Source organism: Syngnathus acus, chromosome 14 (assembly GCF_901709675.1).
Source record: "Syngnathus acus chromosome 14, fSynAcu1.2, whole genome shotgun sequence".
Classification (NCBI taxonomy): Eukaryota; Metazoa; Chordata; class Actinopteri; order Syngnathiformes; family Syngnathidae; genus Syngnathus; species Syngnathus acus.
In genome coordinates, this window is record NC_051099.1 from 5,003,020 (window position 1) to 5,492,244 (window position 489,225).

Sequence of the window (489,225 nt, forward strand, 5' to 3'; positions counted from 1 at the left end):
GATGTTAAACCCAAGGCTCGGGGGCCAGATCCGGCCCGCCACGTCATTTCATGTGGCCCGCAAAGTCAAAATCATGACTGTCAACTCAATGTTTCGTGTTAAAATACCAAAACTCTCAATTGTATTTCCAAGTAAATTTCCCAGCTGTGGGATGAATAAAGTTCTATCATCATCATCATCATCATCAAGTCAAGTTTATTTGCATAGCCCTGAATCACAAGCAGTCTCAAAGGGCTTTACATGTACATAAAAAAATTAAAAAAAGACAATTATTCTCAAAGCATCCCCTGACCCTGACCCTAACCCTAACCCTAACCCTACCAGGGGAAAAATGAGAAACCTTGAGAAGGGACCACAGATGGGAGGATCCCCCTTTCAGGATCACCAGGCTGCAATGGATGCAATGATCATCATCATTTTAACAACAGGGAGATATTGCAATATTTTTGTTATAATCCCAATTTCAAAATAAATAAGAAAATTGTTGAACTTTTCTGTTCAATGTGTGTGATAATAACCCATTCATTTCTATTTAAGTCATTAATGGCTCCATAACTCGGATGAGGCCCGCAACAAAAAACGAGTTTGACACCTCTAGAGCTTTGAAAACTTCGACCTGGAAAGAAGCTTGCTGTAACCTGCCTTGTTTCTTGTCTGGTTAACATGGCTTTCTTTGATAGTCTTGCTTTTTCACTATAGGTCTCACGCTGTTGTAACATCTTCCTACACAGCACCTCACTGACGCCTCAGCACAAAAGATTAAAGAGGCCAGGAGGGAGAGGAAACCCCGTTTCCCCTTCAAGGAAGAAAAAGATCTGTTAATGAGTAGAGACAAGGCAGGGGATGCTAATTAGGATGCCGGATCCGTTGTCGTTTCTCAAGCCCTGCACGCGAGCTGTACTTCACAAAAGCTTCTCTCTTCACCTTGTCTGCCTTCCTGCTATTTGAGTTACTATGCTGTTTAAGGTGTCACAACACCATTAAACAATTGATTTTACTCAACGGAGCAACGAAGCAGAATCCAATACGTCTTAAAACATTTCAAGCTGATAAATGTAAGCTAACAGGGTAAAGCTAGCCAGGCAATGTAAGGAGTGACTTAATGAGCAGCAGATAACAAAAGAACAGAGAACAAAAAATATTAATGCTAATTATAACTTGCATAGACGTTTCTGCAGACTGAAGCTTCATTCGATTCTACCGTCTTTCTTGTTACAAAGTTGTTCAATATCGTGAACGCCCCCCTGTGCCATGGCATCCGTCACAAGGACAAAGTGATCTTTGATTAAACTGCTGCAAGCAATGCATTACACTTGATAAATGGCCTTCCTCTTATCCCTTGGCACAGCACAGAGATAAAGCTCCATCCTCACACCAAGCTTAATAGGAGGCACCGTCACACATAATATTGAATGACATCAACTGGGCTAAAGGGAAAGAGGTCTCATCTGTTTTTATAAATGCGAACTTTAATTTTCCATTTTCTATACCGCTTGTCCTCATTAGTGAGGTGTACGCTTTATTATTAACCGACAATATTCTGTCTATATAAAACTATAAGTCGCAGGGTTCAAAGCTTGTGCAAAAAAAAAGTAGCGGCTTATAGTTCAGAAATTACGGTAATTACCAAAGTGACCCAAAACGAAAATATTTCCTTATACAGCTGTTGCAAATGATTGCCCTGTCAAATTTGAACCATGTCAAATTTGAGCAAGGCCAATTTCTGACACAGAAAAGAGGGTGAGTCACTCTGTCACTGAGCCACAGGTGAAGACAGCTGTCATCCTGATATATCGCCCCCGCAGCCTCAGTAATGTCGGCCAAATTGCCTGGATGGCTCCAAATGATCCAGTCATTGTAGAGGAAATTGGAAATCAATTCTTGCTATCACGGAACATTTTAAAAGAGAGTCAAGGCTCAAAAGTATTTTCGACAGGACACCGATGTTGGTGATAAAAGATGAAAGTGAGCATGACAGATGAATGAAAAGAAAAAACAGCAGGTAAGCTTGGAGGACACTTTCTAGATAAAAAAAAAAAATTGACGAATGTAAAATAAACTCAATTATGGATGATGATGTATATTTACGTAGGACTGGCGCCTGCCTACACATATCCAATAAATCAAGTCAAATGTATCGTTTACAGGCTTGAAATGTACACTAAGTCGTATCGCGACTCGGTTGAATCTATCCTGAACCGTGACAACATTCCCAAGGGCGCTCGGACTCAATAAGCAGGACCCGACACTAACAATATGCCTTGGCACTATTCCATCCTCACTCGCACAAGCGCAGAGTCAGCCTCCATCCATTATGCATCAAAACCAGCCTTGCAAATCTTTTCAAATAGTACAACGTGTCAAGCATGATAAAGAACAATCATCCAAGCGGGGGACTTTGGGAGAATCAAAGCGTGTAAATTCCCAGGATGAAATATATTCCACTTTGCTCTCTGATGTTGTTCTTTGTTTGTGTTGTTATTCAACTTGTATGTTCATGTCTCCCATGGGGTGCTTTGCACGATGCGAGTCATCCGTCATCCTAATTGTTTGTGTTTAGAGAGCGACTGGTGTGTTTGATGGAGAAGCCATTCCACTCCTCCTGGTCAAAACAAAACCGGGGCTTTACTATCAAGGAGAAACGGTTATGGCGATCAATGTGATTATTTCTATCTGCCTCGGTGTGTTCAACTGCAGTGGGACCGCATTCATTAAAAATGATAATAATAAATAAAATTGGCGAGGAAAATCTCACAGGGTCACTACCAATTTGGGCATCACTATTGAAAGGTTCGTTTACAGTTAAGTCTTTAACTAGTTTTTTATGGGTATTTTTTTTTGCTGCCCAAAGACTATAAGTATATAATTTGTCTTAGAGATAATTACCGTATTTTCCGCACTATAAGGCGCACCGGATTACAAGGCGCACCTTCAATGAATGGCCCATTTTATAAACGTTGTCCATATATAAGGCGCACCGGATTATAAGGCGCACCTTCAATGAACGGCCCATTTTAAAACTTTGTCCATATATAAGATATATACATTTGGCCCGCGGGCCGGACTTTGGACACGCCTGCTGTAGTGGCTCAATATTGGTCCATATATAAGGCGCACCTGATTATAAGGCGCACTGTCGGCTTTTGAGAAAATTTGAGGTTTTTAGGTGCGCCTTATAGTGCGGAAAATACGGTACTTTTTTGTAGCAAATATTGTGTGCCTTGCATCAGCCAATCAAAACAAAACAAAGCAACACGATTTTATCCACTTCTGTCGTCACTTTGTTTTTCTTTCTTTGGCTTAGGTGTGAGGTGTGTGTATCTCAAAATAATGAGTGTCTGCATATGTAAAGGTGAGCATGAGGGAGTCCTTACTAACTCAGTTCAGTGCAGCAGATGTGAGGGGGGGGAAAAATGCACATATAGAATAGCAACAGGGGTCAGGGTCTCTTTCAATCCAGGTTGAACGTTTGAGGTGCAGTCGGCCTTTACACAGCTGCAGCCAAGAAGCACAGCTGTTTCAACTGGACATCTCAACCAAGGTCTTCCTTTCATCTCCAACTTTAAAGGGCCTGGTTGCACCTATACTGTAACTCAGATACCTGATATGCAATTAGAATAAAATACAGTAGCTTGTGGTGACTCTAACCCTGTTCCCCTGTAGATGTAAAATTGTAATAACATTCACCATTGAGTGAATGAATAAAATGGAAAATTCCACAAGAAAGGAAAAGTAGTTCATCTTTGCAGCAAAATCTGTCCGTCACTGCATACCAAGTAGGATCAGTATGCAAATATCCGTCTTCTTCAGGTCACAATAGTCAGTGTGCAAGGATAAGCAACACAAGTGTGGGCAAATATAACCCGAGAATTGCGTCAAAACCGCAATTACACGCTGGCCTGATTCATAACGATAAACAAGGCAGAGAACCGCCTTTGCGCCAAGGTCCTTTGATTTCATTTTACCAGGCCAACGCACACGCGCACACACTCAAACGATGAAAACAGGATATTCGCTCAGGTGCTCTCGTTGATTAAACCGAAGACGTTTTAGATGGTCTTTTAAACACTAAAGGCCTTTTTCAGACCAAGTAAATGGGAGTCTCGGTTCGGCATTCAGTTGTGAAAAGACTGAGGAATGTTAAGTGCCTTGAGTGCCCTCTGCTGAAGATCAAATACCACCGACTGGATCATATTTTCTTCATTCAAACAAAGCTTTGACGTGTCGAACACGAAACTATTGAGGAACGCGGTTTATAGGCGGTAAAAAGTACGGCGTGAAACCAAAGCCAGTGGGAGCCAAACATAGAAGATTTAAAAAAAAAAAAGCTTAAATAAATAAATGGGAAATTATAATCCTATTAGTACATTTAACCGCTCAAGGCAGAATGTGATTGAGTGCCTGGCGTCCCCGGAGGAGATGATGATTGTCAATGTGTCCGTCAACCCGGTGTGATGAAACCATTTTTTTTTTTATTGCAGCTAATTGAAGCTCCTCTGCGCTAATTAAATCAAGGAACCACCTGGCATGCAACGATGATGAAAATCTGCCACTCCTGTTTATCCAGCCACTCCATATGATTTTTTTTTATTTTCTCCATATGCTCAGGTCAACGCTCCCTTGACTCATTTAAAAGCCACTGATAAAATAAGAAGCCCGGCTGCCGGGGTGACCTGAGTGTTGCGACGATCAGGACCGTTTGAAAATGTCAGACTCCCTTGTTTGCAATATACGCAGGCAAAGAGGCAATTATTACATTTTCATGTTCCCAGAGAGGCCTTGCTGCCGTCGACACATCTCTGACACTACGCCCTTGTGTTTTAACACACGGCACATTGCATTCTGGCGCTTCTATGAAAAACTCAGCAAGCCATATTAATGTCGGCCCTCCAATTCCGCCTCCCGTCCCCCTGGCCCCTCTCCTATCTCTCTCAATCACCCTTATCTCTCCCTCTCCAGCCCTCACCTCCTCTTTCATTTCCGAGACAGTCTATCATTTGGGCAACACTGCGGCGTGATTGTGGCTTCCGCTGGAGGGCAAAAGCTGAATACTATCATCACTCCCAGGGCCATAATCAATAGTGTCAGTAATGGCAATGGTGGGAGCAGCAATGCTAGATTGTTCCACGGTTCGGAGCAGATCAGAGCGGCCCGACCTCTCAAGTCTGTTTATTTTGCGGGCATTTGGGCTACGGGATTTGAGATACAGTGATCCCTCGCTACTTCGCGTTTATCGCGGCTTCACTACATCGCGGATTTTTTTTTTCCGAATTAAAAAAACATTTTAAAAGTCAAAATAAAACTTCTAAATTGAGGAAACGTGTGTAACCTTTAGGACAATGTAGTATTGCTCCAAATGTTCGTTTACATTCCTTTAGAAGTCCTTTTTGTTAGCACGATCACAAATAAGCTCTTTCCGCTAACTCGTTAGCCTGCCCAGTACTTCTTGTTGGTGACCGTACTTGGCGGATTTCACTTATCGTGGGTGGTTTTTGGAACCAATTATCCGCGATAACGAGGGATTACTGTATTCCCATTTCCTCTTGTTTCATATATACTGAAAGAACATTTTATGACATAGCAAGTGAATTCATACTGGAGAAAAGGTGCCTGTAAGTAAATTTGTTGAGATTATGCCCAGAATAATAAACATCCCCCAAACCAGCTTGGCAGGCCAAAGATCTGTCCACCATTTCAAGTAATGGTCTGATCTTAAAACCAAAAGGTAAGCAGAGCTGCAGTGTTACAACAGTTTGTTACTAGTGAACTTTTGTGTTTACTAAACTGCAGGCGTTAGTAGATCTTGTCAGTTAAAGCGATGACCTCCTCGTCGATGAACTAATGGTAATGAAGACTCCTGAGGGTGACACATTACACTTCAGTACATGCCATTGCAAAGGCCAGCACTGTAGATCTATAAAGTCCCGGACTAACTGCAGCATTGTTTTCCCACAGGGGAAAAATAGGGCAGCGCTGTCACAACACTGGAGATGCAACAAAGAACCTGCACGGCAGACGAGGAGATGAGCCCCAAGGTGCTGGCTACACTAGCTCGACATCACTTAAACATGTGCTCAAACCGCCTTGCCGTGTTAACAGATGGCACATTTTTCTTCAAGCCTTACTTACGTCTCAATTTCTAAAAAAAATCCCCAGATGGAGCATTTCAGCGTGGGGATTATTTCCTCTGGGTACCCTTACAAAAATGAGCTCAGTCGTTGGGTAATGTGGCAAATCATCAGTCAGACATTAGCCGAAAGCTGTATCGAGGTGCTTTAAGGCAATTTATTATAAAGCGATGTGATTATTCAGTGGCAAGCGTTGAATTTTTACACCACTCTGTTTAGTGTTTACTTTCTGAGCAGATATTAGATGGTGAGAAGCGAATAAGATTACATTTCACAGCTTCCGCACTGTGAACAGGCAAAGTCAAAACAAAGCGGCGGAAGACAGATCAAATTCTTAGGACCGCTGCTAGCCATGTTTCATTTCATTAAGGAAGATGATATTGCATGAGACATGGTGCTCTTATATTAACTTGACTGCACTTGTCTTCTGCATGTCTCTTTGAATAGTCGACTAAAAAAAAGACATAATACAATTCTCAATTTTGAAGCAATAGGGCACAGGTGTCAAACTCAAGGCCCGGGGGCCAGATACGGCCCACCACATCATTTTATGTGGCCCGCGACGATAAATTGTGCATCAAATTCATGCGTCATGACTAGAATTGCAAATTGTCTTCACTTTTAATAATATCTTTGTTTTTTTAAAATATTTGACCAGTTTTTACTCGTCTGATTTGAAAACGAGTGATTTGTCCGTTTGTTTTGTAGCTTTTACTGTATATAATATGAGGTGCTCGTACATTTCTTTGGGTTGACAGTCATAATGGCCCTCCGAAAGAAGACTACAATGCGGCCCGCGAAAAAAACGAGTTAGACACCTCTGAATAGGGAATGAGATTGATTTTTAAATTGAATCCATAAAATATGTAAGTAATAAGTAATGCGGAAGCCGTTTTAGCTCATTAAGTGTCAGTCACTCATGATAAGCTGCCAAACGCCGCAGATATCGCTCAAGGCCCACTGGCAATGACAAACCAATACACACACACACAATAAGCAAGTGAGAAGGATGATCACAAGCTATAATTGCTTCTTGAATCACAATGTTAATGACAAGATCTCTTGATTGTAACCACGGCATTAATATGGATAGGACTGCAGCTTTGGGAGCCATCTGTTTGTCTGCCACACCGCGCCGCACAACAGCCAAATTTATTTCAAGGATTGTCTTTGAGCCATGGGACTGCATGATCAATTCAAATACTGTCACCGGATTTAAGAACTAAAAGCCCCAAATTGTTCCATCAAACAGAAACTTGGATTATTTAGTGTCGCCATATTTTATTCACATGTGAAGATGAAAGAAAAAAAAAAAAGACAGACACTGGAGAGGTTTTTTTTTTGCGAAGGTAGGTGATTGCCTTAGGTTACCTCTGGGTGGAATCAATTATAGACGTTTTTTAAAAGACCGACTTTGGTCTTCACAGGATTGCATGAAGCGAGCAGGTTCCCGAGATAACTTCTTATTTCTATTTAATGTTCTCACATCAAACTTGCTCTTTATTCACAAACTTTTGCAGACTTGCTGCTAGAGAAAGAATATGAGGCATTTGAGATGTTATTGCTAAACTTCAATTGGACCATCCCTCATCTCCTTTGCTTTATGACTAATATATTTCGGGTACAAAAAGCATATGTTGCTTTTAAAGAAATTCTTCAGGGCTCTCTGTTTGTGGTTGTTGAGAAAAGTGGAAGGAAATAAAATAGTCTTCCAAGACGGCATGGTCGAGTGTGCCAAATAAATGAGTTTGACGAGTCAATAAAAAGAGTGTAACATTATTTTTGGCCGCCAAGTGCCCTATGATGTCGTTTAAGAATGACAGTTATTGTGCTGTGTTATTTACGGAAACCTGACTGATATTTGTGAGAGGGTCACTGGGCAACTTTTGTAAATCCTAAAAAAGTACCGTATTTTCCGGACTGTAAGGCGCACCTTCAATGAATGGCCCATTTTAAAATTTTGTCCTTATATAAGGCGCACTGGACTATAAGGCGCACCATTAATGCATCATGTCTGATTTTTAATCCAAATCATTCTCCAATTGATCTTTTTTTATTTCAACTTCAGACGCAACAACTTACTTTATAATCACAAAATAATAATCCATAGTCTTTTTGATTCATGATTCATAGTCTTCAGCGGGCCACTTATGATTGATTTCATGACACAATGCTTCGGGCCAATTTAAATTTAGGAATTTGGTCCATCTATAAAGCGCACGGGACTATAAGGCGCGTTGTCGGCTTTTGAGAAAGTTTTAGGTTCTTAGGTGCGCCTTATGGTCCGGAAAATACGGTACAAAGTATTTGACTTCCAAGCACTGTTGGAGACTTGTATATCCACCATACAACCTAATTGCAAATTTCAGTTGGTTTTGTTTTGTTTCATCTTCCAAGGCCAACCACTTGATAGCGACTCTTGTATTCCCTGCCAGGCAATTGAAAAGTGGGCCATTTTACCTGCTGAAACATTTGCTTCTTTTACTCTTTGGTTAATTGGCAGCATGCCTAAAACCCCCTCAGAGTAGAAGATGGTCTGCGGGGAAGAATCCAACGCATGAATCACTTCACTTTGCAGATTTCTTCATCTCCAGTAATTAAGGTTCTCTTCACAAGAAAAAAAAAAAAGTGAAAAAAACAACACTGACAAGCTGCCAATTAATTTCCTCACGCCATCATCTTGACGTTTTCTGCATACCCTGGGGGAGAATCAAAAGTTTTACAGGGTTTTGGGAAAGCTTTAATCGTGTCCTTTTGTTCTTGCTAACACATGTTGAAAAATGCAACAATGGCTGTGAAATGGCTCCTTCCCGCTCCGTTTAATCAATTCCCTCCGCTTTTTCCAGCAGAAGCAATGATGGGAAGATGTGAGAAAAATAGCATGCGGTAAATCTTATGTTTGCTGTTTTGGGGTTGACAATTATTCTCTATTCACAATGAGAATAACAAATTTGAGAACAACAATATTTCTGCCTCAAAGCCAAGAGCTTCTTGGCTCCATCATATTTTATGTGCACTTGACATATGAGCATATTCATTCAGCCTTGCTTAACATCTTGGTCATAAATGCATTGACTACAGCACAGGTGTTTTTCTTTTTTTTCTTTCTTTTTTTGTTTTGGATGTTCGAAATAAAGATATCAATCAATCAATCAATCAATCAAAAACTCAAGGCCCGGGGGTCAGATACGGCCCGCCACATCATTTTATGTGGCCCGCGAAGACACATTGTGCATCAAATTCGTGTGTCATTACTAGAATTGCAAATTGTCTTCACTTTTAATAATAGCTTTTTTTTTTTTTTTTAATATTTGACCAGTTTCTACTCGTCTGATTTGAAAACGCGTTATTTGTCAGTTTGTTTTGGAGCTTTTACTGTATATAATATGAGGTGCTCATACATTTATTTGGGTTGACAGTCATAATGGCCCTCCGAAAGAAGCTATGGCTACAATGCGGCCCGTGAAAAAAATTAGTTCGACACCCCTGGACTACAGTTTAAAAAGAAAAATTAAAATGCAGACAAACACTGGGAAAAAATTTGAATATTTATGTAGTTCTTTCAAAAATAAAAACACACTAGTGACCTTTCTTGAAACTTTCTAAATAAACAAAAAGTCAAACACCCAGAAAGCTTAGTCTTGGCATCAATGCATTTAATAGCCAGCGGGGAGAACACACTCTACGAACCTTGATGACTCTACCCAGAGACCAAGACTAATTTTCTGCCTCTTTAGGGCTTGCCGTCTATTAGTGGCAAAAGTTGGTATACAGTACAAGCGATGTGGGTTTAAAAATATAAATAAATAAAAAGCGATGGGGGGGGGGGTCTAAGACACGAGCTAGGCCAAGCTAAGTGCATTGAGGATCCGATTTAAGTGCTTGCCAACAGCAGTCTTGTGGGAGATATCTTAAGAGGCAAGGGCATTGTTGTGAAAGAGTGTTCCACAAGATTGCTGTTTACACATTCTTGGCTACACTGCAAATAAAGGCAAAGAGATTAAAAAGACACTCTGCCCTCCATTGCAACAAATCGCATCTTGAGAGAATTCGCAATGAACGATCCTGTTGACCTTCAAGCAATCACAAACAGGATTTATTTCAAATCTAGGTTAGATCAACTTTAATTAGGTTCCAATTTGGATGATGTTTGACTTTGCAGTGTTTACGTCTAAAGGGAAATAAAATTTGAAACTATCGTTACTCGGCTAGAATGTCGCCGCGGCTACGGCCCTGGCCGTCACACACAGCCCGACGCGAGCTTAAGTTTTATTTGGACTTGAGTGAAGGAAGCGGAGGTTGTCATTTGAGTGCTTAAAAGCAAAGCGAGCCTGCTCGGTGATTTCACCCTCGCTCGCCTCGAGCATCTCTCACTGCATCAAGAAAAGTGTGGCAACATGACAAACTGCTGCTGAACAGAAATTCATCCACACAGCCAAAAGCAAAGTAACATGATTAAAAACTGTGCGGCAATAATTCACAAACCATATACTGGTAACACATTCATCAATAAATAAATCCTTTAAATCCCTTTAGTGGGTTTTTGTTCTACTTCATCACTCACTAATTAATTTAATCAACTACTTTATGCAGTGCAGATTTAAATTGGCTGTAAAACAAACCCTTAATTATTGGCTTAAACATTTGGGATATTTTATATTTATATTGTAGACGTTGATACTTATTTCTGAATATGTTATTCAGTGATTTAGTTAAGTTAAACAGAGGAACTGTTGTATTTTCTAAGGCAAGATTGCCCTCTGGTGAATTACCTGGATATAGCTAGGAGGACGCAATAATTTAGCAAGTAACCACATTAAGAAAATAATTGAGCACTTCTTTGTTTTATTACAAACAAATACATTATGACACAGTACTAAAAAACATTTACATGCGTTAAAAAAAAGCGGTCATCAAAATTGGCCCTTAGCATTTCAGTGTGTCACATTTGTAAGAACATAATTTAACCTGTTGTACAACTCATTATTAATTTACAGAATGTAAAAAATAAAGACCGATGGTGCCCCTCAAGATGGAGCATTGATCAATTCTAACAATCTTTACTTACGTATATAGCCCTTCGTTACCTTCACGGTAATCAAAGCGCTTTTTTTTTACGTCACCTCATTCACGTGTCGATTATTGTTGGTTGTACATGAAGCGCTTCCTCACACATCGAGAATGATCACCTGAGCCGTCAGATTAAACACAATGAGTGCATATTGTATCGATTGTCCGTCTGATTTATAGCCCGTGAAGGGTGGAGCCGATAATGTCCATGAAAGTAGCTTCGACACAGTAACAGATCTGGACGTCCGGGTCGGCTCCTCCGAGTTCCTCTGCTGTTCTTTGGGGTAAAGCCAGTTTGCTGGCTCCTTCTACTGAAACATCCCGAGGCTTCTCTTTTAGATACTGCAAACCTAAGGATCAAATAAAAATGGTCATCTATCAAGGAAAATGTGTGTCTGCTAAATATATTTCTGGCATTTTGACAGCTCGGCATTCATGTGTACTTACGAGCGATGAGAGGGTCGATGTCCCTGGCTTTGGTGGCCACATCAGAGGCACAAACTTGCCCTACTTGTACAAGAAGGCCGGTCACATCTTCATAGAGTGGCGGAAAGGCCTGACAGAAGGCCACTAGGCACGGCAGAGTGGGCATGAAGAAGGCAAAGCGCTTGGCACGGGTCAGCACTGATGAGAAGAAAACACACCAAACCGTTATAGACCTGTAATGTTGCACTACGTGACAATGACCAGATGGTGGCAGCAAATTGCACAGAATGATTTCAGGACAGCCTTATGTGGGCAAAATGTAATTTATATAAAAAAAGAAGGTTTAAATGTGTGACATGGGGAAGAAAAATTGTTTTCTGACCTGTGAGAAGCGTACCCATGACGCTGACGGCCAACCTCGCCACACTGAGCGATTTGGGCAGTGCGTATTGGATACACAGATATGATAGCAACTGGATTGCAAAAATCTGTGAGAAGATAAGATTCACAACTGATAAGACACATATTTGATATGTTTTCTGAAGTATTCATGTAATATGCAAACAAATGGCATAAGCCAGGCCAAGGCCCCATGGGATGTCCCACCTGCTTTTCCAATTGGGGCTGGGCCAAAAGTTCTGGGATGAAGTCCAGACAGATATGCATGGAAGGGATGCCTGACACTGTTAGAGGCAACAGAGGTTGAGGATAGCCCTGGAAGAGACCACATATGTCAAATATATATTGCTCATGTGGCATCTAACAGGCCCCTTCATAGTTTCTAAACAATGAGACGTCATTTATAGGGTGCAGCTTAGCTTGGAGGCAAAAACATTCTGCGCGCTCGCTCGAAAATGCAGGTTAGCATATTTCAACAGAATGTTTACGTTGCAAAGGTGAATGGAGCAAATGCACTCTTGTGATTGTAAATGTTAAAATATAATAAGCTGTTTCTACAGCTGTATGAAATAAAAACAGATATATAATTATGAATGTAAAGAACAAAAAAATGTGAGCTATAAAAATTCACATTTAGGCAGCATGTGAAAATAAAATGAACAACTCATAACAAATTTAAATGGGTGACATGTGCTTTAAATAAAAAGAAATGTGCAAACAAATGTGCCTACTTACTCGGGCAATACTGAGGGAGCCAAAGTTGGCCATAAACACCATGCAGTGCTTCTGCTGCAGATAGCGGAAGAGGTTGGAAGTGCTTCGGCCTTTTGAAGAAACTTGCTTGTGGCATGTTTGGCAAAAGAATTGTTGCTCTTCATCCACAATTTGAAATCCAAAATAGCTCCAAATTACAGAGCCATTGTTTTTTGAACTCGCTCTTCCTCTCTAACACCGTAGCCGCCAACGTTTGTTGTGTTGTTGTGCGTCAGAGAAGCCTACGTAAACACCGGGTTGAACCAAAGAGGACGCAAAAAGAAAATAGTGCCCTATGCTGAAGAGCAAACGGCCGTAACAAAGGCAGCACCTAAATATATTATATCCCGGTATCAATTTCAACATTTCATGACTGACAGAGCCAGTTGTTTTTTTTGCTTTTACAGTTTTGGCAACCAAAACCTCAACAAGATGACATATGTCTACATAAAATTAACTGTGGCTTCCCTTCTTTGGCCTCCAGCTAAAACGTGACGTCACATGAAGGGGTGCTTGTGTCAGCTTTTGCAGTGCAAAATTACAGATGATATTTGTAATAATGTCCAGAATATACAATAACAATTGGTATTGTCATATTCTGGATATGATTGAAAATATTAGTTATTAATAATAATAGTATATAAATAATAGTTTTTAGTACTGTTTTACCCCCCCCCCAAAAAATAAAACAACACATGACTGATGTCTTGTGCATGGACTTACCTGAAAGTGAACGAGTTTGGCAATATTGGGGTCAGCGATGAACATCTGATGCAGCAGACAACAGATAAGACACTGCACCTCCCTCAAATCACTGAGCAGGCCTCCCTCTGGCTCAGCATCTCTCACAGCCTCCTTGGCTCTGAGCAGCAGGCTTTTTTGTTCGGCTTTTGCTGGCACGGGGCCACCGATGGCCCTCAGAAGGCTCCCCGTGCTGCATCCCAGCTGCTGCTCCTCAGAGGTTGGCAAACACACCTCCAGGAGAATCTGGACAGCTGCACTATCCTGGATTTAACAAGGAACGATCAGGAAATCACAACCAAACCCACTGAGAATAGAATTAGTCTTGATGACGTAAGAAATACCTGAGCAGCTAAAAGGGCATTCTTGAGCTCCTCCCTGGTGACCTCAGGTGTATCTGGCTGTCCCGGCACACCCAGGTTGGAGACTGTCTGGCTCTGTCTATCAAAGTCTGCCGTCTCTTTTAAATGGCTGTGCAGGTAGGCTTTGGATGCTAGCAGATAGCCGTTCAGCATGTGAAGGACGATGTCCATCAGTGGAGGACATCTAAAAAGAGCCGAAGTCAGAATGCGCTAAATTGTCTAGCACTTTTTTGGGGAAAATGGCTACCATTCAAAGAGTTAATGAGGGTGGATAATTCGGGTCTAATTTGTCTCGTACCTGTACACTCTGTGATGGCAGCGTAGAACAATGAGGGGATCCACCATGAGGTCGTTCTGAGTGTACGTCTGCTGCCTGAGCAGCTTCGCCGAAGGTTGGAGAGCATTCACCGTCATCACCCACAACCTGAAACACAGCTAGTTGCTTTAGGGAGCAATATCCCACTGCTGTTTGGAATACATTTTATTTGACAGTGTGTAACATTTATCGATTCTATAAACACTCTCTTTTAAGAAATAGAACAGTATGAAGTGACAAAACGGTTGCTTCACTGGGGTTTAATAGAATAATCCATAAACGGTGAGCTCCGGACTCCTGAGGGTGTACAAGCGGCAAACACAAAGTCAGACGTTGCTGTGTTTTCCTCCTGAATTAATAAAAGCTGTCATTGGCAACAATCCGTTACTTCCTCCTTTCAGGAAATCTACCTCGATTTTCCTGTAGAGACCCATTTGGATCAATAGGATGTCTGCTCAGTTCTCCTGTCAGGCCAGAGGTCGTGGAGAGTGACCCTCTACTGTCCAGAGCTTTAGGTGAGGGCCTTGCTGTGTACCTCTGATCTATTCTCACAATCATCTATGAGCAAGCAGCTCCAGGTCAAGGGTGCAACAACTCTTGTTCCGCAGGTCTTCCTTTAATCCACTTATTGTATCTCACAGCAACTTAACGCTGCTTTAAAAGAAATGCCACTGACTCAAGAGCAGTTGATAACCTTTCACCGAAACAACATCCTAACCATACCAACGGCACAAAATCCAGGGTTTTTTACCCCCCTAATAAAAAATCACGAGTATAATTCAAACTATGACAAAGCAAGCTTATGTTGAAAGACAAAAAGAATGACATCATTAGCGAATGCAGAGACACTCTGCTCCACTTTCAAAATCTCCCGCAGCGTTATATTTGGAATGCACGGGGTCATCTCAGTATCTCTCCGACATAAGAGTGCAGCCTTGACAATTGTATTCATTTCACATAGTGTACCTGCGGGGCATCACGGTGTTGAGCCCCATCCAGAGCTTGTTGAGCGTCTGCAGGGTGCGGCGAGGAACGGCGGGTTCCAGCAGCAGAGCCATGCTGGCAGTCAGGGACTCGGAATAAGGGATAAGGTCTCCCGGTGTGAGAAGTGTCAACTGCTCCAAGATTCGCATCAACCTCGGACTGCTGGATGGCAACTTCTGGAAGGCTTGGGTGGGGGAAGAAAAGTGTGAAGCCTCGTTTTGTTTCCTTGAATGCATAAAAGCATCTGCCAGACAAATACGTTAATAATAATGAGAGGGTGCGCACCCTGGTGGAGCTGGCTCTGAGTGTATCTGCACGTCTTGCTGGGGAGCATCATTTTCCTCAGCAGGGGAAGAGTGCCCGTCACCTCCTCTTCACACACCCAGTCTTCCACAAGACACAGGTGAGGGTAGTTGATGGCCAGCAACCTCAACAAGGCAGAGTGCAGACCTGGCAACGTGGAAAGCCACATTTTAAACCCAGTCTGCTTTACTATGTCATCATCCAGATCTTTGTGCTAACTCACCCCCGAGCTCTTGTTGCAACCCCTGAGCTTGGGTAACTAAGTACTTTATGGGGATCTGATCCATCAGTGCTGCTGAATACGACTTGGGCTTCTTCTGCATTAGGGCTGTCAAAAGATGAAAAGGATTTAAAGTACGACAGACAGCATAGACTACGTTTGAGTCTCATGAAGAGCTGGTGCACATAATAGAGGTGACTTTCTATTGACACAATTTCAGTCGCGCCCCTGATGGCTTCCATTACTCTTTCCTTGAAGGCTGTGGGAGCACTTAGGTAAACAGACCAATTAAAGGGACGGGCATAAATCTGCTCTAATGAAGGGCAAGCTTGTCATGAAAAGGAAATGCATACTAGCTCGACGAACTGCTAATGTAACAATCTAACCTCAAGCTGTCCTAGTTATCTCCCAGAATCATTTCACTTGGCTGTTTGTCAAGCCGCCATTTATTATCTACGGAGCTGCCAACACACTGGAAAGGATAAGTGGCTGCATGTCCGGAGAGAGAAGGCCCCTACGACTAAGAGGACAAAGAGGAAGAGTGCCACTGAAAAGTTTACACACCCAATTGTTTGGTGCTCGCCAACAGATTCTCCTCGTAAGACAGGATGTAGTAAAGGATAAGGAGTTGGGTCGTGATGGAGTTGCGCTGTCGTCCTCCTCGACTACTGTCCCCTTGCTAAAAAAAAAAAAAAAAAAAAGACATTATAATTTCTCTCCAGTTGCAGTCATCATAACGTGAACAGAGGAACGAGGCAAAGAAAAATATTTATTACACTATTCATGGATGTGAATGTATGATTTTACGACACGTGCCTTAAATTTAGCTCGCGTATTTCCTTTCTGTTGAATAAGGTCCTAAAATGGAATCGGCTCTTGTAAAGTACTCGGGATGACTTACGACAGAAGAGCCCTGGTAGATGCTGAGGATTTCTTGCTCTGTGATTGGTTGGTTGGTGGCCTCAGGGTTGGCCTTTGACGCCGGAGTGAGGATTGAGTTGATGTAAACGTCAACCAGGGGTATTAGCTGAGTGTGGATGGGGGTGTTTGTCTCACAAAGCTGACGGTAGATCCAGTCCTTAAAAGCCAAAGATGTCAACATGAATGCTGGGACGCAATTATTTGCCGCAAAATGTCTACCTTGATGGACACTTTGTGCTTCGTGAAGGCTCGGCTTCGGAGAAGCTGGTAGATGCAGTGAATGGGGAGGAACCCTGTGATGTTGGCACTTAGGTTGTTGGTCACCGCAACCCTTACTGCATGGGCTGTAACCACCTGCACACCAAACACATGCTGTCAATGACCCAGCCAATGCAAATTACCGTATTTTCTGGACTATAAGGCGCACCGGATTATAAGGCGCACCTTCAATGAATGGCCCATTTTAAAACTTTGTCCTTATATAAGGCGCACCGGACTATAAGGTGCACCATTAATGCATCACGTCAGATTTTAAATCCAGATCAAATCATTCTCCATTTTATTTTTATTTCAACTTCAGATGCAACAAATTACTTTATAATCACAAAATAATGATCCATAGTCTTTTTGATTCATGATTCATAGTCTTCAGCGGGCCACTTATGATTGATTTCATGACACAATGCTTCGGGCCAGTTTAAATTTAGGAATTTAGTCCATATATAAGGTGAATTTGAGAAAACCTTAGGTTTTTAGGTGCGCCTTATAGTCCGGAAAATACGGTAACAGACAATTTCAAATTGATACTTAATCACTTGAGCCTGCAAAAATGAGGTATTAAAATGTTCATGAGATTACAAAAGCACCTGTTCTGTGAAGATCTCCTGCGTGAAGATGGTCTTCATCTTACTCAGAGAGCTCGGTTTGATGGCAATCTATGGAAGAAAAAGATGAAACGTGGCAGCTTTACTCCGAGTGAAAACAACCCGGAGGCATCGGTGGAGGTATTGCTATTTTTCAATTTCCTCTTTTCATATTTCATAAAAAAAAAAAAAAACACTTCTTGCCAGGCACAATGGTGAATTGATAGGGTTGCCCTAAGGGCGGAAACAAACGGACTCTAAATCCAATTACATTGCACATCTTAGTGGAACATACACTGAGACGGGAAAACCACTTAGCACGCATGAGGGAGAAAATAGTACACTTAATAAGTTATAAAAGGGCAAAACTGCTGCAAGGGACATCGGAGTGTCTTGAAAGACACAGTATGTGTATGCTCAAAGTGTTTCATCAGTGCTTTAGTCTTTACATGTGCCACTGCAGCAGTGGGGGGGGGGGGCAGTATTCGGTCAGACACACTAACGTATTGATCACTGTCCTCATCCTACCTATCATCTTACCTTCATCCCCAAAGTAGAACACACCAACTCAATAATGGAGCTGAGCTGGTTGCTGTGGAAATACATGGCCACTAGTAATAGCATTTCTCCGAAAGAAGCAGATACACCTGCAGCACTGGATGGGGGGGGGGCACACATAGAAGAAACTGGTTCTTAAACCGGCATTTTACAGGACATCTATTTGAAACATTTAAAAAAAAAAAAAAAAATGATGGAATGACATCAGGAAAGAATGTAAACAATCCGCTTTTTATGATTTGTGAGTTATTGCTTCAGGATAAGATTCCAAAGCGCCAGCAAAGAATACAGCATTATCTTTTGAGGGCAACCATAAAATTCGATGACTGTATTGGCAAATAAATGATCGACACAACAGCAAGGGGATCATTATGGTCTTTCTCAAAGCCCAATAAAAACTCGTATGGGTTTATTTTTATTTGACATATAGGGCAATGTTATTATCGTTATTTCTATTAAACACCGGACAGTAGTTACGCAGCGAGTATTTCCACTTTCACAGTAATGTTACAATTGACGTGTTTGGATTTTCACGCTACACCAAAATGTATCGCTTTTTCCACACAATAAAGTTTACAATTAGAAAATGATTGATGTGGGCAACATTGATCGATTTGACTTATTGAACTTGTGCTTGATAAAACATCACACAAGAACCAAGATACAAAAGCATGGGTGGAGGCAACCATAAAGTAAAATGGTGTGTGCAGACGTTCTTACCTCTCAAAGTACTCCTCTTCTTTGATCATCCAGCTGAGCCACATGACCATGAGCTGCTCCTGCTCGGGTGTGCTAGAGGCATGCGAGAAACAAGACGCGTCAAGAATATAAAACAGGACGACAAAAAAAATAGAAATGTGCTTCATTTCGGGATCAGTGATTTGAACATGGTGTACCTGACCAGCGTGGGAAAGGCTAATAGTTTGCAGAAGGACAAGGAGACAAAGCGAACACCGGCGGGAGTGGCTGGAGGTCGGCTCGTCATCAGTTGCAGAAGTTGCTCGGCCTCCTCGTCTGTTGGTCTGGGACAGGAGCACAATCAAACACGTTCATTTCCGATCAGATCGAGTACTACGTTCCTTTACCTGAGACCAGCGATGCCCATGAGAGCACAGTAGAGTCGGAGTAGAGCGCTGGCCTTCACCACGTGTTCTTCTCTGAGGCCCGAGTAGCCGAAGCCACCTTCGTCATCCGTGTCGCCGTCGTTGGGAACGTGCGTGCTGCGCGAGCGAGGCAAGATAGCGACCAACTCCAGCAGCAGTTGCCTGCGCATCTGCCACAGCACTGAGCTGCTCTCTCGCTTTCTCTAGTGGGAGAGAAAAAAAAAAAGAAAAACACAGGAGATGATGAGTAATCGTCCCGTTAGCTCATTGCTTTCCTCATCTTACAATCAGAGCAAGAAATTCATATTATTTCCTCCAGCAAAAATGCAATTGAGAATTTAGAGTCGAATGCTAAGAAGGCTACACCTTATTATAAAACGCTTCCCTGCGACAGCAGAGCCTTTTTCGTCACGGCTGGGAAAAGGCTCAATGGCATCTTTTCAAAAGGGATACGAGACGCGATGGCATTTCGAGAGAAGAGCTCCTGCTTCTCCATAACAGAGAAGAAATGTCAGGAGATGGCAAGATAAGCAAGGCCATTTGAAGCTGTTGTGCCATTTTAAATGCACACTTCTAGTTGGGAAAATTACCGTTTCCCCTTTTCAATGGGGACGATAAGGCGGGCACAAAACAAAAGGTCACACACGTTGGAGATTCCAAAAAGGGATGATGGCTACATGAGAATGTCAAGGCGTGCGAGTGACTTCAACGACGGCCCCCGTTATCCTGAATCAAAAACAAAAGGAACTCACCTGTTGCCCATTGCGGATGAACATGCTGAACCACGTGCGGACTTTGCTGTTAGTACCAAGCAGCAGACCGCTGACATAAGAAACTAGGGGGCTGACGGCCTCATCTGCTGTGTCTGGTTTGTAATCCAGAGTCAGAGCCACGCCCAGGCCAGGAAGATGACATTCCTCCACCTAAGAAAAATACAAATAGAACATTTGATTTCACTGTCATGTCAAAAGCAATTTGTGGTACCTTCAAGCAACTGGCTGATCCTGATACATTCTTTTCTGTAGGTATTCAAAAAATGGTGTGGTTTTTTTTTTCCTCCACTGACCACCATGGCTCTGATGTTGAGAGCCTGTGAAGGGTTCATCTGACACAGCTGCCTAAGGGCTTCGGTCCTGCGCCGACCACCAACGCTCTCTTCATCCTGACGCTCTCCGTTCTTGATCAAACCTCTGCACACTGCAAACACAAGCGCACACATTTCCAGTAGGCTCGCTCGCTCGCTTTGTGTGATTATCGGACATTATACTTCTGTCACGGTCACACTCGGTTTATTCTTAAAGAAAGTCATGCCTGAAATCACAACATTGAGTATGCATATATTTTATTAGGCTCACTGGAGAAAAGCAATTTGTTTAGATTAAGCATGTTCTTTTGCAATCTTTGTTAAATTAGCAACTCACCAATTCTCTATTTGGAGCAGCCAACGTACAATGTGTGAAATTGACTTTACTGAAAGCGGTTAAACAAAACTCGGATGGGTTTATTGTGGATGAAGTAAACCTGGGTTGCGTTGTCAGAAACGTAAGACAGAGCATTTACCTTCATTGAAGCTGTCAGGCACATTGGCAACCAGAAGACAAAGAAACCAATCGCCGTTGCGAACATGCAGCAAAGCCTCTGCCACGTCCACGATTGGCAGCAGGGAAGGCAGTTCTGTCCAGACAAAATGCACAGGAGAGGATGAATTTTCTTTTTTGCAATATATTTAACAGATTTACATACCTGCTTGTAGAATGCAAAGTACGTCGGCAACCTCTTCCAAGTACACCGGGCTTTCAAACAGTTCTGAGGACTTCAGAAAGAATTCTCCATTGGAATCGGCCACCTAAGAGACACAGATGAACAACTCCTTGACTACCTGCTTTGATAAACGAACAGAAACAGCTTAATAATTTAGTTTGAGTATGACGATGATATCTGTACCTTACTCATGATTGCTAAAAGCTCACTGAGGGTCAGACGAAGTCTCCTGAGCGGATCGCTGTGTTCGAACTCCAAGGTGAGCCCATGCTGCAGCTGTGACACCAAGATACTCTCCACATTGGAACCACCTGCTTTGTGCCTGGCGCGTGAAAATGTTCAGAAATAAACTCCCTTATTTGACAGAACCGAAGTGATGAGGGGATTACCTTAGCTGCTGCTCCTTCCTGGCATCCTGCTCCAAGGCGTGAAAGTCAACAGACAGCAGCGCCACAATGGAGTTGACAGCTTCCACTCCCGAGAGCAGCCGGAGGATGAGCTTCTTGTCCTCGGCCCAAGCCGGGCTCTGGTCAGCCGGGGCACACAAAGCCATCCTCACCAAGCAGGGAAGCAGTAACCTCAGCTCGGGGTCACTGAGAGCTGCCAGCCGCTGCACATCCACCTTCTGCATGGCTTCAAATGCAAAAGGGCTGACAAACTGCAGCCCTGCACTGTCTGTCATCTCTGAAACGGTCAGAGCAAAAACGACGAGAAACATCAGAACCACAACACCAAAGTAGCTGGATCGGTCTTGCAATTTCACTTGATCCCTTCAATAATACATTGCATTTAATAGAAGACGATCAAATATATTAGTGGTGGTAAACAGAGAAGCTTGTAGTCAGCTTTTTATCTTCACTAACAATGACAGCTCGGCTAAACGCTAACACGTATGTGAGGAGGAAGTGTTATAAATATTCCAGCTCATAACATTAACACCAAAGCAGCTATCTAACATGTTGGGCATGGTTTTAATTCAACTTAGAACGCGCATTCCCACTTTTCGCCACTTTTAGGGTGACTTAGCTTGCTACTAGCTGGAGAGCTAATAGCAAAAGCTAACGCTCCTGCAGAGCCAAACAACGCGGTTGCTAAAAACAGCGTATTTCGGACATTATAAAATGCAGCAGTAATTATCTTACCTTAATTAGGTGCAATATTGCAGCGCAATTGGTTAATGTTAAGGTGGGAGGCCTCCGGACCTCGGACTTGTCTGAGCACCAAAGCTAAGATGTGTCCGAGAAAGTACCCTTCCTTAGCGGTCACTGAGTTCTCAAAATGCGTAGCATTTCCCGCACCTTGAGCACTAAAGTGTTGCCATTTCCACTCGGACAGGTCCGCAAAGAGAGAAAAATTAGTAAGATTGTGTGCACGGAGCTCAGACAGACTGCTGAAAGCCGGAGCAGACTCGAACTGCGAGACCGGTGGAAGGTAACTAATGTGCCGCTGTTGTATGGGTTGTAGTGTTGGCTCGTGAGTGAACGATTCGTTCAGAATAACGAATCCTTTCAGTGAACGAGAGTGAACGAATCACTTCCTAAAGTGATTCGTTCTTTTTTCAGTTCATATGACTTCAACCAGTAGGTGTCGGTAATGCACATTGAAGCTGGTGCTACCTCGCCGTAAAACAAAACGAAGAAGAAAATGACGTAACTTCCCGTTCACGAACGAGTCGTGAATTGCATTTCCCGTTGACCAACGAACGAATCAGTGAGTGAGTGATTCGCATTTCCAGTTCATCGCGAGAACGAATCCGTGAGGGAATGAATCCTGACTTTCCCGTTCGCGAACGAGTCAATGAGTCAACTGCCCTCCTTCCCGTGCATCAACGGATCAGTCAGTGATCGTGTTGCGTCTCCCTCCTGGCGTGGACTATGTAAACCAGAATGTCGATTTACGATTTACCAAGGAAAGAAAGAACCACTCACTGAAACACCACTTCTTTTATGCGCGTTTTCTCCAAGCTAACGGCTAACTTTATTGCATGAAGGGATGCGCCGTTATGCAACAACGGGGAGATTATGCTTCTCTTTGGGTAATCTTGATTTTATAACACTTATAGTAGTTTTTAAATAACGTGTATGCATATATACGCCTAAATATTGTTATCCAATATACTGCAATTTCACATTGGATTTCTGGTTTGAAATCGAGTGTGTGGGGGGGACGCTTCGTTTGAACGAATCTTTTGAATGAACTGATTCTAAGGATTCGGTTCACTTAAAAGAACTGGAATGCACATCTGGGTTGACTCCCATTATCATACATTTGCAGGAATAATAGGATATATTCGTTGATCTTCGTGTTTATTTATGTTAATTTTATTACTTTTATCTTGCCAACATATGCAAAGTAATTTTAGTTTTTAATCTAAAAAAAAAAAGTGAGCAAACAACTAATAAAAAAATAAGTGCGCATTGCTCGACACGTGAACGCACCATCAAGTGCTTTCCCGTACTTTTGGTAAAGTATACATGACAGTAAAAAATAAAATAATTACATAAATAAATAGGAAAACTGAATCAGTCTCTTTGCACTATACAAAAAGGACATTGTTTCCATTGTTATTTATTTAGGTGTGACATGACTGGGATTGTGAATGTTTCATGAAATTCACCTGGAATGAACCCCAATTATTTTTGCAGCGGTGTAGACCTTGATGGTAAAAATGGAAAATGAATAAAGCAAAATATTTTGTTTAATATACGGATTTGAAATGGAATCCGAGAGTGATGACAGTCGACAGTAGGACCACTGCGTATTTATAAAGGTCGTTGACAGCAAGTCGCAAAGATGGACATGGAATGGACTGCCAGCTGCTCCCAAACAACCTTCGGGCACGTAAACAGTTTGCAGGTCAAATGCAGGAATTCACCATAAATGGAATTTGGTGGTCTTACACCACTGGACGGACCAGCAACTATATCGCACATAGAAACAAACATGATCATTATATAATTGTTAATAATTTTCCTACCTTTCTATTGGTGTCCTCTACCAAATAAACAACCAGTCTTTCCGCCTCTATGCAATAAACACAACAAGCACGGGGAAAATCTGTTGACACATTTTATTCCTAAAACAGAAGCCACAGCACCAACTGCTGGCATGGCATTCATATATATAATTATCTATATAGATAGCCGTTTGGTTTTTGTGTCTAAATGTGTGGTATAAAATACTATATACAACAATGTACCTCTTTATTAGAACACAGTGAAGTTCATTGCTGTACAATTCCTACGTAGCTACAGCTTAGCTGTAATTCACAATTCTCCACTTCTTCTGTACATTGTGACAATACAAATAGTCTCTTTCTCCATTACAAAAAATAATACTCTGAAAGCAACCGACTGGGACTTTCTTTCCTTTTTCTGCAATAGTTTCTCCATTTTGTTTTTTTTACGCAAGATGATTACATATATCTTAGACCAATTGCTTTAAAGCAAGAAGGTGTTATAAACCTTCTCCATTTATATATTTCTCTATATATATATATTTATAAAAAGCGGTTAAGAAATCATACATTTGAAAAGATACAATAAATAAGATAGACGCAGGCTTTTCATTTGGATATAATTCCATCCAAAGGAATAAAAAGGAATTTTAGGCTGTCACACCAAAAATCCATTCTTTAAAAGTTATTTTCTTGATCAAGTACATCCCTTTATCTCTTTTCCGTCTTTCCCAAAACAGACTGGCCAGTGCATGTGCTGCCATGTTAAAAAGAAACATGACAACCAATCTGTCGCTCTCCCACGTTCCTTTACTCTGATCTTCCCATAATTGTTTTCATTTATTCCCGCATCTATGAGTGCATGTCTTTGCGCCAAGGGGACAACCAACCATCAAAACTGATCTTGGAATGAGATCCAACGCTGTGCTTCGTTCGCTCTGGTGTCATGAAACCCCTACGGAGTTATCGCTTTGGACTTCTCTTCTTGAAATGTCTCTCCTGTGGTGGGCTACAACATGTTTGTGATAAAGTTGTACATCTGGTTCAGCACCACAAAGTGAATGGGCAGGCATGATCGTCTGTCCTGTGTCGCCGGGTCACATGTAAGCCAGGAGAGGGCGTTGTACTGCTCCAGCACAAATCTAGCAGGGTGCAAAATACAAGTATTGGAGTCACGGATAGTACTCGATCACTATTCATAGTTTAAAAAAAAAAAAAGTGTATAATTTGCAGTGTCCTCATTCACATTTAGAAATCAAGAATCAGGACTGGGGTAAAAGCAGTAATGACCTGTGACCTCAAGTCATGAAAGCACAGCGCAATTGCAGCCGTACGTATGGACGTGTTTGCTTGCTGTTTACCGTAGTACATCTGAGGTCTGATTGGAGTCAAGAGGGTGGGAGTGTTTGCTGTGCAGAAGCTCATCGGACTGCACTGAAGACACGTGGAGGTGCAAAGAGGCCTAGGAGAGAGCAAAGAGAAAAAGAGCTGGTGTCAAATAAAATAGACTGACTGCAAAAAAGCCGTTCGCCTCTGTCCCAAATGAAGCTTCCACAAGCGAGCAAGATCTTTCTTGCAAATGGACATGTTGTTACGTGTATATTTCTTTTGACATACATTAACAGCTTTAATACCTTGAGGAAAAGTGGACACTGGTTCTGAGCCTGCGGACAGGCTGACCAGAACCAGTCAGGCAGTGGGCCAGCTTTGGCCGTGGATACAAAGTAGCCGAGAGCAAGGGGTTGCTGCAGGAGGTTTGGCACCTCCTCGCGAGACTCCATGCGGTCTGCACTCTGGCCCTGCAAAATGAACATCATTAGTTTTATGGGTGACTTGAGACTTCAAAAAAAGCTAGCAAGAAAGATTCAAGAGTCCTACCTTACTGTCATCGCCTCCATGGTGGTAGTGGGATCCCGGGGAATGCACCGGCGACGTGTTGGGCGAGATGTTGATGATGTCGGGATCCACCAGCTCGTTCTCAGGGTCCAGAAGATCAAAAATGCCCATACCGTCAGATCCATCTGAGTAGAAGAGAAAGAAAGTGAGGTCCTAATTCCTTTCTCTACAATCTTAGAAGGAGCAGAATATAAAGATATAAATGAACTCCAGAGAACAGCAAAGTGCATCTGACCTGTGGTGGCATTAAGGATGTCGATGTTGGTGTCGATGTTGGTGTAATTGGAGCTGGCAACTTGGACAAAGGCAGAGGTGGGGAAGACTAAGATGTGAGTGCAGGAGGTGTCCTGGGGAGTGTTCAACTGGGGCGTCTGCATGTTGAGGGTAGTGCTGCGGCCAAAAACCGAGCCCGTCGACACGGAGTCTAACGGAAGAGACAACAGAATAAAACAATGTATTAATTTAATGAATAATGGCAACACGTTTTAACCGACTCTTGCAGCTCTTAGTTTAAATATGTTGTTATATTGTAGTGTTCTTGGTTGTTGTTCTTTATTTTCGATTGTGTATTTATATAACCTTGTTTTATGTGTTTATTTTTTCGCACTCCATCCCCCACAAAGGTTATATAAAAAAATGTATGAAATTGTATAGAAAACGTACACCTGTTGTTGCCCCGCTGGAAGCTGGTGAGAGAAAAAAAAAAAACTATTTGCACTCACATATACACTTGTGGGCAATTTAGAGTCTTCAATGAACGTCATGTTTTGGGAATGCAGGAAAAAAAAAAAAAGAAAGATTACAAAAAAAATAAACCCCAGGATAGTTTCTTGGATAACAAATTGGCTGGCGCTACATATCATATGGAAAACATTGATTTCCGATGACCGCGGCCCGGCGTTCATCTCACATTTAAGCGATCGTAAATTTGAACACGAGGCGATGACAGCTGTATTTGATCTTAAAGAGATTGGAAGCAAGTAGGTCTCTTCATTCCGACAACACTCCGTCACACAATCCCGCTATGATAGGCCGACAATCCCCCACTCGCTTGTTTCCCAAAATAAACCCATTGATCGAGCTCTCTATCACACGGCATTGAGATCAATTGGGCGTCGGAGAGCTTGTGCTTTATGAGCAAAAAAGGTACACCGTCTTTCCTGCCATCAATCCGCTCCGGACTAGGAGGTGACAAGCATGGTGACACGCTGCTGCCATCCATCACGCAAGACTCACACACACACACAGGGATGGAGAAGACACGCTGAAAGAGAGAAGTGAATTCATAGACTGGGTTGTATGTACCTGGCATTATGATGAAGGAGCCCTGGGGCTCCATGGCAACTAAGCACACACTGAGGATGCCGGGAGTATCCGAGGCGGAGATGCCGCACATTCGACACATATCCTTCAGACGGCGACTGAGTGACTGAAGGTTTCTTCTGCTTAGCACTATACTCCAGTCTGACACAAAAGGAAAGGAGCACAATCGGGTCACACGTGTCGACAATTTTGTAAGGGCACCGACGTTCTTACCTTTCAACTCTCCGTGTCCTATCCTCCCCAGCCGTCCAATTACCACTCTCCAGGGCACTGATGTCATCTGGACTAATCCCAAGCACCAATCCCACAATTTTTGTAGACCGAGACGCCGAACAGAGCCTTTTTTCCTCCTGGCCCTGAGTGACATTTTTCATAAATGTGTCAAAGTCGAGTATGAAAACAGCCGTTTTAGTCAAAACGCATACTTACAGGAATATGTGCAGTAAGTTTGATTGATAGCTATGTGCTTTGTAGCGCAGAGAAAAAAAAAAAAAAAAAGGCTATTCTGACAACTACGTTGATGTAATTGATGGGGGAAATCACAGTATTTATATAAAACTGGGGACAATAGAAGCCGGTGAAGGGAAAGGGGGATTGGAACTGATGTAAAAGTTTGACTCGACAGCGCTTTTACCTGTTGGGCACGTCGATGTTGATGATGCAGGTCTCCAGGAGCTCCCCGTATTGGTCGGTGCACGTGGCGAGAAGCCAGCGCTGGTCGTGGGAGAGACAGTATCCCACAAACAGTACGTTGTATTTCTGCGACGCCTCCCCGAACGTCTCCCCGAGTTCCGTCTGCTTGTCCTTAACCGGTGCGAGGATAAACGGAGGCGTGTACAGACGCACACACTCGGGTCTCTGCACAAAGGCGAATCGTTTGAATTAATGAACTTGAAGAGATTATGCAGGTGGAGGAAATAGAGACAACGGTAAGAACAAAACGGTCGTGTCATCCTATTCATGTTTTTCCAAGCGTGGCATCTCGAGCTTTGCAAGTGCAATAAAGAGAAAATGTAGCAGTGGCTACAATGAAGGAAGGAAGGAAATCATCCCAATTGGAGTCTGACTACAAGTGATCCTTTGTTTAAAGCTGGAATCAAGACCTCGTTTAGGAGTTCTTGTGAAGCTAGCCAAGCAGATAATGGAAAGAAAACTCTGGAGTCGCACAGGGTTACAAGTTCGCTCTGTCTTGTTCCAACAAATAAAAAACAGGTTGAGCTCAAAATCTTGGACTGCACAAAAAGGATCGTTTTAGGTCAGGTCATGTCTCCAGAGAAATGAAAAAAACAACACCACCACCCCCGTAGCAATACTAATAAATGATCACGAAAAAATGTTCAAATATATTTCTCGTACCTCTGAGCTTTTAAGTGCTGTGTCGATGGCTAAGCCCGGGCCGAAGCCCGTCAGCGACTTGACGTTGGTGGAAATGGGCAGAGGCCGCCTGCACTGAGCAAAGACGGAGAAAGCTAAAGACTTGAGGTGCTGAACGTAGATGTGGCGTTCTTCGCCTCTCACAGGCTGAAGCAGGTACTGGCAGGGGACAATCTGTAGGATGAAAAAGAAAATAAAAAAATATGAAGGCCTTATAATTTAACACGAATTCATTCATTGACGCACCTGTACAAAAATGGAATTGCGGATATGTGCGGGAAGCAACTGAAGCATCTCAAGGTAGCAGCGTAATAAACCCAGCGTCCACACACTGGAGTTGGCCGGCATCGCCCCGGGACCACCTTCGCAATCTTCGTAGCTGAAAGGGTCCACAATGTAAACAACGATGGCCGGTGGATAGGTGATGGCGTGGGAGTCGCCATCTGTGGGTACGCCGACCTTGTCCCGTTCCAAAGTGCTGTGGGCACCCAACAATTTTGTTTTATTAAACAAGTCGAATAATTCATTCTTTCAGTCCAGATCTTTGGAGCAGAAGCGATGAAATGAGGAATGCCATACCTTTCTGGGGGCTCTGTGGGGGTCTGGCTGTCCCCCGAGGTACTCTGGCTTCCGGCCTGCTGTCCCGGCTGTCCACCTCCCTGGCTTTGGCTGCCCATACTTCCAAAGGGGGTGAAGGAGCTGGCCTTGGCAGACTGCGTTCCGCTGTTCGGCTGTCCGGATGATGTCATCAGGCCGGCGGACGATACCGAGCCACCGTTGCTGTTGGGGACCGAGGAGCCGAGCATTGCGCCCTGCTGGCCGGCTGAGCCCGTAGATGAAGGCTGCTTGGATATCGACGGGGGACTCGGTTGCGTGAGGAGAGAACTATCCAACGGTTGTGATGCGAGGTATGGAGCTAAAAGGAGAAAAAAGGGACACGTTACTAAGCGAATACCTTTGCACTTTAGAAAATAAAAGAGCCAGCGCTGAACACTCTGCGTTCACATTTTTTCAATTCGCCTTTTTCCGACAAGAAAGGAGTGAGGTCAAGAGCGGAAATGTCAGAAGAAAGAGCAGTCGAACACAAGTCTCGCCTTACCGAGGTTGTGTCGGCACACTTGTGCATAGAGTTTGAGCTTGGCGAAGGCGTCGTCGTTGCTGCTGGCGGCCTTGAGGAACCAATCGCTGACGGGCTGATCCGCAAGACTTTTAGCTCCGCTGCCACCGACGAGAACTATTCCATCGGGGTAGCCTTTGGATATGGGCCGATGCTGGCCGAGTCGACACATCTGTGGGGAAACGTAGAAAGCAAAAGTTTGAGCTTTTATTCACATTCAAGAGGGGACAAAAAAAGATCAACAAGATAATGGAAAAAAAAAAAAAAACGGTGACATTCCGGGGATGTACATTTTATCATCTCCATCGGTGAAGGAACACATGAATAAACATTTGTCCAGTGCAACAACTGATGCATACCTCATAGACTGCTGTGAGGTCCCTAAAGAGACTCTTGGCGCCGCCGAGCAGAGTCTCGTTGTCAGGACACACCACCAAATAGCCCACGTCCCGCTGGGCGCCAAAGGGATCCAGCAACAGCTTCTCCCAGTAGGGTAAACCAAAGGGAGACAGCACCACAAAGTCATATTCATAACCCACCAGGAAGGTGGGGATGGGCAGTGGCTCAGGGGACTCGTCTGTGCCTGTGAGAGCAAAACAGAAAAGGACAGCACAGGACCACACAGAGAGGGGGGGGAAAAAAAAAACATTAAAAGGTGAAATTTTTTCCCTTCTGCTGTACGGCGGCTTTTCAATTAGCCCATTACGTTGCCAAATGAATGAATTAATGTAATTCTGTGTTTATTATTGAAATGAAAAGAGTCAAGCTTCCAAATAATAGTTATTGCAGACTGTTTCCAGGCAATAACGCAACAACCCATCATTACATTGAGTGATTTACCGTATGAGCCCCGCCCAGCCATCTTGTGAAATTGCTGCCAGGTGAGCGGGCCCTGAACACCCCAGGAACGCACAGTCCTTTTCTTCTGGATGGCATCTTGAAGCACAGGCTGTAAGGACATCAATACTCGGAGCACGTCCTGAGAGCACAGCGCGCTCACGTCGACTGCTGGAGGAATAAAAAAAATAAAAAAAAAGCAATGACTATTAAAAGACAGGACAATTTTTCAATTGGACGGCAAATTAAGTCCAGTATCTGTCTCACCGTTTTGTTTGGACCATTGGTGTAGACAAGTGCTTTTGACCAGAGCTTCGTCCACCTTTCCACCTGACATGTTATCCATAAACTGCCTGCCGTGCTCTAGGGCCATGTAGCAGTCGCTGTGAAAATCCCTCTCCTCTACCCTAACACAGGGTGGCACGGGGCCACCCTTGGCTCCACGCGTGGGCGCTACGTCGTCCAGGCCTGAAATGGGTGAAAAGGGGTTGGTGCACTGATCCTGCAGCAGGAGAATCAGCTCATCCGGGACACGTTCTCCCCTCCCCACGCCGGAGAGCCGTAGCTCCTCAAAGCGCCTTTCCGCCTCCCGGCTGACGTCGGAGCCACGGCCGATGATATCCAGCTCGTCCTCCAGGAAGAGGCCCGAGCCGTTGCCGTAGCGCCTGTTGACCACGGCGCTGAAACCGCAACTGCAGGCTTCCTGGGCTTCGCTGATGGGGTCGCTCAGGTACACACCCACGTCCGCTCCTTTAATGTTCATGTTACACACGCAGATGCAACAGCTGTCAAAGTTGCAGTCCTTGAAGAGGTTCATGACCGACTCGGAGAGAATGAGGGTGACGTAGAGGCTGTGAGCCTCCGGGATGGAAGGAACGGTCGCCGGCTCCACCGAGTTGAGCGGTCGGCAGGTGGAAGGGGTGGACGCTGGCGAGTACAGGTCCGAGTTCTCGTACTTGAGTGAGCCCTGGACGCTGGAGGGGCCTCGAGGGGTGCGTGGAGTGCGTGGCGTACGTGGGGTAGGGGCTGAAAATCGCGGGGTGGCGGGGGAAGGCAAAATGCCCGTGCCGCTGTTACTTGGTGGAGCGCTGTTGGACATGAAGGGGGTGTGAGTTTGTGGCGTGTAAGTCTGGTTGTAGTCCTGGTCCAGGGTGCTGCCCACACTTGGGATATTACTGGGGAGAAGAGGAACACATTAAAAAAATAAGCGGACGTCAATGTGGACACGCTGAGGATTACGGAAGTAAAAATAAATAAATAAATCCCCCCCAAATGTGTTCAGTGAGAGATGTTTTATAAACATTTCCTCAGGCGCCCCACTGAGGTAAGTTTTATTTTTAGGCTGGCGACGAACCGCAAGGAAGCAGTTAGGAGAATGAGGGGAGCTCATTGTTTCCCCCCCCCCCCCAGCTGTGAGCAACCACACCTGGCACCGGCCCATTGCGAGGAAGTCCCGGCGTTACTGCAGCCAGGACAGGACGTGACCTCAAAAGCACCACCGACACATTGTTACAAGATTGTTAACTATGATTATTTGGATGCTGGCCAAATATTTTCCCCTCCATGAACAGCTTTACGTCAGCAGCGACATATATCGTAATGTCTCAAGGTCACATAATTAAGACAATGTGAGGTGGCACAAGAATCGGATCTAAAAACAATACAGAATCGTTTAACAAATGTATCAGGCTGCTTCTAAAATCTGTACTTTGTGTGATCTAAATTCAGGCACAAACTACTTTGTTTGTTTACGAGTTGTGCTTCCCTACCCAAAAACAAATCACGGCAGTGTTTTCCGACAAGCACCAAAACGAGGTACTTCTGTTAAATATGTAGATGGACGTTCAGAGGTTTTAAAATTAAATGCAGGTAGGAGAGGTAGTGTGACAATAACTACATAAACTCCAAGCTGTTGGTGCTCAAGCCTCTGGAATCGCTCTCCAGTGATAAACACCTTTTCACGACAGACCTTCATGTACTAAGTTCCTGAAGGATGTGTCCAGGGAGAGACCAAATAAGTGACAACGTCAATGCAAATTGCGGAGCAACACAATATGTACTGCACGGTAGAAATGAGCGATTAACATTCATTGCCACCCTGTGGCATTTATAAAAAAATTCTGCACAGGTTCTCTATTTCACATCAGTCAGCGTGGCTAAAAGGAAAAAAGAAAAAAAATCGAAGTGATTTGGAAATAGGGATGATTGTGAGGGCACAGATGGTACCAGCTTGAGTCACAAAAAAATGTTTCACTGGCTGAGTGAGTCAATATGAGCAGTGACTAAAGTGACGTGTGCATTTTGGATCTATGAAAAAGACATCAGTGCACATTTGAGGGCTGGAAAGCTCATCTATTTGCGCGGGATGTGAATAACAATATAGTTGAGTGGCCCTCAGTTGACTGGGAAGGTTAATTTGATTAAGATGAATCCAATCTAATTCACTTTGTGCAACTATTATGTTAGGAAATGAACCTAAGCTAACATCTGACAAACAGTAGCATTTTTTTTTAAACAAATACGAGCTAGTCTCAATCTAACTCTCATTACAGTGGACTTTTGTTATATCGTGCTCAAATGAAATAGCTGATAAAAATGTGAAATGCAAAAAAAAAGAAAAAAAGCTATACCTGTCTTTGTTGAGGATGGACATGACAGGCATGGGATTGAGCATCTCCCTGCCCATGGACCAGCTTGGTCTATAGATGCAATCCTCTGGTAGTTTAATGGGCGGCAGACAATGGCTGGGTAATGACTTCAACGGTGCAAACATGGAGCAGCCCACAAATGTCTGGCAAAGCTCTGGCTTGTGCACGAACGAATAGTCCTGCAAAAATAGACCGAATATTCAAGTCAAATGCTGGAGAAAGCAGATGAATGACATTACTGGCTTTCACAATACCGTATTTTCCAGACTATAAGGTGCACCGGACTGTAAGGCGCACCTTCAATGAATGGCCCATTTTAAAACTTTGTATTTATAAGGCGCACCGGACTATAAGGCGCACCATTAATGTCAGATTTTTAATCCAAATCAAATCATTTTCCATCTTATCTTTTTCATTTCAACTTCAGACGCAACAAATTACTTTATAATCACAAAATAAAGATCCATAGTCTTTTTGATTCATAGTCTTCAGCGGGCCACTTATGATTGATTTCATGACACAATGCTTCGGGCAAGTTTAAATGTAGGAATTTGGTCCATATATAAGGCGCACCGGACTATAAGGCGCACTGTCGGCTTTTGAGAAGATTTGAGGTTTTTAGGTGCGCCCTATAGTCCGGAAAATACGGTAGTTGTCGCTTCCTAAGCATAAGTTTCAGATTCTGCTGAAGGCTCACCTTGATCTCAGAAGGCTTTGGGCTACAGAAACTCTCCTCCACCTCAATCTTGAAGTGACCCCCCAGAGATGACGGTCCATCCAGCGTGGTCATGCCAGGAGGTGGCTCCATGCTGCCGTAGTCTTTGCTACACATATTCATCGGAGAGTAGCCCATAATGTGCTGCTCCAGGGAGGGAGGAGTGGGAAACATCTGGTGCAGGTCTGCCGAGCCTGGGGGGGGGGGATGGAGGGAACACGGTACAGTCACTCAACAATCTGAAATGCCTCCATGTGCAAAAAAAAAAAGTTCCCCCCCCCACTGCCGCTATGCTCTCATAATGCGAGATGGGCAGATTTTACTATGTCTACCTTATGATTACTATTATTAGTAGTAGTAACATTAATATGTCAATGAAATAAGTGAATAAGTCACAGAATGCTCAGTGGCGTGAGGCCTGTAATCTTTATCGTTACGATAGCATCTTTCTAAGACAATAACGACCTGACAAATACAAAATACAAATTGTCCGAATTACAACTTTAAAAAGACAGCAATGAATGCATAAACAATGTATGGAGCACAGCAGAACAATAAAAAGAGCAATAAAAAGGGATGGTAAAATTTAAAAGTCAACTTAATAAAAGGCAAAGAACCCCTGGGTTTGCCTACATTAACTGCTTAATAATAATAAAAAAAATCTAAAACTCACTGAAATTAAATTATTACTTGCACTGCAATTAATTGAAATCCTTTACAGCTAAATGGCACGTTATTATAGCTGTTTAAAAAATGTATTATAATGTTCCATTTTAGTTGAATTGGAAAAATGGAAGTCAAAGATACTTACTAATACAGGATACTGGGTCCAAAGTAGATGACTTTGATTCCTTGTTGCCAAATTTTTCATCTGTTCCATTTACGGGCCGTCTGGAGCCGGGCTGTAAGCAAGAAAAAAAAAAGAAATTACCACCTCAGTACGAGACCAAAAAACACATTTGTGAGTTATAAATAAGGAAACTGTCTAACTAACCCCCAGTTCGTCTTCATCCGAGTTGAAAAGGTTGTCAAGGTCATTGATGGAAACCACCAGGTCGGTCTCGTGGATCAGGCTCGTGCGGTTGTTAGCGCCTGCCCGCTGAGGATCTGCAGGCAAACGAGGCAGAATTAAAAATGCCAGGTTTAGAATGTAAACAAGAAGCGAAAATCTTTGAGTGATTATTTACGCTAGCTTACATCTGAGGTTTAAATTGAAAAGAATATGAAAGCAAAACAATTTTTTTTGCCTATGCGTATAGTAAATATACTGCCAAGTTGCATTCCTCAGATGTGAACAGAAAGCAAGATGCTGTGTTATTTAAAGATTTGGAGGTCGCCCGGGTGATTATGTGTCCGTGTAACAGCAGCCAAGTCGTGCAAATAAACAAGAAGGCGACTCGGAGGAAAAAAAAAAAAAAGAAATCGGCCTTACCATCGGATGTACCCGATCCTCCATCTTCACCCTGTTAGAATAAGCAAACAAAAAAGGTGACGTTTTCGATTAAACCATAAACAGGACACACACAAAACTTATTAGCCATGAAACAATATTTGATTGTAAATCATCTGCAAAACAACAAATCCATTAAGAGCGCAAAACAGATTTTCTTTTCAAATCAATACACAGCGTAATCAAATTAGATCAAGGATACGTGCTATAATAGCAAGAATGAAAATCGAGGAGAATTGCGCAAACAGTTAAATAAGAGGGAAAGGACAACTTTTCCTCTGCTGTGGCAAATGAGATTTCCAGTGTGGATCAGAGGGAAATGGAGATCCAAGGAATGGCCTCCTGGGCTCCCACCCAGACGTCAATATCTACGAGGGTCGGTGTGTGTTGAATAGTTCTTGCTGGGAACGGACGGGAATGTTATGTTCTAGCAATTGATGCTGGAAGGCTTTTCCCTGCGTAAAACAGGATTTAATCAGTCTCCCTTTAAGAACCAGTGCAGAATAGTGCACAAAACTGTGCACCTTGAGTAAGCCGATATGGAGAAGGCAGTTTGAATTTATCAAATTGCGAGCTCGTTAAGTATGTGAACTACCCAAACGATGAAACAGTAAATGTTTTGGCACGTCCGCAGAAAGAGCAGTTAATATTTGACAGATCTCTACCGGGAGACAGCAGGTACTTGTCTCGGACTGTTGCTTTTACGATTTGTGTGGGAACTCGTGAAAATTATGACTTTATTCGAGTCAAACTAACAGCTTCTCTTTCGAGAAACAATATTATCCTCCTAACAGTTTGTTTTCGCCCCATGAAGTAAATGTGACTTTTAACTGAAGTTGAAGTTTATTTTTGAACATGTGATCGACCAAACACAAAATCATTTTTTTCCACATTTTCACATAATTTCATGTTATGCCAATAAGACAAATAATGTTCAAAAAAGTAGAAGGAAGAAGCTATTGCTTACTGGAACATCATCGCTTTGTTTTCATAAGATTGGAATTTTTTTTGCTTTTTTTTTAGCCCTAATAACAAAAAATACATAGAAACTCAATATATGGAAAAATGGGGGAAAAATATCAATCTTGGTGTAAATATCAGCAACAACCTTCAAGATGCCTTTCAACTTCATTTGGGTGGACACAAGAACACATTTAATGGTTGACCGAATCATATTCCGCTTTGTGTTTGGGCGACAGTTTGCAAAGCACGCAAGCATACTCGCACGTGCGGCCAGCCGTTCAATAAAACACCGTGGTCCCTGTCTGGCAGCCAGGCGATGACGCTTCCTGTATGTTTAAAACGGGAAGGAGACAGAGGCCAGATCAAATAGGAAAAACAAACTGAAGGAAACCTGGACAGGCAAAGCAATTGGCGTTCCTCTGGGCTCAACTTACAATGGGGATTTTTGGACAGCTTCCTGTTACAATAGACATAGGCAGTGAAAGCGGATGAGGAAAGCAAGCCGTTATTTTTAGGGCAGTATTGCTCGCCGTGATGATGAGGATGATATTTTTTCGACTTCTCTTGGTTCCTGCCCTCTCGTCCACCTCTGCCAAAGCGAGCACGGATCAAGCGGTTTCTCTTGTGACCTTCCACGAAGGCTCGACAAAACATTTTTTTTTTTTCATCGTGATAAACCACTTTTTCGTGTTTTGAGTTTGAATATCAGCAATTTGACCTGTCACCTTTGAAAGTGTATGGAATAGAAATAAATCATAAAGCTGGGAAGACCCGAGAGAAGAACACTGGGCGGCAAATCAAAAGAAAGGCAGAGGCCATCCGTCAAAAAGCGGGGTCATGGGGGGGGAAAAAAATTAAGGGATCCATTTTGTTAGCAGCATCAAGGACTTTTCCATCTTTCTTGAAACTTTTGCCAAGGTCTAAACAAAATGTTTTGATAGAACACAAAAGTGACTTTCGGCTTTTCGAGTCTAATCTGTCGTGTCAAATCATAAAGTCAAGCTACAGAAGGATGTCGTTGTTATGGTAACAAGTTGCAATTGTGGTTCAGGGTTAATCTGTACAGCAATTAGCCCATGGCACAAGCATAGAAGAAAATCAAATCTATTTAATGTGACTGGACATTTTTTTTTCCCTAATGCTCTCTCCCTGAGCAACAGAACAAGAGCAAAAAGGTTCAGGAGGACATTTTAACAAAGAGGACAAATACATCCATTAGTTGCAGCTAGCCCTCAAGCCTTACCTTATGTTTCTTGCCTGGCTCACGCTCCCCGCCTGCCTTATCCTTTTTGTTGGAAAATGTGAATTTCACATCTCCTTCCTCAAAGGCATAAGGGTCCACCTCGGGTTCGTGATCTCCGTCCGTGATGGCGGCAACCAGGTACTGGCTTTTCCTGGCGCGATACATCTGAATGCGCTCATCAGAGACCTTCAGTGGGAATTTCGATGTCGACATCTCCCTGTAGGAGGGGGGGCAGAAAATTTCCCGAAGATAAGGACTGAGAACAGAAATCCAAGACCCCACATCATGGCTATTTACTGCTAATGTCAATTTGAAAAGCTTTATTTTCAACTGTGCACCAACAATAAAGATTGTATTTGATTAGCGAGGAAATAAAAAAAAAAAAATGTGGATGCTGTGCCGCCGCTTGATAGTGCTTGTCAGCAGTGCTTTGTGTTTATCAGCAGTAAATGCAATGGCAGCGACTGCAAACAACTCTGACAGCTGTCTGGGAGCTGCATGGTGTTTGTTGTCAGACAACTACATTTTGAAACAGATTAACGAGAACATGGCCACTCCGCCGCGGACTGTTCATACATTTACAGACACATTGATCACTTGTGACTGCGAGGTGGCTCATCGGAATCTTTTATGTGGCGGTGGCCTCATTGTTTTCCTGCCGGTGGTGCGCCATAGGTTACGCTCCCCCCCCGCCTTCCCTCACACGTACGTATGTCCTCTCGTCACGCTTGTCCTGTTCTGGGGTGAGGTGATGGAATGCGGTGGACTGGACCACAGATTAGCCGTCATTCAGGGCCATAGCCGGGAGGATTATAGCTCACTAGAATAGCCCGTCCAAGCGTTTGCTCCGTCGGGATTGCAGAACTCCACTGATAATTTCCACCATCCCCCCCCCGCCCAGGTTGCTCTCTTCCATCCAGCCACCCTCCCTCCCTCACTTATTTCAGCCTCTTCAGGGTAAATGTCTTAGCCCAAAGGCAAGCAATATTATAGCTACAACTTTGACTCCATTATAACAGCAGTTCATCTTTATCTAACCTGACTATTACTCTTGCTCTCTCCTGGCTTTGGTGCCTGCCTGCGTGTGTGTAGGAATCAATGAGTAGTGCTGGCCGTGCACATCGGTGATATATGATGTCAAAAGGGCACATAGCAAGAGATTAACATGCTGTGTGCGCCTAAGCGCTACCCTCAACGTTCGAAAGCTGAGGAATAAAGGGGGGGGGGGGGAGCAAATGTCTAAAAGTGTGCAGCTGTTTGGAAGAGATCGCCAGACCAATTAATTGAACAATTCATTGATCATTTTTTTCTAAACTGAGGGGAATTGTTGATTAATCTTGAATCTAAATCTTTTTTTTCCCCCACTTCACTTAATATCTGAGGTTCGCCACAATTTGGGCTCACAAAACAAAGACTTGTAAGTCAAGGTACACTGCAGTAGAAAATAAATAAGAATATTAAATAATTTTAAAAAAACCACGCTGGCACAAAAATATTCTGCTCAACACTTTAGATGAGTTCTTTTTTTGTACGAGATATTTATGAGAATATTTGTTCCTATCAATCGCTTGATAAACATTCTACGCAGATCATCATTGAATTGCCCATCCTCAGCGGTTGAAACAGGAAGCGCTGATTATCGATTGGTACTTACTCGGTCACAGACACAAGGTTGTCCTGGGAGGTGAAAGCATCTTCCCGAAACCTTTCCCCCGGCAGCTGTGGCGTGGGCAGCTCCGCTTCTTTCCTGCAGGATAGGTTGAATAACCTCCACGGTGAGTGAGTGCTGTCATCTTCTAAGTGGACCCCTCGGCCTGTATACACAGTGGGTTCTGGGGGGTCTGAACAAGCAGAGGCTGAAGAGTGGGGGTGGTGTGAGGAGAAGTGCTGGGTCAGACCCTCCGGGCCTGCGGGCTCCTCGTTGCCACCCTTTGCTCCGCCCAGGCATGGCTCCAGAGGAGTCTGGTAAAAGTGTTGGTTGTTGGGGGTGGAAGGGTTCTTCAGAGCCTCCCTGGGATCGTCACCACGTTCACATGGGTGGGGGCTGAGTGGTGGGGGTTGGGGGGAGTCGGACGGCCCTCCCGTGCTAACCGCCCCGCTGTTAAGCTGAGGTGTTTTTTGGATGCTTGACACATCTGCCGAACGGATGCTGGAGAATCTTCCTCCGTCTTGACTCCTGATTGTAAGTCTTTGTCCGGCCGCTGCCTCCGTCTCCATCGAGGCGTCTTCGCTGGTCAAATTTCGATGATGGAAAGGTGTCTGGGGTCTTTTCTGCTGCTTGTCGCTCTTGTCTGGCTTTTCTCCTCCGGCTTTGTGCTTGGTAGGAGTCTGAGAGGCTTGGCCCGCTGACTGAGCTTGGCCCGCATTTGCGCCTGTTCGCTGCTTCACCGATTTATGTCTGGAGGAAAGAAGACAAACGTGAAAATACGATGAGACTTTAATGTAATGGAGACGCAAACCAAAAGCCAGCAGAGAACTGAGCAATGGAAGCAAATCAACTGTCAGACCATAAATATCAAGAAAAAAATATTTTGGCGTGCTTTAAAAGGCACAAATGTCTTTTCCACCCTACGCATATTTGACAGGTCATATTTCCTAACAAACGTCTATCATCTGTCGTCATCCACGTTTATTCATGTAAAATCAATTCACAAAAACAAACGTGTGTCAATTACTGCGGAAATCTTCAATGAGGCACTCTGTGGGTTTTTATTGTTTAAAAAAAGGAAAAGATAGAAAAAAGGCTCACAACCACAAGAGATATGATATCAGGGTGTGCCCAGGTGGTTACGTAACGTACGGCAAAATCTTCAATTTACCTGGAACAGCTACAGTATGAGCGTTTTGAAGGCCCCACAAAATCCCAGGTTCCCACTCTTTCTGTCCGGTCCTCCTCACAGGTACCGTTGGTTGCCGCTGAGTATTTCCGCCTGTTGTGGAAGCAAACAAGATTTTTACTTTTGTAGCTCCTCATATTCTGATACTGTACACGTTGATTTTATTGGATTATCTCCGACATTATACAATGGTAAATGCAGTTTTCTGCCGAGACTGACTTTCTAACCCTGCTCGGAGCAATAGTATTTTGGGTGACACGCTAATAGCTAACTACTGCTGACATTTTGTGCTTGCGCAGGGGCAACAGAACTCTCGATGCTCCCAATGTGTCAGATTCACTGATAGTGAATAATTCACAAGACCACGGGACAACATTGCAATATATACTGTTTTAATGCTGGTGTGCACGGTTTGCTTCCATCCTATCCATCTGTGTGTTCTGTGTTTATTTCATTCATCCAAATGCGTTTAAACAGTTTAAAGCTAGTCTTCGAAGATGAAGATCTGATTTTTGTGGCTTGTTGCTCGACAAGGCATGGGACCATCCAAGCGAGCGGAATACTGCTTTATTGTGCACTCTTGTCATCGACAAGAATCTAACTTTAGTTCTCCGCTGCCGAGATGACTGAAAAGTAGATTTTCTTTTTTCTATTGTTGCACAGAAAGCGATTTTCACATTTTGAATAAGGCGAGAAGCATCTTTGCACCTCTTATTGAGGAACTGAGATCAGCATTCAGCAGCGATTCATAAATGCTGCATTCTCCCCCCTTCTGCGTAGCGTCCTGTACTTTTGCGCTATGTTCTGACTGTCTGCTGTATGCACACTTGCTCCATTTTTGCTCCTCTTATTTATTATGTTATTTGTTTATTTATTATTTGTTCATCGCTCTTATTTATTCATTGTTTGTGCCTTCTTGTTTTTTTGTGGTGTTTACTTGTATATATATTGTGTACTATGTCTTGTCACTGTGGGATAGTGGGAACGTAATTTCGATTTCTTTGTGTGTCTTGGCATGTGAAGAAATTGACAATAAAGCAGACTTTGACTTGACTTTGATTTCAGATAGCTGGTGGGCATGAAGTGACTTCAACTTGTGTAACTCTGAAATTCATTAATTAATATATCTTTTCTATTTAATTAATATAAAACCACCTTCAGGGAGGTTGTTTGTTCAAAAAAAGAAAAAAGTAAATGAAAAAAGTTATCTGGCATCACAAGACGAAATTCAGATAAAACTGAAGAGTGAAGAAAAATCTTACTTGTTCTGGGCTCGGTTGATATTGCACTCCTGCCAGACACGCTCGGCAACCTGACTGGCGAGCTGGCGAGGAATTTTCCCTCCGTGGTGGCTTGATGTGTCCACACTGAACATGTCGCACGAAGAAGGCATCCTCAACCACTTCTGGGCAGAATGAGTGTCCACTACGGAGACAAAAAGATCCGGCGCTTAAGAAAAACCACTCGACTGATTGAATGAGTGAGCTTAATTCAAAAGACAAGATCCCGTTAATAAAGTCAAGTGTTGCAAATCCTCCTTTGACTACCTGAGTGCACCTCCTCAGGCGACGTGGGAGGGGTGAGGGTCACCAATGACATGGCAGGCTCTCGCTGGGATGCAGGCACTTGGTGACCACCCGGATAGACGGCAGTACATTGGGAGGACCCCACGGGGGTCACAACGGGGATGTCTGACTGGGGCACGAGCACGAGGCAGGCTGGGTACACCATTCGCACACCGCCTAAACAAAAAGTCGTACAAAGAGTCAATCCAACACAATGTGTATTATTAACATAATGTATAAAAAAAAAACTGACCAACAAGGACCTCTACAGAGGCCAGAGAATCATCTTCCCAATCCATATCTTCCATCTTGTCTTCTAACACACCATCCTTGGCACCGGGACTGATGGGATAAAACTGGTTCCAGTCCTCAATCAACTTCCGGGTGGGTGGGTCAGACATCTTGAACGATTGGCCGGTCAGAGTTCCATTCAGCCCAAAAGGGCTCAGGATAACTATTGAGACAGGAACATTTGGTTAGTTATAGCCATTTCATTGCTTTTGCTTACATCTTGACTCTTTCCACATTAATCCTCATAACACTATAAATAATATCCTACTTTGCCGTAATACCTTGCTTTCCTTTTCCCCCCGCAATTATTTCAGCTTGATCGCCTTTATCTCCTCATAATGTTTCCTTTCTTTTAGTCTTTGCTTTCCTCATCATTCTGTCATCTCCGGCCTACTCGGGAGCATGTTGACCTTTTCCATAGCAATGCTGGACTCAGCCAGTCCCGGCGGAGTTGCCAAATACTTACAGAGCAATCCAGACGTCAATTATTGGCAAGCGGCGGGCTCTCGGAGGCCATAAACAGAAGCTTATAAAAAGGAGGCCATTCCTCGACAAACACACTTGACTGCACAGACATATGGAGTCACAAAGAGCCCATCAGTCTGCTCATAGAACAGACCTTCATCCATCAGCAAATGGAGATACAGCTATTAAGGAACATGCATAATGCATACATGAAAACCGTATGGATATCATCGTATCGGCTTGTTATGCATCCGCTCCTTCTGCATCTATCATACGCTGGAAGTGACGAGGGCTTATATTAATGCTTGGACTGGCCGTGTGGGTGTGTGAGTGAGCATTTGTTAATGCCCCACACTTTTTCATTAAGCGACGAGATGGCCTCCAGACCAAAGCATCGATCCCGTGACTGGACAGTCGAAAAAGCTTGGAGGATGCCAACATTGGCTGGAGATAATGAGAAGACAAATTAGGATGAAGAAAAGGTGTGTCCTTTCAAATCTTTTAAGCACAGATGTTTCGGGTGTGAGATCCCTTTCTCGCATCTGACACTTTAATTATTTGGCAAAAGGAAAAGTGTAGCATCTCCAGGTGAGTCGGAAAAGTGACTGGCAGCTGGTGTTGGGAGATAGCAAGTATTATCAAGCTACCAGAGCAGATCCACACCAGACTCAGACATCCAACCAATATTTTCGGACAATTCTTGTCAGTTATTATCCATCGTTTATTTCCTGATTTTTTTTCCCCTGGCCTACTTTTCTGGTGGTTATGAATGTAGTCAGGGGGGGAAATGTTAAAAATAAATATTGACAGTAGGAGAAGTCATGTGACACAAAATTCTGTGTACAAAGATGTCCGTGGACTCGACCACTTTGAATATGATAACTATCGAGACCGTAAAACATCTCGCCTGCTTTTCCGGAATGCCCTCCAAGCTTAGCGTTCCACACCAGCTGACAGCAAAGTCAGCAGATACGACCTGTGTCATTGAAGACGCACAAGGTCAGGTTTCTCTTAGTATCCGACAAAACGGAGCGAGGGTTGATCGTATTAAACCCTAATTGAATCCAAGCACTTAAATCTCTCTGTTTTCTCCACACAGTGGCCACGAGACTTGCAGGCGAGTCGTGGAAAACAAGATGAAATTCAGCACAATTATGGAGATGCTTTACCATCTTGCACTCAATGCATCCTGCAACCTTTTCTGCACTTGGAGTGCATCTCTGGCTCCCCGAAGACTGTCAAAAGTTCTCAGATCAGTGTAATGTACTGAGAGTTCATTCCATTCACTCTACGCCCTTTAATGGGGTCACATCCTGGAGAGATCTGCTTTGTTCAACAGTAAACTGAGCTCGGCAGAGGTGAGGGGACAAGGGGGGGGGGTTGTGCGAGGAGAGTGAAGATGGATAGACCGAGGTTGATGGAAGTCAGTTCTTCCCTGACACGACGCTTAGTTAGCTTCTGGGAGAGGCACTGCAGCAGTGAAACACAGCTGGATGTCAAATAATATCACAGTGTGTATCCATTATAAATATTGAATATATTACACAGACAAGTACCAAATTACTCTTCCACTGGGCAGATTGTGCAATTTTGTCGGGTGAATGGGGCTTTAACTGCCAATGAAGGAAAGAAGAAAATTGCAAAAATTGAAGTTGTGTTAAAGAGTTTCAATAAAAAAAAAAAAAAGACATCCTTGACAATGGGTTCATAGTCTGATATCAAGGATAGCCACCAACAAATACCGTATTTTCCACACTATAAGGCGCACCTAAAAACCTCAAATTTTCTCAAAAGCCGACAGTGCGCCTTATAATTTGGTGCGCCTTATATATGGACCAATATGGATTCGTGGATGAGGACTAATTTATTAAAGTAAGCTTTACGTGTTTATTTTGTGTATTGTGTGATATTAACATTTGAGCAACGCTGAGTTATTGTTATTGTTTTCACTATTTCGAGTGTTACTATATTGTGATTGCATTAACGTTTGAGCAACGTTGAGTTATTTATTCTATGCAGTTTATAATCCAGTGCACTTTATATATGAACAAAGTTTTAAAATGGGCCATTCATTGAAGGTGCGCCTTATAATCCGGTGCGCCTTATAGTGCGGAAAATACGGTACTTGAACTCAAACAGTACTTATCATTTTTGGTCTTAACGGTCCATAAAATGAACACTTCTCACAATATTACACATTGTAGTTGATCCAATCAAAAATGATGACTTTCATTCCAATATAGCAACAGTAAAAGACTGACAAGGCGGCAATCACAGAAACAGACGGTGTCATTTAATCCAAGTTCTCACAATGGACATGGTTGAGCTATGTGAGACACTGTGACATTTATTTATAGTCTAATAAAATGACATTGTTAGTGAATGAACAACTGAATGAATCCCTATGGGTGAGTGAGGCGACACAGTTTTGCCACAGTAAGTGATTACAGCTCATGTCACAAGTCTCCGTATCTTAAAATGAATAAAAAAAGAAAAAAAAGTCAAATGGTTTATTGTAACCTTCTGTCGTGAGGGACTGGATTTATTTGAATTACAGTTGTGGCTCGTGAACATTGTTATTCCACTGGAGTGGCAGCATAAAGATGAGGGGGGTTGTCTGCTTTTCTCCGAGGCTTAAAATTAAGCAGTGTATTTGAATCTTGAAATAACACAGGCAGGTTAGGTACATGGGCGTAAAAATAGCCCTGGAATACATTTCTGATTAGATCTGTCATGTAAATTAGATGACACTTTAGAGGCAGGCTTGTGATGACTAATTAATTTTATTTTTTTCATAACTAAAGAGACTTTCACTTCTGACATATGTCCTTTGAATTATACTGGAGCAATTAACTCGCTCGCAGAAGTGTCATAACACGAGGAATCAACTTTTTCAACAATTTAAATTATTCATTAAAACGATTACGCCATTATTTTTTTTGCAGAGGCAATTTTTTTTCTATAAGTAAAACAGAAAAGGATCATTTATAACTAATTCAACCTCCACACAAATAAAATGTGTATTAAACATCAACAATTTCTTTTTTGCTGGAACTCTTAGCTCCACCCACCTTGGAAGGGGTTCGACGCCTGCTGAGCCAGAGTGAGATGCTCCTCTGTCAGATGGTAAACGGGCTGGTGCTGGTTGATCTCCACGCTGGTACATACGTTGCTTTCGCCGTGCAAGAAGAAGGTGAAGGCGCAAGACAGGTGCTCGCTGTAAGCAAGACAGAGACACAAATGAGTCTTCTTGGATGCATCGTTGAAGTGCAAGAACGTGACCCATGTGGAAGGGGAGGGGCAGGCAGTCTGTGAATTCATCTCTAAAATGGTGTTATGTAAAAAATATTAATCATTTATATATATTTAATTGTATTATAGGATAGGATAGGGCAAAAAGTAGTTTTCCACTTTCTTCCAACCCCATCTTGGTCGCTATACAAATACGTGGCGTGAAAGCGAGCGACGGAAGGACAGCTAACTGAAAGTGAACACGGTGCGCTTGGAAGTGGATCAAAAGAGGGTTGCTTCTTTAGAGGATTTGATTAAGAAAATATCAGTCTTCTCCCTCCGACTCTCGCACACCTACTCTGCAGAGGATTAAGAAAAGGAGAAGATAGGCAGGCGCCGGCCCGGGCGCAATGAAGATGGAGCGAGAGCACTTCAAATAAGATAATACCGACTACATAGTAGCGAGATGCCCTAAGCTGGTGCCCGCCGAGACTGGCGTTCAATCTTATAATCATTTTCCTCTGAAAAAAATGAAGGAATGCTCATTAGCGAATGGCTGATATTCATATTTTGCGTGTGTGTCTTCACTCACGATAAGAGTGATGAAGGTGAGCTACAGACTTATGAATCTACTGGAGTACTTTTACGTCAACTCAATATACCGAAAGAGCAAAGAATTGTACAAAAATATTCTGCCTTAGGAAAGATAAGAATTGTATCCTTAGAGATGGCGTCTGGATTTTCTGAATTTCCAATACGACTGGTTCTATATTTTTGTCCGTAATGAGATTTGAACATTCAGCCCTTGGGTCCCAAAGTCTTTGAGGAAAACGTGCATGGAGGTTCGTGGCGTTACTTCCAATGTCGCCAGCGATCGGCAAATTAGTTCTGCTTAATTTCCCGCTCAATTAACAATGGCAGGAAAAAGAACGGACAGAACAATTCCTGTAACTGCCAGAAAGATTTATATGAGGGACACTTTTAAATTCCATAGCTCCAACGGTAATTGATGTTCGCCTTCACAGTGAAAAAGAAATAAAGTTTTCATCGCAGAAGCCATACAATCTGTTTCAATAATTCATTTGTTCCCCTTCCCAACTATTTTCAAAAGTGATCGCTTGAATCAACATCATCGCACATATATCTTGGGATAAGAGATTAAGATGACGATTTTAAAACATGTTTGCAGCATTTCCTCAAGATGACAATAACTGCTCATTCACAAGGGCTATCTTATCCCCTTAAGTCTTTCCTGGAGTTTCCTGGCTGACTGGAATACTTATCATCCTTATCAGATGGCCAAACCACTTCAACTCATTGGTGGTGTAATGGAGCAGAGGGCTGGACTCGATGCTCCTTCCAAAATACCTCTGCTCCTCACCTCAACGCTCAGCCAAGCCAACCTGTGAAGGAAACGTGCTTGAGCCACTTAGAGCTCATTCGCAGTCATTAGCCTAAGCTTATAACCGTCGGAGGGGCTCGGGACATCGATTCAAAGCTTTGCCTTGCAGCTCGGCTTCTTCTTAATCATTACGAAGCGCTGCACGGCCACCCGGCCGTTTAAGCTCGTTTACCGAGAAGACTTTCCTCACTAGGGGTTACGCTTTCGACCAGAAAGGAGTAGTTCCAAAATGAAATGAACAGTGGCCTTGCTTACTCGGGGTTGTTACTTTTACACAGACCATCTAACGCTACATTTCAATTCATCTACGGATTCCAGAGGGGTAATGTGTAGTTTCATGACGCCATTTCTTCGGTATCGAGGGCCTAAGTGGGAACGGCCGGGAAATAATTGCTCTTTTCATCATCGGGTAGTTACAGCCGTGATGAACGGAGAAAAGGTGGAGGGTTGAGGCTGTGAAAAAAAAAGACCATTACGAAAAAAGGCCATATAGTGCAACCCCAAAAAAATGGAGCCTTTGTTTAAGGAGGTGTGATATGACAGCTCTGGTCATAGAGCAGTAAATTAAACTTGGCTTTTTTTTTGACTGCTGTTTAAGTCTTGTTGGAACCACTTGGGAAACTGATGAAGTCAAAGACCTCAATTGCCGTACAGTATAAATGTGTACAAGCACTTTATATAAGTGGAATAAAACGGATGTGCTTTTAACACCATGTGCATGGAATTAAAACAAGATGGGAAATGGAAGCGAATGGAGAGATGGTTTGTGTTGTATTGTGCACACCTCAACAGAAAAACACGGAATACCTTACGTGACACGTTCGTATGCGTAAAGTGCTTGGGGGAGCGGGTTGCCATCTGTGGCTCAGCACATTCAAATTGCAGACTAGCATAAATAGCATGTGAAAGATGCGTCGACATGATTACCAATTATATTACTACCTGTGGAAACGTAAAAGTCTTTTACTTACTGTCTGCCTGTATGTATTTGAAATGTATTTGTTATTGCGAGGTGGAGCAGCTGAGCCGCTGGGTCACGTGGTGTCAACAGGTGTACGCTTAGCATTTGACAAAGAGACGACAAAAAAAACATCACATGTCGTGTTTTTACACGTGGCCGTCACCGATAAAGAAAAACAATCCCTTCGCAAACTGTTGCGCAATCCTTTCATATCTGTGTGTGATGTCTGATTGTAAAAATTAGCTGATCGGTGTAATCTAATGTAATTATTTGCTACGAATCTTGGAAGAAAAAAAATTCTACACAACGAATGATCATCCCCATTCCCAGTTGGCAACAGCTAAATTCACAGAGTTAAGTCTCAGATGCAAAGGGTCAAAGGCCAAGAATAAAATATAATCCGGTGAGTATTTGGAGAAGTGCGACAAGATGGGAAGGTGGCTACATTTGCTGTCAGCTGCCAAGTGATGGAAATGAGGTGCCAAAGGCCAGCAGCAAGTCGTGTGGCAGCGGGAAGACATCAGAGAGACTGAATGGGGCTGATAGCCACCACCACCGTCGTCGTCACGTGGATAGGTTGCTGTTGACCAACCAAAATTAAAATAGCTTCGGTTAATCTTAAATAAAAAGGACGTGCATATCCCTGTCAGTGACTTTGTCAAACATAAAATATCGGAGTAAAGTGTAATTGCTGACTCAAACTACTTCTAAATGCCTCCCAGTGGGTTCGTCTATAATTTGTTGTTGCAACATTTGTTCATGAAAACCTGAACCAATGGAGCATCCTAATCCAACAATCCGCCGTCTAATCTGCTGTAAATGAACACTGTATTTATATTTTCTGTCTCGCGGGATCACTGCTTTGTTGGCAAACGAGACGCATTTTCCCTACGCTCCATCTTTATAATGCTTTGGCTCCCATTTGCTTGCATTCTTTAGATGTAAACACCAGAAAGCAAACCCCCGTCTATGTCCCAATGTAATATGAATTTTGTTTGCTAATGTGAAGAATTAATACAAGCCTCACGGGGGAACTTTAATGGGGACGACTAGCATAATGAGGAGATTCCAGGTAACGTTTTGCCACACGCTTGCAAGGACAATATGAAACTTGTCAAGTCAAGAGAGTCTCAAGGGAGGTACGGCGGACAATGGGGGGGACGGGAGCATGAAAAGACGGGAGGAAAAAACAAGGAGACTGCAGTGCTGTGACATTCCTCAAATGCTTGGTGTGTTCGCAGCTAAGAGTTGCGCTTCCGTTGAGATGAAGACAACAACTCGCACTGGAAAGAGCCAGACATCCATCTCTTGACATTTGGTCACCTCTGCTTTGACGTGTCCATTTGCTTACTAATAACATCTGAAGCAAGGAAACGTGGTTTGCGTGGTGACGGCAGCGTGACTGTTTCTGGAATTAAAGCTGCTAATTCTTGAAAAACAAAAACTGCAGCAAGTTGTCGGCCCTTTTGAAACGTCATCATTCTTCTTTGGTCTACAATATGAGGGGTTTCCCATACTGCAAAAAATGTAATCCTGTTGAAAATGTATGCCATGTTAGGATCCCAACATGACCCTTAGGGATTAGAACAGTTGTCCTCCGAATTCCAAATGTCAGCACTGAAACGTCTATCATGAAGAAGAAAAAAAAATCTAAAGTCACAGCCTATAAAAAGACAGGTGTCGTTTAAAATTTAACGTGTCAAAGATTATAGAAACATGTAAATTGCAGACCATGTGGACCGAGCATAGCAGCATATTTTGCATTTTTTTTTTGAGTAATACATTTTTATGAGTAATAGATGCCCCCGAAACGAATAAATACTCCGAGTCCCTTTCGACAACTATCATTGCAATCTCAGCCCAGGGCACATCCCCATTCTCATCTCACGGCTTTAATTTAGGTTTGGAATCACCGTAACACAACGCGAAACCTGTCCTTTGATTTTAGCCCAAACAAAATATACACGGGCACCTGTCCAAGATGATATAAGCTCCCCTACTGTCAAGCCACCTGACCACTGGGAAACACGTTGCTGCCAACATAGCACAAACACACACCACAAGAGCCATGCCTGCGTCTGGCTGCACTCAGTGTTTACACAAGAGAGCGAGCGGACAAAAACAATAAGCTAAAACTCTTAAGGCCAGCAGGTTTCAACACACATACACACACAAATCTTGATTACTTGGAATTGATTTCCCTCAGCCGCAAATGCAGGAGAGCCTCTTTACACATGTCAGATTAAAGCTGGAAGGCAAGAGAGGTCTATGAAACGAGAAGATCATACCGAAATAGAGGTCATACAGACACAACCCCAAAAATGCACGTCAGGTTCCAGATTGCTCCCGTCACACTCAAACACACGTTATACATTTTCAAATAACTCACCAGCCAGTGTGTTTGCAATCAGCTTCTCTCTCATGCAGACGGGAGTTCTTATATTAAAAATATAAATCAATAAATGAATCTATTCTCACACTGCGTAAAATCTTCAATTTCCAGAGAGCATTTTGAAAATAAGAGTATAAAGTAAGAATCAATTGCAGACTATAAGTTATCCTTTTTTTTTTTTACATTTGGAAGCGGTATAGAAAATGGATTATTATTATTATTATCATTATTTATATCAATTATTATTATCATTAGTATTAATAATAACATTATTATTATTATTATGAATATCATCTGAATGATGTCTTCTATTTTAAAAGACAAACCTATGAGAACAATCACAGTAATGACACAGAAAGCACTGCATTATAATTCAAGCATTTACACCATTAATAAGCCTCCTGTAGGAACTCTAATATGTATGTGTATGAAATACGAGACATACTATATTAGAGGAAAGAGCCATATATATAATATAAACACAGAGCAGCAAGTCATGTGCTCCTGTTGCTGCAAGGACTAATGAATTAGAAGAAACAGCCAGGGGTAACGATATTTGACCCTTTCCCGGAGGTCTACATGTGTTGTGATTGTTTCAAAGCACATTATTCCTTGCTCTTGTTGGCATCTCTTGCAGACTGCATGCTGGCTGTTGACACAAACACACACACACACACACATGCTCCTATGCACGTCGTCTCCCTGTGTGTTTGTCTTATGCTCCGAGCATGGAGGGGATAAATTTAGCGCTTTAGCCCCAGACTGGAGGCAGTGGCCCTTTATCCCGCACTGTCCTACTTAACAAGAGTGCGGCTTGCCGCGGTGGTGCACTGGGACGCACACACAAACACACACCTACCTCCCGACACTGGACACAACAATGCCAAAAGAATGTTCTCAGACACAAAACAGTTACACTCATCATGTGCTCGAATTCTTGATCCAAAGGAACATAAGATGAAAAAAAAACACATTTGATTTGAACACTCTTATTATTGCAGTACTGCACATCTTATAAAGCGCTGCTTTAAAAACGATATTCCTTTATCCTGATCAAAATTGAAGCATCAAAGACGTCCGACCGGGTGTAACGTCGTACTAGTTTTCGGAAAACGGGGCCAATTAGGAGCAAGTTGACAAGTCGACTTTGACCAATAGTGCGCAAGCATCCCGCTTCACCTAGGAAACACGCGATCCCAGGGTGCATTTCTCTGCTGCCATGACAACCGAGATGAGCTCTCCCTTGTCCGTTCCCTCTCTCCATCGCTCTCAGGCTCTCCCTCTTTTTTCTCTCCTGCTGTTTTCCAAAGCCAGTCTAGCTCACAGCGTCACCGGAACAACCTGCTTGCACTACTTGAAGACAAAGAAAGATTCGCACTTGTAAACACATGTTGGATTTTTCTTTTTTTGCAAACAATGACAAAATATAAAAATAAAATATATAAATCGTAAATGGGAGCCTTAGGAAGCAGAAACCTTTTTTTTATAATATTTAAGAATGCTAAAAAAAAATAAAGGAGGCTAGTGTGTGTGTGTGTCGGGGGGGGTGTAAGTATTTCAATCCAGGCTCTGAGGGCGAGGGTTGAGGTTATGAACACTGTCAGCTGGCTCCAGCCTCCACCAACTGGAGATTTGGGATGATTAACAGGGAGGTGTGGGCTTGGGGTGGAGGGGGGGGGGTCTTTTTAGCTTTTTCCATCAGCAGATGGCAACTGAGCAGTCCAACCAAAATCTTAAGTCTATTTTTACTTCCCAAAACAGGGAAAGGTACATCAAATAAATTCAATGCTATAACATTTAGTGCTAAATAAAGACATGACACCAACATGACCACTAACATTCAACAATTAACTGTGCCAATTGTGCAGGCATTTGAGGAGAAAACATGATGTGAAGGAATTTAAAAGCAAAACAACAAATGGAGGCGTTGTGTCTGTTCAAATTCCAGTGTGGCTGAAACACATAAAAGGAAATCGCAACAACGTCCCTGACAACAAGTAAAATTCAGGGTGGTTGCACCACTATTTATAACCTGCCCAGTCTGTTCTGAGACAGCATAAGGGGGGGTGGAGGGAAGGCTGCGGAGTGAAAGAGAGACATAGACGGAGAGCAAATGAGAAACAGAGAGAGAGAGAGTGAGAGCGTGTGTGTGTGTGTTCCACAGAAGAAGAAAAGAGGAAAGGATTCATTTTTTCCTCTTGGCTGGCCGGGGCTAGTCACTCCTCGCTTTGCAATGTAACCGAGCTAAACAAGTCATGAATGTCGCAGCCAGTTCTACTTTGCATTATTTTGCCCCTCTTATGTTTTGGAATGACACGCTGTCAGCAAAGGGATAATAAAATGATGCTGTTGTGTGTGGCCCTTACATATGTGAGCTGGAATTTTGCATCCGTTAAAGATAATGATAATGATAATAATAATGATGATAATAATAAATGATCATAATAATAATAATTGTAAGACAAAAGAAAATATCTGCTCTTCTTTCTCCCATCAAAAACAATATTAAATATAAGATAATAATAATGATAATAATGATGATAATAATAATAATAATAATTGTAAGACAAAAAAAATTATCTGTTCTCCTTTCTCCCATCAAAAACAATATTAAATATAAATATAAATTATAAAAATATAAATTAAATATCAATATAAAACGATATTTGTGTGCGTCCAAAGATGACCCTAGTGTATCACCATTGGGGCCAAAACCTTTTCCAGTGACATCAATGTTCTATACAGCCTGATCCATTCCTAATCCTTTTGTTTACTTTCGAGCGCTGCTGCTTTCAAGAATACATTACTGCACCGCAAACAACCTGCAGGCGAGTGGCATAATGTGCACACAAGATGGATATCAACCGACAAGCTACAAGTAATCGCGGACACTTAACCATTCAAATAAATCATTCTTGAGATGAGCGAGTAAACAACGCAATTGTTTTAAAATGCATTTCGCCCGTGTGCATTTGTAGGATTGGAAAATATTTAAAAAAAGATCACTGTATGCTTCGATCTGAGCCAGGTGCTCGCTCCGCAGCTTATCCTTAAACAAACAAAGGCAATTAAACTGTTAACTTTGCATCATCGAAAGCCTCGCGCAACCCGCTGGGCCGCATCCGTCCGCCAGAAACAAATGTAAACGGGAAAACAAATGCTAACCTCTTGTTGATAGGCTTCTCATCCTTCTCGTAAGGTTTGACAAACCACTTGCCGATGCGCACAAAGCTGCGATTCATGAGGCAGCGCTCCAGCAGGTTGTGGATGGCTTTGAACAGCAGCGTGCGGCACTCGTAGGAAAGACCATTCTCCCAGAGTCCATCGTCCTCGGCTGGAGGGCAGAGAAGAAAAACTATTTACTCATGAGGTCATAAGGTATTCATTTAAAAGATGAAATGGAGGTCCGACGGCGTCAAACGTATTTTGCAATGACATCATCATGTTAAGGAAGAGTCATTCCTTTTTTGTCACTGCACACTAATTAAATCAATGTCATGAAATTGAAACGTGCATGCCTTCACGAAAGCGGGATTAAAAATTCAGTAGTATGGTGATATTTTAAAGCAGCATGAAATGATTATTTATTCAACTTCCTTTGTACACGCCAATAAATATGAACAGAAGGGAAATGTTGAAAACATTGCTCAGGGGCAAGATGGTGATGAGAGCGTCACACCTTTTTCAAGGACCCGGACACTTGAGAGTGAACACACCCAGACAAACCAATTCTTAGAAATGCAAAGCTGCGAGCCGTGTCTCAAGTGACAAGACATAAAAATGCAAGGTGTGCTCACTCTGACTGACAGACAGACAGCTCCAGGAGACACCTGCTGCTCCCTGCTTTTAGGCTGTGGAAGTTCCAGTTGATCCCCTCAGTGTCTATTTTTCTTTTTTTCCTCTTACTGTCTATATTGTGTATTTTATGCATCAGTGAGGCTGATGCATTGCGCATTTCAATACACGGCCTGCACGAGGTGGCAAGAAGCAACAATGGCGAAATGAAGACGCTAATGTTGGAAGAGGAGAGAAAACGCGCAGCTTAAAGAACAAAGGAGTTTATCGCAGACATTTTTTTTTTTTACAGCACATGCTGAATGAAATGTATAACCTCAAAAAGCAATAAATAAAGAAAAACTCTACTTGTGCGCTTGAATCGGAATTCAACCGATGCGATTGAAGATGACTTTTAGATGACATGACATGCAAGAGTAAAAAAAATAAAATAAACAGATGAGCTCTTCCACTGTGTTGAGAATGAATACATATCAGCAGAAGCATATCACAAGGACAAACAGGCTGCACCGGACTTGGCTGCTGGATAAGCCATTGCTCACATCTGACAGGATTTGCTGTCCTTTGAGTCAAGTCTCCAACAAACATGAGCATCCAAGAACGCTGCTGTCTCTGCATGAGCACCGTGACCCACTCTTCAAGTCAGCTTTCGGAAGCCCTAACCGATGAATCAAAATGTCCTGAATTATTAACTGAAACTGTGGCTTGCCGCTGTAATGCATCAAATATTTCAAATGTCAATGATGGAAGAAAAAAAATAAAATACAATGTTACCGATGCCAGGCGGCTTTTCCGTTTTAAAGGAGAGTTCAAAGCTTTATGAGCATCATTTCGACAGCTCGGAGAAACACTCGAATTTAAAATACGACAAATGTTCAACAGCCTCGCTTGAACTGCCAAGTAAGGAGGGCAATGAATTTGATGGCGACGTTATTTTATCGGGCAACTCCGGGGATACACGCGGGAATGCAGAAAGCAGTGTAGAAAAGACAAAACACTTGGGGTGAGTGACACAATTGATTTTTATGAGGATGGGGAGTTGCCTTGAGTTTATATACCTGTATGTTTTGCTATTTTGCAGGATGAATAATGGTGGTGAACTGTGATACAGTATTGATGCCATTGTGACTCCTAATTTATTATCATTATTAATTATTATTATTGTCATCATTAGTCTTCATTGGCTAATCAAGTATTTTTGTTATTTTAATTACCGTATTTTCCGCACTACAAGGCGCACCTAAAAACCTCAAATTTTCTCAAAAGCCGACACTTTATAATCAGGTGCGCCTTATATATGGACCAATATTTAGCCACTACAGCAGGCGTGTCCAAAGTCCGGCCTGCGGGCCAAATGTATATATCTTATATATGGACACATTTTTAAAATGGGCCATTGATTGAAGGTGCGCCTTATAATCCGGTGCGCCTTATATATGGACAAAGTTTTAAAACGGGCCATTCATTGAAGGTGCGCCTTATAATCCGGTGCCCCTTATAGTGCGGAAAATACGGTATTAATACTCCTCATAATAGCAACGGTGTTAAATGCACATGCCGCATTCAAAACTTATTTTGACTGAGGCCAAAACCTTTGATGGCATGTTATGTTCCAAAAGATAAGTGGACTCTTTGAGACAAAGATTTATTGGGCCAGCTGATGGCCGGGGCACTTTTATGTTGCTGCCTCCTGTGTCCTGTGGCAGGCCCATATGAGGTGACCTTTATAAAAGCTCTTAAGCGGATGCATAGCAGCTCTGTTCAAAACACCGTCACCTATTGTACCAAGGACAGCGCAAATTGAGCAGCATTGGCAGTTGACTCATCCAAAATTCTTGACTCGCTCACCAAATGATGTGTATGGATCGGTTTAAGGAATGTGAGAAAATCATGGGGAATTATTTTTAAGAGGCGGGGATCCATACGCATTTGCTCATTTGTGTATATTCACTTAGCTGCAGCGGCCATTAAACAGCAAGATTAATGCTTAGTGATCGAGCGAGCTCGTGGGGATTCTACCCAGCCTGGCCACAAGGTTTCTCCTCGCCTCTATTTCCTACTTATCTGCGAGTGGAGGGGAGAAACCGGCACGGCTCTACAAAGTCTCCATTACTAATTAATGAATATTTCCTGAGCAGAGAACAGGGACTGCGAGACAGAGAGGGGAGAGGCTGCACCCGTGGACCAGCATGCCACGCATGGACTAGTCCAAGCGCTGTCAGTCAAGAAAGATCCATTGGAGAGGGAGGAGAAAATGAATTCCAGTGTATAAATGACTAATTATGATCCCGATCATTTAATAGAGCTGACAGGTGAATTTTAAGACCATGGCTGAACCGGAGAGAAGTACCGTATTTTCCGGACTATAAGGCGCAAGGTGTGCCTTATAGTCCAAATTCCTAAATTTAAACTGGCCCGAAGCATTGTGTCATGAAATCAATCATAAGTGGCCCGCTGAAGACTATGAATCATGAATCAAAAAGACTATGGATCATTATTTTGTGATTATAAAGTAATTTGTTGCGTCTGAAGTTGAAATAAAAAAGATAAAATGGAGAATGATTTGATTTGGATTAAAAATCTGACATGATGCATTAATGGTGCGCCTTATAGTCCGGAAAATACGGTAGCAGAATGTGTCTTTTCAATTGAAGACGCTGAAAATGATATCAAATTGGTGAATATGTTTGCTAAAATGTATGACCTCGAGCCACTTCAATCTTCGTTTATGATGTGTAAAAACAAAATTGCTCCTGCTGGGCTCAAGCGGGAAATTATCATAAGAGTGAAACATGAAGCCTCCTTAACACAAACATTTATTCACTTCATCAATTATATGGAAGTGTGTCCATAGTAAATATTTAAGTACCTTGAGTAATTAACTCTTTTAACACCATTAGACAACTCGGGCTAATCAGTATTGTTTGCTTTCTTGAGCTCATACTTGGGGAACATTCACAAAGATTCAGCCGACCTGCCTCACAGGATGTAAAGAAATTTCCATTTGGTAAAAAATTACAATCAGTGTCGAAAAATAATTAAAGTATTAAATGGCGCTTTTTCTTTCCTCAATCACCACAATCAGTTCAAGTAATCAGTTCATCACAATCTTCTCCATCTCACATTCTCTTCAAATGATCAACCATCTATGAAGGGAAAAAAAAAGTGTGCTAAAAACACCCATTATTTTCTACATGGTGAAGTAACCACACCCTCGCATTAAATTTAAACTAAAAAAAAAATGGTGACAACAAGTGTAGAAGCTGTTTGTTGCCTTGTGGCTAAGTGGAATGGAATGAGGGGAAGAGCTCAGTGCAGCCCAGCGTGGCAAAGCAGAGCTGGTTGTTAGAAGCAACGATCCATGTGAAGCTGCAGTTAGACTATGTCTGCATTGCAAAGACAGCCAGTCCACTCCAGTATAGATTTGTCAATAACTGGAAGCACATCCGTGGCCTTTTGATAACATTTCTGCGTGGTTGCCTCCATGAGCTAAAAATGTAAAGGATGCTGCTGAAGTTTGCCTGGCTCATGCAAGTACGTATATAGCCCTCCAGCCCTGTGGCTGTGGCTGGCTCCAGCACTTAGCGTTACTGTGCATCAGCCCAGAACATATTATTAAGATATAGTGAGAGGGATCATTGAATAGTTCATTTGTGGGTTGTTTTTTTTTGCAATCATTTGCATGTTATTGAGTTATGCAGATGGCTGGGGAAAAGGCCCAAAGCTTTTGGATTGACTTGTAATTTGTCAAAACAAAGAAAAATAGACAGTAATTAGAATAAGTGCAAAGTAGACTTGGGATCTGCTTTTTCTAATTGAGCCTAATATTATTGTGATTTGTATGTAGTGAATTTTACAAACCATAAATAAATGACATAAATTAAGGACAAAAAAAACACGTTAGTGTTGGAAACGAAGAAGTTACTGTAAGCTATCCATTTCGTCACAAGCACAAAAATATTCTGAATTTTGATCTTGACTAAACAAAACGTTGGTTAAATCCTTGTACATATTTTTTGACAAATAAATATTTACTTTTGCTAATATTTCCCTGCCGTGTACTCATTTTTGCAACACAATTTATTTGCGTGTGTGTGCGGACATAAACCTCAATTGAAATCAATATCCGTATTTGTGTAACGTATGGCGTACAAAATATTGATTGTGAAAATAAATAGCATGGTTTTCCCAACAAATCTGCACTCGTTGATGTTGAGCACCGCACAACCACTAATGTCGACCATAATCAAACGTTGTCTAAATGCCACTGGGATTGGAGTGGAGTGGGAAAAAAAAAAAAGGGCCTAAGCAAACTACGATGAATTTAGGTGGCGTGAAACTATTCCCACACAGAAAACATCCATGGCAAATTCCTATGCTGAAAAGATTAGTGTCTTTAGGGAGGAGGAGGAGACGGCAGCCATTTATCTTTTGCTTTAGATGCCCCTGGTCAGAAGATTTGAAGAGAGCACGGGTATTTGCATAAGAATACATGCATATTCCCAACCTATAGGAGGGGGAGGCTTGCCATTTAATCCAGCGACGGTATTTACTTTTTGGGGAAAATTTTAGAATGATTTTTCTCATTGTGTCAGGTTTTGGTTGTCCAAAAAAAAAATGTTGAGAAGGTGCTTGGACAGTTGTTAGCCTCAATAGTGATGAAACGTCAGACATTAAAAGATTCCTCAAATTTCCGCCCTTCGCTACACTCAATCACCCCCCCATGTCCCTGGAGAGAGGGGATTACTGGCACACTGGTTTACAGAAATGGCACTTTCACAGGGCGCTAATCTAATGAGAGTTGAAGAGAGGGGGGGGGGGGGGTGGGGGGTGTTATTTCAGACTGCCAAAATTCAAGGAAAGCAGCACATTTGCCCGGTAACCAGCAAAATTGCACTAAAACTCGACATCATACTGGAAGTACAGACGAAAAATATTTAAACTCTTAAACCGCACACCAAACCGTATTTATTTATTTATTTTAATTGTATTTAATTTAATTGTATTTAATTCAATTGTATTTTATTTTATTTATTTATTAGACTTGACACGGTCGGGATTTTAGCGACCGATCACCGATCAGCGATTTTAAATGATGACTGATGACTGATCTGATCACAAGATGGGAAAAAAATGTGTACTCAAATAAATAATTTGATCATTTATTGTTTTGAAGTAAGCAAGCATTTTTGCCTGTGTTGAATCGTCTTTTCCATTCCCCAAGGAAGGAACAGGGGGAAAAAAACGAGTGAAGTTTCTAAGTGCATTGGATGAAAATTATGGGCACATTTTTGCTATTAGTGGGTCGGCACATATTTCAAATTGTATCTTTGCCACACATGTGGTTAGGAATTGTGTGGTCCCCCTCTATGTGGTCCCTCCAGCAGCGCTAATGAAAAATAGTGGGCGCCTCTCCATCATTTAAATTGTCCATTCCAGTGGTTGATAGTATTTAGCACACAAAAAGTAATTTGCCCACTTCTGGCACATTGCAGAAACTCACAAATGACAAAAAAAAAATCTGCAAACAGGTACACAAGCCCATTCACTTGAGAGTTTTAAGTTAGGTGAACCTCAGCTGGAGGAATAGAAATTGCATCAGGTGCCATCAAATGTACTAATGTTTTTTTTTTCTTTTTTCAAAATAATGATTTATCTATTTTAAAAAGCACATCAAAAGTCCCTAAAAGGATGATTCATCATTTCCAATTCCCAAGAGGTACAGCTGCTCTTGGCGATATTCAATCATTCAATTTTTTGGGGTGAACCTGCCTGGCCGGAGTATGTAAGAAGACCCTCGCCGAGGTTTTACCATTTTCCCTAACACCCTCTCCGACTTGGAAAATTCGTACTCACTATTCGACCCGAGCCATACGTTTTGCAAAAAACTGAACGTTTCGCCCATCGAAGCCTTTCATTCGGCGTCCGCTTCAGGCACAATAATGAAGAGGAGTCATCGAAAGGTTTTGCAGAGCTCGACCTCCAAAGTTCAATCGACATGGCAGAGAGAATGAATAAAAATGGCCTCTTCCAGCCCTCAGCACGAAGGTTACTGTGGGCTGCATTTTTCTTCTTTCCGCATGCTTGCGCACCTGCGAGCTGCGATGCGCTCGAGTTAAGATGGAGCTGAGCTCACTTTTACACCCGCATCATTTCTTGCCCATTCTCTGTAGAATAGCTACACATGCTCTGGTTTAGTGTGCTGCATGGCGGTACTCCCCCCCCCCCACACACACACACACATACTCCAAGACTAATGTAAAAATGAGCCCACATGATAGCTGCGGTGCCCTACAGGTGCTAGCACTACCAGTGTGGCTGGGCTGGCTCATCAGTCACCGATTTTTTTTTTTTTACATTTCCCCAGGGTGCCGACTTGCAGGCTATCCCCTGTGCCCACCTGACAGCCACGGAAACCTGCATCATTTTTCATAGTCCAACCAATAACATGTCATGACAGCGTGATTTATCTTCACATTTTTATTATACAGAAAACTGCAAAAAGCCTTTCGACTTTCCGTTATCTTTTACAGCTATCACTCTGCTGGCTTGAGTGACTCCGACAAATGGTGTTAATTTTGTATTCAGAGATTCTATTTCTTGCCAGGACGCTTAATCAGGTTTATAGTATGTGTCTTTTTTTAATCATCTCATTTGCAAATGCAACTAAAATTGATTTGGTTAAAAGGGTCGCACTTTTTGCGTCACAGTCAAAACACACAAAGAGTTGATTTTTAAAAAAGCCACCAATTGGATGAGGCTTGCTTTTTTTTTTTTTTTTTGCAAAACATGAGTGCTACATCACACATAAAAGTGTCTCAGGTACACTCATTTTGGCACGGTTGCAACTAAAAGCTAAACTCACTTTCAAGTCAACGTTCATAACCCCAGATTTTCTTTTTTGAAGCCAACATCATCTTTTCGGGATTCCGGCGCAGCCGTAAAAGACTCATCGCATATGCAGTTGCACTTCCCAAGACGTGTAAACAGACTTTGATGTGATATGAGCTGCAAAGTGCTTTATACACTCCGCCCGCTCTCTCTCGCGTGCACTCAAAAACCTGTCGGGATGTCAAAAGGAACAACACCGTGTGTGCGTGTACGCCGAGCACCACTCACCGGCAAGCTCGGGGTGGATGAGATCAGCAAAGTTGGGGTCTTCCCCCCACCAGAAGAGCCAAATTTCCCGCCGCCCCTGCCGCTGGCTGCGTCGCCATACGCTCAACACGTCGGCTTTCAGACAGCGGCTGAAGCTGCACAGGATGGGGTCCTCCTCCGTCACCGGGAACAGGATGGGGGCAGAGGTGGGACCCTGCCACACAAACCGCTTCCATTTGATTCCTGTCAAGTCAGCCTGCAAGACAAGGCAGGGGGGAGAATAAAACAATTACTATAAATACCAATGATGTTTATAAATCTCCCATGCCTGCTAGGATAAAAAGAAAATCACACAACTTTAATCCTCATCATTGGCCAGTGTTGTGGAGCTCTTGTAGTTTGGGGGGGAAAAAAAATGCAGCCAGGCTTTAACAGAGTGAACAAAACACACGAGAGCATCTCACAGGACGTAAAGCACCAACGGGGTCATTAGGTGGTTAAAGTTGGAACGTACAGATAGATCCATTGCGGCTCAACAGCCCATATCTATCGGGCAAAAGTAAAAAGACGCACATAGAACATCTTATCTCCTTCAGTTCTCCATTCCCATTTTGACTCATTCGTGCCAGTACGGCCGGTTCATTTCCATGCCGTTGGGTTTGAGTTAGCGGGCGGGTTGTCCCCTCTGTATATACGAGCAATTAATCTATTATAATTCTGGGGATATATTAACTCAAGTGAGAAAGCAGAGGGCCTGAACAAGCTATTAGCTGTGCCAAAGCGGTGCTCGTTCCTGGCTAGGGATAAGCTAGGGAGATTTGCAGTGTTAGCTGTGATGGTGGGAGCGGAGGGCTAAGTTAAGGACCGTTGAAAAAGAACTCACATGTTGGGAAACATCATTAGCACACAAAGAATGAGTGACGACATTCACCACCGGCGTTACGAATGTTTTATTCGTCAAGTGACAGTGTATCGCTTTTTACACAAGTGGATGTGTTGAAAAAGATTTAAGGGTGCTATAACGCTTTATTTCAGTAATCGTTCTGAATAACGCACATTTATGATTTGGGCTGCAAAGTTGATGCAAGGGATCATGTCAGGATGAGAGCCTGCCGAGATTATGAGTAGTACGGCACTTGAAAATAAAATCTAAAGTAAATCAAAACGTTTCTGCTTGAGTCGTCTGCTCGCATAAACTTTGGGAATATTTGTTACGTGTTGTTTTTAAGCCTAAAAAAAAAACGAGTCTGCTAAGGCGCTCTCGTTTATGCGGCTACGTTCCCTAAATGAGGTGTAAAGTAAACAGTGCGGGTTTATTTGAACCTTTTCTCCTCCGGATTGTTTACACAGAATGTTGACGAGCAACATCGGCAGCCTAAAAGCGCTTTGTAAACTATCTTAAGGGAGTACAGCAAATATAAACAATGCCACCTAGGTTCATACACATTTGTGTACAGTACAAATTTTCTGCTATCACCAAATGATATGCTATTATTAACATTCATTAAACTAAGCGTTAAATGCATTGCATCTTTTAGAAAAGCAAAACCTAAAGACCAAATTCCAAAAGTTCCCTTCCGCTGACACCTTAAGCTGAATCTTGTCTTTTACCTCGCTGAAATGACGGAGCACACAGGGTCATAACACTTGTGCAAGCAATGCACGAGTGTAAAGACAAATATACAAAGCCGTATGCTTGCCGCATTTAAATAACACACGGAAACCTGCTGAGCCTGATTTGGAAGAATAAGGCCCAAAAAATATTGGAATTCACTGCTGCACTACCACAATCGATTTCAGTTCACCGCCGATATCTGTTCGTTGACAATAATGATCAAAAAGGCAAAAATCTTATATTAGTAACAATGACGCTGTGTGTGCAAAAGTCTCTTTCTCCCATGATGAGCGCCTTGCTAAAAACCGTGTTTGTGTACACGGTTGTGTAAGGCAAATCCGGCTGTCTTGCAGCCGCATTCGGATGGAATCTCAAGCCAAATCCACTGGATAGAGAGGCAAGAAGTGTTCCAGGAGTGACGCAAACTTGAGGTTTACGACTCGATTTTGCCAGCTGCTCACCTTCCCCCTGGCCACTTTGCTGCCAATCTCGACGGGGGGGGGGGAAGAGGCACTGGGTGTTCAAACAGCTGCCTTTCAAGATGACACGAGTAACAGGTGATGCTTACCAAACTGGACCCCTACTAGACTTCAGAGATGAAGCAAAACAATAATAAATCATTTTGTTGGCGGTTAAGAATGAGGTCAAGTCAAATTTGTCCATATTGCTCTTAACCAGAAAAGCTTCTCGCAAGCCGCACGCTTGACAAATAATGACATCGCCACTCTGACGAGTCTGAATGCAAGTGACTGCAGATTATTTGACCTCAAAGCAATTGAGACAAAATGAGGATGCAATAGCTACCAATCAAGTTGAAATTGCACATGTCCTAATTGGGGTTGAAGGTGAGCTGGAGCAGGGTTGCTCCACAACATCACAGAAAAAAGGCAAAACGGTCCGTCGTCATTTCCCAAAGTAAAAGCAAACAAGTTATTTAAATTCAACACAAAAGCAGAAAATGATTGATTTCAACTTATTTTTTAACATTTTGCAACACGCTGACACGCATTCCTTATTATTACTGAATTCAACAACTGCACTATTTTCACAAGCAGCTTCTACAAACTGCCAAGTGAAGTACCGTGCTGTTATCCTGCTGAATTAAAAGTAGTCACTAAAGAGAGAGGGGGGGGGGCACAATGTGTATGCATTCTTTCGTCATGAAACCACAAAGCAGAGTGTGTTCCGTGCACGAGTCATAACAGTAGTGGTGTTATGCTTAGTCTCAGTGTGCAGGAAAAACGTCAGGCAGACAGGCATCTACCAGCCTGGACCTCGCCTGTCCGCTGGATGCAGTGCTGCAGCCTTCGAGTGCTGTCATAAACATTGTAATTACGAGTTCAGTGCACACACCGCACGCCCAACGGAGTTGAACAGAAAGTGGGGATTTTCTTGCAATGAAATGTTACCTTCTGAGAGGGTGGACAGCTTTGGCACCGAGTCAATTGGTGGTAAAAGACTGTGCTATTATAACACTACAATGTTATGAGTACTGTACACTTTTGCATTTTCTGCTCACTGGTCATTTGGCTGCTGCTTTTATAGCGCTGGAGGAAGAGCGGCTTCCAATAAGAACCTTTGCAGAAGCACGTAAAAGGTCGCTAATTTACAAGCGAATCAGTTCAAGCCGGAGACAAGTCAATTAGCCGCAAAATAAAAGCTAAACAAATACAGATCATTATTAATATCCAGCGAGAGAGCAAGACCTTTTCCACTTGCTGTCGATTGTGTGCAGCTAAGAAAGCAAGCAGCTGAAATACTAATGTCAACTGACAACACACTGCTACAATTTAGAGCGAGCGATGAGGAGAAAAGATATTGAGAGGCAGATAAACACATTGGATGCCAAAGACAACTCCCAGTAGCTTTTTAGTATGCAAAAGAAAAAGCTGGGAACTGTAGCAACCTGGATGTTTGTACTGTCTAGAAAGGCATGCCAGAGATTATATAATAATCAGGCCTCTGTGCCCTAGTTGGTGTGACTACTCGAGAATGTAAAGATTAAGACACTTGCAAAGATTGACAGATTACATCAATTATTATATTTGGACAATAATCGCTTGGAAGGCAAACAATCACATTTTGTTTATTTTTCGGGGGGTGCTGTCAAAACAATTAGCAGTGTGTCACTCTCAACTATTTGTGTGCTTATTTTCCCCGACTTAAAGCAGCAGTTGATGCGCTTGTTGTGCAAGTCGACACTTTACAGAAAGTGAATGGAAATAGTTCATAACACGCACCGTGTTAAGGGGGGAAAAGAAATTCCGAGAAAGTGAAACTTTACAGACACGGAGCGGCGCTTGCATTTCATTTCCTTGCTAAATGATTGCCATGTTTACTTTGACAAATCATGTCAATAAAAACAGCAAACGTGCAAGTGGCGTGACCACAACAGTTTAGTAAAGTGGCATCCGGTGGAGGAGGCGTAGTAACGAGTAGTGTGACACATGAGATGAGACCAAGTGTTTGATGGCTGGAAACATTATCTTGTAACATTGGCAGAGTGTGGAAATCTCGTTGTCCCGAAATGATGTCAGCTTGACGGGCCGTAAGCCTTTGCTAAGCTGCTATCAAACTGATGCCTCTGAGGCTAACGTTAGCTTAGCCGCTGCTCAGCTAGTTAAAAATGGCTGCTTTCCTTTAGTTTTAAATCTCTTACCAGACAGAATAGATTGGAATGGCAATCCTCCAAGCTGGCCCCGTTTGGTACAAAACAAGAACTCATCCTTTCTTTCACTCCGAGGTCCAACTCGCCATCATTTCACTTCCCGGGAAATAAAAGGGCAATGTTCAGATTTGTCTTGTCTGATGTGTTCAAGCTTAATCAGCGAGTAATAATTTCTGCAACATTTGGCTGGAGGATAGTTAATTTAACAACCTTCCAATTGCAGTTCGCCCGCCGGGGTTTTAAAAAAGCGGATAAAATTGGTTATGTTAATCTTTAGGGCGACATCTCAAAAGCATCCCAAGTTCAATCAATTTCCAGGAGGCAAAAATGTTCATAAAACAAAAAGAAAAGGAGAGCAAAGAACCAACTCTCCCCCTCCCCCTTAGCCCTAAAAACGGTCTCAGCTTAAAAAATAAAAAATATTCCGTCGCACTCCACCGCGACAAAATTCATTCTAAAAACAAAATACATCCCCGTAAGAGCCGGTAAAAATGGCATCAGCCTCGATTCGAACAATGATTACGATCATGATTTCTGTCTCGGTTCCTGTTGGTTTCCATTTGAATTCATGGATTCCTTTCTTTAATGGCGGCCACAGGGACAATTCTGCCTTCCACAGCCGATTGGCTCGTTCGTGGTCAAAGATTTATCAAGTTTGCGGGACTTAACCACATTGGACCGATACATCGTTAAAACATCCGGTTAAAATAAATGTTTGTCTTAGATTCTTCCCCTCGTAGTGATTTATGTTTCCAAAGCAATTCCATCAAAATAAAAAAAATTATGCAACACCAACCTTCACCACCATATTTGATCATTTTAACGCATTCTTATTTATGAGTCAGTCTGTCTTGAGGTGTCCGCCTTTATGATACATTTTATTTTGAAAGTCAAAACACGAGCTTCTGTTCTGAGTCTGGCGCGCTTGACACTGTCGTGGTCATGAGGGCTGTAAAAACAGTGTGCTGGTGTGTGTTGCCACTGGGCCGGCGTGAGTGGCGCTACTGAGCAACAGATTTTGTTACTGAAGATCATCGCCTCCAAAGTTGCTCACTTTACACAGTGCACCACCTAGCGCATTTAATGTTGCAATTGAAATTGTGCACCCGAGAAGCATCGATCGGTTCTTTGTGTTGTTTTCATTCATTTAAATCACTCACATTCATTTGACCCCCGATTAATTTGGTGAGATTAACAACGCTACGAATCTAGATAAATAAACTGCATGCATGAATGAAATGGCTGTCTCAGTATTATCATCACAATTAGTCTTCAATGCTTGCTTTTATATTTGCAAATGGTTAAAGATTAGGTAAATAATGATAATTACTTAATAATACGTGTGTCACGTCGCAGTGTTTACGAGTGGGATCTTGTAATTTCCCTGAAGATATCACTCAACCATGTTTAAACTGTGTTGCACAGCAGAAATCAATTCAGCTGCTCACTTCTTTTTTTTTGCCACCCCCTTCATTATTTGACACAGTAAATTAGAATTTGTCTCTCATTTGTTTGTCACCAATGGCGGCAATTATGCAAACACATTGTTTCTGGTGGAAGTTTTTGCTGGTTGAGCCAGCCACACGTTTGGCCGGGAGGAGCGCCATGATAGGAATGAAAAATAATTGCAGGTATCTCTGTCCAGTTGTGTTTGCATGACTAATGTGCAAACTGTACTGCGGAATCTGAATACAAGCAATTATTGCAGGGAAATACAAACTGTTCTAATTGTGGATTTAGAACTGTATGGCACTGGGGAAATATCATTCATAATATTTTATTGAAAACTGCTATGCACAATCAACGCTGCAAAACTTTGAGCTACAGGAATGGGCTCATTGCTTTGCTCAAGGGTCCCTTGACAAAAGAAAGAATTTTTTAGCATATTGCCAGTTTATTATTATTATTATTATTATTATTATTAGTCTGCACAAAGGCTCATACTGTGCATCTCTTGTTCCAAAGCTTCAAATGAACCACAGGTTTAAATTACCCAGGAAGTATCATTGGCAAGATACAATGGTGGCTTTGAACAATACAATACAAAACATCTTTATTTATATAGCGGTTTTACAATGGCTTTCGCCATAACAAAGGGCTTTACAAAAACATAAAATAACAATACAACAGAAAATATCACGTGAAACAATGGCAATAATAAAAACATAATAAATGTGCATAAATGTCAATGAAATTATTACTACTTGACTTCATAAATGCTAACATCTACAATAAATGTCTCCATCATGTTCCCATAAACTAAAGCCGAGTAAGCTGATGCACGTTTTATTTTTACTAGTAACCTTTAAAGTGTATGCATGCCCGGATAGATCGGCCAGGTCAGAAAACAGCTGGGGAAATCTGGAAAGTGAAGGACAGTATGTCAAGAGATTCCAAGTATTTCCTGAAAAAAGATCAAATTTATGACTTGATGTTGACAACACCAACTGAATATATTTATGGCTTATCCTATGCACCCTAATCTGATCATCTGTCAATCACAGAGCTGACAGAGTCCATTCAGACTCATTCTTTTTTTTTTTTGCACTACGGAAGGAAGTGTTAGAAGCCATGAAAAGGATGCACATAAAGTCCCAAGCCACTTTTACAAGCAAATAAAGTGTTCAGCCACTACATTCAGTTGCAAACGTAGCAGCACGCGCTGTCTGAGTATGAATAGAACTGGTGCTTGTGAAATAAGCTCTCAATACAAAGAGTTCCAAAAAAGGGGGGGGGGGGGATCTGAAGAAACATTCTACTTTGAAATGATGTGATGATTGAATGATCCTTCTTGGAATGATCCCGCTTGAATATGCGGCGTAAATGATGGCATCATGAGCACAATGCACAAACGGGAACTTTGTGCTCTCGTTGAGCAATCTCGGCGGTCTCACAATATCAGCTTTATGATCCCATCTGATCCTCGTTGAAGGATTGAGCAGCTTTCTCAAGCTTAAATCTCCCCGCAGGAAAATGAGTGGTAATCACTTACAGCGACTGTCATCCTTTATTTGCGCTGTACTTGATCTGTAAACAAGTGATACTATCTTGTATAAGACTATTAAACAGCCAGTTGTCTTTGCATGGAGAACTAATGCGTGTCTTAGATTGATATCATGTCTGCTGATTATCATTATCTCCATATCTCTGTTATCTTTAAACCGTGGAGAAATATACGAGCAGAACTCCAATATTGGAGAGCAAGACGACACAAGATCGTTTAGGGTTGGCAACTGATCCAAAACGGAAATAGTCGTGCTTAACAATGTTCATCAAATCTAGCCTAAAGTGCAAACTGGATGGAGTTTCCTTTTATTTGTATTTTTTTAGACGGGCGCAGTTAGAAATGGGCGTTTGCGCCGTTGTGGGTGTGAACAATGACGACTTGTTTTCCAGCCAATCGAAGCAGCTCCAGTCATTCTCTTTAAATTTAGCGCAGGAGAGCTACGTACATGTCCATGGTGGGAGCATAAGGTACTGGATGAGGTCTGTGCAGGAAACTTCCAGAAGATGTAAAGATGGCCACTGAGAAGTGGGGACTTGGAGACTGTGCATGAAACCTCATGACAGTTTTAGTTAGATTTTCCTTGAAATCAAATTGATCAGAAATGGACTATTTCGCTCGAAGACCTAGCTGAAGCATTCCCAGGTCTAAGTAGTAATAACCCATTTTTAGCCTTGATGACTATACCAGCATGTTTGTTCAAATAAAGCCGCCCACCTCCCCCTAAAATGCACATATATGTGTCGTTGACCTTTAAAATGAGCAGCGCCTGATGAGAAATTCAATTCAAACAACCGGATTGTTGACTTGCCATTCGCAAGGTAACTCAAGCGCAATGCACGCAAATAAAAGGTTATTTATACGAGCGGGTGTATTTTATTGAAAAAGACCATTTGACATTTGCGTCAAAATATTAAATACTACCATGTGACACAAAAGCTTTCTAAAAGGGAAACTGACATAGAAGTTAGATTTGTGTCAGATGACAAAAAAAGTGACCGACCGGCCTGCTACAATATCAAACGGTGTTAGCTGCTCTTTGTTCACTCACCTCTTGTTAAAAATTGTGAAGTGCTTGTCAGCTCAGTTGGTCCAACAATGCATGAGGGGAGGGGGGGGTCTGGCGGTGGCAGAGGTTAGCACCACGTTCCCTCCATAAATGGAACTGAGGGGTTATAGTTGATGAGGTTCTGCCCCCCCCCCCCCACACACACACGGGAACATTCCAGTTCCACAAATACAAGCATTGCTGCTGTGCCTTTGTTGCAACGCTGACTGGACAAGAGAATGTCTGCAGGGCTGCTGCAAAAAGACCAAAGTCTTGCATCCCTGCTGCTAAATGATCTGACGCGCTTTTTCCTGCTGCAGTCTTTTCTCAAGTCCTTGTTGTCAGGCTGTTGCCACTCTTTCCTCCCACATTGCAAACAGATGGAGGGTGGCTGTATCATTTCCCCCCGCCCGACCCCAAAGAGATTAATACATTCAGTATGAACTGAAAGAAAATGTGCACTGCCACGCCGATAAAGTAGGCAGAGCACGAAGTTTCCCGAGATCTGAGAGAGAATGAATGAGATCATTGTCGGAATGACTCCCATCAAAAGCGGCAGTCAGCAAAAGCATAAAACTGGCCCGCTATCAGGATTTCGGACCTGGGTGGCGGGCAACAACATGCCCAGCATTCCTCGGTGACACCACGCTTTGTCATCTTCTGGCACCGAGCCACCGAGCCAGTCCAGAAAGGCGCCGCTTGCGCTTTATTTACGAATCGCTTGGATTGTCTGCCTGCACGATGCCGTCATTGTGAAATGACTTTTCCAGAAACACCATGATTAAAGCCACGACTGGCGTCACGCGGCGAGCCACCTTGCAGCGGCTGCGATGAATTCCTCGCTTGCGGAATAATGTCATTCTCTCCATATTACAAAAAAACATATGGACTCCCACACAGAATAGATTTTGGCTGTTTAGGAGGTGGGGGGTTGCTTTTGTGAGACAGAGAGCAATAGGGATGTCAAGAGTTCAACTCAAGGGCGTGTCGAGAGGGCGGGGAAAGGTTGCAGAAGGGCCGCTGATGTCACAGAGCCACGCAACAGGCCCGGCCGGCCACGGTTCCAATTAGAGCGGCCTAATTGTTTAACTGGGAGTAAGATGGAGGATCCATAAAAATGGCTACCAACACATTGACTTTGCACAATAGATTGTACCGTATTTTCTGGACTATAAGGCGCACCTAAAAACCTAAAATTTTCTCAAAAGCCGACAGTGCGCCTTATAGTCCGGTGCGCCTTATATATGGACCAAATTCCTAAATCTAAACTGGCCTGAAGCATTGTCATGAAATCAATCATAAGTGGCCCGCTGAAGACTATGAATCATGAATCAAAAAGACTATGGATCATTATTTTGTGATTATAAAGTAATTTGTTGCGTCTGAAGTTGAAATAAAAAAGATCAAATGGAGAATGATTTGATTTGGATTAAAAATCTGACATGATGCATTAATGGTGCGCCTTATTAGTCCGGTGCGCCTTATATAAGGACAACGTTTTAAAATGGGCCATTCATTGAAGGTGCGCCTTATAGTCCGGTGCGCCTTATAGTCCGGAAAATACGGTAATTATTTGAGGGGGAAAAAAAGCGGCATTAAAAGGTTCTGCTCATTATTAACACTGAATAAAATTGTCTACTGAATATAATGCATGCAATTATATTGTGAACTATTATATACTTGCCATCATCGCTCTCATTTGCTTAGCACAAACAGGTTGCGCCGAAGACACGGGCATCTCGGCTGCCGCCAGAGATGAACGATATCGCTCAGCGTGATGACTCGCAAATGCACGTGACTGGAAAAGCACGTGCCTACATGTGTGTTGGAAGATATTCACAGAGCAATATGCCATCACACTTTCAACATGCTCATACTGACACCGCAATGTTCCTCATGTATAATGCATATCTGGATGCTTGTGTGTTTTGTGTAGTTTTGTTCACATGAGCAACACGGCAAGATTTCACCAAACCATAATATTCACTTGACTCAGGCAAACTTTTTTTTTGTTAGTCTATGCAAATGTTTTGATAATTTTTGGTATAGTTAATTTAGTTCATTTTATGTTAGCATTTTTATTTTATTTCAATAACATTTTTCAAATTATTTTTAGTTATTCCGTGAGCTGTCTCTGATCAAACATCGGTATTGTCTTTATCGTCATCAAAACCCCACAGTGGTTGACAATTGTAGATTTCACCCCGAAACGTTATTCTGGATTATTCAGGTCACGCTAACATCTCCAGTACAGTATCATCCATTGTAGCTGTGTTGACGTTTTGCTCAACGGGGGCATATCAAGGCCTTTGGTTGTATTCCGCCACCTCAACCTGCTCACACATGCAGGGTGCACGGATTGCTCCCTCGGGCTTTTTTTCTCTGATTCATGGGGGAGAGAGAGATGACTGCCCCCTGGAAGATGTTTTGCAGATTCATCTTTCTCTATCCATGTAGAAAATGCATCGGCGTACAGTATTTTCCATAGAAAACACAGCGTGCTTAACAAAACGGGACCTAAGGCCGAATGTGCAAAGTCTTACGTGGCTTTCATACCAAAACACAACGTACAGCCAAATCCAGAAAATGATTTATCAATCTGTGCGTGCAAGCACATTCCGTCAATGTTGGAATATCAGACTGTTTCCTCTTCACGTCTCCATATAAATATGTAAATTAATATAAACAGCGCTTGCCGGTGGAAATGATTACTCTTCGTGATCAAATAATCTGATTATCCAGCCATGAGTCACAAATGAAAAAAGAGGAAAATGTGAGCTGGACACCAGGCCTGAAAAATTATTTAATTAAATAAAATAATAATAATTAAGTTAATTATTAAATTTAATTAGTAAATTAATTTAAAAAAAGAATAATTAAATAATAATAATGAAATTATTTTTTTAAATATACATTTTTTCGCTGTCCTGTGCAGCCAACAACAACCGAAAGGCAAGTGAGTGTGCGCCTCGCAAACACTCTCACGCTTCTACAGATTTATTGAATTTACATTTAGATCCAATTACAATCACCTGTGTGTGTTAAGTTTTCATCTGTATAGCTCTTATGTGCAGGTCACACTTAGAAATGACCTTTTTCACATTAGCCTTTTTCCAGCAATGCTACTGCAATCATAGATAATTACATTTTTATCTTCTCATTAAAGTATACAATAGTTGTCTGAACAAAAAGAATGCAGGAGGTGCACTTTTATTCTCTCTCCGCACATTGTGGCCGCAGTGGATGATTTTTGTTCGGCATAACACGCGGCATTATAAGGGGAAATGCAAATAAATCTAGAATAAATAAATAATGTAAATATGCAAGTAAAACGGTGTTTTTTAAGCATTTGGCCTACATTATACCAATATGTTAAAAAATTAAGTACATGTATTTATTTGTAATTTTATGCAACGGGCTTTTTACTTCTCTGAATATGCGTGAACATATTTATGAATATTTTGACATACACTTAAAAGAGTTTGCTGCAACTGTACTTGGCCCAATTGTGACTACAAAAATCCACTTTCAGCAATTTATGTACTTCCTGCCTGAAGCTCTTCAAATGACTGTTGTATGTTGATTTGGACATTCCCCTCAACGATGTCATCTTCCACATGCAGAATAGACTTTTGTCTTCAAGGTCATGAAAAAAAAAAAGAGAATTGGGCATTTCATGCAAGTCAACTTGCATCTTATCTCTCTCTTGTGTTGCACTGCTGGTGGGGGAATTAATGTCTGTGCCTCCGCTATCAAGAATTTCTCTGTGTATTGCGGCTCAAAGTGATACATGCCCCTACAGAAATATGCTTATTCAAGTCTGCATATATTATATTAGATTCATAGCGACATTATGTACTGTATATCCACATCCAGTGTACTTTTGATGGAGTAGATGAGCCCAACGTTGATTTTGGAATCGGTGTCCTTGATGTTGCTATGGGTATAGAAATGGAAAAGCTCACGGTTCCCCAGCTCCATCCTAATCTGACCTTTACTCCATTGAGAGAGTTCAGAGCATCCTCAAGCAAAAGATCTATGAGCATAGGAGACAGTTGCAAAAAAAAAAGAAAAATCTATGAGGATGAGTAAGCTCCCATCAAAGCAGCTAGCTGCGCTGGGAGGCGATTTTTGACGTCGGAGAAACAAATTCAAATAAAAAAAAAATCTGAAACCAATTCAATAAATGCAATTGTGAAGCTGCTTAAAATTTAACTTGACCTGTTAAAATATTTTGGATTGGAATAGCTGTTAAGTTTGAAAAAGGAAGGAAGGAAGGAAGGAAGGAAGGAAGGAAGGAAGGAAGGAAGGAAGGAAGGAAGGAAGGAAGGAAGGAAGGAAGGAAGGAAGGAAGGACAGGAGCCAGGAAGGAAGGAAGGAAGGAAGGGAGTTTGACATACAGAATAAATGCAGTATATTTCGAATGTCATTGAATCATGTCTCGCTCTCCAGTCATGTTTCCGCTGACACAGTCGTTTGCTTGTGTTTGTACTAAATGAAGCTTTTGTGTCACTCCACTCACAATATCAAGGCAAAATTAGATTTACATTTATTTGCTCTTTTTGCCCCCAACAACTGATTCGTCTCCCACGGCCAGCGGGTTTCATGCCAAGCTCATAGCATTTCCATTCAGAAGACATCTAACTAACTTTATCCTGGAGCCAAATAAGTGGCTGCTTCCAGTTGAAGTTTCAGTCCATAAATGCACAACTAGGAGGAGGAGGAGGTGTCTGGAGAAGGCAAGAGAACAAGAGAACGAAAAAAAATGCTGCACGCTCACTGATGATGATGAAGAACAATGAAAAATGACAATGAGGCATGGCCTCAGCGGTGGAAAGGTCTTCCGGTTTTGGCAGCAATGAAATTAAAGCAGACAAACTGGTCAGGGCAGAAGACGTGGTTATCTTTTCTCCATTTTCCACTGTGCTCAACAATATAAGCAGCAAGAGCAGCACTTTTGAGCTCAAGTGAAGAAGGAAGCAATTTGGAACAGGAAAATAGCTAACCAACACATCTTAATGACACTTGACAAATGAGAATCAAACTGGACTGGATTAACCCCTGTTCATAAATCAAGGCAAAGTGCAAACAGATACACGCTACATTGGTTTGGTCACTACTCCAGAACCGACCCAAATAGTACCAAATGAGCAAGCAATTTAAATCGTGCAAGTAAGCATGGTTTGTGTAGTTTTTTTTTTTTTGTGTGTGGACATTTCTTTTCTAAAAGCACCTTTTATTTTTTACTGTTCCCTCTGCCCTGTGTTGGATGAGACCGATGCTTTTTCCAGCACTTTTCATTTGCCAAGTAGCTTGGCAGAGGAATAATTACCTGTCTCTATGATCAATTACCTGATTACTCACCAGAGACACACAAGACATCTGAAGAGCTGCGTCTTGGGCTGTGTACCACACACACACACACACACATGTGTAACTCCCAACACTGTACGTCACAACGTGAGGTCATCAGGAGACAAACATGTATACATACATAAATATACTGCGTTAGCACTCTGGGTCTCGTCAATCGATACGTACAAAATCGAACAGCGGCGAGAGTAGAGTCAAGGACACACTGACTGGTAGGCCATTAAAAAACACAAAGATCATTAAGAACAATCCCTGACCTACATCAGTGCAACAAAGTCTCCCTGTGCAGGGTAAAATCATTTAAATGACCCTGCTAAGATGATAAATGTCATCTTGAGGAGAATGCATCAGGAGAAAATAAGCTTTGAACAAGAAGGAGATCATTTTCTGATATTCAGAGAGTGGAAAAGGTGATATCAGAGCACATATTAAAAAAAATTCTAAAGCAGAAACATCAGGGAGTGCCTACACGCAGACACCATTCTTTGAGCTGACCCCCCCCTAAAAAAAATATATATAAATGTGCTCAAAATGAATTGTTAATTTATTGTGGGCCACAAATAATGGTACCCTCAAAATTCCTGACACTCAGTATTTATATTCTGATCTCAGATTATTTAACCACATTGGCTGGCAAGTCGTGCTATAAAAAAAAACGACCGCCTTGTGTACAGTAAACAGCAGCGATGCCGCCAGGGATTTGAGGCGTCTGGAAAAAAATTCGTTCAGCACCACAGATTGAAAATATAATTTTCTCGGGCCTCTTGTCATTTCTGTGCACTTTGAATCATCATTTTTTTTCTAGGACTTTTTGTGCCCGAGACTATAAGATAAAGAGTGAGTGGCAAAAAAAAAAAAAAATATTCCTCCATAGTCCTTTGGAAGTGGAGATAGCACATTAGCATAATACAGCCTGTCTGTGCGCAATTTAAAATTCCCATTTACGTAGACTCTATTTCAATGCTAATCGATAAATCCACTAAAGCGAGTTAGCAGCGTGGTCTGGGGCTCTCTGGCAGATATACACAGCTAATGATCTAGAAGTTCTCTAGCCATTGACCTTTTTCCAGTCCTTGCACGTGTCACTGCAAATAACAACAAAGTAGTGACTTGGCAGTGAGACAGTCCACTGCAGGCATCGCAGGAGGGGTTGCCACAATGGGCCACGTGAGAAAACTTCAACCTCCCTGACAATACAAGGGTTTCTCATCCAATCTATTGGATCCGCAAAACCTTCCTTTGCAATATTAAAATGCCTTTATTATACCGTATTTTCCGCACTATAAGGCGCACCTTCAATGAATGGCCCATTTTAAAACTTTGTCCATATATAAGATATATACATTTGGCTCGCGGGCCGGACTTTGGACACGCCTGCTGTAGTGGCTCAATATTGGTCCATATATAAGGCGCACCTGATTATAAGGCGCACTGTCGGCTTTTGAGAAAATTGGAGATTGTTAGATGCGCCTTATAGTGCGGAAAATACGGTAATCAATATTATGACATATTGATTGCTAAAGTTGCACATCTGCCCTGAAGTCAAAATAATAGACGTGAATAAAAAATATAAATCAAAATGGGGATTTTAATGATCATAAACAGGATGGTGGAAAGAATTGACAGCTTCAGGGTTTACTTTAAACACAAGCTGTTGATCCAAGTAAACCAACGTATAAGATACATTATGAATTATTCATGAAATCTGTGTTTGATCAGCTACAATAGATTGTGAAGAATGAGTGGCAAGAAAGCATAATGCCAAATAGAATAACAATACTCCGGAATTCATTGATTTGATTTGCCGTGTGAGCCTTTTCTGATCGTTTTAGATTTTTCACAATTTCTTAATAATCTACCTGTTTGTAGCGAGTCTACATTTCCTGACAGCTCTTTTGATCACGCCGGGCATTTTCTCCATACATGCCGCTGTCTACGTCATTTCAATTGCCATCATTTCAAAGTGGTTGCTTTCATATGTGCACATCTTAACCAGATAGTCCCCATATTCTCCAATAAGCAACCTCACTATGAGAGCGAAGCACACACGTGCCCGTGTGGCTCATATATAATCGTCGGGGTAGTGGTGTTCTACTAATGGAGGCTCTGCACGCTAACAGTGTGAGTCATTGCATTCCCACTGTGAAGGAGGTGATGCTTGATTATACAGAGATCCATGCAGGGGGAAGATGAGAGGTGTGGCCATATGCCTTTTTTCAGGGAGCTTTCCACTCCCTTTCATTCCTGACAATGCAGTTACAGGCTGCCACTGATTATATTATTTGGGGATTTAAAAAAACAATTACCGTATTTTCCGGACTATAAGGCGCACCGGACTATAAGCCGCACCTTCAATGAATGGCCCATTTTAAAATGTTGTCTTTATATAAGGCGCACTGGACTATAAGGCGCACCATTAATGCATCATGTCAGATTTTTAATCCAAATCAAATCATTCTCCATTTTATCTTTTTTATTTCAACTTCAGACGCAACGAATTACTTTATAATCACAAAATAATGATCCATAGTCTTTTTGATTCATGATTCATAGTCTTCAGCGGGCCACTTATGATTGATTTCATGACACAATGCTTCGGGCCAGTTTAAATTTAGGAATCTGGTCCATATATAAGGCGCACCGGACTATAAGGCGCACTGTCAGCTTTTGAGAAAATGTTAGGTTTTTAGGTGCGCCTTATAGTCCAGAAAATACGGTAAGCCATATCACACAAGAAAGATTGATGGTCACCGTTTTCCAAAGTGTTATTTTGACTAAACGCAAAAGACAAATCATTTTATGAAGGACGCGAGAAATCAGACAAATATTACTTTCAGACAGTGCTACCTAATTGTTTCCTCTTTGACAACCGAGCTGATGTTGCACGACTTCCCTAAGTCGATTTTCAATTCCTGCCACTGGGCCATCGGCGAAGACACTAGGTGCTTTGGATTGAGCATGCTGAGGAAGGAGACAGACAGAAGAGCGGGAAGGCTGAATGATTGCACAAGCCAACCCAGCCATATAAACAACACATGCAGATTTCCCCCCCGGCACTGTTGGTTCTGCCTGATTATTTAACAGGAGCAACTGGAAGTGGTTGACATGGTTTCATGGGCTTTGTGCAGTGTGCACTCCTCAATTATGGATGGGAAAAGTGACACGGTGACAGCTGTAGCTCTCAGGGGGTCGGTCGGAGAGAGCGAAAAGCAAGAGTCACTCGTCCCTCTTTTAGCGGGGAAGACAGGAGACGGTCTTCGACGAAGATGTGACAGGCAGAAGAAGAAAAAAAAACAACAACCCTGCTCAAGCGCACATTTCCTCTCTCGCTTCTTGTTAAATTAAATATGCTCTGAAAATGACAAGAGGGTGGGGGTAATGAGGAAATTATTCAGAATTCTTGACATGCTTTAAATCAGATTATGTTCCTCCCTTGCTTCACCGGGCCCGCTTTAAAAGACGTAAAATGATCCACTCCTTGCTTCAGGCGGCACTGCCTCCTACTCACACGCTCACAAACCCAGACAACGTTTTCAGTGATGTCAAAAAAAAAAAGCTTCAGTAAGACACAGAGCAGCAAGGAGAGGTGAATTATCCTCAGCTTTCTATGCAAAGCCAAACAGTAGGCTCGGACCTGCTGCCATCTTGGAGAATCATCACATCCAAATGCTGGAGGTGTGGAGTGCGGGCGGTGAACCAAAAGAGCGTGCGTGACTCACTGCCGGATGGCCTGGCAAATAAAATGCATGTACAATTGCACTCAGAAATTTACATACATACATGTGCATGAATGTCATTTAATGACATGTTTAAAATGTTCTTTTAGATTTAAGATTTCTTCATTAAAATTCATATTCTTGTTAATATATTTTGTAATACCTAAATGTTTCAAAAAGTTTGAATTATGCATTCCGGGTGTTTACGAAACTACTGGAAACTTGAGGCATCCCACGTGTAGTTCCTCTAACAACCACTAGGGTTACCAAAGATTTTTATTTCATCCAACCTCGTTGCTATTCTACATACTTATATCTTTATTTAGCAATAAGGACTCTTATGCTAACAGAGGCATATTTACAAGGGCACCCGTGCAATTACGTGACTATAATATTTATGCATACATGAGTGGCTGAAAGGAGCTTATAGGAGGAAATACACATACTAGATACAGTCGGAGCTTGTAAATGTATAAGAGCAATCTTATCCTCCAATGTGGAGAAGAGTATCTGCATGCAATGACCTTGCGCCATGATCTATGGTAATATATGCAAATTAAGATCAGTGATTGCATAAATGAGGGCTTAAAATGTGTGTTTAGTGATATACACTAAGTGAATGTGTGGAGTCTTCTTCATCGAGTCTCATCTGTGTGATTCTTTTTCCGCAAACACATCACGTAGGTTGAATTTTTTTACTTCAGACCAATTGTGATAAAAGTGCTCCTTTGGCAGTGTCATGGCAATTTTCGTCATTATTTTTGACAACTTTGCAGTTGCTTGGCACTTTCTGATGAACTACAAGTACACTCGTCTAAATTAGAGGACAGATATGTAAGATTATGTCATGTTTTCATATGTCTCCAGCTGCCTAGCAAGGATTTAGAGAGAGAAGATGAATGGTTGTCAGCAGATGTCCAATATTGCAGATGCTCCAGGGGGCAAGAAACAGATGTGGATACAGTTTTGAGGCACCGGGAAAAAAAAAAAGGATCCCTACAGACTGTTTGAATATATTCAGTAATATGTTTGTTTCTAACACGTTTTTATCCAAGGGGTCACCATCTTCCTTCCGCCTTGTAGTTATCTCTGTCTCCCCTTTTTGTTCGCTTGCAGGTGAAGCCGGAGGTCATTTATCATATTAATATTTTTGTGAGAACAGACTGGAGGAGCAAGGGCACAGACATATTTTATGTTTCACGTGAAGCATAAAGGGTGTTTGCTCTTTGCAAGGTTATCAACCTTTTTTTTCCAACTAGGCTTTTATTATCCATTTAAATTGAGTGAAAGAATTTAACAATGATATCATCCAACAAAATGGTGTCAGGCCCTCCTCCATTTTGAAACTTTTACTTACCGTAAATACCGAGACTTGTCATAATACAGTTTTTACACGAGAGATCGTAAATAGTTGATTTTACCGCGATGTTTTATTCCGTTTCCTCGCGCGACGACAAATGAAGTGTCGTCCCAGTTCACAAATTGACGATGTGCAGAAAATGAAGTGTTTCTTGTTTTCATTGTGCGCCGTTTATGGGCAATATCCAAAAACAAGATGTGTGAAAAGGGAGCAGCGGGGTATGCGTGTTGAAAGCCCTCCAATGTACCTGTGCAGCTGTGCAGCTTCTCTGCTGCATTGAACTCCCGCCATGGTTATTGTAATTAGCTTTTGGCAATCAACACAAGATTATCTGCTTAATGACTGGGGGGGGCAAAATGTATCCATCCGTCCTCCTAGTGGAGGAGCTTTAGAGTGATCAAACACACGGCATCATTAAGAATCCTGCTTTACAAATTAGCACTGAAGATAATCAAGTTGAGGTCCACTGGGACAGAAGCTTTCTTTTTTAACAACATATTTAATTATTAATGCAACTTTTATTGACTTCCTGCATATATTTGGGCTTCACTTGTTTTCCATAGAAATTTCTCAGAGTTTAACTCCTTGAAATTGAGTGAAAAGTGTTTAAAAAAAAAAAAAGTATTATGATGTTAACGCTCATTTTTATTCATATTAGGAACATGTATGTCCCCTCCAAAGTCATCTGCATGCCGATCGTGCAATAAAACCGCTTTCTTGCCGTAGTGGCTTGACAGCTTGGGTGTTAAATGCACCTTGTTATCATGATTTAAAGCAAAGGTAGAGGATGGCGTGCACCCATCGGGACCTTGGGATAGATAGGACAGTGAGGGAGAGTGTATGAGGCACACACACACACACACACATTGGGTCTATCCAGAAAGTGTATATCAGACAGAGCTCAGGCTCATTTGCATTCTCCACAGACTGAGAGCAGCAGCATCACCACCGCCACCGTGCCCCGAGGGAGCTGCTGCTGATGCTGCTGCTCTCGCCCTCTAAGAGGAGACGCCCAGGCTGCTCTGCTGATGAGCAAGCACGATGGGACTAAAACCAAACACAAAAACAGATAAGGGCAACCGGGGTAATGTGTTTGGATGGAGAAGATGGATTCTTGAATGAATGCAGTCAAATAGGGCGCTCCAAGTGACAAAACACTTGTCATTCAGATGTTCTAAAACTTTTGGCCGCATGAGGAAAAAAAATGGTAAAGCGTTCTAGCCTGCTGAAAGAAAAGCTGACATGATTCATAACTTTCATTTTCTCCGATGTTTTTGATCTCTACTACACATAGAAAAGAATTGTCATCAGTGTTCCAATACTTTTGGAGGAAAGTTTTCTCATCTCTCAGGTGATTCCACTTTTATATGACTGAATCTGAGAAACAAAAACATCCAAAACTGAAATATTTTTGATCATCCAATTCAATAAAAAAAAAAAAAAGTTAAAAAAATCATTTTACTAACACCAACATTTTAAATGTGAATTAAATACAGCTGAATTCTTTCCTGAAGGACAAACAACTACAAATCCAATGTGGACTATACTAATGACAAAGCAACTCTGAGTTCAACCTTCTAAACGATGACGAATGATCTCCAACAAACAAATGAGCCGGTTAATTAAATGGGCTTTTCCAAACTTGCTGATGAATTAACACTGAAAATAGTCATGCTAAATTATTATTTATCATCTGGAATGTTGTGACCCACAAGGGTGACAATTTGATGGAACTTTTTAACCAAATCTTTTTTCTTTCCTTTATATCAAATGTACTGCACATTCTTTCTACCTTCCAAACCGCAGAGCTCGCTTAAGAGCTCATCACGCAAGGTCAAACCGTGAAATCCAGAGTGTTAAGGTGAAAACACTGCAGAGCAGCCCTGAAGTCTGGACAGGAAGGTATTAGGTTAAGTCCTGGCACGGAAACACACAGGAACGTGGAGTCAGATGCCAAGCACAGTTGTGGATGCTCCCATTTCTGCAGAGCCCCGCTGGGCCTCACAATATTCGTGTGCTACTGTAATTAAACACGGACCACCCGTACACACACACACACGCGTGCTAATTGCAGGCAGGGGGCATTCTAATCATTATAGGCTAAATTAAAGCAATCAATTGAAAGGGGAGACCAGCAGAGAGGAATCCATTCATGGTTCTCCTCGCCCCGCACACCGACATGTGTCATCCATTTAATCGCACAAAACCTTTGCTATTTAGGACACGAGCACCCTTTTAATCACCTTGATAGTTCTCTAGTAGCGTGCACATAAAAAAGACACACAAACAAATGTCAGCTAATCCCGCAGCAACAAAAAGTCCTTGGCTGACATGACTACATTGCTGTGCACATCTGCAAGGCATTTTCTCTTCTCTCAGTTTTCTCAGACGGAGCTAAATGTCCTTAAAAATGGGGCAGGTAATCTTCTGTTTTTGCCAAAATCTGCTTCTGCATCCATACAGCTTGGTCGTAGGGGAACGCCAATGTATGAGTGGATCCAATTCCAACATTCCTGGCGTTTACATCATGCTCCCTGTCACCAGGGAGCTCTCGCTTGCTCTCTCCCACTTCCATCCAGCTTGGGATTTATTAGGAATGGTGCTCCAGCACTGGCTTGTGGTGTAGAAACAGAAAACATTATGATCATGAATTCATTTTGAGGCCTTGTAAACACTGCCGCGTTCCCGGTAAGCAGGTGGTTTTATTTAGAGGAGAGTTTCAGAGAACAGAACATTAAGGAGCTCTAAATCACTAAGATCTGTCGCTATTGGATGACATTACCCAAACCATTGAATTCACTCCCTGAAGTATTTGACATTGTGACGGTAAATCAATGTTTCAGGTCATGAGCTTAGAGATGAACAAAGGAACAAGATATGAGCAGTGATGGGATAGTGAGGAGAAAGGAAACGCCATGGCAAATAAAACAATCTCGGTCCATCCTGCAAACACTGATCACATGGACAACAAGTGAGCAGATGGCTTTTTTTTACCCCTCTCATGTCAAGTCATTTTCATTTGTCATTTGGTGAGATGGCTTTCAAATGTTATCATAAAGCGCCACCTGCTGGATGATATAAATCCTGTCCAACATGTTTTAAAAGTGTTTTTGATTTGATTTTGTACATCTTCAGAGCGCTTCCTGGGGATCAGAGGGATTACATATTGTTCAAAGGTAAAATTGGGCAGGATAAAAGTACATAAGAATTTCCAACATATTAAATATAGACTATTGTTCTACTTTCCCATAATTACTAATATAATATACATATTTGTCAGACTTTGCAAAAACCCTGTTGAACCTCTTCAGCTTCTCTTTGAGCTCTTCCGGTAAAATGAGAAAAAATCATTTTACTTTAGCAACCATTATTGCTTTGATTTTTTTCCCATCATCAAAAACAACTTTATTCAAACAAAAAATCTTTAGAAACCATGAAATCATTAGCTTTCGCCAACACTGCCACACTTGAAATTGAAACATGCGCGTCTACAAATAGACCGCTAGGTGGCAGTAATGTAACACAAAAGAAACTACGGAGGACAAATGCAGTGACGTCATATCCGGGTTTATGGCTGAGCTGGAAAGTCAACATCTTAAGTATTTTCCCTTTTGCTGATGTTTCGCTTGGCGTTTCGGCGTTCTCGTTAAATGGCGACTAAAGTGTTACAATGAAACTTCGGTTGCAGAATGACAGGTGAGTGGACATACTCGTCGCTGCTCAAGTGGCCTATCACAAAACATCTGCGAGCTAATGCTAACATTTGTCTGTCATCAGCTGTCAAACTCCCCAGGTATAAAGAAATACACAAATAGTAATAATTCATCTTCATGGCTTGTGTTTGTCGTTTTGATTCCTGAAATACAACATCTCCGTTTGAAGTACCCAAATTATGTGTGACTAGTAAGCTCTTGTGTGACAACATGGCTACTAAACGTACAATAAATCAACATATTCTATAATAATTATAACAGTTATAATAATAAAAAGAGGCCATTATTATACTTGTGCTCCCCCAGGTGCCTTAATAACATGGTTGTGACATAGTTGTAGCAAAAGTACCCAAAAGGTTAGAATTTTGAGTATACTTATCACACACCCTCCTCTTCTCTTGCTGAAATCAGCCCACTTTTAGGGGCTCTTCCATGCAAGTGAGCAATCTGTTCTAAAGAGTAGCATACTGGGAAGGGGAAGTTGTTTACTCAGATGGAGAGTTGAAGAAGTTGAGAAAAGTTTTTCTTTTGTGCCCAGAAGAGCTGTGAAAGTGAGGGAGTCTTCAACTGTCATGCAGCCTATTTCCAGCCAGGAGGGCACTCACGTGAGAAATGGTTTGTCCCTTACTCTGCAAGCAGAGCTTCCCAGCAGGACCACGCTTCCTGGTGCCGCGGGCTCCAACACCGGTGAGGTGCACGTATCCATGAGCGGCGGCACACCGAGCGATTCCGCCTCGGCTAGGAGGTCCAGAGTCAACCCTCACGGCCACTCCCATTCCCACGGGCCTACTCGCGGGCAGCGACGCCCCGCTTCCGATGCCGACCAGACAGACCCCGGAGACCCGGACTCTGGCGAGCCCAGTAGTTCTCTTTCGGAGCTCCGCTGCTTGTTTCGCTGGCTCCAAAAGAGTCTTCCTTTTCTCGTCATTTTGAGCGCCAAACTGGTCATCCAGCATGCGTTAGGTGAGTGTAAACAGACTCACAGGCTTTACGCTGCAGGTCTGAGTGGACAAGACCAATTTTGGCTGAATAGAGGCTTTGCAGCTGACGTCATCAAGCTACCCACATTAGCTTGGCGGCCATCATGGCGGTCAACTTTTCAGTGCCGGTCAACGACTCACACACGCTTTCTTGTTATATCTGCTGCTATTTGAGCTTAAGAATGCCGGATACCTGCTGTGCTGTTGGATGTAGCAATAGACGAGGCGATAAACCAAATCTTAGCTTCTATAGATTTCCGGCGAACATGAAAAAACGTGATAAATGGATCGCGGATATTCGTCGTGAACGATGGAAACCTACGATTTACACAAGGATATGCAATGAGGACTTCATATCAGGTATGTAAACAAACTATTCACCCCTGATTTGTTTCACAAAATGTGAAATAATACAATATGGGATGATACAAATATGATTGTTGAAAATGCTGGGTGCATTTTTAGAAAGGCAGCAAGAGCAGCAAGGCAGGGAATGGGATGATTTCTTCAGTTCACCCCCCCGTTTTTATTTTGTGTTTATTTTTTCATGATGCTTGAAAACGTTATCAATGTAAATATTGAATTATATTTATTGGTTAAGTTTTCAAGACAATCAGATGTGGCATCATGCAAAAATAAACAAATAATAAAAATGGTAGCAACTTGAACAGACAGGTACAGTATCTGAATGATTTCACTCTATTCAGTTTTTTAATATGTCAAGTTATGAAATGCCATTACAAAACAAATCGACGAGGTAATTATAAATATCTGGATATGAGCGTTCAGGCAGGTCGGCTGTTGCAAAATGCTCGGGCGATTTTAGCATGCTTCTCGGTAAAAGGTACGGATCCGTTGTGCCAACAAGGTTCAACTTCTCTCTGTGACGATTCTTGGAGTCTTCATCCAAATGCCTAACTTCGTTGGATAGCAAATCAGCCATAATTCGGAAGAAATCGGTGAAAACGTAGCGCAGAAATCAGACAATCCATACAAACACGTAGGAACGAGCTGACTAGTTGACCGCCAAGATGGCGGCATAACACAAAATCACGTGATAAAACCACGTGACTGCAAAGCCTCTATAGGGTTGCAAAGCGATTTTAAAATTCAGTTACATTTCCATGGGTATAATCCAAATTGGGAAGTTTCCTTGGGAATCAAGGGTAAATTAATGCATTACAGTGAAGCATAATTAGGGCCTGACCAATTAATCATGGAATTAAAACATTTCCATCACCGATTAGTTTGCAGATTAAATCATGCAGTTCGTATTTAACTGGCTTACGTAATGACTTTTCTTTCACAAGGGCTCGCTGTTGGTGTTGGCCTCTTCACAACTTTTTTCTACGTGAATAAAAGCATCCAAGCCCAAGTGTTTCTTCAGGTAAGAGCTCGCTCATTCCAATTGGAGCGAGTAGAATCATGCTTGCTTGGAAATGAGGGTCACAAATGTTTTGTCCTCAGGGCCGCCATGCAAAGCTACATTGTGTATGGCTGCTCCTGCTCCTGATCTCCTCCACCCTCCTGCTTTACTACACCTTCCTCCCTCAGACGCTTTACAACTGGTAATGTCTGTAGGAGCAGCGGATGAGCAACGACTGTTGTGCATATTTTAATCATTGCCGTTTTTCGATCCTCAGCCTCGTGTTCCTCAGTCCGACTATTGAACCTCTGGGATTCTGGGAGGTCCTGTGGGCAGTTGGCGTCACCAACTTTGTCATCAAATTCCTCTTTATGGGGATCAAGTGCCTTGTCTTGCTGCCGCCTCCTTCGCTGCTCAACTACAGAGCACAGGTGAGAGCAACTGATTCTTTTCTTTGGGCTGATAAACTCTTGGCCAAAGTCAGCTGGGATTGGTCCAATCATTATTTCGTGCGCAGGGACGCTGGCTGCTGTTAAGCGAGGAGCTGGCTCAGGTCCACCAGGCCGTGGCGCCCGTGCCGCTCTGGTTCCGCTACCTGGTCACCTACCAAGAAGCCGACGGCGTCCCGGCGCTCACAGTCGGCATTTTGCTGGCTCTGCTCTACCTCATTCTGAAGGTACGAGATTGAGCAAAACCAAACAAGATGTCATCTTCTCGTTATTCGTTCTTTCTCTTGCAGCTTTTGGGATTGTACGAACAGTGGATGTCTTTACTGAAAAGCGTGAGGGTCTTTCTTAAGAGCGAGGTCAGTTGAGCGAGTTGATGGACCCCAATTAAATATTGTTCCTCCTCTCGCCCCAAGAGCTGCTTGTACTGAATGGAGTGTTATTCCTTTCAGCATACAGGGACTGCGGCAACAAGGAGTCAGTGCATGGAGGCTGGAGACGTGTGTCCCATTTGTCAGGGAGAGTACAGGGACCCTCAGGCTCTCATCTGCCAGGTAAAACATTCGTCATTGCTATCCTTTAGTTATACAAAGATAGGTACGAGCCTCAACTGATAAGACAAAGAAGCATGTGAAAGATCAAAATAAATTGTACCGCTGTCTGACTCCGCAGCACATATTCTGTGACGAGTGCATCGCTCTGTGGTTCAACCGGGAGAAAAGCTGCCCCCTCTGCCGAACAGTGATCACAGAAAAGGTGTACAAGTGGAGGGATGGAGCCACATCCCCTCACCTGCAGATTTACTGATCACACACGTTTGGGAGCGTGAATGAATGTGACTACGTCTGATTGTCAAATGTGTGCAACACTGGTCAGGTAATTTTATGAAGCCACCCATTGTCATTAAATTCAAAGTTATTCTGTAGTTTGTTCATATCCTGAAGTATACCCCCCCCCCCCCCCCCCCCCCCCGCATTTCACTTGTTTTTGCATTGTACTGTATTTTTTGTCATATGCCTGCATGTTGCCCTTCTCCCAAATTATTCTTCTATTGTAAATACAAGAAAATATTTTTCAACAATTTGCAGGAAGTCAGGTTTCAAGAGATTATGTAAAAAATAAATAAAAATAATGATAATTTTTTATCCAGCATTCATGTCAGTTGGGAGGTAAGAAAAAGTGCATGTACCTCTGACCGGCAGTGACTGCTGTAGACTCTTTCGTCTTTAAGGTTTAAAGTTCATTTGAGACTGCTGGCAAATTGCACACTGCAATGCCGTTGGACGAGGTTCTACTAAACCCAACAGCAGCCTGTATCAGGCACAATGGACACATGAATTCTAAAATTTATATTTTTCTAGTTCATACCCTAAAATGGGTACAGCTAAGTTCATAAAATTTTACAAGTTTTTTTGAATATTTTTACCGAGATGAAGTAGCTTCCGAGTAAAAACACCAAAGAACCTATTAGACCCTTCTACTGTGACGTCACGTTTGCACGCTGTGTGCTAAGGCGAATCCTTCATTGATGTATTACAAGACAAGTTCATCTGGAAACAAACAATTTAATGAATCAAGTTTTATAACAAAGTAATGGTCAAAGTAGACGTACCTTTGCTTTTCCCATTCGAATAAGACTCCAGGCTCTTGTCCTTCCAAGTGTTGGCACCCTTCTTTACAATCAAATAATTTGTCATGTTGCGGTAGTTCACTTCATGTAAAAAACTGGCTTCATTTAACTGGTCTCAAAGTTTTATCCAACAAGTTGTAGTAGTAGGTGTTTCCCCGAGGGCTCTCCTTCCAACCAATTTAAGTTTTTCTATATATTGTCTTCGAACAATGGCTTACAATTCGGACTTGTAATAGACAAGTGTCCTAAAAGGGACATTTTCACAAAACTAGACTGATTGATTACAAACAAGGCTTTGCCTAGTTTGTAATTATTGCATGCATGTCCTTTGCATTGTGGGTAAAATGACGTCTGGGAGAAGGACCTAATATATTTTACTTAATGAAATGAAGCCTCTCCTCTTGTCCATTTCACTCCAGAACTATCCTAATAAAATGCATTTGAAAAAGTTACCTTGTATTTGTTTGTTGTATTCTTTAAACATGTCAAGATTTGGCGTCCTCTGCTGTCTAAATTTGGGATTGCAACAAAGCCGATTTGAATTTGCCTGGTAAGAAAACATTACACAATTATAACCAATAGATGGCAGCAAAAACCCTTTAAACGTGAAAGACATTTCCAAACATTTTTATAATTATGTATTGTACAGTGCAATAACCCCCCCACACATTTTTAAGACTTTATTAATAACTCAAGCTACAACAAAACTGTTATACACCCCCCAAAAAATAATTATTCACAGACTTAAGATAAGATACAAATAAGCATTCATGAATATGAAATCCACACATACTTTCGAATTGCTGTCGATCGTTGCCTTCTTACTTCACAATCCTTGGACGAAGATGTTATAATGGTTATTTCCTATTCAAAAAATAAATTGTTCAAAGCTAGTGGATCCACATCTTACAAAAATAATTTACACAAAAATGTCATGAAATGAATGTCCTTCTCAATGCCATCAAAATAAATAAAAACGTCATTTTCCTTCAATTGAATTTAAGCACATGTCTAGGTTTAAAACTTATTACTATTATTATTTTATTATTAAATTAGTAAAGACATTTGTTTCGGGAGTCATTCCAGTCAGACTCAATTGTTTCGATTTATAATTATTCAAATTTATTTTGATTTGTGTTTTTCTTGCGTTACTTGTAGAATTTCAAATGCTGTGATTTAATGCACAATATGTCGACTACAATATGCGAAGCAGTTAACAAGCTATCTCTGTGAAAAATGTTTTGTAAATAAAATGTACTACTTATCACTATCAGAGGACTACCATCATGTGTAATGTTCTGAACTCAACCCTCCGAGGCAGATGGCCACCCAACAATGACTTGAAGGTTTCTTCATGAAAACATGTTCTTGCTCAGATGTGATTGTTTTTAGTTCTCTTTAAGACGCTCAATCCTGGACCTGGTCCATATATGTAAAAGTCCCTTAACATGTATCGAATAAATGTAATCATTTCTGCCCATGAGTCAGCAGGACATCTCAGCAGTGGCTCAATCCAAAACACTCAAATCTAAAACAGTGCTTCGGTTTCAGTCCTTGGCTTCTCGTCATTGCTTTTTTAGCCCTCAGCGTGTGTGAGAGTACAGCCTTTTTTTCTCTAGTTAACGACTCGTTTTATATGATTGAGCCGTAATCAAAATCTGCCAGCAAGTCGGAAGGAGAATTTAAGAGTCGACAGGTTTACAAGGGAGGTGATTCTCACGCACCAAACTGACATTGTAATTACTCATTCAAGGAATCTATATAAATTCTTGATGCTATTGACATTCCTTGCATCAGTAAGGCTACATATGGCTGAAGCATATTTGTGCAATGACATCACGCCATGAAGCATTTTATTCTGAAAGGTTTATTCCTGCTTGAGTTTTAAGCGAGCTTAGATTGGAGGGTAGCGCTCTTATAAAATAGGTCAAACTCAAGGTGTGTGTGTCAGGTACATAGTTGGTTTTGTACGCCCACTCGGTTGCCTCATTGTTCCCTAATCTCACTGGTTTTCACGTCCCGTGTGTTCAGGACACACCTGAGTGACGCAGGTTCCTTGGCAATACTCCTGGAACAACAAAAGAACGAAGGAGAAATGAAGAAGCAACGTCAGGCTTCACTTGGGCCTTCTTTCCATTTGGTTATCAAGTGGAGGCGCACCTTTTGTGTTTAGCTAACGATATAATCAACATTTGTGAGTCATCGTAACCTAACAAGGGTGCAGGATGTTTAAACATTCATATTAAGGTATCAAGAGTACGCGAGTGACAAACAAGACGCAACAAACCGATGTTTCCCAACCCTTGTTGAGTCACGGCACATAATTAACATGTTAAAAAAAAAAAAAAATAGAAAAGTCTCTCAACACGCCAGCAAATATATATGGCATGAAAAGTGGATACTCATGACAAGGTATAATTATGTACTTTCTGCTATCATATTAAGGGAGAATATTTTTGAAATTGTTCACTCGTTTACTACATTGCTGACAGATGAACCAAGATACGTTCATGGTAGGAAAGAAATCTTACCAATTAGAAATTTCCGTCAGCACGCACGGTTTACTCACACACACCCATGCTGAGAATCACGGCAAAAAAAGGGGGGAAAAAACGAATTAAACTTTATTTGAAAGCTCTGTGTGAAATATTTTTGTTTTGACCTGACTGGAAATTACAATTTACATTTGGAATTATTATTGGAATTATTAACAGACAGTCAACCAAAAATACGTGTAAAGAATAAATAAATAATATATATATACATATAAATAAATATATAACTGTATATATACACACACGCACACACACATATAATCTGTATTTTCCCTCAAGAAGGGAACTCAAGAACAAATGTTAACACCATCATTTAGAAATCCAATATTGACTTGTTTTATGCAGAAGCAGGAAACCTTCAGGCGAGGTGTGTGTCATTGTCAGCAGTTAAATATTTACATTTGCATATGTTAATGAGGAACAGACAAAGTTATAAAACAACAGTAAATCAGACTGCTTCAACATATTTTGGTAGTTTACAAATAGTACCAAACCAACTTCGGAATTACTTATAGATAAGAGAAAGGACCTTTCATTGAGGGATATTAAAAAGTGCCCTGCACGTTAACAGTTAATTCAGCGAAAACCAAATCAAGAGAAGGCTAAAACGTGACTTGTTCTGAGGTCACAAGAGTATTTTAGCACGTCTCAGACTGCGAGACTCCAAGAGCACATGGGGAGAGTGAGTGGGTCAGTGTGCCAACAATTCAAATCAAGTTCAAATTAGTATACCGTAAATGTACGCTACTGATAAGTGAACCACGTTAAGTTTTGCTCTCTGTTTGTTGGACTAGACATATGTTGCACACAAAAATACTGTATATTTTTATTCAAATAAACAGAAAAAAAATAACTGAGTTAAGATATATTTTAATCTAATATGTTGTAAAGCATTTTTTATTTTTTGACTACTTTTTATGGTGTCTCAAAGTCAAGTGGTGTGATACTAACATGTTTGAAGAAAGCATAAGTGCTATAAACAAGATTTTACTTGCAATCCAAAATGGAGATGATGTCAGCGTAGAGAGAGCAAATCAGTAATGTGATAAGCGCTTGAATGTGAAACATTAGATGTGACTATCTAAGTGGTGATGGATCCTCCTCGTCCTCTCTTGGCTGACATGTGAGATTCTTGAGAGGCTTCAGGGTCACCCACCGTCTGGCTCTGTGTGGTCAACGCTTGAAGCAAAATCAAAAAGACACTTTTTTCTTTTTTTTTTAAAGTATGCTTTATTAGAAGTAAAAAAAAACAAACAAAATACAGCCTTCAGCAATAATTCAAGTACACAGTACAACATGCTTTTACAGAATATAAAGCGGATCAAATGTGGACATATTTATAAGGGCCGAGGGAGGCTCATCACAAAAGAAAAGCAGTCTGAGCCATCCAACGTGCTTTTATGATCAGAAAAAGTCTGCTTGAAAATAAATCACCAGAGATTGACTGACTTTTTCGCCTTTCTCCAAAATGCCCCCTTAAAAGTTGTCCCGATAGTGTGTTAAAAAAAAAAATAAAAAAAACATTTAGCAAGAGTAGAGAGTTGAGGACAGGGAAGTGTAAAAGGGAAGAGTGCGTGCGTACTACACTGTCACAATAGCGTGTGTTGCAACCATGTGTGTGCGCTGTCTGGATTCTCTGGAAATTCAAGAGCACGCAGCCGGCTCGCAAACCCACAAATGACCTGCGTTCATCTGCGCTCGCGCACATGAATGCATTCGAGTTGGGGAAATCAATCAAAGCATCATTTGCATGCTTGACGGACGGTTGGGATAAAGGGAAGTATCACGGTAGCGCACCCACCCTGAAATGGGAACTGAGACAAAGAGAGGAGTAGTACGACGAGGAGGAGGAGGAGGAGGAGGAGGACATAACAGGATGCTGGTCAGATGAAAGAGCCCGGAATGTCAGACAGCCTACAGACTGTTGTCGCCTTGTAATCTTAACAGCCAACACCAGTCTGATAAGCTATGTGACAGGCCGGGAGAGTGACCAGCGCACGCCGATGACGCCCCCGACAGAACAAAAGCCGAATAATCCCACTTACCGTGACAGTGGCGAGCGGCAACGTCGGGTGGCGAGCCGGATCCCGGCGCAGGCGTCAGCCCGTCCAACAGTACCGCTCTGTTTCCAATCTACTCGAGTGATTCGTCTCTTGGCGCTGCGACCGAAGGCAGTGCAACGGGTTCATTGGCGGGTTCAGCTGAGGTAACGGCACAGACGCTTTTCACTGTGCGCTCGATTGAGGCTTTTTTTTTTTCCTCCCCTCCCTCCCTCCTCCTCCTCGCCTTTCTCGCTTGTGCCGGCTCGAGCGCCTGCTGCGCTCAATCCGGCGCAGCGTGGCGGCGGTACACAAGAAAATAGAACCCTTCACCGACACGTACGAGAAACAAAAATAGACACACACAAAAAAAGACATTTTCGATGAATGCCGAGCGCAAGGTTACAGTCGTCGTGCGGGGGGGTCAAAGGTTACAGGAGAAGCACTTACCGGTAGCTCCATGCACAATCCAGAGATAAAAGGCGGCACACATGCAACGACGATACATCAATACTGCTAGCTGACTCATGCTCCCTTCCCGCGGGCACAACAATAAGGGCAGACAAAAAGGGGCGACACGGGGGCCGTGTTTTATCGTTTGGGCTAGGAAGGCGGCGAGACGAGCGCCAGAAGAGGCGCGCGGCATGGTCTCGAACAATAACGCCGTCACGGCAGCTCGTGAAACTACTCGGGCTCAGCGGAAAATGACAGAAGTGGAAAAGAATGAATTTGAAGAATGAATCAACTCCCAGCAGTTCTAGGAACAACACAGCAGCTCGAACGCACTCACGAGGACGAGCGGCAAAGTCCAGACGCAACTTGAACTTGAAAGTCGGAAAGCCTCCGTGATGAGGTGATCCTCGGCTCCGATGACATCGCAACCCGGCCACCGTCCAGCCCTCCGCGGAAAGACCACGAGTTGGCCCCTGTGCCGTAAGCCGGCGAGCCATCTAGCTCCGTGTGCAGGACAGATAAAGATCAGGGGTAATAAAACACGTCGCAACCCCCACCGTCCTCCCTCCGAACGCCCCTGCTGACCCCAGCGCGAGTAAAATTGCCTCGCCGCTCTCCTGTAACTGCGTCGGGCTCGAGTTACAAGAAAAAAGGAACATTGTTCTTGAAACTCCTTAATCTGTCTTTATGCCACTTAAAGTCTTTCCTTCTTCCCATTCCACGTAAGCCCAGAAAAAAAAAAAAAATCTTGTTCTCACTCGCAACAACAGAGTGAAAGGGAAGAAAAAAATAGAGATGGACAAGACATGGGCTAGAGCTGCAACTGGCTCTTTTTGTTCCAGACAGGGAGGTTTTGATAGATTGTCACTAGTGGAAGGGGGGCGGGTGTGTGTGTGTGTGGGGGGGGGGGTGCTCGCTACCCCCGCCCCAGTCTACAGTCAGTGCTGAGTTCAGGCGGGGCACAGAGTGCAATTGCGCATGTGAGACACACAGGGGAGTGACCACACTCACGCACGCACTCACATGCTCCCAATTGGTAAGATGGAGCATGAGTCAGCACGCTACAGTTGTACACTTCAATACTGAGGGGAGCCAGACCCCACAGTGGCCCCTCTCCATCGCCCCCACCCCTCACGCTCCCCTCCAGCCCGCCCAGTGCAGCCTCTAAACAAGCCGCTGTGATCCAGCTGACAACTAATAAACACTATCGATAACATCTGATTATCTTTCCGACGTGTCCATGAGACTCGTTTGGAAAAGGAACGGAACTGGCAATGTGCTAAGGAGGAGGAGGAGGAGGAAAAAGAAGAAGAAAGGAGCAAAAAAGACACAAGTGGAGAGAGGGAGCGTGCGTGAAAGAGGCAAAAGTGAGGGGGCAACATTCCTTCCTCGGTGCGCACATGTGAATGAATAGAGGCAGTGAGCTGGGGGGTTTTGGGGGTGAGGTGGGGAGGGAGGGAAGGGGAGGGTCTGAGGCCCCTGTACTTACAGTTGGGATCCCCTCTCCGGTGCAGCTTGGCCCTCCGGGGGCCTCCCAGCGCTCCCCCGAAGGAAGGCGCGCTGCAGTGCCGCACCCAGCATAGGAGCAAGTCTGCAACCACCGACACTCGGGAGGAAGCGGGAGAGAGGGGGGGAGGTGGTATGGAGGGGGGGGGGGGCACAAATCACGTCACATCTTTGTTACTCACCGGCCCAAGGGCAGCCACAAAGGGGAGGCACGCTGTCCTAGCCGTCGGTCTCGGCGGCTTCCATGTGGAGGAAGACGAGGGGGCAACGAGTGCAGCCCCATCGCATCGCCGCGCGCGCACTGACACAAAGACACACATGTACAATAGAAAATAAAGCAACATCACAAATTCAAAAAAAAAAAGAAGGAAAATGAAAGTTGTCTGGTCTTCAGATGGCGCCTGCGACAGCTGTAGTCGGCCAGATTCTCCCACTCCTCGCTCAGCTTCCTCCCGCTCTCTCGCTCACTCACACACACTCACTCACTCACGGATGAACCCGTTCAACTCCCTCGCAGTGCCGCCTCTGCCGCTGCAGCGAGGAGAAATGAATGACTTCTCAGAACTCTCACATTTATCACAGGCGGTTCCTGTAAGAACTGGTTTCAGCCAATTAATGGGGAAGTGAGTCGTACCGAGCTGTGTCATCACTGGCTGAAACCTAGGGGGGGTGGCCCGCGGGGGGGAGGGTGCTCTTGTAAGACGGCCCATATTAGGAAACCCTTTACAACATTCAGCCATCAAGTACAGGCTCACTACACTCCCTCGCCATTGTCGTAAAAAAAAAAAAAAAAAAACGCGGTAAGAAGCTGCGGAGAATTCCCTCGAATCATCGGCCCATCCCTGAGATGCAGTTAGTGACTAATCAATAAACAAATAGATCCTTAAGACAAGCTCTGAGGCGATCCACATCTAACATCTCCATGGCTTCCATCTTTTGTTCCTTCCCTGCCAGCAGTAGAAGCATCAAACATTCTATACGGCAAATCTGCGTGGGCAGTGGCGTCACAAACGGTTGACTTTCGAGCTGATAACTTTCTCTTGAAGGAGGCAACTCATTTCCGTCCCTTCCCACATCCTCCAACACGCACAAACATCATATAACTCAACTTTATAAATAGAGCACTTTTTAAAAAAAAACACACCAGGTAGTAATTCTAACATTTCACAAAAGAACACAAAGAATCAACAGTGCAAGTGAACCTCGGGCCCTCCCGACGTCAACAAATTCCTGGGATCTTCACACAAACTAAAACAAAAAATGACATCAGCCAAACTGAAATTTAGCCAAGCACAAATAAGATGATAAAACAAGTGTGAAATAAAACAGCTAAGCGGACGGCGAAGAACAAAGAGCTGGAGAAAGGCTTTTCAGAAACGGCGGGCGACTCATCGCCGACTCGATGAGCAACACTGAGTCATGAGCTCGGCCATATTCGTCAGTTAACGCGGCAAAAAATGCTCAGTCTCTAAGTTGATCATGCCCAAGGAGCCACAGGACCACCAAAAAAAGATTTGGAGCCTTTTTTGTTTTTGTATGGGAAATATACTTCAAGCTACTTTAGTGGATATAAAAATATGGGATTCAATGTTCAATGCTAACCTGTGAGTAGGACTGATCTTGGGAAAATGTCTCTTTCTGTCATTTGTTTCTTTATTTGCATAACTTGATGTAAATACCGTTTGTTACTGCTGAGCTTTAAGTGTTGTAAAGGTTGCATTCCAAGTTTGGAATTGCTGAGCAAAATTGAGAACGTGAGAGAAGAAATGGTCGTCTTGTGGTAGTCAGAAGATGGAATTTGGATATGAGCTATTTCCAGCAGCTACTGATCAAAGTAACAGGTTTCGTCAAAAACCCAAGCTCTGACTGACAATACAGCCACAAAGCTAACTAGAGCAGTTGGAAAAAAAAAAGATTGTGTAACATTAATATCAATGGAAGAAATTTGTAAGGCAAAATTAAAATACTTGTTGTAACTATATCATAGTAAAAAATATCACATCCTATATTAATGGTGATTTACAATATATGAGTCATGATGTGTATTATGATTATACGGTATATGTACATATTTGTCATCTATTTGCAATATTTTAAAATACAGCAATCAATGCAACTCTTGGAATTGAGTCCCCAAAGGATTTCAGCATACAATTAGATGATTTATATTTCTGTTTTCAAAATCTATTTTAGCAGATATCCTGTAAATGTTAAATGGCAGAAAATATTGGAATTGTCACAATATTTAAAAAACCCAAAAAACAAAAACTTGCTCGCTAAATATGTTTTGATTTGGGTTTTTTTGTCCATGTAGAATCTCCGTCTTCCATTTTGCAAAAATGCGCATTGTGGCAAATGGATTCTTCTTGTTTGCTGAATTTGCAGTTTTTTCTTGCCTTTCAAAAAGACTAAATCCCCCAAAAATTGATGAATAATGCGTGAGGCAGTGGCAAACGTACATATGAATTATATTTATTTATATACTGTATATGCATTGTGTATGTAATATTTGCACAAGAATCTATTAAAGCTTCTCAACTCAGCAGTGTGTGTTCCTTTGTTCAAGCTTGTGCTTTCAATGCATAGTAAAGAACTAAATTGTGAAAATGCCAAGTGTGAACAGACTAGTAAAAATATCATATTTACCTTTTGTAAAAAAGACATTGGCATTTTAATGAATGGTGGAAAAATATGGAAAATTGCTTTTTAGGGTTTGGGATGACGGCAGATCATATTTTTTAGCTTCACCAACATCAGGTTGAGCTGAAGAAAAAAAAAAAAAGCCAATTGATACTATTTCCATTCTTTACTGTGTATTTTTTTTTTTTAAATCTTCCCAAACATTTGAAAAGCTTGTTTTAAAGGTTCATATAAGTTTAGTGCTGCATTATTCATTATACAGGCCAATTATTTCTATTTTCCAAGTCACAGTCCTTAATATAAAATGTGTAGACACACAATGGATAGGTACAGGCACAGTCAAAACTACGAATAGGTGATTGACGGTTTCCTTCATTTTTTTTAATGATTAATAATGAATTTTATTTGACAATAAAAATTGCATTACTCCTTTACATTACTCCTTTACATTACTCCTCCCTCACACACACACACACACACACACACACACACACACACACACACACACACACACACACACACACACACACACACACACACACACACACACACACACACACACACACACACACACACACACACACACACACACACACACACACACACACACAGACACACACAGACACACACACACACACACACACCATCATGCTCGTCTCTAGTTAACACATAACAGCAACTAGAAATTGACTTACTTAACAACATATGATTTCGTAAAAACAATCAATATGCATATTTGCTAAAACAAAAGCACAAAGCAAAATTTCTAACAGGTTTAGGTTTACACACACAACCAACCCCACAATGATCATTTTATGCATGATAAATATTATTTACAAATTTATGTTTGCAACTAAATTGAGAACTGTAGTATAACCGGCAGACTTTTCAAAGGAATAACGGTGCATTTAAGAAGCGAGAAAAATAGCTTATTAGCGAGACAAACTTAGTTGATCAACAGTAAGGAACGAGTCGAGAACAAAGACTTATTGGGGGGAAACCCCCAAATGTCGCAACATCCTGGAACCCGGATGCTCGCTGCCGATTAACTAACTGGAGAGCACTATCTTGTCTCCCCCCCCTCATAAATGAGCATTTCCTGCTGCTGTTTGCGCATGTGTATTTGATGCTTCGGCATCCTGTGTTTATTTTGTAATAAATGAATAAATACATAAATAAATCCATAAATAAATCCATAAATAAAATAAACAGGCCATAAATTAGAGATTACCTTTGACCGGAGTACAACTTCTGAAGGCTGCCACCTCAAACGGTATTCTCACACACACAGACACACATGAACACACACACACACGCACGCACACAACCCGGGGATGATCGAGAACAAGGGCTCACATGACATCTTGGCTGGGTCCAACTGGTTACGACACCTTCACAACAACTAGCTTAGGCAAGACTGTTACCCAACACTCCACAAGGCCACAGTTCACACCTATCAAAACAGCACCAACAACAAGACACTGGGATTTGGTACAACGTAGACATGAGATAACTCCCCAAAGGTTCCACCATCTTGAATCTGGCCATGCTGGTAGATGATTACCATTTAGGTTTACTGAGTGAATACAGCAGAATAGGAGGAAATACTTCACTTAAGGAAAATGATGAGTCACGTGCAATTGCAGTAACGTAATATCTGCATGGCTTCCTGCATCATTTCAAGTGGGCTTTTTCCCAATGACCTCATCCCGAAAGCATTCAGAGTCCACTCCTGGATGGAGATCCCCCTGCCTGGAGTGTTTATCACATCCGTGTTCCATAGCCAGCTCTGTATACATAAGCTCAGACACATACTATCCTCCTGGGTACCGGCTCTACTGCCAGGAAGTCAGGCGGCAACCATGATCTTTTATTCCTCCTTTCATATCACAAAATGGCACCCAAAAGCAGGTTCTCCATTCTGGGAGATGGATGGATGAGCAGTAGTTGAAAGGACAATTGCACAATAACCCTCAAATATATTTTTGCTGGCAATATTCTGTTTTCACATGTTCAGACCATCCAAATCAGCATAATTTTCCATGGTAAACAGCGCGTCGCCACGGCAACAGCGTTTGACGACAGAACTGCATTAGCCTATATGCAAGAGGTTTTTTTTCCATTGAAACCTCTTGTGACATTGTTTTCCCTTGTATTAAAAAAAACCCCACCTGTGTTTTGACCAATCTGACTCAAACTAAAAGTAACAAACTTAAGAAAAAGTATAAAACGTTTAAATAAAAAAAAGAAAGTCTATTTTTTTTATTTGGGGGGTTTTTCTTCGTAGTATCGAACATGTGAGACAATGCCGCATCTGTGCAGTCCATCGAGACTGAAACCAGCAGCTAGAAGTTTTCATTTATCTAATGCTTTTTTTAATCTGATATTTTAAAACACCAACAACATAATCCATTATATTTGAGGAGTGCAATTATACTATTCGGATAATACTATTCTGGCATTGATTCTATAGATTTGGGGCAATCATAAAAAGGGGAAGGATTTCACGTTGGACTATAAATTGCGACAGTGTGTTATTGTGGCTGCAACATACAGAAGAGCGGAATCTAGCAAATATTTATGAATGAACAGTGCGTGAAACTCAAACGGCGTGAAATGACATAAGCAAATCCTGTTTGTAAACAAATGCACAGTAGCTGCGCCTCATCGTAATGAAATCGGTCTCCCGTTCATGTCTATTAAGTTGGTAACAGAATAAGGGTTTACAGTAATGGGTGAAAATGACCCCTCCCTCCCTTTGTTGGGGATGGATGGGTGACAAAGTGTCTGTTTTGACTAAAGCAGGGTGGGGAGCAAAGGGTTTTGGATGGCTGACCGGCTAGCTGGCTTATGACTCACAAGCTCGTCGTACAGTTGTACAGACACGTACGGATGACTACTGATGAAACACTTTTATGATATTCACGGCATTTACTAACTCCCTAAACGAGTGTTTCCGGTATGGGAGTTCATTATGAAGGGGGGGAAATTTTTTTTTAATGCTGGTATTTGATACTAAAATACAGTTGTTGCCATGATGACTACGTATAGAGGCATCATCAGATCATTTGATGAGCAAGCAGCAGACTGCGGAGCTGAACGCAGAAGCAGAGGAAAAGAAAAAATCTAAAAAAAAAAAGACAAATCAGCCCGTCAACATGACACCAGACATGAAATACACGTGACCTCTCCCTTCTTTGTCTCTCTCACCAAAGCTAAAATTACATTACGCTCAGTTTAGAAATTCTCAGTGTGTCGTTAAGTTTCTTTCACTCCCAAAATCTTTCGGCTAAGGCCAAATGGAAATTGATCAATGGCATCATTGTCAAGGTGCTTTTCAGGTGACCGACCGGGCACTGCTAGTGACTAATAGGATGACAAATCCTGCATATTGGGTTAACTGGAAGCTTTTGCTCATAGGGGGACTATTTATAGGAGCCGTGACGGTCAAACAGACATTTCCCCCCCCATTTATTTAGCGCTCATACTCGAAAGTATGTGTAAATCTGTCGATGGGCAATTATTTACCAAACCAAATGGGAGGGGGCAAGGTTAAACTAACAAGGGGACGTAGTGCCACTACCTGGTTTGCAGCTATCTTTTCATTCTTGTACAAAAAATATTTTGAAAAGTATTTATGCCGTGTTTCCTTGTTGAAAGGCAAAATCTGGAATGATCCAGCCAGCCAAGCCTTGGTGACCTGCCCTGACCCATAACTCTCCTCTAGCCTCCTTGTGAGCAGGGCTGCCTGCTGTGATCCCCTCATGCCAGAAGCCCTGTGAGATAGCAATAGCCATCTGCAGGCCCATTGTGCTGGTAATGAACTCCCGCCTTAAAGATGGGCTCACATGGAAATGAATGCATTCTCATGGAGACGTGTAAGATCCCCCCCCCATGGTCCGGCACACCGGTTAATACTGGCTAACCTTTTCAGAATCTTGCATGTCAATGACGGTCTCCCCCCGTGAGCACGCCACCTTGCTTGACGCAGGAGTCGGAGGGATTAGTCAAAGACAATATACAAGACACGCTGATTTGATCAAGATGGATGAGTGAAAGCAGTCAGTTCAAATGAGCTGAAAAGCACTGCTTCATATATTTGGGGATTGCATCAAAAAGAAAATAAATATCCTTTCTTTTTCATACTAATTCATTGGGCTGTATTTGAATGAAAAGTTAACCTATGAGACAAAAATGTATAATGAATCTGATATTTTTACTGTAATGCAGATTAATTATTGCTGGTGTTTGTTGAACATATGGAATGAGGAACTTTAAAAAAAAAAAAGCATATATTAAATCATAATATTGTGGGAGGAAAATATTTAAATATATTATTTTTCCATCCCCATGTTCTGTGTACTTTTGGTTTGAACATTTTTTTTTTTTTTTTTTACATGTAGACAGCAACTATCAGCAGACAAAGACTACAATACTGCACAAGGTGAATCATAGCAATACAAAAGTCCTCATTGTCGGCAAAAGTATCAAATCTCCGCAGCTTCATCTTAAACATACACAAGATAGAGAGCAAGATGTGCAAGCCATGTGATTTGCAGATTTGAAAAATTAGGATTAAGAACATTTCCAATTATGATTGAAAAAAAAAAGGAAAAGAAACAAAGGCTATCAATGAATATTTCCAGGCTTTTTGTTTTTTGGGGTTCCTTAATGTGGCTAAAGGCAGACGTGAGACTACATTAGAACCCCGTGGTGTGTGACTGCTTCAGATGTTGATCAAAGCTGTTTTGCTTGGGACTTTGCAGTACATTTCCTGAGCGTAGCGATGAGTGCGCACGCACGGACGCTCTTCAAGAGGAGACAAGTACATTAGTCACAGGATGCAAGTCTGATCAGACACAGGGCTCCGTCCGCCATGGCTCCATCAGCACAAAAGGCTTATGAGGAGACTTTCGTTGCTAACAGTTCAAAGCAAAATTATCTTTATTACCATCAAGGCATTGCTGATGGAAGGTTTTCAGATGATTACCTTGCATATTGTACAAAAGAGCTTTTTTTTTAAATCCCATATGGTGTAAAAATATTGCCATAGTAGATAATGCACATAGGGGAAGTTTTTTTTTTTCCCCTCCCTCGGATTTTTGACAAAAAAAACAAAGAAAATGTTTGATTGCCTAATGGGGGGGAGAAAAAAAATCACACTTTCCCCTCATTATGTTTGGTGACAAAAATAATTCAATATGTTAATTATGTTAGTAAGTTCCAGACTTACCCCCATCTGGAAACATTAAAAAAAAAAAAATAAAAATTTAACTAAAAACCGCTGAAACTTTGTTGACAGTTTTGGAGTATTTGTGAGATGAAAATATCTGAGTAGGACTGGTTTCAGGGATAAATATGATTTCCATTAAATATATGCAAACAAGGAAGAAGGAAGCTGCCTGTTCCGTAAGAATGAATTACAAGTTCAAAAGTCCAAGGTTATTTTTTTACCAAAAACAAAAGAATGCTGGCATTGCTTGCTTTCCTGACAACAGATTGAATTGAAATGATACGCCGTTCTATAATTCAGCAAAAACATAATGATCTAAATTAATTTCAATGTAAAGGTGTTGAAATCCCACAACTAATTAATCGAAATTAAAGGATGAATTGCTTTAAATGAAAAGGGACTGTTGGAAAACTGTTTGTGTGTGTGTGTGTGTGTGTGTAAGCTTAATGAATTGTTGATGTGCAAGCTAGGCGGATGCGCCTGCAATGTGTACAAGGTGCAAGCCTTTTTTTCCAGCACCTGCATGTAAGCCGACACGCAACTAAGCTAAGGGGTTAAATTTGAATGGCTGGCACCCAAGATTTGCGGTTAAGGGTGAGAGCAGCGGCGGCGGCATCATCAATGGTGTGGCAGATGGTTTATTGAGGGGAAGGAGTGAAACTTCCCATCGAGCCACAGCAGGAAGTGAGTCAGAGTGGAACTGTCAATAACCAATCAACTGTCACTTAAACTGAACTGCAGCTAACCAGCTAACCGGTTTATTTTCAACTCGAGTAACAATTTGAGGTCAGTGAAATGAGTTTGGATGCAGATCGCAAAAAAGACATTTCAGATGCAGCTATTGTATATGCAATGGTCGTCGATTTCAAATCTTGACTGAATGACAAAGCAAATGCGAGAAATGCCCATTCCAAAAAAGAAAGCAGCTGCATTGGTTGCCTGTGTGTGTGTTGTGTGTGCATGAGTGCAGGTCACTCCCACCCGCAGGTGTGTCAAAGGCAGTTTCCAAGCTGCTGGCCCTGGCATTTCTTCAAGGATATCAGTCATGGCAGCAACGAGCCCCCACAGCCAGTATCAAGGCTACAATTTGATTGCGTAAAAAAAAAAAAACCTTTCACTCATCTTGAGCTGTGTCTGTGCAGGGGGATTTTTCCCTATTTTGCATTTCCGTTGAGATGATTTCAATTTCACCGGTTTGGCTAGAACCTGTGACAGCTCGGTGCATCGTAACGGCACAAAGCTACGCGCCGATCGTTCAGACCAGTCAGTCATCCCGATTCGGCGACAGACAAAATACGGCTCAGTCTTTTTTGCTTCAAAAGGTCACACAAAGGCATTCCATCTGAGGACAAAGAAACACAGCCCTTCTTTTTTTTTTTTTGGGCTGGATCTTCCCCCAGAGAAGAAGCTAAGAGAGTAACGGCAATGTCTCGTGAGAGATAAAACAGAGATGAGGCCTCTTCTAAAGAACCGAGAGCATCTAATCTCGTGAAGCAGACAGAAAATGTTCAGTCATTCAGTGGAAAAATCCAAGTCATCAATCACCTAGCACGCTATTGCGGCGCCAAAGAAGAACGCAACACGACAAAAAAACACCAATGTTCAGTTCAAAGCCGCTCCTCACCCTGCATGACCTTTACGGCTTACAAAGAAGAAGAACATAAATTACCTGAATGCCACACGGACTCAAAAAGGTCCCGTCACGCTCAACACCAGACTAGGTACTTTTTTTGGAAAGCACACACAGACAAAATCTAAAATGCTCATTTCTGCACGCTACATAACAAACACAATTAGCAAGTCAGAGGATGAGTAGCAGGACGAGGTCACCGTTGCTGCAGCTTGCATGACTCCGACCGCTTGATCTCTTTCAAAAATATGATGACTCCCTTTTGCCCAGCCAGCAAGAAGTAAAAGCTTTGGGATGTATGACACACATTTGGGGGGGGGGGGCACACTGGCCGTATATCATGTCACACTTTGCCCATACTACTAGGATGGAGCGCAGGATGTGTCATTGCTGCATAGGGGGTCTGGAGGCCAACTCCTGTCTGGTCTGATTCCTGCTTAGTCACCAAGCCAGTCAGGACGGAAAGGCGACCAGTAAGCCAAGCTGGGAGTTTCGTTTAAGGTAAAAAAACACAACAAGTGACAACAAGGTCTTCACAAACACATGAACGACAGCAACCTTAGCTCCCAAAGTCAAGTTGTGCAAAAAAAAAAAAAAAGGAGCCCTCGGAACCCACAAGAACTTATTTTGAATTGGAGTCCAGAACCCAGGCTTTCCAGCGATACTAAATATATACCGACGAATTACAGGGACAAGTGTATTAAATGACACACAAGACATCGAGAATTTTCCATTTTATGTAATGATGGTGCAAAAAAAAAAACAAAAAAACAGCTAAGCAGAACATCTAATCGTGCTTCGTTGGAATTTGATGAAAGTAACGTGTAGTTCTTTCATTTCTTTGCGTGATTCTTCTATGAAAGCTACAAATCAATATTTTCCAGGACTCAACACAAAACAACAATTTGAAATCCACATTAGCATTACGACCACCCGGAGGAAATTTCATTATTTATTGGTAACATTAGTACACAGCTTTCTAGACAACCTTTTACTTTCTTAATCTCACTGGGGACTTTCACGAAACAATATTTTGTTATAGCAAATAAATCACATTGATCCACTGCCACACAAATGCACGAGTGACTCAAGATGAATAAGCATTTACACTCTCATAGCATCATATCAATCTTTTTTTTTTTTTAACAGTAGAACCAAACATAGGCGGAACATGCAAACTGTCAAAATGAACGCCAAGAGTAACAAAATCAAAAAGTTACTCATGCAGTTTCTTTCATGACACCTTGCCAAAAATGCTGAGCACAAACAAATTGGGAGATTAAAAACAATAACATATCGTACTTTTGGGCAACTTGATTTTTTTTTTTTCTTTTCTTTTAAAGCTCCAGGTCCATTGAAGGACCTTGTGAACAAATTTCAGGATCAATATTTAAGAATACAAGATTATAGTAGATGATAAACGATGAGAAGGTAAAAACCATCGACAAACATCAGGACGATGTTTGAAGGGCTGTAATTGGCCGGAGGATTTTTTTCGAGACCGTGACGCTATAATGAAACCGCTTTCCAGAACGAGGTCGCTCCAAAACACAGGTCGAGCACGACTGAATGGGGCTGTGACACCACTGTCTTCCGATTGGTCGGCACAGCCATCATTTCGTACGTACACCGCCGTTTCTTTATTTTAAAGCCAGCCAGACAAACACAGCTGGAATTTTTATTTACAAATCAAACATTAACTGTATGAACTGGATACGATTTTGCTTTCTTGTGATTCTGAACTAATATATGGCCACCACATGTGAGATGAGAAGACACATTTCGACGTACAGACCTGCCTCTTTCCTGTAAAACTGTCCATTCTTTTTGTTTTTTGAGGTGAAAATAGTGGAACTTCACACTTTGAATCGAAACAAGCGGCATCCCAAAAATCAGGAGAAATGCGAGGCCCGGGGAGAGCCGTTCAACAAAGTCCCCTCCTCAGTATTCTTGTACTCGTGAGGTGTCAAAAGGCACAAAAACAGCTCATGTGGCTTTTTATTGGATGGCCTTGTATAATCAATTATTATTTAGTGAATTTAACATTCGAAGACATCAAAATCAACTCTGGTCTGATTATCTCGGATAAAGCTGGCAAGTGATGGTGACAATCATTCGCCGATGCTCTTTACTGACGATAATAATAAAACCACTCATCATTCTGGCGCACACAATGAAGTATCGCATCCGTACTTTTTTTTGCTGAAATGACAATAAGGTGGTCACAGAGCTATTCAATTCCACAGCGCATTAAAATGGAGACAAAAGTTCCAGTGAGGATTACGTTTCGGAGAGCCATATCAGATGCATCTCTGCCGCACCCATCCCAAAAAGTCGATTTCCATGACATCACCCATTCCCATGGCATTTAGGAAGGAGAAGAGGTGGAGCAAACGCACAACAAATTTGGGGCACACCTGAAGCAGGTACAAAAGCAAACTTTGGTGGACTTGGAGAGCGTCTTTCTTTCCATGAGACAGAAAGGGGCACACCTCGGGTATAATCTGCTCTCATACAGTATGTGTAAGCATGATGAGCGTGCATGACTCGCACTCCCTCCCTCCCTCCCTTTCTCCATCACCTCCTACAGACAATGTTCCTCCGCATCAGCTCTTGTTGATGAAGTTCACCCATTCACCCCTGCCCCATACTCAGGGCCAGCACAATATCGTCTGCCGATGATGATGAATAAGGCAAAAATGTTCAACTTTTCTCAACCCGCGACAATGAACAAAGTCCAGCCCAAAAAACACGGTTGAGTTACTGACGGTCATCAGACATACTGCAAATACTTTACGGATAATCCCGGATTAGATCTATCAAGACAAATCGTCTTTGTCGGCACTTTCTTTAAAGGGTAAGTTTGAATATATTTCTTTCCGAGACGTTTCACAATCTAGAGTCTGACCAGTGCAGTGAGCAATGCACAAAATGGCTGACTTCTTAGCCTTCGACAAAATGGCAGCCTTACAACGGCTCGCTACGTGACGGAAGTGCAGTGAGCAATTTTGATTTACAATTTAACCCCTACCTACCACTACAACAACTTTAAATATGGATGCAAAATGGCAGAAAAAATAGCAAAAAAGTCCTGTCACTTCGAAAACAAACATCATTCCTCTCTGCTATACATTAATATGTTTGCTGAAGATCTTTTTTTTTTACTCTTAACATGATACATTTTTCAGAGTAAATGTGGACCTTGAATATGAGAGCATCATTTTTATACATTCCACAATAAAGATGGTAAGAAGGAAAATATATATATATATTTTTAAAGAAGATTGAATTTGAATTTTACTGACCTTCTCGATGACTTTCTACCTGGTTGCTTCAATTTGCAGTGCAAAGTCCTGAAAAGGAGAAAGTGGCAAACTGTGAGGATATTTTAAACTTTACATTCATATTTTAGGAGAATTTAATGACATGGCTTTTGATCACAGAATCTTTATTGTAGAGAATATGAGTTTCAAATGATCTTTAAAATAACTTGGGGAGCTAAATGCAAAAAAAAATTCAGCCAGAAAACTGGTAATACTAATAAATGCAACCATTTTATTAGATGCTTATAAATAAATGGTTTTCATCCATAAATGCAATATGTATGAAGAGCAAAAGGTTGGAATTCAAGGCTTATTCCTGGCTACAATTTCCTCTGCTGTTTATTTGCAGTTTAAAGGTTCTAAACCGATATTAAAGCTCTCCATTTTATTTCTAAAAACACTCACATAACACGATGAAACGAATAATGGCTGAAAAGTTGAAAAGCACACAGACATCTTTCTATTTTAAACTAGGAAAGATTAGATTCTCCTCTCCAAAAAGAGAAAAGACATGAAAACTAAAAGATTAAATCGTTTATGGAAGTTCATGCTGTCTTGTTTTTTCGTTGACTGTTTTTACGGATTATTTTTCCAGTCTGACTAAAAGACTCCTCAAAAATGGTAAATGAAGATTGTCAATATTTATATGTTTCAAAAACTTCTGAAAAATATTAGTTTGCTTTGATATAATTAAGTCCACTAAAATGAAGAAGAAATTGGACTAAATCATTCAGACTGCATTATTGATAATTTCCCACATTTTCAAATGTAAACTTTTGTTCAAGAAGGTCCAACAAAATGGCAAGGGAATGCAAAATGAATGAATTTAGATCAGAATAAATTAATGAACAATTATTTTCATTTGTTCAAATACATCAGTTTCTGCTTTTTGTGCTTAATTGATGTCAATCAAAAGAAATGATCCTTGACATGTTTTGGAATCACTTATTAAGCTTTGGGGCAGTTGATTGAATTGATGAACATTATTGTACTCGAATAATTAATCGTGTTTATCACATATCTTTTTTACCTCCCGTGCCAATGTTTAATTGCAAGGTTGCGGGAATGAGACAAAAGACTTTTGTCATTAGACTGACTCACAAATTCTTCTGGTATGAAATGTCCGATTTCCCCTGACAGCTCCACAAAGCCTCTTTTCACAGCAATGACACAGATCTTTCCCCAATATACCTTTTTTTCTGGGAAGGGGAGCCTTAATCTTTTTGGATTTGACTCATATTAGTTCTGGGAACACAGGTGGCCTTGCACTAGGAGAAAATTGCCAACATTCTTTTTTTGGATCATTCCGTCGACATGAAGGTAAATAAAATGGATTATTCATGAAATTCTTTAAGTTAAAATTATGCCGTTCATTCTAGACTACTAAATTTATTTTTTTACTGCCATCGTAGATAAAATCATTTTAAAAACTGCATCCAAAATACAATTTAGTTGTAGGTGATTTTTTTTTTCATGAAATAAATGTACAGCTCTAATTTTCACCATAAAAATAGATACTACAAAGTTAAATACAGAAAATTGATTTTCTGAAAGTGCTAATTAAAGTAGACAGGTAATAATACAGTGTGCACTAGTTCATTCAAATTAAATGTGGAATATGACTATAATATATAGATCTTATTTTTTAAAGTGACTTTTTTGTTATGATTAGCAACATCTTTTTTCAAACAAAGAAGAAGAGATTAGTAGTCATGTTTTTGAGTTTTTAAATTGTTTTTAGGCAGCAAATATGAATTTGTTGATTTAGAACATTACAAAATGAACTGAATAGTTTGCGGTGCTTGGCCTGAGTGATTGGATTTATATAAACACAATTTACATGGTACAACAGCACAACAAAGACACTATAAAAGGAAGAGATGGAAAAACAACTTTTATAGAAGAAAAGAATGTTTTATATAAAGGTCAGGGAAAACAAATTGATTTTGTTTTTGTTCAAAATCGAAGGCCTCAGCCTCCGAAGCATCATGTTAATTAAAAAAAAAAAAAAAGGGGTGGGAGGGGGCTGGCAATACAAAATCTGACCTAATATGGTCAACAAATCCAGTACAGTACTGATGACACGGTACACAGGGTGCAACCCAGTGGAGAGGAAATCTGACAGACATGGGAGGTCGCCTAATAAGGTTATGGAAGGGGGTGGGAGCAAATGGACACGGCATTTTATTGGTTTGCGATTTGAATTTCAGACGCCGCTCGTGTCCAATGGAGATGCTTTCTCCTTCGACAGGCATATCATTTGAATTTCAGCCTGTCCCCTCTTGTGCGTGCGTGAGTCAATACGTGTGTGCTTGCATGTATTTTGGTGTGTTTGTGAGCGAGCAAGAAAGAAAGGGAGCGAGCCGTTCAGCTGGCGGACAAGGAAGGAAGGAATGTGCATGGGTGGTTTACAGCTGAACCAATGAGGACGGTGCCTGGCTCCAAAACACCTTGACAAGTGCTGCAGAACCAATCCGTGTTGTGGTGACACCATTGGCACCCCATTTTGTTTCCTGACACATTCAGCGTGGGACTTTTTGGCTCATACCGAGAGCATGAATGTATTGCCTCAGGCATGTGCGTATGACATTGTGATTTACTAGGGAGGGATTTCTCTCTGCCTCCCTCCCTCCCTCGAGAAGCCTCTCTCTATCTTTGATGGCTCCGGTTCAGACATCCAGACTCTGTGGTCGGTAGTTTTTAGAAAAATCACCATCTTAGCCAGGCCGTTTGCCAAACTTGCCTAAAATCCAACCCCTCTTTCCGCACCCTGACACCCCATCACGAGTGGCTTGCGGGTTAGCAGTCGCATCTGCATTGTCATTAAAATGATAACGGTTTTGCTTCAAGCTCGGAATAAGATGATACGCTCAGCAAAATGGCGTAGTCATCAAACGGAGATGACACACGTGGTGGACGCAGGCAGTTGTCTTTTTTTCCTCCCCCGAGCTTCTCATAGAACTATTATCCGCCGATTAATCATGTGAGTAGATACCACATCATTTACAATGCCATTTTCTCTCTTCGTAGCCACGAGGCAATATTACCTTTTGACGACATGGGGAGAGGCAAGTCCCATATTAAATTTGTGAGGGCGCAAGAGAGTGGGAACATTACTTTTAATACCGTCTGAACATCTGTGTTGCCAAGTGACGACAGTTGATAAAAACAAAATCCCCAGGGAGGAATCAGCGTTTTATGAACCTGAAGCGGCGGTAACCACAAAGCATTAATAAGAAAAAGGTTTCTTTATTTCAAAAAGTGGCAGCTTGTCATCATCATACATCAAGATTCTCAATGTGATATTAGGCAGCTTTTTGTTTTTTTTTAAATTGCATACCAGAAAGTGCTTCCTGTAGACTCTTTATGGTTACATCATACAAATATTTTTGAGGAGAAAGATTGATAAGCAGTAGCAAGACAAGAATCCATGTGGAAAACATAAGTGGGAGACAAGGAAAAATCTATGCATAACCTACACACACACAAGTCAACACCCACACACAATTTCCTCGCCCTCTCTGTGCTTTTTTTTTTTTTTTCTCAATGAAAGTCTTTCACACGGACGACACACGTCTCGGCAGCAGTTGCGTGCGCCCGCCGCAAAGACGACAAAAGTTCATCTCATTAACTCCTGACAAGCCTGCTCTCGCTCGCTCTCTCTGGCGCAGGAAGTGGCGTGATTAAGCACTCCTGACGCAATCTAATTGTCTGTCCCGTTTCCCAAAAAAAAAAAAAAAAAAAAAAAAGAAAAGAAAATGAGAAGCCCTATCACTCCCGCCCACAAAAAATGTACCCCTGAGTCCACGTTGACAAATTCTTTAACAAGCTGTGGTTAAAAGGAAGCTGGTTTTACTCTGAGTCACCCCCCTCCTTTCAAACGGTTTACTGGAAATAAAGAGGGAGGAGGAGGGAGGGGGCACTTTCAGAGAAGTCACGTGACCCAGTCGGGCAAACCACAGCACAGTGAGCCTTTGACTTGCACTAGGCCATGGGGGGAAGGCAGGCAGGCAGGCAGGCAGGCAGGCGGGCAGGCGGGCAGGCAAGCATACGCCCAGCCCAGTGCAGATGGCCCTGATTTGGGTTACAGGAGATACAATCCTGGGAGTTGGCAATCAACATTTCACAGCCTCTTAACCCTTTCACAACCGGACTCGACTCCGCACAGGAAATTCCTAGATTTCATATTCTTGACTCTCGCCGCCGTCAAACATTCCCATCTGGGGATGACGAGGAACTTCGGCACATTTTTGGAGCCATTGATATAAGCAAGCGGCTGGCTGGAGCCTTCACAAAAAAGACATGACTTCACTATTCCTAAATAGACGTGGTGAGAAAATAAACTCGAGCGAGCGCTGGGCATCGCACATGGCAGGAGGTTGGCACGTGGAGGCTAGCAGAAATACCGTAAGATGCTGCCACCTAACAAAAAAAGGGACAAAGCAGTTGTGGGCAATTGACACAAAGTTGGTGCTACGCAAAAAGCGTCCCACTACTCTTAATCCGGTTGAGTCTGAGATCAAAGATTTGTGTCCAAATCCATCATCCACGGATGAATTCCTCTGTTCCCCCCCTCAAACGTGGCGGAAAAAAGGTAACGCACGGAGTGGTGCTCCGAGATGTCCTTGGAAAAGATGGAAACATACGAATGGTGTAAACGCGCATCCAGATGCCGTCCAATCAAACGAGGAGAACGGTCGGGCGGGCGCGGGGGCTGCCCTGCTGCCACACATCATCAGCGAGCCAGTAATGCACAGTGGGAGATGAACACAGTGCGTGAGAAAGAATAGGCGCATAGGAAGAGTGGGACACAAGAAAAAAAAAAGAATGAACGAGAGGAAGAGGGAGAGCGAGACGACGGGTGTGTTTTAAGACGGCAGCATGCAACGTCACTTCAAATCTGCTCTCGCTTGGATGCGCAAAAGATGCTGTTCTTGCATCACGGCACAAGAGTGCGACCAAAGTCACGCCGTTAAAAAAAAATATATATATCTCTTACACTTTCCTGTGTGATGTCATCGTTCGAATTAATAAAGTTAATTAGCAAAACATGTACGCCAACCACGCAAAATTGTTTTAAAGCCAATTCTGACACAATGACAATCTTTTTTTTTTTTTTTGGTTATTACGTTTTTGTCAAATTTTTTTAATTTTAGATTAATTGCTACATACAGTACATACATGAATGTATATAAATGAGTGGTGTCAGTTCAATTGAATTCCAGAGCATCATTTCTTTCTGGCTTAGTCATAAGTTGTGAAAGCACACAGCAGTCACGTGCCGAGGTGTGGCTGGCTTAAGCTTTGTCCGCAAGCGGGCTTACTTAAGATCAATGTTTGATTGCTTACAAAATAACAATGGAATGCGGAATGAGCAGACGGCTGATGCCAAAATAAAGGAACGTGAGAAGGAGAGGATGGAAAAATAGAGATGAAGATGATGATGATGGTCTGAAAAGGCTCGCTATCACCTACGCCAGCAGATTCTGGCTCCGAATAACTCATTGTCTGCCCGGGTCATAAAGTGAGGCGGAAGCTTTTGTAGAAATTAATGCTCGACTGTTTATCCTTAACTTAGTGCTCGCTGACATCATGTGCAGACAATACGCACTCACCATGTCAATAAATCTCAATTCAAAAGGCAGATGTGACCTACTGAGCAGGAGACTCGAAAAGAATGGCCAGATATAACAGAAAGAAACAGAACGGAGCGGCAGATTTCAAACGTGTGAATCAAAACGTCAAGCAAATCTTCAAACTGCTATGCACGTGTGGAATGTCGCATCCCTGCTTTTAGAGTTTTAAAGTTCAAGTTTAGGAAGTGCTAACAAGCCCAGTTGGGTGTGAAGGCACCGAGGTTCTGATACACTCAAAAGGAGCTCGTAGCGATAAAAAAAAAAAAAAAAAAAAGGAGCCGCTGTGATTCTGGGGAGGCTTCCTTCGTACGAGGGCAAAAAGAGGAAGTGATTTGAGGGGGAATAAATCTTTACAGGAGGAGGAGGGGTGTTAAAGGTGAGAGAGAGGGGCCTCAATTAACACAATGAAAAGAGCCGCCAAGAAATGAAGGTCCACCTCATTACTTTGATGTTTCCTGCCACAGCGGAGCTGTAAAACGGGGGGGCGAGCGCTACGACACACCAACAATGTTACCATGATATTCTTACGTACGTGGACAGAAATGAAGAAAACACATTGGGGCTTCAAGTTTGCATTTCCATACCAGGAGAACCCAACAGTTGTATGGAGATGGAGAACTTGAGGGAACTCCCCAAAACTTGTTGTTTCCACAGGTGTCGACATGACCTGTTTTTAATTTGATTTAATTGGAATTGTTTTGAATTTGAGCAGCACCTTCTCGTGTGTGATGACAATACAAAGGATTTTATTTCTTTGATTTGATAATGATGAACACATTTTGGCTGTAAATCAAACATACACTGACATTTATAGGATCAGTGTTGTCTGCACACGGGGAAACATCAGATTGTGATTTATTGTACTTGTGTGGCTCAAAAAGCTCAAATGGAGTTTTAGCAAGCGCCTTTAAAAGTGACAAAAACAATGATTTGAGAATCAGAATTCTCCAGCCACTTATCTTCACTCGTTTTTTTTTTATATGTATTTTCACTTTTGTGAGTTATTCCCTGTGACCATTATGGGGTTTTTTTTGTTTCTTCTTCTCACGAAACAACAATTATTTATGCATGCAGCTATCACCATCGTGTGGAGCTCCCGAGAACCTCGCCAGCAGACCTGTTCTGAAGAAAATCACCACTGATGGGACATTGTCATTTCCTAGTAATGTTGTTGGGATCATTTGAAACTGTAAACACTTGCAGGGAGCTGTAGAACATTCAACATGGCTCATGATTTTAGGTCTTACCCTGCAAATTATGGGCAATATAAATGAACTGGCAAAAATCCTCATTTGCTGCTGATGCAAATGCAACATTGGTTAAAAGTGAGAAACCACTTGGGGGGGAAACTCTTAGCACCTTTTGGGCTTTCCCTTGAATTATAAAGCTACACTTGTGCACACATCTGCCTCTGTGACCAAAATAAACTTTTGAAATAGCTTTTTTTTTTTTTTATCGGTGTGCTTCTTGAAGGGCAAGCATAATGATACTTGGATTAGTTGTTGTCTGCAAACTTCGCTAAGTATAACTGGCAAGAGGTACTCACCCGCATAAACACTTGCAGACTGATGATATCACACACACACACACACACACGCACACACGCACGCACGCACACAGATACAGTTAGTCGGTGGATTTCTTCCTCTGCCTTCATGCTCAAACTTCAGCGTAGCTTGGCAGGAGCAGCTTGGGAGAATCCAAGAATAAAAACTGCGTGGAGAGACACAGAAGAAGGGAAAGGGGTGAGAAAATAAACAACAACAACAAAACATTACAGGAGTGAATCCACTAGTAGAAATAGTTTTGAGTCAGTGAAGCACCATCCTGCCATCCGGCTCACAGTGACACAGAGTCAGATTGTGAAAACTAACAACAAAACAGAAAAAAAATGCAGTTTATTAGTGTCAGACTAAGTACGTGTTTGGGGGCGAACAAAGACGATAGCTGGACTTAAACTACAGCAAGGGTGAAATTAATGATCATGATGGAGAATAAAAAAACGAAAATATTGAATATTCATAGATTTTTTTTAAGCACATTAAAAATGTGCTTCACTTTTATTCCATTTTTTTTTAAATGAGGATCCAGTAATAATGTAAAAAGGATCTTTAGTCACGACACCAGATGAGACATACTTGAATCATACATTGAGAGGTCCGGTTCAAATCATATCGATGGCCTTTTGTAATTATAGTTGTGCGTGAGAAAGCGACAGGAAAGAGGCGTGGGATGGATTTCTTACGCAAGTTGTGGACTTGCCAGCTTTGTGATCTTGACCTGATAAACCTTTCCGACTTATTTCAATGCTGCTCACACGTATTCTCTATCCAAGTCAAAGAGGAGATTTTCTTTTGAACACATGATTTGTGACAGCGTGGCTAGCTTGACTTGTTATTTCATACATATATTTAAAAAGCTAGCTAGCTTTGTTTAAAAGAGGTTCCATTCTGACTAACTGCTAGAATGGGATTAATATTAAAAAAAACGATAAAAAGGTCAAACTGTGCAAAGTTTGGTTGAAGTACAATTAGGCACAATGACAATGAATCAAGTGAGATGATGAAAGTGATCAGGCTGTAATTTTGCAAGTCCCTTCCATACTGTACAGCCATTTGAATGGATTTGGATGACTGACGGATGTAATCAAACAGGTTAGTAACAGTTGACTGGGCCACAAAGGGGGCCAGTGTAACTCTGCAATCCGTTTGTTTAAGCTCATGCACACATGCGCGCCTCCAAAGGGTGCTTGTGACGCACTTGGGGCAGTTTGGCATTACGCAACGGAGCACCAAAGCAATCTGGCTAAACTGGACTGGAGAAAGAACCAAGTACCGGACTTAAATTAGGCGAGGCAGGACAAGACTTGACAGATGTGGGAGGGGAGAGCAATGGAGTGTGAGCAATGGCTTTGGACAGACAGGCAACTCCTTTTGATGACACACACATTGGTCTCTGGATTCACACTTAAGGGAGACTCACACCTACAAAAAAATCTGAAATGTATTTTTGTGTGACCTTTACATTGCTGCCGTAGCAGACTTAAAAAGGGGAAACTTGGTGCTGCTTGATTGTGGAAGAAAACAGTCATCACGATTATTTTGGGAGTAATTGAAAGCACGATTATTCAAATGATCATTAGGTTAGTGGTAGAAAAGAAGAAAATGTTTAAAGGTCAAATTAAATTCCTTTCAAACGTTATAAGAACGTAAGTTGCTTTGCAACCCAAAAAAAAATACAATTGGATTTTTTTTTTTCTTCACTAGGAGTGCCAGAATAGTTTTGGTGAGCACTATATCATGTAATATATTTATATATTTTAAGCACAGTTCAATATAAATATTAAAGATGCTAGTATTGTGTTTCTGTTGTGTGCACATTATGGAAACAAGATAAAATCAAAACAAAGATTATTTTACGCTTCAAAATATTGACAGCTTTCATGAAGGCTGTCGTGTCAAGATTAGATTGAATTGTTGAGTTCTCCGTTGATTTTTCACGACAAATCCAGGCTGCATTGTTCCACTAAATTGTGTCCGTTTACCATGCGTGTCTAATTAGCGCAGGGGTTTTCCCCACTTTGTGCCATTTTCTGGAGTTTCCAACATTTCACGTTTTGAGCAAGTCTTGAACTTTGATTTTTGTGTAATAATTAAACTTTCAAAAATTTGGGCGTTGCTGCATTCTGGGGGGGGATTTTATTTTTGTTACAAGCGTGCCAGTGAAAATGAACCTGCCCTACCTTTTCTTCTCCACCCGAGTTGTACAGTACATATGCCCCTCCTTCTCAGAGGTTGCTGTTAATATGATAAAATATTACTGTATAAAGTATAACATTATTAAAACTCAAAATTTGTTTCACTAAAACACACACACAGAGACACGTACTAACTCATAAATTGCAGTTGGAAACAACAGTCAGATAAAATCTTCAAATACGTGACGTTTAAAAAAAAAAAAAAGATAATCTGTTCTGATCTGGTTCAACTTGATTTTTCTGGACTAACAAAGACGGACAGTTAAGTGTGCCTTGTGTTTTTGCTCCCTTTCTCTTTCTTTCTCTCATCTGTGTGTGCATGAGCGTGCATGCGGTAATAAGGACGGCGAGTCAGACATGCTTGGGATGCCCGAGATGTTATATTTGCAAAGCCATTAATCCAATGAAAGGATGAGAGCTTGGTGCAGATGCGTAAGACATTTGGGCAGCTCTATGACAGGATGAAGACGAAAAAGGTCATGAACATGAATGATAGCAATTTTGCCTCTTATCTTTTTTCTTTTTTTCACAGAAGAAAATTACAAATAAAACGACTTTTAATACTGAGAGCTGCAATTGACAACAATCAAACCCTAAATTTAGGAGTGAGCTGTGGAAAAATCAAACTAATGCAACTCATGAGTTAGCAAGACTTAAATATCTGTAGAGGTTTGTAAAAAATAATAATAATAATAAGAGTGTCCTTATTCCCAAGATGCTTCCAAAGAAATGCTTGAACACATAAATAACGATGTACAGGAACAAGTGAGCTTTCAAGCTCTGTGGGGCCCCCAAAGTGAAACAAGATCCCGGCAGTGCTCTTACTCTATTTTATCGTTTTCACGGTCTGTAAATTAAGCATTCACTACCCACTAACCTCCTCCCTGGGAAACAGCAGGTTAAAATACACTTGATGTAATGCCAATAAGTGTGCTTTTTCTTTCGCTACGCATGAATGCATGTTTTCTTTTTGGTTTTTTTAAAATCTCTTTCTAAGAACCAGTTCGGCCCATGTACAATCATCTCCCGCAGTCTCAGCAGGATCCACGGACCATAGAAGGGGGGTGGGGGGGGCTGAGTGCACCAAGGAAGAAGACAAGTGGCACCATACTGTCCACTTAAGTAATTCAAGATTTGCAACGCCCTCTACTGGAGAAATGTCAACACTTTACAACATAAAAATCTGGGTTGTAATAGGTGATGGATGTGTCATCAGTTAGGGATGGGTTTTCTTCTCATCCTTAAACTCATTGATTTATTTGGTAGCCTTCTCATTGATATATCGATGAATAAGATCAATAAGATCCCATTGATGCTGTGGAAGTTCGAATCATGAACAGAACAGAGCGGTGCAGACTTTTTTATATCACAACTATCAATTTGAGCAGTATCTACAACATACCACTACAATATTGTTTTGCGAGATCCTTTATCTTCCCTTTCCATGAAATGTTTTTAGATTCACGAGTCAACAGGTCACAGAGAGACAGGTCAAGTTGCCATGGTGATTGGATAACCCTCATCACCCATTTGAAGCTCTCTGGCACCCTCTACTGATCACGTAGGAACATAGCACGGACACGCCACACCGAATAAACAGTTCATTATAAATCATACGGTGGGTATCAAAACTTTTTTTCATACCACACTACTATATTAAGTAGATTGTAAAAACAATAAAAGCCCAACTGCAATAAATTAGTAAATGACATACATTTATTTTTTTTCTGCTAATTGCCTTCAGTTTATATCATGGATTGCACTTGGCGATATTTAAGCTATTTTATTGATTCATTGTTACACAGTGCATGCATTTCTAATGGAATAGAAAAAGATCTCTGAAGGTTCTGAACTCCTGTTTTCAAGCCAGTGTGACATTGAGTGCAATAACGTTGCCTGAAAGGCATGGATGTTGCTCAACTTCTCATAGCTCGCCTGTTCTTAATAATTCTTCTTAAGACCACAAACTGAGGCTGTATCTTAGTTACAGCCAATTACAAATAAGTCGTGTAAGGGTTTGTTTTTAATTCCACTCAATCGACAAAATTCTTCAAATAATTGATTCTGACTTACTTTAGAAAATAGCCTCATTAAAACACCAGACCCATATGTAAGTTCATCAATATATTTAATCTATCCAAACAACAATTGTAACTGTGTCTAAATAGACAAAAATATCTCCAAAATGTTGACGCAATTTCAAGCAAAAATGCAATAAAACGCAATGAAAACATCCACATAAACCTGATCTATTGGAGGATCAAACGAAAAAAAAAAAAATCTTGCTTTAAAAACAATCCAATTCATAAAAAATGCATGAGGGCGGCCCCAGCAAGGAGCACAGAGTTTCATCATGAACCCAATGACACCAAAAGCTGCAGTAGCAACAACACTCGCTAGACGGCGACATTCTGCTTTGAAATCTCCAAAGTCAGCCAGCCTCGGACTCAGATTGCATGTGGGAGGGAATTATTTATTTGGGCATTTAAAAAGAGCAAACAGCACGTCGTGGTTTCACTTCAGGTCTAGCGGGCGAAGTCTGACAGCTTTAATGACAGATGGAGCCAGAGCAGCAAACACAAGCAGATGTCTGTGCTCACTAATCTAATCAACAGTGCAAGACCTCCTTTGCTATAAAGAGCAAAAGAAACTCTCAGGAGATGGAGAAAGTAGAGATGGAACACACAGAAAGGAGGGTGAGTGAGTGACAGGGTTGGGGGGGGGGGCAGAATTGTGGGAGGCGGGCGCGAGAGTCATTTTATCCTCGTGCGCGTTCAGTCAGAGGGGTCAGCGAGTGCGATTGTTCTAGAACTGCCTGTCAAAACAGTGCAGCCCCCGACTCACGTGTGCCCCCCACTCTCAAATTCACGCACGCAGCAAAAGCAAGCACCACCATGACCTTGTTTCGAGAGCTGCGTCACAGCAGCAACATCACACGCGGAGGCAAGTGAACGGCATCACACAACACGTTGAGGAGAGTCAAGAAAAATGTTGTCTTACCGAAAGAGCCCGAGTGAGGTCGTGCGAAAAAAGGAAGGGGGATGCCGAGGCCAAGCTCTCGTCTTCGCGTAGAGAGCAAACTGCCGAGGCCAGAGAGAGGGACAGTCAAGCACATGGCAGGGACACGCTATCAGAGTGAGAGCAAAACAAGGAAGACAAGAAAAAGAGGGGTGGGGGTACCACTGAGAGAAAGGGAGGGACAGAGACGGAGGAGTGCAAGAAGGTAGAGTGAAAGTGTACCAAACGGAACTTTAAAGGCTGGGAGAGGGCAAGTGAGTGGTGGAGAAAAAGAGAGAGAGAGAGGGAGGGAGTGAGAGACCTTAGGAGACAGAGGTTGTTGTTGTTTTTGAATTTAAAGGACAGGGCCGTAGGCTACGAGTGTTCAACCCACTGACACAAGAACAGCTCCATTATTCTGACTACTGGCAGATGAGATTACACAACTCATGAAGTCATAATATATATGACATAATAACACAAGCAAAGAGCTCTGCTTCCCTGGAATATGATCACTGTCATCTATATCTTTGTTTACATCACATGCTCGCGTGGGATTATTGGAAGTGAGGCGGCGGGTTGGAAATGGGCTCTGACGGGAGATCAACTTCCCGGGAAACCCAGCAAAACAAAAACAATACGTCCAGGCTCGCTCTCTCTGCTGGCCGGCTACTGGAAAGTATCATGCCAACAATAAGAGCGTGGTCGCTAAGAAGCCGTTGCACAACATCTCCAAGGAAGGAAGGGGGGGGGCATAAAAGTTTCAAAGTGTGACAGGTTTTGGCAAGGAAAAAAAAGTAGTTGAGGCCAGCCGGAGGGTTTTCATTCACTCTCTGATATTAATGTCTCCAGTAATTTATTTTGACCATTAAAAGTAAAAGATAGGCAAGCCCAAACTTTGTAAAAAGTTAAACATTAACTCAATGGCTCATCGACAAAGCAAATGAACATTCATTTGCAAGGACTGTTCTGTTGAATAAATACCAAGTTTTTAGTAATTCAATAATCAAATAATGGTGATTGTTTTTTCTTTCTCATAATCAAAGTGTGATTATCACAGAGGTCTAATTTGGGGTGTTCAATAGCATGCATGTTTGCATGCTCACTACTTTTCACCGTGCAAGCGTCAAACTTTCAGTAAAATATGAACAAACAAAATGCAACATCCAACTGAGAAAGAAAAAAGTTTGGAGTTGGTCTCAGGTGCGCTTGTCATATTTTTCTTTCAAAGTCAAAGTCAGCTTTATTGTCAATCTCTTCATGCCAAGACACACAAAGAAATATAACGCCCCACAGTGGAAACTTTCATTTCAACAATCATTTATCAATATGCTAGAGTGACGTATCTTTATGCAAGCATCAAATTCGCCCTTAAATTAATAGCAATATCCCTAATGATTTCATATGCATACATATTTATTTATTATTATTTTTTAACGCTTCATTAGCTTGCGGGAAGCCAGAACACCTGTTGCACGTAAAAGTCGTTGAAACAGCAGGTAGATATAAATGTTTGCAAGACAAATACGTCAGTACTCACCAGTAACGAAGTTGACTTGAGTTTTAAATAGCGTGGTTCCCCTCACGGTGTGCATTATAGTAATAAACGATATGCAAGCAGGAGTCGGTGTTACCATGTTTACCGAGTCGGTCGTCTGATAATTAACCTGACTGATTTCAACCGGTTTGAACTGGCCATTGAGGACTGTCAAAATTGACCTCAATTTAATTTTAAACACATACTGCAGTTTTTTTTTCCAATTGAGAAAAAAAACATATTTTTACTCAGTGACATACAAAACTAAAATGTGAAGTATTTATTTATATATATATACTGTATAAATTAATCTGCAACATTTGACCAAGCAGATGTGGACATTACATATCAAAAGATTTAATCAGTTCCACAACTATCCTTCACATCTTCAGCCTGTACATGTGTTAGAGATTGTAAAGCTATACGACAACAGATGCCTTGAATTCTCTCGAGTAACCTGTTGTGTTCTCACGTGTCCTTGAGAAGCACACACGGAGCCATGTGATTGAAAATGTTGCCTCTCTCATAGCACGCTGCTCGCGGTGCTTGTGGCTCACCACATCCTCTTGTCGTTTACAAAATAAACACTTTGTCGTCACACACTTAGAGGCCTCCCCGAGCGCACGCGCTGACCTTCCCGGGGGCCTCATAATGTTGTAAAATACTTGCTGTGCAGCCCGGGAAATTTCTTTAGTCTGCTGACCTCCAACGGCATCTCTAATGGAGAAAACACAAGTCCTATCAGTATGCAAGATGAAGCGTAATGACAGGAAAATGATAAGCGTGTCCTCAGATTCCTCTTCTGCACAGGATTAAATATTTCATGAGGAAGACTAAACAATGAACCAGAAGGTCTTGTGAGTTGACAGCGCCAAAACCGTCAAGGTCAACCCTTGTCTATCTGTAATGCGAGTCTTTTTTCTTTTCCCGGCTGGGTATGTGATTGTGAAAGCAAACAAAACAAACACTTTTTTCTGGCAGAGGTACGATTTTTCTTTGGGGAGTGGCCATATCAAGAAGGCTGCAAAACAATAAAGAGCACAAACAAACCTCCCAAATTGCTGATAAACAGTCACTATACTATACCAAATATTGCCTGAAAAATTGGGATAGACCCAAAAGTAATTTATCTGGCCTGACACTTGAGGGACCAAGCATATTTCAGGGGAGCCAGTGCCCCCATGACCCCCCTTTAGCTCTGCCATTGGTACAAACTAGCTGCAAGTTAAGCAAAGCAATTCCAGATTAAACTTTATATTTAGTTTGAATTATGTAGTTTTTTCAGCACAAGTTAACATAATTTAGTTATTCAAGATTTCTGTTGCAGTTCTTTTACCCCCAAAACAATCAACTCCATAGAGATAGCACTTTACAGGAAATTCATATTTATTAGTTTTGTTTTGCTTAATATTCACAAGTGATTTTTAGTACCGCTCTTCATTCTTTATCACTTTTGTAAATCAATCCCATTCCGCCCTTGCAGCTGAATGTTTTGAGATTCAAAGCCAGGCTTAGGTTGTGCCATAAATATATTTAAAAATAATAATAATAACGCCACAAGGTCAGAGGTGTGCTCAATGTCCCACACTAAAGAAACTGGTGGGAGAAATTAATATGTTCAAACAATTCGATGTGAGTCGGGACAGAGCTGTCAGTTCATTGTCCCTTTAATGTCCAAAACTTTTGTAATAATGATTATTTAGTGTTAATGGGCGAAGTGGTCTCATTCGAATCGCATGCGTTACTGCAATGGCATGCCTTTGAAGCAAGCTCTTGGCATTTAAAACATGCCACCACTTGAACTGTCAACAAGAAAGGAGCTATTCATTTGATGCAAGCGGATTTGTGCACACAAAACACACACATCAACAACAAATCTAGTTAATGTGCTTCAACATACTGCGGGAGACAGTTTCACTGTTAAATTACTGTCCGTATATTGAAAACAGATCCATGTCAACATGCGTGATACAGCACAGCACGAATCTAGCACTTGATTGCGCAACTGCTTTCTACCAAAACAACTCAGACCTGATGAGTAACTCTCTGAGAAAAAGAGAGAGAGAGCGAGAGAGAGAGAGGAAAGCTAATACAGGGCACATAAACCTCAGGCTGAGAGGTCTAATGCGTGGCAGAAAGCTTTCATAGTTGAAGATAAGCATGGAACGCTTGATTAATTATATAATCAGTCATGGCACAATAACACACCGTTTTTAGATAAATGTGTTGTGGAGTCACAGGCACATTGGGAGCAGTGGGACAAATCTCTAAATGTTGGGGTGTGGCAATGGAGGAGATATATGCCCAAAAAAACCCTCAAGCTTTCCATTGGGAGGGGTGTGGAGCTGGGTCAGGCTGCAAAAAGACATAAAACAAGACAAAAGGTTCATATTAGGCTGGCATGAAACACAAGAGAGACAGTTCAATTAAAGCTCTATAAATAAGCAGGCTACTTGCCCTGGGGCGGTTGTGAGAGTTGGGAGTTCTCCATGGGTTTTGCCTAACAAAAATGCATTTGTCCAAAAAGCAATTCAAGATACATTCAAGAAAAGCAGGTAAAAATGTATCAATCAAATTTGAATCTAATTTAATGTCAGAATTCCGACTTTAATGTCAGAATTTTGACATTAAATTTGATTGACACATTTTACCCGCTTTTCTTGAATGTATCTTTAAAGTCAGAAAGTGGGAATTCTCACTTTAAAGTCAGAATTCTGATTATATTCTCGTTAAATTACCCTCCAGTACGCTAAGTGGCGCTGTTCTGCCTGTCAACGATTAGGAAAAGAAGAAGAGTGTAACCTCCAATACACGAGGTAGCGCTAGTATACCTTTCTACGATTCAAAAGAACAGAGGAAGAAACCCGGCTCATGCCTATTTGGTAGTTAATACGTGGAGCAGATTTGAGTGAGTAACTTTTCGAATGTCCTGTGAATAAATGTTTACGAGCGACTTTAACGTCGGCGTCACTGTCATAGAGACCGATGTGCTACTGACGAAATGTTTGTAAGCGCTAACAGAAGCTAACGTTAGCTCGCTGAGTTGACCGCCATTCAACCGAAGAGACTATCTAAATTCATTAACCGTATCCAGTGAATAGTTTGTCTCATTGAGACAATTTTTTAGAACAAGAGCTCTGCAATGATAATATAGGCGTGCGATTCCATTAAGAAATACAAGATGAACTGGAATCAACTGTGAGTAGGGTTGAAAAATGTTCTGTACGTGGGCAATTCGTATGTGAAATGAAACCTTTTTGGCTAATTTATAAACATTGCAAGATCCAAAATAGTATATATTTTTAGGTAAATATTGCTCCTTTCGCTGAAAATTGCACAGCCACGACTCATCCATTCTAAAAGGTCCAATTCAAAACTCTTAACCCCAATGATTGTTATTAAGAGACAACTTTCATTGTTGTACATCCTATTTCCACATTTTCCCATGATGACGAGTGTCCAACGGAAATTTTTCACAAGGGTCTGACTAATATTGAAATGTTCCTGCAGGGAAGGGAGTTCGAGAAACTAATGCATGTATTCATTTGCTGTACCCCAGGTTTAACATGGACATCCTCCAGCGTCCATTAGAAATGCTCAAAAGTCCACTGGGCATGGGTGTCGCTGCAGGACTGGGTTGCGGGCTCCTCCTGGGTTGGCAGCTGGGTGGCCACTTGGGTCCATTCCCCAAATGTCTGTTTGGCGGCAAGGGGTCCGGCTCGACCAAAGCGTTGGAGATGGGTGAAGGAGGGGAGTTCAAGATGATCCTGGTGGTCCGCAATGACTTGAAGATGGGCAAAGGGAAGGTGGCGGCCCAGTGTGCCCACGCGGCCGTGGCGGCCTACAAGCAAGTGCAGCGTAGGAACCCTGAGCTCCTTAAGATGTGGGAGTACTGCGGCCAGCCTAAAGTGGTGGTGAAGGCCCCGGACGAGGACACCCTGATTCAGCTCCTGGGGCTCGCCAAGGAGATGAAGCTGCCCGTCAGCCTGATACAGGATGCAGGCAGGACACAAATCGCCCCTGGCTCCCGCACGGTGCTCGGTATCGGTCCTGCTCCTGCTGAGCTTATTGACTCTGTCAGTGGCGATTTGAAGCTTTACTAAAGCTCCCTCTCAGATGAATGTCAGATGTATACAGCTTCTATATTAAAACAACCATTTAATACAAAGGAAATGCAATGACATTACCTGTTGGTATAAATCACTGGCACAGATAAGTGAACAAAGTTGCATTATTTTTTTTTGTAAAGACATTGACTAATAAAGTGAAATTGGATCAGTGCTGAATCTCACACTGGTCTAATGTAAACAAAATTTCAGTGGTTTTGATGTACCCACTTGCAGTTAAATGGTCATGTTTTTAAAATGTGTTAATATAGATGGCCATGCAAAATGACATTTTTACATTTAAGACAAAGATACTTTTTGACAAACCAGAAGCCTTTATTTTTTTTAGTGGAAAACAAAACCGCTGCTTCATACATTATGATCCTGATTATGCACAATCAAGTATCGTAAGTGCACAATTTCATCGTGGATAATTTAGGCAGGATTATAAATTCAAAAAGGAATGAATGATTTTCTGTATAGATGAAAACGTTTCGCTCTATATATATATCTATATATACTTCAAATTACCACACGTCCTGTGACAATTCTGAACCACTAGAGTATATTTTGTTTTGAGGATTTCCGCAGTGACCCAGACTAAAATGCGCAGAAATGAGCTGCAGCATATGGAGGGTACATTATCCCTCCTGAGTTGGAATGGTCCCCCGTCATGGCATTTAAGCACAACGGAATCTTATCTGGATGTTGTACAAAGTCCTGCATAGACTAGAAAAAGTCAACCTCTCCTTTGACATTCAGCCCTGAAGAGTGTTTTGCGGGGACATGACCGAGACGACAATGTAGTGTTTCCGGACTGGCGGTCACACGATCAAAAGAAAGGGAGCGCTAGCGGGTTTTGTGACGGAATATACAATATTGAATGCAGTCAGGGAGCTGTTCTCACACAGACTAATAGGAAAAGAGTCTACATTAATTTCTTCTCACTGCTGTGTGCAAATCAGAAGCTTCTCAACTGAGAAGAGAACTAGCTCTTCCCCCGGCCCCCGCCCACCCTATTGTACATAAACCACATACCATTCAAATAAAATAGAAGAAATTAATCTAGTCAATACGGAATGTGAGAAAATTAATCTGTTGTGATTAAATCTTTGAAAACAAATAAAACAATAGTCCTTCATGAAAGCTTGTAAGGGAGAAAAGTACAAAAAAGGATGGGGGGGTTCTTTGCATGATCCCTAATTTGCTCCGTGTTGCGGGCAGGGAGGGACCATAATGGTCTGCTGAAGGACTTTTGGACCTCGGATGGATGCTAGCTCCAGTCAGCACATAAACAGGACAAAAGGATCTTTTACATGCCGTAGCCAAATCCTGGCGCGGCGGCGGGCTGACCGTAAGGGGCAGCGGGCGCCTGGTAGCCGTAGCCGTATGCTTGCTGGGGGGGCACAGCTACGCTGGGGCCTGCTGTCAGCATCAGCTGTGGTGTGCCTGCAAAATAGACATTAAAAAAGCTTCAGGAGAAGACAAGTGGGGAAAAGGGCCAATAAAACCTGGCCTAAATTGTATTTTTCTTCCAGTAAGTATTTCAATTTGGTCCAAATGAGGATTACCATAGACGATGGGTTGCGTCTCGGTTGCTTGTTCCTCTTCTTTTCTTAGTGATTCTGAGGTTTCGAGCTTGTCCACCTGCCAAAGTAAAACAATAAAGGCTAAGTGCCACATACAAACCACACTAACTTGTTAAACGCACCAAAAGCTAACACAAATGTTTCCATTTAAAACATCCAAAACGGTTACACAGAAAAGTAAAATCCTCTAATTAGATGACTTTTACAGTTCCGTCTGTGATGACATGCACTGACATGAAAAATAAATAAATGACATACCTTACTGAGGTGTTCTCTCATGACCTGAATGAAATATGGCATAGAAAAGTCCATGATGTTGTGCCTCCAAGAGGTCTCGAGCACCACATCAGGCCGCAGCAGGTCGTAGCAGGAGAACAAGCACGCCGCAAAACATTCATTTTTGTTCTGCTGCAGGAACCAGGACAGCAGCTCCTCGGCCAGCTCCGTGTCCTTTGACTCTGCTGCGTACTGCATGGCATCCTGCAGGGAGCACATGGCAGCACATGTTAATCACAATCTCACGCCCACCCAAAAAAAGAAGATAAAAAAGAAAGTGAACCGCACCTTGTAAAGCCTGTCCTTCTTACAGAGCTCCACACTCTGTTTCCAGCGGTTGTTGCCCTTGAAAAGATACGCGGCAATTCTTCGGAACTCAATCAGCTCGTGGTTTTCCAAACGCTGCGCAAGTGAAATGTTGTCAAAGTTGTCGTAGGCGTCTATGGATGTCCTCAAAGCCTAAAAGGGATTTGAAATAACATGAATGAATATTTTCCCAGCAAAAAATGAAGTCAATGACAAAAGCAGCCTGCTTACCTGATAGTCCTCTTCTGTGATGAAGAGGTTGTTAAGTGCTTCATTGACTGACTTGTTGTTGTGGTTCTGCACTGAGCGCAGGTAGGGCTTAACAAGAGGCAGCTGTTTCACCTGCGGAACGGAAAAACAATACATGGATGCGTGCACCCCACTATAATTTACGGTGAGAAGCTAAAATGTACCTTGCTAAAGAAGTTGACGGCACGAGAGTGGTCCAGTCTTGGAGACAGCACTATGAGGAGATCGTTCAATAACAGGGGCTTGAACTCCAAATAGAACTGGGTGGCTCTGTAGTACAGTTCCACATTGGCCACCTACAGGGTTAAAAGAGAGCGAGACAGTTAGCAGAATTCACGTCATAAATGATGCTCTTCTTCTTCCTTTATGACAAATTCAAAATCTACCTTAGTGACAATGTCTTTGAACTGTCCTTCCTTCCAAGCATCTGTCGGGTGGTTCATCATGGTGATGATAGCGTTGTCAAACTCCTCATACTTGTCATATAGGAAAACCAGCTCGGCCCACAGGTGTGCTTGTTCCGCTGCTCTCAGGACCTTGGGGATGTTCACTCTTGACCAGAACAGCTCCAGGTGCTCCCTCATCTTCTGGGGTTTGAACTTGGAGTAAAGGATGGCCAGCTCGGTGAACATGCCCATGTGTGCGCGCTCCAGGCCCAGAGCTGCCTCCAGCATGGTGATCAGCTCCTCGAAGTAACCGCGGTCCTGCAGGGGAAAGTGGAAGATGACTTCAGGTCACTAAGTGGTAAAAGCTGGTTTTACTCCATGGCAAGTGTCAAAATGACTGTTTAGAATTGGTCAACTTGTATTGCGCTTAACAGTGAGAAATCATTCTTACTTGGTAGTAATTGATGAGCTCTTCGAGTTCATCGGCATGCACCACAATGTGGAGGCCGCACATCTGAGCCAGTCGGAATTCCTGTCCATCTACGCAGGCAAAGCAGACTTCCTTCCAAGTACGGGTGCTGTTGGCTTTGCGGGCGCCATCGACGGCAGCCTGGTATTCCCCCAGGTGCACGAGGGTAGAGGCCAGTCGACCAAAGTTGGAGACGTTGTTGTATAACAACTTGGCAGCCTCGTACATCTTCTCGTCGTAGCAGCGGTCGCCGACCTATGAGATCATAAACGTATTTAGAAAAGGTTGCGTATTGAACAGGTACAACATTGGCATAAGGCACCGAGAACACAGCTTGCCTGCTGAATGTGAGCATTGTTGGGTCCGTTGATGAACTCTTCCAATTCGGCTAGGCGGTTGGTCTTGGCCAAAGCAAAGATCAGCTCCGTCTCCACATAGGACTCACGGGCCTTCTTACGGGCCATCTGGAGGAATTTCACCAAGTCCTCCCAGTTGCCTAAAACCCACCGTACAGTTAGCAAACACAAATCCTCCAATTCTTGTGACAATCACAACCCAAAGTCAAGTACATTTTGATGACCTCTTGCACCTGCCACTGGCCTACACATGGTAATGATTCTTTTGAAACTGTTGAACCTAATCCCCTAAAACAGCTTAATTATTCAATGTCTGTCCACCAGATGGCATCACTGTTTATGACTTGTTTTATGACCTGGGAGGTTTGCTCAAAAATTGGTGGCCCTTTCTCCTTACCGCTCTTATCAGCCGCCTGGACGACCTCCATGTATGCAGAGGGGTCATCGGCTTTGATGTAGGAGTCTATGGCCTCTTTGACGAGACCCTTTTGGAGTTGAGCCTTGGCCAGCTGGCTCCACACTGCAGGTTCATTGCAGCGCTCTGCAAACTCGTAGGCCCGGTCCAGGTTGCTAATGTGTTCAATCAGCACCTAGAGACAAAGAGAAAAAAAAAAAAAGTTAAATGCTTGAGCTTCCTGCACAAAGCAATAACGACTTACCTGCACGGCCGATGTGTTGACGTCAAACTTTTTGAAGATGGCAAAGGCCTCCTCAAATAGTTCGTTGCTGATGGCGATGTTGGCGATATCGGGAGCGTCGTAGTTGTCAAGTCTGTTGATGTACTCCATCACACGGGTGCGGTCAGCTTTGATCGCGGTCAAGATCAGCAGATTCTGCAGATTTCTGCAGGCAAGAATCGAGACACACTTTCAGCACAAATTCTTTTGAACATTTGTCAGAAATAGAAATATCACTAGAGGCTGCAATAAAAAATACCTGTGTTCACTGAAAACAGAGTTGTCCAACACAATCTTCTCCAGTAGCTCAATGAGCTCGTTGGGCAAGTCAGCAGTCATGAAGGCCTTGACTGTGACCGACACCTCTTCTGGGTCCTGGGTCTCTGACAGTGCTGTCTGCACCACCTGAGAGACATCAAAAGCTTAGAGACGTACAGTCGAAAAGGCACGGACCATCATCTCGGGAATACCTGGTCGATAAGTGGTCGTCGGTAGGGGTTTGTTTCCAGCAGCACGCTGGCCCAGAGCTCAGGATCCTTGCGACGCACCAGGTAACGAGATAAGCTCTTGAACAGCGAGTTCTCATTGCAGACCTGTGTGGAAAAAAACAATTTATGCCATTACAATTTGTCTCCCTCCCAATATTCCGACGATACAATTTCATATGCATTCTCTTCCTCTTAATTAAATGCCTTACATTGATCAACTCCTGGTCACACTGCCCCCTCTCGTAGGCCACACAGGCTAGGTGGGGGTCTCTCTTCTCGCAGTACTTGCCCACCACGCGGCTATCATAGAATGGGTTTTCCCTCAGGAAGCGTTCTGGGTTGTTGTTGCTGTCGATGTAGATCTTGGCCAGGGCATTGTGGGTAGCTGGCTCCTCGCAGCCCTCGTGGATGCGAGACTCCAGCCATGGCAGCAGCAGCTTCAGTCTTTAAAAACACACACACAATAAAAAAAAAACAGTTTGATGTTAGATGTGAGTCTGGTTCCCTATCTTCACAGTATCCCATGTGTTTAACAGAAAAAGGTCTGATTCCAACAAAATTGGAAGCAATCAATAAATTAAGAGGTGAGAGAAGAGTTTTGTTTAGCACTATACCGCTGTACCTGTTCCTCTTTTCCACCTCAGCCACAAGTTCATCAGTTGAAAACTGCCCCCTGACTACCAGAATCAGGCTCTTAATGACATCTTCTGAGCAGTCCACATCCAAGAGACCCCCAATCACCACAGGCAGACGACTTGGGTTTACCTATAAGACAGATGAGGCTCAAGTTTGCATCGCAAGCCTGTCAAGTAGCATCTCCAATTTATTTTTAGCCTTACCTTCTGAACATAGATCTCAATGTACTTCTGCAGGTTGTTGCGGTACAAGTACAGGACCAAGTCGTGGACAAAGTCAAAACGGTCGCAAACGATGATGAGGGGAAGTTGGTCGGTCAATTTTGCTTCCTGCCCGTGACAAAGTGAGAGAGAAGAAGGTGCTTTATTGCCACTGCAACCAACTACACAAGACAGTGAAGCAACAAGTGTTTTGTATTATTACCACACTGAATTGTGCACATTGAGACAAACGCAGCTCAATGATTTCATCAAACTTTATGAGTTAGGAGCACGTGTGATGCAGCGCTTGCAACTTTAACATCCTCGTAGTAGCCGCTTCCCTATTTCAGAGGCCAGTGCTGGTCCTCTGAACCATGATGCACTGGTGCGTGCTTGACACATTGCACCCGTCCACACAGGATTAACAAAGCAGGATTGTGCAATCTGTATAATCCAATAACATGCTGCACAGACTTGAGGCTCTACTGAAAAACTAGGCACTGTCTACTAATACGTACCAGACAATTTCATTCACAAAAGGAGTGCAGGGAACTAGCTAGTACGCCAATGACTGCAGTCATAAGGGACAGACAGCTAAGAGCAACTCAAGATATGAGAGTACTTGCTGCATCGCTGTGCATGGATGGATTTATGGTGCACGAGATCATACACAAAAGGTCCAAATGCCAGTTTAAATTTTTTGCCCCAAGTTAGAGATCAGGGCTGATAACTAAAAAAAAAAGGAATAGATGCTTTACTATGTGGGAAGACAGATTTACCTGATACATGTCCTGTCATTCCAAAGACAGAGGAAAAGCACATGAAAAAGTAATTCACCACTATAGTGGTAATTAGTTTAACATTTGCAAACCGATAAAAACATAAAACACTCAATAGGGTTGAGTGCCATCATCAGAAGCTACTGAGGGTTAAAAATCACTTGTACCATATAACTGAAAGGAGGTGACTTATTGCACTAAATAAAAACGAAATGATCAATCATGACAAATTTGTAGTCTCCTTCTGCTGTGTGTGTGCCCCTGCCAGCAGAGGGCAATATAATACAGCCATGGCAAAAGAACTGTCACAACTGCTGGTCACCTGCATTTTGAGTAAACCCTATATTATACCGGTGAGTAAAGTTACATTGTCTGTCAAAATGTGTGGCTGCACCATTTGAAGAGTGTTCTAATGTCAAGTTCACAACAAAGTGATGAAAGATATTTAAACAATAGGTGTAAAATAACCTTCAGGAAATTCTTGACACGCTCAGGGTCGTAACAGTTGCTCTCTCGACAGATGCGCTCCACTTCTTTGATCTGGCCTGTCTTGCAAGCAGCCTGGATGTACTTGAAGTGAACCTCGGGGTCTTGGCTGAAGTTGACAATGGAGCCCAAAAAGTAGAAGAGACCTGAAAGACAGGACAGTTTACATGAAACGACGTGACATTTTTCTAATGAATTTCATAGTAGCAATAAATGATGGAAAAGGTCTCATGCCATCAATATCTTTTTTTTTTCCCCCCAAGCCAAATTATCTTGAAAACATGTTAGAAGACTGACAAAGATTATTTAAAATGATCTCACCTTCAAAGCTCTTGAAAGATTCAAAGAGCTCTGTGAGAGACTGTGTGGTAAGTTGCTCGTGGTACTTGGAGGCCACCTGCACGCATATCTGCAGATTCTGCCGTATGTTGGCTGACAGCATGGCCCTGAGGCATTCCAAAGAGTCCTCCACAGACAGTGAGCCAAAGAAGTTCACCAGCCACTGGAATTTGGAGAGGGTACAGCAGTTTTTGTCATGTTCATACTGCCTTGGAATTGATGACATTGAACAGTAGCAGATGATTGGAGTAGTTCTACCTCAGGGTTGAGAAGGTGCGTGTGCACCACAGCCCGCTTAATGTCATACAGGTCCGTGTAGTGCTCCAATGCCCTTTGCAGCAGTCCGGCCTTCTCACAAAGTTGGGCAATGTGTGCTCGGTCATAGTTGGTGAACATTTGGTTGCCCAGGATAGCATCAGCAACCTAGAGACAACGACACAAAAGCAATAAAAGGTTAACTTGGAAGTACATCCTTTCTTCCATCCATCCATCCATCCATCCATCCATCCATCCATCCATCCTACCTGAGGGGCATGCATGAGGTTCATCTCCAGCAGGCGGGTCTGCAGAGGTCCCTCTGATGGTCTGTTGTTCTTAAGGGCATCCAGCAGGAATGAGGTGCACTGCTGGATTAGATTGTATTCCATGAACACGTCCACAATCTGAGCAAACACAAATGGGAGATGACAACTGGAGTTAGAGAACAGATTACCTGCACCTCAAGTCTGGCGAATTCTAGTTGGGAAAAAGAGCTTTTAGTCACACAGAAAATTGAAGGAATCATTCCAAAACGAACATGGTTATTAAATTCTAACCTGTGTGATGTCCGCCAGGGGCTCTTCATCCTGCACCAGCATCTGGGCAAACTGTAGGCCTTGTTCTGGGTTGATCCGCATGACGTTCCTAAGAAGAAATATCCAGTCTGGAGTGTAGCCCACCTGTAAAAAGAAGGGGGGGTATTAATTGTCACTTCAGTGGGGCTATTTGTAATTGAACAAATTAGCCAGCTCAACATACCTTTTTGGCATAAAGGACAATCTTGGGGAACTGGCCAGTCTCCGCAAAACACTGAATGACCTTGTTAGGAACATTGGCCCTAAGGTAGACACTAAGCGCCAAGGTGGGATCCACTGCCTTCACCAGGTCCCCAAGCTCCTCAGAGCACTCCAACTAAAAATAACAAGTAGGAAGGGCACATTACTTGGGAGTTTCCCTTGGTGGACATAAATTCATCCAGACATTAAATACCTTGTCTTCCTTGAGCCACTTTTCCAAAAGCTGCTTTCTTCCCTGCTGGAGAACAGGCCTGCAAAGCTCCAGGGATTCAAATTTGTTAAGCTGGCCCTGGTCCAACAAGATCCCAAAGTACTGCAGCAGAGGAGAAGTCTGTCCTGGTTGAGTGGGCACGCCTTGGAAGCGGCGGATGGTGTCCGGGGTTCGCAAAATACCCTGACAAGAAAAAATAAGGAAGAGCAGCAACTTGGTCATGGAATCCTTCCTTCTAATTATGATGAATGCAACCTGTCAAGGAGAATACCTTTGGTGCGTTGGCAGCCACCTTTGCAGCTTCGGAGTAGTTGCCAGCCGCAAACAGGTTGTTGAATTTGCGGGCAAAGAGCTCTTCGGCACCAGCGAGGTTGTTGCGGACGGCCAACCGTAGAGCCAGATCTGGATTCTGCAGCACATTGGTGATGTATGGTATGATGTTTTCTTCCTCCACACAGACAGACAGCACCTGTTTTAAATGGACGTAGAAGGAACATTTCAGTCAAATCTCTTGATATACAAGGGGCGTATTTGATTATCCAACTTAAAGGAAAATTCGACAACATGCATTTTCCGTTGCCTTCCACAGAGTCCGATCCGCACCGGATGGCCTTTGAACAAACCTTGCAAGCATATGACAAATACCTTCATAACACTCTAAAGCAAACTGGGCTGAATCTCACAGTGGGTCACATTAAATCTCTGTCTGGCCTTGGGCTTTGGCTCCTGAATACAAATGTTTTCTGAGTGGGTCAGTGTCACGCACGCTTTTTTCTGAGCAGTCTGGCATCTGAATGAAAGGGGAGTAGAAAGAAGTAGTGGTATAAGGGAGGTGGGGGAGGGGGTGTCAAGGAGAAAGACTGTCTGTGTTGGACCCCCCCCCTCTGCAAACAAGCTCAGCAGGTCAGACCTCCAGCCCATTACCATAGTGGATTAGACCTCATTCTTCTCACCACCAATGCAGCCTCTGTTGCTTATATTGAGAGGTGAACGCCAAATTGGCTACTACTTGATGAATGCCTTTGCATCAGGTTACCAATATTTCTCTCAACCTATTTCCAAAACTGAAACTCCAATATTTTCCGGATCACAGCTATCCACACAGACACGCATCCAGAACCACCACTGCCTTTGGATCAGTTTTCCTCGCTCCCCTCAATTATTCATGTGCTACATAGGCTGAGTGGAATACTCTTCATCAGCTGCCTGGATCCAGTTCTCCTTTCTGGTTCAGCTTTACACTAACACTGAAACAACACGCGACTCCCTCCCTGTGTGTGAAACCCTACACCTTGCATAATTTACACTGCTGTCATGCGCGCGGAGGCTCCGAGAAGATACTGTCATTGAGAACAGACGCAAACGCTTATGCATGTCAATTGGAAGGGCTTTCTCGGTTTTGAAAAGCAACAGTATGTATCAGTACTTTAAAGTTGAACATCTTTCCAAATCAATTAAGATAATGCTATTGATGATAGCACCTTGGTGCACTTACCTGTCCCTTTCTGTTGACCCCAATGATACCTGAGGTGGCCTCATGGGGAGCTGTGACAAAGATGGTCTCTCCACTGATGCGGTTCATATAGATGCAGGTGCCCGTTTCCAAGTCATACAGGTGAATGTAGCCATATTTAGTGATGAGGAAAACGACATCTTGCTTGGAGCTTATCTGTTAAAAAAATAAATAATGTAAGGAGAAAACTGTGGCTCAAATTCCAAATTTGTTCCATAATATGAAATGGGATAACCCTGTTTTATACTACAGCAATCCAAAATGTAGGTGCATAATAATATCCACGTACAGCATTGCAATCAATACGCATAATAAAACCATGCATTTCATTCGACAAACATATCACCTGCATGGCGACAGGGAAGTCGTTCTGGGCCTCTGGAGGGAAGAAGACATCCACTGCTTTCTTTGGAAATGGTTGGTTGCCAGTTGGTGGGATTCCCACTTCAATGATGTGCAACTACACAAGTACGGGAAAAAAAAAAAAAAAAAAATTGACAATGGAAATGCCAACTGCATGGCAACCGTTTTCCATAATGCCTGCCCACTTACCTTCCCGCCAGCCTGACTTCTAACAGCAAAACAGAAAAGTGTAGACTCCTCAGTATTGCCCTCCATCTTGAACTGGGCAAAGCTGGCAGCGTGTCCTTCAATGGGCTGAGAAACCTTCCTATCCACAGAATACAACTGCATGGCTCCCACCACTCGATTTTGCTAGTTTGGATGGAAGAGAACCACAAATTATTTGCTGAACAGATTAAGGACCAATTGTCTCCTTTCAGACTTTAATAAATACTTCTAAAAATGCCCCTACTGAACTACAATGGACCATAGTAATGTTCAGACGACTACAGGGATGTGCAAATTAGCCAAGTGTCATTATTGCAAGGGAAATAAATGGTTGGAATGTCTGCTGGTTTTGGTCCGCATTGTTCGGTAGCACTCGTCTATGAGTGGGCGGCAACCAGTTCTGGGAGTACCACGCCTTCACCTCAAAGCCTGCTCGGACAGGAAATGGATGGATGTTCGGTAGCAACTACCAGGAAGTAGTAGAGCTGCAACATCATGCTTGCAAATGAAACAAAATTGAGATGAGAATTTACCTGTGCGGAAATACCAATGAGCAGAAGCCACTTCTGATTGGCATCAGTGCGGTAGTTGATAATCTGGCAGCCTGCCAGGCTGGAGTGGCGGTCAAAGACTTTGACAGGCTGCGAGTCACCCTCCATGCTCCAATGATAGACGGCGGTGTCAGTCACAAGTGCAACTGTATTGAGGGAAATCCACTTCCAAAAGGTGACGTCATCCGTCATGGTGTGCGCTTTCATTTTGCTCTTCATTTCAATGTTGAAAATCTGAAGGGTTTTGGCAGCTAAACATGGGAGGGGGAAAAAAAGCCACACCCAAAAGGTAGTTAGATTTTAAAGGCACAAATTCATAAAAGAGGAAAGACAAAACTGCAACAGTAAAGGACAATGAAATTAAAAGAATTTTTGATCAGGCAACAACGGCCATACATGCTGCAGTCAGAAATAGCATCCAGTATGAATGAAATGTTAACACGATCAAAATAAAGAGAACAAGTCAATCACGTTCTGCTGTGAATTGCCTAAGGGAAGATGAATTTAAAATCCACATGGGGATCATTTTTGGCACGCCTCCGTTGAAAAAAGAAAACCCACCAAGGTCATTGAAATAACTAGAATTGGTCATTTAAAAAAAATAAAAAAAACACTTGGATAAAGTTGCTGATGCCGTTAGCTAAAAAAACAAAACAAAAAAAACACTTGGATAAAGTTGCTGGTGCCGTTAGCTTAATATTTTGTCGCAGGACCTTTTCAGGGAAAAATCGCTATATTTCTGTAACTAAATTTCTGTACCTTGGCCTTGGCAGTTCACCTTGAATCCACCTGCCCTGTTGCAACTCAGAACATGATTCCCTTATTTGCATTACTGCATTCAACAATAACTTGATACAGTAACAGCGTTCAGATACCGGAATTATGATTCCGTTGAAACGTTTGTGTATTTAAAAGCCCAAACCAAATTTGATCATTTTACCAAAGTTTGTGCATTGCTCACAAAATGATTTGCACCCAAATGTTATGTCCAACATTGTGTCAGACAATGCAGTTAGGCGGGTTGGGGAATATGAAAAAAAATAACTATTAAAGGATCTTTCCGGAAAATTCAAGGAACACTTTCCAGCATTTAATTTCGTCGATAAATTGCTTAAAATGCCAGGCGGCGTGGTAAAATATGTTAAATTTACTCACCTGCATTGTGTTTAATTAGTTGGGTGTTAAAATTCAGTGAGTTCAAGCTTTATTAAGAAGCAGTGTGACGTCCTTTTTTGATCACAACTCATTACAGGTGAAAGAATGCAAAAGACCAAGGTGAAAACAGCACAACCGTCACAATCACTTTGCCATCGCTAAGCCCCGACGGTCAAACAATTTGCAGCAGCAGCAGCCAAATTTCAATGAGCAAGCGCGGGGCAATAGAGTGAATCGCGGGATCGGGTGAGAATTGTGACTATTCCTAGTTTGAAGGTGTCAAATGACAGGTATAAAGAATTGTTAATGATGCAACAGCAAGAACTAGTGGGTGGACGAATGGCGAGTGCTTGACTTGTTTATGATACAAAGACCAGTACTGACTACAGATTGAAGCAATGTGAAGCGCTACATGCGGATTATGGCTCTCTTGACATTAAAACAATCCAACTGACTGATCCATAATTTGTCATTTTATAGAACCGGTTTGGTCATGTTGGTACCCTAAAGAATATGTGTTAAAAAAAGGTTTATATTATAATATTGCTGTCATTATGCTTCTTGCTTGCAAGTGTACTCTAATTTATAAAGACTGTATTCCTTCGACTCAACTCTCGGGTGTGTCAAAAAAATGCAAAATTAGGATATCAAACACAATCAGGAAAAAGGCAACATATTGGAAAGACAGCATGGATTTAAAATGAAAATTAAGAAGAAATAAATTAACATAACACTAACGACATATGTAAAATAGGTTCAATCAATCACTTTTATGTTGAAGGAAAAAAATATATATGATGGAATGCCAGCAAGCTATAAGTCATGAAAGATAAATCCTGTTTAGTTAGATGGAACTCTGACGAAAAGGTCCAAACATGAATAGGGCAAATTAGGAGGGTTGGTGCTGGTCGGTCCACCTTGGAAGAAATTGGACCAAAACCTCACCATGTCTTTCTGCTCAGTTTTACTTCTGCTGGGTTGACTGAATTGATTGCATCATTCAGAAGTCTCTTTCAAAACAGGATTTGACTTCCATAGTATGAAAGTGTAAGTTTAACTCACCGTCTGCAAACACAAGAAAGCGGTAAAGAAAAACAAAGAGCACAAAAAGACAACACAAAAAAAGTCAAAGCAATCATGGATGCTTAAAAAGGAATCTTAAGAATATATATATGCTACTTCTAACAGTTCTAGGACAAATGTTCATTAAACATACCTACTGATTTAAAGGGAAAGCTAAATTAGCTGACAAAAAAAGCTTTGCTTCCATATTGAAACACTACTAGGAAATACATCAAGGCTGAATAACATCTGATAACGTAGCACTGTATTGTAAATATTAGGTCTTACCTTTGAGTGCAATGACCTTGCTTGCTGGATTCATAATGGCGCTGTCTGCTGAGATAGGCCTGCGGATTGGTGTGTTTGGATCGGCCATGTCAATGATCACCACCTGAGTCTGCTCGCCAACTTTCTCCCGGATGCAGATGAATTTATCCGACTCCATGGTTAGGGTGCTGAAGCCTATGTTGGATGGGTTGATTCCCAGATTTTGGAGCTACGAAGGCGGGGGGGGGAAAAGAAAAGCAAATTCAACCGTTTCCACCGATAAGCACTGACAGTTGTTATCATTTATTTGGAAAGCAGTCTGTTAAAACGACTTTCCTCTCAACAGTTAAGTTCAATAGCATGGCTGGGGGGGGTTTGTGCACTTGCGTGTGGTAAAGTAATTATCCAAGCGAGAAGCCACAACATTAAGACAGTGGTTCGTCAAGAGGATCTTTCCTGACACCTCCAGAGTCAGTTGGAGTGCTGGATAGAACCTGCTTACCATTTCCTTCAAAGGAAAACACCATCTTACTCAGCACAAAAAAAATCATCCTGTGTATGATCATCACATGTAAAAGTTCAAGGAAGGGCAGGGGGGCGGGGGGGATGTGCTATGTAATGTGCTGAGCCTTGCACCACTTCATCGCCATATTCCACAACAGGAAACTTGGGACCATTGTCCATCGAGATTGAAACAGGCCTGCCAAGTTCAGCCTCCTCCACTACACCATGTGACAATGGTGGGTGACATGTGAGCAGCTCAAGAGCGTGCAGCAAAAATACTGCACAAAATGCAAAGGAGAGGAACATTTGTTCATTCATCTAGTCCTCTGAAAACCTCAAAAAGGGGAAAGGTTGTGGCTACTCCGTTTCCTTTTTCTCCCAAACGCAATCTCTCTCTCACACACTTAAAACAACGCTGCAGAATGTCAAAGTCTTGAGCATAGCTGTCTGTATCCTTGCCAGCAAGTCACGGGACACCAGCAGGTCTGTTACAAGCAAAGTTCAAATGCCACGGTACAATAAACTCTTACAACAAAAGGAAAATGTGCATTTGAAAAATGCCAGTGTGGCTTTTTTCTTTTAAACATTTGCCAAATCCACTTGCTGAGTCAAAATATGCAGTTGAACTTAAAAGCCATTTATAAGACTACTATTGCAGATCACAGTTAAACCAACGACCAATGAGAACAGTGCATGGATGTCAATCATGTGACAAACCCCTTATTTGACATCCAGGCAATTTAAAGTTCACTTAACAGAAGTTGGCACCATTCTACAGAAATGGATGATGTATGAAAATGCAAGCTTAGCATGACAACTCGTGCTTGTTAAGACTGAAAAGGGGAACATTTATAACTGATGGGTGAGAAACTGTTTCATGACACCCACTTGGTTTGCATACCAACTAGGGTTGGGCATAATAATCCATGCATCAATTAAGATTTTATTAATTGGACAGGGCCTTCCAAATAAGTGTGGTTGCTTGAAGCTGTTCTCTGCACTCCCACTCACGTTTACAAGCATTTGTGTTGACCGATTAAGTGGATCCATTTTTATCCATATCATGGGGTGACCATTTTGACACAGGTGAGACAGGTGCTCATTGCCCAGGTAATGACCAATCACGGCTCAACTTGTGAATGTCACCTGACCAAACGGAGAAAACAGGTGTCACCTAATTGTTACCTGATCAGCGATCCACTCGTGTCATTTTCAATTGACAGAAAGCTGCAGAATGGATGAAATTGGCTGGATTTTGCTGCTAAATTCATATCACACTAACGCAATACTAACCACAATACCACGTTTAGACTAGTGGGGCTGCACAGAACATAGTTTTAGGAACGGTTTTTACTTTACTTCCTCCTTATCTTAAGGACCAAGTGAATTGTCAAAAATGCAGTATCTGCATTCACCCCTACATTTTGAAACCTTGACATTAAATACATTAGTGTCATATCAAAGGGTAATAATTTACTCCTACCCTGAGCACAAAGTGTAAAGACATCACATGACTCATTCTACCAATACAACTCTGCATGTTTTAAGGCGTTCCAATGCTACACCGATACTTTGTAAGGCATTCAAACAACGTTTCCTTAACGGTCATACAATTTCGGGTTGAAAAAACATTTCAAAGCAAAGAAAACAGGTTGACTTAACACAATCATTAAAATCAATCATTGTGTTGCTACAGTACATGCTTTTTTAGACAGTCAACTTTCCAAGATACGAGCGCTCTACTTGCTTTACGTGTCGGCCCTGTCAAGTACAGCAAATGCTCAGTTTAAGTCAGCCATATCATTTCAATCGACAATAATAATCAAAGGCCACATTAAAGCGAACAAGGGCGGCTCACGAAACTGTTAGCAAGATTGCTAGATGCTAAGCCAGATAAACGTCATCCACCCAGCTTGGCTAGTTAGCATAGCTTGCGAGGCTAACTTTACTTGTTAGCAATGTTTGCCTTAGATCAGAAAGTCTCAACGCCACAAGAGAATTCAAAGTGATTAAGGATGAATGAAAGCCACACATAAACCAAGGGATTAATTCATCAATGTACCTGCAGGTGCTCCTGAAAACGAATTGGCAGGATCTGAGCCATGGCGGGTTCTCTCCCTCTCCTCCGCTTTCCTCGAACGCTAACAAACTACGGTGTCTCTCAGATCCCAGCCGAACAGCCAGGAAACCTAAATTCAGAGGTTCCAAAGAGAAATGAAAGTGCTGTCGTTGTGATGGTACGTTTCGAATCGCTCGAGTCTAGCGAGCTTCCCTTGACCAACGGCGGGCTGCCACTATACCGACTCAGTGGATCCGCAATGGCGGTGGAGGTTAGCAAGCATAGAAAACATCCCGGAAATGGAAGTGCTCAGCCTGGCGGATGAATACAAATGAACATTTTGTAAAAAGTGCATTTTTGTCAGTCACGTACGCTCTTTCATTGGTATTTCAGCAGTATTATTAATAGGTTATTCGATCAAAACAACGAATTCAAAAATATAGGACAAAAGGAAGTTACAGAACACAGATACATCTAGGGAACTATTTCTTTTTCTTCGCGCCTTGATTTTTGCCACATCATTCGTCTGTGTAAAAGGACGTTACGTGTTAAGCACTTGTTCCTGCCGACCAATTAGAAATAACAGCATGAATTGTATTCCAAATGTTTACTTGTAGTAGTTTTTAAGTAGTCGGGGGAGTAAGTCTGCTGCAACATGGCTGGCAAGAGCCCAAAAGAAAGTTGCCATTGCCCCATATCAAAGACAAAATAATGGCACTGCTTTAGATACAGCAATTGTAGTGTGTCAATAATCCCCCACATTTAGGGCTCCTTAATAGCTGTTACGGGCTGGTGTCTTGGAGGGGGGCCCCAGAGAGACGTCTGATATTGATCTGTATCAATGACCCCCAAAAGAGTCAGGAATTTCGAAATACCCTAATTAGTTACGTTTTTATCATTCTGAAAATGATCCAGCACAGACAGTCATTGAAATGTATCATATTATATCATGACTATAAGGGGCCAGTACTATTTCTGTCTGGGCCACTACAACTTGGCTCATGGTGGGTCACCACTTTAAATACCTTTGCTTTCAATGTTGGTATTTAACATACAGTATTATTTACATGTTAATTATTTAATAAAATCTATTTTTGCCTTGGCATCATGGTGGGGTTTTTTTTTTTTGGGGGGGGGGGGGGGGGGGAATCCATGGTTCCTTTGTAAACAGACAAACAAAGAAAGAAAGAAAGTTTTGGGTCAGTTCAGTGTAGTAAGTCGGCCACAGCGAGTACCCAAGTCCTCATTTCCCCTTTTAACATCCACAATTTCTTTGACCAGAGGATGTTACCTTCATTGCTCAATGTAAAACAAACTGCTGGGTAAGCAAGCTTAAATTTCTACAGATGTGTTCTTTTTTCCTTGTTCTTCCTTTTTGCTGAGTTATCATATATGTTGATCTGTTCTAAAACTCAAATTGTTTAATATTGCCTGTTTGTTAGCAGGATAGACTTGACCTTTTGCGTGCAGCTTCAAAAAAAAGTATCAAAGGTAGCAATCTAAAGATGTAACTATAGTTTGTTGGCGACTACCTTTAAATGAAGGTTCTTAATCTCAATTTGATGTTTCTTGATTAACTAAAGGCTAAAAGAAATTGCTGCACACAGTATAGTGCACACATACCCCATGATTTGTTTGTATTTTGTTTTATGTAATGATTGTGACAAGGCGTAATATGTTGCCTTGAACACTACAATCATGGCACTCATAAAGAGAAGAGAAGTGAAGTATGTCACAATTGTGGCCTTCGGACTCTAAGGATATCATATAGGAGGTCATAGTCTTGGCCTATTACGGAAAAAAAAAACAGCAGTAGTTTTTTTTCCATGTTCCCTCTTCTAATAAATGTTCTCATCCCACATTTTACACATCATCTGCAGCATTACACAAAAGTGTCAAATGACTTGCAGCTGACAAAACCTTTCCCTTGCACATTTTGACCGTTAGTGCACTCCGGTGCTTTGGCGAGGATTGTGGTACAGATGGGAGCTCTGTCTTCCTCTGGGTGGGTCCATCTCAGAGACTCAGAAGGGCTGCCAACTTGCATCCGGAAAAGCTGCGCTTAAGTCTCCATGGACTCCTCTGCTCTCTTTCTGTCTCTTTTCGTGCTTTCCTTGAAACACAGGAGATAAATAAGAATAAAAAGAACGTTTTCTAAGTGTCTTTGTTTGAGATGTTCCACTCTGGGGGAAGGTTTTTATTCCCTAAAAGACATTTAGCATTGCTTTTAGATGGCCAAACAAACATGTCTGCCTGATAGCTGTAACATTTAATTCCAAGTCTCTGCTTGCACCTCCATATTCTCAAATGAATCTTTACTGGCATTCAGGAAACTACAACCAGAACCTTTGAACCACTTCTGGCATGAAGTTACTATTTGACTACCATTGAGAGTTTGCTTCCTGTATGCAAGTGAAGTTTAATTTGAAAGATGACGCCCTCTCGCGGCCGCAAGCTTTAATTGAAACTTTATGGACTTGTTGAAGGTTTTCAGTGAAGATACTCATAATCCACTGAAGAGAATGTGATCACTTATTTTATAAATTAATACAAATTCACTTGCCTATGCCACGGTAGTTCCACAAAAAATGTACTCAAGTTGGCAAGAAATATTACTAAAGAAATTATTTGAGTAAGAACAAGCATTCAGTGGGGGGAAAAAAACTACTCAAGAAGCCTGCTAAGTAAATAACAGGGCATGAATGTCAAACAGCCAAAAATATGAATTAATATGCATTAATGCAAAAATAAATTAAGGACATCCATTACTCAAATGATAATAAAAGTACTTTATATTTCAAGGACTGGAAGATCTGGCAACACATGAAATATACAGTTACAAATAATTCCTTACTTTAAAATTGGTGCCTATTCATGCGGTTGACATGACTTTTCATAAGGACACCCAAATATGTTAACACAATAAAGTCACGACAAACTGAAGGTGTGCACAAATTTCATCATGATTAGACATTGCCCCTGCCCCGGAGGAGGAGCCACACAGATCAGAATAAATGTTTGGGTTGGGATTACTCACTGTTACATCTCCCTCTGTGCAGCACAACATGAAATCAAGTACAGGTATGACATTTCAAATATTTTACCATATTTTGTCATTGTTGTTTGGATTTTACAAGTGTTTTTATTCTTTAGTTTTTGGATGCCTTGTTTTGTACCTCCAAACTATTTGAATGGGCAACAACATCCTGACTCTCATTCATAGTTTAACCTTAAAACTATCCTTAAACTCAACATGGTGTCTCACTAGAAAATTATTAGCTACTCCAATGAATACTGTAATCCCCCCCAAAAAAGTTTTATGATAGGAAAAGCAAACAGTGATCCATTAGTCGAGCACCAAAATAAGAAGTTGCATGGTCACATGCGCTCTGTGAAGAATTTCATGTATCCAAATTGTACTGTTACATTTATCTAAGTGGAAAAGAACAGTAAAGTTGAGGCACTTACTGTATTCTGTTAATGTAACACTATGTGACGCCGACAGAATCTCACCTAGATTGTGAAACATTCATGGATAACAATTTGAGCACAAAATTATTATATACACAAAAAGAAAAATATTTATGATTGAATCCGTATTCTTGATTGATAACAAAGAAGAGTGACAGTAAAGCTTTCCTGTTATGATTCCACAGACATTAAATCGTTACTAACTACCGTTTGCAGTACACACTATCTTTATTTCAGTGAGACTGGAGATTACAGAAGGGTTCACGCTGACCCTCCTTGAAAGAGAGCAAAGATTACGATCATTCACAGGAAGTTGAACCCTATTTTATGGTCCTTGCTAAAGAGTGCAAAACACTCTCTTTAATGCTGATTCCTGAGTTCAGTAGATCGAAGCGACTTTCGCAGAGTTCAAAGTTCAACATGATGGACTTCTCCCATAACTGATTTATTAGTCTTTCTTTTGGCTCCATGTTAAGGAAATGAGATTGTTTTAAATATTCACATTACCAAATATACTTTTTCCCTCTCTCTGTTTAATCCAACTTTATTGTTAAACAGAGAACAGCGACAACATCAGCCAGCCTCCCAATGAAAAAAGGTAAAGTATATCATGAATACTCATTTCTTTTGATATTTTGCTTTTTTGCTCAGCGTGACATTTTGAGTTTAGGAACACTGTAATCTTGAATCCGCTGGGACAAAGATAAGATAAGATTTTATTGTGACATCTTATCGTGACAATCTCCTTCAGGAGGATAATTTTTTAACTACATTGAAATCATTGAATGAAAATGACATCTAGTCTCATTTCTTCCTGTGAAGGCAATTTCGATTTAATCCCAAAGAAGGAATAGACAACCCGATGATGGTCATAGAAGGTACGTTCTTAAGACCTTCGAATCATATACACAGTAGGCATTTAAGTTTCGTTCCATCCCTTGACTTCCAGAATGGACACCCAGAGCGCGTCTGTGTGTGCTAAAAAGGGACGAAGGGGAGACCTTTGGCTTCCATCTGAGAGCGGAGTGGGACCAACAAGGTCACATTATCAGAAGGGTGCTTTCTGGGGGCATTGCAGCTCGCTGTGGACTTGAAGATGGAGACAGGCTTCTTGAAGTCAACAACATCTATGTAGATGGTGCAACTCACCAGGAGGTAAATCAGTATACTGTCCAAATTTATATACTATTAGTGAGTGCTATGTTTTTCTTTTTTTTTGAGCTGAAGTTGTTTTGGATCAGGTCTCCAGGAGAATACGGCTAAGCGGACATCACGTATGCTTACTGGTTCTGGATGGGGAGGCGTACGAGAAGGCAATCGCCATGGGACGTGACCTCCGCGATATTGCGAAAGCCTTTAAGGGTGAAGACTTTAAAGCACCAAGACTGTGTCACATCACACGGGATCCTGTCTTGGGTCTAGGCATCAATTTCACACCTGTTGGAGGTACGCCACTCTTGCCGCTCACATGTTGGAGAAGAAAGACTGTGTTGATTTTTGTCACGTAGCTGAAAAGGGCTGCTTCTCTGTCAACCCGGTGGACGGAGGGCCGGCTGAAAACGCCGGCGTACTTAAAGGGGATCGCCTGGTGTGGATGAATGGAGCCCTGCTTTCAGATCTCACACACTCTGCACTTAGTAGAATGGTATAAACAGCTTAATACGAAAAGGGCAAGGTCCAGAATTATTTGGACAATCAAGGAATCTATATGAGATGGAATATTTCCTTTGAGGAAATTTTGACTTAATTCCTAAATATTTTAATTCAAGAGGAAACTCTTGAATTAAAATCAGTACCCACCAAAAATATTGTCCAATTACTTCTAGACTGACCTGTATGAGCAAGATGCCATCTTCCAGTCATTTTTCTTTGCAGATGAAAAAATGTGGCAAATACATCACCATCCTCGTGATTGACAGCAAGAATGAGAAAACGTACACTGCACTACGGATGCCCATCCTCCCTTCTATGGCGGTTCCACACAATCTGCCTTATAGACCAAGAAAACTAGATTTGGATTTGGCACCTGAGGGATACGGTTTTTTCCTTCGCTTTGAGAAAGCTCCTTCGGGTCGTACAGGTGAGAGCTCACAATTGTGTTCAACGCAGAGATTGCATTTTGGCCTTTTTTTTTTTTATATACACGACAGCTCATGTCCTGCGTATGGTGGATTCTGGCAGTCCAGCAGAGAGGGCTGGGATGCAAGATGGCGACGTGCTGCTGGACGTGAACGGAGAGTCCACGGAGTTGCTACATCACGATGAGATTGTGACAAGAGTGAGAGAGAGCGGACAACATATTTCACTTAGCACCATCACTCCACAGGGCCATGATTTTTACACGCAGGTGGGCGTCGCTATTTTTCCCGTCTGTAAATTTCAGTCGGGCCTGGTAGTAAAGCCTGGTCGATTTTTGCAGTTAGGTCTATCACCACTCCTCTTCTGTGAGGATGACGCTATTCAAATGGAAAGTGGGGAAGCATCAGAAGACAGCCCACAAGCTGAAGAAGGACCATCAGGCTTCAACCTTGACTGTACACCACAGTGTCCCGAGACCTTCATCAGTCAAGTAGGGTTGAAAATACCATTTTTCAATTCACCTCTGCATGAAGTTAACATTTGCTCTTTTGTTTAGGTGGCCCCAGGGAGCCCGGGAAAGAAATCAGAACTATTCGTGGGTGATATAGTGATGGAAGTTAATGGACAAAATGTGAGGGACCAATACCTGGAAGATGTCGTTGTGCTTGATAAGGAAGATTCTGACAACAGTGGAGCACTTTCTATCACCACCTGTGAGGTGAAAGAATATTTTAGAAAAAATAAAAATAAGCATTCTATAACGGTATACAATATTTACATTGCATTTCTGTCTCATTCTTAACAGGACACAGAGGTTTCCCGCCTGTGAAATGACTTGATTGCCACGACCTACACTCCAACTATTCAGACTGCATACATTTATTATTTGTGTAAATAAACAAATCTCACAATAATTTTGTGCTGTGCAATATTTCATTTGTTTCAACAAATGTGCTCACTTAGAGTTGCAGTAATTATGGAAAGTGGGGAAACACAAACAGTTCTACTAATCTTATGAGAAGATGAGGAATTTCATTTCAAGGGTTTTAAATTAATTATAAGGGATACATGACAATTTATCAATTATTACTCCTATGAATTTCTAATCCTTAACACGTTCTAGTTATACACCAACTGCTAATCTAGTCTACCCTTTAGTGTACTGCGTAAAAATATATATAACACGAACATTATTTAAAGAAAAGCAATTCAGACACTGTATGACAACAGTTACCTTACTTTTGGGACTGAATAAAGCTAACGGCACGTAATGAAACGTCACGAGACTCTGGCTCAAATTTCGACGACTCTATGAATCAAACACCAAGGGTTACATTCGTTCTCTTTAATTTTTATGACGATATTGGTGACGAACGTATAAAATAGCGACACATTAGCACAGATGGGGTTAAAGGACATTGTCGCCTTACCTTGTCAGGAGGAGGACTGGTTCTTATAAAAAACATTCTACCTTTTCCTGTCTGGAAACGAGTCCGGTATTAACTGTAAGTGCGACACCATTTTTTTGAGAAAAACTACATTTTGATATACAGCGTATTGTATTGACATAGAATTTGAATAAATACAGTAATGCCTCGTTTATCGCGGATAATTGGTTCCAAAAACCACCCGCGATAAGTGAAATCCGCGAAGTACGGTCACCAACAAGAAGTACTGGGCAGGCTAGCGGAAAGATGCTAATTCGCGATCGTGCTAACACGCGAAAACGGACTTCTAAAGGAATATAAACGAACATTTGGAGCAATACTACATTGTCCTAAAGGTTAGACACGTTTCCTCAATTTAGAAGTTTTATTTTGACTTATAAATGTTTTTTTAATTTGGAAAAAAAAATCTGCGATGTAGTGAAGCCACGATAAACGAAACGCGAAGTAGTGAGGGATCACTATATATATATATATATATATATATATATATATATATATATATATATATATATATATATATATATATATATATATATATATATATATATATGCCTCTTGCCTCTTTAAGGGCTAGAGTAAAATAGTTGTTTTTTCTTCTCAGGTGCAAACATGCAAATCTTTGTGAAGACTTTGACTGGCAAGACTATCACCCTTGAAGTTGAGGCCAGTGACACTGTTGAGAATGTGAAGGCCAAAATTCAGGACAAGGAAGGTATTCCCCCTGACCAGCAGAGGTTGATCTTTGCTGGCAAGCAGCTAGAAGATGGCCGCACCCTGTCCGACTACAACATCCAGAAGGAGTCCACCCTCCACCTCGTCCTGCGTTTGCGAGGTGGAATGCAGATATTTGTGAAGACCCTTACCGGCAAGACCATTACGCTTGAGGTTGAAGGCAGTGACACGGTTGAGAATGTAAAAGCCAAAATTCAGGACAAAGAAGGCATTCCCCCTGATCAACAGAGGTTGATATTTACTGGAAAACAACTAGAAGATGGCCGCATGCTCTCTGACTACAATATCCAGAAGGAGTCCACCCTTCACCTTGTACTGCGTTTGAGAGGAGGAATGCAGGTCTTTGTGAATCTGCTAGTGGGCAAGGTCACTTTTGAGAGTGAGGGCAGTGCTACCATTGAGAGTCTCAGAGCCAAAATCCATGTCAAATCAGGTATTCTGCCTCATCAGGTGAAGCTCATCCTTGCTGCCAAACTTCTAGAAGATGACCACTACCTGTCTGACTACAACTTCTAGCAGCATTGTGTACTTTTGGTTGTCTTGCGTCTGCGAGGTGGCGTGCTGATCTTTGTGAAGACTCTCACTGGCAAAACCATTAATCTTGAGGTTGAAGACAGTGACACAATTGAGAATAAAGCCAAAATCCAGGACAAGGAAGGAATTCCCCATGATCAGCAGAGGTTGATATTTGCTGGCAAGCAATTAGAAGATGGCCGTACCCTGTCTGACTAAAACATCCAGAAAGAGTCAACCCTCCATCTTGTCCTGCGACTGCGAGGTGGGCTCCAGGGCAACACAGTATTTCACGGTTAAACCTCTCAAGCTAATATTATGTCTGATTTGTTAAATTTGAATGAATAAAAGACTAAACCAATCTAATTTGTTGTTTGTGAGAACACTGGTGGCTTCTTCTGCCCTTCAAAAGAAACTACATGGGTTTTATTAACCTTTTAAAAATAGGGCATACATTCTCGAGTCACGTAGTCAATATGAAGCATATATTTGTAACCTTTAATAACCATTGAAGGGGTTGTAATGTTTTTCCTTACCAATGTACATTACACTCTATGAATGAAATTTAAAACTTAGATTGATGCACAATTTAAAAAATAAAAATTAGCATGATTTTTTCATATAATTTTATTATATTAAGAGTATTAAGCAATTGTTGGTGTCGTACTCACTGTTGACAATTTGAAAAATAAGAATATATTTTGGAATTACCTTTTTGGGACGATTGATGGTAGGAATTGCATCAAAAGACACGAATTATTTATTGATAGCTAATATATTTGACCTTGTTGATAAGACGGGCAATTTATGTACAGGCAGTTGTTTGGGCAGCTCTCTCGAAAAGGGTCCTTTTGCTGGGGGTGACATTCAGTCGGCTAGCCTAGCAGCAACCGGACAAACAGCGTGCCTCGATTACCGTCTCAAAATGGCACAGGCAGTGCAAAAACTGGTCGCCAAAGTACCATCTTTGGTTGGTGGTGAGTTTTCTTGTTGTTGCAGTTGAATAACGCATGATCGGTTAGGACTTGCTATTTCTTTGAAGGCTTCACTCTGTTGAGTTAGCAAGTCCTACATTAGCTGGCTGCTAACTGAATAAAATGAATAGATTTGTGGTAACTATTGCGAGTTGACGCACCGACTAACTTGTTGCCGTAACAAGTATTTATTGTTGCCGTAACAAGTATATTTTATGGTATAAATATAGCTGCTGGTTTTTGCGGCGATCATTTGTTGTAGAAAGCTCAACGCTAACATTAGCATTAGCTGTTGTAGTGTTTGCTAATTGTATGTCCTCATTTTAGCCGCTGTCACCTACTCCAAACCTCGGCTAGCAACCTTTTGGCATTACGCCCGCGTTGAACTTGTTCCACCAAGTCCAGCCGAGATCCCCAAGGCCATCGAGGGGGCATCCAACCTCATCAAGGGTTTCCAGACTGGACGACTTGGTCAAACAACAGTGAAGGTGCGTTAACGTGGCTTTACAGGCGATGCTTTTGCCATACAGTAATCATATACAGTAAATGTAAGTTATTACATGTGTTTTGAATTTCATGCAGGTGCTTATTTAATTTAATCTATGATTAAATGTGATGGGTTAATGAAAGATGCTCTTGCATGTACTCTGTGTTTTAATTGTGAAAATAATCCATCTTGCCATCTCCACCTTTTGAAACTATCTATAGCAGATGTTTTGTGAAAGCGTTTTAATGTCATGTCATCTGGCAAATCTAAAACCATTCGATTAGTTCTGTTACAAAAAAACGAGCATTAATTTGTTAATCTGAATGTGTTTTTCTCACTACAGGATGCTCTAAGGAATGGGCTGGTGGCGACTGAAGTACTGATGTGGTTTTACATTGGCGAGTGCATTGGAAAAGGAGGAATTATTGGTTATGATGTCTGAACTTTTGGACAATCATTATTTTTCTTTTCCTCTTGAGCATTGTATGCTTTATGTCCTACTAAATGTTTGGGAACAATAAACAGATGTCTATTATTAAAAGACAAAAGTTTTCTCCACATGATCTCTCTAATGCATTTTAATGCCAACTAAAAATGGTAAAAGGTATTTGACTTTTCAACTTCAAGGCATACAGAATAATCTAAAAAACATACCACTTTGTGTCCTAAATAAATAAATAGTTTACATGTACAGTTCCTGCCAAAAGTCTCGTTGATTTTCTAAATTGTAGGAACGAAATCAAACAGCTGCAGTACTAATCCATTTCAAGCCAATACTGCTTAAAACTACTTGGAATGTCGTGCAAAGAGGCAGGTTTGCTTTGCAGGTTTTTATTTCTTCTCATTAACCGTTAGAGGGCGCTATTGTTACGTACACGCCTAATTTGTTATCACATTTCCTTACGTATATGTTACATTAAGAATGAGAAGAAAAAAAAAGAGAAACTTTTTTCATTTAGCTTTATTGAAAACTATAAATCTGTCCAAAATATGACATAAAACTGTCCTGGATAACAATTATCTTCAGGGTTTTCATTAAAGAGTGGCCTATGTAAGTACACGTGCATAACATTAAATAAAGGTTAGTTGAACTGTGGGTGGCTTGGGGATAGGAGAACATGAGAATAAAATATATTTCTACAGAAAAAAGAAAAATGTGACAATGCTTCCAGTTATGTTTGAATTACGAAAGAACAATTGCCACATCCTTTCAAACAAGATGAATATGAAATATCAGGATATGACATACTATTTTTGGCAGTGATCTTTGGAAGTGTGAAAGTAATTAGATTTCGCAAAATACAGAGTGTAACATCAATTTCAAAGTTATGCAAAAAATATATATCCCAAAAGAATGATATAAGACGTTATCAAAATGTAAGTGTTGGCTCAAATATATCACATTGATGTTCACTTGATGTTGCAAATTTTGACCGATGTTCCAACTCCAAAGCCCGGATAAAGGGGTTCGGTGAATGTGGTCTCGAACCTGTGCAGGAGCGTCATGCTACTTCCGATACTGTAGAACGCCAGCACACCTGCATTATGGTCCAAATACACGCCTATTCTCGGTGAGTGCGGGCCGCTCACGGTTTTATCGACTCTATTATGCCAGGCTGAGTAGCCGGTGTCGGAGCAGAGAAGACTCCAGGATTTATCGTTATAGCCCAGCAGACACAATGAGCCTTTGCCTTTCCGGCTGATACCCCTGTAGGCCGCTCCGATGGAGAACTCCCCGCTCCACTCGATCTCCCAGTAGAAGCGGCCTCCGGACAGCCCCTCCCGGCACAGGACCTGAGCAAAACTGTCAAACCTCTCTGGGCTTTCTCCATAGGGCTGCAGGTCCCTGGTTCGGATGACTTTTCTGCTGTGCTCAGAGATGGACAGCTCTTTGTAGGCTGTGACTGGATCCAACTTGAGCTGACAGAAGTCTGACAAGCAATGCACTTTTATTTTCTGAGCTGTCTTAAAATATTGTTGATATTTTGAGGACTTACATTTGATAAAATCTGCTCTGCTCCTTGGTTCTGGGTTAGCATGACTCCTGTCCACTGTGGTCATGTTGTAGTCTTGACCTGCAAATTAAAAGTTTTAAAAATCTGACATTGGTGTTGTTTGACCTCATGCATTTAAGGTCAAGCTTGGAACTGGGTCATCTGGACAATAAGCTAAAAAATGAATCGTATCAGCTCACCTTTGCTCCTTCTGTCCAGGGTTCGACTTTCTGATGTGTACACCGGAACATCATTCACTGTAACGTACAGCACATTTATTTCCTTTTGTGTTTACTATGAGGAATTGATACACTTATATTCCTAAAACAAAACAAACCTGTCTTGGAGATCATCATCAGCTCTTCCCTGCCAAACTCTTCCAGACGCTCCTTGATGGCAGCAACAGCTTTCCTGACGGCTCCAAAGGAAAAGTCGGGGTTCACGGTGACCTTTGGTATGAAGCCGTCATCAGTGGGGGTGCACAGGTAGTTGAAGTTCTGAGGGAAGCAAATTTGGATAAATAATTCCCAATATGCCCTGGATGTGTTTCTCTCCGCAGCGGAATACCTGCAAAAAATGGATGTGGTCATCTGTACTATAAAGCTGCTTCAAGCCTGACTCCTTTTTCTTCAGTTCATCAATCTCCTGTTCCAGACGCTCGACCAAAGCCTCGGCTTGGTTCAATGCAGCTTTCTCGTTGATCCCGATCAGCTTGGTCACCTCTGACCTCATCCTCTCTATGGAACGAATCATGTCCTCAAACATCTTCTGACTCTCCACCATGGCTCGCTGGGCCGAGTTCTGCGGGAAAAGTGTGTTTTACTGGAAGTAATATGATTCGAGAAAACCCCCTTTGAGACTAAACACTTTTTTTTTTTAACAATGTAAGCCATAAGAAATAAAAGAATAATATTTAGTTGCCATCACAAACTTTGTAATGTTTAACCTTACCTTTAGTGAATCTACTGCAGTCTTCAACTCCTCCAACTCCTTCACACGTTCTTGACATTTTTGTCTTATCTCAGATGTGGAGATTCCCAAAAGTTTCTGTCATGAAAAATTTCATATTAGTAAATGTAACAAAAGTTGCCCGGCTTGATTGTTATTATTGGGGGGGGGGAAATGGAAGCTTAGTGCAGACATCCAACTCAGCATGTCTAATAAAGCCTATTCAAAGGGACTCCAAGTTTGATCTCTGACAGGGGGGTCCCTCATGGAATTCAGGCCATGTCCGGAATGTGAAAGCCAGCCCTGACTGACTTTTTAAAAAGATATTTCAAGGTGCACGCCGTAGTGACATTCAGAAACGAGGGCTTTTCTAATTCAGCTTTATTCTCCAACTCACCAAGCCATTCTTCAAGATAAGCTGGTGGAATGTGGGGAATCTGGCAGGGGGAGGGGGGAGGGAGGGAAGGAAGATGGTGTGAGATTTTGGGAAACTCTGATTGTAAATGTCCTGATTAGAGTTACCAGACTCTTGGGAGGAAATGAAATGGGGGGGGGGGGCATAAAGTTTAATAAACAATGTGGAGCTATACGCAACATGATCTGTGTTTTCTCACAGCTTGATTTTACAGTATTTTGGCTTTGATTCCCGAAAGCCTTGACTCCCTGACATTCCAGTATCACTCCTCCCACAGGTGGGAAATGGCACAGGAAGACAGTTTCAGTGTAGATGGAACATCGCATTCTCTGAAAAGCAACTTTCGGTGGAGATAAGCGCCCCCCCCTGCACTCCCCACAGCTAATCAGAAAGTTTGTTTTGGCGGGTGAATGCGTAGCTGATATCTTTGGGAAAATAAGTCAAAGTACGTGCGACAGATAATATATGTTTATACAAACAAGAGTACACACTTTAGTTCTCGGAGGCCATTTGAAAGTGATCTAACAGGTAGTTGTGTGGTTGAACAACAAAGTCAAGCCATTTTTACTCTCCTACCTGTTTCTCGCTCCTCTCGGCCTCAGCGGAGACAATGTCGTGGCCTTTGTGTTCACTGACCGTGCAGATGGCACAGATACACATTTGGTCGGTTCGACAGAAGAGCTCCAAGGATTTCTGGTGCTGCGGGCAGATCTTCCTGTCCAGGTTTCCCAACTCGTCCACTAACTTGTGCCTTTTGAATGTGGCTGACTCGTAGTGGGGCTTCAGGTGTTTCTCACAGTAGGACGCCAGACAGTTCAGGCACGATTTGACGGCCTTGAGTTTTTTCCCGGAGCAGAAGTCGCAGGGGACGTCGCTCGGCCCGGCGTAGCCGTTCCCTTGGGGTACGTGGACGTTGAGGTTCAGTCCGCTCTTCTTGATCTTCTCGGCCACCATGCTGAGAGTGGCGTTGGGACGTAGCACGGGCCTCTGGGTGAAGGTGATCTTGCACTGGGGGCAAATGTAAATCCCCGTGTAGTCCGCCTCGTTCCAGTAGCCGCTGATGCAGTCCATACAGAAACTGTGACCGCAAGGAATAGCCACCGGGTCCCTCAGGAGATTCACGCACAAGGTACAGCTAAAGTAATCTGAAGATGTGTGATCGGCCATCGTGGCGGGCACGCAAAACACTTTGAGTGGAGGAAAAAATGCCGGGAGCAAAGCGCCGCTGAGTGGAGTCTGCGTGGGAGCCCGCCCTCCTCGCTGTGGTACAGCCTGCCAGAGACAGGACCTACTTGTATTTCTGAATTCCAGAGGTTATTGATTGAAAGCAGACAAGGCCCGCCTCCTGCGCTCTGAGTGTGTGGAGCCCTGCCCTGCTCAGATAAGCAGGTTGAGCAAGGGTGGAGAGAACCAACAAGGGAGGGAGGGAGTGAGCCTTGTAGGCAGGAAAAAGAGGAAACCAAAAAGTCTGCAGAGAGAATGAATGAAATGTGCAAAGCTCAAAACGAGAAAAGAAATATGTTTCAAAACGCCTCGGTATCCCTCCCCTCGCCGCCGCACCTTACTTCCAATTCCTCTCGTGGCTCATCTGGGGACGAATCGCGCGCACTTCTCAGCAGCTGTATTTCCACCTATTGTTATCCGACAGAATCGCCATTGTCTTAAACCGGTTGCGCTCCAACAAAACACAAAACGGTGGGCTCGCTACGGCTGGAATTTAAGGGACCACCCAATAAACAAACAGCAAGTTTGAGTATTTTCAGGAAAAACATCCCCTTCTGTCTCTTTTGATCCTAATTCCACTTTTTAACCGCTCAAATGGAGTCAATATGTAACTGCAGATATGCAGATAGCATGTGTTTGTTCAGCAGAAGGAGCCACATACAAGCAGCCATGCGCAAACAGAACATTCCTGTGAGATGCAGGTGTGTGTAGATGTTTGACATACTTGCACGTTACATCATGCGGAGAGCAGCCTCGACGTGAAGCCAAACTCAGCCTGACATCATGAACCGTCATTAGCATTTCTATCCGGGTGGTTTTATATTAAAGGTGTTCAATCAAGCATGCTTCAAGTCTTTACTTTCCTCACTGCATCTGGAAAGAAAATACACCAAAAAGACATTTGACAGTACAGTATCCGCTTTTTTACTCTGCATCCTGCATGACTTCATACGTATTGCTTCACCATATTAGGTCAGGTTGTGATAAGGCACTTTTTCCTTTTCCTTCCCCCAGAGTAGAGGCCAAGCTGTGATTACAGATTAACTACCTCGACCTGTTGCAGAGAGGAAAAAACATTTAACACACTTGTGATATCATAAAAAGGGAAGAATAATGTCATTGTTGGACTCTTTTGATCATATTTGGGATACTTAGCTTTAATGACAAGGCCCTGCAAAGAAAGAGCCACTTGTTGTGGATTGAAGAGTTGTGTTTTGAGCCAAACAGATACTCCACAGTCGTCCATAGCTGAAACCAAGTTCAAGGTGAAAGGTCAGCCTCGCTTATGCACTGTGCAGGCGAACACACACGGCTATTTCATCCGAGGAAGCAAAGTGCGAGTTCACTCAGGGTGTGTCGTAAAAACAGGAAGACGCCATTCTAAACACGTGACGCTGGAAAGACTGATTTGCTAGGGAGTCAAAGTAAAGACCGATATGGGGCAAATGTGATTGGCATGCTTTGAGTATGCACAAATATTTGAGCCACACTAAAAAGGACAATATAATAATAATAATAATAAACAGAGTTAAACAAACGTCAGAGTTGAATCTATGTCCAAGTCATCTTAGTGACAGCGAGCATTGGCTAACAGATTCCTCTTCTCCATAAAAACGGTGTATTTTTGTTTTATGGAAGCAAAGTCCATTTACTGTCCAAACGGAGGCCATTTATATTGGCAGAACAAAGTACAGAGCCCATTTCCAAATCAAAACCTTCTCAGTATCAATTTACAGCTTGCAGAGGAATTGTGGCTCTCAAGAACTGAAATGAATGTTTATAATAACATTGACATTTTGTTTCAAAAATCACATTGAATATAAAATAATCAGAATTGGGATCATAACTATATTCTGCTTTCCTCCCAAAATAATATGTAGATTTTGCCACCTTTCAAAGGTACTATTGTTGTTGCCTTTCTTTTTTGGTATATGGTCTATTTATTTCATATCAGCTGTTGTTGATGGACAACAGAAGCAAGTGTGCAAGTGGCCATCTTGGCTTTTTAACAATGGAATCTGTTAGCCCCGCTCTTATCTGGGCTATCAAGTGGAGTCGCATTCCTCTCCATTCCAACAACCCCGAAACTCCATCCTTGCCTATGTTTGTCTGCTCACTGTAAAATGAAACAATGTTTTTTTTGAGTCGGAAGAGAAAACATTATTGCAAGGGTTTCTGCAGCAACATCAGTCGAAACATTCAATTGCTGGCTAACTAAAATTGCTGTTGGAACTGGTCGAACATATGGCGAGACAAATTAATTTAATCAAAGCAATTAAACGAGCATGAGTGCTGGAAGACAATCACTTTTGATTTGATGGATGGGTGCAGACAATGTGCACAATGACTTGAATGGAGATCATTACATAATATCACGCTCTGAATTACAAACTGTGACACACCTAAATTGTTTCATAGGCCTCATTGCCCTCATCATTTAAATACAAATAAAGTCCATTTGATATGATCTTCCTTTTCATTTGACGTGTCTTAAAGCAATTCCATTCAGAGAAATGATGAAACTACTCAACTCCCACGTCATCGCATTCTCCAACTGGTGAAGACGTTCGCTGTGCCCTTGCCTCGCCCCGCCCTTGTTTTACTGGTTTCGGCTTAACCAGTTTAGCCTCTCCCTCTGTTTACTCAGTATAACTTCACGACCAGTAGTCAGGTTGGGATCACTTTTGCTGCTGTCCTGACACGAGTCACCGACTGCCACAGCATCAATTGCACTCCATGGCATCTGAGCAAGAAAACTGCCACCTGTGTAAGGAATACCTCAGGGATGCTGTATCCATACCCTGCGGGCATATTTTCTGCTCCATTTGCTTGAAGACGTACTGGGATCACGCAGACCACACGGGCTCGTACCTGTGCCCGCAGTGCCGGGTTAACTACAACAAGAGGCCCACGCCGAGACGCATCGGAAGTTCTCGCCACTCTACCATGCAACGCAACTCGGACAACTTCCCGCCGCCACCTCCGTCCCCTGACTATAACGTCGCCGGCCCGCAGGATGTGGGCTGCGACATCTGCGTGGGCAAGAAGAATAAAGCTGTCAAGACCTGCTTGATGTGCCTGGCATCCTACTGCGACAGGCATCTGAAGCCTCATTACGAGTCGGCGACTTTTAAACGGCACAAGCTGGTGGATGAAATCGGCCATTTGGATCGGCAGATCTGTCCCCAGCATCAGAAGGGTCTGGAGCTCTTCTGTCGCACGGACCAAATGTGTATTTGCGTGCTGTGTACGGTGAAAGAACACAAAGGTCACGACATGGTGTCTGCTGAGCAGGAGAGGGCGGAAGAACAGGTAAGGAAAAAAAGTCACAATGTGGAATACAATCATATCGGGCTATTTTAATCATTCATCTGTCATTTTTTGCCGATTCATCGGTGAATCGGATTTAAGAATGATCAGGTTTTAATTTCTGTGCCTTTCTTGTAAAACAGTGCAGAAAATGTACAAATATGAAAGAATTATGATTCAGTCACTGGTTTGATCTGTGAAATTTCAAAAAATAGGCAAAAATCGAGATCATTGTTTTTCAAAGTGAAAAGCAAATGTATCTTGATTCAACACAAACATTAGGACTCCAGAAAAGTTCAAATTGATTTTTTTAAATTCTAAAAGGTATCTAAACGATTAATAGATTATCAGACATAATTCTCGATTCATTTGATAATCGATGAATTGCCGATTAATCGAACCTTCCTGACAGTTTGTGATCTATTAATCCAATCAATGCCTTTCATCGTCGATTTTACAGCAACGACTAGGTGGCACCCAGGCTGAGATCCAGGAGAGGATTCACGATCGACTTAAACAGATGGAGGAACTGAAACAAGCAGTAGATGTACTCAAGGTTTGTAAATCAAGATTATGAGATCTGAATGAGACGTTAAATCAACGCTTGACATTCCTTCATGCTGGGAGTGATGAAAAAAAGTGACACCCACTAGATCTACGCCCTTCCTCCTGTTTCCTGCACAGAACTCAGCCCAGAGAGCAATGCAAGAATGCGAGAAGATGTTTGGCGACATGATCCGCTCCATTGAGAGGATGCAGCAAGAGATGGCCAAGATGATCTCCACCAATAAGCGATCGGCGCTCAACAACGCAGAGGGTCATGTGGAACGTCTGACCCACGAGATCACTGACCTGAAGAGGAGAGACAATGAAATCACTCAGCTGTCCCGCACGGAAGACCACATCCACTTCATTCAGGTAATTACTTTGGAATTTTTTTATTTTTATCTCTATATGGTGACATTGAAAGACGTTTTGTTTTTTTTCCATCAGAGCTATCACATGCTGATAGCCCAGACTGAGGCTGAGGAGCTTCCCACCGTGTCCGTGAACCCTTACTTCACCTTTGATACAGTTACTAAGGCCGTGTCTGAGATGAAACAGCACATGAACGAATTTAGCAATGAGGAACTGGTTAAAGTCGCCAAGTCAGGTGAATGGGTTGGCTTTATTGTGATTCACGACTATTTTATCACCTCGCTAACACATATTTTTATTTACAGTTAACAAAATGACCTTTTGTCAACTGGAGGAAGGCAAAAAGAAACATGTATTTAAAGGTGAGTCATCTGAATAGCCCTTTTAAAAAAATAAAAATAATATGGACACTCAAAGTGAGGGATGACTACTACAAATGCAATCCCCCCCAAAAAAAGATACTTCCGGGAAATTTTTCCATTGAAAATAAGGCAATGAGAAATAATCCAACTCAGGGTTGCCATCCTAAAACGTTATTATGAATAGAAACATTTTAAAACAGGAAAGCATACTTTCAGCCAGAACAGCGATGGCGCTTGGCAGATGCTGACTCTGCATATTAGGGTTGGGCAATTATGTAGAAATTTGTAATCACGATTATATTAATTAATATTGACATCACGGTGAAGAAAAACGATTATTCAATAACAATGAATTTAATTTGCACCCATTGGGTGACTTTTGCATAACTCGGCCTGACAAATTAAATCTGTCCCTTATCCATTTGCAGAGATCAGTCGAATATTTTTCCACTGCTGTGGTAGAATATTATTAAGATAGTATAATTCAAAGACACTTGATAGCCAGCCGCTTGTTCAAATGTTTACTTTGACAACGATGTGAGTCATGTGACACACCTATTGTCCTTTGAATCCAACCATATTGTTTGCCGATACTCAGTAAATGGGATAATACCATTTTGCTTATCTGCTTTAACAGCACCAATGTAATATTAAATGACGCAACATGTTCTTAATCAGGATATGATTTTGTTGTTTTTGATTCCACTACAGATGAGGCTCCCATGTACAAATCTGTGCAAGTCCAGGAACCACAGCACAGGGACGACTTCCTGAAATGTGAGTGTCAGCTAATTTGTTTCTGTTGATTCCTGTTTTTTTTTTTTTTTCCTTCTCGCTCATTTCAATTGTTAGACCTCTGTTAGACCCTGTGGCTGATCACATACTAAACATACAGTATTTTTTTAAATAATATCACAGATAATATGACTAAAAAGTTAGGGAAAGAATCAAAACGGCTTGTTATTATTTGAAATGATGAATGCCTGTAGCTGGAGCCTGAAAACACAATATTCGAGTTATGTTACAGCAGGGTTCTGTTTGTGGTCAAACACTTACAAGCAGTGTTGATACCTCTGGCATTCCAGATAATAAGCCGGGCAGAACTAGCAGGGGCCGCCGGGTGTCCCACCAACTGTGATCTGGAGAGGGAGGGAGAGAGAGGGACATAGCAGGCAGGTGACATCTGACCCCTGCGATCTTGTTTGTTTGATGTGTAAAGCCAGAGGGTCTCACACTTTTCCACAGTTGCCCCCTTTCTCTGCTCAGAACACACTTAATTCAAATTGGTGTGTTGTGTTTCCCACTAGATGCTTGCCAACTTACTCTCGACCCCAACACGGCCTACCGACAGCTCCACCTCTCTCGAGGGAACAGGAAAGCTGCCCTCAAAAGAGACCCCCAGTCTTATGGCGACAACGCCGCCAGGTTTGACTCTTTGCCCCAAGTCCTGTGCATGGAGTCCCTTTCAGGTGGCGCCTACTACTGGGAGGTGGAGTGGAGTGGGGAGGGGGCCGCCATGGGGGTCACCTACAGAGGTATCAAGAGGTCAGGTTACGGGGACAGCTGCCGCATCGGCTACAATCGCAAGTCTTGGAGCCTCTTCTGCTCTGACTCCAGCTACTCTGCACGCCACAACAAGGACCAGATAGAAGTCAACGCGCCATACTCGCCTCGAATCGGGGTCTTCCTGGACCACCCTGGGGGAACGCTGTCTTTTTACTCTCTTGGGGAAACAATGTCTCTCATTCACCGCTTTAAGGCGACATTTAATGAACCTGTCTATCCGGGCTTCTGGGTTTGGTACGAGTCAGCCATCACTCTCATCCCGCTCTAATAAGAGCATAAAGATCTATCTGGAATAGTCAGTTCTCTATTCGAAAACAAAGATATTTTGATTACATGTAAAGCAATAAAAATTATACACTTATTTGGGAAGTTTGGGAAACTGCATTGTTGATGACTATGAATATTCTACCAATGTGTGGATTGTGCAATCAGATGACCCAAGTGTACTGCATAAATCTGCATTTAAGTGTGTTAAGTACTTGATTGAAATATCAGATGTGATTTTTATATGCCATTTACACAACATATTTTTCATTATTTTTGTCAATAAACATTTTATGATGGCGTGTCAAGTAATTGTGGTTTGTGCTGATGATTTTTTCTTTTTCTTTTCTGTTAAAAATCTCAAAAAAGCCTGATTCTGAAGCTGGAATAGTTTTCCTTTAATATGAAACTATCAATAGATATACCACTCAAATTGTTTGTCCTGCCATTTGCGTGTTCGCAGTGCAACCTGGTGGACAAATTATAGAATGACACCATTTTGCAGCGGTACGTTCTGCAGGCTGCAGATTATTGTTCGATTATTTGAGCGTTTTCCTCTTAAATGGAGTTTACTTATCATAAAACAAAAATATATGCATGAAAATAATGAAAACGATGTAGACATAATGTAGCAAATAAATTGCAAAACAATTCACATTCATCTCAGGGAAGTTTCCGTAGTGTAGTGGTTATCACGTTCGCCTAACACGCGAAAGGTCCCCGGTTCGAGACCGGGCGGAAACAGCTTTTTAATTTTTTTCCCTTCTTCCTCCTCTTTCGTTTTTGTAGAAATATCATAATTGACAATGTAATGCACAATGGAGCAAATGAAAATATTTAAATGAAATTATTTGATTGTACTCCAAATGGCTTCAGGCAGTGGGCAGTCCACTTCCTGTTTCACAAAGGAAACAACACTTGTTTCTTTCCGGACTTATTTGGCTTGTGCACTTCACAGAAAGAAGCGCCGCATTCTCACGTTTTGACAGATTCTACCGTGCAGGTGAGCTTTACGTTCATGCTGGGAATCGCTTTACTTTAGTTACTTAGTAACGCGTCAGTTTGCACATTAGTAAGAAATCTCTGACGATCAACAGTGCTTCTTAATTAAATGAAACAGATTATAAACAAATGAATGAAGCTAACTTGGCTAGTCCGCTAACATAGCTAACGTGACAACCGTATTCCGTAAGCTAACGTTGTCGAGTAAGGAGTCAATAGTTAATAATTTCCTGTCTTCTATATTAATGTAAAACTAAAATACATATGTAATTTCAGTTTTGGAAGAAGTGCAACGAATAAAAACTATACCCACTTGTGTTGGGACGATTAATAGAACAGTTTCTATGGCAACCACAGTGGACAAAGTAAACATCGGAATACTCGACACATACATGGACAATATTTGTGCTCAAAAGTTCGAAAAGTCACTAATTTCTAGTTAACTATGAATATTTGACATTCATATGTTCAAATGAGCTTACAGCCGTCACAAACATTTGATCGTTTAGGTTGGGCACATCAAAATATGCTTGTCAAAGACTCCATTTCAGTTTACGTTATGACACTTTTCTGTATGAATTCAGTTTGAATTACTGTTATATTCTAGTGTTACTGATGCTTTGGTTACTTTATCTGTATTAGAACATCCCTCAGAATAAAACAGCACAAATAAACATGTAGTAAAGAAAAAGGCTTTTACTTTGTAAAGGCAGACATTTTAGTTCAGTCATCTTTGTCATCTTGAACTTCCTGTTTGTCATTTTATCTTTTGCACATCTTTCTCAGTTGGCCTTTATACTTATTACAGATGGCAACTACTAAAGTTCCAGAAGTTCGTGACATCACACGGATTGAGAGAATTGGTAAGAATGTGCATTCCCACAGATGCTTGGTACAAGAGGTAGTGCCTGAACTATAGTTTAACAGCCTTTTGTGCCCATATTTTATCTGTGGCGATTTTATTTTGCTTTTAGGTGCACATTCTCACATACGTGGCCTTGGTTTGGATGATGCTTTGGAACCAAGACAAGTGAGAACATTACACACGACATTATCACAATCCCCAACAATGGGAGTAGTCAGGCATGAACAGACTAACTATTAATGTTTCCCTAAAGGTGTCTCAGGGGATGGTTGGCCAGCTGGCCTCCAGACGGGCAGCAGGGGTCATCCTGGAGATGATCAAAGATGGCCACATCGCCGGCAGGGCAGTCTTGATTGCAGGCCAGCCCGGCACTGGAAAGACTGCCATCGCAATGGGTGAGAGCTAAAGGATGAGAGTGTTGCTCTGCCATCGCACGTGTACACCCAAGCTAAATCAAAGGTAATGCACAGGTATTGCGCAGAGCCTCGGCCCTGACACCCCCTTCACAGCCTTGGCTGGCAGCGAGATCTTCTCTCTGGAGATGAGCAAGACTGAGGCGCTCAGCCAAGCTTTTAGAAAAGCCATCGGCGTGCGGATCAAGTGAGTGGGCTACCACAAATGGAAATGTACCCTTATTAAAATCTATATTAATATTAAATAAATAAAATATGTATAACATTAAATAAAATATTTTAAAAAGTGGGCAAACGTGCAAACAGCCATCTCTGTTGTTTGAAATAAAGTTGTCACGCATACCTGGCTTTCTTTTACAGGGAGGAGACGGAGATTATTGAAGGAGAAGTCGTAGAAATCCAGATTGATCGACCTGCCACTGGAACGGTACGGCACTGAACCTCATAAGGAGCAAATCATAAAAATAAAAATTGCGGTAGTAAATGAGCACCTGATCTAATAGGGTGCCAAGGTGGGCAAGTTGACTTTAAAGACTACTGAGATGGAGACAATATATGACCTGGGCAACAAGATGATTGACAGTCTCAGCAAAGAAAAGGTTCAAGCGGGGTAAGTTTTTTTTTTTTTATCCTCTGGTTACAATAGTTTGTCAAATCCACACGCTTTTTTTTTTATTTATCCCCCCCCACCCCTTCCGGCCTTTTTCTCCCAGTGATGTCATCACCATTGACAAAGCCACTGGCAAGATCAGCAAGTTGGGCCGCTCGTTCACCAGAGCCAGAGACTATGATGCCATGGGAGCTCAGGTACTCATCCATTTGAAATTCAGCCGCGATGTCATTGTTTTTATGAAGCACAGCCATCTTCTTTCAACTGTAATGTTTTTCTTTGCAGACCCAGTTTGTGCAGTGTCCCGAGGGTGAGCTGCAGAAAAGAAAGGAGGTGGTGCACACGGTGTCCCTGCACGAGATCGACGTCATCAACAGCCGCACGCAGGGCTTCCTCGCTCTTTTCTCCGGAGACACGGGCGAGATCAAGGCGGAAGTCCGCGAGCAGATCAATGCCAAAGTTTGCGAATGGCGGGAAGAGGGAAAAGCGGAGATCATCCCTGGGGTACGTGTGAGACTGCACTTTTTCTTATTAACTTTTTTTTATATCGTATTAGTAAGTTCCCCCCCTCCTCTCTCTCTTTTCCAGGTGTTGTTTATTGATGAAGTGCACATGCTGGACATGGAATGTTTTTCCTTCCTTAACCGTGCCTTGGAAAGTGACCTGTCCCCAGTTCTCATTATGGCCACCAACAGAGGCATCACTCGGTATTGTTGTTTTTCAACCTTTTTCCTCATCGTCTAATTGTACAAAACAGATGAAGGGTACAATGTAATTTTTGCCCGGTTTAATGCTGCTTGCCTTTTTTCATCCCAGCATTCGTGGCACAAACTACCAGAGCCCTCATGGCCTCCCCCTGGATCTGTTGGACCGCCTGCTCATCATCGCGACCTCACCTTACACTGAAAAAGAGACAAAGCAAATCCTAAAGATCCGGTGAGGATCTTTGCTTATAATTCCTCAGCAATTTAGCGTCAGCTCTCAAGTAAGTGCTCATTTTCTCTTTCCCAGATGTGAGGAGGAGGACGTGGAGCTGAGCGAGGAGGCTCACTCGGTCCTGACTCGCATCGGCATGGAGACGTCACTGCGATACGCCATGCAGCTCATCAGCACGGCCGGTTTGGTGTGTCGCAAACGCAAGGTGAGCCCACCTCGGGCTTTGAATATGTAATTGTTCACTCACTCAATCAGTGTGTTTGTTGGATTAATTGTGTTGTTTTGTCATTCCTAGGGCACCGAAGTACAAGTGGAGGACATAAAGAAGGTTTACTCTCTCTTCTTGGATGAGGCCAGGTCTTCTCAGTACATGAAGGAGTACCAGGAATCCTTCCTCTTCAATGAAACACGTGAGTAACATGTCAGCATCGGGTAATTTTTGCCACAACATTAGACAAACAAGTAAAAAAAAAAAAAAAAAAAATCCGTCAAGACATTAAATTATATTTGTCCTTATCCTTGTTATAAATAATGGTTGGTTGTCCAAATGAATTGTGTGAGAAGTTAATAATACGCATTTGTTCTGTTCACTTCCAGAAACAACTCAAATGGAAACCTCGTAATGAAGAACACGTGTTTTCTTTCTGTGTGCATTTATAGTCGTCCATCTTCAAACTTTTCTTAGGATTTGAAATAAAACAAGTGAATAAATTGCAATATTATGGCTTTGTTTCCATATGTATACATACCTAATGTAAGATATGAAGATATAAAATCTAAATAAGCAAGATAAAATTTTCTTCTTAACCAAGTCAAGTAAGTAGCAATCACTTGCAGGATTTCTCTACACTTGTGTTCCAAATTCACCTTTTTACTTTTTGTTGTTTGAGCATGTTGCCTTCATGTTAATCTGCGAGGCCTTGTGGCAAGGATAACATTTTGTCTACATTGAATTGTCATGACATGCTTTTTATTTCCCATTAAAATGATTTAACTGTTTTTTACTAACTCTGTTTTCTCTTATTTCACAGTCAAACCACCAACTTACACCTACTTTATTAATATATATATAGAGATAATTTTGCAGTGTTATAGTTAATAGTTCCTCAAAATGGACCGCAAACCCATTAATTAGTACAATCCCGTATATAGCACAATACTTGTCTGCAATATTTGTGACGCAAACTGTAGTTTGAATTGACCGCCACAAGGTGGCAGTCATAGATTGCCGAAATAATGGGGAACGCCTTCAACGATACCTACTCATTAAAATCGTATGAAATAAAAATGCACTAAAATAAAAAGCATATTAAAAAAAATCTACCCCCTGCTCTTTGACATTCATATTACTGTATTCATGTCAACATTTTGGGGAAATCTATTAATATGTGTATATTACTGTATTCATGATATTTGGGGAAAATCTATTAATATAATGTGTGTGTAGGCTCACTAACCCAGGACTAGATCTCATTCATTCCCAATTATAAAATGAACCAGTCTTGTCTGAGTGTAGGCAGACTGTCTCCAACACGGAAGTTAATATTTAATGTTTAGTGCTTGGTGTGCTGTTTATGTCCCATAAATCCCACTCGGTCCCACAAGGCTGCTATTGGCTACACAGCCTGCACCACTTGGCCCAGTTGAGGGATTGACTGCTTGTCTAATGAAGGGAAATGTGTGTGTGTGTATGTGTGTGTATAATAAAATCAACACTTTTTGTTCTTTCTGCATTCACAGCACTTCAGTAAACGGTCAATCAATCAATCATAAATGTTAAACCTGTTAAGTAGTTGCAATCAATCACACAGTCAAACCATGGTGATATTGTTTCATTCTCATGTGAGTAAATGTATGTACCTGAATTTCACACATCACTATAGGTACTGTCCATTTTTTTTTTATATAGCATCACTGTCATCGTTTAAAACTGGAGCATGTTTGTTAGCATCTCTTTGTGTCAGTGTCTGCAGGCCACAAGGCATGCACAGCATGCTAACACACGGTGGCACTTTGCCTACTGAACACATTTGGGAGAGCTTTTTCTGCACCACAGGCTGGCCTCTGCAACATCTTGGGTGCATTCTGCCTCTCGACCAATTTTTGCTGGACTCCATCCACCTCATATGAGACACGAGGACAAGCAGGTTGGAGAAATAATCTTTATTCATTGATGAATTGTCATAGAATTTAAATGAAGTTATATTTGCATGTTTATGCTCGGAATACAGAATATGCAATATAATGAAAGCTACTATGACCCTTAAGAAGTTTTTCAAATGAAAAAAAAAAAGATTACTTTTCACTCATAACTCTGACAACATTTTACAACCTTTCATCATTTTCTTATGTCATTTCCAGTTCGAATTCACATGAACTCAGATTGTGGCAAAGTGTATGAATAATTTGGGCTCCACTTTAAAATTGAATTCATTCCAGCAGATGTAGTGTGGTTAGTGTGGGATTAAAACTAGTGATTACATTTTCTGTGAAGTTACATCTAGAAGGCCAAGTGAGCCTGGGAACAGCCTCGCACCCAGTTCACACTTGACTTTTTGTTATTTTAAACCTGTCTGTAATTTAAAATGACATTTCATTCTCCTCCGAAACGCAGAGGCGGACTTCCTAAAAGACACATCGTTAACTTAAAATGACTTCTATTAAATCTGACATGAATGGAAGCATTCAATACTTGGGTATCGGCCTACTTTTAACATATAGTTCCCATATCACGAGTTTATTATTATATCCCTCTTGCCATATTTTCATTTTCAATGTCATGTTCCTTAAATGAGAATAAATGAGCGAGTGGAATGTGGCGCTCATGAATGGTGAGACGTCTGAGCTCATATCCTGACTTTGGAACTACAAATAAATCTCATTTCTCTTGATTCCATATGTGAAACGGCAGAATGCTGATTTGAGTCACATTTTCTTTTGGTATGAAAACTGCAACATAAATAAAGTTTGATTCCGTTATTATGGAAAATAATGTCAAGCTGAATTTAAAGGAGGTGTTTGTGTCTCTTCTTCCATTCATGCAAAGTTCTTACCATTCATGACCTCAGTCATTCACAAAGCTTCCATCTCGCTCACGTGTGAAATACACGAACGCAGATGCTGCCATGCATACAGCCATGGGCACATTTATAAATAGCCCCGGATTATTATTTTTTTCTAAATCAGTGAATGCTGCGAAGGAAACATCGGTTCTAAATATGGAAGCACGAGAGCTAAAGTTGGAAACAAATGCCAGCCGACATCATTCGCTGTTTGCCAAGTCGAGCAAAAAGCGCTCATGCTTAATTCAGAAAACGAGGCGTCGCGATTCAGATGTTGAACCCACTGTGACTTGTTACGGCACCGGCGCATGATTGACAACCTTGTTGGTAAGCGTGGAAATGAAATAGCACAGTATGAAATGAAGGCCGTACTGACGAGCATGATGAGAGATCAGCGTGAGCCCTCCCAACAAGCTTGAGGGCAGGTGAGGGGTGAAGTCTTTTGCAACTAAGACCACGGGCCTAACTATCACTAGCCATTCTTGTCTTTGCCTGCCTTTTTGCCCTCAACGATATTGCTCAACCCAGCATGAAGCACAACTCCTATTCCACATGAGCTGACAGCATCGAGGAGGATGTCCCGGTCTCCTTCGGAACGTGTGTCAGCTCCGTTAACGTATGTGGAATCTTGCATTAATGCACATGCTGACATCTGAAGCTTATTTCATGCATTGGATTTTACAAAAACATAATAAAAGAAAATAGGATCAATTAAATAATATAATGTTCTGATTTCTGTCATTGTTAAATTGTTTTCCCAGCCTAAACTTTTCAGTTCCTAAATTTAGTTTTTTTGTTTTCTTGTGGTTTGTTTTATTTGATGTCTTTCTGTTTGTACCTGTTCCAGTCAGTCCCGCCCCTCGTTTCCACCAATCGGCTTCCTCGGCCATTCGTGACTTGTCCAGGTGCTCCTCATTGTCTTTTCAGTTTGTTTGTATGGTGGAACCTTGGAAGTCAATCGCCTCAGTACTCAACAGTTTTCAACACAAAATATCGGGAAAGCTTTGACCCCGTTCGAGGTCAAAGTCGGCGATGATTGCCGTTGCTGTTGCTGCACTCCATGAGAATAAACATGGCTCTGGTGAAAAGCAGAAGAGAAAAGTGGTGAGAAGAAAGTGCAGAATTCAAAGTTTTGAGGAATAGAGAGGCGATAAAAACTTGCCAAGGGGATTATGAGGTCTTACCGGCCAGATCCCAGTGGAAAAAACTGACTGATTCCACTCCAACCATCTCCTCCATGTTCATAGATTGAGCACCTCATCAATGTCAAGGTATGTAGATCTTACTCATTTAATGCTGTTTCTTTTTTTAATTTATAATGCATATTAAAATTGCAATTGTGGTATAAAAAAGGCATCATTAGGGTAAAAACTCAAGAATGAGGTGATTGGCTTTCAGGCCAGAGCAGTCAACGGGTATGGAGAAAGCAAGGTGAGACATTCACAGTACAAGTGTGATTGTCGAGAGCAGATGATTGGGAAATATCTGACAAGTTGTCATGTCAGCTTTTTTAAGAAACTGACAAAATATTTGCTCATTCATGTGGCCCCTGTGAAATTGAGAGTTTGAAAGGATTTGCATACGAGGATTATGAGGATTAATTTAAGGACTCTCAGAAATGATGACAGGTCCTATCTCAAATCAAACAGCTCCTCATGAGCTCCTTAAGTGTCCTTAAGCGTTAATGATTCTTTTTCCAAGGGTTGGCCCAAACAACCCGAAACTTGACATTGCGAGGCAGGGACGTTCCCGCCTCACTTGCCCTTCCGCTAAATTGCCAGTTCAAGTGGCGATGTGTAAATGGAAATTCCAGCGCTCCCGAGAATGGCCGGGCTTTTCCTGTCTACGCCCCAGTGTTTCCTGCCCATGTTTGAGATCCCAGGGCCTGACTTTGGGGTGCATATTTGCCTGCATATCTGTGGGAAAGGGTGTGGCTTGGTGTGGGTCATCCACCAACCAAAACACTGATTCTCTCCACTTGGAGTTTCCTGTGGCTGCTATGTAATCATCCTCTCTTTTCAAGCCGACACATTTCAAATGCAGCGGCGTTTAATGAAAGACTCCAAAATCCCTGTCTTCTTTTGTCACTAATGCAGTATATAGTTACGCTGAGTTTGTGCAGACCTGTCATAGAGCATCCATTAGTGCTATTTGCATTTACGTTAAATTACACCGTCCTTTGTAATGAACATCAACCCAAAGAGTTGCACTTCTTTTTTACACTACTGCCAAGTGTGTGTGTGTGTGTGTGTGTGTGTGTGTGTGTGTGTGTGTCTGTACACCACTCAGGAGACTTATTTTACAAACAGGGCCTCTCTGAGCCCTGCTTCATTGCACCTGAACAATATACAAGTTCATTCCTGAACTAAGTGTAGCATTGTGGAGCTTCAATTAAAAACAAGGCTTTGTGAGTCGACAAAGATGTGTAGTTTTTTTACATATAAAGAATAGTTACTTAAATTTGGCACTTTCAAGTTGATTTGAACGCATGTGTAAAAAAATAAATAAATTTGTAATTGTCATAGATGTTTCCTTGCTTTTGTACTGTTTTTATATTTAATTGTGCACGCAATTTCATCTCTGTATGGCAACCTTGAAAGGCGCCTTACAACTAAAATGTATTATTATTATTATTGTTATATAACTACCAGAAACAAAAGCAATAACCTTGTTCCAAAAAAAAAAAAATCTGTAATTCTTTGTTTTTTTGGTAATGGCTTTTATTAGAACAAAAGTGTCCAGTGACGCTATGGGTGTGGTCAAGGCCAATGACAAATGGCCTATTTTTACTTGAATGAAAGGAAGCTGTGGGTCAATTGGTCATTTTATTTGAAGCACTTTAAAGTCCAAACTGTGCTGCTGATCTCTTTACTAGGCATTTTATTGTTTTGTTTTTGAAATGTTTCTTGTAAAATGTGTGATTTGCTGTGGAAATACATAGACAAAAATGTAAGGTGATTAAATATTGTAGGTTTATTTGAATTACAGATGTGTACATTTTTTTTAACAACCCATGGCGGGAGCATCACAGTTCAGTTCTAGAATAAAATCAATTCACACTTCTCGCGGGTAAGCCTGCCTGAAAATAAAAATAACCTTTTTGTTTTCTGCTTGAACATCAGAAATAGTGCAGGTTTCTTTACTGTATATACAAAATTCTTGTATGACAAGAAAAAATGCATTCTCAACACATCACCTCGGTGATGGTTAACATTGACTTAGTAGATACAGAGACATACTTAAGGACTGATACTAAACTAAATTTGGCAAATCAATTCACGATCCACTTTTTGATCGATGCCTTGACGTGATCATGAAATGACCTCTGGGATAGAGATGGATGCTACGCTATTGTTGAAATAAATCCCTGAATGTTAATGTGCAAAATGGTTCAACCAGTTGTTCCTAAAAAAAAAAAAAAAAAAATACAAAATGAAGCCTTCTGTGTTTAAAATGCATGAGATAAGCCTCAGTCAATTAAAATCTTACTGTGTTTTCATCGACATAGAAAAGGGAGACCAAAATCAATGACATGAATTAAAGTGTAATTTACACAAACCTTACAATTCCCTTCATCATTATGCTAAACAAATAAATACATTGCATCCAAGCCATCACTTTACAATATATTACCATTGCTGCGCATATATATATAAAATTTCAAATAATTCATTAAAACATTTGGTGATAATAAAAATTCAGGACAGTAAGAAGCTTACCGGTCGATTATTAAGAGGATGCAAGTTTCGAAATGCATCAGGTTGCACACAATCACATTCAGTGAGCTCCACATGGAGAGAAGCTAAAGCTAATCATCCGTCGCCGAGGTCGCGACCCCCCCCCCCCCCCCCACATGCTCAGTGCGAGAAAGACTCTTTCATCCCTCCCTCCACCAAGGTCAACTCATCCTTGTCACGTCTATTTCCTTGCAAGCCTGAAGTGATTTTCCTTTTTCCCTTTCATGCATCTATTTCAAAACTTGGGCTTTTATTAGTGGCTTTAAGGTTTCAGCAAATTGCATCCACTTCCTTCTTTTAAACGGAATGCAATCAAATTTGTTTTTCTCATGGTTGAAATTTAAAATGTTGTCTTCAACTGCATTTTGGAAACTATAATGGATTTGAGGGATCCTCGCTTATCTGTCGGAACATTTTCCTTTTCCTGTCTGGGATTCCGATTTCCTCCAGCAATAAACTAATGGCTGCAACCGCAGCTCATGTCAAAGGTTCTTTTCTGGTCAAGGCATGAGATTGCTCAAATATAGGGTAGATGTTATTCTATCCAGTGTGGGCTGGACTTAAAGTCTGTCTTTAAAAAGAGCTTCTGTGAGGGCATTTTGGCTCCAGAAATTCAAAACCAAAGCATCAGAGAGTGAGAAAGCCAGCTCACTGATAAGGCCACACTGCCTAAAAAGCTTCCACAAAAAAAAAAAAAGTATTGCTTCCCATGTACATCAAAACAACCCTTTATACAAGTCACAATAATATGTCATTTCTTTTTTTATAAGGGTAAAACCATATATACATAGTATAAATTATAAAATATATAATCCAGTGTTTTTTTTTGTTTTTTTGAACCACCCAGCTTATAACGTGTTGATCCCTCAGAAACGGGCAGCATCCTCCAACTTTTAAAACGGACCTCACATTAAAATAAAGATCGTGAAATAGAATTATCAGAAGCATCCCCGTCGTGTTGTGATTTCCGAACTCAAAAAGGATCGGAGGCTCGGTGGCAACAGCTGCTTTGCTCTACGGACAGAAGCACTTTAAGGCTGATTCACTGACCCATGCACGGTAAAATTTTTGGCTCTCGGATGAAGACTGTGTTTACACGCACGGCCTCGTTTGTGACGCGATGGTGGCAGGTAAACACGCCTTTGCATTTGAGCACTTGCAGGTTTTCCTGCAGTATTTCGGAAGTTTGCGGCTTTGGTCTGTTTACAGGAATCCACAAAACGGGTTTGTGTTATCTTTCCGTTTGAGCGGCTGAGTCGTGCATGTAAACATAGTCGGTGGTGATGTCATGAGGGTGGTCAGTGCAAAGTCGGAAGGAATGTAATGACGCTATGTATGGCACTTGGTGCAGATTGACGGCCAACAGACAGGCAAAGACAGACAGACAGACAGACAGGGCAGGTTCATGGTCAGCATTCAGTAGTATGGCATCAAGAGATGTCACGGAGGTCATCTCCTCCTCCTCCTCGGAGTAAAAGTTCAGTGGATCCTCTCGGGCAGAGGTGAGGAGGACACCAGTTGTCAGGTTGGCACGCCGCTGTGCGTCTTCTCACCAGCTTGCCATTTCGGAGGCGTCTCCAAGAAGGGGCAAGACGCTCCCTCCCCTCGTGCTCAAGTAAGAGTTAAAACGAGGAGCAGCAACGGAGGATGCCGGCCGTCCAACGAGGGCACGGACGGGCTTGAGATTGAGCTCCACTTTGTGGTCTCGGCTGCTGCTTCATCGCTTGGGTGTCACCTGAAAGGAGGAGAGGAGACGCATCGCGTGGTTAATGCGTGTCCTCAACATGGCTATGTAATTAATGTTGAGGTCCAAAGCTCTTAGGCCATCTGTTAGAACCTTCCGGATACAGCTAGCACCAGCCTGTGACCTAAATATTTTCCCTGCATCCATACCAATGCATGATTTCATGACTCCCCCCTCCCCCATACAACAATACCACATACACGTACAAACATAAGAATATTACCGTATTTTCCGGACTATAAGGCGCACCTAAAAACCTAACATTTTCTCAAAAGCCGACAGTGCGCCTTATAGTCTGGTGCGCCTTATATATGGACTAAATTTAAACTGGCCCGAAGCATTGTGTCATGAAATCAATCATAAGTGGCCCGCTGAAGACTATCCATCCATCCATCCATTTTCTGAACCGCTTAGTCCCCACGGGGGTCGCGGGAGTGCTGGAGCCTATCCCAGCCGTCATCGGGCAGTAGGCGGGGGACACCCTGAACCGGTCGCCAGCCAATCACAGGGCACACAGAGACAAACAACCATTTGCACTCGCACTCACACCTAGGGACAATTTGGAGTCTTCAATCGGCCTACCAAGCATGTCTTTGGGATGTGGGAGGAAACCGGAGTGCCCGGAGAAAACCCACGCGGGCCCGGGGAGAACATGCAAACTCCACACAGGGAGGGCCGGAGGTGGAATCGAACCCGCACCCTCCTAACTGCGAGGCGGACGTGCTACCCAGTGCACCACCGAGCCGCCCCCGCTGAAGACTATGAATCATAAATCAAAAAGACTATGGATCATTATTTTGTGATTATAAAGTAATTTGTTGCGTCTGAAGTTGAAATAAAAAAGATAAAATGGAGAATGATTTGATTTGGATTAAAAGTCTGACATGATGCATGAATGGTGCGCCTTATAGTCCGGTGCGCCTTATATTCGGACAAAGTTTTAAAATGGGCCATTCATTGAAGGTGCGCCTTGTAGTCTGGTGCGCCTTATAGTCCGCAAAATACGGTATTATATATTTTTTTCAAGGTGTCTTTGCTGTGACGTGACCAGACTGGATGAGAACGAAAATGGCGTGACCCCCCGTTGTCATTTGTGTATGGGGGCACTCAAGGCACCAATAAATAGACAAGTGCTGCTACAATGGGATTAGTGCCCCCGGCCGGGATCTTGGCACAGCTTCGCTCTTGCTCATATTCACCATACAAGTGGGACATTTAATCATCTTACTATTTAAACAGAGCGAAAAAAACCCCAAGGTCTTTTGGTACACACACAGAAAAAAAAAAGCCATGTTTTCCTGACTGAATTATTTTGAGGCAACAGATTGGATTGAAGATTTGATTTGGGCTGCTGCTTTCCTTTTTTTGTAGTAAAGTTGAAATTTAATGTACCGTATTTTCCGCACTATAAGGCGCACCTAAAAACCTCCAATTTCCTCAAAAGCCGACAGTGCGCCTTATAATCAGGTGTGCCTTATATATGGACCAATGTTGAGCCACTACAGCAGGCGTGTCCAAAGTCCGGCCCGCGGGCCAAATGTAAATATCTTATATATGGACAAAGTTTTTAAATGGGCCATTCATTGAAGGTGCGCCTTATAGTGCGGAAAATACGGTAACACTCTCATAGAAAACATACATTGGGGCTATAAATAGATGTAACGATTCCATCATTATAAGGCAGGTTTCCCTGCCCTACCCCCTTCGCAGCTTTCCTCTTCCTGAGCTAATGGAGGCTGGCCAGGGAATAAAGTCCAATCAAGTTGATTGAGTGCTTTGAGACTGACAGGATGCAGCTCACGATTAAAGCGGTTCCTGCCTTCACACTTGGGCACGAGTGGAAGTGTCTGTTAAAGGAGGTCAAATATTTCATCACTGGCACAGTGTGTGACGCACGTCTCTGTGTCTTCCTCTCTAGTTTCGACTCAATGAATGGCCCGCACCTGTATAAACACTTCATTTTGGACAGCAGGTAGCAAATGCGAGTTTCACTTCAAGATGTGATTCCTTTCACAAGCTGCGTGAAGTTCTGCTGTGGGATTTCAGGCTGGCCCATTTGACAGGCTCCGCCCGCCAAGAATATTAATTGGCTCACTGGCGGAGCTAGGATTTTTTTTTTTTTTTCCCCCCATTTTCTGCAAAATATTTTATTAATTCTTCAAAAAATGCTAATTGTATGATCCCTTCGACGGACGGGTGGAAGAAAAAAATTCGGAAAATATCCAAAAGTCAATTAGCTGGCATTTTGGAACTGTTGCTTGAATATGATAACCTTTAAAATGTATCCTTATGTTGAATGTAGTTGCCGGGACTACATTCGCTCCTCATTGTTCTACTGTGTAAACTTGGCTGCTGCATTGCCCTTTATTGTCCTTTTTTTTTTTTTTTCCTCCTTGGTTAATAATTAGCAAGCTGTGTACATCTGATAAAAAAAAAAAAAGCCAGGAACTGGGGAAGGCTGCAAGCACGGCTCTTGATAAGATGTTAAATTATAGGTCAAATAACCACGCCAAGAATGTTGGACACTCTTTCAGCACAATGCTACTGTAAGCAATCAGTCGCGTGGATTAAAAGTCTGGATAACCTCACGTCAAAGGAAATATGCTACTCCATGCCAGACAGTTTGGTATTCTTCCAGCCATCCATTTTCTTTACCGCTTATCTTTTTTTTCGGAGTCAAGGGGAGTTGGAGCCTAACCCAGCCGAGGACAATGCCCTGAACTTGTCCGAGTAGCTCGAGACAAGCATTCCTGCTCACTCTGAACCAAAATATGATATTAATATTAAAAAAAATTAAATTACCTGATCACATCTTGACGGAAGTCGAGGGCCGAGAGAGCTGGCTCAACCTGACGAGACATTTAAGAATTTAGATGCCAGAAAACAAGATGAAATGCAAACCTACTGAAAAAGTGATGTGGTTGCATCGTCACGATATAAGAGCACAAAATTAGTGGTGTCGCCATGGCAATCACAAAAGCCAACTCTTCTAATTACAAACTACGGTAGCATCAAATGTGAGATCAACTCAGGACGCAGTTGTTCCTAAATCTGCTGCAGACTCCCTGCACCCCCCCTAAAAGGGGTCAGCCCTGGCACGGCAGATGAGAACCATCTGCTCGCTCATCACATCAGCGAGTGTAAATGTAGATTGGGCAAAATGCGGGGGGTCACGCAATGAGCCTGAGCTATTTATAGAAACGGTGTTGCCAAAAAAAGACAGCAGCAGTCTAGAAATAAAAATAAAGAATTCTCCTCCGAGCTGGAAATAGACGCGAGTTTGCCTCTTATAAATACTCAAAGAAGGGGAAACAGTCAGTTGGAATTTATACATCGGAGGCTTTATAGCGTGAATGTAATCTATAAATACCAGGCGTGGAACAAGCCCCGTTGTACAAAGTCGTACACGTTGTCACTGTTCTTGCTCCCTGAGGAGACCATGTTACGTAAGAACTGCTGCTCAACTTTTTTTTTTTTCTTCATTGACAAGACTTGTAGAAATTTGTGAAGTGAGTTACGATTGTTTGGTTAATAAGACCTACAAATGTATTCTATTCCAGCATTTCTGCTTGTTTTTAGAGAATGCAGTACTGGACCACAGATGAATACTTTAGTGCCTATAGGGGGTCATTTTTCTGCATTTGTTGCCTTTTTTTCCAGGAGCAGAGTCCCACAAAAACCACATCACAGCCGCTCGCCGGCCTCTGTAAAATCATACATTTAACAATACTCAGGAGGCAGACTAACAGCTTGGCCCCAAGATTTCAAAGTACTGTACAGATTTCCACAAGCCCTTCCCAAACCTTTCCCTCTAGTGTTACTTTTCAACCTCTTTGAATTGCTAATAGAATTTTTTTCCGCTTAAGCGATAGCAAATGTCTCATTTCTGTTCATGAGGTGTGGGAAGAACTATCAAATGGCCAAAAAAAAAAAAAAAAAAAAAGACGAGATGTCAGGCATCAGACGTACTGCACCCTGTCTAAAAATGTCCCTCGACTTTTACAGGAAGGAAGTCATTTCTGAGAATGACGGTGTGATAGAAAATGGGACAACACAAAAGAAGGTGTTGGAAAAATATAAAGCAACTGGGAGAGAAAAATAGATACAAATAAGCCAGCACGCATTTTGATTTCCACTCAGATGGTGACTAAAATGCTCAAAGCGGATTTAAGCCCATATTCCAACATTGCCAGGAGTCAGCCACTTACTGATTCTGAGCCTTGTCTCGGTCATCCAGAAAGAAGAGCGCAGTGGCCAGGAAGAACATGCCCCCCAGGACGATGATGAAGGGACATAGCATGAGGGCGTAGCCCAGACTGAGGAAGTGCCATAGCGCCGACGTCTTGTAGCTCTCGCGTAGGCTGTCGGAGATCTGCAACACATAAAGGAGATAGAATCAGATATTTGACATATGCAAAGTGATCTTGTCTGCACTGTTGCTCATATGAATAGATTTAAATCAACCTCCAGTATAAACCATAAGGACAAAAATATTGGGTCTTAAGAAAACCAAAGCAAAATTTCCCACGCAATCGAGTCGTCCAAAATGTCTGGCTCCGATGAAAAAGTAGAATTCAACTGAGAGTGATAAATGTTTGTCCATATAGTGTAATGTCATGGGAATAATTTGCAGTCAAAGAATAACACCAAGAGGAGAACAGGCCTCAGTGTAGCTCCATTCATATCTCAAAGCCAGCGACAAATGGCACGGGGAGGCTCGTTGCTTTAAATAGACTGCTAATTATTCCGAGGCGTAAGGAAGGACAAGAGCTTCTTGTCTGAGAGTGAAAGACTCGGAGGTCAAAAGTTACCCCTGATTTTTATGTTCGCAGCTACTAAGAGATGTATTGGTAGAATTTGATGAGCAGAAATCCAAAAAGCTGTTGAGTTGCAACCTTCTCCCGTGTACTGTATGTGCCTGTGCTGGCTAAGCGTCACTATGACTGCATTGCACTTGTATGCGAAAGCTCACTTTAGGAACTGAGGCAGTGAGCAGTGACGCACTTGGAGCATTGTGGCTCCCCTTGGTCAGCACTGTGAAACCCTGGGACTGCCCAGGCCAGATGGAAAACTTTGGTTGAGAGTGCTGATACACAGTTTAGGTTAAGAAGAATCGTTTCTGCTAACTCAAGTGATCGCAAATTCAATTTCTGTACCGTACTATAAGGCGCACCGGATTATAAGGCGCACCTTCAATGAATGGCCCATTTTAAAACTTTGTCCATATATAAGGCGCACCGGATTATAAGGCGCACCTTCAATGAATGGCCCATTTTAAAACTTTGTCCATATATAAGATGTATACATTTGGCCGCGGGCCGGACTTTGGACACGCCTGCTGTAGTGGCTCAATATTGGTCCATATATAAGGCGCACCTGATTATAAGGCGCACTGTCGGCTTTTGAGAAAACTGGAGGTTTTTAGGTGCGCCTTATAGTGCGGGAAATACGGTAGCTTCCCAAAGTAGCTGCTGATGTTTAAAATGGTTGAAACGTGCGAGCGGGGCTTTTCTTCAGTGTTGCGCGAGCCATCATTTTGATTCTATTCCTGGTATTCGAGTGACTTTTGTCTTTTGACAAGCTCGTCAGTAGTGGCTTCATTCTTTTTTGTTCCGCATCAAGAAAAGGAATGAAAAGGGGAGCGCCACAACGGCTCGACAGCTGTGGTTAAGAATCAGTCAAAGACTTCCTGACCGAGCCCCTTGTGAACATTCCATACAATTTCACAATACGCCGTGTACATCCGTCAGGAAGTTGATAAACAAAGTGGACTTTGATATCCTTAATGTCACTGCAGCATTAGCGGTGGGTGACTCATGTTTTTGTGTTTTGTCATGAAAACATCTCCAGCGTTCTTTCTGGTATATAGTATCAACTTTAGTTTTGGTCACCTCTTTGACCTCTGAAATTTCCTTGGAATACCAAAACGTCTCTGAGCTGAGTGGAACAAAATTCCCGAGCCTCATTTTGCACTGGCCTCAATTTCTAATTTGACTTACCAGGCCTATTAGGTACGGACTTCCTGCATCACCCAGTAGGTGAGAGGTGAAGCTCTGGAAGGCCACCGCCGTTGCTCTCCGTGTGGGAATAACCACAAACTGCAAAGAGAAGGTCACAAGAAGCCAATTGGAAAAATGGATTTTGCTCCTTTGCCGCACACCGTTTGTCATCACCCCGCTAAGTGACATAACTGCTAAGAAAAGTCAAGTTTGAGTGAGGATGAAAAATAGATTTGAAAAAAGAAGCCGTGTTCGTGCGGACATCTCATCAGCTTTCACGACTGAAAATACAACATGCGTATTTGTAATTAAATTGGTAAAATAACAGAATTCCCGGAGACGCCGAGGATAAGTATAGGCTAGGAATACTCACCATTAAAATGTCGGCTGTTATGGCCCAGTTCAGAAAGAGCAGCGTCTCTCCTATGAAGATGCAGACCTAAATAAAGACAACAACATTTAGGATGATATAGCGGCGACCGACCGGTTTCCATCGTGTGGTTACGAGACACAAAGCCACAAAGAGGATTTGAACATTATAGCTGCTGCTGTGTGTGGGCATGCACTGCCGAATACAACTGCTTGCCTTGCTGCGGTTGAAAAACATGTCATTAAGATTTGGCTCAATTGTACGCAAACGCTCTTCAGTTTGATTCCGACGAGACGAAAAACTGCATGGACCAGAAAGATTATATGCCTATATACATTATTTTTATATATATATATTTTTCCATAGTTTGGTTCCAGCTATGAGATGCTACTTGATGTTTTTTTGGGTGTGGTAGTAAACTTTGAATAGCTTGTTGTGGTCATATGTACATGAAAGGTGCGGTAGAAGCCGCAATTTCAAATTTTTTTTTTAAAAACAACCCCCATTGGGATTTGCTTGTAACAGATCTATACGGGCCGCCGCTTTTGTGTGGCGTATTTAAAGAGTGTTGACGTCGACTTCCCGTTGAGGAAATACCCCTTTTGCTTGTACCGCACAGAGAGAGATGGAGACGTGGTTGCCGTGAAAGAGCGAGGAAGAAAGGCCTTAGTTATGTCTTGATGATACAACCGTGTCACCATCCATAATATGACACATTGGTCCATCAGTGCCACGCCGCCAAATATGAGCTGACCACTTACAAGAGGCGAGTTCAAATTTTAACAAGTGAGAGGTGTGAGAACATTTCAGATGCCCATAGGAGTTGAATCACCTGTTTTGCTATCTTGGCATATTTTCAGATATTTCAAGGCTGTTTTTAAAAAACAAACGACTTTCTAGCATTATTAGCCAGCAAAGTGTTGAAAATAATTTCCTGTTCCTTTGTGTCTGATAAGCTTGAGAAATAAGTCTGGCCTGTTCATTGTTTCATGCGAGCTGCACCCTTTCCGACGTGCAAATTCTGTCTTTAGGCTTTAAGACGCATAACCTTTGGTCCGTTCTCTGGCATCAACAATTGTTTTGTGTGCCAAGAGTTCCACTTTTAATTGCACTAAAATATTTATATATATATCTTGCGATCTGTTAAACCAGGGGTGTCAAACTCATTTTTTTCGCGGGCCGCATTGTAGTCGTAGCTTCTTTCGGAGGGCCATTATGACTGTCAACCCAAAAAAAAGTATGAGCACCTCATATTATATACAGTAAAAGCTACAAACTGATAAATAACTTGTTTTCAAATCAGACGAGTAAAAACTGGTCAAATATTTAAAAAAACAGATATTAAAAGTGAAGACAATTTGCAATTCTAGTAATGACACATGAATTTGATGCACAATTTGTCTTCGCGGGCCACATAAAATGATGTGGCGGGCCGTATCTGGCCCCCGGGCCTTGAGTTTGACACCTGTGTGTTAAACGATGCTAATACAAGCAACCATTTTCTTTCCCCGTACGTTGCACGAGACTCTTACGTAAGCTCCTATGATGTTCTTCTTCGCCACCACAAAAATAAGGCAGATGAAGATGGCCGAGCCCAGCATGCTGACGGCGCACACCAGGGGGTCGGCCCGCTCCGTCTTCTTCCGACATAGACGTGTGGTGGCGGCCCCAATGACCACGCCCAACAGGCCCGTGATGCACGTGATTGCCCCAAAGATGAGACTGGTTGACAGAAGAAGAAAAGGGATTATTGATTCTGCTCAGGAACGTTTCATTTTTTGTCTTTTACCTCTCGGTGCTGCTGCAGATTTCTTTGTCGCACGGTTCCGCAGTCGCGGTCTTCTGCACCACCTGAGCTCTGGCAAGGTAGATGGGAATCCATATCCCAAACACGCCCGTAGCAAAGGAAACGGCGGCAGACGCCAAGGATGAGAACACGTAGCTCCGACTGGACATTTAAAAAAAAAAAACAACAACACAGAGACAGGTCAGTATTTTTAGTGTCTATGAAAACAGTGTGTTAGATCCAAATTACCGTATTTTCCGGACTATAAGGCGCACCTAAAAACCTAAAATTTTCTTAAAAGCCGACAGTGCGCCTTATAGTCCGGTGCGCCTTATATATGGACCAAATTCCTAAATTTAAACTGGCCCGAAGCATTGGGTCATGAAATCAATCATAAGTGGCCCGCTGAAGACTATGAATCATGAATCAAAAAGACTATGGATCGTTATTTTGTGATTATAAAGTAATTTGTTGCGTCTGAAGTTGAAATAAAAAAGATAAAATGGAGAATGATTTGATTTGGATTAAAAAACTGACATGATGCATTAATGGTGCGCCTTATAGTCCGGTGCGCCTTATAGTCGGGAAAATACGGTATTAGAGAGTAATTTTGATGAATATTTTTTAGGTTTAATAAGTGTCTATGTTAAGTAGTAATAAAATGAAACGCAACTCCACTTGACAGTTTAATGTTGGAGGCAAAAATAACATGCTATTAAAAACACCTTCCAGAGTTACTGAATCGAAGATTGTGTCAGCCAACACTTAAACTCTTGCTCCGATCAAGAATAAGGTGCTTCACCTGCAATAAACCCCCATGGCAAAGTCAACTTTATGTCTTGGAAAAAGCTATTTTAAGAAATGTGCCCAGCAAAGGTCAAGCCATGACAAAAGTGCCCACATCCCGAGCGAGCGAGAGGCTGAGCGGCCTTCACTCACAGTCAAGCAGTGTTGCTGAGTGGCGGCAAGTGATTGACAAAGACTCACTGTGTCTGTCTGCTGTTGACATTTCTAACAGCTTCTGTATTGCAAAAATGTATATATTTTCATTTAAAACAGTAGATCCGAGTCATCTTACTTCTTAGCCAGCGCCTTCATGTCACACAACCACGACGTTTGGGTTTTGATTCGTCCTCCCATCTGGTCGGCACTTCCTCGCTTTGGCTCGGGCACAAAGAGCAGGATCAGGGTTGCTGCAGTCATCCCCAAAACCGGAGACACCTATGGGAACACTTGTATAAGGCCTCGCGGGATGCAACGTGAAGGCAGGATGGTTGCAGGACAAGGAATGGTGTGTTTAAAAGCTGAATGGATGCCCGCTGTGTTTGCCGATACGCTTGACATCCTAACTTTGAACACACGCTGCTTTTCTCTCTTCGTGCTGTCTGTGTGTTTGGCGACGTTTACATGGCTACATTGAAAGCCTGATCAGAATAAAAATGATTCTTGACACACCCAACTGGGAATATTCTAATCAGATTGAGCCCGTTACGATCAAGCTATTATTGCGGATGAAAAATACAAATAATTGTAAATAGAAATTATGTTGTCATTCTGTGTTAATTCAGATTCAAACGCAGCCATCTAACATGTAAAATCTTTTATTTATTTTTCCCGGCGACTGTATTTTTATTTACACTACAATAAGCTACAATGCTTGTACACTGAATAATACAATGAATTTTTACTTACGCTCCACATGTATAATATAGCATAGTTTGCAGTTATATTCATCAATTATGAAGCAGATGCGCGGGTGAGATTTACTCGACTGATGCAAAAGCAATTTAATCTTCCGGAGCAAATATTGTTTATATCACATAAATTGTGTGGCGTGAAAATGTTTTTTTTTTTCTTTCCCATCTCGGAGGTGCGAGGATTACATACATTGATCATTTCCTTCTTTGCGTCTTGTCATATCTGCAAGTTTCACTGCAGCATGAATATTAATGAGGGGAATTTTATATGAGATATCCTCATGGACTAAGCCTGGATTTAATCAATTTTATACTTTGTATTTAATCTTTCTGCTGCTAAATTCTGATGTATGAATTCAAAAATTATTATTCAGCAAGGCGCAGCAAAACCTTGAATCCCAAAGGGCTCATTCCACATTTCCTGTACGTATGGATGGCTGGCAATCCCACGTACGAGCGAGTACCCTCCCCCCGCCCTCCTTGTTGCCGACCATCATTTAGCCAAACAAGGAAGGTCGCAGGAACACGGCGGGCAAAAACAAGCGGAAGCTCTGTCGAGTCATTTTTTACCGACAGCAGGATAGCGCCGTTGTTTCATGCCTTCATATTTGTTTTCGTCCCACATGCCGAGCCACTGACTAATTGGCTTTTGAATTGTTGTGTTAGAATGTCAGTGTGGCCACAGTGGAACAAACTGCCCTCTTTATTGTTATGTTTTTAACGTTCCACCAAGACCGGTTAGTATTGACTTCCTGTTTCCCTCCCCTGAAACCAGCAAACTACCTGTCATGTCCAGGAATCCAAAGAAATCCTTTGTGACCCGTCGAAGGAATGTTTCTTTTCCGCCTTTAAATGTCAGTTGCTTCGTTAGAGGAGTCACGTCCTTACATTGTTTGGGCTTTTTTAAAAAATGACCTCCAAAGTCAGCCTCACCTAGGGAATCCTGTTTCACATTTAACCAGTTTGTTTCCCTTTCGAGTTGAGGTGAAGAAAATGTTTACACTACGGGTGTCAAACTCTTTTTTTTGGCGGGCCGCATTGTAGTCATAGTTTCTTTCGGAAGGCCATTATGACTGTCAACCCAAATAAATGTATGAGCACCTCATATTATATATAGTAAAAGCTACAAAACAAACTGACAAATAACTCGTTTTCAAATCAAACGAGTAAAAACTGGTCAAATACTTAAAAAAAAAAAAGATATTAAAAGTGAAGACAATTTGCAATTCTAGGAATGACACACGAATTTGATGCACAATTTGTCTTCGCGGGCCACATAAAATGATGTGGCGGGCCGTATCTGGCCCCCGGGCCTTGAGTTTGACACCTGTGGTTTACACTGTCATTCCCACAGAATTTATATTTGGACGGTCTGTATTTTTTAAAGAAGTTATTATAATGTAATTTCTATAGCCCTTCCTAAAAATGTTTTCCATTTACAAGTTTGTTTACCCTGTGAGAATTTGTAGCATAGATGCCATTTTAAATCTTTCAAATTCTATTTTGCAAACTTTTCTGAAGGATCGGAGTTGACGTCAACGCGTGAGTGACTTATTTTGCCTTTAGCGCGGTTTGCCCTGTCACTTCCTCACAACGTCCAGCCTTGTGTGCCCCCACTGTGTTTTTGAGCCCTCTGAACCCGGATCCACGCCGCCCCCAACCACAGCCCCGCAGGAGGGGCACTAAATCCGTCCTTGTGTGGGTTTGTTTGTGTGTATAATGCAGCAGTTGATGGCCTTACCCTCAATGCCCAGTGCCAGTCTCCTGCAGCTACCTTGGCGCTGGTGCCCAGGATGTAACCCAATCCGCTGCAGGAAAAAAACACAAGTGCCGATGATGCCACTGACACATGGATGTCATTTCTATATCAAGTGTATGACTCATCGGTCTGACTTTGCTCACTGTGTTTGTTTTCCATCCTTTCAATGTAGCAATAAACACATCCTGCTCGCATCGCGGCCTAATTAAAGACTGTATTTGAAGTTGATTGAGACGCTAGTTGCAACTGGGCTGATTGGCTAATTGCTCTATTTGTAGGGAGTCGTAAAAATCTCCTTTTCAGGAGAACAGGGCTGCGAAATTAATGTAATAAATGCCAATCAGTGTTTAATGGGAAAAATAACCTCCAAATTTACTGAGGACAAAAGACCAATCTAATTCTAGAGAGCATACAACACGATCAATAAAGTATAAATCGAGACCTGGTACGAGAGGGTCCACTTAAAAAAGACGGATTTGAATGACGTGATGTTATGTTAGTATCATTCCGATGAAATATTACAGCAGACAGTTCTCCTTCTTTGAGCATCTTTTCCATTTCTTTGCATTCTGCTACGCACTGTTCTGTTCATAATGTTAAACCTCAAAGGGGTTTTTCGGTGCTCCATCCACCGGTCCATTCATCTTTTATCACTCAGCTTTGTTTACTCTCTCCCTGTGGTCCTTTTTCTCATTGAGGGCTGCAGATTTGTGCTTAAAATGCCTCCAATTCCCACACCAGTATATTTAAAGTACTGCATTCTTGTGTGGGAGATGTTAGTGCAGCTGCATCCAGGTAAAACACTTCCGTTATTTTGAGTCGGACCTTCATTACATGTCCGAATTGATCACTGGACACAAGAGAGGGAGATGTTTCTGCTGCTCACCTTCCCAAGGGAATGGCCAGGTAGAAGAAAGAGAGCATCATGGTACGCTTGTTATTGGTGAACAAGTCTCCAATGATGGTGGGGGAGATGGACGAGTAGCTGGACTCTCCGATGCCCACCAGGCCGCGGGAGAGCATAAACAACCAGTAGTACTGCACAGAGACAATAAAAATGGAAAAAAGTGTTCTTGAAATGTGATCTCAAAATATTGCATCCATGTGGAAATGGCATATCAAATATTTCCTAGATGTGGAGTCGCTATTGGCCACCCCTGGTCACCATGTAGCTCCGCCCCTGGAGAATAAGCTATAAAATAATTAGATGACTGTCCTGTAGTCATTGGCACACTTTCAGACATGATAAACTGATAAGAGTGTAATTAAATGGCTTAAGGAGTGGTCATAGGGGCATCTGTGTGGGCAGCTGTTTCCATGGCAACACACTATCTGGAAAGATACAGTACTCCTGCGTCTGTAATACAAAAATAAATCCTTCTTTCTAATGTCACTCATCTAATCAAATAATTGATTAACGTTGAGAGAGAAATTGCTGCTACAATATTAGCATTTGGTGTCATTAGGAATTGAAGTGGCCTAAGCACACTCCAAAAATGTGCTTGAAAAGACTGACGAGTGCTTCCTCAATTCAACAGCAGTACTTCATTTCATCTCAGCCCCTTAAGTCGCCTGGCTGCATTTCCCCGCTCAGGCAAATAAAAGACTGCCATCTTGTCTCCACCCTCCTGAGACGTCTATGCTGTCATTCCTTTCTGACCAGCTCCCACTCAAAGCGGTGGAGCCAATAATGCTGGTCTGCAGAACTTGAGTGCTTCAGCTTTTCAGGCTGTGTGTGGCTGCCAGTCAAATGGCACACATTAGCTCTTTTCAATACCTTGAATCTTGGCGGTGATGTATTCATCAATGCCGATTTGTTTGTTTGGGCGCTTGGGTGACCTTCCTTCCGTCTGCAGTTTCCGATATACTACCGTATTTTCCGCACTATAAGGCGCACCTAAAAACCTCCAATTTTCTCAAAAGCCGACAGTGCGCCTTATAATCAGGTGCGCCTTATATATGGACCAATATTGAGCCACTACAGCAGGCGTGTCCAAAGTCCGGCCCGCGGACCAAATGTATATATCTTATATATGGACAAGGTTTTAAAATGGGCCATTCATTGAAGGTGCGCCTTATAATCCGGTGCGCCTCATATATGGACAAAGTTTTAAAATGGGCCATTCATTGAAGGTGCGCCTTATAATCCGGTGCGATTTATAGTGCAGAAAATACGGTACTTGTCAGGGGTTATTATTAGCTACGTCAATTTGTATTGATGCTATTCAAAAATCTTTGTTGCGCTTTTACGGGTTCCAAGCCTATATGATGATTGATCCCTTATTGATTTGCCATATGATTAAGCTTTGGTGGAGGTCTTGCACATTTATTTCCAAGCGCTCCTATTACAATGTTGTCTGCATGCACATGAAGCCTTTTTGCTCTCGAACTTAATCTCCCCATGTAATTGCTCCTGAGAGTAATGTTATTGTTGAATGCACACAAAGGTTTTTAAAGATATCAAAACAAAACTGTCAAGGGGTAGTTAAACTGCAGTCTTATCTTCTAAAGTCTCGTAACCGAGACCAAGCCTCGGCCTTGCTTAATTGGATGGCGGGCAAAGATGTAAAAACTGCCAACGCGGTTACGCCAAGCGTGACATTTCATTTCCCTGCTTTCAATAAAAGCGTATCCACGATAATGAGCTTGTCTGCGATACAAGCTAACATGTCCCGCCATTGTTTTGTCGTACCTCTTTGCTGATGAAGGAGCTCAACAGCGTAACGGTGGACCAAAAAAAAATGCCGCAGCTCAGGATGGCTTTTCTGTTGAAACGGTCGCCCAGGTAACCGAAGATGGGAGCCGCCACCATGAAGCTGCAGATGAACACTGTGACAGGAAAAGACAAAGAAATGACACATTACAAAATATTGCTTTGTGCCCTGCGGCTTATTTCCCACTGGTCATAAATAATTCCTCCAACTTTTTACGACTTCCCAGTCAAGGTCCCATTAGTGCTTTAAAACGTGTTGACTAATTGCTCAGCTGCAGTGAGGCCGCCCTCATTTTCTGGCTTTTTCGTCAATATTTACGGGCAGGACCAGACGGACGCAAATAGATCTTGCGGATTTTGCATTTTTAATCCACTCACGCTGACTTTGGGAGTCTTTGTGGTGCAGAAAGGACAGAGAGGTTGCTCTTGACAGCAGTGGGAGAGCAAAGGAGGCAGGCTGCTGTTTTGACACATTGTCAGCATAAAGATACGGTGGTGGTGGTGGTGGGGGGACGTTATATAAGAGCCACGCATCCCAGCCGCACAGGATAAGGGGAGGAATCCGATTATGTCAACATGTGATATGGCAGAAAGAGAAATGGATGTCTTTTTACCTTTTATGAAAAAAAAGCAGCATTCGTTCATTCATTCTCCCAATCACTTTTCCTTAGGGTCAAGGGTGAGCCGGATTGAAATATAAAACTATAAGAAAAGGTTATAAAAAAATAAACCGTTTTGATGAAGTGTAATTAGAATGAGAGTCTCGTACACACACTCCTGTCCCATGTGAGATTTTACTAAACGGTGGGCAGAAAGCTTTCGACCCAGTTTAGCAGCTTGTCAAAAAACACACACCTGATCATCAATGGAGCATCCTTGCATCTTTATTCCCTGCGATTTTTGCGATATGTTGATGAGATGATTCGATAAGCTATTCATAACGCCTCATTATCACCTTGTTGCAATGTCCGCACGTTGGAGCAGACTGTTAACCTCGTTGCTTGTTTTCAAAGCACACCTCAAAGCTTTTAATGTGTGGAAAAGGAATCGAACGACGCAGTCTGCTCCAGAGTCGATTTGGATTGATTTCAGTCGACGTGTACCTGAATCCAACGTGCTCATTTTCACACTGGGGTTATTCGGAAATAAAAGTAGTTTCTGTTGTTAGCTTAGTACTGAAAAGATCAGCAACACATTAATAAAAAAAAAAAAATATATATATATATATATATATATATATATATATATATATATATATATATATATATATATATATATATATTACAGTTTGACAAGGCAGATGAAATTTTTTTTACAGCAAAAATTGAGCAATTAAGAAAAAAAAAATATATATATTACAGTTTGACAAGGCAGATTAATTTTTTTTTACAGCATTAATTGAGCAAGTCTTATGAATATTCCAAATTGATTTATCGTATTTTGAAAATGGCCAGTTTAGGTGTACACAGTTAATTCAACTCAGATAAACAAGTGTAAAGTTTGTTTGATTTTTACAATAGCATAAGCCCATTTGTTGACTGGGCAACATTCTTGACAACGTCCAATAAGCGAGAACCCTTAAAGGGTTAACACGCATAAAATGCTACCCGTCCGCCCAAACCACATTCCACCTTGTCCACCAGTGCCTTTCCTGTTTACTCAATCTAACGGGACACATCCACATGTTTGTTTGATCTTAACAAAGCTTTTGGAGATACGTCCCCAATCTCAAGCAAAAATAGTAAACGTGTAATCCAAATGTGGTCGCAAAACCCAAAGTTGTGTGGATGTTTATACAGCTGCCCCGATGAGAGAGAGAACATTTTTGATCATCTCAAAAGTCTTCATTATAATTTAAGGTGAGCATGATTGGTGGAGAATCTTACGTGCAAAAATATGGGAAATCCTGTTCTTGTTTTAATTGACGATAAAACTTCAGGAGGTGCCTCACCCTTATATACAATACAAGCCACAGATCATCAGATCTTTCTATTTATGAGTGTGTCAAGGTGTGTTTTGTGTTTATTCACCAAACCTTGCGCAAACACATTTGCCTGTGACTCACCTGAAGACAGCACCTGTGACGCTAAACATATGGTTGCTTGATATCCAAAGATTTTCCAAACATGTTTGCTTTGAATGTGAATACAGAAAAGCCCTAAAAGGCAGCAGTTTAGTTTGATAAAAGTGGAACTAGCAAACACAAAGGGGACAGACGGCTTTTATCATTCCCAAACAGAACTTTGAAGTCAAAAAGATTTGTGTTTCTGCTCAGCTGCTTTTCTGGTGTTTTTATTCGAGCTGGCCAAACTGCTTTGGATACACATTTGATTATGTACAAAAGCCATCACAGTTAGAGTGAATAAAAAAAGAATGCCAACAGTTATAGCACGTAACTGGAACTGGTTGTAAGATTGTGATCTGAATAATTTTTCTTATTTTTCAAATCATTTTTTAATGTTTATTTTTTATTGTATTAGCTATGTATATTTTGTTCCTTTTATTTCCATATTTTTTTTAAATTACATTTTTCAAATATATACTTTAGATATATATTTATATCTATATAGAGATAGATATTTTTGAATCATTTTTTAATGTTAGTATTTATTTTTTATTCTATTTGATATGTATATTTTGTTCTTTTTATTTCCATATATATACTTTTTAAATTAAATTTTTCAAATATATATTTTAGACTTGCTTATATTTTCACTTTTATTTATTTAGTATTTTGGATTTTAAGGGTTTTGGTTCTGCAATGCAGAAGAAAATATTAAATGTATTTATGGGCCTCGATACTCATCCAGTTCATACCGTGTGGTAACATGCAAGTGAGACCATAATATTTGAAATCAGGGGAGGACAAGAGCAATTGAGAGCTAACAGCGAGGGGTGAAAAATTCCTTTAGCCACATTTTCCATTCCATATTTTACTTTTTAGAACCACAGTGACATTTAATAGGTCCCAGCTAGGAAAATGCCACCTATCCACAAAGTTGAAAGTACTTTGGATCTTTTAGCTGCGTAACCTGACAGTCAAGACGGTCAAAGCGAGGGCGGACAGCTGAAGGAATTTGACCAGAGAGGAGTAAAGAAAGACACATGCAATAATATGCAGGTCCGTAAATGTCTGCAGGCTAGACGCTGTCAATCAGTGCCATTTTTAGCCACATTGTCCTGTTCACAGCCTGTTTTTGTGTCACTGCTTATCCCGTCACAAATTCTTCCGTGAATACCGAAGCTTTCCACTCTCGCAGTCATGACGAGGTTATCAGCATGCTGCAGCGGGAGTTGTTTGGATGACGAGAAAATGTGTCTTCTGTTTGTATAATGAGATGTGCGACTGCTTTCACATCTTGTATTATTTAAAAAAATGAAAAATGTATAACCGGGAAGGATTTTCAATTTTCAGGTGATTATTTTGACCTACTACCGGTTCGATACCATTTTCAAGGATTTTCAATATATATATATTTTATTATTTTTAGTCCACGCTATACTTTAAGTTGTAATATCACCTTTCACCACTAGATGGCTTAGTTGCACTTGCACCGGGTGCTACACTGCCCTAACGTTATAAGATCTAATAATTTCTTGCAGATTTGACCGTTTTTATAAAAGACAGGCCATTGCAGTGGAGAAAAAAAAAAAATCAATGTGGTTATTTTGTTGTTTGCTTCAAACCCTTTGTTGTTCAATTGCGGATCTGATCCACATGTATTGAGGAATGTACTCTGAGAAATGAAATATATGAAAAGCATTTTGCATATTTGACATAAAAGGCCATTTATGCACATATAGTCAATGAAACAAGTGAGATTCCACTATTGCTATTCTGGGCGACATCTGCTTGTAACCATGGCGACGCTACGTAAAGCTGTTAACTTTTACACAGGCCTTGAAAAGCACGCTTATTATCACCCCCGTCAATACTGTGCAGACAAAAGGGATGTTCTGGAGCAGAAATTCTGCAGGCACCTTGATCAATTTAAAAAAACTCATACAAGCAACACACATTGAACTTTGGTGTGAATTTGCGTGTGAATGCTCGTGTGTGTGTGTGCGGAAAGTTCCAGATGGCGCTATAAACGAGAAGACACAGCGGGCAATTTTATACGCATGGGCATTTTGAATGAAATCAAAATAGCCAAGTAGGTTTCCCGCTACTGCTCTTGTGAAACGTAGCTCGACTGAAGGGTGTGTAAATATATTGCTGTTTATTTTGGGTCGGAGGCCTCATAAAATCCACCGTGGTTTTTCTCTTTGCCTTTTTTCACGGTAAAATTAGCATGAAGCCATTGCAAATGTTTGATTCTGTGAGTTTATATATCGTATGAACAAAAGGTGTTGTGTGCAATGAGAGTGTTGTCAAGTGTACAGCTGGGAGTATATTTCTTCCTCTAATGATTAATGGGACTGCCCATGGCGGCTGTGACACTTCCATTTGGACATTCACACATATCAGGCTACTGCCTTGGGATTTCCCCTTCATGTGGCACCCCATGTATTCCTACATTCCTCAAATTTCTGATTACCACAAATTTACCCCTCAGTCCCCCTCTGCTCAGTCTCGAGCGGTGTTGGATTACCAATCTGGGAAGCCTGGGAAATACCTCCCTCTCGCCTGGATGTGAACAGTTAATTCCGAACAGAAGCCGCAGTCAAATACAGGCAAACTCCCACTTAAACCCTTTTTGATTGTATCCTATCTCGCCGATTCTCCGAGTGGATAGTCGGTGCGTGTCACAGCTGCCTTCCATCCTGACTACCTGCTGCAGCTGGGGAGAATTACACGGCGCTCCGAAAAAGAAAAGCGTCTGGCTGCAACATCATCTTTTGCTTATTAGCAAGCACATATTGGAAGCAAATACACATGTGCTAAGAATAAAGAAAAAAGCTGCTGACAGGAAGTGAGATTCAATTCAAGTCCAGACTGCTATTCAAGGCTAGAGGAAGGCTGGCGTGGCAGAGAATAAAAAAAAATATGCACTTAGGTGCAGCATGAGGAGTAAAAAAAATGATTCCCCGTAATGCACATTGGAGCAGCCGGCGTAATGACGGCAGGCGACCCTGCTTGTCTGAATTTGTGCAATCCTTGTTGTTACGCTGGCTTATGAAACACACACAGACTATCCTTGACCTTCACTGTGCATTATAAAAGCCAAGTCCACGATTAACGAGAACGTTCTTGCGTGTGTGTTGGAAATTGATGTCTCAAAGGTGGGAGAGAATTGATCAGTTCTCTTTTCAAGAGAACAAAAAGTGGAATAATGATTAGCACGGTGGTGTTACGGTTCTCATTTCTGAGTTTCTATCTCGGTTATGGGTTAGCACGTTCTCCTCATTTTCGAATCTAAACTGGGTGGTCAATCACCAGCTTTGTTATTGATTTGTCGACACAAAGTGAAAGGCGTTCCAATCATGGCCGACAGCTGCCTTCCCTTGAGACGTGGCCTAGAAAAATATAGACACATGCACGCAGGGTGATGTCGGTGAATCATCGGGTCATCGTTTTATTTTGGGCTCGGCCAAATAAATAAAAATAATGCCGACAATTAAGGTACATGTTTCTTTTGCCGTCATCCCTGCAGCTCTCAAACTCTTCTAAGGTGACATGGCAAAGGACAGCTGCCAAACTGCTGATAGAGAAAGAGGGGGTACCAAGGGATAGTGACTGAAGCAAGAGACAAAATAGAAGCAGTTGTGATCCCTCAAAACAGCTGATCAAGCACAAGATACAGGAATAACTTATTTTTTTTTGCAAGTGAGTAACGAAAAGATTCCGAGAGCTTCTGATGACGCGTAGGTCGGATGTGCACGGATGAGCGTTCATCTAATCCAATTTATATCAATATCTGAAAATAAATTAAAAAATAATATACCGTATTTTCCGCACTATAAGGCGCACCGGATTATAAGGCGCACCTTCAATGAATGGCCCATTTTAAAAATTTGTCCACATATAAAGCGCAACGGATTATAAGGCGCATCTTCAATGAATGGCCCATTTTAAAACTTTGTCCATATATAAGATATATACATTTGGCCCGCGGGCTGGACTTTGGACACGCCTGCTGTCGTGGCTCATTATTGGTCCATATATAAGGCGCACCTGATTATAAGGCGCACTGTCGGCTTTTGAGAAAATTTGAGGTTTTTAGGTGCGCCTTATAGTGCGGAAAATACGGTATTCAGAATATATTCCGAATATTTTGTTTTACTTTTATTCATCAAAAAATTCCATTTTCACTTAGCAGTTTCTCAACGGCGCCTAAGTCTTAATATTTGGGCAGAGCTGGAGTGGCGAGTCGCCCCGAGCACCTGTGGCCTCATTCCTTAAGCTCACATAGCAGCCCAATGACAGACTGACACCATGTTATGAGCGGAGGGGCTTGTCATGTCATTTCGTGCGAGTGTGTGTGTGTGTAAATGGGCGCGCTAGCGTGGCTATCGCATTACCGACAAGGTGGGCAGCCACACAGAATATGGCACAGACAGAATGTGAGCTGTTTTGAGCTGTGGCTCCTCATTAGGATTCTTCACATCCAGAATTGCTGAGCCCGATATTGCTTTCATGCTCCACCAGTTGAGGATAATGACATCGTCGCCTTCTATTATGACGTTTTATTTCGGAATTGCCTCAAAGCACAAAATGTAGAAAGTCAGTCTGGTTAGGCTGGAAAGTCGTTTAAGTAAAGGTAATATCATCCAGGTGAACAAGCTTTTGCATTAACCTTTGGTGCCCTCCGTGCCCTCGGGACCGGGCCGGTTCACAGCTGCGCGAGTGCGTCACTCACCTCAGGCAGCCGGAGGGGCCATTAGAGCAGACCTGACATTTGCAGCGGGAGAGCTAAGAGCTCGTGCTGTTGTCTGACAAGTCCGGTGGGCTCAGGTGAGAGCATCTCGGTATTGTGACGGGCCTGAGAGCTCCAGGCTTGAACATCAACTTTTTAACTAACTCTCACAAGAGATCTGAGCTCCCCGCCCAGGTAATATTGACACATGTTTACAAATATAAAAAAAAAAAAATGGCTGCCAACCTCTTGTCAATAGGTTTTGTCTCTTTTGGCAGAATAACAAAAAAGGAGAACTGCATCATCTCATCAAGTTCTCGGGATCCTTCTTGTTAGTGATCCCCAAGGGGAAATTCTCTTTTCACTAGGAGGAGAGATATCATCGCAAATGTCTCGTTGAGGATTGGGTGTCTTGCTCAAGGGCGCTTTAGCAACTCTCCTCTCTCCATCCTCTCAAATTCCCAAAGTCATTACAACGTACAAGGAAATGACTCGTACGCTATGTTTGACTCTGAGAGCCTCCAAAAAGTCCGCAGGTTCTCCAGCATTCTCTTTTTTCCGTTTCCTTTTTATTGAATCAACTTGCGGCGGAAATTAGAGTCAATACCTCAGTGGAAATGTTTGAATAGTTACTTAAGACTTATTTTTACACTCTGGAATTTAGTTGAACGATACATCGTGTCCTTTCCTGCTTGGTGGTGGTTGATTGAACCTCAAGTTCTTGCTCTATGACTGACTGGAACAAGGTCTGTGGCAGGAACAAGAACTTTCCCGAAGGCATATCTGCCTTTTCAGCTCATTAAATGGACACTTGTACTGTTTTAGTTTGAATTGCATCATTTTGTAGCCTGTCCAAGTGCCTGTCTAACACCTCCACGGTAGTTTGTGGTCCAAAGTGGGCGGAAGCTGCCATGACGAGTGAGGAAGGAAAAAAAGGCAGAACGTTTCTGGCTTGCAGGTGCTTACAGAGACTTGGATTGTTCTCTCAGGGGATAAAAAGTTGGGTGGACTGAACCAGAGGGACGTGAAAATACTGTAAACATATGCAGTGTGTATACACGTCCACGCTGGGAGTCAACTCGTGACATCACCTTCACACTTAGGCTCCCTTCAGATTACAAACGTGCAGCATACCACAGTCTGTTGTGAGAAAAGGTCGTCTGGGGATCAGGGGCCAAGCGGAGTCTGAGCTACCACAGGTCCAGGCAGGTCTTCTACTTTTAGACCGGTCGAGAGAGGTGAAGGGCAAATCAGGCATCTCTTTTTCACTCATGAAGAATGTGAGGTGTGTGTGTGTGCACAAGTGTGGATGTGTCAATAACCCCAATTATGGTTTAAAGTAAACAGAATTAAGAATAAAAAGCTGCAGTGTTTTCCGCTTCCCTGTCACGATTTCATCCAAATGTGAAGCGGTGTGTTATTTTATTGAGGTTTGAAAAACGTTAGCGGCAAAGCAATAAAAATAAAAAAATCGGGAGGCTAGAATGGAATTGGGTGAAAATTAGATTTAGAGGTGATGAAATGGCCCTTTCACTGGGGGGAAGAAAAAATAACAGACATGACCTAAGTGTTTTTTTCCTGGAGGATATTTTTGTCTTTAAGACACCCTTCAGGTCACTCTTAGTTAGCTTAGGGAACATCAAGCATGGGAGGAAACACTGGGCTGTATTCTTGGCCTCAACGGGCCTTTGTGTACCCAAGTGATGGTGTTGAAATGACTCGGAGGCCGCGCTGAGACAAGACTGGCTCCTGTCCTCCAATAAGAGGGCTTTGCATGCTATCTCCCGAAAAAAGGGGGATTCATTAGGATTGGAGGAAACCCTGCCCTAAACCCAAGCATGCACACATCAAGGCTGTAAACAGACTCCCAATTTGCAACGTGTTTTCCTTTCTTGCCATGAAGTGCGGCAATGCAATGCGCTACTCGCAAAACACCCTATTAAAGCCACATTATGTCATATTTTCTTTCAACTAAGACCTTTAGGCTGAAGGACACATACCTGTTTGCAACAAGGCAACCACGCTGTCGGATACCTCGAAATCCTTCTGGATGTCAAGCGCCACGCCTGCAAACAAGGAAAGCAACATTTCTTTTCAATAATTTGAAAAGTGATAGACATTTGGATGAATATGATGGATAGATAGCCCTAATTACGGGATTAATAGATGAGCAGAAATAGCACTTGAGTAATGAAGTGCTCGCTTAATGGACACAAACATCATTAGCGGTGGCCTGTGCTAATTGGACAATTTGCGTTTTATGTCACTACACACGACGAGACGGCTCTGCAGGCGTCTGCGTGAGGTTAAATATAGCCGCCGGCTTCTATCGAGCCCACAGATGAACAGGCGTAACAGCCTTGTAGGTCTTTGAAGGCATCTGAAGACTGTTTCTGTAGCCCAAGCACACTTTTGCAGAAATGGAGAAAATTCCAATAGTGTGCATCTCATCTTATATCTCATATCTCATCCCATATCTCATCCCATATCTCATCCCATATCTCATCCCATATCATATCCCATATCATATCCCATATCATATCTCATCTCATATCTCATCTCATATCTCATCTCATATCTCGTCTCATATCTCATCTCATATCTCATCTCATATCATCTCTCATATCATCTCTCATTTCATCTCATTTCATCTCTCATATCATCTCTCATTTCATCTCTCATATCGCATCTCATATCGCATCTCATATCTCATCTCATATGCAATAATGGCATGAACACCTTCTGACATAAAATGTGTTTCCCTACAGTCTTCTAAAGCTCAAGTGAGGATTGCAACATGATTGCACCAAAATGAAACGGAGGCATGACTAACATTTTTAAAAAGCTGTCGGCTTGTGATCTTTCCCAGCTTGACCTCAAGACTCCTGCAATAAATTACTTTTAAGCAGCAGCGCCATGCAAATGGTAATCCCCAGAGAAGGTGTGCAGGTCAACAACTAAGATCATAACCAAGAGGGCAATCCGGTGATGCTGCTATTCTCAGCATTGACATGGCTTTGCTTCGTCATGCTTTGAAGAACTTCGAAAATACGTGGGCAGGTGCATTTTACGTTTGACTTCCTTCTCAATTCACCTTATTTAACCCCGCTGCTCACATCCGAATTGTCGAAAGTGTATCTGAAACTGTACAAGAGTGTTTATCAGTACAGAGTCCCAACATTTATTTGTACTTGTCAGTAATTAGGCCAGAAGAAGCCTTCAAAGTCGCTAGGGAGGGGCGTGAGGGGGGGGGGGTTCCTACGCCAGATGGTGGAGTGTCTCTCTTGGATGCAGTCTACAGAAAATATTACAGGTAGGACTGGTTAATTGTAAGAAGCTGGAATGGAAACCAAAACTGCTGTGAATGAATGCGCTGTGTAAACATCTGGTGAAACCTGTTCAAAAAGGGAAACTGTTAATAATGGACATGTGCATTTATTTGTGTGGTGTTTTTGCAGCAGATTCAAGTGCAGCGAGCTGTGTAATCAACTGCGCTAATCTGTAGCAGATTACAGAGAGCAAGTCGCTATGTTTTCAGATCTCTGCTCTCACCGTAAAGCCCTTCGGAAAAAAAATAAAATAAAAATTCTGTTTTTCTTTCCTTTTGTTCGACTCGCTCCCTCTTAAGTTATTTGATACATTTTTTCTAGATCGATAGAAACGGATGACTTGTAAAACGTGTCTGATGAGGTAATACAAAGATGAACGGTAGCAAGTACAGTTGCCATGGTGACGCTTGGTGCTCCAAAAAAGATAAAGGTCAAGTATCCACGATGGAATTGAACTGTCTTTTTTTTTTTTTTTTTTTTTTTTCTTCAATCCCTTTTTGTTCAAGATTAGACTTGCTTATTCTATCATCAACTGCATCCTGTTAAAAAGGTTAGCTGAATGTGAGAAACTATCAAAACATTTTTGACACATTTTCAAACAGTATCAAATAACCACAAATCTCATTCAAGCTAAGTTAATTAGTTTCTCACAGCTTGTGGGGTTTCTCGTGCGTGTGTGTAAGCATGACGCAAAGCTAAAGCCATTGTAGGAATGTGGATCCACCTGATTGAACAGGAACTCCCATCTTTATTTTACACAGCAATGTACACTAACCAGCCATGATCAAATCTGTCATTCCCATTGCGTGTATTTTTCAGAAAAATATCAAATAGATTTATGTTAAAATGTTTCGCAGGATGGTATACGAGTTTTGATTTTGTTTTGATTTTAGAATTTAGTTTCATGTTTTGTATGTGCTTCTAGACCAGGGGTGTCAAGCAAATTGTTTTCGCGGGCCGCATTGTAGTCATAGCTTCTTTCGGAGGGCCATTATGACTGTCAACCCAAATAAATGTATGAGCGCCTCATATTATATACAGTGAAAGCTACAAAACAAACTGACAAATAACTCGTTTTCAAAAAGAAAACTGGTCAAATATTTAAAAAAAAAGATATTAAAAGTGAAGACAATTTGCAATTCTAGTAATGACACACGAATTTGATGCACAATTTGTCTTCGCGGGCCACATAAAATGATGCGGCGGGCTGTATCTGGCCCCCGGGCCTTGAGTTTGACACCTGTGTTCTAGACTCTACATAGGTGCAACGCACATGCTGAAACGTATTTGCAACCCGTAAAATCTGACTTTGTGAGTGAGCGGAAAGGACATAATGCTGCATTGACACACTTGCAGACTTGCAAACAAATATCTTATTATAATTGTCAAATGACATAACAGGTAACATGAGGGCAGATTTAACATTGGAACCCCAACTGGTCCAAGTTCTATTTCTGCCCCGAGAAAGTAGGTTGAAAGGAAGCAAAAAATAGCTGTCCAATTTAAGCGCAGTGAGATGCATTAACAAATAGGTGATGGCCTTAAAAAGTCAGACTACTGACTGAAGCTTTCCCCCCCCCCCTTGTTTACATCTATTTGAGTGTGTGTGCTCCCTGTCTGCGTGTGTGCCCACACGAGTGTAAGTGAAAGGGAAGCAGTGGATGGAAGTCATTCATTCTGGCCCGGTTTTGGCGTGCAGCGGTAAACCACCGTGCTGATGTGGCTCCGTCCTCCCCCCTCTTCCATTCCGGCAAAGGGGGTGATCACCCCACTCAGTATAAATAGAGAGACCAAAGCAGGGGATATAATAAGGCAGGAGAAAGTGCATGTTTGGTTTTGTTCTGGGTTTGATCAGTTTTTAGATGCGAGCATGAGATAAACGCAAACAACAACGGCCGCCGTGAAGAGAAGTTCAGACTCAAGTGAAGAGAAGTCAACCGCAAATATGTCCGACTGTGGCCGGTGGGCTGCCGAGCGACCGGCCGACTGTTCTCCTCCCTTGCCATGTGGCCACAGTGGGCGAGGAAGCCTTTCTTTTTTTTTTTTTTTTCTTTATTTCAATTCTTTCCTCTGTCACACAGAAAGGAAATGTACTGCAGATGTCTGAGAAACAGCATGGAGCTGCCTGGCTAGAGAGCATGTTGAGGTGGATTTAGCCGCAAAAAAATCACAAGGGCTAGAAAGTATTTGCTGTTAATTGAAAAATTTAATGTCCTCTTGTATCACGTTGTAAAATAATGGAGGGGTAATAAATGGAAAGAAAACCATCAAACATTTTAAATGAGCTTCTGGAATTTGGTACGACTTGAGAATATTGTCATCGTCACGTGGCTCATTTGCATGAGATAGGTCCGCCCCTCAAAACATGATGATAAGTCTGAAGCAAAATCTCCTTCATGGCTTCTAGACTTGCCACTTTGATTCGTAGGCTCTTTTTACGAAACACAATTTTCGAATTCAAGTCAAGTTTATTTATATAGCCCTAAATCACAAGCAGTCTCAAAGAGCTTCACATATACAAAACAAATTGACAATTATTCTCAAAGCATCCCCTGATCTGAAGTTCCCATGAGGGCAAGGAAAAACTCAAAAAAAAAAAAACTGCTAGTAATCAACAGGTTCAATTCAGCCCATTCGTCCCAGCCTGTACGCGCTAAATATTTCATGTCTGGAGCGGGAATACACGCTGAACCTATAGCTCTTCAATAATACATTCGGAAGGGCTACCCCACTTTTTCGGGAGATCATGTATTAGTTGGAATATGGAATTGAAAGAGGGAGAAGATGACTGACAAGCAAGGTGGTCTGTCTCGTAAAGTTATAGCAAAGTCATTGTGTAGCTTGGTTATGTTTCTGTGTTTTAATTAGCATAACTTTAATTATTGCTGGATTAGGTTGTGTATATTTTGTGAAAATAATTGACAGTATATCCTCTTGATTAAGATAAAGTCTTTTTTTGGCTGCTATAACATCCACGGCTTTTCTGGGCCTCTTTACCGTGTTGACATGTGAGACGTGGAGAGGAATGAGAATCTATTTTCAATTTAGCATCAAATCGCTTCCAACACTCCACCATCATAAAATACCGAGTCATTGGAAGACTTTCCGACAAATTAGGATCAAAACTGGTTTTGAAAAAGGCATTATTTAGGAAAATCATTATTTTTGCGTTTGGAAAAAAAAAAGGCTAAACATATTGTATGTCTTTTTAATAGGCGCAAGCCATCAAACACAAAATGCGGCTTTGGGTTTTTGGAATCGCCGTAGAACTGGAATGTCAGCACGTCTCGTCCGTGCGACGTCTGCAAAATAAAAACACCACTTCCACTTCACGACATCAAAAAGGATTCCCATCGGGCAGCCATAACTACTACATTTTGGTCATAAATAATAACATATCTGTCATTCCCATCGCGTGTAATTGAACTAAGTGGAGACGTTTATTTTTATTCTAGAAGTTCCGAGATAAATATGAGAGTGGAACATGTTATTACCGTGACCAGACTTCCGTCTGGCTTTTCATCCAAATCGCACACATCGACACATTTATATCTGTCATTTAAATCAACTCAATTTCAATCAAGTATCAGTTTAGCTTTGTCTCATCTTTCCTCTTCTCAGAAGTTAGATATCCATCTCATGACTTCCTCCCCGATTTCATTGAACACTCGCAGAAACCCAAATATTTTTTTTAACTCAAATCTGCATTGAAATGACTTTCCTTCAAGTATTTAATATTAAAAAATAATGTGACCCATTTCTAAATCCAAGCTGCATTATTTACAGCTCGCAATGAAATCAGAGATTGGCCTCGTTTGCTTATCGTTAAACGCTATGAAATTAACCTTTGACCTACACTTGGATATCAACAAATCAAACGTTCAAAAAAAAAAAGCAGGGTGATGAAATTAGAGGAGCGCCAACACACAAAGCTCACTGGTCATCTGATATGAGCGATGACGTAATCCCGCCGCTATCACATGTAAATGTAGCGAAAGATTATTTTTTATTCCTGAAGCTCTGCACATGAGAATATGGCAGCATATGAAGAAGGAGAAAACTACTGCTACTTCATGTTCAAGACCAAAATTTGACAAATGTATTCCTTCCCGGAAAATCAAGCATACAGAAAAAAGGTCAGCGACTTGACTGGAGCAGAAAAATCTGCCAGCGATGTGAAGAAATGGAATGCGGGGAGTCCGTATTTTAAGCAGGCTTGAGCTTTGACTTGACAGCGTGTCTGACGCGGCAATGTTCCGAAACCGTTGCCTATCTCGCTGCTTCCTTCCTGTGATCTTGTTGTCTGCCAGCAGGTAAACACCACAATCTTCAAAGATAATCATGCGGGAAAGGACGTTGCACTTTTAATGTGGGAGGAGAGAATGAAGGATGGTTGCTTGGATGCTCCTTCCACTTGTGACTCATCTTTGCTTCCCACCCCAACATGCCTTGAAATCTGGACGTGTTTAGCTCCTAGTTGTGATTCCCTAACACGTTGGATGGAGGATGTGACGCCGAACAAACGATTTGCTGTTCTTTCCACACGTCCTCCCTGCCACGATGACAGGGGAGGATAACGATTATCGGGTTGCTGGTTGGGGTGTCAAAGATCAACAGGCAGCTTGAGAAAGTTGTTGACTCCACAAGCTACTGGACGTCAAAAAGATAACCAGCTGACAATTGTCAAGTCCGTCAGTTTCAAGCATAATTTGGTTTTGGCTCGGTTGTTCTCTAAGTACCGTATTTTCCGGACTATAAGGCACACCTAAAATCCTAACATTTTCTCAAAAGTCCACAGTGCGCCTTATAGTCCGGTGTGCCTTAAATATGGACAAAATTCCTCAATTTAAACTGGCCCAAAGCATTGTGTCGTGAAATCAATCATAAGTAGCCCGCTGAAGACTATGAATCATGAATCAAAAAGACTATGGATCATTATTTTGTGATTATAAAGTAATTTGTTGCGTCTGAAGTTGAAATAAAAAAGATAAAATGGCGAATAATTTGATTTGGATTAAAAATCTGACATGATGCATTAATGGTGCGCCTTATAGTCCGGTGTGCCTTTATATAAGGACAAAGTTTTAAAATGAGCCATTCATTGAAGGTGCGCCTTATAGTCCGGTGCGCCTTATAGTCCGGAAAATACAGTAGACAAAAATATGAATACCGTAATCTGAAGATGGCTGAAATCACCAAAGTGGCTTTTCATTGGTTTTTTTTGAGTTCCTGTGCAGGGGTAACTTGATGAAAAATCTGGGTTGGCCACATGAAAGAATCTGGAGGATTCTAATTCCACTGGTTACTATTACAGACGTCAGCTAAATTGGAGCCTTAGGAACACACAGACTGTTTTCACACGCTAGGATATAGAAATAAAGACATGATTGAAAATTCTGTGGGAAACCAGGCTGGAAAAAAACAACATGCCATTGATTTGTGTTCAAATTCAGCCACTAAAGAGGACATTTTGTGGACATAGGTAAATAAAGCAAATTTAATTTAGATGTCGGATTGAAAAGAGCAAAGCAAGAAAGCATCTTTTTTTGAATTCCCTCTGCTGTTACAAAGTCTTTCATGTTTTGCTGTAAAAGAAATCAAACAAGCACCCGCAGAAGGTCCACACAGCATCAAAACGTAACTCAAGCTATGTGGTGATGTAAGCAGCCACATCAACTTTTGGATATTATTCTTTGCTTGATTGCAGCAGACACCTCCGCTTTCTTTCCTCACTTCCCTTCCTTTCCTTTCCAGCCACCGTGGAACTGAAACTATTTGCCGTTCTTGCACTTCCACGCCAGACTGTTGTGGCTAGTGACATCATCACACAGGAAATCATGTAGCGGCATGGAAACCATGTAACCACGTAAAGCGCGAGAGGTGCGACGATGATGATGATGAGAAAACGGAGAAGCACATGGAAGACAAAGTGGCCGCATCTTTGCCACTGCGTGACAAAGAGCTGGCCCGCTTTAAGAGGATTATCTAAGATGCAAGAGGCCAAAAGTATACAAGTGCTTGTCCAAGAGGATGCATCTTTGTTTTGGGGCATTCCTGGAGTGACAGCTTGACACGTATGACGCAAGCATTAATCTGCACACCCCCCTCCCACCCCCAGCATGCGATTATCTGGCAGCCTTCAAATTACCACTATGTGGGGGGGCGGCGGCTATAAAAGAGATCAAGGTTGACTTACTGATCAAGCAAATAACTTTAAGTGCCCAGCGTCTGCCTCATATTCTCTGGAAAAAAAAAAATACATTTAATCCCCTCTTTATGATAAACTCTTGTCGTGTGGGACCAACTCGAAGATTTAAAGTTTCAAAGCTAACTCAAATTGAATTAGTGGCACCCAAAATAATAAAAAAAAGCAAATTGAATAAAAGTATCCGTGTGCTCTCCGGTAATTTTGAGCTCAAATTGCTTTTTAGTACAGGGAAATAAGAAAAGAACCTTATATGTCGCAGTGCACAGTAACACTGCAGCCTTGTCTGCGTCACATTCTCAGTCGTAAAAAAAAAAAAAAAAAAAAGCGGGTCGTCAGCTGAGCTGAAATGAAAGTGGCTATTGGCATTTACCACCTCCTCCCTTCAGCAAACACCATTTATATACAAACTACGAGTGTGTGTATTGAAAGGCATATTTAAAATAAAATCAAACACTTGATTTGGAGGCCTGCAATTGCCATTACAAAAAATTCTTCCTGCTTGATCGTGCTGTGTGCAATTTCATTGTTGTGAGGCAGAATAGCTCCGGTCCGTGTCTGGGATGGTCACCCTCCGTCTCACTGACAATGCTTTAGTGATCCATGCACACACAACACACACACTACAGTCATGGCTATTGGTACAAAGCCCTTTTGACGTTCAGGAGCAAGGGGTGGGGGGGGTGTGGCATTTTAACGCTGCTTGCATTCTCCATCTACTTTCTTCAAACTGCCCTTCCACTGTTGCATCCCCCCTCTGCTTACAACACCCTTCTCTCATTCATCCCTGGAAGGGTGGTCGGGTGTGTGTGTGTGTGGGGGGGACCCATTTATTTTGTGTGTTTGCTTTTTCTATGGGTGTGCACTCATGCCTGCTTAATTGACATTAAGATCTACGACTTGGGATTAGGTACCTGCTACTGAGTGAGAAAATGACTTCGGGACATGTAGAAAGTAAAAATCAAGATTTGCGATGGAGACACTGTGGTGGTTAGATTCCACCATCTAATTATGTCGCTTCGCCAGCAGGGGAGAAGAGAGAAAGCTTCGTAGATAGATTGCAGATAAGCTCACGCTGTATGTTTGGTGCACATGAGTTCTTTCCCTGCACATTATGACCATGCATAATGCAAAACTCGGCCGAGTTCAGGTGGCCGCACCCACCAAGTGACCCATCATCACCTGCTAGTTTGTCACTTTAGATTTTTTCACCTATGAATTTCTAAGTGATGGTGAGACTGATGTGGGCATCTCCGTATGGGTGTTGCTAACTGCAGCGATCATCACCCTCTTAAGGCTCCGCCTCTTTACAGCGAACAGATTGGACCCGGAGCCCTCAGGATGCTGAGGTCACTTAGCAAGTGCACACCGTGTAGGACATACTCCTCCTTCATGCTTGCTTTCTGTCGGAATCTCAAAATCCTCTTGCTTAGACTGCATTGATAACATCTCCGTGTAACAATGTCGCATTGTTTTTAGCGGTGACTGCAAAAAAGGGTAAATCAAAACTCAGGAATGAATTCCTTTATACGGCTAAACCTACAATTACACTTCCCTCCATTCTTTGGTGCTGCAGCAATATTGTTAACTCATTCACTACCAAGAATACAATGTCCGGAATTTATTACTTGGGGGGAAAAAGTGGACTTTGATTCCATTTTATAACCATCAATTTTGATTCAAAAAAAAAAAAAGCACATCCTTCATATTCATTTCTGTTTAAATTTCAGTTTGGATTTCACAAAGATCATTCCAGTGACCAAGAAGGCTTATCACCACATGGCTTCATCTCATCATCATCTCACAGCAAGCTGCAGCACATAATATTGAACTACCACCTCCATCCCCCCAAGAACATTTATCCCCCTCCTTCAGATCCATCTTAAACATTTATCAACCATCATCGACGTGCCACACACGGTTGTGCATGGCTACAGAGGATCGATCAGTGATTATCTGCGGAATATCAATGATCACTGTGGAGCGTTTCCTTGAGAAATAACGAAGGCGCGTCAGTTTGATTGTATCAGCGCAAAGTCCACGAGCGAGGAAATAACACGGCAAGTGTATGTCCACTACGCCGAGGCGATCCCATTGTTCCGCCCGTCTGAGCTTGAGATGACTCAAGATACTCAAGACGCTTCCAGCCAATTAACGCACGGAGCAAAAAAGAAAACGAGTAGAATATGATTCATAATATTTAATAAATAAATAAAAGAAGCTCTTACCGGCTACTGTGCATCTGTCCATGTAATTGAGGACGTTCCCGAAGCTGAGGATCACAGCAGCGACCACCGGCGAGCGACATCGGAGCAGCGCAGCGCGAAATTTCTGTCCGGGTTTGCAGGCGTGGAGGTCCGGGTTGGATTTGAGTGCGGGGCTCATGCTGCCAGACAGCGTGCGCACTTCATCCAAATTACTGCAGCCTTCCAGCTCGCATCCATCACCTTCCACGCACATTCTGGTGCAAAGTGGCTGGAGGAGAAAAAAAAAAAAAAACTCAAGAGGGAGGGGAGGGATACTTGAACAGCGACCACAGTGAGCGGTGAAATTAGTCGCTGTGGAAGTGTTGTCTGGAAAGCTGGAGCGCAGGATGAGCTCTTCTCGGGATCATATTTTTCCACCAGTGTGTAGTGACTGAGGGCCAGTGCGCTCCTGAGTTGTCTTTTTCCCCCCCCCCTGTCAACGAGTCGAGCGCAAGGGGCGTGGCCAGGCAAGTAAACTGCGCCCCTCTGCGCCCTTCAGCCAATGATAGAAGCGCACCTGATTGAGCTGCAGATGCACAAGAAACAACTGCAAACCCGAGTGAGGATGGGCAGGAGAAGATAACCGAAGCTTGAGTGTGCAGGAGTGGGTGTGACTTCATTTGTTAAATGATTAACGTTGCTGTCACATTTTATGGGGATAAATGAAAAGAAATGAGGTCAGCGTCACCTGTGGCGATATTCGACCCTCACCAATTTGTCAATCTTCAAACTTCATCTTGCAGCCTTGGTGGAGACTTCAAATTTATTCCCGTCGTTCGTTGACAAATTAGGGAATAAGATGCTTGTATGCAATGTAAATGCTTTTCTTGAGTATTTTAATGAGAAAATGTTGTTTTCGGTAGATTGATTCTGGCCAAATGTAGCCAGTGAGTGTTTTGTGAATGATTTAAACCACAGGTGTCAAACTCAAGGCCCGAGGGCCAGATACGGCCCGCCACATCATTTTATGTGGCCCGCGAAGACAAATTGTGCATCAAATTCGTGTGTCATTACTAGAATTGCAAATTGTCTTCACTTTTAATATCTTTTTTTTTTAAATATTTGACCAGTTTTTATTCGTCTGATTTGAAAACGAGTTATTTGTCAGTTGTTTTGTAGCTTTTACTATATATAATATGAGGTGCTCATAGATTTATTTGGGTTGACAGTCATAATGGCCATCTGAAAGAAGCTATGACTATAATGCGGCCCGCCAAAAAAATGAGTTTGACACCCCTGATTTAAACAGTCAATGTTTCAAATGCATCTAAAGTGGAGACATTGAATCTTGGCATCTTTCAGCCATGAAGGCTTAGTGTTTGGGTGGTTGCCTTGCTCTGTCCTGCAGGCTTTTGGCATTGTCTGGCCCGCACAGTTGAGGTCTGAATGATTCCCCCAAGAACTCATCATTGTAATTTAGTCTTGTGTTGACTCTGTGTATGTACTGCTATTAGGTCATAATGATTTTTTCAATGGTTAACTCAGCAGACTGAGTAAGGGAAAATTCAAGAAGCCCAAAGCAGACAGTCGTCTCATGTGGAAAGCTTAGGAGGGAGCCCCTCAAGCACAGTTGTTCCACTACTCTCCCTCTGCACCCCCTTTTTTTTTCTTTCTTTGAGTTGTTTGATATGCTGCTCGTGTCTTTGGGATCCAGTGTGTTTTTCCCTTCAAACAGAATAGCTTGGTGGACCTGGACCTACCTCAGGCACTTTTTCTGCTATGTGGCCCAGAGCCACCCAGCACTCATTCTCTGAAGCTTTCCTTCCTGTCTGTGCTCAGGGCCGAGCCTCCAGTGCAGGATGGGAGATAACTCGGCTAATCGTCGGGCACAGCGGCTGCGAGATGATAAGGCCCGAGTCTTGCTGCATTTTAAATTAAAAATGCAAGTGACGTTTCAAAAATGCCCTGACACATGTTTTTCAGAGGAATTCGCCTTTTGGTGTACAGAACAATGTGTGCAGTAGTGATATGTCATCGGTTCATATTTGGAGGCTGGGAGGGGCACAACAAAAAAATAAATGACTCTTGAGAGGATTCCTTTTTTGGTAATCCACAAAGAGAGAATATTTTCTATGAAAAATGACTGTGGAATTAGTAAACCATTCATCTAACTTAAAAATACTTTTGTAATAATAATAATAATAATAATAATAAGTTGCAATTAGAAAATATCAAAAAACATTTCAGTTTCCTCAGAATATTCAAAACTCCTGCAAATAGTACGTAATCAGCAATGTGGGGAAAATGAGCAACAGTAAAAGTAATTTCAATTGCGCAATATGCTTTAAGAAATAAAAAATATCAGCAAAACCAAGACCATATAGAGCAAATTTTTTGTCATTTCAGGTGATTTAATTCTTGGAATCCTGTACAGTCGACCAAACAATAGTTTCCCCCCCCAAATATTCTCATAATAACACAGCAGGATTGTTCCTTTGTTGCTTCAATGAGTCATGTATACAGTCACTTTAATGCACACATTTCCCCTTCCTGCATTTATGGAACAATCTTTGGACCGAACGTGCTATTTTTCCCGGGAACACAATGTACACTGAAGATCTGGTAGAAGTGACTGTACAGACTTCACAAATATTAACTAACCGGACTTGTTTTGCAAGACATGACAGGTTTACTCCATTCAACAAAGTGAATGGGTCTCGCAAAACCCTGATTAAGTGATTGATTGATCTTTGCGTACGTCTGTAGATACTGAGCAGTGCAAAGTACAAAATACATTCATGTTGCACTTTGAGAGCAGCTGATTTTGAGCGCCATCCCACTTTTGTTCTCCTCCATTGCATTTGTATTTAAAGACGGAGCCGTCTGGGCTTGGATCAGCCTTGAGGTGTGGGCTGTGCCATGTTGACCTTTTCTCATCCAACGTGCCCTCCCGACCTCTGTGTTGTCTATGCCTGGCTGGAGCTCGCGAGAGCAACTGAAGCTGGCTGGGGGCAAAGCAGCTGAGGATTTCATCTGTACTGATACTGCAATAAAGCAGCAGCGGCTAAACGTGCTGCTCACGGGCAGACGGCATTTTTTTATTGGTCATTTGAATTATTCATTGGACAGCTCTCGCCATGCTCGCCGTGGGTCATCCGTCTCAATTGATACGTCTGCTGCGGTATAATAATTTACGCCCCCGAACCCGAATAATTCCCGTTGAGTTGAATTCTCAAACTGAACGAAAACAACGGATATTTATTTATCGCACATGATCAGAATCGAAGGTCAGAACCGTGTGGCGGTGCAGTTTTTATTTATAGTCTTCATGGCTCTTGGTAATTACCACATTGCCCTTGGTTGCGTCTGTGAATCAGCTCCCGTCCGGCCCAGTGGCCAGCAGGCCTCTGGAAGAGGAATGCTAAATACATAGGAGCAGACGGCATGCGCCCGCCATTGTAGAGCAGACCGCAGAGTTGGCGGTCATTTGCAATCCACACTGTGACTGCAAGTCATTTGTGTGACACTTGGATGATCTCGAGGTATTTGATAAACATCGGTAAGAAGCAGAAACGTGCCAATGCTGTGGATTGCTGTCCCAGAATGTGGGGGGAAAATATGAACTGAGGCATGTTTATTTTTTTTATCGCTCTTTTTTTTTCATTCCATTGTCCCCTCTCAAAGCTCCTTCTATCTAACTTCTTTTCCAATAAAATATCCATAGCTATACAAATAACCACAGAGGGGAGTGTATTAAAATCCGATGTTGCCCAGAAAAACTGTTCCAAATGGCCCAACATTCTGCACGACCCAGGAGCCGACCACACGGAGAAAAAAAAATGCTGTGTTAAATTTACTCGACTTTCTATCATCAAGTGGTTGCTTTTTAAGAGGAGAAGTAGTCCACTTATAAAACTTATTGGATCCAGATAATCTCGGTCTGTGTGACAATGTGACAAAATGAATTGATAAAAATAAAATCATCCGGATGTTGATACATTTTACAAGTCTACTTTCTGCTGACATCTGCTTTTAAATTAAAATTTTTAATTTATACTGATATACCGTATTTTCCGCACTATAAGGCGCACCTAAAAACCTCCAATTTTCTCAAAAGCCGACAGTGCGCCTTATAATCAGGTGCGCCTTATATGTGGACCAATATTGAGCCACTACAGCAGGCGTGTCCAAAGTCCGGCCCGCGGGCCAAATGTCTATATCTTATATATGGACAAAGTTTTAAAATGGGCCATTCATTGAAGGTGCGCCTTATAATCCGGTGCGCCTTATAGTGCGGAAAATACGTTAATTCATTTCTTTGTACGTTTCCTGCACTGAAGAGTTCTTAAAATCAGATGAATCAAGCAATCCCCCAAATAATAGCAAGAGAATAATCAATAGTTGCATCTCTTTGGTGAGAAATTTGTAAAATAAACTGCAACGCCATAGACGCCAATGTGATGTTATGGTCCAAAGAGGCCGCACTAAGAGGTTGGATGGGTGAAGAAGGTCTCTTCCTCAATGATGTCATGTCACTGCAGCAGTGTCCTAGTGATAAGCAACATCATATCCACAAATGTTTGCCTTCTTCTCTTATGATGGTCAAGGCAGGAAAAAACCTGCAAATGGAACAGATCACTGTGTATGACCAAGCTGCTTAATGGAAGTGCATTCCAAGCTGTTTTCATGTCCAAATGCTCCCCGTCCTTGAGTAAACAGCGAGCATATCCGTTCTCCCTCATTGATCGACCCGGACAATTTATTAGCCATTGTGACAGTTTCCTGTGCTGCCACGGTCAACAGGGGAAACCAAGAGGTATGCAGATAAAGTGCTTCGAAACATGCTGCACAATGTCCATTGTGTTTTAATTGCAGGTCATACTGTTACCTCTGCAATGTTTTCCACATACCTTTTGCTGTGCGTGTGTGTTTGCTTGTTTTTGCACATACGTGTCTGTCTGCTCGCCGTTTCCTCAGCACTGTGGTGAGTAATCACGTAACGTCTCGAAAATGACAAAAGTTTCAAGCGCAGAAATGTAAAAACAGGATATTCCGTGACTAAGCAGTTGGACTGTGAACAATTGCTTGGCACCTACAAATTGTAACTTGAGTGAAATGGGCTCTTTATGAATATTATTTGTACACAAACAATGATGGATGGATGGATGGATGGATGGATGGATGGATGGATGGATGGATGGATGGATGGATGGATGGATGGATGGATGGATGGATGGATGGATGGATGGATGCTTAACAGCATAACTGAGGTGCACCTGAACACACTTCCATCCATTATTTTTTTTTATTGGATCCGCAATTGGAACCCCCAGCAGCCTCATGTTAATCAATAAACCACCGCGAATGTAAAAAAAAAAAAAAGGTTGTGTTTTCATGGTGGGGGAGCAAAAAAAAAAATTGCAAAGCTGTTTTTTTTTTGTCACATCTGCTTACTAGAGAGAAATAATTATGTTTAATGGAGCTGCTCAAAACACACATGGGCCATACAGAAGAATAATGGACAATAGAGCAGCTCAACCCAGAAGGGCATTGCATTTTTAACAATGAAGTAGCAGCGCCATCTAGTGGACACTACAATCACACAACAATTTTGCGTCCCTCCAGACAGACGGATGATTTTTGAATGTGCCAAAGATACATACATAACCTGACAGAGGTCATTCGGAGGTCACTGCCTGCTGATGTTCTTTTTCTTAACACTCAGCATTATCTGCTTAGGGAAGGGATTTTCACATTTTGTTAAATGTCAGCAGAATTTGAAGGGTCTCATTTAGATGAGAAAGGCAAGATGTGATGATCGTGTGGAAATGAATGGACTATTATGAGATGGTAGTGTCAGCTTATTTCAAATTGGGGGGGGGGGGTGCATGATCATTGGAGAGTAATTAGGTTTAATTGACGTGTTTTTATTTATGGTTTATTCTATTTTCTCCTCATAATTCGTTTTATGGTCAAATAAAAGACTCAATATTGTTTTTGCTCAATTTATTGAAAATGCAGAATATTTAAAAACATGTTCTGTATCAATGATATGCAGTCTTACTGTTTTGCAATGTGACACAGAATGGGTAAAATGATGATGCAAGCACATCTTTCTTGTTTCTGCAGCCCTTTGGAAAAAAAATAAAACTCCTCTTGTCATTTTCCAAATCCATCAGACCAATAGCTTTTGATTAAATTGACAGGATTGCATTGTCCCACGTTAGATATTCTGGGTATTGTTCATCTCCACGGTGGGCTCTGGTGAAGGAACTTGCAGGGAAGTCTCTACTCGTTATGCACAAGAAAAAAAAAAAAAGGTCAATAGAAAAGGCAAAAAAATGATATGTGATGTGAACAAAGTTGGGAGATCTCCCTCACAAGCAACATGCAATTGAAATGGTGATGGGAATGTGGCAAATGCAGATCCAATCTAGGTGGACAATGATCCATTTATTTCTGCTTAAGTTAATTTTTAACTCAGTCATAGAACTGGACTGACTGGCAATTGTTGGGTGAAGGAATTTGATTTCCATTAAAGAATGCTACCATATACAACAATAATGTAGGTCTGGAGTATTTGGAGAGTAATTTAATCTTTAAATTATTTTGACTGTCGTGCATAAAAAAAAAAAGATCAAATACCTTCAACCAGCTGTTGAGCTGTCATTCTGTCATCATTGATGTAAAGCGCAGTCATGAGGAAGAAAATCCCTCCGACGATGCCAACAAAAGGGCAAATCAAGAAGCTGTACTGAAGACTCGGGAAGCTCCAGTCAGTGGACGGAGGCTTGCTTTTCTGTATCGCGTCGGAGATCTTGCACAACAACACTTTGGGTTACTAAAGCTGCCATTAATTCAATTCAGAAGTTGTCTAATTGTTACCACTCACTATTCCGATGAGATAAGGACTCCCGGCATCTCCTAGAAGGTGGCAGACTGTAATCTGGAGAGCTTCAGCTGTGCCTCTTCTGGTGGGTACAACTACATACTACGGCAAAAGAAAAAAAAACTTGAAGTATAATTTCATTGTGTCTCATTTGGACTGCAGCACTTACAAGTAGCATATCAGCCAGAAGAGGCCAGTTGAGCGATAATAAGACCTCAGCTATGAAAATGAACACCTAAAACGAGATGGCGATGAGAAGAATTATTTTGAAAATGACTTGGGAATATTTCGATTTTGACTTACATAAGTGGCTGGAATGCTTGCTGTAGCCACGAAGATGCTGATGAAGAGACACGGGACGGATCCGAGCATGCCACCAGCACAGATGAGTGGATCTGCATTGGGAACTTTGTCCCGCAACCATCTGGCTAAACCCGTGCCGATAAACACTCCGAGAATACCCGAGACCACTGTAATGGCGCCAAAGATAAGACTGTACTGGGAGTAGAGGAAGACAACAATGTTGAAAAGCTGCACGGGGGTTTTGGGATTGAAAGATAATACGCAGAGGGTATTGCACACTGCACCTGTTGATGGCGTTGCAGGATCCTTGAGTGCATGGTGCGAGAAGGCCCTGAGACACCTGAGCCCTAAACAGAAAGGTGGGCATCCAGAAAGCCAAAGCTCCAGTAAGGAAGGCCATCGCAGTCACTCCCAGAGATGACCAGATGTAACTTTTACTTGGGAAAAAAAAATTGTCACGTGACCTCCAATAATCAACCAGAGCATTTTTCTTTTTTTTAACCGTCCTACTTTTTCAGAAGATACTTGACATCCTCCAAGTAAGAGCTCTGATGATTGTTTTCTGCAACCCCCCTAGGTGGATCCGGGCATAAGAGCACCACTAAAATGAGCCCCACAAGACCGAAAATGGGAGTGAGCTGTCAAAACAGTAACCAGACATGTGGTCATTGTCAGTGCTCTATTGATTATTTCCAGTTTCGAAGTTCTTACCCTGAGAGACCAGTGCCAGTCACCAGTCAGGCTCGCTATTGATGATCCGGTTATATAGCCAAGGCCACTAGAAGAGCGACAGGGTAAATAAATATCCAACATCATGGATTCAGAATATCCCACCTCCCAACAGGGATGAAGATGTAGAAAGCAGCAATCATGATGGTCCGTTGTCCTCCAGTGAAAAGGTCCCCAATAATTGTAGGAGCGATAGTGGAGTAACTAGCCTCGCCTATCCCGACCATGCCTCGTAACAGCACCAGAAGCCAAAAGTGCTTGACAGTACATAGAAGCACATGATTAGTCTGGCATGCTGTTACATAATATGTCTCAGTTCGTTTCCAGAACTTTTGAAGATTTTGCACATACCGACTCGGTAACAAAAGAGCTGCCGGTCGCCGTCACCAGCCACACGGTCAAACCGACAGCCATGATGTGGACTCGGTTGTAGCGGTCGCCGAGGTAACCGAAGAGAGGGGCCGTCAGCAGGAAGCTGCAGATAAAAACTGTAAGTCTTTTAGTATATCATGTTAAGAATGGAGTCTTTGTTTGAAGATAGTACCGTATTTTCCGGACTATAAGGCGCACCTAAAAACCTAACATTTACTTAAAAGCTGACAGTGCGCCTTATAGTCCGGTGTGCCTTATATATGGACCAAATTCCTAAATTTAAACTGGCCCGAAGCATTGTGTCATGAAATCAATCATAAGTGGCCCGCTGAAGACGATGAATCATGAATCAAAAAGACTATGGATCATTATTTTGTGATTATAAAGTAATTTGTTGCGTCTGAAGTTGAAATAAAAAAGATAAAATGGAGAATGATTTGATTTGGATTAAAAATCTGACATGATGCATTAATGGTGCGCCTTATAGTCCGGTGCGCCTTATATAAGGACAAAGTTTTCAAATGGGCCATTCATTGAAGGTGCGCCTTATAGTCCGGAAAATACGGGACATTAAAATAATACAATACAAAAATCAGGGTGGGAAATTGTCTTATATGGTGTTGTTAGTCAACTCAAGGCCATCTTCATCTCACATTCCGCTTTTTGCTCACAGCACTTGAGTGACGACATCTGACATCTAGATAGACTCACTTTGTTTCCTAAATATCACCCCCCCTCCTCCTCCCCCCAAACCACTCATGGTATCTTTCATGCTGTGAAATGACCACTGTAGCACAAATTGATGCAATCACAAGCTGCAAGTGAATTGCGGCATTTCCTTGTGAAGCAATGGAGGGTGGAGTGGGCCGCTTTCAAAATATACACTTAGTTAAGGACCTTCAAAAAGATCATTTTACCTGTCTGCAGAAGTCCAGCTGTACTGTCTTTTATATCAAAAAATGTCTGTATGTTGAGAAGTACACCTATGGGTAAGAAAAAGTTATTTGCACTTATTTGCACTCATTGACAAAGAGGAAAAATTGTCTTGTGTGCAAAAACCTGCAATTGTGTATCGCTCCATGTAGTTGAGTAAGTTGACATAGCAGAGCACAGCCACTGCGATGTGGGCTCGTCGACGTGATATCGCGGGTCTCTCGTCCAGTTTGGGTGTAAGTGAAGAAAGACTGTTGACGAATGAGCCATATTGGAGACCAGAGCTGGAACCCAGACTTCGCCGAGGTGCTGGTCCATCTCGCTGGGACTTGACTGATCCCTTCAGCTCCATGGTGAGCAGGTTTCTCCTCACCTGGACTAGAGGGGATTGTAGGTTCCTGCTTTCAGAAGACTCCAATACCTTGAACTTGTTTTCAGTGGTAAAAATTAATATGCAGTATTGACTGGTTTTAACACACGATATGAATTTTTTTTTCTTGCTTCCTGTAGACGCTAGTGTACTTAGCCAAAGTTGCATTTATTGCAAGGTTGATTTTAAAAAAGACAGTTATACAAGTGTGGTGAAATAATTCGAGAAAACAGTTGGATATTTCACAACATAAACAAATAAAAGCAAATCTGTTTCCAATGATTTAAATCAACAGAACATTTTGATCAAATAAGTTACATTTGTCTTTTGATTAGTTACTAGAGACATCATTGACAACTTTCAGCATCTTTTTTTAAGCTTGACTAACAATCGAAAGCAATGTAACATACTTGTTGCTGACCGATCTTGTTCATTCCATGGTGGCAGTATACTCAGATGACTTTGGAGCTCTCTGTTGGTCTCTAAGGCATGAGGAAGCCCAATGTAGCCCATGGTCTTATATTGAGTTAGTGAGGGACAGCCCATTTGGGGGGGTGGCCAAATCTTTTCACAGGGTTCTTCCCTACCTCACACTGCTGTAAACATTACATGCATCACTTTAATTTCCTCCCATTTCTTTCTTGAGAAACAAGATGACAACAACTAAACTGGTTAACTATTACCTTATATTGCTTTTTCCCCCCCGTGTGTTTGTTCATCTGCAAAACCTGTTTCTCTGTTTTTCAGTTTTTCACATTCCCAAAAGACGACAAGAACATTTCATATTCACCATAAAGGCTTTGTTTTTTTTTGTTTTTGCTTTTTTTACAGGTCAAAACTTAGAGATCAGTGTTAACAATCAATATATAATGGCTACTAGCTTTAAGCAAACACAACTTCTATAACATGTGGCTGTCAGGTGATGAAGGCTAAATAAATGTGTTGTGACTTGTACTTTGTCAAAATGAGCACATTACTACTTTACATTACTAAGTGTAGAATTGTGAGTACTTTTGCCACTTCTGGAGTAAACCACATATCAATAACTATGTTGTTGTAATATAAAACAAGGTTTTATCGTCGGCCTTCATTTTGACAACGTGACCATTGACCCAAACCCCCCTGAGCAATCATTAAAGTCACATGAGTACTAGTTCAGTGGCTTTTCAAAACAAAATTCATGACGACTGTATGACTAAAGATTATATTTGGATACATCATGGGTTTTTGTACTGTCTTCATTATCACAGCTAAAAAAGTTTGAGAAAAGATGTATATTGGATAATTTGATGTTAAGTATACAATGTTAATCAAATAAATGTAATTCTGTGAGTTGTTCTAGTGTTTAAAGAGAAAAAAAAACTGTAGTAAATAAACAGTGCAAATCAACCACATTTCAGGGGAACTTGTCAATTGCTGCCATCTGGTGTTTAAGTAAATATTACATTACAAACTGTCCAAATATTCTTTTCATTACATCGTTAATAATACAGGCGATCTACGTCTTATTGCTACCTATTCAATTAAATCGCTTAATTTCAAACTACAGTTAGATTTACGCGCGTGCCCATAATAACTCTAGTACACTACTTGAAATGTAAGTATTTCTCCACCAGAGGGCAGCAACGTAGTTATGACATCAGCTGCCAGGAAACCAACGAAGAAGAAGCGGAACCAGTCCTCCCCAGAGCAGGGACAGATCTGCAGCAAAAGGCGACGAAGAAGAAGCGATGTCGCGAATGCTAAACGGAAAATAGAGGAGACGTTGGACTGTGCTGTAAACGAGACTATAACGCTGTTACCTCGCCATATTACTGTTCACAATAGCTGCATCACATTGGCCAAACTATGACAGAGCCTCAATCAGCGCTGTTACTCAGGAGACAGCTCGCAGGTAATGAAATATTTGGCGTTAGCGGTTACTGCCTGTCTTGCTAATGAACGTTTTAGCTGGGACTCAACCGATGGTACGGGCGCAAAATATTTGCACGAATGATCCACATGAATGCGAATGGCCCATTACGGATTGAATAAACTGCGGGAAGATTGGTAAGGCGATTGTTGACTGACAGAACGTTCATGCAGGTAGAGAAGAAGACAACGCGTTCATGGTGCATACAGACAAGTTGTACGTTCGCTGTCAGACGTCTTGAATTCTCAGAATTCAGGATTACCCCTTACATAAAATATAAAACTCTTATTGACACCAGTGAAACGCTCCTAGTTACATACAGTAGTTACAGTACACTGACAAACGCTACTGTAACGCTCCCACTCACGACTGAAACATTCAGTACAGTAACCCCCCGGTTAACACGGGGTTACGTTCCAGCTCGCCCTCATAATCAACGAAACCTTAAAAGTAGCCATCAAGTATTTATGGTGTTAGAAGAAGAATCATCTTTATGTATGGCGTCACTTGAGACCATCGACACTTGAGTTGTACCACTATCTACTGTATGGCCCACAATATACCCTTACTGGTGATATTGGGCTATTTTCAATAAATAACTACTTACTTAACCAGAGGCATGTTATACAAAACAAAATTGGCGATGGGTGCTGGGTGAGCATTGATTTATGGACACGCCAGCACTTTTACCCCCAAGAAGAAACTTGACACTGCATTTTTGACCATCACAGATTTAGGACCTCATAAAATAAATACCAAGTATCATCTGACATAGTCTATAAGTGAACGTGACTTGTGTCGGATTAAGCGCACCCTAATAAATAATCTTTTTAATAGCCTCATTTATAACAAGTCCTCAGATATTTTCTTGATACTTTTGCTAAACTTTGATTAATTGTGTAGCTTTACCAGCCACACCCTTTGTTGCTGTGTAATTATGACACTGCTGCTTAATACAGTTAATAGGCCCCAGATAATTGTGGTTTTGCTGAATTTGAATGGTATGACCTTAACTTGTCATTTGTTTTGTTCTCCAGAGCTCAATAAAAACCCAGTAGAAGGATTCTCAGCCGGCTTGATTGAGGATAATGATCTGTACAGATGGGAAGTTCTTATCATTGGGCCACCAGACACGCTTTAGTAAGTTTTCCATTTCCATTATTTGGTCTTGCATTCTTACCAACTCTTGTTACTAACCAGTTTGAATGTATTTCAATGTGATCGTAGTATTGACATTTGTTGTCTTTGACCTTTTTTAAAATGTTCACAGTGAAGGTGGTGTGTTTAAAGCTCATCTGACTTTTCCCAAAGACTACCCTCTCAGGCCGCCTAAAATGAAATTTATCACGGATATTTGGCACCCTAATGGTAGGTACAGCCAGGGAGATGCACAATGTTTTCACTAAAATACCTGAAATTAAATTGTTTGATTTTTGTTGTTGTTGTAGTTGACAAGAACGGAGATGTATGTATTTCTATTTTACACGAACCCGGGGAGGACAAGTATGGCTATGAAAAACCAGAAGAACGTTGGCTTCCCATCCATACCGTTGAAACTATCATGATTAGTGTTATCTCCATGTTGGCAGACCCAAATGGTGACTCGCCGGCCAACGTAGATGCAGCAGTAAGTTTGTTTGTTTAACACATAAGGAATGATGAATGGGAAAAACAGCCTTCAAAATAAATATCTTTTTTTTTTCTTCCGTAGAAAGAGTGGCGGGAGGACAGGCATGGAGCTTTCAAAAGAAAAGTTGCACGCTGTGTACGGAAAAGCCAAGAGACTGCGTTTGAGTGATATTTAGCAAGGATCGCAATTCATGTTTTCAGGGCAAGTATGTTAAAACTGAACTGAACATTAGTTTTTGTTCTAATGCTGTTTTTGAGAACTGCTTCACATTTTCATTGCATTGAGTCAACCGACATCTGGTTGTAACCGCCGCCCCTTAAACCTAAGAAGAAGAATCTGGCCTTGAGCGGTCGTCGTAATGTTGCGGCAGGAAATTTGGAACCTCTACAGTGCACCCCCACCCCCCCAACCGTTGTTATTTATGAAGGCTTCTTGCCCATAGCCTCAGTTGGCATCTTGGAGAAATGCATAAGAATTTTACAATGTATTCTAATTGTCCATTGGATGGACCATGCGGTGCACCTTCATGAATTTGGCATTGGCTGTTTTTATTCTCAGGCCAAAATCAATAACAGTGTCGCTTTGTCGCCATCTAGTGGTCATTTGATTCATCTTGCTAAATTCCGTTCTGTGTTGTGTGCCCCCCACCAGGTCTCCAATTGAATCTCAACATGGCACTGTTTTCCTGCACTCTTCCACCGTTTTGCCAGGCTCGTCCTCCTTTTATTTTGGCAGGAAGACTATGACTGGCTCCTCTAAGCTGCAATAGAACATTACAGTGACTACCATGGCTGACAGACAACCACCAAGCAAGTGCCAACTGAACATAAAAACAACCCAGAAGAAAAAAAACAACACTTTGCAAGTCAATGAACTGCTTCAGGAAGATATTGTAAAGACATGTATATAGCACAGACTAAACCAGATAATATATAAGATCCCTCTCCGTACGTTATGCACATAGTCTCAATTAATTGCGCTGGCTCTGATTTATTTCTTCCCTTTTCCCCGCTCCAACATGTGTCGTTTTTTTATTCTTCAGCAGAAGGTCTTAAATTGAGGATCGGAATGTTTTTTGTGAAGAGCTTGATTGGGGTCAAGCACGCTATGGCTGACAAATTTTGTCATTTCTAGATTGGGCCATATTTGATGTTTGTTGTGGATTCTTATAACCCAATTTCAAATCTGTTCCATAGTAATTTTGGATTTTATTTCGCTATTAACTCTTATCATCCCATTCTTTTATCAACAAACAAATCAACATGACTTCGTTTTGTGCATGCGCAATTTTTTTCTTTTTGTCTTTTTGCAAAAGTGCCTCCAGATACAAATGCTCGATCATGTCATTCTGCATTGCTTAATTAGTAATAATGCTATAGTATCATACTATAATGCTATTGTTCCCAATTTAATGTAGCAATAAATCTCCTCTGGTGTGTATTCTTATACACACGATACAAATGAAGGTCCTCCAAAATCTGCTGATTTAGTAGCTGTTCTTTTTTTTCTTTGTCAATGTTGTCCATGGTAGGAATTGTTACTATGCATGCTTATCTTTCTGTTCCTGTTTCCCCCCCCCCCCCCCAATTTATTTCTGGCATTTTGTTTGTGAATGTTTGTCCATACAGTATATGTGCCCATATTGTGCTGTTCTATCATCACATCCAACCATCTCGTTATGTTCACTGAACGGTTGCAGTTTTTGGCTAATGTACAAAGACAAAAATACTGATGTATATTTTTCATGTTATGAAATCTGTTATCTGTAATGAGTTCTTCTATTATATTGTGTTTTTTCCGATATTTGCGTGTGTTAAAATCATTTTGTGTACTGGGCCCCGCATAAAATGCACATCAATCCTGAGAAGGTTTGCTGAACCATTTCCTGGAAGAAAATGTAAATGCACTTGCCTGCTTTTCCAATTACAATTACTCTGCAGGTATTTAAAAAACAAAAAATCAAATGTAACGATGGCTTTCAGTCATATTAGGTAGATAGAGAGATAGATATCTCCCATTATCAACAAAAGTAACATTTTCTTCTACAAAGAACAAGGCAGTTGTATTATTGTTTGTTGCTATCTTTAGTGTGAGACAAAATTGAATTTTATTGACATATTGCGCCACGTTCAAGTGATTAGTTGCGTTCACGCGAAAACACTATAATTGACGCGCCCACCGACGCGCCTTGAACGCCGCACTTCCGCCCCCTCTCGGCCGCGTTCGTCTTATCGCGAGAACGCCGCCCGGTCACGAAGCTAACGCAGAGCAACATGGCGGAAGGTATGAGATAGAATTTTTTTGGTGCTCTTCCCTGTCCACTCCCTTCTATTTACGTGGGCGTGTTGCGATATATGACTCTACCAAATTCGGAGTACGCGTTTATTGTATATTTCCATGTATATGTGTTTTTGAAACAACACGACATTGTTCTTGCCTTGTTCGGCTTGTAAGTGAGCAAGCTTTTATCAGTAGCTCTCGTTGATGTTGCTAGCAGATATTTTTGCCGTTTCTATTTAACTCAATTAGCTGAGACTGACAGTCGTCTATAGTGCTGCAACAGATGCCTCGTGTGCTTGTGCAAAACATTTACTTTCATGTACCATTCGTTACGATAAAGTTCTTATCTAATGATCAACAATAAACGATCGTAGCTGTTAGAAAATAAAGATCACGTGCTTCTGAATTGAGCATAGTGACATTTTACAAGCACAATGCATTTATTTGGCATCTGTTCTGTTCCTGTTGAATAAATAAGGGCACAAAATTCTTCTGTGTACTTACTGTCAGTTCCTCCCCATGAGTATTGGCACCGCCTTTACAAATGTCATGACCACCAACAGAAAGAAAAAGCTGTTAAAAACAAACAAACATACAAACAAACAGCATTTTTCTCTTTTAGTCTGACAAAAAATGACTTGCATTGTTTTTGTGGTCATCACTATACATGGTTTTAAGAATGCATATGCACGGCTGGCAAACAACTCATTATTTTCTTATTGAAGCCCTCAGTTTTGCAGAATAAAGTCTAAAAGCTGCTCCAGCGTAACACGGTTCTTGCGTGGGGCTCAAACTGTCTGTGTCACATGACTTGCAGCATTGCCGCTTACAGTTTACAAGGCAGGACAAAGTAACTAGCCTCCTCAGCACTTTTATCCCCTTTACAAATACTTTAGTGCTTTAAAGGAAGGAAATGGGCCCCAGTGGAACTTGGTGGACTTGGCTGAGTCATGATTTAGAATTTCAACATCAAGAGCTGTAGAGAAAGTTATCCCTAAAGGAAGCACTATTTATGCACGCCTTTTGATTCATCTGGTATCTTTTCTTTTCCTCTGAATAATTGGCAACAACATTAGGGGCACTTGCGCAATCAGAATTTCTGCTCCTGTAAAACAAATGGATTGACATGCAACTATTAAATGAATGCCATGCATATTTGTTTGTGTCTGCATGACAACAACGTGGTGCAGAGGAGGTGGCCAAGCTGCAGAAGCATCTGGCCCTGCTGCGGCAGGAGTACGTGAAGATGCAGCAGAAGCTGGCTGACACGGAGCGACGCTGCGCCGTCCTTGCTGCTCAGGTGTCGGTCCAAGGCCCAACCAGCCCAGCATCTGCGGACACTTTTATTAGCCGTCTTCTGGACATTGTGTCGGACCTGTATCAGCAGGAACAATACAGGTGGGCGTCTTGTTTTACGGAAGAGAATACTTTCATTTCATGGTTCTGTTCTTTATTTTTGCACCGGCAGTGATTTGAGAGTGAAAATTGCGGGGAGTCAGCTCAGTGCCCATAAGTTTGTGCTGGCTGCACGCAGTGATGTTTGGAGTCTCGCCAATATGGCCGCCACCTCAGAACTGGACCTGTCTGGTAAGTGACTGTTGATATGGCTTTGCCGTTATAAAGCCGTGGACAGTCCCCTCAACTCATGACATGTTTGCAGACTGCAAAGCCGAGGTTGCTACGGCAATGTTGCGCTGGGCATACACGGACGACTTGGAGCTCAGTGAAGATGATGCATTTCTTATCGACTTGATGAAGTTGGCCAACCGCTTTCAGCTTCAGATGCTCAGAGAAAGGTCAGCGGGTTTTCCGTTTACAACGTTGTGAAGAGTGCAACAAACAAATTTGGGCAGTGGTACTTGAATATGGAAATAGTAGCCATGCTTAATTTTTCATCTGATTGTTTTGTATTTCCGGATGTTTTTTTTTTTTTTTTTTGCAATTATGACGACTGCATCATTCATTTAGTTTACGTTACTGCCTTTGTACACACATTAGATCTTTCACTTTGCATATGTGACATAGCCACCTGACGCTATATTGGCTTCCTGTGCATCGGGTGGGTCAGGTGCGAAAAAGGTGTCATGTCATCGGTGAACGTCAGGAACTGCATTCGCTTCTACCAAACGGCCGAGGAGCTGAACGCCACGACTCTAATGAACTACTGTGGAGAGATCATAGCTAGTCACTGGGTGAGTTCCTTCTTTTAAAACTGTGATTTTGTTCCAGCAGTACTCTAATTAATTCCTCGTCTTTTCTAGGATGATCTCAGAAAAGAAGATTTCAGCACCATGAGTGCTCAACTTTTGTACAAGATGATCAAGTCTAAAACGGACTATCCTCTCCACAAAGCCATCAAAGTTGAGCGAGAGGATGTGGTGTTCCTCTATCTCATTGAGATGGACGCTCAGGTCCGTTGCCATCTTCTAATCCATGCTAAGCTTTTAATAACTCTTGACTTTTGTGAGCTGAACGAAACATTTATATATTTTTTCTTGTTAGTTGCCAGGCAAGCTGAATGAACTGGACAACAACGGCGATCTGGCTCTCGACCTGGCACTGCATCGAAAATTGGAAAGTATCGCCACCACTTTAGTTAACAACAAAGCTGATGTGGATATGGTGGATCAGAGTGGATGGAGTCTTCTGCATAAAGCCATCCAAAGAGGTGTGAAGTTTACTCCGGCGTCTTTATAACAGTTGCGGCGTTCCAAATGACCTCCGCGTAAGCTTTGCTTGTCATACTCTCCTTCCAGGTGATGAATTCGCCTCCGTCTTCCTAATTCGTCACGCCGCTCAGGTCAACGCCGCCACTGTGGGAGCGGTGGAAACGCCTCTTCACCTCGTCTGTTCTTTTAGCCCCAAGAAACACTCGACCGAAGTGATGAGTGGCATGGCGCAGATTGCGGAGGCTCTGCTCAAGTCCGGCGCCAATCCCAACATGCAAAACAGCAAGGGCAGGTTGGTCACATTCTTTTTTTGAGGAAATTTGGCAAACTATCATTGCACAAGACTGACATTTTTGTTTTTGGCTTTGTTAGAACTCCCTTGCATGAAGCTGTGTCTTCGGGGAACGAGCCAGTGTTCAACCAGCTGCTCCAATGCAAACAGTGAGTTCCTCTCGACTTCCAACTTGAATACTTGGCTTGATTTCGACTTGCAACGATTAAACTGTCCCCCTTTAGGCTCGACCTGGAACTGAAAGACCACGAGGGCAGCACGGCTTTGTGGTTGGCTTTGCAGTATATCACCGTGTCCGCTGACACCTCTGTAAATCCATTTGAGGATGATGCGCCAGTTGAGAACGGCACCTCATTTGACGAGAACAGTTTTGCGGCGCAGTTAATCCAGAGAGGGAGTAATCCCGATGCGCCCGACACATCAACAGGTGTGCATTGATTTTCTCCTTTCGTTGTCTTGTAATTTGTCATTTTCATTGCTTTTCATATTTTTGCTTCTACAGGAAACTGCCTGATGCAGAGAGCAGCTTGTGCGGCCAATGAGGCAGCTGCTCTTTTCTTAGCCACTCACGGGGCTAAAGTCAACCATATTAACAAATGGGTGCGTACGACATGTTATGTGGAATCGCAGTATCGCAAATATTTTTAGATATCATATCGTTGGCCGAATAATAGACTGACAATTAGGGGCTTGGGTTTCGAACATGAGCTGAAAATGGATTTGATGTCCTCTCAGGGGGAAAGCCCTCTTCACACAGCCTGCCGCTTTGGCCTTGCAAGCCTGACGGCGGAGCTGCTCCAGCAGGGTGCAAACCCCAACCTGCAGACCCTCAAGTCTCTGCCTGATGACACCCTTGGTGTGGCTGCACAGACCCCTCTTCATATGGCCATTGCTCATAACCATCCAGACGTGGTCTCTGTTATCCTCGAGCAAAAAGGTCGGCGATTTTCCACACTTAAATGCAAGAGGAACATGTTTGAGTGGATTAATCGTTTTTTTTTTCGGTTTTTTTCCCTTCTTTGTCTGTGTTGCAGCAAATGCAATTCATGCCTCCAATAATTTCCAGATCATTCCAGACTTCAGTCTCAAAGACTCCATGGACCAAACTGTTTTGGGCTTGGCCCTCTGGACAGGTACATCATGAGAGCGCAATTATAACAGAACGTTTTATGAGTGGCCTGTTTTTTATGCATATGTTGACTGTGCACCGCATTTAATTTGTGATGTTTTAAATTGGTCATTCTGCCCCTGTTAGGTATGCACACCATCGCAGCTCAGCTTCTGGGCTCCGGAGCGTCTATCAATGACACCATGTCCAGTGGACAAACCCTACTTCACATGGCCATCCAAAGACAGGACAGCAAGAGCGCCCTGTTTCTTCTTGAGCACCAGGCAGACATCAATATTAGGTAACTACTTCATCATCAAGTGTTTGTGACGCTTTGACTTTCATCTACTTTTTCATTTTCCTTTCGGACGCGTCGCGGTTTATCAAAGATTCCTGGCCAGCTAAATGTTTTAGTAGGGTATTTTTAAAAATAAATGTTTTCTTCGTGTGGCTATTAGGACCCAGGAAGGCCAAACAGCACTGCAGTTGGCCATCAGTAATCAGTTGCCACTGGTGGTTGACGCTATATGCACAAGAGGAGCTGACATGTCTGTGGTGGATGACAAAGGGGACCCTCCCTTATGGCTTGCTCTGGAGAATGGCATGGAGGATATTGCATCCACGCTGGTGAGACATTAAAAAAAAGAAAGATGCATTTCATCCAAGTTATTCCACACGTATTGTGGTTACACGGAGAAAAGGTTTGTCATTGTAATATTCTCCTTGTCGCTTCCTCCAAGGTTCGTCATGGCTGCGATGCGACATGTTGGAGCAAAGGCCCCTCTGGCTGCCAACAGACCCTCTTGCACCGAGCCGTTGATGAGAACAATGAGGTCACAGCTTGCTTTCTCATCCGAAGGTCTGAAACCACATTACTTTAATTCAGTGCTTGGGCTGCAGTGCAAATATACCCAAGCAAGATAAAAAAAAAAATGTGCCTTTACAAAGATATGTAATTATGGCACAGGGGGAGTGATGCATATTCTGTCTATTATCATTTTTGCAAAAACTCAATGCATTACTGTAGGATCTCATTCGAAACACTGTGCCCTAGTGGTGGGTTGTCTGCCTTGCAGTTCTGAATTCCCCCCCCCCCTTAACCATGATTCATTGTATCATGTCTGCGTAGTGGTTGCGACGTCAACAGCCCGAGGCGGCCAGGCCCAAATGGGGAAGGAGAAGAAGAAGCCAGAGACGGGCAAATGCCTCTCCACCTAGCAAGCAGTTGGGGACTGGAGGAGGTGGTACAGTGCCTTCTAGAATTTGGAGCTAATGTTAATACGCAGGTCAGTCTCATCACAGCTGCAGCAACTTTGACTACTTGTAGATATTTATTCACAACATTGGCTCTCTCGCTTTTTTTTTTTTTCCTTCCAGGATGCAGAGGGTAGAACGCCTATCCACGCTGCCATTAGTAACCAGCACAGCGTAATCATCCAACTCCTGATTTCCCATCCGGATATCCGTCTTAACATACGCGACCGGCAAGGAATGACACCATTTGCCTGTGCCATGACGCACAAAAACAACAAAGCAGCAGAAGCCATCCTCAAAAGGGAGCCAGGTGCCGCTGAACAGGTGAGGAACGAGAACCGCAGGAGAAACCCCCAACGTTTGTCTCTCGTGACCTCGAACTTTTTGCATCTCTCCAGGTTGATAATAAAGGGCGTAATTTCCTCCACGTGGCTGTGCAGAATTCCGATATCGAAAGTGTCCTTTTCCTCATAAGTGTCCAAGCTAACGTGAACTCCAGGGTTCAGGATGCCGCTAAGCTCACCCCACTTCACTTGGCCGTGCAAGCTGGATCTGAGATCATTGTTCGAAACTTGGTATAACCTACGTTCCCTTTTTTTTTTTTGCTCTTGTTTTATTTTCATTCAATTTGCCCTGTAATATTTTTGTTAGACTGAACATTTTCCAATCGAGCATTTTTCTTTCCCATGTGACTCACCAGCTGCTTGCCGGGGCCCAAGTAAATGAGTTAACCAAACATCGGCAGACTGCCCTGCATTTAGCCGCTCAACAGGATTTGGCCACCATTTGCTCCGTGCTGTTGGAGAACGGCATTGACTTTGCTGCTGAGGATGAGAATGGCAATAACGGTAAATTTCATTTCTGGAACTCACTTCAGATTTAATGGATATTATCTGTTCCCGTTTTATTTTGTTATGGGTTGATACTATTGGTATATATAAGTACCGCAGCTTGTGATTGTCTGACATAAAATTGGGCTTTTACCAACCTATCACGTCATCTTATCTTCACTGTGTACAAAACCAGCTTAACAGTTTTGCTGAGGAATTATTTTTGCAGCGTTTCGCTCACAAAAACTGTTTTCCTGTTGCATCCGCAGCTCTTCATCTGGCAGTGATGCATGGCCGCCTTAACAATATCAGATCCCTTCTCACAGAGTCCAACGTCGATGCTGAGGCCTTCAATCTCAGGTACATTTCACCTTTTGAGGCTTTTTTTTTGTAAATGACAAAAGATTTTGCAGGACATTGAATTAATTGTTTTATTGGCTTATTGAAATAATTCAGGGGTCAGTCACCAATGCACGTTTTAGGCCACTATGGTAAAGAAAACGCCGCTGCCATTTTTGAATTGTTTCTGGAGTGTATGCCCGAATACCCTTTGGACAAACCAGATAATGAAGGGAACACAGGTACTTGAAAATGCATTTTTTTTTTTCTTGTTATTTGTAGAGCAACTCCATACTTTGAATGACACCGATATATCATTTTTATTTACAGTTTTGCTCCTGGCCTATATGAAAGGGAATGCTAACCTGTGCCGTGCTATTGTGAGGGCTGGTGCTCGCCTGGGCATCAATAATAATCAGAGCATTAACATTTTCAACTACCAAGTAGCAACAAAACAGCTGCTTTTTCGCCTTCTTGGTAAGCAGATGGGGGTTTTTTTGTATTGCCCAGTGCTTTTTGGTCAATTCAAACAATGTATTAGCTAAAATTCTCAAATTAATTTTCCTTAAAGAAACGATTTTTTATTATTTTTTTCCCTGGTTAGATATGCTGTCCAAAGAGCCCCCTTGGTGTGATGGATCCAACTGCTACGAGTGTGTTGCCAAGTTTGGAGTCACAACAAGGAAACATCACTGGTTCGTACCTTGACCTTTCTGCAATATTTTTCCTGTCCGTGTTGTGCTTCATTATGAATCCTGTCTCTGCAGCCGTCATTGCGGGCGCCTCTTGTGCCACAAGTGCTCTATCAAGGAGATCCCCATCATCAAGTTTGACTTGAACAAGCCGGTGAGGGTGTGTGACATCTGCTTCGATGTACTAACTCTGGGTGGAGTGTCATAATGCAGCGGCCCGGATATTCCCCACCTACTAATAATGTTCATCGGGTCGGGGTCCGACTTAGTTACTGGGCACATCATAAGGGACAGCAGGAGCAGGACAAACTAACGAGATTGGACAATTCTGGGCCGTCGTCTTTATATTATGCCAGTCTTGTGAAAAAGCATTTGAGACGTTTCTTCATTTTGTTGTCGATCAAAGATATAAATGAATAGAAAGCAGTTTAGTGACTGCTGGACTGAGTGAGGTCACTTCTTAAGCTCTATGTTGTTTCCAATGGTTAGCTTGTTTTTCAATAAAATAGTTGCTTCTCTTGGTCATTGCAATTCAATGATAAACATCTCAAAAACACTGTTGGAAAGATGTTGATCTGTGGTGAAGTCATTTCATCATCTGCAGGTTGTGCTACCTGCTCTGAGACAAATGTTTCATGCATCATGATTCACATACTCGAACCATCAAAATGAGATTCAAATGATTGTTATCAATCGAACTCTTGTGACTGTAGACTGTATTCCCTGGATAAATGATTAAATCATGATGTTTTGTTAGACCCCGAAGCAAAAACAAGCACATTTTAATTTCACGTGTGGTGAAAAGAAAAAACTGCCCAGCAATATGAAAACATTGATTAGCAGGGTGTGAACCATTATTGATCCATATAATACATATTTAGTATGTATTAGTACTGACGAGCAACTATATGCCTGCGTGTACTATAATTTGTAGCATTTCATAATCATGTCTTTTTTTTTCTTTTTTTTTTTAAATCAGTCAGCATGAGTACATTCCAGTTTTGACTTGACCAGTTGCGATGACGATAATGCCTCAAGTCGAGTTGTCTCGACCTGACACATTTACTGCTTTGATTTTTCTAAATCCAACAGGTGCACTTTATAAAGATCACATGACATGTCCAATGGTTTTGGGGAGTGAGAATGATAGGCGTAGCCGACCATTGTTAAATTGTACAGATAAATGTGTGATATTTTTGACCACTGCTACCATTTTTGTACTTAATGCAGTTTGTGATTGCCATTGTGACAGACTTAAATCTTGCCTCTGTTAATCTTTTATGCACATTGTAAAATCTTTTATGCACATTGTATCGTATCTGTATGCTCAGATATCTAGCCCGTCTCTTACAAGTGTATCCTTATACAGACAACTTTACATAAAGATCATTTAAAACAATCTTTTCTTCACCCCCCCCCCCCCCCCACCCCCTTGTCGTTTTTGTGAAGTATAACCCAGTTATGCTCGTTGTCCATTTTTGAAACTATTCAAGTGAAGAGCAGGAGACTGCATGCATCGAGCAGTCATCATACTCCTGCAGGTTGGGGTTCTCCCTGGCTGCAGATGGATCTTCCACACAAACACAACGGTACCCACTAGCACCTGCAGAAAATAGTTTTCGAGGAACACCTGTCCAGCTTCGTTCAACTCCACCACTGGTGAAAAGAGAAAAGGTCCATCATAACATTGCATCTCAGTAATATTTGTACATGCTCAAAGTGTTTATTTACCTTTTGGTGGAGCACCAGACCCTCCCTCCCCTTGCAGAGCTCCACTCCGAGTTACAGGCAGGGAAGCGAAGCATGTCCGCCTCTGTCTTGGCTTTGAGTTGCTGGCCCGTTGCAAGCAATGACTCAACGTGTAATAGAAACTCTGTGGGCTTTCCACTTTCAGAATAGAACCGTCCTATGAGCAAACCTGAAAACATGCAGAAGTCAGTGGGTGCATTCACAATTGAAAATATTAGACAGTTGTCTCATTTATTGTCAATGACAAAACTGTTATTGGAACGGGTAAGCTATAAAATTAGTCTGGCTAGCGAGAGTAATTGATTATTTCTGTAACCACTAATCTTGCATTGGATGAAAATTAGACAAGCTTGCAGTCTTAAGTTTTCCTGGCGCCCTGCTAATGCCAAGCTCCATCTGGAGTGCTGCTTTGCAAAGTAGAGGAAGGAGGAGACAAAACAAGTGTTTCATTATCTGCAAAAGCCTTTTCAGAAATATATATTTTTTAAATATATATTCAAATTTCTGGACACATCTATTATGGACTGAACATGCACAATCAGAGCAATTACACACCTACAGTTTGGTAGGTCTTCTGATAGAAGAGCAGCCAGTCAAACAGAGCTACCACCTGCAATGGTGACAAACTGGACACATCATCTGTCAAGCCATTTTCTGTAAAATCGCCCGTGATGAAGCCCAGTGATGCATCTTTACCTGGGTGGAATAAACAGCCAGCATACTGTATAAACATCATTTTGACCAATTTAATGGAATTTGATACAATAATAGCATGACAAAAAACATGTAGTACTAAATATAGTAGGGAAATACAGTTGGTTAGATCATTTTGATAGTCAATGTTTATCCAACACAGTATATAAAACGTGCAGTGGAATATTTAGTTTTGCAAGCAATTATTACTATGTGCATTAAAGGCTCAAGAAACAAGGAAATTCGAAATCACCTGCCATAAAATGATATGCACCACCAGGCCCATAATGTTTGAGGCCACTATGTACGTCAAATACCTGGCCTAATATTGCCAGGTAAATACCCTTGCTTCCTTCTCCGCCGTTATATAACGCCAATTCTTGACTATTCAAAAGTCGCGTAGGTGGCCCCTGAGTTGATTTGCTTTCTGAATATAACGACCACTGGCGAGGGCAAAAAAATACAGCCAAGAACGCCGATAACAACGCCAGCAATGCATAGCAGAGCATATTGTTTTATTTGCCGTGCAGCATTTTTGTTAAAATGAAAAAGCCATCGGCTCCCTTGCAGGTGCTTCCGTAAACGAAGAAGAAAACGCGCATGCGCAAACGACTAAACAACGTTTCAGGCAGGCACACGAATTACTGTACGTCAATGCGGTAGTAGTCTAGGCTAGTAGAGAGAATTGTTCGCAAATTGCCCCTCTGTGGGCCGTAAGGATTAAATCGGCAAAATCTAAACCGAAGCAATCATGGGCAACGCAGAGAGCGGCGGAGGTGGAGGCAGCTGCGACGACGAAGACATGGGAACGGAGAGCCCCGGATTGGCGGAAGACAGCCCGGCCTCTGCAGCCACTGGTGTCGGAGGCACCGGTCCGGGGAGAGGCGGAAAACGATTAGCGAAGAATATCTCCGTGCCCACCGTTGGGCCGCCGAGCCCCGACGTGTTCTTCGAACAAGCGAAACTAAGAGAAGCGGCGGCTCGTATTAGCGACTCAGGAGTCGTCATCCGAGAGTCTATTCTGGCAGGGAACGAGGGAGTCCTGGTCCGATGGCTGGAGGAGCGGTTAAACCGTGGAGAAGAATCCGTCAATGTTGAACAGTTTTGTGAGATGTTGGAAAGCAGAGATGCCCCCAGAGATGAATGCGAAGAGGTATAAGCTTGAATACCATGGCTGCATATCTGCACTGGGTCTTTCACATACTGGATGTGCACTCAGCAAAATCAATATTGAAACAATAGAATTACTTACTGTTGACTGTCAGAAAGGAATACTTTTGGATAACTGCATTGCATGCAGAAACACCTCCCAGTCCATGACACCATGAGCTGATTCTATTTGTATTTTTTTTCATGCAGGGAACCAAAATATGACAATCACATCTAATGGTTTTTGTAGTGCATGCCATCCCTGTAAGCTACAATCACAGATTGTTACATGAGTACTACACTTATGTCAATCAAAACTTTGGTTGTCATTGACATAGTTTTGTATTGAGCCCTGATGTTACAGTAATGTCTCTTTCAAAACTCTTTTTATAATAACTTTCTTTCAGTTAAATTGCCATCACACCTTTTAATTAACTTAAGAGTGCAATGTCGTGATTAGCAGGTGTACCCTGCTTTTTAATCCAAAGTTTGGAATGAATACAATATTGTTGTCGTTGCCACTTTTACTAAGCAGTTTCATTGTCAGTGCTGTTTGAACTTTGACCGCTTTTATTCAAACAAAGAATGTGAATGAATGGTCCTATTGGTAAATGAGTTCTTTGGTCTAAAAGTAGCTTTGTTGGCGTGTACTGTAGATGGAATGCCACTGTGATGCTTCAAAGGATGGTTGTTGTACGGCAAAGCCATCTACCACTTTCTAGATCATCCCTTTTCTGAATATTATTTAGTAAAGTAGATTAGATTTATGACGCACCTTACTACTGATATCAAATCTCACCAAGTGCTCTGCTTATCTCCGTCTTAGGCCTTTGGACAGTTTGATGCCGAGGGGGATGGGGTGGTGGATGTCGAGAGCATGCTGATTACTCTTAAGAACTCCAATGGAGCTAATCTACGGGGAGAGCTGAGTCATGTGATAAGGCAGCTGCAGGCGTGCTCCCTAACCCCAGGTATGTTCACGCGTGTACGCCATTCAACACAAACAAACGTGGATTTGAATATGATGCCTTTGTGTTGCACAGGTTTTGTTGACATATTCTCCAAGACCAAAGACAGGTTGGGGGCACATGCTTTCAAGATCCTGAAATTTTTGCACAGGAATCATATTCCCAGCAGTGCTATCCCTTTCCCCATTTTAGACGGCTACAACAGTATCTGCACCATGAGGTCCAGCGTGGTCCAAGACTTCTTGGAGTTCCTCTTGCAACGGGAAAAAGGTGAGCAGCACCCTTTGATGAGAAGCGTTTGGAGAAATTTAATCATATTAATCCACACATATCCAGATCTAGATATTCAGTACAGAGCAGAACTGGACCGTGACCCAGATGTGGACAAGGTGAAGGTGGTCACACAGTGCTACAGCACGATAGAAGCTTCGTCCAACGTTGCCGATGTTTACAAGATGACAAACGGAGAAACGTCATCCTTCTGGCAGTCTGACGGCAGCGCACGCTCACACTGGATAAGGCAAGCGCATTGAATTCCATTCAAGGCTTTCCACATGATTTGACTTGGCCCGTTCAGATGTTGACGTTTGTCGCCTTTCGGGTTCTCAGATTGAAACTGAAACCGGACGTGGTTTTGAGGCGGCTGGCCGTCGCCGTGGCAGCCAACGACCACAGTTACATGCCTCAGCTGATCTCAGTCATGGTGGGAAAAAATCTGCACTCCTTAGACAAGATCCGAGACGTCCGCATCCCCAGCAATGTGACGGGCTACGTGGCACTCTTGGAGAATGCCAACATCACACACCCATGTGAGTCGTCGTACCTGTCGGATGAGCTCATGTCGCAATCGTTGAAATGCCCTTTTAGAAAACCTATTTTTGAGAATGCGATTCAGAATGGCACCTTTTGTTCTTAATGTCAACTGGCCACAAAATCATGTGTTTAGTAAGAGCAAGCTGAGTGAGGACAGGATGAAGGCAGACTGGAATGAGGTGGTTGGAAGCGAGAGCAATCACGCCGTTTTGAAAAGAACTTTGCAGGGCTCTTGATCTTCCATCATTTGTTATGTGCCTGTAACTCATTTGTTAACGAACGATCCGAAGCCTGACTTTTGCGAAGACTCATCATTCTCAATCGGCGAAGTGTAACGTTTGATATGCCAAGCTTCATTTCGCACGGTGAATGTCAAAGCAGTTCAGCATCTCTACATTGCACGTTCCATCGTCAGCGTGTTGACAGCGTCGTGTGTTCCTCAACCCGCAGACATCCAAATTAACATTAAGCGGTGCCTGAGCGATGGCTGTGACACACGGATTCATGGTTTGAAGACGCTGGGCTATCAGATTACCAAGAATAAAGAGGTGTCTGTCTCAGATGCTTCAGCCATCTGGTACCTGTCACTCCTCACCTCCTTGGTCACAGCCTCGATGGAGACCAACCCTGCACTGGCTCAGACCGTGCTTCAGAGCACTCAGTAAGACACTATTTTATTTTTACTTATTGGGAATTTCGGACAGATTTGAATGGAGTATGTCGCTCCTTTTCCCAGGAAAGCATTACAACACATGCCACCATTATCTCTTACACCATCATCCACCAAGTTCCCCAAGTTCTTCTCTTCGAACATCCTCGAGGAGGTGGATGCTTTTCTCCTCAGGATAGCAGAGTAAGGCTTCCATCATCACACTCGCGGAACACGACCTCATCGAGCTGATGAAGCTGATGGCGTCGCACGAGAGAGAGACAGGCTAAAAATCAATACTGTGCCTTAGTGGGCTGATGAGCCACTCCATCAATTGCACATACAGTATTGTTGCATCACCCAAAAGGCCTCATGGATTTTTCGACTTATGTTATACACGTAATATATTCCAGTATACGCTGTTTCTGTAATGTCTTCAATTTTGATGTGCTGGAATAATTATTTCTGCTATACTTTAAACCTCTGAGCTTTTACAAACCACATCAGGATATAACTAACTTTTTTTTTCCCCTAATTAAATGCCCATATTTGTCATTTTGAACCTGGATAGTTGCTGTGTGAGTCCTGACGCAGAGCAGACCCTCCTCGCCTTCGCTCTGGCCAGAGGCAGCGTGGCCAAAGTCCTCCAAGCTCTTTCCTGCATCAGTGACCACTTGGAGACAGAATACAAGGCCTCCTCCCTCATCGCGTCAATGGCCACCGTTCGTCTGCAACTCCTTTATCGAAATGGTAATGTGAATTCAGTGGATGTCAAAAAAATATATATCCATCCATATATATTTTTTTCAATTCACAGGGAAGCCCCTGCAGCTCCACTTACAAGCATGTGATGCAAAGAGTAAAGAGGAGAAATCAGGACCAGAGAATATGCTTTCAGAATCCTCTACTGGCGATGGTAATTATTTAATGAGAAAATAAGAACATATTCTCTAATGTTGGTATGACCGCCACGATAAAACACAATCGATGCCCTCAAGGTTTTCTCACCGAAAGTGGCAAGAAGAAAGCCAGTGTCATCCTGTCAACCGAGGACCAGAGCAACTTTCAAGTCACTCAGATGAAAATCAACGTGAGTTTCCTTCAGTGTTTTCTCCATTTTGGGCAAATGAATGCATAACCAAGCACCTCCTTCTGGATTTACGCCACAAGGTGCGAAAAGGGGCCATCGGGGCAAAATGCGGCTTGGTGTTTGCCTACAAAGATGACGAACCGTTTGATGCCGCCAAACATTTCAAGAGGTTCAAAAAGTACGACACGTGGGACTACAAAGACTACAAGAAGTTTGTACAAGACAAGTAAGAAGCGCGCATCGAAAATGATTCGATGTATCCCGAGCTGTCTAAAATCTTGCCTTCGGAGCTTGCCGAAAAAGTCACGATGTAACAAAACACACTTGGATGAATGTGGCGTTCAGTCAGTAATGCAAAACAAGTGGGTGTTTGTTGTGTGTGCTATAGATACCCCACAGCAGCTTGGGGCTCTGGCCGGCTGAGTGCGCTTACACTTAAACGCTGACACATCATGTTGTCACTTGACCTGCAGTGTGAGGATCCCACCGCTGTCCGAGGATGAGCCCATCGGCTGCTTTGAGGTGGAAGAGGACTGGAACGACGTGGAGATCAAGCTGCAGCAGTGTCGTGTTGCAAAGGTAAATTTTCTCCACATGTCGGATCCATAAATAATGTTTCACTTCAAACGTATTTAAAAATTAAGATTTTTAGTCAAATTGCTTTCACCAATGTTTCACTTTTGTTTCTGTCGTCTTAGTTTGTGATGGTAAAGTTCCTGTGCACAAGGCAGGACACAGCTGAGCGCCTTGGAGTTCAGTCCCTCAGCTTCAACGGCTACTCGTGTAGCGGAAGACAAAAGCTTGAAGATCTCGACGAGCTCAGCTCTACCAGCACTGAGCAGTGCAAAAATCATACCGTCACCGGCCTTTGTCTTCTCAATAAGACTTTGTTCTTCATTCAACAGCTCACACAAAATATGGTAAGTAGAAAATTTTACGCGTAATTAGTCTTAAAAAAAAAACGTGATTGAGTCACCATAAAACTGATTTTTTTGTTTTGACTGATTAAAGTTGGTGTAGTATTTTTTTTTTTATAATCCAAAAATATCCATACATTTTCGACACACAATGTGACTGGTTTCTCCTAAAGCTTAAGTGTCTTCTGGACTTCACTGGACTTACCGTGGACCTCTTCTGGAGTTTCTACACTAAGCTGATGGTTATGTAAGTAGAAGCAGCCTCTTTTTTTTTTCTTTTTTTTTCCCCCTAAATTCTTTCTGGCTCAATCTCACTTGTGGCTTTGTCTCAGTGAGGGAGAAGAAGCGTTGAAAAGCAGAATTCATCTCCTGCAGTTGCTCCAGAACTGTTTCTCCATGCTGCCCAACCCGCTGAGCAGCACAACAAAAGATGGGCCATCCAGTAGCGCAGAGCCTGCTTGCGTCAGTGCCGTCCACCAGCTTTACTCTCACCTCTGCCACAGTATGAATCACGTACCCATAATTCATCAACATCAATATTTGAGATCCCTGATACTATCGTCACCCCGTTTTTTTTTTTTAGTTGTCAATGAGCCTGAGGGAACAACATTTATGGAAAAAGCTTTGCACAAGGAGGCCGTGAAAGCCATTCTAAACGGAGCAGCTGTTTTCTTCCCTGATAAACTCATCCGGCGGGACAAGCTGTTCCACATGATGGTGTGTTTACATATTCATTCATTCAAATGTATCTTTTTTATTTATTTTTGATGTTTGTTTGTTTTTTGCAGAAGAATATCACAGAAGAGTATCAGCTGCTATCCGTTAAAGTTACATTTGAGTCGCTGTGTAATTACTTCAGGTAGGTAGACCATAAATATGTGAGCACATCAGGTACAGGATGAACGTTCATCTACGTGCTCCATGCAGTGATCTGGATCCGAGTGGCCTTCTCCTGCTCCCGCCCAAAGGAGCTCCCGCTGACTTTGACATCAGCCCGATTCTAGCGGTGATGGAGACGCTTCTGCTAGTGGCAACACAAGAGGTGAGACAAATTTTGGCGATTAAAAGACAATCCAGCAATTAGCAACGTTTGTCTTTTGGAGTCCAATCTTTCTTTTTGATTTCAAGTGTGAAGTGATGATGTCAGAGGGCAGTGATGGGCCCAGTCAGCAGACAGTGTTGCGGTCCTTGTTCTGGGCTCTTCAAGGAAGCCTCCTCTCTTGGTGCTACCTCCAACTCAAAGGAGGCACCTCCACTGCCGTTAGCATGGAATTGGCCAGAGTCATCCTATTAAAATGTAAGACCTCAAGTTCCAATGCAAATGAATGATAAATATTCGAATTCTGCGGCTTTATCTGAAGTTTTGCTGTCGAATGAATTAAATGTTGATTTCTGCTCGCTCAACAGATGTGGATCAGTTCTTGGCAAGCATCAAAAGTGTACTCGGTTCCCTACTCGAAAAATACACTGGCACTGAGATTACGAACAAATTAGGCAAATCCATCATTGCCACAGTCTTCAGACAACTGGTAATTAGGTCATGATTTGGAATCAGACTGTTTTCTTTGACTTGACATAGCTGAATTGAATGTAACATTTTCTCTTTGTCAGCTTATTTTCCTCCTGGAACTTTGCTCTTTGGACATTCCTCACTGTCTACTGCTTAAAAGTTTCTCCTCTCTGATTGAGCTCCTCAAAAATCTGTCCAGTGGCACAGGAGACATTTTTTCCAAGGTGAGTGTCATCAGTGTCTTACTTTTCCATACACACGACTTCAATCAAAATATGTGCTCTGAATACATTTTATTTTGAACCACATCATTTTCAATGCCTGTATAAAAGATTTCCCCAAGAAAGCATTTCAAAATATATATCATTGTTAGGTGGACCAAGAGAGCTGGCACCAACCCCAACAGCCAGTCGTGCTGAGGACCTGGACCATGGAGTCCTCTCATAACTATGAAGATAGCCGTCACGAGACCAACATCTTCACCTTCCCTGGTGCTACGTCATTTGAAGTAGAGTTTGACGAACGCTGTGAGACAGAAAAGAGGTTACGAAAGCAATTTTCTTTCCTGCTTTTTCATCTACCCATTCCATATTTATTAAAACCGTAAATTCTTTTGATTTCCGCAGGTATGACTATCTGGAATTCACTGACTCCAGAGGTGGGAAATTTCGCTATGACATGAAGGTTGGAAGCGAAAAGTGGCCCAAGGTAGGAACTCAGTCATTTCACCACTTTTTACAGGTTCGACGATTGACATGCGGATCTTCTTTGTCTTTCTAGAAGGTAACATTTGACACAGGCCCTCAGCTTCAGTTCCTCTTCCATTCTGATAGCAGCAATAACGAGTGGGGTTACAAATTCACCGTAACGGCCATGGGTCTGCCAGACATCACCATTTCATGGATGTCTGACCTCCAGCTGCTTGTGGCGCGACTCATGGGGCGCCTCGCCTTCAGAACGCTGGCACTCAAATCACCTCATGGTGAGACGCCTGCTCATAACTGTTGTCTCAAACAACTGTCTTGTCTTTTGCAGCAAATCATTTTTCTTGTTTCTACATTTTCAATGACAACAGAAATAATACAGCATGTATATTATTTTTATATTCAGAGATACGCTCTGTGAAAGAGCTTCCATCCTGGAAGGTGTCCCACGTTCAATCTTCACCTCTGTGGAAACCCATTCTCCGACATGGCTTACAGGAGTCAAGGGACACGGATCAAGCAAAGACAATTCAGGTATGCTAAATAAACGATTCTGACCTCACCTACAACGTCGTGATGGTCTCACACTGTGTTTTTGTATGGTAGATGAGCAAGTATAATCATAATGATGTAACAAGGCTCCTGGAGGACTTTGCCAGATGGAACCCGAGCCAGGAATCCACTGACAGCGGAATCGAGCTGATGCAAAACCTTGTGCAGTCCTGTAAAAAACAGACAATGAGGAATGAACTAGCCACCGGCTCAATGGCAGATCATGCTGTGAATGCCATTTGGGCCGCCATGGTGTACCACACACCCATCCTCATCCATGCCCTCAAGACATACAGTAATGCATAATCTTCTTGTTCCCTTCTTGTTTTTAACTACTACCGTATTTTCCGCACTATAAGGCGCACCTAAAAACCTCCAATTTTCTTAAAAGTGCGCCTTATAATCAGGTGCGCCTTATATATGGACCAATATTGAGCCACTACAGCAGGCGTGTCCAAAGTCCGGCCCGCGGGCCAAATGTATACATCTTATATATGGACAAAGTTTTAAAATGGGCCATTCATTGAAGGTGCGCCTTATATATGGACAAAGTTTTAAAATGGGCCAATCATTGAAGATGCGCCTTATAATCCGGTGCGCCTTACAGTGCGGAAAATACGGTACTTCAATAGAGTATCTGTCTTACTTTCAATATTCTTTTTCCCATTTTATGAAAAGTCAATCAGGAATGCAAGTCGTCTCTAAATGAGGAATTTGTGCAGGCGTATTCAATGGCAGATAGCATCAGAACTTGGATGGTAAGTATCTGCCAATGTTGTGGAATTTACAATATCTAAGAGCTTAAATTGTGATCCGTGTCTTCTGTTAGTTGGAGATGAAGCAGCGATATATTGTCGGCAAAATGAATATTCCAGATGAAAAAGAAGGAGGCACCGATGAGGTTACAATCGAGAGTTTAGGTGAGGATCCCCGCTTCTTCTCGTCTTTTCTCACCGGATCGTTTATCTAACGTTTCTTTCTCGGTAGCCGGGATGTGCATCGAGAAGTGCCTCCTGCTCTTCCGATTTTCCCCTTGCGGTACGTCATGCCCCGACGGCGATTCCTCCAAAGCTGCAGAGGGCAGCATTGCTCCGAGTTCAGCAGTCTCAGAAGACGATTTCCAAGCGAGCTCCTCACTCGAACATCCGAGCACGGCACCTACGATTGAATCCAAAGCGGTTGAGAGCCAATCCTCCAATGTCCTCAACCCCTCGTGTACACACTGCAAGTCAGACCATAAAGGCTCCACGGAAAGTCTCTCTTCCTGGGGAGCCGGCTGTCCAGCGTCCCCTTCCGCCTTAACCCATAAAGCCCCATTCAGTCGGGCACGGCTCCGCCTCCTGTCATGCCGCTCCGTGGAAGAACCCCGCACGTGCCCCTCGATCAAAGAGCGCTACCCGCTTCTCAAGCACATACTCAACTTCATAAAGGACAACGCCCTCACAACAGCAAAGTCAGTCCGTCCCCCGTCTCTTATTGGAAAGAGTTTTGATGAATGATGCCTACTGTTTTTTTTTTTTCTGTAGTATCCTGCAAACATTGTCACTGAACAAGGCTCAGGCTGTTAGTGTTTGCAAAGTCCTGGAGCTGGTTCAAGAGTGTTTGCATTCCCTGGGAAAGCCGCACCTCTTTCAAGCTCCTTGCATCCTGTTTCTTCAAGAGCTGTTGACATGTCAGAAAGACTTCACCAGGTACAACATTTGTATTTCTATAAAAGGGAATGAAAATGTAATCCTCTCCATTGTTGACTGCTTGAAGTTGCATATTTTTTTAAATATTTCTTTAACAGTTACAAAGTAGCATTTAATTTGTTCTTGTTTTTTGTTTTAGTTATTTCTCTCAGTTGTCAGACAGCGGGAGAGAGCTTGGGGAACAAGTGCGACGGTCCTACCATCAGTTGGTGCTCATTCTGGTTCAAGCAGTGCAAGGATTCAGCAGTCTCAATGACAAGTAAGCATATTTTATTTTATTTTATTTTATGTTAGAAAGCACACAAGTTTGTGTTATGAGCAGTCGAACGTTAACCTTATCCTTCCTCGCCAGAGCTCTTCTACCAGCCTTGTCTTGTGTGCAAACCTGCTTGTTGCACCTTCTGGACTTGAATTGGGATGTGCACGACATTCCCCTCTTCCTGAACATCAAGCTTCCGGAACTCTTACTCAGCATGTCCCAGGAGAACATTAGTGTGCATGACATTGCTATCAGGTAAAAAGTACAAGTAGAACCATTTTTCTTCATTTCTGTCATTACCAATCTTGAAATGTGAACCACGTAAATGTCGTCTTTGTACATTTTTAGCCAATGGACAGAGGAGGATGAAATTGCAGACTACAAGAAGAACCAAGAGTGGATGGACGAGTGCATGGATGGCATGTTTGAGAAGTGGTATGACAAAATTGACGAAGAGGACTCGACGGAGGACAGACGAAAGGTAAGTCCATAAGAGAGCGATTGAACAATTTTGAAATTTGGAGAAAAAAAAAATTCCTGTCCCATCCCCAGATGCACATGTTCATCGCACGCTATTGTGACCTCCTCAACGTTGTGATTTCCTGCGACGGCTGTGAGAGGATGGCACCTTGGCACCGCTACCGATGTCTGCAGTGCATGGATATGGACCTCTGCAAAACGTGCTTCCTCAGTAAGCCGCTCGACGGAGCCATCGGCATCGCGTAGGATAAAAACGATTTGATGAAAGCCGAACGTGCACGTGTTAACTAGGCGGTGCCAAGCCCGAAGGCCACGAGGACGACCACGAGATGGTAAACATGGAGTACGCCTGCGACCATTGCCAGGGCCTCATTGTCGGCAGCAGGATCAACTGCAACGTGTGTGAAGACTTTGACTTGTGCTTTGGATGTTACAATGCAAAGAAATATCCCGACAGGTGACGCATTCAACTTCACGTCATTCTTCTACTATGCTCCTAACCCCCACCTTTTTAAAAAAAAAAATTATTCATCCTTCATTCAACCTTTAGCCACCTGCCCACGCATCGGATCACAGTTTACCCGATGGTGACCATCCGAATAAGCGACCGCCATCGTTTGATTCAACCCTACGTCCACAACTACTCCTGGCTTCTGTTTGCTGCTTTGGCCCTCTACACTTCAGAAGTGATTAGTGAGAAGCAGATAGACGGCCAATTTTTGGATAGCGCCACCTTGAGCCAAGCAGCGACCCTACAGACGTGGTGCTCAAAGCTCATCACTGACTGCTTGCTCAAGGGGCAAACCAGCAAAGGTATCAAACCCATATTTAAATCAAATAAAAAAACTAGAATGGTTATATCCTTTTTTTAATAAATCGTCTACTGTTTCTTAAACTGTGCCTGAATTCCTTTAGGTCTTCGTTGTTCAGCTTTGCTCAATCTGCTGTTCTCCAATGACTCCGCCTCCGACAGCGAGCTGTGTCCAGTCTCTCCAGAGTTCTCTCAGGAGGTCAGTACCGCCACAGACACCTCATCTCTCCCTGGAAGTACTGCGGCAATCTGCTCCCCTTCATCACCCAAAGACAAGGTACACAGATATTCATAGCACAACTGATGTGTGTATTTTTTTCGGTTCAGCGTTTAACACTTGTTGTCATCACACCGATAGATGAAATCATCAGTAGAGCAAAAGTCAAAGGAAGCGAGCTCTCTTCCCTCCGCTCCCGCCGAAATGTTCTTACCAGCGAGCGCGACAGAGACGGAGAAAAAAAAACTTGTCAGCCAAGACACTTTGGAGTCAATCAGCCTCAGCAAGACACCCTCCATGTCTAGCGAGGACCCCCTCTCTCCCGTCATCCGACGTAAGTTTTAATACACTCGCTGATATCGCTATAGATGAAGACAGATTTTGATATTTTGAATAGCTTCCGAGTCGAGTCTGGCGGTCAACTCTCCGCCATCAGATACGGTCAAGGAGACGGGTGATCGGCTTCCTAAGGTCCCGCTCCAGGAGCATGTCTTTGCAGAATGCTCCAGAGAGAGGATCCTGGGACTTCTAGCAGCCATGCTACCGTCCGTCAAACAAGTAAGTCGGGAATTCCTGGGAGATTTGGATTTTTCTTATGAATAGTTTCTTCTTTCTGTTTTCCTTACTTTTAGGAGAAGACTTTTAGTCTACCCAGTGTCAGCTCCATCCTGCACCAACTTTTCAGGGCAGTCATTTCCAATGCCGGCTCTCTTAACGAGACCTACCATCTTACCCTGGGGCTTCTGGGACAGCTCCTCATGCGAATCCCTCCAGCGGAGGCCGACGGCGCTGTCACCGAAGCCCTCACAGACAAGTATGAGTTGCTGACGCATGGCGAGGCGCCAATTGGTGACACTCATGGATGGAAGACCACCCAGTTGCTCTTCAGCTTGGGAGCTGTCTGTTTGGACAGGTATTGTACTCTTGACTCCACAGACTACTCTTCTCATCCTGAGGATTTTTTGCAATGATTGCCAGGATGAAGCCTCCCTTTTTCTTTTTTTTTTTCCTAGTCGTATTGGTTTGGATTGGGCGTGCACCGTCGCGGATATTTTACACGATCTGAACACGTGTCCCGGTTGGAGAACAGTCATCGCCGCCTTCACCGATCATTGTATTCAGCAGCTGCCGCAAACTCTGAAACGCACCAACCTCTTCACCCTACTGGTGTTGGTAGGCTTCCCCGAGGTAAAGAAATGCAAACTGCACCACACGTTTGATTTGATTGCCTTGCATAAATGTCAAGCTACTCTTGCGCCTCTCAGGTTTTGTGCGTTGGCACGCAGACGGTGTTTATTGACAACGCCAACGAACACCACACCATGATCTTACTCAAGCACTTCACAGAAACAAACCAGGCAGCAGTGGTGGATGTGAAAACTCGCAAGAGAAAAACAGGTCAGTGTAGGAACACACTCATTCTGAGAAAAAAAAAAAAGTCTAACATTGCTAATTGTGGGTTTTAACTTTTCTTTTCTAGTCAAAGACTACCAACTCATCCAGTCTCAGGATTCTACAGCATGCCTCGCAGGACAAAATGAGGGCCAGTGTTTGCCCAAAACACTCGTCAGCCGCTATCTGAACAACTTCATCTCCATCATCTGCCACCTGCTACAGAGCAGTCAGGAAAATGGCTCTCTTGATGCTGTGGAGGCTTCTTGGGTCCTCTCTTTGGCCCTTAAAGGACTCTACAACACACTGAAGGTACCAAAAGCAAAAAGAATGTGCACGCTTAAAAGTTTCATCTTGCCTTCTTCTTTTGTGTAGAAGAACGGCGTGACGGAAGCTCAGGAAGCCATTCGGCAGTCGGGATTAACCCAGCTGCTTGTGAGCAAGTGCAGCAAGGGAACAGGTTTCAGCAAGCTGTGGCTCTTACGAGATCTAGAAATTCTTTCCATCATGCTCTACTCTTCCAAGCGGGAAATCCATTCCATGACTCAGGACCCCGAGCGGGATCAAGGAGAGCAAGACAAGGAGCACGACTCGGATCACTCCAGCAGCATAGCCGATGACGGCGATGTCAATAGGCTCGATCCGCTCGAAGGTTTAGATGAGGAAACTAAAACTTGCTTCCAGGTGATGAGGGAAACTCCGTCAGAAAAAGAAATGGAGGAAAAAAATAGTTCCATATGAATACATATTTTTTTTATTCATGTGTAGATCACCAACAATGCCTTGAACACCCCTCTGCCCATTCTACGAGCCATGTACGAGTTACAGATGAAAAAAACCGACTCCTTCCTTCTGGAGGTGCACAAGAGGTCAGTCTAAAGACATTTTCGATTCCCCACCCGATTATATGACATTCTCGTTCCTTTCCAGATTTGATGGAGAGGAAATAAAAACCGACGATACCATCCGCACTTTAGCTCAGAAATGGCAACCTCCCAGACGGCCTCACTCGGAGGATCGGAACACCAAGGCCGTCGACACGGATATGATTGTGGCATCTTGCGTTGTGAGTCATTAGCCAAGAGATCATTTTGAAATTGAAATTTCAACCGAAAATAAGCGTCATCGCTCTGAATCTTATCATTTTGCAGTCGAAGCCCAGTCAATGTGAAAAAGCCACGGACGAGGTGAACGCGGTGACGCAGAGGCTCATCACCAACTCGGAGAGCGACTTGCAGATCAGTTACGCCAAACAGCGGCGCACAAAAAGCTCGGCGCTGTTGCACAAAGAACTGGACGTTCGCAGCAATAAAGCAGTTCGTCAGTACCTGGTGAAGGTCAACCACGCCATCTCCACGCTGTACGCTCGCCACGTGCTCGCCGCCCTTCTGGCCGACTGGCCGGCCGAAGCGCCGCTGAGCGAGGAGGCCCTGGAATTGAACGGCGCTTCTCACATGGCCTACATCCTGGACATGTTAATGCAGCTGGAGGAGCGGCTACTGTGGGAGAAGGTGAGCCTCAGCAGTTACTGGCAATTGGATTCCGCTGAGTCTAAAATATGCTTTTGTTGTTCAGATTCTCCAAAGAGTATTGAAAGGCTGCAGCCAGAGTATGCTGTCCAGTCTTTCCCTCACGGCTTGTCAGTTTATGGAAGAACCGGGTATGGCGGTGCAAGTGAGAGAATCCAAGCACCCGTACGACAACAACACCAACTTTGAGGTACGTGGATTTGGCTAGTTGACTTTTTTCTTTACACCATCGGCAACATTGTTAAATACTTTAAAATTGAATTTTGCATCTTTGTTTTGCTCAGGACAAGGTGCACATCCCAGGGGCCATTTACTTGTCCATCAAATTTGACTCCCGCTGCCACACAGAAGAAGGTTGTGATGAATTCATTATGTCCAGCAGCAGCGATTTCCTTCAGGACGTCCACATCTTCAGTGGTTCTCCACAGAAATGGTCTGATTTTGAAATTCCAGGTGAGGTTCCTCTTCCTCCTTGATGAAATTGAACAGCTTTGTCAAGCTCTTGCTTACTTGTGCGTACGTCACTTTCTCAGGCGATACTTTGTACTACAAGTTTATGTCGGACATGAGCAACACGGAGTGGGGCTACAAGTTTACAATTACAGGAGGTCACAGGGGTCGTTTCCAGACAGGTACAGATAAACATACCGCTCTTCTCATGATGGGTCATCTTGTTAGCTCTTTTTCTCACCTTCTGTGTGCTTTTGCGTCAGGTTTTGAGATCCTGAAGCAAATGTTGGCTGATGAGCAGGTCCTCACTCAACTTCCACTGACTGACATATGGGAGTGGCAAGTAGGCGTGGCCTGTCGTCAGACCGGGAACCAGAGACTGAAAGCCATTCACCTGTTGCTCCGCCTCTTGCAGTGTCAATCCCAGACGTGAGTGAAGGGGGGTGGGGGGTGATCACATTTAAAAATCAATGCAATATTAGTAACTTACATTTTCTGATATGTGGTCATAGCCAATGATTTCAAATTGTTGTCAGTATACAACATCATGAGACTGTCATGTCTCCTTCACGCGGATATTATATCAAGAATCGTTTGCATTTGTTTGAGCAGACTTTGCATAAAAGCCTTCATAAATGCCTCGTGTTGTCCGTGGTTAAGATTGCGTGTAGGAATTTGCCTGTGTGCAGACTGACTGGTTCCATCTGGTCAAAAAGTCCAACGGCATACACTCGTGATGTGTTCTCAAGGTTAGGGCAGATGTCCTTCAACCAAACGGAGCAGCTGTCTGGTTTTTGGTTTTTTTTGCGAGACACGGCATTGCTTGGTCTGATTGGCAACATATTTTTGTTTCTTATAGGACAAATAAGGAAAATACTCATTGTTGCCTTTATGAGTCTCGACTGTGTGCTAATTACTTGCGTGAACTATTGTGTTTGATTAAACCACAACTTGTTTTTTTTTTTGCCTCTTCCTAAATGTGGATTTTATTTATTTCACCGCAGAGTTTATGAGCTGACTCTACTTCGACCTCTATGGCAGCTCTTTACGTCCATGGAAAACAATTTGAGCCTGGATCCAACCAGTATTACTGTGCTGCTACCTCTTCACAGAGCTCTCACCGAGCTCTTCTTCATTGCAGAGGCCCGCGCTATCGTGAGTAAACTATAAGCCCTCCCCTGCCATCTGGCAAAGAGCACAGTGCTGCACTGGCTCCCTGCTCACTGTCATCCATCTTCTTGCGCTGAATTATTCATAATAGTAGTCTCATGGATTATGAACGTGCAATGAGCCGGGAGTTTCCTTTTCTTTCAGGCTAGCTTACGAGGTTTGGGGTTTCTGATCTGACATTACAAAGGAATTTTAACTTCACGGATAACAGCTGTCTTATTTGTTCGTATTGAATTCCATCTCGTATTTACAGCCTCTGAGAATTTAGAATTGAAAATTGGTGAAGTACTTGCGAATACCCACCAGAGGGCAGTAGCACAACTCGTTTTTTTTCTGGTTATTTTTCTATTGTTGATGTATTTAAGAAGAAAATTATTTGTAGGATCTTTCTAAATTTCTTGTTTAACTTCATGTTGTGCGGATGAAAGCGTCAGTCAGGAAAACATGCACACATGCAACAACCCCTTTGAGAATATATGAACCTTCAACCCCAGGAAGTGTGAGTTATATTTAGGGTTTCAAATAGTATGTCACGCACTACCGAGTGTACAAATTGTGCTCGGATGTTTCCCAGCATAAACATTTTGGGAGGCTGCGAGACCGATGGGGGACCGAGGCCTCTGTCTGGACTGTGTCGAAAGGGCATCATATGCTCCATTTAGCCCTGATGTACTCTTATCCGTGTTGCTCAAGCCCTCCTACTTGCGTCTCTTCCGTCGTCACACTTCAGTTTGTTTAAGGTTTGCATAAAGTGTCCAACCAACTATGCATCTATTTGACCTTGTTGCATCTTCGTCTTTTGCAGGCACAGGGCATCCTCCAGGAGTACTTGTTAGCGATGACCACCGATGAACACCTCTTAAATCATACAGCACTGGTAAGCTATGAGATTTTATCTACCCATAGTCATCCATTCAAATTCCAATTGGCCACCGGTTGTTGTCACATTGTACGCTCAATTTCATAAACAACTGCTCAGTCAAGGCCGAGGTGTCTTTATGGAGTGACTCATCAAGCTGGTGATGTCCAGCAGAGCTCTTGCGCTCCTCCCCCTCCCTCCCTCCCTCCCTCTTGTTTTGAGTGTGTGGGCAGCACTCAGAGGACTAATGTATTTGGTAACTAATTCCAGTCCATTATCATTTGTGTCAGAGCACGCCTCTGCCTTCTCTATACTTAACCTTAAATACAACCTAAGGGTGGACCAAAGGTGCAGAGGTAATGTTGAACAAAACAATGTAGGTGGTTCTGTTTGTATGATTACCTAATACCTGAATTAAGAAAAAAAAAAATCAGATTCATTTCAAATAACAAAAAACTAGCAAAATCTTGCGGTAATATTCTCCCCGTGTATTTGATCGGCACACTGATTGCGATTCGTTTTGTCCTGTAGGCTCTGAAGAACATCGCCGCCATCAGCCTGGCTATCAATTACCCTAATAAATCGACCAAGCTGCTGAACGTGTCCCAGTGAGAGAGATCCTGCCGGAGACATATGAGGGAAGCAGCCTGAGGGAGTAAAGGCTCCCTAAGCAGCCAGTGCTCTTTTTTTCCTCTGACAGGAAACGCACCGGTGACTTTTTGCAGTAATCTGGAATGGAGCTGCGTGAGGCAGACTCAACAAGCACTTTTTACACTTACTCACAACCCCCTTTGCCTTAGATGAAGCCCGCAAGTCCACATGTGCACATCACATGGAAATACTGTGGGATCTTTTTTTTTTTTGGGTTATTATTATTTTTTTAAATCACATATTTTTTACTGGATCATGTCACGCTGAAGGACTTGACAAAATCCCAACTGTCACGAAAACATGCTCCTCTTGCCTTTAAGAAAAACGTTTTTGTTTTTTTTCAACAAGTAGTTGAAGCGCAACTAACACAACCTAGAAACGGGTCACACTGACGCCTTGGTTGTCTCAGCAGACATGCAGAGCATCCTAAAAATACTGGCCAGGACAGTGAAGCAGGAAAGGGGTTGGGGGGGGCTGTGTCACTATTTTCTTTCCTTTCCAGATAACTGACACAGGAACTACCATAATATATCTATTTTTTTGGGGGGAGGGGGGTTTTGTTCCAAGGTTTAATCAGTGTCTCGTGCCAGATAAACATGATGCCTTGTCGTGGCATAGAACGGGGATTAGGATTACAGATGAGGGAAAACTTCTGTTAGTGTGTTTCTCTCTTAACTTTATTCAAGTGCAGTATCCTCAAGGGACTTCTCAGTCAATTAAGACAAAGCAACTGTAATGTCGTATCATGGGAATGAAAAAAAAGACTTGAATCTCTTAAAGGTCTTTAGTTTTATCCACAGACTTTAATTTATTGTCGTTTTACGACGTGTACCTGAAAGTTTGATAGTCCTGATGTCAGACCAAGCGGGGCCACGATTAACCGTACACAAGACGTTGTGTATAGCAGAGTAAACACTCTTGGAATTAAAAAAGAAAGGACAGTCCTCAGAAACAGCAGAACAAATTGGATGATGGGATAGCTCCTTTTATGAAGATATTTGCAGGAGAGGAGGTTCAATCACGTGACTGGAGTGAGAGGAGTTTGTTAGCCAAATGCAGACAGTATCATGCACTTTTTTTTCTAGTTCTCAACAGGGCAGATTTTGGGGTGGTTGTTTTTCATTTCAGATTAAAAAAAATAATAATCTTCAGTTGTAGGAAAACACGTTTGTTTATGCCAAAGAAATCCACAGCCGCGAGAATCTCCAAATGGGCTCCTAGCTGAGTTCCCTTCAGTTTATTACATATCACTTCAAAACGAGACGAAGTAACCTTTGTAGAAAAGTTTCTTAATTTTTCTTTTTTTAACTTTTTTTTTTTTTTACCTTTTGGATGACAGAGTGAGTAGGAAAGCCTCACCAATCTACAACGTGCCTAAGATTAACAATCAAGCAATCATAATTTAACAAGTGGGGCGTATTCATTTGATTACAATGGTTTCGTTTGAAGTTGTTCTACTTTTAATGTCGCATTGTTTTCCTTGAGGATGCTGGATTCTACTCATTTGAATGTACGTACTGTATCTTGTGAATATTAAATAGCAATTCCTTCTAAATATCATCACTATCGGGCACTAACAGATGGACACTTTGACTCGGATTTTGTATGCATGCCACATTCAAGGCAAAAACAGTACTACTAGGGTTGAGTCGTTTCTAATAATAATAATAATGAAAAAAATAAAAGCATAGGAATGACATCAATGCAACCCATACAACATGCTGTCTTCTTTTTTTTTTTATTATTTCTTTGGAGAAAAACATGTATCGATGACTAAGATGGCATCGCTTGGACGACAGCAGCTTTTTCCTTGGTGCAAACTAAAAAAAAAAAAAGACATGCTTGTTTTTGTACACAACCTGGTGTGACCTCTCATCCACCGAGCTTCATCCGTAGCCTCGGAAAATACCGTAATGACGATCGCTGAGGCGATAATGACATCAAATGGAGGAAATACTCAATAAGGCTCCAGATGATTTGGTTCTTCTCTCTATGCTCCCCCACTGGCATGATGAGTCAGTTCTCCCTCCTCCTCTTGCTACTCATTGCCCTCGTGTTATCGTTTTGAAGAACGATGGGCTCAAATGACTCCATTTAGCTGTAGCAATTGGATTTTATTCCACATTTCTTTTCAACCTTTTCCCATCTATTCTTTTATTCTTAGACTAGCACATTGTCAGCTTGTCGTAATGAGACCCACTTCTTCTCACCCACCTGGGACCCAAGGCCTGTGTGGGTCAGCTCTCATAGCGCTCAGGGATAATTGGGTCGTTTAAATAATCCGCTGAGAGTAAAAGACACTGAAGACCTATGCTCATATTTAGCAGCTTTGGGGATGATGGTGTCACTGCACCTGAAGAACCGAGCTGGCTGCTGTTGATCTCATTTGGAGACAGATCTATCTGGGTTAGGAGTTGGAAGGACCACCTGTGGCCCTGATATAATGGAGGAGCTGGGGAAACGTGGAGGCTTAGCCCGTTAACACATTTGCAAGATTAGGAAAAGGGCTGAGGTTGAATAAAAAATGCGAGCTACTCTAATGGGATGGAGGTGAAAGAAGACGCGCCACTCTTGACACAAAGTCGTGTCTAATGGATGCTCACATGATTTAGTCTGACCCCCAAATGCAATGGTCAATTTAGCTAGAAATAAATTGATCAAATGGAAAAATACACTCTGGGTCATGTGGGTAATCCTGTTCTTTTTCATTCCTCGATTTTTTTTAACCTTGTTTTGGGGCTTTGGTCATTTCATATTTTGGGTCACCCCAGTATCTTGTTTGCTCTTTTCTTCTTTTGAAAATAAATATTTTTTTATCTTTATATTATATTATATTTATTATATTATATTATATTAATTGATATTATATATTATATATATATTTTTTTTTTCTTCGAAACTACTCCTTCTCCCTGACCTTCCCTACATTTGGGCCTTCCACCTGAAAATCACCACAAAGATCCTCAACCCTGACGGTAAGAAATTAAAAAAAGGAAACACCAAGTGAATCTTATGTCAATGAAAATGTTCTTCCCTACTCTTACGGTGATCCTTTTTATGACATTGCAGCTCAGTTGGCTGAAGGTCTGAAGCCACTTGAGGTGACAGCTGGAATCAGGCTGCAGGAATACTCTGTTTGAAACACCTTTACTCCAAAGCCAAAAGGTAAGCTGTCTCCATAAGGGAAAATAGAATGAATGCTCTCTTCCAGGGGGCTCAGATGTGCTTGGCAGTTTGCAGCCACTTCTTTAGAACCTGATCTCCAAATGCAAGTTGTCATAGTAATAAAATCTGGACTTGCCATTGGACCAGCAGGGTGGGGGAGCCGGCTGGCCGGCTCACATATACGAAACAGGGTTGCCCTCTTCTTAATGGCCTAATATCCTTATTTTACATGAATTTGAAGATGACACTTGTGCATGAGCATGTAAACTGAATCGCAATATTCAATATCTCTTTTGCAAAAACTCAAGCTTGAGTTATTTATTCCATTGCCTTTAGAATCAGGACACACACCAATGCACAACTCTGGGCCGTCCTACTTGTATCATGAACTTGTAACCCTGCCACACAATGCAGTGTCAGTGCTGTCAGTGAAAGAGGATATTTTAATTCCCTCATTTGGACAGGACCATGCATGCTTGGTATCCCTCTCAGTTAGTGACAAAGAGCCTTCAGCCCAAATGAATACATGCTGATTAATAGTTAATGACCACCTCCATTATTGCTTCGAACCAAAACAACACCGGTCGTGGAGTTTTGAAATGATTCTAATAGATGGAAAGTTAAAGTAAACCTGAGTCAGCAAGGACCACACTGGAAAGTCATTAAAAATATAAATAAGGAATTCTAGCCAGCGTTTATTTGGGGCTTCCTTTTTCCCCAAACAGTCACTTTGTGGCTTCCTGTCAAAGACAGCTGCTATGTCATCCAGTGTCTCCGCCACCTGTGTGACAGAGAGGTTGAGGGCGCCCCTCAAATGTTCCATGACACATCCACAAAGGAAATCTAAGAGCATGTTAATGCAGCCATTATCATTTAACAACTTCACGCAGTTTGTTTCATTTTTATTTTTTCGTCTCCATGCTTTTTCTTGAAGGTAAACATAAAAAGTGACCACATGCCATGTGACACAGTTTGGACTAATTACAACACTGCCTTCATAATTCAGGCGTCGACTAGTTTGGGTATTCAAAATCACTTCCTTAACCCCCACTATTTTTTTTTCTCAGTCTAACCACCATAGCACATAGCCACTCTGTGCTATCTTGACCTTGATTCCATCCCTGCTTTCTGTCATTTGTTAGTCAAATACTGCAAATAAGTCAGGCGGACCCGATATTCCCGAGCAGTTCATTAAAGTTTTTAATAAAGCTAATTCAAAAGTCGCCCCTAGGTTTGAAAGCATGCAAATTACGGGACGGTTTCAAGTAGCAATAGACGGCCTCAAAATAACTTTTTTAATATTGATTAAATTTTCAAATTCAAGCCTGGCTGAGGAACATTACGATAAGTGAGGTATTTAATGTTCTTTTTTGAGTCATTGAGTACCGTATTTTCCGCACTATAAGGCGCACCGGATTATAAGGCGCACCTTCAATGAATGGCCCATTTTAAAACTGTGTCCATATATAAAGCGCACTGGATTATAAGGCGCATCGAATAAATAACTCAACGTTGCTCAAACGTTAATGCAATCACAAAATAGTAACACTCGAAATAGTGAAAACAATAACAATATATCAATAACTCAACGTTGCTCAAACGTTAATATCACACAACACACGAAATAGCTTACTTTAATAAATTAGTCCTCATCCACGAATCCATATTGGTCCATATATAAGGCGCACCGGATTATAAGGCGCACTGTCGGCTTTTGAGAAAATCTGAGGTTTTTAGGTGCGCCTTATAGTGCGGAAAATACGGTATATGTTGAATTCCATTTTGGTTGTACTGGACTAGGTTGGGCTTTACATCAAGGCCATGCACGCATCCATCCATGTGTGCCAATGTCAAGCAAGCCTTTGCTGAGAAGAGAGCTGAATAATCAGGCCAGAGTTTTATTTCAAGTCTGAAACGTGGGCAGCGGCTTTTCTCCAGGGCTTCGATGCATCACTGCACAGCACAGCCCTCGCGGACGTGAGCAGAGCACCAAAAGTCCAACTGTTAACACCTATGCTCAATTCCCTCAACAATAGCCTCCAGTTGAAAAATATAAATGTGTGTATTTCATCAGCACTGTAAATATGTGGGCGGGCGTGTGTCATTTGCACAGCGGCCATGTGTTGCTTAACATGCCTGCGGAAACATAACAAGTTTGTCATTTATGCGCCAGTGAGATTAATACTCATTTGACGAGGATCTCATTTTACATGCGCTCGCTAATCCCAATTGTTGTGGCACAATTCACAACCATCCTTCATATCCGTGAGGTCTACTCTAAAAATGGAAACCATGCATAGTCTCTTCAAATTTGTATTTTCATTTTTCGAGTTTGTCCTATATGGCATCACATCCATCTCAGAATCGACTTAAAAAAGGAATTAATTTCTTCGTCAATATTAAACGAGACCAATTAGCTAAGTCTGATGCTACAGCATCTTTTGCAAGCACAAATAGGTCAATAGAAATGATGCAATACATTGTCACAGAGACAATTTGTTATACATATTATCGGCAGATAAACATTTAGGCTCTCTGAAATCATTGGTTCATTTAAAATCCACTATGTATGGATATATAAATATAATAAGAACTATTTACTGCCGACACCTAAATTGGGTTTAGTGCAGTTACAAATGTTGGGTCAAAGAGCGAGCGCACGCATCTAACTTGTTTTATGTTTATGCGCTCGCTCGCTCGCTGGCTCGGCTGGCCTTGCCGCCGCCTGTTTGATTTGCATTTGGGATTCATGAGGGAAGCTTACTTCGACTTTATCTGTATTCATTAAGGCCGAGGAACGTTTGGTCAGGATTTATATCATATATAAATTGCAAAGTTTTGCGCAAAAACATTTTACTTGATTTCTTGTGGTGTCAAGCAGTGACATTTTTCAAGCAACCAACATTCATGGCCCTTCAAAGTATGTTTTTTTGCAGCTCAACGACACCCTAGTTTTGCACACCACCTGCTCTCTCGGATTGCAGCCATCAGCCGCCGCCAGTGAGTCTATTTCCCAGGTCACTGATTAGTAATTGGAAGTGTCTGACCAAACGTGGCCGCTACCTTTGTTGCGCTCCGTCTCCTGTGATGGGGACAAATGTGCACGTTGCTCATTTACATAAAAGCCCATTTAAATGAGCCAGGCTGTCCTTGGAGGTGATTATCAAGCTGGTGAAAATGATCACAAGTGACTTTTGATGAGTGAGCATGGACTATGCTGCTGCAGGCTCAAATTTTGTATTCTGGTTTTTAATAATAGCTTTTCTCAGTCAGATGAAGGCTAGAACGGAAGAAAAACACTTTGTACTAAGATAAAAAAGGTTCAATTGTGTTTAATGTGGTCCAACAAATAATTAAGGCACTTGTGGCCAAATAAAAGAGAATAGCAAATAATTGCTTTTAAATGATTTTTTCTTTCTTCTCCATGTGTTGATTTAAATGAAAGGACATTTTTAAAAAATATTTTTACATCTGCCCCCCCAGGGTCACCCACTAACGCGCGTCATCACTGCTCCATCTGGAAGTTGACTCCGGCAGCTGTACGGTGGCTTCAAAGGCCAAAGTTCTGAGACATGTGTTGACAGCTCTTTCTGCAGGAGTTAATTGGTGAGGAAGATGCATCAAATGAGCCGTGTCTGACTAAGATAGAAGGGCTTGAAGGGGAGGAAGGAGGACTGCCTGGAGGTTGACAACTGCTATTAATAGCCTAAGTTGAGACAGACCAAGTGACAAGTTGCAAAAGAATCCGACATCCATCCTCTGGGTGGATGAAAACAGGGAACAATTTATTTTATTTTAGGGTGGATGAACACAGCTATTTTATTTTTACAGTATTGTCCTTCTGCATCCTTGCATTTCTTTAACTCGGACAATAATGTCGGCTGGGGTTAGATTCCTTTCCCCAAATGAGATTTCCGTGGTGTGCATTGGATAGCCCTGGCCAGGCCTACCTTTGCTAAATGGTCATTTTGATTCCATTACAGAGAGACGGACAGTGCGATTCTATTATCGGGATGACTCATCTTGGCCGAAAATGATGGAGCTGCAAGGAGTTTGCTTGGATGCAGCGATAGGGAAGTGCAGACTTACAAACCTGTTTCGAAAGGCTGTTTTTCTTGATTATATGATCAACAAAAAGGACAAAGGAACACTGTTGTGTGCTGTTATTTTGCTGTTTGCTGATGCTTTCTATGATGGTGATTAAGAGTCCAAATGCACAGCTCGCTTCTGTGTTTGGGATGCACCGCCATGTGCGAGAAAACATGATGTGCCCCCCTTGACCCTTTGGCAGCTATGGCTCATTTCCTTTATGCAAATGAATTCTGCATAAAAGGGTTACGCAAATTCTGTTGGGAGCTGTGCGCAAAGTGGAAATGATGCAGACTTGAGAGTCCCCGAAATGTGGGTGAGGGGCTGTGTTTGGATGGGGATTTCCTTTCCTTTTCCATTCCAGTGTCTTCTTTCAGAATATATGTCAATGTGAGGGTGATGCAAATTTATTTCACCTAAAGTAAATTTTCCTCAGTTTGAAAATAATACTGAAAACTCAATAAAGCATTGTGACACCATTGGGGACATTTTCCAGGAAGTAAACTCACTCAGATAGTAAATGAAGGTTGTGGTCTGCACTGAGGTTACTATGTGCAACGGATGCCACTGGCTGCAATTCTATTTCGTATCAAAACTGCAGACTGACATCTTTGCGTCTCCATATTTGTTATATACTTCTGTAAATTTTCGTTTTGAGATTTTGGAAAATGAAGAATCAGATGTTCATTTCTTATGACAACTAAGGCGTCATGCAGAATCTTTTGCATGTATTTGGGGCATTTTCCCATCACTGCATATGACGTGATCAAAACATGCACGACCTTGTTTTGCTCATGTGCGTCGGGAGGAAGTCCCTGCAGCCGCCGTGCGTGCGTACAGGTATGCGCAGCCAATAGGAGCGCAGGAGGGAGTGGACAACACATGAGAGAGAGGCGGACGGGCGGTGCACGTCAACCAGCCGGCGTAGCACACCTTCACTTGCAGATGAGGTCCACTTCAGGCGATCATTTGAAGCAGAGTGCGTCACGACGATCAGGATTGCCGCTTCTTCCTCAGGTGGGCCAAGTTGATCTACAAGGAGACGCTTCTGCGGAAATCCTTCCAGCAGCAGCACCTCGCTCGTCCTCCTTCACCACCACACAAGCGCCTGAGTAGATGTTCAAGTCCATGCATCTCCTCATCTAAGCGCTAAATTGTGTCCGCCGAGATGGAAAACGCGCACACGAAACCAGCGAGTGAAGTTTTAGACTTTTTCGGCGTGAATGAAAACACCGGATTGACTCAGGAGCAAGTTAAGGCAATTGGAGAAATATGGGCCGAACGGTAAGTCATTTGACTTCTTTACCTTCCTTCACCTTTTATTTATGTGCATTAATTATTAGAATTAACGCGGCGTTTTAATTGCGTAATTGCGCACAGGCGAGTTTGACCATAAATGACCATAAAGATGCATGCATTAGGATTTTCTCATTGTACAATATACAAATGTGACCTCTATGATTAATTATTGGTCTTTCTATGCAAAACAAGAACTTGCATGCTCTATTATTGGAAGTGTCAAGGCTGTAATTCAAAGGGTGAATGACAATAATTAATTCCTTTAATTAGTCTTCTGGTCCCTTCAAGTTCCCTTATGTTGAAGTCAAACAAATCAGCAGCAGCAGGAGCAGCGTACACATCTCTGCTTGTCATTCATGGCAGCAGGAAGTACATGTTGATGAAAACCCAAAAGCTTGATCAACCTGTTTTTACTTTACACACTTGTTTCTCAAATAAAGACTCGTGTTTTACTGCTCAAGTCACAAGATAAGATCAAATAACAAATGGCAGCAGCCTGCCAGCAGGAAAATACAAATGGCTAAAAAAAACAAGTGGAATCTCGATTTAATGAGCTCATTGGAGGAAGGAAGATCTTTTGCAAATAAATGATCAAATAATTGTATTTTTTAATTGAGGAATCATTTAGAGCCATTTTTTAAGTAAGATTGTCCAAATCTTCAGATTTCAGGTTCTCAAAAGTAATAATTTAGATTTATCGATTCCTTTTAATTTTATCTTTTGTGTTTATTGCCAATAAGACATTTGCAAACACCTGCTTTTACTTTGGAAAAGAATTACGATCAATCCTTGTGTTGCTAAATAATACCAAATAAACCAAAATAACTGTTTAATACTATCCTTTTTTTTTTTTTTTAACTACACATCAGAAACACCAAGGAAAACAAGCTCTGAATTATATCTAGTTCTCTTTTTGCGTACATATATTGACAACACCTCCATCAGCTCTTTTATTGTCCAATGGCCTTTTTCTTATTTCGTATCAACCTTCTAGCACTGTAAACATGTATATAGCATGGAGCTGGCTGAGTTGAACGTTCCCGGCCCCACCTTTCCCTCTTAGCCTGTCATTTGCATGTGCGGCCAAGCTGCCGAGTACACGCGAGCGCCATATTGTACAAGTCAAACAGTTGGCCTCTTGTTTGCCGCGCAGCCGCTTTACACCCGGGCCTGCAATGACTTCATGGAAAAAGCAACGTCTCGCCACAGATAACATCGCGTTTCGCTTTCAGCTCTGAACTTCCTGTGCGTGCGTGCGTGTGTGTGTTTAAGTGTGCATAGATAATAGCTAGTGCAAGGGGATACCCGTTTCCCTTTTTGGACCTGACTTTATTATGCTAGAGCCAAAGTCTTACGTTTTGTTGATGCACAGCTGTTTCTCCTTTTCTTCTCGGAAAGCGCCGACGTTCTAGTCGACTGCAAGGTGTTGTAAAAGTCTCGCAGTGGCTACATCAGCATGCACAAACGATGAGGCGCTTACCAGAAAATCATTAGCATGTTCAACGCAAGTGTTTGCCTTGGTGTGGACATAAGAGGGCAAACAAAAAGGAATCGAACATGAGCTGCACAAGTCAGGAGTCACTTCCATTGAGTGACTAAATTCGGGTCGGTTTATCGATAACTTTACGTAACCCATCCAGAGTTCCTAATTGGCTAATTTTGGGATGTATTTTTTTATGCTGTGTCTCACGATTGACTAAAAACTACCAGCCGCCAGTCTTTAGTACAAAACTGTTGCTTAAAATCAGTTGCTAGTATTTGTGCAGACCAGACTAATTAGCAGAACTCACCAGAGGCGCTCATGTTTATTCTGTTTATTCCCATTTCACTGAATAGTGAAAGCTTTAATTAGCATGCAGGCCCCACTGATCGGGTCGACCTTGCTCGTTTAATGATGCCTGAAAGCGCATTTATTTTGTCGTCCATATATGGTCGTTTTATTTTGGACTTCATAGGCTCGTGCCGCACTCCATTCACTGCAGGAATCTCACTCGCAGTAAAACACAAGCGGGCCTCCAATAAGTCACTTAATCGCAAAAATTCACACAGTGCCTGTGTGTGGGCGCTCAAAGAATGTTTTTGCTGTAACACACTCAATGATTTCCCATCCTGCAAATTCACAGGACTCCTATTTTTAGGTAGGAGGCAAAAAAAAAGGCATTTTTTTTCTCAGTACTGCATACACAGTTAGCGTTTTTTTTTTTTGTGTGTCACTCATTGCGAAAGATGTTCCATTGTCTCCTCCTCGTCCTCCTCCACCACGCCAACACACTCCTGAGTGCTCTCCTCAATCAGGCATTTGTTTGCCTTTCACTTTGATTGTCTGACCATTTTCCAGTCGAGATCCTGCATTGTGTAGTTGTCGTTGGATGTGGGCTGAAAATAAAAAGTCATTCAAGGCCACCGGTTTTGAGTCACTTCCTGGTTCCGGTGTGCCATCAGGTTCCTTCATACATGTCACTTGTGAATCTGTTGATCGCAAATGATGAAGGATTTACACATTTGAAAGAAATCATGCCAAATTTTAACGCTGATGTGAAGAATAACAACATGAACAAAGTTATGGGAAGTTAAAAAAACCTCCATTTAGGTTATATAGTGTTTAATAAGTGTCTCAAAAAAAATCTACAATTTCATTCCACTGGAGCATCATGAATAAAATAATTTTAATATTAACCTTCATATATGTTGGAGCCTGCTGCCATAATATAAAAATAGATAGAAAATAGATTTTTCATACACAACAGAATAGACAGCAGGAAAAAGTTGAATTTCCCACAGAAGATACGAACGTGTGTTTTTTTGGCATCCATTTATTTGTGTGTATAATCCAGTTTGAGGTTCCTCATTGTGACAAGCAGATTTCCTCATTTCATTGTGCTGCCTAGAAATGATAAGTGGCTGGGTGACATTTGATCTGCTCAGCTCCAGTATGTGGACAGAACACTTGAAGGAAGATATTTGCACAGAGGCTAGATGTAGTTGTATTTTGCCGTTGCGCAATATCCGCGTTGGGAGTAAAACTGTCAACAATTCGATTTTTTTTTAATGTATTAAAGCGCTTTTTTTTAATTGGGGTCATTAAAAGAGGAAATATATGAAGGAAGCTATCATACATTAGCGTGCAATAGCTATTAGGGGTTTACCGTCATGATATTTATAGACCTCTTTTACATTCTCACGGCTGATTGGCTAAACTCTGCCAAGGTTTCCTGAAGTTGAGCTGACTTAAAAGCTGTTTATTATTCAAGTCAGCAAATTATTTGTAGGCTGAGATGAGAGTCAATAAAAGTACGTGTCAGGTTGCATCAACCATTGGGGGTATACTTTGGTTATTATTTTTTTTTTATATATATATAGTGGCAAAAAAAAATCATGCTAGTGCATTTTTTATACCATCAATTGAATAAAGGGTTAGAAAACAAAGCCTATATTTTCAAAGCTGAGTCTTCGATGAATTAATTTGACAATTTCCGATTAGCATCGTGTGCTTTGGCAATGCTGATATTTACAGTGGTAGTGGAAATTTCCACTCCTCTTTCACCTCGTGTCCTGCCATCATCTGCAGATGTCCGACTGCCGAGGGATGCGCAAAGAGAGTGAAACAATGCAAAGTGGTGAAAGAACCATGTCAGGTTTCCCCTTTTTTTCCTTCCAACGCTGGAACTCCCTGCTGTTGTTGGCAACTGTCTCCATGCAGGAAGTGTTTCCCCTTTTGCTTGGCATTGAACGCTTTTTCTGCTGCGTTGACAGCCTTTTTTTATTCATTGTCTGGGCCCGCCATAGGGAGGAGGTGTTGTGGGAACATGGCTCGAGGTGAAGTCAGTATTCAGGAATGTGACCGGGCAAGCCCCGACTGTGAGGGAATCCTCTGCAGCGGGAAGTCGGGGAAACCCGTCCTGCACCTCCAGTCCTTCCTCCCGCTGTCTTGTCCTTTTAGTCAGTCTGTCTTTTGTCTCCCGCACTTGAGCCTCAGCCATCAAAACAAGCAGGGAAGCACAGTAATGGGGGTCGGTCGGTGAAGCGTGGAAAAGAGCACTTCTCCATACTGCTGCTGACATCAGCCATCAAACCTCAAGGCCTTTACAAGACTGCAAGTTGGGAGCTAACCACAGTGACTCAGCACTATTATGCCCAAGCTATTTATATGATCCCGCTTTGCACTGGTAGCAAATGCCCGGACCTGAACTCATCTCCAAGGTCGCTTTTCTGACGTAGTCCCTCCGACATGATTTTGCTTGTGGCGGAACATGCCCAGAACACTTCATGGGGAAAGTGTTTATTTGAGACTCGTGTGGGTGAGGTCACACTCGTCTGTTTGAATCAAACTCGAGTTGTTTTCCTCTCTCCGTTCATCGGATGGTGAAGTAATCGAGATCAGGTGCAGAGTGTGAAATAAATTGGATCGTTGAAGAAGATAGCGTACAAAGATGGGATGGGCTCCTGCTCGCTTGTGACCGTGAAGACGGATGGGTGATAAAATCCTGATAAGTTGATGATGGGAACTAGTCAGCTGACTGATCAGCATCACCGATCAGTTTTGCAGCAAATTTATGAATAAATCATTTCATATTGCAGAATAATGAAAGACGTATTTGTGATGTTGCAATTTTCGTCTGTCGTCAGAAAAGAAGCCAAAAATCACCGTTGGGTGTGTTGGGAGGGGAATTTTTAGATTGAAGTCCCAAACTATAAAATAAGTTTGGCCAATTACAGGGGCCCTTCAAGTTGTTTCTCTTTCCGCTCGTGTCGAGTGCAAACTGAGTGACTGGGAGAATTTTGTTTTTGGAAGGCGGCGGAGGCTTAGCGTCATGGTTCTCCCCCCTTTCCAACTCCATTCCCCACATGGTCACGTTTCATAATGGTGTAGCCACGTCTGCTCAAAACACGCTGGAGAAACATGGTGCTTATTTCCACTGGACCTTTTAGGGTCAGCGCAATCTTCATGTGGCTTCTTTTTCCCCAACATTTGAACTTTTTCTCCATTCATCAGCAGTCAGGATGATTTTCTTTGTGTTGGACTTGACTGAGCAGGTTTTTTAGGTGACGTCATTTCTTTCTTAAATGTAACATGGCTGACTTGAGCCATGAAAGACAATATTAACTCGCGTTTGTTTTCTTTGTTCCCCTTCCACTCGGCCTCCACCTCTTCAATTCCTCTACAACCATCGTGACGTGACATCTACAGAGCTCCCTGCTGAAGAAGGTAAATATTGATTTTTCCAATGAGGCTTCTAACCTCCTCCCTTGCATGAGCAGCCATTTTTTTTTTTTCTGGAGACCAGAGGATAAACTGAACTGCCAAGCTCATACAGATGGATACACTACAAAATATTATTGTGATTTTTTTTTTTCTGCTTACACATTCTTTCCTCTCTTGAGTCAACTTTGACTCGTGTGTTTAATTGTGTGCAGGAAAGTCCCTGTGGGAACTGGTGATGGAGCAATTTGAAAACCTTCTGGTCAGGATCCTGCTTCTCGCCGCCTGCGTCTCCTTTGTAAGTAACGCTCCGGCCTCGTGAGCTTTTTCAAATAATGACACTCCAATTGGATTTTGGATTGAAAATCCATACACAAGTTTTTTTTTCATCCAGCGTTGATAAAGTTTTAGTGAGGGGAGCCCACTTGGATCCATCTGCAGCGAGCCTACTAAGAGTGACGCTAGCTGGAATCTTGAATACATCTATTACTGCAAGTCGTTGGTGTTTTGGAACAAATTGACTCTTGCTATTTCTGAAACGGGGGGAAAAAATGGCTATTAAAGTGTATATGATGCAATTTGCCCTCTCCGAGTGCAGCCGTGGGTTTTGCCTCAAGTACGAAGTTTACTCTGTAAATGCGGCGAGCTAAGACGAGCTGTAACGTCTTCCACACCCAGACTGCTTTGAGATGTTGGCTTCCACTATTTGCACATGTCGGAGCTGAAGGCAATGTTAAACCTGACTTTCTACCTCAGCAATCTTAATAGACAAATTGTGTAATTGATTTTATAACTTTTTAATGTCTGTTTACGTTGTATTTTAAGCAGATTGACAATTTTTTTTAGTTTTTAGTTTTGTTTTCTAATATTCTTTGAGCAAAACACTCCAACAGTTATTAATTTTACTTGACTAAAAATATAAATAAAATAAAAAAGTCAAAGAGAGCACTCTTAGTAAATCACTTGCAACACACCAAAACTATCTGTATGAGAGAACGCTCAATTTATTGCTTAATATTTGGGCTCCTAGTTAAATGGAACGGAAGACTACACAAAAATATTTTTGGACAACGATGAAGGGCAAATGAGAGTTTGAGTCAATCGGCAATTTTAATAGACAAATTGTGTAATTGATTTGATAAATTTTTAACGTCTGTTTACGTTGTATTTTGAGCAGATTGACTAATTTTTTTTGTTTTATTTTATTTTTGTTCTCTAATATTCTTTGAGCAAAACACTCCAACATTTATTAATTTGACTTGACTAAAAAATAAATAAATAAAAAAGTGCACTCTTAGTAAATCACTTGCAACACACCAAAAAATATCTGTATGAGAGAACGCTCAATTTATTGCTTAATATTTGGGCTCTTAGTTAAGTGGAACGGAAGAAAATATATAAAAATATATATTTTTGGATAACGATGAAGGGCAAATGAGAGTTTGAGTCAATCGGCTGTTTAAAGCGCTGCAGTAATTATAGTCTAATGAGGCAGAAAATGCCAAGGTTTTTTTTTTTTTGCAAGCAAGTTTCAGAGTTGTAAAATGAATGGCTGAACGATTCCACTCAAATTTGACGTCCGCTTGTAATTGTTTACCAATGAGGCATACCGAGGACTTTTAAAGCAACTTGATTGCACCAGGGACGTCGGACTCAATGAGCTGCTCTCCATTTTGTCACGCGTCATGAGTTAATTCTCATAACTTGGAGCAAGCTTTTAAAAATAGGATCGTGTTACACGAGTGGAGAGGAAGCCAACCCTTTTTTGGATATGTCCAAGAATCAATCATAGCGAATGGATTAAGTTCTCTGAACATCTTGAAGGCCATATATAGTCACGCGCTTTGTGCATTTTTGAACCTGGATCTTATTACATACCGTTTTGCTTCGCTTCAATGGCAGTACATTACATTTAAACTTGTCAACTAAAAAAAAAAAATTATATATATAATAGTAACGAGGAAACAAGTCAAGCTGTCTGTGTTATACTTTCCAGATGAACAAACAACACACTGCTACTTTCCTTTTTTGCATTATTGAATTTGTTTTGGCATGTAGTTGAAATAAATAATGGATTTTAGAAATAGGCAGCGTTGTCATGTTCTCACTATGTTGCAATTTGAAATGTTTGCAGACTTTAACTCTATTTACTGTTAGAAAACAAGCCTGTGGCCTTTTTTTTCCCCTTTCCATTCAAATGGGTTAGTGGAACTCTTCTGAATTCACCCACTACATTGACCGCTCTGGGCTAAATATATCACGTAACAGTGATGAACCAGTTATGATGCTAGCACCGTCCTTATTTTCCAAGGGGCATGTGGAAAAATGGATGAATGGCTATGGGAAATATGAATTTGAAATTAGGATTGGATGATGAAATAATGACAGCATGTTGTTTTGAGTGTTTCCAAGGGAGAAAGACCCAAGTTTTTTTTAAAACAGTTATGTCCCATTTGATGCACCATGACAGCCAATTCAATTCAATAAAAGAAATATATCTAATATGATTCTAATTAAATGTGACCGGGAAGTAGCAAGGTTAGATTTTATTATCACGTCTCATTGAAGGCACAGCTGTGCTACACAAATGACATTTTTAATTCCGTCCTCCATGAGGAAATTTTTCCTCTGCGGTATTTAAGTATCATTTGTGTGATGAAGAAGTTGTGTGTTTGTCTAGGTGTTGGCTTTGTTTGAAGAGGGAGAGGAGTCAGCCACCGCCTTTGTCGAACCTGTTGTCATCCTCCTCATCCTCATCGCTAACGCCGTCATTGGTGTCTGGCAGGTGAGATCTCACAATGAAGAAATTCAAAATCATGCTTCTGTATTCGTTCATTACGTTGCATGACCTGACTCATCTCTCTCTCTCAACAGGAACGAAACGCCGAGAATGCCATCGAGGCGCTTAAGGAGTACGAACCCGAGATGGGCAAAGTGTACCGCATGAACCGGAAGGCGGTGCAGAGAATCAAAGCCAGGGACATCGTTCCGGGTGACATCGTGGAGGTGGCGGGTAAGCCAACTCATTTATTCTTTTCTGAGATTCAGCTTTTGCTTTTAGCAGCTTGCACAGAAACATGTAGCATTCATGAGTCTGGAAATATCGTAGGAATATCACACAACACCATTACATAACAGTCTTTCCCCCGTATTTGCAGGTGCTGGTATTACGGTTTGAATGTGTGTGTGTGGTTCTGTGTAAGTGCTTGTGGTCTTCACTTGTGTTTAAGGTCCAGTTTAACTTTCCACAGCTTTCCACTTCCCTTTGCTTTCCATACTCTCAGTCTCACCACCTGGATATTTGTCAGGTCTTTACTCATACTACACACTCACACACACACACACACACACACATAGATGCACACACTCATCCATCTCCCGCTATAAAGTCACCCGTGTGTGGGCAGCCCTGCCTAAAAATAGTCTTGTTGTCATTCTGGGGTCCATGCTGGATTTAATATGCATGACCTCCAACTATTAAGTCCATAACTGGCTGTTGTCTATGAAAATGGATTTTAGATGAATCAATATATTTTGAATAAAGCATAAGGATGATCACTCAATGTATATTAAATAGAAGGAACAGAGGTCATGCGGGGGTCATGAAAAACTGCTGTTAGGCAAACATAAATAAATTTTTCCTCATGATTCATCAACGTCAGTAAGGCCGTTATTCTGTTATGGAAAGAAATCTGTAGTTCATTATTAAATTTGAATGAGGATATTCCTAACCCAGAATAATATTTGGCATAAAAAACACATAATATGAGATAGGTGTAAAACGGCTCCACTTGATTAGTTCGTCACAATTCGTACATCCTTCTAGTTTACGTGAAAATTAAAACAAAAAAACAAAACAGGAATCCACGTTTCGCTTCTTGTTTATGATTAAGTAAGCGATAATACTTTGGAATTTGGGCTTGTTGCAGCCGGTGTGTTTCTTCACACGTGTGTCGTCAACAAGACCCACAGACAAGCTCACGCAGGTCGTAAAGCATCAAAAGTACTCTGTTGAATTCCCACCTTCATAGTCATCGTCATGACAACAAGTCATGTTCTCTTTTTGCTCATCATGTCTGTGTCATTTCTACGTGTGCTGTTTTGGATTACAGTGTTATCCCACATTGGTGGTTTCGCACTTTATTCTGGCCAGAAGTCTCATGCCAAAGCCCTCCAACAAAAACATTGCTGGGTACATGGCAGCAAAAGAAAAAAAACAAAATCGGTATCCTCCTTTAACATGATTGAACTCCCAGGCCAGGCTTTTCCTCTACCTCAGATTACCCGGCGGTGGTTCCACTGGAATTTAATGTGAGGAGGGTAAAATAAACTGTATGGAGGTCTTTGGAGAAAAACCACAAAAGAGGAGAGAAAATATAATGGATATATTTACATAAGGTTCCACCCCTGCAGTGTACTTGTAGGTTCCACGCCGTTATGACACACTTGCGTTTTGCGCCTCCACTGGAATTTTCCTTGAGGTTTTTAATGGAGTAACTGTGTGAGGGCTCACAGAAGACCCCAAGAGATGGAAACCAAGTGGCATTTACGCTGCCAATTCATTATGCAAGGGTGAGATTCTGACTGTCCTGGTTGTGTCAAAAAGCAGACGGCAAACTCAACTACAGTATTTTCCGGACTATAAGGCGCACCTAAAAACCTAAAATGTTCTCAAAAGCTGACAGTCTGGTGTGCCTTATATATGGACCAAATTCCTAAATTTAAACTGGCCCGAAGCGTTGCGTCATGAAATCAATCATAAGTGGCCCGCTGAAGACTATGAATCATGAATCAAAAAGACTATGGATCATTATTTTGTGATTATAAAGTAATTTGTTGCATCTGAAGTTGAAATAAAAATGATAAAATGGAGAATGATTTGATTTGGATTAAAAATCTGACATGATGCATTAATGGTGCGCCTTATAGTCCGGTGCGCCTTATATAAGGACAAAGTTTTACAATGGGCCATTCATTGAAGGTGCGCCTTATAGTCCGGTGCGCCTTACAGTACGGTAGGCCAATTTGTACTTTGTTTTGAAAAGACACTCTCAATTTAGTACTGAATAATCCGATTGACGCAATACAAAATCTGCGAGGATCATTTTTATTGAATGACTGAATAGTCCATATCGGCACGGTCATGTAAAAGAATAATACATTCTGTGACATCTACTCGACTTGTTGTGTTTGTAAATCCTATATTTTATTCAGTATAGTCCGATGGAGCGGAGGGAATCTGAAGGTAGGCGTTCTTCGGCCTGGGCCAACTTGAAGCCTGCAGCCGTCTCCCACACAAACACAACCCACATTGCACCCGACACCCTGTCTGCATCTCCCGTAGGTGCTACATAGAGAGGCGGAAAGAGTCGCTCGCCTTCTTTGTTTACCCCACCGAGACGCATTTTCAAATGGCTCAATCAAGTCAATGTTGTGATAAACGCACTGGAGATGCTTTGTAATAATGTCCGTCATTAACAAGTGTCTGAGTGTTTGGAAGTATCATCGTCTTTTTTACTTTTGTATCATCTGCCGCATAAAATGTTTGCATTTTGTCATTTCAGTTGGTGACAAAGTTCCAGCCGACATCAGATTGACCTCCATCACGTCCACCACGTTGAGAGTGGATCAATCCATCCTCACAGGTACGCTCGACAGTCCCTCAATCCAATTTTTTCTGCTATTGTTTTAATTTCATTTTGGTTATTTGAACTCCTTCTAGGATATCTAGTTATTTCATTCATTATTTGAGTTGAAATATTAATGTATTCTGTGCATTTTTTTTCTCCTTCCTTCAGGGGAGTCTGTGTCCATCATCAAACACACTGACCCGGTTCCTGACCCGAGAGCTGTCAATCAAGACAAGAAGAACATGTTGTTTTCGGTGAGTCCAACCTTTAAATTATTCACATTAGAAATGATACTCTGAGCCCACTTTGAAATCTGTTTTATGATTCGAAATTGAAACTACTGATCTGAATTTGTCAACAATGAGCTGCTCTGGCATTCTCAGCCAATCAAAATTGCTACTTGTCTAATAAGTGATAAGCTAATTGCACTTCAAGTAGGATAAAGACTTGGCAGGTACAAATCCACTCGGAGCGGAAAAAAAGTGCCATTTCCAACATGTCTGTGGTGAATCTGACGCTTGTATGTGTAGCTCAGCGGATGGTTTTCCGCTAGCAAGAAATTGGACTTAATTTCAAAACGCTTATTAAAGCCATGCCTGCATGGAAGTAACGTGAATAAGCCAATATTCCATCCAAATAATGCCAAATACCACAAAATAAGCATGTTTGTCTTGCATAAAAAAAGATTATGAGTCAATGTAAATTTTCTGACTGACAGATTTATTAAAACGGGAAAAAAAAAAAGAACCTTCCACCCACATTGATCACATTTTCCGCAGGGCACCAACATCGCTGCCGGTCGGGCCATAGGTGTCGTCGTGGCGACCGGCGTCGCCACGGAAATCGGCAAAATCCGCAATCAGATGGCGTCGACCGAACAGGACAAGACGCCGCTGCAGCAGAAGTTGGATGAATTTGGCGAGCAGCTCTCGAAGGTCATCTCACTCATCTGCGTGGCTGTGTGGGTGATCAATATCGGCCACTTCGGGGACCCGGTCCACGGCGGCTCCTGGATGCGGGGAGCTATCTATTACTTTAAGATAGCCGTGGCTTTGGCCGTGGCCGCCATCCCCGAAGGCCTGCCTGCCGTCATCACCACCTGCCTGGCCCTCGGGACCCGCCGCATGGCCAAGAAGAACGCCATTGTGAGGAGTCTGCCCTCGGTGGAGACCCTGGGCTGCACCTCCGTTATCTGCTCGGACAAGACGGGGACCCTCACCACCAATCAAATGTCTGTCTGTAGAGTAAGTGGCAATTCCTATTCCACGCCAAATCTGCTTTGGGATTTGACACCAGGAGCGAAAGTCATTTTCACACTCTTATGAATCATTCAAACCAGTGACCAGAATTTCTTCATCTTGTTTTTCTTCTGGGTTTTATCTTCATTTATCTCAATGAAAATGAAAAATGCTTTGTGGCATTTACATTCGTTTTGACATTAAATCTCTTCATTGTGCCGCACAGGTGTCAAACTCAAGGCCCGGGGGCCAGATAGGGCCCGCCACATCATTTTATGTGACCCGCGAAGACAAATTGTGCATCAAATTTGTGTGTCAATACTAGAATTGCAAATTGTCTTCACATTTAATATCTTTTAATAATATTTGACCAGTTTTTTCTCGTCTGATTTGAAAACGAGTTATTTGTCCGTTTGTTTTGTAGCTTTTACTGTATATAATATGAGGTGCTCATACATTTATTTGGTTTGACAGTCATAATGGCCCTCAGAAAGAAGCTATGACTACAATGCGGCCCGCGAAAAAAATGAGTTTGACACCCCTGATGTAGAGTTTCAAAAAGCTTCATAAAGGTTTTGGCTTTAGTTATTCACAAATGATATTATTCTTATTGCGTTTAAACCCACCATAGGCCATCGGCGAAATATTTTTCATGTTGCATACGCTCCTCACCACAAGCTGACGCGCAGTGTGTGTGTGTGTGTTTAATTTGTAGCTGCAGGGAGTTCCCTCAAACTTGGCGGATGTGTAGGAGTGACCTCACCGCAAACCTTTAAACCCTCCCAGGCACAGGAAAACTTAGCCCAGCTGACGTTAGCAAATATTGACCTGCATCCACCGAAAGGCCCTTCTTACTCCCTAATAGGGAGCACAATATTTCATATATGATTTTGACTGCAACTGTGGTCTGAATCATTTCATACACACACACAAATAGTGTGTACTCCCGCATTGAGTAGATGAATCCAATCTTGCTATTGAGTCACATGGGTCACAATGTGCCGCCTTGTTACCGTGGAGACCGCAGTAGATCAGATAGGGAGGAAAAAGAGGAACAATCTTATTCTATTTCTCACTGGCTGCTTTGTCTGTACTCTTGTGGAAATCACTGAGAGTTATGGAATTGGGCCTTATGAACTTTTGGAACATTGAGAAACATCCAAAGCATGTCTGCAGCTTTTAGTTGGCTAAGGTGCAACAAAGTAGTTGCTCATAACATTTGCGTCTCGACACTGTCAGTTCGACCCAGCTTCTCCGACCAATTGAAATATTGCGGTAACATTTCAAACAAGTCGTAAAACTCGGAGACACTGTCAGCTCTGTGAATTTTCCCTCTTTGGATAAATGTATACAAATGTTTTCCCCTTTTTAATTTTCCACTAAAATGCAATTTAACAGCCAGAAAATAAAATGATACAATATTTAATATACATCATTATATAACTTTGTTATATTTGGAAAATTTGGAAATGTCATTTAAAATTATTTAAATTATTATTATAAATTATTTTTTATTATTATTCAAAAATGATTCCTTATTTGGAAAATGTCATTTAAAATTATTAAAATTATTATTATAAATATTTTGTATTATTATTCAAAAAAGTGTATTTCCACATGCTAATTAATGTTCCACTGAGACAAAGGTTTGCTATAAAGTCAATTTAGTGTCCATCTACCATGCAAAGCTATTTAAATATTTATGTCAACTAATCTCGGCTAATAACAGAAGCAGCACGTTGCAAGAACTGCACAGCTAATTACTTTTGCCCCCCCCCCAGATGTTTGTGGTGGACAAATTGCAGAATTCAAGCTGCACCTTGCACGAGTTCTCGATAACAGGATCCACATATGCACCTGAAGGTCAAATGTGAGTTTCATATCATGAATGTCAACTTATTTATATATGCATGAATATTGCCTGATGTTTTCCAATTGTGCGTCAACGATGGTGTGTTTTCCTCCTTCCAGACTGAAAGGAGAGCGGGCAGTCCAGTGTGGAGACTATGATGGACTCTTGGAGTTGGCCACCGTGTGTTCCATGTGCAATGACTCCTCATTGGACTACAATGAGGTCATTAAAGACGCATTCTAAATATACTTCTGTTGCCATACAACTAGTAAAAGCAACACACACGCATAACAATGTGTAGTTTTGTTTCATTTTTGTTGAAGAGCTAATTTTATCTTGCTCAAAGATACTTAAATTGCTTTTCTCACCTTTTTGTCATCACCCCGGTATCTTGGTAACCACAGTGAAGAGAGAGGCCGGGGATAACACAACTTCAATTGCATGTATCATCTGCAGCCCGACTGATCCGGATGTTTTTTTTTTTTGCCATCAAAGCTTTCATATTTTTTTGGGCTGAGCCGAAAAGAGGAGCAGCTGAGCACCGCAGGGGGATGAGGAGTTTTATTGCTTTGTGCTGTCACACACAAATAAATGATTGGCCAACAGCGCGTCCTCTCCCCGACTTCGCTTTTTAGCACCTTTTAAAGACTCCGCGGCGATGTGGCTATCCAGCAGATCTGAATATTGTCCTTGACGGAATGTTTTGACAACAAAGCAAATGAGTACCCCTTGTAATTTAGAGGGATGACAGAACGAAGGTCACTGTGACCAAAGAAATGTTTTTTTTTTTTTTAGCAACTCCATGCTGCAGCATTTCAATGACTGTGCCATTGGTGGCAACTCAAGTAGGCTGTGCTCACACCCACAACGACGCAAAGTGCCTTTTTCAAACTGCGCCATGCTATTTCATTTGTGAAAATATCAAAACTAGCCCCGCCCACCCCTGCGCAGGTTTCCACCACATCTTGTGCCAGACTTGCACTGGTCACCAAAAAAAGAGCCCACTGAGTTTAGTCTAATACTTCTCATCCCTTTTACGGAGGCTTTTACAATTTACAAAACAAATATGAAAGGTGATTTGTGTTTCATATTTTCCCCTTACTGACTATTCTGCTTCTCCTCTCCATGCATGTCTTTTTTTTTTTATTCTCCCAGGCCAAAGGAGTGTACGAGAAAGTGGGGGAAGCCACAGAGACTGCTCTTACCACCTTGGTGGAGAAAATGAACGTCTTCAAAACGGACCTTTCCGGACTCAGCAAGGTGGAACGTGCTGGGGCCTGCAACTCGGTGAGCTTGGTGACAATTTATGGATGTCTCATCATAATCATGATTCTGGAGTAGAGTTTGACCAAGAAGGACATCTAGTGGTAGAAGCAGGTCTGATGGAAACTACAAGCTACATTTTTTTTTAAATTGCTAAATTTCTCTCCGTATCTGAGGTTAATATGAATTTGCCTGCTCTCACTATCCTTGATAGTCTTTTTTTTTTTTTTTTTGTTCCATGGTTGCTCCTTCAGGTGATCAGGCAACTGATGAAGAAGGACTTCACATTGGAGTTCTCTCGAGACCGAAAGTCCATGTCAGTTTACTGCACGCCAGTCAAGCCGGGTTCTCAGAGCAAGATGTTCGTCAAGGCACGGAACAATCATACGATTCCAGAATTTTCTTTTCCTTTCTGTCATTTTCTAATGTCTCCTTTTGCCTGTATAGTCAATTGTAGTCTTTTTCAACAGGGCGCCCCGGAAAGCGTCATTGATCGATGTCAGTACATGCGGCTGGGAACTGGCAAGGTGGCGCTGACACCGGACTTGCGTGACCAGCTCATGTCCAAGGTCCGGGACTGGGGATCGGGGAGGGACACCCTACGCTGTCTGGCTCTGGCCACCCGTGATGTTCCACCACGCAAAGAGGACATGGACTTGGAGAATTCCAGCAAGTTTGTGGACTATGAGGTAGGAAACCAGACAAAACATCAGTTAAATAAAACATTTAAAATAAATCGATAATAATAATAATAATAGTAAAAATAATATAAATAAAATAAGCTAACATTGAATAAATAAATAAATGGATGGATGAATAAATAATGAATAAAAAAATTCAATCTGCCTCCCAGTGCAGTCATCACATCTTCAAACTACTGCTGTATTATTATATTTGTTTTTGCTGTTTCCATTTAGTTGAGCCTCACGTTCATCGGCTGTGTGGGCATGCTGGACCCCCCGAGGAACGAAGTCATAGGCTCCATCAAACTCTGCAACGAGGCAGGTATTCGTGTGATCATGATCACGGGGGACAACAAGGGCACAGCGGTGGCCATCTGCAGGCGCATCGGCATCTTCGGCGAGAACGAAGAGGTGACGGGAAAGGCCTACACCGGCCGCGAGTTTGATGATCTATCGCCGGAAGCCCAGAAAGAGGCTGTGAAACGGGCACGATGTTTCGCACGCGTGGAGCCGGCTCACAAGTCCAAAATTGTCGCATACCTGCAGTCCTTTGAGGAGATCACTGCCATGGTGAGGACCATGAAGAAAAATGTATCACATTCTGGTTGTCCACATATTTTCTCGTGTAGCTAAATATCGTCAGATAATTTAAATATGGTATGATGTAGCACAACTTCAATGAGCAACAATATTTGTCATCCCAGACTGGAGATGGTGTGAATGACGCTCCCGCCCTGAAGAAAGCAGAAATTGGCATCGCAATGGGCTCGGGCACAGCCGTGGCCAAATCGGCCTCGGAGATGGTACTTTCTGACGATAACTTCTCCACCATCGTGTCTGCCGTGGAGGAGGGCAGAGCCATCTACAACAACATGAAGCAGTTCATCCGATACCTTATCTCCTCCAACGTGGGCGAAGTCGTATGGTGAGGGAGACGCTCCGAGAACCCTCGGTCAGTTTCATTCTTATCATGTTTGTCTGTTCTTCAGCATCTTCCTGACAGCCATTCTGGGTCTCCCCGAGGCTCTGATACCAGTCCAGTTGTTGTGGGTCAATCTGGTGACTGATGGTCTGCCCGCCACCGCCTTGGGTTTCAACCCTCCCGACCTGGACATCATGAACAAACCTCCTCGTAATGCCAAAGAACCTCTCATCTCAAGATGGCTTTTCTTCCGCTACTTGGCCATTGGAGGTACTTGAATTGCTTGCATTTTCTTTCACAATTTAAGAAGTCAACCAAAATTCCAAATTTTGAAAAATCTACTTGTGACAAGTGTTGTGAATTCATGTTTTGTATTTCTAAGGCTACGTAGGTTTCGGGACAGTGAGCGCCGCCACGTGGTGGTACCTATTTGATGAAGAAGGGCCACAAGTGACTTTTTATCAGCTGGTGAGTTGCAAATTATTATTATTTTTTTTTCCAATGCAACGTCTTGAGCTTATCGGTTTCCACAGCGACACTTCATGCAGTGCACCGAGGACAACCCCGTGTTTCACGGAATCGATTGTGAGGTCTTTGAATCCCGCTACCCCACCACCATGGCGCTGTCCGTGCTGGTTACCATCGAGATGTTCAACGCGCTCAACAGGTCAATCATGGTCACCCTTAAATGTCACACATTCCGTATCCGCCCGCCGCATGATTTTCATACCAGAACAACACACCCAGAAAATGACTGGGTTAGGGAAGTCAAATGAGGAAGTTCATAAAAACCGAGTGTGAAGGCTCTTTTGTTTTTGCTAGTCTCCATAGAAAATATACGACACATCATAAGTTACCAAATTGATGTCATTTGTCCACGTGTTCTAATGTAACATTCTCCCCCGACCGACAGTTTGTCTGAGAACCAGTCCCTCCTCAGAATGCCTCCTTGGGTCAATATTTGGTTACTGGGAGCCATTGTCCTTTCTCTCTCCCTCCACTTCTTAATCCTTTATGTCGAGCCAATGCCAGTAAGTTTTACAACTATTGTAGATCATTATAAAAATTCGAATTATTTCTAATTCTTCTGTTGCTTTTATTCAGCTGATCTTCCAGGTGACCCCTCTCTGTTGGTCTCAGTGGATGGTGGTCCTGAAAATTTCAATCCCTGTCATCCTCCTGGATGAGGCACTAAAATTTATATCCAGACATTATCTTGAAGGTAAGTCCAAAGTTTTCTCATTGAATGTGTTTGATGGTTTGGTGAGGATGTTCAAATTGACTTTTCTGTGTTTTTCCTCTTCCGCATTTCTAATGCAGCCTAAATTCTTATCTTCCCTTTTATGCTAAGGTACCTCTTCACGCTTTAATAGAACGAAAGTAGTCTGCTATCTGACTTGAAATATTTTTTCCCTCGCTCTGGCAGGTGATGAAGAGACCAAGTACCGGAGGAGATGGCAGAAGGATTAAGTCGTCTCCCTCAAACACGCTTCGACACAGGCCTCTCTTCTTCTATTTTTCATCATTCCCCACTCCTGCGTGTCGGTTGAACCACCACGACACATTTAAGTGGCATGCGTGCCTGAGAACCGACGTGCGAGAAAAAGAAGGCAGCTGCGAGCTTTTGGCTTAAATGTGAGTGAATGCACAAAACGGTTTGAAATGTCTGCCATTTTTTTTTTTTTTTAGTTCAGTACAGTGCAAACTTTGCGGTGCCTTCGCTGGACAAGGCAGGGTGGGTGTTAGAGAAGCCTAAATGAGCACAGGGATGGATGGGCGATTGCTGATTGGTGGGAAAAATGTGGCTCGTGGGCAGAACCGTGCGTGTTTGTGTGTCCACAATAATCTGGTGGTACTGCCCAAGCTTCTGCAAATCTCTTTTCTATCTAGCAGTAATGATCATCACAGTAAAGCTTCCTTGTCATTCTTCATCATTGCAATCATTACCAAAATTTTGCAGAGATCTGACGCCATTTGTCTTTAGCACTGAGATGATCCAGCTGAAGGTGTGAATAGCTTCACTGCTTTATTGGCGGGCCCATCTTAAAAATAGCACACTGTAGTTTTTTTGCAAGTGGTGTATATAAACTTTTTATTTTATTTATACTACAAGCTGGTAGATGTTACAGAGTCCAACAATATAAGTTAAAGAATGGCAAGTGGACTGCTCGAAATAATGATTGACTCACGCCATGCCTTATAGAGCCAGCCCCACCGCACCTCCACTTTGAGCAAGTGGTGAAAATGAATGTCTTGCCAGCACTCTAATTGTGGGTTTTTGTTTTTTTTACTCGCCGCAACCTTTAGTGTGCACCCCAAAAGTGAGGTGTTGGTCGTGAGGGTGTCTAAGAAGCTTTTTGTGCACACTGCTCTTTCGCTTGTTCTCGGTCTTTTAGCAATTGATCTAATTAAATAATGTGTTTGACTGAACGAGCACGTGGGGTTAACATTGTGTCTTTTAGCTCTTAATTATTAATTTCATTTCGGGTCCAGGTGATTGCGTGTCTTTTTTTTTTTTTTTTAAACATCTTTGGCCCAATTGCCGAATAGTACCTGGAAAAAAAAAAATGTCAAGGACGGGGAAAGTGTTCCCAATGAATTTTTACATCTGTTAAAAAAAAAAAAATAGCGTCAAGTTTTCAACAAGAAAAAGCGAAAGTCTCGATGGAGGTCTTTCCATGCTTCTCAACTACTGACTCCTCATTTCTGTACAGAAGATGAATATATGATTGCATGGAATCATGTTACTGTAATAATAACAATCCATACAGTATGCTATACAGCATCTAGATTATTTGGGGGGGATATTAATGAAGTTTTTTTTCTCTTTTCGGCACTTCTTACTTTTTTGTAGACTAGAGGTTTCTTTTGTCATTTCCGTTTGGTTTTTACATTTACTTGCGGGGGTTGATGTGTGACAGAATACGGTATGGATAGCATTTGAGAATCATGACCTAACTTGATGATGATGCTGTTCGTTTCAGTTTGCTAGTTTGAGGTCAGTCAAAAATTTATGTGAACTGAACTGTGGTTTACACTGAGCGAGAAATAGTGGTGGATCTTGGCTCGTGATGTTTTACGGCTGTACAGTGAAGGGCTTAGTAGGATGGACGCAGGCTCTAGAGACTCGACTGTCCTCCGAATTTAGACTCACCCAGCATCTTGGATAAGCTTGTTTTCTAACAGCAGGGGGCGATGTGGTTAGTATCGGAAGCAGTGAACGATTGACATTTTTTAAAGAAAAGTCTCTAGAGCCCGACTTTCACCTGAAAAATGGAAAATTGTCTGTATTGCCTTGTTAATATTGAATGTAGACACATAATTTTATAAATAACAAAGATGTGGAAATAAACATTATTTATCTTCTTTATTCTGAGCTTCTGTTTTGTTTTTACTTTTACAGGTTACGTGTTCAAGAAAATTATTGTCAAAGCTCCTCAAATAAAATGTGTGCATTTTTCAACTTGGAAATACCGTATTTTCCGCACTATAAGGGGCACCGGATTATAAGGCGCACTTTCAATGAATGGCCATTTTAAAACTTTGTCCATATATAAGATATATACATTTGGCCCACGGGCCGGACTTTGGACACGCCTGCTGTAGTGCCTCAATATTGGTCCATATACAAGGCGCACCTGATTATAAGGCGGCTTTTGAGAAAATTGGAAGTTTTTAGGTGCGCCTTATAGTGCGGAAAATACGGTAAGTCTTTGGGATTGAATGAGTTTTCAAATATTATATTACAGCTTGGCTAATTGTTTTCTTTGTTGAGCAGAAATTGTATTACTGCTTTGATATCGCGCTTGATTAGGTTCTTGCACTTCATTTGCGGTCCATCTAAATATGCACTGGATCCATACGACCAGCAAGGGGCAATGTTACACCACCTGCGAGGTATTTGCCCCAAGAATCAATTTGGCAGCGTCATAAGAAATTTATTGTGGGATGAAGACCAGAGCTTCTCTATTCTAGTCGTGCTCAGGATCGAAAAGTGATGCTTATGTGTGAGACAAACGATTATCACATCTTCTTGAGGAGGGGGGGGCTCGCTGGTGCACAAATGGAAAGAATAGGAGCTCCAAAAAAGCCAGTTTGAAATAAACACCCTGAGTGATGAATTCGAGTTCCCCCAGTCACACACATTCAAGACTGCCAGAGATTGATGATGGATCTTGCCGCGACAATAAACAAACGGAAAGGTCACACGCACACACGCGCACATGATAAGGCGATGAAATGAATCTGCTGCCTCGCCAGTGTTTCATGATAGGCCGTTAAACAAGGCCATCAAGTCAATACTGCAATACTGCGGCAATGACGCTGCAAAAACACTCATTGTACAAAAAGAAATGCGTGCAGTTACAAGTTAAACATGCAAACACAATGAATGGTAGCTCTCTTTTTTTTTTTTTGGAGAGTGAAAAAATACATTGTTGTCATAGTAACAAAATCAAATAAATTGAGCTGGTTTGAGAAATGAAATAGAATGTTTGTTTGCTTTTTGCACAAATGCTGTCAAAGATGAACGACGAGGACATGGAACTTAAGCAGGAGGCCCATCTGGCTTTATTTAAGCAAGCGTCCAACATTTCTACATATAAGGCTGTGTTGGGACTGAGCCGCTCAACATAACTCAACAAGTGGGCGCTGTTTGCTGACATCACTGCAGTCCAAGCTACAGGAGAACATTTATCTTTCATACCAAGACTGAGCACACTGCTTAACTGCCGCCCTTATGACCTTTTTGTGACCTCAAGAAGTTGTGAAACATGATGACAATTCTACCAACTGCTGCAGAATGTGTAGGCCGGACGCCAATAACTGTGCCAGCTTTTCTATAATGTGACATTATGAAAAGTCTAAGAATCAATTCAGCAATGTTGGGGCACCCCACTGTTCCATTATGCATTTTGAATATTTAATTCGGTTATTCTTCCACATACCACTAGAGAGAGCCAGCGTACCACGCTTTGAGAATCATTATAGTGGCTAAAAAACAAACAAAAGCAGAAATGACATCACCTCGCTTCTATTATTTGTACCCACCTCAATGTTTTTATAACTCATATTATTAGAAAACAACAATAATCCATATTTTTCACCAAATAGATAACCAGTTAGCATTGCAACTAAAAATACTAACATTTGTATTGATTTGCAACAGTCACTCGCAACCATATTGTAATTAGAAAATAAAACACTCAAATGAAATTAATATTCAATTCAACCTTTTCCATTGTAAAACATGTATTGAATAACATAACTTTTCTAGGTGTCTGCAACATGGTTGCAAATAAATCACAACGGTTGAACAGGTTGAATACAATTAAATGTGGTTTATGTTGGTTTTCTTGGCCCAGCCACTAAATGACTTGCTCTACCGGTCCAATCCTCCAGGCGTGTCAATTTGTGCTACCTAGGGGGCGCTATCTCCTAATCTTTTAACATAAATGCAAAAAAATAACTAAAACAAAATATCATGGGGAATACATGAGATGTTGTGTAAATACATCATAAAAGGGAAAGCGCAGTTCCGTGCGTATTTTGTAAATATAACACAATGGCGCATGCTCGTGACGCCCCAGGTAACCTGGCGGATGATAGGACCCGTGGATTCAAGTCAAGGTGAATAAAGTTCTGCTTTCCCGTGTGCACTGTGCAGCAGGCAGTGAGACAAAGCGGCGAGTGCTTTTCACGCGTGCGGCTTGTAGCTACAGCGTGCAGGAGCTGGCCGCAGCCGGCGGCTCGCTTGCTGCAGAATCCGAACGCAGTGGGAGGAGGGAAGGTTCGGTGTGGGCTCGCTGTGTCACCGGAAGAAAAGAGAAGGGCGTCAAAACATGGGACGCGTCGCAGGTCTGTAGCCGGAGGTTCTGATTCGTATCTAGCCAGGGAGGACGTGCGTTGGTGTGTGCGCGCCGAGAGGACGGACACGTCCCTGACCGGACACCACCCACCCTTTGGGTCAACGCAAGAAGAGGATCGACGCTTTGGGTGAGAGAAACTTTTGAATTTTCTTTGTCTGGCCCAAAAAAATGGGGAAGTGGATTGGGACATGACAGCTGCGCTTCGCAAGCCTTCTTGAGATAAGACACGTACACTGATGTGTTGACTTGCGAGTTTGACTGCTTTAATGATGATGCTCGTAACTCAAAGATACACTGCTTATTGAAATGAATAGAAATGCTGTTTATCTGTTCCAGCGTTGAGTTTCTCCTTTCCCTACTTTTAGCAACTGAGCCGACTCATCAAGTATTAAAGAAGAAAAAGCACAACTAATCAAATCTCAATTTTTATCGAACGTTCTTCGGAATGTGAATTCTATTCCTAGCTCATCTCCTTGGTACTTTGCATTCTCCTGCAAAAGTCTGGTTGAGTAATGACATCCGATTTATTCAGCACCACTGTGCTTTCAAAACATGTCAGGGTGCCCCTGTGCTCAGCAAAAAAAAAAAAAACATTCCATCTGCTGTTTTTCTCAAAGTTATTTCTTATTGCAAGCCTTTTTCTTCACAGCACGAATTGGAAAAGACATGACTAGAAGTGGGTGATAGGGCATTTCCTTCCACTTGTGTGAAGTTCTGCAGCAAGCTAAATGAACTCTGTCGAAAGACATCATCACACAATCAGCTTTGGGACAAAAAAAAAAACATTCCGAAATATATTTGTGATAATTTTGGAGCCGCTTGATCGAAACAATGCATGCTTACCTAAAGTGGAATGTGACAATTGCTTATTCGTCATTCAGCAGACATTGATGGTTTATTGTGAACAGATGAGCACAAATCAGGATGTCCACTTTAACTCGCAGCTCTGCCCAGTTGCTTTGTGATAATTATTATTAATTGCGTATTCCAGTATTTGAATGAGCCTGAGGGTGTTTAGCAACAACGTTGCTGAGCAGCTCCGCTTTCCTCTCGAGTGTTATATTTGTGGCCATAAATATACACACAATGTAGACTAGACTGTACAATAAGGAGCAAAGGATGCCTGCCATATTGCGTTTGCATGGCTACTAACAAAAAATGGCGGTTCGCCTATTGACTTGACAACTTTGCATCTTATTTGTGTATATTTAATTTTCTCTTGAGTCAAATGACCAGCTGTGATTTTGCATCTCACTTTGCTTCACTTTGGCCGTCATGCACAAGTGCAAGGCAGCTACTGAAAAAGAGGCCATGTCAAAATTTTATCATCTCACGACTCCACTGGGAAATTACAAGATGAAGGCGAGCGGGCAGAAATGAGTGCACATGCACACGTGACTGTGTTTTTTTTTCTGTAGTTTGTGTTTTATGTCCTTAATCTAAGTCACATTTTGATTCATGTCGTAAAATAAAGTACAACTGGTGTGTGAGTCAGAGTAGCATCTTTGCTCGATAGCAAAAAAAAATGGCATGTCCTGTTGCTTCCTTGATTCTTTTATTGCAAATGTTTTTCAATTTTGGGTTGATCATGAATAAGTGATGCTGATTTCCATCTAGTGCTTTCTTCGGTCGAGTATAATGCACTTTAATGCAATCGATTTCTATCCGATTAATCGATGGAATAACAGATTGTAAAAATATAAAAATAAAATACTAAATAAAATAAATGAAATAAATAAAATAAAAAATAAAAATATTCGATAATGATAGCCCTCCTATAAACCGGTCCAGAGTGTAACTCAAAGCTAAGACCCACTCGTGACCCTACTGACAAGCGTTATAAAAAAAAAATAAAAAATTTAAAAATGGATGGATGGATCTGTCGTGTCCCAAAGGATTATTTGGAAACCACAACAGGTTAGTGCAGTAATCCTCCAGGATCTCCCACACAGCTTCATTAATTATTCGTTGATTCCCCAAGATGTTTTGAGCAATGCTTGTCTTAAATGAAATTCTCAGCCTGGAATCTCACAGCAGAATATAAATGAAAAGTGACAACTTGAATAAATAGCTCAACCTTGGTTGGATTCAGCACACGCAACATGATCAACACAATTATGTTACGTAGTAGGCGACAATGTTGTCGCGTGTGGATACACGGAGACATTTACAAGGCTCATTAGTGGGCCTCATCTGCATGTTAGCCTTCATTATTCAAAGCATGACCAGCAGGGACTCTTAGATCTTTCCCGTTAACCGCAGCTAAATCCTAGTCTGCACTTCACCCCTTTTGCACTTTGGTTCTCATTAGCTGCTATCAGGAACGAGATGGGACCTTCTATCGTTTCATATTTTTTTATTAGTTGCTTGCTTGACAGGCCATGGAAAAATAATGTCATTGAAGTTTGAAAGGGGCTTTCATTTTCTTTCAGTAGTAGAAGGGAAGAGCCTTCATGGATTTGAAATAAGCTTATTTTTGACCAATTTGAAGGAAATTTTTATACCTTGGGTTTTTCAGATTAGATATTGATTGATGCTGATATTGTTGCTCTTGCAGCATACACAGCTGCTGTTCTTTGTTACAAAGTTTTTTTTGGTTTGCTTAAATTTGTTTTGCTTGTATGATGGGGCATCTGTGTGGAAGTATGCAAATTAGCTCAACCTATACATAACAATGGCGGGGTAGTGCAAAACAGCTCACGTTGTAATTTCATACTGTTATGAACTGTTATTCATTTCTCTTGAAGATAAATTACATTGCCAGATGGTGTGAACACTTTTTGAACTCTGATGCTTCTCCATCTGAAAGTAAAGCTGATTGTGCACCAGCGTCATCACTCTCCTTTTGTGGAAATCCATCTAATTTTTGACCTTAGCTCATAAATCCAATCAGGGGGAATCGACCAACCGTGGCGCCTCTCCACATTTCTCAGAGTAGCTTGTACCACGCTGGTGAATTGATAGGACTATTGATTTCGGTAGCATGAAATTCTTATTACTTGCCGGGATGAATCTTTGTCTCAAATACGTGTGTTGTATGAAAGCTCTTGATGTTACTTAGAAACAGTTGTAAAATGGAAGAAAAAGAGAAGGTAAAAAATAATTGTGACAAATCATCACATAATCAGTTACATGAATGTTTTTATAAGCCTATCATTGCTTGCTTTACAAAAAGAGGACACTGCTCCTATTTTACATGTTCTTCCTTTCTGACATTGTCCATCTTCACTTTACAGAAAGGAAATGATGAGCACATCTTCAAATGGGACTCAACAAGTACAACTTGACACCGCTGATGGTGTTGTTTTGAGTTCTCAGTTTTAGCAAAATGGCTGAGTGGAATCTTAAAAAGTTCTTTCAGACACTTCAGCTCTACCAAGTTTTCGGGAAGGTCCTTCTGTTCCAACGCTAACTGTGTCAAAATGCACAGAGTAAGGTCCATTATGATCAACCTTAACCTAACCATAATCCACAAACATAAAATAGTTGCAAGTACCATCTTTAACGCTTTCAGTTTTCATCAACATGATTTCTTTTTAGAATAGAATAGATCTTTATTGTCATCGTCACACATGTACAATGAAATTTAGAAAGTGCCAACCGATTGTTTTTTCTTTCCCAAACAACGATCTGTTATTTCACCCAAAAGCTAACATTTGAAAATCCAATATTTGACCACAGATTAGTGCTTCGGCGCCTGTATTTGCTCACTGATGAATCATATGATGACCCCCCCCCCCCCCCCTCAACTTGCTCCACCTACTGCAGCTAAATTGTAAAAATAAATGTCTTGCATTTAACAGATAACAAAACCGGTTCAACTATGTGCTGGCCATCAGGTCACAGGTTCGAAGGAGATTTTTATTGAGGAGAGGAGCCAGGGATCAGTGGGATGTTCTGAAGGATTTAGAGGGCACCGTGTTACACACTAAGGGAAGGCTCCTTTCTCATTTCCGCTAGCAACATCATAATCCCCACGCGGGTTCTCGTCTCATCACGATTCCATTCCAGTGATATTGAGAGCTTCTCTCTTAGGGCTGTGTGTGATTACTTTAGCTCCTCAAAGCTCACTGATGATCAACCAGAGGGTCGAGCGAGTGTTTTTCAAACTGTCGGTATTATGTTGAGAAAAATGCAAAGTTCTCTTGGTGAATCATGTGCCTGTTGGAAAAGCTAAGGGGGGTTCTGGCTCTGCTCTGTCCTTGTTAGTGCAGCACCACATCAAGGATTCCAAGGAAGGTCAACCATGCTGGAAGCTGCACTCTCAATTGGTGTGAGCGGAGGAGAAATAATAGGCTCATCCTGCATGTCTGTCTGCACTGTTATATATCCCGTGTAATCCTACAGACAGCCATCGTTCAGTCAATTTCCACTAAAGCAGATTTATTCCTAAATGATGAAGCCCCTTTTCTGTCACGATACAGTATATGGTGTGTCTTCGCGTCTCACTGAAGTGTTTAATAGATTTACAGAGTTGTGTCTGCTACAATTGCGTGCTAATCCTGTGGATTAATTTAAGGAGTTCCAGGGATTAGTCTGTGTCAGATGAATACATGTCGAGTGAAAGCATTGCAGGTATCATGTTCATCCTTCTTCTGTAGTTGGAGGGGCATGCAACAAGTCTATTCTCTATTTTATTTATTTATTTTCTTTCTGTGACGTGTCAAAGACTATTTGGCATCGCTAATTTTCTCTTAAATTTGACCAATGATGAGGCGGTCTGGAATTCGGTCACAGCCTGTACAAAAAAACAAATTTTTGTCTGACTTGACTTCAATCCATTTTTCATTTCCCATTAGCATAGTTGATAGGTGATTTGTATGCATCCTCATTCTCCGCAGAAGCCTTGGAGACATTGTGTTCTGAGTTTGTAGAAAGAAAATGTCACGTTAAAATCTCAAAGATGATGAGGCGTAATCACTCCCAGCTATTTGCTTGCACAATATCTGAGGACATGGGGGTGGGGGGTCATTTAATCCCCATCTAAAGAGAAAACACGAAAGCTGTTTAAATGCTAAATCCATCAGAAGAAGCCAGTTGATGTCCCCAACGTGCTAACGGCATCCACATTTCTTTTTGCTCAGTGACACAGCCACTGTTTGAGCAATATGAAATGTGACAGGTGAAGCAAAATGGAGCCTTGCTACCCCTTAGGATTGGGGGCATTGGCGACACACACCAAGGGAAAAAGTTTTTTTTTCTCTCCAAGAAGAGCTACAGAAGAGGATTCGGGCCAGTAAAGAAAAAAAAGGGCGGTGATAGGATTCAGACTTTTTTTTTTACTCAGAATTCTGACTTTATTCTCAGAATTCCTCTTTAATTGGATCTTGTTGAAGCATTTGGGTGTACCTAATGGAGTGTCCAGCGAGTGTACATTTCCAACGTGTACCCAAGGCCTCTGCTCTTACCATTTCCCGCTGTGAAATAAAGATAGACTGTTCATAAAAGTGAACTTGAATAAACCTGTGTAGGCTTGCAAGGTTGAATTCTTGCGACAGAAAACATTTTGTGTTTGTAAAGAAGTAAAATAAAAGCCAATATACTGTAAGTGTTGATGAAGCTCTACTTGAAGATTACCACTCTGCATTATTATGGCATGCTTTTTTTCTTTTGTTATGGCCTGGGAAATTGTTTGCCATGAGTATGCAATAGAATGCTGGCACGGACTGATAAAAGCCAGGAACGAGTGAAAGTGCTTCACTAATGGAGTCATTTGTCCAACAAGCCACTCTGGAGCTTTTACCGTTATTGCCTCTCCGGTAGCTAAACATGTGCAAAGATGGTCGCTATTGAAAGCACTTGATATTCGACTGTGGCTTTCACGGCTTTGCTTTAGTCTTCATGAATCAATTTCAGCATTTTTGTTGTTTACATTACAGTAAGATATTTTAATGTTGTTTGTGAACTACTGTGCATGTTTTGAGGATGTGGGAGGAAACTGGAGTACCCAGGGGGAAAAAAGCGGATGAGGTGGATGTGCTAACCCAGTGGTGCCCTGTTTTATTATTATTATTATTATTACCGTATTTTCCGGACTATAAGGCGCACCTAAAAACCTAACATTTTCTCAAAAGCCGACGGTGCGCCTTATAGTCTGGTGCGCCTTATATATGGACCAAATTCCTAAATTTAAACTGGCCCGAAGCCTTGTGTCATGAAATCAATCATAAGTGGCCCGCTGAAGACTATGAATCATGAATCAAAAAGACTATGGATCATTATATTGTGATTATAAAGTAATTTGTTGCATCTGAAGTTGAAATAAAAAAGATAAAATGGAGAATGATTTGATTTGGATTAAAAATCTGACATGATGCATTCATGGTGCGCCTTATAGTCCGGTGCGCCTCATATAAGGACAAAGTTTTAAAATGGGCCATTCATTGAAGGTGCGCCTTATAGTCCGGAAAATACGTTATTATTATTATTATTATCTTGACGTCCATGAGATGAACACAACACCACTGCATATTTTTATAAAACAATGTTGATTTGAGTGCCTTGTAAGTAATGTGACAAATCCTTTTTCTTTTGTTGTTTCCAGCTCTCGCAAACGCCAGCTGCTCCACTTCTCATTGATGCTGGTGGAGGCTCAGCATTTCAATTGCCGCCAGCACCGAGCCCACCTCTTCTCCCGCCATGGCGACGAGCAGCGAGTCTGGCGTCCAAAGGCTGGAGTCCAGTTCTGAGGGAAAGAGCAGCAGTCTCACGGACATCCTGGCCGCCATGTCCACGGAAGATGTGGGTGGTTCTGTGAGAAATGGATGCGATCAGCTGGATAGGGATCAGCCCAAAAGGACTCAGGCTTCACGTCCTCAGTTGAGCGGGAGGAAGTTGTCTCTGCAGGAGAGAGGTACTTACCTCTCCTCTGGAGGGGGTTACACACAGATCTCCCCCCGGGTGGCTCGAAGGCCCACAGTGGAGTCCAAACGCGTGTCCATATCAGACTCTCAGGTGAGGATCCAAGTTTTTCTTTTGGTACTTGACTCAATGCAGTCAAATTCTGACATATATATTTTTATAAATAAATGAATAAATGAATAAATACATTAAATTAAATTAAATTAAATTAAATTAAATTAAATTAAATTAAATTAAATTAAATTAAATTAAATAAATATAGCTTTTATAATAAGGCCTTATCAAATAGAACCACTGGTGTTATGTTTTTAAACTTTCTTTAATACGGCCGAATGAAAGCAAGCCAGAGTTTGGCCTCTTAACGTGCTTGACCAGACCAAGCTCTTCTTTGTTCTCAACCCTGCCCACACTCCATTACACCATCACAGTCCGCAACCTCCAACCCAAAATCCTAGTCCCAGCTGTGTTTTCTTTTCTTTTAGCCCCGCAAGCAACACACATTATATAACCTGCTTCATAATAGTATTTTTTTTTTCCAGCAACACTAAACCTGGTGGCCTTGCAACATGAGCCGCTGTTGTATTTTTTTATTTTTTTTGTCATGCTATTCTTGTCTGTTTTGCACCATCGACAAAATGTTCTTCTCAACCTGGGAACATGAGCCTCAGGCGTTGCTCTGGCTCAAGCCGCCGCTGCCACCTACCAACTCTCATCAGAGATGTGCCCCATCCATTTTCACTATGGATCCATCTCCTGATCCTACAATTTGAGCACTCACTGACTTTGGTGTGTGTGTGTGTGTGTGTGTGTTCCCTATGCGATCCAAAGCCTCTGACCGGGCGGTCGTTTGCTCTCCTCTCGTGGCTGGCTGTCTGACACTGATTTGTAGTGGCGGTGGTTGCTATGGAAGTGCAAAGCAGCCTTTCTAAGCAGGAGCACTCTAATGGACTTGTAGAAAGTATTGACTGCAACATTTGCTGCGTCACAAATTAACACTAACATCGTTTTTCTTACGCCATTGGTCACGATTGTGTTTCTTCTCTCCTAATTTCTACCCCTCCCTCACAGGATTGTATCCAGTTGAACCAATATAAGTTGAAGAGTGAAATTGGAAAGGTAAGTTTGGTGAATTGTTTTGCAATCTGACGAAATATAAGGATTATTTGCCAAAATGTTTTGGATGATCTTTTCGGTTTTGCAGGGTTCCTATGGTGTGGTGAAACTCGCTTACAACGAGGATGATGACAAACATTATGTAAGTCAGCAAATGTATTTACTCTGTTGAAGACTCTTTAATTCTTCTGCCTCTGTTGTGTAGACAGAAGGAGCTCCAGAAATTTCCCCTGTGCCATTGATTATTTTATTTTTTTTTCCTTTTCTTCCATTTCAGTGACTTTCCACCGCTTTCAGTATATGCACTTATTCATTGACAAAATGCATCAAGCAGATGTTTCAACATTTGGCCATAATGATAAATTTGTTTTTTTTTTTTAATAGTCATCGCAGTTATTCCAAATACAGAATGTGCAAGTTTTGTATTTTCTGTCTCCAAAACATATTTCTAAAACACTGAGGTTTTCCTTCCTTCATGTGGCGCGATTACGCAGACATCGCATACCCGCTTGTGCTTTTTACGCCCACCACCAAACCTGAACACCTACCCATGAGTCTAATGCTGGAAAAAAATAAAAAGATGCATTGTGCAGCATTCGGTCATCCACGAACATGTCGGAAAAAAAAAAGCGCACATTGCCATCCACATTTTCATCTTTTGAAGTATTCACTAGTGACACTGATTGTTGACTGTGACAGAAAAGATGGCGGCCTCTTGGAACAGATTGTCTCCGCTGACATTTGAGTATAATCCTAAAGAACACTGACAGGAATCAAGAGCGGAGCAGATGAATAAAGACACATTCTATTTCTTGGTCATTCGAATTTGATTTGAGCTTTTCTATCTGCAGCTTGAGTTACACATGATTTAATCACATGTACATGGCGACACAAAGGCAGGCGTGCAAATTGACGTGTGTTTGGTCGACGGATGGCCGCACCTTTTTTGAAACTCCCATCTTAAATCTTGCTTGCTTTTTTTGCTTTGTAGGCTATGAAAGTGGTGTCCAAGAAGAAGTTAATGAAGCAGTGTGGTTTTCCACGTAAGTCAAGGTCCATTGAGACTGAATTGTCGCATTAGACAGCCTTGTAGAAAAGATCCAATCATTTTTATGAAGCTTTTTAATTGCTAGAGAATGTCAAAAGTTATTATTCTTTGTCAATATATTGAGGAGAGATCAATTTGTAAATGTTTGGGATTCTGTAGGTCGTCCACCTCCAAGAGGACCCAAGGCAGTTCAAGGAGAGCAGCCCAAATTCTTGGGACCACTAGAAAGGGTCTACCAAGAGATCGCTATCCTGAAAAAGCTCGATCATGTCAACATTGTTAAACTAGTGGAGGTGAGTTTAGGATTTTTTATCCAGGTCAATTTTAGGCCTAGAAGCTTCTGAAAATAGCCAGCCATCCTCCCTCCAAAATGTTTGCCCACTTCCTCTCTCTGCACTTATTACTTGACCTGTGGTTTTACGATTCAATGAAAGTGATCAAATCCAATATACTGTTTGTGGAGGCTGAACACGCGACAAGGGAGAAATTCTCCTTCGCTTGGATCAAATGTTTACTGTGGGGGTGTAATTCATTTTCCGATGGTCCGCTGTTTTGTAATCCGGGCACTCCCAATCGGTCTCATTAAGGTTTTGATCAAACTCAAATATCTTCATTCTAAACTTAGGAGTGTGTTTCATTTTCCATTTGACTTTTGCATTTACCAAATCTTTTTAGACCCCAATTTCTTGCCTGTTTGTGTTAAAAGTTGATTATAAGACTGCATTCCAGTCCAGCATTTCTCTCTGTTTGAATATTGAAGCCCACGCAGTGCAGAACAGATTAAAAGCAACCAATGCGACGTGTCCATTTGTCACGGACGGCTGGGACGCCGAGGGATATCATTCATGCTGAGTCATAGAGTAAACACTTTCTTTTCAATCACAAATTTTCCTTTTCGACACGTCTATAACTTAAATGACTCTTTTAATTCACATATAACGGAATAAAATAACATTGATGTGTGAAAAGGTCACCGACCTCACAGAGAAAATTTCAAATAGATAATAACGTGTTTATCTTCCCTGCCGTTTGGACCCACAAAGATGTTTTAGCGAGTGGCCACGCACGCACGGCGACGACATCTCTGTTTATCAAGCGGAGCATCGGCAAGCTATTACGGCCGTGACATTTTTAAAACGAAAGCTCCTCTGCCCAACTGTAAGCTGCTTTAATGTGCGTCGACAGCAAAGGTCAAATAGTTGAAACGGTTGGGTTTAAAATGACAGCTGTTGTGAGAAAACAATTTTTTTTTTTTCAATGATTGTTTCTGTTGGCGTAACAGGTGCTGGATGATCCTTCGGAGGATAATCTTCACATGGGTATCTATCTGCACCTTCTTTTCTTTCTTCCTGCCTTATTTTAGTAACGAGGGTTCATATAAGTTTGTGCCTTCCACCTCGTGGACTAACTAAGCCTCATCAGCACTGCTTAATGTGGCACAATTGAGTGCTCTCTTTTTTTGCAATCAATTGGCTGCACAGTGGCCCAACATAAAATCCTGATATTTACTCGTCCATTCTCTTTTTTTCCCGGACAGTATTCGAGCTGATGCCCAAAGGGTGAGTGCATCGTGTTAATATTTGAAGCCTCTTCCTCATTTGGTCGCTCCCTCCCTCCTTTCATCCATCCATCCGCCCTCAGCCTGAGCCTTCTGAGTGTTCTCGCGCCGGGCTTCGGGCCGGCACCGTGCCGGTCTTGGCGCCTTTTGTGGCTTCAAAGGGATTTGTAATAAGTTGATGCTTATTAGCAGCAAAACATGCTAGCTTGCCTCCCCCACAATGCTAAAAATGGGATCAAATGAAATGAGACGACGGCTTGTTATTACATAAGGCTGGGAGGAAAATGTGCTTAAACATAACATGCGTGCACACACTTGAGAAGATTTGCAATTTGGAGCACAATATTATTCAAATTTGACTGGATTTATTTCCGAGGATTGTCTGGACATGTAATCTTTCAATTTCAAGTGCTATTTAATCTGTGAAATATTTACAGGCCAGTGATGGAAGTACCCACAGACAATCCGTTGTCAGAGGAGCAGGCAAGGTTATACTTCCGAGACGTCATCCTTGGTATTGAGTACCGTAAGTATCTCTCACGGAGATTTTCCTTTTGGGGCTTTGTCAACAGCATTGAGCCCTTCAAGCATGTTTTTTTAAATGCCGTTCCCTGGTTTGCTGCAGTAGACGGCTTTCTTCAGTGCTACTAATTACAAATCAATGCTGTCTCGCCATTGCAGTCTTCAAGATAAGTCTGCAGAGAGTCCTAGAAATACCATCACGTGGCACTCGAGGCTTTTGGAGTGAGCGAGAGAAACTGATTGAAAAGCCTGCCTTTAACGACTCCGCTTGACATTTAATACTTCAAAAGTCTCAATGTGGATACACGTTGGAATCAAAGTGTTGATGATTAATGCTGATGGCAATCTGAATGTATTCATACATTCTTGTTTGTACTTCATTTTTTCTTCTTGATGAGCCGTACGGAGCTAAAATGACTGCTAGCGTGGTGCTAATGAAGTGTGATTTTTGCAACTTCTTTACTAAGGACGCCTCATCAGACAAGGAGGCAACACTTTGCCATTAAATGAAGCCACCCGGATTTATTAGTTAAGTGGTATTCGTAAGAAAATACCGAAACAGGAAGTCGGGACTCAATGTTAAATTGATCTTTCTGCTTGAAAACATTCCACCCAGGGAAATTAAGCATACATTTTTTTTAATTTTTACATAGCGAGAATGAAATCATTTTTAAATGTTGCCTCTTCTGATGTTTCGACCATTAAACCTGTCTCCTCAGTGCACTACCAGAAAATTGTACACCGAGACATCAAGCCTTCTAATTTGTTACTGGGGGACGACGGCCATGTGAAGATTGCAGATTTTGGAGTGAGCAACCAGTTTGAGGGCAAAGATGCTTTGCTGTCCAGCACGGCTGGCACTCCTGCATTCATGGCGCCGGAGACCTTGTCAGATAAACGCAAAAGCTTCAGTGGAAAAGTGAGTTGGATGGAAGTTCATAGACAAGTTTTGGCTTGAATGAAGTTTCTATTTGTAGTATATCACTTAGCTGGAAATGAAATGCAAAGTGAGAAAATATGAGGAGAGATCGATGCGTTAAAAAAAAAAAAAAAGGGCGGACTGCGCCGTTGTGGGCGTTACTCCCAAATAGCTTCTGGCATGTGTTCAACCATGCCTGAATTTTAACTATGATTTTTTTTTTCCTGTTTAGATCCACGCTAACTTGCTCATGTCCAATATCGTATCTATCACAGATCGAGTTTTTCTATCATCATACTTTTTTTTTTTTTAGGCGCTGGATGTTTGGGCTATGGGAGTCACTCTGTACTGCTTCATCTTTGGAAAGGTAAGTTTGGTTTTCATTTCAACATTTGCTTGCTTTCATGAAAATATATCATTCTTATCTAGATGAATGTTAATTCCACACATTTAGATATGTTCAGTACTATACTCAAAGGTACATTCATTTGATTTAGATTATTTATGGCAGAAAAATGCTTTTTAAAACCTTTCCTGTAATCTAGCAAGAGAATAATCCAATGTGTGTTTTTCCATGCCCTTCCTGCAGTGCCCATTTATCGACGAGTACATATTGGCTTTGCACAGTAAGATAAGGACCAAATCTGTGGATTTCCCTGAAATGTAAGTTCACACCGCCACTCCATTAAAAAGAGAGACAGCCAGCTAGCCAGCCACCTCCAGTCAGTTCCCAGCTCGGCTCATTATCTTCACCATTTGCCTCTTATTGCATCAGCAATACGTCAGTGCAGTGCCAGCATGCAGTAAATGTCACCTTCATGTGATCAAAACAAGCAGTGAAAAGGCAAATAGATTGGTAATACACAAAGCTTTCTTCTCTTTTGCCTCGTTATTCAATGCACACATCTGCCCGGTGCAAGCGAGAGATAGTAAAAGGGGCAAAGTGATGAAGTCGCTTCCCCCCCAACAACAGAAGGTAATTAAAGGAGACGTCACATTTGTCACAATTGATTTGCCATAGCAGCAAATAAGCACCATGCAAATATCCTTTGACGAGGAATTACAATTCCATCATTGTGCAGCTTTCAAATATGTCTTCATTGAGCTCATCGTTAAAAGATTTGAAGACAAAATGTCTACTAAGCTTCCACGGACTTCACAGTCACTCCCACACAGTCAAATTTGAAAGACCCCAATTGTCCTTTCAATAGATCTTTCCAAAATATCCATTCAAATCAGCATGGGAGAGATTAGCACAAGACGGAGAAGAAATTCTACGGCCCGATCTGTGAAGCAAATGGTTTGCACCATCCATGAGTCATTATGTCCATCCATTTAGTCCCTCTCATTTAAGTCAGTGGTCAGTCAAGCGTGCATTGAACTTGTGAGTGTGCATTTAAAACGAGGCTGCTAATTGTCACTTGTGTGCTCAACTCTGTTTGATTTAAAGCCGATCTTTTATTTACACCTCACTTGCTCAAATGACACTTATTTATGCTATCACCGAGAGACCAAGGTATCATTTCAAAACTTGTCCCAACCTGTACAGCTCTGGTTATTTTGTATGAAATGATCAGGTTGCAAAAGTGTGCACACCCTCTCAGAACTGATGTAGCTGTGTTCGGAACATGTTTATTTCTTTTGTCTGCATAGCTAGATATAGAATTGTATAAATATAAATCAATAAATAATAATACTCAGTTCTGACTGATGCTGTCAGAGATGTATTTTTATTATCATTTTATTTACACCTCACTTGCTCAAATGACACTTATCTGTGCTATCACCTTGAGACCAAGGTACTATAATTCCAAAACTTGTCCCAACCTGTACAGCTCTGATTACTTTGTATGAAATGATCAGGTTGCAAAAGTGTGCACACCCTCTCAGAACTGATGTAGCTGTGTTCGGAACGTGTTTATTTCTTTTGTCTGCATAGCTAGATATAAAATTTTATAAATATAAATCAATAAATAATAATACTCAGTTCTGACTGATGCTGTCAGAGATGTATTTTTATTATCATTTTATTTGTACGTTGGTGACCAACTCCAGGTCTGTCTCTAGTTTTATGAGATGTTCAAGATGTACCGTTGGAGATTTTTTTTTTTTTCTTCCTCTCGCTCTAATGCGGAGGGAATATCGTCTTTGGCGCATAGAGGCCATTCAGTACAGTGAATGGCGTCGGTCATCTGACAATGAGCAAGAGTCAACGCTGAGTCTTGGTGTGTTGCTTCTATTCATTTTGTATCGGCTTCTTATTAACCCCGTGTGCAAAAAGAAATTCTGCTTTCAAGGTTGTCCCTATCTTGGATGAATCGAGCTTCTTCTTACACGTCCTTTCAGACCAAAAATCAATGAAGAGTTGAGGACTTTGATCTTGCGGATGTTGGACAAGAACCCAGACACTCGGATCACCATCGCTGAGATCAAGGTAACGCGGAGAGAAAGCAAACACTGTCCAGATTTGCACACTTTGCTTTTGATTTGTGTGTTTAGATGGACCAGTGGGTGACTCAGGGTGGTAGCGACCCCCTGCCTTTAGAGGAGGAGCACTGCTCTGTGGTGGAGGTGACAGAAGAAGACATTAAGAACTCGGTCAAGTTTGTTCCCAGTCTCTCCGCTGTGGTAAATAACTAGATGATCATCCATTTGCAAAACACACATGCTACATTCATCAAACTAAAAGCTATTGTGAATTTCAGATCTTGGTGAAAGCCATGTTGAGGAAACGCTCCTTCAGTAATCCGTTTGAATGTCCAAGTCGGAGGGAGGAGAGGTCCATGTCTGCACCCGGAAGTTTGCTCATGTGAGTCCGGACATTAGCTGTTTTTGTGAGCAACGTTTGTCAACCAGATAAGGTTACTGGCAGTCGGGGCTCTCGCCGCTACTTCCCTCCTGTCTCTTCTTTCTATTGTTTTCTGTTAGGTGAGCCGAGCCGCAGCTGGAGCTGCTGCTTTGTCTTGTCACCATAGCGCCATAATTCATCTTATATTTGTACGCAGGGGAGCTTTACCGCTTTTGTAAGGGGTTCTTTGTTGGTGTTAGACATCGGTGATAAAGAAGCTATGATAGAATTGCAATTTTTACATATGACTCAAATTCTAAATTTCACAAGTACCGTAATTTTCGGACTATAAGTCGCGGTTTTTTTTCATAGTTTGGGTGGGGGGGCGACTTATACTCAGGAGCGACTTATATACATATATATGTTTTTTTTTCACTTTTTTGGGCATTTTATGGCTGGTGCGACTTATACTCCGGTGCGACTTATAGTCCGAAAATTACGGTAATTATATAATTTATTAGAAAATGTTCATTCCTATGTTGTGTTTTAAAATCCACTTAATTGTGGATTTTTTTTTCCTCAGCACTTGCAGATACAATGAGAAGCTTTTCAGAAGCGTTTTTTTTTTTTTTAGAGACTAACCATTTTCTCGGAAAGCCTTCTAGCCAATGAAAGCACACGAGAGGACAAAAAAAAAAAAAAAAATCCATTTATAAGCCAAGCGGCTCAGTCACCACTATAGCTGCAGCATCAGTAACAAAGGGAGCCAGCCAGACAGCTACCCGCCGTCTTTTTTAGCTTCTGAGGCTTTTGGTTGATAAATGCCTCTTGGTCTTTTCTCCCACTTTGCTGCAGGGACTCTTGGCCTTTCCGGCCATCTTTAAAACTGCACCCATCACTCAGGTAACACGTACCATATACACTCACCACACACATCATGAGGTACACCTGCTCATCAATCACAAATATTACAGTGTGACATAAAAAAAACATTCAAATATTTGTAAAAATAGAAATGCTGTATAGGAACATCCAAGTGTTGAATGTCTCTTTCACTTTTTAAATTGAAATCCAAATTCAGACAATTTTATTCTGTTAAATGGTAAACTGGATGAAATGGGGGAAATTGTTGTATCATGGTAATAGTCTCTCAGCCTCTCTGTAATGGTAAAAACACAACCATATTGCTACTGCTTTTGTATTGAGCTCATGCAGGTGTACCTAATGTTGTGGCCGGTGAATGTAATCTGTCCAACATCCGCTGCACCGCCAGCCTCTGCTCGTCTCGTTCTCGAGGCCAATCAGCTGCTCCCTTCCCACCTCTGACTTTCTTTGTCATCTCGCTGCTGCCATTTAATGGTGCCAGATGTCGTCCTTGTGTATTTAAATGCTCATCCTTGCCTTGTTCCAGCTGGAGATGCCTGGATGATGAAAGTCATTCTTATTTCTTGCAGAAAGAGCAGCACCGGTGATGGACCCAGAGAAGGAGAGCTGGAGGACTTGCATGAAGATGAACCCTCCTCTTGAATTTTCTTCTTTTTTTTTTCCCCTTTGCTTCAAGCACTGTGCGCTTGTCACTTTGTCTTCTACGCAGCAGGCAGGGAACTTCTATATTTTGCTTTTTATACCGAGACTTGCTTTTATTTGCACTTGTTGGCTTCAGAGAGAGACACTTTCTTTTTTTATGATTACAGTTTGACCAATTTTCCTCTTTCTATTTTGGACCGTGTGTCTTTGAGGGAATGACGACAGGACTTTTCATTTTGAACCAACGATGGCTTATTTTATTATGGTATGTAGATGTCTAAAGGTTTCCACAACGGTTTACTCATTTATTGCCTTCGTTGCTCTGACGCTCGAGAAGTTTCTTGCGACAACCTGCTTTTGAAAGCAGAGCTTCATTTCGTTTTATAATAAATATTCCGTACTTCAGATTTAGTATGTGGACATTTATAAGAACTTGGCATGATTTTGCTATCTTTCACCTCCACTGATTTGGAATGAACTAATCAGGCTCAAGTGGAGACTTTGACAAAATTTGACATTTAGGAATTCCGACGATTGATGCTGAGTACACTCGTTTGCATTTACTACTGAATGGAAATCATCTGGAGTGAGTGTTTGAGGTCAGAAGCTCATACGTCGCCAAATTCCAACTCGTCCCTTAAATCTCATATGAGGATTGGCAGTGAGATTTTTTTTGTTTTTTCAAATCGTATTGTGTTGTTTCTATTTTTCCCTTGCGTGGAATTTAACTGGAATTATTTCCAATGTTGTCATCGGCTGCTACTAGCAAAAGAGAGTTCCGTTGACGAGGTGCATTTCAAAGTCCCGAATAGTCATAGATTTGCACTCCAGCTTGCCTGATTAATAATAATAATAATAATAAATTTTATTTATAAGGCGCCTTTCAAGGCACTCAAGGTCACCGGAAGATTAGAAACGGGGACCGCTTTTGTCACTCCTCCAGTAAAAGATAACGAGGGAGCGAGGCTAGAATAGAACGGACATAGGAAAGTGGTTTACATATTTATTCAGTTCACAGAATCATAAATACTGCTCACAGCCGGACCGCTATTGCTTCAAGGCAGACTCATATCTTAATGTGCGATTCTGAAAAATGTGGCTGTATCTTAGCGATGAGGGGATCTCTCAAAGAAGGGCTTTTACGATTCTTTTGAAATGATCGAGCCTATTTTGTATGCAAAACATTCAATGTAAATACTTGGTGTTGAATTGTTGTGTGCTAGCGCGTCTAGCTAACCCTTTTGTCCAAACACTCAGGCTGCTCATCACACTGCTTGCACTTTACATGACTCCATTTACATATTTTGACATGGAAGACCTGCTCCATCCGTTCGCAAACAGTCATAGCGTGGATCCCCCTTTAAAAAAGATGCTTTACTCGTTGCTGCTTATTTTCTTTGAACATCTTTTGTGAGAATATTTCAAGGTTTTCAACTGTAAAATTAGCTAATAGATGTGTCACAAACTACTGAGGCGCCGATGTGCATAAGTGATTTTTTTTTTTTATTTGTCAGTAAACCTCTTGAGTCAGGATATATTAGAAGAAGCCTTTGCGGTATTCTGCAGGTCTGAGATAAATAAATAACCTGCATGTTTGCTTTTCTGTGAGTCCTTGATAAAAATTTGAATACTTGCGGGAATGCATGTCGTTGACCATTTGTACCCAGCGGCATCTTATGTACATAGTTAATGTATTCAAAGTATGAAAACAGTGCGTTCAAAGGAGAAAAGAAATAAAGGGATGCTGCATTGAAAGTGTTTCGGGGGTCAAGTAAAAATGTAGGAATATGAGCTTGCTGCTGTGTATTTGACTGTCCTATTATTCCACGTGGAAGGTCTGTGTTGTGTCGTTTTGTACATTACTGCATGTACAGCGCTTAACACATTTGTTCGACCACCATCAAGGCTTTTTACATGGTTTGTTTTTACCATTTTGAACAAGGACTTGGAATTTATTAGATCTAAATTTAATCAATCATACCATTCAACCACTAAAATAATTTTCCCCCAGAAAATCAAGAATAAAATTCAACAATGACAATTATTTTAGCATCAAGCATATATTTGTGTTCCTACTGCATTACACAAAGCTGAATTATCATTTTGGTGGTCCAATCTATTTGTTAAGCACTGCATGCAGCAGTCACATTGTAAATATGTACTTTATACAGTATATATGCAAACAAAGCTATTTTTGCATGCCTTTTGTACACCTTGATTTAAGAGCCAATAAAATTGAAACACATTCCAAAGGTTTTGCTTTATTGCCAAGTGCCATTCTGGGATCAATGTATTTGGGAATTTTATGAGGGTCACCCAGGGATAATTTTTCCTCGCCAGCTGATGATGCTCAGTCAGGTAGATAAGGAATTGTCCTTTTCAGTCTATTCAGGCGTGTAGACTTCTTTTTGCAGGTTCCGCTGCATTGCATAATGCATCGCAGCCACTTGTAAAATTTCCGCCTTGTTCACGTTCCTCTATGTTGCCGCTGTCCATGTTGAAGAGCAACATCTCAATCAATCACCGTCTCAACCGTGGTTGACTTTAGTTAAACACATATATTAAAATTCAAAATATTTGCAGTTTTCAGATATGGAAGGCCCTTGAATGAAAAGAAAAAAATAATTCCTTACTTTGGATTCATCTGTCTCTGTACTGCCTGCTTCTGAATCTTGGTCCTGCATCACAGAAGCAGAAGACATCATCCGTTAAGAAGTCAACTCATGATGGGTATGTTAGCATGATACAAATTTTCTTATGGGATAAGATTTATGACTGTAGTGTTGCAGTGAAGCAAATGGATGATCTGTCATATCAATATTAACACCTCAGTGTGTTGCTTCTTTCCAAGTGAACTGTTCTCTTTTTTTTATCTTTGCTGCCATCTTGCGGTCAAACTAACAAGTTCACTGTTAACAGCACAGGTGGCTTACCTGTTCATGTGTGTCTGTGTACTTGAATTTCATGTTCTTATAAAATTCTCTTTTGGGAAGCAAATATAGCAACACCAAGTCACAGACGATAGTAGCCTGAAAAGAAATTATAATACAATTATTGAGATATCTTTTCATTTCAGGTCAGATAAATAAGAGTGAACACCAACGTACCACTCCAAAGATGCCCACCCCGGAGCCAATTGCTGTCAACGTTGGGATGATATCAAATTTTCTGCCCTGTTAACACAGTAAAAGAGTTTCACATTTAAGAAAATAATTTACCTGCAGAAGTTCACAATTTAAAAAAAAAAAATAGTTTTTTAGCTTAGCGCCATCACTCTGATATAGATTTGGCACCTCACACTTTTTTTTCTCTTAAGTAATCTCAGTAAATTCCCCCCCAATTAATTTGTCAGTGTCCCTATTTAAGAAAATGACTTACCATTGATTGCACAATGATATCTAACCTGATTCCAAAAACCTTTAAGAGGGTTCTTGTTTGTTCCTTGCCCTCCATATAATGTTTTGCAAACCTGAAAGAGTTACGGAAATGACAACGTTATATCCATCCTCCCATTTACTATTCTATGACCAACTTAAATAATCGGTAATGTAAAGAATTATGTGTGCACACCTAAAGTTGTAGCCAACTGATGCTCTGGCCTTGTCTTTCTCTTCAGGGTTTCCATATAGTCCGTGGAAGCTGTATACAGGTCGACAGTGTTTGACATCCACATCAAAGTTGCACGTCCAGTCAATCACAATGCCAATGGCCCCTCCCTTTCAAAGGAGCAACACAAACGTTTGCTGCTTTTATTGTCACGTAACTATTTGTGTGGCTTTTGTCAAACTTACCACTTTGGCAATGTTTTGGAATTGAAAGCCAGATTCCTTGACTATGTCTCCCAGTCTTAATATGGGACATAGTGGTGAGTCCGTTTTGTGGTAGAGACATTTGCTGATATATGTCCCATCAATACCCTCTACTAGGTTACTCCTGTAAACACAACAACAATATTTGGGAATTTTATTCTAAATGTTATATTAGAAGTCAAGTCATCAACTTTCTGTAGCACTGTTTTTTCCCTGAATATTTCTCAATTTTGTATAATTAATTTTGTATTTTGATTGCTTCATGCTCCTCATTTTCCTTATTCTTTGTCATTACTATTTGAGGTTCCTCAGTGTTGACTCTCTGCTTTCCTGCACTTGGATGCTCCAAAACCATGAAAACCAATTTGTGACGGTAAGTGTCAAACAAAACTGAGCATTGTTTATATTTTCATGTTGTTTATATTATCTGACACTGCACTGTGCTTATTGAAAAGAACTTTTGCCTGCAGTAAAACAAAATAAGCTAAGCCATCTATTGATCATATATTTTATGATGCACAAAAAACATAATTGATTATTTAGTCCACCGTGGTTTGATTTATTTTGGCAAGTAACCTATATTAGTTCTTTTCAATATTTTTTGCTTGTTCTGCAAAATGCTTCATTGCATCATCACATTTTGATCATACCTTGTCACACCAAAAATGGGGAATGTTACAGTGTTCTTGATGAACAGTGTGAAGTTCTCCGCAGACATCAACAAGGGAGGGCTGGAGGTGAACAAGGAATTGGAGAAATGTTATTTCTTTTAACCAGTCTGAAGAAATGTAACAATTCAGGGTTTGAACTTACTCTGGTATGTTGTGATCATTCTCAACAGGGCACCAAGCCAGAACTTCACAAGTCTTTGTGGTGTTATCACACACGCCAGTCAAACGACCTTGAAAGAAAAAAAAATCCATCGTTAGTCCAGCACTAAGCAGGCACATTTTATTTTGCACAGGGGGCTGCTGGGGGTGGGAAACCCCAAAATTTTCTGCTTCCACTCGACTTATCTTTAATTAGCATCAACGGCAGCTAGCAAACTGTGAAGCCAAGCAGAGAGTGAATTTGCTATTTCCCTTATCGCACCCTTTTGCGATTTGTCGTGCTTTGGATGAGAATTTCCTGGAAGTCTTATGGTCACTCGGCACAAACCTTGGTGACGACGCTCATATTTATTGTTTTTGTGCCTCAATATCTCGATCATGTGGAAGACAGTTTGTGTGTATTTGCTTAAGGCGGGAATTAAAAGCATGCTTGGATGAGAAGCAAGACAAGCTAGAAGTACACACAATGTCACTTGGCAAGCGCTAAATTGAGGCCACAAATGTTTGCCAGTGATGAGTTGTTTTGGCATGCCATCTTCTAGCCAAAGCCCATTTTGCAAACACAAGGCTGTCAAACTCTTTATCTCATCCGTCCTGTCAGTATCATCATGGCTTTGAGGTGTTTGAGGAGGGCAAGAAGTCTGAGACTAAGTCAAATAGGAGAAGAAAAGCCTGCGATGATCTTGCTTTGGTCACAGGCTGTCAGGATTTACCGTGTCCCGTACGTTTGAAACTCCCTTTTTCGCAGTCGGCGTCTGAGCTACAGTTGCTCTTCCCTGGGAGCTGTTGGAAATAAGGAAATGATGTTAGCTTTTTTAAAAAGGAGCCAAAAGGAGTTGTCGTCCCCTACTTTGGTTTCTTGTCATAATTCCCTCGAAGGGAGTGAAGGAATGACATACCTCAGGACACGTTCCCATCTTTTGTCCTTCAGTTATGATGTAGTTAGTCATCACCACAAATGAGGAATCTCCCTGTGGTTTAAAATGAGAAGACAAATATTTAATTTAAAAAAAATCCAGAGTTTTTAAGTTATTTAAAAGTAGCTTTCTAGTCTAAAAATCAAGCACCTTTGGGGGAATTTATCAAAAGGCTGCAAAACTCGCACAGCTCAGCCTTCAGGTGGGGACTGTGAGGTCAAATTAAAAAAAATCCTACTTTTGCACAGAATGTTTTATCTGTTGAAGACGGTGCATGATGGATGACTTTGCCATGAGCTGTCGAGAGCTTCGCCTCTACTTCGTTTGAGAGATAGCTGAAAAATGGCTGATCAGTCACTCCAAGCATCTTACACGAGTCCTTTATAAACAGCCTCTTCTATGTAAGCACTTGATGGGTCAGCTGTCTTTATTGTCAGGTTTATTTTCATGGTTATTGCATATAAAATAAATGCACAGATGTCGGCCTACTCCAAACAAAATGGCTGTTTTACATAAACCTGTCCTAAATTCCAAAAGGGTCCACACCCCAACACCTTACACAGCGAGCAAGACAATCACCGAGCCTTTGTTATTTTTTTCTTGACCTCAACAGGACCCAGGAATATTTTAGGTAAACAAAGACTGTGGTCTTTTCATTGACTGTTTGCTCTGTGTTTTATGGGAAGAGATGTTTTATGTAGAGATCATAAAAGACACCTAGATGTGAAACTGAATCTGTGCTCATCTGCTCATGTCCTTGTCATCAAGTCAAGCCAACAATGATGTGATAAAAAGGCATTATAAACTTAGTCTGCATCAGGTCACTTTAATTATTTTTTTTTTTTTATAAACCATTACAATTTGATTTCCCTAATTAACTCATTCACTGCCAGTTAACATCTTTGACGTCTATAACCGTCAATGGCACTGAATGACTTAAAAATAAAGTTGACTTGAGACCTAATTTGATTCTTAACATTGGATGTGTCTCAACAGTGACCAACCTGCGGTGGGAAGACATATTCGGCCACATCCCAGAGTTTCTCCACCCCGCTCACGTTGGTGTAGCCCACTCCTTTCATTTTGGTGAAGACGGAGCTGACGGCCATGTCTGTGGACTGGTAGCCTTTCTCGTAGATGAACACCCACCTGTACGGGATAATCGGTCATCACCTGAGACTTCAGCTCCACCCTTGCCAAACATCTATGCTCACAAGTAAGGACATGTGTGATGTTGACATGCAACGTTGCTATCTGGCTACGGCAGCGGCACGCCTCACAAGTGATTCATCAGCGTTGCATAATGTCATTTCACTTCTTCGGATGTCGCAATGCTTGGAAAAGCTTGAAAAATGCCAGTCCACTAGTGGAATTGAGATGTGTATCTGCTGCCGGCCTCTTGATGTGCTGAGGGCTTTTCTCTCTCTCAGCGTGCTGCGCTGCCGCGATTACCCGTCATTGTTTTCAAAAATCTTTCCAACAGCTCAAATAATGACTTGTCTTTTTTATTCATTCAAATGTGACATTCCAGGAATTAATTAGTTTTTCTTTGAGGCCATTAATTTACTTCTGGCTTCGTCCACGGATGATGTGCCCTAAGATAAGACATTTATGAAATCATTTTGGACAAAAGTCAAAACCAATATTGTAAAAAAGGTAATGAAGATCAAATATATCCCTTCACCAAATCCAAATTGAAGAACTGCAGGCAGGTCAAAACACTGCTCTGTACTGATTGGCAGAGAATCGGGCTGCAGTTTATTGTTATCTTTGCTAGTATATGTCCCAGCCTGTTCATCAAATATAATTCCAGCGAAAAGGTGCAACACACACACACACACACACACACACACACACACACACACACACACACACACATAACCCAAACAATTCAACATGAATGGACATGCAGTCCTGTCAAGTGGGCCAGAAGAAAGCTGACCTCGATGAGACATTTAGTGAAGTCAACACGTGTGTGTGAGTGTGTGTGGATGCACAAGCAGGTCAGTGCGTTACTCATCTTGTATGTTTGTCTCATCTCAAAGAAGAGCTAACAACACGACTCACAAGGTCCTTTAGCTTCAGACACTTTTCATATCCGAGATGTCTACGAGGACTATAATGAGCAAGGTGTCGAAATTCAGAAGGCCGCTCAGTCTTACTAAACAAAACAAAGTTGTATAGTCAAGAGACTTACCCGATGATGTAAGCCAAGACCCCCAGCTGGATGAGGCGACACACCACCCCTACTCTCCTATTCCTCACCAGCACCTGCCGTGGGGTCTCGTACTCGAAGAAGAAGTCAGAGAGAGCGTTGGTGATTTGGCTCTTCATTTTTTGGTGCTTGACCCAAACAGAGGAGAGGAGGGGTCTGCAGCACCCAAACACTTCTCCTCACCACTGACGAAGATCTTCTGCCTGCTCTCCCCTCACAAGAAACGTCGGATGCGCTTCGAGAGAAGTCTTGACTTCCTACCTCCCTCTCTCTCTCTTTCTCTCTCTCTTTCTCCCTTCTGCCCTGCCTCTCTTTTGCCCCTCCAGGATGTGGATCTTTGCATCCATTCACTGCTTTTTTATCTGGCACATTTTTGTCTGTATTAAAATGTAGCAAAAGTTGCCCCCCCCCCACACACACACGCACACAAAGAGTCTGTACTCTCTTTAAGCAATCAAACCTTATCGTTATTCTCTTAACACACACTTCCTGCATGTGAGGCGGAGATAGACGAGAAAAAAAAAAAAAAACACTGCCTGTTTGCCTATTCCTGAAGACACTATTTAGAGTCATTAAGCCTTCTTATCAGGATTTTGTGCAGTGGCATACAACAAATGATACAGCCGCATTCTACTTTGCATTTCTAATTTCAGTGCATAAAAGTTGTATTAAATGTGCAAATATTATCCCAAAAAATGCTTTCTACTTGTATAGCTTCTGAAAAAAAGTTTTTCACTTGTTTTGCTGTGATCTTAATTGCCAAAGTTTGATTACAAGTGCATCTAAACAGAGCAGCAGCTGTGTCAACACTGTCTGGCTAATGTTACTGGGACTGTTTTCATCATTTGTTGCATGATATTTCATTTTTATAGCTCCACTGGTATATATATGTGTCAATAAAGGAGATTATGAACTTCATAGCCACCTCAATGAACCATGATTGGTCTTCAAGACTGAGGTGTGACCTGGGAAGGACTTTTTGCTTCATACTCCAAACTGGCCATATTAGATGATTACCAGATAATGCCCTAATAAATTCAAAGTATTCATCAGGCCTATACAAATATTGACACAAATGAAAAGTTGCTTGTGTTGGGGAATGAGCAAGGCTGATGGATAGATTTTGGGTGTTACAGATCAAGTGGAAGTGAACCAAGAACTTGAAAATGAGATGGATGAGGCAGTCAAGGCCGCAATTGGAAGACAGGAAGAGGAAAAGGAAGGAGGAGCAATAGAGGTGGGCAATGTCCAGGCAGGAAAAAGGATAAGCTTCTCCGGGGTAAGACTAGAGGTAGAACAACAAGAAGTAGTGGGAGGAGGAAGAGGGAAGGAAAACCAAAAAAAAGAAATCTGGCCCAATACATTCCCTGGCAACACTTGACCTGGAGGGGATGGTCTTCAGACTGTCTGACCATTTCCTCTTTTCTCTATGGACGCAGCCAAGTCTCAAGGTTCTGACACTTTCCCAAGACAATCAGCTGACACAGCAGGATGAGCGACTCAAGCCTGGCTGCCCCACGTTTGACCACCTTAGTCTGTAAGTTATTGAACTTTGTTATTGTCTGCTCTTAAATCCATCATGATACCTTCTCACAACTTGGCTGACAAACAAATGACACTTTACAGACCAGAACTAAATGAGGAAGGATTTATAGCACAGGTGTCAAAGGTAAGCCCCGGGGGCCAGATACGGCCCGCCGCATCATTTTAGGTGGCCCGCAAAGACAAATTGTGCATCGAATTCAATTCCAAAATTTCTAATTGTTTTCACTTTTGATATTGATAGCCATTTTTATTACCATTCATTTTTTGAAATATTTGTTTTTTGAAATATTTGTTTTCAATCTTACATTTTTATAATTTTTGAACAGGTTTTATTAGTCTGTTTTGAAAACTAGTACATACATATACAATACATATGAAATATAATATAATATAAATTGAATGGCCCTTTGAAGCAAACTATGACTATGATGCGGCCGTGACCAAAATAAGTTTGACACCCCTGATTTATAGCCATATGTCAGCTTTAATATTGTTAGTAAAATAGTCATATTGAGAACAATAATAAAAAAATCCACATTGATCAGCCACAATTAGTAGGATGAATGTATTGAAAACAATGCATGCTTATAATTGTTTATGTTAGTGGGTCTGGCATTAGACAGAAAAAAAAAGTTTGGCACTGAGGCCATACCTAGCAAAGTGGAGCTATTACTCAAGCTAATTGTTTGAATATCAAATGCTTATATAGAAAGACTGGAGAAACATTTGAGGCAGGGAAAGACAAATGCAACAGCCAGACACAAAAGTATTTCTACTAAAAACAAGTGAAGGTTATTTTCTGAGTGATTCCAGAAAGGCTTGGCTTAGATACAAAAGCTTCTTTAATCCCTGACATTAACCTAAGCATGAGAAGGTCGCAATAATAATTCTTGCTTGGAATTGTGGGGGGAAAATCAACTTCAAGTCACAGGGTTTTTGTTTTTGTTACAAGTTGCAGCCAGTCTGTGTTTAAGTTTTTAGAAAGTACCGCGTACTGTGTAAACTGCAATTTAATCAGCACACATTTACAACCGCTTTGTCTTTTTTTGTTTTTTCTCCCCCCCCCCGCCAGCTGACGATGTTCAGTCAGGTCGACGACGAATTGTCCTTTTCAGTCCATTGAGGCGTGTAAGACTTGGCTTTGAAGGTTCGGCCGCATTTCATAATGCATCGGTCACTTGTGAAACTTCCGCCTTGTTCATGTTGTTCAATGTTTCCGCTGTTGTCCCTGTTAGAGCGCAACATCTCAATCAATCAATCAATCGTCTCAACCGTGGTTGATTTTACCTCTATTTTTCAGATTCACTTTATGTCGCTCTGGAAATTGTAACACTTTTTAGTTAAACACATGTAAATTTTAAACATCAAAATGTCAATTAAATATATATATATATATAATTGAAAATATATATATATATAATTTATATATAATATAAATATCAAATATTTCAACTCTTTTGCAGTTTACAGATATGGAGAGCCCTTGAATGACAATTATTGCTTATGTTAATTGCTTAAATGATAATTGCTTACTTTGGATTCATCTGTCTTTGTCCTGCATCCTTCTGAATCTAGGTCTTGATCTTGATCTTGTTCTTGGTCCTGCATCACAAGCTGAGGACATCACCCGTTAAGAAGTCAACTCATGACAGGTATCATCTACTCGAGATTTGCATTTGACCCTCTTCTGATCTTTGCTGCCATCTTGCGGTCAAACTAACAAGTTCAGCATGAGAACGTTCCAGTTAACGGCATACGCGGCTTACCTGTTGCCCATTTACGGGTGGTACGGATTTGAATTTCATGTCCTTATAAAATTTTCTTTTGGGTAGCAAATTCAACAGCACCAAGTCACAGACAATAGTAACCTGAAAAGATTGTTTTTACAGCTGTTGAGATATCTTTTCATTTCAAGTCAGATAAATAGGAGTGAGTACCAACATACCACTCCAAAGATGCCCACGCCGGAGCCAATTGCTGTCACTGTTGGGATGACATCAAATTTTCTGCCCTGTTAAAACAGTAACAGTTTAAGAAAATAATTTACCTGCAAAAGTGCATAATTTAAAAAAAAAATTTTTTTAGCTTAGCTTTATCTTCCCATTCTCAACACTTTAGTCAATAAATTGTAACAATAACGCTAACATTGGCATTACTCACCAGTGCTTCCACAATGATATCGATCCTGATACCAAAAACTTTCTTGAGCGTTCTTGTTTGTACATTGTCCACCATATAATGTATTGCATGCCTGAAAGAAATGACAATGTTACATCCATCCTCTCATTTAGCATTATCACCCAATGGTAGAGCTGCATGATTCTTTCCATTCTATTATCTTTTTAAGAAATCAGGTCCATATGCACAAAGACTCGAGAAATATGTGTGCGTACCTAAAGTTGTAGCCAACTGATTCTTTGTGTCTGTCTTTTTCTTCAGGGTTTCCATATAGTCCATGGAAGCTGTATACAGGTATGCAGTACTTGACATCGAAATCAAAGTTGCACGACCACTCAATTACAACACCAATGGCCCCTCCCTTTCAAAGGAGCAACACAAACGTTTGCTGCTTTTATTGTCATGTAATGCAATTTGTGTGGCTTTTGGCTGAGGCTTAATCAATCCACCCTTTATGTCAAACTTACAATTTTGGCAATGAGCTCGAAATTAAAACCGGATTGCTCGATTAAGTCTCCCAGTCTGAATATGGGACACAGTGGAGCGTGCGTTTTGTGGTAGACACATTTGCTGAGTTTTGCATTCCGCCCATCATCCACAAGGTTACTCCTGAAAACACAAAAACAACATGTGGAATTTGTATTCTATATTTTCCTGTATTGTATATTAGCAGTCATTAGTTCTCTTCAATCTTTTTACCGTATTTTCCGCCCTAAAAGGCGCACCGGGTTATAAGGCGCACCTTCAATGAACGGCCCATTTTAAAACTTTGTCCATATATAAGGCGCACCGGCTTATAAGGCGCATAAAATAGAAGCTATACTGCATCAAACTGAGGTTGACTAGGGTTGCGGTATGCATCCACTAGCCAATAACCAACGAGCCCTCTATAAACAATCGCGTTTCTCAAACGATCTCCTATAAAATGATCAGAACTGACTAAAGTTCGATCTAACGCATTGGTACTACTTACCTATGTTTCCCTTCCATATCGATCCGTCGATTTACTCGAAACATTAACAGAGCAGCCTATTTTGACATGAAATAGCCTGGTACGTATAGCAGCTATCGCAATAGCATTAGCCATCCGCAAAGTCTCACGAGCCTCAGCGAAGTGTAAACAATCGCGTTTCTCAAACGATCTCCTATAAAATGATCGGAACTGACTAAAGTTCGATCCAACGCATTGGTACTACTTACCTATGTTTCCCTTCCATATCGATCCGTAGATTTACTCGAAACATTAACAGAGCAGCCTATTTTGACATGAAATAGCCTGGTACGTATAGCAGCTATCGCAATAGCATTAGCCATCCGCAAAGTCTCACGAGCCTCACCTCGCAATCTCCCATGAGCCTCAGCAAAGTGTAAACAATCGCGTTTCTCAAACGATCTCCTATAAAATGATCGGAACTGACTAAAGTTCGATCTAACGCATTGGTACTACTTACCTATGTTTCCCTTCCATATCGATCCGTAGATTTACTCGAAACATTAACAGAGCAGCCTATTTTGACATGAAATAGCCTGGTACGTATAGCAGCTATCGCAATAGCATTAGCCATCCGCAAAGTCTCACGAGCCTCACCTCGCAATCTCCCATGAGCCTCAGCAAAGTGTAAACAATCGCGTTTCTCAAACGATCTCCTATAAAATGATCGGAACTGACTAAAGTTCGATCCAACGCATTTGTACTACTTACCTATGTTTCCCTTCCATATCGATCCGTAGATTTACTCGAAACATTAACAGAGCAGCCTATTTTGACATGAAATAGCCTGGTACGTATAGCAGCTATCGCAATAGCATTAGCCATCCGCAAAGTCTCACGAGCCTCACCTCGCAATCTCCCATGAGCCTCAGCAAAGTGTAAACAATCGCGTTTCTCAAACGATCTCCTATAAAATGATCGGAACTGACTAAAGTTCGATCTAACGCATTGGTACTACTTACCTATGTTTCCCTTCCATATCGATTCGTAGATTTACTCGAAACATTAACAGAGCAGCCTATTTTGACATGAAATAGCCTGGTACGTATAGCAGCTATCGCAATAGCATTAGCCATCCGCAAAGTCTCACGAGCCTCACCTCGCAATCTCCCATGAGCCTCAGCAAAGTGTAAACAATCGCGTTTCTCAAACGATCTCCTATAAAATGATCGGAACTGACTAAAGTTCGATCTAACGCATTGGTACTACTTACCTATGTTTCCCTTCCATATCGATCCGTAGATTTACTCGAAACATTAACAGAGCAGCCTATTTTGACAGGAAATAGCCTCGCGGGTACAACAGCTATTCGGTGACGCCCCCTGACTACAGTTGCCGTAATGCTGGGAAGCGATGCGACCTTGTAATTTATTAGTCGTACTAAAACGTACTGAAACATTTTGGCAGAGCACTGTGTACAACCAGTATGGATCAACAAATTCATCAGTTGATCCATATATAAGGCGCACTGGCCTATAAGGCGCACTGTCGGCTTTTGAGAAAATTTTAGGTTTTTAGGTGCGCCTTTTAGGGCGGAAAATACGGTACTTGTTCTGCAAAACGCTTCGTTGCATCATCACATCTCAATTTTGACCATACCTTGTCACGCCAAAAAAGGGGAATGTTACAGTGTTTTTGATGAACACTGTGAAGTTCTCCGCAACCAACAAAAGGGCAGGGCTGGAGGTGAAGAAGGAATTGGAGAAATGTTACTTCTTTTAACCAGTCTGAAGAAATGTGACAATTCAGGGTTTGAACTTACTCTGGTATGTTGTGGTCATTCTCAATAGGGCACCAAGCCAGAACTCTACATGTCTTTATGATGGGATCACACACGCCAGTCATACGACCTTGAATGAAAAAGAAAAAAAATCCATCATTAGTGCAGCACTAAGCAGGCACATTTTATTTTGATCGAGGGGCTGCAAACATTTTCTGCTTCCACTCGACTTATCTTTAATTAGCATCAACAGCAGCTAGCAAGATGTGAAGCCAAGCAGAGGCTGAATTTGCTGTTTCCCTTATCGCACCCTTTTGTGATTTGTCGTTCTGTGGATGAATTCACTGAGATTTTTCTCGAAGGCTGCTTTTTGCACGAGTTCATCTTTTAGCCATAGCTCATTTGGCAAATGCAAGGCTGTCAAACTCTTTATCTCATCCATCCTGTCAGAATCATCATGTCTTATAGGTCTGAGACTAAGTCAAATAGGAGAAGAAAAGCCTACAGTGATCTTGCTTTGTGCACACGCTGTCAGGATTTACCGTGTCCCGTACGTTTGAAACTCCCTTTTTCGCAGTCGGCGTCTGAGCTACAGTTGCTCTTCCCTGGGTGCTGTTGTAAATAAGGAAATGACGTTAGCTTTTTCCAAAAAGGAGCCAAAAGGCGGTGTCGTCTCCTACATTGGTTTCTTGTCATAATCCCCTCGGAGGGGGTGAAGGAATAACATACCTCAGGACAACTTCCCCTCTTTTGTCCTTCAGTTAGGATGTAGTTAGTCATCACCACAAATGAGGGGTCTCCCTGTAGTTTAGAATGAGAAGACAAGTATTTAACAGTCAATTAAATCGTCGCATATTCGTGTGTGTGTGTGTGTGTGTGTGTGTGTGTGTGTGTGTACAATCTTTTAGATGTTTTCAGTCTGAAAGTCATTTAGTTTTATTTTCATAAACCATGACAATTTGATTTACGGAATTAAAAACAATAATGACTTCAGAAAGTACCGTTTTTTTCCATGTATAATGCGCAAAATTTAACTAATTTATTGTCTTAAAATCTGGGGTGCGCATTATACATGGGTACAATTATTATTTTTTTTTTTTTATCCGGATATCATACGGAGGCCGCCATTACAGATGCGCTTTCTTCTCTGCTGTTCACTTCAAACACGCTCCATACGAACACAATGCTCTCGTATCAGACGCTTGCTCGATCACCTGCTCGTTTGCTGTCACAATGTACCCTACACAAATCCGAAACATTTCTTCGCTATTGAGTTTGCTAGCGCATGCGCAGTGATACTGACCGGCAGAATAACATCCGGTTGTTCCCAAAGATGATCTTTTTTCTGAAATAATTTTACGTTTACGGACTTAAGTAGGAGTCAAAATTTGGGTGCGTATTATACATGGGTACAGGCTTTTTTCCAGCATCAACATGCCATTTTTAGGGTGCGTATTATACATGGGGGCGCATTATACATGGAAATAAAACGGTAGCCCAAATATATTTGACTATTTACCAATATACATTTGATTATCTATGTTGCATGTGTCACCAACAGTCATCATCCAGTGACCAACCTGCGGTGGGAACACATAGTCGGCCACATCCCAGACCGTTCCCGAATGCTCCCCCTCTTTGGTGTAGCCTACTCCTTTCACTTTGGTGAAGACAGAGCTGACTCCATATTCTTTGGACTGGTAGCCTTTCTCATACATGAACACCCACCTGTACAGGTACAGGTGTACAATCGGGCAGGTATGTAAACTTCATCTACACCAGGGGTGTCAAACGTTATACAGTAATCCCTCGTTTATCGCGGATAATCGGTTCCAAAAACTACGCACGATAGGTGAAATCCGTGAAGTACGGTCACCAACAAGAAGTACTGGGCAGGCTAATGAGTTAGCGGAAAGATGTTAATTACGCGAAAACGGACTTCTAAAGGAATGTAAACGAACATTTGGAGCAATACTACATTGTCCTAAAGGTTAGACACATGTTTCCTCGGCTGCATAAGGTCCTGGCCTTTTTGGTCACGTTGGCTGCCTTGCACGACTGCTCCTGTACTTTTGCGTTATATACTGACTGTCTGCTGTATGCACGATTGCTCCATTTCAACCATGTTGTTCTTATTTATTTATTTATTATTTATTCATTGCTCTTATTTATTCGTTGTATGTGCCTTCTTGTTTTTACTTTTTGCATTGTTTACTAGAATGTTTTGTTTGTCCGTGGACCAATATAATATATATATATATATATATATATATATGTAATGTGTCTTGTCACCGTGGAATAGTAGGAAACGCAATTTCGATCTCTTTGTGTGTCTTGACATGTGAAGAAATTGACAATAAAGCAGACTTTGACTTTATTTGGACTTTTAAATGTTTTTTTAATTTTGAAAAAAAAAAACGCGATGTAGTGAAGCCGCCATAAACGAAACGCGAAGTAGCGAGGGATCACTGTACTTGTATATGCTGTTTTGTTTTAATATGTAGTTTTTGTTCCCTAAAACAGTGAGTGCGTTTGTGTGCACGTGTGGATGCATGTGCGTCACTCATCTCTTACGTTTGTCTCAGGCCATTCCGAACAAGCTCATAATTTCTGGACAAAGCAAAGTTTTGTATGAAAGTCTTACCCGATGATGTAAGCAAAGACTCCCACCTGGACGAGGCGACACACTATACCTACTTTTTTATTCCTGACCACCACTTGGCGTGGGGTCTCATACGTGAAGAAGAAGTCAGAGAGGGACTTGAGGAATTTGCTCATTTTCATTTCATTGCCCATTCTTTCTTGCCTTTCTTTTGCACCTCCGCCTATGTCACATTTGTCTCGGTGTATTCTAATGTTGCAAAAGTTGTTGCTCTCCACGCTCTCATATGCGCACACGAAGAGCTCGTATGATCTTTAATGCTGACGTCACCATCGATAATGAGCCGAAAGTTGCGTCACAGATAAATGTAGACGATTTTGTCGCCTTGACGTGATGGGAACCCCATGACGAAAAGTCCAAAGTTATGTTCGTTTGCCGCAGAGAGTGACATGTCCTACGTCCAATGCATGCTTGCTTACAATTTAGTGGAAATTTGCCCTAGATGGTGAGGCAAGTTAATGACTTGACAATCAATCAATAAATAAAATAAATGTATAATTAATTGCAGGGCATGACAAATGCAACTCAAAAGTCAAAGTCTGCTTTATTGTCAATTTCTTCACATGTCAAGACACACAAAGTCACTGAGTCAGCCCGAGACAGGAATGCATTTCTACTAAAATCAAGTGAAGGTTATTTGATTCCAGAGAAGCTTGGATTCGATACAAAAACTGCTTTAAATAAAAAAATAAAAAAGGGTGTATTTTTCTAATACATTGTTTCCAAGCACAACTTACAAAACATACTTTCAATATCTAAGATATTTGAAAGGTTTCAATTTCAAAGCATGAATACAAAAATATACATTCATAGTTATGACCGTGCAAATCAAAATCAAACATTGTAGTATTTACAAAAACATCATTTGAAGAAGATTTGAATTTAAATTATTAGAATAATTGAATTAAAAAAGAGATTTAAAATAGTTTCTATGAAATTAAACTGAAGACGTCATTTGGCGACTCAGGACTTTTTTGTCCTGCATATTCTATGACGTCAAACACCTGCGACGACGCTTATCTCGTCGGCCATTTTTTTTTAGCCGAAGCGTAAACAACTGCGGTGGCGCCTGCACGCGTCTACGCGTGAGCATGAAAACCATTCTTACTTTCATTTGCTGACATCGGATCGAGACTTAAAGACGCGACATCGAATGCTCTTAGGAAATCTCGTCTTCTAGATCATGCCCTACGATCCCGACCACCCTCCGGCTAAAAAATTCAAGCCGGGGTCCGTTTTCTTCCGCCTCGACAAGCAGAAACCTGGTATGCTGCTGCCTGGGAAGGCAAAAGCCACCACGCCGATCGATGTTCAGAGGAAACAACTTCCCATTTATCAAGCGAGGACTCCGCTTTTGAGCCAACTGAGACAGCTTCACAGTGCTATTTTGATAGGTAACGTGTCCCACAGTAATTCTCAACAAACCTATGTAGGTAAAAATGAAAAAAGTGTTCATTTTTAGTGCATTCAAACGTCTGCCCCCCCTCACACACTCACTCCTATGTGATCAAGTACATGAGATGAATTTGACTCTAAGGAAAGTCTCTGTGTGTGTAATGTCAGATGTCCTGATTTTTGACAAGACTCAATCTGTTATTAGGCGAGACTGGCTCGGGGAAGACCACCCAGATCCCCCAGTATTTGTATGAGGCAGGGATCGGACGCCAGGGTCTTGTTGCCATCACTCAGCCCCGCCGAGTGGCTGCGATATCACTGGCTGGGAGAGTTGCAGAAGAAAAGGGAACGCAACTTGGGAAGCTGGTATGTCCGCCCATGAACAAACTATTATTATTATAGTAATACACTTAATTTTACCATTGTTTGTTTTATGATGAATGATTACTTCGACTGCCAATACTTCCAACTCCAACTATGTTCAGGTGGGCTACACCGTACGTTTTGAGGACGTCACGTCCCCCGAGACAAAGCTGAAGTTTATGACTGATGGAATGCTCCTACGCGAGGCCATTGGCGACCCCTTACTGCTGCGCTACACCGTGGTCGTCCTGGATGAAGCTCACGAGCGCACTGTTCATACAGATGTGCTTTTTGGGGTTGTCAAGACAGCTCAGCGCCGGCGCAAGGAACTTGGCAAGATTCCTCTTAAAGTAGGTTTTATTATGTTGATGTCTTGTGAATTGTTACCCTTTTGTCTCATTGTTTTTTTTTTTAACCCGCCCAGGTCATAGTGATGTCAGCTACAATGGATGTGGACCTGTTCTCGGAATACTTCAACAAGTCACCTGTACTATACCTGGAGGGCAGGCAGCATCCCATTCAGATCTTCTACACCAAGCAGACTCAGTCCGACTACCTCCAAGCTGCTCTTGTCACCGTGTTCCAAATACATCAGGTAGTCTCCAAAGAAAAAAAAAAACACAAGTAAATAAATGAGTTAATCATTCAAAATATTTTTCATTACGTAAAAGGGTTACAAAAAAAAACATTTCAATGCCACACATTACATTTAATAACAAAGTTGCCCTTTATGGAGAGTTGCTATTTATACATCGTGAAAAAAAAAATGCAATGGATTAAATATCTGCAAAATTTACAAACCTAAGATAAAAAGTTGTCCTCGTATGATACAACAAAAACTGTAACAGTCTCGTCTATGCGCAGGAAGCACCTCCATCACATGATATATTGGTCTTCATGACGGGCCAGGAAGAGATCGAGGCTCTAGCAAGGACATGCCGGGACATTGCCAAGCATCTGCCTGACAACTGCGGACCTATGTTGGTCCTCCCTCTGTATGCGTCACTGCCTCCGGCGCAACAACTCAGGGTCTTTCAGGCAGCTCCAAAGGTAAAAGAGAAAACACGAGTCCAGAGTAGATTGTCAATGAGGTTTAAATGCACGGCAAATTTACTTTGCTCCTCTTTCCCCTTACCAAGGGTTGCAGGAAAGTTATCTTATCAACCAACATAGCTGAGACATCAGTTACAATATCGGGGATCAAATATGTCGTTGACACAGGGATGGTGAAGGCCAAACGTTTCAACCCCGGTGAGATCATTATTGTGAGGTCACAAATGAGATTTTGCGTCATTAAAAACAGACAATGCATACAAAATAAATGTGTGTATGTTGGTTTTGAATTGGCTCTCAGAGAGTGGCTTGGAGGTTCTGGCAGTGCAGCGCGTTTCCAAAGCGCAGGCGTGGCAGCGAGCGGGCCGGGCCGGCAGGGAAGACTCAGGAATTTGCTACCGTCTCTACACGGAGCAGGAGTTTGATCATCTCATCCCTATGACTGTGCCTGAGATTCAGAGGTAATCTTAGTCTCGTTTGTTTTTAGCGGGTAATTACGCGCTCACCGAATGGCTCGTTGTTTTCTAGGTGTAATTTAGCCAGTGTGATGCTCCAGCTCATGGCTCTCGGGATTCCGGATGTGATGAATTTTGATTTCATGTCCAAGCCCTCCCCGGGTAAGGTGTGAAAAGATCGCAAACTGTAGCGTATTTGCCCATCACACCATGAGCTGCAATTTCCACGACAGATGCCATTCGCTCAGCTGTGGAGCATTTGGAGCTGCTTGGGGCTTTGGAGAGGAACAACGGGAAGGTTCTCCTCACTGCTTTGGGGAAGAAGATGTCAAGCTTCCCCCTGGAGCCAAGATATGCCAAGGTAATATTGTTTGAAATGTTTCCACACAAGAAGAAAAATCAAAGAACAAATCACATCAGTATGACATTTTGGTGCTTTGCAGACCATCCTGCTGTCTCCCAATTATTCCTGTTCCGAAGAGATTTTAAGCATCGTATCGCTGCTGTCTGTGGACACCGTGCTGTACAACCCCCCAGCGCGGCGAGACGAGGTTCTCGCCGTGCGCAAGAAGTTCATGTCCAGCGAAGGAGATCACGTGACACTCCTCAGCATTTACAGAGCATTCAAGAAAGTCGGGGGGAATAAGGCAAGTGTTGCACGTTAGTAATTTACCATCGTTATCACATATCACCATGCGACTTGACATGTTTTTTTTTTTTTTTGGGATAAAGGAATGGTGCCGAGAGAATTTTGTCAACAGCAGGAATATGGGTCTAGTGAAAGACGTCCAAGCCCAACTCCGAGAAATCTGCCTTAAGGTACATCTCCACAAATCCTAATATCACTTCTGCATCTGCTGGGCAAAACTTTGAGCCCCACTCACGTTTGCCGTTCCGTCCAATGAGTGAAGCCATTTTTGAGTTGACGTGGAAAAAAAGAAAACTATTCATTTTTCTCTTTTGCTAATTATTCTGTCAGCTGAACTTAAAGCTGGAGTCATGTGGAGCAGACACAGGGAAGGTTCGCCAATGCCTCGCCCACGGGATGTTTATCAACGCTGCGGAGCTTCAACCCGACGGCAGCTACTTAGCCCTGGACACCCACCAGTCGGTGGCCATCCACCCTTCGTCTGTCCTTTTCCAGGCCAAGCCGGCATACGTGGTGTTCAATGAGCTGCTGCACACCTCGCGCTGTTACATGAGGGACTTGTGCCTGGTGGATCCCGATTGGTTGCTCGATGCAGCGCCTGACTACTTTAGTCGCAAACTGCGTCCCACCAAGAGCTAACCGGGTATGTTTCGTGCACCCTCACTAATCCAGTAATACAGGTCCTTGATTTCCTAATAGTAGGATTTCTTTCTTTTTATTGTTCTTCACTGATTTTCTATTCATGGTTAAATATGTTCCGGTCTACGAACAAAAATTAGACACCGGTATCGTAGGAAAGGAACTCTCACGTAAACCCAGGACCCCCTCTATGTATGATAGGTTGCATCTTTTGGACTTCTCAAGAAAGCTTATTGTATTTATTGATAGGATACACTACCTCCTAGTAAGTCAAAAGTGTCACCGCGGCATGAATGTGCACATTGATATCTCACTCAACTCCGATTTTGTCATTTGGTTCAACAATCCCATTTTGCAACGGTTAAATAGGAATTTGTTGTTGGATGTTTGAATTTCTTCCAATTTGCGTGCATTTTAAAAGTATATTCTCACCTTGAATACGAATCACAGTTTCTCATTAGTATGTGTATTCTTTGCCGTGAATCTCGGACTATATAGAAAAATGTTTGGAAACCAAATATTGATAATGAGTTCCAAAGAATGTTCAGGTAGACTCAACTAGGCCTTGTATTGTACTGACTTTATACAAAGTGCGCTTGGGGACATTTTACAGGACACATAAATTGACTGTACAGTTGACTCGGGCAATAATGTATTCGAAAGGGTTTCTTTTGACAAAGTATTGCAGCATGTCGACGTGATAAGAACTGCATTTTGGAATATCTGCACCCACTTGTGCATGCTGTTTTGACGCCTTTGCCACTGGCTCGTCAGGGAAAGACGCATGAAAGCATCTCTAGTTTCTACCTATTGATATTGTCGAGGTAATTCAGAAAATGTATGCTATGCATGGAGAAGGAAAATATATAGTTCTTTCACACTTTGTAGAAAGTAAATCACAGATGGGGAAAGATCTGGAGGCATCTTTTGTGATTTTGTACACTTTGACTCAGGACTGTGCCAGAAATAACTTAAAAATATTTTTACACAATGTTGATCATGTTAGAGCAACTGCATGTCATGTTATAATAAAAAAATAATGCATTTGAAAAGGTTATTTGAGTTTGACTTTCTAACCCAGCACTGAGTTCGAAACATAGCTGGGTTATTTATTCTTAACGCTTGAATTGAGGATTTGACCAAGCGGGGTTGAGGGATAAAAACTACCCACACTTTGCATCCATTAAAGCTACCCTTATTAGATTACAAGGTGGTCAGTATAGTGGTGGTTAAATGTAATACTCATTTTACTAAACAACGTTTTGTAAGAATAAGAAGCAATTGGGATTTGCTGTCGACCAGCCTCGGGTGCACCCGTGACCCTAATAAAGACAAATAGTATTCAAAATAGGCCGGACTTTCTGCCTTGATGACAGACTTCTGTAATATAAGGGTCAAACATTTCTTAGACTTCAAAGATGATGCTATAGTGATGTTTTGTAAGTTAGGGGGGCGGTTGAGGGTCAAGGGCCAAAGAGAAACTGAATAGGCAGGAAAATTGCTAAAGTGAGCTGAGCTGACCAATATTTAGGTAAGTTATCACTTTATAAACATTGCCTCTGTTTTGTTTGTGCCCATGCTCCTAATGATAACAGACAAGATTATGATTGTTCTGTAGTATCTTGCCACAGTGAAGCTACAGGTTGCAGGCAAGCACTGGAAATTGCACAAACCCACAACTTTATTTATATGGCACATTACAGATGCTTCACATACAGCAATGAGATAATCGCAGACGTTTTGTCCATTATAATAAGTAAATTTCCCAATTCTGCTCGAAAATATCGAGTAAACTGCCAAATTCAAGAAATGCCTTAAATCCCATGAGAGCTTTCAAATTTTACTGCTTTAAAAAACACGCAAATGCCACATCCAACATGGCGGTGACGTTGACGTACGAACACATGCTAACGATTTATCGTAACACTTCCTGTACGTCAGACATTACTTCCGGTGCATAGGGCATAGCTACGACAGGTCAATGTGTCCTTCCACACACGTGTGTTGCGGCATCACTCTCTAGCAGCCATAAAGTACCCGGTCGGAAGGGCTAGCTGTGTCTCCATTTTCAAACATGCTCAAGTCAGTTGTCCGCGCGGTGGGAGCCGCTCTCCGCCTTCCGAAGGCCTCCACAGCACGGGCTCTGCCTCTTACTTGCCCGACATTGTGCTCGCCAAGCGCGGCCACAGCCAGACCCTTCACCCGCTCACTCTGGATGATGAACGGCAACGGAGCTTCGGGGTACAGGCCGAAGCTGTTCACTTCCAAGCTGTTGAATCCATCGGCGTCGTGTGGATGCGATGCTATGCACACAGAGGGTAAATGGCATGATTTTAAAGTTGAATTAGTTACAAACCGGCTTAATGGCTTATTAAGAGTGCATTAGGGTGATCCTGGCTTATTTTTAAAACATCCTTATTCGTATTTTGTTCTCCTTTTACAGGTGACAAGGCATTTGGGGAATTTCTATTTGACGAAATCAAAGAGGAGAAAAAGCTTCAGAAAAGCGGGGTTCTCCCCAAGATATCCGGAGGTTGGGAACTGTCTATGGAGGGCACTGAGGCACTACTCACAAAACGCCTTGCTGGAGAAAAGTAAGGCACCTTCACTCTGTGGTCTATTTTGGCAGATCTCTAAATATTGGGTTTGACTTTTTCTCTGCGTCCCCTTCCAGAATCACGGTCACGTTCAATGTCAATAACAGCATTCTACCAAACTTTGCTGATGACTCGGAGCAAGGAGAGCAAAAACCAGGGGAAGAGGTACCAAAAAAAAAGTCCAGAATATTGTTTGAATGGCCCTCTTAAAATGATAAAAACCCGATTTGTCCTCACAGCCTGAAATTTTGTCGACACCCAACTTTGTTGTTGAAGTTACAAAAGAGGCTGCAAAAGATACACTAGTGATTGACTGTCAATTCCTTCAAGATGAGGTAAGAACAAAAGTGGCAGCACAACCCGCGACGGACGTTTGGGTGATCTTGATCTCCTCTGGATAGTTGTCACATGGTGAAGAGGAGGAGAGCGACATCTTTGGCATCTTTGAGGTCAGCTTCCAGCCAGAAGGGGATACAGACTGGAAAGAAACTAGCTACACACTCACCAAAGACTCTCTGAATGACGTGAGTATTGTCACAATAACCCCGTCCTGATGGATTTCACAGTTTCCCAGAAGTCTGGATTTACACGGCAGATAAATAATGCCGTTTTGTGTCTTTTCCCAGGACCTCTATGATCACATGATGGACTATCTGGCCGACCGGGGTGTCGACAACACCTTTGCAGATGAACTGATGGAGCTGAGCACTGCCATCGAACATCAACAGTACATCAAGTTTCTGGAAGAACTCAAAACCTTTGTGAAATGTAACTAATCTATTTATTGAGTCGAGGTGTTCCATTTTTGTCCGGTCCACACCAGCCGCAACTAACGCAAATATTTGTAGCACTTACTCAAAGATCATGTTGCGAGTTAGCTTCATTATTGGACAAGTTGTGTTCTGGACATTAATTGCGTATATTGTTTTTCAAGGTCAAAATGCGATTAAAACAGTTCAACATATAGTTATCGTGTTGTAATGAATTTTTATGTTCGCTAATTGAGTGTTACATTCATTAAACTGTTTTTGCAATCTGGCCAAAATAAAAAATAAAGTAACACCTCTCAGAAGACTAAAATGAAATATCCAAGAAAATAAAAATCCGCCCAAGCTACTTTTCTAAACGGTGAGTCGATATAAATAGGTATTGATTCAAAAATATGAATATTCAGTGAATGGTTGACAATAAAAACTGTAAAGATGGTTTCTAAAGTTCACATATACACAGGTTCTGTGATTCCCAACTGTAGGGATCTTTGTCATTTCACTTTAATTATTCCCCCAGCGCGGTCACATTGTGTTGCCTTAAAAAAAAAAAAAAAAGTCTATTAATAATTACCACCTCGGGCTTCCCTTCGGGACTTTAACACCATCGAAGTGGATAGAATGCTATTGCGCAATCGTGCGCTCAGGAAAAAGTAGTGTGGCCTTAAAGAAGCTCCCCAAATCCGTCACTGCATTAAAGGAGGAGCAGCAGAAGTCATGACCGTCGCATTTTGGTGAATTCCAACCAGGGCTATGGCGGATAAAGAAAGACTTAGTTCTGTCCACGACTCCGAGGCGGACCACGCTCGATCAACTGTCAGCGGGCCATCTTACGGGCCTTTCACCTACACGCAGGTCATTCACAGCGGACACTTTATGGTATCGTCGCCCCACCGCGACGCGTCGCCAGGCGGCGTGAAAGGCGGACGGTGCCCGAGATACGACTTCGACACGGTGAATCGAACCTGGTGCCAGACGTATCGCTACGGGCCGCGCAGCTCCGGCAGTCTAAGCATCGACCCCACACTCACGCGCCTCTTTGAGTGCATGTCCTTAGCCTACAGGTACGTAAAATATTTCGATTGCTTATTTTGAATTTTTGCAGCCCAAAAATTGTTTTTAAAACTTAGCAGAGGAGAAGTTTTTGCTTTCGTTTGTTGTGCAACAACTTGGAAACTTAGCTGGACTTTGATTCCAGTTGGCTGCACTGGATAGATTTGAGTGTTGCAGAACTTTTGCTGTATTTTTTGCTTCTCATAGTGATTTATTTTCATAAAGTCTAATGTAGGCTCGTTGGATCAATTATTTATTTTCATTCTATGTAGTAATGTAATGTACCTTTAATTTGAAAATGTAAATAATACTGCTCAGCCATGTATGATCTGCTAGTTACTTTGTTTGGATATTTGTTTGGATCCTCAACTGATGTTTCACCTTTTCCCCCCACACATTATTTGCTCTGCTGCATATATTTTTTTAATAACTAGACTACACTGTTTTTCCCTCTGGAGCAAATTGCCATCTCGGGTGTTTTGTGAGTGAGAGCTCCTGATGCTCTTCATTAGAAGCATATTCAAATGTGCTCTTTGGCTTGGCTACCTAGCAACTATTGAGTGTCTCACATTAGGAGTCTCCGGAAAACCACAATTAGCGAGATGTAGGCCCATTTGTTAAGATCGAATTACTCCTTAAGGCACAGGTGTCAAACTCAAGGCCCGGGGGCCAGATAGGGCCCACCACATCATTTTACGTGGCCCGCGAAGACAAATTTTGCATCAAATTCATGTGTCATTACTAGAATTGCAAATTGTCTTCACTTTTAATATCTTTTTTTTTTTTATATTTGACCAGTTTTTACTCGTCTGATTTGAAAAGGAGTTATTTGGCAGTTTGTTTTGTAGCTTTTACTGTATATAATGAGGTGCTCATACATTTCATATGTCATAATGGCCCTCCGAAAGAAGCTATGACTACAATGCGGCCCTGAAAAAAATGAGTTTAATACCCCTGCCTTAAGGTATGAAAAGGAAAGCAACACCATTGTTTTTCTCCCCCCCCCCCCCCCCCACCTTTTTAGCGGCAAGATTGTGTCCCCAAAATGGAAGTCTTTCAAAGGACTGCGGTTACTGTGGAGGGATAAGATCCGTCTAAACAATGCAATTTGGAGAGCGTGGTTCATCCAATGTGAGTCTATCGCACTTAAAATGTCTGTACATGAAATTGACATCATCTACGCAGGACCTGTACAGTGGCATTTTTTCTCTCTAAATACTATTTAGATGTGAAAAAGGGGAAAAATCCCGTGTGTGGCTTCAACACCCCATTGGAGGGATCTGAGGCAGATGCCCACAGAAAGCCTGAAGTAAGTTATTTGTTTTATTGTGGATTCCTCAATATACACCAATGCCTTCAAAATAATTATCTTTCATTTATATAGGCCATTGTATTAGAGGGCAGCTACTGGAAGCGGCGGATTGAGGTGGTCATCAAGGAGTATCACAAGTGGAGGATCTATTACAAGAAAAGAGTATGTATTATATTTATTAATTCATTTTTTTATCCCCAATTCCACACTTACCTCTATTTTATTGTTCCTTTGCAGCTTCAGAAAGAGAAGGATGGTATTATATCAATGCTGCAAGAGGTAAGTTTTTTTAATATGATGCATTCAAAAGCTCAATATAGGTAATTTAATACGAAGAAGAATGAAATTGTTCAATGTAAATACATTGAATTCAAGAGGTGCAATAGCACATTTAGAAAGTTTATCCTTTTTGTTTGATTTCAACTCAAAGCAAACCTATTGCACATTTAGCCATCGACATGAGAAAGCAAGACATAAAAAAATTGAGAACATTTTTCTTCAGTCATGCAGAAGTTTTATCCAGCAGATGTTGTTATCAATAAGGTCATGATGTAGACTCCATTAGGCAGACATATCCAGTCAGCCTAATGGAAGCAGCAGAAGCTACAATTAATTCAGGCTCATCTATTTTGCTACTTAGCTGTGTAAACTAGCTGCTGGTCAAATCCAAATTCAACAGGAAGTGACGGAGCTTTGTGATTGATGGGGGGGGGGCACCAGTCAAGTGGGGAACCAATTTTTAAGGTATAGATAATATTGTGACCAGAAAATATATATTGTTATACAAACATGAAGTTTGACCCTCATTTTGGCTTTAAGTATTGTTTACTTTTGAATTCTCTATGGTCACTATTTTTACAAAGTGGGTTTAGCATCAGTCAAATAACTAGTTAGGAAAATGGTGGCTTGAGATAAAAACGTCAACAACAAAACTTGCGTCATGTTTGGGCAATTGACGCAAGTTCATCGTGAGTAGCGACAATAACCCGCACGTTTCTTCAAGCCTCGTCTTTTTTTTTCTTTGTAGGGAAAAAAATGATCTACAGTTTAATCAAATCTGACCTACTTTCCGAAATGACGGATTAAAAAAAAAAAAAGTAAACCGCACCTTCAGCGGTGGCGTCACATTTGAAAACAATCAAAAGACGGTGAGAGAAAATAGAGGCGGAACAAAGCTGATGAGGATGGACACTACTCAAAATAATTTGGTAGTTTTCATCCTTTTTTAAAAATTTTTTATTTTAATGCATTGCTTTATGCCCAGAAGATTTTTTGGAAGAGTCTATTTAACCAAAAGATGAAAACTATTATTTAATTTACAACTTCCCTTTCATTTCAGCTTCATACCCGTTTCTACCAACACACACATCCCATCTCAATAATATAAAAAAAAATGAATGAAATGTGCATAGAGGAAAATCACTCCTAAAAGCCAATCACCGGAAGTCGGAAATTGCGTCTGTGCTTCCCACTTTAGTTGATGGGTCCTTCAATCTTCCTATTCACCTGCACGTGAGGATGACTACTGTCGTAGAATTAGGTCAGGGACAAAAGATCGCCCTTCTTATTGAAATGATGAGACGTCAAACTAAATGAACAAACCCGGCGTAATGATTACCTGGAAGGGGCTTGTGCTTTTCAACGCTATGCCCCACTTTTTTATTTTTCATCACACACGTGGTAATATTTACTCTTTTCTACCCGCACATGCATACTATTCTTCAGTGACGGTCAATCAAGGAGCAAAAACAAATTACAGGAGGAAGAGTCGCGTGCGTCAACGTAATCAAAATAGGCCGGCCGTCATACAGTGCGGGCTTCCCTATAAATGTCATCTCTGGTGTGGATGATCAGAATGAACACATCTTGGGCAGAATTCTGGAAAGGCTCTGTACGGATCTGCTTTTAGACGACAGGTTGTTGCTGAGTACTTTTTTTTTTCTGCATTAACAATCATGCAAAATGGGCGATTATTTGAATTTGTCTTGTATATGTTGTGTTGTCTGTAACAACTGTTAAGTTTTCTTGGCTCATGTATCCGAAGGGTCAAATCTGCCAGGAAAAGTTGGAGAAATGGTCCAGTCAGATGTATCCAGAGCCTGAGGCAACACCAGGGGAGGCTCCCATGTTTGACCTGGACTACCTCCTCCTGTCTGACATCTCTGACACCCTGTTCACCATGACACAGAAGCAATGCCCCTGGGCAAGCAGTGAGCGGCACAACAGTAAGTATCAAATGTTTCCAGACCTTCATCAAAATAGATGAATATAACATTTGTGGTGACATCAAAGTTTGTGGTGTTCCCAAAAGCTATTATGAGGATTTTAGTCTTTTTTTTTATTAACATATTATTAGGAACATAACTTTACATATTGATCTTGGTATTTTTTTTCTGTGCTGTATTTTTTTTTTTTTTGGGCCAAAGAAGCAGTTTGGTTTAAGCCCTGTGAAATCTGCCTAGTGACAAATGGCTGTTAATATTATAACATGAGCAGCAAATTTGGTTTCCATTCCATTTCTAATTCTGAATCAGATGGAAACATAACATTCTTTCATCCAATTCATTACAATCTTGTCTCCCTCCTCAGCATATACAACAAATGCTGATATGATTCAACCAGGCCTGACTCCTCTTCAGCCCAACTTGGATGATTTCATGGATATACCAGGTACCTGTCATTTTGCCCCCCCCCCCCCCCTTCAGAATAAAACTAAATGATGATATTAAACTGTTTCATGCATGTCATCATGGAGATGCCAACATTTAAAAAGGTATCTCGTCTCTTTTTGCTGTGCCTTTTCACAGATATCTTCATGAACTCTGGTCTTCAGCCATGTGATCAGATGGCTTTTGCAGACTCTGGCTATTTTGAAAGTTCATCCAGCCTTACCCCCGTTGGAGCCACCATGCACACAGCTCCTCAATTACTCGGTGACAGCGAGCTCTCACAGGTACTTGCGCAGGATATGCTCCATCGCAGTCTGGTCCATCAAATCACGAGTGGCTTTTTCTGCAGGCTACTTTGTCATCCAGCAGTTTGCCACATGCTTCATCATCTCAAAGGGAAGGGCTAAACCAGGACTGCAGCGGCTACCACCCGAGCTCGCTACCTTATGGACCCCAGTCGTACGCCGATCCCGTTCTTCCCTTCCCCGGCGACGTTGAGCAGGGCTTCTCCTCAGCCGTTCCATTTTTTTACCCACTCCCGTGTCACAAGTTCGGCTACCACACCAGCGCCGGCGTCACGCCGACCGTCATCACTCACACTGCTTCCACAGTGAGCGCTACGCAGCAAGCTAACAGATACCCGTACCACCAAGCTCCGTGCCGTTCCCTCGGTTACGTGTCCGAACCGGTTCAAGCAGACCAGCCTCCGGGAGGCGCGTCGCACTGCTTTGCGGTTCCTGAACGAGTGTCTGCTGCACCAGTGCCAGGGAAACACAAGCAGAAGAAAGAAAGCGAGAGGACATTCGGTCCAACTGTGGGGCTATCTTCTGGTTCCTTCACTGCACCCACGAGCTGTCTGGCTAAGCTGCTCTCTACAGGTGCTCCCCCTCTTTATTTTTTTATTTTTAAATCATCATAAAAAGTAGCACAAACATGATTAAATTGTTTTTTCTTACAGGGAAGACATCGGTGGGGTTTGAAAGTACTCACGTAACAGTCAAAGGTCAAAAGTCCCCATCTCCCGGTGCTTCGGTGAGCACGCCTGCAGCAGTAAACAATCTAGATCAACTATCTCATCAACGTTGCTGTAGAAACACATAATTAAGCTACAGCTACTCTGGCAATGTTCTGTCTCGCTCTTTGATTTGTTCCTCTCATGGAGAAAAAGTGCTAGATGTTAGATGAGACATAATAAGCAGAAAATATAAGTGTGATGATTTTATTTTGAAGATTCCTTAGTGTGTAAAATATGTCTTGGCAGCAGGCTTCCTCCTCCAGAGCAGCTTCATCTCAAGTGCAACATGGAGCCATTTGGCACGGAGTCATCCCAGCGCAGCACAAGCAGAGTTCAGCTCAGGGTCAGAGTCAAAGCTCCAAAAGCCCAACGGCGCCCGCCGCCCTGCTGGTTGATGACACTGCACACAACAGCGCAGCCCTTCTCGTTCCTAAGACTGAGAAACTGTCACCTGTCCAGCTTTATGGCACAGACAGAAGTAGCTTAACAGGTAAGCGCACTCAAGTGAGATGGATTTTCTTCTCATACTGTTGTGGGCTGTTGTAAAGCAAATATATGTGTGGTGCTGAAGTGGACAGCTCCCCGGTAATTTTAATTTGTCAAGATTTTCCGGAGATTAAATAAATATTGAAACAATTGGGAATTGACAGAAACTTAAGTGTTATTTGATTTTCCAGGTTACACAGGCCAGACATCACCTCCAAACCTGCTCGAGAAATCTTCTAATCCTGAATCTCCACATTCAGGCTTCCTGGGGTATGGAATGATAGAAATGAGTAAGGTAAAGTACATCAGATGTTCTTTAATAGGAAAAGGTGGTGCTGAATCTGCCGAAATGTGCCAAGATACACTCAATGTGTGATGTTCCATGTCTACTCCAGCAAACAGAGACCAGGAGGATGACTCACATATCAGCTGAACAGAAGAGACGTTTCAACATCAAAATGGGCTTTGACACTTTACACGACCTGGTGACGACACTTAGCTCCCAGCCGAGCATCAAGGTACATTGAAAGGACGCACGGGATTATTCAACAGTGATTCCAAATCATGCAGCATTTTATCCACCTCAGATTAGCAAAGCCACCACCTTGCAGAAGACCGCCGAGTACATCAGTAAGATGCAGCAGGAGAGAGCTCTGCTCCACGAGGAGGCTCAGAGACTCCGAGATGAGATCCAGCTACTGAATTCTGCCATCAAGTGAGACCTTTAGTTGACTTGGAGGCCTCTTTGGGATATTTGAATGGAGTCCAACACACCAAAGCCAAGTTAAGATCGTCTTCATTATTTTATTTTTTTTGCAGTGCGTGCCAACAGCAACTACCGGCCACGGGTGTGCCCATCACACGACATCGATTTGACCACATGAGGCAAAAGTTCCGGGAATACGTCCAGGCCCAAACTCTGCAAAACTGGAAGTTCTGGATTGTATCCTTAACTGTGAGCGTACAGGGAGGAAACAAGTAATTTGTCTAAATACTAGTGAGCTTGTGTGACACAGAAAAATTGGACACATCAGTCTTGAAAATACCAAAACAATACATTTGTTTCAGAAAGCAAACTATCATAGTGACTTATTTCCTCAACTTGGTGTCAGTTCAGCATCATCATCGAACCACTATTTGAGTCCTATAATGGAATGGTGTCCACTGCCAGTGTGGAACAACTCTGCCAATCCACTTTGTCCTGGCTGGACCAACACTGTTCTCTGCCTTCTCTAAGACCCAGTCAGTCTTTTTTATTGTTGCACTTGACCTTTGCACTTGTCTGATTATTTGCGTCTCCATCCGCAGTGGTCCTGAGTTCACTCCGTCTCCTGAGCACAACGACGTCCATCCTAACTGAGCCAAGACTGCTGCCTGAGCAGGCCACCCTCGCTGTCACACAGGGTGACCCCTCTACTACCTTAGACCACTCCATACAGCAACCTGCTCAAGTCCATATGCGCAACATGTGATGGAAAAAAAAAAAAGACTGAAATAATTAGAAGCAGTTATTCAAAATAGAAAAACAACCCGTTATTTCATTTTCATTCAAATATAAAAATACCAAAATTGAAATACGGCTTGATTTTGTCATTTATTACAACGGCTCAGAGCTGCCAACATTTTTCGTATTGACCAGCAGATGGCGACGGAAAACGGTCTTCTGTAATGATCCATAAAGACAAAAATTAAAAAACATATATTGCCTTTGAATTGTGGTTCAGCAAGCATTTTGTGTCCGTATATATTGTGACCAACAATTAAAGAAAAAAAATCCCATGTTGTGTTTGGAGCTCCTTGGTTTGTGGCAGCTAATTTTTTGAAGACACTTCTCAGTCTTGATGTAGTTGTTGTATTTTGTTATTTTTAGGCCAAGGAAACACCGGCACGTCTTAATTCCTCCAGTAGATGTCGCTATCACAGAGGTACGTATTCCCGTTCCACTGAACCTCCCCTTCGACAGAGGGCGCTGTCTTGACTATCCGGTGAAAACGTTCAATTCCCCTTCTTTTGCCTTGCCCTCAGCTCCACGGTGAGCTGTCCACTTCAGCACCACAAGCCGAGCACAGGCAGCGGGGACGCGCTAATGCCGCAAAGGAAGAACGAAGAGGATCAAGCCACGGCTCAACATCAGGACCCGGTTTACAAGATTGCCGAACGCACGTCGATTGCGGCTGGGGACGCCTGCGACTCCGTAGCCGAAGACTGGAGGAAAGGTAAGAGTTTTTCCGAAGAAGCTTAAATTGGATCAAGTGTATTGTGGCATCACCGGAGGAAGGATAATGATCGAGTGTTGCCGAAGGAGGCATTAGCTTCTTTCTGTTGAGCAATTAGTTTTATTTGACAAAAGGCGACATGGAAACGCGTTATTGTTGCCACAACCTCCCCTCGTTGTGCAGATGGTGCGGTTCTATCGCTCGTCCATGTTTCGCAGCCTCCCCGCGGCCAGCTGCCGCTTCATTGTCAACACGCCAGCCCCCTCCCCTTTCGTCCCCCGTCTGCCTCCCCCTCCGCCTCCAGCTACGGGACAACATGTCACATCTTTCTTTTTAGCCGAGTTAAATGATTTGCGGTTGCAAAGCTCTACAAATGTGGAAAACGCACTCCCACTCTGCTCTCAAAATAGTGCAGATACTTGTGTTGTAATAATAATAATAGCTGGAATATAATTTTTTGAATAGGGTTACGTCAAAATATCACAGCTTTATGGGGCTCGTACTTTAATTTAATTGAGTAATATTTTAGATCACAGGTGTCAAACTCAAGGCCCGGGGGCCAGATACGGCCCGCCACATCATTTTATGTGGCCCGCGAAGACAAATTGTGCATCAAATTCGTGTGTCATTGCTAGAATTACAAATTGTCTTCACTTTTAATATCTTTTTTTAAAAATATTTGACCAGTTTTTACTCATCTGATTTGAAATTGAGTTATTTGTCAGTTTGTTTTGTAGCTTTTACTGTATATAATATGAGGTGCTCATACATTTCATGTCATAATGGCCCTCCGAAAGAAGCTATGACTACAATGCGGCCCGTGAAAAAAAAGAGTTTGACACCCCTGTTTTAGATTAACCTGAGATTAGCAGCAATGCAAACCTCCCCCGAGTACTTCTGTAGTGTCTCCAGTTGTTCTCCTGCATTCAAGCATCATTCTGGCAGCCTCAAACTGCTCCTCCTCCTCCTGTCCTACTTCCCTTCTCTCAGGAAAGGGAGGTCATAGGGAACATTTAAGCGGCTGGTATTGGAGGAGCAGCAGGAGAGCCCTCTGCTAATACAAATAGATGGAGATGTGTGGGGAACATTCGTCAGCTCAGCCTCGACTTAAATCTACAACGGAGTGCCTCGGGGCTTTATGCCTTCACATCAGGTGGCAGGTTCTTTAGATTTTGTTTGAAAGGATCGTCGGTATGTGGGAGAGGATGAAGGACAATATTTTTAGTGCTGTGTGAGTGTAAAGGTTGTATTTAAGGTGTTTATTACCTTTCCTGATGACATCAAAATAGGATTCTTGTATCTGGAGAAAACCAAATTTCACACACCGACGAGCTATGTGCTTTCATTGTTCTGTCTCGTTGCTGCCGACCTATTCGCAAGCAAAATCCAACACTGTTCTTCTTGCAAGCTTGTCTCATAGGCTGACAAAATAGCAAGGCAATCTTTCCGTGTTCAGACGTTCCCATATTTTCTGAAGTCGTCACCCAAACGACAGGCGCTTTCTCTGCTGCCACAGCGTGTTTTTGATGTTGATGTTATCTTACTTCAGACCGTTTTGCTTTGCACTGTATCTGAGTGTAGGCTGGTAAATGGGAACTTAGACTTTTTTTTTTTCTTCAGACTAAATGTCCAAAAATAGAACAGACACTCAGATACTAAATATGTATAACAGAAACTGAGTATTAATATTTAAGTTGTTTATGGTCAGCACATCTTTATTTTCCTATTTATAATTATTATGTGGACACATCTTTACTGGTTGGCATTCTTTTTACCTTTATGCTCCCCTGAATTATATTCGATATACTGCTTATGTTTATCTAGTGTCATGAATATCTCATTTCACTCCCAAGCTTGATAAACAATTCACTCAATCAAGGAAAAGTCTCAGTAGTCTATTGGTCAATGTATGTCTCTTTTGTCTTTGATTGAAAACATTGAAATGAGCAAATCCCTAATTAACACGCCACGCTGAATAGCGGTTACAAGAGTCCAGCAAGAGTGTAATTGCTCCGGACGATCTGTGCCGTCTGACTTAATGAGTGACACTTTCCCGTCGAGTGAAAGCAGCCGATGACAAAATGTCATCAGAGCTGAGTAGCGCTGTGGGATACAATTCCATTTATTCATCCACGAGACAGAAAATAGGACAGGCTGAAAAGTGATGCTGTGAGCAAAAAAAAAAAAAAATGCTGCAAAGCGTTGACCTTTCCTTTGCAGAACAAAACAAATACATTATACATAGTATATTGACCAAACATGTTTATGTCGATTTGTCAGCCATTTTTTATTAAATGGGAGCAACCAGCCTCCACTCAGACATGCCTCTGGTAGATAACAACTTCCTAATATTTTTGGAAATATTTGAAGCATGGGTCACTCGAGCGTGACTCAAACTGCACGGTAGCCTGTATCTATGGCAACCCTACACTTCAGAGGGAGGGTTAGCAGGTAATAGACATGGATAGTGGCTTGTGAATTATTTAGAAGCTTGATCAGGCAGACGCAGCCTGACTGGACCGAGAGGGAGGACTTGAGCTGGCATCCCCCACGGGAGTCTCGGTCTCCTCTTGGACTAAGAACAATGAACTTATGCTTGCTTTGCAGTTTATTATACAAAGTGAGGAAAGGTAAGAAGGGTTGTTTTCTGTTGAGCAATTTCACGTAGCATCCTTTAATGTGTGTCAATACATTCAAACAGACAAAGATATTTGAACGTTTTTTTTTTCCTGTAAAATGTTCAATTGGAAGAAAATGAGGATATAGACAAAACAGCATTTTTGTGACAGAATTGTTTTTCCCTTCAGCTCATCTGCCTTTTCACATCTGTGTTCTGCTCTTCATCCTTTAGCCTCCGCAGATGCTGTAGCTATGTCGTGTTTGAAGGATTCTGTTGTCAAGGGAAATTTCATGCCCTGTGCTTTTTTCCATCAGACGAAAAAAAAAAAAGGGAAGTATCTATCTATCTCTTTGAGGGTGCAAAGCTAAAAAGTGTGTTGAGTGAGTCTCAAGTCCTAACCTTCAAGTTTCCAGAAAATTACTGTCAAGCGAGTCATCAAATTTCAAGCAGGTCAAGTCATTTCTCAGTTCGAGCAAGTTGTAAGTCAAGTCGTGGAAAGCTCAAATAGGTGAAATGGTTGAATTTGATTTCCCTATGTCCATTTTTCTTATCCATATATACATATATGAATACAAGATGTAGAAAAAAAATCTTATTGGCTTAATTATTTCAAAATATGCTGTATTGCTTTCTTTATACCCGCTATCAGCCGTTATGGGATGCAATGATTACAAATGTTTTAAAAAAAACAAAAAACGATAAAGCTGAAGTTACTGGCTCTGCAGGGACGTATGCCAGAATGCTGTGCAGGAAACAGATGGTGATGGGGGGAGGGAAAGGGCGCTGCATAGTTAGGTACGCTGCCTGCCTGCCTGCCTGCTTGCCTGGCCAGAGGATATTACTTACGGCAAGCCAGCATGGACACACTTCCCAGAGGATTAATACACAATCTGAAGAAGGCCAAAGACGGGCACTGGTAGATTAGGGGGATGGGATTATGGTAGTTATTATGTGATCCATTTTTATCATCTTCTAATATTACAATTTAATTAATGTTAGGGTTTATCCATTAATAGAAAGAACTGTTTGTGACAGAATAAGGCACAATTTATGTAATTTGAGATTCACGCATTGTCCTACAGAAAGAGACGACAGTTGTCCTTTCTAAAATGCATACTTTTTTTTTTTTAACACTGTAGTAGCTTTCTCAATCCAGAGTTTATTTGCTCTTGGTGACATTTCCGTCTTGTTTCTGGCCAAAGGCGTTGTGTGACCTTTGAGGCGTGAGCCCACTGGAGTAGCCGCAACTCACCTGACCTTTGCTCGGGTCTACTTTCACCCTTGGCAGCCAATTTTCAGGCAGCTACCGCCTCTACGGTCAGATGCGCTCCCTGGAGGACCAACTCGCCTCAATCAAAGCAGCATACGGGGCGAGCTGACATTGTTAGTTGACTTTCAGGGACGTGCTGTGGATGATTTGATTGCAAATAGCTGGTCTACCATCTGTCAGATTTCTCTCTGTGGAGATATCTTCTAGTTCATAGTTCCTGTGTATGTCACATCATCTGTCACAACAGCTTTCAAATTTAATTCTTTGGGGTGAAAATTACTTAAAAGGAAAAAGATCACTGACTTTCAGCTCCCTGCGAACGTTGACAGTATAGAAAATGAAAATTTTAATGATCTGAATGGATCAAAAGACTTTTGTCTGCTTCGCCAGACGATTGAATGGGGCTCTTGTTATTCGGGTGAAATATCGAATCAGCTTAGGTCACTGATGGGATAAATGAAATTGAAATCTACTGGAACAAAAACAATCATGGTGACACCTCTTGCTGGTATCATCACCGAATACTGTTGGAATTGAAAATTGAGAAGGCAGCAAGGTTGAGAGATGCGTGATTGGTTCACGGCCAGTCTTAGAAAGCTCAACAAAATATTTTCATGTATTTTTAAATTTTTGAACAAATAGGATATCTTGGAATTTGTCTCCGAATCTATTTTACAGACTCCAATATTGATTTGTCATTGTAATGTGAAGCGATGTGGCATTATCTTCTCTGATCTGATCCACCACAACTTCCTTAGCCTTCTTTTGGAAAGCAACTTTATTTGCACAGTGGCTAGGATTATAGCAGGATGCCTTCTCTGAAAGATGTCTTAATCCTTCGCCTCGCTCGCAGATTAGAGAAGCTTCAGCTTTTTGAAGATCTCTCTCTCTCTCTATCGACTCTCTCCCCTGGCTTGTAAACACATTTGAACACTGATTAGCTCCGAAATGTTGCTTTAGTCCGTCACATCCAAACCCCTAAAAATAAACACGCGGCCTTCCAGAGGCAAAGCGCTTTCTTATATTTGTGCCTGCGTCGTCTCTGGAGGCAGCGCGGCGCCGGTCTGTTGTTACTGCGGCAGCAGCTTTAAATCCCAAGAGCATGTAGTTCTTCCTTGACAGATGGCCAGAGGACAAAACTGAACTCCCAGAGAGAGGTGCAATGCCCATAATGAATTATTTATTATTTATTATTTATTTATTATTTATTTTACATTATAGCTCTTTTTCACACATGGCCTTCGACACAGGATCAGATGGAACAGAACAGGAACAGGAGCAACATAGCAAATAAGGGAGAAGTGAGCACCCATCTCACCTTCAGCACTCAAATCTTTTTTTTTTTTCCAGGAAATACATTAACTATGCAGCCCCTACCCCCACCCCACCTATCTGGATCAGAATCCATGGATGTGTTAAGGTCATGGCAGAGCTGAGAGGACAATTGATCCAAGCCCACGTGGCATCAGTCGATTGGTTTTTCTTTTGGTAGGCGTTCCTAGCTCGCCTGCTGACAATCTTCCTGTTTCAACATCATCTAGTCTCAATTGGAGGACAAAATGGGAAAAAAAAAATGACATAACCTTGGTGTAATCTTTCTCCTTGGGTGCAGCCGCGTTTCTGGGCTGTCAGCAAACTCAATTGCAGCTCTCTCTATGTTGTCGATATAACACCGCATTGAATACGCTAATGATGCACCGAGGGAAGCAGGATTTGAAGGGCGGTTGACAGAAGCCTTCTCATAACTGTCTGGGATTGCTGCATTGTTGTTGTCATGGAGAGAGAAAAAGAGAGAGAGGGCATATTCAAGGACATCCAATATATAATGTCATACCAGCTTTCTACAATATCAAGTATTAGAGCTCTATTTGTTTCTAATTGTTCAGAAACACAAGAGCAAAAAAAAAAAAAAAAAATCTTCACAGTGCAGGACCGAATTTTATTGGAGGACATTGTCTCTTTTCCCTTCAGACTATATAGTTAATTTTTAAGAGACCCGCTGCACTCAATTCAATTTAAAAGCGGAGGTTACCTTGGAGACATGTTGAGGCAATAGTCTGACATTCTAACTCAACTGAGCAGAACAAGTGTTGGATGAAATTAAATATTCACTTTCTCCTATTGATTTTCTTCAGCGCTTTTCCTTATTTGGGTAGAGTGAGCCATTTCAAGATTTGCTCCATTTCAATATATCAGGCCAAGAAAAGTGCAGGGGGACAAATTGTAGACTGACACACAAACACATGGGACAAAGCTGAAGTGATGAAAACATCAGGCCCTCTTGAAATCAAGCTTTGACACACTTTGTAGTAAAAACACAGATGGCTCTTAAAGGAATGAATCCATTGGTGCTGCCAAATGAATCATAGCGTCTAAATCTTAATGAGCTTATTGTTGTCTTTGACTGGCTCAGCGTTCACTCTTAATTAAGTGCAATTGCAAGTTCAGCATGGTAGAGAGCTCCAATTTGGACAATGCTTCCATTCTCCATGTTTCAGTCTTATCTGGGCTCACTCTTCATCCTGCTATGTGGAACGCCGGCCGGGCGCCCGCCGTTGTGTCTTCCAGCTGGCTTGTTCCACCTTCATCCACTTAAGTAGCTTTCCACCGGCATCGTGTGTGGATTGTTCCGTATTCTATCCAAACGGGACTTTTGCCATTTTGTTAAAATAACGTTTAGAAAGACAACCAATGATGAATTGGGATGTTAATATGACTGAGTGCTCCAACTGATGAAGCTGGGCAATTGTTTTTCTGCTTTCCTCCCAAAACCCCTGAACACTTTCATTTTGTCAACAACAAAAATCCCTTAAGGAGTATTTCTGTTTTATAGCTTCATCAAATATTTGCAAGTGTAATCTTTTTTCTTGAATGTAAATTAACCAAAACAAATATACGGACGGATAGAGTATGATGTTGCAGATTTTGCAGTTCGAGTTGAAATCTAATGAATCGGATTTTTGGAGGCTCTCATTAGAGCCGGCAGTCGTATCTGTGAGCTTGGCATGTTTTAATGTTGCAACTTATAAATCTAAACGTGGTCGTTTGTCAAATGCCACAGGAAAGACTTTGTTGGGATTTTTTTTTTGACTCAATGAAAATGAGTCACTCGTGGAAATTTAACCACATCATTTGAGTCATTTGCCTGAAGCAAAGTGACGAAGGGACTTCCCATAATTAAAACACAAGTGAACTCGTAAATCATCATCTCGCCCCCGAATGAGTTTCATTTTGCCTAAAATTGTGCATTGGCGCTTCCTGCTGGAAATTCTAAAGGTAGGGATTGTGATCCCACCTACCGTGAACTAACATGCGTCCGTCTGTCCGTCCCTTTAAATCTGTCAGCTGATCTGGCTGCTCTCTCCGATGCTGTGCCAGCATAAGTGGGGCCAAAAGAGGACAGCGTCCTCTTAGTGCTGCAGTCAGCTGACATTGGCCTCCTTTTCCTTGCTGCTCTTGACTTTCTCTCGCCTGCAAGCAGAGAGATTCCATTCTACTATTTCCACTTATTCTGTGACAATAATGGCAGCCTTCTGGAAATATACACCCACATTGAGCTGTTGGACATTCAGATTTCAGATCATATCAAATTCATATCTGTTAGGGTTATATAGTGCATTTTCGTTTCATCCATTTCATTTAACCCTAACCTACATTACTAATAAACAACAGTCTCTTGCTATAGCCATTCTTAACTTAAAATGGCGTTTTTTTTTTTTTTTTTGCCACTCTCTGTCAAGGTCAAAACACAATTCCTTCCGCCCAGCAGCGATGGCCATCGTTCAAACACTGTAATTCAATCACAGAAGCCCAGGGCGAGTAAGCACTCGCGCTCTGACAAAAGGACGATGCGGAGAGTCCGGTTGAAGCTTTAAGACTTGGCCTTAATGGAAGAAAATGCTTCAAGTCATGTCTGCTTTTTGTCCTGTCAGAGTGGCAATCAAAAATAGAGTGCACTTAAACAAGGCTATAATAAAAGCGCTTTCGTTCTGTTGTAACAATAATGTCGAATTGGTGGGACCCCATTCGAATTATAATTTGTTTTTCTTCTGTTTTGTACAAACAAAGCAACAGATATATTTTAGTTTGTTAAGACTTGATAGACAGATGGCCGTGCATATGTATCCTCCATGCTGACACTGCCCTGCTGTGTATGATTCAAAATGATATAATAAAATAAAAATACAGAGCAATGGATATGGCTATTTATACCGTTGTATATTGTGTAAAAAATGTCTTGATTGCAACATGATTGTTTCCTTTACGAAAAAATCGGACTAAATAAAATAAAATAAAATAAAATAAAATAATAAATCTGACTTTGTAATGGATGACCATAAGTGGGCTTTTCAGTCATGTTTACGAAAAGAAATTATGTACGGTCTAATACTAATGCCATGGAAATGTCCTGACCATATATTCGCATCATGTCCATCAGTCCCTTCTCTTCTAACTCATTAGCAGATGCAAATGAGTTTTTCCTCGCTCGCAGCCTGTCCATTATATATATATGTTTCACTTTATAATTGAGCAGAAGCATTTTGTCCATCCAGCATTTGCATTGCAACACACAAATCCGACCATTGTCTCTCACTCCATGTAGGAAGAGACTTTTTTCATGTGTTTTCTCTTTTCAGTATTTTATTCTACTTTATATCCAAAGTCGGATGACACAGCAGGAGGCGCTCACAGTGACTAAACAGGATATAAAAAAAATAAAAACGTTGAAGCCTCCATGAATGCAGCACTGCACTTTCAGCTCACGCAAGCACACTTCTCATTTCTGCGAGAAAAAAATATTTGTGATGATCACATTCACATGAGAAAACATTGTCACGGAATATCAAGTCCTAATTTCTGGTGTCATCTATCCTGCTCTTCTGTCTCCTGACTCAACTGCATTCAGCATGGCACTCAGCATGGCTAGCAAACCAGTCATGCAGACGCAACATAAACTAGTCGAGATAATAATGTCTGGTGTCTTCCGGTCTGGGCTCCAACGCTCTACGACAGTGATGAAGTGCCTCGACTTCTCATTTGTGGCTCCCCAATGAAAAATGAAGCCATGTTGTGGGACTCCGGAGTACTGGAAGGCCTTTCTCCAATCACCATCTTCCACTCTGGGCTTAATAGGACAATTCATCTTGATCAAAATGTCTTTGTGCCACTTAGAACAGATGAATTTGTGTTCCCGGAAAAAAAACAGAAAAACTTTTTAATCTAATGAGCAACCGAGTTGGAAAATAACCTCTGTCAAGTTTAAACTGGAGTGTGGGAGAATAAGCGCTTATTTATGTGGACATTTTCAGAAGTAGAAGTTGAGCCAAAAATCGCAATAATTATTTTGTCAATGCCGCCAATGCAGTGAGAAAGCCAACTTTGAAAATAAACCTTATCTTAATAATTGTTTTTTTTTCTGAAATTGTTTCCGGCATAACTGCTGACTCGACTCAACTTTAGACACTGACGATTATTTTTAGCGCTGTCGTGAGTCACGCCGGTCGACATCATCACGTCGCCTCCATCCAGTCGTTGATGTGTTGCTCAATTGGAACGCAAATCCCGCAGCTTGTCGTGACATGACATCAAATGACAAACGATCCGCTTCTGGGCTCTTGTTTGGCGTTGAACTTTTTTTTTTTTTTTGTGGGGCCATTTGCAATTCATGTGTCCTTCATAAAATACCTCTGCCAAGGTTATTATTATACAACCAATTCTTTCGAGATCTGCTCTATATTTAGTCGCAAACAAAATGTTACATGAAAAAAATCTGTTCAGTATGCACTTATATAAGCTTCTATCTCTGTAATAGCTTTGCAGATCACATTGAAATTTGTTTTGCCTGTCTAAGAGTATATTTTGATCAGAGAAGATTGTGGAGCTTTTGGATTGTAGCCATTCATTTTGCATTTGACAAATATCTTAGCCTTGGCAGATGGCTGCTTTGCTCTACGTTTCTGTATTATCATAAAAGTCTTTAGGAAAGAATCCTTCAGAACTCAACAACGTGTATCTTCATAAATAAATCATTTGGCTGAGTCAACAATCTCTGTCCTCTTGTGTTCCCTCAGACGACAGTCATCATGTATGATGCAGCAAGGGTGCCATCTCCCAAGGATGGTACAAACGGGGTGAGCAAGCCACTGGTCCCAGCGGCACGACCAGAGATGGGGGCAACCACGGAAGCGACGGGCGCAACGCCGACTACAGCCCTACAAGCAAAAAGTGAAGAAGCACAGCCAGGTGAAGAAGAAGAAGAAGAGCCTAAATCACAGCCAGTCTTGGTGAAAAAGCCACGGAGGGAGATATTGGACCATGACAGGAAAAGGAGGGTAGAACTTAAATGTATGGAGCTCCAAGAGATGATGGAAGAACAAGGGTAAGTCTCACACAATTGTTAGCTGTCTTCAAACCACCTCCTCCCAAATTATTCTCATGTGCTCTTCTAACAGAGAGCGAGTACAGGATTATGGGATGGAGAAGTAGAGACGTGGCAAATTTGAGACACAATTAAAAGGATGGTTGGAGCCTAATTGGCATGTCGGAGTCATTGTCACTGAGTCACACATGCCTTCAATTCATTTTGCTTGTAGACTTACAATTATAGAAAACATTCGGCGCAAGAAGCCATGCAAAATAATTGCTGTTTCTTAACTAGCAGGTTAATGTTTAACCTCAAACTTTTTTTCTTTGGTGGAGCCACCAATTATTTACCGTATTTCCCGCACTAAAAGGCGCACCGGATTATAAGGCGCGCCTTCAATGAATGGCCCATTTTAAAATTTTGTTCATATATAAGGCGCACCGGATTATAAGGCGCATCGAATAAATAACTCAACGTTGCTCAAACGTTAATGCAATCACAATATAGTAACACTCGAAATAGTGAAAACAATAACAATATATCAATAACTCAACGTTGCTCAAACGTTAATATCACACAACACACAAAATAGCTTACTTTAATAAATTAGTCTTCATCCACGAATCCACATTGGTCCATATATAAGGCGCACCGGATTATAAGGCGCACTTTTGAGGTTTTTGGAGGTTTTTAGGTGCGCCTTATAGTGCGGAAAATACGGTAATACAAGATTGTGGAAAACTTGCTCCAAGTGCCAAATTCAAAGCAGAAAAAATAACTCTCCGTTTGAGAGTTAAAGCATTTCACAGTAGCACTCTGTTGCTTGTTTAAATTGGTCCACCCTGAAATAGAAACGTGGGGGTGTTCATATTGTGCTCCTGTCTTTCTTCCCACTGCCTCTCAATCTCACTTACTACACTGCGGCAGAATTGATGGTCGCACTATTTAATGGATGCGCAACAGTCCCTGAGCTCGACTTATGGAAGCCATGTTTTCCAGTGACAAACACACAGATAACACACGCACACTTAATGGAGGGATAATGGCATACAGTCTTGGTTGCATTTCTTCTTCCTGTTTGTAAATTGCGATGGAATGTACAATTGCTCAGAGATGTCAAATGACTGCAATCACAATTCTTTAAACATGCTCATTTGTATAAACATATATAAAGTACAAGCAGCAAGCATGCAAGGGCGATTGTAATATGTCAAGACGCATGGTAATGTGTCATGTGCTGGTTGTGGAAGCCATGAATATAAAGTGCGTGTTTCCATTGTGCTGAGATGACAGTCGCTCGGTTGAGAGATTGGCCAAGAGCAAGACTTGATGGTGCTGTCAAAGCCGCTGGGCCGTCTTCTAGCTATTGCAACGCTCCATCACACTCGTACTAATCTCCTTCTCCACACTGTCAATATGCTGATGGCGACAGCGACTGTAAGCAGAAATGCTTCTTTTTAAATCTCTGGAAAGTAAACACCCATTTTCTAGCGTAAAATGAACCACTGGTTATTTTATACGAGCTCGTCCTGCCGCAGTTGGGTTGTCACAGCGGGTCGAAGTGCCTGACTTGTTTTTGCAGGTCTTTATAAGCACGACTCTTTTTGCTAACATAATCATTTGAATAAAACAATACTGGTTTTACAAGATCGATGCCATGTACCGTATTTTCCGGACTATAAGGCGCACCTAAAAACCTAGAATTTTCTCAAAAGCCGACAGTGCGCCTTATAGTCCGGTGCGCCTTATGTATGGACCAAATTCCTAAATTTAAACTGGCCCGAAGCATTGTGTCATGAAATCAATCATAAGTGGCCTGCTGAAGACTCTGAATCATGAATCAAAAAGACTATGGATCATTACTTTGTGATTATAAAGTAATTTGTTGCGTCTGAAGTTGAAATAAAAAAGATAAAATGGAGAATGATTTGATTTGGATTAAAAATCTGACATGATGCATTAATGGTGCGCCTTATAGTCCGGTGCGCCTTATATAAGGACAAAGTTTTAAAATGGGCCATTCATTGAAGGTGCGCCTTACAGTCCGGTGCGCCTTATAGTCCGGAAAATACTGAATAAACTCGTAATGTTATTTGCGTCCCAAAACTGATCCCATCTTTCTTCATCTCCACAGGAGTCATATTGTGTGCATTGTTGAATATTTGTGTGATCATGTTTGGAAATGACGGATTATTGAAACCACCCAGAAATGACATTTTAAAACCTTTCTTAATACCTTTAATAAAAGTGGAACAAGCAAAACCCACAGACAGAATCAGTCCCGCTTATTTGCAAATCCCTGCAGCCAGATTGTAAATCCAAAATCCTCCACAATTAAAATCATGTAAATGCACAGTACTAAATTAATACGGAATTCTATCAAAGCAATGTCGTGTACACTTAACAAATGAAACGCGAAGGTCAACAAAAAAGATGGCTTGACGCACTCAAGCCCTTTCCCGCTTTGTTTTCTTTTTTCTCATGTAAAAGAGCTACAGAGGAGTTCATGCTTCATAAAGCTGATAGCCATCAGCCATTACTCTGCCCCCTCGAAGTCATTGTGTAATATCTGGCCACATTTTTAGGATAAATCTTTCTTGGAGCTCATTAGAGCTGCTCATTACTGCAGCTATAAGGGCAGAATATGAGCAGGATGAAATTATTCTTGCAATACATTGAAAATATGATGACCATTGACTACTGCTTGCATTTGCACAGATCGATTAACCTTCTCCAGATGTTTTCAGCACTGACTTCTTGTTGTCTTCCCGTACCCGCTCAGGTACACCGAGGAGGAGATTCGACAGAAAGTCAGCACATTCCGACAAATGCTGATGGACAAAGAGGGGGTCATCACCAGAGATGGATCACAACCAGTGTAAGTTATTTTTTTGCCTACTCAGCCTACTTAGCAGTACCGAGCAAAAAAATGACTCCAACACAAATAACACGACAGAGCTGTGGTCCAAATGAGAAAGCATTTTTTTTTTTTTTTTAGCTTTCCTCCCTTCTGAGTTAATGTTGCTGTTTCAGGACTTGATTAAGTGCAACTTTACTTCTCCACCAACGCATTGGTGTGGAAAATTGAGGAGAGGGTAATTCACACTCACTTGAGGCTTCCATAATAGTATCCAAATAGGTGACTGCTTTTATTACTTGAAATAAAAAATAAACCAGATGAAAGCTTTGTTTTGTGCCCTGTAAATCAAATGTCAGCGAACGGCTTGCAATGAGCTCGCTGCCCGACACCATAAGGTCAACCTCAGTGTGTTTGAGCCTCCATACCTTTGGCGTTTTTTTTTTTTAACTTCCATATTTTACACAGGAACTATTGACAGTGGAAACCCCTCAGCTGTGGCTTAATACATGTCTACACTAGCAAGGAAATGGCTCGGAGCAAACATGGAGGTGCTAGTCCATCAATCACTTTGCCCATATCCACAATATAAATATAATTGCCTTGCCGAATGAGGGCAGCCGATTGTATTAGAACCCAAAAAAGGACCCTGGGTGTTCATTTTGATGACATTTTTTTCAGTTGGAACACAATATGAGAAATTTGATATATTTCAATCATGGTCTTCCGTGAGGGACCGTGGCTGCTTCTCTTAATTCTACAGTATATTTGGAAAAATGGCACAAAATACTCCTAGTTAATAACCCAATTGTCACAAAAGTCAAGATATTCCCGAAAGCTGTTTTTCTTGCTACCCAATATGCGAACCTCATTGGTCTGCTCATGCACTTAATGAAATCCAAAAATAAATTGCCTTGATGGTGGGTCCCCGCGTGTATTTGGTTTCACCCTCCTTTACTTTAATAGCTTCTTTTTGTGTTTTCCCTCCGTCCCTCCACCCTTTCTTTAATCAGTTCCCCAAATGGAGGACAACAGATCAACTCGAATTTAAATAACCTCAACAGTCGGTCATATACGTATATATTTTTGGTCACAGTGCCACAGGGTGGAAGGTTAGGTCAATAACATTGAATTGCATGAGGCAAACAATCAGAGGAATATTTTTTTTCCCCTCTCCTACCTTTTATTTAGCGCCTGTGGTGCCAGCAAGGTCAGATCTAATGCGCAATTGGGGAGAAAAAAAAAAAGTCAAGCTGGACCGTATCTACTGCAATAAAGTAAACGTAGTACTTGGGTAGTGTAATTTCCCCACAGACACCTTTTGTATTTACTTATTTTTATTCTTCCTTCCTGGTGCAAATCCCAGAATACATAAAAGTAAAAAAAACGTAGCAGATTTTTTTTCTTTCTATTCTAAGCATGTGCTGCCATGTTTCAGGATCAACCACACGCATTACTACCCTGAGGATGACGGCGAATTGGCTGGTGATGAAGAGGGAGACTACTATGCCGATGACTATCAGAGTGACAACAGGTCGATACACACTTTGGTTGAGATCAAAAACGGCATTCCAAATATCCTCACTAAATTCAGCAAAAAATAAAGATGTACTTATGCAGCGTTAATTGAAGCTTCGTTCTCCATCAGCGATCAATGAGACCTCAAATCAAATATTAAATTGTTCCCTCTAATTGGCACTTAGTGTTGAAATATGTTACGTGATGACCACAAAAAAAATGTCAAGTGCATTTAAAAGGAAGTGTTCTGAATCTGACCCTTGTTAGATATTTCAAAAAGTCTCTCGATTTCAGAGTCAAGAGGAAATCAAGCAGCTCTCCATCCCCTCGTCGAAAGAAAAGAAAGAAGAAGAAATCTGGACGTCGGAGAAGTCGGTGAGTGGAAATGCGTAGGCTCATTGATCGAGACATTAATAAAGTAGATCATCCAAGCGTTTAATTGTTCTGCATGTCACTATACATCGCTGGCATAGATAGATGAACAACAATGGATTTTGGAACAGTGGTTGGATATCTGACTAAAAGTGACAGAAGCAATTTTTTACAGCTGGCCAACATTTCTTTTCTTCTTTCCGCTGTTAGGTTTGGCAGCTCATCACCGAGCCGCAAGGAGAAGAAGAAAAAGAGCGGCAAGAAACACAAGCGTGACAGGTGTGTGTATTGATAAAGCATGCAGAAAGGCAGCTATTAATGTTCAGGGATTTGAAATCTCACTTGCTATCCAAGGGCAGTCGATTGCCACTACAATGGCCTTTCGTGCATTTACCATATGTTGCTTCCATTTGCCTTGGCAGAGAAGACAAGAGAAAGTTGCTAAGAAAGGAAGGAAAGAAAAGAGGCAAGACAGGAAGGAAGGTGCAGAAAATTAGTAAGAAGAAATGAGAGAAGGTAAGACAGGAGGGAAATTTGTGAAAGGAGCCATTGTGAATGTGAATATAGTCACTTGTGTTCACGCCCACAATGGTGCACATGCCCCTTTTCAACTGCACCAATGCCAAAACGCAGCTCTTACGAAGATTCCGACTGTATTTTTCATGCATAGCTGAGGCATACACAACAATACGGGATTATTACGATGCCATAAAATTCATAGCACGACTTGTTTGTTAGGCTTTTGGAAAACAGTTGAGATTTGTGTAATGGGGCCATGCACTTGCCCTCAATCGTGCAATCCCACGACAATGAGTTTCTTCAGATCCGCTCGTTCCCTGGTGGTTGCTGCAATAATTCACATATCAGCAGCCTGTGACACTTTGATTAGGCCTCCTTCACCTTTCTAGTGCTGCCACAATCAGCAGAGGGGGGGGGGGATGTGGCTCTCCTCTGCAAAATAGTAACAACTCCCACACTCACCCATTTCCATTGTAACTCTAATGAGGCAGGCAGTGAGAAAATTCATACCGGTCATCAATTGAGACCAAATATTTGAAAGTCATTTGCTGCTAAATGAAGGTCAGTTTTTTGCAACATGGAATTATGAGATTTTCTATTTAAAACTATCTTTCCTCGAGCACACGCATGAATAATTCAGTTGTCTAATAATAACCATGTTTACTTTTCTAGGTCGCCATCAGGCTCCAGCAAAAAGAGGAGGTACAGGTATGTGTGTGTGGGGGTGGGAAGACTGTAAATGATCACAACATTGATCACAAATCAACATGAGGTGCTTCATTTTTTTCCCCATCATGATCTAAAAGCTTGATGAGGATCAAAATTCCAAATCTTCTCAGAAATATGAATTCTCATTACTTGTGTTCTAAAACATCTTCAATGGTCTACGCAACATTTTGCACATTTTATTTGGTTTTGTAATTGCAATTTGGGATAGGTTCGTAAAGGAAGTCTGTTAATTATTCCATTGGTTCTTTAGCGGACTCTCACTTTTGTTTCAGGTCGGGCAGCCCAAAGGACAAACATAAAGACAAGAATAAACAGAAAAAGAGGTGAGACACGACGTTCTTTTGCTATTTTTCAATATCGTAGGTCGGATTCAGCGTTACACCACTTGCTTTTTTTTTTTTCAACTTGGCACAATCTAAAAGTATTCAGCTGTGCCTGACCCGCTTTACATAGAGTCCAATGCATTCTACATTTGTGTCCCTGCGGCGGACTCATCCATACAAATTCCTTCCCATTTATGCACGTGTGTTTGCGTCCGTCGGTGTAGGTCCCCCGCCGAGACCCCCAGAAGGAGCGCACAGCGCCAAGGCAGCTGCTACAGCAGCCGCAGCGCGTCTCTGTCATCCACCGGGAGCACCTCCAAATCTCCCAGCAGGTACGTTCCACAAATCACGCACATCTGCATGATTTTTTTTTTCCAACACAGCGGTCGGTCTCACCAGCAGCACATTTATTTTCCATCCTCTGTGGAGGATTGAAATCAAAATGCCACTCCTTGACCTCCATTAAATGCTTGGCATTTCTTCTCAGTCCCTCCGATGTGTACTGTCCACCTAAAATGCATTTTGTGGCTTTGCTCTTCCAGACACAAGAAGGGTGGAAAGAAGGCAGCGAGCGCTTCGCTATCTCCGGGCCCCGACAGCCCCGCGGCTTGCCGTAATGGCGACCCCACCCAGCGCGCTCACAATTGCCACAAAAGCAGCAGCAGCAGCAGACTCAACCACACAGAGGGTGATAAGGTGCAAGATGTATGTCATCTCCTCTATTCTTCTCACTTAATCCTCCCCTACCCTAACCTGCCCACAGTTTCTAACGTGAAATTTGATTTCTTCTTTTCATCAGTAATTCCAAGGTCACATGGTTGTCCTTGTATGTGATATGTAGAAAAAAGCTGGCGCTTTGTAGCTGGCTTTCTTTTGACTCCTCTCCATCTTGTTCATTGTTCTTGTTTGGTGGCAGCACAGACGACGGGTCTTTGTGCAGATGTGTGTGTTCCACGTCGATGTTCTGAGCGGAGAATTAGCATACTTTTCTCACATGCCATTAAGAAACAACATGATGCCGGGAATTGTCACCAAAACAGCTTGTGGTTCCCTACATGTGGTCGCTTGCTGAGGGATATGAAGATAATAAAAGGGGAGGGGAGGGGGGGAGTAGCAGGTATGACTGGCACCGCAGACCTTTTCAGGTCGAAAGGAAAACTGAAAATGATAGCCACGCTGTGGAGCTTTACGCTAAGACGATTGTGATTTCAATTATTTATTTATTTTCCTAAATCAAGGCAATATTTGTTATGTACAGCAACATTTACAGAGTTTTAAAACTGGATCAATAAAACAAGAAATATGTGTAATAGTATATGAAAAGAAATTATTTTGGATGAAAAATATTATCTTTGACACTAATTTTTATTGTAGAAAGAAAATACATCCTATTTTGTGATGGACTAAATTGCTTCAAATGGAGACTGAGGGCAAAAAATTCATTTCATAATATAAATTGATGAAATTTGAATTTGCTGTTATTGTGGTTCGAGCCATAGTTTTTTCTGGTATTTATCTTAATACTCTCATAATTTAGTTTTGTTAAGTTGTAGTACAAGTAGCTTTTTTTTTTTGGAAAACACTAATTAAACTAAACTAGGATGACGGCTTTTTTTTTTTTTTTGGACACACTGCTGCCTCGTGTTTCGTATTCTTGCATGCGTCTTCCGAGGCCTCATCTGATCTCTGTCCGCTTCTGCCATTCATTCTTCTTTCTTTTCGTAGTCCTCAATCAATCGAAATGGTATTGAACAATTAATAAATGCCCCGATGTCTCTCCTGTTTTATATAAAAAGCACTCAAATGCTTTGGAGCTGCACCAAGTAGGTTAACTGGGTACGTGGAATCGTTACTTCTTGTCAATCCAGTTGTCTTTCTGTCCAAAAAACAAGCTCTGCTCACTCATTGATCCTCCTCTCCTCCCTCCGGGGGGCATCACAGCAGGATTTTATTGATTAGGCTCCTTTCCATATCAGTGTGCATGTTGCCTCTAGGTGGCAGTCAGTATCTTCTCTGTTTCTCGCTGATCTTTTCTGGCTGGAGAATGGCAAAGAAGCTTTGCCAACTTTTGGGATGTAGTAAAGAGCCATTGGGAGAGTCTTTCAATATTCCGAGCATCGTCGGTGTTGTTAACCTCCAACAAAAGGTTGTGCGAGCATTCCGGGATGAAATGAATTTATTACTGCAGCTGTGTGGTTTTGCAACCGTTCTGTTTGTTTGTAGACAGTTTTAGTTTTTTTTTGCCCCCTGACCTATGTTTGGCTCTATCTCACTCCAAGAAATTGCTGGATGCTTCTCAGTTGGGGCTGCACTTGACCAACGATATGGAAATAAAGCTTCTGGAAATTGGTAATTAATCAATAAATTTGACATCGGGAAAAAATAAAATTAACAATCTTAGTTTTTCCCCCTTCATTACAGTTGCTTGTAATCTGTTGTACGTACATTCTATAAATCTTTATGATTTTCATTTTTATGTCACCGAATCAAAAAAATAATTGAAATGCAACATTGAAGGAATGAATACCTTTTTGTTCCTCTATGAATAATTTTGTGAGCATACAGATTGTGCTTAACTCTGATAAAAGGAAAGCATCCAGGGATGAAAATGAGACAGTGCCAAACAAACAAATGATGCGGGTCAACTTGTCAACACACACTTTTATTATTAATATTGGATTTTGTATTTTAAAGGGACCCAAGCCATTTTAAATGTGTTTCTCTGTCACCTACGTTTAAAAGCATAGGCTGAATTTGTTTGGAATCATTTCCTTCGTAGTGGATAGGAAGTGATTCCAAAAATATTCCATTTAATGTTTTGATTTAAAAATAAAATAAAATAGACACATGATCAAAAATAGGAGCTGATGGTCGTATTAATAGTCGTCGTCGCAGTAGTCGAAGATGTAGGGCCAAATATGACTGGGGTCCCTTTACAATGTACCGACTTGCGCAAGCTCATATTAGCAGCGACACTTTTCCTCCTCCTCATCTGTGCCATGTGACTCATTTTTTTTTCCTTCCCACATATCTTTCGCATTTGCCAGCTCTGCATGCACACCTTACCTTACCTTACCTTACCTCACCTCACCTCACCTCACCTTACCTTACCTCCCTTCACCCTTCCACTACAATAATGATGAACTACTTTCTATCCCCTCCCTTATTTGGATACAAATATGGCTGCATTTGTACAAGCGAAAAACACAAAGCAAATCATGTAGTTTCCAGAATCATCCTAATTTTCCATCTGGATTTTTATTTATCATTATGTTTTGGGGTTTTTTGGGGGGCTGGTGTTGAGTTGTCGTGAGTCTCTGGTGGAAAATGTAGCTTTGATACTAAAAGAGGTCATTGTCTTTTTCCCATATCGCTGCGGAGAACATTCCCTCCTGTGTTTTTTTTTTCTTTGTTTCCTTGTTTTGTTGATATTGCATCCGTGTCACTGATTGAAACGGAAGGTAGGTAACGCTTTGCCTACGCTACGCACGTGATCTTAATGCAGATGAGAATGTGACAAGCACCCTAGCCTGAGTGACGTCAATGTTTCTCTCTTTCTCTCTGTTGTTTACGAGTGGCCTTTCAAAAACTTTTTTTACTTCATCGATTATGATTTCACTCTTGAAGGTTTTATTATGTACTAAAAGGTGTGATTTTTTTTCTTCTTTTTCTTTCTGCGCCTCAATTTCATTGTCAAGCCTGGTATTTTGGTCGCGCCCCCTGGTCCATTTTCTCTTTCTCCATTTTTTAGATTACAGTATTTTATTTGTTTTCTGTCTGGAGGACAGAGCATCTGTTTAACAGAGGGATCACACAGAAATAATCCAATGAGATCCAATACAAGGGCTGTAAAAAAAAAAAAAAAAGCATCCAACAAATGTGAGGTTTTCTTTTGATTGTCTTTTGCTAATTAGTCAAAATAGTGGTACTTTGACTTTCCGGTTAAATTCATTTATTCAAAGCAAGACAAAAAAAATGGATGAAAAACTTGCAGGTTGGGGCACTCGCTGTTATTGTGGTTCTATATATTTAGAATTAATAAAGTAGAATCTTAATTGAATGTAATGAGGGCAGGGTTTATCTGTGACCTACTTTTTGTGGCCTTAAAAACAACCAATAGAGTGCAAATTATTATTTTGTACTTTTTTTAAAAGTACAAATGTTTTAAAGCTAATATTTTAAAGTTTATTCAAACTGACCTCACTCTTTTTCTCCATTGCTCCAATTGGATTCCATTGACCAAAAATAAAATTGTATAATAAACTAAAAATAGCATACATGAGAGAAAGCTGGCTTCATAAACATGAAAAGATAGATGTGATATTTCGAGCTACATGCTTACGGCTGTTCTATGCTTTCCATTGTCTCTGATAGGACCCTAATTGTGAAATTGCTAATGTGAAATTGTGACATTTTTTGTTTTCTTTGTTTACAAACAGCACGCGATGGAGTAGTGTGAGTAGCCGTATAAGAATGTGTCATCACACGACACACGACTTGCTCTTTTTTTATTGTTTTTATGGATGCAGAGTGTTTTTTATGCAATTGTAACAATATTATTAAGTTAGCACGCTCTACTTACATCCAAATCTAGGAATGAAACTCAGTCGTAAACGTAAGACACCATGTATGTAGTAGCTGCAAATGTGTCTTGTTGACAGATGTTTTTATTGCCAACAGAAAAAATATTTAGATATGAAATTTTTCAAACATTTTTGTTTCCTTTGTATGTTTAATAGCGCTCTTGTGTTGGATCTCACATATGCCCAATAGTGTCAATATATTGATAATCATTTCATTTTTGTCTTTGGTCTTGAGATTTTACTTTGGGTTTTAAGATCCAGGTGGTCCTGGAAAAGGGCGTACATTCAAGTCATTTAAATGATCTCTCCGTGAATAATCCAAGACTTAAAAGATGAGCTCATCGCATTTGTTGTTTAAAGAGGCCGATATATTTCCAATAACCGAAAATCAACGTGTTCAGACGGTAAATGTTTGTATAACAAAACAGTTTTTACTGGTTGTATCGCAGAAGCTCCCTGGAGACACCAAATTTCACACACACACACGGAATTCAAAAGTTGTCCGAGTGAATGAGCAAATTGGGGTAAACGGTCAAAAGTGCCGTGCCGTTCCCGGATGAGGAAAGACTCCACGTGTGAGGGAGGCCGTCATGGTTTTCCTCTTTGCTTTGACTTCTTTTCCATTGATGTCCATGCACACACACACGCACACACACTAACAGACACACACCATGTCAGGGAAGGCTTTTGTGTCTTTTTCTCTTGCATTTTGTGAATCTAATGATGCACTTATGTTGCCCCACTTTTCCCTTTTCTTCATACCTTACCTACTAAAGGAGGGAATACCACTTTATTGGTAAGTGGATGCTAACCAGAAGGGAGTTAAACGAGAATAACCATTTAAAAAAAAAAAAAAAAAAAATGGGTCGCTGTTCACATGTCAGCACTTGTCCTCAGGGGGAAAAAAAAAAATCCAGAAAGAGAAAATTGAGTAGCAGATGATTTTTGTTTCTGATTCGACTGATTGAATAATTGTGATCTTTATTTTGTTCCCTCCATTTCTGTGATGTTCCGTCCAGTTGTCTTCTCTTTCTGTTTACTTTCATTTCTTTGACATCATGACTTTAAAATATAAACAAGTCCTCGTTGTTTTTTTTTCTCTCTCTCTCTCTCTCTACACTATCTGTAGTTCTTTACTTTCTCTCTTTTTTTTGGGTTCACCTTTTTGGTATTTCTTCCTCTCCTCCTTCTCCTAGTTTTGTTTAGTTTGTTTTTGCGGTTATGATTTCTTCAACTCATTATGGTTTTGCATGCCAAGTATTGCATGCGCTGCACCATAGAGGACTATCTATCTATCTATTTATCTATCTATCTATCAATCTATCTATCAATAAGCCATACGGACAAAACTTTAGATCTTTTTCTTTCTGATGTTACCTTCTTTTGGTACACCGTAGCACGCAGTAAACTGAAAATGCATAATTATTCTAATGCTCCTTTGTCCTTTTTTTTCTCCCCCTTTTTTTATTTTTATTTTCTCATCATTTCTTTCCAGAAGCTCCGGATAGCGGCCACCGGCTCGGCGAGCATCCAGTCCACTTTACCCAAAGAGCAGAAGCTCCATAGCGCCTCCAGCAGGAGCAAATCGGTGCAGATGTGCACCACAGGTGAAGGTGGAAGCGAGGACAGCTTGAGCACCAGGAGAGCCGCTCAGCGAGGACGCAATAAGAGCTGCCACTCTCCTGCTCACAGCAGCGACTCGGCACGTTCGCACCATAACCACACTCACAGAGGAGGGAGGAGCGGCGGCCATCAGAGAAAGTAAGAAGCAAGTTTGAAGCATCAATCTGCCCTTCCACATACACACAATGGTCTTTGCATATTCATGAGTGCACATTGTCGTTGAGCTCAGTGTTTTCAGATGCTTGCTTGACTTTATTTTCAGATGACTACCTTGAAAACTAAATTCATAAATTCCAAGATCTGGATTAAAAATAAATAAATAAATAGTGACGCATTAGAATTAAAATCTATGCAGAAAATATAACCTATCACCTGTTTGCATAATTATATATCATAGACATCATGAAAGTGATTTAAATGTAAAGATTTGTCCATCCATTTGCCTACACGGAGATCTTTTTCTGGGGTTGTGGAGAACTGCGGCCCATTCTGGAACTAAAGGTACGGCGTTTGGAATGGACTAGACACTATTTTCTGCCCGATATTATCCGCCACGCTTTGCTTCCGTGGTCCATGAAACGGAGGTCCTGCTCTACCTACACAAAACTGTGTGCTTTCCTTCCTCAGGACGAAAAGCAGTCATTCCTCCAAGCGTCACCATCGCTCCGGTCGAGGTCAAGCGCACAACCGCAGCCCGTCGGCCTCGCCGGGCCGCCGCTCTCGCACGTCCAGCAGAAAGAAAGAAGTGTCGCGGAGCAAACAGAGACATCGCAGCAGCTCTTGGAGCAGCGGACATTCGTCGCTTGCGCACAGGGACCGAGGCGTCAGCAAGATCAAATCTCCTCACAACAGACAGAACACCTCCAGGTGAGCACACCTCTCTCCTCGTTTGGTTTTTCTTGTCACGCTGACCGGGCTCCACGTGTCGCGTAGAGAGAGGGACAGCCCCAACCGCTGCGACAGCGACGCCGACAGCCGGGCCCGCCGCCGTTCTCGCAGTTACTCGCCCATTCGCAAACGGAGGAGAGATTCCCCCAGTTTCATGGAGGCTCGCAGGATTACCAGGTAACGCAAATCTTCTGGATGTGCCTTGACAATCGATAAGATGTGCTTCAACTGAAGCCTCTTGGGTTTTATTGCGTTATCTGTTTGTAAGGTGCCAAAAGTAATGGGACAGTCGACCTGATTTGAATGCAAACGAAATCAAAGTGGAAAGGCTTCTGTCAAAGCGCATCTTGTCGGTTTTATTTCACATCCATTGTGCTGATGTTTACAGCTAAAAAGATGACCAACATTTATGGATTTTATGGATGGGTTCACAAGCTGCAAAAATGGTTTACATTTATTTTAAACTTCTCCTCAGACTTCATGTACGACAACTCTGTTGTTAGTGGGAGCTGACACAACTCACAAAAAAGGGATTGTGTTGTGAAATATTTTCTATTCAGCTGCTTGTTGGAGAACAGCGTAACACAAACATAAAGTAGCGAGCAGCAGGTTTGGTCAAATTAAGTTCAAGTAAAGGTTATAGTGTATTTTAGGTTCATCCTGAAATTTCCCCCCTGACTTTTTGTCTTATGTTTAATCTCCATTAAATAAAAATAACAGCAGGGGAATTAACCTTCAAATATATTTGCTTACATATGAAACGGCCAGTGGAGCAATTCTAAATTTGAAAATATGTGCTTTTCTTGCTTTTTCAACTGTAAAACAATTTAGTTTTGCAGAAACTTGATCGAGAAAAGATATTACACAAACTAAACATACACTTTGTTTTATTTCAAATAAATGAGGCCAACGAACTGTAAGTATTTTTATTATGGAGTCAAACTCAGCCCTTGCTGTATGCGAGTTTAAATGCACTTTGTTATTATTATTATTATTATTATAAGCTAGCTGTGCCAGCCCTTGGTGTAAGTGGACAAATATCAATGAATGTAAAAAAAAAAAAAAAAAAAGAGTCAAATATGCTGTCGTTTTTCACTCCAGCCCTTAAAGGTTCCGATGCCAAAACAACGAGATGCTGCTGGCCAGTTGCCGTGGTAACTGTTGCCGTGCAGTAGGACCCTGCTAGTCTGACTCCTGAAGCTTGACTGAGCAGTAAAACACCTCCAGAGTAAACCTGGCTCCCTCCTGGGTTTTTTTTTTCTCTCTCTCCTCCTCCTCCTCCACATTCTTTGTGAAATTCACAGCAACTCTGCCCACTCACTAATATCAATCAGAAATGCTATCAAGGTTCTTTCTCGCTCTTTCTTGTGCGTTGCCATGACGGATTTGACAAATTGATTTGCAAGTGCTTTATAGCAGCAATACCTTGATAGCGTTCTACTAACCAAGTGGCGGGTTGTGGATTTGGTGGCTGGGCCTTCTTAATCCAACCACTATCATGTCACAAAAGGCAAAATAAAATCACACTAGGGTGTCACTTTAATCATCTGAAGCAAATAAGACTAACCACGCTATTATTGACTACTGGTGTTCTTTTGGGTGACAGAAACACTTCGCTATTAACGAGTTAACTAACGAGCTTTTCTCTTCTGAGTGTGAGCTTGTTTTAACCCACATTGCTGCTCTCTTTTAGCTCCCGACCTGGTCACAACCATCTAACAATGATTTTGCTTGAGCAAATATTAACAATAAATGGTTTTGATTTGATGATGATTTTTGACATGCGCTTTCCGCTCGCCCTCCTCCCCAGTGCTCGGAAACGTCCCATCCCGTACTACCGGCCGAGCCCCTCGACGTCCAGCTACGACAGCAGCCCTTCGCGCTCCAGCCGCAGTCGCAGCTACAGCAGCTACAGTCCGAGTCGCAGCAGGAGTCGAAGCAGGAGCAGGAGTCGAAGCCGTAGTCGCAGCTGGAGTCGCAGTCGCAGTTGGAGTCGCAGTCGATCTCGCAGTTATTCCAGCCACAGCAGCTACGACAGTCCAGGCTTCTGAGGGTAACCTTGGGGGGGGGGGGTCATGTCCAGAGTCCAATTCCATTTTACCCTTCTATAATGTGATCGAATCATTTCCAAGTATTTGGCCAAGGACTAAAAAATTGAAATAAAAACATTGAAATTGAGCACTAAATTTAAGAAGCTTCAAAAACAAATGCATTTAGCTTTTCCCAATTATAGACAGTATATTTGTAATTGCCTGCGACACACCCACCATAATGAAAATCTGTTCAAAATAACCACACATTTAATAGTTCTATCCCTTTCTTTTAAATTTCAAATCCATTGCTGTGGTGTTTAAATATTTCCCCCAAATCAGTTCATACATCAAACTTAGATTTGCTAGAGCCCTTGAACAAATCTTGCTATTTTCAGCATGTTCTTTCACTTCTTTTAAAAAAAAATAACCAAAAATAAATAGGTACTTTCATATATATATAGATACTGTATGTATACATTAAAAATAAGTGCCGAGTATCCAACACATGATATGAAAAAGCCACCATTTAGCCCCCCCCCCCCCCCCCTAAAATGAGCGGCAAGATCAATGAAAGAACAAAAGAGGACAAAATAACTTTTTTTATGCTTAAAAGTTACATTTTATGTTTGTCTGTATAGATTTCTTCTGGCTTTGTAAACTATGCACTGTATACTCCATTAAGTTGCAAGAATCCAGGTGACACACTATAGCATGGCCAATCGGGAAGCCTTTTGTCATGGGATGGGATGTGGCCCTAATGAATCTTTTAGGATACTACTATTATGGTATGCCAGCCAGCCGCAAGCAAGTTAGACAAAATGTATTTCAAGATGTCGCTTTCCATGTAAGTACCAATGAGGCTGGCCTGGCACTGTACAGGAAAAACCTACTGCAAAACTTTCCATGCACATGTTTTGTGAGATGACTATTTAATGTATTTATTTATTTATTGACATTGATTTATTTATGTATTTATTTATTTATTGGACTATTTATTATTTGAAGTTATCGAACCTGTTTTTAGCCGCAAAGCTGGTCGAATCACACTTCGGCTGTTGTGAAAATGGACTGTATGCATCCATGTTGCTTAGGTGGAAGACTTCCACATAAGCCGTCTGGCTGAAGATGCACTCTTCTATGTTAAAGATTGTTCAATTGAACCCCCCTCATTATTTCATGGAGTGGTTCAATACATGACTAACAGTCTCCTTCCAAAGTCTACATTCCATTGTATCGCACATTTTACCCATTTGGACAGTTACATCCTCACAAAAAATAGAATTTTCATGCTTTGGTGCAAAGTCCAGACCTCAACTCCATTTTAAAAGCTGTTCAGCACCTGAGAAGTTGAAACGTACTCCACATTTTCATCATTTGTCATCCTTGGCAAAGTGTCCCAATACTTTTGCCTATAAAGCATAAAAGCCAAGTTGAGCAGAGTCTTAGTCAGGATCTGTCCTACCTGGTCCATGTTCATTTACAGAAGTAAATCGAGTCATTTACAGAAGTCAGGCTCCACCGCAAAGTCTTCCTCCCACTTTTTCATGTCTTATGTCATCAACACTTTGTTCCCATTCCGTGTAAAACCCCGAATAAAAAAAAAAAGCCCGTCCTTAATTTATTCCAAATATAACACTGCCCCTTTTCATCCATTGACGCCTTCTTTGTAGTGTACAACTTCATATTCCTGACAATAAATTGAAACAAGTGGGCGACACAAATCCTGTTTGTTGTCTCCTTTCAGCAGATAAGGAGGGAGGGAGGGTTAGTAGCGGTCAGCTGTCATTTGGGGAGGGCCTTCCTGCTGGATTCCATTGCACTGCTCCCCTCTGCCACAAATAGATGTTCTGGTAACTTCCACCAATGTGTAGAGGGGAGTGGAAAGAGGAGGGCCGTCATATAAATACCAGGTGGCCAAACATTGTCAGCGAGGGAGGCCAAAGTGCACCTACCATAGCAGAAGCAGCTCTCCTCGGTTCATCATGGCAGAGAGACGCATTCCTTTCACTCTAGTCCGCAGCCCAAGCTGGGACCCCTTCCGCGACTGGCACAGCCGCATCTTCGACCAGACCTTCGGCATGCCCACCCCGATGGAAGACTTGGCTTCCTACCCCTGCACCCACTGGCCGGGCTACATGCGGCCCGCCTCCGTGATGACCCCCGAGATGATGTACCCCGGCGCCGTGATGGCCCAGCAGGCCCGCGCCCTGTCCCGCCAGATGAGCACGGGCATGTCGGAGATCAAGCAGACCCAAGACAACTGGAAAGTCTCTCTGGATGTCAACCACTTCTCACCTGAAGAGCTGGTGATCAAGACCAAGGATGGAGTGGTGGAGATTACTGGTAAACTCTCGTTTAATTTAGGACTACGTGTATCGAGATTGACACGCATCTTTGCATGCGTTACTTGAATTCAGTTTGTCCCTTGCATTGGTTTTCATTAGATTGTGCAGGACCAGCCCCCCAAATCCGTGCTGCTCCTAACAGCTTAACTGTTCTGGAAAGTTCTAGTTACATAACGCCTTGGAACAATGCATTGATGTTTTCCAGCGTGCTAGTGGGTGTGGACTTTTCGCTGAGACAAAAGCGTGACTTCCTTATCTCTGACTTCACACTTTTTGACCCAATGCTCTTGGATGAAGGTTTAAAAGAACACTTGGATCTTGTCCAGGTTTTGACATCTGACACACTCCACATAATCGGCCGGGGCACCAAATATAAACAAAGCCACAGTGGGATTTGCAGCCTTCTGTTCACTTATGTCAAAAGAAAACAAAGACCATCTGCTTCAATGTTAACCATGCTGAAAGGTGATCGGTGACTTTGACAAGACTCGAGTCGGTCCTTTTTAGGTTAAGTGTCCATGAGAGCCAATCACAGTGCATCGTCTGCCTGTTGCCACAACAAACACTCAAGCACATTGATCGAATGTTAGTTGTTAGAGTCATTTTCAACTGTGTGGAGTTGACCTGAAGGGAACACCTGTCTTGAAATGATGTCACTCATGAGAGCTGAATCCATCCCAGTTGACTGCAGAGGAGGGTGACCAACCCAATTGCAGGGCTGCCCAACATTCTTGGAGATTCCAGTCCAGTCAGTGGGGTTCTTGAAGTGGAACACAAAGACACTAGGCAGACTATAAATACAGAAACATGAAGAGAATGCAGCATTGGTGGTATATGAGCTCATGATCTCACATTATGTCATAAGTGGAGCATTCATGCATATTTGCAGGAAAACACCATTTGCAGTCTCAGTTGGAATGTATTATTATTATCATTAATCATCTTCTTCTTGTTTGATCCATAGGCAAACATGAGGAGCGAAAAGATGAACATGGTTTTGTATCCAGATGTTTCACCAGGAAATATACGTAAGTAGTTCATGCCTTTTTGAAATCTGAAAAATAGGAAGGTTTTTAATTGCTATGGCAATGGGGGTTTGATTATAGGAATGAAGTGTTATTTTTTGAAAATGAAAAAAAAACGTCCCTCCATGATCAAAAATGGTTTTTGCTTTGGTTTTGCTGCCATCCAGAGGCCACACTGTCAACTAAACAGAAGGCGTCAACGTTTTTTTTTTCTTTCTTTTTTTTCAAATCGACAGTTTTATAAAGTAAAAATAATAATAGTAATAATAATTTAAAAATATTCATCTATACTTATTAATGGCTATTTTACTCATCATATATTTTGCTATGACCAAAGAAAAAGGCAGTGCTCAAGAACTATTTGGGATTTTAAATATTCACAAATATATTTTACGACAGCAGGGTGATTGTCATCTACACAAAAGAATTTTTCTATATTTTTGTCAGGAGTAGTTGAAGCTTATTGTTGGGAGGAGCAGTAAATAACCTCATGTCAGTGTTTCTCTTTTCTTATAATAGACTACACCTTAATAATGATATTTGTTTTCTGGCAGCCTCCCTTCCAGCGCCAACGTAGAAAAGGTCACCTCCTCGCTGTCTCCCGATGGCGTGTTGACCGTGGAGGCCCCACTGGCCAAGCTGGCCATCGGGGCCGCAGAGACCTCAATACCCGTCACTGTGGACACCAAAAGTAGCGTGGTGAAGAAATGAGACTCGCTCGCTTGTGTCCAAACAAAATAATTTCAACGGCAACATCTGGACTCACTGAGCTAAGCCACGGCGAGAGCACCTTTACTGCATGTGTGTGTTTTCTGCTGTACTTGTTCTCCTGTATCTCACATACTTTGTTCTCCTTTCCTTATTTCTGCTGAGCTCCTCTCCTCTCCTCTCACACAATCATATCAAGTCTCTAGAGAGCATGCACTTCAAAAACACCCAAAAGCAGAACAATGCCCGTTACAAGTCTGCAAATAGGCTCCTTTCATCCTCAGTTGATTTCAAAATGTCAACAGAGAATAAAGACAAAATTGCATACACGGTGTCTCTCTTTTTGGGCTATTTTATTTCTACCATGAGCTCATTTTCTAAAAATAAAATACCTGATATTTCTCATTTTTCATGCACACGTCGTACAACTTTATACTGCTATCCGTTCTTGTCCATTCTGTGGCACCATGTGTTATTCTTCGCACATATGTTGCTTACATGTGTCAGGTCGTCATGGAAACAGAGCGCTGACGTCGTCAAAGAGCTGCAGGCCGTCACAAAACACATTCAAATGGTGGAGTGAAAAGCCTGGAAGAGAAGCCGGGGGGGGGGCTGATTAAAGGACACTGGAGAACATTTTGGATGGACACTTTGGAATCAGACGTTTTTCTTAAGTATCAGTAATGTGCCACTTTAATATAAAACACATTCAAATATCTATATTTACATCATTTTTCTCACTTCCATAATATCTGACGATGTCATCATCTCTTCAAACCTTCCCGTACATAGAACACACGAATGAAGCAATGTTCAGATGACTCATTGTGAAGAGTATGGAGGTCATCCAGTGCAGTGGTCTGTCAGAGGCGGATCAAATGAAAGATGAATCAGCACAACTGCTGATGGAGTGTCCCGCCACGCCCGCCGCGGCGTCGTACGTCCTCTTCCTTCTGTGTTCATATTGCGTGCCAGTCCACTAATGCACATGCTAACCTCACTCTTGACTCGGAAGCTGCAGGCCAGCGCTATTTATAGAGCGCTCTGCTATGCACTCAGCCTCCAGCATGTTGTATAGTTACACAGGGCAGATAACACATGATTCATGGCCTCTGAGTCTCCACTTTTATTTTCTTTAGGCTTTCAGAGTCTAACCTATTCATTCCCCAGAATTAGAATGGGCACCACCCATCTTCTCAACCACAATCCAAACTAATGCACGTAAATATCACTTTTGATCGCTGACTTGCTCATGAAATCGGTCAGAATAACAAACCTAAGACTCCTCCGGTAACATCGGAACCGCAAAATATATAATTGATTGGAGTGTGAAATTTTAACAAGGCAAGGAATAGGTTTGAGGAGTAACAATCCAGCGCTCTTGTGGTGAACTGGTCGGCTGTCTCCAAAGCACTTAGCATTTCGACATTTCCTCTGAGTCACTTCTCCCTTCCACTTAAATTCAGGCATAAATGATTCATATGGCTTCTCATCAAACCAGCACATCTCAACCTACCAGGGAAATGCTTCTTCACATGAAGACGCAATGACCTGTTTCTTCTTCTCCTTCCTCGTGACCATTGCATGTTCCTTTCCTGTATTTGCTATTGTGATATTATTGAGAAATATCTTGATTTCCTCTGTTCTCCAGAGGGAAATAATGCTGCTGACACCTGGTGGTGGATCATTTGAACTCGACTAGAGTCATCAATTTCCTTCTTTGGTTGAAACTGTTTTGTATTTGTATACTTGAAAGCATTGAGTTGGATTTGAAGTCATACTAGCACAAAATGTCATCTTCTCCAAAACAAACACCATTTGAGAATGGGCAAGTCTCATTTTGTTTAGGAAGAAATCTGGATTGGCTAATACAATTTACCTTGAAGGGCAAAGGTCGTCCAATGGAAGGCCCGGTCTTGATTAGCTTCTAACCAGGAAGCTTTGAGCAGCCGTTTTCAAATTGTCTGGTGGAAGAAGTGGAGAACGTTTCTTTGCCTTTTTATTTATTTTTTCCCTTCCAGTTCATTCATTGCAGTAATGGATAAATATGGCTTCCGTTGTTTTATTTTCTCATCATTGCTATTGTTATTATTTTATTGCTCACCTCTGTGGAATATGAAAAGAAAGATTGTTTTTTTTTTTTCCATCTTTTCTTCCCAGTTTCAAGGTAAGAACAGCTTTTTTAGTTTTAGTGTTGGGCCTCATTGGATAGGTGAGCATGCATAACATTTTCCTCTTCCTTTTAATGTTGAACTTTGCATTTCTAAACGTGATGGACACATCAAAATGGCATGCTGTTTCTAAATTTCGATTGACAAATTGGACTCTGATATTTCCTGAGATTGCAATCACTATGAATTGAAGGATGAGATGATTAAATTGGTTTACTATTATTGCAGATTAAATATTGTATGTGTAAAATTATAATGTATCACATGTTTACTCTGAGTTTTTAAAAAGTCAGCCTTGATGGAGTCTTCCAGTTTTTAATATTATGCCCCCCCCCTTCACTTTAATATGCAATACATTTTTATTAATTTTGTATGAAATAAATATATCAATGGCTCATGCATGGATATATTATTGGTAGATCGCTTGGAAATATCTTACATATCTTAATATTTATTTTAGTTCATTTCCTGTGAGAGTTTTCAGTGTAGTTGTTTTGTGCTTTGTGACGCATTTAATGACGGCACCTTTTTTTGTCCTTACCAAGAAGTGCATGTGACCATAGTAATGTCTGTAACAGATCAATTTATTGGTAACAATTACTGATTTGGTATAGCGTACTTCAGCAAATGGAGTAAAGAAAAGACATTTGAAAATCAAGTCTAGCTAACAATTGCCATAAAAAGAAATAAATAGAAAATCATCTGAAATAAGGTCTAATATTTTCCCATATCCTATGAATACATAACATCTACAATATAAGTTAATCAATTGAAGCTACTCTATAAATACATCACCAGCATGCACAATACTGTAATATGGAGAATACTGGAGCAGTTCTCATCTTACACCCAAGAAACAAAATACTGTCATAGGCAAAAGAAACTGCAGATAGTGAAGTGAGGTGAATTCACAAAGCCCAAAGGGAGCCTTCTGCTAACAACCGTGGCTTCAGCTGCTCTCGTGCTTCCACAAGCCATTTCAGACGAGTAGGGCTGGAACCGTTTCTTGCAATCTACTTTTTTTTTGCTATGTGACTTCTGTGAGTATAATCGCCGGCTCCAAAACGGGAGCCCGTTGAGGTTATTATAGTGACCACAATACTGACACTAAGGATTAGAACAGACAATTAAAAACAGTTAATTTATTCAATAAAGCACGTCATCAGCACATGATAGGGACAAGCTGCACTAAGTTTACTTGATGAACTTCTATTTAGTTACAGTATGACTGTGTGGCTTAGCTGGACACACACACACACACCTGACACAAAGCAAAACAAAAGAACACTTTTGATTTTTTTTTTTTTCTCTTCTCCATGTTATGCTCAATAACGGAGACAACCTGCTTTTCACTCAACGACCGTAGTGTGCTGCAACTAAAGATGTCATGTCGATACGCACGTATGTGGACAGACACCCCGAGAAGCCGCCGCCGCATTTGTCAGCAGTATGCAAGCAAGGCCGTGACATTCAAGGTTACTGAAATTTTCCCTGTTTCGCGTCAAACTCAATTTCGGAATACTTCTGCCTTCCCTCGCTCGATGCAATTGAGACACCTCCGCTTCATTTGCACAATGACGCCCGCCGTCTCCGGCAGCCGTCTGGACGCTGGCTGGCGCCAAAGACGCGCCGCTTTCTCAATGGCGTTCTAGCAAATGCTGCAGAGGCTACCAAGAAGGAGGATTAGAATTTTTTTTCTTTTTTTATTATTATTTTTTTAAATAACTGTAGTTTATACCTCAAGCTAAGATCTTCTTTTCTCCTACTCGTTTCACTTTTAGTTTGTGGAAAAATAAAGAGCAGCGGCAGCCGCGTTAGTACCATTGGCTGCCATTGGATGTTCCACCTCTTCCCCCCCCACCCGCCGTTTAGCTTTAATTTCTAACTTTTTCAGTATTATTTTATTTTTGTCATTTGTGAGCGCGACTGTTGTGGTGTTTTTGGCAGAACGAGGTTGCAGGCTTCTTAGTTGTTGCCCTCGCCGCCCTCGTCGTCCTGCTGGTCGCTTGTCCACAGCGTCAAGTTGTCTCGTAGCAGCTGCATGATGAGAGTGGAGTCTTTGTAGGAGTCCTCGTTGAGGGTGTCCAGCTCGGCGATGGCGTCGTCGAAGGCGGTCTTGGCCAGGTGGCACGCTTGCTCCGGGGCGTTCTGGATCTCGTAGTAGAAGACGGAGTAGTTGAGAGCCAAGCCCAGGCGGATGGGGTGAGTGGGCTGCATGTGCTCCTTGCTGATCTCATGGGCCTCGTTGTAGGACTTCTCGGAGGATTCCACCACGGCGGCTCGCTTCTCGCCGGTGGCCACCTCGGCCAGGTAGCGGTAGTAGTCGCCCTTCATCTTCAGGTAGAACACCTTGCTCTCGTGCTGCGTCTCGTTGCAGTTCTTGATCAGGAAGTTGTCGAGGAGGTTGAGCACATCCTGGCAGACCGTCTCCAGCTCCTTCTCGATTTTTTCCCGGTAGGCCCGTACCATCTCGATTTTCTTCTCGTTACCGTCGGCGGACGTCTTCTGCTCGATGCTGGAAATGACGCGCCAGGACGAGCGCCTGGCGCCGACCACGTTCTTGTAGGCCACGGAGAGAAGGTTCCTCTCTTCGTTGGAAAGTGCTTCGTTCAGTTCTGTGACCTGACAGACAAAATGAGTTGGATGAGTTGAGCAGGAGCAAATTGAGTATATATTTTTTTTAATTTTGTTTTTTTCAAATGCTCTTTCAAGCCACCGGAAGCCACGCCTTCCGTTTCACTGACATCATCGTCCGTGATGAATGCTGATTGGCTGTCGTCATCGTTCTCCGCTTGTTTTGTGCTGTTTTGACGGATGGGCCCGTCCGTGTCTGTCTGAGGGATTTAATCCTTTATAGCCTACTGGGACCTCGCCACAGAGGAGTCTTTAGACCTTTTCAGAGTGTAAAGCCTTTCTTTTTTCACCACCAAATTCTGTTCCATTAGCAAAGCGGGAAAGGGGAGGGGGGGTGAACTTTGCTCTTTATGTCTATACTCGAAACAATGTTGCCCAAAACAACTTGGTGCTTTTACTGGTATTGTGTTAATGGAAAAGCAAATGTTTGTGACATCAGAGATGACAAGTGGGGTTTTCTTTTTGTCATATTCTTTCAATGTCAAGCACCGTGTCCATCTGATTGTCTCTTCTTAAGACAAATATGTGGAACGTGATTGAAGTCTTTGCTAAGAAGGTAAAGGCTTTTGTCTGCTGGCTGAGCTGTGCTTTGCAGTGACGGTACCTGTAACCGAGCGAAAGTAGGAGGAAAAGGTAATCTGATGCTACGAGCGCCTGTTTCCATAGCAACTGCAAAATCTTATCCCTGATCTAATCTCTAGTGGAAAGGATGCTGACATGGCTGTTGGTGTGGACAAAGCTGCAGCGGGCAGCCGTGTGGGTGGGAATCCCTGCAAATCAACCAATTTCAGATTTCTTGTCATATTGGCTTTTTCGGGGTTCAGATGCTAAAGCTCGAGAAACCTAAAAGCCAAAATGTGGTGGAGAACAACCGACTTAGCTAGAATCAATGTATATATAGATTGTATGTTCCTAAAGAACAAAATTTGGATTGCATTAGTACTCAAATAATGCATATTGTTTTTTTCTTAATGCTTTATTTCAATACCAACACGTGCGTTAGCATATCAAAAACCATTTAGGTTCTGTTCCTTTTTAGTTAAACATTAACTTGGAGAGGCAGGTTTATCCAGTAATAAGTCAACTATTCTTCACTTTGGCATTGCGTTACATAAAACTCAAGATAGACCTAAACTCTGAAATTGAATATTTTATGAAGCCGTGACAAAAGTGATGACTCTGTTTTTAATAGTACCATTTTTATCTTTCAACGCAATACGGCGGTCCTTTGTGCAGAGCCTTATCAATAATCCGAATGACCTCTGTACTGCAAGAATATAAAGGCAGGAAAACAATAAAATGACATCAATTGCATAATGAGCTGACTTCCGAGCAGAGAGGAAAGTCACCCAACCCCCCCATCGCTCATTGTGGAAGCACATCAACATCATACTGCCCTTAAATTACAAATCGCAGAAATACGGAAAGAATGAGCCGGCGCTCAAGCCACGAGCTTTAGAAAAAACAACATGGCGAGGGTGAGCAGGAAGCCACGCTGCCGCTATGACAATAGCCCTCTGTCTGTCTACCCATAATGCTCATCAATTGTGCCTGCTCTCGTCCTTACACACCCGAATCTTCAAACAACCAAGGATAATCGATAACTTCCTTTTTGACAGCTCTCTTTGGTCATTAATGTATACGGGAAACACTGACCAGCGTCTCACGTTTCATTTATTGAGGTTTTGATGCATATAGCAAAGGCGTGGAAAGGTCTTCCAACTCTCCCATTTCTGTCTTCTTATTCTGCGGCCTTCCTTGCTCATTTGCTCCGAGTCTGGAGGCTCTTCTAAGCTGATGTGACAAGCCCCCCTGGTGACCCTCTTTTCAAGCAGCAGAGCACAAAGGCGCAGCGGACTACCTGACGTCACTGGCGGCGTGAATAGGGATTGTTGCTTTAGCCACAAAGAGTGAAGAAGAGGGGAGGGGCGGAGCACACCAGAGTTGGGATGCTGCTCAAGTGTCACTTTGTTGCCATGTACAACGCTAGTATAGTTGTTGGGCAGATCAAATATTTTAAATGTGTGTAGGAAAGGAGAGGAAGTCTCGGTCAAGAGGATCACAAACACTTGCATACAAGGGCGGATTATTACTTTACATGAGTCACGACTTTAAAGAAATGAGATTAGTGCGGAAATCAGTGTACTGCTTGCAGTCCGAAGAAAGAGGGAGATGTGGGAGTGGAAAAAAAAAAACTGAGAATCATACCCAGAACCTCTGACTATGAGGGAATTACTTCTGGATATGCTCATTATGCTGCTCATCAGATGGCTTTGTGTTTTTGATTCCAAAAACATCTTGTGTTTTTCAGATATTCATTTTTGAGCTAGAAAAGCTTGCACAATATGGAGTATGTAAATCTCTAATTGAAATGTTATTGATCGGTGTCTTTTTTTTTAGCTCATTTGTGGCTTAAAGATTTCCATCATTGCTTTATTTCAAGTTCTCTTCGCTCTGTTTGTGTAAAGATGTGCTAGATCAAGATATGAATGCTGCCATTGATTCCTTGTGGACTTTTGAATTTCTGTTGGACTTTGTTTGCTTTAAGGGCGTGCCGGGTGAATTTATTGTTTCTTTATCATCCCTCGTGTGTCTGCATTTTGCATCTGTTCAATTTCAAGGCTGTTTATGATCTTAGTACCAAATTGAGCTATCAGGAGTGCAGCCAAAAAGGGTCTGCATGGGGTCTTTGTCCCCACATCACTGAACCTCAATAGAAGTTCGATTGCATGCATGAAAGAATACGTAATTTGTGCAATCATCTGAAAACACATCGCGGTAAAGCTTGCCTTGTTGTGCCTTCTTCTTCTCGTAAATTGTTTTCTGTTCATAACTTCTGTAATTGTCCCTAAAACACAGCCAATGCCATTAGACAAGTAGCCAACAGATGAACATAGTTTGCGGCTCTTGTCCCTGAATCCCAAAGTTGACCAGCCTCAGTTTTTGTTTTGAGTAAAGGCGGTTGCCATGTCCACAGCGGCAAGGGATTCCCCACTTTAAATGATGGGTGAGGCTGCAGAGTGCAGACACACCCCTTCCTTCTGCCCATGCAGTGCTGCAGAGAAGACACTGGCACTGGCACACCGACCGCTTTCACTCTGACTCTGCATAAATGGGACGGGGTGGAGCCACAGTCCTTGGAACATTATGGACAACTACCATAGCAACACCTGACATGCTGAAGATAGGCTTTTTTTCTTTTCTGCTTCCATATATTAGATTAGCAGGGTTGCTGTAGGATTTAAAAAACAAAACAAATATATTCACGAGAATAATAAAGCATGCCTATCTGCATTTATCTCCAAGACTTCCTTCAAAATCCTTGTATTGAATGTAAGTACAGTAGCTACTGTAGTCGCCCAGACAAAATGCTGCTCGTGAAATGGTGCACTACGGGTGAGCCTGTGCTGCATCTTGCCAGATGCTGCGGCACGCCTCTGTGCGGACCTACTGAATGGCTGCAGGGCCGAGAAAGGCCGAAGGTGCACGGATATGCGCTTGCCAAATCCGCCGAATCGATGATTAATGCAGTGTCGCTTTTCGTCATGCGACAGTTCGACCGTTTTTTGCTGCAATATGACAATTAAGAGAGCTGGAGGTGGGGAGGGAGGGAGGGGGTGCTGCGCGTCCAGCGGTCCACCAACACCCACGTCTCCAAAAAAAAAAAGGGGGCGCTTATCTTGCGCGCATCTACGCCAGAATCGATTGCGATCAACCTTGAGCCAAAATTGCGCTTCGTAATGCGTCAAACCCGCACCCGTCGTGAAAAAGCGCTAAATCCTATTTAATCGATACATGTAAACGCGATTCTTTGACGCGGTATTGGTAATCGGCGCAACAGCACCTCGAACGATATTCGATGAGGTGTCATTGTAAAACATTACATTAGACGTCGATTCATGCTGTCACTATTGGGTGGTGATGGTTTGAAAGTGCGCGTGGGGGGGCGGGGGGGGGGGGGTGCTGCCTACACGACCACGCACGCACACAGACCGTAAAAAGGGAGCCTGGCAGAAAGGCACCGCCCCAAGATCAAGCGGTCCGCATTCTCACGACCACAGACCGCTACCAGAACTATTAATACTCCAAATGAATGACTGAACCCCAAATGAGCCAAATCGTAGCGCGGTGGTCTCCCCTTCTAGCATTATGACAAGACTAGAATCCGAACAGGGTCTTCATGGGCCTTGCAAGCCCCCCCCCTTATCCAAATAACATGATCTCAATCGTAATTTTTCCGCACGCAACCAGACTCACGTTTCTTTAATTGAAATTGCGGTTTTTAATTGTAACCTTCATCCACTAATTGTGTGTGGCTTATTCCGTTATGTCTGATCATGACAAGACACCTTGCGCTCTTGCCCAGCCAGGCAGGATCTTTCATGGGCGTGCTTTTGCTCCATTGCGCATGCACATGTATGCGTACGGGGAAAATGAATGACATATCAAGCAAAGGGAAAAAAAGTAAAGGTCAATTCCGAGAAGGGCTACTTACCGACTTCATGGCAGCTGCCATATCGTCATATCGCTCAGCTTGCTCGGCCAGCCTGGCCTTCTGCACCAGTTGCTCGCGGTCCACCATGTTGGATGTTGAGCTTGCTGTCGTTATGTGGAACGTATTTCTATAGCTTACAAATGTGTCGCTGTGTGAGTGTGTCTTTTTTTTTCTTTTAAATGGAGACTGTAACGTTATGCGCTCCTCACGTCGCAGCTGCTGCCTGCCGTCTGACTGTGTGGGCCTTGCGGACGGGACACCCCTCCCACTCGGAGCACTTTCTACGGACTTGTCACCGCCCACTTGGGCGTGTCCTCGTGTCGTGATGTAACGGGCCTGGCATGGCAACCCCCCCCCCCCCCCCCCCCCCCCACCGCCTTTCCGCGCTACGTTACAACTCGTACAAGGTAACGAGAGCATTCCATGGTCAAACATCAAGATACAGGGTGTATTTAAAAATAAGATTTATTTTGTCCAACTTCTTTTTATTGTTTTTGCAATACATGCATATTTGAGATTTAAAAAAAAAAAAAACAAGTATAATTTAATTTTCAAGGGAGGGAGCGATACACTATATTCACAAGCCGGTTATTTCCGGTCATACTTGCTCTTAGCATTGTTATTGTTCTTCTTTGCCCTTTTACGTTCTTCCATGTGGTACATTCGCTGTCATTTATAGTTTTAGAGAGAAATATCGAATTTGAAAACTAGGGCGGATAGAAAAAATGTTTCTTCTCCTAGTGAATTGTAAAGTGCTTAATAGACATTGGACGTTACCATTCCGAGGTGTCATTTTATTTTATCGTATATTGTCACTAGTTATTACGTGATGCATGAATTCCAACAGCAGCGGAATATTCCCGTTACCGCTGTTATTTACATTTTATACACAAGTCCAGTATTGCTGCAATGACTCGACCTATTCGGTAGGAGCGCTTCTTTTATAGTCATAACAGTGTGCAGGTGACACCGGCATCTTCTGAGTGGTCACAGTTGTGCACGTTCCAGGCTATATGAGAGCAATTCCGCAGGGAGACTTCGCTACCGTTGCACTTGAGATTGTCCAATAGGATTGTTCCCGTTCCTTGACCAAAGTGGGCTTCCCCCCACGCCGCGATGGCCTCCCCACAGCCGAGCTGGCGGCACACGACCTTGGCGTCGGGGATGTCCCATGCGTCGTCACACACTGTGCCCCATCCAGAATTTAAGTACATCTCCAAGCGACCTTCGCATTCATGCTGACCATCGACCAGCCTCAGTGTTCCTACAGAAAGAAAAATAGCTTAATAGTCAAGCATTAATGCATTCATATTTTTTTTCTTTATACTATGAAGACTACTAGACTTGCCATCAGGCATGGAGGTGGTGGGGTCGTCGGTGGCCGTGTCATCTATTATGCTAAAATCACGGGCAAATCCACTGAAGGGTATAGCCGCTGGAAAAAATAACAGATTCGCAAACATTGACGATTGAGTGTAGATCTCTCATCTCCCTGACCAACTTTAAATACAGATTCACATTTGACCTGTCATGTCAAAAAGTTCAAGTCAAGCCTTACGTGTACAAATAACTCCCGCATCCTCATGATGGCCACAGTTGTGTTGCCCCACACCGGAATGGATGCACCTGGACAGATGTGTTTCTTCACCAGTACAATGTACATTGTCCAGCAGGATGGGACCGGAACCGTAGCCAAAATAGGCCTGTGATTTGGCTTCAAGAGCCATGCCGCAGCCCAGCTGCCTACATACCACTACGGCATTGGCCATATGCCAGCCATCGTCGCAAACTGTGCCCCATACGTTATTGTACTGCACTTCCACGCGACCCTGGCAGCTGTCGTATCCGTTCACCACGCGAATAGCCATTGGAGCTGCGCAGAAACACGTTTTTTTTTAATCCTAATTCAACGGGTACAGTTAAGCATCTCGTCATACGAGCTAGACAAGTACCTTTTGTTTGAGGAGCGGTCTGAATACTTGTCATGAGTTCTGTAGCTGTGACATCAACATTTGTTGCTGGAAAAAAAAGATCCAAATATAACAGCATAGTGTTATGTTTATCCAGTGCAAGAAACTTAGGGGAGAAATGTCTCCCCCTGTTGGTCACCAACATCATGCACATCATTCTAGTTCATTCTTCGTTCATAGCTGCGTGGGCACTACTGATGCGATTAAAGAAATATTTATTTATTATATTTGCTGCACTACACTTTATCACTTTTGTACATGTAACATTTTTGCTTGCCATTGTCTTGTGGTCACTTGTATTATAGTTGAATAATCTTTGGCAGAATTCAGTTAAAATTATTTTCATATGGAACATGCTCATACTGTGCATCATAGTAAATGCAATGTATTGAAATACACTAATTGTACACGCAAATATTATACCTGCTGTTTCCTGCGTGGACCGGGTGGACCCTAGGCTTTCAGTGGATGGGTAAACTGGAGGCACAGTTTTGGTGGGTCCTGTACCTAAGTAGGCAACAGTTTTAAGTATTTATAAATGTATGATAAGTTATTACATACATTTTGTGATATTGTACATGCAAGATGTGTAATAACATACCAGAGCAGGTGATGCCAGCATCTTCATGATGCCCACAGTTGTGGTTGCTCCAACCAAGGTTTGCACATTGAGCGAGTTGCTCCTCACTGCCAATGCAGTTGATGTTGTCCAGAAGAATATGTCCGGTGCCGTAACCAAAGTAGGAGTTGGTGTGAGCCGACACGACTTGGCCACAACCTAACTGGCGGCAGACGACTTCAGCCTCCCTGGCATCCCAATCGTCATCGCACACCGTCCCCCAGCGTCCCTTGTAGTAGATCTCCACCCGGCCCTGGCAGGAGTCCTTTCCCTCTACAAGACGTACGGTGCCGTCTAAAGATGAGAACAGTTTGTTAGGTGGGATACGTTTCGTGAAGAATTTGTCATCACAAAACAATATCATAAAAATATTTTTTATGCCGCAGCGAATTTAATAAGCAGCAATGGCAACTTTTATATCCTGTACAACAGGGGTGTCAAACTAATTTTTCTCACGGGCCGCATTGTAGTCATAGCTTCTTTCGGAGGGCCATTATGACTGTCAACCCAAATAAATGTATGAGCACCTCATATTTTATACAGTAAAAGCCACGAAACAAACTGATAAATAACGTTTTCAAATCAAACGAGTAAAAACTGGTCAAATATTTTTTTAAAAAGATATTAAAAGTGAAGACAATTTGCAATTCTAGTAATGACACACGAATTTGATGCACAATTAGTCTTCGCGGGCCACATAAAATGATGTGGCGGGCCGTATCTGGCCCCCGGGCCTTGAGTTTGACACCTGTGCGGCACAATGAAGGTAGTGCTTACCTAAGATTGCATTCTTGGGAGGTGCTGTTGTAATACCCCCTGACGCTTTTGCTCCTACCACCAGTGGTTCTAACCGCAAAATAAAAAAAGTCACATTTCATTCTCACAACTCTGACGCTTCAACGTCACCGTACTTTACCTCGACATTTGATGGACACATCCTCATAGTGGTAACAGTTGTGTACGCCCCAGCCCAGACTGTCACAGTGACCCAGGTTTGTTTCCCAACCCTGGCAGTCCACATTATCCAGCACGATAGGTAGATAGGTTTGTCCATAGTGAGAGGTGCTACCCATAGCCACAGCCACTCCGCAGTCCAGCTGATGACACACGACTTGGGCATCCAGCATGTCCCAGTCATCGTCACACACGGTGCCCCAGTTGTCATTGTAGTAGACTTCCACGCGGCCCTCGCACCTGTTAGGCCCGTCTGTCAGTCGCACTTTGGACCAAAAAAAAAAAATTAGATCCCCTGTTTATGAGGATTATTCCAAATCGGGAAAATGCGCTCATTTAAATTCCAAGACACCTGTTCTCTGATATCATTCTTTTTATAATAAAAAAAAAAAGTGTGACGATGTCTGTTTTATCAACAAAAGTGTAACATGTATTATTTTTGTTGGTTCAACAAAATTGTATCTTGCTAAACGAAAAAAATTTAAGGAGGTGAATATTTTTCCATAACGAATGATTTGACTGACTTGACAAAAAAAATATTCTTGTCTTGGTATACTTTAACAACCTGTATCTTATCCCGTGAAAAATGCTTCGTATAATAGTGTTGAGCACATTTGGAAAGCCCAAGGCACTTTTTTAACCTAGCTGTTGACAGTGACGGATAATATTCAGTATTTTATGGCATGGCCTAGATGTCGACACTTTCTTCCAGAACATGAGAGTCGGTGGCAGGAGCATCTTGACAGTCCAAGCTTACCTTGGTAATGCTTCTTCACTGGGTATTGCTGCTCATTGGCTGAAAAAGAAATGAGGCGGTGAAAATATGAGCTTTTTTTTTTTGCTTTGTTATTTTGTTAGCGAAGATGTTTTGGCGTCGACCAACGAGATAACGCTTGAAGGCTTGTTTGGTTCCAACACCTCACAAAGACTTTCGAAGCATATTTGTATAGATCACATGATTCACACTCAATCTAGGTCATTTCACAGGTGTCTCCCTTTTGTTTATTCAATGAAACTTGGATTTCACTTTTCACTACTCAGAGTATTCAAATTTCATAGGTGCGGAGAGTTTTTTTTTTTTTTTCCAGGCAACAGCAATTTTGCATTTTGCATGTTTAATTTATATTTCACAAAAGAAAGATTAATCAGAACATACTAGTTGGGCTGCATACAACATATTACGAATAATTTTTTGGGGTTTGACTTCCCTTTTAATAAACACCAGGATATTATCAAGTTACTTACTAGGTGCAGCACGTCTACTTATTTTGATGTCTCCTGCAAATAGAGTACAGCACATGTCAACAAATCAGAAGTGTAACGAGCATAATGAATATTTGGCACGTTACTCACCTAATCGCGAGAGCACACCGAGCGCCACCAAAACAAGCGATCCAAGCAAGGTCACCAGCAGACACAAAGTCGGGTTCCAGCACTTACATAGGCTCTCTACAACACGCTGTCCTCGCATGGCTGCCTGAATGACCATCCGATGCCTGCAACACGTTCATACGTACACTGTCCCTCTTAGAAATCAACAATGTATATCATACAGCAAACAGGTCTTTGTGGCCTAGTTCCATTGTAGCCTAATTATAGTATTGGATTGTTTTCCCTCATGAGCCTGCAGCAATATTGATGGTGGTCTGATGAGTGGACTTGTCAAAAATGTGCTCCAAAACCAAAGTCATTCCATAAAATACAAAGGGGGTGGAGGGAAATTAATGCAAATGTTTAGTTTAGCTTTAGGGAGGGGGGGCAGGTGGCACCTGTGTTGTGGATTTCCGTATTGAAGGGGGATTCCCTTGAGACAAAGAATTTTGGGATTCACAGACAATCACTCAGTAATCGCAGGGAGATAGTGACAATGTGATGACTGACCATTGCTCAAATCATCTTTTCATGCAAGTAGAAAGTGACAAAGGGAAACATGTGCAATCTGACTTTTCCATTTGTCTTGACAGAAGAGTTCCTTTGGTCCATGAAATGTTTGTTGGCATCACAAGCTCACAATGTGGTGTGTCTCATCTTCAGGACACTTGGTAGATTTCCCCCCTGACCTTACACAGGAATGCGTATTAGAGGAGAATTTGATATTGGTCCCTGGAGATAGTGGACATTCCGAGCCAAGGGGGCACAAAAAGACATTTCTGCTTTCTATGGCTCCTATGCTCAGGCCTAAAGACTGCTTCCTGTAATCTGTCACTAAAACGCTTGAGCAGCCGATGACACGGCAGGGCTGCCTCTCATCTCCTCTTAAGCCACTCTCTCCCTCATCTCAAGTATGTTTTGGACAATTGCGAGGACAAGAGTTGGCCGCTACTTTTTTAATCCAGTGCATTTTTGCCAGAAAAGGGAAGCGGACCATATTGTTGAATATGTTTAATTTTCACTAAAACATGACTCTGGTGGTCATTTTTATTTAATGTTCATTCCGATATTATTTGCAAAAACGAACCGTCACGTGGGACAATTGTTTTAGTTATGAAAGAGGAAAAATGTCTCGTCATAATAGGATATAAGATGCATCCACTTGGGAATAATGTTACCTTTTGTATCACCTGTGCTTCCCCTCCCTTCTCATTTCCCGATCCTGAGAAATAGCTAGAAAATCTCATCACGACAAACAACAACTCATTGAATTGTCAATACGGAGGAATTCAAATCGCAAATAAGCATCTTAATGGACCTTTACCAACCATATTGTGTAAAATGTGCATTTATAAAAAAAATTCAAACGCTGTTCTGTGTTAAAAAAAAAAAGTCATTATGATTATACTTTTATAACCTTGACAAATTGTAAATAATTTAAAGAGCACATACCTGTTGTGAGAATCTATGGGGTCACTCAAATTTTCTCAAAACTCAAATAGTCGTCCACCTGCAAAATACTCTCGAAGAATATTATAAGGCTCAGTTAGCATTCCCAAATTGTGCTTTGTCTAAAGAGTGGCTCGACAATGTTCAAACCAGTAGCAGTTTGTGTTTTAGGTCTTTCATCTCCTCAATTCCGTCTCACAATAAAAATCTGGCTTCAATGACAGATTACATGAAACAATAAATAGCTCATCATGTCCAACACCCCGCCTATGCGCCTATGGTTAAAAAGCAGGAGGGGCCAAAAAAACAAAAAAAACAATGACAAAGAATGAAAGCTCAAGCTTCATTGATGTCCCTGCATCTCCTGTTTCAGGTAAAGCTCCGTCATAGTCATGTCCCACTCACTTGTGTACAATCCCATTGGGAGATCGCAGTTCCCATCCTGTGGTGGGTGTGTCTTTCTTCTCTTGCATGTTGATGTACAGTATGTGTGTGATGGGCTGGTTTTCAGATTCATTTAGGAATAATTTCTACTTCAAACTTCATTTCCCAAACTGCCCCACAGTTCTTTAATTAAGAGCAATTTAATTTAGAAATAGGATTCTTCCATGGATCCCGTTGTTTTTGTGGTTATATATTTTATGAAGGGAATTTCACTAAATATTAGAGAATCAGTCAAAGCTTTATGTCATGACTTGTCCTCCTCCCAACGCATTCAGCATTTTTGTTACCAGGTTAAGAGGATCTTGAGTTGAAACTTGACATGTATAGTAGTTGCGCAACTTCCTGACACTTTTTGTCATTGCATAGCTGGGTCATAGTAAAAAGACGCAGTGAAATAACTTATGTGTGACACAGATTACTTTATCTGTTCTGCAAGAAATTTGATACCTGACGCCTCAGATCCCTGGACACACACCTTTTTTTTATAATATGGTGATGTTACTGTTATGTAACAGCTAGGATATTATGTTTATGTCGAACTCGAAACACTAAAAAGCATTGCTGGTTTATTTTTTAAATTATAGCTACAGTAATAAATATTTTTTGTATTTTGTGAGTGAAGAATAACCTGCACTGACACCTTATCAACACTAGTGGTCCTCATTTTCCACACGTCGCCTGAATTTATGTTGCATTCAGGATAATCTGTAATATAAACTTCCGAGAAGGCTGGGGGCTCTCCTAAACGACGGAGGGTACCTGAAGGCAGCACTGCCCCTGGACGGTCCAGTCGGTTGACATGTTCCTTACGGATAAACAAATGCATGGTTCCAAGGATCTTTTGGAGCGAACTGTGTCACTTGTGCACATAGTTTGAATGTCGACGAATTTCTCCAAAGCCAAGTAACGTATCCGCTATGAGGTGAGTTTGCTTGAACTTGCAGTCAGATAATTCTGACAATTGGCTAATCAACGCATTAAAGTTAGCTCGGAATTCCTACTTCCATAGTCCCAAGAGCGTTATCGTTCTCTTTATTTCATTTGTAAAATCCAATAGTATATCTTGATATAGTTTTGCTACTCGTGTAAGGTAATTAAATAGCAGACGACAAATGGCGATGTAATACGAAGCGTCTCCGTCTGTCTGGATGTTGCAAACCATTCTGACGTTTACAGTCGCACTGTTGTTCATTACATTTTTTTTTTTTTTTTTTTAAATATCTTATTATATTGCATCATCACCTGTTGCTTTTATGGATTAACATTAGTTCGACGCTTGTGTTAGTTAAATAAACTCATTTTTGTCTTCATCGGCTAGTAAACTAGTCGGGCATGGCTTTCAGCTGCAGAAAAAAAATCATCCTGAGAAATTCCTTTTAAATTAATCTCTGTTGGTAATATTTTCAATCATTTCATTTGTGGTAACTGGAACATCAGATATTTGTAAAGGAAGAATAGTTGCTACAGCTCACCAAATTGTCGTATTGTCTTCTTACCCATCATAAATTCTTTTATCAATAGCAATTATTGTCATACCATTTTTCTGTACTCTACATACTTCTCTCTCATCATTCCAGTGTCGTGCTGTGACAACTGCATGCTGCATGTCTCACATAAAGTGTCCATCACCCACCTCTTTAAAGATATGCCTATGAATGCTGTGCCGTGACATAATGAGAAAAGGCGGCGATAACCCTCTGCTATTATCATCCAAGAAACCTTACCACGGCCAGACAAACTATGGACCGCAGCTAGAAACTGCACATGCTGTCTTGGAAGTGGAGGATGAAGAGATAAGGCACCTACAGGAGGTGACTTCCAGACGTGCATGGCGAAAAAGTAAGATTGAGGCCAAGAGCTCCGCACGCAAAACGCGATTGAATCTGGAGCAGCTGCTGCTGATGCTGTCTGGGAAGATAAATAGTGAGCAGGGAGTCTATAAATTGCATAGGCAGGAATTGGAGCTGGAAAAAGCCATCATCCTCTGCCACCTGCTGGAAACCCACCAAGATTTTATACACAAAAGACACATTGCAAGACAATTAACCCAAGATGGTGGGAGCTTCCATGTAAATCAATCTAGGACCTCCAAAATTGACCCTTGTTTATCCAAGAAGAACAGCAAACTGGACCACCCGGTACAGCGGGAAGCAAGCAGTGACTTGTGTTTAGATGACACCACCAGTGGAGCAGTGGACACCTGTTGGAGCAGTGCTCTAAAAATTCAGCACCCTCCAAACACTCCTTGTGCACATTGCAACGACCAGGCCCCCGACTACACACAGTCAACTGGTGCAAATGAGTCCCCTCCCTCCAAATGCATGGACAGAAACATGGAGGTAAGTGACTTCATATTTTCACATTGCACCATGAGCTATTTGATTGATGGTGTAAGTCTGAATAGTAGTCTGACTTAAAATAAAATAATCAAATGATTTAACATTCCAAAGAAGTGGCTTGAATTGCCTAACGAGGGCGCTCGTACAATTTTAGAGCTGTGCTTTGACTTTGAGGTCCTGTGGTCATGTGGTCAGAGTTTTCCCAAACTGGACTTTTGCTCTCGGTCACGTCTGGCCAGTCATAACAACATAACTGGGAGGAGCAATGTTGCAAAGTGTCTATTTTTATGTGCCAGAATCTTGCCCAAAGGTCTCTAAAAGGGTCTTAAAATTGCTACACACACAAGGAAAAAACGAAATATATATATATATATTAATTATAACATTGACATTGATGACATTTGTACATATTTTCATAATTATTTTAATATATTGCAATAGACAAACACATATTGCTCATTCATATTGTGAGAAACAATGTCATCATAATCATTTTAATTTTCACCAGAGTGGTTTTAAAAAAAACTTCTTTCTAATCACAAAGATTCAGCCCCTTGGCAGGCCACTAATTAATTTAGCTCGTGTGAAACGGCAGCTACACATTAGAATTAGTTCCACTTGCTGAAGTGCGTGTCGCATGCAGCCTCCCTCCCCTGCGTTGCAGTCCGTGTTGCCTCTTGAACAATCAATAGGGAGCCAACATCATTCCAGCGTCATCTCCATGGAAACGCGCTATAGTGGCTCTTATGATTGGGCACTGGCTGAATACTTGCCTTTTTGTGATAGGGTGAGGAGGAAGTCTTCCCTCCCTCCCTCACCACCCCCTCCTCTCAATGACAACCCCCCCCCGTTTCATACGCTCATTTTTCCAATCGTCCTTTTTCTTCACCTTTATGGCGCTGGAAACAACACGAGTTGTGTGGTCTGGCAGCAGGAGGCAGCCCCGATGCGCTCGGATTCTTAACGGAAGAGCTCAACTACCACGGACAGCTCAGCCTTCCGCACTAGGGACCTGTTAGTTAGGGTCCGCTCGTATCTTCTTGTTAGGTGTTTTATTCTGGACCTATATGCAACGTTTAAAGATGACATGCAAGATTGCCGGTCTTGTTTTTTGGGAGGCTATTAGGCCAAAGATGCTAAGGTATGGGTAGAGAATTTTAGCACAGCGTTACTCCAAGAATATTTTGGAGTCCGTAATCAACTTGCCATTGGAAACGGATGCCAAATAATGTTTGTTTTTTGCTTGCACTGCCCTCATTTCTGAAGACGTCATTACTCGGAGAAGGACGACACCTTTTGTCTTTAAATGACGTGATACGGGAATTGTAAGCATCATCTGTTCGTTTTGACGGAGAGCGATGTATGATCTGTGGGCTCGGCCAGAGCCGCCCGAGCAGACGTTGGTAAATATGCAGTGCCGCCAGGAGAGCCAAACTCTGGAACAAACGCAACAAGAGTTGAGGAAATCGGAAGAGCAGAGAGATTCGGGTCAAGGAGACAAGAGCGTGCCCGCCTCCGTTTGTGTCCCTTCAAAGTCGTTATTAGGAAAGAGGCACCACTCGCTCTATGAAAACCTAAATGGTTTTGAAGCAGAAGGAGATCACAAGGTATGTACTTTTGGTGTTCTCTTTTTCTCCAATTTTAGTGGACAGCAAAAAATGTGAGCTTTTGATTTAGCAGTTTATCAAAATGTTTGTTCCAGACTTCGGATTTTTATCAAATGTAACTGTTGTCCCAAACTCTGGGAATGGAGCATTACAAGTGAGTCCTGGCCTACATTTGCTAGAAGAAGAGCATTTCAAAGAAACCAAATTGGCCTGCAATTGATAGAGAAGAGTGTCACATGGCGCCAGAGTCATTTCAAGATGGATATTTTCTCCAGCCTCATATGATCTGGATACAAGTGGTGGCAGTGTTCCTACAGGACAATCGTGTCGTGACATCATTAACAACCTTGTGTAACGATTGAGTGCAACAATATTCTTTGAGTTGGCTACCAAGCTCATGTTGAAACCCTTGTTTCAAGAGTTTATTTACATAAACTAGCTTGTTCCCACAATCCAGCTTTTACTGGATAGGTCAAAGGTAGAGACAAATAAATGCCAGCACTGCACATCTCAATTTGACCTACTTTGTACCTGTGAGAGAGCAGAAAGTGGATCATTCTAGTTTTGTATAGAAGCTCATTATCACACTTGACCCTTTTTTTTCTTTTTTTGCTCGAACTGTCTAACATAAATCTAAAAGCACGTGTTGTTTCAAATATTTAGTGAACACATTTTCTGCCTGTGTTTTCAGAAGCAGTTTTATTTATTTCCCAAATGGTTTTAAGCCCACATGGTTTGTGCATATTTACATGTTATGACATTATGAATAATTGATAGATGAAGGTGCGGCTATTCTCTGGCGTATTTAAATGTCTCAACCAGCAGCCCCCAAGTCACCCCACTGTCTAGCTGTCTGCTTACAAAGCCTATCCATGGCCTCAACGGAACAGAGGTCATGCACTGCTTTCATTGTCCATTGCAAATGCAGTCATGGTGTCAACGTCACAGGGTGTAGTTATTTACAAGCGCTGTATGTACTACTACCGCTCATCCCTTTTTAGATTGTTCTACTTTTTTGAAACCACTGCTTAAAAAAAGAGCATTTTATATTTACTGTAGGAGTTGTATGTAGCACAGTGCAGCTTTCTATTTCTGTTTGTCTGGCAATGTAATTGCTGGAGCAGGCCACCATTTTTCATCTGTGCTACTGGGTGGTGTGGGATTCTTCCTTTTTTTTTTTTTTTTTTTTTTTTTTTTTTTAAAAAACACCTCTCTAAAAGGAGTAATCTGACGCCTATTTATTTATTCATTTATTTATTTTATTTTATTTTTTTTACTTATTTATTATGTCTAACAAGCTAACGCCTTAATAATAATAATCCCAGGATGCCTCAGGGGAATTTTTAATGTTTTTAATTAAGGTACCCTGCAGATGTGCTAATGGTTTGTAATGACTTTCTGCCAATAACCTTTTTTTTGTAAAATGAGTTCCCCTGCCTCCAGTAGAGATATCCATAAAGACACTAAAACCAGATAACATATTTTATTTCTTTATTTATTATTTAGAAGGTGCTCGCAGGGGATATGGCTGGAGGTTGCTTACCTCTTGGGGGGATAAAAGCAATCTGTTATGTTGGCTCTTTGTTCTCTTGCTGCTTAAAGCAGACCCCCCCCACATCATTCGTCAGCACCCCAGGCACGGCTACGAAATGCAGGATTGAGCCCCTGCACGAGAGCTGATGCAAAGCTGACTCGAGATTTTTTTTCTCCCCAGAAGTAAATGTCCCTCTCAGGCCTCATCAGTAAAATCATTAAGCTGCCAACGCTAGCACAGCAAAGTCAGGGCACTGAAAAATGTCCAAATTGTATTCTTTGCTGAGTCACTCCACACACATTCGAATGAACCTTGGAAATTAACTTTTTATGGGCATTGCTTTTCTGTCACAGTCACAACTACTGACATTCTCTGTAAAATGTTAACCCCATTATTGTGATAAGTGACTCTATTCTTCCAAACCATGGCAAAATATCACACCCTCTAAAACCACCCCACGTTTTTTTTTTTTTAATCCCTTTCCTACATTCTACCTGATCTCATTGCTCGGTGATTCAGCGCTCTCCGCCGTTGCAGCGTGGGTGCAGAGCTCTTCTTTCTGTTATGCTGACAGAGTGTGATCAGCCTATTGAGTCCATCTAATGAAAAGCCTGTCCAGTGATGATGCGTCAACTCCCCTTACTTAGCAAGTGTCATGGATGGATGCAGGGAAAAGCTTCCCATACCATATAAAAAGCATTCACACCTAAAAAAAAAAAAAAAAAGCTTGTGATTATTGCGTGCTCATATTTATTTCACAATATTTGTTCCAGAATGGTGCAGACTACCGCTTTCTGGTACGTCAGAACTTTGAACTATTGCGAGCGTTGGACGAACTTAAGAAGACATGCAGCATACTGAGGGAGGAAAATTGCCTGTTGGTAAGCCATGACTGAAGATGACACAGCACATTGTATTAACACTTATTTTTGGATGTAGGCGTTGTGTGATGCCATTTGTTACGCCCATGTGTTTAGCGGAAGAGCAGTGCTCCAGAAACGGAGGAGAAGGTCCGACGCTTGAGGAGGAAGAACACGGAACTGGCAGTGCTTGCCAAAAGACTGGAGGAGAGGGCGCGCAAATTGCAGGAGGCTAACCTCAAAATGGTACGCTGCACAAATTTAACACAGTCATGAACAGCCTCTTTGTCCTCACTCTCAACCAAATATCAAAATGGACTCCGAATCAAGCTTGCGACCTCCTGTCGATGTTCTGGAACTTAGAAGACAATCACAATACCTTAATACTTGATCCTCGTAGGTGAGCGCTCCAGCGCTGATAAGGCCCGGATCAGTGGAACATTACAAGAGGGCATTTGCACGACAGCGAGCACGTGACCTGGCCCAGCACGCCGACGCACTCTTGTGCAAGGAGAAGGAGATTGCCGCGCTGCAGCAGAACTTCAGGGAACTGGAAGCACAACTTGGCACTGCTAACGTACTGTCTATTTTTATTTTCAATTTATTACCAACCATTCTTTCAACTCTGATTGTTATAATTAATCATTTTTGTAATATTGTCTGCTATTTATTTATTTATTTTTTTGCATCTTGCAAAGTTGTACCCTGTTCTAACTCACCAGCCAGCACAGCTTCTGCTTTATGTAGACTCAAGTCTGCCCTCTGCTGGACATCAATTGTACTGCTACCAAAACTCCCATTAGGGGAAAAAAACAGTTTCTTCCAAAAGTATTGGAACATTATACCTATTCCTTTACTTTTGCTGTGGACTGAAATCATCTGGGTTTGATATCAAAACGTATTATTATTATTATATATATTATGTATATTTATTTGTTTATTTTAGCCATGCATGTGTCTGTGCAGGGTTCTCCCGTCCCATCAGTCAGAGTGGAATTTGAGAAACTGCTCAGGGAGTCTCAGAGAGAAGTTCTCCGGCTTCAAAGGCAACTGGCCGTCACCTCAACCACCCAGCACCAAAACCAAAATCCCGATCCTGGTGGCCCAGAGAAGTGTGAGACACCTGCTCAGATGGTGGATGAGGAAGGGAAGGTAAAATAAAAATAAAAAAATCACTCCTTAGAGTCCATACACTGAGCAACTCTGCAAAACTGTGTTCCCAAGCTACTGCCATTGATTTGATTCTGTGGGATATGACATCATTCAAAAAATATTATGTCCGTCCTCCTGATGTGCATATTTCCAACCTCCAAATGAAAGCATATAACATTCAGGCCTGAATGTTTACGCTGGCATGCATGCTGTTTTGCCGCGTTATATAATGGCTTGTCGTTTGAGCCGATACTAATCTGCCACAAGCCATAATGAGATGATTCCCTTTCTCCAACTTGGACTTGATCAAAGATGCAAAACTCACACACACGCTCTTGATCCTCACTACATTTCAGTCTATTCTATTCCTCAAACCCGTAGAATTGACGATATGTTGTCCACTGACTGTAGGAATCCGTTACATAATGTGGGCTTGGCGTGATTTACTACAGCAAAGTTAGTCAATGACACTACTTAACTATTTTTTTGCGACTTGTGGGGGGTGGGAAAAACTTCTGTGACTGAATAGAATCATATTCTTTTCTATGTTGAGGTTTAGCATAGCATTAGGTCCTACATATGATATTCTTTTGACAGCGCACGTGTGTGTGATGTCCAGTCCCTCCTCGGGAAGCTCAAATGAGAATGCCGATTGTGGTAATCTCTCCTTTTGTGGGCCGCATGCACACACGCACTGGCAGTGACACACGAACACCCAGAACGGGGCCATGTTGTGTGAACTCTAATCCCCTCTAACAACAGAATGGTACAGTCCAGTAATCCGCTCTCTGTTGCTGTGGCAGCGGTGAGAGGGGTTTTGGGTGCTAGGTAAGACTCCGGCCGCACCAAAGAGCCCTGCTGTGGATAACTAGCAGGCCCAGCGACAGGCTTGATGTTGCCTCCCATCACGCAAACGGGGTAGGTCATCACATCGCTTTCTATTTCCATGCCAATTCTTCTCGGCTTACCTCCTTTTTGCTACTCGGAGGTGACATTTAAGTCATGCAAAAGTTCAAATTGCCATGACACATATCCGTGTTGCTATTGCTTAATGAGTGTTATTAAAGGCTGTCTCTCATGTTGGTCACATGAATTCCTGCAGAGCTGCTCGATTCAGGATTGACAACATTTTTGTGCATGTAAATGACACTTCAAATGCACAAGGGCAGTCAACAATCCAGTTTGATATCAATCTTTGAGACGTCAGTGATCGGGCATGTATATGCTCTGTATTAAAAAGAAAATCAACGGGCAGGCCAATCCATTAAGGTGCTTTTAAAAGAAGTGATCCAGTTACCCGTTTCAGTAGTCTGCAGGGATTACACCAATGTGCTTATGGCACTCGGGGACTGCTGAATGGTGGATGCACCAGGGCCCAGGTTGTTCTTGATCCTTTCCTTTGCATGGACCTCCTCCCCAGGGCGGACTGGAGTGAAGTGGAGACAGCACAGCCACTGCTGTGCGTCCAGAGATTTGCTTATGATCCTTTGGTTGTGTGGACGGACCAAAGCCCTTAGTAATGTTAACGTGTAGCATCATCATGACGTAAGGGCAAGAACGTGACAAGCCTCCAAACATTTCAGGCCCTTACAAATGGATCCACTTGAATGGATGAAGCCATTTTACACATTGTGTGATTCTTCGCACATCAGGTTAAATTCTTCCCGTGTGCAAGGACTGGCCAGAAGACAATGAATACTAGAATCAGCAGTCTCAAAGGATTTTCATTCATGAATTTTGTTGCAACCTGCAGAATTGATCTCGTAAAAGCAAGAGACGAGTACTGTTCAATCCATTCTTCTGCAAAGTGTTCCAAAAGCCGGAGGAGAAGGAGCAGCAAAGTAGTAGAGATGTGTGATCTGCTTTTTCCTACCAAATCAAACAACCGAAAGAAAGGCATTGGAAAGTGGTGATTCTGCAATTCTTTTGCCTGGGGTTGTATTTAATCTGTTAGGTATTACGTAACCTTCTGCCTGCGTAGCCTTTTTGACAAACGGTGTCATTATTAGAGATGACATGGATGCTGATGGTATTTTGACAGTCTGCTCTTTTAAACAATTTGATCTTTTGGCTCATATGATGTGGCGTTGTAAATTTCTGCATTCTTAATGGGGCTCACCACGGGGTTACAACAAAATCCATCCTATTTAGATATTATTGAAATAAGCATCTCATACATAGACATCAAGTTTTCCAAATGATTCAATCTACTATTAAATCTGATAATCAGTCACCCAAGATATGGGGGGGGGAGATAATTGATCATATTGGTTAAAAATGGTATGCTTCATACTTAAGGTGCTTCTATTCTGACCCGACTTACCTGTGTCTTGGAGAGCGGATTTATTTTGTAACCCTTTCCGCTTTTTTCTCATAAAATCTGGTGATTGATTGTAAAGGAAAGAAAATATTGATTCTTGAAGTGGGTCAGGACCATATATCCTGAGAACCACCCATGTCAAAAGGCTGATCCTGTATTAGGTCATGGCCTTGGCATCCCTTCTTCAGCGCTTGACCATTAGTAGCTTTAAACTCAAATCAGTGATTCTCATCTCCTGACACCCTGAGAAGATAGTTGTACAGTTTTATGGAAAGACCTGTCAGCAATTGCTGTCATTAAATGCTATCCCTCCTAATTCCAATGTAAACGCAGTCATGTTTCATGCTTGAGGGAATCCCTGTGGATTATTCATTGATTCCAGCCAGACAGCGGCTAAGGAGGCAAAGCTGATAATCTGTCACTCACAAATTGTGGGGTGTCATGTGTCGTGGAACTACACTTGGACACTTACTTCCTTGCTTTCAATTCATCATTCAAATACGTACGATGGATTTTTCTAATACTATCAAAACCCTATTGAGGAAATTGATGAATGTGACCAATGGATGCTTCTCGTGTCAGGTTGTAGGAGAGACCCCGCCGCGTGTGCCGTTAGATGAATCTCCATCTAGGTGTGAGAAGACTCCCGGAGAGGAGGAGGAGGAGTCGGGGCTGCCAGTGACGCCCCCGCACCCGGGCCTCAGCCCGACTCCCCCCCAGGAGGAGAAAAATTCCCAGAAGCATCTTCACTATCTAGTCAGTAACTCGGATATCATAGACGTGTTTGTCAAATAAATGATTGAAGTCCCGTGGCCTTAAAATAAGCTGATTTCTGCAATGCTGGCACTACATCTAAGCTGCATTTCGAATAATTAAATCATGCTAAGCTATCATGTGAGAATTCTAAAAGCAAATTGTAAATGAATTCTCATATATGATCCATGTTATTTGAGTTGTGTTTTGAGTTTGTTGCCATTTTCAGGAGAGCGAGCTGACAAAGAAGAGAAAAGAATGTGAAAATCTTGAGCATGAAGCAAAGAAGCGGCAGAAGAAATGCCTGGATTTGGTAAGTCATCTTTTTTTTTTTTTTTTTCCCCCCGACTTTCTGATTTAAACCCTGCCTGGTCTTTCTGTGGCTAGGAGAGCCAGCTTGAGGATGAGCAGGGCAAAAATGAGAAGCTAGAGGAGGAGGCACATCTCCTCAGGAGGAAGGCGCAGCTGCTCGACCAGGTTGGTGTCCGTCAAGTCTGTGGTATGATGCAATCCAGGTTAAGCAACAAATGATGGAATTCTGTTTTACAGACTCGAGTTGACAATGACGATTTGAAGGAAGAACTCTCCAAAGTGAGCGCTCAACACAATTCAGTTCTCGAGGAGAACCAGAGACTCTGTGCCAAACTGGAGAACCTAGAGCAGGTCCTAAAGGTGTTCAGCGGGCCTTGAATTTTTTTTTTTTTAATGATTAAATTTGAATTGCTTTTTCACTGCTCACCACTAGTATATTTTGTCTCTCTGAGCAGCATATGCGAGAGGTCGCTGAGCGAAGGCAGCAGTTGGAATTGGAACATGAGCAGGCTCTGGCTATCCTTAAGTTCAAGCAGGATGAAATCAAACGCTTACAGCGAGTAAGAACCGCAGCACACAATTAACATTTCTGTAAAAGAGCTTTTGCCCACCAGGAGGCAACCTTTGGGCACTCGTGGTTGCCTTGAAGCACTTTTGATGGTGTCTTTCTATTCATAAAGCGCTGTGATTTTATTCTCTTTATTTGCTCTTTTTTTTTTTTCAGGCTCAGTTATTTGCCAAGAGGGAGCATGAAGGAGTGGTCCAGATGTTGGAGGTGAGCTTGTAGTCCACATCTCTGGCAGCCGCGTTGACCTTTAACCCAATTGCTGTTTCCGACGTGTATTTCATTAAAGCACGAATGGACTATTGAGGGTTTTATTTCACCAGGCAGAGAAAAAAAATGTATTGAAATGAAATTTACATCCTGCACTCTGCACCATCCAAAACAACCACAAAGTAACCATAGCAACAGCTATCTGCTGCTTCGCCAATAACACGATGGTTGTCATCGGCCATCTTATTTTGCCGACGTGTTATTTCGCCCTATCAGACTTTGTTTTGAAATGAATTGTGTATTTGATTTTAGGAGTTGGTTGAGCTGGTGTTGCGGAGGGAGCTGGTAGAGTATAGCTGTCCCTCTTCCTGTTGCTTGGCTTCTTTGTTCAACATTCTGTCTCCTTAACTCAAAAGCGTCACAATAGAAAGTCTCGCTCCTGGAATTGGCCGTTATAAAACCCAATGAATGCTAATAGACAATCTGCATCCTGACGAGATTTTCGACTCTGGCTCTTTAAGCTATTGTTGTTGTTTCAGAAGCATGGATTTGAATTTCTTTTTTTTTTTTTCCCCTTTTCTTACATCTGTGCTAACCAGAGTACACTGGACTGCATGCAGGTACTGTTGACCTTTAACCTGCTTAATCCCACGAACCGCATATTAATCTTCCCTTACACAAAATCCCGTCCCGCCCCTCTATAACCTTTATTTGCCTCCTTTCATTCCGACCCAATATTTTTGGCTTCTCCGTGTGAATTGTGACAGTTCCCTTTTATTTGGAAATGAATGTGATTGTTGTTGATTGACAGCTCTGTAAATTGTTAATACATTGCATCTTCACCTTGCTGCATCTCAGTAAGAAATCATGTTTGTGTAGGTGTTGCAGACAGGAAGTGTTGAGACTGTTTTATGTAAATGCAAGCAGGAAACCGGCACCGCAAGCACAACCTTCATGCATGTGTGTGTGAGTGAGTGGCAAATAAATAGTAATAGGGTTGAAAAATGTGTATGGGACCTTTTCTGCTTGCCATTGCTCATTTGTAATCAAAATTTCACCCACGTTGCAAGTACAGGGAAAATCGAATTAAACATGAATATTTTAAGCAGATTTGATTTGTTTCATGAGATTCAATTAAAAGAAAAATGCATCAAATGCAATATGGTGAACAATGTGCTTTTGTGCAGTCAAAGGTGCGAGATCTGGAGGAGAAGTGTCGCAGCCAGAGTGAACAGTTTGGCTTGTTGTCCCGAGAGTTGGAGAAGTTTCGACTGCAGGCCTCAAAGTCGGACCTGGCCGGCGCCGCCCTTCTCAACCACCCCGGCCTCTCTGTTCTGACAAATGGAGTGGGCCTTTCTACAGATCGAGGTAAAACACAAAAAGCCACCCAAGGTTTTTTTTTCTTTAAATGACTGTACGTAATTGAAATAGTGACTTTATTTTTAGAAACATGAGCGACTTTTATTTACACTTATTAAACAGGCGTGTTCATGCCATCCAAATACTGTACTTGAAAATACTAACTTGATTAGTTTGCAGCATGATTTATATTTTTTCTGCTTGTGGTCACAAACAAGCCCGTGCACATGCCCTTGGCTTCCTCCTCTTCACTTGTGAGTCATCTGCTGTTCCAGTCAGCCAAGCAGAAAACTGCCGCTGTCATGTGAGGGAGTGAAAAAATAAAAACAAACAAAATAAAATAAGGAATCCTATATTTTAGCTGTTTACATCTCTGCTAGTATAAATACTAGGAATACATAGGTCTCCTTTTCTGCATGTGAAAGTGCTTCTGGCCTATTTGGCTGGCATTTAACAAGTTGTGGGCAAATCTAACATCTCGCCCATACATCCGACATCTTGTTCGTGTCTTTTAGACTGCACAGATGGCTCATGGGATATGGAGTCTCTGAGCGAAATAGCCTTCTGGAGTCTCGAGGGAGGTGACACTCCCTCCTGCCCCGAGGGTAACGGTACGCCTTAGGCCTTTTCACAAAAAGCATGGCATGTTCTCGTCAGTAACGCAACTTGCATGAGACTGAGGTGAAAAGTGTCTGTGGAAAGAGTTAAGCCCCTTAGTGATGCTGGAGTGACACATGCTACCACAAGGTAGTGTGACCTCTGACTACAGACAGATGGAGGCAGGATTTCTCTGCGCTGTTTAATCAGTCAGGTTCAACCTTGAGCTTTCTGCATGTTGACCTCTGACCTAGCCAGAGTGAGAGCGATCCTGGATTGTGTATTAGCGCTCTCTTGCCTCTTTTCAGATGTGGCTGCGGCACTTCGCAGCATGGGGAGCACCCCGCACGCCGCCGGGCTGTCCAGAGCGGAACGCTCGCCGCTCACCAAGCATCGAGAGCTTCCCACCATCAGTGTCAGCAAGTCGGCCAACTCCTCCAGCAAGTCTGAGACTGCAAACCTCACCCCGAAGTCTGAGGGCCACCTTAGTCCGCACAAATCGAGCCCAACACACGAGGTATGAGAAGATGGATGATTTACTTCCGCCATCTTTCGCATCTCTATCAGATGGGAACATTTGCTTCAAAAAGGAGCAAAACACTAAAAAACTTGCAGATTAGGATATGAAACTCCAAAAAATCCAATATTAGGGTTATATAATCACATTAAATCTCATGCGGGGACATTAGCTATATAAGCTTTTCCATTCATTAAATTAGGTACAGGCTCTTGTGTTACCGTCTGTGTGTTATGTGACCGACAGGTTTGGTCAGAGGTCTTATCATTCAGTCTGCAGGCCTCCCCTTCAATTCAATAAAGATCGTGTTTGGTCAAATAATCCAGCCGCCACTGGATTATGTGGGTCAAATGGTCGTAGTTGTAAAATGCTTTACAGGGACGCTATAAATATACTCATGAGATGAATGGATTTGACATACTCAAACAGCTTGTCACTTTTTTTAGTGTTAAGGATAAAGCACATTTTGATATCTTGCTTTACTTTGAGCGTTAATGACGTGCTATTTTTAGGAATGAGCTAGGCTGGCTTTAGCGGTTGAGTTTCACGCCACGTTTGTGATGTTCTCAGGTCGACACAGCCAGTGAGGTGGAGGAGCTGGATGTGGACCTGGCCCCTGCACCTTACGCTGCCAGCAGAGGCGCATCAAAGCTGCAGGTTTTTATTGCACGATACAGGTTTGTACATTTTTGATCGACACAAAGAACGAGGATCTTATCTTGAGCTAACGTGCTGGCGAATGCACGTCAAACAGCTATAATCCTTACGATGGGCCCAATGACAACCCCGAAATGGAGCTACCACTCACTGCAGGAGAATACATCTATGTGTACGGAGGCATGGATGATGACGGCTTCTATGAAGGTAGGTTGACACTATATTTTTGTATACAATTTCATATTTGTTATTGGGTTTTTTCCCTCCCCCAGGCGAGTTGGTAGACGGAAGGAGAGGGCTGGTCCCCTCCAATTTCGTGGAACCCGTGTCAGATGACGACGTCATGGGTACGGATCCGCCAGAGACTATTGAGCTAAGCCACAACAGCAGTTTGCACAGTGCCAGCCACCAGCATCACCTCCACGCAAGTGTCCGCGCCTCCGATAGAAGCGAGCTCTCTTCCGTCTGCGGCCCCGCCTCCGCCTCTTCCAATTCGGCCTTGGCTGTCTCAGCCCCCCTCACCAATGGCCTGGACTTGGATTTGGAGGAGGTGGGAGCGGACACTGTGCCTTACCCACGTAAGCTCACCCTCATCAAGCAGCTCGCCAAGAGCATCATCATCAGCTGGGACCCTCCGTCGGTGCCGGCCGGGTGGGGCAACGTGTGGAGTTACAACGTCTACGTGGACCAGGAGCTCCGGCTCAACGTGCCCTTCGGCGCCCAGACCAAGGCGGTGCTGGAGAGACTGGACATCAACCTCAAGGCTTACCGCGTGTCCGTGCAAAGCCTGACGGAAAAGGGACTTTCGGACCAGCTGCGCTGCAGCATGCTCATCGGCAGGGACGTTTGCGTGGCCCCGACGCAGCTGCGCGTGGACCGGCTCACGGCTACGTCCGCCAACCTGTCGTGGCTTCCCAGCAACAGCAACTACGTGCACATTGTGTTCTTGAATGAGGAGGAGTGCGAGCTGGTCAAGGCTGGCTGCTATTCGCTGTGCCTCAATAACCTCTTACCCAGCCTGCGGTACAGCGTCAAAGTGGAGGCGCGGCCGCACCGCACGCCTTGGGAGTTACCCGTGGAGCGACGTCAACGCACAAGTGCCACCATCAACTTCAGCACGCTAATGGCAGGTCAGGATCTGATAGTTGCTCATCTGATTACATTTACCTGTGAGTTTTGAATAGTTTTTCCGTTCAAGTGAAATGGACTACCCTACAAAACTACAGAGTTGGACCAGTCAAGCTGAAGAACATTTGGCTTTGACAGTTTCCCATTTGTAGATGTTTTAGCAAAGTAGTGATTTTTTTTTTTAGGAATTTAGATTAGTGACTAGTGTAATGTCTTTTGATTAAGTTCATTAAATGACGGCCTCAACTTTGCTTAAGTTTCATGCCCGCAGTCTGGGAACGCAGGTACATATTGTTTTTGAATGTCTCTTGGAGGATTGTAGTTGTGATTGCCATTCCACCACTAAGACTGGCTGTGATTTTCTGCAGGCCCCCCTGACGCTCCATTAGATGTACAGTTGGAGCACGGTCCTTCACCAGGTATCGCTCTCATCAGCTGGCTGCCCGTCACCATTGATTGTGCCGGGACCTCCAACGGAGTCCGTGTCACTGGATACACCATATATGCAGATAAGAAGAAGGTATGACCCCCCCCCCCGTTTATGAAATATCCGTCAACTGGAAATCAGTCCTTATTTTGTTTTCCAAACAAAGGTGCTGGAGGTGTCTTCTCCAACAGCCGGCAGCGCTCTGCTGGGACCCTCCCAGATCCAGTCCCTACAGGCAGCTCAGGAGCTCACTGTTCGCACCATGTCAGCACACGGGGAATCTTGTGACTCTTTCCCAGTCAACGTGCCGTCCAAAATGGCCGCCATTATGGCCGGTTCGCTCGCGAGCGCCCCGGTGGCGCCGCCCCACGCCTGCGAGCCCGTCGGAACCACAAACCTGCCCCCGTTATTGTCTTTGGGAAAGTCCGCTGCCAATGCCTCCCCAGTCTGCCCGTCACCTCCGAACAGAGACATTTCTAGCCTCACAGCGGAGGCCGCTGCCAACTCTCCCCAAGTCCCACACTCACCAGCCTCATTTGTAAAGGCCTGGGCCGACCCCACGTCCGCACCCGAGGCCACGTCGCCCGTTACGTCGCTCGTCACCCCAGTGGTAATCAACCAGATTCTCACCTCGTCTTCCAGTTAAATCCGTTCGATTGACTGTTCTGTTCTTTCAGCAGATGACGTGCCCTGCTTGGTCGGCTCCCCAAGCGCCTCCTGTAATGGCGGTCGCACAAACACCAGAGGCGCCACCGCCGGCGGCGACCACGTCGGATCAACGCAGAGATGCCGATAGCCCCGGAACGATACGTCCCTTCCCATCCATTACAGATTTCATCGAAGATCCCTGTGCCAAACTGGAAGCGCCGGAGCGCGTCCCCACACCGCCCGAAGCCCCAATCACAGACCTCCTTAACCCTTCGGACACTTTAATCCTTCGACCCCCGAGTACTTCACCGCTGGACTCTGAGGTTGAGGAGGAACAAGAGAACAAACGCTTAGTGTCAATTGAGGAGTTTTTGAGACAAGACAAGGACCCAGCGTACACAAAGGGACAACAGGTTAGCTCTCGCCCGTTGATTATCATTTCCAAGTGCTTTGAATCCAATCAACTGTTTCCAAGAAGCCTTGACGGGAATGTTTGTGTCATTGCAGAGCTTTGGCACAGAGCCACCCAATGACTACCTGGCTGACAATAGCCGCTCAGACCTGTCTGACATCCTAGAAGAGGAAGAAGAAGTTTACTCCGACCACCTGGCGGAAGCGCCCAACAGGGGATACACAATTACAGCTGGCAGAGTACGTATCCACGCGTCAACTCATACCAGTCATTTTCTTTGCCCGAGTTACGTATATATTTAAAATAGCATTTTCTGATTGTCATTCCTGTTTCATCTCTTTTGATTTTGCATGACTCTTTTTGCCTGCTTTATTTCACCATCTTTCTCGCTGGGTAACGGATACGATCGTAGGTAACCAAATCGGAGCCTTCAGACAGTGATGAAGATGTTCTTGAGAGGATCCTTAAGTTGCCCCTTCAGCCGTACCACGACAAGCAGCTGTTTAATATTCCCGAGGTGACAGAGGAAGAAGACGGCCCTTCACGTCATCACATACAGATTCAACAGAGGCCCGGCCACCTTCAACCCAGAGGCTTCCTTCGTCAGTATCACCACCATCCACAGCAGCACCACTTCAACGTGGATCCCGGATCCCTCACTAAAGAGCCTTTAACGAAGCAAGTCAAACCCAAGACGCAGCACAGAGTTCACTATTCGGATGCAGCCGACGCTGTCGGTTATGCCGAAGAAAAAGAAGTGCGTGGATGTGAAGGTCCGGCCACCAGGCGAGGTCCCGTCCGCTGTCCTGCCCCCAACAAAGACAGAGTACTACTTCGAGGGTTAGGGGACCGCCTTAGGAGGGAGGCCATGCTCCGGAGTCAGAAGGCTGCAACGGCGGCAGCGTCTAACTCGGGCCATGACCCTACCCCGCCGCCAAGAACCTACCCAGTAAGCAAAACAGTACGCACCGTCAAATCACCAATTGGGCGTCGGATGGAGATTGACGTGGACTATGGGACGGATGACAATGAGGAAGCAGATGCCACAGGGGAAGTGGTGCTAGAACAGATGAGCTCAGAGTGGTGGATCGAAAGCGCTCCAGTGGAGCACAGAGGACCTTCCTACCGCCAAGGAAGAAAGACCTTGGTAAAAAGTTGACTTCCCCTTTCAGCTTTGCCCCAGCCCCATTTTTACCCCTTTTTAGCAGTTGGCCCTTCCCTGTACTATAGCTCCAATCATCAATCCCTATTTGCTTTTACTTGATCCGTCAAAGTTGCTTTTATGTAGGTCACTGTCGTTTGCTAAAGGCACTAATACGATACGGATTTTTCTTTTTTTTTTACATCGACCTGATATTCTAGCTCATCTTCATTGACTTTGTAACAAGAGGCTTTGCATCTCCATGTGTGTGATCTGGTTCTTGGTGGTGTGCAACAAAAAATGTACTGCGGAGTGTTGCGTAAAATTCCTCTTCAATGAACTCATGAGCAAAAAAATAAAAATAGTATCAGTGTGTAAGCTGGAAGCCACAATCAGGGTGTGAAATTTAACACCGGAAAAGCTGTTAATAACGTTGCCTTATTGGAGAAAAGATTATTCCAATGAAGCGAGAATGAGAATTTGCTTTTTCCTCCCCCTTTGTTGTGCTTCCCCTGTAAATTGCTGCTGTCCATCCTTCCCTTGTGTTTGAGATGTTTTCCTTATTTCCATTTTCTGTTTGGTTGCGCAGGAGCCCAGTCAACTAACAAGATTGGAGGCGGGTCCATCATGGGGGCCGGACTCCAAATCAGTGGCTTTGCAAAGCCAGCAGCCGAAAGGTCAGAGACTTTCTCTTTTTTTTTTTTTTTTTTTTTTTTTTTTTCCTGCAGCGGGAATGTTGAAGTGATGCCAGCCCACCTGTGCTTCCTTCCCTCCCTCCCTCCCGCACGCCGCTAGTCAGATTAGCAGCATGTGTGGCTAGGGAGGAGTGCCAGCAGTGATGGAGAAGTGGGAGCAGCCCACTAAGCTGAGAACAAGCTTACCGTAACCTAAAGTGGCTTGTCATGACAGGGGGAAGTGACAATCTTAAAATAGTCACATTGATTAGCTGACCAAACCAGCAATGTTCCTCTTGCTTTCTCCTTTTATTTATTTTTATTTATTTTTTTATTCAACGAGACTCACTTTTTTGCTAGATCCGAATATTCAACACGCATTCAAGTCGATGCCAATTTTACCGTGGGGCCTGTCAGACTTTCTGTCTTCATCAGTAAGGATGTGAAACCGCAAGTTCTCTGTCCATGCTTCTCGCCAGCCACAGATGGCCTCCATAATGAGATAGAGAGCAGCTTCTCTTCGGAGCAGCTTAAGTCTCACTACAGCCCTTCAAATTTCTCTCACTTTTGGATCGACACGGTCACAAGTTGCCGGGTCACGGCAGCATTACGTATGCCTCACCACTGCAATGCAGAGGCGGCCCCTAAATGTTTTCCTTTTTTTATATTCAATCACGAATGCAACGGAGCATACGAATTATGAAAGTCCTTGTTTCGCGGGGGGAAAAAAAAAAAAAAGTAGCATGCAATAAATGGCACGTACGTGTTGCAAGTTGTTTGATCTAGATGAGATTGTGTCAAGCAGCACAGTTTCCCTTTCTTGCTGGCTTGGCTGTTGCAGATCATGAACGAGTGTGTGTTTGTCAAACAGCTCACACAGCTTAGGATCAGTGCTTTAGCTTGATTACCTCTTTTAAGGACACGCCGGACGGAGCTAAACGAGGAGCAAGCTCCAGCAACCGGCCTTGCAAGCATTTGTACAATATGTCAAGAACTTGAATAAATGATTTATTTTTTTGAATGATTTATTCTTCACGCACTTCTTGCAGGTTCTTTTGACTCAGCCAAGAAAAAAGGAGATCCCAGCCAATTGCGCATCTTTGTGGCCCTCTTCCCTTATGAGCCTGCCACCATGTCACCTAACCCGGACGCCGCTGAGGAAGAGCTGCCTTTTCGAGAAGGACAGATTATCACAGTATGCACAATATCATCAACAGAAGAAAGATTTCACCCTATAAGCATTTCTACTATTTGAATCCAGTGAACGTATTAGTGATGCCAGCAGTTCCTGAATTAAGAGCTGTTTTTCTACTCAGGTTTACGGTGATAAAGATTCAGACGGGTTCTACCGAGGAGAGTCCGCTGGTCGTTCGGGCTACGTGCCTTGCAACATGGTGTCCGAGATCCAGGTGGAGGATGAAGAAACCCGGCAGCAGCTTCTGCAGCAGGGCTTCTTATCAACCCCAGCGCCCGTAGAGAAGATAGGTATGGAATTTCTTTCAAATATGGATTGATGACCTGAAATTTATTTGCTCTTGGGCATCCGTACTAAAAGATTTCATGTGCATAGTCTCACCCTTGTTCATGATTTAATGCAACGGGAAAATGGCTACCTACTAATGCACAAAGTTAAACCCGCTTTGCAAAGTTAGTGGGCCTTATGCAGCAGATTTTCAGATCCATTTTGAACACGGCAGAGGGGGGAAAATACGTTTTCAGTAGCAGACAGCTTGGCCAAAGATCAAATCACATTGAAAGTGCACAAGTGTGAAAAAGTGGGTGCTGATATAATCAACATGTGACAGCTAGCGCCATACTCAGTTTTTCCATTTTCAATGGAGAGATTTTCAACTCTTGTGATTTCAGTGAGGATATGAGCATAACGTACAGTGTAAAGAAAGTCATGATCGCAGCTAAAGGCTAATCATAATGACACTTACTTGAACAATCAAACGTCATCTATCGTTCCTGCATGAGGCCCACTTTTCTTTTCTTTTTTTTAAATCTCCAATATAAATGTGTGCTATAAGGATACTTATTGTTTTTCAATTCTACTGTGTTGCTGTTATGGAAATCATAACCATCAGATGCAATGGCTGTTTTTGTTGCCTTGCAAATTCAAGCTGACACTTTGCTTGCGTTTCCTGCTTTGTAGCCAGTGCCGAGCAGCGAGTCATCGTTAACGCTCCAAAACCTTTTTCACTTCCACTGGCACACGCGACTTTCACGATGTCTGCTGCTTGCTGCTTTGTTACTGGCTTTTCGTTGGCTCTTTGTTTGCACCCCCTGTCCTTTTTGCTCTGATTTTTTTATTTTGGTGTCACCTATTTTGGTTTTCTATTCTAAAATCCCATGAAGGCACTCGCACACATGCACAGCTCCCACGTCGCCCTGTTCCACCGGCCAAACCGAGACGATCCAAGAAAGGTGTGTCCCATTCCCGCTGCCCTCCTTTTTTGGCTCTTCTCTGCTTTGCGTCTCTTTTTGTCTCTTTCGCCTCATCAATTACATTTCACACAGTGACCAGAGGGGATTTAGAATAGCTCCGTCACTTTCATATTCTGCCATTAAAGCCGTTTTGTACCGTTCTAGTACTGTGCAAACTCTAAAGTTGTATATTTTGTTGGCTAACCAATTAGCGCTTTGACCAAATATGATTGAAAATTCTAAAATCTCAAAAACATAAAGGATTGTTTCTTACTTCTTGTAGTCGGCACATTTACCAGGCTCCTAATCCCTTCTGATCATTATCTGTGAGTTAGTGCCGACTGTAAATTCAAGATCACTTTTTTAGCCTACGAGGTGTCATATCCAGTATGTTTCTACAAACAAATGTTTCCATTTTATCCCCCGTCTCGTCTCTTCCAGTGGAGTCTGCAACACTCTGGGAGGAGAGTGTAGACTCCTCCAGTCAAGGTTTGTCATTTGCCCTTTGACCCTTAAACTCCTCTGCATGATGACATCTGTGGACGGACGGAAGTTCTGTCAACAACTTGCATGTGCGGTGTTCATCTTGTATTTTCATGTCATTGTTGGTTGTGTCAACGTGTAACTCTTCATCCACCAGTACAAGAATTTGATTTTTTTTTCTTCCCTGAGTGTACTCCCAATTTCCTAAAACATAATAGGAGTGTAAGTGGTTGTCTGCGTTGGCCATTTTGTTGACTATCCATTTTTTTCCACTCACCCAATGCAATGAATTATGACAACATGTCTTTCATTAATTCTTCATTAACATCTTGACGTTAGCGATTGCAAGCATCCTCACTCTTCTTTCCTCAGGGCGCATCATTTTTTTAACTCATCTTTTTCTTCACGTTCACTTGCAGTGGTGCTTCGCTCTGCATTCTGGTTGTCACCTTAAACATGGACGAACCTGTCTTATGATATATTTTCCTGCATGTGTAGATGCAAGGAGCCAGGCAGCTGCTGCACCAGCAGCAAACTCCGCCCCAGGATCTCGCCGGATGGTGGCCATCTTTGATTACGATCCGCGGGAGAGCTCACCCAACACCGATATCGAGGTCAGACACGCTGAGAAGTATTTGTTATTGCTTGCGTGCGTTTGTCTGACTTTCACAATTTGAATTAGGCCGAGTTGACCTTCAGCGCTGGAGACATCATCCATGTGATTGGGGATATGGATGAAGATGGCTTCTTCTATGTAAATATTGTATTAAAAAAAATGAGGGTGGCTTCTGATTCTGGAAACAAAAGTGCATTTTTTGTACTTTTCTGTTTGTATTAGGGTGACTTGAATGGACAACGTGGCTTGGTGCCGTCCAATTTCCTGCAAGCTTTAGCAGAAGATGCTGCAGCCGAGCATGCCTCCGCTCAGCCTGCACCAGAACACAAGAAAGAATCACAGGTAGCTAAGTACTTGCAGTTTGTGGCCTGACTTTGCTTTTTTTTTTTTTAACTCATTTCCTCCTCACCTTTTGTCTTTTTTTTTTCAAACTGTCAATTGCTGTCTTACACTATTCTGTTTCTATTTCTCAAACTTGGTTGCTTTTTTTTTCTTTTCCGCCCACCGCTCCGCCATTTCCTGCATGACCTTTTTGCAGAAGCAGAAACGAACAGTGCACTTTGAGACTTGATTGTAAGTGTTGTCTGAATGGAAGCCAGTGTCTTCTCCATTCACTCCCTGTTTGTTCATGTTCTTCCACTGTAGATCCACATTGCTCCCTGGATTCAATCCAAATGTTTTTAGTTACGTGCTCCCTCCTTGTGTACTGTAATGACTGTGCTCTCGTACTTCAATTAGTGCAACAGAACTTTATCACCAAACCCTTTTCTTCAATGTTTTTTTTTGTCCGCCCCCCCCCTGAAGGGAAGCTCCTCTATAGATCAACAAGATCCCAGGCCCTCAACAAACCACGATACTTTCATCCCTCAAGAAGAACCTCCATGCCCCCAGCCAACAGAAGACTCAGAACCACTGGCCGTAAGCAGCACATTAGAACCGGACCCCGCCTCTCCTCCAGCCCCTCACCCAGCGCTGGCCGATTGCTCTGCAGCAGGCAAAAAGAAGAAAGGCTTCTTCTCCAAAGGCAAGAAACTGTTCAAAAGGTTTGGATCCAGCAAGAAAGAATGAAAGGCAGGACCTGATACTTGATACCATTTTTTATTTTTTGAAGCACTTTCTTTCTCTTCCCGATTCAGTCAGTGGCAATCACAGCTGGTAACCTTCAGTCATTTATTCAATTTAACCAATAAGTACATTTGCCTTAGAAAACTGCTAGACAAGCTTGGAATGAAATGTGCAATCTCGCTACTCCAGCAATAGCTAATTATCAAAGCACCAGCAGCAGCTCCTTCTGTAGTTGTCGCAATAGAAACTGAAAGGTGTGGCGTCGCTCCACGACAGAAGGCCTCATGGAGCTTTGACTAAACGAAAGCTAACTTGTAGAAGCAGCAGCAGTCTTCCTCATCTGTTGGATGATTATTCACACATTCATTTTATCCCTAATGTGTTTCCGATGTTTGTCATAATGATTATGTTCTGTATCGTAGACTCGCTGGAGTGTGCATGCAGTCGTTGAGTGGCACTAAAGACGGGGATGTGTGTGTTTGCGCTGTGTGTGTAAGCGTGCGTGCGCGCTATCCAAAGCAAATGCCTTTTTCCGATATTAGCACCGGAGCTCTCGAATTTGTCGCCACCGGCCTAATCGATGCATCCAAGCTAGCTTTGTAAAAAGAGCTTTTGAATTGAACAACTGCAATAATAACGTTTATTTCGATGCCCTCCTGATATTTTTTTCACGGTTGTGGATAGTGTGCAGAAAGAGTGACATCTCCATGTGGAAAATGCCAAAATCTTGAGGTGCTTTTCCTGTTTGAAAACGCTGCAAAGAACTTCTTCGAGCTTGCAGCCATTTTTAACCTGGAACTGTTACAAGCTAACTACTTAAGTAATTAGTCATTGTTAGTCAGAGAGAGCGGAGTCAATGGGGGTGGGAAATTTGAAAACGAGCCAGCACGTAGGTAAGGCTGAGACCGCAATTAACCATCTCCACCCCCTTTTTTTTTTTTTTTTTTAGAGGCCAGAAGTTGTCGGAGTGTACAAAAACTCTTTGTGTTGTTCGATTGTATTTACGGCCTTGAATGCACAAGTATTACGTAACTCTACCTGCTGTTTAGTAAGTAGACTGCAAATGTAGTAAACAGTATTTAGCCTTACAAGATGATATTGTTTAGTCTTCATATGTTGTTGTTTACAGCATATTTATTGATTGCATGAATACCAATATTATGCCCATATTATGCCTTATTTATTCATTTCATATTTATATTTTCTGTCTGACAATTTGAGGTGGAGATTGTCCAAATGCAGTGAAAAGATCGTTGTATATATAAGGAACAGTGTTTGGATCCGTTTTCCTGTATTTATATTGTAAAAACCTTTTTATATGGCATAAAAATGTTTTTATTACCGATTCGCAAGCTCATCTGTAAATATTTTTTGCATGTCCATGCGGCGTCCATGCGGTAAAGGCTTAGTATGCAAAAGAATTGAAAGGTGGGTCTTTTGATACAAAAGAAAGTGTCTATTTTCACATTAAACAAAAAGTGCATTGAGCATGTGAATTTCTCTGTTTTGTGCAAGAATGGAAGCAAAGTAGGTCATCACTTCTTTATTTCAAACTTAAGACATTTCACTTTAGGTACATACAATGTTTTTTTCTTTTCTAGAAATGGAGGAAAGAGTTTGCAGGCTTTGCTCCGAGCCACACGGCACCCATGTGAACTAGCACAAACCACACTCTGGGTAACGTGGAGCCTCGCGAGACATACTAAGCCGCTTCCTCTTTTTTTTTTTTTTTTTGACTTCCGGAGAGAGGCCGCACTGTCCCCGAAGCCAACAGTACACTCATCCATAAAGTAGGAAACACTACACTGTGGCGAGGAGTTTAGTAGTGCTTTCTACTTTATGGATGACTGCACTGTATATCTGTTGGTGGTCTTCCAGCATCTGTGGTCTTCTCTTCTGCACCTGCACAGGAACACACTGCAACCCCCCCTCCCCCCCCTCCCCATCCCACCACCGACACTTCGATCACCACACATGCAGTTAACATTCCCCCGTCGAGCCGTTTCTGCTCTTGAAAAGTCAATTTGGTTAGTTTGCTTGCTAATGAAAATCTTTTTTTTTTCTTTTTCCTCCATAAGTGCGAAAAATGTCCCTTTCTTGTGTCTCCATGTCTAAAAGTCCTGCCACAGGAAGCGCTATCTTGAAGAAGCCATTTTGGCTGGCGTGAGTAAGCTTTTTTTTTATCATTCACAAGTTGCGTCAAAAAAAAAGCAAACTTATCATTAAAGTCGGAATCACATTGATGTAAACATACAGAGGAATCATTAAAAATAACGCGTAACCGTTTCAGAGCAAAGAAAAAACATTTTGAATCGCAGCGGCACTTGTGTCGCCGATTCCGAATTTCAAAATTTCTATCATGATTCTAAAAAAACCAAAAGTCTGCCTTTCACACTTTACCTGGACTTTTTCCTCTTTGTGTTTAAAGCGAGTCTTCCGCCATCGTCGCAGGTGCCGTCGCCCGCGCAGCCGGCCGGAGAAGTGAACGAAGAAGAAGTCGTCGTCTCCTTTTGAAGCCCCTTGGACCACGTGATGAAACCACAGGAAGAGGTCTAACAGTCACAGCCGCTCTCCTTCTCTTCCGTCTTAACACTGTGCCTCCTACAGATGGTTTGAAAAAGAACCAAAAAAAAAAAGCATCATCCCAAATCCAAAGTAAGACTATTCACCCAAAAGTCACAATTATTACGTACACTTGCACAATACTGAATGAGGTCACATTAGAAGTTTGTTAAAAGCTGCACCACAGAATTTAGTCAATCAAGAGATTGTTTTTTATCTCTTTCTTTTATCTTATTACATTTTTTATCTTTGAAAAGGCAGATTTATTCAATTTTACACATTGCCAGTGTACTTAACGTGCATTGGCATTATCGTGTTCAAGGTACTCGAGTGGTACTTGAGAAATTAGGTTGCGAACCCCACATACTGAAAAAATGGTCTCATCTGAAAATACGCATATAAGTATGACGTACTTTTTATTTGTTATTATTAGCTAGTCAAGTATTTTTGGTTACATATTCAAAAGGTTAGTCTATCTGCTAGCGTAAAAGTCAATACAATAAAAGTCAGGACAAAAAGGGGAAAATATTTTTTTCTGTGCAGTTTTTTGTTAACAAATAGGGCTGTCGATTTTTGGCTGGTCTCTTCATTTCTCACTCGAATTACAAATTAAATTTATATTTGGTCATTTTACCTTTGCTTCAGGATTTAAGGCTGTCCCCCCCCCCCCCCCTTCACTCATCTTGACATCTACTTTCATACCAAGTGAGTAAAACGAGAGCGCAATTTGCTTTGGGTACATTTCCGGTTCTGGTAGGTGTCATGACGAGCATGTCCCAACACCTTAGGGGAAATGCTGGCAACACAAAACAAGTGCGGATCCCCTTTCCCACCAATCTCAATTCACTTTTTGTTGTTACTATTTAACACAACTAGGTGTGAGTACATCTCGCACGAGTGCACCAGTAAGGAAGTGATCCTGAAGAGTTGCATGAAGCCCAGGCCTTTGCTGAGGAGCCCTGACTGCTTCTAGTGATAGACCTTATCTGGACAGGCAGCAAGCTCCCCTCCCCTCCGTCCCTTGTGCTTACTCGAGCGGACATTTCGTATTCAATTCACACGTGTCCCCTGAAGTTGGCATTCGTTGTAAAAGGAAGTGAAATCCTCATGAGCATCTGCTTGTGCGCTCAATAGAGGAAGTCTTCATGAAACACAGCGTGGTCTTCTATCAATACTGTCCAGCCTCCTTAGAAATGACACCCTCGTTTCCTTTTTCTTTCACATCTCTCCGATGATGAAAGTGTTCAACGTTGGTCATCTGAGATGCCCCGCAAGTTAGCCGGGTGCTTCAAACGAGACCTTTGCTTTTGCAGCTCGGTACGTCGCTAACATATCCAAATAAGGGCAAAAGCGACAGTTGCAACGAGCAAGTAGGCCGCCCGCGGTGTGCTCGAAAAGAAGGCCACGCTCAGCTGCGCCTGGCAGTCGCTGGCGTCGGCTTTCCTGTTTGACAAGGCGTGCGGTCGAGGAAGTCTTGCAGCACGCAGCTCAGTTCTCGCTTTTGCTCACAAGGAAGCACTTTGCTCACATGAAGCTAAACGGGCGCTGGTAATAAAGGTCAAGAGAAAAATTTCATCAGAGACTGCTTGATGTGCCTAGAAACTTCAGGAACAAATGGAAAATAAAGTAAATGATCTCCATTTGTCTGGGAATTATTACAAAGTCAAATTTGGAGTGTGATTGTCTGAGGCTGCTATGCTACTTCAGGCCCTGGATGATGTGCGAGATTGATGAATTTACCAGAAAATTCTTAGCCATTAAGTTGTGACCTCAACCTGAAGCACATTTGGGTCTTGCAGCACATCAACGATGCACTTAATGGCTTTAAGAAAAATGGTAATGTTTTAGTAGTGGCCTCATCAAAGTTAGTACCTGAATCCCATAGAAATGTTGTGACTTTCAACACTCCTGTGTGGCTGAATAAAAGCAATTCTGAAGGGACCATTGAAGCAAAAAAGCTTTGAATAGTTTCCTTTCCCGTATTAAATAAAATCAGTCGCCATTTAAAAACTCAATTTTATAATTGTCTGATCGTAACATTTCGATTTCTTTCCTCTCAGACATTTAAGCGGGGAAACGATGCAAAAAAAATTTAAAATGGCATTAAGTCTATAATCGCGACTGATTTACCGACTAGTTTTAGCGGAAGTGGCAAAACCACATAACACCCACAAACCTAGTATAAAAAAAAAATTTAGCGCGAAGCAGACAGTGTGATTTGGATGTAGAAGTATAATTTAGTAAAACTTGCAGAATTGATCTGTTCGTGCCTTTTTTATTATATTATTTCAAAGTTGTTACTAAAGGTTGTACTGCTTAATTTAGGAGCCTTCATTTAGTCCAAACATGCACAATCTTGTCATTCTATCACCTTTTAAAATATTTTTGTTCATTGTGTTGCAGTGCATTAAATATTAAGTGTTAGTGATGTAAAGCTCCCCCCCCCCCCCCCCCTATCTCGGACTGCAAAATTGGAGGGTTTTACTTTCCAGTCCTTACTTTGCATCTTCGTGACCTGGATTTATCAAGTTACAATGAAAAGAACACCACAAGCTTCAACAATAAGCATAAAAAGTAAAGTGGTCTTTCCCTAACAGTAATATAATCTAGTCTAGGCTACATTTCCCCGACAGCTATATCCAAAACCTACATATTATATTTTGTATAGACGCCCTTTAAAAGAAAATATATAGGTTGTGAATTTGGTGTGATATGCTTTGCTGTTTATCAGTGATTGTCAACCGGTGGTCCGCGCTCTCTAGTGGCCTGTGGTGGTATTGCAGGTGGTCCGCGAAATTGGAAATAATTGTAACATTTAAAAAAATAAAATTGATTTATTATTCAGACTTGATTTATTTTCCAACTAATTTTGAGAATCAGTCACCCATCCAAATTATGTCAAATATAGCTGAGATTCCCATACAGATGCAAATAAATAGCCCGTATAGGTCTATCCTCCTTTGGTGCACAATAAAATAATATTCCGCCAAAGCAGTGGTCCCCGAGTTACTTCTTGCTTATAATGGTGGTCCCTTGGACAAAACCAGTTGAAAACGCCTCCAGTTGACGGCCGAATGATCTGAGTTGATTGTTGCAGGAAAGCCGTCCTATAGTTCCCCCTGTTGGTAGTACGTGGGATTGCATTTGGTAGTGTGGAGCGTTTCTAGTGTCTTACAAGTTTGAGTGACGTGGCAAAAAAAAATATTGCTGTCGGAACTCCCGAGTCACGCCCCACCCTTCCACGCCGCTGTTCCTGTCAATCATCCTAAAAATAGCCCCCCCTGCTGACACCCCGCGTGACCGCGCATCCCTACTTGAGTCAGCGCGGAAACTCCAAAAGTCGCCTTCAGGCGTGCCCGCGCATGGCAGAAGAGCGTTTGTCAGGATCAAAGTCTGGCGTGGACGTGGAGCTTAAAGCACTTGACGGCGCTTTTTGTGTGTGAGGGTGCGTGCGTCTGAAAGTCCACGCCAATTGGAAAAAAAAAAAGGACGCGGGCACGCGCCTCGCCTAACCTTCGTGGGACTTGAGTAAAGAGAGTCTGTCGCACCGGCGCGTGTGCGCGCTAACAAAAGAACTTTACAGACGCTTGGAACCACGCAGACGTGTTGTCCACGATGACGTCAGTGTGGAAGAGACTTCAGCGTGTGGGCAAGAAAGCTTCCAAGTTTCAATTTGTTGCTTCCTACCAGGAGTTGCTGCTCGAATGCAAAGACAAATGGTGAGTGGACGGACACAGATCTTTAAGATACTGTGTGCGTTTTTTTGGTACCTCCGGGGAGGATGTCGGTGAGGGTCGCGCGCATGCGTGTGTCCGCGTCAGCTGTCAATGCGGTGATCTTTTTCTTGCGGCCGATACAATGCAGAAAACTCGCCATAAAAGAGACCATTTAAAAGGTCAAATATTATTTCTAAAGCTTGAAAGCAATTCAATTCATTCAAATATTCTCTAGCACCTGTTGTTACTCTTAAAATGACCACAAAAATTATTAGTCATTTGCTATGTAGCAGGAACTGAGTTGAGTCATGAACTTTGAAGTCAACCAAGATTCTTCAATATTCAACCCCTTTTGCGTGCAAGTTAATAAACAACACGCCCGTGAGTAGCATAAGAATCACTTTTGGAATGCGACCTCGCCAATGTTTAGCGAACCTTCAACAGTCTACATTTGCACTGTGTTGTGCGCAGTATATTGTTGTGACTTCCCTTCCTGACAACAGTTGTGCTTGTGGGTCAGATGACTGCGGAGCAACTTCCTCTTTCACTCACTTAATGCCGGCGGACAATACAGCATACAAACGCCCAGCGTCCACATGACCCTCATGAGTTGGTGCCTTAAAACGCTTCTGGAAAGTGTACACACAACATATGTCTATTATACACACTCAAACCATGTGTTTTTATGTGTGTTTGCAGGCAACCAGACAAATTGCGTGTGGTTTGGACCAGGAGGAATCGGCGCATGTGCTCCAAGGTGGAACAACTCGGCACACGTAGCAGGAAATGTGTCAGGATTAGTCACAATTTCAGAAAGACCAACCTTTGTGTGTGCGTGTGTGTGTGTAGCTGCACAGCTGGCAGCCTGGAATCAAGAACCCGTACAGAGGGATGGTTCTGTGGCCCGTCCCGGAGAATGTGGACATCTCTGTGACCCTCTTCAAGGTAGCTGGCAGGCTCCAAAGATTGCGTTGCTTTTCAGATTGTGATGCCTTTGTTGTGGTGTCTGCAGGAAGCGGGTGCTGATGTTTTTGAGGACAAGGAGTGGACCTTCGTCATTGAGGGTGTGAGTTCTCTGCACAGGGCGACAGGTTCTTGCTTTGGTTCCTTTGCTGCTGCTCTGACTATAGCGTGTGATCCAACAGGAGTGCAAAGGTCACCGTAAGGTTCTGGCGTCTGCTGCGGTCAACTTGAAGAATTATGCCAGCGTGACGCCGACGCAGACGGACATCAGGCTGCCGCTCAAGCCGCTGTCGGTCAAAGTGGTGGAGGCGGAGCTTAAGCTGTCGCTGTCCTGTATTTTCGTGCGTGAGGGAAAAGCCACGTGAGTAGATATGCAGTTAGCTTTAGTCAACTGCAGCTACGTTACGCTAACGCTGGCTGCGTTTAGTGACGAAGACATGCAGAGCCTCGCCAGCCTGATGAGCGTCAAACCCGACGTGGCCAACATGGACGACTTCAACGAAAGCGACGATGACGGCGACGGCAAGTCCGCCAACGGCGCGGCAGGTAAAGGAAGCATCAAAACGCCGCCTATTCCTGTTTCCTTGAACTCACGGCCTGCCTCTTTCTTTCCTCCGGCCGATGCAGCCGCGCCGCGCTCTCTTACACGTCCCAATCGCCCCGCCCCTCCGCCGCCTGAAACCACAGGTAGGTGTTCCAGGTAGCTTTCTACTGTCACATGTTCCTCTGACTGTCCCACTTCCGGTTCCTGTGACCGATCCCCACTCTAACAATCATTTGACTGTTCCTCTGCCTGTTCCTGTGAATGCTTCTCTTCTTGTGACTGTCCCTCTCACTGTGAAATAGTTTGACTTCCTCTGACTATTTGTCAAACTGTTCCTCTGACTGTTCCTGTGCACGCCACGTTATTCCTCAGCGTGTTGAATGAGCGAAACGTTGGATATCTCAGGAAACTCTTGATGCTTATTTTCCCATCTTCCCTTTCTTTCTTTTACCTGATCACTCATCCATCCATCATTCATCCATCAGTCATCCAAGGGGGCGGTCCACCCAACACCCTCATGGCTCCGCCTCCGCCACCACTTCCTGCCATCTTCCAGGCAAAAGGTAGCCTGGAGGCTGGCCTTCTCACACTCACAAACATCTGCCCTTACTTACTTTGCCTCTTTGGACTGAGATAGTGCCTAAAAAGTCCACCAAGCATGCCTCCTCCTCCTCTTCCTCCACCTTCTCATACCTCCTGCTTCTTCCCCTGCTCCTTTTCATTTCCTCCCTCACTTGCAAGTGATGGAAATATTATTATTTACACAAATCATTTGCATATCTTTGCAAATGTTTGCAAACTGTTTATTTCCCCCCCTTAGTGCTGCCCTCTGCCCCTCCTCCCGTCCCGCTGTTGAGTCGTCCGGACCTGGACGCCCTTGGTTCCTCCCTGCTGCCGGCCTTCCCCCCTCTTGCCACAGGTACATCCTCCCAAAAAGTGGTTGCCACGGAGACGACGTCAAGCGCAAGCCAAAGCGCCGCGGCTGCTTATGACATCACGGCATCTGGACGACCAATCGCAGTACAGGACTCCAAGACGGCCAGCCCGGAGGAGATAGTGAGGGCCAGGTGGGGCCACAAAAACACACACTCTTACACACACATGCACACCGAGTGTGATCTCCACCCTGTCTCTGTGCTTAACGTCCATGCTAATGTCACGCTAACATGCACTAACAGTGTTTGTGAGATGGCCCGCCCCCTGCTGGATGTTTCATTGGCATTTTGCTGCAGTCCTCCTCCCGCCTGGAATGTCTCCGTTTGGCCGAACTAAAGGAGTGCGGGTCAAACCCGATATCCGCTTTTTATTCCCCCCCAGTTCCGGCCAATCGCAATCAGAGCTGATCATAGCCCCGCCCCCTCCGTGGCCCTTTGCCAGCTGTGAGAGCTCCGCCCCCCAGCGGCCTTCCACCAGCGTTCTGGCGGCTTTTATCACCCCCAAGCAGAAGTGTCTCCATGGCGACGAGGAGGCCGACAACCTTGGACGCTGTGTGGAGGCGGAACGGGAGCCGTCCCGTGATAGCGTCACTGGGATGCGCGAGAGCCAATCAGGAGGCTGCTTTCCGGAGTGGGACTCGGGCGGGTGAGTTTGGGGGTGAGGGGAACAGAGAGGAAGGGAAGGAGGAAAGGGAAAAGATCAACGGAAGTGTGGGAAAGAGGAAATTAAGGGAAGGAACAAAGAGAAAAAAAATGAGCCATGTTCTTTCCCCTCTGCAGCCTCCTGCTGAAGGAGCCTTCCAACAGGTTCCCTGCCCAGGAGAAGCAGAAAGAGCAAAAGGAGAAGGAGAGGAGGCAGATGCAACATGAGGAGGAAAAGAGGAGACTGCTGGAGGAGGAGAAGAGGCGACTCTTTGAGGAGCAGGAGGAGATGAGGAAGTTGAAGGAGAGGAGGAGGCACGAGGATGAGAGACTTCTCCAGGAGAAGCGAGAGAGGCTGCGCAAAGAGGAGGAGCGCAAGAGGAAGAGAGAGGAGGAGGCCAAGAGAAGAGCGGAAGAGGAGAAGAGATTCCGGCAGGCCCAAGAGGAGCAGGCCAGACTTTTGAGAATGAAGCTGGAGGAGGAGGAGGAGCAAAGGAGAAAGAAGGAGGAACACCGGCGCAAGAGGGAGGAGGAGACACGGCAGATGCTGGAACGGGAGGAGGAGGAGGAGAAGAAACGCCTACGACAGCAAGAGCAGGATGAGGAGAGGAGCAAGAGGCGGAGGAGAGAGGAGGAAGCAAAAGAAGAGGAGAGAAAGAGGAGGGTGGAGGAAGAAAAGGAGGCTCAACAAAGATTAGGAGAAGAGAGAGACAGGATAAAAAGGGAGGAGGAAGAGAGAAAGCTAAAAGCAGAGGAGAAAGAGAGGGAGGTGCAGAGATTGAGGGAGGAGTGTGAAAGGACGGAGAGAGCGGAAAGGGAGGAAGAGGAGAAGAGGAAAGAGGAGGAACAAAAACAAAAGGAGGAGGAGGGAAAGAGGAGGGAAGGGGAGGAACAGCGAGTCAAAGCCGAGAAGGAGGTGCAGAGGTTGAGGGAGGAGAAAGAAAGGATGGAAGAGGAGGGGAGACAGGAGGATGAGGAGAAAAAGAGGGATGAAGAGGGGAGAGTTCAGAAGGAGATGCAGAGATTGAAAGAAGAAAATGAAAGGATGGAGAGGATAAAAAGGGAGGAAGAAGAGAGGAGGAAGGAGGAGGAACAAAAGAGACAGGAGGATGAGGAGAGAAAGAGGGAAGAGGAGGAGCAGAGGGATAAGGCGGAGAAGGAGGTGCAGAGATTGAAAGCAGAAAAAGAAAGGATGGAGAGGATGAAAAGGGAGGAAGAGGAGAGGAGGAAGGAGGAGGAACAAAAGAGACAGGAGGAGGAGGAGAGAAACAGGAGGGAAGAGGAGGAACACAGGGTTAAGGCAGAGGAGGAGGTGCAGAGATTGAAAGAAGAAAAAGAAAGGATGGAGAGGATGAAAAGGGAGGAAGAGGAGAGGAAGAGGGAGGAGGAACAAAAGAGATGGGGGGATGAGGAGAGAAAGAGGGAAGAGGAGGAACAGAGGGTCAAGGCGGAGAAGGAGATGCAGAGATTGAAAGAAGAAAAAGAAAGGATGGAGAGGATGAAAAGGGAGGAAGAGGAGAGGAGGAAGGAGGAGGAACAAAAGAAACAGGAGGAGAGAAAGAGGAGGGAAGAGGAGGAGCAGAGGGTCATGGCAGCGAAGGAGGTGCAGAGGTTGAGGGAGGAGAAAGAGAGAAAGAAGATAGAGGGGGAGGAAGAAGACAAGAGGTGGAAAGAGGTGGAACAAGAGGAGGGGAGGGCAAAGGTGCAAATGGAGAGATTGAAGGAGGAGGAGGAGGAGAGGAGAACAAGGAATGAGAAAGAAGAGGAGACGGTGAAGCAGGAGATGTTTAGTTCACCCTGGCTCCCTCTAGTGGACACTGATTGCCTTAAAGCCCCGAGTCTCAGCCAATCAGAAGAGACGCCAGCAGCCAACCAGAGGTGAGTTTGGCCTTGAGCTGAGCTCTCCATGCATCGGCCTCAATTCCAGACTGGGAAGAGGGGCCCGTCCAGCTCCATCTTTATTTCTGTCCTCACAAGAAGAAGTCTGGCCGCCAAGTTCTGCTTCCACTTCTCTCCTTTTGTCTTCCACAGTGAAAGCGCCGATGCTCCCGATGGGCCAATGGTGGCCGAGGCCCCGCCTCCTATCGCTCCCGCTGTGTCAGAAGATGAACAAGCGAGAGAAGAGGAGGCGAACCGAGAGACTTCAAGACTTCCGGGAGAAACCGTGCAGGTGCCCACATCCGAGGAGCTGGCGGAGGAACGCGTGGAACAGAGGTGACTGCTGGCCTGGTGTGGTTGCATTTGATTTGGAAAAAAAAAATCTGTATGCATCCTATAGTTAGGTTCGTCTCATCTAACTTGATGGCACATGATGAGGTCATGTGACGGCGAGCGGGTCACGTGACCGGGCTTCCACAACCGTCCGTGTGGCTCCCAACGGGACCAGCTAACCCGTCCTGTCCATCGCCTTTGTTTTGTCCAGCAGTTGCGAGACGGCGGCCGAACAGAACCGACAATGTTCTACCTGGGTCGCGTCCTCGGGTGGGATCGCGGAACCGGAGCCCGGCCCCGCTGATGCGCAGCGCCTCACTTTGGTCGCGAGCCTGCGTCTGGCCGCAAAGGAGCAGGAGGAGGAACGAGAGGAGAGGCGCAGGAGGGAAGAACAAAGAAAGGAGAAGTTGCAAATGGATGAGGAACTAGAGCAGAAAAGGAAAGGAGAAGAAGAAAGGAGGGTGGAGCAGGAAGGCAAGACGGAAGAAAAGGATCAACAAGAGAAGAGAGGAGAAGGGAAAAGAAAGGAAGGCAGAGAGGAAGAGAAGGAAGGAGGCCAACAATGTCAAATGAAGAAGAGACAAGAGAAAGTGAAGCCCATTAAGGAGAAGAAAGGGCAACACCACCAGGAAGTCACTAGCAGCCAATCGGAGATCGGACCACCTCTCAAGGAGGCGGAGCTTGATGACATTGCCTCTGAGGAGGAGCAGTATGGAGATGATGAGGTCACCTCACTACTCGCATCACCTGGGATGTTAAATCCTGCTGATCCTGGTCCTCTTCCCGGTCCTCTTGGTCTTCCTGGTTATTTTGCTTCTCCTGGTCCTCCTGATGTTCCTGCTTCTCCCAGTTCTCTTGGTCCCCCTGGCCTTCCTAGTCCTCCAAGTCTAGGCTCAGTTGTCCATGGGGAGGCTGGTGCCGACGTGGAGGAGGTTGAATTTGAGCCAGGTCACGAGGATCTGGGCTCCATATGGTTGGCCGAGCTCTACATGGGCGGCCGCGTGGCAGGGTGAGTGTGTGTGATGGTTGGACTCTGGCCTGCCTGCACGTGGCGCTGCCGTCCTGCGTGGCCTTCATGATGTCTGCCCTGCATGATCGCTGGCATGCAGGTTGAGGGAGATCATGCAACACTCTGCTCTCCTCAGTTGGAACCAACACGGCTGGATGACTATTGGCGACCTTCTCGGCCTCTAGCGGAGCATTAGATGACCTTGTCAACCCTTGTCTTTTCCCTGCAGACCATCTGGCTGCCGTCACGGTGGTGATGATGTCACACCGAATGGCGGCGCGGGGCAAAGCGGTCCGGCCGCCGTCGTCTCCCAGCACGACGATGCAAAGGACCGTGTCAACAAAGAGCAACATTTGCAAGAGGAAGAGCGTCTCTTATTGGATAGAATCCAGGTGATGTCATCGGACACGCCCCCCAATGCCAAGAAGCTTCTGGTTCCCGCCCCAGGCGAGATCAGCGATACGGAGGCCAAGCGGTGGCCAAGCTCGTCGGAAGAATGCGCGTAAGTCCGCGTTGTTACGCCGACTGGAGTTGAGCAACTGCATGAGAGGATGAGGAGTATGATGCCCATGTTGTTCTTCATCTTCGTCAGGCCTTCAGGGTGGTGCGCACCCTCACAAGTTCCGGCAATCAGAGAAGATGCCGACGGAAAGGACGACGACTGCGACGGCGAGGTAAAGGCGAAAGACGCGACAGCCAGCCAAAGGCTAACGTGCTAATATGCTAACGTGCGGCCTCCTGCAAGGGCGAGATGACCACTGGCCAGTCGCTGCTGCGCTGGTGTCAGGAAGTGACGGCGGGCTACACGGGCGTCCAGGTCAACGACTTCAGCGCGTCCTGGAGGGACGGCCTGGCCTTCTGCGCCCTGTTGCATCACTTCCACCCCGAGCTCATGTACGACACGTCCGTCCGTCCGTCCATCCGTCTGTCTGTGCGTGTCAGCCAGCATCCTCTTTTTGTCCCTTCAGAGATTTTCAGCAGTTGAAAGCTCACCAAATGGAAAGCAACAACAAAAAGGTGAGCTGATGATGTCATCACGGCGTCAACGTCCTTACCTGCGCTGCGTCCTCGCCACCAGGCCTTCGCCGCCTTGGAGTCGGTGGGCGTGCCGCGCCTCCTGGAGCCCTCCGACATGGTGGCGCTTCCGCTTCCCGACCGCCTCATGGTGATGACGTACGCCAGCCAGCTGCGCACTCACTTCACGTGTGTCGCGAGTCGCACCGACGAGGGAGGGGCCGCCGAGCCGGTCCCCCCGCCGAGAGTCAGGAGGCCGCTTCAAGGTTGGTCTGAACAATTCCAATCCAAAGGTCCAGACCTTCATGAGTCGTTGCACTTTGTTTCCTTGCAGAAGAGGCCACGCCTCCTCTTCCAAAGGTGAGCGCCGTACGCTTCCTCCTCCTCCTCCTCTTCTTGCCTGATTGTGTGATATTGTGTTCAGGATGAAGGCAAACTCCTCATCGAGTCTGCAGCAAGCACACAGGAACACGGTTAGAACCTCAAGTCACACATACACACGCAATATAAAATCAATCGATTTGAGTGCGCGTGTGTCGGTGTGTGCGCAGAGTCCCAGCTTGCCAAAGAAGACGACAAGATGACGGTGAGTTTTTTTTTTTGTCTCTCAGTTTTGAACTTTGACGCCGTCAAGTGAGCAGATCATCCTGTTTGGTCACATGTGATGATGTCATCAGCAGGTCTCCAACAATCACAGCTTGCTCATTTTTGGACCTTCCTGCTGGCTTTCTTTCCTCCCCATTTCCCTCCTTGCTTCCTTTTTATCCATCCTCGCTTCCTTCTTCCCTGGCTCCTCGGTCAGCGTCTTCAGGACACGAGTCAGTACGTGCTGAGCGAAATGGCGACGTTGGAGGCGGAGCAAAAACACGTCGACAGCAGGGCGACGGTGGTGGAGCGACGCCTCAGGAGCCTCATGGAGAGCGGTGTGGTGCACGCACTCAAGCGCAAACGCACCCTCGCGCTCACTCGACACCATCTAAGGCGTATCACGTGACAGGAAGCGACCGAGCTGAGGAGGAGCGGCTGATTCAGGAGTGGTTCACGCTGGTCAACAAGAAGAACGCCTTGATACGGAGACAGGACCACCTGGAGCTGCTGTAGGTCACATGATCATGCCCAGCAAAATGATGATGATGATGATGATGATGATAATGACGACAGGCAAGAGGAGCAGGACCTGGAGAGACGCTTCCAGCTGCTGAACCAAGAGCTGCGAGTCACCATGGCCTTAGAAGGTCAGCCGAGCGGCCTCGCCTCACCCGGCTCGTGTCATGTGACCCTTCTGACAACTCGTATGTGTGCAGACTGGCAGAAGTCAAACGCCCAGCGAGAGCACGAGCAGCGACTCCTGCAACAGTTGGTGTCGCTGGTCAACCAGCGTGATGATGTCATCCGAAACCTGGACGCCAAGGAGCGAGGGTGCGTGTGAGCTGCTTTTGGTGTTTTTGTGTCTGTCTGTGTGCAACTTTGTGTTGTTTGCGATGTAGGGCGCTGGAAGAGGACGAACGTCTGGAGCGCGGCCTGGCGATGAGGAGACGGAAGTACAACGATAAGGAGAAGTGTGTCCTGCAGTGACGCACACTCCCACATTGACGTGCACTTTTTTAAAATTTATTTATTGTCGTGTAGATTGTTTTCTTCTGCTCAGTGTGTTTGTATGTGTGTGTGTGGTAGCTGTCCAAATTGTCCAGACTCACAAAAACAGCCTTATGAGTGTCAAAAGAATTATTTTACTGTTTTGGTCTTTTTTTTTTTTTTAATTTTCTAGTGTTTTCTTTTAATTGAGACTTCATTTGACTTGACAAGCCAAACGATGTGTGACGTTACCATCCAGCAGGGGGCGCAGCCACGGTTGTGCCACCAAGATTGTAATACTTTTTATTATTGAAATAATAAATTATTATAATAACTCTCATAGGCAAGTTATTTGCTTGGTGAATTTTACACGAGTCGCTTGTTAGCGAGTAGAGACCAGCAGGGGGCGCCGTGCAGAAATTCTTTTTTTTTTTTTTTTTTTAAACTTGTGGTTATTGTTTGCCTGCGTGAGACACCGCAGAAAGACAAAAGCAAGAAGCAAATCCTCAACATGCCTGAGGGAAAGATTGAAGCAAAGTCAGCACCAGGCCTTGAGAAGATGACTAAGGCGGAAAAGGAGGCAAGGGAGGACGGGTGAAAGGGTCGACCAGAAAGGACTCATGAACTCTTCATGTAAACAACGCTGTGAACATTCCTCTTGCAAGACCCTCTCTGGTCTCCATGATGACTTCTTGCACATCTGGGCCCGCCAACAAACACAAAAACTCAACTGCACCCAAGTGGACGAGATTGGCCGAACTGGATAGGATTCGATTTGACTGGATCCAACTGGCAATGACTTGATCGAATAAACGGATTTGACTAGACCAAATATGAGCTGACTGGACCTGAAGCAACTGAAAGTCACCGGTCTTGACCGTTCCCAAATGAAAACAGTGGCTGGCGGGACTAAATAGAAACCAGACCCAAATGCATCAAAATAGAACTAACGACACCCGACGTGATCTAAGTGGACCTGACGTAGCCGAACTGGAACTCGCTTGACCTGATTGAATCGAGCTGGGCCCAATTAAATCTACGGTAACTCGACCTAACTGGAACTGACAAGAACTGGGCTTAATTCTACCTAATTGAAGCAATCTGGATCTAACTGGACCTGACTAACTGGAGGTACTGGACCTGACTGAATCGAATTGAACCCACCTAACGGGAAGCCATGGACCTCGCTGATTTGAATTGGATGGAAGTGGATCACACGCATGTGCTTGGCTTGGCTTTGCAGAAAAGTTCTTCCTTCTCCAGTCAGCTCTTTCCATGCTTTTAATTTCTTCCAAGTCAGCAGCTTCGTGCGGCTTCTGTTTGTCACCCGAGCGCTGACGCCGTCTTCTTCTTCTAGACTCCCCCCCCACCCGAAACCCAACACCCCCAACCTCATTCGTTCACTCACCCCCTCGTTCTCTCACCCCTTCACTCCCATGTCAGCTTCCACGCTGTCCTACTTTTCCACATGCTCTCTGCTTTCTTCATTTCTCAAACTTTCCATGACTTGGAGCTCTGCTCTCTCTCAGTCTGCGTGTGTGTATGTGTGTTTGTGCGCCACTTCACAACTCCTGCAAGAGGGAAGGTCAAAGTGGAAGGGGTCACTTTAAAAAGGTATTTGCTCCCCATAGTCCAGGGAGCGGATGCATGCCATGGCTTGCATCGTTTTCGGTCCAGTGCAGGGAATCGAACCTGCGCACACACACATCCTCAACAGGAATGCATACGCACACACAAAGCCAAAGCTAATTGCTCCAGTGTGTGTGCATACAATCAGTGCGTGTGCGTGTCTGCGCGCATGCTCGTGTGTGACATAGGACACCCGCGGTTGGGAAGAGTTAACGATTGTTTGATCTGGCGCGCACGCATGCACACATGTTGGGTCGGTAGATTCCGTTCTGACCCAAAACAAACATGAGCGCTGCTCGCTTCGCATAAAATGAATTCTTTTTTTCTTTCTTTCTTGAAATTGAACTTAATGTCATAGCGCTCGCCATTTTGCTGTCATGTGACTCATTGGTATCTCAGGTATGATTGGGAGTAGATGTGTTTCATTTCAGGATCTCGCTCGTGGGTGAAATGAGCGAAAGAAAAGAAGCATGAGAAGTTCATGGCGTTTATGACACGTCTGCTGCACTTGGGGCAAGACTTCCTGCCCATATGCAAGCCCATACCTTGATGAACTTCCTGTATGGGGGCGGGGCTTGACCTTCGAAAAGGGAGATCCAGAGGTGCATTTCTGCGAGATCCATCGCGGGCGCTGGAATGTCTGAGGGGGCCGGGCCAGCGCTGGTCGTGCAGGGCCAGCGCCTGCAGGACCAGCGCTAATGGCCAAAGCAGACGGCGACGCGACTGCGCGCTTTGAGCTGGAGGTGATGACGAGGACAAGGAGTGGGAAGCCCATGCGAGGGAGAAGACGAGGAGGGGGAGGGAAGCAAGACCAGAAGGCTCTTCGGGAGCCGAAGGTTTTCTTCTTTCCTTCTTTCTGCTCTTGTGCTGCTGCTGCTGCTGCTGTCCTACTGAACGCCTCCACACACGCGCGGGCACGCACACAAACTCCACTCAGGTGGTCCGGTTTGAAGGTAACTCCAAAATATACTCCTGAGACCATCCTCATGCACATCTGGCATTTCCTGTTTCCTCTCCTGCACCCCTGTCCAACACACACAAAACTCACGCACACGCGTATGCAAACGCACACACATATGATAAAGATTTTCCAGTATGTGTGTGTGTGTATAATGATGGGGGGGGGTTCATATGGTTTTCATAACCCCCCCCCCCCCCCCCCCCCCCCCAATGCCAGCACACTGAGTGAAGGTCCTCCTGGCTTTACTGCACTTCTTTAAAAAAAAAAAAAAAAAAAAAAAAAAAACTTTTTTTCCCCTCGACGTCGCAAATGAAGCCCCTCTCTTCTCCTCCTCTTCCTATACCCCCCCCCCCCCCCACACACACACACACACGCCCCCACTTTCAGAGCTGCATCTTCTCCTTCAGTCGCTGGTGAACCTCTCAGCAGAAGCGATACGTGAAGTCTTCACCTGAATTGGAAAACAAACAAAACAAACCAACGGGTGGCCTCCACATCCAATTTGGCTGCAGTGAGGCTCTACGTCCGGTCCTGCGTCTGCAACCGACTGACTAGTCTACTTTGAAGAAGGATCTTCTTTTTTCTTCATTTCATCAGCAGTGACCTTTGCAATGTGGCCCCTTTGGAAGCGCTTTTGCGCGCTGTGCACCTCGAAGACGGCGCACGCCAGCTGGCTGCTGATGCTGCTGCTGCTGTGCCTTGCGCAAGCCGCCTCCGGTGCCGCCCCCACCGACGCCGAGGGCGCTGAGCTGCGGGAGAAGGATGCACTGTGCCACCCGCGCGGGTGCCTCGCCGTCTTCATGCAGCGGAGAACCTTCCGAGAGGCGGGACGCGGCTGCCGGGAGCGTGGCGGCACCCTAGCCACGATGCACGACCGCCAGACAGCCGACTACGTCCACCAGTTGCTGGCGGAGGCCGAGCCGCGCGGCGCCCGCCTGCGCCTGCGCCTTTGGATCGGCTTGCACCGCGCGCCGCGCCAGTGCTCCGCCACGCGCCCACTGAGGGGATTCGTCTGGGTCACCGGTAAATTGGGCCGGGTCAGGTCGGGTCGGCTTACTTGGCCACATATGAACCTATCAAAATTAAGTGTATGGAATCAATCATTTGTATTTAAAAACAGAAAAAACACAAGATTGCGGAAAATATTTAGCGGAAACTTCAAAATGGAAATGCAGATGTAAATTTATACGAGCATTTCTGCTCAAATCCTAAAAGAATGAAGTAGAAAAGGCAAGTGAGCGCCTAATGTAACTAACGTAAGTCCACAACACTTGCATTTTAGTGACCTCTAGTGGCCATAAATTGAACACCATCTTTATATTACATTAGATTATTCAATCATCCATCAACCGAACCACCTAACCTCACGAGGATGTCTGCGGTGCACCCTGGCCTGGTCGCCAGCAAATTGCAGGGCACAGATTAAATTAATTGTAAAATTCTCAAATGTGATGGAATCTGGGAAGGCTTTTCTAGATTTGATTGCATTTGAGTAGATTCAATTGGATTAGAGTGGATTGAGTGAGGTCATGTTAAATGACAGATGAGAGTATATTTTATTAGACTGGATTGGTTTCCATGGATTCATTGAGTTATGGCCTTGGCGAGATGAACGTGAGCAAATGGCATGACCTTTTGGTGTTTGTTGCGCCCCCTGCAGGTGACCAGGAAGGACAGTTCACCAACTGGATGCGCGAGGAGGCGGTGGGCACGTGCGCGGCACCGCGCTGCGTGGCCATGGCCATGACTGTGAGCACAGCTGATGGGACCCGCCTCAACACCGACGACACCGACAACTTCAAGTGGTTGGACGGCTCTTGTGGCCTGGCGCTGGACGGCTACGTGTGTCAGTACCCCTCCAAGGGCATGTGCCCACCAGTGGAGGATGAGGGGTACGGCCCGGCCTTCTACTCGACGCCCTTCCAGCTGACCAGCCGGTTTCTGAGCCACGTGCCGTTGGGCTCGGTGGCCGCCCTCACCTGTCCGGCTGGAACCTCGGACAGCGCTACCGGCGACCAGACGGTGCTGTGCATGCAGAGAGACGACGGGTCGGTGGGCTGGTCTCGGGACGCGCCGCTGTGCGGGGCTAGCGCGGCACCGCCCGACCAGGACTTGTGCAGCGGCGACCACGGGTGCCAGCAGCACTGCCAAAACACCAACTCAGACTATTACTGCTACTGCTCGGAAGGTTACACGCTTGCCGAGGATGGCTACAACTGCGAGCTGGACCAGGTAGCCCCCACCGACCTTCCAGAGCTTTCCTCTCCAGATCAGCCCAGCAAGCCGCCGAGCGTCAAAGCAGCGTGCGTGGCCATGGGCTGCGAGCACGACTGCGTGGAGACGCCCCGAGGGGTCCGCTGCACGTGTCCCCCGGGGTACCAAATGGGCCCGGATGGACGTCGGTGCTCTGACGTGGACGAGTGTCAGCAGCAGCCATGCTCGCAGGCGTGCGTCAACGTGCCCGGAACCTTCCACTGCGCGTGCCACGCCGGCTACCAGGCCGACGACGAGGGCGAGTGCGTGGATGTGGACGAGTGCGAGGATGAGGGCAGCTGCGAGGGCGCCTGCCAGAACACCCAGGGCTCCTTCACCTGCGCCTGCCGCTACGGTTACCAGTTATCGGAAGACGGCACATGCCAGGACGTGGATGAGTGCGTGGGGGCGTCACCCTGCCAGCAGCAGTGTCTCAACTACTTAGGCAGCTACCAGTGTTACTGCGACGTCGGCTATGAACTACAGGCCGACGGACTCAACTGTCAGCCGATGCCCGCCGACGAAGAATACTCCACTTTGACCCCGGACCCCACCGACCCGGCCCACGGATCAGACTGGGACCGTGACGGCTCGCACAACGCTGGCCCACACTTTGACGTCCAGTGGCTAACGACCACCTCCAACGAGCGCCTGAACGACTGGTACCCTTCGTCGAGGCGGTACCGGACGGAGCGTCCGCCCGAGGCGGGGCGAAGCGACGGCGAAGGACTACGCCCCACAGCCGGAGGTCAAGAAGGTGAAGACGAAAGCGGCCGTGACAAGAGCAAACAAGACAAGAGCTGGCTGCTGGTGGCGCTGCTGGTACCGCTGTGCGTGTTCCTGGTGGTGATGTTGGCCCTGGGCATAGTCTACTGCACCAGCTGCGCCGTGGACAAGAACATGCGTGTGTCAGAATGCTGCCGCTGGATCCTCCCCGGGCCACAGCCCGAAAACGTTCAGCCTGAAGCGCGAGCGTGACGCTGATGGGGGACACTGTCCTGTAATATGGTCACGTGTCACATGACGATGTTTCATGAACACATCGCAGGAGCATTTTCCATGACCATGTCACAAGGTCAGGTGACAAGTCATATGGCATGTTGATGATATGTGGTTATGTGATGTGGTCATGTGCCGATATTGGTGATGAGACAAGACCATAGCACTTGTGGAACACTGGTTGTGAGAGATTGGTCACGTGACATGGTCCCGTTGCAAGGTCATATGATGTTGGTCTCTAAACATTTGTCATGTAACATGGTCATGTCATTCATGCCACATCACATTGTCATGTGGTCTGGTCATGCAACATGATCATGTAAATGTGGTTATGTGACTCGTCATTAGTCATGTAGCATGGTGACGTGACATTGGTTAAGTGACAATGGTCTTTTGACATGGTCACGTAACATGTGCCACGTTACATGATCATGTGACATGACCATCATAAAGCCAGCACTAACTTTCTGTCTCTCCCACAATTTTTGTAAATAAATCATTTCCATTTCATTTTGAAACACAATAAAAGTGACTTTAAGAAAACCACCTGGTTACAGTTACTGTGATACATTCTCGAAACTTATGGGATTTACAAATTAGCTATGAACAGTACAGTATATGGATTCAGCATGACATCACTGCCACTCGTGACGTCACCGTTGATAAATCATTATTTGTTTACCATGAACGTAACAGGCGTGGGGATGTAGCTCAGTGGTAGAGCGCATGCTTCGCATGTATGAGGTCCCGGGTTCAATCCCCGGCATCTCCATTTTGGAGCCTGGCCAATTTTGATTAATTGAAAACAAGACAAGGTTGACTATACAGTACACTCAAATACAAACGTAATAGTTGGATATTGAATGTGGGCTTTCTGCAAATATTAATGTAATGCATAATAATTAATAGTTCGATTGTGGGGGTTGGTCAGGCAGTAGTTTTCCGTGGCATGTGAGTACCGATTGCGAAAAATACGTGCCGACACGTAAAAACGGATGCTGGTTCCACTGGGGCTCGAACCCAGGACCTTCTGCGTGTAAAGCAGACGTGATAACCGCTACACTATGGAACCATCCGACAGTCCATGGCATAAAGTTATCAATTTATAGATGCATGTACCATCTGAAAAGCCGATCCGATTTCAAGGTTTTGACAATGTAATTCGTCGAGTAATTCGTTTCAGTTACGTTAAGCCAAAGTCTGTAAGTTCCGGAATTGGCCGTTGTTTCCTGGCGCTGTGGTGCAAGTAACAAAGAGAGTATTTCCGTACATGCACATGTATTTCCGGGTCGTGTCACTCGGCTAGGCTATCAGACGTGCATACGCGGTCATGTTGGTAGGGGCGGTTTCCTTGCTAATGCTTAGGGAAAAGTAATCATATGATAAACAGGAGAGAAATGACAGGGTTGGAAACTTATTTTGACCTTGTGATTATTTTGGAGTGCTGACTTGCGTGTTGCACAAAAGTGATGCTGGCTCTCCTCGCTTGCAAGCGAAAAATGGGCAAACTGTTTATTCAAGTTTATTCAAGTTGATACTGATGTAGACTGATAACACTGCAAAAAATGCAAGATGGTTGCAACGCATGAGCTGAAGCTCCACAACTCATGTCAACATAGTTCCTTGGCACCAAGATGCCAGAATGTGTCCCCCAAAGCAAGCGCATTTGTCCTGACCAAACATTGTCCTTTGAGGGGTGGTCAGCATTCTCCCGCATGTCCTCCTAGATGTTCTCCCTGCGTCCCGGATCCACAACCAGAACTTTGCACTCTCGCTTGGCGATCTTGTCCAGCGACAGAAGGCTTTTGTCCTGCGGTGGCAAGTAGAGCGGCCGACCCACTGGAGAACCCACCGGGGGCGTGATGGCGCGCCGCTCCATGGCGCTGCCCGTCCTGAGTCGCACATGCACAAGCAGTCAGGTCCAAGACAACATTTATTTGGAGCAGGAGAGTGAGAAACAAGCGAGTGAGGTTGCGTTCTCACCTCATGATGTGCGAGCGAGACGGCTGCTGGTGGGAGAAGGACTGGGAGCGACCCAAACTGGCCTGGTGGCGGTCTAGCAGGTCTCGCATTGCCGGGCTGGATGGGCTGTTCTTACCTGAGTGCATTCAGACTCAAGAATCAGATGACATGATTGACGCCGCAGTTCGCAGAAGGTAAGAGGTCACGTTCAAGCAGAAGCACCAAACGTCATCTGCCTAACTTCTACTTGGTGTCTTCTTCAGATCTCCTGAATTCCTCTTCAAAGTCTAGGCAAGGTGCACCTACGTGAGAGTGGCCTGGCGTCAGGTGGCGGGTTGGACACAGATGCCGTGAATTGCAGCTTGAGCTTCATGTGCTGACTCAGCTGAGGAGGCAAAAAGGACGGCCAGGTAGGTCATCCATCTCTCTCTCATTTCCGACTCGCTAATTTTAATTCCTTTCAACATAATAGACATAAACTTGGTTTGGGAATCCAGATGGAATTTGTAAAGTGATGAGCGTGACGGCGCCCCCTACAGGTGGTACCTCATAGAGTCCCGGTCGGAGGATCTGGAAGGCTACGCTGAAGGTCAGCGTGCTGCCCTTGCGACAGTGGCCCAGGTTGCTGAGGGGGGTGTGGCACACCACCGCAGAAAGCGTGGTGTCCTCTCTCTGACCGCGCCCTGAAAATACAAACTGCGCCGTCAAGGACTACATGGTCCAATTTCCAATCATCCATTTGGTTAAGAACAGGACCACAGCACAAACCCACCCTCGGGGGTCCAGACCAGGCGCACGGACAGGAAGTCCTGCAGGTTGTTGAGCAGCACATATTTGACCTTGAAGTGCTCCTTTACCTCGACGGTGCTGGGACAGCTTGCCGTCATCACGAAGCGCGGCCGGTCCAGGCGGACGCTTGGCAACCTGGTGGATGCGCAGCGCTGGCAAGTAAGTCACTATACCTACTCAGAATATTTTGGATTCATATAGAAATATAATAAGTGAAATATGACCTGTAGTGGGTGTAGATGCAGTTGGTGAAGGGCATCTTGGCAGTTGACCACTGCAGCACAGCAACCAGAGGGACCTCCATCCCCTGAGAAGAAGGACGCAAACATTAGGGGGAGCACATTTTGGATCCAGAACGCCTTCCAAACGCACCTCATTGGACTCGTCCAGCGGCATGTCGTTGAGGTGCAACTGGAACAGGAAGTCGTGCTCCTCCAAGGCACCGAGCATGCTGGGAAGGCGGCAGGCGGCGCTGTCCACTTTGCAGAAAGACGCCATGCCCACCTCGCCTGAGTGGTGGCTGCGATGCCACGAGCATATTAAAGCAGAGATTCCTCCAACGTTTTGAACCAACCACCTCCTGAAAAATGCATTTCCTACGCACCAAACGTTGTCCACCAACAGCACAGAGCCGTCGGGCATGACGGGCAAGTAGGAGGCGTTGAGGTCCGGCAGAATACGAAGGTCCCGCACGCTCACTTCCTCCTGCGACGACTTGTTTAATACTGAGCACGAGCAGAAGAAGAACGTCACTTCGGCTTTTGATGGCAGCGGCTCGACATGTTGATGCGCTTTACCTTTGAGCACAGCCAGGTGGCGCCCCGAAACGCTCATCAGCTTACAGCGCACGGAGGGAGGCGGCAGGACGGTCAAGGTGGTGCTCACTAAGTCAAGACAGGTTTGAGGGACACAGTTGCCCACCCTTCAAAGCTTTGAGCACGGAAAGCAAACCTTGAGCCTTGAAGGTGTTCAGGTCTTGTCTGAAGGTGAGTGACGGTTCTCGTTGCTGCAGCACGCTCAGATAGCCCAACTCCTGCACCTCCGCTTGCTCCGCCTCCTTCTTCCACACTGTGACCATCACCTGAGGCGACACACAATTTGGACATTGAGGATGCACGAGGACGAGTGTGGCGGAAAGATGGCTGGGGACTTGAATGTGAAGCTAAGGATCTACTATTTTCTGAGATGCTGACGTGTGAGGGACCACCTTGACTTTGACAGTGCTGACAGGGAGTTTGTCCAAGGAGACGGTGAGCGGAAAGATGACCTCGTCCTCCAGAACCATCGGCTCATCCAGAGGAGACTGCACAACGTGGAGGACAAATGTAAAGAGGAGCTCTCAGCCCACGCCACGCATTCCGCACTGACCTGGAACGGAGCCCTGCGGAACTCCCGGCCGGTTGACCCACAAGAGTTGTGAATGAGCAGCGGCTTGCAGTCCCGGAAGGTCCGACATCGCGAGTCCACTCTGCTGCCCAGCGCTGCGATGGCCGCCTCCGCCGCCGCCATGTAGTCATCCCCGGCGTCATCGCCGCCCTCGTCCCCGCTGCTGCCGTAGTCGTGGTGGTGCTGGCCGGCCCGGTGCCGACCGCTCTCGCCTGGACTCACGCTGGCCACGGCGCACAGTGAGCCGGCCAGCTCGCGCCAGGCACGACCGCTGCATGTTTCGGTCCCGAAACCGTCCCCTGATGAAGAACAAGCAGTACTGTCAGTTCAGAAATAATTATTGACGATTATTAATGTGATATTTCACTCATGAAACTGTTGGAGCAATGAGAGAGAGTATGTATTGCAGTCAATTAACATAGAGCATCTGCTTCCTCCTGCTCCACCCCCCCAACTCCTCCTCCTCCGTCCTTACCCGGGCCTGTCTTGGTCGGCGTCGCCCTTCCGGCGTCCCTGCAGCGCAGCACCAGCAGGAAACGGACCGTCTCTCCCAGGTAGAGATGGCTCCTGCGTGGTAGAGTGCGGTATTGGGCCGGCTCGGACAGGTCCGTGATGGGCACCGCCGGGAAATACATGAAGTACTCGCACTGAGACTCCATCATCTGCACCATGGCGACGGGCGGATGCGGAGGAAGAAGAGGAGGAAGAGGATGCCCAGGCCTGACTTGGAGCGCCATCTGTTGGAGGCGACGCTGCTACTGCAGGCCTTCGATGCCGCAGAAGTGGACTTATCATGTCTGGCCTCTCGGCTATGTTGCCCGTTATAATTAACTGTAACTTTTTTTTAAATAATAATAATAATTCAGGCTCCTGGGCCTCTTGGCCAGTGACATCCAAACAGATGGCATATGATGTACTTATAGCACGTACTGTATTTAAATTCGACGCGGAAAAGTGACGTTGTTACCCGAAGTGGTCTTATTGGTCGAGGCTGAATGATGTCATTATTACGCGTCGCTGCTTCTGAAGCAGCAAAAGTGAGACAGGCAACTTAAAAGACTGTCGACCTTCCAAATTACAACGGGGAAGCGGAGATCGCATCAAAGAAGCAAACATTTCTGTCAACTGCTGCCATTTTAGGCCCAATGGAAAAAGGAGGAGGAGAACAAGGAAGGAAAAGGGGCGCTTCCGGTGTAGCAGCATGATAAGGCTCATAACCGACACGCTTGCTGGAGGAGGAGGCAAAAATGTGGACTGGTATCTACTGACATTCTCGGACTGAACACCGTCGTGTGAATCAATGGTGTGAAACTTTGAAACTTCTATTTAAGAGAAGCCTGCTGATTACATTAAGGTAAGATTCTTTGATGTCAGACAAGACTGGGAAAGAAAGAAAAAAGAAAATATCTTGTTTAGCTTCCATTACTGGCGACATTCTATCCAGCAAGAGAATCTTGAACAGTCCCAGTAATTAGAATCACGAGACATTCTTGAGTGATTTGGACCATGGTCTCTATAATCAGCCAGGACACTGATTCCTGTACATGTCTCTTTTATAATCTTACAGTGCTGTCAAGTAATGGAGGCCCAAGCAGATGAAAAGATATGTGGGAAATTGAGGCTAGCCTGCGGTCTCTACAATTACAAGCTGAGGGACGTCTTCACGTGGTGAGTGCTTGGATTACCGACTTGTTTTTGTTGGAAAGTCATCCGAGGTAGTGGGGGGGCTTGATCCACCCGTGCTCTCTTTTTCCCAGGGATCTGTTGAAGACCTTGGTTATGGGCCAGGTCTTGTCCCTGATGATCTGCGGCACTGCGGTAAGCTGCCAGTACCTGGCCGACGCCGGCGTGGAGGTGCCCATGTTGCAGAGCTTCCTCAACTATGCCCTACTGCTGCTGGCATACTGCCCCTTCCTCTGCACCCACAAAGGTATAAACAGTTCGTCTTAGTCTGACTCCATTATCTAGACTATTTTTCCTCCAGTCATACTGTTGTTATAGTTCAAGGTGACTTTACATGATAATGAAAAGCAGTTTTTATAAGCAAGCCTTTATGCCAGTGGCCAAAGTTCCACCCAGGCCACATACTCTCAAGTGATCAATACATTTATACAAGTGTAAATCATATTCGAAAATCTGAAGTACACTTGTTGCATATATGTGTGTGTGTGTGTGTGCAGGAGAGCAAACCTTCTCGCAAGTGTTGAAGTCCAAGTGGTGGAAGTACCTGCTGATGGGTCTGGCCGACGTAGAGGCCAACTACACGGTCGTCATGGCCTACCGCTACACCACGCTGACCAGCATCCAGGTGAGACACAACAGCAAGTAGTACAGTGTTGTTGTGTACTCCGTTTTAATGAATAATAATTAAGGATTATGGATGTTTTATCAAATTGGCCTGCAGCCATTTCATAAATATGTTGATTGGTATCATATCAATACTGCCCCGTGTGTTTCGCAGCTGCTGGACTGCTTCGTGGTGCCGGTGCTGATGGTCATGTCCTGCTTCCTGCTGAAGACTCGCTACAGGCCGCTACACTACGTCGCCGTGACCGTTTGCCTGCTCGGCGTGGGCACCATGGTGGGCGCCGACATGATGGCCGGAAGAGACCAGGGATCCAGTAAGGAGGCCGTCCGTCGTCTTTCTCCTTTCTATGCTGTCCGTGCCATCTTCTATTAATGGAACGACTCCACAGCCAGCGATTTCTTGTTGGGCGACAGCTTGGTGCTGATTAGCGCCGTCCTTTACGCCGTGTCCAACATGTGCCAGGAGTTCACCGTGAAGAACCACACCCGGGTGGAGTTCTTGGCAATGATGGGCTTCTTCGGGACGATCATCAGTGGGATTCAACTGTGAGCTTTCTACCCCGCAAACAATTTTATTAGAAAGAGACAAAGAACAAACTCAGGTAGAACCTGTTGTTGTCTTTTGCAGAGCTGCACTGGAAGTTAGTGCGCTGAAGAAAATCAAGTGGAACTTTCACATTGGTGAGTTTTTTTGAAAAATATTTCATGAGCCTAATGTTACAATGGCGTAGAATTATTTTGGGAGAACCCCTACTCTAACCCATCTCCGTTGTTTTTTTTGTGTGTGTGTGGCACAGCCATGCTTTTTGTTCTCTATGTGGTGTGCATGTTCACACTGTACAGCTTCATGCCGGTGGTGGTGAAGAGGACAAGCGCCACCGCTGTCAACCTGTCACTTCTCACTGCTGACCTCTTCAGCCTTTTCTGTGGGCTCTTCCTGTTCCACTACACGGTAGGAGGGTGGGGGTGGAGAAATAATGTCTGTCTTAGTCGCCATTTGGGGGCGCTCCCTACCCCCGCGAATAATCGAGGCCTGCTTAAAAGAGATTTGTAAATGTGTCAAGATGCCACAAGATGGCTGCAAAACACCAGGGCCATGCATCTAGTTGAGTTACACATTTTGGAACACTTCTCAAAAACGCAACATTTTCGTTTCCAGTTCTCAGCGCTGTACATCATGGCGTTCATCTTTATCATGGTGGGCTTTGTCACTTTCAACGCCGTGCCCACGTACTCTGCTCAGCCTGAGCGTGAGCCCGACTCCGGCAACTCGTCGGACCTGGAGGCCCGAAGCGCATCGGACCACCTGTTGCCAGCTGACACAGTCAGACAAAGTCATGTGACATTGGTCTCTGCACTCTGACGGCACAAGAAGAAGAAGCTGCAAGTCTTTCTGTTTTAAGAAAGGCTTAAATGTCTTCTATCATACTGTTACAAAAACAGGAACAAGGCTGTTTACGTTGATTAAAAAAAAAAGCTACTGTTCATTTGTTACTTTTGCCTACCTGGTGTTGTTGATTCACACTTCCAAAAGTGTTCTTGATCGAGAAGTGTTCTTTTCTGCTGCTAGACCTTTTATACCCATTGATTTGATGGCGTTTGTAGTTCTGTAGTGCATTACCAATGTATCATTTTTGTTTTTGATATTCTCCTTACAAAACATTTTGTAGAAAAGTAAACTTTTGATGAGTACCAAAAATGGAAGAATATTAAATATTGTCAGTTTGTTAATCGTTGGCTTTGGGATCAATGCTTTTTTATTGCAAAAACAAAATCCGATTATCTTTTGTTTTCTATGAAACTAATTTTTGGAAAATAATTTTTAAGAACATGATATATTGAATAATACTGTACATCACAAAACATGTATTAAAATAACTCTCTCCAAATTTGACCATTCATTTAATCACATATATTGTTACTTTCTGCTTTCTCCCAAGCATTAGAAACGGCTCCATGAACTGAATATTGTGAAGTCTCGAGAGCTTTTTGTGTGCAGTTTTGAGCACCACTTTCCATTATACACGTTACGTCACTCATCTGCTCCCTTGTATTTTGGCGACCCCTGTCGACTGCATCCTGACATACCGGCGGCGTCATCATGGAGGAGAAGCGGACGTCTGGTGCCGAGTGACGGGAGGGAAACACGAAGCTGCACGTCGCCTGCCTTTTACTCTCTTTGAAAGATTAGAAAACGGTAAGATTTGCTTTTTAAGACGCATTTGGTGACGCGCTGACCTTGCAAGGCGGAGGGCACTGCTGCGCATGGTTGCGGATTATGCAAATGTACCGCGTTGCTTTTGCTAATCATCCAGCGGATTCTTTAAAAATCACATGATTTTACTATTTTTTTTATTTCACCACGGTTTGATTGTGTCGTGGATTTGAAACGGTGGCGCCTTGTAAGGGGTAAATTAGGAGAGAAGAGCCGCAAATGCAACGGCTCGCGCCGTCATGTCTTCGCACCATGGACAGTTCCTCAGATGCAGGCCTGCAGCGGTGGGGGACAACAGAGGGTCCGCGGGCCCAATGCGAACCACTAGTATGCAAGAGTATTGTGGCTACACTGAGGAAAAAACAATATTACAATAATTATTTTTCAATATGTCTTGATTAATTTTTTTTTGCTTAAAAAAAAAAGCAATGTTGTGCGTGTTCTGAGGAATTTACTCCTCTCAAAAAGCTTAAATGTTCATCATCTACAATCACAAACATTTGATTGTAGATTTTCATACATGTCATATGGTTCACTGTCACCACGTTCACTTTGCAGGTCATCCCCTAGTTTTAGCTCCAGTGAAGAAGACACCAGGCATCATGAAGCACTTCCTGAGGTAAGCCGGGCCTCCATTTGATCAGGATGATGGAATTTATTTGTGATGCTGTTTAGTTGTCCTGATTATTATTGATCACGTCGAGGTTTTGGAGAATCTGCTTTGGTTTATCTGTGCATAATTTTTTTTAACCTCGTTCAGGTGCAAACAGCCCCTTGTCTATTTTTGTAAAGGCACAATATGTGACTTTCTTACTTGTGCTCTCCCCTTCAGAGTGTTGACCCAGTTCTTCGTGTTCCTCTACTGCAAATGTCTGTGGCGAGGCCTCAAGTTTGTGGCACGCAAATTCACAGGACGCTGCGAGCTACAACGGATCTGCTACAACAACAAACACGGTGCCCGCAGGACGCTCAAGATCGGTGAGAGGCTAAAATTCGTCAACTGACAATTCTCAATTATTTGCCAGTTCGTTGATTGGTACTGTCTAACCTTTTCCAACTTTGCAATGTTTTTCTTGCAGAGTCGTCTCTGAAGTATTCCAAAAATGAGGTAAATGTCCAAGTTTAGCAATTGAAGCAATTTGATTATCTATTTTGAGAGAAATGTACAGTACACCATATTTTATTTGCAGCTGCTGCAGTCCGCCCTTAGCGCCCATCCTGACAAAGTAGAAAAAATAATCGATGACATCATGGCTCTGAAGAAGATCAACCCCGATACCAACCCTCAGTAAGACCAAACACACCTCTGCTTCTTGGAAAAGATAACTCATAAGCTTCTTCCACCAGGTTGGGCATCTCCTTGCAGGCCACCCTGCTCCAAATTGTAGGTTACAGGAATTTGGTGGCCGAGGTGGAGAAGCTCCGGCGGGAGCCTTATGACTGTGAGAATGAACAACACGAGGAAATGCTAATGAAGGTTTGCTGTTCATCAATCCATTAAACTCATCTCATATGTTAGTATGTTGTGTTCTCTCCACAAGATGGCCACCCAATTCACCCTTGTTGGTTTTTGGTATAGTTGTGGAAGGAGCTGCGTCCCGACACTCCCTTGACCGGACGGATTTCCAAGCAGTGGTGTGAAATCGGATTCCAAGGCAGCGATCCCAAGACGGACTTCCGTGGCATGGGCCTTCTGGGTCTCCACAATCTGCTGTAAAATAAGCTCCCAGTTTACGTGCATGTGCTAAAGATGCTATGCTAATTTTGCCTTTCTCCATAGATACTTTGCAGAACATGACAAGGCTGCAGCTTTGCAGATGCTCCACGACTCTCTTCTACCCAAGCACAAGTATGTCAGAAGACTTCACGCAGGCTCCCTCTCGATTTCTTGCATCAGTGTCGTTTCCACGATAACACAAGTGACCTCATTTGTGCATCATGCTCACTGTCGGCGACTCAAACACTGCTTCACGGCGTATGGACAAAAAGCATTTGACACACTCACCTTTCTTTGACAAATGAAAAAACCTTCCAGTGAAATTGTGTCAGAATGATTGTGACTGGAGGAGAACATTTCAACCTCGGAGGGGATTTAAAACGCTTCCCTGAGGAACTCCTCTCCAAATTTTGTCACACAGTGATTGTTACTTGAGAGTTTAATTTGAACGTTTTTTCTGGGGCTCCCTCAAAAGTCAACGGCTAGAGAAAAAGGTGTGTCGGGTTACTTTTGTCCATAGAGCGTGGTCTCTTCTCAGCTGGACCAGGTCACTCAGTGCCTCCTCATTTTGTGTTGATTGCATCACTGCTTTGTATTGCTTTGCCATCAGCATCTCAGTGAGCTTCTTCTGTCTGTTTCGACACACGCTTCCCTCCTCTGTGTCGCTCCCACGCCCGCCGCCGCAGGAATGCGCAAGGGAGTAGCAGGTACTCCATTTATGGTCACCCTCATTCACCCGCTTTGTCAGCCACATGCCGTGAATGCGCCATTGTTCCAATTCCAAGCCGTCAAGTCCGTTTAGAGAAGAGCTGGGGGAACCGTTTTATACCTCATTTGTGAATTGCGCAAGCTGTCTCGTCTGGTCGTGCTGCAAGTGTCTGTTTTAGAGCACCTCGGCTACGACCCTTGATTTTTATCGATGTGTCCTTCACAGCGAGGCCAACATGTTAGAATTTGAGCCCAAGAACGTTGACAAAGCCATTGGGTAAGGTTACGAAAAAATTAAAATGATTACAAAACAATTTAAAATCACATTCTGAAACGTTGTGAACTATCGCAGCTATTCCTTCGCCATCGTGGGCATCAACATCACGGACCTGGCCTACTCGCTGCTGGTGAGCGGCGCTCTGAAGACGCACCTGTACAACGTGGCCCCTGAAATGGCCACCCTGCTGCACCTCCAGCAGACCTTCTGTGAGTCGACATACGGCCAATGGCGAGACGGCCTTTGGTTACCTTGACAACCATGCCTGAGCCTCGGAGCCCGGACTTCTCTTAAGATTGTTCTTGCGTGTTTGTCAGGCTACCTGATGCAGGAGTTCCACCGCTTCTGGATAGAGGAGGACCCCAGCGACATCATGGAGTTCAACCGCGTGCGTGCCAAGTTCCACCGGCGAGTCCTGCGGCAGCTGCGGGACCCCGACATGGCGCTGTGCCCCCGCTTCGCCGCCTCCGACCTCCACCTGGTCAATCTGTAGGCACAACTCCCTCCCTGCCTTTCCATCACCCCCCACCATCACCATCTGACGTCCCGGTAGGCCTGGCCGGTCAGTAAAAAGCCTCGGGCTAATGTCACGTGGCCTACACATGCAGTAGCAGTCAAAAAGTTTGGAAACATCCTCCATTCTCAGCTGTGCATATCCAAGTTAATATCTTGAAATTCTTTTAATGTGAATTTTTAGGGGGTTTCCACGATTTTGACTCGCAGCGTATAAATACACACCACCGGCGTAGCGTCAGACATCACCATAGCAATTTTTGCACCATCTTCGTGCCACTTTTTATTTTCATGATTGTATGGCACTCGAATCACCAGACCAAAATCCATTCAGACCTGATTTAGGCTTTGTTGTTCTTTACAAATCGGAAGCGATCAAAAAATAGTAAAAATGTACTGTACATAGATAATATGTATGACACAGCAAGCTGTCAAATTTCTGTATGCGTTCCATCACCTCCTTGCCAATATTTTGAATGTGTATATTTGACGTGGTGTCTTTATAGCAATAGAATGCTTCTCATTTGCCTTTATTCACAAAAAAAAGATCACTTTCTATCATGAATGTTTCTCACATCAACGATTGTTTCAGTTAAAATCCATGGAATGTGACACTTTTAATGTCCACCATCAGCCAAAGCAATAATTCCGCCTCATTTGGTGTAGACGAGTTGCAATGTGCTTGTTTTGACGTTTTATATTAGTAGTGCTCCGTTTTCAGCTTAGTTACATCTCCGAACGATGAAGTGATAACAAAAGATTGCAGAAAAAACAATGAACGTACTCTAACCGCAGGGCTGTGAGCCACACGCTGCTTCACCAAAACACGATATACTCCATTCGCTTTGTTTACTACCCCGTTCAGCAGCACTGTTTGCCTTTTGACGTTTTCCCGTCTGTACTCTTAAGTGGTGGCGTTTCACTGCTTTCTTGATGATCTTCGACATGTTCTGAGTAGATATCGTGACGCTGTACTTTAGTTGTCTGTGCTGTGCAACGCAAATCAATAAAAAAAACAATGTAAAAGACAGTTAAGGGATGGCTCAGTTTTTTGGGGCGCATTCAAAAGACTGATATAAAATGACCTTTGGGCATTCGATTTAGGGTGTGTAGACTTTTTATAAGCAATGCTTTCAGGAGGCAATGGATGCTGATGAGGATTGCAAGTAAAGCACAACATGAACATCAAAGCATGAAAAGCATCCGGATTAGTGCGGATCAGCTGCAGACAAACGCAAAATTGCAACTGTGAAAAGCTGCACACACTGAGTCAGCACTTTTGAAGATATTTTGTCTGGACAGTAAATAACACTTAACTTTTCAATCATGTACTTAAAATGTCAATTTAATTAAAAAAATTAAAAATTTAAAAATGTCCAATAGTTTATGAAAAAGTAGAGAACAAGAGGGCTTTAATATGCGCAATGTGTAGGGTAGCCACATGGCGGCGCCAGTGGCTAACATGATGACGTCTTTTTGGGAAAAGTCACGTCACAAACTCGCTCATCTGCCATTCACAGCTCGTCATTTCGTTTTGCTCATATCAGTTAATACATTTGTGGCTGTGACAATGATGGCAATTATTTTTTCTCTTTTTAATTATCTTTTCTCTTTTTAAAGGTCTTATTTCAAGTGATGAATTCAAAACGTCGTTGCCTATGTTTTGGTGACAGAGCACTGACAACCATAGAATAGGAATGTTGAAATAGCAGGCTTTTTGGCATGCAAAAATGATGTCAGTTCTGAAAATATATTTTCAAGAAAAGTCAAATTAAACAATTTGAGATCGTGTGGTTGCACTAGTGTAAGTTTACAGTCATTGCTAACTGAGCTGCACTTCGGATGTTGTCACGTGACAGAGCACGCTCGGCTGTCAACTTCCCTTAGCCACACGCCTTCGTTATCGTCAGGTCTGTCACCTGGTGCTCCCTCTTGTTACCTGATGTATTTAAATGATGTGTTCCTCCTTGTCGGTGTCTTCCGTTGTGTTCCGTCCCTGTCCCTGCCCAGTGTTCCTGTCGTCTGGTTCTCCCCCGGTTTGTCTGGAGGCTCACGGTCAGAATTTTAACCTTGTCCAAGTGGACTTCTGTCGGTCGGTCTGTTTGTTTGCTGGCCGTGAGTCTCTATCCCGTCTGTGTCTTCAGTTCCTCACGTACCTCCCTTCCAACTCCCTTTCCCTTCAATAAATCCTGGTTCAAGCTCTATTTGGTCGCCCTGGCATTCCTGACAAATGTAGTCAAATGTCAGCTTTTGAGATACCCTTTAATACGTGTGTATTTTACAGCAGGTGCAATATTCATTTGCGCAGGAACAAGAAGATGTGAAGCTCATACAAAAAAAGTAAGTCATTTCCAACTTCCCTACACTCCTCACAGAGGTAGGTGGTGGTGGCATACTTGTGTAAAATTCACTTTGATCCTTTACTTGCTTTTCCTTTCTGTTCTTGTTCCTGCACACCAATTTTATTCATACTGTTTGTTGCTGTGTTGCGAAGCACCATTTATCCCGCTGAAAACTTTCCACTTGCTCATTTTGCCACATTTTGTTTTACTCACTGTACCTTCATATATTAATGAAAGCCTCCCCCCCATTTCCTCATTCCTCCAACTTCAGCAGGATTAGGCATAGCACTAATTCTATGCACAGCGCTGGCCGCTTTGAAGTCAACTGGCAGGCTAAAAACACCCGCCTCCTCCTCCTCAATTGGTTTATTTGCATAATCCCGCCGGATGAGCTAGTACATGGCGGCGTCATAATCTGGCAGCATCCAATCAATATCCTTATGGATCAATGGCTGTCCCTCAACTGCTCTTATCGCGGTTAGCATGCTCAACACGCCAACAGCGGTTATGTGCGTTATCTGCACGATCTGCTGCATGCGCTCTCATAGCGGCTGTAAATGTATAATTAGTCCTATTTTATTTCATAATTCACCAGTCAGCTCCCACGGCAGCCATTTTGTGACCAACTCATTTCAGGCTTGATTGCTAGAGACATCCTTCGCTGATGAGGCGAGGTCAGGGAAAAAAACCTGACAGGTACAAAAATATCTCGTATTTGAGAAAGTTGAGTCGGGCTCAGATGATAAATAATGAATTAGTATTTATGAGAACTCATTAATTGTATAAGCCCTAAAGGCTGTGATGGCCGTGTATGTATTTCAAGCCTTTTCAGTCGAGCTTGCTTCCTTCCACTCTGTTAGCATTTGCATTTGGCTCAAAGTGCCGCATTTGCTGAGGGCATAGCCTCGGGCACCAAGTGTTTTGCTTCAGGATACATTGTAGTTCAAAGTTTCTGATCTCTGATAACTTACGGTTTTTTTCCGACGGTTAAACTCAAATGAATTATTTGAGACTCTAGCCGGCCAAAAGGGGTCAAAATGTCACGAGCTGCAAAATTCGCTTATTTCATATACTTCCAAACCTTGATCCACATTGTTACTCCAATATTATTGTGTGCAAATGAAATAGATGGATCTGCCTACTGGGAACTCATTAGCATTCGGGACAAACACGCGCTCAGAGCCGCACTCCGTCACCATTGACGTTTTATGACAAAAGCGTAATGGGAGAAAAACAGGTGATGTTTGCTGCATGTCATGTTTATGATGAAGATAAAATAAGAAACCAGAATGGGGGGGGTTATTGCTAGCCATACCCATAAAAAGATAAAACCGATTGATCTTCTGCCTTCTGTTTGTTTCTCCTTTTGTCCCTGGAATAAATGAATGCAACAGAATGTTGACCCAAATGCGTCCCAATGACGGTGGTTCTTATTTCAAGGAGGAAATGTTTCCAAGGAACCTCTTGTAATCCCAATGAAGGCGGACAGCTGTGCATTCAAAAAGTTTAAAGGAGCTTCTAATACATCCTAAAATTTCCCCTAAAGGCTGAATAGCTCCAACTTTACGAGTAAGGCAAGGTGCTTAAGGGTTTGATTGTCAAACAAAAAGCCAGACATAGGGACGAGTATCTGGTGTTTGCATGCAGTGACGGGGCTTTTTGTGGAGTCTCTTGCAGCCATGACACTTTCTTGGCACCGCTTTCACACCTTTCATCTGATTAAACGGCCAGTTTAGCCTCCCGCTAGCGCCTGTCGGCTTGACAAGCGGTGTCATAAGGAGGCGCGGTGGAAGGCGGGGGTGGGAGTTGTTGTTGTTTTTATATGCGGAAGGAACAGCAGCGCTGACATTTTGGAGGTATAATTGGAAAGATGGATGGATTTATAGACAGACAACTCAAGCGACCAACTGACTGCTTGGTGATTTTCTGTGCTATTCTCGAGCCCTGAAAGATTGTTAACAAAATCACACATGGAATGGATTCATGCGTGCGTACCCAAAGATATCGCTTGTCATCTGCGTTCATAACCAGGATGAGTTGGCTGTCAGCCTCAGTGCACTTAGCCCTCTCACTCAGTTAGCATAGCGACACAAGTCACCTCAGCCGCCGCCGCCTTTGGAATATCTTTTTTTTTCCTCGTACTTGAAATGCAGAATCAGAACCTTTTCAAAGCCCCCCCGAGAAGATAAGAGCACCTAGGCGTGGCGTGTCCGGAATACAAAATGGCTTCCTTAGCATAGCGAGGTGAAAAGGGAACGATAACGGGCCGAGGTACGCGCGTGCATAATGGCCAGATAAGAAAATCCACGGCCACGAGATTCTTAGCGTGAACCATCCGGAGATAAAAAGAGAAGTGTCAGTCGTTCCGTGGCTCGTCGGGGTACGTTTCCTCCTCTGGTTCTCTTTTTTTCACAAAGTATAATTCATTCCGTGAGTTTCTACAGTTGTTTTGCTTCATCACATTGGTTTCGTTCTCTCTTTTTCTATTTTATATGCCGTAAAGTACGGTATTAGGATTAAGGTGCCCCGGGGCCCCTGAGGATAAGCGTAACCCTATAACCGATGAAGTTCATTTTGTCAGGAACTAAAAGAGGAGTCATAAATTGAACGAGAGGATCAGGGTTGAAAGTAAGAAAAAAAAAGGTCCTTTACCGTACGCTCGCTCGCCTGGTGAAATTCGACCCCATTGATCCCTCTCCATCTTTCCTTTCCTTCTACCCGCTCATCAGGCAGTCACATGACTCGTATTAAATCAGCGCGTGAATGATGAAGCTTATCTGGCTTAAATTAGAGAGACATAGCAAAGAATCCCCTTCGGGTTCGGTCGCCATGAATATTAAAGGCAAACTCGCAAGGTTGCGCAGACGGAAGAGAAGAAGTAGCGGATGATGATGAAGAAAGACCAAGGACAAAGAAAGCAGATGAAATGAATGGAGGAGGAAGGACGAATGTCGTTTTAAATTAATATGGACGCTAATCATTTTGCTCACATGAAAAAGAGGCTTTCAAAGTGGGATAATTGAATTCCAGCATGCCACAAATTGGACAAAAAAGAAGCTTGGCAAAGTGTAGACTTCTTTTTCTGAAGTGATTGTCAACGTAGGCTGGTGACGAACAACTTTGCTGTGAACTGAGGGGACCGTGATCGTTAGATACTGGCGGTGTTCCACAAAGCTCTTTTCTCAGTCCGCAGACTTTCACAGTACCGCTTTATATTCAAATTCGGGTTACGTTTCTGGTGAAGGATTGAAAATTCCGTTGTAACCCGACCCAGTCCCTTCCTGTCGTATTTAAAGCCTGTAGCGCTTAATCCTAATCAACGTTGCCTATTTCTACCATCTGCTATATCACTGCAGCTTTATTGATATATAAATTTGTCGACAGAGAGAAAGTCTTCCAGGGTTTCTTTTTTATTGTGATTAATTAAAGTCGGTTCCCTGACAGAATACTAATGCGCTTGTGTCTTTGCTTACGCGATGAGCAAGGAGTGGACACGTTTGGGGTTCTTCCCACATGCGAGCAGGGTCTATCTCACTGCAATAAAAGCAAGCCTCCCGCTGAAGAGCTCGTCATCCTCGACGAGGAGAAGTCGCTAACGGGCATTAGCGCCGCCGCGTCCTCCGTGAATCACTCGGCGACGTCCCGTTGCCTGGATTTAGCAGAGGCCCGGAGGCTGCCATGTGACATAGCCCGGAAGATAACGCTCTTAGTCAGCCGTTGTGTGTATTTCCTGTGCTAAACACCCCTGATGTGTCCTGCTAAAAGCGCTCATGTGGACAGCTTTGTTTAAATGTGTCCCATGACTCATCTTATTATTTGTGCTGCATATTCAACCCTCTCTGTTTTTATGCTTTCCAAGCTGAATTATGATGCACCACTTTGTCATTGTCCTACAACCAAACATCTATTCATTGAGAAGGGACGAGTAAAAAAACACAAGGAAGCTAATCACCGACGGTTGATTCGTCAGAGTCTCGTCTCACTCGAACTTTTCCTCGCGTCGGCGGGCGCAGCTGTGTTCCTGTTATCCGATAAACACGCCGTTTGACACTGTTTAAATTCGCCTCTGTCTTCTCAACATGACGGCACAAAATTAGCAAATTAACAGAGCATAAGTGATTAATTTTGGGGGATTTTTTTTTCTACTTCGTCCTTCGCCCATAGTCAGTTAAAAAGAAATTTTAATCACGAAGCAGTTCATTTTTACTTGTGGTGTGAAGTGCACAAATCTTTGCCCATTGACTTTAATGCTATAGATAGGACCAAGGTGAGGTGCAACATTCCAATACGGATTATGAAGGGCCCCCGAAATAAGATATCGCTGATTGCTATGATGTTTAATCGTTAGCAGTATGATTGTTAACTGTATTTGTGACTATACATCATGATTAGTGCGAGTGTGTGTGTGTGTGTGTGTGTGTGTGTGTGTGTGTGGTGGCCAGTTCCAAATCCGTCAGCGTGATCTTTTTTTTTTCCTCCTCCAGCCACAGCCAATTGATTCTCCACAGGCTGCTGGGCCGAGAAACGTTGCTTCCTGTCAGAGCCTGGAATAAGCGGGTGGGCGAATGGATTACTCCATTGTGGCGCCGAGACCACGCGGTGAGAGATTTCACATTATATTCAATTAAAACCCGCAATTAGCAAAACAATGGCCCGAGGATGGGGAAAAAAAAAAAAGTCCTGGTGTGTAGAGTTTGATTTTCCAATTCAAGTGAGAGTGCAGAAAATAAATGAGAAAATCAAAGGCGTTTGAATCCAACATGCGCTTAGAAATAAGACTTGGTCATGCGCAGCTGTGATGGCGTGAGGAGTGTCGACTCGGTGGGGGCGGCAAACGCGGGCATGCCAGATGGAAACGAGAACGCCATTGCAAGAGTCCACCCAGTGGATACTTGCTCATCTTCATAATGCCTCAGTGGGATGCCGGTGAAATTTGTGCTAGTTTCTGATTTGGGGATGCAGTGACTAGTGACGCTGACCGGCTAACGATTTGCATAATGGAACTGTTTGAAAGCACCGTTCATAGACATGTGACAATTATGCATTACACTTACAATTAGTCATATACACCCCCCCCACCCCCTTGAAAACGCTTAATGACTTTAAATTCCTATACTGCCCAAATCTTGAAATGTTACTTCAAAACATTGCCTGTGCAGTTGATGAAGATTCTACAATGGTGACGGTTAGACCCAATTTCCTGGGGGACAAAAAGCTAAAATGAAAGCCATTTTTTAAAAGAAATGCTGCTTTTTACAGAGAATCGCAGATCGTTAAACGCCGGTCGTGACTGAATGTTCACATTAGATTGTGCAAACGGGTCAAGTGTGAAAACGACCTGCAGCAGACGCTCGAGGGAAGGATTTGGACGTGAGCATCAATAAATGCGCTGCACGTAAACAATGTGCAGCGCAGGTACACTTGCATGCTCTTGGAATGAAGGCTTTGCCAGCGCAAAGGAAATCAGTGCAAATCTGTCAGTCCTATGAAAGGGGGAATTATTCGCCAGCGTCTTATTGGCTCGCCGGGCGCTCCCAGGCCACATTTGCAACTCCCCGCTTGTTATCTCGCCGCAGTTAATTAAGAGCGCTGAACTAAAGAGCCCGGGAACGGGATTTCTCTCGGAATTAAATGCACACACTTGTGAAAGGAGCTCGTGGTAGACTACTTTTTCGCTCCATTTTAAACAAGAAGAGGCAGACATTTTGTTTGTCCTCTGGGAATCCCAATCGAGTTCTCATCTGCAGGATTGAAGAACATTTGACAAGCTTAAGCAAAACCTAGCCCAAATAGGGCCCATTTTCACCCACGATTAGTGTCAAAATAAGGTGTTGCCATCTAGTGGCCGACAGTGAAATTACATACAAATCTGTGAAATAACATGACCGCAATGGAGCCTAACAAAACAGGAAAATGAGACTTGGTAATATTTCATAAAGAGGATCCTTCCTTTGCATAAATTAGTATTCCGTATAAAATTGAAAATGGCATTATTGAAAAGTAATTGCTTTTTCTACACCAAAGCAAAGCCTGATCATTTCAAAGCTTAGGAAGTTTTTTTTCCAAAAACGTTAGACTTTTCCACTTCCTTTAGCTCTGACGATATTTGCAAGGGGCCAACGCAGGGTTTAAAAGTACATGATGAGGCCGTGGAGGCAGCAAGCTGACAGACTGGCTGACGGCTGACACAAGCGATGACATCAGCTGCCACTCGGACCACTGCTGATGATCATCAAAGACGTGCATGTGAAAAAGAAAGACGGGCTGGAATATTTTTTCTTACCCCCCCCCCCCCCCTCTTGACTTTTCATCACGCATAGAAAGTTGTTGAGCTCAAACCTTCAGTGACATCTTTCACACTAATGGACCATAAAGACAGAAGTGTGTTTAAATTGGACTAAGCGGATGGAATTGAGATTAATGGCAAAAAGATCCTGAGCAAGAAAAACAGCACCCCACCCCCACCCCCTGATGATAAATGAACACAATGTACACAACGTGTAGAACTTAAATTAAGTGCTCGGCTCGGAAGGTGGCTGCACTTCTGATGACTCATTTACTGCAGAGCTGCTTAAATCACCTCGCTACACTTTTGCTTCTGCTCTGGTATCTTAAATGATGCCGTTCATTTTCACCTATGCTATTATTTGTGCAATAGCAGAAACTCTACATAAACAATTTATGGGGGGGAGAGTCCTCGACAGATGGTTCAAGGCCAAATCTAAAATTGTCGTGCTTCTTGGTGCAACCTTTCTTCTGCCCTCTGCTGTAGTGGAGAAGATTAATTGTGACAAGGTGACTGACTCCGATGAAAACATTTCAAAACTCTTGTTGGACAACCTCAGGCCGCGTCACAACGACAATCCTGACAGGAAAAGCCATTTTCACTGGATTTCATGAAAGCTAGCTTTGAACTGCAGGTCCCTCCCAATATTTCAGGCAGTCTTCGAATAAGTCCCCTAGGAGACCCTTGGAATTGAAAATTCCCTCGGGACCAACAAAATAACTCTTGGCATTAGTAATTCCTTTTTTTTTTTTCATGGCCGATACTGCACCATTCGACTTCTCAGGGCAGATGCTTCCCGACAATGTGTGTTTACCTTCTGGAGAACCTAAACATGCGCTTTGCTTTCAATTTACACCCGATGATGATAATAATAATAGGCTGCGCTCAATCATCCACATCAGTCTGGCTGTGTTGCAAATCATCAAGGCGTGCCATTTCCCACAAGCCACTTGAGCTTTTCCAGTCCTCTTCTGCCTCCTCGCATCACACGGGAGTGGCGAGCCTGAGGCAGGGGAAGGGCGGCGGCGGCGGCGAGTCACTTGACAGCCGCATCCTGACATGCACTGCATCTTCTCTGCAGCTGCAACACAGCGTGAATAATGATTGAGCGCGTATTGACGATGCTAACAGGCAAGAAAAGTGGGGAACGTACGCTCCGGTCCTGCAGCCAGCCGGCGGCGATGTGAGCCCGACGCAGCCGTGGGAGTCGTTAGCAATCATGTAAAAAGAGGTCATTTGCAAGAAAACTAACAGTGATGTCGAGCAGAGTTGGTGTACTTGTTTTTATTTTTTTTAATCTCTTGCCAGTGGCAGCATCAACACAACCCCCCAACCCTTGTCTCTCAAAGTTATTAGGGTGTTTTGCCCCCCCCCCCCCCCCACCTAACCCTGCACAGATAACAAGCTGCTGCTGACTCCTCTTCACCCAAACCGGCACTGGCTTATCATCCTTAAACACACCCAGCGCTCCCCTGAAACTAATTATAATGCTGCCAGTACAGTCCAAGAATTTTATCCCAACCCAAATGCTCCTCGCTTGGTCCCCTCTTCCCCCCCCCCCTTAAAGTCCGGGCCAACTCAGGTGACAATCCCTGAGTTGGCGCACTTTGATTCAAAACATTGATAAAAGGAATGCTGCCATTTTTTACGAGTTGACTGTCTCTGTCAAACGATAGCAAAATGATTCATCTATGGAACATTTACAGTGGAAAAAAACCCATTTGCTTAGATAATGGGGTACAGCCAATGAGTTTCACCTGTGCCGTTGACAATAGATATTCTGGAAAATGGCACTCAAGGAATATTTTGTGGCTGTACTTTTTGCATTATAGCCTTCCTGTTGGTGGGCGACGGCACAGCCGGCCAGGCAGCCGATTGAAACCTGATGGATAATTTATGTTCTGGAGGTAAGCCTGTAATTTTCAGGGTTGGGCGAATGGGCTAGGCCACTATGAATGATTTATAGGTCAACATTCTCCGTAACTTTGCCTCGTAAATTCAGCCGCTCGTTAATCCGGCGCAAATGCCACACCGCACCGGGGACAAATTGGATGACTTCGACAGGCGCTGAGGCTGGAGAATTTAGCAATCGTGTGGGTGATGCTGCTGACAGTTTGTTTGCAGCGCTTTGAGTTAATTAGCTTCTAATTAGCATACGCCCTCCCCAGAGCGTTACAGCTCAACGGAGATGTGCGTCCGCAACTTCCCGTGGCAAGATATTCTGAGTGTACTGAAATACGTTGGAACACATCATGTGACGTTGGTCTCTACTCTTATTGGTTACATGAATATAAACAGGAAGTCTATATGTACGCAATAGCCAATGGTAGGAACTTTAGATTGCCATCTTATACTCTGGAACAATCTGTAGTGGTAATGTGCCATTAGGTTGCCAACCGCCGGAACGTCCAAGAAGAAGAAGAAGTTGTTCTATTGCATCACAAATGAAAAATGGCGCTTAAGTTGATGGACTACAGCACGGCTGCACACTGAAATGTATGCACACAAACACAATTAGTCACAAACAGGTTTCATTTTTCCAGCAGGGCTTTTGTGCTTCTCCCGTCCACCAATCAATACACACACATGGCCTCCAACTTGGAGCGCCGATAAATAAGCCCGGCGTGAGGTTTGGCTAATTCATTTTTTTGGTCAAGGCTTGAAAAAGATCAACACTCCGGGGTGAACTGGCAAATGTTTCCCGAGACCAGGCTGCCAGAATGATTTCAAAGCAATTGAATGTGACACGGGAAAGTTACGCATTCAATCCCGACTTTCCTTAACCATTGCTTGACTTTTAAGTGACTTTGCGGCACGCGGCCTTGTTATCAGTGCTCCTTCCACCTTGGTCCTCCAAAAGTGCTGACTCCAGCGTCGTGGCCGCTTTTCGCCTTAGCACTTTAAAGCGCATCTGTTGCCCACCAAGTCAATTACTGCTGCTGATTTGATATTTCCACACCAACATTCCTCCTAATCATACTGAAAATGAGGTTGGAATCTTGAATGGAAACGACTCCTGGCATAGGGAACGGAATGAAGGTACCGGTGGGTTGTGGGTTTTTTTCCCACGTGGGGGTGACCCACATTTTCCCCGCCTCGGAGGACTTGGCTCTGTTTTGGGGGTTGCATCTCTCCGTCTGGCTGTTTTCAAATATGCAAGGCTTCCTTTACACAAAGCCATATGTTGTGTGGACACACAAACATTTCATTCCGTGCAACTCATGTTTGAAGAGACTCAATACATTGGCCAAGAGGACAGATGCTCAAAGAACTGATTTTTTTTTTCAGAAAAGATGGCTCCATGACTTTTAGTCAGTTGTAATCTTTGTTTTTAAATATGTTTTGGTTTGAACAGTTGTTATTTGAGACGACACAAGAGGCTGTACAACACTTCTGTTTGTGTCGAGTGACTCGGGGTGGGGGGGGAGCATCCTTGTGGATTTGGCCGCAACGGAACAGAGTGTCTGAAAAGTTGGCAGCCACTGCAGCTTAATTCTCGACAATTTTTTTTTTACCCCCAGAACAGGCAGCTGCCAATTCGGAGCGGATGGCTTCACCTCGCCGCTCCTCCTCGACGGTGATGGATGAGCCTGTCTCGTCCTCTCACCTTGCTGCCGTAATTGAGGCTTCACTTCACCGTCGCCGCTTCGCACGGCCGACACAAAAGCGGTAAGAGTTCTCTCACTTCTTCCTCAAATGAGCCACCAAACAATAAATCCCACTTTAAAAAAAAAAAGTCATTGGAATACTTGAGAAAATGCTCGGCAGTGGCTTTCAATTTCCTTTCTGCAATATTCCAGGATATTTTTTCGCTTGCTGTGGAGGGTGTGGGAAGGGAGGGTGGCGAGTGTTTGTGAAGGTGTTTGGCACATGAAAGTCGTCCTTGGTTGCAAGGTCTTGGCAAAGGCTCCGGAGGGATCAGGTGCCTTCCAAGTGGCTGGAGTTCTGAGAGCGCTCGCTCGCGCAAATGATGACATCTGCCATCTTCAAAACATCCGCACCTTTAAGCGCAGCTGCGACAACCTCTCGTGATCCTTTGGGTTTTCCACTTTTTCCTCAATCTGTTCCAGGTATTCAACCATCCTCTTATTCAATCGACATCATCAATCGGTGGTGCCTTGATATGCGAGAAACCAGACTTGAACGTTTTTTTGAGATACGACCCGTCAATCGGTTTCCCACTTTTTCTCTTAACTCAAACTCTTCTAAACAAAACAACATACTAATCTGTGGCACATGATCTCTCTTTTTCCAACTAAATCCAGCGGCTATTGGAGGACACGGGAAACAATGCGAAACAAGCCATTGCGGGAGATTGAGGCCGGCGGAGGGCGGGCGAGCGGCCTTTCCGAAGCGCGTCATACTTGTCGTTTAGTCGCCCTTGTTGCGGTAGATCAAAGCGTTGGCCGCTGCCCCTCGCTCGCTCGCAATACGCCTGCTTGCTGAGCTCGGCGCTGGATTATACCAAGCCGTGAATGTAAAAGAGAGGCGGTGGGGGGGGGAATGTTGGCCTACAGGGGGTGGCATGTTGCTATTTATGGCTAGAGTCGCATAAACTACAGCTCCAAAGTCTTGCTCGCAGGCATTCAATTGTGCCTTGGCCTGCTTTTGAACGAAATTCTGCCGCCATAACACAACTTTAAGCGTGCAGTAGCTTTTCCATGAGTCATTGATTTGGTCCCTCAGCGCGATGTGTTTCGCTAAGTCTTCATACTTGTTCAAGTGAGACAATTTGAATTGGTTTTCTCCTGTGTCGCCTTGGTAAAGCGTTTATTTGAATGCCCATCGATGACCCTAACACTAAACGAGTATGAAATCGTGCAAATTGTCCAAGTTCAAATTAGTGCGATGAATGACGTTGGAAAATGTCAAGAAAATAAATTTCTTTTCCTGCGGCCTAAAGCAGCCACCAATCACAACCGGCCAGCGCTCAGTTTGACCAATCCGACGGCAGCTATGCAGACGCCGGCGCCGCGTCAAAAAAGCTCACAGGTGACGTCACGGGAAAAGCTCTCTGATCCGAGCAGTTTTGACGGCAATGGCATTTTCCCGTGGCTATTAATAGTTCCGCCGAGTGAGTCAGTTGGCTGGCAAGCGAGCGGGCGATGCCACGTCATTTTTTCCTCTCAAATAATCTCATTTTATTCTTTAACTTCATTCCTGGCCATCACTCCCACACCGCTGGAGGCGCCCCGTTTAAACATTAATGCCCAGGTTCTCCTCTGTTCGATAAATAAGCACTTAATAAACTGCCACTTAATAATTAATAGCCTCATTGTGCATTATTAAAAAAACATAAGTCAGTTAGGCGTTTCCTGTTCTGTTTTGCTAATTAAGCGTGTGGATGTCCCTTCAAATGAAAGTGGCCACATTGGAATACAAATATTCATTGAAAAACTTTTCCATGTCTTTTCCCGAGTGCTTAGATAACAGTGAGGAAGTTTTGTTCCGATTTCTTGACTCGTTATTTTCAAATTGGTGCAAGTTGACAAGCTTCATTTAGACAAAAGTAGTGCTTGACCCCCCCTTCAAGCTAAAGAAAAAGCAAAAGACAGTGATTTTGGTGGTTCCACTGTCAAAGCAAAGCAACATTGAGTTGATTTCTTTTTTTTCCCTCTCCTCCAAGTGAGTAATTGAGGAGCGTTTTGGATTGTTGCGCTAGCGTGTCTGCCAGAGAGGCTAATGTGCTGGAAAGTGACCCGATGTGTGTTCCAGCCTTCACTGGTGGGGTAATGATTTAGAAAACGACACTTGCTTCTTAACAAGGGAACAATGCAGTGAAAGATGGCATCAAAATTTCCCGACCACTATAATCAAATCAGTGGATGACATTTGTTTATCCGGGTCGTGGCAAAATGGCCGCCCACAGGTGCATTCTGCCTGTTTCCTTCATTTTACAGTCATCACAACACTGTTTTGATTAGTTAGGCAGCACATAACATGTTTTTTTGGCTGATAGATTTTTTTTAAATATATTCACTATTATCATCATCACTATTGCTTCCTCCTATTTAACTCCTTACCATTGCACGTCCTGCACTGGGGGGGGAAAAATGCCGCAATTAATTAGAAGAAAATGGCTCAACTCTCGATTTAATGCCCGTCGGCCGCTCTTATTTGAACACGCTGCTGCGGGAAGTAGCCGAAGTAAAGCGTGGAAAATCACTTTGCAACGTGTGAAATGATCTAATTGGCATGAGTTAATGTGAATGAACACACGCACGCTAAAATTAGAGAGCTCGCCGGAAGGAACACTCTGCTGCCCATCCAGACAGGGCACACTTGCATCAAGGCAAGCTTGGTTCTTCTGTGTAATCCTGCTAATGCGCTTAAATAAACAAAAAATTGGAACGCTATCCAATGACGGGTCCAAATAAACACTTTACAAAGTGTGTTTAGCAATTTGGATAAACATTTGACATGCACAACAAGCTGCTAGCTACTCTGACCCCGCCTATTTTCGGTCTGCGTTTGCATTGTCGTGGCTCGCCTTTGCCTGTTGTGGCCTCTGCGTGTCAAAAGAGAGAAATTAGAAGAGGGTGAGGGAGGAAGCGGCGTGCGTCTCTTGACAGGTGCGAGACTGTGCCTTTAATCACGGCGGCCATTTGTGCTGTCAGCACACAAAAAAAAGTCACAGGGTGAAGAGACCGTATATATCGTATATTGACACACAAGGCAAGGGTGTATGGACTTGTGCAGGCAAAAGGTGGCGGCACGCAAGTCGTTGACCTATTTGTAAAAGTCACCGGCTACTGTTGTTCTTCTTCTTGGTCAGCTTGTGTGCCTGGCTGATGACTCACCGTTTTGTGATTCAGCTGATAACTGCCGGCGCTTTTTATTTTCTTCTTCTCCTCACCCCTGCTGCAAATACGGAGAAATGCACAAAGGTCACATTTTATATTCAAGATGACATGAAAAATTGTCCAAAAATGAAGCTCTTTGCTACATACTTTTATTGTGTTTGAAGATATGGTATTTTCATTTTTGCAAAGCTACCTAAACTGGCTCGTTTACTCTGAGGTCAAGGTTATGCGAAGGAAGTGGACGGGCCAATCGTAAGCCTTCTCGTAAAATGGCCAATTTAAAAGGCCGCTCGCTAAAAATACGTCATTAGAGCTTCGTCGCGTTCAAGCGTCAGTAAAGTCCACTAAATGCTTCGTATTGGACTCAATATCTTGGATGATGGGAGGCTCTGGCTGGCTGGCTAGCCAACATAATGCAGTGCTGCTGCATAAAACAAGTGTGTGGTGAAGGGAGGGCTGCGAGAACGGGGATGGCGGCTTGGCGGCAACAAGGAGAAAAGAGTATTTATCAGCAAAAGGCAGCATGCGTTTGCCACTTCCATCTCCGAGTAATCCCGCCCGCAGCGTCTGCCGAGATCTCAAACGGCACACGGGCGCACAACGCTATTCGTATGATGCCACATGCACGCACACACACAGAGACACACTATCCTGAGGGGTGTGTGCTTCCACTTGCACATAAGATGATGGTCCTACAGGATCATTCATTGTAGTGGTTGAGTAATATGACCTTCATCCAAATAATACACTTATGCACCCAATAGCTTTAATAGAGGCACACACGTATGTGGGGTTCACCTATATGAAAGTTTTTCACTCATGGAACCTTAGAAAGACGCCTTCTTTACGAGGACTGGCCAATCTTTCACTGGAGCACATAAGAGGAAGCACGTAATGGTCTGGTCACTGGCGGCGCTAGGATTTTCTTTTTTTCCCCAGAGGGGGGGCCAAGGGGCAGTGGTCAAGGAAAAGGTTGAGGGTCCGTAAAAAAAGTGTTCCCCAGCCCTGATTTGTCAACGCCATCCGAACAAAATGAAAAACATCAAACAATGAAAGTCTTGAGGCGCAAGATTGTAACCTTCCCTCTCAGGAAAACTCGATTCATTAGCTTTTATTGTCAGCTCATTCAGCGTGCACTGTGGGAATTCATTCAAGGTATATATATATAAACAAAGCTTTACAGAAAAAAATCTGACTGTCTTGTTCTAGCCCAAAGAGAGTAGGGAACGCTTGCCTCGAGTCATATTGCACACATCTTGACAAAGTCGCTTTGAGCCAGCTGACACTTTTTGCTCGTCTCACCAAATCATGAGTAACTTTAGTGAATGAATTAGTTTGTCTGTTGAACATGAATGTACTGGAAGAGAAAAAAGTAGCAAAGTCCATCAGTGTGGACTAATTTGCCCACCTACGCTACGCTCTGTCCAAAATATTGAGTAAAATGCAAACGAGCGAGCACTTTTCATGGCAATTTTCGACGACGTGGCTGCTAAAGCGTGTCGGAGCTTTTGATTATACTTTGTTCTAATTGCGTAGCCATCAATCACCAGGCGTGTACTTGTGGAATTAATTAGCTCCTGCAAACACTGCAGAGGTCAAACAGAGAGCCTGTCCCACGCATGTTTTCTCAAGATGGAGACTTGAATTGTGGGAATTGTTTATGGGACATGCAGGCAGCCTCCCCCGACCGCTCTCACTCCGGTGCTGCTCCTCTCTGCCTCCCTGGACCTCAGCCGTTCCATTTGACGTTTGATTTAGTCATTGATTATTTATGTGGAGGAGATGATACAAACAGTCTGCTTCGTCAAACTCCTTACTTCTGGACTAAATTGCCCTTTGGGACCTTTTGTAAGCTCACGGAAACAACAACCATGTCTTCGACTTCAAAACAGAGAGTCCTGATCGTAAAGGACAACAATGGCGGACATCTGGTCGGATTCATTAAACGCTGATTTTTCTTGGCAAAAGCTTCTGCCGCTGCCAGCCAGAGGAAAGACCCTGGCTCCGGGCCATGACAAAGGACACGGAAGCTCCTTTCCAGCTCTGGCTGAAGCAACCCCATCAAGAAAAAGGCCTATGTAGCCTTAATTAGGCATTAGCAGCTGTTGGATGGATTCACATCTTCTTCTCTCACCCCACTTCCACTCTAAATGCTTTCAAATGGAATGGTTGCATCATAAAGCAATGTATCTGCCATCATACGCTTTTAATACCACGTGGATTGTGCAAGCTTACTAGGAGTGTCCGAAATGGGATTGATGCAACTGGCTTGCTTTTCGCCTCACTTTTGGGGAAATTAATACTTCTTTGAGGATTTTAAGCTCAAAGATTTACCACTTGCAAGGCATATTTTCTTAATGATCTTTGCTTTTATATATATATATATTTTTTTTTTTTCATCCGACACACACACATTGTCCTTTGACGACAACAGTGTGTTCGGGATTCCTTCCCAAAGAGTCGCTGAACAACACGACATGATGTGAGCTGGGAAAACCTGCGTGGGATTCCCATCTGTTCAGCACCAAAGTCATGGCTGCCGTCCATTTTGCAAAAAAATGTGCAATACACTACCTTCTAACTTAACGTGACTGTTTTTGAATGACTTCAACAGGATTGGAATATTAACACATTTCTGATCAATTATTGTCGGCCAGCAGCTTTATTGATCTTGGTTCCGTACAGGAGGCGGAATATGAAGTTAGTATGCAAATTATTCTTTGTTTTTTTTTTGGACCTTGGCACAGAACCTTGCAAAAGGTTCCCTTGAGAGGATGCAGATATTTCCTTTTTGAATTTAGTCCATTAATTCCACAGACATCAAAGCAAAGGCGTTGCTAAAAGTAGCTGTTCTTTTCTCATTAAATTCATGAAATATGAATTGGAACTTGCCGAAAGAATCAATCGGCATCAGTATTAATATTGCGCTCTTTATCTCGCTCTCTATTTCTCCATCCATCTATCCAATCTATCACATCCAAAATAAATGTGATGGGTCACATGACCCACCTGCCCGGTTCTGGATGCTGGAAAAGCGAAAGGGCGCATCAGCCGCATCCAGGCTCACTGGCCGCCTCTGGCTGATGCCCCCCCCCTCCCCATCCTCTTCTCCCCTCCCGCTCTACCCTCCCTCCCTCTCTCATTTTGGTGGCGCTGTGCGCAAAGCTCCAGCGCCGGACTGGACGCAGTTTTGACGGTCCAGAACGCTGGTGGAGATTTCTAAAGGAGCAAGAAGGTGGGGGAGGGAAAAAAAGACAGCCAAATATGGATATTTAAATAATGCCTGACAGTGTTTTTATTTTTGATTTTTCTTAGGATGATTTCTCTCCTTCCATGTAGATGTTGCCCCGCGGGCTGTTGAAGGCGAAGCCGCTGCTTCAAATGTCTCCAATCAGTTTGTAAGGGACACAAGATGAGGATTTCTTCTGGCCGCTGCTTTTTGTTGATATTTGGGTGCTTGTGGGGACTGGCGCTGGCTGCTTTCCCCAGCAGCGTCCAAATCGGTAAGTGCGAGCGAGGATTACTCGAGTGTTTGTTTTTTTTTCCTCTTATATTCCAAGAAGGGACCGTGAATGATTGCATGCGCGCGGAGTCTCAAATGTTGATTCCAACACATTTTCTTGGCGGTGTGCGCGCAAATCTTGGTGATGTGCACGTAAGCGCACGCTTACTCCGCATGTGTGTGTGTGTGAGCGGGTACTAGTAGAGGCGAGTGTGTGCATCCATCCCATCAGCGCACTGCAGCAAAGTGACTGCTTTTCTCCATGCAGCTTACATGTGCACACATGTGTGTGCAGTGCAATTAAACTCCACGCAGATTGGCGGGATGGGTCCAATGACGAGCAAGGGTGGGAAACAAACGGTGGGCGGGCTATTTGTGGTTTGGTGCACTACTGGCCTGACCTAAGGGCTCTTATGCAGAGAGATGCCTTGAGATGTGATTATTTCAAGATCCAAGCAGTCATTCAACTGCTTTTTTTGTTTGTTGTTGCCTTGGGTGCAGACATGAGATATGCACACTGTATTGTGACGGTAAACTCAACTCACTTGAAAACAAGCAGCAGTTTGGTACATACAATCAGTGAAAAATCTTCAAGAAGGGCGTGTTCAAGCGATCTGTCGCCACTCCCAGTTGGAGTAAAACTAAAGCTAAAACAAAGAAAATGACACCCTGACTGTTTAAAAACTCTCTGCTAAGTCATCTATTCTTTATCCTCTGTGTAGAATGATAAATATTAGTATCACCGTACTGATGAGATAGCTAAAGAAAGTGTATAGCAATTTGCTAACCCAGTCTCTCGCACCCAAAGTCATCTGGGATAGACTCGAGCTCACCCATGACCTGAAAATCGCTATAGAAAATGGATGGATGGATTTTTATTTTATGGCGTCGACATGTCGCGCAGCCTCCAATCTGATGCGAAATGACAGGCTGTTCCAGTGATTGTGCTTGTCGTTTTATATTATGTGATACACTATAGCACCCTCAGGGAGTTCAGAGGTCGGCTTCTGTTATGAAAGCGCGCCGTTGGACCGGCGGCGGCGACGTGCCATCGTGCTGACATAAAAATGGCCATCCATCCACTCCCACAACAACAGGGCTTGCGTAGTGTTTTTGGGCTTGGTGTTTTTAAAAGTCATTCACTGCCATTGACGGCCATAGACATCTTTTTTCAAGACCAAGATGGGCTTTCCCAACATACATTGCCTCACACGGGATGGGGAGGGAAATCAATCCATTACATCCACAAAAGTATCCTTCGATCCAACATAAAAAAAATAGATTGGAAAGAGATCTCGTTTAGGATGATTAAACTTTATGCCCTAAAGGTTGGTGGTCGTCAAAAAAACACACTTCAACTCTTCTTTTCTTTTTTCTGTCTTTCACTCACAACCCATTGGATTTAAAAAAAAGTCCATTGTGACTCATCGGATGGTTTGTTCTCTCGTCGGGAATTAATGCAGACTGCATGCATTTGCTAACAAATTTAGGTTCAAGGGAGGTCAACCGTTCGAAATAAAAAAATAGACACTGACATTTTGCTTTAAAGGACATTTGTGCACAAGAAATATGGCCTGGAGGCGCGCTTTGAAAATGTGAAACAAACTGCCTGCAACGTAAAATACCTTTGACATTTGAACAAGCATGAACAGCCATAATGAGAAGCTTTGGACATGAATTAGGTGCTAATGCCAAGATGGCTGAGTGGAACCAAGAGTTGAATTTGATGCTAAGCTACGCTCGTAGTTGGATGAATGACAATTTGCCTTATTTTCTATTTGTTAGCAACATCTGTAATGCTACATGGGGAAAATCTGGAGATCTATTCAAATTGGAACATCTCCGGCACAAACTGTGTGCATGGATTGGCATAGTTGACAGAAGCATTCATCTTTCCCCCTGTTGATGCATTGGCCCATGACTTTAGTGATCCCCTAATATTCCCTGCCGGCTTCTGCCGCTGCTATGACATTCATCGTTCCCGCTGAACGGACAAAAGCAGGACGGGATGGATTGCTCTGACATGTGGCACAGATGTTCACGAGTACCTTGGGGTGTTGTGGCGATCCCCTCGGACTTTGCGAGGCCAAAACAAAAAACTGTTGATGAATAAGCCGGGAATGACGTTCGCGATTCGTGCGTACGACCGCTGTCTACCCGCTAGCATGGATGAAATGCTGAATGATGAACTGCTGAATTGAGACATGCAGTTAGGATTCCTTGGGCTCATATGACTTAGTGAGTGTACCCGAGAACCTCAAGCAAGCCATCTTTTTTCCCCCCTCAGGCGGCTTGTTCATCCGAAACACGGATCAGGAGTACACTGCCTTTCGCTTGGCCATCTTTCTGCACAACACCAGCCCCAATGCCTCCGAAGCGCCCTTCAACCTGGTGCCTCACGTGGACAACATCGAGACGGCAAACAGCTTCGCCGTCACCAACGCCTGTAAGTCGCTTTCGTTTTGCTCTGACTTTTTTCGTACAATAGAATCCCAGCCATCTTTATTTATATGGCAAGGTGACAGCCTCCTTGAAACGTGTCCAGGCGGACGGGAAATGGCCGCTCTAAGCTCTTCTCAGCGAGCAAAGGCATCAGGGGGTCCAAAAGTGGATGGGATGGTCCCGTCCCCTATATATGTATGTAATCCCGAGAATGGTGTGATTGCTCACCTCGGCTCTAATGGCAGTGACAGGAAGCCGCTCTGCGGCTCATTGATTGGACGAGGTAAATCAGAGCAGAATTACATGAGCCAATCAATGGCTGTGATAGTTCAGGGGCCAGCGAGGGGGAGAATCTGCTATCGAACCACACGGCTTGTTCCGATGCTTATTTTACACTCTTTTATTCATTTTTCTGCCGCTTCATCCTTGTGCTGTTTTTTCTTTCCGGGGCGGATCGTTGGCTTGGATGTTACAGTTGTTTTAATGACTTCTCTAGATGATTGATGTCAAATGTTCTATCCTTCATCACGCAAAAGTGATATTTTATTGCAGATGTTGACGCCATCACATTACGACATAGATGAATCGAGGCTAACCGCTAGAAAAATATTCAGGGTTGTTTTCTTCGGGGTTTTTTTTGCAGCTGATCCCCTAAATGCTTAGAGGGCTTATTTTGACCTCCATCGAAACATCTTCATCTGCGCCGAGTCATTTTTATGCCACGTCTGCCAGTGCGGCATAGGCGAGTGACGCTCCTTTGTGTGTCCTTGGATGACAAAAAACTACATGTATGTATGTATGTGTGTGTGTTGGCCTTATTTAAGTCTATTATCTCCTGCACGGGGGCTTTCATTCAGAGGACTCTTCCCCCCTATACTCTTTCCTCATTTGTGAGGATTCTTCGTGGAAAATGTATAAAAGGCCCTTTTGCTGCTTGTTCGGCTAAATGGTTGGCGGAAAAAAAAAAAAAAGGATGATGCGGAGTAGAGGGGGGGCAGTGGAAGGGGGTAATGAGAGATTAATGTGGTGAAGCTGGCAGGAAGGTGCTGTGAAAGAAGGGAGGGGAAGATAATGCTAATACGCTCAACCACCACCTTCAGTGGGTAGAATAAGTCGACACACCCCGGTGAAATGCAAAATGTCTGTAATATTCCAAAGTCAGACTGACATCTATCACTTCCAAGATTTGATATTGTGAATGTGATCTAGATGGCAATAGCAATCAGGACATGGAAAGGTTTTAGTAGCTGTCAAGGTTTGACCTCATAGCTATTGGAGTCATTAATGTGTAGCGATGCTGCTTTGCTTTGCTTTGCTTTGTTTGCTAAGGTCATATGCAAAATAAGTAAGGGTCTGACGACAGTGAAGCTAATACAGTCAAATTGGAGCCCTATTTTTAAAACAGTAAACTCGGCCAAATTAGCTTCACCTGAACCATCTAATCAGATTATTTTCTGTTATTAATGTATTAAAATGGCAATATGGATGATGACTCAAAAAGATTGGCAAACTATGACGTGGAGACTCTCGAGTGAATGATCTCTTTATGAACTTTGACTCGTCCCCTTTCTTCCTCGGCCCGTCCCTCCCCCTCTTCATCTGTGTGCTGGTTATGTAAGTGCCCCCCGAGGCGTGCGTACGCAGCCGTCCGTGTGTGTGTGTGTGTGTGTGTGTGTGTTCAGGTCACACAGTTCGAGAAAGAACTCCGGGGAGGCAATTTGCACCAAAAAACAATTTACTGTTGCTTCCTGATGCTGTTTGATGAGTGACATCATTGTTATGTACTTCATAGAATATTTAAATTCAACAGTTTAGCTTTTTCTTTGGCTTTTTCTGCCACGCTTGGTGGAACGGTGAGGCATCCTCAGCTCATCCCTGATTAAATAGCTTCGGAGAAAGCTCATTTCTACCAGTGTTAATTTCTGTAGAGGATAAAGATTTTATTGGCAGGCTACATGTTTTGCTGCGTGCAACGTTAATGCCAGTTTCATCAACCCGTTTCATTAGCTCATCGATGGCGTTTTTTTTTTTTAATAAGTTCTTGTCTTCCTCAAAAAGTAGCGTTGATGAATCATCAATCAGAATGACAATTATTTACCTGCTTCAGTTGTCTGTGCCGTCTTCACTCCATTGAAACAACAAACAAACAAAAACGGGCTATTTTCGGGGATGTTCGGAAAGATTCTCTCGCAAAACTAGGACAGGAAATCATGTCAAACTCTCTTGTGTTGAGCGCTTTCCTCTCAAATTCCACTATCTTGCTGCGATATGTAAATATGGGAAACACTGCTTGGTAAACAGGCAAATTGGAAAAAAAATTAAATGCTGAAACAGTTGCATCTGTGGCTGCGGGGGTCCAAAATTTAATACGATTGTCATGTTGCCTTCAAATGCAAACTTCCCCTATTACTTTGAAATTAGTCCATTTGATCCACGACATGCTCAGATAATGAGAATTAAAAAAAAAAAGTCATCAAATACCTGGAACGGATGCGCGTTAATAATAATGTCGCCTGAGTTGGCGATGACCTTGAAGCGCTAATATCAACAATGTTCATGCAACATTAGCGCTAATGAAAGCCCAACGGATTGAAGGGACACAGACGCTATTTGAAGAAGGACAGACAAATGAATCAAAACTGTCACTACGGCTAAGTGACATGCCGGACCTGCAATGTTGAGCAAGAGGGATTCATTCTCTTGCATCCATTGGGAAAGTAACAAAGGTCATGTCAGGTTGCCCCCCCCCTTCCTGTGGGGCCGGCCACATTGACGTGGAACTAATGAAGAGCGCGCATAATTCACAGCGTCCGTGACAGCTTTCTCCATCAAAGCTGGAAATTTAACGAGCGTGTAATCAGCAGGCTAATTGTTTGGACACGCCGGCACGTTCAACACGGATGATTTCTTTGTCTCCAGGTGAGCACACGTGTCGCCTACTGGCCATCAGATAGACGGAATTAGCTGCTTTTCTTCATTTTCCACCACTCCAATATCTCGATGCTATCTTGATTTTCATGCCGGTCTTCTCAATTATTTTGGGCTGTATAGTGAAGTACTTTTTAATGAACGCCTGCCATTTTCTAATGTTGAGTTGTTAACCTCGCTATCATAAAAGCCAATGAAACCAAAATAAAGTCAAACGACTCCCGCTTCTGACATGGCGTGTTTGAAATCAATTTTGGCAGGCGTTGCTTTTTTTTTTTGTTGGCCTTCATAGCAAACGTACTGTAGCATCTGATCAAGGCAGACTCCATCCCAGTGGCTCTCTCTATTGCTATTGCGTGCACACATGTGCTGACACACTTTAACCTTTCACCTTATGCTACTCCTGCTCCATCAAATGATGACTGTTATTAGTGCAGATCATTACAAAGTTATCTGCTCCCTGTGCGTGTGTGCGTGGGCTTTATCTCTACAAAGCAGGCGATGGACGGCCTTGCCGTTTCAACTCTCTCCAGCGGGCCAGCGTGGAAAAGCGGCCTGATTGTAAGTTGATTGGCCAATTATTGCACTTTTATTGAGCGCGTCGATAAAACTTCTCAGCGGTGGTCTGTGGATGGAGGCACAAGTGAGGGAGAGGCGGGGGTTAGGGGATGTAATGATTGCAACATCTCGGCCCGCACGTGTACTCTGCTGAAGCGCTGTAGTGACTGCGATTTGGGGTTTTCAATTTGAGATTTTTTTAAAACACAGTAAAAATTATTAAAATAGAACTAAACAATTTGTACACCATGATTTAATGCTTCTGGGCACCAGGTGGCAGTATAATACAGACACACTTAATACACGAAGAAGAGTTTCACAACTAAGGGGCTCAATAAGATGCAATAATAGTTTTTTTGTTCTTTCAAAATGAATGCTGAGTCAAATATGCCCGCTGGCCACCAAAACTGTCATCCGAAAGTCTTTCGTCTTTTGTTTTAAGAAAGCAAGTGTGGACAACCTCTGCTAATAGATGAGTTTTATAATGTTGAGGTGGGAAAGAAAAAGTAGCTTTGCTTTGCGGGAAACAACAAAGCAGCTGCATTCTCCAATGCTTTTTGGGCACATTTGCACACAGCTGATGTCAGGGCTTATTTTTCAAGCGCTGCAGAGGATTTAGAGGGTGGGGGGGCTTTTTATTTCTTCTTGCTTTCACATCGCCTGCCCTTGACATTTTGCAGTCCGCCACTCTGGATCACTGAGAGACTCAACGCGTCGGATTGTTGACTAGCCACCGTGCTACAATTTCCCGCCTTAATTTACCCCGTCGCAAATGATAATGAATTGTCCTTGAAAGCTGGCTGGGGATCTGAGACCCCCCCGGCCCAGCCCTTCGCCACTTCTATTTGAGTAAATCCGCTGACTTGCAGGATCTTGTGGGAACAGACTGCATGATGATGCACATTAACAGCCCGCAGAGAAAACACATTTTCAGAGCCGGACGTGATTCTAGTCGAGAAACGAGGAGAAAATGAAGCCATTGATCATATTATTAGCGATGCTGGTGCATCCAAATGGACAGATACGTTTTATTAATAAACACCTTGACTCTCCAAAGTGGTTCTATTCTTGCGTAACAATTTTGGCTATTCGACTCACTCGTGGAAACAATGTGAATGCATGATTGCATTTTGAACTTCAAGTTTGTCCGTATTTGACTCTGAAAGTTCAAGGGTCATTCCCCTCACCCCGATCTTGTGGCATCCAAATTGCAGGCGGCTTTGTTTTACGAGAGCTTTGACATTAAAGCTGCTTTTCTCCAGCGAGACCGACCGACCGCATGCAAGCAAGCGAGCGCTAAGTGTTACAATCAGGGCGTTTGTTATTAAGTCGACTCATCTCTCCTTGCTCTTTTAAATCCTGCAAACAAACATTGCTCACGCTGAGTTGTGCGTCGTGCCCAGATCCCCCCCCGGAATTATTTCCCAACTCCACAGGGGTGCTCTGGTGGGTTAACGAGGCAGACAGGCTAGATGATTTTCTTCCTTGGTGACGAACGTCCAGCGTTCCCTCAACATGCATAATGCAAGCGTCCATTTCCCGGAAGAAATGAAATGAAACCCACTTGAAGTGTCGTCTCCGTTTTGAACACGGAATGTGACGTCTTGGTGGCAGCTCACTACCTGTTTTGTCAAGCGGCAACTTTCGACTTCACCGTCCGTCCGCAGTTAATGAAATAAGGACGTATAGTCTCCTGTCCGTCTGGTTCTGCACTTCAGGTCACCTTGCAAGCGTATCGACTCAATAGCATTGCACTCGAGTGCAAATAAGAGCCCATGGTTGGTCTCCGAGAAGATAAATCCCCAGCCCAAGCGCTGTTGCGCACACTTGTTAGCGCCTGTAATGAGGTCAGAGTTAGCGCCGCCTCACTCCTCCGAAGATTTATACAGAGATGAAGAGGTCCAGCTGTCTTGCAGTGGCCCTGCCATGAAGATGCATGTACCATCCGCTCCGGCAGCTTAGCGGAAGGTGGAAAATGCTGCGGGGTTATGTAGGCAACTCTGGAGAGTCACGGCTCAGTCAGCGAATCCTTGTGATTTATTTACAGCTGGCGGCGCAAGGGGGGGGGCGGCCACCAGGGCACTGCCCCCCTGAAACATCCTTTGACTTATGGGTATTTTATTTTTCCTGGAATTTTCCCCCAGATTTACACCTGACCCCGTAGAAATCAGTTATTCTTGACCGGCATTTTTTGAAGAATCTTTCAGGTTTGTGGTTTTTTAATTTCAATTTTGTTTTGTAGACCCTGTGAGGAAAATAATTCTAGCTAGCTCTGCCAGTGGTTTGGGAGGTATTTATTTGATTGGAGTCCCCTCACTGTTTGAGTTCCATCAGCTTTGGAGGATCCACTATCTTCTTGTCAACCGCTCAGCAAGTTGCACATTTGTTACGGAAAGGTGGGGGCGAGTAACGCTTCCCACTAATAAGAGTCAACAAGCGCTCATCTTAGGAGGTCACACTTGTTTTTACGCCAGGGGGGAATACAACTCACATCGCTGCACCAAGCCTGCGAACGTAACAATATTTCTCGATTATTCATGTTCACTTTGAATAATGCAAAGTGTTTACGTTTGCTGACAGTGCCTATTTCACAATAACAAGTGCACCGGCCGGCCGCAGATGCATGGGAACGCTTGTTTGCCTATTCCCAGGAGTGAGCGATGGCGGCACAAGCGGAGAAGAAATTGGGCGTCCGAACCCAGATGATGTTTGCTTTTGTCGTAGACTTTAGCGCCCAACTTGGACACACACACACAAACACGTTTACACAAAGTACGGAGTCCCCAATGACTCTGAGATGTGACTTTCCCATCTTGTTTATATTCTAATATAATTTGGCAATTTTGGATATAGAATTAATTTACGTTGGAGGTGTTCTTCTCTCATACCTTAGGTGACCGCTTGGCCATTTTATTCCGTGTGCGCCTTTGGATGTTTTCTGCCCGTCTGAGCGGCTTTCAGCGCTTTCTAAAAATAGGGCAAACGTCTCGGTGGCGGTCAGCGCAAGCTAGCGTACACAGCATGTCAGTGATGGTAGGTCATTGTGGATTACATTTGTTGCATTTATTTATTCTGTTTTGCTAGCATGACTGAATTTTTTTCCCTTAAATGAGATTAGCACTCAAAGTTGCACCATCTAGTTTGGTCCAGTCTGAGCCTCATTGATATTCAAACAGTAAAGTGCAGCACTGCTATCTTCAATTGTGACAAAAGACAGATTAACACCAGCGACGACGCATTGATGAATGGAAGCGGGAACAAGCGTGACGTAAGGAGGAAGGTTGGTGAGGGCGGGCCAACATATTAGCCATCTTCATCCGAGCTGGCTCCTTTTCTTCTGTCCTCGTTTTGCCCTCAACCTGTCCGCCCTCTTATGGCATTTTTTCCCGAGTCCCGCCTCCGCCTACTTGACAGGCGCACATGAGTAAAGAGAATACATCTGGTGACGGAGCTGGAAGAAGGCCCAGCCCGAGCGAGCCTGTGTCTTTAAATTGCACTCAACTCTACACGTGTGTGACGCTGATCTGATCTGACAGCATCGAGGGAAGAGAGAGAAGAAAAAAAACTGTTGTCCTCTGACCAAAAGTCCTCCAAGCTCTGCCACGGTTTAAGTGTGGCTGGGTGGACGCAAGGCGCTGTCTGAAAACTCAGTGAGGCAGAGTGCGCTTTATCCTTCCCAACATGGAGATGACTCCAGGCGTGCATGCATGCATGCGCAAGCGTGTATGTAATATGTGCGCTCTTTCTCATGTGACTCCTTCAACGATGCTGGATCTCACCAACAGTACTTGAATGGCTCGAATGTTCATTCCGCAGCTCTTTTCGAGGCCTACGTTGTGCCGCCAGTCGCTAATGCTGTGATGATGTGTTAGGTGAGACCAAAGACTTTGACAATCAAGACTGAAGACTTTGGTTGAGACGGAATCATTTGGTAGCTTTGAGAGCAATCTGCCAGACTGACCGAAAATGTGTATTCTTGAGACTTTCAGATGTGTTGTTCAGGCCCAGTCTGCTCCAATAACATGTATGTTGCTTCCCAATCAATTTCCCATACCCCCCCCCCCCCCCCTCCCTTTCTGGTTGTCTCATGTTTTATGTATGCTAAGTGGTTACAAGGAGTTTGGTTCGCGCGTCCCTCGGTAGTTAAAATATTCATTTTTGAGGCGCTCCAGGCAATCTCCTCCAGCGAGCTTCTCGGCGACATTATTAGCGCTTATATTTGTTGTGTTTTGATGCCTCGAGACGTAAATGTGTTTCGGCTCGAGCGGAATCCTGATTGGTGGGGGCTTTGGGTGCGCCTGGTGTCTGCGTGGGGTCATAACTATATTTTACCCTTCTGTCACATGCCCCCCCCCCCCCTCTACAACGGGCTCGCACGGGTTCGCCACTTAGTGTAATTGTGTCGCTCCACTTCAGTTCTGATTTTATGCAACACTTTGCCAATAGTCTCCCTGTATGATGGATGCCAGGCCTTTTTTTTATTCACCCAACTGTATTCAGGCATCCCGCTGCATTTATTTCACAAATACCCAAGAAGATTGTACTCCTGGATCGGGCTAATGACGAGCAATTAACTCATTAGGCAGCAGGATGTGTCCTACATGACACTTTATTTTTCCAAGAGGGAGGAGAAAACACATTCAATAAGAAAACACGTCATAAACGATTGTGTTAGCTTCATCAACGGAAATAGCACTTTGTCAAAGTCGTTTAGAAATTAGCTTGCTAACAGCCGCTAGCAACGGAGTCTTTAGCATTGTGGTATTTTTATTTAAATTTCTTTTTTGTGCTGTCGTCAAATTTTGTCGATGTTAAAAATCCGTTTTACACAATATGTCCTCTTTTAAGATGATTCATTTCTCAATTTTATTGTGAGTTCAACTTGACACAAATTGTAACGTATGAGTACGTTGTTAATATTATGCCAAATGCTCACTCTGCTTGGATGCCACGATTTGCCATTTCCTTCTTGTTTTTTTTCTGTCATTTCAATGTCACTCTGATTCAGAAGTGCGCTTTAATTAGAGGCGAGCGAGGCCTTGTAATATTATGACCACGTGCTGCGTAAAAGGTGAGCGCTAATGCTTTCCAACATGCAGTGTCAGGCTGCCTGATTGGAAGACGGCCTCGCGTGGAAATGATGAGTGCGCTTGCCCCCCCCTCCCTCTGAGCCATCACTTTGAAAGCTAAGGCACGCTGGGAGACAAAATCAAGCTGACACAAGTGCACCGTACACGTGTGTGTGTTTTTGCAATATGTGTGTGTGTGCAGTTATGCTCTTTCAGTAGCCGTCATGCATTATGAGAAAATGTGTTGCCTTGATGTCCAATGGGACCCCCCCCCTTCCCTCCTCTGTCTCTTGGATCTTTTTTTCCCCCTTCATTTGTGTATGTGAATGTGCACAAATGCGGACACGCGTGCACTTGAGTGCACACGTGCTTTATTCAAGCTGACACACACGTACACGTGTGCACATACGGAGCTGTGTGGTACACTGCGTTATTTCCGTAAGGACGTGATGCCCTCTGTTCTCTTGCTTCCCATGCTGCTCATCTTACAAGGATTTGACTTCAGCAGTGGCAAGTCAAAGGTTCCCACATAGTTCATCCCAAGGTCATATTTCAACGATCAAAAAGTTGATTCACTATTGCGATTATGATGATACAATATTGTCGTTATAAATATCGTAGTCGTCGAATAGTATTTGTGCCCTTTCCTGCATTGTGCCTGTCATACAAGTCGTATTTTATTCGTGCTGGCTTCCTTTTCATGGCTCCCTCATTGGAGGGCGACATTATCGACGTTGAAGCCCGCAGACGCCTCCACAAAAGGGACTCTTCTATTGTTTGTCTTTGCGTGCCTCTCGCTGCTCCATTCTCAACCAGTCAATGGAGACGTTTTTGTGCAGTTGATCTCGTGTTGTGAAAGGATGTCATTAAAAGCATCTAGCGCTCATTTCGAGCCATTAGATCTCACTCGATAGAAGATAGAAATGTCATTGAAAGAAAAATAATGTCCATAGGTGGGAATGGGAATGCGAATAGTAGTTTGTCTATTCATGCTCTTCACAAAGCAGCCTCGAAATGAAATTGCCTGTAGGTGTAAATGGAAATTGTTGTCTGTGCCTATAATTGGCTCTGGACCGTGGATGGATTTACTTTTTTTTTTTTTTTTTTTTTTTTTTTTTTTACTTTAAATTCTAGATTTGTTTGATACATTTTCGCCCCGGTCTACAAAATTTCACCCGAAGCACATAACAAAGCGGCTAAGTGCTCCGAAATCATGCCAGCACAGAAAAAAAAAAAAATCTCATATACACTCTTGATGACGACAAAACCGTTGTTTTTTTTTTATCCCACAGAAATGACGTGCTGAAGTCCCGTTTGTGTGTCACACGCATGCAAATCTGAAGCATTGATCAGCTGCTGCACAATGTGTGTGTGTGTTGTGTGTGACCTGTTTGTGCAGTGGAGTGTAAGGCTAGCGGATGCGCTTTCAGGGTCACCGCTGGTGTGGGCCTAAATGGACCAGTCCAGGATTCCGTGGGACCGCCCACGAGGTCACAACGGTGCACGCCGTGTGAGCCGCCGTGACACTGATGGATCGCCCGCTATCGGCTTTTGTGCGGCGGCGATGAGTCTACCTCCTGGAATGATTAAAAATTGTCCCTGAAGGTGTTAATAGTACAATCAAAGAGCTGTGCTGCTAGTTTGAAAGCATCCCCTAATACTAGTTTCACTTCATTTGGTGGGCATGTCCACTAGAGGGGAGACCGCAGGGGCACTGTCCCCCTCAGAAACATGCCAGATGATTGACATTTTGGCTATTTTCTGAGATATCCTTTGCCACGTGTGTGTGTGTATGTGTGTGTGTGAAGCCCCAGAGAGAACATGAATGGGCTGTGAGCATTTTCAACCTGCTTTCTTGCTCGAGCGGAGCCGCTCTCAAGCGCAACACCACTGCTCCCGAGGGCCCGTCATCTTTCAATGTGGACGGCATGCACAGCCGTTATTCAGCCTTGGACTCTACTGCGAGGCTTTCTGCGAACATGGCTTGCTAGAAGACGGATTTGTAAAAGGCACTAAAGAAACAATGGTTGCATTATCAAAGCAAAAGTTGCTGACATCCCGCGTGACGCCCCTCTCGTTTATAGCAAGGAGTTAAAGGACCCTCCGGAGCTTCTTTCAGTAGGTTGGCCGAGGAGGACGATGCTCATTATCTTCCCATTGCGTTGGGCAATTACAGTCGACAGGCACAGTCTTACCATAATGAGATCTCCCTTAAGCTGTCCACCAGTCGTTTTTCGAATTCAAAGTGTGGCCAACAAAACGCCTCGTGCAGCCTTTTCGTATTTTGCACACTAAATAGTCTTTCTCTGTAGAAGGAAATTTAAATATTTCCTTAACTCCATTTGGACAAATGCCTGAATTTGCGTTTTGATGACAATATCAAATTTATTAGCATTGAGCTAATGTAGCAGCCACAGAAGATCCAAATTAGCAAATGACTCCTTAGCTGTGATCTGAAATGAGATGAACTGATTCTCCGAGCATTATTGATTTATTTTTTATTTTTTATTCTGGCCCCACAGTTTGCTCCCAGTACTCCCGAGGTGTCTTCGCCATCTTCGGCCTCTACGACAAGCGCTCTGTCCACACGTTGACGTCCTTCTGCAGCGCGCTGCACATCTCCCTCATCACGCCCAGCTTCCCCACCGAGGGCGAGAGCCAGTTCACCCTGCAACTCCGGCCGTCCATCCGCGGGGCGCTCTTGTCCTTGTTGGACCACTACGACTGGAACAAGTTTGTCTTTCTCTACGACACTGATCGGGGTGAGTTTCCCACTTGGCCTTTTTTTTGTCTATCATGACATAAAAAAGTCTCAAGAACCCATTTCTGAAAACACACTCTGTTATGGTAAAAACGTGACCAAATGTTCTACATTCACTTTTGAGGAGATGTCTTTTTTTTTTAATAAAAAAAAAAGGAATCATTGAATCCCAAACAATTGCAGCGGACAGGTGTAAATGGCGTTATCGCCTTTGTCCAGGGCCATTTGATTAATACTGGCTCATTTCCTGTATGGCTCCTGCCCCTGAAATTGCACACACCACGGCGTAAAATAATGGCGCTACTTTGTCCGCAGCATGCCGCCGGGTGGAGAAGGCCGATCGATATCGCAGTGCAGCTTTTGGTCCAAATGTTGCGGCTCGTGTTCCACCCTCGCCGGCTCCCTCACCTGAAGTCCCTTTTGTGTCTTTCAGGGATTTTTCTTTCCCTTTTGATAGTCTGGCATCCAATCTTTTGCCTCTGCCGCATTTTATGTATGCCAGAGAGAGTCAATAGTGTCACATTTCCATGACAAGGCTGGATCACATCTCACTTTTCACATTTTCCAGAACGCATTCAAATGTTTTTCATTCCCTCTGCAGAGGTTGCGGAGTAAAGACGGTGTCGGGACAGATTCACATTTGTTCATCAGACACCCCTCCCTCACTTTTTCCTTCTCTTACTTTCACGCTCGGCAGTGTTGAAAAGCCATTCGACTCGCTCCGCAAACATGATGTCTTTTTTAATGAGTCAAGGCTTGTCCGTCAAAAGCGGACATAGGTTTCAAAAATAGAATGGCGCTTGCAGAAAAAAAAAAAAGAAACGAGCATGTGAAAAATGAGCACAGGCCGGTCGGGCTGTAAACAAAACAATATTTCTTCCCTGGCTAGCGGCTGCTCGTACACGTTGTGATGGATGGCTCGTTTTTTGGGAAAACATAATATTTCCTATCTGCTGTCTAAAAGCATAATGTAAGAAGGAGGCGCCACACATGCAGAAAATCTCCGATCAACAATCGGATTGGCGTCATGTTGTGTGAATGCAAGATTTTCAACATTTCAACTTTGTTTCGGACCTAACTAGACAGGTGCAGGCGTACCTAATATTATGACTTGGATGTGTGCAATCTCCCTCTGCGCCGTCTTCTCCCGAGTGGCTTAGTAGTGTTTGAAGAGGTGCAGGTGGGAAGGAAGGAGTGTGTGTGGGTGGGTTGCCAGAGTGCAGGTTAAGCCACTAATTGGTAGCAAAGGGAGTCAGGTTGCCAGACTGTGATGGGCACTAGGAGGGGCCGTTTAAAGGGGGACATCTGTTCCTGCTGGCGAACAGCCGCTGCCCTCGCAGTTCGCCGCAGTCAGCGCTCTTCTTTTCAAAGCAACTTGACAAGGTGGCCAACCCCCCCCCACCCGACGACAGCATGTGCACGCAGGATCCATTCATGAAAGTCGACACCAAGTCAGCCATTTTGCTTCAAAGCAGCCATTTTGGACCAATTCCAAGAATGCTTTCATTTTCTTCCACCTGTGCACGGACGTGATTTGACACGAGTCACCTTTTGTTTCAGGCTACGCCATCTTGCAGGCCATCATGGAGAGGGCGGGGCAAAACAACTGGCAGGTGAGCGCCATCTGCGTGGAAAACTTCAACGACGCCAACTACCGACGACTCCTGGAAGACCTGGACCGGCGGCAGGAGAAGAAGTTTGTGATCGACCTGGAGGCCGAGAGGCTGCAGAACATGCTGGAACAGGTAATGGCGCCAAATGGGCCAAAGTCACACTTTGCTCTTGATCGTGAGTGATATTTTGCCAATGATAGCCAGATTGTTTGTCCAGACTGTGCATTTTCTTAATATGGTGCTTTTAAGCGCTAATGGAGTGCGTATGCCTTTCATCGATATTTGTCTCGCAGTCTTTGAGCGGGCTAATAGGATTTTTTTTTTTTCTGATTTGGAGTAATGTTTGGCTCCACGCTCACCTTCCCGAGCCCCCCCCCCTCACATCTTTCTGCAGGGGCAACTGGTGTCTGTTCAATTATTCACCCAATCTCCACTCTTGACATCTGCCACACCATTTACGCTTTACACTTTGTTATGCCCCCCGAGACGCGGCGTACGTCGCTAAACACACTGTGCTGAGATTTTAGTGCATGTGCTCAAATTTCACCTTTTAGTTTGGATCCATTCAAAATGGCATCGTTTGTATCTTTAAAGTGCAATTAGCGGTTAAAAAAATGAATTTCTTTCTCAACATTTATGTCCAAAACTGACAGAAAACTGGGATATTGATTGACAACACAATAATATTGTTGCAATATTGCGCTTCCTGATTGATAGTATAAGCATATTTTTTCTGTATCTCAGTAGTGTCATCTTTCTTCCAGTCGTCCTATGAATTCTTATTTATTTTTATTTTTTTTTATCATATTATCTCCCTTACAAACTCTCTGGAGAAATTTAAATTGTTTCTTTCTCTTTTTTTTTTTTTCTCGCTGCTTAGTTCACACTCCCAGTAAGTGCTTGTCCAGTGGGATTTTCCGGCAGATGTCAGCTTTCAAAATCACTTTTTATCAACACGTGACTTGTGTGTGTGTGCGTCACACCATTGTGTGCGCTTTGTCTGAACATATTTACGTCTGGACACGCTAGCTAGCTTGCCCGTCACGCGCATGGCTTAATGCAATTAACGTGCGATGATGTCACGCTGTCAATTTTAACGCTGTACCCCCCACCACCACCACATTGTCTCTTTGCAGATTGTCAGCGTGGGAAAACACGTCAAAGGCTACCACTACATCATGGCCAACCTGGTGAGGACCAAAATAAAAAAAAATCTTCTTTATGTGTGAAGTGAGGCTAGCTATAAATCTTGCTAGCTGCATCAAGACTTGACCTTTCAGCTCACCTGCTGTGAAACATGGAACATTTTGGGTTCTGTTCTTCAGCCACACTACTCCATGAAGTCAATTTCACTCCATTTCTGTATTAATTCAAGCTATTTCAGTCCTAATAGCAGAAGCGGCATATCATTTCACGCGCTATTCAAACATATTTGAGGCCACGCAATCAGCGCACGCCGCACATCTGCAATTTCTGCCGTGACGAGTCTTTGTGCTCGTGGTGCCCTCAAGGGTTTCAAGGACATCAATCTGGAGCGCTTCATGCATGGCGGCGCCAACGTGACGGGTTTCCAGCTGGTGGACTTCAGCAATCCCATGGTTATCAAATTGATGCAGCGCTGGAACAAGCTGGATCAAAGAGAGTACCCGGGATCTGATGCGCCGCCTAAGGTATAGCACGCACGCTAGCTGGGCTCGCTGCTATATCTAGCACAATGTAGCGCAAAGCATTCGTGGGCCCGGCGGTAGCGCCACGGTTGGCTTGGCAGCGGCCCATCATCCGCCGCGATGTGACAGACTGACCCACTTTGCTGTTTGTTGCACGGACAGCGAATGGCAGTGGGGCAAGTAGGCGGTCAGAAAACGCCCGCAAATCTTGAGCAAATCTTTACTCTTATATTTATGAAACAGCTGCAGCGGTGTGGAAAAAGTGTACCTCACGCTTCGGAATATTCAGCAGAGCTCCTTGCTGAATTACTATAGCTTAACCTCCAACCATTCTGCAAATAAAAGGGAAGTTGTACATTTGAATATAGTCTTGATAGTAATAATAATCCTCATACTCATAGCTTACAAAATATCCAACTACAAAAGTTAGCTAAAAAGTGTCCAAATTGCTAACAACAGTAAAACAGTTTTGTTTGCATCCTTGTTTATGGTTTGCTACTAATGGCAACGGTCCAGTGAATGCTGCTGGTGCTGGAAAGAAAAAAAAAAGAAAAAGAAAAAAGTGTTTGTACAACTAAAGGCCTGCGTGCGGTGTATGTAAGTAGACGCTGCGGGCCTCTTGTCAGCGTGAAGAAAAGGACGAGAACGACGGCCGTGCTAAAAGAACAATAGCGCGGCGGCGAGCTAATGAATAGGAGGAAGCCAAGCTGATGAACTCCCGCTAGTCACAATGATTAAAGTCAGGCTGTTTGCGCCCCGTGCGGGCTAAACACTCGCTCTTCATCTTTGCACCAGTCCCCGCAATTGCTCTAATGGATGTATAGGAGAGGTAAACACAAATATTCATCCAGTCTTTAGGTGAACGAGAAACAACTTGTTAGCTGCAAATGGTTTGCGCTGAAGAATAAAGCTAGCATCCTACCTCGCAGTACACTTCGGCGTTGACGTACGACGGCGTGATGGTGATGGCCGAGGCGTTCAGGAACCTGCGCAGGCAAAAGGTGGACATTTCCCGCCGGGGGAACGCCGGCGATTGCCTGGCCAACCCCGCCGCCCCGTGGAACCAGGGCATAGATATGGAGCGTACTCTCAAACAGGTGGACTTCCACGCGCCTCTCATTTGCAAAGTCCTTATCCCCGTCACATTAAATTGATTGCCATGCCATTGTGTTTAGGTGCGGCTGCAGGGATTAACAGGTAATGTCCAGTTTGACCACTATGGCCGCAGGGTCAACTACACGATGGACGTGTTTGAGCTGAAGAATAATGGACCCAGACGGGTAAAGCATCACACCGTGCTTCCTTCATTTCGACATCACGCTGTTTCTCTCGTACACCTGAATCACTTCAATTCATACCTTACTTCAAATACATTCCTGACTTCAAAATGACTCCAAATAAACTTACCTGACTTCCTCCAAATAAATGCCTTACTCTAAATGAACACCTTAACGCAAAAACGTCTGACTAAAGCGCATACTGTGAATAAACGTTTCAAGCTAAACTCCAAATAAATAGCTGACTTCGAATAAATGGCTGATTTGAAAGAAACGCCTTACTTCCAAAGAAGCTGTCAGCCACTTTTCTTTGAGTCGTCAACAATGAATGGCTTCGAGAATTGAGGATGGCATTGTGGGGAAAAGCAGGAATTGGGTCAAATGATGGAAGTGGCCATCAATCAAGCGCCGCTTTGGCCTCTCATGCAAGGATGGGAAGGTGCCGTTAGGACACACATCTTGCTTTCCCTCCTATTTGACGTGTTCTTCAATCATCTGATCAAGCTGGAGGTGGTGGCCACTCACAGCCCCTTTGCGCTCTTCTTTTGGCCCCATCCATCCATCCATCCATCCATCCATCCATCCATCCATCCAACAGATGCTAGTTTTGACGTTTCAAGTAAACACCTTACTCGGAATAAATCCAAATAAAAATCAAGCGCCAGTAATGTGTGTACATAGTCCATCCATGAGGGTTCTTAGCCTGGTCTGGTTGTCCCTCCAGATCGGCTACTGGAACGACGGCGACAAACTGGTGCTGATCCAGGACTCGCCGCTCCTCCCCAACGACACGTCTGGCATGGAGAACCGCACGGTGGTGGTCACCACCATCATGGTAAGACCACAACCTGCCTTGCCTCATTCTTGCTCACTTGCAGTCACACGACGGACAACAAGGATGTGCTTGCAATTTTGCCACCTGCACCTTTGTAATATGATCTCTATTGAAAGGAGACGGCAACAAAACAGCTTGATAGCCACATTAACAAGTCCCACAAACTCAAATCCAGCCAAGATTAAATGTCTCAACTCAGCGACGCAAAAAAGATTTTTTGTCCGAGTATTTCACCTCCTTGCTAATCTTAATAAATGACCGGTATTGAGATTTTATCAATACAACAATTGTATTTGTTTGATGAGTTTGAAGGTGACATTGCAGGGTTTTTGAAAGTGGCTATAAACATGTAAACTTATTGTTTGGCTTGAGACTCTCCCAGTTCTCCAAATAAGACGCAAAGTGTGCTTGAGAAGTGCTCACCTGCCAGAAAGTTTCTGGCCACAATTTTACGGCGGGTGAAATTTGCGGAGCTGCATCAATTGCGGCGGCGGCGCTTTGGGGGTCAACGGCTCAGCACAATCCTCCCCTCTTTTCAGCCCCCGCTGAGGAAGGCCATTTTACGAAACTGAGCCCCGAGCCGGACTGCAAGCATCGATATGACACCACAAGATGAGCCCTAACCGCACAAAGGACGCCCCCCCGCCCCCCATTTAGAAAGGAATCTGCTTGAGAGGAGAGTGAAATGCAAAAGAGGATACACACGCCGCTCGCTTTGTCCTTATGTGTCACGCATTTCACGCTCCGTGTTGTGCTCACAACGTGATTTCCCGTTTTGCCGTAAATTAGCGCAGACGACCTTGGGCCTTGCTCAGTTCCACCAGACGATGGTCCGTTGGTTAGCTTCACGTAATGTGTGTTTATTCGTTTGTTTGTTTGTTTGTTTGTTTATTTATTTTTGTCAGTAGGGATCGCGTGAGATGAATCGCGTAATCGTGAATTTATTGAAATAAGATGTAAAATGTCCATTAATAATTATATGTATATATAAAATAAGAATTATTATATTATATCATTAATAATTATTAATGATAATGAATTATTATTATTAAAATGTCCATTAATAATTATATGTATATATAACATAAGAATTATTATATTATATCATTAATAATTATTAGATGTGCATAATTATTCTATATAAAATAATCAATTCATTGAGTCCTAGTTATGAAGTTGAAAAAAAACAGTCTCATCGCAAGGCGTGATTCATTTAAGGCGATTACGAGGGAAACGGGGAAGAATCTCTGCGACTAAACCCGCCTTTGCATTTTTGCTCTTTGTCTTGATATCCCCGTGAAATCAGCCGGATTTACCCTTTGTCTTCCAGTGTTTTGCCGATCACAATGAGATTGTTCTCCCAGCAGACATGAAGCAACATTTGTAAATATTCCTAGCTAGTATACTGTAACCACTAACAGGAAGCGCCCAAGTTCAATTTTGTTTGGCACAAAGCAAGGCCAGCGTTCCATTGGGAGGACTTGTGGATTGTGTTGATCCAGAACCTTCAGCACCAAACGTCTGGCAGCTCATTTTTCACTTGCCATCAGCTTTACCACCGCTTTGCGCTTAGTCATGCTCCCCTCCCCTCTCTTTGATTCTGTGTATCATCCTTCCGCATTACCATTTTGATGACTTTTTTCTTTTTTTTTGTATGCCCAAAATGTGGTGCACATCACCGGGATTACTCGCGCATGCAAGGCTTTTTCTTTTTGTTGTACCTCGGTGGGAAGAAGAAGAAGAAGGAAAAAAAAAAGTGCATCCCACAGCAGGACGTGAGCCTTTTAAGATGCAAGAGTCTGAGCCGTTTCCCTGTCTGTGTTCATTTCGGTAATTGTTCGCTTGACGTGTAGCTTTAAATCAACCCGGCGGGGGCACGACGACATTACACACATTTGAAACAGTTGTCGGGGTCACATGACCGCAGAACGTGCTGCTACATATAAATCAGTGGTCGCTCCACGGGCCATTTGGTACCTGGCCGTGTAGAAATCTTGTGCCCCCAGCCACAGTGCTTCCCCCACCTAAATGTTATTGATGACTGTTTTGAAAAATAAAGATGTACTTGTTGACTACTAAAAGATACGATCTTCGTTTACTGATGAGCTTTTGTAAACATTTGCGCGCCATTCTGTCGTCGTCTGCTGCTGCTGCTGTGTGACATCTGTCTGTCAATGTGTCCGTCTGACGGTGCGCTTCACTGGTTGTGCTCCCCCTCCCGTCCCTTTTTTTGTGTAGGAGGGTCCCTACGTGATGCTCAAGAAGAACTGGGAGATGTACGAAGGCAACGACCAGTACGAAGGCTACTGCGTGGACCTGGCCTCCGAAATTGCCAAACACATCGGCATCAAGTACAAGATCTCCATCGTGCCCGACGGCAAGTACGGCGCCCGGGACCCGGAGACTAAGATCTGGAACGGCATGGTCGGGGAGCTGGTGTACGGGGTGAGTAACTCCTGAGTAAATAAATGGCTCACTCCTTTTGAGCTGCGTGCTTGTGGTAATGCTTTCCATTAGTTGCCCCTCCCAATATGGCCGCCACGGATGTACCGAGGCCTAACCTTGGTATGTTCGAGCATGACTTTCCCCTGCCAACATGGCCGCAACATTGGCACGCCTGCTCTAGTCTACTGTACTCAAGTAAATAAAATAATCAAAAAAGCTACTTTTATTGTGGTGGCAATATCCTGCCGTCACTGGGGTCACTTTGAAAGCTGTTCATGTTTATTCATACAAATGACTCAAATGCGCTTCCAATGCTTTTTGGTTAAATAAGTAGCAAAGTGAAATCGATGTTTGTTCCTCCGCCGTCGGGCTGATTGCGTTAATCCATCACTGTCTCGGTGTCTTTCCATAATGAAGCGCTTTAAGTTTCCATCAGAGCTCATGCAAAATTAAACACCGCGTCGCGCCATCATTAAATTCTTCCTCGACCACGTTTGCTCACGCTCGGCCATTTTGTGTGCATTTGAGCGCCCGCCACATCCAAATTAGTTTCAGTAATTCAAGGCGCCGGGCGCAATTACGGGAAGGTCCGAGTGTAATCGAGTTGGAGTGCAGCGAGGAGGAGATTTATCTGCACTCTGGACTTAACGGCCGCTGTGCAACCAAACATGTCCTCTTCAAGTTCTCTTTAAAGGAAGCTCATCCATACTACGAGACGCAATTAAGTTACACAGATGTTTTTTTCTTCACTGTTAATCTTCCTTCCTTGAAATGAGCATAATACAGTCATGCAGCATATTTCAAAGGGGGGCAGTGCCCTCGCATCCCCCCCCTTAGCGCCACTGGTGGTGTAGACCAAAAATGTGTTTAAGTGTAAATCCCTGGAATTTAAGGTGTCTGACTGTTATTCAAAACGCTGTGTGTGACAGCAGAGGTTACATGTGAAGGTGTAGGCCACCAACCAGAACGTCTGAGGACATGGAAGCTGTCAGCGGGAAGCCTCTGCTCAGGGGTGCCTCCTGTTCCGTGGCGTTTCTCCCAAATGCCGAGCACAAAACGCTTGACTGCTTTTCACCCCGCCGAGCCTTTTAACACCGGCTGTCATCTATTTTGTAGAGGATAAGAGAACTTTAGATCTCTTTCATCGGAGCGTCGAGCTCGGAAATGTCTTTGTTTCCCCCAGTAGATCAGATGAGGCCAGGGGAAACGCCGCCATTGGTCTTCAGCTGTAATCTGCCGTGTGGATCGTGTTTACGCCGGCCGGCGCAGAAATTGGACCGAGCAAAATGGCTAACCCGTTTTGCTTTGCTTGTCACCTTGACAGAAAGCGGAAATCGCTGTGGCCCCTTTGACAATCACGTTGGTCCGGGAGGAGGTGATCGACTTCTCCAAGCCCTTCATGTCTCTGGGCATTTCCATCATGATCAAAAAGCCCCAAAAATCAAAACCGGGGGTCTTCTCCTTCCTGGACCCGTTGGCCTACGAGATCTGGATGTGCATCGTGTTCGCCTACATCGGCGTGAGCGTGGTGCTCTTCCTGGTCAGCCGCTTCAGCCCGTACGAGTGGCACACCGAGGAGCCCGAAGAGGGCACCGACGGTCCGCCTAGCGACCAGCCCCCCAATGAGTTTGGCATCTTCAACTCCCTCTGGTTCTCCCTGGGCGCCTTCATGCAACAGGGCTGCGACATCTCGCCCAGGTGAGACCAGCAAAATTCAAGCGGGTGCATAATCCAGTCAAATAGAGGATTAAAAAAAAAAAAGTGCATGCCCAATTTATTCAAATGCCAAGCCGACACCTGACTCACAATACACGATAAAATCATCGATTATTTTTAGCCTGTCCAAACTCTGTTTTGGCCCACTTTGGTTCTCTCCAGATTTTTTGAGGAAGTTAGAAATAGCCAGTAATCTCTGTCTTTCATCGTGTCTTTTAATAAGGGTTAATGCCATTCTTGCTCTCCCTCCAGGCGGCCCGTAATAATGAATTTGGTGATTAATATGGTGCTCTCTGGTGGTAATGTCTCCGTGGAAACGGGGAGATTAAATAAAACGCTCGACACAATAGCTACTTTCATTGACGGGGATGTTGAGGTTTTTCGGGTCAGGTGTCACATTTGCTAACATTGCGGAGGCGTCTGCGTGCGTCACAGAGCTTTTACAGTTAAATGCGGTGTTATTGTCATTTTAAATGTCAAGATTTTTTTTTTTAGTTCTTTGTGTATTTAAGGTGTCAAAGTGTCCCGGGATGCAAACATTGAAATTTGCCAGTTTCCGCTTGGCCAAACAGAAGCTGTCAAGCATCCTGCTCATCTATAGGCTTCCCATTATTCCCGAGCCCCTGCGCCAATTGGTTCTCTCATCCAGCCGGAACGCTGCACAGCTGTTCTTTTTCCCCGCCGTTTTATTTTCACTCCCCATCAGCAGTACTCAAGTCTTTTTGTCTCGCAAGCTGCCGGCGTAGCGCACCGTCAATAGCTTTAAAGCCGAGAAGCGTTTCAAACTAGGGTTAGGGTTTCCGACTAGGGTTTTAAACCAAGGTTAGGGTTACAAACTAGGTTTTAAAGCTAGGCTTAAGGTTTCCAACGAGGCTTTCAAACTACTTTTAGGGTTTCTAAGATTAGGGTTTCTAACTAGGCTTTCAAAACTAGGGTTAGGGTTTTCGACTAGGGTTTCCAAAATTAGGGTTAGGGTTAGGGTTAAGATTAGGGTTGGGGTTAGGGTTTCTAACTAGGCTTTCAAAACTAGGGTTAGGGTTAGACCTAGGGTTAGGTTAGGGTTAGGGTTAGAGTTAGAGTTAGGGTTAGGGTTAGGGTTACTAACTAGGCTTTCAAAACTAGAGTTAGGGTTAGGGTTAGGGTTTCTAACTAGGCTTTCAAAACTAGGGTTAGGGTTTCCGACTAGGGTTTCCAAGGAGTTTTGCCATCGCTAATTAGGGTTTCAAACTAGGCTCAGGGTTTCCGACTAGGGTTTTAAACCAAGGTTAGGGTTTCAAACTAGGTTTTAAGGCTAGGGTTAGGGTTTCCGACTAGGGTTTTAAACCAAGGTTAGGGTTACAAACTAGGTTTTAAAGCTAGGCTTAAGGTTTCCAACGAGGCTTTCAAACTACTTTTAGGGTTTCTAAGATTAGGGTTTCTAACTAAGCTTTCAAAACTAGGGTTAGGGTTTTCGACTAGGGTTTCCAAAGTTAGGGTTAGGGTTAGGGTTAAGATTAGGGTTGGGGTTAGGGTTTCTAACTAGGCTTTCAAAACTAGGGTTAGGGTTAGACCTAGGGTTAGGTTAGGGTTAGGGTTAGAGTTAGGGTTAGGGTTAGGGTTACTAACTAGGCTTTCAAAACTAGAGTTAGGGTTAGGGTTAGGGTTTCTAACTAGGCTTTCAAAACTAGGGTTATGGTTTCCGACTAGGGTTTCCAAGGAGTTTTGCCATCGCTAATTAGGGTTTCAAACTAGGCTCAGGGTTTCCGACTAGGGTTTTAAACCAAGGTTAGGGTTTCAAACTAGGTTTTAAGGCTAGGGTTAGGGTTTCCAACGAGGGTTTCAAACTACTTTTAGGGTTTCTAAGATTAGGGTTTCTAACTAGGCTTTCAAAACGAGGGTTAGGGTTTCCGACCAGGGTTTCCAAGGAGTTTTGCCATTGCTATTTAGGGTTTCAAACTAAGGTTAGGGTTTCCGACTAGGGTTTTAAACAAAGGTTAGGGTTACAAACTTGGTTTTAATGCTAGGGTTAGGGTTTCCAACGAGGTTTTCAAACTACTTTTATGGTTTCTAAGATCAGGGTTTCTAACTAGGCTTTCAAAACTAGGGTTAGGGTTTCCGACCAGGGTTTCCAAGGAGTTTTGCCATCGCTAATTAAAGTTTCAAACAAGGGGTAGGGTTTCCGACTAGGGTTTTAAACCAAGCTTAGGGTTACAAACTAGGTTTTAAAGCTAAGGTTAGGGTTTCCAACGAGGGTTTCAAACTACTTTTAGGGTTTCTAAGATTAGGGTTTCTAACTAGGCTTTCAAAACTAGGGTTAGGGTTTCCGACCAGGGTTTCCAAGGAGTTTTGCAATTGCTAATTAGGGTTTCAAGCTAGGGTTAGGGTTTCCGACTAGGGTTTTAAATCAAGGTTAGGGTTACAAACTAGGGGTGTAAATCGCGGGTTTTGTAACGATACGATATCATATCGATACAAAGAACCACGATACGATATTTGCCGATATCTTAAAGCCTGCTGTGATTCATTCACGATACATCACGATATAGCGCTCTACGATCGATATAGAACAATATCCTGATTTATAACAATTCATACGCGAAATCAACAAGGTACTGCAAACTCTTTATTTAGGAAATTACAAAGTGCTTCCAAACGAATGACTTGAAGCCCAAAGGGGAGCGAATTTCCTCATCTTCTTGGACACTAGCCATAGCACCAGCCCAGGAGCCGCGTAGTTGTCGGCTCCCCTTTCACGTGCCTGCTCTGCTCACAACACAACACGCCGCGCACTGCTCCCGGAAAGAGGAAGCAAGCAACAATGAACTGGATTTCAAAATAAAGTCGTGTCTAATGTCCGAGGTCAAAAACGGGCGATATAGATCGATGTTTACGTTTAGCATCGATGCCAACAAATCGTAGAGCATTATATCGATTAATCGATGTGTATCGATGAATCGTTACACCCCTAGCAATTGCGTACGCCAATTGGGAGGCTTTTCATCAAGATTTGTATTCTTTACGGAGCTATTGTTGAACGGGCTCCGAGAAAACGGTTTGTGCCGCAAAACGAGAGCGTGGCATCGGCCTCCGCGTGTCACCTCGGGGCCAAACAAGTACCTTTTCGTTTATTTAGCTCCTCGCTCGACACCTTTGTGGTGTAACCGCTGGCAAGTGTGATTGTTTTTAATTCAGGTAGAGCGCAGAGTTAAATATTGCCATACAAGAAAGATGATGTACGTCATGCACATCAATTGGGTGGATCAACATTAGGTGGCAGCTTCCCAGTACCGCTTTCGAAAAAGTCACAAAGCAGGGCGCAGTCGGAGCAAAAGTGGCGGCGGCTCTGCAGAGGTCTCTGTCTCTCTCTCCCTCCCTCCCTCCCTCCCTCCCACCCTCTCTCTCTCTCTCTCTCTCTCTCTCTCTCTCTCTCTCTCTGTCTCTTTCTTTCTCTCTCTCTCTCTCTCTCTCTCTCTCTCTCTCTCTCTCTCTCTCGGCTGTCTCAGTGCACTGGCTCCATCTGACAGGCGGAGCCTAGAGGGGGTTTTTGTATCCGCCACTATTTGATTTGCACAGAGGGGAGGTCTTGTTTGTTCTCCTCAATGCAGCATTTACACTTTAAGATTCTGCTCACGCACTAGTGCCGGCGCTCCTCGGCAGCCTGCTATTTGTCTCCCCCGAGTGTGCGAAGCAGGGTAGCGCCGCCGTGGGGGTCTGGCAGCTCTTTTCTGTCGGATAAAATCACTTTGTTTGCACAGCCCAATCAGCAATAATGGATGGAAATGGTTTTGACTATCCGCTACTTGTCCATTTTGTTAAACAGCTTAAACAGGGAATTCCAGATTTTCCTCTTATTACCGCTCCCTTGTCTAGCACCTCAAATGTGGGGAGTAAATATATAGATGAGGGAAAAAAATCCACTTAAGTAGAGTAAGGAAGTATTTGGAGTTGTTTACTTCCCTCAATCCCCCTTCTTATTTGTCTCCAAGGTCGTTATCCGGTCGCATCGTGGGCGGGGTGTGGTGGTTCTTCACTCTCATCATCATCTCGTCTTACACGGCCAACCTGGCTGCTTTCCTCACTGTGGAGAGGATGGTGTCACCCATCGAGAGCGCCGAGGACCTGGCCAAGCAGACGGACATCGCCTACGGCACTTTGGACTCGGGCTCCACCAAGGAGTTCTTCAGGGTGAGTTGGGCGTTCCTCAGGGATCCGTTCTAGAAACCCTTTATGTTCTGAACCACTTTATTTTACTTCTCGGTTGAAAACCTTCTTCAATGATTTGGATTTGGGTTCCCTAATCCAGTCTGAAGAACCCAAACTTGCCAACCTAATGCCTTTTTTCTACTGCTCTATTCAGGTTGGCATTCTTGCCATACCGTTGGAGTTTAAGGGATATGAACCTTGTTTGCCACGTTTTCACTTGATCAAAAAGAAGAATAAATTCAACTGCTTCCACTCGCTGATAAATTCTCTCTGCTTTGAATCTCCAACCCGCCCCAGCGCTCCAAAATCGCCGTCTACGAGAAGATGTGGGGCTACATGAAGTCGGCCGAGCCCACCGTCTTCACCAAGACCACGGCGGAAGGTGTTGCGCGCGTGCGCAAGTCCAAGGGGAAGTACGCCTTCCTGCTGGAGTCCACTATGAACGAGTACACGGAGCAGCGCAAGCCCTGCGACACCATGAAAGTGGGCGGGAACCTGGACTCCAAAGGCTACGGCGTAGCCACGCCCAAGGGTTCACAGTTAAGGTGGGTGGAATAATGTAACAATATGGCCGACGTGTTGTTATAGTATTCCACCTTCCCTGGTGTGCCGCCTTTTTTTCCACCATTCTGGCTTTGGTTTGGACGGGTGGGCCTTTTTCCTGTGTGGATGTTTTGAAGGCAATTTTTACATTTGTGTTTGCTGCACGTGGGTTTTCATTGTGGTCTAATCTGCCGTATTTCCTCCAATAGTGTTGTTCTGGGTTTGCACGATGCTACTTTTTCTTTTTCATGAGCTGTGATAGCCACAGGTCGAGCAGCTCTGTAGTTGTCCATAGCAGCTAATGCCTTCTAAAAATAGAGACCACCACCCTCTGCAGTTGAGTAAATAAACAGCAGCAACCACTATATGAGGAAATAAGGTATTTTCTCCGTAGGTGATCCTGCTCAGGTAAATTGTGTTTGCATGGCATGCGTCACTTATTTGTTTTTAAAGAGGACATATTATGAAATTTTGATCTCTGACGTTCCGTGGTCAAAATAAACAAAGGCTAAGAATTTCCAGCGAACTGGTTGAAATGAGCGATAAAGGGCCGATAGTAGCCCTATTTTGAGACCGCCAATACCAGCCACCGATACTAGAATGTTAGAGTAGGTCCTCCACTTCAGTACACTGTTTGACATATTGGTCCAATCGTGTGTTTGAGAGAGAGAGAGAGGGATAAGAATGCTGAGAATATATTATTAGAATTTCATGGAACAAATATTAGAATCCAGGTTTCAGATGTTAGTGATTAGGTAACTGACTTTGCATAATATGTCCCCTTTAAATTAATGAGCACATCCACATGGGATACATCAGACTGTCATAATTGTCTTCATTTCTTTGAACAAAAAAGGTTTTGAAGCTTTTTCTTCTGCGGTGTCACACAAACGCGAAGCCTTGACGCCGACACCGCCTCCTTGCAAAGGCAGGCCCGGAGGAATTTACCGATGTGGAAATGGCTCAGCGCAGACCAAGCGGGACAATGCGCAAACTATCTATTGACAGTCAGTTGCGTAATTGTTTGTATCCACTTGCAACTTCTGTTAATTCCTCCCATGGCGTAGAACAGCTGCTGCTGTATTTTTTTTTTTTTTTTTCGCCAAGGGGGAGAGAGTCCCTGACAGATCACTGTTGTCCCTTACCAAGGTTCCATCTTGTTATTCCAAGGGATTATCGTCTTCTGCCAGTCACTTGTCCCCACATGACAAAATCCAAACGAGCAGACGGCGTCGACGGACAAGGCTTCGACTTTATCGACCTGTTTTGTGGCTACGTGGCTGACTGGATCAAAGCACAGGCTAAGCCAAATCTACACCTAAACCAAATGTCCATCATGGTTTTGTAGGGTTCACCTCCAGTCCTGTAGGTGGCAGTAGTTCCACCGCGAAGTGATAAATGATAAAAAAACAACTATTTTGATTTATCAAAGTGAGATTTGGCTTTGAGTGTGTTGTGGTTCAGAAATGGGATTTACTGTAATGTCTCCACCGTTGCTCTCTTTCTTGCTTTTCCTCCCTCTTTCTCTCTCTCTCTCTCTCTCTCTCTCTCTCTCTCTCTCTCTCTCTCTCTCTCTCTCGCTCTCTCTTTCTTCCCCTTTGCCCAATTGGAAGTACACACTCACCCTTTTCACCCAATTTCTCTGTATGATTCTGAAGAAGCGCCGTTAACCTGGCCGTGTTAAAGCTCAATGAGCAGGGCCTCTTGGACAAATTGAAAAACAAGTGGTGGTACGACAAAGGAGAGTGTGGAAGCGGCGGAGGCGGCGAGAAGGTTAGCCGCTCACGTGGGCCGCACGCTCACCTCTTTCTTCTGATGTGTTGTGCTGGCAAACGGGTGCATCTGCAGGGACCTGCACTGAACATCTGGATTTTCTTTTTCTTTTTTTTTTAAAGCATGTGGGCCATATGGGAGCATTTACATGTTTGAAATTAGTGTCAAAAATACTTTTAGCAACACGCAGAGCCATCTGATTGAAATTTGCTCTCGCCATAAGTTCAATAAAAAGATTTCAAAATGTTAAGTGCAATGCAAATGCTCATCACCATAACCAAAAGCAAAAAGGTCCTGGCAGTATACGCCCGTTGCTGATAAGCGATGTGACCGGGGCCCCACATTTATATATGTCTGTTAGCGCCCACCCCACTTAGCTAGCAGACATGTAACATCAGTGGGGCCCCTTCTTGGCAGCGCCCCACATTTAACGGGGGGGCCAGGTTTTGATTGAATAACATAAAATAACATGTCCTATGATGTTATTTATGTTATTTCCCCTTCCCCCCGACCCTTTGGTTTGAAGAACGCCGGTAAACCTTGCCGTATTGAAACTGAGCGAAGCGGGCGTCTTAGACAAACTGAAAAACAAATGGTGGTACGATAAAGGGGAGTGCGGACCCAAGGACTCGGGAAGTAAGGTCAGTCCATCAGGGGAGCCTCCACATGTCTTTTGTCTGTCTTTGTGCACACTCTCACACGGCGCCCGTGAGTTGCGGTGTTGCGTTAACCACGACACGGCGTACTTATAATGAAAAGCGTGACGGCCGGCATGATGGCTTCATTGCTTTGGCTATTCCAACATGCATGGCAATTAGAGCTTTTAAAAAAAAAAATTGGAGGATGATGTCAGCGCAGATTGAGTTGGGAAGTATTTTTGAATTCTTTGGGGTGGCTGTTGACTTTGGAGTGCGTAAAACGGGTCTTGACGTGCAATCTGAAGCATGCTGATGAGTAGAAAGATGTCAAGATGATGCATGGGAGAGGTTCATCTGACAGGGGGGGCAGCAGGAAAAGATGATCTTCAACGTCATGTCGGCATGATGGATGCAAAGCATGGCGCTGACTGAATGGGGGGGCATGCGCAGACCTTAATCCACTCGGATTTCAGTTGCGCGCACATTGGAGAAGCATGCGAGAAGAGCGACGCAACGAAAGAATGAGAGCAAGCGTGACGGGCAGATGCTTGCGTCTAGGTGCGATGAGGATTCATTTGACAGGGCGGAGCAGGAAAAGATGAAAGAAATGAGACGGAGGCAGCCACGCTCACGACTCTCACTCGCTACTTTTTGCAGGCTCAATGTTTGTTTGCAGCGACCTTGAAATTCCTGCTTCACTTCTACGTTCTCTTTGAGACACACTGAGCAATTTTAAATGGACTTAATGTCTCCATCTTTGCGTAAATAGCAGTGTATGAAAAAGTAGCAGAGTGACAGGAGTGAGCAACGATTCGAATTGCTATTATTGATTCGTATTTGACACTTTTGATCTTTGAATGTTTCTCGTGAGCATGGCTAATGTTAGCGTGCTGAAGAACGTGTGTGAGCGTTCTCATGTCTGCGTGTTTGTGTTTGCATGACATGGCCACCCACCCATTGCCACGCTAACACTAGTGCTTCTTCTTCCTCACCCCACAAGGACAAATCATCGCAGGCCCTCAGCCTGAGCAACGTAGCAGGGGTCTTCTACATCCTGGTTGGGGGCCTGGGCCTGGCCATGCTGGTGGCCCTCATCGAGTTCTGCTACAAGTCCCGCAACGAGGCCAAGAGAATGAAGGTGGACCCCCCGTTGCGCCGCTCCCCTAGCCCTCCCACCCCGAGGCCCAGCGTCCCCGATTTAGCCCAAGTTAGCGAGGCGTTCGCTGGCTACGTCTTCAATGATGAGTAGTCAGATTTCTGGTAGAAGACACCCCTACCCCACCCCCTCACCTCATTTCACCCCTCCTAGCTTCCCTTTCAAGGCGACTGTAAGTGACACCTGCCTGTATACGCCCTGACCTTTGACCCCGGTGTATCTTAGCTATGCTACGTGCCTGTGGTGACCAGTTAGCCTGGCAAGCCAGACCAATGCTAATGATCACGTGATGTCAAGGAAAAAAATCCATATTGTCTTTTAAAATATTTGAAAATCCATCACAGCAAGTAAATTTGATTTGTCAGTACATTTTGTGCCGTGCCGAGCAGAGCCACGAAGAATGGCTCTCCCCACCAGACCCAATGCTTGGTACAGCATTGGGTCTGGCTTGCCAGGCTAGTGACCAGTGGCTTTGTCCGCGTGTGGTCATGTGGTGTCTTAGTGGTCTATATAGTAAGGCTCTTTCCTCCTAAAAAAAGTCTGACCCGAATATGATCATGGATCGTAAGGTTTTTTTTGTTTTGTTTTGTTTTGTTTTTAAACAATGACAAAGTATTAGTATGACCATGTATAGTAAGAGCTTTAAAATGACCCTGTATAGTATGGCTCTTTTTTTTTTTAAGGAACGACCAGACAGATAAATAACAGCGAAGAGAGAAAGAGTGAGAGACATTTTTTTTCTTAGAAAACGACCATGTATAGTAAGGCTTTTGTTTTTATTACGAAAATGACCATGTAAAAATATGTAGCTTTTTTTTTTGTTTTGTTTTTATATACACAACTTTTGGCTGCATTTGTCCCACGTGTGTCTTTGTGTCCCCCATCAAGCAGCTAAAAACGTCTTCATTAGCTTCACTGTCGCCAAGTCAGCTTCTCAGTTTTGCCTCCCCAGTCTGCAACTGTGCAATAATGCGTGCGTTGCAATGCTGCAGAGACCATCCTATCATCTGAAAACTGTTTAGTCCACCTTGAAAGCAGATTGGAGTTTGACAAGTCAGCCAAAACGGCTTAGATTTCAGGCTGTTGATATGCTGCCCCCTGCCGATCAAAAAGGCAAACTTATTGAGCTATTTTTTGTGTCATTGTCAAGTAGTGTAATTGATTCAAATCGACTGAAATCCTCCATCTAACTACTATAATCTTCCTTAAAAAAAAAAAAAAATTCGAAATGTTTTAGAATAACGTATAATTCAGCTTTTGTTTGTCAAATAGTTTTTTTCAAACTCCAGTCTGCACCATCAAAGCTTTTGATCCACATAATGAAATCGCTAGCTTAACACCATTGTTTTTTGTTTTTGTTGCAGCTGACATTTACCGAAGCCATGAGGAACAAGGCCCGCCTGTCCATCACAGGCAGCGTAGGCGAGAACGGCCGCGTGCTGACGCCCGACTGCCCCAAGGCCGTCCATGCCGGGCCACCCCTCCGCCAGAGCTCGGGCCTCGCCCTCGTCTCCTCGGAGCTCCCGTGAAAGCCAAAAACCTCTTAAGTGCCTTAAATTTCCAGGAGCGGGGTGCCTCACGACCACCCGGGAACACTGTTCGAGGTTTTTGCTTCAAACAAGCAGCAACACTGTTTCAATCCCAATGGGGCCCAGATGCACTTCAGGGTGGGGACACCTGGGATATGATATCATTATGAATAAAGAAAACTGCTTTTTGGATCGTTTTACCAGGACAAGCCGTTCCAAGTACTCGATATCAACAAGTGGGAAACGGTGCCCAATTTCAGATTTGTATCCATAGTACAAATAATAAAAAAAACTATTGATAATGAATATAGGAAACTGTGAACATACAATGTATATTGAGTTAGGTGTACATAAGCTTGCTTGCTTTTTAAACCATGTACAAAAGATTGTGTAGTGTCCACATTTGTTTTTTTTTTTTCTAATGGCAATAATGACAAAAAGGTAGCTGCCTCATGTTAATTGATCCATTTCAAAGAGGAATGTCCACCCCCCTTCTCCTTAAACCCACACTGTGTAGAATTAAAAAAAAAAAAGAACAAAGAACCTGTGGGGTGGGAATATAACTATTTTTTTCATTCTTTAATCTATTTTTTCTACAAAAAGTGAATGGATTAAAAAGAAAAAAACAAGTGTGAACCTTGTAGATCAGGGGTGTCAAACTCATTTTTTTCACGGGCCGCATTGTAGTCATAGCTTCTTTCGGAGGGCCATTATGACTGTCAACCCAAATAAATGTATGAGCACCTCATATTATATACAGTAAAAGCTACAAAACGAACTGACAAATAACTCGTTTTCAAATCAGACGAGTTGTTTGAACCCCTAACCCTCGCTTCCAGGGGTGTCGAACTCCAGTCCTCGGGGGCCGCGTTCCAATATGTTTTCCAAGTTACCCTCGTTAAACACACCTGAGTGAAAAGATCAGTTCATTTTCACGTTCTGCAGGAGCCTAACTTTTCACACAGGTGCACATAACGAGGGTATCTTGGGGGCCGCGTTCCAATATGTTGACACTTGAAAATGGCGGTGTCCCTAATGGAGTGTCCGAGGGATGTCACAGATCAACCAGCCAATCAGAAAGTAGGGGTGAGGACAGTGTGGCACTTTTCACTTAAACCAGGGGTTTCGACCTCCAATACTTGAGGGGCCGCGTTCCAATATGTTTTCCAAGTTACCCTCGTTAAACACACCTGCGTGAAAAGATTTTGGTCATTTTCACTTTCTGCAGGAGCTAAAACTTTTCACGCAGGTGCACTTAACGAGGGAATCTTGGAAAACATGTTGGAATGCGGCCCCGAGGACTAGAGCTAGACACCTGTGACCTTTGACCATGATATTTCCCTAATAAAGTGGCCTGTTATTAGGTACACTTGAAAATGGCGGTGTACCTAATGGAGTGTCCGTGCGATTCCCTCGTTAAGTGCACCTGCGTGAAAAGTTTTAGCTACCGAGAACGTCAAAATGAGCTAAATGTTTTCACGCAGGTGTGTTTAACGAGGGTGGAAAACATATTGGAACGCGGCCCCGAGGACTAGAGCTTGACACCTGTGACCTTTGACCATGATTTTTCCCTAATAAAGTGGCCTGTTATTAGGTACACTTGAAAATGGCGGCGTACCTAATGGAGTGTCCGTGTGATTCCCTCGTTAAGTGCACCTGCGTGAAAAGTTTTAGCTCTTGCGGAACGTGAAAGGAGCTAAAACTTTTCACGCAGGTGCGCTTAACGAGGGTCACTTGGAAAACATGTTGGAATGCGGCCCCGAGGACTAGAGCTTGACACCTGTGACCTTTGACCATGATATTTCCCTAATAAAGTGGCCGGTTGTTAGGTACACTTGAAAATGGCGGTGTACCTAATGGAATGTCCGTGTGATTCCCTCGTTAAGTGCACCTGCGTGAAAAGTTTTAGCTACCGAGAACGTCAAAATGAGCTAAATGTTTTCACGCAGGTGTGTTTAACGAGGGTGGAAAACATATTGGAACGCGGCCCCGAGGACTAGAGCTTGACACCTGTGACCTTTGACCATGATATTTCCCTAATAAAGTGGCCGGTTGTTAGGTACACTTGAAAATGGCGGTGTACCTAATGGAGTGTCCGTGTGATTCCCTCGTTAAGTGCACCTGCGTGAAAAGTTTTAGCTACCGAGAACGTCAAAATGAGCTAAATGTTTTCACGCAGGTGTGTTTAACGAGGGTGGAAAACATATTGGAACGCGGCCCCGAAGACTAGAGCTTGACACCTGTGACCTTTGACCATGATATTTCCCTAATAAAGTGGCCGGTTGTTAGGTACACTTGAAAATGGCGGTGTACCTAATGGAGTGTCCGTGTGATTCCCTCGTTAAGTGCACCTGCGTGAAAAGTTTTAGCTACCGAGAACGTCAAAATGAGCTAAATGTTTTCACGCAGGTGTGTTTAACGAGGGTGGAAAACATATTGGAACGCGGCCCCGAGGACTAGAGCTTGACACCTGTGACCTTTGACCATGATTTTTCCCTAATAAAGTGGCCTGTTATTAGGTACACTTGAAAATGGCGGCGTACCTAATGGAGTGTCCGTGTGATTCCCTCGTTAAGTGCACCTGCGTGAAAAGTTTTAGCTCTTGCGGAACGTGAAAGGAGCTAAAACTTTTCACGCAGGTGCGCTTAACGAGGGTCACTTGGAAAACATGTTGGAATGCGGCCCCGAGGACTAGAGCTTGACACC

The 489,225-nt window shown here is 42.9% G+C and overlaps 35 protein-coding genes, 6 long non-coding RNA genes, 3 other non-coding genes and 1 pseudogene across 96 annotated transcripts; 28 read left to right on the top strand and 17 right to left on the bottom strand.

Moving 5' to 3' along the window:
- Window positions 1–10,956: 10,956 nt before the first annotated feature.
- On the bottom strand, window positions 10,957–22,369 carry ints2 (integrator complex subunit 2). Its single transcript, XM_037270500.1, has 25 exons — window positions 22,051–22,369; window positions 21,298–21,592; window positions 21,092–21,230; window positions 20,891–20,993; window positions 20,708–20,821; window positions 20,214–20,344; window positions 19,900–20,070; window positions 19,130–19,350; window positions 18,941–19,066; window positions 18,765–18,836; window positions 18,027–18,141; window positions 17,490–17,558; window positions 16,843–16,977; window positions 16,604–16,780; window positions 16,267–16,381; window positions 15,706–15,810; window positions 15,465–15,629; window positions 15,162–15,363; window positions 14,178–14,303; window positions 13,862–14,063; window positions 13,500–13,781; window positions 12,231–12,338; window positions 12,007–12,112; window positions 11,646–11,822; window positions 10,957–11,548 (listed from the first exon to the last, which is right to left on the bottom strand). The coding sequence occupies exons 2-25, from the start codon at window positions 21,588–21,590 to the stop codon at window positions 11,373–11,375; spliced, it is 3,630 nt and encodes a 1,209-aa protein (XP_037126395.1). The 5' UTR covers window positions 21,591–21,592; window positions 22,051–22,369; the 3' UTR covers window positions 10,957–11,372.
- A 1,594-nt stretch (window positions 22,370–23,963) lies between these two features.
- Window positions 23,964–66,370, bottom strand: med13a (mediator complex subunit 13a). The gene is made up of 30 exons (XM_037270481.1): window positions 65,742–66,370; window positions 61,489–61,723; window positions 53,740–53,908; window positions 45,660–45,805; window positions 42,086–42,286; window positions 41,815–42,009; window positions 41,530–41,692; window positions 40,250–40,360; window positions 39,085–39,828; window positions 37,431–37,647; window positions 35,207–35,237; window positions 34,769–34,881; window positions 34,586–34,676; window positions 33,757–33,968; window positions 33,042–33,238; window positions 30,679–31,586; window positions 30,415–30,582; window positions 29,934–30,157; window positions 29,557–29,746; window positions 29,037–29,373; window positions 28,704–28,935; window positions 28,440–28,631; window positions 27,718–27,941; window positions 27,297–27,439; window positions 27,066–27,224; window positions 25,996–26,184; window positions 25,743–25,885; window positions 25,499–25,663; window positions 25,226–25,326; window positions 23,964–25,006 (listed from the first exon to the last, which is right to left on the bottom strand). The coding sequence occupies exons 1-30, from the start codon at window positions 65,805–65,807 to the stop codon at window positions 24,874–24,876; spliced, it is 6,399 nt and encodes a 2,132-aa protein (XP_037126376.1). The 5' UTR covers window positions 65,808–66,370; the 3' UTR covers window positions 23,964–24,873.
- A 17,410-nt stretch (window positions 66,371–83,780) lies between these two features.
- rnft1 (ring finger protein, transmembrane 1) lies at window positions 83,781–88,838 on the top strand. Of its 3 annotated transcripts, none has more exons than XM_037270590.1 (9): window positions 83,781–83,947; window positions 84,604–84,927; window positions 86,255–86,331; window positions 86,412–86,512; window positions 86,588–86,741; window positions 86,828–86,986; window positions 87,050–87,115; window positions 87,209–87,310; window positions 87,429–88,838. In XM_037270590.1, exons 1-9 carry the CDS (start codon window positions 83,941–83,943, stop codon window positions 87,561–87,563), a joined length of 1,125 nt encoding a protein of 374 aa, XP_037126485.1. In that variant the 5' UTR covers window positions 83,781–83,940; the 3' UTR covers window positions 87,564–88,838. The 3 variants fall into 3 exon arrangements, with proteins under 3 accessions (XP_037126485.1, XP_037126483.1, XP_037126484.1); XM_037270588.1 differs by having other exon boundaries at window positions 83,782–83,947; window positions 84,503–84,927; XM_037270589.1 differs by having other exon boundaries at window positions 83,782–83,947; window positions 84,506–84,927.
- A 159-nt stretch (window positions 88,839–88,997) lies between these two features.
- On the bottom strand, window positions 88,998–90,986 carry LOC119134139. The gene is made up of 2 exons (XR_005100267.1): window positions 90,918–90,986; window positions 88,998–90,454 (listed from the first exon to the last, which is right to left on the bottom strand). It is a non-coding gene; the product is annotated as an uncharacterized LOC119134139 (long non-coding RNA).
- Window positions 90,987–91,848: 862 nt separating this feature from the next.
- Window positions 91,849–121,805, bottom strand: LOC119134137. 6 transcript variants are annotated; one of them, XR_005100266.1, is made up of 6 exons: window positions 121,696–121,805; window positions 120,159–120,238; window positions 114,948–115,114; window positions 107,748–107,795; window positions 95,122–95,470; window positions 91,849–95,024 (listed from the first exon to the last, which is right to left on the bottom strand). It is a non-coding gene; the product is annotated as an uncharacterized LOC119134137 (long non-coding RNA). The 6 variants fall into 6 exon arrangements; XR_005100263.1 differs by lacking the exon at window positions 121,696–121,805 and having other exon boundaries at window positions 91,849–92,120; window positions 94,923–95,024; window positions 120,159–120,496; XR_005100265.1 differs by lacking the exon at window positions 121,696–121,805 and having other exon boundaries at window positions 95,122–95,240; window positions 95,430–95,470; window positions 120,159–120,486.
- On the top strand, window positions 108,888–114,680 carry LOC119134141. The gene is made up of 2 exons (XR_005100269.1): window positions 108,888–109,085; window positions 114,476–114,680. It is a non-coding gene; the product is annotated as an uncharacterized LOC119134141 (long non-coding RNA).
- A 2,669-nt stretch (window positions 121,806–124,474) lies between the features above and the next one.
- ptrh2 (peptidyl-tRNA hydrolase 2) lies at window positions 124,475–126,010 on the top strand. Its single transcript, XM_037270617.1, has 3 exons — window positions 124,475–124,600; window positions 125,252–125,806; window positions 125,843–126,010. The coding sequence occupies exon 2, from the start codon at window positions 125,259–125,261 to the stop codon at window positions 125,793–125,795; it is 537 nt and encodes a 178-aa protein (XP_037126512.1). The 5' UTR covers window positions 124,475–124,600; window positions 125,252–125,258; the 3' UTR covers window positions 125,796–125,806; window positions 125,843–126,010.
- Window positions 126,011–126,110: 100 nt separating this feature from the next.
- cltca (clathrin, heavy chain a (Hc)) lies at window positions 126,111–142,261 on the bottom strand. Of its 2 annotated transcripts, XM_037270485.1 has the most exons (31): window positions 141,985–142,261; window positions 139,440–139,647; window positions 139,152–139,154; window positions 136,917–137,185; window positions 136,366–136,527; window positions 136,160–136,273; window positions 135,796–135,969; window positions 134,572–134,769; window positions 134,283–134,483; window positions 134,052–134,204; window positions 133,850–133,972; window positions 133,559–133,696; window positions 133,293–133,457; window positions 133,017–133,197; window positions 132,678–132,841; window positions 131,434–131,559; window positions 131,217–131,359; window positions 130,804–131,038; window positions 130,577–130,699; window positions 130,366–130,511; window positions 130,089–130,272; window positions 129,827–130,019; window positions 129,412–129,569; window positions 129,056–129,328; window positions 128,605–128,922; window positions 128,383–128,514; window positions 128,201–128,311; window positions 127,952–128,122; window positions 127,646–127,867; window positions 127,370–127,445; window positions 126,111–127,247 (listed from the first exon to the last, which is right to left on the bottom strand). In XM_037270485.1, exons 1-31 carry the CDS (start codon window positions 142,024–142,026, stop codon window positions 127,111–127,113), a joined length of 5,043 nt encoding a protein of 1,680 aa, XP_037126380.1. In that variant the 5' UTR covers window positions 142,027–142,261; the 3' UTR covers window positions 126,111–127,110. The 2 variants fall into 2 exon arrangements, with proteins under 2 accessions (XP_037126380.1, XP_037126381.1); XM_037270486.1 differs by lacking the exon at window positions 139,152–139,154.
- An 836-nt stretch (window positions 142,262–143,097) lies between these two features.
- On the bottom strand, window positions 143,098–144,919 carry LOC119134144. The gene is made up of 2 exons (XR_005100272.1): window positions 144,836–144,919; window positions 143,098–144,094 (listed from the first exon to the last, which is right to left on the bottom strand). It is a non-coding gene; the product is annotated as an uncharacterized LOC119134144 (long non-coding RNA).
- Window positions 144,920–144,995: 76 nt separating this feature from the next.
- On the top strand, window positions 144,996–148,445 carry pdzd3b (PDZ domain containing 3b). Its single transcript, XM_037270564.1, has 11 exons — window positions 144,996–145,062; window positions 146,011–146,050; window positions 146,275–146,330; window positions 146,402–146,607; window positions 146,694–146,898; window positions 146,961–147,097; window positions 147,328–147,532; window positions 147,603–147,799; window positions 147,872–148,021; window positions 148,088–148,249; window positions 148,337–148,445. The coding sequence occupies exons 1-11, from the start codon at window positions 144,996–144,998 to the stop codon at window positions 148,358–148,360; spliced, it is 1,449 nt and encodes a 482-aa protein (XP_037126459.1). The 3' UTR covers window positions 148,361–148,445.
- Window positions 148,446–148,924: 479 nt separating this feature from the next.
- LOC119134123 lies at window positions 148,925–150,585 on the top strand (annotated as a pseudogene).
- A 457-nt stretch (window positions 150,586–151,042) lies between these two features.
- atp5l (ATP synthase, H+ transporting, mitochondrial F0 complex, subunit g) lies at window positions 151,043–152,248 on the top strand. The gene is made up of 3 exons (XM_037269607.1): window positions 151,043–151,201; window positions 151,526–151,686; window positions 152,029–152,248. Exons 1-3 carry the CDS (start codon window positions 151,150–151,152, stop codon window positions 152,125–152,127), a joined length of 312 nt encoding a protein of 103 aa, XP_037125502.1. The 5' UTR covers window positions 151,043–151,149; the 3' UTR covers window positions 152,128–152,248.
- Window positions 152,249–152,500: 252 nt separating this feature from the next.
- On the bottom strand, window positions 152,501–156,397 carry ftr82 (finTRIM family, member 82). Its single transcript, XM_037269605.1, has 7 exons — window positions 155,619–156,397; window positions 154,631–154,726; window positions 154,247–154,480; window positions 154,017–154,176; window positions 153,880–153,936; window positions 153,683–153,760; window positions 152,501–153,616 (listed from the first exon to the last, which is right to left on the bottom strand). The coding sequence occupies exons 1-7, from the start codon at window positions 156,207–156,209 to the stop codon at window positions 153,096–153,098; spliced, it is 1,737 nt and encodes a 578-aa protein (XP_037125500.1). The 5' UTR covers window positions 156,210–156,397; the 3' UTR covers window positions 152,501–153,095.
- A 2,605-nt stretch (window positions 156,398–159,002) lies between these two features.
- ftr83 (finTRIM family, member 83) lies at window positions 159,003–162,997 on the top strand. Of its 2 annotated transcripts, XM_037269810.1 has the most exons (8): window positions 159,003–159,578; window positions 160,036–160,131; window positions 160,260–160,493; window positions 160,569–160,728; window positions 160,799–160,855; window positions 161,567–161,632; window positions 161,941–162,027; window positions 162,163–162,296. In XM_037269810.1, exons 1-7 carry the CDS (start codon window positions 159,003–159,005, stop codon window positions 161,991–161,993), a joined length of 1,242 nt encoding a protein of 413 aa, XP_037125705.1. In that variant the 3' UTR covers window positions 161,994–162,027; window positions 162,163–162,296. The 2 variants fall into 2 exon arrangements, with proteins under 2 accessions (XP_037125705.1, XP_037125704.1); XM_037269809.1 differs by lacking the exon at window positions 161,941–162,027 and having other exon boundaries at window positions 162,163–162,997.
- A 359-nt stretch (window positions 162,998–163,356) lies between these two features.
- On the top strand, window positions 163,357–163,429 carry trnav-aac. Its single transcript has one exon. It is a non-coding gene; the product is annotated as a tRNA-Val (tRNA).
- A 176-nt stretch (window positions 163,430–163,605) lies between these two features.
- Window positions 163,606–167,510, top strand: ruvbl2 (RuvB-like AAA ATPase 2). The gene is made up of 14 exons (XM_037269981.1): window positions 163,606–163,688; window positions 164,496–164,550; window positions 164,662–164,717; window positions 164,806–164,947; window positions 165,023–165,152; window positions 165,326–165,392; window positions 165,469–165,575; window positions 165,679–165,772; window positions 165,861–166,079; window positions 166,164–166,282; window positions 166,392–166,511; window positions 166,587–166,716; window positions 166,807–166,921; window positions 167,109–167,510. The coding sequence occupies exons 2-14, from the start codon at window positions 164,496–164,498 to the stop codon at window positions 167,132–167,134; spliced, it is 1,380 nt and encodes a 459-aa protein (XP_037125876.1). The 5' UTR covers window positions 163,606–163,688; the 3' UTR covers window positions 167,135–167,510.
- A 5,013-nt stretch (window positions 167,511–172,523) lies between these two features.
- spns2 (spinster homolog 2 (Drosophila)) lies at window positions 172,524–208,375 on the bottom strand. Its single transcript, XM_037269211.1, has 13 exons — window positions 207,938–208,375; window positions 198,176–198,241; window positions 189,358–189,494; window positions 187,552–187,703; window positions 186,648–186,714; window positions 184,288–184,430; window positions 183,213–183,371; window positions 182,956–183,145; window positions 181,427–181,492; window positions 181,054–181,152; window positions 179,263–179,426; window positions 177,857–177,903; window positions 172,524–175,045 (listed from the first exon to the last, which is right to left on the bottom strand). Exons 1-12 carry the CDS (start codon window positions 208,167–208,169, stop codon window positions 177,861–177,863), a joined length of 1,518 nt encoding a protein of 505 aa, XP_037125106.1. The 5' UTR covers window positions 208,170–208,375; the 3' UTR covers window positions 172,524–175,045; window positions 177,857–177,860.
- Window positions 208,376–213,889: 5,514 nt separating this feature from the next.
- Window positions 213,890–218,019, bottom strand: spns3 (spinster homolog 3 (Drosophila)). 3 transcript variants are annotated; one of them, XM_037269209.1, is made up of 13 exons: window positions 217,902–218,019; window positions 217,248–217,499; window positions 217,106–217,171; window positions 216,168–216,304; window positions 215,922–216,073; window positions 215,799–215,865; window positions 215,598–215,725; window positions 215,372–215,524; window positions 215,088–215,277; window positions 214,954–215,019; window positions 214,788–214,886; window positions 214,541–214,712; window positions 213,890–214,183 (listed from the first exon to the last, which is right to left on the bottom strand). In XM_037269209.1, the coding sequence occupies exons 1-13, from the start codon at window positions 218,002–218,004 to the stop codon at window positions 214,119–214,121; spliced, it is 1,650 nt and encodes a 549-aa protein (XP_037125104.1). In that variant the 5' UTR covers window positions 218,005–218,019; the 3' UTR covers window positions 213,890–214,118. The 3 variants fall into 3 exon arrangements, with proteins under 3 accessions (XP_037125104.1, XP_037125103.1, XP_037125105.1); XM_037269208.1 differs by having other exon boundaries at window positions 213,890–214,189; XM_037269210.1 differs by lacking the exon at window positions 217,902–218,019 and having other exon boundaries at window positions 213,890–214,189; window positions 216,168–216,291; window positions 217,248–217,302.
- Window positions 218,020–219,190: 1,171 nt separating this feature from the next.
- Window positions 219,191–222,836, top strand: ube2g1a (ubiquitin-conjugating enzyme E2G 1a (UBC7 homolog, yeast)). 2 transcript variants are annotated; one of them, XM_037269213.1, is made up of 6 exons: window positions 219,191–219,385; window positions 220,441–220,543; window positions 220,674–220,771; window positions 220,852–221,030; window positions 221,115–221,238; window positions 221,685–222,836. In XM_037269213.1, exons 1-5 carry the CDS (start codon window positions 219,340–219,342, stop codon window positions 221,199–221,201), a joined length of 513 nt encoding a protein of 170 aa, XP_037125108.1. In that variant the 5' UTR covers window positions 219,191–219,339; the 3' UTR covers window positions 221,202–221,238; window positions 221,685–222,836. The 2 variants fall into 2 exon arrangements, with proteins under 2 accessions (XP_037125108.1, XP_037125107.1); XM_037269212.1 differs by having other exon boundaries at window positions 221,115–221,234.
- Window positions 222,837–223,235: 399 nt separating this feature from the next.
- ankfy1 (ankyrin repeat and FYVE domain containing 1) lies at window positions 223,236–231,893 on the top strand. The gene is made up of 25 exons (XM_037269118.1): window positions 223,236–223,316; window positions 224,504–224,711; window positions 224,782–224,900; window positions 224,974–225,109; window positions 225,382–225,505; window positions 225,575–225,724; window positions 225,816–225,981; window positions 226,070–226,274; window positions 226,355–226,423; window positions 226,499–226,701; window positions 226,777–226,874; window positions 227,010–227,211; window positions 227,309–227,407; window positions 227,530–227,683; window positions 227,841–228,009; window positions 228,123–228,241; window positions 228,512–228,668; window positions 228,760–228,960; window positions 229,035–229,211; window positions 229,337–229,484; window positions 229,736–229,826; window positions 229,923–230,047; window positions 230,136–230,282; window positions 230,410–230,500; window positions 230,573–231,893. The coding sequence occupies exons 1-25, from the start codon at window positions 223,307–223,309 to the stop codon at window positions 230,703–230,705; spliced, it is 3,501 nt and encodes a 1,166-aa protein (XP_037125013.1). The 5' UTR covers window positions 223,236–223,306; the 3' UTR covers window positions 230,706–231,893.
- On the bottom strand, window positions 231,389–233,558 carry LOC119133383 (neuferricin). The gene is made up of 4 exons (XM_037269119.1): window positions 233,193–233,558; window positions 232,802–232,942; window positions 232,229–232,415; window positions 231,389–232,153 (listed from the first exon to the last, which is right to left on the bottom strand). Exons 1-4 carry the CDS (start codon window positions 233,446–233,448, stop codon window positions 231,982–231,984), a joined length of 756 nt encoding a protein of 251 aa, XP_037125014.1. The 5' UTR covers window positions 233,449–233,558; the 3' UTR covers window positions 231,389–231,981.
- Window positions 233,548–252,514, top strand: zzef1 (zinc finger, ZZ-type with EF hand domain 1). Of its 2 annotated transcripts, XM_037269116.1 has the most exons (54): window positions 233,548–234,092; window positions 234,915–235,059; window positions 235,132–235,326; window positions 235,393–235,576; window positions 235,666–235,865; window positions 236,320–236,530; window positions 236,606–236,722; window positions 237,090–237,268; window positions 237,336–237,434; window positions 237,517–237,608; window positions 237,689–237,834; window positions 238,082–238,187; window positions 238,307–238,528; window positions 238,699–238,772; window positions 238,858–239,027; window positions 239,109–239,242; window positions 239,314–239,384; window positions 239,453–239,567; window positions 239,654–239,822; window positions 239,933–240,054; window positions 240,137–240,259; window positions 240,409–240,578; window positions 240,662–240,743; window positions 240,816–241,017; window positions 241,146–241,273; window positions 241,346–241,586; window positions 241,970–242,049; window positions 242,121–242,211; window positions 242,279–242,744; window positions 242,818–242,982; window positions 243,122–243,241; window positions 243,335–243,496; window positions 243,590–243,722; window positions 243,794–243,932; window positions 244,013–244,178; window positions 244,272–244,534; window positions 244,637–244,809; window positions 244,891–245,083; window positions 245,147–245,307; window positions 245,382–245,662; window positions 245,763–245,937; window positions 246,015–246,147; window positions 246,230–246,453; window positions 246,517–246,825; window positions 246,910–247,010; window positions 247,072–247,207; window positions 247,293–247,652; window positions 247,717–247,860; window positions 247,955–248,123; window positions 248,204–248,302; window positions 248,384–248,549; window positions 249,125–249,275; window positions 250,096–250,167; window positions 250,681–252,514. In XM_037269116.1, exons 1-54 carry the CDS (start codon window positions 233,691–233,693, stop codon window positions 250,759–250,761), a joined length of 9,012 nt encoding a protein of 3,003 aa, XP_037125011.1. In that variant the 5' UTR covers window positions 233,548–233,690; the 3' UTR covers window positions 250,762–252,514. The 2 variants fall into 2 exon arrangements, with proteins under 2 accessions (XP_037125011.1, XP_037125012.1); XM_037269117.1 differs by lacking the exons at window positions 233,548–234,092; window positions 234,915–235,059 and having other exon boundaries at window positions 235,135–235,165; window positions 235,249–235,326.
- Window positions 252,515–253,686: 1,172 nt separating this feature from the next.
- Window positions 253,687–258,541, top strand: LOC119133580. The gene is made up of 4 exons (XR_005100163.1): window positions 253,687–253,775; window positions 253,870–253,965; window positions 257,449–257,571; window positions 257,949–258,541. It is a non-coding gene; the product is annotated as an uncharacterized LOC119133580 (long non-coding RNA).
- Window positions 258,542–258,950: 409 nt separating this feature from the next.
- atp2a3 (ATPase sarcoplasmic/endoplasmic reticulum Ca2+ transporting 3) lies at window positions 258,951–279,511 on the top strand. Its single transcript, XM_037270636.1, is given in 22 exon segments — window positions 258,951–259,311; window positions 259,313–259,338; window positions 264,542–264,559; window positions 264,769–264,851; window positions 267,234–267,338; window positions 267,428–267,566; window positions 270,118–270,198; window positions 270,352–270,437; window positions 270,963–271,427; window positions 273,203–273,291; window positions 273,393–273,495; window positions 274,429–274,560; window positions 274,791–274,907; window positions 275,007–275,225; window positions 275,454–275,789; window positions 275,924–276,144; window positions 276,209–276,411; window positions 276,524–276,609; window positions 276,675–276,808; window positions 277,055–277,172; window positions 277,246–277,363; window positions 277,568–279,511. Coding segments are annotated over 22 exon segments (3,012 nt in total). The 5' UTR covers window positions 258,951–259,222; the 3' UTR covers window positions 277,612–279,511.
- Window positions 279,512–281,781: 2,270 nt separating this feature from the next.
- On the top strand, window positions 281,782–299,432 carry camkk1a (calcium/calmodulin-dependent protein kinase kinase 1, alpha a). 2 transcript variants are annotated; one of them, XM_037270638.1, is made up of 17 exons: window positions 281,782–282,135; window positions 288,553–288,962; window positions 289,938–289,985; window positions 290,071–290,124; window positions 290,974–291,025; window positions 291,190–291,323; window positions 292,313–292,349; window positions 292,568–292,589; window positions 293,026–293,114; window positions 293,830–294,029; window positions 294,343–294,396; window positions 294,619–294,692; window positions 296,376–296,463; window positions 296,529–296,657; window positions 296,735–296,838; window positions 297,673–297,720; window positions 298,272–299,432. In XM_037270638.1, the coding sequence occupies exons 2-17, from the start codon at window positions 288,648–288,650 to the stop codon at window positions 298,342–298,344; spliced, it is 1,521 nt and encodes a 506-aa protein (XP_037126533.1). In that variant the 5' UTR covers window positions 281,782–282,135; window positions 288,553–288,647; the 3' UTR covers window positions 298,345–299,432. The 2 variants fall into 2 exon arrangements, with proteins under 2 accessions (XP_037126533.1, XP_037126534.1); XM_037270639.1 differs by lacking the exon at window positions 297,673–297,720 and having other exon boundaries at window positions 281,784–282,135.
- Window positions 299,433–300,588: 1,156 nt separating this feature from the next.
- On the bottom strand, window positions 300,589–306,393 carry LOC119134149 (P2X purinoceptor 1-like). Of its 2 annotated transcripts, none has more exons than XM_037270641.1 (13): window positions 306,098–306,393; window positions 304,905–305,049; window positions 303,883–303,954; window positions 303,709–303,766; window positions 302,967–303,054; window positions 302,804–302,884; window positions 302,136–302,277; window positions 301,915–302,060; window positions 301,723–301,813; window positions 301,452–301,517; window positions 301,278–301,373; window positions 300,978–301,022; window positions 300,589–300,838 (listed from the first exon to the last, which is right to left on the bottom strand). In XM_037270641.1, the coding sequence occupies exons 1-13, from the start codon at window positions 306,232–306,234 to the stop codon at window positions 300,812–300,814; spliced, it is 1,194 nt and encodes a 397-aa protein (XP_037126536.1). In that variant the 5' UTR covers window positions 306,235–306,393; the 3' UTR covers window positions 300,589–300,811. The 2 variants fall into 2 exon arrangements, with proteins under 2 accessions (XP_037126536.1, XP_037126535.1); XM_037270640.1 differs by having other exon boundaries at window positions 303,697–303,766; window positions 306,098–306,392.
- Window positions 306,394–309,230: 2,837 nt separating this feature from the next.
- Window positions 309,231–315,286, top strand: LOC119134152. Its single transcript, XR_005100275.1, has 4 exons — window positions 309,231–309,312; window positions 310,100–310,132; window positions 314,111–314,307; window positions 315,135–315,286. It is a non-coding gene; the product is annotated as an uncharacterized LOC119134152 (long non-coding RNA).
- On the bottom strand, window positions 309,354–313,384 carry LOC119134151 (P2X purinoceptor 1-like). The gene is made up of 9 exons (XM_037270643.1): window positions 313,279–313,384; window positions 313,092–313,161; window positions 312,592–312,679; window positions 312,429–312,509; window positions 310,306–310,447; window positions 310,054–310,199; window positions 309,821–309,911; window positions 309,606–309,671; window positions 309,354–309,528 (listed from the first exon to the last, which is right to left on the bottom strand). Exons 1-9 carry the CDS (start codon window positions 313,327–313,329, stop codon window positions 309,406–309,408), a joined length of 858 nt encoding a protein of 285 aa, XP_037126538.1. The 5' UTR covers window positions 313,330–313,384; the 3' UTR covers window positions 309,354–309,405.
- LOC119134150 (P2X purinoceptor 1-like) lies at window positions 314,052–315,561 on the bottom strand. Its single transcript, XM_037270642.1, has 2 exons — window positions 315,194–315,561; window positions 314,052–314,277 (listed from the first exon to the last, which is right to left on the bottom strand). The coding sequence occupies exons 1-2, from the start codon at window positions 315,343–315,345 to the stop codon at window positions 314,061–314,063; spliced, it is 369 nt and encodes a 122-aa protein (XP_037126537.1). The 5' UTR covers window positions 315,346–315,561; the 3' UTR covers window positions 314,052–314,060.
- Window positions 315,562–316,221: 660 nt separating this feature from the next.
- On the top strand, window positions 316,222–320,822 carry dhx33 (DEAH (Asp-Glu-Ala-His) box polypeptide 33). The gene is made up of 12 exons (XM_037269815.1): window positions 316,222–316,605; window positions 316,812–316,972; window positions 317,092–317,319; window positions 317,394–317,564; window positions 317,834–318,019; window positions 318,109–318,220; window positions 318,324–318,483; window positions 318,551–318,639; window positions 318,711–318,838; window positions 318,921–319,124; window positions 319,210–319,296; window positions 319,457–320,822. The coding sequence occupies exons 1-12, from the start codon at window positions 316,395–316,397 to the stop codon at window positions 319,763–319,765; spliced, it is 2,046 nt and encodes a 681-aa protein (XP_037125710.1). The 5' UTR covers window positions 316,222–316,394; the 3' UTR covers window positions 319,766–320,822.
- Window positions 320,823–321,693: 871 nt separating this feature from the next.
- LOC119133755 (complement component 1, q subcomponent binding protein) lies at window positions 321,694–323,328 on the top strand. The gene is made up of 6 exons (XM_037269891.1): window positions 321,694–322,083; window positions 322,209–322,359; window positions 322,440–322,527; window positions 322,602–322,697; window positions 322,764–322,886; window positions 322,989–323,328. The coding sequence occupies exons 1-6, from the start codon at window positions 321,840–321,842 to the stop codon at window positions 323,136–323,138; spliced, it is 852 nt and encodes a 283-aa protein (XP_037125786.1). The 5' UTR covers window positions 321,694–321,839; the 3' UTR covers window positions 323,139–323,328.
- Window positions 323,329–323,730: 402 nt separating this feature from the next.
- LOC119133754 (carbohydrate-responsive element-binding protein) lies at window positions 323,731–331,429 on the top strand. Of its 2 annotated transcripts, none has more exons than XM_037269890.1 (17): window positions 323,731–324,193; window positions 325,207–325,313; window positions 325,409–325,491; window positions 325,567–325,656; window positions 325,732–325,773; window positions 327,539–327,719; window positions 328,084–328,164; window positions 328,302–328,447; window positions 328,513–329,041; window positions 329,122–329,195; window positions 329,428–329,668; window positions 329,856–329,959; window positions 330,060–330,182; window positions 330,252–330,379; window positions 330,484–330,607; window positions 330,777–330,906; window positions 330,973–331,136. In XM_037269890.1, the coding sequence occupies exons 1-17, from the start codon at window positions 323,883–323,885 to the stop codon at window positions 331,134–331,136; spliced, it is 2,658 nt and encodes an 885-aa protein (XP_037125785.1). In that variant the 5' UTR covers window positions 323,731–323,882. The 2 variants fall into 2 exon arrangements, with proteins under 2 accessions (XP_037125785.1, XP_037125784.1); XM_037269889.1 differs by having other exon boundaries at window positions 323,732–324,193; window positions 329,425–329,668; window positions 330,973–331,429.
- Window positions 331,430–331,670: 241 nt separating this feature from the next.
- Window positions 331,671–359,300, top strand: srrm3 (serine/arginine repetitive matrix 3). 3 transcript variants are annotated; one of them, XM_037269110.1, is made up of 14 exons: window positions 331,671–331,880; window positions 341,842–342,149; window positions 344,917–345,012; window positions 346,430–346,525; window positions 346,804–346,884; window positions 347,092–347,160; window positions 348,073–348,108; window positions 348,402–348,452; window positions 348,677–348,784; window positions 348,995–349,157; window positions 354,531–354,796; window positions 355,286–355,525; window positions 355,592–355,723; window positions 357,357–359,300. In XM_037269110.1, exons 2-14 carry the CDS (start codon window positions 341,854–341,856, stop codon window positions 357,595–357,597), a joined length of 1,875 nt encoding a protein of 624 aa, XP_037125005.1. In that variant the 5' UTR covers window positions 331,671–331,880; window positions 341,842–341,853; the 3' UTR covers window positions 357,598–359,300. The 3 variants fall into 3 exon arrangements, with proteins under 3 accessions (XP_037125005.1, XP_037125006.1, XP_037125007.1); XM_037269111.1 differs by having other exon boundaries at window positions 354,534–354,796; XM_037269112.1 differs by having other exon boundaries at window positions 348,995–349,148.
- A 173-nt stretch (window positions 359,301–359,473) lies between these two features.
- hspb1 (heat shock protein, alpha-crystallin-related, 1) lies at window positions 359,474–361,989 on the top strand. Its single transcript, XM_037269115.1, has 3 exons — window positions 359,474–359,922; window positions 360,889–360,952; window positions 361,504–361,989. Exons 1-3 carry the CDS (start codon window positions 359,562–359,564, stop codon window positions 361,658–361,660), a joined length of 582 nt encoding a protein of 193 aa, XP_037125010.1. The 5' UTR covers window positions 359,474–359,561; the 3' UTR covers window positions 361,661–361,989.
- Window positions 361,990–364,391: 2,402 nt separating this feature from the next.
- On the bottom strand, window positions 364,392–371,217 carry ywhag1 (3-monooxygenase/tryptophan 5-monooxygenase activation protein, gamma polypeptide 1). Its single transcript, XM_037269113.1, has 2 exons — window positions 370,958–371,217; window positions 364,392–366,450 (listed from the first exon to the last, which is right to left on the bottom strand). Exons 1-2 carry the CDS (start codon window positions 371,042–371,044, stop codon window positions 365,794–365,796), a joined length of 744 nt encoding a protein of 247 aa, XP_037125008.1. The 5' UTR covers window positions 371,045–371,217; the 3' UTR covers window positions 364,392–365,793.
- Window positions 371,218–371,445: 228 nt separating this feature from the next.
- Window positions 371,446–376,628, bottom strand: LOC119133893 (scavenger receptor cysteine-rich domain-containing group B protein). Its single transcript, XM_037270088.1, has 11 exons — window positions 375,854–376,628; window positions 375,746–375,778; window positions 375,258–375,296; window positions 374,463–374,765; window positions 374,324–374,392; window positions 373,529–373,840; window positions 373,351–373,434; window positions 372,910–372,975; window positions 372,516–372,830; window positions 372,306–372,392; window positions 371,446–372,221 (listed from the first exon to the last, which is right to left on the bottom strand). The coding sequence occupies exons 1-11, from the start codon at window positions 375,987–375,989 to the stop codon at window positions 371,905–371,907; spliced, it is 1,761 nt and encodes a 586-aa protein (XP_037125983.1). The 5' UTR covers window positions 375,990–376,628; the 3' UTR covers window positions 371,446–371,904.
- Window positions 376,629–378,506: 1,878 nt separating this feature from the next.
- Window positions 378,507–403,335, top strand: LOC119133504 (peripheral-type benzodiazepine receptor-associated protein 1-like). Of its 17 annotated transcripts, XM_037269417.1 has the most exons (35): window positions 378,507–378,686; window positions 379,342–380,103; window positions 384,018–384,125; window positions 384,222–384,350; window positions 384,505–384,681; window positions 385,071–385,256; window positions 388,159–388,332; window positions 388,559–388,642; window positions 388,717–388,806; window positions 388,879–389,001; window positions 389,097–389,201; window positions 389,366–389,416; window positions 389,729–389,761; window positions 390,604–390,784; window positions 391,291–391,386; window positions 391,681–391,889; window positions 392,460–392,566; window positions 392,644–392,753; window positions 392,819–393,676; window positions 393,932–393,958; window positions 394,043–394,194; window positions 394,268–394,711; window positions 394,779–395,162; window positions 395,257–395,400; window positions 395,574–396,308; window positions 396,892–396,979; window positions 398,026–398,171; window positions 398,293–398,461; window positions 399,335–399,403; window positions 399,845–399,892; window positions 400,385–400,500; window positions 400,569–400,640; window positions 400,725–400,844; window positions 401,041–401,075; window positions 401,307–401,436. In XM_037269417.1, exons 2-34 carry the CDS (start codon window positions 379,420–379,422, stop codon window positions 401,071–401,073), a joined length of 6,252 nt encoding a protein of 2,083 aa, XP_037125312.1. In that variant the 5' UTR covers window positions 378,507–378,686; window positions 379,342–379,419; the 3' UTR covers window positions 401,074–401,075; window positions 401,307–401,436. The 17 variants fall into 17 exon arrangements, with proteins under 17 accessions (XP_037125312.1, XP_037125300.1, XP_037125301.1 ...); XM_037269405.1 differs by lacking the exon at window positions 401,041–401,075 and having other exon boundaries at window positions 378,508–378,686; window positions 401,307–403,335; XM_037269406.1 differs by lacking the exon at window positions 401,041–401,075 and having other exon boundaries at window positions 378,508–378,686; window positions 394,782–395,162; window positions 401,307–403,335.
- Window positions 403,336–407,419: 4,084 nt separating this feature from the next.
- LOC119133428 (EH domain-binding protein 1-like protein 1) lies at window positions 407,420–441,245 on the top strand. Of its 11 annotated transcripts, none has more exons than XR_005100122.1 (25): window positions 407,420–407,848; window positions 408,545–408,602; window positions 408,695–408,790; window positions 408,858–408,911; window positions 408,991–409,169; window positions 409,236–409,354; window positions 409,436–409,495; window positions 409,838–409,915; window positions 410,173–410,419; window positions 412,961–413,143; window positions 413,352–414,149; window positions 414,379–414,651; window positions 414,742–414,823; window positions 414,895–415,043; window positions 415,118–415,166; window positions 415,228–415,429; window positions 415,498–415,523; window positions 415,588–415,636; window positions 415,715–415,749; window positions 415,966–416,086; window positions 416,161–416,260; window positions 416,325–416,398; window positions 416,468–416,582; window positions 416,651–416,833; window positions 441,195–441,245. XR_005100122.1 is itself a non-coding variant. In XM_037269252.1 (24 exons), the coding sequence occupies exons 1-24, from the start codon at window positions 407,745–407,747 to the stop codon at window positions 416,736–416,738; spliced, it is 3,339 nt and encodes a 1,112-aa protein (XP_037125147.1). In that variant the 5' UTR covers window positions 407,420–407,744; the 3' UTR covers window positions 416,739–417,078. The 11 variants fall into 11 exon arrangements, 7 of the variants coding, with proteins under 7 accessions (XP_037125147.1, XP_037125149.1, XP_037125151.1 ...); XR_005100125.1 differs by having other exon boundaries at window positions 441,189–441,207; XR_005100124.1 differs by lacking the exon at window positions 441,195–441,245 and adding an exon at window positions 428,877–428,895.
- LOC119133429 (endosialin-like) lies at window positions 419,675–423,126 on the top strand. Its single transcript, XM_037269260.1, has 2 exons — window positions 419,675–420,351; window positions 420,989–423,126. Exons 1-2 carry the CDS (start codon window positions 419,940–419,942, stop codon window positions 422,557–422,559), a joined length of 1,983 nt encoding a protein of 660 aa, XP_037125155.1. The 5' UTR covers window positions 419,675–419,939; the 3' UTR covers window positions 422,560–423,126.
- Window positions 423,281–423,352, top strand: trnaa-cgc. The gene has a single exon. It is a non-coding gene; the product is annotated as a tRNA-Ala (tRNA).
- On the bottom strand, window positions 423,580–423,652 carry trnav-uac. The gene has a single exon. It is a non-coding gene; the product is annotated as a tRNA-Val (tRNA).
- LOC119133430 (microtubule-associated protein 11-like) lies at window positions 424,078–427,485 on the bottom strand. Its single transcript, XM_037269261.1, has 13 exons — window positions 427,193–427,485; window positions 426,700–427,016; window positions 426,539–426,634; window positions 426,283–426,412; window positions 426,129–426,215; window positions 425,936–426,056; window positions 425,704–425,851; window positions 425,556–425,638; window positions 425,315–425,466; window positions 425,089–425,225; window positions 424,849–424,927; window positions 424,564–424,678; window positions 424,078–424,472 (listed from the first exon to the last, which is right to left on the bottom strand). Exons 1-13 carry the CDS (start codon window positions 427,452–427,454, stop codon window positions 424,304–424,306), a joined length of 1,896 nt encoding a protein of 631 aa, XP_037125156.1. The 5' UTR covers window positions 427,455–427,485; the 3' UTR covers window positions 424,078–424,303.
- On the top strand, window positions 427,618–430,760 carry LOC119133432 (solute carrier family 35 member F2-like). 2 transcript variants are annotated; one of them, XM_037269262.1, is made up of 9 exons: window positions 427,618–428,071; window positions 428,285–428,385; window positions 428,475–428,647; window positions 428,898–429,025; window positions 429,179–429,338; window positions 429,414–429,570; window positions 429,653–429,705; window positions 429,822–429,976; window positions 430,184–430,760. In XM_037269262.1, exons 2-9 carry the CDS (start codon window positions 428,297–428,299, stop codon window positions 430,385–430,387), a joined length of 1,119 nt encoding a protein of 372 aa, XP_037125157.1. In that variant the 5' UTR covers window positions 427,618–428,071; window positions 428,285–428,296; the 3' UTR covers window positions 430,388–430,760. The 2 variants fall into 2 exon arrangements, with proteins under 2 accessions (XP_037125157.1, XP_037125158.1); XM_037269263.1 differs by having other exon boundaries at window positions 427,619–428,071; window positions 428,288–428,385.
- Window positions 431,086–435,489, top strand: elmod1 (ELMO/CED-12 domain containing 1). 3 transcript variants are annotated; one of them, XM_037269264.1, is made up of 12 exons: window positions 431,086–431,221; window positions 431,798–431,858; window positions 432,072–432,217; window positions 432,319–432,347; window positions 432,430–432,527; window positions 432,587–432,716; window positions 432,819–432,952; window positions 433,020–433,088; window positions 433,643–433,663; window positions 433,891–433,941; window positions 434,017–434,150; window positions 434,259–435,489. In XM_037269264.1, exons 2-12 carry the CDS (start codon window positions 431,842–431,844, stop codon window positions 434,432–434,434), a joined length of 1,005 nt encoding a protein of 334 aa, XP_037125159.1. In that variant the 5' UTR covers window positions 431,086–431,221; window positions 431,798–431,841; the 3' UTR covers window positions 434,435–435,489. The 3 variants fall into 3 exon arrangements, with proteins under 3 accessions (XP_037125159.1, XP_037125162.1, XP_037125160.1); XM_037269265.1 differs by having other exon boundaries at window positions 431,094–431,218; window positions 431,783–431,858; XM_037269267.1 differs by lacking the exon at window positions 433,643–433,663.
- An 8,606-nt stretch (window positions 441,246–449,851) lies between the features above and the next one.
- gria4b (glutamate receptor, ionotropic, AMPA 4b) lies at window positions 449,852–487,079 on the top strand. Of its 6 annotated transcripts, none has more exons than XM_037269895.1 (17): window positions 449,852–449,969; window positions 453,201–453,388; window positions 455,675–455,833; window positions 466,907–467,146; window positions 468,706–468,890; window positions 469,895–469,948; window positions 470,270–470,428; window positions 471,355–471,522; window positions 471,601–471,705; window positions 472,427–472,537; window positions 474,776–474,982; window positions 476,307–476,680; window positions 480,664–480,862; window positions 481,178–481,425; window positions 483,082–483,196; window positions 484,835–484,972; window positions 486,355–487,079. In XM_037269895.1, exons 2-17 carry the CDS (start codon window positions 453,298–453,300, stop codon window positions 486,517–486,519), a joined length of 2,718 nt encoding a protein of 905 aa, XP_037125790.1. In that variant the 5' UTR covers window positions 449,852–449,969; window positions 453,201–453,297; the 3' UTR covers window positions 486,520–487,079. The 6 variants fall into 6 exon arrangements, with proteins under 6 accessions (XP_037125790.1, XP_037125789.1, XP_037125791.1 ...); XM_037269894.1 differs by lacking the exon at window positions 449,852–449,969 and adding an exon at window positions 453,027–453,120; XM_037269896.1 differs by lacking the exon at window positions 449,852–449,969 and adding an exon at window positions 453,028–453,120 and having other exon boundaries at window positions 453,225–453,388.
- Window positions 487,080–489,225: the final 2,146 nt, after the last annotated feature.

What these genes read in the sequence shown, in the direction of transcription:
- LOC119134150 (XM_037270642.1), bottom strand. Translation starts at nt 315,345, where the DNA reads ATGGGCAATGAAATGAAAATGAGCAAATTCCTCAAGTCCCTCTCTGAC. An exon ending in GTCTTTGCTTACATCATCGG is followed by an intron (nt 314,278 to 315,193) that starts GTAAGACTTTCA and finishes GTACCTGTACAG; the next exon opens with GTGGGTGTTCATGTATGAGA.
- pdzd3b (XM_037270564.1), top strand. Translation starts at nt 144,996, where the DNA reads ATGTTTGGGTTGGGATTACTCACTGTTACATCTCCCTCTGTGCAGCAC. An exon ending in CAACATGAAATCAAGTACAG is followed by an intron (nt 145,063 to 146,010) that starts GTATGACATTTC and finishes ATTGTTAAACAG; the next exon opens with AGAACAGCGACAACATCAGC. An exon ending in CCCGATGATGGTCATAGAAG is followed by an intron (nt 146,331 to 146,401) that starts GTACGTTCTTAA and finishes CTTGACTTCCAG; the next exon opens with AATGGACACCCAGAGCGCGT.
- LOC119134149 (XM_037270640.1), bottom strand. Translation starts at nt 306,234, where the DNA reads ATGAAGAGCCAAATCACCAACGCTCTCTCTGACTTCTTCTTCGAGTAC. An exon ending in AATGATCACAACATACCAGA is followed by an intron (nt 302,885 to 302,966) that starts GTAAGTTCAAAC and finishes GTTCACCTCCAG; the next exon opens with CCCTCCCTTGTTGATGTCTG. An exon ending in TCAGTTGGCTACAACTTTAG is followed by an intron (nt 301,814 to 301,914) that starts GTGTGCACACAT and finishes TAACTCTTTCAG; the next exon opens with GTTTGCAAAACATTATATGG.
- ptrh2 (XM_037270617.1), top strand. Translation starts at nt 125,259, where the DNA reads ATGGACATCCTCCAGCGTCCATTAGAAATGCTCAAAAGTCCACTGGGC.
- atp5l (XM_037269607.1), top strand. Translation starts at nt 151,150, where the DNA reads ATGGCACAGGCAGTGCAAAAACTGGTCGCCAAAGTACCATCTTTGGTT. An exon ending in AGTACCATCTTTGGTTGGTG is followed by an intron (nt 151,202 to 151,525) that starts GTGAGTTTTCTT and finishes TCCTCATTTTAG; the next exon opens with CCGCTGTCACCTACTCCAAA. An exon ending in TTGGTCAAACAACAGTGAAG is followed by an intron (nt 151,687 to 152,028) that starts GTGCGTTAACGT and finishes TTCTCACTACAG; the next exon opens with GATGCTCTAAGGAATGGGCT.
- ruvbl2 (XM_037269981.1), top strand. Translation starts at nt 164,496, where the DNA reads ATGGCAACTACTAAAGTTCCAGAAGTTCGTGACATCACACGGATTGAG. An exon ending in TGGTGTGTCGCAAACGCAAG is followed by an intron (nt 166,717 to 166,806) that starts GTGAGCCCACCT and finishes TGTCATTCCTAG; the next exon opens with GGCACCGAAGTACAAGTGGA. An exon ending in CTTCCTCTTCAATGAAACAC is followed by an intron (nt 166,922 to 167,108) that starts GTGAGTAACATG and finishes GTTCACTTCCAG; the next exon opens with AAACAACTCAAATGGAAACC.
- camkk1a (XM_037270638.1), top strand. Translation starts at nt 288,648, where the DNA reads ATGGCGACGAGCAGCGAGTCTGGCGTCCAAAGGCTGGAGTCCAGTTCT. An exon ending in TTCGAGCTGATGCCCAAAGG is followed by an intron (nt 292,590 to 293,025) that starts GTGAGTGCATCG and finishes AAATATTTACAG; the next exon opens with GCCAGTGATGGAAGTACCCA. An exon ending in TCTGTGGATTTCCCTGAAAT is followed by an intron (nt 294,693 to 296,375) that starts GTAAGTTCACAC and finishes ACGTCCTTTCAG; the next exon opens with ACCAAAAATCAATGAAGAGT.
- LOC119133383 (XM_037269119.1), bottom strand. Translation starts at nt 233,448, where the DNA reads ATGCTCTGCTATGCATTGCTGGCGTTGTTATCGGCGTTCTTGGCTGTA. An exon ending in GAAGACCTACCAAACTGTAG is followed by an intron (nt 232,416 to 232,801) that starts GTGTGTAATTGC and finishes GCATGTTTTCAG; the next exon opens with GTTTGCTCATAGGACGGTTC. An exon ending in GTCTGGTGCTCCACCAAAAG is followed by an intron (nt 232,154 to 232,228) that starts GTAAATAAACAC and finishes TCTTTTCACCAG; the next exon opens with TGGTGGAGTTGAACGAAGCT.
- LOC119133755 (XM_037269891.1), top strand. Translation starts at nt 321,840, where the DNA reads ATGCTCAAGTCAGTTGTCCGCGCGGTGGGAGCCGCTCTCCGCCTTCCG. An exon ending in AAACGCCTTGCTGGAGAAAA is followed by an intron (nt 322,360 to 322,439) that starts GTAAGGCACCTT and finishes GTCCCCTTCCAG; the next exon opens with AATCACGGTCACGTTCAATG. An exon ending in CCAAAGACTCTCTGAATGAC is followed by an intron (nt 322,887 to 322,988) that starts GTGAGTATTGTC and finishes GTCTTTTCCCAG; the next exon opens with GACCTCTATGATCACATGAT.
- gria4b (XM_037269895.1), top strand. Translation starts at nt 453,298, where the DNA reads ATGAGGATTTCTTCTGGCCGCTGCTTTTTGTTGATATTTGGGTGCTTG. An exon ending in TCTCTACGACACTGATCGGG is followed by an intron (nt 467,147 to 468,705) that starts GTGAGTTTCCCA and finishes CTTTTGTTTCAG; the next exon opens with GCTACGCCATCTTGCAGGCC. An exon ending in ACTACATCATGGCCAACCTG is followed by an intron (nt 469,949 to 470,269) that starts GTGAGGACCAAA and finishes GGTGCCCTCAAG; the next exon opens with GGTTTCAAGGACATCAATCT.
- ints2 (XM_037270500.1), bottom strand. Translation starts at nt 21,590, where the DNA reads ATGACAGACAGTGCAGGGCTGCAGTTTGTCAGCCCTTTTGCATTTGAA. An exon ending in TCTACCAGGGCTCTTCTGTC is followed by an intron (nt 16,382 to 16,603) that starts GTAAGTCATCCC and finishes TTTTTTTTTTAG; the next exon opens with CAAGGGGACAGTAGTCGAGG. An exon ending in AACACCGTGATGCCCCGCAG is followed by an intron (nt 14,304 to 15,161) that starts GTACACTATGTG and finishes GCTGTGTTTCAG; the next exon opens with GTTGTGGGTGATGACGGTGA.
- ube2g1a (XM_037269213.1), top strand. Translation starts at nt 219,340, where the DNA reads ATGACAGAGCCTCAATCAGCGCTGTTACTCAGGAGACAGCTCGCAG. An exon ending in GGATATTTGGCACCCTAATG is followed by an intron (nt 220,772 to 220,851) that starts GTAGGTACAGCC and finishes TTGTTGTTGTAG; the next exon opens with TTGACAAGAACGGAGATGTA. An exon ending in CGGCCAACGTAGATGCAGCA is followed by an intron (nt 221,031 to 221,114) that starts GTAAGTTTGTTT and finishes TTTCTTCCGTAG; the next exon opens with AAAGAGTGGCGGGAGGACAG.
- LOC119133893 (XM_037270088.1), bottom strand. Translation starts at nt 375,989, where the DNA reads ATGGTCATTCAGGCAGCCATGCGAGGACAGCGTGTTGTAGAGAGCCTA. An exon ending in AAGTAGACGTGCTGCACCTA is followed by an intron (nt 375,297 to 375,745) that starts GTAAGTAACTTG and finishes TTTCTTTTTCAG; the next exon opens with CCAATGAGCAGCAATACCCA. An exon ending in TGTGTCCATCAAATGTCGAG is followed by an intron (nt 374,393 to 374,462) that starts GTAAAGTACGGT and finishes TTTTGCGGTTAG; the next exon opens with AACCACTGGTGGTAGGAGCA.
- ftr83 (XM_037269809.1), top strand. Translation starts at nt 159,003, where the DNA reads ATGGCATCTGAGCAAGAAAACTGCCACCTGTGTAAGGAATACCTCAGG. An exon ending in AAGCAGTAGATGTACTCAAG is followed by an intron (nt 160,132 to 160,259) that starts GTTTGTAAATCA and finishes TTTCCTGCACAG; the next exon opens with AACTCAGCCCAGAGAGCAAT. An exon ending in ACCACATCCACTTCATTCAG is followed by an intron (nt 160,494 to 160,568) that starts GTAATTACTTTG and finishes TTTTTCCATCAG; the next exon opens with AGCTATCACATGCTGATAGC.
- srrm3 (XM_037269110.1), top strand. Translation starts at nt 341,854, where the DNA reads ATGTATGATGCAGCAAGGGTGCCATCTCCCAAGGATGGTACAAACGGG. An exon ending in AAGAAACACAAGCGTGACAG is followed by an intron (nt 347,161 to 348,072) that starts GTGTGTGTATTG and finishes TTACTTTTCTAG; the next exon opens with GTCGCCATCAGGCTCCAGCA. An exon ending in AGGGTGATAAGGTGCAAGAT is followed by an intron (nt 349,158 to 354,530) that starts GTATGTCATCTC and finishes ATTTCTTTCCAG; the next exon opens with AAGCTCCGGATAGCGGCCAC.
- LOC119134151 (XM_037270643.1), bottom strand. Translation starts at nt 313,329, where the DNA reads ATGACTAACTACATCCTAACTGAAGGACAAAAGAGGGGAAGTTGTCCT. An exon ending in TTTCAAACGTACGGGACACG is followed by an intron (nt 312,680 to 313,091) that starts GTAAATCCTGAC and finishes TTTTCATTCAAG; the next exon opens with GTCGTATGACTGGCGTGTGT. An exon ending in CCCTTTTTTGGCGTGACAAG is followed by an intron (nt 310,448 to 312,428) that starts GTATGGTCAAAA and finishes TTGTGTTTTCAG; the next exon opens with GAGTAACCTTGTGGATGATG.
- LOC119133432 (XM_037269262.1), top strand. Translation starts at nt 428,297, where the DNA reads ATGGAGGCCCAAGCAGATGAAAAGATATGTGGGAAATTGAGGCTAGCC. An exon ending in CTGAGGGACGTCTTCACGTG is followed by an intron (nt 428,386 to 428,474) that starts GTGAGTGCTTGG and finishes TCTTTTTCCCAG; the next exon opens with GGATCTGTTGAAGACCTTGG. An exon ending in TCTTCCTGTTCCACTACACG is followed by an intron (nt 429,977 to 430,183) that starts GTAGGAGGGTGG and finishes TTTCGTTTCCAG; the next exon opens with TTCTCAGCGCTGTACATCAT.
- med13a (XM_037270481.1), bottom strand. Translation starts at nt 65,807, where the DNA reads ATGAGTTCTTGTTTTGTACCAAACGGGGCCAGCTTGGAGGATTGCCAT. An exon ending in ATTCCAATCTATTCTGTCTG is followed by an intron (nt 61,724 to 65,741) that starts GTAAGAGATTTA and finishes CTTGTCTTGCAG; the next exon opens with GCTGACTTGACAGGAATCAA. An exon ending in CATCCTTAATGCCACCACAG is followed by an intron (nt 25,886 to 25,995) that starts GTCAGATGCACT and finishes TCTTCTACTCAG; the next exon opens with ATGGATCTGACGGTATGGGC.
- dhx33 (XM_037269815.1), top strand. Translation starts at nt 316,395, where the DNA reads ATGCCCTACGATCCCGACCACCCTCCGGCTAAAAAATTCAAGCCGGGG. An exon ending in CCGTGTTCCAAATACATCAG is followed by an intron (nt 317,565 to 317,833) that starts GTAGTCTCCAAA and finishes GTCTATGCGCAG; the next exon opens with GAAGCACCTCCATCACATGA. An exon ending in ACTGTGCCTGAGATTCAGAG is followed by an intron (nt 318,484 to 318,550) that starts GTAATCTTAGTC and finishes GTTGTTTTCTAG; the next exon opens with GTGTAATTTAGCCAGTGTGA.
- LOC119133754 (XM_037269889.1), top strand. Translation starts at nt 323,883, where the DNA reads ATGGCGGATAAAGAAAGACTTAGTTCTGTCCACGACTCCGAGGCGGAC. An exon ending in GCTCCCAGCCGAGCATCAAG is followed by an intron (nt 330,183 to 330,251) that starts GTACATTGAAAG and finishes TATCCACCTCAG; the next exon opens with ATTAGCAAAGCCACCACCTT. An exon ending in CTACTGAATTCTGCCATCAA is followed by an intron (nt 330,380 to 330,483) that starts GTGAGACCTTTA and finishes TTTTTTTTGCAG; the next exon opens with TGCGTGCCAACAGCAACTAC.
- rnft1 (XM_037270588.1), top strand. Translation starts at nt 83,922, where the DNA reads ATGAAACTTCGGTTGCAGAATGACAG. An exon ending in CTTCGGTTGCAGAATGACAG is followed by an intron (nt 83,948 to 84,502) that starts GTGAGTGGACAT and finishes TTTTGTGCCCAG; the next exon opens with AAGAGCTGTGAAAGTGAGGG. An exon ending in GGTCATCCAGCATGCGTTAG is followed by an intron (nt 84,928 to 86,254) that starts GTGAGTGTAAAC and finishes TTCTTTCACAAG; the next exon opens with GGCTCGCTGTTGGTGTTGGC.
- spns2 (XM_037269211.1), bottom strand. Translation starts at nt 208,169, where the DNA reads ATGTGCGTGGAAGGTGATGGATGCGAGCTGGAAGGCTGCAGTAATTTG. An exon ending in GGACAGATGCACAGTAGCCG is followed by an intron (nt 198,242 to 207,937) that starts GTAAGAGCTTCT and finishes CCTTGTTTGCAG; the next exon opens with GCGTGGCGCTTGACATCCAG. An exon ending in CTGGCCATTCCCTTGGGAAG is followed by an intron (nt 186,715 to 187,551) that starts GTGAGCAGCAGA and finishes TTTTTCCTGCAG; the next exon opens with CGGATTGGGTTACATCCTGG.
- ankfy1 (XM_037269118.1), top strand. An exon ending in GCTTGCTTTCTCATCCGAAG is followed by an intron (nt 228,242 to 228,511) that starts GTCTGAAACCAC and finishes ATGTCTGCGTAG; the next exon opens with TGGTTGCGACGTCAACAGCC. An exon ending in ACAACAAGGAAACATCACTG is followed by an intron (nt 230,501 to 230,572) that starts GTTCGTACCTTG and finishes CTGTCTCTGCAG; the next exon opens with CCGTCATTGCGGGCGCCTCT.
- ftr82 (XM_037269605.1), bottom strand. Translation starts at nt 156,209, where the DNA reads ATGGCCGATCACACATCTTCAGATTACTTTAGCTGTACCTTGTGCGTG. An exon ending in CCGAGAGGAGCGAGAAACAG is followed by an intron (nt 154,727 to 155,618) that starts GTAGGAGAGTAA and finishes TTTTCATGACAG; the next exon opens with AAACTTTTGGGAATCTCCAC. An exon ending in CTGCAGTAGATTCACTAAAG is followed by an intron (nt 154,481 to 154,630) that starts GTAAGGTTAAAC and finishes CTTTTCCCGCAG; the next exon opens with AACTCGGCCCAGCGAGCCAT.
- LOC119133428 (XM_037269252.1), top strand. Translation starts at nt 407,745, where the DNA reads ATGACGTCAGTGTGGAAGAGACTTCAGCGTGTGGGCAAGAAAGCTTCC. An exon ending in AGCTCGTCGGAAGAATGCGC is followed by an intron (nt 414,652 to 414,741) that starts GTAAGTCCGCGT and finishes CATCTTCGTCAG; the next exon opens with GCCTTCAGGGTGGTGCGCAC. An exon ending in CAGGACCACCTGGAGCTGCT is followed by an intron (nt 416,261 to 416,324) that starts GTAGGTCACATG and finishes TAATGACGACAG; the next exon opens with GCAAGAGGAGCAGGACCTGG.
- hspb1 (XM_037269115.1), top strand. Translation starts at nt 359,562, where the DNA reads ATGGCAGAGAGACGCATTCCTTTCACTCTAGTCCGCAGCCCAAGCTGG. An exon ending in TGGAGTGGTGGAGATTACTG is followed by an intron (nt 359,923 to 360,888) that starts GTAAACTCTCGT and finishes TTTGATCCATAG; the next exon opens with GCAAACATGAGGAGCGAAAA. An exon ending in TGTTTCACCAGGAAATATAC is followed by an intron (nt 360,953 to 361,503) that starts GTAAGTAGTTCA and finishes GTTTTCTGGCAG; the next exon opens with CCTCCCTTCCAGCGCCAACG.
- ywhag1 (XM_037269113.1), bottom strand. Translation starts at nt 371,044, where the DNA reads ATGGTGGACCGCGAGCAACTGGTGCAGAAGGCCAGGCTGGCCGAGCAA. An exon ending in TGGCAGCTGCCATGAAGTCG is followed by an intron (nt 366,451 to 370,957) that starts GTAAGTAGCCCT and finishes TTTGTCTGTCAG; the next exon opens with GTCACAGAACTGAACGAAGC.
- LOC119133504 (XM_037269405.1), top strand. Translation starts at nt 379,420, where the DNA reads ATGCTGTGCCGTGACATAATGAGAAAAGGCGGCGATAACCCTCTGCTA. An exon ending in GCATGGACAGAAACATGGAG is followed by an intron (nt 380,104 to 384,017) that starts GTAAGTGACTTC and finishes TATTTGTTCCAG; the next exon opens with AATGGTGCAGACTACCGCTT. An exon ending in AGGCGCAGCTGCTCGACCAG is followed by an intron (nt 388,807 to 388,878) that starts GTTGGTGTCCGT and finishes TCTGTTTTACAG; the next exon opens with ACTCGAGTTGACAATGACGA.
- zzef1 (XM_037269116.1), top strand. Translation starts at nt 233,691, where the DNA reads ATGGGCAACGCAGAGAGCGGCGGAGGTGGAGGCAGCTGCGACGACGAA. An exon ending in CCATGCCCTCAAGACATACA is followed by an intron (nt 241,587 to 241,969) that starts GTAATGCATAAT and finishes TTTTATGAAAAG; the next exon opens with TCAATCAGGAATGCAAGTCG. An exon ending in GGAGCTGTCTGTTTGGACAG is followed by an intron (nt 245,663 to 245,762) that starts GTATTGTACTCT and finishes TTTTTTTCCTAG; the next exon opens with TCGTATTGGTTTGGATTGGG.
- elmod1 (XM_037269264.1), top strand. An exon ending in CTGGGTCTCCACAATCTGCT is followed by an intron (nt 432,953 to 433,019) that starts GTAAAATAAGCT and finishes CTTTCTCCATAG; the next exon opens with ATACTTTGCAGAACATGACA. An exon ending in GCACCTCCAGCAGACCTTCT is followed by an intron (nt 434,151 to 434,258) that starts GTGAGTCGACAT and finishes CGTGTTTGTCAG; the next exon opens with GCTACCTGATGCAGGAGTTC.
- spns3 (XM_037269208.1), bottom strand. Translation starts at nt 218,004, where the DNA reads ATGGGCTACATTGGGCTTCCTCATGCCTTAGAGACCAACAGAGAGCTC. An exon ending in AGCTGGACTTCTGCAGACAG is followed by an intron (nt 216,305 to 217,105) that starts GTAAAATGATCT and finishes AAAGACTTACAG; the next exon opens with TTTTTATCTGCAGCTTCCTG. An exon ending in GTCCTTATCTCATCGGAATA is followed by an intron (nt 214,713 to 214,787) that starts GTGAGTGGTAAC and finishes TTGTTGTGCAAG; the next exon opens with ATCTCCGACGCGATACAGAA.
- cltca (XM_037270485.1), bottom strand. Translation starts at nt 142,026, where the DNA reads ATGGCTCAGATCCTGCCAATTCGTTTTCAGGAGCACCTGCAG. An exon ending in TTGAGATCTATGTTCAGAAG is followed by an intron (nt 131,360 to 131,433) that starts GTAAGGCTAAAA and finishes TCTGTCTTATAG; the next exon opens with GTAAACCCAAGTCGTCTGCC. An exon ending in CCGTCAACTTCTTTAGCAAG is followed by an intron (nt 128,312 to 128,382) that starts GTACATTTTAGC and finishes TCCGTTCCGCAG; the next exon opens with GTGAAACAGCTGCCTCTTGT.
- LOC119133429 (XM_037269260.1), top strand. Translation starts at nt 419,940, where the DNA reads ATGTGGCCCCTTTGGAAGCGCTTTTGCGCGCTGTGCACCTCGAAGACG. An exon ending in GGGATTCGTCTGGGTCACCG is followed by an intron (nt 420,352 to 420,988) that starts GTAAATTGGGCC and finishes CGCCCCCTGCAG; the next exon opens with GTGACCAGGAAGGACAGTTC.
- LOC119133430 (XM_037269261.1), bottom strand. Translation starts at nt 427,454, where the DNA reads ATGGCGCTCCAAGTCAGGCCTGGGCATCCTCTTCCTCCTCTTCTTCCT. An exon ending in TCAGCACTGTCAAAGTCAAG is followed by an intron (nt 426,413 to 426,538) that starts GTGGTCCCTCAC and finishes GTGTCGCCTCAG; the next exon opens with GTGATGGTCACAGTGTGGAA. An exon ending in TCCGACCGGGACTCTATGAG is followed by an intron (nt 424,928 to 425,088) that starts GTACCACCTGTA and finishes TTGCCTCCTCAG; the next exon opens with CTGAGTCAGCACATGAAGCT.